The following is a 576716-nucleotide window of genomic DNA, read 5'->3' as shown; positions in this document are numbered from 1 at the left end:
CTGGGAAACCCATAAATGCATGGAGCAACCAGTGGGTCATCAAAGAAATTAGTAGGAGAGATTTAAAAATACCCAGAGATAAATGAAGACAGAAAAATGACACAGTAAAATCAACAAGATGACAGCCAAAGAGTTTCTAGGAGGGAAGTTCATGGCAATACCCGCCTGCCTCAAGAAACAAGAAAAATCTCAAAGAAACAATCTAACTTCACCCTTACAGGAATTAGAGCAAGAACAAATGAAACCCAAAGTTAGCAGAAGAAGGGAAATAATGACGATCAGAGTGGAGAGCAATGAAACAGAGAATGAAAATACAGTAGAAATGATCAGCGAAACCAGGAGCTGGTTCTTGAGAAAGACAAGCAAAATGGACCAAAGCCAGAGTCGCTGGGAACAGGAGAGAGGGCTCCCGTGAAGTCTAGAATTAGGACACAGGGGAAGCTCTGGGAAGGGATCTCCTGAGAGACCTGAAAGAGTGGAGAGAGCTCTGCAGTTACAGGAATGTGAAGAGACCAGTGCCTGACAGCCAGTGGGTGCTCAACATCTGCTTCTGATGGTTGAACGGTGGCATGAATGAATGAGCAAAGGGAAAAAAAAAAAGCAGAAGAGGTGAGGGGGATGGGGCATAGATAACACTCACCTTACTTCCCTATGCTAGACTCTTCTACGTGGCTCATGGGAACCTAAGGAACATGAAGCTGGAAGGCTCTGGGGTTTCTGGTCTACGCTCTGTCCTCTGTGGGCTGCCCTGATTTTTTTTTCTTCAAGACGAATCCTATAGGAGGAAAAAAAAAATTCAAGTTCAAGTGGGATTTCAGCACCTGTAGGAGGTTATTATTGCAAATGGCTGAGGGGCCAGCTCTGGTTTTTTGAGTGTTTTGGCCACTGGGGTGGGAGCGGGGTGTACGGGGAACCAGAGACCAATTTCCCTCAAGAGAAGAATGAGTGAAGAATAAGCTGGAGGTACAAAGAAGGGACCTTTGGGGAGAGGAAGCAAAAGAGAAGTAACACTCTTCCCCCAAACTGTTTCTGGGAATCCAGCATAGAAATCCCTCAAGGTCATCACAATATCATTACTCAGTGATGGAAAAATCACATTACCGTAAAGCAGAGTCAAGAAAAAGGTAGAGTGGGTGGCAGGTGGTGGTATTTGGTTTGGCTTTTAAATTTAATTGTATGATACGACTGCAGAGAAGCCGATTCGACGGCTTACCATGAGCTGGTAGCTCCGCTTGCGCGATGTCTCTCCCTCCTTCCCACAGGTAGCTGGTTCCTCTAAAGCCATGGGTGAAGATGGCCAAGGGGAAGGCAGGGGAAGAAACATGCAAATATCAAGGCCCTGCCCTAGAGCCTCCAGAGGCAGCTCTAATTTTCAAGATATAATGTAACAGTTGTCCTCAGTTATACAGCAACCATTGGGAAGAAAACATGATCTCCATCTCTTCATCTCTCTAGCTTCCTTCAAGTTTCCTTCAGGATGTCTGCGGTAATGGAAGATTCCTCGCAGCAGGCCTGTGGGTCACTTGAATTAAAACAGGACAAAAAAAGACAAAAAGAGTAAGAAAGTAATCTGCAAGGAACTGACAGGTGGAGATCATCTGGAGGGTCAAGCAGTTGGATTTACCCTAGAAGTAACGGCTATTGTAATTCTGAGGTGGTGTCTGTATTTCTCCAAGTCTGGTCTGTGCCTTTGTGTTGAGCTGCAGAGGGTCACGGGTCTGCACAGGCTATGTGACCTGGTCTTCCTGAGAGGGATGGCCGGGAATGATCAAACCATAGAACATAGATATGCCTTTATACATAAGGATGATTTTGCTCAGGAGGCAGGATGGGGTTTTTAAGCTTCAACTGACATGTAAAACTTTACATGTAAAACCTGTATTTGAAACCTTCCAGGCAACTGCTTGATTTCCTGGGATGGACAGATAATGGTCCCTTCACGCCTCTCCTCCAGGGAAGGTGGGTGGGTTTTGACTTTGCCCATGATCTGCGGAAACTGCCCCCTCGCACTTCTTTTTCCCTTGTGGCTGTTGGCAGACTGGAGAGGAAGTGTCTGAACCTGAGCCCCTGCAGCTCGGTTCAGTTACAACCAGATCTGAGTCCACCTGCAAGACAAGCACTTCTGTGTGCCTGGAAATCCTGAGCCTTTCTGCCAACACATTTCACTTTTTTTTTTTTCAGTATTTCTTAAAGGTTTTATTTATTTATTCATGAGAGACACAGAGAGAGGCAGAGACATAGGCAGAGGGAGAAGCAGGCTCCCTCCAGGACTTGATTCCGGAACCCTGGGATCACATCTTGAGCCAAAGGCAGATGCTCAACTGCTGAGTCACCCAGGTGTCCCTCACTTCTTAATTAGGTCTTGCCCAGACTAGCCCTTAAAATACATTTTCCTTTGTGGTTCGTGTAAAAAATGTGGAATTGGAGAAAATGTATTTGGGTCCCAGGACTCTTCCCTACTTACCAGTTATGTTTCTTTGGACCTGGGACTCTCAGCTTCCATTTCTCGTCGGAAGAAGATAATTTTATCTATCTTGCCGAATTGTTCTAAGGGGTTAAATGAAATAATTGAGACAGAGCAGCCCACACAGTGTTTAGCACAGCACACTTCCTCCTGTAGGCACAAGACAATACAGGTGGAAGGAGTTTGGATGGGAGAGAGGGAAGGAAAGAGAGGGCTAACAGGAAGTAGCTTTGGAATGACAGTTCCCAGTCTATTCAAGGCAGCTGACTCAGGACATTTGCATCCCAGCATGTGAAATGACTTGCATTTTAAATATTTTTTGAGTTAATGGAGAGTCAGTTGCTCTGGCTTGAGATCTGGGAATGTGTCCAGTGGCCTGGTGTCACGGGAGTGTGCCCAGTTACTTGGTGGGGCTCATTCAAGCCACCCACAAGGATGAATGTGTCACAGAGATATTCAGCCTTCAAAGGGTCCCATTTGTACCTGTTGCCCAAATAACTCTGAGTTTTATCCCGTCACGTGATTGCATGAAGTCTCTGGCTTCTCCTCCCCAAGGATTTCTGGGAATTCCCACAGAATGCTTACTTCAGCCAACCATCTGGGGACCCAAGAATGGTGGCATGTCTTGTAATTACCCCATAACAGAGAACAGACTGTGCCATTTAACACAATTTTACTGAAGGAGATGTGAGAATAATAGGAAGAAATAATAAGGTAGCAAAGAGAAATACCCAACTGGGCCCTCCCAAACTTCTACCCTTACCGCATAGGAAACATATTTCCCCCTTAGTCCCCATCGTGCCACCAGGTGGAAATGATCAATCTTTACACAGACAAGCATCCATTGATCATGCCTCCCTTCCCACACCCCGAGGAAATCCAGTCTCAGGGTCGCAGTTCTACACCAGTAAATACAACCTTTTCACATAGTCAGGGCCTTGTGTGGATGCAGTGGGTGACCAGTCAATATTTGTTGAATGAATGAATGAATGAATGAATGACCGAACGAATGGTCTCAACCTTCCCTTTCTAGTTAGGATCTTGATTTTACATTTATGTGATTAAACTAATTATTCAGTTGTGTTTTTGTCCTCCCTCCCCCGAAACAATCAGTCTCAAAGGTAAATTTAAAATGTTTTTTCTGGGGGAAAAGAAAAATCTGGCAACTTGGAAATAGCACCTTCTCGCCACCTCCACACCCCAATTTCCTATTTCCAGCAATTAAGATTTCATGAAATACTTGGCCCCAGTTTCAGCTGATATACCTCATTACATAGGATGATTTTCTGTTATGAACATATTTCCTGAAAATCCCAGGATTTGAACTCCTGCAAGAACAGGCTGGCTGAGCAGACTCTGTTGTCCCACGGTATTGGGTTTGAGATAAATGATCGAACCAGTGGTTAACCATTCACTAAGCTTTGGCTCATTGGCTACATTCTAACTGGAGTGGGTACGTGAGTATATTATCCTTACTCCTCTCAATAATGCTTCCAGGTAAGATTGATTATTTTTACCTTTTGAGGAAACAGACTCAGAGAGGGACCTGCCCGTGGGTATGTAGCTGATCAGTGGCAGAGCCAGCTTCAACTCAGGCCTGTATCTAGAGGTCCCAAGTCAGGTTGGAAAAGGTCATGTAAACCCGACTAGGAAACTTTATGAAGTCATTCCCCATTTTCCTCTCTCCCCATAATATTCTGCTACACAACCCCCACAGTTGTGTATCTCTCCAGAAGTTAGCTGTTGTTACTGATGGAGAGAGTTTAATCATCCTCCAGTGTTTTGGGGTAAAAAGTCTGCATTGATAGCATGCGATGCCTCTCATCTGCCTTCCTCTGTCTGAGGCTCCAAAAGAAAGTCCTGAGGGATTCTATTCTTCAGCCTGACCAGTATCACCCAGGGCTCCTTACTTAATTCTCTAAAGGACTTCCTGAAAACATGAAACCCAACAGGAAAATTCATGGCCCCAGCCCTGGACTGAGAAGTTCTGTTGGACATCCCTCCAGTCCTTATAGGACCACTGTTCCTTCCCTGGGCATCATGCCCTCCATTGACCAAACCAGTGATTTCTAGTGTCCCCCCCATCTCTCACCAGTGATTGAAGGACTGGTGTCATCACCAGGGTAAAGGCCCAACATAGATTACCCAACCACACATACCCTAGCTACTTTCCCCATTTTAGTCATCTTGTGACATCTTTTCTTTTTTATATAGGATATAACTATGTAAAAGATTAGGGAGATGGCGTCTGTTAACTGTGAGTCCCTTGAGGATGAGAATGATATTTTACTATCTCCGTATCCCTCAAGGCTCATATAGTTCTTAGGCACTAGATGGGTGGTAAATAAATGAAAAAGGGTAACAGTGTGGTTTCCCCATGACTGTATCTTCCAAGGATAGCCCTGGATCCTACCTCCCTAAAAATGACCCTTCCTCCTAAGCCTTGGTATGTTGCCCTGGTTGAGTTCATTAATAGCTGCTAAGGAGTTTCTTAAAGCCTAAAAAGGTTTTGAGACCTAAAGGCAATGATCTCTAAAGGTGAGAGGCAGGAAGATGGAGAAATGCAAGTGGTGTTTGTGTAGGGGGAAGGGTAGGGACTTCCCAGCATCCTCTTAACACACCCAGATGCAACCACTTACTTTGCCTACGGTGACTGATCCTATCTGGATGCAGTTCTCTGAGGCAGCATGACTGCTAGTTATTGCTTTAAAACCAAGCCCAGAATTTCACATTAGTTCTCCTTCAATCCTGACATTATCTTCCAGGTAAAAGACAGATATTTACGACCCTTTACAAAGTTCCTCATTTGTGTCATTAACCTCACTCTGTTCTTAGATAGAAGGAATGTCAAAACGGATGTTTGAGTTTAAAAACAGAGTCTAGAGGGAAAAGTAATAATATTGAGAAAGGAATATGGCAAGTTGACATAGTTCTCAAGGAACCATACCACTGAGGTGCGGAAACTGGGCTCATTTGGTGATATATTGATTAGAATATCTTGGTAGAGGAAAGTTCATTTGAAGATAAGATCATGAGAGTCATGCTGCTGATGAAAGATCCTTGTCTGCGGTATCACTGTGAAACCTAAGTGAAGCTTCACTTTAGAACCAATGGTCAGAGAAGGGAAGAGCTGGAATTGAGTGACTAGTTTGAATAGTTGCAGTATCTCAGGATAAAGACGAGACCTCATAAGTTTACCTTCTAAGGGAAGAATACCTTCAGAGCACCCTGGAAAGTGGCAGTTCCAGGATGAGTGACTATTTCCAAGAACCAGGAGATGAATCTTTGGGGCAAGGCTCTAGTTGTTGGTGAGTTCTTGCCAGTTCTGGGTTACCCTGTACTTCAACGTAACTTGCACGCAGTGAACTTGGCTTTCACGTCTTCCCTTAATAATTCTTCTCCAGGAGAAACACAGTCAACTCCTTTAAGGATTCGTATCTATGGTAGCTTCCAGCCCCATCATCATTTTGGGTGCCTCACCACAGGCCTATTCCCATTTATCAATGTCCCAGTGAAGTAGGGCCTAGAATAGAACAAAATACCCTAGGTGAAGGCAGCTCTAGACATAGATGTTACAGCAAAACTATTTGTTCCCAGTTCTAGATAATATCCTGCTATCAGATGTGCTGAAGTTCTCAGCTGTTTAGCAGCTGGATTTCAATTCAACCTGCATTTGTAGTTATGGCACATTTGTCATTCATGAGTATGATGTCCCTCGTTATTTTAAGTCTCCAGAACTTTTGCATATTCATTGCTAACAAACCAAGCTTCTTCTGTCTTTGGCGCCCACATACCTAAAAGCAAAGACTATATACTCTATCTCCTTGGTCTCAACTTAGTCAATCTGGATTTTAAATTAGAAAACTCTCACTTACCTGACTATTGTCTCTGCTTTATTAGTCTTCAGATAGTACAGGCTCATCTTCTATGTCCTTATGCAGGTCGCTAAGAGGACAGAGGTAAACAGAAAAAAAAAAAACAATTTTTTTAATAGCTGGTTGGTTAGTCTGACCTCTTCTTTCAACCATATTAGCCTAGGTACATGCATAAAGTGCAACTCTTTGTATGTGCTGTGATAAAAATGAAGATATTCTCTGTTTATGGCATTTCCTTGAATTACCCAACTGGTAACTCTACTTAAAAAGAAATGGGTACGTTGGGCATGTTACTTGACTTCTCTAAACCTGACTGGCCTTATCGGTAAGATGAGAATATTTGCACTGTTTGCTTTATCGATGGGCAGCAAGGCTCAACTAGATATTTGAAAATGCTTTGCAGGGCAGCCCGGGTGGCTCAGCGGTTTAGGGCTGCCTTCAGCCCAGTGGGTGATCCTGGAGACCCGGGAACAAGTCCCACGTCAGGCTCCCTGCATGGAGCCTGCTTCTCCCTCTGCCTTGTGTCTCTGCCTCTCTTTCTCTCTATGTGTGTCTCTCATGAATAAATAAATAAAATCTTAAAGAAAGAAAGAAAACGCTTTGCAGATTTTAACGTGCCCCAGAAATCAAAATGGTGATGATGTTACTACTGTGGAGTGCCATTGGTTCAGGCTCTGTTTACTTCTCAGACCTGTTTGCAATACCAGAGAGCCATCCATTCCTCACAAAACACTAGGACTGGATTTCTGATTTGTCATTGCCTCCCTGTCAGACCAGCCTCCTCCGACACCTGACTCGGATCCATACTCAGATTATGATTCACTTGTTTGCTTCCTTTGCCATTTGTAGTTTCCGACCTGGCTGCACATCAGGGCTTGTTGCATGAGGCCCGATTCCCACGTGACGATCTCAGCTCTGGACAGACTCCTCAACTGAGAGCCTAGGTGCTAACACCCAGGGGCACTGTGTTTGTGACAGGAATGACCCAATGACTGAACGAAAGATAAAAGGAACCTGCCTTCAGACCCACGTCTGCACCTTTGCCTATCTTGTTGGTCTCTTGTGGACAGACAGACAGACAGACAGATAAATACACAGACAAGGGAATAGACAGACAGATGACTAGTCAGACAGACAGGCAGATGGGCCAACGGATAGGCAGATTAAATGAAATGCCATATACAAAAGCAAGTTCTACATGTTCTCATACTTTTTGCCCTCGTTCAGGGCTGGTTTTCAGCAGATACTAGTATGGTTTGTAGTGGATAGAACTTTCTAGGTAGAAAATAGTCACTGTCGCAAGCACCCTGAGTGACCTCCTCTCCACCATCCTGGCCATCTTCTGAGACTTGCTGCTTCTCTAGGATCTGCAGATATCCCCCTGGCCACCACTTAACAACCAGCTTCCAGGATGCTTCTCCAGCCTTTGGAGCAGCACCACTGCTGGGCAGGCTGGCGAAGTTTCTGAGTATCAGCCCTGCCACGTTACTGCTCTACTCCCTACCCATCACTGAAAATCTTCCAGGCCCAGCACATTTCTCCCTTTTCTGGGGTGCCTCTCCCTCCCACGGGGAGCCCTCACCCACCCAAATTCCTTTGAATCTTATGGTCTGTTTCCTCTCATCAGACAATTCTTTGTGGCCTTCCTTTAAAAAAAAAATTATTTATAGAAACAGAGAGAGAGGCAGAGACACAGGCAGAGGGAGAAGCAGGCTCCACACAGGGAGCCCGACATGGGACTTGATCCTGGGTCTCCAGGATCACAAGCCAGGCTGCAGGCGGCGCCAAACCACTGCACCACTGAGGCTGCCCTGTGGCCTTGCTTTTTATACAGCTTCTCCTGTGTTGATGTCTCCAGCTCCCTGACAATCCCTTCAGGTGCAGGATATCCAATAGGACTTTGTGCCCCTCCCATCTCACACGGTGCTGGCTGGGGGTCCCAAGGCCCAGCACAGAATCTGATGGGTTCCTGAGACTGGACCAGCTGCCCTTCCCCCAGATGGCCCTGAGAGGAGAGGGTGTTTTGGGGGAGTCCAGTGAGCACCCCATCTCATCTATGAATGCTCAGAAAAGCAGAGCCTTGGCCAAACCCAGGCTTGAACTTTTCATTTTGCCCTTCAGGGGGATCCGGCTGGAGACTCTGTCAGATTGGCATTTCCCCGAACAGCTTCCAAATGTCACATTCCAGCACCTAGCACTCACTGTTCTTTCCTTCTCTTCATTTTTAGACAAGAACTCAAAAAATGTGCGTGTTCTGGAAAGGCCCCTCTCATTCCCCACACATGAATGGCCTGCCCTCGGGAGGGTAGTTTCTGAGGCCAACTCCCCAGGGCACCTCATGGAGCAGACAGGAGCAGCTTATCTATCACATGGGTGTCACACGCACTGTCACAGCCGGGTCATGCACTGTGTGCAAAGACTGATGCTGCACCTGATTAAGCAGGCAAGATGCCAGCAACCCTAGCACCTCTTCACACTTTCACTTAGTAAACTTTCTTTTATTTTCTTTTTAGAGTCTCTTAAAAACATGGGGGAAAGTTTGCCCCCAACATAAGGGAAAAAACATGGGCTGTGCGTCTAACATTTTTTGCACAAAATACTGTTATATTTGATACTTGTGTGACCTTTTGACTTTTAAGACAGACACTGAAACTCTAAACTTTCAAAATATTTTTTAAAAATCTTTTTAATTTAAATTAAATCACTTCATTTAAAACATTGAGTGTATTTTTTTTTTCAGATTAAAAATGTAAAATGTGTGGGACCTCCCTGGGTGGCTCAGTGGTTGAGTGTCTGCCTTCGGCTCAGGGAGCGATCCTGGGGTCCTGGGCTCAAGTCTTGCATTGGGCTCCTCTCAGGGAGCCTGTTTCTCCCTCTGTCTGTCTCTGCCTCTCTCTCTGTGTCTCTCATGAATAAATAAAATCTGTTAAAAAAATGTCAAATGTGTTTTTAAAAACTTTTCGAACACAGGAATAATATAAAGAAAATAAAAATTGACCAGAATCTTACCACATTGACAGAGACGGATACTGTTATTACCATTCTAATTTCATAGTTGAGACAGCAAAGGAGAGGAGGAAAATAAAAAGGAAGGAATATGTGCTTTTAGATTTTCTTTCCCAAACATGCTAACCATAGGACTTTGTGGAAGTAATCCCCCCAGTTATTTCAACTTAAGTATAACTGATATAGAGTATTTATCAGTTTCAGGTGTACAACATACTGATTGGACATATACATACATACATTATGAAATGATCCCCACAATAAGCCTAGTTACCATCGGCCACCATACAGAATTATTACAACATTATTGACAATATTCCCTATGGTATGAGTTATTTATTTTATAACGGGAAGTTTATACCTCCTCCTCCCCTTCACCTATTTTGCCCATCTCCCCAGTCCTTCCCTCTGGCAACCACAAGTTCTCTGTATCTATGAGCCTCTTTCTCTTTTGTTCTGTTTATTCACTTGTATTTTTCAGATTCCACCTATAAGTGAAATCACAGTATCCTCAAAATTTCTGAAAGAAATGACAGATATTCATATTCCTGATAACACACTGCCAGAAATACCATTGCTGTTTCTGAGTATCACAGTGTTTCAATGATCAATAAGCTTAAAGAGCTCTGGCTTCCATATCATATCATATCATTTTTGGTATACATATATAGCACTCACTGTTTTATTTATATATATATATATAGCATATATATATAGCATATATATATATATATATATATGAAATGCTTACAGAATTGTGTGTCATCCAGGGCCATACTAATATTCTATCTTCCCATTTTAGTGTATGTGCTACCAATGTAAACACTTAAAATAATACTTTACAAAAGAGCTGTACATTACCAGAAAATTTTGTAAAATAGAGAAAAGGGAGGAGGTTACACACAACTCCACCACTTTAACAAATCTATTAATATTTTAGTTGCTTCTTCCTAGCTTTTTGTTCCATTCTCACTTTTTTCTTATTTATTTATTTATTTGGATTTGACATTGTAATAGAAAGGAAACTGTTATTATAAGATGACCACATCGTTGTTCCAGGCTCTCTCTCTCTCTCTCTCTCTCTCTCTCTCTCTCTCTCTCTCTCTTTTTTTGCCACTTATACTTAAGTGTCTAGGGCTTTTACAGAATATTTGATAAGGAGAAATGGCTTTTGTGTTAGAGAGCTTAGGATTGAATCCTCACTCTACTAACTGTGTAAACTGGGAAAATTACTAAGGAAGTTTATCTGAACTTTCTCATCTGAACAATGAGGGTAGCACCCTTCCTACCCATCAGATTGTGTGAGCATGAAAAGAGATCACGTACATAAATTGAGTGACAGTGATGGGCTCAGGGTAATTATTTTTTTCACTTAAAATTGTATCGTAACAATGATTTCATGTATATAGAGATTTCATATCTCTATATAATCTTTTTAACTGTCATTTTATGACTAGATAATAGTCAGCAATACAAATACAAATTACTATGACTAACTCACTTCCATTTTGTTTGATAGGTTATTTCCAGTTTGGAGCCATCCTGATAAGACTGTAATTAGTACATTTTTTTTCAAATCAGGCACATTTTGCTTCAGTCTTTGGATTTCCTTTAGAAAATCCTTGGAATGTTATTTTTGAGTATGAGTATAAACCTTGACATGGTTCTTGCTGCATATCCAAGCATATTTTTTTTAGTTCATTTTTTTTAACTTGAATAACTGAGTTTAGAGTTTTTACCATGCTTTTTTCATTCAGTGTTACGGCAAAGCTTTTTTTTTCTTTTTTAAGATTTTATTTATTTATTCAGGAGAGACACAGAGAGTGAGGCAGAGACAAAGGCAGAAGGAGAAGCAGGTTCCCTGCAGGGAGCCTGATGCAGGACTTGATCCCAGGACCCTGGGATAATGACCCGAGCCAAAGGCAGACGTTCAACTGCTGAGCCACCCAGGTGTCCCATGGCAAAGCCTTTTTGAGAAAATCACATATTTATATTTGCAACGAATGTCTCCATGTCTTTAGCTTTCTAGATCTTTTTGGATTATTTCAGATTTCCAGATGAGTACAAAGACTTAAACAAATGGTAGAGAGCCTGGATTCTGAGGTCATTGCTTAGACCCCCATGTCCACTCACAGCTTTGACTGTTCAGTTACATAAGCCATTGCATTTTGTTTGTTTGTTTTTTAATATAAAGCCTATTTGCATCAGGTTTTTTGTTTCAATTGCAACCAAATGATGCAAGAGATACAACTTCTTCTAAAAATAATGCATATAAAATTTATTTTGTCCTATGCTCCTGGTCAAAGCAGTTCCAAATTGCTGTCTTCTTGCCCAATTAATCAATAAATATATATTAGATATATATTAGGCCCTTGTAATATGGTCAAATGCCACAAAGTTTAAGAAAGTTCCTTGTGCTACAATCTAACTAGAATCCATGGTCTCTGTACTTTCCTCTCCCACAGAATAGATCTCCATTTACCCAGATGAGTTTTGATGCAGGAATTGGTTGGTCACTTGCCTCCTGTTCTCAGTTCCAAGCCTATTTTCTTCCTCTATTCTGTTTTTTTGGTCTAGGGCTGGAATTCTGTGGACTGCATTTACCAGCTTTCCTTGCTGGCTGGCTTCCTGTAAAATTCAATAGATGGGAAGCCTGGAGAGACAGGAATGTGGGAGGCAGATCATTCCTTCCTGTTTTGTTTCTGCATTTCTCACATCAGCAATCAATCCACAGCAGGAAGCTAGCTGCAGTCTGCAGTTCTAAGAACTCTAAGGTATCTCTTTGATATCTACTTTTTGCTCTTTCTGCTTTCTATTATCTTTATAACCAACTCCTAATATTAAATCCACTCCACTTTCCTCACTGGACACTGGGAGGAGTCCTAGGGCACAGACTCTTCAAAACAGAATTCTGGGGCTGATTTTCTTCGAACTCAGAGCCGAACTCTTTGCCAGTGGAAATGGGAACTGGTAATCTATAGCATGCAATGGCATTGTGATGCATCGCATTAGGATCTATTCCTCCTAGGTCTGAGTGCCAGCAGGATGCAGAGGTGTGGAGGTTCCCCAACTGCCAAAGATGGTCACAAGGAATGTAGGCTGAGGTGGCTGCTTCTGATTGTGCTGGGGTGCTGGTGGGAGGGAAATAACGAGGACAGAGCATGAGGCTCAAATTGTCTTCAGAGCATCAGAGGGCTCCTAAGCCTTCCCTGTTTCTTATTCCTTCTAAGTTACAGGACAGACATATTTTACAAATTAAACTCCAATCAAACATTCACAGACTGGCCAAGTCTCACGTATGACAGTTGGGGCAGGAATTTGGAAGGAATAGGACTCCAACACTGGGAACAGGAACATTGGGGCAGACTTGGATGAAGCTGAAAATCTTGACCTCCCCTGACCCCTCAATATCCTTGAACTTCCTTTGGAAGAAGCCTCTCATTTCCTATTTGATGATATCAGCCTTCTTTTGCTTAAAGACCTGTGCTGAGCACAGATGAGGCAGGTGCCTTGCATGGGGATCCCTATTCTTTTTAAACCCCACTGCTCTCAGCTCTCATGGCCCTTGGGCTTTTATCTAGAGTTAGATCCCAGCATATTCCTGGGGGGAGAAGGGCATAGTCTTGCTCTGGAGGAAAAGGATTTACCCCCCCAAAATCACAAGATTTTGTTAAATTGATCCTAGAAGAAACCTAATTAATAAATATCAAGATGGATTCTAAGGGTATCAGGCCAAAACAGAAGACAACATTGTGTTGGGGCCAAATTTAGGTAACCCTGATATAATACACTTTCCATAGGTTTTTGGACTTAATGCTACAGTAAATGGCTACAGCAACAGCCCCCAGGGAATAATGCCATTCTTTAGAGCAGGCCCTTGTTGTGTAACTCCCTCCCACATGGACTTTGGCCTAGCTACCTGAGTTGCTTTGGCCAACAAATAATTAGCAAATGTGATGCAAACAAAACCCAAAAACCTCTTTTGCTGTTTTTGGACCAGCTTCCAGACCGAAAAAAGCAGATAGACCTGCTGAAGATACATGGTGCAGCTAACAGCACCAGCTCCAAAATGTTGACTGAGGCCACCTAAGACCAGCAGTCTCCAATCTGTCAACTGCCTGCAAATGCATGAGTGAGCCCAGCTGGTGCCATATAAAACAGAAATGAGTTGCTCCAGCTAAACCCAGCCTAAATTGCTGACATACAAAATCATAAAAGCATACATGATAAACCTAAGCTGTGAAAGCCTTAAGTTTTGTTATACAGCAAAAGCAAGCTGAAACAAATGTTATCAGCTTGAGCAGCTGGGAGTGGTCTGTTTACTTAGTTGTTTGGCTGAAACCTATGCTCAATGGTGACATTGAGTTGATAGGATTTCTATGGAATAATAAACAGGAAGGCTCCTGAAGGCTTTAGGAGTTAGAAATAATGAAGTAATTCATCATGTATGAACTGTGCATATTTCTTCACCTTGAAAGGGCCAAAGGAACATTCCCTTCATGAGAGCATTGAGAAATGCATTAGTGAGGGAGCCCCAGCCACCTTGAACACTTCCAGGTAGCTGCTTTCTACAGGCCAAGGATGATAGGAGGAAAGTCTGTCCCCGAGATGGGCTTCCTGAATTCAGTAGAGAGGATAAGATCCAGAATAGGCATCAGAATTCTTTACTTTTAGGAAATCTTTAGTAGTGGTTGGCTTTAAGAATGAAATAGACAGCCAGCCTACCAAAGCATTACTTGATCTATAGAATAGAAATCTGACTTGACTTTTTCACAACTGAGCATCATAGCTTCTTCCCTAATTCTCAGAGAGGACCCTGCAACAATGCCACAAATATGGCAGATCTTCCTCAAAGCCATCCCCAAAGGGACTTGAAGTCATCTATGAAGGTATCTGTGCATTGGGGGAAATGGAAATACCCAGGCTTTTCAGGGATTCCTAAACACTACTCTGAAATGATACTACTCTTTAAACCCTAAAGGTCACTGTAGTCCACTAGTCAAAAAATGGGCATTCAGGGGATGAAGAGAGCTTGGGCCCAAACCCCTCTCATTATGATCTATGACTCATGCATCCATTAAAAAATGATAATTAGGAGGACCAGTCAGCCACACAGCTGGGAGCCCGTGGTATGATGACAAATTTAAAAAAGGACAGAAAATCACAACTATGGCTGAAATCGTGTCTATGTCAGGACAAGGACCAAATGCCAATAGCAAAAATGAAAATATTTGTGTCAAGATGATGAAATCATAGGTAATTTTTGTTTGTTCAGCTTTTCTCAATTCCTCAAACTCTCCCAAATGCTATTTTTGCTTCCTTTGTAAAAGGTACTTTTTTTTTTTTAAAGACACAGAACTCATCACAAAAGCTTTTGTGTTTTTAAGGAGTGCCATTATATACCTTTTAGCCAATCATATAAAGGTCATAAAAAGTAAGAATATTACATGTAGCTATTCTCCTCCATATTTTGATGAGTCTCGGAGCCAACCATGCATGAAGCATCTATCCCACCCAACACGCCGTAGCACTGACAAAACCCTGCTCCCTTCTTGCCCTCCGGAGTTCTCACAGTCTAAGGGGAAGATATAACCTGCTCCGATCCTCATGGTTCAAAACTGAGAAAGATAACCCACTAACCTAGGACTCTACTGGGCTTGACAAGGTATACATTTGGGAGTTTATAGGTTATGGTTGCAGCACAGAACAAACTTAACATGACTAACCGGTTGTTGCTGCAAGCAGTAAAATTGACCTTCCCCCTTGACACACACATAAGGGGATTCCACAGCATTTCTACATCACCAAACATCAAAGGCCTTGCCAAGTGAGTGTCGCTGTGTCCAGACTTGGAACCGAACCACTGAAAGGTGAAGTTTAAAGCCATAGAGAAGGCCAGGAAAGAAGCTTTGACCATTATGGGTACCCATCTGAAATCTTGGCAGGTGCAGCATATTAGTGTGCCAGATTTTTTTAAATGGATGCCATTGGTTTCTGAGGTTAAAAAAAAAAAAATCAAAACAACAGCATTTTTTTAAAAAGGAAGATATAGTTTTTTAAAAAATCATTCAATATGGTGTCATTACAGGTTAAAACAAATGCTTTGTGATTTAGATCTCACAAAAATACTCAACGGCCTTTCTCTACAATTTGTCGTCGCGCACTATGTAATTAAATGCTTTCTGTTAATTCAAACAACTCAGAGGCTTTCAAGATTCCACTAAGCCGTATGACATGTCAATTATGCCTCGACTTTGTTTAAAGCTCTGCGAGTTCATGGCCTCAATAAGCTTTTCTGGTATCCAGACAAAACTGTAGATAAAAATCATCTACTGGAAATTGGTCCATTTCTGTAACTGGAAATCATCTCTGCTTCTGGAAATCACTTTGGAAGTGTGAGGGGCAAAATTCCCTTTGTGCTCAGTCTGGCAGCAAGAAGGAGCCTCAGAACACTCATTGGCATCTAGCATCCAGCGTGATCATTTTCTAAAGTGCCGTAGTGCTTGCTTAGCGTCACAGTCTGCAGAGGGGAGAGCCTGGATCTGTGAGCGGCAGGCTGCCTGGCTTCCTCTGAGCACAGGAGGCCAGGAGCTGCCTCATCTTTTTGCAGTATCCAGGTGAACACTGGATCTACACATTGGAAAAGTACAAACAAGCAGCTCTGCAGGCCACAGTTTCTTGTTCAGAGTCCAGAAGCGTCTTGAGGATGTCCCATCAGGTCACCCCAGCTCCTGAAACCACAGGTTCAAATCTGGGGAGAGAAGTCCACAAATAGGGAAAATCAGTTTTCCGATCAGAAAGGATATGAGCTCTCAAAAATGAGATTGGAGTGACAAACCGCTGAAGGGGGTGGGGGGGTGGGGCGGGAAAGCTCATGTATCCGATGCAGCATAGTTCAGAAGCTTTGTCTGTGCTTCTCTACCACGGCCCTGGGTCCAGGTCTCCAGACTCCTTGCAAGAGGTTTTTTCTCTCCATCCTCTGGCCTGCAGTCAGCTCAGTTCATGGGGCTATTCAAAACCTTTGATAGATCCCCATTGCACTAGATATTTCTCTGTTCTTTCCTGCAGACTCATTCTCCTCCCTGCTCTACTCTGCACAGGTCACAGGAGGATGACATTGGACTACTCACCAGTCTGTCTTCCCCCTGGCTCCCACTGCATGCTTTCCTCCCAGGCCAAAGGATAAAGAAAATTGTCATGGGCAGCATAGTGAGGGTGGGGTGTGCATGCTTCAGCAACCCCCCAAGGCAGGTTGCCAACTGATTTTATCCTTGTGGAGGAGCCCTCTCCTACTGCTGTTTCTTACCAGTGTTCTGGTAACTGCTTCTTCCCACGTCCCCTTCAGGCCTAGGGATGGTCAACTCTTCCCTGCTCTTGCCAGCTCCAGGGTGCTCAACTTCCCCCATTGGTCTCCTCTATTCTTTGCTCTTGTCTTTGTAACTAATAAAATCTGTAAGTGTGCCCTCCACTTCCTGCTGAGACCTGACCAAGGCACCCATGCCTGATGAGTGAAATCTAACTTCCTTTGTCTGGAACTCCTGGTTCCCAGGATGGCCCCTGACAGTCTTTCCTCTTATCTCACACTTGGCTTTTTCCAGGCTAGGGGCCCATGGCTTTTTCCACGGATGCTCATGTCTCCCTACCTCTGCCTTTCCCCCTGGTCCCCCCATCTTGAATAGTCTGTAACTTCCATTCTTGCTTGGTCACCTCCAGGCACCTCTTCCATGAAAATTTCCCTCTTCTCTGACTATCCCCACCCTAAAATGATATTTTTCCCCACCTCTGAACTCTTATGTAGTATTTGTGCTTCTTATAAAGCCATAGAAAACTATAAAAAATACACTGACTTCTCACACATTTAAAAACCATGACCCTAGGTGAATGAGGCCGTCAGTGTCTCCTCCTCCAACACCCCCCTCTCTCCCTGGAATAGCTGTTCTCTGCATGGAAGGAAGTGGGACATGGGGCTGGTGTTTCTGGGGATTCTGAGGATACATAAATAAGGTGGGTTTTGGAATAAAGTGATAGTTTGAGAGCTACATAATTTTCTGAATATGTTCCAAGAAGTACATATGTACTTTAGAGGCCTTTGCAGGGATCTATGGTAGGGTTTATAGCCCCCCTTCCAGTTTCACCACCATTTTAATCTGCTTTTGTGAGATAATAGAAAATTTATGTACTGGTCTCTGGCCTGGGTTCCTGGCACAAAATTCCTACAATCTTTGTAATTTCCTAAGAGATAAGAGCTCTAGGAGCATCTTTTGTTCTAACCTTTGGCTTTTGACTTCACTTCCTTTTTTTTTTTTTTAAAGATTTTATTTATTTATTCATGATAGTCACACACACACAGAGAGAGAGAGAGAGAGAGGCAGAGACACAGGCAGAGGGAGAAGCAGGCTCCATGCAGGGAGCCCGACGTGGGATTCGATCCCGGGTCTCCAGGATTGCGCCCTGGGCCAAAGGCAGGCGCCAAACCGCTGCACCACCCAGGGATCCCTTGACTTCACTTCCTGACAGAGTTCCCAAGTCCCTTGAAATTTCCTGGATGATAGCACTGTCTTTTGTTGTGAAGAGGTTACTCTTGGTGAGCTCCTGGATGGGGGAGGAGGTGGGAGAGTGGGATGGGACTGGTCACCAGAAAAGACCAAGCTATGATTAGAAGCTTGGAATTTTCAGCTCCACCTCCTACTCCCAAACCCCATTCTCCAGAGAGGGGAGAAGGGCTAAAGATGGAGTTAATGATTGGTTATACCTATGGAATAAAGCCTCCATAAAAATCCCTAAGGTAGAGCTTCCAAGAGCTTTTGCGTTGGTGAGCACATATTGGTGCTAGGAGAGTGGCAAACGCATAGAGCATGGAAACCCCCACACATCTTGCCCTATGCATTTCTTCCATCTGGATGTTCATCTGTATCATAACCTTTTATAATGAATTGGTAAAAAGTAAGTAAACTGTTTTCCTGAGCTCTGTGAACCACTCTTGCAAATTCATTGAACCTAAGGAGGGGACGTTGGGAACCTCAGATTTACAGCTAATTGGTCAAAAGCACAGGTGACAACTGGGACTTGCCACTGGCATCTGCAGTAGGGTGTGAAGGGTGGGGAGGGCAGTCTTGTGGGATCAAGCTCTTAACGGGTGGGATCTCATGCTATCTCCAGGTAGGTACTGTCAGAATTGAGTTAAATCATAGAACACCAAGCCGGTATCACAGAGAATTTCCTGGTGGAGAAAAAAAAACTCATGCATTCATGTCAGAGGTGTGGATGTAGTAGTGAGAGTAAAGGAGACACACGGGAAGACTGAAGATCACCCCCTTATGATATACAGGTATTCTAATATTTCCTTTATGAAAATGTTATCATGGGAAAAGGAAGAGAAGATCGGAAACCACTGAGGGGAAATGGGGAATGGAGGCACCTGTGCCATGCTGGCCTGTGGAAGTTGTGGTCAGTTCTTAGGTGGAAGTTCTTAGGGGGAAGACAAGAGATTCATGCAAGAAAACAAAACAAAACCACAGACATTTGATCAATAGAGGGTATACAGAAATCTGGCTTTTAATTTTAGCCCAGCTTATGCCAATGAGAATAGTTTTTTGAATACCTTGTCTCCAGTACTTGATTGTAAGAATCTTGGAGTACTAATGCTGTGCTTTGTTCATCCTTACAATTCCCACACAGCTGACCTGACACAAAGTCATGCAAATAGCAGACAGTATGTAATGCAGAGTGAATGAGAGAATGAGTAGTACTATACTGGGAATCATAAGACCTTTATTTCTCTGTTGTTATTTCATTCAAGAAAGTCACTTAACATCCCCTAGGCCAAATCTTGCCATCTGTAAAATGAGGAAGTCAGGTTACATGGTTTGTAACTGCTAACAAACCATGTCATGATGACTAGGATAACTCTTTTTTAAAGGAATCATGATCTATATATACGGTATCAAAAATCTACTCTTGAAATCTACTGGTTGACAGCTTGGCTGCATGAGAGCAAAAAGCCATGGGCCCAGACCTGATCTCTTACATCCTTGCAGGAAGGATGTATGTAGCCGCTCCTTCTAGGTTCACTGGGTTAGGAACTCCTTTTTTTTTTTTTTTTCAAAGCTTTTATTTATTTATTCATGACAGACACAGAGAGAGAGGCAGAGACACAGGCAGAGGGAGAAACAGGCTCCATGCAGGGAGGCCGACGCAGGACTCAGTCCTGGGTCTCCAGGATCACACCACTGGCTGAAGGCGGCACTAAACCTCTGGGCCACCGGGGCTGCCCGGGTTCGGAACTCCTAAAAGACAACCAAGACATTGGCATGTGTCCTTGAAAGAGGGCTCTCTATAGTTGATGAGGATCTAATGGAGAGTTCCCTATTATGCATTTGATATACTGGGATATGAAAGAGGGGATATGTAGAATGAGAGATAAGGATAGCGAGATCATTCTTCATCTAACAAGCACCCCTGGGTACTTAAAAAAATGATACACTGAGACATTTAAAAATGTATTCACATACAAAGAAAATTCAGAAAGCATAAAAGAAGAAAACAGTACATGCTTCCAGCATGTAAAGATGATGATTATAGGCATTCCAATATTTTTACTTCACTTCTTTGTGAGAAAGTGGTGTGGTGACCTATTTAAAACATTTTTAAAAATAAAGCATTAATGATAATGGTAGGTATATTTTTACATCCTACCTTTCTTTTCTTTTTGTTCTATAGAAAGAATTTCCCCATATTATCATGCCTCAGAAACAGAATTGTAAATGGCGGTATATGCTGTATGAGTAGAGGTTCCAGTTTTTCTCTGTTGTATCAGTCAGGATGAGACTTGGTTATGCTGCAGTAACAAACAACCCCTAAACCCCCAAGGTTTATTCTTGCTCATATTCCATGTCCACTGAGGATCAGCAAGGGGCTCTATTACTTGTAGTTCCTCAGAGACCCAAGCTGAGGTAGCATTCACTACCTCAAATGTTGCTGGTTACCATGCCAGATGGAAAAAGAAAATACAGCAAAGCCCAAGTTAGCCCTTATATCTTCTACCCAGAAGTAACACACATCGCTCATGCTTATATTTAGTTGGCCAAATCACGTGACCACACCCAACCACAAGTTAATTTTAGAGATGTGCGATCCTATCACATATGCAAAAGCAGAACCAGGAACTATGTGAACTTGGAGAAGGATGGCAATGAGGTGTCTCTTTGGCTGCATTTAGTTTGACCCGAGTCTGTTGATTTTAGATATTAAAGTGAAGGCCTTGAAGGTCCACCTGGGGAGATCGAGAAGTCTGGTTTTCCACAAGAATAAGAACAGGCAACACTTCTCCCAGAGTGGCCTAGAAGTTTGAGGCAGAGCCATGGGGTGGAAAACCCAGCCCTGCACAGCAGTCACCACGCTTCTGAGTCCTGCAGGGCCCTCCCACATTAGCTGGGTCTCGCTTCAGCTCTCTGGTCAATGAAGCAAAACCACCAAGCTCTTCCCTTCCTCAGTGGGAAGGGAGACTATTTATCTGAGTAGAAGTCTTGGCAGATGGACATGCTCAGGGCAAGTCCCAAGAATGTCTATTAAGGTAAATGTGTGACTAAGAACAGGAGGGTCAGGATGATGCCTGCACAGTCTGGGACTTGACACTGTCCCCATATAGGTGGTTTGAGGGTGAGGCAGAGCTGGGATGGCAGAGCACGGGTGTGGGAGTGTGAGTGCCCTGAGCGCCCTGAGCTGCCTGGACCCCTGTGAGGCTCTGTCTTCAGTCTTTCTGGAGCTGAGATGGGAGCTGGGAGTAGCATCAGAGCACTGAGAAAAAGACCAAGTACATTCAGTGTGAGAAGGTACACAGACACCGACAACTTCTGGGTTGGGGGCCAGTGCACACTTTCTGGAGGGCCAGACTATAAAATCTTTAGACTTGATGGGCTATGTGGTCTCTACCATAGTCAGCTCTGCCATCAGAGGCAGAGGGGGGCCATATGAAAGTTTGGGGGACAATAAGGAAACTATAAGCATGACTATATGTCAATAAAAGTTTGTTTACAAAAACAGGAGGTGATTTGCACCCTCCCTTCTCTTGAGCTGACACTTACCAATGGACAGTAAGTAGAATGTTAACTTTGGTCAACCACCATTTCATAGGTAGCTACTGAAAGTATAACTCATCCTAGGATGTCGTGGGCTTTGAAAGGAAGAAGATACTGCACTTGCTTTCTAGAAATGTATAACTCAGTCCTCTAGAAACAGCAGATCCTACTTGCTGTGATCTATTACCTAGCATAAATGTTACAATTAATATACTCTTTGCTTTTTTTTAACAAGATTTTATTCATTTATTTGAGAGAGAGAGAGAATGAGTAGGGGAGATGGACAGAGGCAGAAGCAGACTCCCAGCTGAGCAGAGAGCCAAAGGTGGGGCTCCATCCCAGGACCCTGAGATCATGACCGGAGCTGAAGGCAGATGCTTAACTGACTTATTTTCTTTTAATAAATATATGCCATTTAGGACATTAATGTTTATAACCTGGCCCTGTGAACCCAATTTTACTATATCCAATACCTGCTTTCTAAGGATAAGAAAAAAAACAGCTTAACAGTAAGTGACAAATCACGGAAATTTATAGACTATATAGCAGGTAATGGGTTACTATTAACTCTAAGTGAAGGCATAAGTAAAACGATGGAAAAGATGCATAGACAGTTCCCAAAGAAGATAAAAACCTATAAATTTATGAAATGTTTTAGCTCACTAGTTACTTTAAAGTGCAAATTAAAATAATAATGATGGGATTGCTGGGGTGGCTCAGTTGGTTGAGTGTTCGACTCTTGATTTTGGCTCAGGCAGTGGTCGCAGGATCATGAGATCAAGCCCCATGTCAGGCTCTATGCTGGGTGTGGAGCTGCTTAAGATTCTCTCCTGGGGCGCCTGGGTGGCTCAGTGGTTAAGCGTCTACCTTTGGCTCAGGTCGTGATCCCAGGATCCTGGGATCGAGTCCCGCATCAGGCTCCCCAGAAGAAGACTGCTTCTCCTTCTGCCTATGACTCTGTCTCTCTATGTCTCTCATTAATAAATAAATAAAAATCTTTTTTAAAAAAAGATAAAAAAGACCCTCTCCCTCTCCCTCCACCCTTCCCCCCTACCTTATGCTCACATGCTCTCTCTCTTTTAAAGCAAGAGAGAAAGCGAGATGTACAATTTTCAATTTCTGAATTAGTAAAATTTGAAAACAATAATACCTAGCACTGGGATAGGTGTAATAATAAAACTAGGTCTTTCATATATTGCTAGTACAAATTGGTACAACCTGTTAGAGGGCAATTCAGCAATACATTTTGAGAGTCTTAAAAATGCCTACAGGTTTACCCCCAGTAACTTGCATCTTAGATTTTACCTACAGTAATATCAGAGCTGAATATAAAGATTTATGTATAAGGCTATTAATTGTGATAATACCTAAATAACAAAAACATGAAATGATTCTATAAGGTACACATGAAATGTCCAGCAACAGGGAATTAGGAAGCTAAGTCCCAGTCCATGTATACTATAAAATATGAAAGCCATTAAACACATAAGTAATCCTAATAACACAAAATTAAGTTTAAAAAAACTGTATCAAGCTATGTGTATACCTTGTAATTTGATTTTGTAAAATTTAAATACAAAAAAAAATTAGAAATTGAAGCAATATTAAGTATTAGCCATGGTAATCTGTGTGCAATGGATTCTAAATTACTTTAATTTCCTTTATACTTTCTGGTGCTTCATTTTTGCTCAGGAAAAAATATGTAATTTTAAAAATGTTCTAAAAGGTGTATAAATTATTTATTTTTGAGCTGGCCAACAACTAAAATTAAACAAGATTTAGCTTGTAGTAGTGAGACAAAATTCAGTCAAAATCAGTTAACTTTTACATTTACCGCAGAATAAACTACAAGAACCACAGACAAATGGACGGTAAGATAGACGAATCATTTCCAAACCCTTCAGCTTAATTTTATCAGGGTATTTTGGTGACAGCCTTGTTCTTCCCCTCCTAGTTTACTCACCTATTCGTTATTTCAAAACACATAAAGTGCAGGACGCTCATAAGTCACACATCCTTTTGTTGCTGAAAGAGGCAATGAGCTGAGCAGGAAACCCTAAAAGTGAGTCTGTGTGCACATCTAGGGCAGCAGGTTCATGGCTGAATGGGTTTTAGACAGAACCCGGGCCTCTTGGACAACTCTGTGACCAGATAATAGATAGTCACATACTTCTACTTTTTTTTCAGGCTCAGAAGAGTCCGGGAAATTCACTTACTCCAGCCAAGGCTGCCCCCCTCACATCTCAATGCCTGTGACGGTTAATGTTCTGCGTCAGTTTGGCTAAACGACTGTTGTACCCAGGCGTTTGGTTAAGTGTTGGTCTAGATGTTGCTGTGAAGCAGGTATTTTGTAGATGTGATAAACACTCCCCATCAGGGGACTTTAAATAAAGCAGATGACCTTCTAGGATGTGGGTGGGTCTCATTCAATTGGTTGAAAAGTGACAACAGAGGTTTCCCAGAGAAGAAGGACTTCTGCCTCAGATTGTGGTGCATGGGTCCCACCTGAATTCCCAGCCTGCTGGCCTACTCTACAGATTTAGGTTTCCGAATTTTAAGTCTTACCTGAACTTCCAGCCTGCAAGCCTGCCCTACAGATTTCACATTTGCCAGTCTCCTAGTGGTTCTGTGGTTCTGTTGCCCTGAAAGAGCCTGAAGTATCTCTTGCCCTCAACAACAGGCACCAAGTTCTTTGGCCCTCCAAACAGTGGGCCCCAGACCTATTCTCTTCCCATTCCCCAAATCACTATTTCCATGTCCTGCTCCCTCTTCTTCCTAGGGGATCGTCTCCAAAATGCAAAATGAGTTCTCCATAAAGTGTTAACAACTGGTGAGCAACTTTATAGGGATGCTTCTTCTCCTCCCCACTCACTATCTCTGTTGCCATCTCTGTCTCTCTCTCTCAAATAAATAAGCACAATCTTTAAAAAAAAAAACAACACTGAAATCTAACACATTGATATTTGTCTAGACAAAGTCATAAAACATTATGCTAAGTAAAAATGAGCCATTTTTTAAATATTCCACCACCATTGATCATTGTCAATTTCTACATTTGAGTCAATCCACAAATAACTTTGAATGCGACTGGACCAGGAGGAAAACAACATAATGTGTTGGCATTATGTAAGGGTTAAAATATGCATGTATGTGACAAAAGATAAACAGAAACACAGATACACACATAACTGTTTTTTTTAAAAAGAGCATCTATTCCACGTTTGGCAAATATATGGCCAAGATCTATGACTTCTCCGCATCCCCACCCAAAGCAGACATCATTTTTCAATCACCACACTCCTCGCCTAGAAATGGTCTCCCAAACCATCCCCTTCTCTCTGCCCTAAGCACCTCCTGAAGCTGACAGGAGGCCTGTTTGCCCTTCTGCACTTGGTCCAACCCTCTCGGTTTACAGGTGACAAAACTGAAGCCCAGAAAGGGAGTGGATCTTACCTGAGATTCTATAGCTAGCTCACAGAAAAACTTGAATCTAAATTCCTTGAATTTTAATCATGATCTCTTTTTTATAAAAATAAATATTTTGGGCACACAACAAAGTATAATATTGTCAACATCTATGTGCCTACCCCCCAGAATAATATCATTGACATCTGCATACCCAACCACCCAGTTTAAGAGGTTAAATTTGGTGTATAGAATTTCCATGCTGTTTTGTACTTTTACTTCACAGGACTGTTTCCATAAACGCTACGTAGAGGTTCTTTGCATGTTTTTAAACCCTGTAATTGCCAATATATTGTCTATATCTTTCTGAAATCTATCTTTCCTCTCAAAATTATGTTTTTCAGTTATCCATCTCAAAAATACATCCAGTTTTGGTGCTTTCATTTTAGTTGCTATGTTTACTTCCTAGTCACCTATTCTCCCATTGATTCATATTTGATTATTTCTAATTTGCTGCTCTTGTAAATACTAGTACCAGGAACATTCCTATGTGAGTCCTCTGTGATATGTATCTAAGTGGTTCTGACTTCTTCACAGCATAGCACATATTCTCAGGTAAGTTCCAGGGAGGAGTGAAGAAGGGAGAAGAGGAGCATCATTCCCTCACCTCATTGACTCTCCCTGCCCCAGGTTGGAAGGTACAAAGGGTGATTATATTATCATTGGTTGGAGGAAAGAGAATTAGTCTTATTTCTTTAATTTGCCTTTTGACCAAGTATTTACTTCATTTTGAATTTCAGATACCATTTTAAAAGGATATGAGATTTTTCTGTTTTAAGGAGAGGTATTTGAAAATGGTTGATACCCTGTTAATCCAAAGAAGTCACTCTATTAACAGGGCAATATTCAGACATATGGAGGCCGCAGGATGAGACATTTAGAATGGTTGCAAGCTTTTGAGCATCTCTCAGTTCCTCAGATGGATGGTTCTGCCTTTCTTACTCAGATTCTAAGCTCTTTTCTGATAATACTTTCTCTCTAGGACAGAGGTTGCCACTGGCCACTGGTGGGCTCAGTTAGCCTATGGACATATTTTATTTGGTTTGTTTGGTACTTGAAATACTTTCAGGCAGCATTTAATCACCAGGATATTTTATATAAAAATCTGGATTTCCATCTTCTCTGACAATATTAGGCTAGTCCATTTGTCACCATTCCCTACCTGGTTATAGAATGTTCTTCTTACTCATTTCAACACCTGTCTGGCAATATGCTCTCAAGACTTTCACTATTTCTTCCTCCTGCTGAGTAGTTGAAGGAGACAGATGCAAAGGCTCAAGCTCAGGGAACTCAGACAAATGCTTGAGCCACTCCCATGGAAACTCACCTGTTGATCAAGTGGATGGATCTATAGGAACACAGGAGTTTTGTTTCTCAAGAAACAGATGTTTCAATTAGGACTGCCAGTATTAATCTGAAACTTTTCTGAGTCCAGAAAATCTCACTGTGGATTCAGAGAAACTCAGCATAACTGGACCTCAAGTATAGCTCAGGTCTAAGCTGCAGTTTGCTCCTTGGTTCTGCACCCAGGGATGAGTATTACGGCAACAGGCTGTATGTTCACGAATGGCTTTCAGGGATATGGTGGCAGGTGGGAGGCTGCAGGGCCTAATTTTATTCCTTCTGGTCCTATTTTATGTTTATAAGTTGCTGTGTGTTCTGTATCGGCCAGACACAGACCCTGGTATGGAAGGTTTTCTAGAGTTGCTTTTACAGTTGGTGCCTCTGGAATTTTACAGATATATTCAGCAGAATTCTAAAGAGACCAGTTCTGAATATTTTGAGTGGCTGATAACAAAGCTATTTAGAAATTTCTGTGAATTGCCTCTCATTTTGGTGAACTCATGAATTCATGTGTCACACCACGTGATTCCTAGATTACAAAATGAAAGGTGGCTTTCCCAAGAGAGCTAGAAATACCCTTTGTGCAATATGACCCAGGCCTGTTGTCCTCAAAACACTACTTCCCCAGGGTCTTTGCTTTTCATCCAACTAGCCCAAATGATTTTAGCAACCCCAATTCCCCTGACCTCCACATCCCATCTTCCACAAATTCCAACTCCAAGCTTGTCAACTTCATGAAGAGACTTTCTTTCTACTCCCTGAGCATTACAAACTTGACCCATAGCCAAGACAACGTACTTAGTAATTGTTGCAAAAACAGGAGCTGTTGGTTGCTTTACAGTTGAATATCTTCCCTTGGTGTTAAGTATTAACCACATTTCTAAATATGTGAGCCCAGATGTGCTGTGCTGGAGAGCTTAGAAATATAGACAGACCAAAGGCTGTACAACTTTGGAAAAAAAACAACATGTTTTTTTCCTCCCAAGAAAATATAGAACAACATACGGTTACAACAGCAACTAGCTGAAATGCCATTGAACAGGAAGATTCTGCAGAGACTGAAACCGTCCAGTTGCTCTTTGTGCATTCATAGAACAGTGGTCATTTCTTAAATCAAGCTGGGACAGAAAAAAACAAGACAAATCATGGACTACTCACAGCTCCGTCCACTTCCCTCCTTACGGTGGTGATAGAGTTTTTTGTTGTGTCTGAAAAAGAGAAATTCCAGTGATGGAATAAGATTAATGAGAAAAGTATTCTGCTTATAGGCTAAAAGATGGCAGAACAAAAAGTTAATCCAAATAAAAGACATGTAAAAATCCAAATGTGCCTTTTGGCTGGAGACCTCAGGCTGAATGACAGGGTATGTAAAACCATACCCTTAGGTGAAAACTGCAAACAAAGCAGTCCTCTGCTTTCCTTTCTCAAACCCTGGTCCCAGGCACTCAAAAACTGAGGGCCTGCTAATTTGGGTATTCAGCCCAGGAAACATCTGGCTTCAGGATTCTCTCTCCCTTTTCTGCTTTGTTCTTGACTGTCGCTTCCTTCCTGTCTGCCCTACATAGCGCAAAAGGTCCGATCAATTAATTTATACTAAGGTGTACATGACAGATACTGTTTCAAAGTAACTCAGGGGGAAGAAGCACAAGTTCATAAAAGGAAACCACTGTTCCCCTGGTTTCAGTTCTTTTTCAACCCCTGATGTCACATTCTCTCCCCTACATTGATTTTCTTCCAGAGCTTCATGTCCATGTCCTGCAGTTGCCTGGGTATCTGAACTCAGTGAATCCCTAATTCTGCTTCTGTTCTGTATACCAGACTTTTAGTAATTCCCTCATGACAATACTGATGTTGGCCTGGACTTGGAGGGCCTCCATCCAGCATTGCAATCTTCTTTACAAGGATTTATATTTGATTTACACTGAGCCTAAGAGTTAACCCACAAAAATTGTCCTTGAATGGTAGAGTCCTCTCTTTTTAAAATTTTATTAATTTATTGATAGACACAGAGAGAGAGCACAAGTAAGGGGAGCAGCAGACAGAAAATGAGAAGCAGACTATCTGCTGAGCAGGGAGCCCGATGTGGGGCACAATCCTAGGACCCTGGGATCATGGGCCTGAGCCGAAGGCAGATTCTTCACCAACTCAGCCACCTAGGCACCCCTAGGGCAGTCCTCTCTAATGCTTGGGATTAGTGCAGCCATTCTATGGTTCTTAAGTAACCATCAGCCAACATATTCTGTCTTTGGTTTAAATCCCTGTAAAGTCCTGGCTCAATCTCTTAGGACAGTGTCATTTAGACTGTAGAGTCCATGGACTAGTGGTGGTAGGTGAACTATTGGTTAGCAGCCCTCAATGAGACAATTGTAGAGATCTAGTATAAACATTTAGAAACTTTAATAGTAATTTGTCTATTTTTTTTCCTGACATTTATTGAAATGTCATATATTTTATTGAATCCAGTAAAAACTGGGCTTGTATATCTTTTTCTTTTTCTTTTTAGTAATTCAAAATTTAGCTTATTTTGCAAAAGCATTGACCCTAACATATTAAAAATATAATAAAAATAAATAGTTCCTTACCACAGAGCATTTGAGAAATGCTGTTCTTAAGACCCGTAGGCCGAGGATCCCTGGGTGGCTCAGCAGTTTGGCGCCTGCCTTGGGCCCAGGCAGTGATCCTGGAGTCCAGGAATCAAGTCCCATGTCAGGCTCCCTGCATGGAGCCTGCTTCTCCCTCTGCTTATGTCTCTGCTTCTCTCTCTCTCTCTCTCTCTCTGTCTCTCATGAATAAGTAAATAAATCTAAATAAATAAATAAATAAATAAATAAATAAATAAATAAATAAATAAATAAGACCTGTAGGCCTATCCTAGAGATCTGGTCTCTATGGTGACCTGGTGACTTTTCCTAGATTCTGTGCTTGGCTTTTCCATTGGCCCAGCCAATGGTCAAGTCACTCAATTCTTTTGGAATGAAACTCTCTCCTTCCATTGCCCAAAATAATGCTAGTCAGATTGAGTCAATTGTTTTTAAGCACTTTGGTAACAAAAAAGGCCACACATTAGTGTTAGACAGACCTGTGTTCAAACCCCAGCTATATGACTTTAGGAATACTTTCGGTTTCTTCATCTGCCATACCAACACTATTCCTTGCCTCAAGCAGTTTTTGTAAAATTAATTGAAAAGAAGTTTGTAAGGGGTCTAGCCCAGTGCTGTCCAACAGAACTTTCTGCAAAGATGGAAATATTGTATATCTGCTGTGTCCAATGCAGTAGCCTCTAGCCCCATGTTACTGTTGAGCATTAATAAGGTATAAACACTTAAAATGTGACCAAGGAATTGAATTTTTATTTAATTTAAACGTAAATAACACATGTGGCTATTATATCATATGGAGCAGATTAGCATGGGTACCTGCAGATAGTAAGTTCAATGTGTAAAATTTTATTGAATATCTACATGCCAGGTAACGTTTCAGACAGTAGGCATATATTGGTGAATAAGAGAAACACAGCCCCAGCACTCATGAAACTTACAGACTAGCAGATGTAGCAGACCTTGATATTGTTTTTACAATAGAAGTTGCTAGATTCTTCTCTAGAATCTAGTGAGTCACCTGGAGCTCTGAATTGTTAAAATGCTCCTCTTAGGTTGAGTGCTCCTCTTAGGTACATGGACTGACCACGGCTGCCCCTCCCAGTACATCATGCTGTGCAGAGTTGGTCGTTGAAACATAGGTGGATAAATCTGTTTAGAAACCAAGGAGCCTTCTGGCTAGAAAGGGGATGAGATTGTTACCCCTTTATTTGACTCTCTCAGATGGATTGAGAAGTTCACGGCAGCCTGGCTCTAAGAGGAACTCAAGAAAGTTATAGGGCACGTGGGTGGGTCAATGGTTGAGTGTCTGCCTTTGGCTCAGGCCATGATCCCAGAGGCCTGGGATCGCGTCCTGCATCAGGCTCCTCGCGGGGAGCCTGTTTCTCCCTCTACCTGTGTCTCTACCTCTCTCTCTCTCTGTGTCTCTCATGAATAAATAAATAAAATCTTAAAAAAAAAAAAAAGAAGGAATTTAGGACTGCCATCCCAGGCTTGAGCAGAAGAAGCTGGCTGGGTGCAGCTGTAATTAAAGCAGGAAGCCCCTTTGGTCTCATCAGCTCTTGAGGGTCTTGCTTTGGAAACAATGGTAAAACATGTGAAGGGAGCCAGAAAGTTGTCATTTTGGGTCATTCTGGTCTGTGTGAGAACCCGGACCAGCAAGGCTGTCTTGCATGTTGGATGGAGACCCTCATCCACCCACCCCAGAGGGAACAGAGCTGTGTATGGCAGGAGTAGAAACAGTAGCAGCTCAAAACCAGGGCCCTCTGAGGAACTGACCTGGCACCCTGGGAGCCTCCCTGCCTCTTTGGAAGCAGCAGCCCTGTGGGCTAAGTTAGCCTCCTGACAAGTCTGTGGGAGGTGAAGAAGTACAATTTGCAAGAAGGAGACACTAGACTTCTGGCTAAGATGGGCAGGTAGGTGCTTTAGGAAATTAATTGGAAAATTAAAAGGGATGCAATTACATTTATAGCCCAAAGTATTAAAACAGGTCCTAGACATATAAATGCTCAGTGTATTGAAAAGAGAAGTAGGTGCTATGGAAGCATCTCACAAGGCGATTTGCTGTAATGGGTATGATGAGGGCATAGAATCAGAGCAGGCTTGATGAAATGGCAGCTTGGCTGAGATTCAAAGGATGACAGGCATCAGGGAGGGCATGTGATGTGAATAGCTCTGGGTGTTATACACAAATGATAAATTATTGAAAACTACATCTGAAACTAACGATGTTACTGTATGTTGGCAAATTGAGTTAAAAAATAAAATTAAAATGCATAGTAAAAAAATAAATAAAGGATGACCAACTCAGGCGAACTAGGAGAAGGAAGTACTTTAAGAAGAGCGAATGCTAAATGAGAAAACTCAGGATTGAAGGAGTTGGGGGTCTCTGAGAACTACAAACTCCTCTACAGCTAGAGCTTGGAGAACACGGGCCATGGTAAGGAAGTGTAAAGCTGTTGTGAGTCACACCACTCAGGGCTTGTTGGGGCTTCATCTGGTGAGCAGGGGAAGCCCTGGAGGAGGGCCAGTCATGGAGATGTAGTAGGCTGGTGGAATTTAGAAGCCTGTTCCAGCTAAAAGTGACAAAAGACCGTATCACAAGTGGCAAGAATGGATGCAGGGAGACAAGTTGGAAGATCTTGTTCTAGTCCAGGTGAACCCCAGTAGTGGCAGTGAGGTTGGATCAATAAGCTGTGAAATGCTCATCCTCATGTCATTTCCCATTTTACAGATAGAAAAACCATCTCAAAGAAGTTAGGTGATTCGCACACGATCATAGAGCCTATACACGGCAGCATCAGGTCCAGACCTAGCCTTCGGACCCTGGTTTAAAGTTCTATTCACAGTGTCAGCCATTCTCAACCTTCTTCCATGACACATGAGTCTGTGTCCATGGCAGATGCATTTTTGCATGTGCACCTGTGTGCCTCCCATGAGAGAAAGCAGATCCCGGTGCGTGTGAGTTGTGGGGTGGGAGTGGAGGGCATGTCTTATATAGGCTGCTGTGATTTCACTCTGGTTCATTATAAGCAAAAAAGGAATCATTTGCAAATTTATTCACTTAACTCTTTAGCAACAAGTGTCTCCCACCGCAGCTGGTACCTGAGTCTTGCACCCAGTTTGGAGCTGCTGAAATCCTTACTCACCTGTGAGACTGGGGTAAAGGATAATGGAAAGAATTTCTTCTGCTCTGCCTTTGAGTGCTCTACCCCATTTCATTCTCCCAAAGAGAGTGGGGACAGAAGACTGTGTTGCTCATTTCCAAGGTGACTAAGAGGTTCTCAGAACCCAGGCCTGGAACTTAGGCATAGATCTGTTTCTGAGGGGTGTGTATGGAGGAGGTAAGAGAAGATGGCAGAAGATAAGATTCTGGTGAGGGATACCTGCTGTGGCTCTCTGAGGTCACAGACTTGCAGAAGTGATCCTGTTTAGTTAAAGTTCTATTGGATAAGACACTAAAAATCCTCCTTTATGGCGAGATGCTCTCCTTCTCCATTTCTATCATTTCTCTTTTTCTTTTTTCCCTTCTTCCTCAATCCTCACCGCCCCCCTTTCTGTTGACAATAGTTCCTGGGATTCTATAGTAGAGGGTTTTGTGGTTAGTACCCATGTTGATGTATATATAGGGCAATGGACAAATAGAGCATGACAATATCTTATGGCAGAAGAGAATACAGAAGTTAGACTATAAATGCAGCATGACAACCACCTAAAAGTACCCCAGTTCTCAAATAGTGTCCACCCCAAATTCCTATTATTTCCACATGCCATTTCCTTTTCTATAAACAAGGCCATGTGTAGACCTTGGGAGGAACACACTGGGTGCTGACAAAGAAACAGTTTAGAGTTTAGGAAAGCACCAGTCTGCAGATATTGTGGCCAGGGTTCAAAGTTGCTCAATAGGAGTGGGTGGGGGAGAACAGGACAAGCTGAGGAAGGACTCCTGGGTTGCTGCTGAAAGACTTCAGGACACCATCAAAACAGGTGCTTTTCATGCCCCCAAATGGCCTCACACACTTTTCTCTTTTCCTTACCAACCAGGGGATTCAGATTCCTGGGGCTGGGGGAAGGGCTCAGCCTGCTGACACCCAGACTGGGGAAAGGAGGGATGAGAACCTAAGGATCTTCTGAAGTGATCTTGGCATCCTCCCCACAGCGAACTCTGACCACACAGCGGTCTGCATTGCCAAAATAACACTGATCTCACGAAGCTAATGACACTTCTTGGCTCAAAGAACAAAGCAAACTCTTTCAGCACAGGAACAAAACATTCCTTTTAAAATACTTAGTATGAGGACTTCAGCTCACTGAAGACTAGAGCCATTTTCTTCTGGGGGAAAATCATCAGAAGGAGCCCCTAAGCCCAAAGTAATGCACAAGCCCTGAGGAGAATAGTATGAGACTGGGAAGCTGTAGGCCACTGGGGCAAAGCAGAGTCTCACACTGTAGACATTCAGTCCATCTGGTTACCATGAATAAAACTCACTTACTTTTTTTAAAACAAAGCTTTTGGAAGAGCTGTTTTCTTAGGGCTATCATTGTAGTTATGAATATCAAAACAATGATGATGGAAGGGATGACAACATGAAGCAGCCAGTTTGAAGAGGTATCAGGTTCATTGCCACCTAGATCAAAGAAAAACACCAGAATCCCATTACATGGTAGCTTGCAGGTAAACCAACAAGTTGGCCCTCTGAGTAGGTTACAACCAATACAGCCAATATGCTGAGGATTTATTCCATGCCAGGTACTATTTCTCACATGGTACATCTACTACTTTGTTTACTTCTCACAATCACCCTAAGTGGCAGGATTCGCAATGACTCTCATTTTACTGGTGAAAAAAGTGAGGTATAGAGAGCTTAGAAAACTTTCCCAAAGTTATACAGTAAGAGATAGAGCTGAGATATAACCCAGGCTGTCTGGTTCCATATTCCATGTTTTTCATCATTCTGATACATCTGTCATCTATCTATCTATCTATCTACTTATCATCTTTCTTTCCAGGATAGCCCTTCAACTCAAACATGTCTTCTCCCTCCACTGTCAAGCACTCTCAGTGCTCAGATTCCATACTATCAGTTATTCAATTTCAAGGATTAACAGGATCTTTTTGGAAAAATACAATATTGTAGTGTTAACATACCTTAGTATGAATTACCACAACTAGACCTGTCCTTGGCTTAGCTAATCAGTGTTCTGGCACTGAGGAAAAGGTGAGTTTAGTAGAGAGGCAGATGAGAAGAGCAATTTTGGAAACTGGGGAGGGCCTTGTAAAGGAGAGTTCTGGATATCTATAGGTTAGAATAAGGGCTCTAGACTGACAATGGGGAAGGCTGGAGCGGGGGGCCTTCCCGGTAGGAGGTAGAAGAGTACTCCAAGTAAGCTATGCCCTTTCCAAAAGCCTGAATTTTGCCCCACGTAGTAACTTATATAGGATAAGCACAAGAGCTTGGTCCAGGAAAAACCTGGCAAAACTGCTCAGGAGTAAGGGCTCAGTCCCACTAACTGCCTTCCCTCTTCTCCATCTCAATGCCATCTGATAATCCTAGATTATTTTAGCTGAGAAGGATTAGACACCGTTTCATCTGAACCCTTCATTGTAGAGTTCCAGAAGTAAGGCTCAGAGATTCTAAACAATCTATCTAAGGTTATCACTGCTAAATAAGTAGCAAAGTCAGGATTTCAAGCCTGGATCTGTTTGATCCAAAGCTCATACCCCAGAGATATTTGTCTCTATTGAAAGCAATGTGGTGAAAGGATTCAGAAACCTGGCTCATCTACACATTGGGTAACCCACACTGATTACAACTGCTCCTTTACTTTTAGGAATTGCTTAATAAGCGCCACTACAGTAACACCGGTGAGTTCTTCAGTGTCCTCACAACAGGAGAAGCTCCCTCAGCTCCTCTATGCAAACTCATGTCCTCTGCAGGTTCCTTCACAGCCCCTTGCACGTACAGAAGCTCTACACATTCCTGAAGACTTTCTAATGATGAACGTTGGTCTGCTTAGACTGTAAGTATTTGGAGTGCAAACACTTCACCTAAGTCACCCCTGAATCCCCTATAGAGCCAAGTACTATCTACATGAAAGATGTCAATAAGGAATTTTGGGGCTGAATTAATCATTTGTCTATGTAGTATACTTGGCCTGATCTTCCTTGTCCTTAGTTACCTGTAGCAGATGTATGGTTATCCCTTAAATCGATTCTCCCTTACTTCCCTAGTATTAAGGCATTAGCAGACACATGGCTTCTCAAGACTACATTTTGGAGGTTCCCCTGCAGTTAGGAATGACCAACCATGTAAACTAAGTTCAAGTCATGGGTCTTCTGAGTCTTGGCTGGCCTTAAAACAGTGGATATGTCTTCCACCATCCTTTTCTCTTTCTGAAACATGGATTGGCAGTGACCCTGCTTTGACAATTCAACAGAAACAGCATTCTACAGAATGGGAGAACAACAAGATGGAAAGAACCCAGAAAGAACAGAATAAAGATACCTCCCCAACTCGAATCACCTTCTATCTCTCAATGTTACATTAGAAAGAAATATACTTCTGTCTTGTTAGAGTCATATTTTGAGGTCTCTCTGCTATGGCAGCTTAGCTTTATCCTAATACATATTCTTATAGATTGTTTTATAATAATTGCATGTTACTTGACAGTGATATGATGATGCAATGGGGAAAGTATGTATTATCCTTGCCACAGTCCCATGCACTCTTGCTAGAAGCTTTATATGTTCCCCCATGCTTCCATACTTTCTGAGAGCTGAGGACTTTGCAATCATGCTCCATTCAATCCCCACAATCACACTCTAAGGTATCTATCATTATTTACCCTTATTCTACAAATGTGAGACCAAGTTCTAGGATGTCTCAATTATATGTTCATGTTCTCAAAGCTAGTAGTAACAGAGAGAGGATTTAAAGATCAAGTCCGTTTGACTTCAGAGGCTATGCTCTTGACCACTGCCAAAGTGTCCCCTCCAGGTCTTTTGGGAGGGCTTCACTTCCAGCCCCACAAAAATATTGTTAGAGTTGTTTCCTGTCTCTAATTTCATTACATCTCCTCATGAAAATGCAGCAACTAGCCAAGCAGAATAACCCTTGTTTCAAAAAGAAAATGGTCTCATTGACGTTTCATTTCTGGTTAAAAGTTAGGATGTTCAGTCACATCCTGGAGCCACTGGAGCACTTCCCACCTCCAGGCTGTCATTGCCGTATTTGCTTTATTCGTTAACTTCTGCAGAAGTTTGTGGTGGGTCACAGAAGTCAGCAATGAGCAGCTCAACTAATGAGAATGAGCATAAAGGGGACAGTCATAAAGCAACTTAAAAATTGCTTTGAGAAATAGAAGTGAGGAACTGTGAGAGGATGTATGACTTTAGTCATTTGTTGCTGGTATTTGGACCACCAACTAGGGGATCATTTGATTGCTGTGACCTGGCAGCCCACACAGTCTGGTGGCTGGGATAATGGGACTGGGATTACAAAACTAATCTTCCAATCCATTAATCTGATATTTATTGAGGACTTAGTATGGGCAGACTGTTCTGTTTTCACTTTGGTCTGGGTATAAATAAGACCCATATGAGCAATTAAAATACATGGAAAATAAAATAGCAGTGAAAGACAAAAGACACAGTCACAGGCAAGCAACATCATGGTACATGTAATCAGTCTTAGGAGGAGAGATAAGGGAAAGACCCCTTGTGCCGTGAAGTTATCAAAGTTGCTTTGGAGAGAAGGTGGGCTTGAAGTTGGTAAATAAGGTGTATAATTATATTTTATGCAGAAGAAACTGCCTGAACAAAGAAATCATGGAGGGGAAATGTGCAAGCAAGTTCAAAGAGCACATGGTGTGGAAGGATTGCAGACTGGAGCCCAAGAATGATATTAGGGTGTAGTAGCATGGATATAACTCTGGGAAGGATGGGTAAAACTACGCTGAAAATCTCTAATTGCACAAAGATCTCTTTACCTCTTTGCCAATTGCATCTATGAATGATATCCTAGAAGATCCTGAGCTGATGCAGGCCCCATAGGCCCCTCCTATGACTGTTGACTATGCATTCAGCTACATTGGCTTCCATGGAAATAGGGGCCACCTTACTTCTCACTGGTTCAAAGTTTCCAGAGGAATGGTCAGTGTGCGCTCCCACTTCTCTACCACAAAGAAAAAGAAATACTGATATAATCAGTGGTGCAAAGGCTAGATTCTAGTTATTTCTAAATTCACATAACCCAGGCCCCTATTTCCCTGACCCATCTGGAAAACCACATTTCATCCAAACTATTGCCTTGCACTTAACCAGGCAGGAGATTCCACACAGCAAAGGACAGTTAAGTAAGCAATTCCAAGAAAAATAAATTCCCCTATGATTGTTAGCATTTAAATGCCTCTAAAGTTTTAGTATGAATTAGCTATAGCTCAATTTTCATAAGATGACAAGTCTGGGAATCTTCACTGTGATAAAATGAGAGGTAGGGGCACCTGGGCAGCTCAGTGGTTGAGCATCTGCCTTCAGCTCCGGTTGTGATCCTGAAGTCCTGGGATGGAGTCCTGCATCAGGCTCCCTGCAGGGAGCCTGCTTCTGCCTCTGCCTATGTCTCTGCCTCTCTGTGTGTCTCATGCGTAATTAAATAAAATCTTTTTAAAAGAGAAAGAGAGAAGTAGAGAATGTTGAAAGAGGAGCTTGCCAAATCACTATTTTTACCCAAAGTTGACCCTAAAAATGAGGCATTTCTAATGGCTTCATCTCTACCAAGATTGTTAGCACACTCCTTTCTTTACCTCCTTACTTCATCACAACCATTGGGAAGAAGATGGGCTAACTCCAGTGTTGGAATTGGGTAGTAAAGTGTGGATCAGAGGGAAAGTAAAGAGTTGGCAATGACAATGATGCAGCTGGATGCCCTGAAGCCTACGTCAGGGAGGATATTTTTCCCCCTGGAAGAAGATCCTGGGAATTAATGACAAGCTGGGCATTGAGTCACTTTAAAGTTCTCAGTCTTGTCGGTAGATTGGTGCCAGTCCATGATGGAAATGTCCTTGAATCTGAGATGGATCAGATATCTCTGAAGCCCTAGCTCCTAACTTGTCCTTTCCACCACTGATTTCAGCGAGGGCTGAAAGTGGCTGAATGACGGATGGTTCTGGTCAGGTTCTGATTCACTTCTCTTTGACAATCTCACTTCAAGCACAAGCTGCTTCTGTGCCAGGGCTTCCTCAATGCTGAAGGTTGGTCCTTCTCACCATATCCAATGACCCACTTGTGAAATGTTTGCTTCTTATCCCCATAAATTTAGGCACTACTTGATTAAAGGTCCAGCTTCCTGGCGGCAAGGATATATCTACCCTTCTACCAAGGGATATGTCCTTACCTCATCTAAAGTTATAGCTATTGGTCAGTCAGCCTGAGTTCTACCTGCTGTGGACTGGCAGGCAGAGAAAAGAATGTCTGTACTGGTGGAGTGATCGTTCTTGATTACCAAAAAGAACTTGAATGCTGCTACCTAATGCAGACAAGGAAGGCCATGTCTGGAACTCAGGGATCCATAGATTCTGATTTGTGTGACTTCCACAGTCAGTAATAACAATGAAAAGACAATTAAGACAATTTGGTCTGTTCAGGGCAAGGCAACTAAAGGTTCAGGTTGAAAGTTGGAGTCACCAGCCTCCTCTCCACCCCCAGGGAAGCAAGCTGTTCCACCTGAAGGGCTGAGTGAGGGAAATCTAGAATGTGTGGTGGATGAGAGAGATATCAATGATCAATTATGGTTTGGGATCAACTGCAGCTGCAGGAGCTGGAGCTTATTCTATGAACTCTTGCATCTGAAGTCTTTTGAAAAGATCATGGCTGCCTCCCCGCCTAAAGGCTCAGTCACGTGGACTTAGGTTATAGGTAGCCTTGAGCAATGCAAGGGACAGACTACTGAAGTCCTGCCTCATTGCTTCCCAGCTTCACCTCCAACTTCCACTGTGGCTCAGTGAAAGTCTAGGTGGGCTTTGACTCACTTCGTTCACTTCAAATGGATATTTTGCTTTCTGCCCTGGAATGCCTCTGATACTGCAGATGCTGGGGGGAGCTCACTCAGCCCACATACCTGCAAAGCTCACAGGGAGGAGAGGTGGGGTGCAAACAGTAGGGGTGAAAGCAGATGACCTCCACCTGATGTGCTTTGAGTGGGCATCTTAGGAAGCTGTCTGGACACTTCCCAGGAGGTCCTTGGGTATTTGAGCTCCTGTTTTACCAACAGCAACAACTCTAATAATTTACCTTAGACTAACTTTTCCTTCTTCCCTGTCTGAATCTCCTAAACCTCTCCCTTCTGTTCCCGAGGTCATCACCTAAATACTCATATGCTACACAAGCTCCTGTCCTAGACTCTGTTCTGTGTGACTAAGACAAAAGGCAAAAAGGGAAATACAATGACAACACAGTATATGTTCTATAAAGTTGAATTTAAGCAGTACTAGGGACTATTCTTTATTTGGAGATTATATCCTTTGCTGGGATGGTAGCGGAATATTGAGTCCCTTCAAAGATGTCCATGTCTGAATCCCTGTGAATGTGTTACCCCACAGGGGAAAGGGGATTTTGTAGAGGTGATTATATTCAGGACCTCAAAATGGGAAAGTTAACCTGAATTATTGGATTGGGTGAAGGCACCAAATGTAACTACAAGGGTCCTTACAAGAGGAAGGCAGGAGAAATCAAGAAAGATGTGATGACAAGAAACAGAGGTCTGAGTGATGCAGCTGTGGGCTCTGCCAGTAGAGGAAGGGACCATGGGCCAAGAAATGCAGGTGGTCTCTAGAAGCTGCAAAAAATGAGAAAGTGAACTCTCCCTTAGAGCCTCTACCATCCTGTCAACACCTTGGTTTAAATCCAGCAAAGCCCTTTTTGGATTTCTGATTTTCAGAGGCGTAAGCTAATAAATTCATGTTGTCTTAAGCCCACAAAGTTTGCAGAAATTAATTATAGGAGCCTTAGGAAACTTCTGATGTGCTTGGTGATAAAATGACCTATCTCGGGATCCCTGGGTGGCGCAGCGGTTTGGCGCCTGCCTTTGGCCCAGGGCGTGATCCTGGAGACCCAGGATCGAATCCCACGTCGGGCTCCCGGTGCATGGAGCCTGCTTCTCCCTCTGCCTATGTCTCTGCGCCTCTCTCTCTCTGTGACTATCATAAATAAATAAAAATTTAAAAAAAAATAAAAATAAAAAAATGACCTATCTCTTACGAAAGGACGTTGATACTAGATGTTAGTCACTCTTACGTGGCAAATAAATGTTCTTACTCGGCAAATAAAAAACAGACTCCCAAAATTTGTTCGAAACTGTCCTGGTGTATGAAGTTCTAAAGTAAGGGACTCACCATAGCCAGCAAAGGCTCCGAAAGATCTTTACAAAAGCTAGTTTTCCTTGAAAACCCCATTACCACTTGACCGTCAGCAATGCCAGAAAAGTAATCTTCCTCCTGCTGACTCCCCACACTGCGCTTGAGTCACAGTGATGAGTTTTATGCTGGATACTTTCTGTTTCCTCTTCAGATCCGTTCTCTACACTTCCACACTGTGCTCTGAACTCTGAGAGATTGACCATAATGGAACACATCCGTGGATGCCCTTGTTCTCTGGCTTCCAGCCAGGTTCAGCCAGTGGGAGGCACCAGCAGGTGCCTGGAGGGTGGGAAGAGAATGAGGCTGCGAGTTCACTCACGGGGCTTCCACCGTCCAGAGTTGCTACAGGCCGCAGCATCCCTCTCCTGGAGGCCGCCGCTGCTGTCAGGGGCACTTTCCCTACCATCCCCTTTCCCAGGATCCAGTAACCACTCCAACAGTGGCGACTGCTCCTCTGACTGTTGAAGCCACAGGGTCCTGCAATATCCTTAAATTCTGACCACACCTTCATAAATAGACCTTTTATCGCACTATCCTCCAAGTACGCAGTATGCACGTGCCCTATGTTTCCTGGCTAAATCCTTACTGATGGAGTTAGGCAGCGTGGGCCGCTCTTACCATGAGGGTCAATGACGGCTGAAGTACGTTCCTTCACGTTAGCATTCCAGAACACACAGCTGACGTTCCCGCGCAGGTGCGCCTTGAGGCGCAGGACGCTAGTGACCTGGTAGAGGCCTTGGGAGGTCTTGGTGTGGCTGGTGTTGGCAGGGGCGCTGACGTTTGGCCAGAACACCTCTGCCAGGGGATAGCCTTCGGCCTGGCACGTGAGCTCTACCTCGTCCAGCCCTGGGATCCTGAGGAAATGAGTGTTTATTTTCTTGTAGGAAGCTGGATAACACAAGAAGAAAAAGAAATAAGTCTTTCTTTTCTGATTCCTCGACAGCTTTGTACTCAATGCCATGTGGTAGGAACAAAATTACCACCATCAATGTGAACCAATAACAGTGTTAATTTTGTACACATGTCTTTTGTCTCTGATATCACGCTGTTTACACTAATTTAATTCTTACAGTATAACAAAACTGGCATTGTTGATATTCCCAGTTTTTGTTGGAGGTAGCTGAAGTGAGATTGAGTATTTTGCCTAGACTCGTAGGGCTAATAACTAGTGAAGCAAATGTCTGCACATTGGAAGCTTGATTCCAAATCTCAACAGGGCTTCATCCCACGACACTCTGTGGCTTCCTTCCAATTTACAAGATTATTGTAAATTATCTCACAGCTGAGGACTGGAGAAAAGAGTGGATGAAAAATAAAATCACTAGATAATGCTCACATTCTTATTTGCTGCTTTTTCTACAGGAGAAAATTCTCTTCCCATTTCCCCCTTTCCTTAGAAGTGAGATTAGGAAGAGAAAAATTAAAGACCTAGATTCTGTCTATAAGTAGTCAAGAATTGGCTATATTTTTATGACTTCTTCTCCTGTCTAACACACACACATTTCTGTGTAGTGTATGCTGAGTGAATTCATCAAACGTGGCTCCCTGCCCTCTAGAAAACTGAGATCTAAAATGCATACAAGTAACAATGAAAACAACAGGAAGACACCAGGACAAACTGCAGAGTTATCTTAGATTATAGCCGAAAAATAAATATTAACAACATATGCAGATATAAGGGAGTATGGAAAGTAACCTGTTGATTTTTAGTGAAGGGAAGAGGAAAAGAGTACTTGCTTTCATTAGATAGGAAATATTTAAGAAACAGAATTTTGATTGCATATATGGCACAAGTGTGATGAAACAATTTTTTCTAAAATTGTTGGAAAGAGTATACACAGGTGCACCCTTTGTGAGAAGCAATTTTACATGAAAATCATTATAACAGCCATGTGGAAGGCTGTTAGGCACCAAATGTGCATAGAGTACTAAGGGTTTGCTAGGGGCTAAGCTTTGTGCCTTGTAATTTTACACACCGTGGAGGGAAAGGAATGTGCAAGGCCCTCTCACAATTTTTGCCCCTTGAGCACCTCCCTTTGTATCTCAGTGTCATGAGTTGCTAACTTGATTTATTATAGCCAAAGATGCTCACTGGGTCACGGTTCGTTGGACTGGGTGACTGTATCTTGCATGTGGTTCACAATCTAAGGCCCTCTCTTGAAGTTCTTGCCTCCATGTGATAAAGCATACTTGACTGGCTTGCTTGCCTCAAAAAACTCTGATATCTATCCTGCTCACAGTTTTCCAGCTTCCAGGAACTGGGTGGGTGGGGTGGACTCTCTTATCAGTGAGACTGGATAGATGCGTAACTTTAGGCTCTTTTCTCCCTAAACACTAAGTTAAGATGAGTGTGCAAGAAAAAAGAGAAGCCCTGAAGTTGGGAGAGGGAAAAGAAGAAAATCATGTGCTCGTCTAGTTATTAATTTAAAAAATGGAGTTCACTTCCCATTTGGCTATTGATTCTTGTGTAGAGCTCACCTGGTCCAGGACTTGGAGAGGAACAGGGGTGAGTGGCTCTAAAACCTGATTCTATCTCTTTAATGTATATTACCTCATTTAAACTCTTCAAGTACCCTAGGAGATAGGTAAAATCCATATCTCTATTTTGTAAATAAGGAAATAGCTGGAATCTGGGGTGAGGAGGGGGACTCCAGCTCATGCCCTTCATGGCTACATTATTCTGAATTCTGTATTGGAATCATCATAAGGGATGATTGTCGATGTAACTGCAAAAAGCTTGGGGATGGAGCAAAAGACACAGGAAGGGGGATATGTTTTCCTGAGGACTTAGGGGTACACGGAACTAGTGGAAGATAAAGAGAATCAGATTTTGAAGCAACCTAGTGAGGATTTGAACTGGTTAGACTTACCAGTCTCCTTGAAGCCAATTTTGATCAACCTCTAGCAATTCAACAGTGTCTGAAGCATGCATTTTGAGGACTTGCCTATTTCTCATTTAATGTTATTTATCTACACTTATTTTCCCTTAGTTTGGTGTCTTCTTAAAATCCTTTATCCATAGAGTAGATTGTTCCTGTAAACTCTAGGGTCTTGGGGTGGGGGTGGGGGGATGGAGGAGAATAAATGGCTGCTTAGGAACAATGTGTTGCATATGAAGGTTTGGCCCATTCCTACAGGGTAGTTCACAATAAGAGGCTGATCTCGGGAGACAAGTTGGAGGTGATTTCAGAGGTAGGAGGGCCTGGAATCAGGAGGGAGGCCGAAGCTGTAATTTGGGATATATAAATGAGGAATGAGAGAGATGTTCAACGAAAAGAACCATTAAGACTTGGGGAAGGGATGGGAGCTCATAGCCTGCATGTATCCAATATTAAAGATACCTCCATAGCCTTATGCGATTTGGGAAGTGGGTGATAATACATCATTATTAGCCACACACAATGGGGAAGCTGGACACCAAGGGGGATATTCTTAGGAATAGATGAGTAAGTTTTAGAATTTCAGATGTAAAAGTGATCTTATAATTCAAACTAGTCCAACTTCCTATTCTGCAGTTGTTGGGTTTATGTTTAATATATGTTGTGTTTAATATATGTCAATTAGACCAAGATGGTGGTGTTTACACAATTCTTCTATATTTTTGCTTACTTTATCCATTATAATAGAGATGAGCTGAAATCTCCAGATATGATTGTGGATCTATTTCTCCTTTAGGTGTGTCAATTTTTGTTTATATGTTTTGAAGTTATGTTGTTAGATGTATGCACATTTAGGATCATTATGTTTCCCTGCCATATTCACTTCTTTATCATTATGAAATGTCCCTTTTTATCTTTAATAATACTTCTTTTCTGATATTGGTAAGCCGCTAGATAACCAGATTTTGGCTAAATACATTGATAAATGGAAGCTCCTACTTCCAGGAGCAGCCATTACCATAATTAGACAATAAGAAAGTTAAACTTTACTGGAAAGATCATCTTTCTGCCAAGTCAAACTTTGCCTCTTGGAAGCTCCAACCCATTAGTAATTGTCTGATTTAGTATGACAACATTAGAGCAGTATAGTAGTTATGAACGTGGTTTGACTAAAACTTGAGCCAAGAGCTGATTGCATGATACGTCAAGTCCTCAGGTTTTTCATTTATAAAACAAGTATGGGGACACCTGGGTGGCTCAGAGGTTGAGCGTCTGCCTTCGGTTCAGGTTGTGATCCCAGGGTCCTGAGATTGAGTCCCACACCGACTCTCTTCGAGGAGCCTGCTTCTCCCTCTGCCTATGTCTCTGCCTCTCTATGTCTCTCATGAATAAATAAATAATATCTTTAAAAAAAAAAGACAAGTGTCATACTTGGCCTTAACAGAGATGTTAGGATGATTGAATGAGATGCCTAGAATATAGTAAAAACTCAATTAACATTAGCAATCATTATTAGCTGTTTCATATGATCCTTTGGGTATTTGAAGATAATTGGCAAGCTCCATATAGTCTTTTCCTTCTGCGTAAAATATGTCTACTTCCTTCAACCGTATCTTACAGGACAATTTTTAGACCCAATTCCATATACCAGTCTTTTTTTTTTTTTAAAGATATTATTTATTTATTCTTGGGAGACACAGAGAGAGAGGCAAAGACATAGGCAGAGGGAGAAGCAGGCTCCCAATAGGGAGCCTGATGCGGGACTTGATCCCAGGGTCCCAGGATCATGACCTGAACTGAAGGCAGACACTCAACCGCTGAGCCACCCAGAAGTCCTGCATATATCAGTCTTTGGATTCACTTTGTTTGTTAATAGAACATGACCTGTATTCCAGATTTTACCTAAGCAGCAGGAAGTAGAGTGTGGCTGAGTACTTCCTATGAGCACATTTTAGGCCGACGCAGGGTTTGAATGTAGTCTAAGGTCATGAGATTACTTTTATTAAACAAATAACAGCCCTGTTGGCACCTGGAGACTGTGTCTCCTGTTGACCCAAGACCATCAATCACCCTTTGTTAGCCCTGACTCAATGACTACTAGTCGTCTAGTCTGTTACAGTTCTAGTCAGCTACACTACCATTCAGCTTGCATTTTAGCAGGTTGTGCACAGGATGTACGCTGTGTGGGTCCTGGGCTTGTCTACCCTCAGATCCAGCCTTTGAGTTTTCTTTTCTGCTCTGTCCTGCATGCAGGCTGACTCCTGTAGACCTTATCTCCCAGGCTCCTGACAGCCAACAGGAGGCACGGTGGGAAGTCTGGAGGGCCAACAGAAGGGAGAATTTAGGGTATGTTCCCCCATGCTTGTGCTGAGATGGGCTCTCCAGCAGCACCCACAGCTCCTCCTTGCTCCTGCTACCCCTGGATGGGCCCGTTGTGCGGCTAGTATCTGTCATAGGCCCTGAGCTCCATTCCCCCGCCTTCTCCCACTCCCTCCAGTCCAGTGCAGGCAGCAGCTTCTCCTTATTGCTAATTGCTGATTTGCCTTCATTTTCCCCAGCCAACTACTCAGCTGTTCTATTAAAAGACATGCCAGTTTTGGATTTAAATTTCTGCTGGTTGGAACCCTTTCAGTTTTCCTGGTCTTCTCTGACTGTGGGATCCCTAGGCCACTGGCAACTCTAGCATCTCTGAAATAGAGATAAGCTGCTGGTAGTATCATCTGCTTTATCATCAGAATGATGGCAACGAAGGTGAAAAAATGTAGCTTTACATGCCTTGGTCTTCCAGAATGTAGGTGGGTTTCTAGTCCTCGCTGGAGGAAGTCTTTTAGGCTTGCTCCCAATTCATCCGTTAGATGGGAGGAACCTCGGGTTAGACAGGTAGGACATTCAGGAGCTTCTTCCATTGCAGAATTCAGAACATAATTGTCTTAACTCCAGCTTTCCTTATGACCTTCTGTTTCCCCAAAGGAGGGAAGGGAGAGATTTAGCCCCAGAAGTGCGTTAGGCCAATGTTTTCTCTAGGTCCAGAGCCCAGCTGTTCCGTGTCCTCCCAAAGCTGCAGTGTTTCCCTTGGGCTGTTCCTTCTCCATGTCCTTTGTCTTCTCTTCCTCAGGGTGAAGGCCATTGTGAGAGAAAATGGAAACCTTTTGCCTCCTAGCTCTGTTCTAAGTCCTCCTTCGGACTCCCATATAGCCGGGGCCTCTTCTTTGCTTTGAAATGCTTCTGTGAGCCTCAGTCCAATCAGAGGGAGGAGTGGATTGGCGCTCTCCCATCCCCCTCCTCATGTCCTGCCAGTACCTTCAGGTGGGTTTGGCCCTTCTGTTCTCAGGACCCGTTCTGTGTCTGTCTGGGATCCTTTGCGGGGGCCAGAGGTCAGCCTGTGGGCTTAGGCGCTGGGCTTCCTGGCCTCTCCAGGGCCCCGGGACTCTTCTCTTCAGCCACGCTCCCTACCCTCCCTCTGACAGGTCACTCAGAGTTGGGTACTTGCAAGCTGCCTGCCAAAAACCTGAGTCTTAGGGCGCCTGGGTGGCTCAGTGGTTGAGCACCTGCCTTCAGTTCAGGATCCCATGATCCCTCGATCCTGGGATCGAGTCCCGCGTAGGGCTCCCCACAGGGAACCTGCTTCTCCCGCTGCCTGTGTCTCTTCCTCTCTCTCTGTCTCTCTCATGAATAAATAGATAAAATCTTAAAAAAAAAAAAAAACCCAAGTCTTCTAGACTTTCTAGCCATTCTACCTAGTATTGCTTTTCCTGTGCTTTTGAAAAATTAGTCCTCTTTCCCCTGTATTTAATATGAACTGCCACCCAGATATCAAAGATGGTGCTATAAACCTACTTTCAAGTTCATGTCATCAAGCAGGCATTTTAAGGAAAAAGCACATCCTTTCTCCAGTCCTGTTTCACTGAAGCAAATCCTAACTGAGGAGCCAGATGCCCCATGCTTCCTCCTGAGACCCCCTGATCAGGGTAAAATTCTCTTAGGTGATGGTCTTGAACTTTTCCTGGTTTTGCTTGCATTCCTCCTAAAAGGTGGTGACACAGTATACATCCTCTCACATATTTATTAGGTTGGTTCTTAAAATTTTTCCTAAGTGTCTATATTGGAAAAATATATAATGTTTAGTGCTTTATAAACATTTATATTTTAAGTAAAACAATGATTTTGCTCCTACATATGTACCTAATGCTGTCTGGGTATCAAAGGAGGTATCTTTTATACACACCACCATCCATGGAAAAATACATATAAAAATCATCCCGTAATGGTCAGAGCTTTATGCTCTGTTTCACACCGTACCATTCCATGAGCCTCAGTTCCCATTCCACTTTTTCTATAGGATTTTATCCTAACTCAACATGTTAGAAAGCTCTTTTATTGCTTATCCTTATGTTTCTTTGCAACAACAAAATACGTTTAGCTTACTGGGATTGTTTCACTCATGATCACAAAGCTTCAAGTGTTCAAAGTTTCCTTCTGCACTGAAATCTAATCTCTATTATCAGCACATGTAAAATCAAAATGTAAAATATTATGAATATTGATAATGATTAAACTTAAAAGATAAAATTTTCTGGAACTGTATCCCTTAAGAGGATGGATGGGGCTCTCTTTTTTGATTTGTTCATAATCTGAGGATGCATGTGGCTGTGGTTGGAATGATACAAGATCAGCTTCGATTCTGTTTCAATTTTTCCACTTTTACAGCAAGAAGGGCTAAGGAAACTTACTCGTATAAACTAGTGCCAGTGGAAGCAGTCTTGTTATAATGATGTCATTGCATTCTTAAAAGCCTTATAATTTATACAGCAAAAAAAGAAACCTATTTTATATTTTACCATCAGCTCTTAAATGTTACTAGGGCCTCCTTCAACTTTGTTGAAAACAGAATTTGGCATCACCTATCTTGCAGGATGATTTGTTAGTCATTACAGTTTGATAAGGTATCAATATTTCTAATCGCTCTTCTGCTTAGCACTATGGAAGTTTTCTACACTCCAAGCAATGTGCCACATTCATGATGGGTGAGAGGCACCCTTTTTTATGAAGTGGAAGAAGACAATGATAAAAGAGGAAGTGTGTTAGGGGAACCCCTAGAGCCTTGCCTGGAAGGCTTATTCTCAGGCACACTCATTTTGGGAAAAGAATACATGGGGAAGATGAAGAATCAGAAACTCATTTCCTAAAACTGCCTGTGCCCCTGCAACCTCTCAGAAAGTCTTGTGATCCTCATATGCTGTAGTTGGAAAGCCATCGAGGATTTAAAGAATAAGTAAGTATGATTTAAAGAATAAACCGATTCCACACTTGAGCCATCTCTGCTCCAGTTGATGAAGCTGGCAGAGTGGCTTCCTAGGAATGAAGGGCAGCCCTCGGCTGGAGAGAGAGTGGCAGGATGGGCCCCTGAGTTGCCCAGAGACCCTAGATGCATACAGCTAGATGCAAACAGAGGTTAACAAACATGGAGGCAGTGAATTAGGGGTGCAGATACTGAATACATTAAGGGATCATGAGAATGGAGAGCCCACTTTCCTCCCATTAATTGAAATCAGACTAACTTCAAAGTTCTGGAGTGCATCCCAGTTCTGGATGGAGGAAATGCAATTAAGACAGAAGGCAATTACATCCAGGCTAATGACTCTCTTGATGATTCATTGAGTCTTGAGGTGAGAGGAAGTCTTTGAACCAGCTCTCCGGACACTCACCACCTGCCAAGAATCATGCTCAGTTCTTTATGTTCATTAGCTCTTCTAACTTTTACAATAATCCTCTGTGGTAGGTGCTACTGTGGCTAGCCTTTTACAAATAAGAAAAATGTCAGGTTGTAAAGGTGACATAACCTGCCCAAGGTCATAGGTGAAAACACCATTCACCCTCATGTCTCACCCTCTTGGTTTATCCTTCTTTTGTGTCAGATCACAAAGTCACAACATTGCTGCCAAGGTCAACCAATGGTCTTTGGGGACCAAAGTCTATGGACTTTCCAGAAGACAGAACAGATCCTCTGAGTCTTCACGAGTGGGACTGGGAGGAGACAGAGAAAACCCAGAACAGTCAGAGCAGGCTGAAAAACACAGCTGGCAAAGTCTTATATAAACTTGCAGGTCTTTCCCAAAATGGCCTTTTTGCAAAACAAACACAAACTTGAAGATTCTCTTCAGATTTAGGTTCTTGGCTTGTGTTGTGGTGAGGAAAGCCCTTAACCCAGAGGAATGAGGACAGCTATTGACTTACCTGGACTCCCCCAGCTCCCGCCTTCCCTTTTCTGGGCTCCGGCTGCTTCATTTGCAATATGGAAAGCTTGGACTAGAGCAGTGTTTTCCAAACTTTTTAGACTATGACCCAGAGTGAGAAAAATAATATTTTACATCACAATCCAACACACACACACACAAACATGCACTCCTCTGAAACAGGAGTTTCACAAACTGACACTCACCCCTACTATGTGACACCTTCTGATCATGTCTATTCATTTGGAAAAAGACACTCACCCAGTTGCTACTCACTAAATTGATACTTTAATCCATTAATGATCGGCAAACCATGGTTTAAAGAGGAGCTGAGTGATTGAGTCAGTGTTGATCCTTGGGAGAACCTTGAGCAAGGCAAAACTTCTCTTTGGCACCCTCTTGTCTTTCAGTGACCCATTTCCTGCCTTCCCTCTAGATCCATACATTCCTGCAACTCCTGACCCTATTTTCCTTTCACATCAATTGCTTTATATTCAGATGCTAAAAAAATCTCTCTGGGAAGATGCTTCTGTTTTTCTCTAAGATAGCCCTGTTTCCCTGTAACCATCCTCCCGGGTTTTTTTGTTTTTTTTTGTTTTTTTTAAAGTTCTTATTTGTTTATTCATGAGAGACACAGAGAGAGAGAGGCAGACACAGGCAGAAGGAGAAGCAGGACTCAATCCTGGATCTCCAGGATCACACCCCAGGCTGCAGGCGGCACTAAACCCCTGCGCCACCAGGGCTGCCCCATCCTCTGGGTTTTTGCTTGCACTAATGCCTCCACAGATTCCAGTCCTTGAAACAACTCACCTTTGACTTTCAGAGTCAGATATTTGTAGTCCCAGGCGACTCCATAGAGGATGAGGCAGCGATACTGCCCTGCATCCGCCACTTGGACTTGAGGGATGTGGAATAAGGCCTTCCCCAGGGGCAGCTGCTCCCCCAGCAAGGTGGCTCTCTCACTGTGCAAGGATGTATTGTTTTCCATCTTCTGCAAACTGGCCTTTAAGTCTCTGAGTTCCATGGGATCTCCAGTGTCAAAGTGACATTCCAGGGTCACATTGCTGCCAGAGTCTACTGTGTACAGTTCCTTAGGGACCGTCACTGTGAATAGAGCTGAACAAAACACAAGAAATTCTCCCACTGTCTGCCTTTACATCTCAGTTCTGTACAGAGTGGGAGCTGAGGAGGCCCATCCCATCCCTGTGGCCCAGGGGACACCTGCCATCAGCTGGGCACTCCTTCAGGCTCCTTTCCCTCCTGCATCCTGGTCTGTCCGGGCAACCGTGGAACTCCTGATGTGCTGTTTTGAGATACTTCTCTCCTCTCAACACACCCCACCAGTGCAGCCCATTGCCATCCTGCTTCCTATTATCCAGGCTCATTTTCTCCATATGGATCAAATTATATCATCCCTGTCAAATACTACCTCCTCTCATGAGTGGTAGTAATAAGAATTACCATTTGTTGAGCTCTTACAATGTGTTAGTCTTCTGCCAACACACCGTCTCATTCAGTCTTCCCAGAAAGTCATCAAAGCAGAGCCATCTTCTTTTTAGAAAAGGAAACTGAGGCACAGAAAAGTAGCCAGGATCAGACCTAGGTATTGCTAAGCTCCAAGTGCCCTTAACCACTGCATAATACAAACCCACTGGACAAGCTTCTTCTTTTCTGTCAATTAGGATAAGGGAAGAATAGAACTAAGATTTAGTGCATACCTATTATACTCCAGGTACTGTGCTAGGCTCTTTTTTTTTAAGTGTTTATCCTCTTTTTTTTTTTCATTTTTTTAAAATTTAAATTCAATTTGCCAACATATAACACCCAGTGCTCATCCCATCAAGTGTCCTCCTCATTGCCTGCCACCCTGTGCTAGGCCTACTCTTTATAACTACATCACTTAATCCTGAAAATACAACCATGAAATATGTATTATTATTACTGTTTTACAGTTGAGGAAATTGGCTCAAAGAGGTTCATGCCAGGACATATGGTTAGTAAAGTTAAAATTCAGAGTCAGTTAAATGTTTGATTTAAAAATCTATAGTTTCCACTGCAACAGTATTTCCCAAAACATGAGGCACATATGAAACATGCAAAATAATTTTATAGAGAGTAGAATTAAGGCCTGAGGGAACTGAATTATTCAGAGAGGAATTTATTTCCTCTTCAATTCTGTTTCAATCCTCCAAGTAACATATAACTTGCAATTAGGCTCTCACACCTCCAAACAATGGCTGTTTCTCCTTATAATAAAACAGAAAGCTCTCAGGCAGATACTGTATATATCTGGGTAGAATTTAATAATACTGCTTTCATCACATTTATTTTTGCTATATCTTCTATTTCTAGTAACAGTGATATGGGTTTTCCATTTATCATAGGGGTATACTATTTTGTTCAAAGAATAAAAGTTGAGTTGATTTTAAAGAATTTATAAAAACAATGGCATGAAGAGTGGTAGAGCAAAGTAAAACTAATAAAGGTGCATAAATACACTGTGAGAAACTGTACAAAATCAGGCCGCCTCTATCATTAAGGAATGGATATTCATTATGACCAAGGTGCAGCAAGATCTTAAACTAATTTCTGAATCATGACAAAAGATTAGATCAAATTATATTCAGGAGAGCTTACTTCATTCATTCATTCATTCATTCATTCATTTAATTGGTCCAAACATCCATTCAACAAATATTTGTGGATAACTTCTAAGCATATACTATTCAAGGAGTTTCTACCATCATAAAAAGTGATATGGTAAGAGCACAGGGTTTAGTGATAGATCAACTGGATCATGATTATGAGCCCTTTGATCTTGAATGTATCATTTAGCTCTGTGAGTCTCTGCTTCTTTATGTATAAAGGTGCAAGGTTAATATCTGCCTCTAAGTATTGTGGTGAAACTTAGACAAAATGGTATGTGTGAAGTGCCTTATTTTGGCAGGTGGTAGGTGCTCAGCAAACATTGGTTCCTTTCTTTTGTACCCTGTTATAATTCTGGGGAAAGTGGTCTGTATACGCAACACCTGGCCTTTCTTTATTAACCATGATATTTTATTAACCAAGATATCCCATTCCATGATCGTCCTGAGCAATAGATTTTTAAAAAGAATTTATTTGAGAGAGGGAACTTGAGAGAGAACACAAGTTGGGGTTGCTGGGTGGAGGCAACAGAGGGAAAGGAGAAGCAGACTCCCTGCTGAGCAGAGAGCTCATGCAGGGCAGGACTCAATCCCAGGACCTGGGATCCTGACCTGAGCCAAAGGCAGATGCTTAACTGACTGAGCCACCCAGGTGCCACCTGGGCAATAGATTTTACAGTATAAGTAAATTTTGGGTTTCCTGTTGCTTGAATGATTCACATCGCAATTCTCTTCTGACTTGAGTTTCTCCTCCTACAATCCTGTGAGACTTTGAAGGCAGTGACCAGATTGACTTTTAGTATCTTTAGTGCCTAGTACATATAAGTTCTAGTTAAGAGTTTGGCAAACGGCAGAAAGAGAGAGAAGAAAGCATGAACCTAACATACTTCCCACTCATCAAACTGCAACTTGCCCATGTTGCACAAACTAGCATTCTTAATCATCACACAGTACACTTGATAGTTATGCCCAACTTGTTGAGATTTATCAAGAACAACCAGCAAGTTTTTGGGTTTTGCCTGTAATCCCTGTTTTTTTTTTTTAAGATTTTATTTATTTACTCATAGAGATGCAGAGAGAGAGAGAGAGAGAGAGAGAGAGGCAGAGACACAGGCAGAGGGAGAAGCAGGCTCCATGCATGCAGAGAGCCTGACGTGGGACTCCATCCAGGGTCTCCAGATCATGCCCTGGGTTGCAGGTGGCGCTAAACCGCTGCGCCACCGGGGCTGCCCTGTAATCCCTGTTTTAACCATCACTAGAACATTAGTGTGTCTTTCTAACAAATCTCTAGTACAGAAAAGAGTTCACTTCTGTCCAGAATTCCTTTGTGCAGGATGGAGTGGGGACAGGTCTATACTATGAGTGCTTCTTTGTAAAACACTGCTGATCACACTTGCATTTGCTTAGACAGGTTGAGAAGATTGTGGGATGATGCATGTGAAAAGAGATTTGTGCTTCCAAATTTCCTGCATGATTCCATTTCATGACATCCACTTGTAATAACTCTCACTCTGGGTCTCCAGGATAGGACCTTCTTGAGGGTAGATCCCCTTCTGATAGGGATCATCTACAAAGTTTGAGTTATTAAATCCCCCTTTTAACCAAGACAGAGCTACCTGCTACCAAATCCACTCTGGCCTAAAGGGGAATATTTACTTACTTATTCATCAAATACATAGTAATCGTCATCTATGTGTCTGGTTCAGGAATTCACTTTTGCTCTTCTTCTATTTTTTGTATTATTAGTATACATGATACAGCAGGAAACAGGGAAGAAAAATGGGACTTGCAAGGAACTTCAGTTGCTGAGGCTGAGATATAACAAATGTCAGAGGACTTTGGGTGTTGCCTCTATTGAATTTATCTAGCAAATTTATTTACCACACTTAGGCTTCTCATGAGAGAGAGAGTCTGTAACTTCCTCTGGAACTCCCCCTAGCAGACAGCAGAACTTCCCTCTTTATGCTCTGGGCCTTTGACAAAAATCCATTTTCTGCTTGCTTTTCTCCTTTGTGAGAATATGTGTACAGGGGTTGTAGGCTTAAAGTGTGTTACCTCTTAGGCAGGTGATATTTTTTATCTAATATTCATAAGAGGAAAGAGCAATTAGCAAACATGAATCAAATATCTGAGTAGCTCAGAATAACTAGAGGATTGTTATTTGGTGTAATTTTTGCCTCAATTAAATCTTCTAAGACATGCCAAGCTGTGAGCTTGATTACTCCAGAAAAACGAGTTCAGGGAATGCAATATGCTTTTAAGATCCTAAATTATTCTTACTTACTGCAAATTACAGAGGAAATAAAAACACTCTTGCAAACAACTGCGTGAAGGTTTTTTTCTCAAGCTTGGATGCACATCAGAATCATTAATCAGAACACCTCAACTTTGGCCATCTTTGGAAGGCTTTTTTAAAAAAAATACCAGGCCCCACCTTGGATCCTTTAAATATAAATTCTAATTCTTTTTTGAGGCCAGCATTAAATTTTTTTTTAACCTCCTTGGAGGCTTCTAATGTGCAGAGTATTGAGAACTATTGATTAGATAAAACACCTGCATACACAAACATCTTTTATTATCCTGCCTTTCAAAGCATCCTCAGCTTCACCTGAGAGCAAAATAGGGCTTTAGAATGTCAGGCCCTGCCTTAGACCTAGAGAAGCAGACTGCAAATTTCCACAAGTTGAGATAGCTCATGTGCACATTAATGTCTGAGAATCAGAGTTATGACACTAGTCTGCATTTGGGCTGTTACTGGGAAGTAGAGTAATAGTTAACATTTATTAAACACAATGAGCAAGACATTGGGGTCATCTTTATATCATCATCTCATTTAATGTTCCCCAACTTTGCAAGGTAGAGTTACTATGCCTATCTTACGGGTAGTGAAACTCAGGCTTATAGAAGTGATACAACTTGCCCAAGGTCAAAGAGTGGTAGCTCATGAGGTTGGGATTCCAGTTCATATCTCTGTGTTTTGAAAGCCTGTATGAACAACTCTACAGATATGACCATATATCCACTGGCATGTATATAGTACATCCAAAATGAGATAGATAGACTGAAAAGTCATCTCAGCTTTATGCCTAGGAAAATTCGTGTGGGGTGTGTGTGTGTGTGTGTGTGTGTGTGTGTATTTATTTCTGAGCTCTTTATTCTGTTTGATTGAGCTATGTGAGCTATGTGTCTGTTTTTCTGCCAATACCATACTGTTTTGATGACTATACCTTTGTAATATAGCTTGAAATCAGGGGTTGCTAATTAAGCTTCAACCTAGCACTAAACTCCTTAAGTTATAAGACAAAGGAGAAAATTGAAAAGTTTCCACAACTATATAATTAGGCAGACAAATCCAAAACAAAGCAGGTTTTCCCATTCATTTGGGCCCCCTGACTAAATTAAAGGGTAATGAATTTGGCCAGGGCACACAAAATTCATAAATGCAGTTTCTTTAAACAGATTAAAGCAGCTGGTTTGAGTAATGATGGAGCCTTCTTGAAAGTTCTTAGGGAAATTGTGTATTTTATTTGCAATCAAGCATCAATAAGAGTCAGTACCTGGCACATCTCCAGAAACACAAAACAAATCATTTGCATTACCTCCCAAGATAGCTTCCCCTTTAAGCTAATTTTATACTTTTTTTTCCATTTAATAACAGAAGCTGAAGTTTTTTTCAGACTCCATATTTAATGAACTTGAAAGGTGGGGGCTGTTTTACACAACCATAGTCTTGAGAAAACTTTAGTTCCTAGTTTAGGGTAGAAGCCTGCTCTGGACACCTGACCCATCTGCTCCTCTGTAGGAATACTGCAGGGCATGTCTCATTTCTTAGAAATCTGAACCTGATTCTGTTTTGTATACCTCAGGGACCTGAAGAAGTAGTTTTACAGCTGAAGGTGGGTTAAGAGGAGGGATTCAGGGTGTGCTCCCCACCCCAGAGCGACCTCAAGCATCATCATATTCTTATGAGCCCCTGGTTTTTAACTTCTTTGGAGGATGAAGAAAGAAGTAAAAAAAAAAAAATCAATAAATGGAATGATGATTGGGGTTACTTTTCCTGCAAGACATGACAAAGTACAAAAATGACTATTTCCTCTTAAAAGTATCTGGGTTACAAGATGTCCTTAGGTTTTGAAATAAAAATATAGAAAAAAAAGAATGATAATTTTATAGAAATCAGAAGAATGTGCTATGAGTGAAAATATATACACAAAGAACAGATTGAAGAATGGAGTTTAGAAATAGACCCACACAAATATGGCCAATTGATGTTTGACAAACATGCAAAGACAATTCAATGAGGAAAGGATTGTCTTTTCAACAAGTGAGGCTGAAGAACCTGGACATCACACACACACACACACACACACACACACACACACAAAGTGACCTTTGACATATACTTTATATCTTCTATGATAATTAGCTCAAGATGGATTATAAACCTAAATATAAAATGTACAACTACAAAGTGTTTCAAAGAAAACATAGGAAAATCTTTGAGAGCCTGGGCTACCTAGAGTTCTTAGACATGACACCGAAAGCACAATCCACACAAGAAAAAAGAAGATAAACTGGATTCTACCAAATTTAAAATCTTTGCTGTCCAGAAGACACTGTCAAGAGAATGAAAAGATGAGCCATGGACTGAGAGAAAATATTTGCATATCACAATCTGATAAAAGACTCTAAAGACTTAATAAGAAAATGAACAGACCAATTAAAAATGGTCAAATAGTTGAACACAAACTTTACCAGAGAAGACATATGGATGTCCAATTGCCATGTGAAAATATGCTTATCATCCCTAGATATTAGGGGAATGCAAATTAAACTAGAGATACTTCTACACACCTATTAGGATGACTTTAAAAAACACAACAGTGTCAATACCAAGTGCTGCCAAGAATGTGGAATAATTAGAGCTCTCATACTTTGCTGGGAATGCAAAAATAGTCTAGCCACTATCGAAAGCTTTGGTGATTTCTTATAAAGTTAAATATATACTTGCCACATGACCCACCAGTGCTACTGCTAGGTATTTACTCAAGTGAAATGAAAACCCATATTCTTCACAAAAATCTATGCATAAACACTTATAGCAACTTGATTTCTCTCAATAAAGGACTGGCTAAATAAGTCACAGCATGTCTGGTGAAATATAGAGAGCCTTTAGAATGAGTGATAACTGTATTCGTTGATTCTGAAACTATGAAGAACCTATCTTGCTGAGTGCTTACTAAGATTTCTCTTAGTAATATTTAAGAAATTTTTTTAATGGAGAAAAGGGTAGATAGTACAGTGTTATGAGAATGAGGCTATGTAGGACAGGGCAGATAAAGGGTTTCAGAGAAGTCTGATACAGTCCTACTACTTGACATGGGTGATGGTTACAAATGTTCACCTTACGATAACATGATGCTTTATACTTGTTTCATGTGATTTCCTGTACCTGTGGTATCTTTTACAACATAAAAGTTTAAATACAGAAAAATTTGGGATCTCTGGGTGGCGCAGCAGTTTGGCGCCTGCCTTTGGCCCAGGGCGCGATCCTGGAGACCCGGGATCGAATCCCACGTCAGGCTCCCGGTGCATGGAGCCTGCTTCTCCCTCTGCCTATGTCTCTGCCTCTCTCTCTCTCTCTGTATGACTATCATAAATAAATAAAAAAAAATTAAAAAAAAAGAAAAATTTTAACAGATGGTCAAATCAAATAAAATGAAGACATCTGTGAATCTACCACCTACCCCAAGAACCAGAACATGACTAATGACATAGGTCTACTTCCTTCACCAAAGGTAATCAACATCCTGTATATTGTGTTTCTTAATATCTGGCTTATTTCTAAGCTTTATCATAGATACCTAAGCAATATATTGTTTATAAAAAGGACATTGTACTATATGTTGCCTTCTGTGCTTGATTTTTTGTGTTCTTTTTAGCTCAATATTATGCTGCTAAGACTCTTAAATGTAGGTGCATTATTTTTGTAATTAATTTATTTGCATGCTGTATATTTTTCCATTCGGTTAATATACCACAATTTATGCATTATCCTGTTGATGGGCATTTGGTTGTTTTGGGCTTTTTTGGAAGGACTAACAATGCTGTTTCAAGCATTCTTTTTAAAATTTAGAAATTTACATAGAGAGGGTAATAAGGAATTGAATCCCTTCAATTCATATTATCTTTTTTTTTCGTTCTCAAAAAGAGGTGCAAATTTAGGGGTGAACAACCAGAGTAAGGGAATGAGGCCATCTGCGTGGCCAACCTGACAGCCATGGCTCTCCTCGGGCACTGGATGCCATAGCCTGATTGCCTTCATATGCCTTTTAAAGCATTCTTTTTAAAAGAATTCTTATATTTTAAAATTTATATTTTTCTTATACAAGTAAAACTATATTTCTTTTAATAGCTAGGCAAGGGTATAATACTTCTTTTAATGTATATTTCTTGTCAAAAAAGAAAAAGACCTGGGAAACATAATGGTTAAGACTGTAGTTTTTAGGGCAGCCCTGGTGGCTCAGGGGTTTAGTGCCACCTTCGGCCCAGGGTGTGATCCTGGAGACCAGGGATCGAGTCCCACGTTGGGCTCCCTGCATGGAGCCTGCTTCTCCCTCTGCCTATGTCTCTGACTCTCTCTGTCTCTGTGTCTCTTGTGAATAAATAAATACATAATCTTAAAAGATTGTAGTTTTTATCCTCATCCCAGATCTCTTCCCTTCCCCAGGAGTAAGCATTCTTATCAGTCCTCAGATCCCTTTGTTACTTTTCTTCCCTCAGGTTGCTTCTGTAAGAAATCTTTGAAGTTAAAACTCCTTACGTAGGAAGACATGAAATGATAAGACTTACCAAAAAACAAACAAACAAACAAACAAACAAACAAAAAAAAAACCCTTGAAGAGAAGGCAGTCCAATTTAGGCAGGTAATTAATATTTGAACTAATATTATCCAGATACTGTATTGTGGGAAGAAACAAAGAATTCTAAATTTGAGGAGAAAGCAAGATACAATATGTTTATAGTTTCCCTTTGGTTAGTTCTTAAACATAATTCATCACAACGTACTTTTTGGTTTTGTGAATGCCCAGTATCAACATTCAATACATGTCTGTCATCAAATTTAACTCCAAAAACCCACTCCAAAGTGGGAAGATGAGGGCTTCTCTGCCATGCTTGATTATCATCATCACCGTAGCATGATGATGGTTCTAAGGTTCTAAGGACATTAGTTGTGTAGGAACCTTGCTGTGCCACCTATCGGCTGCGTCATCTTGGGTAAATTAAATACCTTTTCTGAATTCCAGTTTCCTCATCTGCCATATGGTTATTGTTTCTGTAAGACAAGGATACAGGCAAGCACAAGCCACCCTGGGCACCACTCTTTTTATTGTGCATGTTAACAGACAGTAATTGCACTTTCTTTCAAAGAAATCCTTCAGCCTGAGGACCTCATTCTCATCATCGGCTTCAGCTAGGGGCAACTACCTACTCCTCTTCCTCAGGTCCCTCCTTTGGCTCTTTCTTACCTGATGTCTGGTGAAGCTGCATTCCCAGGCTCAAAATTAGCAGGAGGAGGAACATGTTCTGTACCCGATCTGAAATGAACAATTGAAAGTCTCAGGGTCTGCTGCAGTTTTGCTGGGTCTCATGATTTCTTGATTCACTCCTTCCTGAAAACAGGGAAATGACTCGTCAACAAGCCCCTGGAAGATAAGTTATAACTTCCCTACCAGGAGCTCCACTGTACCCTAGTCTCCTGCCTCTTGGTCGTCTTGGCAGTGGTAGATTGGGGTAGAGCAGAGCCCCTGGAAGTCAAGTTAAAAGCCGGTTGCCTAGAGATGGGAGATGAGGTAAGAGGAAGCAGGTTGTTCTTTATCAATCCAAATTAGAAGCTCTTCTTCCTTTTCTGACTATGAACTGAACCAGTTCTCATGAATAACCCATACTGGTGATTATCCGAAACTCTGTCTCTTTCACAAAGCCTCTGTTCTCAAAGAGGCTTTCAAAATTTTATTAGCCATGAAATCATTTCTCCAAGGGAAATTGGCTGGAGCCATATATCTAAATCTGGTAAAAGCAGAGCATCTCTGAGTGTGATGGAAAGCCAACAGAAGTCCTGGATCAGGTGAATGACATGATCTCATTACATTTTTAAAATAGGACTCAGCTTTGGTGTGAACAATAGACTCTTGAGAAGGACATTGGGTTGGATAAGACTAGAAGCAGGATGATAGGTGAGGAATGTTTTTACAGAGATAATAGTTTGGATTGAGTGGTGGCACTAGCAGAGATGAGAAGTAGTCTGTAGAAAGGTATAGATTTAAAAAAATTAAAAAAATAAAAAAAAGAAAGGTATAGATTACATACAAATATATATTTGTTCTTTTTTAATTTATTTTTTAAGATTTTTATTTATTCATGAGAGACACACACACAGAGAGAGAGAGAGAGGCAGAGACACAGGCAGAGGGAGAAGCAGGCTCCCTGCAGGAAGCCCGACGTGGGACTCGATCCCAGGTGTCCAGGATCACAACCTGGGCTAAAGGAGGCACCAAACCACTGAGCCACCCGGGCTGCCCTATTTGTTCTTTAAATTTATTTTTTCCAACAGCCTTATCAAAGTATAATTGACATACAATAAAGGATGTATGTGTGTACAAATGTATATATGAAAATATATAAATAATAAATATGTATAAAATATATATACATTTAAAATATGGACAATTCAGTGGTACAATTCAGTGGTTTTCAGTATATTCACAGAATTGTGAAACCCATACCATTATCTAATTTTGTATCATTTTCATTACCGCAAAAAGGAACCTCCTATCCAACAACAGAAATTTCCCAATTCCCCTTCCCTCTTCTTCCAACTTCTGGCAAACACCAACGTACTTTCTGTCTCCTATGGTTTTGCCTATTCTGGATATTTCATAAAAATGGAATCATACACTATGTAGCCGTTTGAATCTAGCTTCTTCTACTGAGTTTAATATTTTCAAGATTCACTTACATTGTAGCACATATCAGTACTTCATTACTTTTTATGAATGAATGCTATTTTATTTTATGAATATACCACATCTTGTTTATCCATTCATCAGTTGACAGACATTTGGTTGTTTCTATTTGTTGGCCTTTATGAATAATGCTGCTATAGACATTCATGTACAAGTTTTTGTGTAGACATGTTTTCAATTCTCTTGGACATGTAGGAGTGGGATTGTTTGGTTAAATGGTAACTCTATGTTTAATTTTTTGAGAAATTGCCAAATTGTTTATCAAATATATAATGTTCAAGTACTTTCTCTCATTCTGCAAATTTTCTTTTTGGTTTCTTGATAGTGTTCTTTGAAGCACAAATATTTTAATGTAATTTTTTTTAATTAATTTTATTGGTGTTCAATTTACCAACATACAGAATAACACCCAGTGCTCATCCCGTCAAGTGTACCCCTCAGTGCCCGTCACCCATTCACCCCCACCCCCCGCCCTCCTCCCCCTCCACCACCCCTAGTTCATTTCCCAGAGTTAGAAGTCTTTATGTTCTGACTCCCTTTCTGATATTTCTCACACATTTCTTCTCCCTTCCCTTATATTCCCTTTCACTATTATTCATATTCCCCAAATGAATGAGAACATACACTGTTTGTCCTTCTCCGGTTACTGTGGCCAAGTTCAAAAAGGGTGTTGCCTGAGTTCTCCTCTGGGATTTTGATGGGATCTTGTCTCACATTTAGATCTTTCATCTATTTTGGGTTTATCTTTGTGTATGGTGCAAGAGAGTGGTCCAGTTTCATTCTTCTGCATATGGATGTCCAATTTTCCCAGCACCATTTATTGAAGAGACTGTCGTTCTTCCAGTGGATCGTCTTTCCTCCTTTATCGTATATTAGTTGACCATAAAGTTCAGGGTCCATGTCTGGGTTCTCTGTTCTGTTCCATTGATCTATATGTCTGTTTTTGTGCCAGTACCACACTGTCTTGATGACCACAGCTTTGTAGTACAACCTGAAATCTGGCATTGTGATGCCCCCAGATATGGTTTTCTTTTTTAAAATTCCCCTGGCTGTTCGGGGTCTTTTCTGATTCCACACAAATCTTAAAATAATTTGTTCTAAGTCTCTAAAGAAAGTCCATGGTATTTTGATAGGGATTGCATTAAACGTGTAAATTGCCCTGGGTAACATTGACATTTTCACAATATTAATTCTGCCAATCCATGAGCATGGAATATTTTTCCATCTCTTTGTGTCTTCCTCAATTTCTTTCAGAAGTGTTCTATAGATTTTAGGGTATATTTTGAGACCCATTTGAATGGCAAATGGTTCTCCAACCTTTTATTTTCAGGTTGTAGGTGTCCTTCTGTCTAAAATGAGTCTCTTGTAGACAGCAAATAGATGGGTCCTGCTTTTTTATCCAGTCTGAAACCCTGCGCCTTTTGATGGGGTCATTAAGCCCATTCACGTTCAGAGTTACTATTGACAGATATGAGTTTAGTGTCATCATGATATCTATTTAGTCCTTGTTTTTGTGGATTGTTCCACTGAACTTCTTCTTAAAGGGGAGTTTTAAGAGTCCCCCTTAAAATTTCTTGCAGAGCTGGTTTGGAGGTCACATATTCTTTCAGTTCCTGCCTGTCTTGGAAGCTCTTTATCTCTCCTTCCATTTTGAATGAGAGCCTTGCTGGATAAAGTATTCTTGGTTGCATGTTCTTCTCATTTAGGACCCTGAATATATCCTGCCAGCCCTTTCTGGCCTGCCAGGTCTCTGTGGAGAGGTCTGCTGTTACCCTAATATTCCTCCCCATGAAAGTCAGGGACTTCTTGTCTCTTGCTGCTTTAAGGATCTTCTCTTTATCTTTGGAATTTGCAAGCTTCACTATTAGATGTCGAGGTGTTGAACGGTTTTTATTGATTTTAGGGGGGGATCTCTCTATTTCCTGGATCTGAATGCCTGTTTCCCTTCCCAGATTGGGAAAGTTTTCAGCTAGGATTTGTTCAAATACATATTCTGGCCCTCTGGCCCTTTCGGCGCCCTCGGGAACCCCAATTAAACGTAGGTTTTTCTTCCTTAGAGTGTCATTTATTTGCCTTAATCTGTCTTCATGGTCCCTTAATTGTTTGTCTCTTTTTTCCTCAGTTTCCCTTTTTGCCATTAACTTGTCTTCTATGTCACTCACTCGTTCTTCCACCTCGTTAACCCTCGTCGTTAGGACTTCTAGTTTGGATTGCATCTCATTCAATTGATTTTTAATTTCTGCCTGATTGGATCTAAATTCTGCAGTCATGAAGTCTCGTGAGTCCTTAATGCTTTTTTCTAGAGCCACCAGTAGCTGTAGAATAGCGCTTCTGAATTGGCTTTCTGACATTGAAGTGTAATCCAGATTTTGTAACTCTGTGGGAGAGAGGGCTGTTTCTGATTCTTTCTTTTGAGGTGAGGTTTTCCTTCTAGTCATTTTGCTCAGTGCAGAGTGGCCAAAAACAAGTTGTATTGGAACACGGGGGAGTATCACTGGTCGGTCCAGCTGGTCTTCTGGGGGAGGGGCCTGCTGTGCTGATTCTCAGGTGTTAGCACTTGGGGGAGCTGCTCTGCCCCTGCCTGCTGCAGGGCTCAGCGGGGGTTGTTTACCCCGTGGGGCCCCAGGAGGATCAGCCGCAGTTGCTATGGCAACTCTGGAAGCCTGGATTCAGCCTCCGCAGGAACTACGGGGCTCGGGGCTCTCGGTTCTCCGTCTGCAGGGCCTGGAGGCTCCGGGGCGGGGCCGCTGATCTGCTCAGCTCGGGGCAGGAGCGTCCTCGCTGTCCTGGGCCCTCCCGGCCTCTGCCTGTCCCGGGGGAGGCCGGATCCTGGGCTGTGTCCCGGCGCCCTGTGCTCCGGGGCCTGCGCTGTTGGATTCGCGCTCCCGCCCCGCAGCCCCCTCCGCGGAGCCGCCGCCCAAGCCCCTCCGAGCTGCTCCGGGTCCCGCTGTGCGCGCTGCAGCCCTTAGGGAGCTCGGCGCACTCTCCCGGGGCGCAGGTGCCTGTTAGTGTCCCCGGGAGCCCGAGGGCATCCCCGCCCTCCTGGGTCCTGCTCCACTTCCCTGCGGGCCCCTTTCCCCCGGGAAGGTTGGTGCAGCTCCTGCTTCTCCGGGACGGGGCTCTCCTGTCCTGGGGACACTCGCCCCGGCCTCAGCCCGGCTCCTCGCGGGGCCCCTCCCCCTCGGAGGCCTTTTGTTCCTTTATTTCTTTTTCCCCGTCTTCCTACCTTGATAGAAGCGCGGACTCTTCTCACTGTAGCGTTCCAGCTGGTCTCTCTTTACATCTCAGGCTGAATTCGTAGATTTTCAGGATGGTTTGAAGGTTATCTAGGTAATTTGGTGGGGACAGGTGATTTGGGGACCCTGCTCTTCCGCCATCTTGCCCCTCCCCCTCTATTTTAATGTAATTTAAAGTACAAATTAATTTAATTTTTATGAAGCCCAATTTATCTATTTTCTATTGCATATCCTTTAGGTGTCATATTGAAGAAACCATTGCCAAATCCAAGGTTACAAATATTTATACCTAGTTTCTTCTGAGTGTTTTATAGCTTTAGTTCTTATATTTAGGTCTCTGATCCATTTTGATGAACGATAATAATTTTTCTTTTATAGCCTAAATCATAATTTCAGCCACTGGAAGACCCTTCAAGGAAGCCTCTGTTTCCTTTTCACACAATCCTATTAATCTTGGGAAGTTTGTTTGCTTTCTGTACAAATTGCCTTAAGCTGATCATGTCTCTGCTCCCCAAGCATTCAATTAACCTTTCTCCAAGAAGTTCTGCTTTTTTTTTTCAACCTCTTTAAAAACTAGAAATAAAATGAAACCAGTTTACCCATTTTCCCACCCCCTAAATTCCTACCTCTGGCAACCACCAATCTGTCCTTTGTATCTATGAGCTTAGTTTGTATGTTTGCTTGTTTTGGATTCCGCATTTAACTGAATCATATAGTATTTGTCTTTCTCTGACTTATTTCACTTTGTATAATGCCCTTGAGGTCCATCCATGTTGCTGCAAATGGCAAAATTTCATTCTTTCTTTGGCTGAGCAATATTCCATTATACACACACACACTTAGGTTGATTCATATTTTGGCTATTGTAAATAATACTGCAATGAACATGGGGTGTATATATCTTTTTGAGTTAGCATTTTCATTTTCTTTTCATTCTTTTTTAAAGATTTTATTTATTTATTCATGAGACACAGAGAGAGAGGCAGAGAGAGAAGCAGGCTCCATGTGGTGAGCCCGACGTGGGACTCGATCCTGGGCCGCCAGGATCGGACCTGGGGTGAAGGCAGCACTAAACCCCTGAGCCACCTGGGCTGCCCAGCATTTTCATTTTCTTCAGATAAATACCCAGAAGTGGAATTGCTGAATCATCTGGTAGCTTAATTTAAAAAAAAATTTTAGGAACCTCCATACCGTTTTCAAGAGTGGCTATACCAATTTAGAATCTCACCAATGTCCACAGGGGTTTCCTTTTCTCCACATCCTCACCAGCACTTGTTATTTTTTTTTTTTTTTTTTTTTAGCTCTTGTTATTTCTTGCTTTTCAATACTAGCCATTCTAACAAGTGTGAGGTGATATCTCATGGTGGTTTTGATTTGCATTTCCTTGATGATTACTGATGTTGAACATCTTTTCATGTACCTGTTAGTTATTTGTATGTCTTTTTTTTTTTTAAATGTCTACTCAGATCCTCTACCCATTTTTATTTTGACTCTGTTGTTTGTGTGTTACTACTGAGTTGTAGGAGTTCTTTTTTTTTTTCTTTAGAAAGATTTTATTTATTTATTCATGAGAGACACAGAGAAAGAGGCAGAGGCATAGGTAGAGAGAGAAGCAGGATCCCCACTGGGAGCCCAATGTGGGACTCAATCCCAGGACCCCAGGATCATGACCTGAGCCGAAGGCAGACACTCAATCACTGAGCCACCCAGGTGTCACAAGTTGTATGAGTGCTTTAGATATTTTGGATATTAATCCTTTATCAGATAAATGATTTGCAAATATTTTCTCCCATGTAGCAGGTACTTAATTTTATTGATGATTTCCTTTGCTGTGCAGAAGCTTTTTATTTTGACACAATCCTAACTTTTAATTTTTGCTTTTGTTGTTTTTGCTTTTGGTGCCAGATTCAAAAATCATCACCAAGTCTAATGTCAAGGAGCTCATCCCCTGGGTTTTCTTCTAGGACTTTTTTGGTTTCAGGTCTTACATTCAAATCTTTAATCCATTTTGAATTAATTTCTGTGTATGGTATAAGAGAGTGGTCCAGTTTCATTCTTTTGAGTGTGGCTATCCAATATTTCTAATACTCTTTATTGAAGACTTTGGAATATATTCCTCAGTTTCTTCATTTTGCCTGATTCTCTGTGTTTCTACACAGTAGATGAAACAACTACTTCTCCCAGTCTGGAAGAATTGGTCTCATATACAAGATGAAACTTGCTGTTCAACCCTGCTCCAGCTCTTTGTTGTCTTGCAAACCTTTGTGCTTGTCCAAGCAGCCGATTCTATTTTTAATAGCTCCCAGTAGTGGAGGATGTGCCAAGACCTGTCAGTAGCCCAAAGAGCAGGATCTTATACCTAGATTCAGGTTGGTTGAAAGTCAGATCCTTAGGCAACAGCTAGTGAAAGTATGCAAATAGTACAGTCCTGTGGGCTGGAAGTGTAAATCCTATTGGCCAGCAGGGCCAAGCAATCTAGAGTATTCTCTGGGTAGCAGTCACAAAAATCTGGGACCCTGATGACTAATATAAGCCTTCTGCTGGATCATGCTGGTGAGCGGAAGCAAGGCAGAGGGAGAGCACCAAGATGGCATCTATAGCCTGTGGTCCTTGAGAGCATCTCTGCAGGCCACTAAAGATGTACAAGACCTTAAACCTGAAGACTTTAAACCTGCCCCTCAGGTTGAAACTCTAGGAGAAGCAAAGAGGCTTCTCTCACAGAGAGAACTGGGGTATGTACATCAGTCTGCTATTTATTCAGTGTTCTGGGGGCAGCAGCCTGCCCAGAGACATCTCTGATTCTCAAAGTCCCCTGGAAAGGAGTAATTCAAGCTTTTGGTCAATGGAGTCAGATGATGTAGGAGTGGGAAATCCCCTAGACAGCTGCTTAAAAAACCAGTACACAAGACACCTAGAAGGCTTCCTGCCAGTACGTACTGGTGCTCTGGAGTGACTCAGAGGATGAATGTACAAAGAGCACCAGCCTTCCAAGGTCTCTGGAAAGGATTACACCATGCCCTAGAGGTGGGTTCCTTAGAAGTTTCCCCCTCAGGGTGCAGCCATGTAGATTAGCTAACAGGCTTCCTTCACAGAAAGTCTGGCCCCCTTACATTTCCATATGAATTTTAGGATCAGCTTGTCCACAAACACACACACAAAAAGGCAGCTAGAATCTTGATAGAGGAGTTGCACTGAATCTGTAGATCCACTGGAGGTAAAGAGCTATCTTAATGATGTTAAGTCTTCCAGATATGAACATAGCATGTCCTTCTATTTACTTATGTCTCTTATCTTTTCAAATAAGACATTATGGGGTTTACCGTCAGGTTGGATATGAAGTTTGATGAAAATAGACAAATCCAGGAAAATTTCCAGATTTGAGGCTTGAGGCATTAAGGCAATGGAAGTACTCGTTTTAAACTGGAGAAGACCGAAACAGATCAAGAAGCAGAAATCAGTATATGTTTGGCATGTATGTGGTTTGAGATGCCAACTAGACATCCCCATGAAGATGTTTAGTAAGCAGTTGGGTAACAGTCCAGAATTGGGGCGGAGATAAAATTGGGAGTCTTCAATGTCTACATGTTACTTAATGCCATGGGGCTGCATGACATTACCACCAGGAAACACAGGAGAAAAACTGTCCAAGGATTGAGATGTGGGGCATTCCAACCTGTATGGATCTCTGGGAGGGAGAGCACTAGCAAAATAGATTTAGGGGAAGGGCAAAAATGCAACCTAATCCTGTCTTTTATTTTCTGTTTTCTGATATTTTGAAAATGTGATGCATATTGGTCATGCAGGGACTGCCCCTCCCAGGATTAGCCAATTCTTCAGACAGTAAACAATTCACTCAAAGGGCGTCTTTCAAATGCAAACAAAGTAATCCAGAACCCCTAACTCCAACCACCTCCTTTACTGCCCTAACTACCCCAGGGCCAGGTACCACACAACAAGGGAGAGCCCCTAGTTCCAAATCTTGATGAACTATTTCAAACTAGAAAATTTAAGCCTGCTTACCCTGCCTTGCCCATTCCTTCTTGTGGAAACCACAATAAAGGCTTCTGGCCACATTTCCCCTTCTGCTCTACCTCCTTTCTGACCCTGGTGCTTCTCTGTGTGGCCACTGCAGTGTGGCATGCCTCCTCTCAGGATCTGAGAACACAACAAACTATTTTTTTTCAATGGCCATTATCTCCTGATCTGTTAGCCTCGCCATATCTTAATTATACTGAAATCTGGAACTTAAGACACAGTGCTACAAGGAGGGAGTACTCAGTTGAGCCAGTGCTCCTGGCAGTTAGCATTAGCAGCGTGGAGGTCATGAGTGAGCCTGCTAAGCATGACATTGGTAGATTTGGTGTAGATGAGAACCTGTGGAAAGTGGAGAGAAAATGAGAGGTAAGGGTACAGAGAAAACAGTATAGGCAGAGCTTCAGAGAAGAGTGCTATAAAGGGAGAGTGCAATGAGGCAGTAGCTAGAAGGGACTGTGAGATCCACAGTGGGCTGTAGTCCTGTTCTCACTTTAGGAAGGGACTTATTAGTCGGTAACAACTGGGAGCTCCATTAAGTGCTTTCCATAGGGAAATGCTGGGCCTTAGCTGGACTTGAAGACTCTCTTCCTTATTGAAAATACAAATGCACTCAGACAAGATATCATCTTAATACTGCACTTGCCCAGCATTCTTATTTCTAGAGCTCAAAACATTAGCAGGTAACATGTTCTAACAACAGAAAGGATGCCTGGCTCATCCACCCCTGGCTATAACTTCCCCTTCTTCCTTGCCCATCCTAGGGGACTTTCCTTGTACACTGCCACCTTTGGCCAACAGAGAGATAGACAAAACATTACTATGAAGGTACTTTCCAACCAGCCACCTTCTTCTTTCTAGGGATAGCATCTTCTGTGCCTTGTCTCACACACTAAAGTCAGACACATCTGAGCTCCAATCCTGGGTCTAGGAATTATGAGCCTCTAAGGCCCTGGGTACTTCATAAAAACTCTTTGTGCCCCATTTTCCTATAATGCCAATAATTATAACACCCACCTCAAGCCAGAATCTTGGGTGTGTCATCTTAAACCTACACATCTCTCATCTTACAAATCCAGCCCATCCCCCAGCCCTGTTAATTCTGTGCCAGAATATTTCTGGATGATGGTTCTTCTTTCTAATACCTCACTGCTGTCACTTTAATTCAGTATCTTGTCATCCCTCCTTATATTGTAGCAGAGCATCCTGCTCAAAATCCTTTGATGGCACAACATTTCACTGAGAATAAAATTCTAAATCTGTCTAGTAGGCCAGGCAAGAGGGACATCTACCTTGAGCCCCATGCTATAGAGAACCCAATAATGGCCATGTGGCTTCCTGCAGTGTGAGGTGTTTGTTAAGAGTGTCCTCTGGAATTTTGACCCACCACCCATCACAATTTGGGTTCTTGGGACTCTGGAATTCTCTAAATGTCCCTAAACCTACTTCTAGGCCTGTGGAACTTCTTCCCCAGATCCATTGCCCCAAGGGCTGACCTTGCTGCCAGTGTGCATCTCCCTACATCCAGAGCCATTCCTTGCTCTTTCTGGTGAGACAGTGTCATGCAAAATCACAATAGTACCACTTCTCCAACATTCCCAACTCTCCTTAGTCTCTCACTTTTCCAAAGCATTCATTACCAGCTAACATACCATATAATGTACTCATTTGTTATGTTAGATTATCAGCTGCCATCATCCCTAAGAATATAATCACTAAAAGGATGGAGATCTTTGTCTGTTTTGCTTACTAATATCCTTCAGTCCCTAGAGCTGTGTCTGGCAGGAAGCTGGCACTCTACTAATATTGGTTGAATGAACTAGTCCTTTACCTGGCAGGCAGAATTTCTTAAATACGAAATTATCAAATGCAATCATGGCACTCCCGCTTAAAAACACTTCAATAGCTCCCATGGTTTATTAGGTAAAATTCTCCTTAGCATGAGCTACAGAACCCTTTCAAATATGGTCCCTCCTGCCTCAGCCACAGAAATAATAATGTGTGCTTTCCATGACTGGGTCCTCACAGGTGTTCTGAGTTTCTAATCTCTCATATCTGATCTCAGTTTATTTTGTCTAATATTATTTTTACTCTATCTCAGTTTCTACTTGAGCTCAAAGAAACTATCTTGGATCATAAATATTTCCTTAAGGGGCCTTACCTTCTTCTGCCTTCAACACAAGGACATAAGCCTTTCCTAACTGCTCTAAGCTGTTCCTTCTGCCTTAATTGTTTTCTGCTATTAACTAGTGTTAGCATTTACCTCCTTGCTGGTATAATAATTGGTTACACATCTGTGTTCTGTGCTAGAACGAGAGATCTTTGAACTGTGTGAGGTTCTTATAACAATTTTGTTTTTCTTTGGGCGTGTTTGCGTGTATGCATGCATGTATTGTGAGTGTTTATAACTGTTTATAATGGATTATGACTGTTCGCTGAATGGACAAATGAATGAGTACATGCATGGCAATTTAGCATCATACTCTGAGACTACTGGCCCCCAGTTGATTTCTTCCTCTAATGGAGAAACAGAAAACTTAATTTGGGGGGCACCTGGGTGGCACCTGAGGGTCTCACCTGAGGGTCTGCCTTAGGCTCAGGTCATGATCCTGGGGTCCTGGGATGGAGTCCCACATCGGGCTCCCCACAAGGAGCCTGCTTCTCCTTCTGCCTGTGTCTCTGCCTCTCTCTGTGTCTCTCATGAATAAATAAATAAAATCTTTTATTTAAAAAAACTGTATTTGGTTAATAATTTTGGCTCCAAATAAGAAAGAAATTTTCATCAGTTTAAGTCACTGACTGTGGAATGGGCTGCTAATGGGGTGAGGACGTCATCACCCCTGGAATTGCTTAAGCAAAGGTGCATGTTGAAGGAAGCATTTCCACAAGTGACAGGAGGTTAAAAGAATATCTCTTTAGTAAGATTATTTATCAGGTTGTCCCCCACAAAGAATTTTCCCATAGGTATCTCAAGCCCCTCACCAACCTCTCTCAAAATGCCAGGACATCTCAATGAGATATTTGCCTTCTGGGTGCCTTAGGAAAATGGCGTTTTCTGAAAGAGTAGGTTCTGGAAACCTTCAATATTAGGGAATTATGAACTCTTTTATATGCAGACTAGCAAAGCCTGAAAGAGTATTTGGAGAACTTATAGAGTGCATTGCCAAAATTGATTAACTCAAGGAACATTTACAGAGCATCCATATGTAGGGTACTCCTTTGGTCAACAGAGCATAGAGATGACTCTTTTCCATGAGATGAAATGAATGCATTCAAATAACTATGCTCCCTCTTCAGTCTCCTTTTTTAAAATTAACCTTTGTTTGGATATAAGTATATTACTCTTCAGGCCTGCATGATTTTTCATTTTTATCTTAATTGTAGATTCCTTAAGTATGCATTTGTTTGTGTTGGAGCTTCCATCAGGCAGTGGATACTCATTGTAACTCTCTGTTGTTAGGCAAGCTATTCTCTAAGGAATATATTGGAACATGAGCAGAAACAAAACAAAACAAAACAAAAACAACAGTTTTCAATCAAGTGATCAGCTTAGCTGAATTTCTTAATTTCTAGGTCATTCTTAATGAATTTCTGGGTAATTCTTAACAATTTTGCCTATGAACACACCCTAGTGGTTGAGGTGTCATCATGGTATGAAATAGAACAGAGCAGCATAGGATATAAGATTTGAGAACATTTTCTGGTGGCTCTGCGAAGAGTCATGAAGTCCCAAGTTCTCAGGCTTGAGAAAGAAAAGAAGCAAAGGCCACTTTTTTTAGATTGGTGAAGAGTCTTGCTCAGATTGGTGTCCTGCCCTTGTCTCCCAGGCTACTAGGGAACCTACTTCTCTTGATGGCATGGTCTCTGAGGTAGGCATCAGGAGACATTAGTCAATGTAACTTCAGTTCAAGTTTAACTTACATTCAAATTGAATCTCAACTTTTTAGCCAATAAATAACTATGCTCCCACTTTTTCAAGTCTTTGAATTGGGAATCAATTCAAATCAAGGTGGGGAATCAAGATAAGGATTCCTGTAAGAGAGGGTTCCTGCCCTTGAAGACATGATCACGTAGTCAGAAAGCTAAAAATCTGAACATGTGAAAAATGACAAGAAGTGATGTGAAAGGTTTTACTAAAAATACCCAAACCACTGAAGTTGAGTGGTAGGATACTTCCAAGATGAGTGGGATTTGGGGAGTTGGAGCCACTCTTGAGGCTCTTACAGAAATGTTAGAAGTAATCTCAGAGATTCACAGATGCAGAGCTTGTTGAGTGGCATATCTAGGCTGGAAATATATGTTGAGACAAAAATGTCAAGGGCTTAATGTCAGGTAGACCTGCCAGGAAGAGATAGTGATAGTTACTCAACAACTGAGTGAAAATACCAAAGGAGGGATCCCTGGGTGGCACAGAGGTTTGGCGCCTGCCTTTGGCCCAGGGCGCAATCCTGGAGACCCGGGATCGAATCCCACGTTGGGCTCCCGGTGCATGGAGCCTGCTTCTCCCTCTGCCTATGTCTCTGCCTCTCTCTCTCTCTCTCTCTCTCTGTGTGTGTGTGTGTGTGTGTGTGTGTGTGACTATCATAAATAAATAAAAATTAAAAAAAAAAAGAAAAAAAGAAAAAGAAAATACCAAAGGAGTATTTGAAATAGATCAAAGCTGGTGGGTTTTTTGTTTGTTTTTTGCTTTGTTTTGTTTTGTTTTGTTTTGGTTTTGTTTGTTTGTTTTTTTGTTTTTTGGTTTGGTTTGGTTTTGTCTGTATAGAATTGAGGGAGTGAAATGGAATGCCAGTCACTCAATTAGGGGGTCATGGTATTAATCCAAATGTTTGAAACCCCCTGATTCAGGGTCAGAAAACAGAAGAAAGGTAGAGGAAGAAGAAACCTATTATAAGACAATTGTCAAAACAATTAACAAGTGATCAGCCATTCAGGAAAGAAGGAGCAGCAACAAGTGGACTGTGGTTTTGAGGCCTGACAATCAAGACAATCCTGATGCCACTGCAGAAGGGTGGGACAAAGGAAATACTGGATCAGGAGCCAAGTTTTAGAGCTGGGTTCTATGAAATGAATTGGGTTTGAGTCAAAGTAATTGAAACAATTCAAGAAAAATGAAAGTCTAATATTTGAATAGAATTCAGGGATGAAAGATAGAAAAAGTTATTTCCAATATGCAAATGCTAATTGACATTGGGGAATGAATTAACTCTCTGAGAAGGAGAGTATAAAAATGTAGCTTAGAGAAAAAAAAAGGTCTGAACTCTGATGAATACCTCCAAATTAGGAGAGCAGGTGTAGGAGACCAGGGAAAAAGATAAAGCAGAAATGGCCCTAAGAATATAAGAAGCTCCCCCACCTTAGTATCTCAGAGCCAAGGGAAGAAAGCTCCAAGAAGCAGAGGGGGTTGATATTAAAGGTTTGGAAAATAAAAACTGGGAACCAGCCCCCAAGGTGTTAGAGATGGTGAGAAGGCAATTTGCTGATTAGGGCAAGATAAACTTTCAGATTCGCTCATCCATCCTGGAATTCTGTAGGTCGATTAAAGACTGAGCCAGGTTGTGACAGAAGGAGGTCAGGCTGCAGGTGCTTCATTATATGGTAACTTGAGCATGCCCCAGTGAAGGCACATCCTGTACTTGGACATTTCTATGTGGAATAAAAAATGTCACACAACAACCTGTGGAATCTGTCCCATGAGTCTTAAACCAAGTGAACTCGGAACATGACCTGAAATACTGTCTCTGAGTTCATTTGCACTGTCTCCTTCTCAAATCAACCCCACGTTGCCCCCTGTATCTTCCACAAACTTCCCACATCTGGGGATTCGGCTGCAGATTCATCAAATCAAATCACTTACAACTCAACAAACACCTAGTGAGTGCCTGTACATGTCTTGAAGCACTCTCCCAGGTACATGGGATTGAAAGAACCTAAAAGGTGTGGTCCTTGCCCAGGAAGAGCTCCAGTTGAATGGAAAGGCTCACACAGAAGAGAAATATGGAGAGAAGACACCTGGAAGGCACAGATAAGGAAAAGCTGCTGGGAGTGACAGTCCAGGTGATGAACGTGCATAGACCACTCCTGAGAGACAAGAGCAATATGATTCATCCATTCATTGACTCTTAGGCTTGGAAGGGAGCTTGAAGAATAGCCAGTCAATTGGCATTTGACTCCTGAGACTACATCTGATTACTGCTGACACTTGAGTATCTCACTGTGCATTTTGTCAATGGATGTCTGTGATTCCCTTCCACGGAACCACAGAAGGGCAGCGTTAGAAGGCCTTATTTGTAGGCAATTTCACCCAAGCTGCTCACTTCAACGCTGTCCCACATGAACCTGTAGTCATCTCTTTCCTACCATGTGCACCTAGGCAGTGAGCAATAGAGAAAAATGGCTGCAGGTTTCTCTCAGTTAGTTAATCTTGCTCTAATTGAATCATATATTTTCTAAAAATAATGCTTGCCTGTATTATAAGTTATTTTAATTGTGGTTGGGGTTTTTTGTTGTTGTTCTTTCTTTTAAACAGCTTATACTTAGAGCATAGCTGGTAAACACAGGCTGGCCTGTGTGTGGAACAGTGATTGCCTGCCAAAGGTATAACCACAAACAGATGTCTAATGTAAAAACAAAACAAAACACGAAAAATTTTAGGTTTGATTGACCTTCCCAAATTCTAAGCTGAGAGACAATCGCATGATAGTTCTTTTTTTTTCACTGCACATTTACTTTGTGCAGAAAAAAAAAAAACCCTCATCTCCTAAAACTTCCTACCACATATAATAAGTAGACAAGCAAGCAGAAGAAATCCCACTATTTTAGAGACGGCCAGAAATTAGCCTGTTGGTGCGCCTGAGCATAATTGCCAAAGCAAAGTTCCTCCTGCCTCCAGTGATGTGGAGTGAAATTTTACTCACACTTACCCAACCGTGGCGGCTTCACCATCGTCTGCCACACCAGCTCAAGGCAGAAGAAAATCTCCACCAATTGACACATCAGAACTTGGCACCACTCCTCAGGAAAAGATGTAAAAGAAAGCACAACAGCAAATAATTGCTCTTGCGTCAGCTCCCCTCATAGAAGCCAATAAACAGCCAAAACAAATGTTGTCACTTAAGGTACTTCAAGCAAGGGAAGAAAAAATGTCATCTCCATCCAGCTCAGGCTTCCTTGTAACATGAGGGAAATTCAAATCAAAACAGGCTCTGAGGAACTGACTGAAGCCCAGCCTACTGAGAAATTTTGGTTTTGCTTTTAAGCGTGGCTTCTGTGCCCTCAGAGACCCCTTGAACTCTGTCCCTGTGTCCCTGAAGCTGGTGCAAGCTCAGTGGCAGGAGAAGGGAAGGGAGAGAACACCAGCACATTCTAGCTCTGCACCAGAAACTTTACACAGGTACCTTTGTGAGCTTCCCAGTGCTCTCCTAAGAAGTTATCACAAACTGGGTGGCTTAAAGCAACAGACTGTGCTCACATTTCTGGAGGTGAGACATGTGAAATGAGGTGTCACAGGCCACACTCCCTCTGAAGGCTCTAGGACACAATGCTCTCTTGCTCCTTCCTAGCTTCTGGCAGATTCTGGCAAGCCTTGGCAGTCTCCTGGGCTTGTAGCAGGAGAATGTACTCCAATCTCTATCTCCAACCTCAAATGACCTTCTTCCCTATGTGTATCTTTGAATGTCCTTTCCTCTTCGTAGAAGGACACCAGCCACATCCTAAGGACACAGTGCCCGCCCTAATCCAGGATGACTCCTCTTAACTAATTATATCTGCAAATACCCTACTTCAAATAAGATACAGATTCTGAGGCTGCAGGTGGACATACATACTTGAGGAACATTATTTAACCCACTACACTACTCTGTTTCATTCTTGGAGCAATGCGTGGTCTAGACACCATTAGGCTCATTTTACATATAAAGAGAGAGTTGAGGTCTAGCACCCCTTCCTCAGTTGCATGGATGAATTTGAACTCAGGCCTCTGTGGTCTTACTACATTGTGAGGCTTTTCAGTAGTAACACTCAAAGCAGGTGCAGGAAAGGCCAATTTGAATGCAAGTCTGGATGACCCATCCTGTTGCTATTGCCACATCCCCTTGGGCTCATAGGGGTGGGATGCGCAGGGACGGGGCTCTGAAGCTCAGATAAGGCATGCTTTCTTAGCCATATCTCCCTAATGCTTTCTTTCTTTTTTTTTTTAATTTTTATTTATTTATGATAGTCACAGAGAGAGAGAGAGAGAGAGAGAGGCAGAGACACGGGCAGAGGGAGAAGCAGGCTCCATGCACTGGGAGCCCGACATGGGATTCCATCCTGGGTCTCCAGGATCGCGCCCTGGGCCAAAGGCAGGCGCCAAACCGCTGCACCACCCAGGGATCCCTCCCTAATGCTTTCTTGTCCTCTCTCCATGCTTTGCCTTTAATTGAGCTTCTTCTGAAAAAGCAGTGCTCTCCTTTCCTCCTTGTTCTTTTAACTGAATCCCTCAAACAAGAAGGAATGAAACTTGTATTGGCTACAAATGGGACTGGCTGCCTAGACCCCAAAGGTGGGGAGGGGCTGTCTGTGGGAAGCCAGCCTTCCCCTGGGGCCACTTCTCCATGTAGAGTCAGGGCAGATGGCTGCTCTTACCTCACCTTTTTCAGCTACTGTGATAGTCTGAGGAATGGGCATATGTCCCCTGTCTGGCCCTCAGAGGTTAGTATCTTCAGGACCCCCACATCCTCCACCAGAGTCTTGAGGAGGGAGCCACACTCCTCACTGTATCCCTTCCTTTGTCTGGTCTAAGCTCCTCCTTCTCTGCCCACTTCATTCCTTGCTCTGGGCTCCTCTCTGTACAACTGAGATTTAGGAACAGACTCAGCTTAGACCAAGGGAAGGCCTGGGTGTTTTGACAACAGTGTCCAAATAAAATTCACACTGATTTCTCTGCACATTTGCTTGGCTCATAAATCCATATGCCTCAACAAAATACCAGAGGGGTAGATACCAAAATGTTAACAGTTTCTGGGTGGAGGACTTGCAGGTGATATTATTTAGTGTCGTCTTTTTACTTATATTTTATTTCCTAAATAATTTATCAGAGACACAAATGATTTTTTGTAAAGACATAGAAAAAAAATCTTTAAAAATCAGTTCAATTGCTAAGCAACAGCAACAGGAAAACATTTGAAGAACTTGGCCAAGGGGTTATGTGTGTTTCCAATTTATTTAATTTAGCATTGTACCCTTTATAATAGAAGATCCTGGAAAGACCTAGCTGAATTGTGTGTGTGTGTGCATGCGTGCACACGTGTACACATGTGCAGGTGTGATTAGGCTACAGATCACTCTGTGTTGCACATATTTGGTAATGGAAAATTAGAATTTAGGTCATAAATATTGCAATATGATAAGCATAGTAATAACCTCACCAATGTACACCACCAGTCAGTGTTAATTATTTCTGATCCAAAAAACAAATCTAATCTTCCCCATCCTGCTTGGCCTTATAGAGAAAAAATAAGAGAAGGCAGCCTAAGAGTGAGAAAGAAGGGCAGCCAGGGTTTTGGGGAAATGAGCAAAGATCAAGAGCCCAGGAAAGGGTGAGAACTGCAAGGAGCCAGCAGGTTATCTGGAACCAGCCTTAGCAACCTCCCCAAAGTCAGCAACCAAGGTCTTGATGTGGGTTTATCTGGAATGTGATGACAGCAGATGATGGCTAGCCCCCTCTTGAAAATGGAGAAACTCATAGGCAGCTGGAGACAGAGAGGGAAGAGGAAACCGGCCTTCCCTGGTGCATGACTGACCCAGGGACTAGAGATCAGCCTGGTGATCCCATAGGAGTCACACATGTGGCTTGGATCCCATCTGATCCCTGCCTGCGAAAAGAGGGCCTAGCCTTAATGTGAGGGAAGGGAAGGTGAGATGGGGGTGTTCTGGCCAGAGCAATAATGGGTGTTGGTTTTAGAAGGAAAGAGGTCAAGCTTTGGCTAATTCTCTGAAAGCAACTCAGATAAAAAAGAGGTTTGTTTTCAGTTGAATGGGTTGATGGGAGTTATGGATAAAGTACTTTCCTGTCCCATTTCCACCCAGCTGACACATGGGGACAAAAGCACCTGGGAGACAGCTCCTTGTGGAGAACAAAGTTACTGAAGTCACAAAGGTCAGATTCAAGAAGGGAAGTCTCTGGGGTACAGAGCTGGGAAATGAGGGTGGAGGATGGAGGAGTGGCAGAGGCTGAACTGTCCACTAGCCTTTCTAATGTAGAATACAGAGAGGGGTTCCAGAGACAAGGAGAAGGAACTTCCAGGGACCTGAAGAGAATGTCTTCTGTTCTCTTCCCCTCTTATCTATGGGGGAAAGAAAAGGATGCTGGATATCTTGAGGCTTGAGGGTGCTCTTAATAAAATGTGACACCTGATTCTTGCCTGGAGTTTCTGAAGGTGGGAAGGAGGTTTCCTGAAGGACCCCATGCCTGGGTGTGGGGAGGGCTGTTGGGTTGTTTTCAGGGCCTCATCCCAGGCCCTGGAGCCCTCAGTGACATCAAAGACTCCAGGGTTCCTGTGTCCTCAGGGGACACAGAACGGAGATAAGCCACAGGCACAGGGGTCCTAGGCTCTGATCAAAGGCCACTTACTGGCCTGAACCAGACCCAACCTGGGGGTATTTACCTCTCCCACTGCAAGATAACTAAACTACAGGTTTACCCTATTCTGGGAGTAGGGGGACAATAAAAAAGGATATGAGATTGGAATTTCAAGTGGGACTGGACCGTGGCAGTTCCCCTAAATGTTAACCTAGAGTTATTGTATGACCAAGCACTCTTCTCCTAGAGAGGAAAATAACCAAGAGAAAATGAAATACGTATCCATACAAACACGTGTACCCCAACGTTCATAGCAGCGTTATTCATAGCCACAAGGGGAACGAATCAATGTGCAGCAGCTGATGAATGGATAAATACACTTTGGTGTACCCATCCAGTGGAACAGCACTCAGCCTCAGAAGTGAGCAAAGTACTAATTCCATCTGCAGTGTGGATGAACCTCTAGTGAAAGAAGCCTGTCTCAAAAGATCACATGTCGTATAATTCCATGGATATGAAATGTCTATGATAGCTCCTAGAGCCAGAATGTAGTTAGTGGTGGCCTAAGACTAGGACTAGGAGGGGATGTGTTGGCATGACTGATAAGGGTATATATAGGGTTTCATATGGGGATGATGAAAATGCTGTAAATTTGATTGTAGTGGGGCACTGGGGTGACTCAGTGGTTGTGCATCTGCCTTTGGCTCAGGTCATGATCCCAGGGTCCTGAAATTGAATCCCACATCAGGCTCCCCTCAGGAAGTCTGCTTCTTCCTCTGCCTGTGTCTCTTATTCTTTCTTTATGTCTCTCATGAATAAATAAATAAAATCTTTTTTAAAAAATTGTTGTAGTGATTGTTGCACAACTCTCTTTATATACAAAAAACTATTGAATGGTACACTTTAAATTGGTGAGTTGTATGGTATGTGAATTTTACCTCAAAAAGTTGTTAAGTGACCTGGCTCTGAACTGAGTTATAAGTGACCTGCAAATTATGAAATTGGACTGAAAAATGATGAAGCTCACTCTCTACCCAACAGGTGGGGGATGGAAGGATGGATGGGGAGGCAGAGGGCCTCTTCAGCCATGTAGCCCACAGAAGCTCTTCAGAGATAAACTAAAGAAAGCAGCAGAGAAGAAGGAGACAGCCGTGACAAATTCTGGTCCTCATTCCGGTCCTTTTTGCAGTCTGGCCTGTGGTTTCACCATCAGGTTTGCCTAGCCAATGGAATTAACCATTTTTGCTCAGGTGTCACATCAGACTGTTCTAATAACACAAAGGAGCAGAAGAGCCTGAGGTTACCTTACTGCTGTCTGCTGACACAGGCCGGGTATCATTTGTAGCGTGGTTGAGGGGAGGACAAGGTGGAACTAAGGAACTAAATAAGCTACACGCATCCCAATGTTGCTACTGTTTCCTGGTCCTGGCTCATCTCTGGGAGGACAGAGGGAGGCAAGACTGACTGTTGGCTCACTCTAAGATGCACCTGCAATGCTCCCAATAACTGGGATCCCTGGGTGGTGCAGCGGTTTAGCGCCTGCCTTTGGCCCAGGGCGTGATCCTGGAGACCCAGGATCGAATCCCACGTCGGGCTCCTGGTGCATGGAGCCTGCTTCTCCCTCTGCCTATGTCTCTGCCTCTCTCTCTCTCTCTCTCTCTCTCTCTCTCTTTCTCTCTCTGTGACTATCATAAATAAATAAAAAAAAATTAAAAAAAAATGCTCCCAATAACTCAGAACTGAAGGATCCCCAGAGCCAGCCAGAAATGCTGCACCCAGTTTGTGTGTGTGTGTGTTGGGGTTTTCCTCACACCAACCAAGCAGTTCTTGGACACCAGTTAGATGTCCTACCATTCAACCCAATTGAAGATGACATAACAGAAACACCTTTTTAGCTCTTATCACTTAGGAAATTCCAAGGGATCGTGGAGCTCTGTGACGGAAACAGAGACCAAAGACCAAATGTTTATTTCTTTTAGAAATCACAGTATCATCTACCCCTTTCATCCAGGGACTTCCTAACCATTGCTCATTAGGACTACGACATGATGCCAGGACTGAATGGAGGAGGGATTCTTCTCCTAAGTCCTGGACTGATGTCCTTTGCCCATAAGAACTTTAGAAGATGCAGTGTTTGGACCAAGTGGAGTAGACACCTGAACTCAATCTCAGATAAAGGAAATAAGAAGTTTTCACATTGACTCTTGGTTTCAACTCAGTTAAAAAAAAAAAAAAGAAGAAGAAGAAAGTGAAATGATGATTCATCTTTTCAAATGTAATCAGAGATAGGAGGAGACAGCTGACTCAATGTTTTGAGGAGACTCTGACCCAGATCAGTTTTCCCCAAACCTGGCTGCACATCAGAATCCCCTGGGGAACTTTAAAAGCCTAGAGGTGCCTGGGCACTACCCCAGACCTCCTGATTGAAAATCTCCATGGTTGGGGTGCAGAAATACGCATTTTAAAAAACCTTACATCAAGTGATTTTGATGATCCAGTGTACCCTAACTGATGGCTCAGCATTAGAGAATCCCACGGTTTGATTACTTTGGTCACTGCCTTCATTGTGAAGAAAAGTACTTAAAAGGGAGGAAAGAAGGTGAGAACCCAAAACAAACAGTGGCTCTTGCAATATGTGCCTCATATCTGGCTGTGCTTCTTTGATTTTCTCTAGTCAGAAAAGCTGGTGTCATGATCTTCAGTTTATACGTGGGGTGGGGGGAATATGCAAGCACTCTCACATTAGGTAGTCTCCTAAAATGCCGGAGCTAGTGGCATGTGGGGATTTAGAGACCATAGTAGTCGGTCAGAGGGGTGGCAGTATGTGCAAAGTAGAGAGAGCACGGGGCATAGAGGGCAGAGAAGCTAGATTAGGCTCCACTTCTCACCAGCTGTGGAATTTCACTGCTCTGAGTGGTGGTGGTAAAGCCCCTGAGCTAATAGAAAGAGTTTTGCAAATAAGATTTTCAAATTTATATAGAATGCCTTGTATTTCTTGAATTAGGTAATTAATATATAAAAGAGGGCCTTCTGGCCCCTCTTGCATAAGGGGCACGTTAAAATTTGTGACTTCTTTACTGAATGATCATTTCTACTCTGAATGTGGTGCCAGATGAGGTAGAAAACAGAAAACCAAAAGAAATTAATCTGCAAGCATTGCTTTCTCTGACTGTAACTCTGAAGCCATATGGTCACATGGCTGTAACTTCCAGTTTTTCACTCCACAAAGGGTGCTTATTAATTAAACAATGTTATGTTCCTGGCATTGGGGATGCAGAGGTGCACAAGACATTGTTTCTGCTGTGAGGAGCTCACGTCCAGTGGGGATAATGACAAATGAATAGAATTATTGTAGAGGTGAATGTAGGCACATAAACGTCCAACTATCTCTTAACCTGTCTTGACAACTTGCCCATTGAAGGATAGTGAAGCCTGTCTCTCAGCCTGAGATAGGATGTTGGTGGTGACAGTAAGGGGCAGCATAAGTGCCACACTACAAGTAGCTACTAGGTCTATATATGGTATAGAGGGGACTTACTCATTTTAAGTTGGGAGGTCTAAGAAGTCTTCCTTGTTTTTCCAAAAGAGGAAATTGAAGCCAAGAGGAGTTAAGTGAATAGGTAGGTGGGGGGTGGTGGGGGAGGCTGAAGAGCCTTCAGAACAAGAGGACAGAGTCCTACTCCTCGCACTGCTCGCTCCTTCTCAGACCTCCACACCTTCTGCTCCTCTCTGCAGATAAAGAGCAGGTGAACTGTACATAGAGCAGCACAGGGGCCATGATCACAGACCTCTGTCCACTCTCTGTTTCATCTCATATCAGCCGTGGGAATTAGAACAAATGACTTTCTCTCTTGGTACCTGTTTCATTATCTGTAAAATAGGCGTAAATACAAAATGTAGAATGTTGTATGGATTAAGTGGTTTGAGACATGGAAAGTGCTCAGAAGGGGGCCTCTTGGCACATAGTAAGTACTAAGTAAGTGTTATTTATTCTTATGCTATTACATGATTGATGTGCTCAACCCATGATCATATTCGTAAAAATATGATTAAAACCTAGCTCATCTTCCCCCTCAGAATTACAATATAAAAAACTTCAATTCTTAATTGCAAAATGACACAGTATATCATTGTAAAATATATTTTAAATGTAAAAAAAGAGAAAAGAGGGGCACATGGGTGGCTCCGTCAGTTAAGCATCTGCCTTTGGCTCAGGTCACAATCCTTAAGTCCTGGAATCAAGCCCCACATCAGGCTCTGATCACAGGAAGCCTGCTTCTCCCTCTCCCTCTGCACCCTCCTTCCCAGCTTGTGCTCTCTCTCTCTCTCTCTCTCTCTCGCTCTCGTTCTCTCTGTCTCAAATAAATAAATAAACCTTAAGAAAAATAAAATAATAAATAAAATAAAAATGAACTTTAAGAAAAATAAAAATTAAATAAAAATTAAAAAGAGAAAAGAGTATCCAAATGCCCATGCCTGAGATACTACTTGCTAATACTTTGGTGAACATAATTTTCTATAGCTCTCTGGACACACATATATAAACGTAATTTTGAGACGTCATTATATTAAGATGCTGTCCACTGAACTGCTTTTATCACTCATCAAAGATATTGTGAGCATCTTTCCATGTCAGTAATTATAGATCCCATGATTTCTTGTTAAACTGATGAGTATGTCATTGTATGGCTACATCACAATTTATTTAAGCCATCACTATTGATGGCCATTTATGTTATTCCCAATATTGTTGATAATACAAAACAGTAGCACTGTAAATGACCCCACCGAGTCAGCTCTGGGCCCTTGTCTGATTGTTTCCTTGGGAAAACTTGCTGTAAGTGGTATCTCTGGATCAAAGGGTATATACCTGAAGACATATGTCCCGGTAGAGTAATACATGTTGTGGAAAGACAGATTAGCTAGTCACCTGACTTGATGGCATTTACAAAGCCACTAACTTGTGGGTTTTATAGCAACTCAGGACCTACTTGTGGGAGGGCAAGTGAGCCAGTGGTCATTTTGTAGGAGGGCAAATATTTGGAGGCAGTCTCTGCCCACAAGTTTCAAACATGTTCCTGTACCACCAGCAGGTAGTTTTTCAGATCTGAGAAGGAACTCAATGGGAGAATTTACTGATCTCATTAGGCTACCAGTGCCATACAATTTCTCTGAATATCTGGCTATTCTAGGAAGTCAGAGTAAGGAAGTTCATTTGACTGCAAACATCACTTGACTTGAGAAACCTTCTGAGGGTATAATGTCCAAGGGTATTTTGCTCCAGTCATGTCAGAAACAGATTTTTCCTAGCCTCAAGTTTTCCTCATCACTTGGCCAATAATCCTGAGCATTTCCCTTAGCAAATAAAGCTGGAATGTACAGCAAGAAACACAAGTGGTGGCCACGAGACTCTGTACCTTCTACTGCCCAGAAAGTAATAGAAGATGAATTGAGTATGGAAAGGAAATGGGCACAGACTGGACCATATCCGGACTTGGCCAGTCAGACGAGCTCTTCCTACAGGTGGATAAAAGTGAAGAAACACCTGGCCCTTCACTCTAAACCAGAAGTCAGCCACTCCACTTATTTCATTCCAGCCTCCTTTCCTGACCACATCTGACCCTGTTCTAGGGTGGGACATTCCATCACACAGGCTTGGTGTGGGAGAGGACTGCTCTGGAGGAATTAATGGAGCGACCAGTCCTACTAGTAGTAATTCCTAGCTGGAGAGGAAAACAGTAATACAGCCTAACATCCACAAAGTCTGAACACTGCCAGGGCAATCCCCAGTGCTTTATGTGTATTAACTCAATTAACTCTCACAACAACCCTAGAAGGTAGGTATGCTCATTGGTCTCATTTTATAAATAGGGAAACTGAGGCACTTAGAGGGTAGACCATTTGCTGAAGGTCATATATTGAGAAAATGGGAAAACTGAGATTCAACTCCCATAGTCTAGCTCCAAATTCTTTTATTGATGAGTGTTCCTCTTCATGTTTGTAATAATGGCCATCTATCTTCAACCAGACACTCCCAAAATAATCAGAAAAAAACATATATGAGGGATAATTTTAGAGAAGCCAATGGGAGTTCTTCAGCCTGTTGGTCAAAGAGAGACCTCTTAAGAGTATCAAACCTGACAAATAGGGGCAACTGGGTGGCTCAGTCATTGAGTGTCTGCCTTTGGCTCAGGTCCTGATCTTGGGGTCCTGGGATTGAGTTCCACATCGGGCTCCTTGCAGGGAACCTGCTTCTTCCTCTGCCTGTGTCTCTGCCTCTCTCTCTCTCTCTCTGTCTCTCATGAATAAATAAAATCTTAAAAAAAAAACCTGACAAATGAAAGAGGATTGAATGAAGCCCCTCCTTGGCCTGTTATAAAAGAGAACAGCATCTTTAGGGGCAGAATTATGGGGATTTGTGACATTATCTGACGCTGACGTATTTTGCATTAAAAGTAGGAGATACATGGGTATCTTTGCTTCAGCTCTAGTCCCTTTACCCTCCCTTCCCGTTCCCTCTGTCCTTTTTCCTCATAGGCTGCAGCTACTTGGTATCCAACAGGCATATATGCATTATCGATCTCTCTCACATGCAAACACTGATATGTGTGTATCTATATGTCCATATCATCTATCTAAATATATATACATAGATACTTCTTTTTTTTTACATAGATACTTCATACATATAAATACATCTCTACAAATTGTTAATTTTCAGAAAATGTTATTCAGTGGACAAATTTAACAACCATTTTATTCCATATATGGCATGTCTAAAGTCATTAAGTTATGACCTCACTGTCCAATAAAACAGGAAGATAGTTGAGTTAAATGTGGTGCCTAAGGCTGTCGAAGGCCCACCCAGAGGCCTGAGCCATGACATGATACTATGAATGAAGAGACAGAGTAAGTTACTTACTGGAGTAAGTGACCCAAAAGAGTGGACAGAGTTAGTAAGCTGCAGTGCATTGGCTGGAAAGGAAGGAAATTGGACTGGCTGGGAGGGCTGGCCTGAAGAGGGAGAGCAGTACATTTCCATTATGGTCACAACAGCCAGGATACTCACTCCTTGTCCAGACCCACACTGGGCAGTCAATGCCTCTTTTCCCCCTAGCAGATTTAAGGATAATCGCAGTACTTTAATTTGCCACAAGCTCACTTGCAGAAGACATTTGCTGTGTCTTTTCAGTAGATGTATGTGTGCACATGTGCGTGTATGACATCATTCATTTCCAGTAACTTCTTGAAGTTCAAACCAGAGCACTCTCATAACTATCCTGATTTTGAGGAAGTTAGTCTTCTGTCATACTTTCCTCTCTCCACATTACCCCTTGGTTCGCCAATTGTAACTCCTCTCTTTATAAAGGCACCACACTTGAGTCTTCCCTCACTGTCCACAGAATTCCCCAGGGTCTCTCTTTCACTTAATCCAGGAGAAATATCAAAGAGAAACTTCTTTCTGAGCTCCATGACCTACATTTATAAATTGTTCTTAGTAGCAGTTTGGGTTTTTCTGGATCCACTTTTTCTAAAAGTCCCAACTGTGTTCCTAACTTAATTATCTTATTTACCCAGAAACGCCAAACCTCTTGAAGAACAATATTTATTCTTTCTAGGCAATATGATGAATCAGTTTTGGGACAAAGAAGGATCTATATCTTAGGATTCTAGGACTTATATAGAATATCCAGAAAGGATTTACGGCTGTTCACAAGGATCTCTAACATACAACAGAAGACCACAAATGGAAAGTGGGCCAAGAAAAGGGAGGGATATAAGCATAAAGCCAAACCACTGAGTCTCCTCTTCTTCCCGGGCACAAGCCAGGAGTCCATGCTCCCTGTCAGAATATACAGGCTTATTGTGACTGAGGTACCATCTGCGTTTTCCCAGACTTATGATGCCTATCACCTGACTGTTCTCCCTGCTTCTATGGCACTTCTACATTGCGCCAAAAGTGATCTCAGAACACAAGCAGGATCAATCATTTTCCTACTTAAAACACATTTAGAATGGAAACCAAACCCTTACCATGTACCCAAAGTCCTACTTGGCTCCCTTTTCAATTTCATGCCTTTCTCTCTACCTCCCTTGCTACTCTCCTGTCACTCTAGCCTCCTTTGTATTCCCCTGATCAAGTCAAGCTCAGTCTCACCTCAAAGCTTCTGCTCGATGTACACCAACTTTGTACAGCTCAGGTTAAATGTTACCTTTTCAGAGAAGTTCCTGCTCTACTCACTGTGTTTATTTTTTATTTATCTTTTTTAATATTTTTGTTATTTATTCATGAGAGACACACAGAGAGAGGCAGAGACACAGGCAGAGGGAGAAGCAGGCTTCATGCAGGGAGCCTGATGTGAGACTCGATCCCTGGACTCCAGGATCACACCTTGGGCCAAAGGCAGGCTTTGAACTGCTGAGCCACCCAGGGATCCCCACTCACTGTGTTTAAAATCAGTTCCTGACCTTTTAACTTTACCTTGGTCTCATATTTATTGGTATTATTGTACTTATGTGGTCATGTTTTTGTTTATTATTTGTTTATTATTATTCCACCTCCACCCTCAGACCCCCATCTAGAGTGTGAGGTCCACGAGGCAGGAGCCATGCCATGTTTGATTTGTTCTCTCTTAAATCTTCAGGATCTACCTCGAAGCTTGACATGTAGTAAATACTCAGTAAATATCAGTTGGATGAAAAAATAAAATTGGTTCTAAGCTTTCCAAGCCACAATTGGACAGTTAATTAATATTTCCGAGATTGGGCAGTAAAACAAAACAACTTCTCCCATGAGGAAACGTAACTATTTTGGCATTAAGATCAGAGGGACAAAAAGAAAAAAAAAAGATCAGAGGGACATTTTTTTCCTAGTGTTCCTTAGAAAGCACACTGTGTACTGAAGTGAAGAATGTCTTCATCCACATTTTTAGATTATACTCAATGACCAGTTTCAAAAAGCTGTTTTTGTTAAAAACAACCTGAGTAGAAGCCAATGACATTATAGCTATTTCCATTCAATGTACTCTTTGCTGGGATATACCAATACCAATATGGTTTTGTCCAGATGCTCATCTATAGCCAACACTGATAGCTCTCCTTCCAAATTTATATACTTCTCCTTTCCCAGCTGGACTATATGGTCCAGCCTCCCTTGCAAGTGGGTATGATCATGTGACTGAATTCTAACCAATGGAGAGGAAATTATGTGCCCTGTTTCCAAACTTGGCTCATAAAAACCTTCCACTGAGCTCCCCTACCTTTTATAGTTTAATAAGCTGTAAGGAGACCCCCAAGGAAATTTTGGAAACAACATACTAAATATTACAGAGCCATTATCCATCTGAGTCCTTGAATGACTACACAGAGCAGACTGCCTACTTAGGTGGATACGGATCCTGTTTTGTTTTGTTTTGTTTTTTTAAAGATTTTATTTATTTATCCATGAGACACACACACACACACACAGAGAAAGAGAGACACGCAGCGACATAGGCAGAGGGAGAAGCAGGCTCCCTGCAAGGAGGCTCTGATCCTGTTTTGTTTATAGAAATTTTACATGCCTAGGGACAGAACAAATTTATTCTTCCATGAATTCATGTTCAGCATTTACAGTATGCTTGAGGTTTTTTAACTCATGTAATTAACTCATGTAATCATCCTAACAGCTCTCTTAAGTGACTATTATCATTGGCTCCATTATACACATGAAGAAACAAAGAAGTTAAATAACTTACCCAAGGTCAAATAAACAGGAAGCAGCAAAACTGTAATTCAATCCCAAACAGCCTAACTCTAGAGTCTCTGTTCTCAATCACTCTACTATCCTATTTTCTTTTTATTTTTTTGCTTTTTTTATTTTTTATTGGGGGGAGAGAAGTTAAGGTGGCATAAAATCAAATTTGTGTTATAACTTTAGAATGTTAAATGTAATCCCATGGTAATCACAAAGAAAAGAGCTATAGAATATATACCAAAAGAGAGAGAGAGAGAGAAAGGGAATTAAACGTTTTCTACAAAAAAAAAAAAAAAAAAAAGAAAAGAAAAAAATTAAAGCAACTCTTAAACATTTAAAATAAAACTAATACCAGTCTTTCTCAGACTTTTTGAAAAGACTAAATAAGAGAGAATACTTCCTAACTTATTCTCTGAGGCTAGTATTACCCTGATACCAAAGCCCGACAAAGACACTGCAAGAAAACTACAGACCAATATCTCTTATGAACACTGATGAAAAAATCTTCAATATACCAGCAAACTGAAGTCAGCAATATCTCAAGTAGATTATACATCATGACCAAGTGAAATTTATTCCTGTAATGCAAGAATGGTTCAACATATGAAAATCAATAAATAATACTCCACATTAACAAACTGAATAAAAACCCCACATGAGTCTCTGTTGATGCAGGAAAAAGCATTTGGCAATATTCAATACCATTTCATGATGAAAAGAACATTAAAAAAACTAGGAATATAAGGAAACGATCTCAGCATAATAAAAGCCATATATTAAAAAGTCCATAGCAAATATACTCAATGGTGAAAGACTGAAAGCTTTACATCCAAGATCAGGAGCCCGGCAAGGATGTCTGCTTTCACCACTTCTAGTCAACATAATATTGAAAGTTCTAGCCAGAGCAATTAGGCAAGAAAAAGAAAATGCTCAGATTGGAAAGGGAGAAATAAAAATATCTCTGTTCAGAGATGATATGATCTTACATGTAGAAAACTCTAAAGCTACCACAAAAAAAACAACTGTTAGAATGAATAAATGAGCTCAGCAAAATAGCAGGATACAGTCAATACACAAAAATCAGTTACATTTGTATATACTAATAATGTACAACCTTAAAAGGAAATTATTTTTTAAAATCCCATTTATAATGGCATCAAAAAGAATAAAATACTTAGGAGTTAACTTAACCAAGGAGGTGAAAGAATTTAAAAATGACAACTAAAAATCGTTGCTGAAAAAAATTAAAGAAGAAACAAATGGAAACTCATCCCATGGATTAGAAAGCTTAATATTGTGAAGATATTAGTGCTACCCAAAGTGATCTACAGATTCAGTGCAATCTCTATTAAAATGCCAATGGTATTCTTTGCAGAAATTAAAAAAAAAAACCCATCCTAAAATTTATATGGAATCTCAAGGGACCCCAAATAGCCAAAGCAATCTTGAAAAAGACCAAAGCTGAAGGATTCACACTTCCTGACTGCAAAGCTTACTACAAAGCTAGAGTAATCAAAACACTACAGTACTGATATAAAGACAGACATATGGGCCAGCGGGATAGCACAGAGAACCCAGACATAAACCCTCACGTATTTGGTCAAATGATTCTTGACAAGCTTGCCAAGACCATTCAAGAAGTAAAGAACAGTCTTTTAAACAAATGGTGCCAGGGAAACTGGATATCCACATGCAAAAAGTGAATTTGGAGTGTTATCTAACACGATATACAAAAATTAACTCAAAATGGATCAAAGACCTAAATGTAAGAGCTAAAATTATAAAACTTCTAGAAAAAAAACATATGGCAAAAATTTTTAGGAAATTGGATTTGGCAATGAGTTCCTGACTATGGCACCAAACACACAGGCTTCAAAAGAAAATATAAACTGGACTTCATATGCCATTGGATGGCATATGCCTGAGCAGTGGTATGCAGATCTTCATGAAGACCCTGGCCTGCAAGACCATCACCCTGGAGTTTGAGCCCAGTGACACCAATGAAAATGTGAAGGCCAAGATCCAAGATAAAGGAGACATCCCTCCTGACCAGCAGAGGCTCATCTTTGCAGGCAAGAAGCTGAAAGATGGCCGCACCCTTTCTGATTACAACATCCAGAAAGAGTTAACTCTCCATCTGAAGGGTGGCTGTTAATTCTTCAGTCTTGAATTCTTATTGCCCAATGATGGCATTGCTCTGCACTCTGGTCATTGCCCCAATTTCAGTTTAGAAATTACCGGTTTCAGTAATAGCTGAAATAGTTTCAGTAATCACTGGTTTTTTCAATAGCTTTTCAAAAAAAAAATATTTTTTTAAACAGTACCATAGTTTTTTTTAAAAAAAGATTTTATTTATTTATTCATAAGAGACACAGAAAAAGAGAGAGAGAGGCAGAGACACAGGCAGAGGGAGAAGCAGGCTCCACACAGGGAGCCTGATGCAGAACTCAATCCCTTGACCCTAGGATCAGGCCTTGAACAGAACGCTCAACTGCTGAGCCACTCAGGTGTCCCAGCTTTTCAAAATGTTAATAAAAGTTTTGTTGCATGGTAAAAAGAAGGAAGAAGAAGAAGGAGGAGGAGGAGGAGGAGGAGATCCTGCAGGTGACTTGTGACCGGTGTCGTGGCAGTTTCTGCACTCAGCTCTGGATCACAGCTGCAAGCATGGGAGCCACCCCATCAGCACAGCCAGGTGAGAAGAGAGGCTGGCTCTGACATGCTGGCTCACATACAATGACATCAGTAGAACTGCCTGACCCCGACGGTGAGGATAAGGCAACTTTGAGTATTGTACCAAACTAAGTTGTTGAGGTCAAGTGTTTGTTGTAGGGGTCTGGGTGAATATAATCTAAATTAAAATTGGATTCTAAATTTTAAAAAATGTTTTTTCATTTTGCAGATCCAAAGACAATGCCAACATTGTAATAAGGTAACCTAAACAATGGGAGAAACTGGGACATCTGGGTGGCTCAGCGGTTGAGCATCTGCCTTCCACTCTGGTGGGATCCCAGAGTCTCTGCATGGGGTCCCACAGGGCTCCCTGCATGGAGCCTGCTTCTCCCTCTGCCTCTCTCTTTATGTCTCTCATGAATAAATAAATCGAGTCTTAAAAAAAAAAAAGGAATGGGAGAAACTATTCACAAATCATATATCTGATAAGGATTAATATGCAGAACTCCTAAAAGTCAGCAACAACAAAAATCTGATTAAATATTGGGCAAAGGGCTTCAATAGACATTTCTACAAAGAAGATACACAAATAGCCAATAAGCCCATGAAAAAATGCTCAACATCACAATGCTTCCCAACATCACTGGGGAAATGCAAATCAAAACATGTCAAGATACCATCTCACACCCTAGAATGGCTACTGCCAAAAAGCCAGGAAAATAACATGTTGGTGAGGATGTGTAGAAATTGGAACACTTGCACATTGTTAGTGGGAATGTAAAATGGTACAGCCACTATGGGAAACAATGTGGCAATTCCTCAAAAAATTAAAAATGAGATTGCCATATGATCCAGCAATTCCTATTTTGAGTATATATGCAAAAAAAAATTGAAAACAGGGTCTCAAAGAGAGATTTGTATATCCATATTCATGACAGCATTATGTACAATAGCTAAAACTTGCAGGCAACCTTGGCGCCCACTGTCAGATGGATAAGCAAAATATAGTGCATACATTCAATGGAATATTATTCAACCTTAAAAAGAAAAGAAATCTTGACATATGCTACAACTGGATGAACCTTAAAAATATTATGCTAAGTGAAATAAGACAGTCACCGACAGACAAATACTGTGATTCCATGTACGTGAAATATTTTAGAGTAAATCAAAATCATAGACAGAAACCATAGATTGAGGGCTGCCAGGGGCAAGGGGAAGTAGGTGATAGGGAGTTATGTCATGGGTATAAAGTGTCAATTTTTAAAACAAAAAGAGCTATGAGATGGTGGTAATGATTGCACATGAGTACACTTAAAAATATACACTTAAAAATGGTTAAGATGTTAAGTTTTATGTTCTGTATATTTTACCACACACACAAAAAGCAATAGCATCATGGGAAAAAGAAAAAAGATTGTGTGAGTTAGAGTGTGTATCTACCCATGAGGGTAGGAAGAAGAGCTTAACCTGATAAAGGGTGCTCGCTTCGGCAGCACATATACTAACCTGATAAAGGTATCAGGTATTATTATTGATAATTGATATTATCCACATGGTGGAGAAATAAACCCATTTATTTGTCTTAGTATAGCAAATCCATATACCACAGCCTGGAAAAGATTTGAAACACAGCCCTACGGGATCTTTTGATCTTTGAATCAGTATAATGATCTAATTGAATTAATACATTTACAAAAAGTCATGCTGCTATAGTAAATTTTGATGATGCATCAGATATGAAGCCCAGACTCTGCAAGGTATCTTGCATGTGGCCCTGCCTCAAACCATTACCTTGTCATCCTTATGGCTCTAATGGGAGTGTCGCCTATATCAGTTTAAAGCCCTGTGGAGTAAAGAAGTTTCTTAAAAGGCAGAGATTGTCAAAGTGTGGCCTGGGGGCTAAATCTGATCTACTCTCTGCTTTTGTAAATAAAGTTTTATTAGCACACAGTCACACTCATTTGTTTATATATTATGTATGGCTGCTTTTGCACTGTAATGGTAGAGCTGAGTATCTGCAACAGAGATCACATGACCCACAAAGCCTGAAATATTTGCTATCTGACCTTTTACAGAAAATTTTAAAATGCCCACCCCTATTATAAGGGAGTAGGGAGGAAGGAAGGATAAAAGGGACAGGTTGGAGGCTCACTGTGGGGATCTTGAATGGGGAGGACAAGGTGTTTGTTCAGACTTTATCCTTCCTTCAGTGAGGAGCAACCATAGTACTAAGAAAAGACTATGACAGAAATATACTGAAAGAGAATTAGTGGCTTTATTATTATTTTTATTTATTATTATTAGTGGCTTTATAAAAAATGTTGAGAAAATGAGGGCTAAAAACAAAAGGCAGGGAGCATGATTAGGAGGAACCTGCAGTTATTCAAACTGAAGTGGTTAGGGTCTGGAGCAGACACTGTTGGTTGTCTGCTACCATTCAAACTCCAATTTTCCGTGGCAGCAAGGCCCTGACTTTGTTAAGGTATCTATCCTTATGTGACCCAGAGAAAGATGATCTCATCCCTGGCTCCTGGGTAAATCCTTGCCAGGGGATTTCAGGGGTGGGTAAATGACCCGGTTATGGCCAATGAGACCCACAAGGTATGCTCTGCTGGGTGTGGAAAGTGGAACTACCATAGCTGTCTTGATATAAGCTTGAGTATAGAGTCAACCACCCAGTAGAGTGGGGCCAAGAGGATTGCAGAGAAACAGAGACAGAGCCATTCTACCTGTATATTTCATGCTATTTAAGATAATCATCTTCCTATTGTTTAAGCCAATATGAACATCCTGACATAAAGGCCAAGAGAGTATCAGTAACAGAGAGTTCACAAAAGAAGTAGTTGGAACAAGGGATTTGTGAAAGAGGATTAGATCAAAATTGAAGCTCAGCTATGGGAAAAAGGGAGGAGTAAATTTGGTCCTGAGATTTTTGTTCTGGTGACTGGGAACCTAAAATCCATGAACAGAAATGGGGAAGTGATGGGCATGGCCCACTGTCTTTGTTTTAGTCAAGTTATTGTCCTGTGAGGCCAATAGACATCCCAAGAGGGGATCTGCTTTGCATATTGCTACATGACTACTCCAAACATGAGAACATGAGACAAAGTTTATTTGATCCTACAGTACTGTAGCTGTGAGCAGACACTTTAGGAATGCAGTTGTATGCAATATTTTTTTATTATAGGTATTTAAGTTATAATAGAAAGGATGTATTGAGAAAGGATGTATTGTCCCATAGTGGTGGTTAGATTGGAATAAAATCACTTCCTTGTAGAATTCAAATACCCATTTTTTTTTTTCAGGGTGAGAGAGCAAAATATTTTTCTAAACTTAGAGTTCACTGAATTTATAGTAGAAAAAATACATGTAGGTATGCATAAGTGTAACTTAATTTCTTTATTTTTAAAAAAATATACTAAATCCTATGTTCACCTACTTTTGAAATAATGCACAAGGAAGAGAAGATATCCAATAAACAAGTAAATGGTGAGTATGTTTTTATACTTTTATAAAGAGACAAACACATTTATTCAGACTGAATAAAGATTTGGGGTGAAAATGGGTAAAACAGTAGGAGACAGAGATGCAGTATCTTTTCATTGCATGAATCCCCCCAGCTGTCATGGTAATAGCCAGGGCTGCAAGTAAAAATCACAACCTCAAGTATTGTCCTAGTTCCAAGAGGAAAATTTCAAATTCATTAATACTGCTTTAACAACATTTTCTAGACAGAAACAAAATAAAACAAAAACCAAAAAAACAAACAGGTTGATCAATGTAACAGAACAGAGTCCAGGAATAGATAAATAGATACATAGATATAGATACAGTCAACTGGTTTATTGATAAAAATGACACTGCAATACAGTGAGGGAAAAGATGGTTTTTTCAATAAATGGTGTAGGGACAACTGGTTATCCATATAATTTTGTAAAAATGTACTTTAACCCCCTACCTCACGTGATGTGTAAAAAATTAATTTCAGAAGGACCGCAGACCTAAATGTGAAAAATAGTCACTATTTAGAAGAAAACATGGAAAGAGGTCTACTTGATGTTGGAGCAGGCAAAGTTTGGTTAAACAGGACCCACAAAAAAATAAAGGGAAAAATTCGTAAGTAGGACTATATAAAATCAAGGGCATTTTGTTCATCAAAAAGACCCCATTAAGAAAAAGAATAGACAACACATAGCATGTGAATATATCCGACAAATGACTTATATGTAGAATTTGATAAGAATTCCTATAAATCAATGATAGACAAATCTAATAAAAAAAATGAACAAAACATTTAAAAAGACACTTCCTGAAAATGTATTGCCACATGGCTGATAAACACATAGAAAAGAGCTCAACTCCATTAGCCACCAAGGCAATGCAAATTAACACCATAATCTGATGTCTGCAGATTCACCAGAATGCCTAAAATAAAAGCAACAACATGCCAGATTTGGGTGAGAATCTGGAGCAACTGTGGTTCCCATACAGTGATATGGGGAATGCAAATTGGTACATTTCCTAACATTTCCATACCATTCCCCAGAAATTCTCTCTCATGTATGTATATACCAATGATTCTGCAACGGAACTTACCAGATATGTACTGAACAGAAATGAGTTCAAAGGTTCATCAAAGACATAGACTGCAATATCTAGAGCAACACTAGTCAGATTAGCCCCCCCATTGCCTGGAAAAACAAAAATGTGCAGGCAAACAAACGTCAGACTGCTTCTGGAGTTGTCCAACTCAGGTAGGTATCAATATGCTATGCTGGTCCAATAGTATTAAACTTTGAAACCTCTTCATTAACATGATTCATAAATTATTCAAGTGTAGTGTAGTACGGAGTTTAAGAGCTTGGGCTTTAGGATGTTTGCATCCTGCAGCTGGAGCTTCCTAGACATGTGATTTTGATCAAGTTATCTAAACTTTTTTGTTCCTCCATTTCTTCATCTGTCAAGAAGAGATAGTAACAGTACTTTCCTCATAGGTTTTTTGTTTCTTTTTGGAAGACTAATTGAATCAATACACACAAAGGCATGGCAAATATTGCCGAAGTGGTAGTAAATATTTTTTAAGATCTTAATACTATTTATTAAATCCTTTTATATGTTCTAGTGCTCTGATATGGCACTAGAATGGATGCAACCACAAAAATACCACATTTGGGTTAGAATCAATGAAGCACGAAAATACATGAACTAACTTTGCAAAGGTTTGATAAAATAGGACTTCAGTGGTAGGGAGTATAAAAGTTGAGTTCAAACTGCTTCAATTATTTTCTGGTGCATCTGTGTTATGAAACACAGTTTCTGACTGTGTTATTTGTGTCTTTTGTTTTGTTTTAGGAAGAGGAAGAGCTATGCTCATAACGTATGTTTCAGTCTTTGTGTTTTTAAGGGCAGAGTAGATGACTCGTGTTGGGGTAATCTCTCTCTCCATAAAGCCTAGCAGATACAGTAGGTGCTGAATGAATGTTCAAATAAAGAGGACAAGTTCTCACTTACAGTGTGCTCAGTTCTGTTTAGTTAGAAACCAACCAGGGTCATTGTTTTGCTATCATTTGTTTTCAATTTGACTGAAGAATAGGCAGAAATATTTAACTTGAGGTGTAAAAAGAGGAATTGCTCTATACTAGAAAATTGCTCTAAACTAGAAATTTGTTCTAAAATTACCAAGGAGTGGAGCATCTTTCTTTAAAAACAAAACACAGCTATCCAAGTGAACATTTTCCAAATTTTCCCTAAATAAGTTACATTGTCTGTGTAAGTAATTTCTACTTTATAGTAGCTCAGCATTTACTGACATGAGAGACCCAGATGAATCAAAAATGGATCAATGCCAAAATTTTAAATGTGCAAATTGAAAAAGAACAGAAATTCTAGTTAATTTTAACATAATGAAAAATTCCAAAATTATTAAGATGATCAAATTAGATCTTCAACCCAGCACAACTTTAATTCACAGTTATTTTACTTTGTAGTAAGAAAAATTAAACATTTCAGCTTTAAATTTTTTTATTTTTAAAAATAAAGTCTTAATAATAAATACCAAATTAATTTCGATTTATTATTTTTTTTAAAAAAATTTATTTATTTGAGAGAGAAAGAGACAGCATGAGTGAGGGGAGAGGCAGGGGGAGAGGGCGAAGCAGACTCCCCACTGAGCAGGGAGCCTGATGCCAGGCTCAGGCCCAGGACTCCAGGATCACGACCTGAGCCAAACGCAGACACTTCACTCACTGGGCCACCCAGGCATCCCGGAAAATTAATTTTTATTTAAAAAATGGTTTTAAAGTCATCCATAATAATACCAGCCTGGTTAGATTCACAGTTCTTGAAACTTAAAATATTTTAATAAATTATTTCTTGGCATCCATACTATCAATACACAAACTGATTGCACCATGCTTTCTGCTAAACACATTAGAGGTGGCGAGACCTCACTCCATTTTACCCAAGGAAACAAGCTCACTGAAGTTAAATGACATACCCAAAGTCATAGAGTTAACCAGACTGGAACTTGGGGTCTGCCTCCAGGTCCCTAAGCAACCTTTGATTCTTCTCCAAATATGCATACATTTCTCAGTACAGCTAGATTTTTTTCCCTTCCATAGTCACCCCGAAATGAAGCAAGTTTTAGAGCAGTTGTAGGTACAAACAAGGATTTGTTGTTTTTGTCTTTGGTTTTCAGTTTTCTTCTAGATGCCTGAATCATTTTAATCCAGTTTTAAAGTCCTCGAGCCTCTTCAGTGTCCTAGAAAATGACCATTTTGTTTGGTCTCCTATATGTTAGCATTTATAACTTATTTCAAGCTTGCTAAGAGACATGGTTTACAGATAAAGACTGTTGAGAGTCATTTGTTGTTGCTGATATCAGCTTTTTTATTATTCAGGCTTGACGTGGCATTTTCTTCAATTCTCACGGCAAAAACAGTTCTTCTAATCAGTTTCAGTTATGTAAATTTTGTTGTCTATTGAGTAACTTCTCCGTGATCTTGCTTTTTTTTTTTTTTTTTTCATTTTCACAACTGCAGAGAATTGAGGTGAAAACAGCTTTTGTAATTTGTCAAAGATGGGATGCTTGACCTTTGGGCAGACAGCAAAGCTTCCCATGGAGAAGCCACGCCTAAGTTTGGGAGATTTTGATAGCCACCAATAAGCCCCCCAAAACTTTCACCTTGCCGTTATACAAAAACTTTACTTGGGTTAAAACTCAGTTCTCAGAGTGAATACATATGTTGGGATCATTCTTGCAAGTTTCCCCAAGGTCCAAATGTAGTTATTTCATATCTATGGAAGCATATCTCCTGTCTATAGTACCATAAACAATGGGTTGATTTGGTCTGTTCATTCTTTATAATAGTATCATTTATTATCATGTGGATCCAAATCCACAGCTGCTTACATCAGAGCCCATAAATAAATTGATTGTGCTTCACCATACTCGAGGCTGTACTGGTGGTGAAATAATTGAAAATTAGGGAAAACGCAAATGAAAAAAAAAAAATTCAGTCCAGCTGGGTTCAAGTCCAGCTGGGTTGAATTTAGTTGGTTAAACTCCTTCACCACTGATGTTTATATTTGGTTTTATACATTAATGAGTTATCATTTCCTTACAAGTATGTAAAAATTCCTGGAAGGCAAATAATTGAGCACAGACTTTAAAAATTATAATTTATTTGGAATAGGTAATATGTTCACATGATTCAAAAGTCAAAAGGTCCTACCAGTACAATTCTCCCACTAGGAACCCAATCTGCCACTCCAAAAGCAACCGGTCTTAATAGCTTCTTATGCATCCTTTCAGATACACATTTTTTGAATATACAAAATTGTGTATCTACATTTTTTCCCTTTTTTAAAAGATTTTATTTATTCATGAGACACACACACACACACACAGAGAAAGAGAGAGAGGGGCAGAGACACAGGCAGAGGGAGAAGCAGGCTCCATGTAGGGAGCCCAATGTGGGACTCGATCCCGGGGTCTCCAGGATCACGCCGTGGGTGGAAGGTGGTGCTAAACCGCTGAGCCAACCGGGCTGCCCCATTTTTTTCCTTTTTAAAAAATGCAAAATTTGTATCTGGAAGGATACATAGAGTTACATAATATACAAAATACTAAGTAACTATCTGTGCAATACATAATTAATATAATATACAAAGCAAGCATACTGTACCCTCCTTTTGTAGTTTAACATTAAATGTGTCTCAAAGACCTGTTTCATATCAGTACAGAAAAAACTTCCTTATCTGTTTATGTGGCTAATACAGCATTTTCTTGTTTGGATTGTGCCACCCCATTTATTTAACCAGTTCCCTCTTGATGGACATTTGGGTTATTTCCAGTGTTTTGCTATTATAAACAATGCTGTAATCCTCACACATATATCATTTTTCACATGTGAGAATGTAACTGTAGGGTAAATTTCTGTAAGTGAAATTCCTAGGTCATATATAATTCTGATAGATATTGCTAAATTACCCTTTTCAGAGGTTGTACCAGTTTACATTCTCACTAAAATGTCAGGGACCACAAATTTTCTATCATTAAATTTATCTTGTATGCAAAAAAATAAAAAATTAAAATTAAAAAATTAAAAAAGAAGCTACTCTCCATATGCTATGGCCTGGATGTCTGTGTGCCCCCAAATTCACATGCTGAAATCCTACCCCTAAAGATGATGGGGACTTTGGAAGGTTCTTAGGTCATGAGGATGAAGCTCTCATGAATGGGATTAGTGTTCCTATGAAAGAGACCCCACAGAGGTCCCGTGCACCTTTTACCATGTGAGGGGACAGCTAGAAGGTGCCAGTTACAAACCAGGAGGAGGATCCTGATCATAATACAACCAACCATGCGGGCTCCCCAGAAACGTCAGAAATAAATTTGTTGTTTATAAGCCTCCTGCTCTGTGGTATTTTGTTGTAGTAGCCTTAACAGACTAAAAACACATCATCAGTGGTAGCATCTTCTCCATTCTCCAGTGTCCAAGTTGAATCTGGTCTCATTGATGAGCTTCCTAGCACCTGGGATTTCCTCCATCCCCGACTTTATAACATTTGCTGGCCTCTCTTCTCACTGTCCGGAGACAGTTCCTTAAAGTCTCATATTTTCTAGCAATTGAATTATTACTTAATTCTTCTTGAATTTATGTATCATGTCTTCAGTTGGATGGTAAGCTCCAGAGGAGCATCAGCCACATTTAATATCTTTGACTCCTCTGCAACTTCTATAGAAGTTGTCGAATGAGGAACTGAGATGCAGTGAGATGTTGGTAGTGGAATTGTGGAAAATGTCAGTGGAATTTCAAGTATGAAAGTGCTACTTTCTGTGTCTCAGCACTGGCATGGACTGGGGAAGGGAAATCAACTCTTAGGCTACAAAGAAGGGAAGCAGAGGTAGGGAGAAATACATGAGGGAAAACCAGATTAGTATGTTGAGATTTGCCATTATCCTACCACAGAGCCTTCTTCTGGTAAACCCATTTGCTTCTTGAGAACTGTCCTCCTCCAAAATACAGGCATTTGGGACACCATCCTAACTCGGTGTCACCACCATTATAGTCATCCCTAGTGGACTCAGAGCACCAAATCTGAGAGTGTGTGATCCAATCTGAGAGTGTGGTCTCCAGTCCAGAGATTATGCAGGATTTGAGATTTGCCTCCTTTTACCTCCCCTTGAACCAGAATGCTGCTGCCTATTATCTTAGGCCTAACCTTGTAGTGGGTGTCCCTTCAGCAGGTCATAGGATCTTAACATTTCTGACCTCCCCTCCCGGTCTGGATCATCCCCTGGTTTGCCATCTGACCTGAGGGACTGAATTCTGAGGCCTGGGTGTGACCTCACTCCACTCCCATCTCCCTAGCTTTGACTATCCTTTTCCGCAAGAGATCAGAAAGCCACACTGACTGGTGTGCAAGTCAGGAAGGAATCTGTTTACTGGTTTCTTTGAATGGATATGGATATTCTAAACTGCCTGTCCATCCAATTCCACTTTTCTATATGATAGGATCTGCAATACTCTCATAAATCTGGAAAACGGAGCCAAATAATGATAGCTTAATTAAGAAATCAAGAAGTATCCATTTCAGCCAATTTGGCCACTTACTCTCTATTGAAAATTACATCATAGTCTTATATACATTACTTTTAAATGGCCATTTTATATTTTTCATTTGAAGGAAAAGACATAAGTAAATAATCAGCAAGAATTACAATAAAAACTGCTACTTGGTATATCTCATCATGAGCCGATGCTATTTAATGAGAGAATATATGTAATCCCAGTGTCTAGCATGGAATAGATGTCGATTGATGGTAATTACCACAACTGTTGATGATAAAACCCCACCACTAACAACTGTTTCAATTTCTTCAAATCTTAATTTAAAATATAAATAATTCTGGAAATATTTAAATTATAATAGGGGTAACTTGGTTTATTACACTAATTTCCTTTAAATTCTGGGGACCCGGACCAGGGAAAAATTATAAAAATGGAATGTATCTGTCTTGACAAATGTGATCAGTAACAGCAACAGTGCAAAAGTTAATTTTGAATTCTAATTTTTAAAATAGTAATCTATATGTTTTCTAAAATAGATAAAAATATATTTGACCCACTTGCAGCAGATAGTTGCATGCTTATAAAAAGGACTGGAGTAAAACTTTAATGAAAGCCTATGGTTCATTTTCAGGCCTATTTTCCTATAATATGAGCCCCCTGCCCTTCATTGTCACAAAATTCCAGCCAGAACCTTGGCCACTATAGCCAGCCAGGAAGACTGGTCATAAAGCTGATTTGTCCCGCCGCCCAGCACCCACTTAGCAGGCATAAATATGTCATCATCATTTCTACAGAGATACTGATATTCTTTCTTTAAAAACATCTAGCATCCAAAATACAGTCTTAGGAATACTCATCGTCATCATCTTTTGAGAGTGTCTGATTCAGAGAAATGATCACAAGTCTCTTTAAAGTCAGCTTAATGACTCAGCAACTGAGAGACCAACACTTCCTTGAATGACAAGTGTTGTCATATTTGACTTCAAACTAGAAATTTTTATGGCCCCACCCTAGACCAGGCCTCAAGCCTCTCCTTGGTTTCATGTTCGATGTCTCACTTCCTTTTCAGAATGTGAATTCTGGAATACATCCAGCTTTATAGGCACTAGGTTGCATATCCATGTTTACTGATCTGAGAAGAGTCCTCTCTGTGAGGAAAGCCCCTTTGTTTCCTTAGAGCTGTTTTGGGGACCACTCCTTCTCTCTCACCCTCCCTCTTGCAGATCTTCAATTTGTACAACACGATTTTGACTCTTTTCTTGGTATTGTCCTCAAACTACAGAGTAAGAGAGAATGAAAGTTTTCAATGCGTTCTTTTGAAAAAATTACTTTTTTTTGTATTTTTTCATTGCACAGAACTAAGAGTAGGCTGCATAAACAGCAGCCATGAAGTGAAGAACTAGGAAGATAGCTGAGATATCCCCCATAACTTTTCCCACCGGGACATTAAACTGGCTGTGGTTTTATGAGGCCTAGAAAACAAGACAATGGACATGGTGGTGCACCAAGGAACAAAATAAATAAAAATATTTTATTAAATTAATGCAGATGTAAACAATGACAATTAAAATGTAGAACTAAGTATCATTTCTGCCTATGTCATTTAGAGTAAAACACAAGACAAGAGGATAAAGTGCCTGACAAATTCAACACCACAAAGAGGAATGGAGTAAGCTCAGTCAGACTCCTTCCTTGTACTTCACAAAGGATGTTGTCATGCAAACGAGGGACACCGTACAAACGAACATGTACAAAAGGTAACAATGAGTTCTGTTAGAGACTCTGTTTCTTCAGCTTTGCCATGTGGCAAAACGAAGGTTTTCTTTGTCGATAATCCAGGTAAATGGCCAAGAGAGAAGGAAGACACAGGACCTCCTGGGAGACACGTGAACCTCAAAGCCTTTGAAAAGCAACGTCTTAGATCTATGTAGTGATGAGAACTGGTGGGACTCAGAGGTTCAGGCACAGCTCCTGACCTTTTTTAGCACAGGTGAGAGTCAAGGTACACTACTGGAATTTCCAAAAACAACAACAAAAAAAAAACCACCCATGTAATTTCACAACTGCAATATCAAAATCTAGTTTTCACTCAAGAGAAAACAGATAGGAAAAAAAACACAAGTTCCATACAGGATTCTGTCGAACAGAATTGGTAATAAGTCAGTCGTTAGGACTAGGTTGAGCCAGTGTACCCTGGAGAACCCAAGCATCTCACTTTGAGAAACACAAAATAAACCAAATCCAAACTCAGTCATGGAGCAAGCACTCAACAAATGCTGGTTGTTCAAATGTCAATGAAGCACATACTTAGTATGTAGTAAGTCTTATAAAAGTAATAACAGGCTATGGAAAAGCTAATCTAGAAATAAACAAGACCCAGTGTCTGACTTATGGGAACTTCACATTTGTTCCAACGGCACCATAAGAAGTAATATATTAAATAAGAATAGCCAAGTGCACAGCAGGTGAATAGTGTGTTACCATTTATGCAAAAAAGAGGAAGAAATAAAAAATATACTTTTTATATGTATTTCTACATACATTCCTAGAATATCTTTAGAAGACTATAAGAACAAAAGGCAAGAGTTGGTTGCTTCTGGAAAGGAAAACCAGGTATCTAGGAGGATGGAATGGGGACTTTTTAATGTCTCCTCTTGGACTTTCTGAATTTTGAATCATGGAAAGGTATGAATTCAAACTTCAATTGCACTTATATATATATATATAAAAGAAAGAACCACTGAGCAATACCAACACCATATACATGAGTGTCAGATTGCATGGCAAAGGCAAATAAATCAGATATAAATATAATAATAGAAAAGGCATTCGAGAGCTACTTTCCACAATTTTTTAAAAACACTGACTTATCTCCTAAACTAAAATCACTTTGATTAAAATGTATTTTCGACTTGCAAGGAACACACTGATGAAACGCCCTGGGGGGTATGCCCCCCGCCCTTTGGGAACCTTTCTAGACTCTCCTCTTCATGCCATCGTTCTCCTCCAACACCTTATACTATGACACTGCACTATACTGAAATGATGAATTCTCTTATCAGTCTCCCCCATGATACTGTGAGCTCCTGGGGGGAGAGGTACTTTGTCTTGCTTAGTCACCACCTGGCATAGTGACACGGCTGCTTCCTAAATGTTTGCTGAATGAATGAATTTCTTAAAGCAAAACACAGCTCTAGGCTGTATTCTAAAGGCGGGGGGCGGGGTACAGTTGTGGACATCCAGGGTCTGCTATTTACTCTCTCAGGCAAGTTACTCCATCTCTTCGCACTCTCCACTGTGAAATGGTATGGTAAGAGTTCCTACCACAACACAGCTGTCCTAGGCATTAAATGAGATTCTGTGTAGGATCCCACACAGTGGTTTACACGGATATTTAAAATGGAACAGATACTGCAGTAATATATATTACCTTCAGGTCTGAGAAGATTATTAGGATCAACCAAAGTACTGGAGGGTTAAATAAGGCAACGAATATCCTATAGAAATCATGGGTCTGTTCTCCTTGCTTCCCATGTCCTGGCGGCTGTGGAGGATACCAAACACCTTATAAATACTACATGTTTTATTGAACACACACAACTCACTAAGCAGTAAATGTAGTTTTGTGACAAAATTTTAACTTCTACTACAATGTGTCTTCCAAAGAAATCACTCACAACCACACTCACACAAGACTCCAAAGACTCAAAATAAATAGAAATAACATCCTTAAATACTGTTGCAACACTGGGACCTTCAGTCACACAGACAACAAATAGAGACGTTGAGCGAAGGCAAAGTGCACTTCTGCAGGAACTGACACATTAAATCAGGGAATCTCAACTTGTTTTCCTAGGATGAGCGATGGACGGTTCATGGGGAGTTCATCTTCCAGAAGTGTCCTTCCTTTCTTTTGTAGGTGCCTGTGATTCTCCCAGTCGTTTTGAAGTGCCAAAGTCTCCTTGCAGGCTACCCCCTCTACTCTTTATTACTTTGTTCTCCTCCTCTTCTCTCCCACCTTCCACTGGTCACCACTTGGGCCTTCTGAGCCCTATGTCGCCTGCAGCTTGCCTGGCCCTCTGCACTGCTCTGGTCATGAGTAGCTCTGCTGAACTCAAACCACAGGCCGAGAATCCCTGCTTTAAGATCAGGAGTTCCCATGCTGGATTATGTCTCTTCAAATTGTATATCTAGAGAACAATAATGACAGACATAACTCATATTTCCTAGATGATATAATAAATTTACATATTTACACAATTTTCTCTATATAATAGAGGAGGACCAACCACCTGGCTTGCCCATGTTTGTTCTGGCTTTGAAAACTGAGACTCTCATATCCTGAAAAACCCCTTAATTCCGGGCAAATGTAGAGAAGTGGTTGGTCACCCCTAGGACACTCCAAACAACATTCACTACTTAGTTTTACAAAACAGTTGAGTGGAATTGACCACATAATGAAACCTGCTTGAGCTCATTCAAATTAATTAGATCACTTTAAATTAGCACTGGTTGTGAAGTTTGGTTTCTAACAGCATTAAAAAGAATTAGAAATCTTAACATAACTTTCTTCTTAGTTCAATTAGCTGGGTGAGGTCTTTCTGACCTTCTATAAATGTAGACATTGGTGGTAAAATTAATTTAAGTGGATAGGTTAAGAGTAAGGTTCTATGGTCAGGCTAGTGGGCTCCAAAGCCTGATTTTTGTCAGGCATGTGTTCTTGGGCAATTTGATGTATTTTCCTGACCCTGTTTTCTCTAGTATAACATGGGAAATATCCTAGTATTTATCTCTTTGATTTGGTGGGGAGATTAACCTAGGCACTGCATATGAAGCAGCTAACACAGTGCCTGCTACTCACGTTTTATCTATCTACCTATCACTCACCCATGTAAGTCAATGTGTTCCCCTTTTGCAGGGAGGTGTTAGATGCTGAGCTATAAATCTAGCAGACAGAAGCTGCCTCCTCTCCCCATCCTCAAAGCTCTCAGGAAGCTACACTCCAGGCCATCTCTAAATCTCCTCGGGCTATGGGAGGAGTTCTCATCTTACAGTCGTGAGGCAGTTCTAACAGCCAGCATTCCTTGAAGTGAGAAGAGAGCTGGTAAGTTATAACTAACTTTTTGTTTCTTTTTCTTTCAACCTCCTAACCCCTGCTAATATTCTCACCATTTCGTTTCTTTGAGTTCCTATCTCGGGTGCAACATTTTTCCACATCCATCATTCTCCCTTGAGGGGGGAAAAAAAAAAGGTCATTTTTATTCCCATGTAAAACAACTCTACATCCATCCCACACAGTGACTCAGTTTAAATTCCAAGTTCCTATGAAACATTTTTAACCCTCTAGGAAATCTGGTTAGATTTCTGAATTAATTACATGGGTTCCAACCCCTTAGGTCAATTCAATATTTAGGGCATATGCTTTTGCTCCTAGGTTTTATTTTATTTTAATGTTTATTTATTTTTTTAGTAATCTCTACACCCAATGTAGGGCTCCAAGCCACGACCACAAGATCAAGAGTCACATGCTATTCTGACTGAGCCAGCCAGGTGTCCCACTCTGAGATTTTTCTTTAGGAGTATACACCTTTATTCTCCATTCTTCCCTCAGAGATAGACCATATCCTCAGAGATAGTACCAGTATCCTGAGGTACTATATTATACATTAGTTTTCTAGCCATTCATAATGCCAACTAATTATTTTTCATGGGAAAATACTCAAAATGCAAGTTGGCAACAGTCATGTCCTTGGACAAATCAACTCCATCTCAGGATCATCATATCATTGAAAACTGATCCTTCTCTTCTGGCTAATAGTCTCAGTTCTGTTAAATACCTGTTCTTTAGAAAGAGCTGACCTCCACTCAACCACATGGCTTTCCCAGATCCACCCATCTTCTTACGGGGCTGTGGGGAACTTTTCAACCACTGCTGGAATTCCCTTCCATCTTCTACTTCCCTCTTTGATCTCAGATAACTCTACACACACAATCATCTTTGGATCCCCTGGTTAGATTTCTCAAAGTATTGGGGAAATGTCTACTTTGAATCATCTCAGAATGGGAGGAAATTATTTGAATAGACTCATTTTCCTGGATTTTAATTGTTCCCATGGGCAAAGAGAGAGGTAAATACATGCAAATTATTTTGAAAACTACATAGCACTCTCAGCCAGAAGTCTTGTAAAATACTCTATGGTAAAAGCATCACCGCTCTACAGGGAAAAAAAAAAAAAAATCTATTTTTTATTCCTTAGGTTGCCTGGAAACCAGCTCAATATAACAATGCAACTAATAATGCAAGATTCACATTCAATTGACACTGACAGGTGTTTTAGCTTTTCCTCCCCTATTCTAAGTGTGTGGTTATTTGCATGATGGAAAGAAACGGTGTAATGCTTGGTCTTCTTCACCTTATGTACACACCCATTCTTCCACCTCTCACCCACATACACATGATCTTCACCAAGCAACCCTGCTCAGCTTCACTGTCATTGCTAGTCAACAGTGGAATGTCTTTGCCACCTTGCAAATCAATTCAAGGTTTCCCTGCAGCCATGTTCCAACTGTCATCTCCTTAGAAATGCTTCTACAAGTGTTCACTGCCACTTTCCAACATAAGCGATGCTGTACAATAGTGAAATGAGCAGGATGGAGAAGAAGATAATCCACAGTTTCATATGGTAGCATAACTGAAACCCACTTTGCATAATTGAAAGTTGACCCAGGAAGGGAATGCTAATAGGAAGGCAGCATTTTATACATCAGTGTTTCCTGGCTGGGCCACCACTAGCATTTTGGGTAGGAGAGCTCCCTGAGACATGGGACTGACCTGCACATTACAGAATATTGAGCATCCCTGGCTCTGCCTATAAGTGCCAAAGTGACAACAGTGGCACTCCCGTACATTTCCCCACATGCCCAGTGGAGACCATTGCAATAAAGAAAATACCATGTTTTTTTAGACAGAAAGTGACTGCCAGGACTACACCAAGAAGCAACAGGAAAGATCCTAGAATCACGAAATGAGTCCTCTCACGTGTTGGAACGGGCAGTGGTTCTGAAAAACAAAAGGAAATAAAAAGAAATGAAAGGTGAGATTTTGATGGGAAGGGGACAAGAGAATAATCATCCTTGAAGTTTAATTTAGGCTAGCTTTGGGTTACAAGAAGTTCCCAGCCAGCGAGCGGCTGGAGTGGTGAGATACTTCTGATAGGAAAATGGGAACAGTGTAGAAGAGTGACACAGCTCAGGCTTTGAGCAGATGGGCCACTCACTAACTTTGGTCTCTCAGGCAAATCTTCTAACTGGCCTACAAAATGGAAATGATAATAAATTTTTTTTTTTTTTTGGAAATGATAATAAATTGATCGTGCTTACCACAGGTAGTTGCTGCTCAGTCCTAAATGAGAGGTCCAATGATCTCCCTGGCATTCTTTAATATAGAAGCTAGCAGTCTACTGTAAAGATGGCACATGAAGACCAACTGGCACTGCCAAGAATTTCTACCTCCTCGTATACATGGCCATGATTGAGGGCCATTGCTCACTATCTTCTCTTTCCCAGTTTGAACATTTTGGGACATCTGATCATTGGTACTTCTCGGCAATCTGTCTTGGCTCCATGCGGGAAGAATAGCACGAAGATGCTCAGAGACTGCTAACTCCCACCTCTCTTCATTGGTCCTGATCCCTGACTACCTCGTTCAAGCTCTGAAGTAAAAACAGTGGTCAACCGCCCATCCACTAGCAGTTTACAGCTTACAAAGCCCATTTATATTCTTTTTATTTCAATCTCAGAATAAGTTCAGTTAGGTATGCAAAATATTTTTTTAAAAATCCGAGGTTATAGATGAGGAAACAGACCCCAAGCAATTAGGTGAATTACTAAGTCTTCCCACAAATAATTTGTCATAAAACAACTTTTAAGTGGCAGGAACCCACAAATGGAGCCCCTACTGAAGTGACTCACAACCCAGTGAGAACATCTCTAAGTTTCTAAATGTTTTTTCACTCTTTTCATTCATGGGACCATCTTGTATTGGTTTTCCTTGCCACCCAATTTCTATTCTTTTTTTTTTTTTTAAGATTATTTGTTTATTCATTCATGAGAGACACAGAGAGAGAAGAAGACATAGGCAGAAGGAGAAGCAGGCTCCCTGTGGGGAGCCCGATGTGGGACTCCATCCTGTACCTGGGGATCACGCCCTGAGCCGAAGGCAGATACTCAACCATTCATTGAGCCACCCAGACATCCCTCCACCCACTTTCTCAGTTGTTTTTTCTGAAGCATCTGAAGCTTTACTGGCAACATCATTGAGAAGTGCTTCTCAGAACACCTCTGTTGTGTTAACATCATGCTCTCCTGCCTTACTTTCTCTAAAGGTCTCAGGCTCTCATCACTCTGTATCCCACCTTACCCATTCTGGTAGGGTAGTAAGAAAAAAAATAATTGAGTCTATGCAGGGAAGAGTCTCAAATCATTTTCATACACGGTAACTCACTGGCGCCTACAATAACCTTGCCTGGTAGGTTATAACTGTTATAACTAGGGAAAATGAAGCGTTCAGAAGCTGAGTGGCTTATGCAGAGACCAGAGCCTCCCATCTTACACACTAAATTGACTGCTTTGGGTTGAAATGTCACAGTCTATCTTGGGGGTACAGTTAACAGACGGGGACAATGGATCTTTCCTATTTAGAGTAAGATAGAAAAGTATGTTCTATTCGCTTGCTACCCCAGAAACCCTGGAAAGAAAGGAGCAGCTCTGATATGCTCGGATCTGGATTCCTGAAACACTGCCTGAGCTGTTTTCCTCTGGGGTACTCTCCCAGGTCCCCCTGCCACAAAAGCATTTCCTACATGGGATGGGATTGCCTTATCTGTTTATCTGTTTCCTGGAGAATGTCAACAGTGTCTAACTCTTCTATGAGCCCCTGATGCCTGGCACATAGGGCATATCCAGTAAAATATTTGCTGAATGTTTATTAAACAGCAATAGGACTTGGATGAATGGGGATAAGGAATCATTTTGTAAATACAGTGTCATTCATGCATTCACTTATTTAACAAACGTTGGATTCCTAAAATGAACATGCATCATGCTAGAGTCCAGGGAACAGCAGTAGGCACATTTGTATTGAGGCATTCAGAATATTACCTGGGATGACCAACTCGGCAGTATTGTTTTCCTCAGGACCTGATCTTTGAAAAGTGCAGTAGAAAATCTCATTAGCTGTTGCATTGATGTTCAGCGTGCTGGTCACATTGAAAAGCTTCTCCTCCCTATTGGAATTAGTGATGGTGGTTTTGCCACTCAGGACTCGGTGGTCACTGCTTGTCCAGATGACTTCAGCCTCAGGGTAACCCTCAGCCTGACACATTAGTTCATATTCAGAGGTGACAGGATCCACAGAAATTCTTTGGCTGATGTTGCGGTACGGGGCTAGATCATGAGCAAAAAGAAGTCAGGGCCTTCACTTAGGACAAAATTAGGCATGTGGTTTGGTGTCATCTACATTAGGAAAAGTATCAATTCAGGTGGGTTCTCAAGAGAAATATGCTGATGTTCAGATGTCTCAGCAGTGAGGAACCTCTATGCTGCTTCAACTCGCCCATTCATAGTTGGGCTACATTTGAGCTCAAAGGAACAATTACCTACCTTGCTACGAAAACCATATTGCTATTTTTATCAAGCTCCAAGTAAACACATAGGTTAAAGAGAATTGTCATCTCTAAACCAATAGTCTTTCTATCCAAATACAAAATATGTCTGCCATTTGTTCAAGTCTCTGTATCTTTCTCATAAAGCTTTATAGTTTTTACATAGGGCTAACCCATTTCTTCTTAAATTTATTCCTGGATATTTTCTTTTTGTTATTGTAATGCTGTTTTTGTAACATGAACCTTCCCAGCTGACCAGCACAGACTTTATTTAATAATCAGAAAAGCTGATTTTCACATGCCATTCACTTTTTCAACTATGGGTCAATGATCAGAAATTCGGTATGAAAAGGGTATAAAGTATAGTATCACTGTAAAAACTGATACGTGTTCCTGGATAATACTATTTAAAGTTTAAGTTTATTTTTTACTTCAGAATAGTTTTAAGATTTCCAGATGAGTGGCAAAGATAGTACAGAGTCCCCACATACCTATCACCCAATTACCTTCTATTGTTAACATCTTGTATTACCATGGTGCATTTGTCATACTAAGGAACCAATGTTTATATAGTACTATTAACTGTACTTTGCTCACACTTTGCTCCATTTCACTTGTTTTTCCCTAATGTCCTTTTTTCTATTCCAGGATCTCATCTAGAATACCACATTATAATACTTACTTTTTGAACCTTTTATTCTGGCTATTTGAATAAATCATTTAAATAATTATTATACTTAAGAAAGAAAGTTTGAATTTTATTTTATTTTTTATTTTTTTTAATTTTTATTTATTTATGATAGTCACAGAGAGAGAGAGAGAGAGGCAGAGACATAGGCAGAGGGAGAAGCAGGCTCCATGCACCGGGAGCCCGATGTGGGATTCGATCCCGGGTCTCCAGGATCGCGCCCTGGGCCAAAGGCAGGCGCTAAACCTCTGCGCCACCCAGGGATCCCCAAGAAAGTTTGAATTTTAGATCATCAATTAGAATTTAACTCTTTGGAGACCAATCGAATCCCACATCGGGCTCCCGGTGCATGGTGCCTGCTTCTCCCTCTGCCTATGTTTCTGCCTCTCTCTCTCTCTCTCTATGTCTATCATAAATAAATAAATAAATCTTAAAAAAAAAAGAATTTAACTCTTTGGTTTGGGCCCTTTTAGGATTAAGATACCACATGTACTACTTTAGTAGATTATTTAGTGCATTTACATCACCTAAGATCTTTATTCATTTTATTCATTACAAGCATGGTAACATGTCGTTCTTCTCTTGGTATAATTTTTATTTCACTCACAGAGACTTAATATGAAACAGCCAGAAGTAAACAAAACTGAAATAATGATGTGATGTTTTTGTGCTGGCAAGTCAATGAAATGGCCAACAGAAACAGTAGAAATCAACATGATTATAATTTCAAAACACATAAATAATGGTTCTCATGAACCATGAGGATTTGAGTCCTCAACCTTGTATCTGTTATGTTTAAGAATCTTTTTAAAAAATATGATTATACTTCCTCAAACAATATTACCATGATAGGGTCTAGTTTACATAGCACAGAACTTGATTTCTGGGCCATTTAGTTTTCAAGACTAAAATCACAGGTAATAGTAAAGTATTAAAGGTCAAATATTTGTTTTACTCTTGTAACTTTTAATGGAATGATAAAGGAGAACGTTGCTTTATCCCTAAGCATGTGTATAAATGTGGTCTGCCCCTCAGAGCCTAATAAAATGAGTGGAATGGTTCTACTCATTGACCAGATATCCACTACACTAATCTCTTTAGTAGGGTACATGTGTTGGGGTATAGGAAGCAAAAAATTAGAACTTCCATTTAAATATATTTTAATTGTAATAGTTAAGAAATAATCTAAGCTTCATAAACTTTACTATTGGACACTGGGCCTCATTTTTTTAAAGATATTATTTATTTATTCAAGAGACAGAGAGAGAGAGAGCAAGGCAGAGACACAGGCAGAGGGAGAAGCCAAGCTCCATGCAGGGAGCCTGAAATGGGACTTGATCCCAGGTCTCCAGGATCATCTCCTGGGCTGAAGGCGGCGCTAAACCGCTAAACCACCCGGACTGCCCTGGGCCTCACTTTCTATGCCACATGAGGGTCTTATGGGAAGAAGGAAATTTTATAAGACCAAAGGGAAAACAGTGACTCCTTTGGGCTTATTACAGATTTCCAGATTCTCTTATCTAATTTTAACTAGACTAACCTGCTCACAAAATGAACAAAAAAGTAAAAATTTTCCCATAAAGAAACTGAGGATGGAATACTAATACTTCAAGCACAAAACACAAGGAAGTGGCAAGAGGGACACTTTTTACCTCTTTATGACACTTTATGAAGTTAAAACAAGAAGTACATAATTGGACCTGATAAGGTGGTGGTTTAAAAACCCTCAAGATTTTACATAATGCTGCTATAGACATTGGGGTGCATGTGTCCCTCTGAATTAGTATTTTTCTATTCTTTGGGGAAGTATCTAGTAGTGCAATTCCTGGATCTATTTTTAACTTTTTGAGGAACCTCCATAGTATTTTCCTACAACAGCCAAATTATGGAAACAGCCCATTTATCCATCAACTGATGAATGGATAAAGAAAATGTGGTATGTATGTGTATACACACACACACACATACACACGAATATTACTCAGCCGTAAAAAAGAATGAACTCTTTTTTACTTGCAAGATGTGGATGGAGCTAGAGAGTAGAATATTAATATTAAGTGAAATAAGTCAGTCAAAAAAGGCAAATACCATATTCCTCACTCGTATGTGGAATTTAAGAAACAAAACAAATAAACATAGGGAAAAAGAGAGGCAAACCAATAAACAGATTCTTAACTGTAGAGAATAAACTGATAGTTACCAGAGGGGTGGGGGGTGGGGGGATGGGCAAAATATGTGATGGGGAATAAAGAATGCACTTGTGATGAGAAGCACGTATTGTATGCAAGTGCTGAATTCCTAAATTGTACACCTGAAACTAAAAACAAAAAATACCAAAACCTCAAGATTGTCGAGACCATCTACCTTTGTTAACAATGAATTTAACCTTGAAGTATTAGCTAATGATAGTAAATCATAGTTAACAAGGCATTAAAATATAATTAAATTTTTATTTCATCCTTTAAAAACGTCTGTCTTTATACATTTATAGAATGTTCAATGCATTAGGCTGAACCATATGAAGTCAGTGTTGTTCAACTTCATTTACCTTTTAAAAATGTCAATTTCTTTTTTATTTATTTATTTATTTATTTATTTATTTATTTATTTATTTATTTATTTATTTATTTATGATAGTCACAGAGAGAGAGAGGCAGAGACACAGGCAGAGGGAGAAGCAGGCTCCATGCACCGGGAGCCCGACGTGGGATTCGATCCCGGGTCTCCAGGATCGCGCCCTGGGCCAAAGGCAGGCGCCAAACCGCTGCGCCACCCAGGGATCCCAAAATGTCAATTTCTTATGCTATATCCTTTTTATCAGCATAAGTATATCCTTTCTAACTATACACACACACAAATACACACATATTAACTAACATGCTTTACTGATGGAGTAGGTCATCAAACACATGTGTAGACTCCTGGTTTACTAGATACAGAGCACACACATGCTAATCGAATGGTCACATCAAGATCAAGAAAAGCTCACTGTAGTTTTGAAGTCAATATATAACTTCATACACACTCTGGAGGTATAAATACAGAAAGTAAAACCTGGTTGTTAGGGACACAGACTCCAGAACTAGATTACCTGAGTTCAGAACCTGGCTTTACCACTTAATAGCTGAGTAAACTTAGGTAAATTAGTTAATTTCTTTGGGTCTCAATTTTCTCCTTCATAAAATGAGAATAACACCACACACGTCATTGAATCTAAGATGCCATCTACTAAAAGATGTACTTAGATCCAGAGATAGTAAAATGTGAAAAACCTGCATCTTAGACATAATGAATCCCTTACCCCATAGAGTCATTTGAGGATTAAATGAAGAGGATAGGCAAAATGTTTAGGACAGGTTCCTGGCACATAGTAAGTACTACATGAGTGTTAGTTACTATTATGATAACTACTAGAGCTGTTCCTCCTCCTCTTCTTACTACTACCATGTAAGTGTACTCATGTAATACTCTTCAGAAAGTACTGACTGTTCCTCATGAACAGACTTGGAAATAAAATTTCACATATTCAAACCTGTTCATCTTTCAAAATTGTTAGCCTCATCCTATTTGAGGAAATATTTCATTCATTCATTCATTCAAAAAATATTTTTTGTGTTCCCTTGTCAAACTCCTCTTGTATGCCCAGTCCTGGGATCTAGCACTGAATAAAACAGACCAAAATCTCTGTCTTTGTGGAGTACATATTCAAGAAAGAGGAGAGAGATAATGAACAAAACAGGTGCATTCATATGTGTTAGATAGGCATGAAAAGCTTACGTGATACATTAGATGGGGAGGAATACTATAGAAAAAAATCTAAACAAGGCTGGTTGGTGAATCTAGGGGAGAGTTGGGGTTGGTAGGGAATGATAACAGTTAATCCTTGGCTAATATAAACAAATAAGCTTTGTCAGGAAAACTATGCAATACTTTGGTCTTTTAGTTGCCTAATCCCATTTATGGTCCTTGCTATTAGGTTAAATGATTAAGGAAAAACAACATTCTCAGTTGAAAGTCAGATACCTGAGAGTATGTATGGTATTTAAACTGATAAACACAAAAGATGTAATAATACCCAGAGTGATAATAATAATTGAGTTAATCCAAAACTAAATTTGCATTTTAGTTTTGAAATGCTTCACCTATAAAACCCCATGGTGAGTAAACTCCCTGTGGGGAAGCTGTATTACCACATGTTTGCAGTGATGGGAAGAGAAGCATTACTGTGAAATCATTTGCATATAGGGGCGGCTCAGGAATTGTATTTCCTTGAGTTGTTAAAGCTCATGCAAGAGGACCATTGCCACTGGTAACACTGCCTCAGTGCAAGTGAAGCATGGTGGTGGCCTTTCTCTCAGGGTAGTTCAACTCAACACCCAAGACCATTGTGTGCTGATGACAACAAGATGGATTGGGATTAGGATGCCAATTTAGTAATTTATAATATAAAATGGAATGGTCAAAACAAATCAGACCCTCAAGTCTGGCTGGTCATCTGCTTTGCTCTATCAGGAACCCCTTCTTGGAAAAAACATCAGCGCCAAAAGGTTTCCAACTGTGTTGAACCATAACAAAAGAAATCACAGATCAACAAAGGAAATTACAGAGCCCAGAGGACCAGAAAGAACACCCTTCCTTGCTACAGGACAGCTGTATGATTCTTTTTTTTCATAGTACTGATTTTCAGATTGATGGCAGGCCAGGAATGCAAAGAACAATGAGTGATGACTGGATTCTGGTCACATACTAAAAGGTCATCATGTAAACAAAAGAAGCAGGCAGATAATCTCAAAACTATGGCTTGAGAGGGCAGGTATCAGCTCAGTATCAGAAAATAATTTCAAAACGCTATGGAAGGGAGGTCCAAGTGACAGAGTGTCATTGTGGAAAGTATGTGAGCAGAAGATCCCTTATGGGGATTTCTGTTTCTTGGGAGTTTGGACTAGCTGCTCTTACTTGGGATCCTTTCACCTTTCAATTCTATGAATCTTAACAGTAAAAGTAGAGGGGTCAGTGAAGGTGTTTTCCTTGTCTAATGACACCACAAAACTTTGAACACAGGTGACCTGATGACATATTTGTGGGTCACTACCTAGGAATTTGATACTTACAGTTCCTCTACAACACTCCAAGATAACAGTGGTGTAGATTTTCAAGATGAATATATGCCCAGTGAGCATAGTTTATACTGTCTCTGAAGAAGAATAGTTTCCTTTATGTTTGGTATTATTTTTTGCCTTTATAGATGACTTCAAGTCTTTTTGAATGTGAACCTCACAATGGAGTTTGTTTTTACTATATTAATTCGGAGTTGACAGAGTTATAAAGAAAGGAAAATGATGGCAGACTTAATCACATTTTTTTAAAAAATTATAGTTGAATAAAAAAATTCCTGGAGGGACACACAAATAGTAGCTACTATCTTTATATGCCACAGAAGATGGGAGAAGGACACTCTGTAATTCATGTTATTCCCTTCCATGGTATCTGAATTATTTCCAAGTACACGTATTACTTTCATAATAATAAAAAAGTAGAGACTAGGAATTTATTTTTAAGAGAACTGAACATACTGTGGAACATGGCCCCACCATGTCTGGCTCTGGATCTCCAGGGACTGCCATATAGGAAGTGTTTGAGAAATGCTCATTGGATGAGTGTGTGAATGAAAGGATGAGCAGATTACCACAGTGGAGAACAAGGTGGACTTCCAAGAAGAAAAAGTTCCCAGTACTGGGGTATGGTCTTAATAAAGATTGGGCCTCTTCACCTGCATTTACTCTTACCATGAACTTTCAAAGTAATCCGCTTGTAGTCAGCACCGCCATAGCCGATCAAGCAGCAGTAAACCCCTGCATCCTGCAATCTCACATCTGTGATCTGAAGCGCAGCCTTCCCCAAGAAGAGCTGGTCCTTCAATAGCTGAGCCCTCTGGCTGTAGCTGCTGTGCTGAACTTTCAGGTCTTCCTTTCCATTCACAAATTGAATAATTTTTTTATCCTCCATTTCCCAGTAGACGATTAGTGCAAACAAGTTTAACTGTTTTTCCACCGGGAATTTGCATTCCATTGTCACATTGCCACCATACTCTACCACATACAGGTCCTTAGAAACTGTGATCGTAAATGCTGAAGAGAAAGACAACCAAGCTTCAGAAGATGGGAAACTCCTCAAAAAACTTACATATTAAATGCAGGGTTTACAAACACTTTATCTGGTCACTTATATGATAATTATGTTTAAGGATTTACTTCCCTAAAATATCTATTTTATCTAGTGGCTTTGGAACATGTTTTGGAACTCTGGATCTCATCTCTAAGTTAGAATAATATGATCCACTATGGGGCACCTGAGTGGCTCAGTTGGTTAATCATTTGTGGCTCAGGTCATGATCTCTGGGTTCTGGGATAGAGCGCCACATCACTGGGCTCCCTGCTCAGTGGGACGTCAGCCTCTCCCTCTTCCCCTCCCGTCCCGTCCCGTCCCCACTGCTCATGTGTGCTCTCTCTTTCAAATAAATAAAATTTAAAATAAATAAATAAATAAAATGCACTAAACAAGTTGCTGTTTCTTAACCAAATCATAAAAATACATTACTGTAGAAACATTACATGGTGATGGGGTACTTATAACCAGGAAGACTGTTTCATGTGGATATCCCCACAGTGTCCTTTGGTTAGACACCCTAGTTGCCTTCTATATAGTCTGAATGATCAATTCCAATAGTCCTCTCTTCTTATTGCCCTAAAACCCTTGATCAGCTGTCTGGCCAGAGGTATATGGGTATGGAGATTTAGGGAGGGTCTCAAGAGATAGTACTATGTTACCATGACATTTTCTAATGCACACTATAATTCTTCCATAGGATATCCACATTGGGAAAAGCCAGTCACAGAGCAAGGTGGAAAGAATGTTCCTGTTCTTGTTTAAAATAAATGAATAAAAGTATATGCATGGACCATTTCCCCAGATAATTTCAGTAATTAGCCCTGGGAAGATGGATAACAGGCAATGGATAAATAGATAATGGATTAATTTTTTTCTTTCAGTTTGACCATAATCCCTATATATCTTTGTCCAGTGAAATGGGTTCATGAACTACAGAAAGAAAACGAATGATCTCTGTATAAAAAAAATTACATCTATTTTAAATAATTATTTTAGTTTTTAACTTATGGTTAAAATATTTAAAATATAGGGCCTAATGAAAGGGGGATTTGATGTCTTACCTTTTAGCAAATGGCAGTAGGCCATGAATGTAAAGACACTAAACATTCTCATCGTTCTGGAGTGACCTAATTATGGAAAATGCAAAAAGAAAAATGTTTTATTTATTTATTTATTTATAAAGATTTTTTTAAAATAATACTTTTTAAGATTTTATTTATTTATTCATGAGAGACACAGAGAGAGAGAGGCAGAGACACAAGCAAAGGGAGAAGCAGACTCCACGCAGGGAGCCCAATGTGGGACTCGATCCCAGGACTCCAAGATCATGCCCTGGGCTGAAGGCAGGTGCTAAACTGCTGAGCCACCCAGGGATCCCCTAGAAAAGTGTTTTATTCAATAACTGAATACCCAGACATTATGGGTCTGATAACCAGAAAATGACTGATTTATAAGTGTGGAAATGCAGTAGGGGAATTTAGAAGTTTAATACCCTTACTTAATATCCTACAGTCATAGAAAGCCAAAAGGAAGAAAGCTACAATGATGAGAATCTTTAAATGTAATTATAAGGCCTGAAAAAAACTTATACTGAACACTCAAAAGAGGCCAACAAGAAAATGGTGCACTAAAATTCTCAACTATTTCATGTTTCTTCTGCAGTGGAACTTATCTAGAAATCCAAACTTGCCCTGTGCAAAATTTCAAAGCAAGGACAATCTAACGTCCACATCTCCCAACTTTTAATACTTTTTCTTCCTTCCTAGTCCCTGAATACTTTCATCCTATTCTTAGCTACTGAAGCATTCCACATCACTATCTCAACCATGACACTTCTCTCCCAGGTGCCATCCTTCAGAAATCTCCTCTTCTGTCCTTGGCTTATTGCAAATTATAAATTCTATTCTCTCAATAAATTGATTCTACTAGTAGTGGCAGTGAGAAGAAGCAGCTGTTGAATTTGACCAATTCATACTAAGATGTGAATAACTTATAGCCACTCTTTCTGCTTAGATTCTATTCTTCATTTTGTCATCCTACTTGAAATTCTACCAATTCTTTCATTCAGCAAACAATGATTGAACACTTCTGTCCCAGGCACTGTTTTAGGTACTAAGGACACAGCAGTGAACAAGAAAATCACTCTCATTTTGGACCTTATATTTAAGTAGGGAAATAAATAAGTAGAATGGAAAGAACCCTAGAAACTCAAACATCAGAGTTGAGGTAGAATAATGATATTTGATTACTTTTATGTTTTTCTTCATTATTAAAATAATATAAATACAACATAGAAAATGAGAAAAGAAGGGGAAAATCACCCACTATTCCATTACTTTAACCCAGGAAACATTTGCTAATGTCTAGAAATATTTTTGATTCTCAAAATGCAGTGGAGTAGGGGTAAGGACCTCTACTCTCTAGTGGTAAAGGCAGGAATCCTGCTGCTGACCATCCTACTATGCACAAGACAGCCACCATAGCAGAGATATATCCAGGCCAAACTGTCAATAGTGCCAAGGTTGAGAAACTTTGCAGCCACTGTAAGCATTCCAGTATATATTTTTCTTCTAGTCTTTTCCCCTATGAATCTTCACAGAAACCATTATAACCTTATCAGACATTTAACACTTTTTTTCATTTAATATTAAAATATAAATATTCTTCATTTTATTGAATAATATATTCATAAGTATTTTAGTGTTCCCATAATGTTTAGTTCCCCTATTGTTAGGTTTAAGATTGTTTCCAATTTTTAAAATACCATACATAGGGATCCCTGGGTGGCGCAGCGGTTTGGTGCCTGCCTTTGGCCCGGGGCACGATCCTGGAGACCCAGGATCGAATCCCACGTCGGGCTCCCTGCATGGAGCCTGCTTCTCCCTCTGCCTGTGTCTCTGCCTCTCTCTCTCTCTCTCTCTCTGTGACTATCATGAATAAAATAAATAAAATCTTAAAAAAATAAAATAAAAAATAAAATAAAATAAAATACCATACATATTTGTGTATTCAGCAAACATTTGTTAAGTGCCTACTTATGCCAGGCCACAGGCCAGGCCCTGACAACAGATTTCCCAAACTGGAATTGTGGATCAAGAAGAAAGAACATCTTCCTGGTTCCTGATATATGCAGATAATTGTTACATTGTATCTTCCACTGGGTATGATTTAAAAATTTTTTTTTCTAATTTGATTATTGAAGAGTTACAATTTGAATTTTTCATGGGTTTGTTGATTATCTTGGTTCTTTTGTAAATTACTTCTTCATTTTCTGGCCTTTTTATCTTACTAGTTTCTTATCAATCTGCATAAACCCTTCACATTCATATACATATATATGGGTAAAAATAAAAAATGATAAAGTAAGATCAAGTTGTCATCCTCTTGTCAGTGTTAGGTGCATAATTCTTACTTCTGTCCTTTCTCTCTGCCCTGTACATGGGGAACAGGGCAGCATGGGAGCCTGTGAGACCATGAAGCCTGCTCGAAATAAGGCTGCAGAAGCTGTCTCCCTGCCCTTTCCTTGGGCCAGAGTAGATTACATCACAATTATAAAATACTGTGATATTATAAACAGAAATCTAATTATTGTGCAAAAGGAAACTGAAGATACCCCTAACTCCAAGCAAAGAACTGTTGAATGAGACAAAGGGAAACAAAATCCACTCATGGGTTAAAACTAGTTTTGCCAATGTTTATGGCATACGCTGGTGGAGTTCCTATCCTTTAAAGAACTGGTTGAAAATTTTAGGGGTAATAAAAGTTTACTGGAAGCTGATGGGTTAGGGCTGCTATTTCCCTAATTCCTCATGATACTACTTTTTTGAAGGTTCCTTTCCCTTGGAGTAAGGCTGTCATTAGTGGGGGGACAAAAATGTAGGACAGAGCCCATGTGAATAGCCATGGTCTTTAACCTATAATCCCCACATCAGGGCAGTTAGTATAAGACAACACTGACACCTTCAAGTAAGAAACTATGATGGTATTGTCTGGATTCCCAGACAAGAGCATTCAAAGAGCAAGGAAATGTGAACTAGGGAAGAAGTTATGGTTCATTCAGGATGGGGAAGCAGGTTTGTCCCTGGGGAACCCAGTATAACACTACGGAACTGAGAGTGTTTCTGTATCTCCCAAGCGTAACAAGGCAGGAGGAAAAGACAAGGAAAATAATTGTATGCTTCCAGGTGGCTTCAAATCCCCACACCATTTCTACAGCTTCTTCTAGGACTACCCTTAACTACTGTCCTGTAACTACTGTCTACTCTCTTCAACTGAAAAAGGCTTATTTTTTTCTTTAGACTACCATCATTCTTAAAAACTGCGGGCAACTGTCAATGTAAACTGGCTCTTTCTTGAAGGTGATTTTCAATTTGTGTGAAAAGGCCTTTAAAATATTCAGACTCTTTGCCTAAGTAGTTAAACTTATAAGAGTTTATCTGAAGGAAATAATCAGTAATGTCCCAGAGATTTATAAGCAATCATGTCCACTGAGTGGCTAAGACACTTAACCACTGTAAATAATCTTTATGTCCAACATGGGGTATTAATTTTGTTTACCCAGTACCATGCCATGCAGCCATTAAAAAAAAGAATACACACACACATATACTATCTAATCCATTGAAAATCACATAAGGTATTTTTGTAGGTGCAAAGTGGAACAGTGATACTTGAAGGGACTCCCTGTGTTATGAGACAAAGACAATGGTCTTCCTCCTTCAGGACTCCTGTAGGTCCTTAGGGCAGATAGAGCAAAGAGCTCAGGTTGGGGTATCCTGGCTCTTACTCACAATAGGAGGGAGCTTTAGGAGAGCTGGATGACACTCAGACCCTACTGCTAGTGAGCAACTGAGGGTGGACGAAGACCCCAGTGTCCGACCTCCAGCCTAGGAGTTTCCCTCTAGACCCAGCTACCTACCTCAGGACCATATTCACGAACGCACAGAAACATAGACTTACAAAATCATTATTAAGCAAAAACGGAGTCCCACCCCGCACTCCCCCTCCCCGCTGACGAAAGTCAAAAGTCCTAGCTGCTCCTACCAGCCTATGCAGGGAAGAGCTCTACTACCCCATCAAACCACCGCGCTTTCCCCCGGCTCTTCTCTCTCCATCCCACAGGAAAGGTCTACAGACCAGCTACTTTTTAAAAGTGCCACCCGGAGACGGCCGAAGACGCCAACCAGTGGGCACCTGCCGGGGGAAGGATGCCCCCTACCTGCTGGCGGGAGCTGGCGGCGGGCGGGCGGGAGGTGCTGCACGCGGGGTCGGGGCCGCTGGGACTGCCGGCGCCGGGGATGCTCGCTAATGAGGCGGCGGAGCCGGGGGCGCGAGCTCCCCGCCGCCCCCCCGCCCGCCACGCCTCCTCTGGGCCGGGCTCCGCGGCCAGCCCCGCCCCGGGCCTCCCCGCCGCCCCGCCCCCCTCCGCCGCCTCCGCTCCACCCCGCCCACCCCCGCCCGGCGCCCGGCGCCCGACCTCCCCGACCTCCCCGACCTCCCCGACCTCCCCGACCTCGCGGCGGGCCCCAGCCGGAACCCGGCTCCACTCGCCCATCCTCCGGCCCGCTGGGAGGACCGCACCGCCCTTCCCTTCACACCGCCCAGCCCTGGAAAACGGGGAAATTAGTGGATTCTGCACTCCTGGGCGGGGGGAGATAGAGCGAAACCGAAAGCGAACTTTACCATTCCGGTTTCTCGTAAATCAGCTTTTAAAGAGAAAAGCTCCAAGGAGAAAACAAACAACATGCCCTATTTTTAAAACAGAATTTTTAAAATGAGCCAACGTCTGAATGAAATGAAGATTTCAGACCGTCAGTTTCGTCTTTAGGATCTTAGGATCTGGACACTTTAAATCTGACATCAGTGTCGTGCCCCCCCCCCCCCCCCCCGTTGATCAAGAGCTTTTGGATAATGAAACATCTTCACATAATTTGATATCATCCTACAGTATATACGAAATGACGGGCCCACAGGCTTTGGTTTTTATTCTAGAAAGTCAATGTGCCTATAATAGGAAATATATTTTTTTAATACGTGGATTTTGAGGACTTCCTCAAAGTTCCTCGACATAATGAAACTTAAATTGCTTTGTCATTAAAGAACTTTCTATCACCGGTTACACCTTTTAAGAATGCTCTGGCTCCCTCGGGATCCAGATTAGGTGAACACATTTCAGATGAATATTAAGAAACCCCTTCTAATGATAACTCCAGCTCAATGGACCAGCAAAGGCAGAAACCAAGTGTCCCACAGAGAAGGTGATGGCACAATTGACTTAAGCATTCCCCGCTGCTGGACTTCTAGGTGTTTTCCTCTTTCTCCTTCCTTCTTCTCCTCCTCCTCCTCCTTCTCTCTCTTTCTAATTTTAAACTGATAAAAACTCATCATGTCACTTGCCTGCTTATTCATTTCAGCTGCAATTCAAAATAATGCATAGCAAATGAATATGGAGATGTCCATCGGCTTGACTATGGCATTTGCTTCCCAAGTAAGAATTTTCACATTCTCAGAATATCATATATATATATTTTTTTCTTAACTTGGAAAAATACTTAGGATGATACTGCCTTAAAAGTCTGTAGAAGAGTATGAAATTCTGTTTAGTCTCAATAAAGCTGTAATAGACTTGGATTCAGCTGAGATATTCCCTCTTTCAAAACTCTCTCTCTTTTTTAAGATTTTATTTATTTATTTGAGGGGAGGGGAGAGGGCCTGAGCAAGGGGGAGAGGGAGAAAAAGACAACCCGCTCACCACCTGCAGCTTGGTCCAGGCACCCTGTGATCATGACATGAGCTGACGGCAGATGCTTAACTGACTGAACCACCCAGGTTTACTCAAAAGAAGTCCCATCCTCAAAAGATGGGACTATACCAAGCCAAGTGGTGTAGCACTTCCTAGGGATGCTTGCCATAGGACGGCGAGAAAAAGAATTAAGATTGAGGTCTGGGTATGGTTTTTTTGTTGTCCCCAGGCAGCACAAAGACATATTGTGTCCTTCTTGTGAAGAGCTGAAAAGAAAAGGGAATAGATAATAAAGTGGATCATTTTATTCACCAGCGTTCAGAGACTTAAGTATTATTTTTCAATATTTCTGCTGTCAGTTTATGTTTCCTTAGAGAGCTATTATATGCTTGGCCTGAACCATGTGAAGCCTTGGCTTTATTCACATTACACTCTGAAATATAATTGCCCCTTGCTCAGAAAAGCTTTCTTTGGCTTTACTGTTCCCTTAAATTACTGTCTTCTCTGTTACTCCATTTCAATGGCAAACCTCAGGAAACTGTATCATAACTTTCTTTAACTATCAAATTAACAAAACAAAATGCAATAATTATAATAAAGATTAATACAGTAATAGTAAAGCATGTAGCATTTTTTTACATGCTTAAAGGCACTGTCTTGGTAATTTACATATACTAACGCATTTAAAATTTTATCCTATGAATTAGGTACTGTTATTGCTCCTATTTTAGAGATGTGGATACTGAGGCAAAGTGTTTAAGTAACTTGTTTAAGCTTTTTTCACAGTTAGGAAGTGGCACAGCCAAAATTCCAATCCAGGCACTCTGGCTCCAATATCTATACTTTTTTTTTTTTTTTAAAGATTTTATTTATTCATGAGAGAGACAGCCAGAGAGAGGGGCAGAGACACAGGCAGAGAGAGAAGCAGACTCCACGCAGGGAGTCTGATGTGGGACTCAATCCTGGGACTCCAGGATCACGCCCTGGGCAGAAGGCAGGTGCTCAATCACTGAACCACCCAGACATCCTCAATATCTATACTCTTAACTACTAAACAAATATGCAGCGATTTAGTATCCTCATTCACTACTGGTGGCACTGTGTATTTGATCAACCTCAAAAAATGAAACAGAGTTGCCATATGACCCAGTAATTCTTCCATTTTTACCCAAGAACTGAAACATATGGTGTGGGACCCAGGAAATTTAACAAAAATCCCCTACCCCTGGACAAGCGGAGCAGGACTGATTCCATTTTGTGCTACACCCGCCACCTCCTGTATGACCCCCACATAACCTGCTTATTGCTAAAGGCGCTGCCCCACCCTGGTCAAGCCACTGGGCACACCCTAATCGAAATCGGCTCATAACAATGTAACCCTGCTTTGTGCCCACCAAAACTACGCGCCAATTCTGACCAAAGTAATAGGCCAGCTCAAATGGATACTATAGGGTAAGATGTAATTCAGTCGGCCACCTGCGTGTTGACCGACATGACTGTGCAACTTTCTGTGTATCCCATGGGCCACTGGCCCCTATAAAGCCGCTACACCTCTTAGTCTCGGGGTCCAAGTCCCTGCTCCGCTGTGTCGGGTATACTTGGACCCAAGCTCGAGCTTGTAAATAAACCCTCGTGTGTTTGCATCAGAGTTGGCTCCTCGGTGGTTTCTCGGATTCGCAATCTTGGGCACAACAATGAGACGCCTGGGTGGCTCAGCTGTAGAGCCTCTTTGGTTTAGGGCGTGATCCCGGGATCTGGGATTCAGTCCCACATTGGGCTCCTTGCAGGGAACCTCCTTCTCCCTCCACCTATGTCTCTGCTTCTCTCTCTGTGTCTCTCATAAACGAATAAATAAAATCTTTTTAAAACCTCTGAAACATATGTACAAAAGTACACACTCATGTTCATAGCAGCATTACAACAACACAAAGTGGGAATAAAATAAAATATTCAACAATTTTGAATGGATAGACAAAATGTAGTTTATCCATGCCTTTGGCTTTTATTATTTTTTATCCATATATTTGAGTATTATTCAGCCATAGAAAGGTTTGAAGTACTGATATATGCCACAACTTGAAAGAACCCTGAAAATCTTATGCAATGTTGAAGAAGCCAGGTGCAAAAGACCAACATATTGTATGACTCTTTATGTGAAATGTTTAGCATAGGCAAATTTTCTTTCTTCGGGGACACCTGGTGGCTCAGCAGTTGAGCGTCTGCCTTTGGCTCAGGGCTTCATCCCAGGGTCTGGGATTGAGTCCCACATCAGGCTCTCTGCATGGAGCCTGCTTCTCCCTCTGCCTGTGTCTCTGCCTCTCTCTCTGTCTCTGTCTCTCCTGAATGAATGAATAAATAAATAAATAAATAAATAAATAAATTTTTTAAAATTTTCTTTCTTTAGAAAGAAAGAAAATCAGGGATTACCAGGGGCTGGAGGAAGTGAGAGAATGTACAAAGCTCAGTACAAATTGTGGTTCAAATTGTGCTCAAGCTACAAGTACACTCCATGCCTGAAGTGCGAATTTAAAATTTAGACTGTGTTCCCCATGGGGAACCATTCCAGAATAGCTTAATATGAAGGGCTAGCCTCAGCCCACACTGTGCAACCACTTGGCTCTCCTTCACAGACTGAAGTTCTCGGCTAAACCTAGTTCCCAGAAAATGAAGAATTTCACACTCTTGTGAAAGCATCTCTGTTTTTTTTTTTAAGATTTTATTTTTTTTATTCATGAAAGACACACACACAGAGAGACAGAGACACCGGCAGAAGGAGAACCAGGCTCCCCACAAGGAGCCCGATGTGGGACTTGATTCCAGACCCCAGGATCATGCCCTGAGCCAAAGGCAGACGCTCAACGGCTGAGCAACCCAAACATCCTAAAAGCATCTCTGTTAAAAAGATACTACTATGCATATCTTGAATTTTCAAAAACTTTGTTTTTTAAAAAACTACTTTATGGTATACAATGGTAAATAATTTTACTAAGTCCCAGGGGAGAGGATTTTCAATTATTTTACATCAGTTCTCTCTAATATGTTTATGTTTATACTATTTAACCCAATATTTACAATCAATATATATGAAGTTGGTCATCACAGTGTTATTGACAGTAGCAAAAAACAATCCATCAGTGAAAATTGTATACATACTTGCAGAAAATCATATACCTTTTAAAAATGGCACAAATGAATGCTACATAACAATATGAAAATCCTTATGCTAAAATGATCAAGAGCACCTATTTGTATGTGTGTGTAAAAAAGATACACACCTACATTCACAAATTCATAGTTAGAAATGATGCACATACCTATTAAAGTTATATGTCATTTGTTATATGTCCTCCACACCTGGAGGAGGGGCCATCTGACACAGCGCTATGTAGTGGAATGGGAGCACCCCTGTCCATCCATCTACTCTTCGTTACCTGTCCATAGAGAAAGCAGAACAAAAACTGGGAGCAAGCCGCTGGAAATTTTATGACTATTTGACAGGTTATCACATCTGCTAAGTCTAGTACCGAAGAAGCATACAAAGGATTTAGCTTTATGAAGAGTGGAAGTCCAGGACATTCCAGGCCCAGGGACTGGACATATCAAGGTCTGAGTCTTTAGGGTTTACAAGATGCCTCCACAGAAACTGTCTCATCGGAGGATTCACAAGCGAGACCAGGAGTACCATCAGCCCTATTTTAGAGACCAGGAGAGGAGGCCAAACGGAGGAGAGAGGCTCCAAGGTCATGCATGTGGCAAATACAACACCGGCCCATGTCATCTGTTTCCATTCTGCTACCGCTCACCTCCTATGGTTTCAACAAAACCCTGGTAGCAGGTAGCAGGCGCAGGTTCCATTTGCATGGAATGCCTTCTGTCCTGCAACCTGGCATTGGACCTGACCTGCTTCCTCTCCTGGCCCTGAAGAGTCGTTTTCCGAGGGCCAGCCAGCTTGAAGACCTTCAAACCTCAAAGCTTCCTACCTTTCTGACTGTATGTCCCACATCAGCCCCTGCTCACTGGCTCCTTTCCTTTTCCTGAACATCCTAATCCCTTCCCACCTTAGTTGGGAATGTGGAGGCAATGCCAAGGCCAGCTCATTGGAGTGCCAACTCAAGTTTCCCTCCCTCAGGAGTCCATCTCTGGCCATCTTATCCAAAGTAGGCCACCCATCCCACCCCCATCCTCTCTGCAGCCAGCCGATCCCATTACCCTATTTTGGTCTCATCATGGCCCTTATCTCTCTCAGAAATTCTTATCCATTGACTTATTTGCCACTTGCCTTCCTCCTATCAACATATAAATGCCATAAGAGAAAGGAAAAAATAAAAAAATAAAAGTAAAAAATAAATAAATTTCCTTTAATCTCTTACCCCACATTCTATTAAATGTGTTCAATACATATGCCTAGATTTCTCTCAGTTCCCAAGGTATATATTCTCATGGTCACTTTTTTCACTTATATTTTAAGATTGTGAACAATATCCTACATAGAAGAATATAATGTAGATATACAATTTAAAGGGTCAATGCTGAGAACAAGGCAAACCTAGAAGGTTGGGTTAGTATTTGCTCTTAGGGTGACTGGACACCTTCACTGATGTGGTGGTCAGCTAGGGCTAAGGGCAGGGATGGATCTTCCTCAGGGCTGGAGTCTCCTGAAGTACATGCTATTCTCTCAACTCATTTAGTAGCAAAGAATAGAGTACCAACAGTTCCTCAAGTCTTTTCTCCATAAGGCTAACTAGGAGAGAGGCTTGATCTACTCAAGATGGAAACTGTTCGTGGGGTGAGAAAAAAATAGATATTTCTCAGAGCAGCAGGGGAAAAAGATGACTTTTCCAAAACAAAATTAGTAACTCTTACCAAATCTGCTCTTTTTCATTTCCTGTCTTAACCTTTTTGCCACTTTATGATGGCAATTTAACAGAGGAAGAGACTGAGGCTCCAATAGATTGGGTAAACTGTCTGTGTTTAGGGGCACCTCAGTGGCCCAGTCAGTTAGGAGCATGACTCTTGGTTTTGTCTCAGGTTGTTTCTCACGATCCTGAGTTGGAATTCCTGGTAGAGCTCCCTGTGGAGTCTGCTAAAGACTCTCTCTCTCTGCCCCTCCCCATCCATGTGCACACATGTGCATTCTCTCTCTCTCCCAAATATAAATAAATCTTTAAACTGTGTCCAGACTCAAACAGAAAAAAAAATCCACCCTCAACATTAAACCTATTCTGCAAACAGAAAAGCTATTAAAATGTTTATAACTGTGAAAACTCTGATCAAAGTAGGTTTAGAAAGAACATACCTCAGCATAATAAAGCCATATATTAAAAACCCACAGTTAACATTATACTTTGTAGTGAAAAACCGAGAAATTTTCCTCTAAGATCAGGAATAAGACTAGGATGCACTCTGTTTCCACTTTTATTCAACACAGTACTGGAAGTCCTAGCCACAGCAATCAGACAAGAAAAGAAATAAAAAGCTTGCAAAGTGGTAAGGAAGAAGATAAACTGTCACTATTTGCAGATGACATGACACTGTACATAGAAAGCTCTAAAGACTCTATAAAAAACTATTACATCTAATAAGTTCAGTAAAGTTGCAGGATACAAAGTTATCATACAGATATCAGTTGTGTTTTATACATTAATAATAAAGTAGCAGAAAGAGAAATTAAGAACACAATTCCATTTATAATTGTACCAAAAAGAATAAAACACCTACTATTAAACATAACCAAGGCGGTGAAAGACCTGCACTCTGAAAATTATAAAACACTGATGAAAGAAACTGAAGACAACACAGACAAGTGGAAAGATATTCCACACTCATGGATTGGAAGAATTAGTATTGTTAAAATGCCCATATTACCCAAAGCAGTCTATAAATTCAGTACAATCCCTATGAAAATACCAACAGTGTTTTACACAGAACTAGAACAAATTATTTTTTTTAAGATTTTATTTATTTATTCATGAGAGACACACACAGAGAGAGACAGAGACGTAGGCAGAGGGAGAAGCAGGCTTCTCGCAGGGAGGGCAATGTGGGACTCAATTCCAGGACCTGGGATCATGACCTGAGCCAAAGGCAGGCAGACATTCAACCACTGAGCCACCCAGGTGTCCCAAAACTAGAACAAATTAATACTAAGATTTGTAGATAACCAAAAAAGAAAAGATCTTGAATAGCCAAAGCAATCTTGAGAAAGAAGAACAAAGCTGGAGGTTTCACAATCCCAGATTTCAAGGTATATTTCAAAACTGTAATATAAATAGTAACAGTATGGAACTACCCAAGAATAGACACATAGATCAATGGAACAGTATTGAGAGCCCAGAAATAAACTCACATTTATATGGCCAATTAATCTACAACAAAGAAGGCAAGAATATACAATGGGGAAATGAATGGTCTGGGAAACTGGAGAGCTACATGCAAAAGAATGAAACCGAGCCACTTTCTTACACCATACACAAAAATAAACTCAAAATGGATTATAGACCTAAATATGAGACTTGCAACCATAAAACTCCTAGAAAAAAAACCATAGGCAGTGATTTCTTTGACATTGGCCTTAACAACATTTTCCTATGCATGTCTCTTCAGGCAAGGGAAATAAAACAGAAACTCCTGGGATTACACCAAAATAAAAAGCTTTTGCACAGCAAAGGAAACCATCAACAAAATAAAAAGGCAACCTACTGAATGGGAGAAGATAGTTGCAAATGATACATTTGTTAAGGGCTTAATATTCAAAACATACAAAGAACTTATACAACTCAACACCAAAAAAAAAAAAAAATCCAATTAAAAAATGGGCAGATGGGGACGCCTTGGTGGCCCAGCAGGTGAGTGTCTGCCTTTGGCTCAGGGCATGATTCTGGGGTCCAGGGATCAAGTCCCACATCGCTCCCTGTAGGGAGCCTGCTTCTGCCTCTGCCTGTGTCTCTGCCTCTCTCTCTGTGTGTGTCTCATGAATAAGTGAATAAAATCTTATTTAAAAAAATGGGCAGATGACCTGAATATACATTTTTCCAAAGCAGACATACATATAACCAATAGATACATGAAAAGACACTCAACATCACTCAACAGCCAGGGAAATGCAAATCAAAACCACAATGAGATGTCACCTGACACCTGTAAGAATGGCAAATCAAAAAGACATGAAATAACAAGTATTTGCAAGAATGTGGAGAAAAAGAAACCCTCATGCACTGTTGGTGGGAACGCAAACTGGTGCAGCCACTGTGGAAAACAGTATGGAGGTTCTTAAAAAATTAAAATTAGAATTACCATATCCAGTAGCTACACTACTAGGTATTTACCCAAAGAAAATGAGAACACTAATTGAAAAAGATATATGCACCCCTATGTTTATTGCAGCATTATTTATACCTGCCAACATATAAAAGTGACCTAAACATCCATCAATAGATGAATGGATAAAGAAGAGGTGGTATATATACGTGTACACACACTGGAATATTACTCGCCCGTAAAAAAGGAGATCTTGCCATTTGTAACAACATGGATGGACGTAGGTGGTATTATGCTAAGTGAGGTAAGTCAGAGAAAGAGGAAGACAAATGTTATATGACTTCGCTTATATGTGGAATCTAAAAAACAAGTGAATAAACAAACAAAAGCCAAAACAGACTGTAAATACAGAGGAGAAACTGATTCTTGCCAGATGGGAAGGCCATAAGAGGATGGGCAAAATGGGTGAAGGGGACCGGGAGGCAGAGGCTTCCAGTTATAGAGTAAGTGACGGGGAATAGAGTCAGGTCCTACGGGGACAGCATAAGGCATAAACTTGTCAAACCACTAGGTTGTACACTTGACACTAATGTAACATTGTGCGTCAACTATACTTTTTAAAAGCACACACTAGGCCTCAGCCAGGCGAGCGGCCCCTTTAAGGAAGCAAGGGCTGCGCTGATTGGCCGAGGCTCCGTCAGGGCCACCCAATCCCGAGGCTCTGCGGGGCGAGTTCCGGTCCCGGCGCGGTCAAGGAGCCCCGGGCCTGCAGGCCTCCGCCTCGAGTGCCGGTCGCACCTCCGCCGCCCGCCCCCGGTGAGTGCGCGCCCCAGGACTGCCCGCGGGCCGAGGGCTGGTGGGGAGGGCGGGGCTGCCCGGCCCCCTGCACTCCGGGCCGCGCTAGGCGCCCGCTCCTTGGGGCACCCCCCCGGGCCCCCCTCCCGTCCCCAGTGCTGAGCGGCGTGTCCCCTACCTCGTTCCAGGAGAGCCACTCCTCCTCGCAGGGACTCCAGGCCCCTCCCGTATCGACGTCACGGAGTTGGGGAAAGCCGGCCGAGCCCTGTCCGTGGGAATCAGCACAGCACTGCAGGAAATCCCCGAGTTTCAACAATTGGGTGTGCATTAGGGAAAACATCCCGGAAGCTGTGGGTGGATTCTGACCTGGAATATGTAGAGGAAGTGGGTGTGAATGGAACGTAAAAATTTACAGAGACTGATTGTAATTGTGGCACCAGTCATAAGTGTAGGTAAAGTGTCATTTGACTAGGAAATGAATCAGCACAGACATTTGGATAACAAAAGTCCATAGGTCATGAACTTATCTCTCTCTCTCTTTCCGTCTCTCTCTCCCTCTTAATACGTAAATCAAATGCTAGATCCCTGCGGTGACTGGAGGAAGGCTGCCTAGAACTTGCAGCCCCCTGCACTCCTCAGAAATACCCATTCCCACTGTGAATCACTGCACAGCTGAGAGGGGCTGGAGCATTAAATAGCCCGTTTTAAGGTCTCAGGTAATCAAAGGAAAAATGAAGTCAGAAGGGACCAAATCAGCATTCTCAGCATTCTCTCCCGCTGAGACAGACTGGTATCTTAGTTGTTAAGTAGCAAGACATTTGGCACCAGTGATAAAGTGTTAGGATTTTTAGAAGATTTATCTTATTCAATTGAGTGAATTCAAAATTGCAAGATCACTCTTGCTTGGTTTCTGATACATATTTTGTGACTGGGAGAGAGAAAACAGAGTATTCTGACCATCCTAAGGAGCTTCCTAGACTCTGGAAATGGCTTTGTTAGGGTGGGGAAGGAGAAGGAAGCTGAAACTACTGAACTCTAGGGCATAGTTTAAAAGGTGTACACTCATTTTCAGGTGTGGTTTCCCTTAAGGAACACAAGGAAGCTCTTCATCCTGCTTGGATTCTGCCTTTAACCCTTGGGAGTGTCCTCCAACACATCCGCACCACCATCTAGACCCAAGAAACCAAGGCCAGAACACAGGTAATCCTGCACTATAATCTTCCAGATAGTTTCTCTTCCCTTGATGGCTGACAAGAGGACTCCACTTCAGTAGAGATCGCACCCCCTTATAAATGGGGGCACTCTAAGAGACACATTTCGTATGGGTGTGTGTGTGTGTGTGTGTAGGAATGAGATTAGAGGACAGTTTTCTTTATAAATGTTTGCAGCATATGTAAAAATTCAGCTATCTATTCCTACATACAGAAAAAAAATAAGGAATGGCAAGTGACCTGAGCTAGGTTTCTCTTGTACCATTCATGCTCTATTCAAATATTTATGCAAAAAAGACATCATGGGAACTGCCAAGATGGATAATATATTGCTCTTTCCTTCAAACAAGTTCTGGTCTGCTGTTGGAGATAGCTGACTGGGGGTGTCAAAGTCTGCAGAAACTTCTGTTAGGTCTCCCTACCCTCATGAGGTAGCCTCTAATAGAGGATGGAATGGGGCAGTGGCAGAAGGGGAGTGAAACTTAATGGCCTGCCTCTTCTCTACAGTGAGTGGTTCAGCCTCCTATGCCCAGCATTGAGGCTGACTCTGGCTCAGAGGCCCTTGTAATTCAAGAATGTAGCTATGGCCAGAATCCAGGGAAGCCACTGAAATCTGGCTTGTAGTTCTCACTCACCTGGAGCCAAATTAGCAAGGATGACTCATTCTACTTGTCTGGCATGAAATGCCCTCCCTCCCTTAGCATCATCTCCCCAATTAGCCAGAACCCACTACTTCCTGATGAGGGTATGGAAAATAGAAGCTCTGCTGGGTTTCTCACAGAAGAGTGTGAGTCCTGGATAGAAAGCATTGAGACTGGCCACTGTGACCTAAGTTTCACAACCCTGCTCAGTAGCCTACCAAAGAGAATCAGCAATATCATTGAGGATAGAGCAACTGGAACTTCCATGAGTTTTGCAATCTTCTGAAAGTAAAATTAATCTAACTGAAGGCCTTCTGTATCTACACAATTGGGTTAAGAACAAAAAATTGAAATTTTGGCCCCTAGAAGTGATGGCCCATTTAAGAACTTCTTAAGTAAGATAAATAAGATAAGAAATACCGTGTATTCATTTAAAAATTGCTTTTCCCAGGACATTTAAGTATCATTTTGTTCTTTCCCTCTTGAGAACTTTAGCAGTAGCCTGCAGAGAACAAAGGTGAAGCCTGAAGAGGGTATGTAGGAGAGGGACAGGGATTACAGGAAGAATTTTGACATAGTGACCTTGAGACACCTGAAACTTCCTAAAATACAAATGCAAGGAGCACAGAAGCCTGTCCTCAAGGTGTGCAATGCATCTTCTGAATCACCCCTTCTCAGAAGCAAAGTTTCTGTCATCCAACTGTACAGAAGTTAAGAAGATGGACAGTATCCAACTGGTCCCTCACACACACAAAAAAGAGGTCTTTTTGTTTGTTTGTTTTAAAGTATTCAGTTCTTCAAGATTTACAGTGGGAAGAAAAATCAGGAAACATGGAGCTGTATACTCATAGAGTGGGAGAAAATTTTAGAAGTTACCTAAGTTCTGTCCACTGGTCTTAGGTGAGCAAATGTTGGCCAGGCTGGTTAAGTTTGCCCAAGATCAGACAACTACTTAGAAGCAAGGACTAGGGCAGCCTGGGTGGCTCAGCGGTTTAGCGCCCCCTTCAGCCCAGGGCGTGATCCTGGAGACCTGGGATCGAGTCCCACGTCAGGCTTCCTGCATGGAGCCTGTATCTCCCTCTGCCTGTGTCTCTGCGCCTCTCTCTCTCTCTCTGTGTCTCTCATGAATAAATAAATAAAATCTTAAAAAAAAAAAAAAAGCAAGGACTATATAATCCATGCTGTATTCCCAGGAAATTTTTTACATTGTTATAAGTGTATGGTAGCTCAAAGTATATCATATGAGGGCATATGCAGAATATATTGTTTTAAGCCTCTTTGCTTTTTCACATTTTAGGTCAAGATGGGGTTTATTTTCTCAAAATCTATGAATGAAAACATGAAAAACCAACAGGAGTTTATGCTTATGAATGCTCGACTCCAGGTACATTTTCAAATAATTAAGCTTTTATGTTGTTATAGTCGTTTCCACAACATGTACTCCAGCAGTACTGTTCTCTTTCACTGCAAAGGGTGAAATGTTTTTTGTGCTCCATCCTCAGAATCAAGATGAAATGCATTATTAGTTATCTGGTGAATGGGTGTGTTTATACCTCCAATCCTGATACTTGTGTACAAGTTCCATACTGAAGACATGCTGCTTAGAGTGTAGGGTAAGTAGAATAATTCCTCTCCCCTTACCAAATATCTGCATCCTAATCTCCTCTGAATACACTGCCTTACATGGCAAAAGAGACTTTGCAAGTGATTAAGTTAAGGAGTTTGAGACAGAGATGATGCTCAATTATCCTGGATTATCTGGATGGGCCCAATGTAATTACAAAGGTCCTTATAAGGGATAGAAGAAGGTAAGAGGGTCAAAGTTAGAAAGAGAGATCTGAAGATGCTACACCGCTGGCTTTGAAGATAGAGTAAAAGGCAAAGGAATTCAGGTAGCCTCTAGAAGCTAGAAAAGGAAAGGATACAGATTCTCTCCTAGAGCTCATAGGGAACACAGTCCCACCAGCCCACTTTGGATTTCTGACTCCAGAACTATAAGTTAATTAATTTACATTGTTTTAAGCCACTAAATTTGATAATTTGTTATAGCAACATTAGGAAATTAATATATAGTGTGAAAACTTGACATTGGATTTATGCATAGGTTGGAATAGAAAAGATCAAAGCAATGTAGAAGATTGTCTAATTTCCTATTAGAGGTTGTCAAAAAGGATTACAAAATGTTGTATGTCAAAATCAAGTGCTTAAAGTTTGACTAAAATTATTTTCCTAAGATTTCAAGCAAAGATCTCTTGGCCTTTGTGGTTCATTATGGCCCTGAGATTAGAAGGTCCTACTGTGAGACAGTATGGCAAGGGGTTCAAAGTGAGGACTAAATCCAGGTTTGAATCCCATCCCCCACGCCCCACCCCCCGACTAACTGTATGATGTGTGCCTCAGTCTCCAGGTCTGTCAGCCGGAGGTGACAGTATCCGCTTCAGAGGGTTGTTTTGAGGAGTAATGACGGTATATAGAGAGTATACAGAACAATGCTACAGGTCTATAGAACACTGTCTTTCACCTTAAAAGTATTACGTCGCTGCTACTGTTATTACTGGTATTGAGTGTCTTGTGCAGGATAACAAATTTTTTTGGGAGAATGGAACAATTTAAAGAATGGAAACAAATTGTTGTAACAGAGCACAGTGACCTAGGGGAGAGCAAACATTAGGCATAAAAACCAGCCAAGAGGGATCCCTGGGTGGCGCAGCAGTTTGGCGCCTGCCTTTGGCCCAGGGTGCAATCCTGGAGACCCGGGATCAAATCCCACGTCGGGCTCCCGGTGCATGGAGCCTGCTTCTCCCTCTGCCTGTGTCTCTGCCTCTCTCTCTCTCTCTCTCTCTCTCTCTCTCTCTCTGTGACTATCATAAATAAATAAAAAATTAAAAAAAAAAAAACAGCCAAGAATGTCAAAGACCCAGAGAGTCCTTTCCTAAGACCTTTGGAAATGACAGACTTTACATCAGTTCCCATGAAGTCACGATATATGAAGGGCCTGGGATTTTATCCCACTCTCAAGCTAACAAATTAGCCTGTTCCTATTTCATGGACACTGGCCAATACAAGAGACACTTCCATCAGAGACAAAGGACTTCATTACTCATAGCACAGTAAGCAACATGATTGTGAGGTTGGCATGAATATCTCCATGTTCCTCGAGTCTCACAGAGGTGACAAAGATGGAGTTAAATGGATGCTGTGCACATATGAGGAATCCTGGGCTTAGGGAATCTACTGCCTTTATAAGAATCAGCAAGCTGGGGATGGGGGGGGGGGTGCGGGACTTGACCTCATTCCTCAAGGTCATTTGCCCTAAATACAACCCAGAGAAATGACCCGAATAACAGCAATCTGGGTCTTCTATCCTTGGCCTACTCAGCAAGAATGTACGGGGACATTCAGGGGCCATGGACAGTTGCCTCCCAACAACCTGCCTCTCAGCCCTATTGATCAGAGCTTTGAGAACAGCCTTGACTTCTGCCCACTGATCCCAGTGACCACTATAGCTAGTGCTAAATTCAAACTAGTAGGAACACTATCATTGCCATCAGTTTTCAGCTCAGCTGAAACAGAGGTAAACTAGGCCCATGCATTTCTCTATGAATCCAAGGGCCCAATTAAGCCAGTAGCTCTATTTCATGTGGCAGGGTAGGAGATGGAAGATTTTCCCAAAAGTGGTAGCTACTACTCCTTTATGAAATTCTGGAGTGACTTTAGGGCCAGGCCAGTCATACCCTCAAATACATTTTTATTTGACTAGCAAACAGACCCTTTCCTTGTACCTGTCATGTCCTCATCAACCCACCTCAAAACGGGATGAAGCCTGAGAGTCACAAGACTCCCTGGGTCAGGTATTCATTTTTAACAAGAGCTCAGTCATAGTCAGTCGCTTCCTCCTGCCTTTTTGAAAGGGTTATGTTATGGGTTGAATTGTATGTCCTTTCCACAATTCATATGTTAAAGTTCTAATCCCTACTATCTCAGAATATGATGTGTTTGGAGAAAGTCTTTACTGAGTCAATCAAGTAAAATGAGGTCAGTAGGATGGGCCCTAATCCAATATAAGACTGCTGTCCTCATAAAATGGGGTAAATCTGAACACAGAGGCATGCCTACAGAGAGAATGTGATGTGACTATGAGGTCAGCTATTTACGAGCCAAGGACAGAGGCCTGGAACTGATGCTAGCACATAGCCCTGGGAAAGCAACTAACCCTACTGACACCTCAATTTTGGACTTCTAGCCTCTGGAATTGAGACAATAAATTTCTGCTGTTAAGCCACCTTGTTTGTGGTGTACTTTGTTTTGACAGTCCCAGGAAACTAATACAGGAGGTATTTGGTGCCTGTCTTTGCAGGTGGTGATGCTGTATAGGCAATGGTCTCTCTGGAGATTGGCTCTGATTTTCTCTTTTTCTCCGTGGGATTCTATATTGTTTCTAATAGACCACCTGGAAGATGTCAGGGAATCCCTAAATGAGTGTCCTCTCATCACTATGAGTATTTACAATTTAAGCAAGTAAATATCAATTTCATTAGACATTTATTTGCAGGGGACATTACTGCAGTATCCTGAATCAGCTCAAGGATCACTTTCATTTCCCTTCCTTACTGCAAACTTTGCCCAAACTCATCATTTGAATTCCAGTACTTTTTTTCTCTATGGGAACACAGACCAAAGAATTTAACACAGGTACTTCAGGGGTTATCTTAGTAGTTAAGGAGATTACACTGTCTTACAGCTGGGGAAAACTGGGGAATGCAGAGGGGCAAGGACAGCTTTTTGCCCTTTGGCTCCTCATTCCCGAATTGGTACCGCTTCCTCCCCCGTGGACCCCTGGCTTCTGAAGAGTGCTGGTGTTCAGGGACATCATTCTCTTAGCCTCTACTGGTGTCATTGTTCTGCTCTGCACCCTCAGCTCTCTGGGCCATCCTGCTGCTGAGTTCAGTCTCCCCACATGGGACCAAGCATACTTGGGCACCTGTATCCAACAGAGCCATAAACATTTGAGTTCCTCTTCTCTTCTCTTTGAAGTTCCTCAGTACATCAGGCCTTCTCCCTAAAGCAGCTGAAGTTGGAGGGAGAGGCAGAGGGAGAGATTAAGCAAGGCTTTGCACTTACTCTCCATTTCAAGGCACCTCCCTTCAGCTGTAGCCACAATGCCTGCCTTTTGGCTGGGCTGTGAGACTTGCTGCCCCCATTTTCTTGATCATATCCTTTCCTTCTCCCACTCCACAGGACAACATGCCACAATCACAGCACCATCTGAGCAGCTTATTTGGATTCTACCTTTTGTTCAGCCCCATTTAACACACTGGACAGTGAGAGACCCTTTCTCTACTTTCCCACTCTTACCACCACCTGGGTGAGGCTATTTCCTACCAGATCTGAGAGTCTTTTCTTATCTAATAACCCAACCAACAAAGGCCCTTGTCCTTTCTCTTTCAGAGCACTATGTCTCTATCAGTGTCTCTTTCTTGTCACCGAAACTGGCAGGCTCTGTGAAGGGTCTGGGATTTTACACAACTTACAAGTCTGTTACTGCTTCACAGATACTGGCAGAAGACTTGTTATTTACAGTGCAGTGAGCAGCATAAGTATATTCATTATAAGCATAAGATGCTTTATATATATCCCAGATGGAGGTAGGCTTAATTGGATGCCAAGGTGGATAGAGTGGGAAACAGTAAACTGGAATCTACTACTTTTACCATGACTGGTCAGTAAGGCTGCTCTTAGATAAGACCTGTTACTTCATCTCTCAAGGTTGCTTACTGCAAATAAAACTCTGAGAAATGGCCCAGGTAAAAAGCAGTCAGAGCCTGTATCCTTGGCTTACCCAGTAAAAAGTATGGGATTGTTCATGGCCCATGCAGACTGATTCTCCCAACGTGTGTTTGGTTAAGACAATTAGTTTTTCCTTATTTATCAAGATATACTTTATTATTTATCTTCTAATTTCAAGAAAAGATGACAAAGAGAATGTAGATCAATATGGTTGAAGCATCTTTCCAACCCTAAAGCTACTTAAGTTTTGATCCTAACTGGGATAGCCTAGAGTGAAACATAATCTATAGAAATTTTTGAAAGGTTGGTGGGTCCTCAAATGCTCCCCATTTAAAGAAATTAAACTTCTAATGTCATTCCTAGGGTTTAGAGCTATTCTTTTATTGAAAAAAAGGTAGCACAAAACATTTGATACATACTAGAGAATATATTTGTAAGTTATTAAACATAATAAAATGAGCACCAATGAACCCATTACTAAATTGAAGAATCTTGTTATCACAATACTCCTGAAGCTACCCATAGATAGGCTCCATCCTACATGTTGAATGAACCCAAACAGCTAAAGCTGGCCTGGAATTGACCTCATATCCCAAGCCCCTGGGACTGAGCAGGACTCAGCAAATATAAGGAATGAGCCACTGGAATAGAAGATTACATGTCTTTGTAAGTTCTTTAAAAGATTTTTAAAAATCTCAGTTGAAACACTATGTACTAATGCCTTTAGCTTGTGACAGCATGTCTTTTGGCCCTTTTCCTATTTAAAGGCATCTCGATAAAAAAGGTAAATAGAGGAAATAGAGCAAAACTTTCATTAAAGAAAAGCCTAATGACTAGAATCCTTTTCCCAGTGTTTTTTTTTTTTTTTTCCTAGTTCTACTTTTATTTTTTGGTAAAAAAAAAAAGAAAGAAAGATAAATCATAACTCAACAATCCCATGTTATTGTTTTGTTTGTTTGTTTTCATTCAGGGAAAGGACCAGAATGAGAGATTCAGCTACATTTCATACCAGTGCCCAGGTTCCTAACTGGCTGTACATTGTACTCACCCAGGGCCCTGGGATGATGTTTAGCCCCACCCAGACCAATTAGATCTCTTCATGGTGGGGCATGTTGTTATTGCTCTAAGCTCTCCAGGGGACTGTAATGCATAGCCTGGTTTGAGACTTCTGCCTTTCCTTTTTCTATGATGCTACATAATTATAGTTAATGATTGGCAGGAATTTAGTATAATGCATATTGAAGATGGAACCAAGTAAGTTTTTAACTTAATCATGAAATTAAATCAGTCACTGGAGTCTGACTAATAAAAACTTATAAAAGGCTTCAAATCAGAAAGTTTTCTTTATGAACAACTTTAGTTCAAATTGAGCTGGAGGGGATTCATATGACTAGTTATAATGATATTTTCAGATCATCAGTAAACTTCAGTTTCTCATTGCTTTGTTTAGACTCTGTTACTGAGGATGGTAGATAGATAGCTATACTCAGTAAACTATCACTCAGATAAAAATTAATACTTTTGGGATCCCTGGGTGATTTAGCGGTTTTGCACCTGCCTTTGGCCCAGGGCATGATCCTGGTGGGATCGAGTCCCACACTGGGCTCCCTGCATGGGGTCTGCTTCTCCCTCTGCCTGTGTCTCTGCTTCTCTCTCTCTCTGTCTCTCAGGAATAAATAAAATCTTTAAAAAAAATTTTTTTTTAATAAATACTTTCTTAAAATGCCATTAGACGGCATACCTAAGCTAACTTTATATCACCTGAGTGGCTAAGAAGCATTTTGATGTTATAGAATAGGATGGAAACTGGAAGTAGAGAGCAGAAAAAAATGAAGGAAGATTCCATAGGTCCTTGCTGTGCTTTAGTGCTATGTACGCAAAGCACTTATGGTCCATGTAAAGATAACTCAGGTAACTTATTCACTTTACTGTAAATAGGCAACAAACTAAAAATTTTAAAATACATGAAAGCCATCCTTTGACTTGTATGTCTATAGTTAGAGTTTGGTGTTATAGAAAGGAAGCATAGTTATAAACCAAAAAATAGATAGTTATTTAATATATATAAAATGATAAGCTAAGCAGGACTCAGAAATGTATAAGGTACAGGCTCTGTATTCAAGGAACTTCTCATCTAGTTTGCTGGAAAGAGAATGAGTTATGCTGCAATAACCAGATGGTTGTGTATGTGTATGTGGTAAGCTGAATACTGGCCCCCTAAAGATGTCCATACCCTAATCCCCAGAACTTTGAATATATAACCTAATGTGGCAAAACGGACCTTGCAGATACAACTGGGGGAGCAGACCTTGAGATGGGAAAATTATCCTTGATTATCCATGTGGATCCAATCTAAACACACAAATTCTTAAAAGCATAAAGGTAAAGACAAAGAAAAAGAAAGAAACACTATATGATTCCACTCTTGTAATTTAAGAAAAAAAAATAAGCAGAGAAAAAAAAATAAAAACAGGCTCTTAACTATAGAGAACAAACTGAGGGTTACCAGAAGGGAGGTGGGGGGGATGGGTGAATTAGATGAAGGAGATTCAGAGTGTATAATAGTTTTTAATAAAAGATACACTTATGATGAGCACTGAGAAATGTATGGAATTGTTGAATCCTTTATGGTACACCTGAAACTAATATAGTACTGTATTGTTAAGTATACTAGAGTTAAAAACAATTTTTTAAGTAGCTGCATGTCCAGTGGGGAGCCCAATGCAGGGCTTGAACTCATGACCTTAGATAGAAACCAAAGCTGAGCTGAGATTCATATTCAGAAATGGTAGGAAATCGAAGTGAAATAAAAAGGTCATTGGTCCCATAGGCACTTGCTTCTACAAATGACAAAGAAAGGTCAGGCCACCAAGTTGATCTTTTGCTGCCTAGTCCTTCCATGCTGACAGTGGGTCTAGGACCCTTCCTGCAATTAATTCTCTAAAGGGGAGGAGACACACTGTCTTTAGGTTTGATCACAAACTTCAGTGAGACCAATGAATGCCATTATAGACTACCAAAAAGCTTTTCTTTTTCTTTTTCTTTTTCTCCCTTAGCTGTATATTCTGTTTTCATAAATCTCCTCCTGGGTTTTAATTCATTTTTAGTTCATTGCGTGAACATAGGTGGTTACTTTACCTATTAACTCAGTAAAACATGTTCTGAATGCCTTGGGACGGAGTTTGGATGCAAAATTGTTAATTAAAATATGATACTATGGCCTTAATGATTTTATTTTCTCTATAAATCTTTTTTTTTCTCTATAAATCTTAATATGTACTCTTTCTCCCTCTCACCCTACCTTATTCCAAAAAGAATTTCATGCAGGCTTGCTGTTAAAATCTTTAGACTTCTCATATTTATTTTGTTTCTACTCCATTTTCTTCCTTAAGATAATTAAGGATGCAGGGCAGCAGAGGAAGGAGGATTTTTTAAAAAAGATTTTATTTATTTATTCATGAAACGCAGACACACACACACAGGCAGAGACACAGGCAGAGGGAGAAGCAGGCTCCATGCAGGGAGCCTGACATGGGACTTGATCCCGGGTGCCCAGGATCAGGCCCCTGGGCTGAAGGCTGCGCTAAACCACTGAGCCACCCGGGCTGCCCAGAAAGGAGGATTCTTTTTTTTTTTTTTAAGATTTTATTTATTTATTTATTCATGAGACACACACACACACACAGAGAGAGAGAGAGAGAGAGATGCAAAGACACAGGCCAAGGAGAAGCAAGCTCCACGCAGGGAGCCCGACATGGGACTCGATCCTGGGTCTCCAGGATCACACCCCGGACCGAAGGTGGCGCTAAACCGCTGAGCCACCAGGGCTGCCCGAAGGAGGATTCTTAAGAGAGAAAAAATACCCCCTATAAATATCCTTAATACTTAAAGGGAACAATCCAAAGTATCATTATTCTTCAATAAATTTACTAGATGCAAAATTATAGTCAAACCACATTTTCAGAAATGCTTTAGTTGGAAATAATTTTAGATTTGCAGTAAAGTTACAAAACTAGTATAGAGAGTTTATAGATACCCTTTGTATATTAGCTTCCTCTAATATTAGAATTAACCACTTATTCAGAGTCCTGGCTCGTTTTATTGGAGAATAGTCCTTAGAAATCAAGATCTAGATTCTAGGTGTGTTTGTTCCTATGGTCATTGTTCCTAGCTCCATTCAGCAAAGACATGTACATATACTAACCCGTGCATATACGCACACTATAAACCAGGAGTTCATACTGATATCTCTGATTGCAATCCAGTAGGATGTTTCATTCTAGTCTTTCCCCTTTCTTTGTAAGTTCTTTCTCAGACAGTAAGAAAGCTTACTTTAATTTTCTACAGTGTATTCACTTTATATAGCCCCCTTCCTACACTCTCCCTATAGGTGTCTAATTTCTCTAGTCTTTGATTATCCTTCTTGAATTTCTTTTGTACAATAAACAGATACACATGTATTGTTTTACATGAAGGGTAGCATGCCATTGATACCCTTTTATGCCTTGCTTTTTTTCATTTAGCAGTATATCCTGCAAACTATTCCAAAGCTGTTCATAGAGACCTTTCTCATTTTTTGAACATGGTACTCCACTGTGTGGAATATCATTATTTATTCAAGTGATTATGACACTATATTAGTTTCCTATTCCTGTGACAAATTATCACAAACTTGGTGACTTCAAAAAAAAAAAACCCACAGATTGGTTATCTTACAGTTCTGAAAGAAATTTAAAATGCTCACTGGATGAAAATTAAAGTGTCAACAGGGCTGCATTCCTCATGGAGGGTCTAGAGGAGAATCCTTTCCTTGTCTTTTCCAGTTTCTAGAAGCTGTCTGAAATCCTTGGCTCATGTCCCTTTCTTCCCTCCTTAAGCCAGCAGTGTAGCATCTTTACCTCTGACTCTCTTCCCTCCATCTTTCATTTATGAGGACCCTTGTGATTTTATGAGACCCACTTGGAGATTTCAGGGTGGTCTCCCCATTTCAAAATCCTTAACTAAATCACACCTGCAAAATCCCTGTTTGCCATGTAAGGTAATATATTCACAGGTTCTGGGGGTTAGAACATAAATTTCTTTGAGGGCCTGTTATTTTGCCTACCACAAGTACTTATTTTCAGTTATTTTGCTATTGCAAATAGTGCTGCAGGGAATACCTTGTGCTTTCACATTCTTTATGTTATTGACTCTGCATTTTGAGTCTTTGTTTAGAAAGCCTTTACCTATACCAAAGTTAAAGAGGTAGTCATCCATGTTTCCCTATGGCACTTGTATAGCTTCACTTACTTATGTTTAGATCCATAATCCATTTGGAGTTTGTTCTTGTGAGATGTGGATCCAATTTTCTTTCCCAAAATGGCTACCTAGTAGTACATACATTCATTAAAAAGTACATCTTATAAAAAACAGAAAGGAAAGAAAACTTCCAAATTCATTCTGTGTGGCCAACATTCCCCTGATACCAAAACCAGACAGACTCCACTAAAGACGAGAACTACAGGCCAGTATACCTCATGAACAGAGATGCAAAAATTCTCAATAAAATACTAGCAGACCAAATCCAACAATACATTTAAAAAAAATCATTTACCATGATCAACTGGGATTCATTTCTGGGTTGCAAGAGTGGTTCAATATTCGCAAGTCAATAAACATGACTTACCACATTAATAAAAGAAAGGATAAGAACCCTGTGATCACTTCAGTAGATGCAGAAAAAGTATCTGAAAAAATACAACATCCATTCATGATATGAACCCTCAACAAAGTATAAATAGAACATACCTCGACATCACAAAGGCCATATTCAAAAAATCCACAGCTAATATCATCCCAAATGAGGAAAAACTAAGAGCTTTTCCCCTAAGGTCAGGAACAAGACAGGAATTCCACTCTCACCACTTTTATTTAACATAGTACTACTGGAAATCCTAGCCACAGCAGTTAAACAACCTAAATAAAAGGCACTCAGATCTGCAAGGAAGAAGTAAAACTTTCACTGTTTACAGATGACATGATAGTCTACATAGAAAACCCAAAAGACTGCTAGAACTGATGAACAAATTCAGAAAAGTCACAGGATACAAAATCAACATAGAGAAATCTGTTTCATTTCTATACTATATCTATACTATTCTGTACTATTCTATGTTCCATTTCTATAATGAAGCAGCAGAAAGAGAAATCAAGAAATCAATCCATTTACAATTGCACCAAAAAGAGTAAGATACCTAGGAATAAACTTAATGAAAGAGGTGAAAGACCTGTACTCTGAAAACTAAAACACTGAAAAGAAAGAAAAGAAAGAAGACACAAAAAAATGGAAAGACATTCCATGCTCGTGAATTGGAAGAACCAATACTGTTAAATACTATACTATACTTCCCAAAGCAACTCATAGATTTAATGCAATCCATATTAAAATACCAGCAGCATTTTTCACAGAGCTAGAATAGACAATACTAAAATTTGAAAGGAAAAAAAAAGTCCATCTTTACCCCCCAGTGATTTGAGATGTCACCTTTATTAGTCTTCCGTGTATACTCGACACTATCTCTGGACATGCTATTTCACTGGCCAATTTGTCTATTCATGTACCAGTATTATAATTTTAGTATGTTTTAATGCCTGGTTAGGCTAATATGGCCTTGTAGTTTATTTTTTCAATGTTTATTACATATTTGCATTTTCATAAAAACTTTAATATCAATCTGTCCAACTCTATAAAAATAGTTTATTGATTTTTAAAATTAGGACTATATGCAATTATAAATTTATCTAGGAAGAACTGTTGAGTCATTCTACCCAAGAACAGAGTATGTCTTTCCCTTTAAAAGAGTATTTTTATGTCTTCCAGGAGTTTATAAATGAACTACAATATAAGGCAAAGTGGGATTTTTTTTGTGTGTGTGGAAAAAAAAGGAGACATTTAAGTTAAATTTCAAAATTTCCTGTAAAATGTTTATGAAAAGAATCTTTCAGTTGAATTCCTTGCCTATTTGTCAAAGGACCATATTAGCAGTGCATATGATGGTGGGACATTCTTACTCTGAAATGTGCAGGACAGAAGAAGGGAAGAGGAACGGCAGAACTTCCAGTGGCACAACTGGAAATCTAGAAAGGAAAACTGAGCCCAGACTGCTGCCTTCTGGATACAAGGCCAGGAAATGGCTACTAAGGACCCTGGATATATTATTCTCTGTGTATGCAACCAAAAAATCACAGGCACTGGGGGCAGACACACGTAGGACCGACCTTGGCTCCATCACTTACTGGTTTTATGACCTTGGATAAGTGATATATGTTCTCTGAACCTCAGCTTCATCACTATGATGGGGAGAAGGATACCCAAGTACTACCCTGTAGCCAAAGGAGATGCTCAAAAATGTTCCCTTCTTTCTCATGTATCTTCTACTTTCCTCTCTCTTATGTGCTCACAGTCACTACTTCATTCTTTATTCCATCTCTAATTTCATTCTCCATTTTTATTCTTCATCATTTTTTTTTTTATCTTTCCCCATCTCTATAATGTCAATTCTGTGGTCAGGCATATGCTTTTCTAGTTCCCTTTCCCCTCTGCATTGTAAGATGTTTAGCACTTTAAACAGTCAATCCTGATAATGGGGATAGGGCACCCTTTAGCCTGTCAGCCCCACAACCTCATTGGGACTCCGGATCCCACTGAGCATGCTCAGCCATAAGACACTGAGACATATGCAGGTGTCCCTTCTAGAGCCATAGCAGAACCGAAGTCTTTCCTCAAGGTTCCTGTAACCTGAGCCAGAGAACATAAACATATTACTACGAAAAGCAATTGCTTCTTATTCATTCCTTTTGTACATACGATATCTTAGGTTCTTTCTTTTTTTTTTTTTTTTCAAAGATCTATCCATTTATTCATGAGAGAGACACACACACAGAGGCAGAGACACAGGTAGAGGGAGAAGCAGGCTCCACGCAGGGAGCCTGATGCGGGACTCGACCCTGGGACCCCAGGACCACGCCCCGGGCCAAAGGCAGGAGCCAAACCACTGAGCCACCCAGGGATCCCCAATATCTTGGGATTCTTATGCTCCCCCCCCCCCAGGAAATTTCTGAACAAAGAAAAAAATCCCAATTTAATTAGTTCACTAAATACTAATTTACTTGTGATGTATGTGGAACACGGCAAAGTAATCAGCACAAAGTTAGGAAGGTAATGAGTAAGCATTGTCCTGAAGAAACAATAATTGGGAGGAAAAAAGTTCCTCTCTTAAGAGCCATATATTTTTTTTAAAGATTTTATTTATTTATTTATTTATTTATTTATTTATTTATTTATTTATTTATTTGAGAGACAGATAGCAGGAGCAGGGGAGAGGGAGAAGCAGACTCCCTGCTGAGTGACGCAGGGCTCCATCCCAGGACCCTGCAGTCATGACCTGAGCTGAAGGGAGACCCTTAACCATCTGAGCCACCCAGGCACCCCAAGAGTCATGTATTTAAATGTGACTGACTATAATGGCAATTTAAAGTATACTTTTCTTATAGAATTGTTGAATCACTATATTGTACACTTGAAACTAATACAACACTGTATGTTAACTGGAATTAAAACTTAATAAAAATAAAATAAAGTATGTTTTTATTATAATCATTGAATAAAAGTATATCCTGTTTCTAATTTTTCTTGTCAAGAGATTTAGACATCTATTCCAATACTTAGCATTTACTTTACAACTAATATTGATTTGTACAAAACCATAATTTCTTATTAAAATAAAAAAAGGCAAAATGTGTTGCCCATCTTTAATACTTGCTAAGACTTTGGATCTGATCTACACCAGAACTCTGAACACATTCTCTCCCGCAGAATCAAATCATTACTTAATTTAAATCAGGTCACCACTTTGTTCTTCTGTGTTTGCCTCCCTCTTCCTGCAGATCTATGCTCTACCTTTCCCTGCCCTGAGTCCTGGGGTTCTGAACCTCAGCCCTGCATCCCCCAGGCTCCTTTGCCCTCTGGCTTCAGGCTGAACTCAGTCAGCAGGCCACACCAGCAGGAGCCTGGAGTGGGGGGTAGTCAGTGAATTTAGGTCTGTGGTTCTGGAGGTGTCAGTGGTTTCCTAGAGTCACAGCTCATTTCAGACTTCCTCTCTCCCGTAACTCCAGCCCTCACTAGGCTCTGGGTAACATTGAGCCCTTCCCTTTCCCCTTCCAGCCTCAGGATAAATGGTTTGCTGCTGTCTCTCTGCCCCTGGGTGCCTCACTGTACCTTCCGGTTACCTTAAACCCTGCCCGCAGTCAGCACAGTCCCTTCATTAAATTCTTTTCTGTTAAACTTATTTGAAGGAGCATGTTTTCTACCTCCTGTCAACACCACACAAATTAATGGGTATGTTTGTGTTTTTCTTATGAACTATATAACATTTAAAAGATACCTGCATGTATTATGAATACTAAAAAGATATACTTTTTAATATGCATTAAACTCAGTGCTTCTGACAATTGTAGGTTGAGTGTGATGACCTCCAGACTGTCTGATACAAGCTAAAATTAAAAAATGAAAACTTGCGTCAGACTTTGCTCTAAGTCTGCACTCATTTGAGCTGACTAGTTGCTAAATTTCTTTTTCAATTCCCTCATTGGGTACGTACATCAAGTGAAATGAGCAGTGTCTCTGCTGACCAAAAGGACAGGACCTCGGACTCAAGCATGTGACATGTAATTTACAACAGAGCAGCTGCTGCTTTGATAAAATAGATGTCCCCTTTCAGCTGTAGATGTCAGAACCACAGAGAAATTATAAAGCTAAAACTTATGTATACATGTAGAGCAAAGTTGAGCTAAATATTGTCTTCAAAGCACCTAGTTTCTTTAGCCATGTCACAATTAACAAGGTACCATCAAAGTGAGGTAAATGGTGCTGATTTATTTCAGCCATCAGGGGTACATATGGTTCCTTAGGTGAAAGGCTCTGAAAAAAAAACCTGAAGATAAGATTTTCTTGTTCATTTGTGAAGCGTATTTGGTACACTGGAGCCATTTCTAATCGTCTAAAGTGTAGGTCACAGAACCATACTATAGATGAATCATCTTCATCTTCTACAGTGGAGATTCTGTATTTCAAATGCCATGCAATGGACAATCATGTTAGACAAAGCTTCAGTGTGAACAAGTTAATGTAGTTTTATAGAGAAGCATGATCAAAACCATAATATTTTCAGCCCTTCCTACATTTAAACTTCTTATTGCCTGAATTATTATTACTTTAGGTTTTTGCAGAGGTCCTGTTAATTTCCATGTTTAGGCTTATAGTAATGTCTATTGCACAGGTTGGATAATAAAACACTGAGTTTTGTATTTGAAAATGATATCTACTTATGTCAATTACAGACATACAAAAAAAGAGGTATGATCAATGCCAGCAATAGCAAATTTTCTTTCCTTCCAAAAATAAAGTTTTAAAGTCAAAACATTATTTTAAAAATTCTAATCCATTTATTTTATGATCTATATAATTTGATTTATAGAGTTTTTGCAGGTGAAGTCTCGCAGTACTCCACTTCTCCTACACTTGTCCTTAAACTTAGGTATAAATTTGCAAAGCAATGCCTCAAAATGTTTTTGGAAAAATAGAATTATATTATATTGCTGCCTACCACTGTAATCAACACACTGACATTTCTACTTGCTTCTTATTAATGTTTATGTAAAGTATAGAACCCCAAAGATACTGATTCATTTTTTCAGGGCTTATTGAGCACTGACAGTATGCCAGGTGCTATATTAATCAATGAAGACAGTAAAGATGAAGAGACAAAATTGAGTAATTTTATAATATTTATATGTTCTGAAATGGTTCATTATTTCACATAGTGCTTTTCTTGGAAAAATTTTCCGTAAAGAAAAATTTTGTATTTTCTTTGAATCTATTTGGCAAATTAACAATGTTAGTTTTAGGTTTATGGTTAGGTTCAGTTCAAGTACATTTACTGATGATAAATTAGAAATATGTGGGCCATTAAATTTTGGATTTATTACATGAATAGTAATATAAAAGTTAGGATTTGAATATTTTTTAAAGATCTTATTTATTTGAGAGAGGGAGAGAGAGAGAGAGAGAGAAAACATATGAGTGGGGGGAGGGACAAAGAGAGAGGGACAGGCAGGTTCCCTGCTGAGCAGGGAGCCATGCGTTTAATCCCCAGGACCCCAGAATCATGGCCTGAGCTGAAGGCAGATGCTTAACCTACTGAGCCTCCCAGGCACCAGGATTTGAATTTTGGTTGTATATATACATTTTCACCTGATTTTTAAATCATACATAATCTGGATGCCAAATTATTTTCAGTTATACACCAAAAAAGAAAAATATTAATTTGAAGCCATATTTATTTTATTTTTAAAGATTTTATTTATTTATCCACAAGAGACACAGAGAGAGAGAGAGAGAGAGAGAAGCAGAGGACACAGGCAGAGGGAGAAGCAGGCTCCATGCCAGGAGCCCAATGTGGGACTCGATCCTGGGTCTCCAGGATTGGGCCCTGGGCCAAAGGCGGCACTAAACCACTGAGCCACCCAGGCTGCCCCATATTTTTTTTTAAAGAAAATTTGAACATGAAGACTTCAAAGCTTAAATTAAATCAGAATGGATGACTATAGGTGATTTCCTGTTTCTAAAAATCTTTCTGCAATTATATATATATCTTTATAATATACACAAACAAAAACCACACTGACAGCTGTCATGATAAGCCTTAACATTAGCAACTCCTGATCTACCCACAGGCTTTGTAAGGGTTGGGTTTTTTTTTTGTTTTGTTTTGTTTTGTTTTTTGTTTTTGTTTTTGCACATATAATAAAAATCAATTCTACTGTAAGAACTGATTGAGAATATTTATTTTAATTAAATATTTTCTTCATAGTTTTAGCATTTTTTAAAAGATTTTATTTATTTATTCATGAGAATACACAGAGAGGAGAGAGAGGCAGAGACACAGGCAGAGGGAGAAGCAGGCTTCATGCAGGGAGTCGACGAGGGACTGGATCCCGGGTCTCCAGGATCAGGCCCTGGGCTGAAGATGGCGCTAAACCGCCGAGCCACCCGGGCTGCCCAGTCTTAGCATTTAAATACTTGCATGTTTAAAGGCTTTACGAACTTGAAGGCAAAGGAAATTCTATTAAGTTAGATATTTTTTAAAAAACTGTTAAAATTGGGGATCCCTGGGTGGCTCAGTGGCTTAGCGCCTGCCTTTGGCAATCCTGGAGTCCCGGGATTGAGTCGTGCATCGGACCCCCAGCATGGAGCCTGCTTCTCCCTCTGCCTGTGTCTCTGCCTCTCTCTCTCTTTCTTTATGTCTATCATGAATAAATAAATCTTTAAAAAAAATAAACAAAAAACAAATAAATAAAATAAAAACTGTTAAAATTAATTCATTTCTGAGTATCATTTTGCTAGGATGCCCCTTTAATAAATACAATGATTAGGACTTTTATCTGCAAGAACTGTCGTTTTCAAGAAATGGAAATCCAAACTGCACATCTATGAAGAAAAGGGGGAGAATCTTCCTGTTGTGGGAGACAGAAGGATGACCAAGGTTCAGATGCAAGAGACATAAGGCTAAAATGAGGATGGCAGTGGTTCTGTCCACCCTATGTATTCTGTTACACAAAAAACTACTGCCATTGAACACCATAATATGATTTAGTGTGCCCACATGTGTGCTGTCTCTGTGTGTGTGTGTCTCTCTCTATATGTGTGTGTGTGTGTGTGTGTGTGTGTGTGTATGTAAGTATATGGGGGGCTGCATTTAAAAACATTTGAACAAGTACATATGTTTAAATAAATACACATGTATATTTAACATGGTACAATTTTGCCTAAAATTTATAATGTAAAAGAAGGCATTTCAGATGTGGGCCTCTCCAGTAAGAAGATCCCAAAGGCCCATCTATTTGCTTTACAACCCTCATAGTCTACCATCAGATGGGATGCATGGAAAAGAATGCTAGCATGTTCATAGCTTTATTATCAAACTGAAAAGTTAGAGCATCAAAGTAGTAATCACTTCAAAATGAAACTGTTGTGGACTTCACCATGGGAAATCAAACCATGTTGCTATAAAGAAGAGAAGATCACTGCCCACTTTGCTCAATTTTCCTTCCCTTAGCAGAAGCGTTGTGGCACTTTCTTGACTTAGCAGAATTAACTTTTCTCACTGGACACCCAGGGGGGTGTCCCTGGCAAGCTAAAGTTCCCTGATTAGGCTGCAGGTTTCTCATTCTTCCTAAATCACAGCAGAAAATCATTTCTGGAAGATTAGCCTTCCCCTGATGCACCTCCTTTGGGGGAGGGGATGAGAATGCAACTATGCCCTGTGAGCTCACACAGTCACAACCTCACACTGGCATGGGATCTAATTCTTGTCTGCTCCCACTTTGCTATCCATCCACTGGACATCCTTCTCTCTCTTGCCGCATGCCTTCAGAAGATGTGTTCCAGGCTCAGCTTTAATCCATCTGTTCAAGTTGTGGCACCTCTGCTACAAAGTTCTCATTTGCAGAGATGTTAACTGTGTCACTTTTCAAATTCCATGTTCACAGTTCTACCCTTTAAATACAAGGAAATCAGGGATCCCTGGGTGGCGCAGCGGTTTGGTGCCTGCCTTTAGCCCAGGGCGCGATCCTAGAGACCCGGGATCGAATCCTACGTCGGGCTCCCGGTGCATGGAGCCTGCTTCTCCCTCTGCCCGTGTCTCTGCCTCTCTCTCTCTCTCTCTCTCTCTCTCTCTCTCTGTGACTATCATAAATAAATAAAAATTTAAAAAAATAAATAAATACAAGGAAATCAGATTGGGGGAGGGGGCTTCCAGCACTGCCCCAGAACCAGGGACAGAAGTTCACAAACCCAATGGGGTGTGTACTGAGTACAGCTGACATGAATGCCCACCAATATTCCCTCTTTTTACCCCATTCATTCAGTAATCCTCAGGACAGAACCTTAGACAACTGCCTCTCCTGCACTTCTTCCTGCCCCAGCCACCGGCAAATGCCTGCAAGCCCTCTACATTCCTGGCCAATACTTGATGCCTTCCTTTGTTTATTCACTTATTCTTTAGTCATTCAGCAAATATTTATTGAACACTTATCATTTATTCTTTAGTCATTCAGCAAAACCTGTTGTTGATAACAAAAACAGCAACACCAGATAGAATGCTAGGCTAGGAAGATGGTCATTTCTACAGATTTGCCAATTGGAGGAGAATGCCTCTCAATAAATTTAAGATTCTTTCCTTCCTCAATCATCAGATGTCTACATACAGTTATCACAATTCAGTTTTTCATGTTCATCTTCATGAAGGCACAGACTTGTACTTGATTAAGGTTTTCTGTTATTGCTGATCTTAGAAATCTTTAAAATGAAAATATATTCTTTTTGGAATCTGCTCAGAAAGAACTGATTTTACTTTAAATCAACAAATGGTTAAATATAATTAGAAGGAAGTTACTTGATTCCTTGAGTTTCCTGGTCCATTATCAGCTTGTTAAAGCAATAAAAAAAAAACGGAGTATAAATTACAAACTAATAACAATATATGGAAACAAAAGAAAATAACATGAGAAAAAGTGAACACTGTTAGTTCTGTACATCTACAGTTCACTTTGAGAAAGCATGTATCATCTGTTGCAAAGTAAAAAGTCAGAATGAGGTTGAAAGACCATATTCAATTATAAGAGAAAGTGCTTTGAGGGGCATAGTTAATGAAAAAGTAGTTAGAACTATAGGGCAGCCCAGATAGCTCAGAGGTTTAGTGCCGCCTTCAGCCTAGGGCCTGATCCTGGAGACCCGGGATTGGTCCCACGTCAGACTCCCTGCATGGAGCCTGCTTCTCCCTCTGCCTGTGTCTCTGCAGCTCTCTCTCTCTCTCTGTCACATTAACAAATAAATAAAATCTTTAAAAAAAGAATTATTTACACTTGCCTTGAGATTTTACAGCAACATTATTTCACTGCTAGAGCTATTTTTTTAAACCCACACCTTTCACTGTAACCATAGTAAAAATCAACAGTAGGTATAAGAAATACCCAGAAGCCTTTTTTATTTATTTCATATTATTATGAGATAGTCCAGCTATTTCTTGTAACTGGGCAGTGACAGGAAAAAGAGAAAGGATATTGCTCCCCCCAGCATCACCAGGAGAGAAAATGAAAATGGTTGGGGGAAGTCTCTTTAGTATAATGTTGCAAATAGTTTTTTAAGGCCATAGGTTATTTTAACAAAGAATCATATCACTAATACTAATAGTTAATTTTCACTGAGTGCTTACTAAATGCCAGCCACTATTCTTTTTTTTTTTTTTTTTAATTTATGATAGTCGCAGAGAGAGAGAGGCAGAGACACAGGCAGAGGGAGAAGCAGGCTCCATGCACCGGGAGCCCGATGTGGGATTCGATCCCGGGTCTCCAAGATCGCGCCCTGGGCCGAAGGCAGGCGCCAAACCGCTGCGCCACCCAGGGATCCCGCCAGCCACTATTCTGAGCATTTTATGTATTCTTATTTTATTTCATAATAACCTAGTAAAAAGATCCTATTATTATCATTTTATAGATGAGAAAACCGGAGCCCAGAGAGGTTAAGTAGCTTCTCTAAAGTCACACAGCTAATATGTGATAGAGCCAAGATTCAAACCAGGGAGTCTGACTACAGAATTTCTACACTTCTACATAATAGTATGTCTCTTTCTGTTTTAAATATTCATTAATAAAGCATATACAAAAGCAAGGGCATAACTAACAAGAATGTGAGTTAACCTTAAATAATCTGGCATATGTATATCTGTGTAATAATTACACAGTAGTGATATAGTAAATGGGAAGTAGAAGTAGTAGTTTTTTTTTTTTTTAAGATTTTATTTATTTACTCATGAGACACACAGAAAGAGAGGCAGTGACACAGTCAGAGGGAGAAGCAGGCTCCATGCAGGTAGCCTGATGTGGGACTCGATCCCTGGAATCCTGGATCACACCCTGAGCCAAAGGCAGACACTCAACCGCTGAGCCACCCAGGCGTCCCACGAGTAGTAATTTTAAGACGAAATTTAGGATAGGCTGTAGAAATAATAAATACATCCTTCTGGGACTGTCAATGACAAGTTATATGAGTATATCAACCCTAAGCAATTAATCAGAATTATGATAGCACCTTTATTGTAAGCATCTACAACAACTTGTCAAGTATCAATTAATTTATCCCAAGGGCCCCTCCCTAGAGCAGTCCCAAGGAGAGCAGATTATATAACTGTTACCACAATGTCTGAAATATAAACGGGGGGGGGGGCACAGAAAAATTAAGAGCTTCGTTCCAAAGTGCTCAGAATGCTTAAGTCGCATTTTGATTAAACCCGACTTCTCCAGTGTTGTTTTAAGAGATTTGCTGCCTGTCCCTCTCTGGATTTCTAATGCAAACATATGAACCCTAAGAGGTGAGTTCAGTGCTGCCCAGGCCAGGGCCAACTTCTCACTTCAGTGCATCCTTACAGCAAAGGAGATTGGTGCAGGACTGCCCAAATGAGGGGAACATATCCCCACCCCCTTCAGCGTGGCAGCGGTGGGAAAGGAGATGGTGCATCCAAATTCCTTGTGAGGCTTGTCCAACCAAACCTCCTTCCCACAAATTCTATGCTGAATCCAGTGAGCCACCAGCTTCAGGGTGTTTTGGCTTGCTAAAAGTTCAAGGGCAGCCAAGATGGATGAAACATGAAAACAAACAAACATACCAGGATACCTGTGGGGTTGCCTGCTCTGGTCCACTGTTCAGCACAGTGAAGGGCCAATCTTACCTGTGCTTGAAGGCCACAGACCCTGCCTTTGCTTCTGGAGGATGATCTCAGAAATATGTGCCACTGATCACAGAGTGATGAAGAGAAGGTAGCCCTGAATCAACACCAAGTTTATCACTGCTTCTGAACAAACACTCTAAGGAAGCCAGTATGACATCATCTTTGTACCCTACAGCACAGCTCATTAGATGGGACAGACTACTTTTGTGGAATTCTCTGACATGAAACCTAAGTGTGCTACCCTCATGAAAAATATTGTGATAATCTAGATAAAATTAGTACTGTAGTTGGTTATGACTTCCTTTTATTATCTTAGCCTTTTTCCCCCAGGCAATGTTTTTGGACATAGTGACTGTTTTCTATTTCACTCCAAGTAACCAAATATAAGAAATTGCGATTGCTTCAAGGATAAGTAATCTTATTTTGATTTTGCACAAATCAAAACCATATTGCATCATATAAAGTTGCCTTAAATCAATGACTGTAGATAAACTGAGTGAAAGTTTAAGCACACACAAACATTTAATCGCTGGAGGCAAATTTCAAGGTCTTTCGGTAGCTAATATAAATTCAGCAGAGTATTCTTCTGGCTATTGGTATGTGTTGTACATCCTTCCATTGTTGTTCTTAGAAAATTCTGCAACTATGATGTTTAGGATGGGGAGACCTAGTAGGGTGAAAGAACAAATAACTCCTCTGTAATAATTTCTGACAGTTAAGCATTATGTTAGTTAACCCGACTTTTTAAAAAGATTTAGTCTTTTTTAAATTTCAAACATTTAGAAAGTCCTCCCCTGAAAGGTTCCCATTTGACATGACATATAGAAGGCAGCACAAATGTAGATTTGACCAGCCATCACCATCCTTTGTTTCCAACAGCTGGGCTTGCCTTCTTATGCATATTATCTGACAAGAGCCTTGCAAGGTGGGTGGAATGGCTACATTTTCTGGGTTATGGAAAATACCCAAAGGAGCCTGAATTCAAAGTCTGGATCTCCCTGGCTCCAAACTCACAAACCCCAACTTTATTTGGTGAATTATAGAACACCACCAAGAATATACTATAGAAGAAAGGCGCACAGCCTGCCTCTTTGAGTCTCTGCCTGTGGCTACTCTGTCTAGCCTCTCCAGATTCTGAAACTGGTCCAGCATCAGGCCACCTTGGTCAGTTGTCAGCATGTTCAGATCTTCCCTTAGCAGTCACATGGTTTTACAGATTAATTTTACATGGAGAAAGGCAAGCAAAATATAAACAAGGGGCTTAACTAGATACAGAGTGGGCAGTTGCTGAGATTCTAAACCAAAAAACATAGCCCAAGGCAGATAAGGGCTGGCACCAGGGTTTCAAAACCTTCTATAAGGCCTGCATTGGTTTCTCCTGACTCTACTAGGTTTCTTCAATGAATACCTGATTCAAAAGATAGGTTCCTAGTGCTTCTGGCCACTCTACACCAACCCTCTTGAGTATTTTACACTTCAAGCCCCTGGAAACCTCACCCTTGCTCTTCATTCATCCTTGATATTTCTCTTTGTCAGTTCAGTTTTCCTGATGTGCATTCTGGCTGGGAGTTCTCAGGGGCCCTGTCATTCAGAGAAGGTCAGTTTCACCTACTGTAAAGCTAGTTCCTCCACTTTGTGTCTGTAATGGCTTTAGGTCACCAAGGAGCATGCCATCTTATCCGTAGTTTCCGTATTGCATACAAGAATCTCTTCCCTCCACCAGCCAGAAGCAAACTCCCTTTACTTCATATCTTCTCTCTGGTATCACTTTGGGTGACCCACTAAATTTCTATCCCTTTCTGAGAGCTTCCAAAGAGTGGATCATTTGCAGAGCAGAGATGATAGGTACACCTAGAACTAAATATTCAGAATTTACCTCTCTGGCTACCTCCTCAGGTTCTCCTTGATGACTCATTACTCAGATGTCATCAGAGGAAACTTCAAAAATCTTCCCAGAGTCTTTTACTCACCCCCTTAAAGCACAGGTCAGTTTGTACAGACTGAGAAAGAAAAATATACCCTTGACAGTGAGGACCTGGGACTATCAGTTAGGTCATGGTGTTCTCCTATGGAACATAAACAATTTCAAAGATCATCACCATTAGACAAGACCATGCTATTAATTAGGTCAGAACACAAAGATGTAACCATTGTCCAAACTACAGAAATAACTGAACATCCCTCCATCCCGACTAATATGAGTGCTGCTGCTTTACTATTTACCTCTTACACCTGCTCTGTTCCTCCCACCCTCTAGATAAGAAGACTTAAAATATCCAATCATGGAATTATTCACACTTTATGACAGCACCCTGTCCAGATGACCCTTGAACCTTCTCACAAATTATCTAACACAAGTCCATATCCTATAAATCTCTTCTAATATCCTCTTGCTGAGACACCGCATGGGAACATAGGGTGTGTCTCCTTTGCTGCAACAAATCAATGAATTCTACTTTTTGGACTCTAGGTGTGTTCCTGGTGGCCTTAAGCTGGAGAACACTGATAACACTATGATACAATAATAAATACCTAATGCTTATTTAGCATTTTCTATGTGCCAAGTACTATTCTGCTCTCTATACATACTAACCCTTGTAATCCTTGTTACACACTGTGTGACATTGCCACTACTATTACTTCCATTTTATGGATGAAGAAATCCAAGCACAGGGAGGTTGAAAAGTGACAGTCCTGTTTCCCATAAGAGGAACATTCCATCACAAGTTTGGGCAGCCTCTAAACTGCAGAGCAGAACCTAGAAAACACTTCATTTCTCTATGATTTTTAGGACTAGGGTGACTGAAGGCTAGGCTAGCTCCCTAGGTCTGTGTACTTGCTAATTTTAGCCCAAACCTCAAGGGTTAGGAAGAAAGCATGAAAGAATGTGAACTCATTTTCAAATAATTTTTAATTTCTTCACTGCAAAAATATCTCTTTGCCAAGAACAATGAGTTTATATAGGCTTTAATGTATATTCCCCATAATATTTCTCCATATTTGAGGCGCTTACTATGTGACAGGCATGGTTTCTGATGTTCACTAATCAACAGAATTAATCTCTCAGTTCTTGTCTCCTTCAATTTCTCAACAACTCTTCAAATAATTGATCACTGATACCCCTTCCTTGAAACACACTCCTCGGTTGCTTTCTGGGAAACCATGCCTCCTGTTTCTCCTCCTCCTTCACTAATCAATCCAGCTCAGTTTCCTTTGTCTCCTCTGCTCCCTATTACACATTCCTGGAGCAGCCCTGGCTTAACATGGGCTGGCTATCTTCTTTTCTCCATCTGCAATCACTTCATAGGGGATCTCGTCCAATCTCCTAATTTCAAATGCCACCTATATAATCGATATATATCGGTATATATACACACACACACATACACACACACACACACACATATATGTTATATATATGTATATATAACACCTCAAGCTAACATGTCCAAACCACAATTCCTCATTCTCACCCCACTGTATCCCATTCATATCCATCAAATCTGCTCATCCTGGAAGCTTCCGCATCCCCATAAGTGGCATCACCATGCTATGCTCAAGCTGTAAGGCAGAGATTACCTCTTACTCTTCCTTTTCTCTCATACCTCATTACCCAGTCCATCAGAAAATCACTTTCAGCTCTAAATTCCAAACATACCTAGAATCCAACCACTTCTCACCACCTCCATTGCTATCACTCTGTTCCAAACCCCCATCTTTTGCCTGGATTGGTGCTACAACCTCCCAAATGCTCCCCTACAACTTCTTCTTTTCTTTTGTTAAAGTATACCAAAGACATAGCAAAGTGCACAAATCTTAGGTGTACAGGTCAATAAATTTCTACATATGTTTATACTTATGTAATTACCACCCAGATCAATATATAAAACATTTCCAGCCCCAGGAGGCTTCTTCCTCTTTCCCCCACGGCTAAAGGCAACCATTATCCAGACTTCTACCCTCAATAATCAGTTTTGCCCATGTTGATACTTCATATGTATGGGATCATACAGTATGTATAGTGTATATTCTTTTGTGTCTTTTTTAAATTCAGTATTATGTCCACATTGTTTATTCACATTGTTGCCTGTAGCAGTAATTCATTTTTTCCAAGCATTGTAGTATTCCATAATATAAAACCATGATTTACTTATCCATTCTACTGTTGATGGATATTTGGATTGGTTCCAGTTTGGGTCTATTACGATAATTGCTGCTATGAGTAGTAAACGCACATGCTCATCTCTCTTGTGTACATGATATTAAGTCAGACTGATCCTGTTAAAATGTCAAATCACATAATTCCCACTCAATTCTCCAGCAGCTTCCCATCTGCCTCAAAGTAAAAGCTAAAGTTCCAGCAAGGGCCTTTAAAACTCTATACTCTTGTACTCAATTGTGGTCCATTCTTTAAAAGCACTGACATTGGAATGCATTAGAAATACAGAATGATAGAGGTGCCTGGGTGGCTTAGTCGGTTAAGCGTCTGGCTCTTGATTTTGGTTTAGGTCATGGTCTCAGGATTGTGAGATTGAGCACTGGGTTCTGCACCCAGCATGGAGTTGGCTTGAGATTCTCTCTCTCTCTCCATTTGTCCCTGCCCGTCTCCCATGCTTTTCGAAAGGAAAGGAAAGGAGAAAGGAAAGAAAGGAGAAAGGAAAGGAGAAAGGAAAGGAAAGGAAAGGAAAGGAAAGGAAAGGAAAGGAAAGGCAAGGAAAGGAAAGGAAAGGATGGATGGATTAATTATGTGTCTTTCTAGTCCTATGGAATCTTAATAAATCTCTCAGGTGATTCACATGCATATTAAAGTTTGAGAAGCACTGCCCTTAGTAATCGGTGAAGGTGCCACCACTGCTCTGACCTTGTCTTCTACTACTCTCCCTTGTTCACTATGCTCTGGCCTCACCAGTCACTTTGCTTTTCCTTAGACATCCCAGACATGCTCCTAACTGAGAGGTTGTGTGGGCAGGACCTGGTCAGCAGTTTCTTCTGAATAAGACAGATATAAACATATAAAGAGACAGAGATACAGAGATATAGATATCTCCATGCTCTATATAAGTGTGGTAGGCTGAAAGTATTTATTTGATATGAGATATATACATATACATATATATATATCACAGAGATATATAATTCTACATATGGTTATTGAGCACTTGAAATGTGATCAGTGCATCTGATAAACTGAATTTTATATTTTATTTAATTTAAATTAATTTCAAGTTAAATATGAACATATTGCCAGTTGCTACCATAATGTATAGCACACCACTATAGTAACTCTGGATGTCTGGCAGGTAAGATAATTTTCAAAATTGACTTTTCTGGCTTATTTTTCCTCTAAATAAATTTTACAACAAGCCTGTGAAGTTCACTAAGGTAATTCTTGATAGGATTCTGGTTGGAATTTATTCCTGGGTATTATATAGTATTTGTAATATTATGAATAGATTTTTTAAAAATATTTTATTTATTTATTCATGAGACACACACACACACACACACACACACACAGAGGCAGAGACATAGGCAGAGGGAGAAGCAGGCTCCCTGTGGGGAGCCTGATGTGGGACTCCATCCTGGGACTCCAGGATCATGACCTGAGCTGAAGGCAGATGCTCAACCGCTGAGCCACCCAGGCATCCCATGAATAGTTTTTAATGGTTTCTGGCATATAGAAAATTTTTAATTTTTGCATCTTGATCTTATATGATCTTATATTCAGCCATCTTGCTAAATTATCTTGTTGATTTTAGTAGTTTTAAAAAAAATTTTAGTCATTTTTCAATTTATTTTCTTAAATTCTTATAGATAATCATTATCCACTTATTTCCTACTTTTACTGCACTATGATTTTAAAAAAAATGGTCTATGTTATTTCTGCTTTGAGAATTTATTGTGGTATTTTACTTTGGTAAACACAATGTTCCTTGAATATTTACAAAGAATATTTTTCTATGTTTACTGGGTTATATACATATAATTAACTTGTTAATTTAATTGTTCAAATCCTCAGTATTTCTACATTTTTTCTATCAGAGCTATCAATTTCTGAGAGTTGGTTAAATCCTACCATCATTATTTATAATTTGGAAACTTTTGTTTTCCCCAAGAGTTTGGCTTTTCTCATTCTAATGCTAGATTTCTCATGTATATAGGGTTCTGAACTGTTACAGCTCTTTGATCAGCTGTATATAGCTTTCATCACTGTTAAAGTGTACAGCTCACTTAATTTTCACAGCCTGAACATATCTCTTAAGCCTTGCTATAACCCCTTGCAGTCACTCGCACCCTCCCCTTTAAGGATAGTCATGATCCTGACATCCAACAGCACAGATTAGTTTTGTATTTGATTTTGATCTTTACATCACTGGAATCCTATGGTTGGTACTGTTTTGTTTCTGGCTTCTTTTGTTCAACATTATAATTGTAAGACTGACTGATATCATGTGCAATGCCCTCAACCTCTCTGTGGTCTATCCCAGAGGCACTTAAAAGCCAGCTAGAGACACTATGCAGGCAATGTCCCTTGTAGACACATCCAGGAACTGAGAAAGAAGTTTCTAATCACACGGACTTCAGTTTTCTTCTGTCCTATATTACTCAATTTCAGATTCCAGGTATTCTCTTTATGTACCTTAATCTTTCTATGTTCTTGATTGCCCTCACCTGTCTAGTAGCCCTTTGTTTCTTGTTCCTAAGAAGTTTCTCCAGCATTCTTAGAGGTAGGAGTAAGTTGATTAATGTCAGTAGCTGGTATAAATTTCCTCTGAAGTCTGTGGGCTTTGTAGAATGGGTAATATGTGCCAACACAAGAGCTGCTCTTTAGGGTGGCTGAGCAAGGAGCAGACTTAAAAACCCAACTGTCAAACAAAAATTCACTTTGGGATGGAGCATGATGTCATATTCAAGACTGAATGAACCTACTTTTTAAGAGATGTCTTCCTTGTCTGTTACTGAAATCCAGAATTGCCTCAATAACACCTCTTCTATCTTGGATCCCATCCCCAAGAAAAGGAGCTTCCTCCAAGATATTTTCCACTTTGGAGAAAATTGGACTAGAGGCAAACACTGCTACCTCTCTCTCTGTCTTGGAGGGTAGGGGTAACAATTATAGTTAGATTTACAGGTAGTTATTTAATTAATTCCCCAGCTTGAAGCTTCTCCAACATTCTTATAGGTAGAAGTGTCCTCCCCGGGTCTGTTTTAGATTGTAGTTTCTCTTCTACTCTGGTTTTACCATCATTCTGATCTCATCTGCTCTCTTCTCTTTCAGAAATTCTGCAAAATTTCCCACTTGTGGATGGCATCCTTCCTTGTTTTCCAGATACCATTATGGATATATTCTTTTTAAAAAATCTTGTGGGCAGCCTGGGTGGCTCAGTGGTTTAGCACCCCCTTCAACTCAGGGCCTGATCCTGGAGACTCAGGATCGAGTCCCACGTTGGGCTCCCTGCATGGAGCCTGCTTCTCCCTCTGCCTGTGTCTCTGCCTCTCTCCCTGTGTCTCTCATGAATAAATAAAATATTTTTAAAATTTTTAAAAATTAAAAAATTAAAAAATCAAAAATCTTACTAGTTTATTTTTGTATACATAATCATAAAGAAAAAAATAGTACATAATCTCACTACCCAGTAATCCCTATTTATATTTTTCCATTTTAACATAATCCTTTCATTACAAAATAAAATTATAAAATTCAACATCTATTTATGATAAAAACTCTCAATAAAATGGGTATAGATGGAATTTACCTCAACATAATAAAGGCCATATATGACCAACCCACGTAATGCTAATAGTGAAAAGCTATGAGCATTACCTCTGACATCAGGAGGAAGACAAAGATAAGCACTCTTGCCATTTTTATTCAACATAGCATAAGAAATCCTAGCCATAACAATTAGGCAAGAAAAAACAATAACACATCCATGTTGAGAAGGAAAAAGTAAAACTGTCACTATTTGCAGATGACATAATACTATATATGTATTTTTAAAACCTTAAAAAAAACCCTAAGACTCTATCCTAAAACTATTAGAATAAATAAATAAAGTTGTAGGGTACAAAGTTAATATACAGAATATGTTGCATTTCTGTATACTAATAATGAAGTAGCAGAAAGAGCAATTAAGAAAGCAATCCCATTTATAATTGCATCAAAAAGAATAAAATACTTAGGATTAAATTTAACCAAGGAAATAAAAGACTACATGCTGAAGACACTGATTTAAGAAACTGAAGATAGCACAAACAAATGGAAAGATATACTGTGCTAATGGATTGAAAGAATTAATATTGTTAAAAATGTCCAAGTTACCCAAAGCAGCCTACAGATTCAATGCAATCCCTATTATAATACCAGTGGCATTTTTCACAGAATCAGAAAAAACAGTAATAAAATTTATATGGAATCACACAGCAATAGCCAAAATAATCTTGAGAGAAGAACAAAACTGGAGGTACCATGTTCCTTGACTTCAAACTATACTACAAAGTTATAGTAATCAAAACAGTATGATTGAAACTAGCACAAAAGTTAATGGAACAGAATAGAGAGACCAGAAATGAATCCATACTTATATGATCAATTAATCTATGACAGAAGAGGCAAAAACATACAACAGTGAAAAAAGTCTCTTCAATAAATGGTATTGAGAAAACTGGACAGATACATGTGAAAGAATGAATCTGGACCACTTTCTTACATCAAACACAAAAATAAAATTTTAAATGAATTAAAGACTTAAATGTAAAACCTGAAACCTAAAAGAAAACATAGGCGGTAAGCTCTATGACATCAGTCTTAGCAATATTTTTTTAGATATGTCTCCACAGGCAAGGACAACAATAGCAAAACTAAACAAATGGGACTACAGCAAACAAAAAAAGCTTTTGCACAGTGATGGAAGCCATCAATTAAATGAAAAGGAAACCTACTTAATGGGAGAAGATATTTGCAAATGATATATCCAAAAAAGGGTTATCAAAACATATATAAAGAACGTATACAACTCAATACAAAAGAACAAATAACTCGATTAAAAATGGGTGTAGGACCTGATTAGATATTTTTCCAAAGAAGACATACAAATGGCAGACACATGAAAAGATACTCAACATCACTAGTAATCAGGGAAATGCATACCAAAATAACAATGAGGTATCACCTCACACCTACTATCAAAAGGACAAGAAATAAGTGTTGGTAAGAATGTGGAGAAAACAGAACCCTTGTGCACTATTGCTGGGAATGTAAATTGGTACAGCCATTATGAAAAAAAAAAACAGTATGGAGTTTCCTCAAAAAATTAAAATAGAAATACCATATGATTCAACAGTTTCACCTCTGGAAATTTATCCAAACAAAATGAAAACTGTAGTTCAAAAAGATACTGTATGATGGACATTAAGGAGGGTACATGATATGATGAGCACTGGATGTTATGTGCAACTGATGAATTATTGAAAATTGCAACTGAAACTAATGATGTACTATATGTTGGCTAATTGAATTTAAACTAAAAAAAAGATATATGCATCTCTGTTCACTGTGGCATTATTTACAATAGCCAATATATTAAAGCAACTTAAGTGTCCACTGATAGATGAATGGATAAAAAAGAGGTGGTACATATGATAGAATATTACTTAGCGATAAAAAGGAAGAGATCTTGCCATTTGCAACAATATGGATGGACCTAGAGAGTATTATGCTAAGTGAAGTAAGTCAGAGAAAGACAAAGACAAATACTGTATGATTTCACTTATATGTGGAATCTAAAAAAACAAAACAAGATAGAAACAGACTCATAGAAACAGAGAACAAACTGAAGGCTGCTGAAGGAAAAAGGGCTGTTTCCATGAGTGAAACAGGTAAAAGGGATTAAGAGACAAAACTTCCAGTTATTCAATAGATAAGTCATAGATATTTAATGTACAGCATAGGCTATATAGCCAATTAAATTGCAACAACTTTGTGCAGTGAGAGATGGTAACTAGAGCTATTGAGATGATCATTTTATGATGTATAAGAGCATGGAATCACTATACTGTATACCTGAAATAATATAATATTGTATGTCAATTATAAATCAACAAAATGAAATATTGCATAAACAAAAAATTGTAAAATACCTATGTATAGAAGGAAGAAAATATTACCATAGTGCTACAGCTCTGACAAAATCATCCTAACATTCTCCCCAGTCTTTCTGTGCTACATTTTAAGTTTATGTAACTGCTATCATACTCTATATAAAATTCTGTACTATGCTTAAATTTGACACTGTGTCTATTAATTTTCCAGTGTTGTGGATAGCCTTCACAACAGAGATAGAGAGTCACTGTTAAGGCTACAGAATATTCCATTATATGAATATTCCATTACCCACTTATCTACTGCCCTCTTGTTGGGTATGAAAACAAATACCTAGCTTTACAGACAGTTCAAGTTGAAGTTCAGGCTGAAATGTGGTTTGGGGGATTTGTTTTCTTTCTTTATAAAAATTATGTTTGAATAGTTAACATGTGCACATGATACAAAATTCTGTAAGAACAAAAGAGTATATAGTGAAAACTTCCTCCCATCCCTGTCCCCAGCCATCTAGTTTAGCTCCTCAGATGCTATCACCATTACTAGTTTCTCAAAGTTTTCAAAGACAGTCCATACTGAGTCAGGTGTATATGAATATGAAGATGTATATATAATGTGTGTGATGTGCAGTGGTAGCATACGATACACTCTTCTATGCCTTGCTTTCTTCCATTTGACAATATACCTTATAGGTTTTTCCACATCAGAATATATATCTGCATAAGGATAATGATGCTGATGCTAATGATGAAAAGAACAGAAAAAATAACTAGTTTTTATTAAGTAATGATACTTCCCAAAGTGGAATTGCTAGATCAAAGGGTAGGTGCATTTTTTAAAAAGATTTATTTGTTTTAGAGAGAGAGTGAGCATGAGCAGGGTGAGAGGCAGAGGAAGAGGGAGACAAGCAAATTCCCCACTGAGTGGGGAGCCTGATGTGGGTGAGCTCAATCTCAAGACCCTGAGATCATGACTGAACCAAAATCAAGAGTTGGACACTCAACTGACTGAGCCACACAGGTGCCCCAAATGGTCGGTGCACTTTAAATTTTTTTTCAAGATTTTATTTATTTATGAGAGAGAGAGAGAAAGGCAGAGACACAAGCAGGCTCCACGCAAAGATCCTGATGTGGGACTCGATCCCCCAACTCCGGGATCACGCCCTGGGCCAAAGACAGACACTCAACCGCTGAGCTACCCAGGCGTCCCTGCACTTTAAATTTTAATAGACATTTCCAACTTCAACCATAGGGTTGAATTCTTTGTATTTGCTATTCTCACTAACAATGAAGTCCTCAAGACAACCTTATGAGGTAGATACTATATTTTCCATACTTTATTATTTTTTTGTAAAGATTTATTTATTTATTTTCATTCATTCATTCATTCATTCATTCATGATAGACACAGAGAGAGAGAGAGGCAGAAACACAGGCAGAGGGAGAAGCAGGCTCCATGCAGGGAACCTGACGTGGGACTCGATCCCGGGACTCCAGGATCATGCCCTTGGCCAAAGGCAGGCGCCAAACCACTGAGCCACCCAGGGATCCCCTATTTTCCATATTTTACAGATGAAGAAACTGAGGTACACAGAGAGATTAAGCGACTTACCCAAAGGCACAATGTTAGTAAGTGACAGCATCAGGACTCAAATGCAGGTAGTCTAATTGCAGAGCCCATACTCTTGACTCCTTCATGCCTCTCCTTTGTGCAATCATCACCACCACCTCAACGAAAACTCTCTACCATTAACACTAACTCTCCACCCTCCTCTTCTCCCAGCTCCCACAACTACCATTCTACTTTCTCCATGAATTTAATAGGTACCTCATAGAAGTGAAATTTTATAATATTTGCAGTTTTGTGATTGACTAATTTCATGTAGCACAATGTCCTCATGTTTCATCTAAGTTGTAGCATGTGTTACAATTTCCTTCCTTTTTAAAGCTGAATATTCCATTGTATATAAATGCCACGTTTTGTTTATTCATTCCGTTGTCAATAGACATTTGGGTTGCTCCCTCCAAATGGCTATTGTAAGTAATGCTGCTGTGAATAGAGGTGTACAAATATCTATCCCAGTTCCTGCTTTCATTGCTTGTGGGAATATAACCAGAAGTGGAATTGCTGGATGATAGGGTAATTTTATGTTTCTTTTTTGAGAAATCCTCATACCATTTTCCATAGAAGCTGCACCATTTTATATTCTCATCAGCAATTCTAGTTTCTTCACATCCTTACCTCTTGCCAACATTTGTTATTTTTTGTGTTTTTTTAAATGATAGTCATCCTAATGGGTATGAAGTAGTGAATTTTTCATTTTTAATGTATAAAATTTATTAATCTCTTCCTTTGTGTTTCCTGTCTTCCTCAAAAAGGTCTTTGCTTCTCTAAGGTTACACAAGCAGTCTTCAAATTTTACTTATAAAAATATTTATCAATTCATTTGGTACATTTAGGGCTTTGATCCACCTGGAATTCGTTTTCTATTTGATTTGACACAGGGAGTGCTGTCTTCTTTTAGACTGAGATTTAATGATGCTAACACCTTTCATGAAAGCTCATGCCTTTCCCTTTCCACCACACTGTGTTTTCTGTGGCCTTTTTCCCCCCTCCCACTGTGGGCCAATACTAGGCCACTATTGTTTTAGTATTTCATATCTTAGCGTGCTTTATTTATACTATAAAATTAGGCTTTAGTTTTTCTTAAAAAAAGAAGTCAGTGTGAATAAACAGCCATAACAAAAAATATGTCTCTTTCTCATTAAGCTAAAAAACATTCAGGAGGATTATAGAAAAAAATTTTGACATAAAACTCTTCATTTATGCTTATGTTTCCCAATCTGACCTCTCCCTATCTATGGTTATTCAGTTTGGGTTTTTTTTATTTAGCATTATTTTGCAGGAGGAATGAGTGTCACTGCAGGGATTAAACAGCAGCAAATCTAAGATTTATTGGTTATGACTGGGTCAGGCTCACCTTTCTGTAGAACTCTTAGACCCATACACATCAGAAAAGGACAGAATGTAAAAATAACATTTTTTTCCCTTTCAGGAATTAATGGTTATTTTATTATAATAATGAGATGGTATTTTATTTTTAAAATCACATATGAACACGAGTACTGGAAATATTATTTCCCAGAAATGGATAACTAATGAATTCTTTCCACAACCTACTTTTGTCTTTATATTGAAATCAGATTTAAATAAAAAACTTCTAATTTAAAGGGTTGCCTAAAATTCATTACAATTAGAGATGACTTGCCCTATGAACTCTTCCTATTAGTAATTATTATATCACTAGATTAACCTTCTATTATTAGTTGGATTCTGATTTTACCTACTATACAAATATATTTTCTTCTAAATAAAAGAATCTCCAGATTAACAACCATACAAGCCGATTGCAAATTCGTTGCAAAAATGGTGATGGGCTGATATTAGAGCAATGTTTTAAGGAAAGCAGATCACTTCAATTCACCCTCTTGACCAAAAATTTGCTGGGGTGTAGACTGCACCTCTTACCAAGGGAGAGAGATTTTAGTATTAGTGGCAAGAAAACTTTAAGACAATATAGAAACATTAACAGAGAAAAAAACAATATTCTCCCCACCTCATGCGACTGCACGGATAATTTGATGTGTTTTAGTACAAGAACAGAAAATGGGGATCCCTGGGTGGCGCAGTGGTTTAGCGCCTGCCTTTGGCCCAGGGCACGATCCTGGAGACCCGGGATCGAATCCCACGTCGGGCTCCCGGTGCATGGAGCCTGCTTCTCCCTCTGCCTATGTCTCTGCCTCTCTCTCTCTCTCTCTCTCTCTCTGTGTGTGTGTGTGTGACTACCATAAATAAATAAAAATTAAAAAAAAAAGAACAGAAAATGCATAGAATATGAAGCTTAAAAGTAATTTATGAAAAGGAACATATATAATGCTAAAACGGTCTTTTCTTCCCTCTTTAATAAATGTAAAATAGAATGTTTTATTATAAAATTATAAAGTCTTTGCATCTGAATAGAATTACTCTTTACCAAGTGGTTCAGATGTTTTTGAATGGAACACAAAAGACCCTTTTAAAGATGCAGGAATAATTTCATAGTCAGGGAACTATCTCACCACATATCTTCCTTGTTTTTTTTTTTATGATGATTGAAAATAAACACTTTCTGACATATCTATCATGACTGATGCTGAAAGGGTACCATGTCCCATTTCTATTTTTTTAGACACCATTTTTGAGGTATAATTTATATAGTATAAGATCCACCCACTGTAAGGATGCAATTCAATGATTTTAATACATTTATAGTGTTCTGCAACCATCAACATAATCCAGTTTTAGAACATTTCCATCACCTCCAAAAATTCCCTTGTGCTCACTTATAGTAAGTCTTTGATCCCAACACCACACCCAGAAAACGACTAACCTACTTTGTTTCTACAGATTTGCCTTTTGGGGACCTTTCACATAAGTTTAATTATACAATGCATGATCTTTTGTGTCTGGCTTCTTTCAGTAAGCATGATATTTTTGAAGTTCATCCATTTTGCTGTGTATTTCTTCCTCCAAGGAAATTTCAGAATTAGCTTGTCAAAAAAATGTTTAAAAAATTTCTGCAAAGCTGGTGGGAAAGGCTTTGCTCAACATAGCCTTTAATCACCCCTGTTTGCTTCTTGCTCTGGATTCCTCCATCTTCTGAAGAACTCTGTAAGAATGATTTTAGATTTAGAGCATTTCTGAATATAGTAAAACCACACATACAAAAGTACTTTTTATTAGATAAAACCTTCAGGTCTGGGATTCCCTGAAGATATCAAAAGGTAGGACTGAAGCACAACTCACTGAGAAGATAGAAGGGAAACTAATAAAAGAACATTCTACATGGTCATAGTTGTATTCAGGGTGGTTAGGTTTGTCTTTTTGTTTTATTCCATTTTACTTCTCTTTTGCTTTGGCTCAATTCCTGAAAATAAGTACTTCACAAGTTTTCTGGCAATTATTATAGAAGGTGTAAACAATATTACTCTCTATTTTATCTTGACTATAACAGCATCTCCTTAGACGAAAGTCATCCAACAACCTCTTATCTGGAACATGATGAGGAAGCAAGAATACTTAAAAGAACCAAATAATTATAACAAGGCTATGTTCTAAAATGCATACAACATACCCACAGGAGGTCCCTGATTTTCAGGTCCTCATTAGGATGTATTAGGAATATATGTATTTTTATTTTATACACAGTTCTGACAAGCTTTGCTCCCTTACTGCCCCTACAACAAAAGCAACAGATCACTGAGAGAAAAGGAGAGGGAGACAAAAAGTAGAAAGGGAATCCCCAGGAAGGACTGGTGCTTAGAAGAGGATTTACTACTAAAAGTGAGGAATAACTATTTGATATAGGAGGAGACAGACACAGAGGCCTATGGCCCCTCAGTGAACCCTGGCAGCAACGCGGCATTACAGCACAGAACTGATGATGACTCTATATTTATAAGAAATCTCTTGATGTTCAAACCACCTCCAGTCCTTCCTGGAAAGGTGTATATAACCACTAACATAACTAAATAAGCCATCAAGCACTTTGGTTTGCTATATCCTATTACTAAGGCAACAGCATATTATACTGTATACCAGAGTAAAAGCAGTATATAGCTTTTTGATAATTATCTATTAAAATGGTTAGAAATCTCTTGCAAATTTTCCTGCTTAAAGGAATATATTTTAGTCCTCTGGACTATGCTTTTAAGTATGAATAGCTGATTCCCTGATATTGCTGGAAATGCAGCATTTCTCTATTTCTTTTTACCTTTTTTTTTTTTTTTTTTTTGGCCTGTTCTCACCAACTGACAAAAATTAAGATGCTAGGCTAATCTTTGGAAGATTGTAACTCCATTTGTGACCAGCTATTACAACATTTAAAGTTCATTCTATAAACAAGTTATGGGTTATTGTTGGGTAAGTTACATTTGCAATAAAGTAAACATCTTATGAATTAAACTGGTTATGTAAAAACATTTTTTTATTACTAAATGAACAGCATGACTTAGATCTGAAAATAAATATTAGGGAAGTTGGGTTTTATTGAGAACATTGGATTAACAGTCCAGAGAAGGAGCTCTAGCCCAGCCAAGCACTCATTCTACAAATTTGCGTGTGCCTTTCAAACTGTTGGAACTACAGTTTCTTCATCTAAGAAGTAAAAGAAAACTCCATACACACAGAGCTACACATACTGGTATATTACCTCATCATTCTTACCATCAGTGTCTTCGTCTGGAAAAATGGGGATGTTAGTAACATCTGCCGAACAGAATATTAAAGGAAGTAAATGACTCAACAGCCATTAGCTTTTAGGAATAACATGTTCATTTTTGTAGAGATTTGGTCTTTTTCTCCTGAAACACATTTTTACTTCCCTAGGCATTATAATTTACAGAGATGTATTTCTGGTTGATACTATGTAAAGCTGCTTCTGCTCTTCCCAAACATCCTTTCCTCCAACTACTACAGTCATGTTAAAAAAAAGAAAAAGAAAAAGAAGATGCTCTGCATACATAATTTCTTTGTAGGCTCCTAAGAAAATAAACCCATGAGGTAGGTACTGTTACTATGCCCATTTTACAGATGAGAAAACTGAAGCTTAGATATGCCCTGACTTGTCTGAGGTCACAGGGCTGGGAAGAGAGGGCTGGAGTTCCATCTAGAAAATTGTAGGAGGCCAGGCTGACCAGAGCTGGGAAGGGCTGCAGCAGAAAATGAGGTTGTCTCGGGGCACAGACCTGGTCTGGAGGATGTGGAAAGCTGAGCAGAGCATTTATATGTGATGTGGCAAAAAGAGAAGCATTAGAAATTTTTGAGCAGGGGAGAAACTGGGACAAAATTGATATTTTTATTTTTTTTTTAATTTTATGTATTTATGATAGTCACACAGAATGAGAGAGAGAGACAGAGACATAGGCAGAGGGAGAAGCAGGCTCCATGCACCGGGAGTCTGACGTGGGATTGGATCCCGGGTCTCCAGGATCGCGCCCTGGGCCAAAGGCAGGCGCTAAACCGCTGCGCCACCCAGGGATCCCAGAATTGATATTTTTAAATAATCAACCTTAAAACTGTCTATCTATGTTCTACGCAAATAACAGCAACTAATTTTTATTGAACCTTAGTAAAGCTCTGCTCTAGACCTCTGCAAATATTTGCTCATTTAATCCTTATAACAACTCTTTAACAGGTAGACACTGTCATTTGCTCAATTTTAAGATGAGAAGACTGAAGCTCAGGAAGATGCAAACACTGAACACTGGCAGTGATGGAGCTAGGCTCCACACGCAAGCAGCCTGCCCCAGAGTGCACAGTGTTAACCTCTTGACACAGTGCTTTTGTCAATAGACTGACCCCGCAGGCTGGACATATAAGCCTGCCATAGGCTGCTGCAGTAGCCAGACTGAGGTGATAAGGACTTGGATTTCAGGGGAAGCGACAAGAATGGAGAAAGATTTTGAAAGAAAAGTTCATGGAAAAAAAAAAAGAAAAGAAAAGTTCATGGACTTTCTGGACTAACTAAATACTTGGCAGGATTAAAAAGAGGGGTAAGCAAAAAAAAAAAAAAAAAAAAAAAAGAGGGCTAAGCTAAGCTGAAAATGAAACCAAAGTTTTCATTCCCTGGGAGAATCACGGAGCCTCTGAGGAATACAAGGAGCGGCAGAGGAGCTGGTCTGGAGGAAACTACCACTGAAGTGGAGGGAGTGTTGAATTCAGGGTAGTGCCAGAAATGCTAGGCAGACGGCTGCAGCTGACAACAATGCTCAGAGAGCAGATGGGGCTCCAGAAAGAGATGTCAGGGCCTTCAGGTAAGAGAAACTTTATTTAAAGGAAAACAGGTAAACTCTCCATGAAAGAGAGAGTAAAGAAAGTGAAAGAATATGGCTCTAAGTCTATGTAACTACTACATAGGGAGGTAAGAGGAAAAAGCAAGACAGACAGGCTAATGCACACCAGTGGCTGTGATGCACCAGTGCCATGCAGTGTCCTACATAACTTAGGAGAGCAACCTGTAAGGTAGCTGTATTGCTCCTAGAGTTGGAGAAATTGGGAGTCAAGACATTTAGGGGTCTTAACCATAATCACCTAGCAAGAGTGATGTAACTAGCATCTGAACCTAGTCCATGCAACCTCAAAGTCCTTCCCTTTCCATAAGAAAAAATGTATGGAAAGGTGAACCTGCCCGGCATAGGTGAGGGCTAGGGGCTGGAGTCTGGGAGAGGAGCACAGTACATGAAGCCCAAGAGATAAACCAGAATAGGAAGGTTTTGTTTTGTTTTATTTAAATATTTTACTTATTTATTCATGAGACACAGAGAAAGAGAGGCAGAGACATAGGCAGAGGGAGAAGCAGGCTCCCTACAGGGAGCCCGATGTGCGACTCGATCCCAGGACCCTGGGATCACACCCTGAGCCAAAGGCAGATGCTCAACCACTGAGCCGCCCAGGTGTCCCCAAAATAGGAGTTTTAAAGGCTATGTCATGTCTAGGAATTAAAGGGCCAGTGAAAGCTTTTCAGCAGGAAAGTAATATAAGGATCATTTTTTAAGACAGAAATATAAACAAGTAAGCATCTGCCTTCAGCTCAGGTCATGATCTTGGGGTCCTGGGATACAGCTCTGCATCAGAGCAGGGAGCCTGCTTCTCCTTCTCCCACTGCCCCTCCTACCACTAGGGCTCGCGTGTGTGCATACACACTTTCTCTCTCAAATAAATAAAATCTTAAAAACAAAAAAAAAAAAAAAAAAAAAAAACATGGGCTGGCTTTGTTCTGTTTTCTTCAACTCCTAGATGGACCTCAGAGGGTTTAATGGGAAGGTCTGTGTATGTAACTAGCACAGTACCTAACACTTAGCTAGTGGGCCACATTGTTATTTTTACTCTATCAGTTTAGTATATCTGCCACACTGAAGGAGAGAAATAAGCATCCTACAATTTCTTAAACATTTTCTGATTTAATCTTTTGAAGCATATTCTGGTTCTAAGATTCTTAGTCCTAAGTATTACAAAATAGAGGCTTTAGTCTTATGCACAGTTAGGATTGACATAGTGGAATATTAATTATCAAACTCTTTGATAATTAATAAAAATAATAAAAATAAAAATAAACTCTTGATAATATTAATTATCAAAGAAATAGGTACTCTTTAAAATGAGGAAAACCAGAATGAAAGAAAATACCCTTATTGTTTTGTTGTTGTTGTTGTTGTTGTTTTTACTTAAGTTGTGGAATTGTCTTCAACTTCAGTTATTAGTGCTTATAATGTAACAGACACCAGGAATGGTCTTTAAAGAATTTTAGATAATGGTTGAGAAGGTCAACTTTTGTCCTTTCTCAGATTCTGCTCATCTTGTTAGCATCTTCTGGTCTTGTTGGGGGAGCTAATACATTTTGGAATCCGTAACTTCACATAAAGAGTTTTTGCCAAATTGGCATTTTTATTTTTTACCTAGGGTGACCGTACTTGTTTACAAACATCTGGGAGAAAGGATGGATTAATTGTGTTTAATCATTACGGGAAGATGTGTAACAAGATGCTGTAAGCAAAGCTTTTAAGCTTCAAAATATGACTACAATTTAGTTTATGTTCAATTATTTTCATAAGTCATTCATTAAAAACTAGTAGCCTTTTTTTTAAGCTTGAATTCATTACTCATTTCCCTTTCTGGATTCTCTCCAAACTACTTACTGGATTTTGAGCATTTAAAATATCTGTAGAGGGGATCCCTGGGTGGCGCAGTGGTTTGGCGCCTGCCTTTGGCCCAGGGCGCGATCCTGGAGACCCGGGATCGAGTCCCACGTCGGGCTCCTGGTGCATGGAGCCTGCTTCTCCCTCTGCCTGTGTCTCTGCCTCTCTCTCTCTCACTGTGTGCCTATCATAAATAAATAAAAATTAAAAAAATAAAATAAAATAAAATATCTGTAGAGCAAATTAAGGATAAATCTACTTGTCACAGCTTTCATTACAATTGCTTTAACAACCTTAGTTTATTTTCTGTTTACCTGAAATTCTGATTTTGCTTTTAGTTTTAGAGGGTATCAAAATGTCTCTATTAATTTAACAGGCACAGACAAATATGAAATATTTTCATTTCTCATAAAAATTAGACCTCTTTTGTGGAAGGATACATAGAATATATTTTGGGACTGCCCAATTAAGCAAATAAAAACAAAACTTTTCTGTTACTTGGGAATATATTATGCATAAGTTAAAAGACCACTGGAAACTAAAAACACAGATATAACTGAATTTTTTCAAGAATGGCCTGATTATTTCTCAAAATAGAATAGGCTCCAATTTAAAAAAATGCAATGAAGATAGAATATAGGACAATGTCATTGCCTTCTTCTTTCTGCTCTGAAAATGGTTTATGTGTCCAAGTAAAACTTAATCATTTTATTAAGAGGAAACTTGAGGGCAGCCCAGGTGGCTCAGCGGTTTAGCACCTGCTTCAGCCCAGGACATGACCCTGGAGACCCGGGATCAAGTCCCACGTCAGGTTCCCTGCATGGAGCCTGCTTCTCCCTCTGCCTGTGTCTCTGTCTCTCTCTCTGTGTGTATCTCATGAATAAATAAATAAATAAAATCTTTAAAAAAAAAAAGAGGAAACTTGAATTAAGTGGTCTGTGGACCTTTATGAAACTGTCCCTTTTGAAACTCAGAGATTGACAAATTACTTGACAAAATTACTGAGATCAGAAATTTTGTTGCTGCTTCTTAATATTTTTTCAACAAAGAAACTGAGAATTAAAATACAGAAGAGCATATATAATAATATTATGAAGATGGACAGAATGTGATTTCTCCTATGTACAATTATTTCTAATAAACTAGCTCCCTTTTATTTGTTATTTTTTTCATTTTTTTAAATTTAATTTAATTTTATTTTTTTAATAAATTAATTTTTATTGGTGTTGGATTTACCAACATACAGAATAACACCCAGTGCTCATCCGGTCAAGTGTCTCCTTCAGTGCCCGTCACCCATTCACCCCCACCCCCCGCCCTCCTCCCCTTCCACCACCCCTAGTTCATTTCCCAGAGTTAGGAGTCTTTATGTTCTGTCTCCCTTTTTGATATTTCCCACACATTTCTTCTCCCTTCCCTTATATTCCCTTTCACTATTATTCATATTCCCCAAATGAATGAGAACATACCCTGTTTGTCCTTCTCCGATTGACTTACTTCACTCAGCATAATACCCTCCAGTTCCATCCACGTTGAAGCAAATGGTGGGTATTTGTCGTTTCTAATGGCTGAGTAATATTCCATTGTATACATAAACCACATCTTCTTTATCCATTCATCTTTCGATGGACACCGAGGCTCCTTCCACAGTTTGGCTATTGTGGACATGGCTGCTAGAAACATCTTGGTGCAGGTGTCCCGACATTTCATTGCATCTGAATCTTTGTGGTAAATCCCCAACAGTGCAATTGCTGGGTCGTAGGGCAGGTCTATTTTTAACTCTTTGAGGAACCTCCACACAGTTTTCCAGAGTGTCTGCACCAGTTCACATTCCCACCAACAGTGTAAGAGGGTTCCCTTTTCTCCACATCCTCTCCAACATTTGTTGTTTCCTGCCTTGTTAATTTTCCCCATTCTCACTGGTGTGAGGTGGTATCTCATTGTGGTTTTGATTTGTATTTCCCTGATGGCAAGTGATGCAGAGCATTTTCTCATGTGCATGTTGGCCATGTCTATGTCTTCCTCTGTGAGATTTCTCTTCATGTCTTTTGCCCATTTCATGATTGGATTGTTTGTTTCTTTGTTTTTAAAGATTGTATTTATTTATTCATGAGACACAGAGAGAGAGAGAGAGAGGCAGAGACACAGGCAGAGGGAGAAGCAGGCTCCATGCAGGGAGCCCAACGTGGGACTCAATCCCAGGTCTCCAGGATCAGGCCCTGGGCTGAAGACGGTGTTAAACCGCTGAGCCACCCAGGCTGCCCGTTCTCTTTTATTATGTTCTGTTTAAAATTGACTGTGATTCTATAACTGTTAAACTAGTATCAGATAAACCTGTAAGGTCATTAGTCTGAAGTCATAATCAAGAACATTCCTTTTTTTTCTTTTTCTTTTTTTTTTTTTTTTAATTCATGAGAAACACAGAGAGAGAGGCAGAAACACTGGCAGAGGGAAAAGCAGGCTCCCTGTGGGGAGTCCAATGCAGGACCTGATCCCAGGACCCTCGGATCATGACCTGAGCTGAAGACAAATGCTCAACCACTGAGCTACTCAGGCGTCCCTTAAATAAGGAACATTCTAATTTCAAATCGTTCTGTAAAGCAATACCAAGAAATAACAGAAACCAAAACATTTGTATTATGAAAAGATCTAAAATTTCTTTAAAATAGAAATGGGCAGAAGACATGAATACACATTTGTCCAAAGAAGACAAATGGCCAACAAACACATGAAAAAATGCTCAACATCACTTGGCATTAGGGAAATACAAGTCAAAATCACAATGAGATACCACCTCACACCAGTCAGAATAGCTAAAATTAACAACTCAGGAAACAACGGTTGTTGGCTAAGATGTGGAGAAAGGGGAACCCTTCTACACTGCTGGTGGGAATGCAAACTGCTGCAGCCACTCTGGAAAACAGTATGAAGGTTCCTCACAAAGTTAAAAATAGAGCTATTCTGTGATCTAGCAACTGCACTACTGGGTATTTATCCAAAGGATACAAACATAGTGATTCTAAGGAGCACATGCACTCCAATGTTTATAGCAGCAATGTCCACAATAGCCCAAACATGAAAGAGCCCATATGTCCATTGACAAACTAATGGATAAAGAAGATGTGGTATATACATACAATTGAATATTACTCAGCCATCAAAAAGAATGAAATCTTGCCATTTGCAACAATCTGGATGGAACAGAGGGGATTATGCTAAGCGAAATAAGTCAGAAAGACAAATATCATATGATCTCATTCATATATGGAATTTAAGAAACAAAACAGATGAACATAGGGGAAAGGAAGGAAAAATAAAATAGGACAAAATCAGAGAGGGGGACAAACCATAAGAGACTTAAGGTTAATTCTTAACTTATGATTAGGACTTAACTATAGGGAAAAAACTGAGGATTGCTGGAGGGGAGATGGGTGGGCACACTTGATGTAATGAGCATTGGGTGTTTTATACAACTGATAAATCACTAAATTCTACCTCTGAAACTAATAGTACACTGTATATTAATTAATTAATGTTAAATAAATAACAAAGGAGGAAAACAAATTAACATAGGTTTCATCATTATTCCTGGGTATAATTATAACCACAGGGTTATAATTAAACATTCTTGTAAACAAATCTTTTAAAATTACTTTTAAAGTAATTAATTAAAATAAAATAGGATCAAGAATCTTACATTTATAATTTGGGTTAAAGACTGCTAGGAAACTTACTGTACAGGTTTTCTTTTGCTCTTATTTCTCATTAGTGTCAATATTTGGGGAAGAAGGGTGAAAATGAATGTACACTTAGTTACATGTCTATTATTGATAAATTAATAACTGCATCAACATAATTATCCCTTTAGGGCTACTGAAAAAGCTTGGTAATAAAATGTATTAATTAATTGGTTTTATTTAATTAATTTGAGAGAGAGTGAGAGACCAAGCACAAACAGGGGGAGGGGCAAAAGGAGAAGGGGAGCCAGACTCCCCATTGAGCAGGGAGCCCGATGTGGGGCTCCATCCCAGGACCCCAGATCATGACCTGGGCCGAAGGCATACACTTTACTGATTGAGCCACCCAGGCACCCCTTATTAATTTTGAATTTTTTTTAAAGATTTTATTTATTTATTCATAGAGACAGACAGAGAGAGGCAGAGACACAGGCAGAGGGAGAAGCAGGCATCATACAGAGAGCCTGACGTGGGACTCGATCCAGGGTCTCCAGGATCACACCCTGGGCTGCAGGCGGCACTAAACTGCTGCGCCACTGGGGCTGCCCTAATTTTGAATTTTTAAATGTATTTAGATCTAGACCTATGATTTTAAGAATAATTTTATGAAGTATAAGGTAATAAAGCTTTAAGTGATAATTAAAAGTATAGTTCAGGAAATTTTTGCCTATGGAAAGGGTATGCATAGATTTTTTTTTTTTATTCTAGGCTCAGAGTTTGTTGCAGATACACAGTGTTACTGATCTTCACAATTTATCTATGATATAGGGAGAGGAGTACCTCTATTCTTATCAGTAGAAGAGATCCAGAATATAAGACTTTAAACATTTTTAAAAACAAACTTAAATTTTAGAACAATTTTAGATTTACAGAAAAAGGACAGAGTTCTTGAATACTCCACCCTTTGTAAACTCTACAGTTAATATCTTACATTACTATGGACAGCTGTCACAACAAGAAAGTATGATTGGTGTATCACTACTAAATAAATTCCATATTCAAATTTCATTAGTTTTCCCTAATGTCCTTTTTCTGTCCCAGAACCCCATCCAGATGTGTCATTACTGTAAACAACACCATTCACTCTGTGCTGTGAAGTTTAAAGGGCTTTGACAAATGCAGGGTGTCATGTATCCACCACGACAGTGCTATACAGATGAGTTCCACCACCTTTAAGATCTCTGTTCCCAATCTTTGGAGAGTTCCAAGTGGATCAGTTTTCAAACTGATATTTCAGCTTGATCTTTGGTGGGAAAAACCTAGGTTGTGAGTGTTTTCAGGCAGTGGTTCTCAATCCTGCAAACAGGAATTAACCCGGCAACATTTACAAAATACTAATGACTGATCCTAACTTCAGACCCTGGTTTCACTGGCCTGACATGTGGGCACTGGGATTTTGAAAAGCTCACAATGTACAGGTAAGATTCAGAACCACTGATCTTGCACTCACCTATGTTATGACTGGATTCAGCTGCCTTTTAAATAACACAAATGATTAATTCATGCATTCTACATCACCTTGGACAGATACTATGAACTATCATGTAAGTTTTTAAAATAAGTAATATAGCAAGGATAAATTTCACATGTTAAGTAAACATGTATGCAAAAATATTACTCTCTGAGCCCAAAATGAACTTCAATTTCTATTACTGAGGGCAAATTTAATTTTGACAAGTCAAAGTGACTCAATTACGTCTATCTTAAAACTCATTTCTTTGGAATTCAGCTTGGCTCCCTCCCCTTCTCTGTCCATTTTCCCTCTGCACCAATTGTAGTTTGAGTTCAAGTGACCTGGGGTGGTGTGGTCACTGGGAAGGCACATCTGGTTGGAGGAGTCTTCTGTACTGTTATTGTCTTTTGGAAACCTGGCAGTGCTGGGTGATTTGTTCTGGGTGTTCCACCTGTTTCAGGCGGGTTTGTCCATCATGTCTGCACTCCAGGGTGCTGCTAATCCTCTAATATCCAGCCACTTTCCCTGCCCAGCCCTTGGTTTATGGCCTCTACCTCAGGGTCTGTTACAGGTTCTCTGGGCTCTAGGTTTTGATGACCACCTGGTAAGCCACCTGCTTTCAATTCTCAGGTGCCTTCTGTGCCCCTCTTCAGGTTGACATGGGAACCCTGCAGATTTCTCCAATCCCCTTGGCAGTTGAGGGAGATAGGGTGGCTACTCTCAGGTCTGCCCTAAGCTTAGATCTGCCTTGCAACCCCTTCTGCTCTACTTTAGTTGCCCCTTCCCAGAATTCTTGACAGAAGATAGGTCCACAAATGCTCTCCCATCCAGGGATCCCCAAATCCATCACAATCCTCCAGAGTTTCAACCCCTAAGAGAGGCCAAGGAACCAAGTCCCATCTTTATATCTATCTCCTTTTCCTCTTCCAGTGTCTTCTCACAGTAGCAAGAAAGCAAGAAGAGAAAACTCTGTCACATTATTACTCATTCCTCCCCAAGCTATGATTCATATTACAAATTCTGTGCTTGCTCTCCGCTATGCTCTCTAATGATATATAGTGCCAAGATTTTAGAATATAAAAAACGACTTTTCTCTCTCAAGAATCTTGACTTTCTCAAAATAATGGGCATTTAGACTGTTGCTTCTCTTGCGTGTTTTCTAAAAATCTATCCACAAATCCAGTCTCCTTTTGTGTTCTGGGCTGTACCTGCTTTCTACTCCAATGCAGTGAAAGACACTGACTAAAGTGACAAAGGGCCTGAGACATCAAGAAAATAGTTGCAAAGAAAAATCTCCATGGATATCTCAGAATAATACTCTCTGCCATCATATCATAAAATTATATGGACCTGCTACTCCAAATGAATGTCAATTTGCAGCTGGATAAATTTGGAAGGCAAAATTATTTCAGTCCAAGTTGTAATAAAGACCAATAAGATGTACCTGCATTTAAAGGCACATAGATCTTTCCTTGCATGGGACAGAAGAGGCTGAACATATATTTTAGGGTTGAATAAAAGCTCCAGACTACGTGCATTCAAGACCTTAGGACACAGAAGAAGAATATCATAACCATTCTGTATATATTCCAGGGAGATTTCACTGCCAAAGTGACAGCCGGGCATAGCTGCCAAGAAGAACTTTAGTCAAAGCCTACTGGGGCTTTTTTTTTTTTTTTAACAAAAAGACAAATCAAAGCAAATAAAGAAAGAAAATCCCCTGGAAAAGCAGATTATTAACTCTGTGCTCAGAATCAAAAGATAAGTAACCAGACTTTGTCATTTATTTCATCCTCAGATGGAAAGGCAACTAATGATGCAGAACGAAATGAGAGAAAGACAAATGGCCATGCAGATTGCTTGGTCTCGGGAATTCCTCAAATATTTTGGAACTTTTTTTGGCATTGCAGCCATCTCTTTAACAGCTGGGTATGTTTGCTATTTATAAGTTTCTTAAATAATTTGTTTCTTTTTTGATATTATCATATTACTATCAAGTTGGCCAAGATAGGACTTTGGTCCAAATAGTATCTATGTAAACACAATAACCCCTTATAGCTTGGTAGGTGTACCTGGAGGTAACTATAGAACCAGTGTAGGAATAGCTCATTCTACCTCTAGTTTCTCAGATTTCTTCCATCCTTGTCTCCATTTTATAAGTTAGAGAGAGGACTGATTAGACACCAAGATGAAAGGTGCAGAATCTGGTGAGAGGTTAGAAAATCCTAATCCCACAGAAGATTCAAATGAACTAAGTAGTTTCTAAAATGGAGGACATTCTTCCAAAAAGCAGTCATTTTTTTTTCATTGAGTGTAGAGATATGTATTTACAAGTCATTCTTAAGATTTATTTATTTTTTGTTCTTGAACCAGGGCAATAAGAAAGAAGAAGCCAGCCTTGCTCTTCCCTATTATTCCATTAAGCTTTATCTTCACCTACCAGTATGACTTAGGATATGGAACCCTTCTACAAAGAATGAAAGGTCAGTCTGATAAACTCGTGTATATTCTGGATTCATTTTCTGGTTCAAGGATCCTCTTCTCATGACCCCTTGATTTATGAACATTCTGACAAGACTCCTTTCCCTGAACTTCCAGTGACCAACATTTCTGCTCCCTCTCACAGTCTGCTGTACCACCCCACAATAACTAACTACCAAATTTTCAGGAATTTGTAAGCTGGTTGTTTAATATAGATTATTAGACACTAAATTAGATAACCTTATAATTACATAAATCACAAAACATAATATTAAATTATATTAAAAACAATGGTAATAAATACTCAGAACACCAGTTTTTCATTATTTTACTATTATCTGTACTCTGAAGTTATGTGTATCTATTGCATCTGTATGGTAGAAATGCAGATACAATATACACACACAATAAGATAACAGATACAACTCCAACTTCAGTGGCATCCCATTGGTAGCCTGAAGTTGGTCATGGTGTGGGAATATATACACCATGGAAATCTGAAAAAAACAAATCAAGGCTTGACTTATTATTTTCAGCAAACTATGGCCTGCAGAGTGGCCACCTGTTTTTGAATATAAAGTTTTATTAAAACACAGGCATGCCCATTCATTTCTGAATTGTCTGTGTTCCCATTGTGTTCCCATTGCCATGACAGAGCTGAGAGATTGCAACAAAAGATATAAGGCCCCACAAACCTAAAATAGTTACTGTTTGGCCCTTTTAAGAAAGCTTGCTAACCCATGGTCTAGATTTAAGGAAGTGATGAAGAAAATGTTAACTGCAGATTATACTTAATTATTTGTTGTGTCAGTAGCCATTATGTTGTAAATAGCACAAACAATTGAGGAAACATTCTCCTAACATTTAAAAAATGTTATCTGATTCAACCAAGTTGGTTTACATCATTTCCAAACAAAAAGAATTCCAACATATGTCATTGTTTCCACTTTTGTCTTGTTAGTGTAAATGAAAATACCAACCTTCATTCATGTTGGAATTATACTTTCTCATTAATTTGCTATGTGACATTTATTTATAATAAAGTACATTGAACATTTTATTATTTTTTTATAAAATTGTGTGCTATATTATATGTAAGTAAAATTTATAAGAAACTTATATTCATAAAAAACTTACATTTTTTTTTTTTTCTGGAGAGCTGGTTGTTAAATAATCACACCATGCTGTTCTCATAGAACCCTGGCTTTTATTGCCCTAGAAAGTAGCCCTGCTGCCACAGAAGCCATTCCTAATCCAGGAAGACTCTCTCATGAGAGCCCCTATTGAAGGGTCCCTTCTTGAGCCTTCAACCGAAAGCACATTGGAACTATGCCTTTCCCAAGCCTTCATTTTTCCCATCCTTTCCTCTCCTGGGCTATATTTTTGGGCACATCACTATCGCTAAAGCTCTGTGGGGATTGATTTGGTACAGGAAAGGAGGAAGTATAGACTCCTCTTCAGGTACTGGGAGTAGAGAGTAGAACATCTCTTTTCCAGGCTTAGGGAGATACAAGGATTATATGTTCCTTAAAAATTTCCATTGGAAGATGGAAATACATTTTCCACATAGAAACTCTGCTAAAATGTCCCTTGGGGTCAAGCACTATGGTATCATATTTTAGCTACATTGTGACCTAAAGAGTTTTCTGTTGATGGCCTAGAAATTGATTTACTACATTATCACTATGGGAAAATGTATTCTGAGCTCTAAAAAACTGATGTACATATTAAATTTCGGAGTACAATCTCATTTTAAGTTGAAAACTAACTACACAACTAATTTACCAATGTTAAAGCTCAGTTTCATGTTACTCATCTGCTTAAGAATTTATTAGTCTGAGTTCAACTATGTTTCATTGTTTTTATGGACATTAGAATTCTCAGTGCTTCGTAAAAATACATAGTATTAAATGGCAAGTCTATTACACAACATTCACTTGAACATATTACTAATAGAGAACAAGGTTATTTTCTAGGAACATCATGATTGTATATTTGGGAAGTAATTTTATTATAGGTCCATCAGAGTCCACAGAACATACAATTTTAAACTTTGAAGACATGTTATGGGAATTTCCTATTTTAAAAAATACAGCTTTATAATCTACCAGGAAACTTGCTGTACTTGAAAGTTTAGGTTATAACACTTAGCCTTGTTAACTAGTGATGAACCCAAGGTATACAATCAATCCTTGACTGACTTTATCATCAGCCTTTCTGCATACACATGAGAATGTACCCCATGTGAGGCACTATCACATAGACACATTTAGTGTGTCATTCAAGACCTGTCTGATTTCATATAATTTATAATGACTTTTACTTACTATGTAAGACTGAGGCAAAAAAAAAAAAAAAAAGATGTTTGCAGGTGGTTAGGGTGTTATAATTTGAAAATTGTAGCCTGCCCTATTGGGTCTGGAGTATAAATTCATTGTGTGCTAAAAAAGAAGTACTTAAAAAGAACCAGTTGCTTTCATTCCCAAGGAAAATTATAGAATGCCAACAATGTACACTATAATTTTTTTAAATTTTGCTAATTAGTCTTCAACTGGGCCTAAGAAATTACTACCTGTTACATGAAAGAGGAATTACTTATAAAACTGCATATACTTGTGTGTATGTATGTATACAGACTAAAGAACATTTAATATTATTTTGGGTACTTACAAGTGGTTTCAGGTAAAAGATTAGCTTTCTTGAAAAAGAAAAAATTTAATAAGCTTTATTTTCTCTTATGTCACCTACATATTTAGGGGCAATATAACAGAGACTATGTTTGGTTTCTCCATGCTAAACCCCTCCAAACACAACTAATGCTTACCGTCCTGACTTTCCTTCAAGGAAAAAAATATTACTTGGTATTCTTTCTCTTCTATATTTTAAAATGCTGTCTTCTGTCAAGTAAAATTTATAGCATCCGATTGATTTCTCTCTCTGTCTTCAGAATTCCTTTTTCTTCCCAAAGGAAAGAATGACCTTCCTTTGGGAGGTGGCTTCTCCTGAAGACAATAGGGGCCTGCTTCCACACAGTGTTACAGCTTGTCACTGACATATAGCAATTTGGCTTTTTCACAAAACACTAATGATCCTTTTGTCACCTTGCATATTTCTGTACTCTGTTTAAGGTGAAGCTGAGAACATACTGGAAACAGAAAAGAGTAAGTTGCAGCTGCCAAGAGGCATGATCACTTTTGAAAGCCTTGAAAAAGCCAGAAGGGAACAGAGTAAATTCTTCATAGACAAATGAAATCATGTTTACCCACCAAATCTCAAAACACATAATTGTTGACTTGAATCATGGTTTTTACAATTTTTTAGATGCTTGACATTTTGACATAATGGATTTTATTTTAAAATATTAAAATGCAAGAGGAGTTTTGTTAAACTATTTTAAAATAAAATTTTTAACATTCAATACAAAATCATGGAGGTACTCTAAGCAACTTTCATATTTCCTATATATGGTGTATATTACAAATATCTAAATGTATAATTAATAAATTATATTGTTTTGATTCCTGGAAGCAAATGTCCTGCTGCTCTCATTTCTCTGTCACACAAACTTTTCCCATCACATTTATCTTCCACAGATACTTCATTTGGATTTGTCAATTGTGTCCTCTCTCTACCTGATAGAAAATGACTAATATTAATGACTAACATGTATGTTGTGCTTATTATGGCCACTCTTCTGAGTGTTTTACATATATTTTTATAATCATCCAAACAATCCCATGAGGAGGCATCATTTTATGGATGTGGAAACTAAAGCACAGAGGGCTTAAATTACCTGCCCAAGGTCATAACTGGACAGAACTGGGGCAAGAACCTAGATGGTTTGGCTCCAGTGAATATGCTCTAAGAGGCTTTGAAAAGGTTAGGCCTTGAACACATTTTCAACATGCAAAGACAGCTGTGAGAGACAAAAGGTAAAAATATTCAAATGATGACTCAAGACAGAGTTGCTGAAGAGGTGGGAATGAGGAGGTTCATTAGGATGCCTAGCTTTTTATTTCTACTCACCAGGAAACCTATACTCATAACCGTATTTATACCTCTTTCTACAGTTGCAAATCCTGCATACAATACAATAATTCCAAAGATATTTCCTGGTACCTACCCTGTATCAAGCACTGTCGAAGACACTAGGGCTACATGAGTGAATGAGAAGACAAGGTTACTGCATCCTAGGCAGAGGAATATGTTCTAGTGGAAAGACGCTAAGACTTAGCTTGGTGAAAGAATAGAAAGGCCAATCAGAATAATAGGTGATGAAACCAAGGGAGAAAACAAGCATGAATACAACAGCAGTTATCCTCAAGCAGCTGACTACATATCAACAAATGGTTTTGATACAATCATAGTTGTAGGGAACCTTGAGTAATGTCTTGAGGATGCATGGAAGTACTCCATGAAGATAAGGATGCAGGCTGGACAGAAGAAGCCTGATTTAAGGCAAGACAGGCTTTCAGGTCCAGGGATTTGCTGCTGGTTCTATTTGCCTGGGGCAAAGGGTTCCTCCTCCTGTAAGGCAGTTAAGAAATGAGCCTGGAGGCACAGCTTATCTCCTGACCAGCTGGGGGCCTAAGGAATTTAAACTCTATCCTGAGGGTAATGGGGTGGGGAGTGGGGGTGGCATGAAAGAATCTGCTTTGGGTTTTTAGTGGAATTAGTCTATTACAAGAGGAAGATCCCAGAGCCCATGCAATGAAGAACCACAATAATCCACACCTGAGTACTGAGCAGGGCCTGAACCAAGGCTATGGCTTTGAGGATAGGTTCAGAAAGATGACAAGAAAGAATAGCAAAACTGGGAAAGTAGTTTGAAGTTGTGGAGGGAGAAGAAAGTGATTTCCCTTCATTGAGTCATTAGCATGGATTTTCTGGAAGACAGGGGAAAGAAGTGATTAGGAGGCATACAAGTGGTCTAAGGGATGCTTAAGACCCAGCAGTGGTTTGTAGACCACGCCAGAATCTGGAATTGTATTTCTTTCCCCATAAATTCAATCATGTTGTCCAAACATTCGTGTCTTAGTCTAGCCAGGGCTCACCAAGAATGAGTTTGAGTGCCCTGCAAGAGTTGACTGGTTAAAGAACTTGCATGGGATTTGTGTTACTATTTTGCTGTGTAATATAGCAGGCTCTGAGCTCTCTCTGGACCACCAGGCCACTCATTTGCATTAGCTTCTCACTTTGGCATTGACTCTAAGCCCATTAATAATTGTTACTTAACAGAGCCTCTGCTAAACACATATACTCACATTTTTGTTTGCTCCAAATTGTGAGGCAAAAATCAAAGCAGAGCTAGTAAATAATGGCTTTGCAATTCAACTATATTAAAATATATCCCAACTGCCTTTGGTATTACTGATTATCCAAAGCTTTTCCCCTTACTTATTATTAAATATAATAATATTTATAATTGAAAGGACAAACATTTTTGCTCTGACACTGTTGAGAGAGAGAGAGAGCAAACACAAGCAGGGGCAGCCACAGAGGGAGAGGGAGTCTGACATGCGGATCATGACCTGAGCTATTTTTTTTTTAAGATTATTTTTTCTAGAGAGAGTGTGAGAGACAGCACAAGCAGGCGGGAGGGCCAGAAGGAAAAGCAGACTCCCCACTGAGCGGGGAGCCTGATGTGCAACTCGATCTCTGGGCCCTGGGATTATGACACCAGCCAAAGAGAGACACTTAAACAACTGAGCCACCCGGTGCCCCTAAGTTGATGTTTTCACCAGAGATAAGTTAATACCTGCCTTTCATAGAGCCCCAGGGGTACACAGGGCATCCATGGAAACAAAGCATTTACAACTGTTAGGGCTCCCAAGCGGAACTATACATCAGTTAGGCAGCATAAATGCACAAAATCCCTAAGGAGGCCTTCCACCAGTTGCTAACAAAAGGGAGAAGATGCCTTCCATGGGGCTCTGAAGAGAGGATGCTACTCTCCAGCAAAGTCAGCCATTGTGGGTACCGGGAGGACGAGGGCCTGTTTCCTTGGCTTGTTCAGGCCTGTGTCAGGCCCAGCAGGGTTTGGGGAACAAGGAGAGAACAGATACCTTTGGGGAAATTGCCAATACATACTGCATTCCCTCCTGTTCTTCTTTGATTCCTCCTACCTCCTGGCCTCACTTCCTCCCCTTTCCTTCTCTTCTGTCCTCTGTTCTCTTGTTTTGTACCTTTGGGTTCTGAAACCTTTCTCCCAGGCACCCCAGTGATTAAGTGGACACCAAGGGGCCTATTGGCATTGCCAACTATAGAAGTGAAATTGTTTCATTTTATCTTTTAAAAACACTGTGGATTTTCTTCTCTACTCCACATGTATTGTAACAGTCTTTAAAAAAAAAATGATTTAATCACTTGCCTGAATCTAAATCTAAAAAAAAAGCCATTTATGTTAATACTTATATTACTTACTATTATTACTGATTATCGACCAGGCATCATGATATTTCTAAATACTGAGCACGATGTGGTCTTTGTTCAGCTAGCTTACAGTCACAGATATTTGTGCTATTACAAGAAGAATGAGGAAATTATTATAAGAAAATAAATTAGGAGAAAAATAAGAAACTAAGGTATGATTATAAGCAAAGATTTAGAGATTAGAATATGGTAGCCTCACCCAACATCTTTTCAGTGATTAGGAACAAAGTTGAGGTGGGGGGAACCTCATCCCTATGCCATGTGACTGTCCATCTTCCCCAACACACTGCTGACCCAACCAAAGCAATGCAGAGACTCCCTCAGCTTCACATGGAGATTAAGTAGTGGTGTAAAGGAAATAAATATGTGCCCTGAAGTTCTCTGCAGCATAATGACCCTTCTTGGAAATCACTTTATAGTAATAACATAATAATAAAAATATAGTTTAGAAGATTGTAATACTTAACCATTTTGAATGTTTTAAATTCATATTTAAATGACAGAATTGGGGGTCGGTGTGTGCCTGGGTGACTCAGCATGTTAAGATCTGCCTTTGGCTCAGGTCATGATCCCTGGATTCTGGGATGGAGCCCTGCATTGGGCTCCCTGCTCAGCAGGAAGTCTGCTTCTCCCTCTGGCCCTTCCCCTACTCACGCATGCTCATGTGCTTTCTCTCTCTCAAAGAAATAAGTAAAACCTTAAAAAAAGAGAGAGAGAGAAAAAAAACTGGGGACTAAAATTACAAATAAAGTTTATATGGTGTTCTACTCAACTCAGTTTGTGTTTTGGGGTAACACTGAAGGGGGTCCTTTATTGTCTAACTGCACTTTGTAAATATTCTAGAAGTTCCCCAAATCTATTCAAAAGAGTTTTAATGACAAACACTGGAATTACTGTCAAGATGTTAAAAAGAGAAGACCCTTAAAATGGTCTAGTATAAACCTCCATTTTATATTTTCTCAAGAAAATGGAGGTCATAAGTGATTTACCTGAAATTCTACATATGGTAATGGTAGTTTGTACTAAAACATTGGTGTTTTGAGTCCCTGGCAGGATTCTTTCCAAGGCACAATGCTGCCTGACTCTGAAAAGACAGTGACAATGAAAGTCAAAATCAAAAATATATGTTTAAACTATCATATATACTCAGTCTTAGAGTCTTAGAAGAAGGGATTAGAAGGGCAGGGGTTAGAAGACAATGAGGAGGGAACAGACTCAAATTGCAGGAAATAATCTACAACCAATGTAATTTGAATATGAGCAATCTGAAATTCATAATATATTTTATAGACTTCAACAATCTAATATATGCATGTGCAAATCTGATATTCTAGAGACACTAGCCAGAACCTAGATTTTTCTGTTCCACTATTCTGAGAAAGGAACAAACTCTTGCTAGGGAAATATTATTAAACAAAGTTCATTACTCAGGAGTTGTGCTATCTCTTGGCCTTAGAGTCTGTCTATTCTGCGGGATAATTGGAAACACTCCTTAGGTCTGGTCTTGTGGATGCCTATAGGAGATTTCAAGAATACCCTGCATCCTACCAATGTTCAATTTGCAGAAAGTAGTTTCTAGTATTCAGGGATGACTACTTAGTAGCTCTGCTGGTTTTTCTACTGGTAACTTTGAGTACTTCAAAAACTCTTAAAGTTTATGAAGAGTGGAGCAGTGCTTGGGCTGCAGGTGTACCAGAAAGCCCAGACTGGCAAGGGGCAGGGGAGGAGTGAGAGAGGCCTAGAAAATAAGAAGACAGCCAAAGAAGAGTAAGTCTTCATGAAAGGATGGAGCTGCCTCAAACAGCCCAAAAATGGCTGCCAGGTGAGCCACTGGTCAGGGGAACTGAGCGCCCAAGGGACCAAAGTCACCTGTGGGATTCTCTTGCAGGCCAGTTTATTTTGCTGTCCTATATTATTCTTCTAGCTACTTGGATGACAGTAAGAAGTGTGTCTGCGTAGAACACATTCATCATGACCACCAATAAAAGCAACTGGAAACCTATAATCCCACTGATAAAGACTCAACAGTATTGCTAAGTCTCAGGTTTAGATGACATTTCTGGCTCATAATTTCTCAGTCTATAAGTGTCACAGGGTTGAATGATGGATTGCTAACCTCAGTCTATTTATTTCTTCTTGGAGGACTTCATCTGTGGCCAGCAGCACTCTGTGGATGGTTTCTGCTCTGCCTGGACATGAGGGACAGGCAGACACTGACCCTGAGTTGGTTTGGCATTTCATTTGGTGTTAGAGGAACAGAGTTCAGGATGTGTCCACATGAAGTCATGTCTTAGGGAGGACTGACAATCCAGGATTCTGGCTTGGTGAAGGTTTCAAAAAACTATAAGGAAAACAGCTGTTGAATACATGTGAAAGTCAATGGATCAGAGATACTAGTAGACACTGAAATGTGACAAAGGAAGTCTGTAAAAAGCTGTCAGTATATCAGGATAAGATGATTGGACTTTGAGGAATACAGGTGACTGTTCTTCCTTCTCTTCCCACCATCCCCACACCATTAATTTACTGCTGATGAAGATCTGACTTGAGTAGACGGTGGTACTATTTCCGCCCACCAAGGTGATTTGAGAAAAAGACAGAAAGAGAGAGAACGCTAGGAACCCAATATGGATTGAAATACTCAACCATTTCACATCTTCTTAAATTGCTCCAGAGAAAAATTGGCCTGTAGAATTCTTTCTTTTAATTTTCAAGGAATTAAACATCTTGAAAGGATTCCAACTAATGCTACCTCTTTAAACCAGAAACGATAAAAAGACACCTATGGTTTGAATATAATTTATACTTATGGATGGCTCCTTCTCTGAATTCAATAACCAAGGACTATGGACAGAGAACTGGACTGACCTTCCCATCCGTTTCCTTGTCTGAACTGGAAGCTTAGGACAAGCCTGCCATCTGAAATAGCCTGAAAGTCTACATAGACAGGCAAAGGGAGTTCTGTGCAACTTTAATAAGTTATCTTCAATTCAAGCAAAGACATCAATTTCCTACTAGGAGTATTTTAGGGAAGGAAAAAATTCTAATAGGTTTATGGGTCATGGCTAACAGTACATTCTCCATCTTCTTTCTTTTTCCTCAGAGATACTGACTTTTATCTTTTTTAGTTGTATCAGTATAGGATCTCCCTGAAGCAAATTTTGCAATAGTGACTTGAGCAAGTCATTTACGTGGCAGATAATCCCAGAAATGCTGGTGGGGAATTGGTGAAGTAAGATAGGACAGAGAAGAAAGCTAGTAAATGAATTCTCACTCAGGAAGTTACCTCTGTGAACAACTTAATCCTGCTGGGGAACTCTGAGAAATGTTTTAGAATCCCCTCACCCCAGAGTTATCTGACCCAAGGAATGAGAGTGGAGGCATTTATAACCTACTTTTTAGTTCACTGGTGGAGGGCTGTTCCTAGACCATTATTTCTCCAACACTTAGGGTGTTTAGGCAAAGTGGGCTCTAGAGCCAGAGATAACCTGCAGGCAAGAGATGCAGGTGCTACAAGCTGGAAGTCAGATTGGCTCAAACTGAAATGGTGAGGGCCAAGGGGAAGTAGTTGAAAGCAACTCATATTTTAATACCAACAGTATTACTTGAACCATACATCTCTAAGTAACATTCCAGTGTAGACAATTCTTAATGTTTCAATTTTTAAAAAAATATTATCTCATGATGTAATACACAAATCATTAGGAATTTGCTTTCAACTCTCCCACCCCACCATCTCCACCACAACTACACACACTTGAATCCTTCCCATTGCACCATCCTTCCAACATTGTTATGTGATCATTTTGGTTGGATCAACATTTCAGTATTTACTTGAGTTCAACTCAAGTGTTCATCATCATGAACTCAAGTGTTCATGATGATGAACACTTTTCATAATTGTGTCATGTAGTAAAATATAATTACTTTCCCTTTCTTGCTTGGCTTCCTGCCTTTCTGGAATTAACAACTTTTGTTGTTTTCTGTGCTTAATGTTCTATACGTTTACCACTTCTTGGACTATGAACTCTGTCTGTTTCTAAGTCTCCTCCCCACACATCCATTCACATCATAGTCTACCAGTATCTCCATTGTGAAGAAATTTAGAGACTTCTGACCTGCTCCCACCTGGACTGTTTTCCCTCTACATCTGGTACTCAGCTCTCATCCTGAGTTCTCCCTTCATGTATCCTGGGGGTTCCCTCCTCCCTAGTCCTGTGTTGGGTCTTTTGTCTACCAGACCCTATGTCATGCTCCTTCATTTGCTGAAACTCATCATCCAACAGCTTTCTGAGAAAGAATAAATGGAGGAAACCTATTGAGATCTTATAGGAAATCTTATTGAGATCTTATAGATCTAAAAATAATGTAATTCTCTTCTGATGTTTGGTTGGTTGATAGAGAGTGGTGGGGTACAGAATTCCTGGTTATTAATAATTTTTCATCAGAATTTCTAAGGCATTATCTCATTTTCTTTTTGCATTTCTCAGCCTATTTGAGTACCAATACACTGTGCTGGGAAGCCTTCCTACACAGATCCCTCTCCTTACCCTGCTTGAGCTCTGACTACACATGCTGGTCCACCCATCAATAGAGAGACATGATCCTCATCCTGCTCATCCCACTACCCTGTCCCACTGTGCAAAAGCCAACCTTACCTAGTTAGACCCACACATCTCTCCCTAGGCCTCTTTCCCTTCCTCACCGTCCCCAGTGTGGACACCCTACTCACCTTTTCCAGATTCCAACACATCCCTCTGTGCCATCACTGGACACATCCTTTGTTCTGCCCTTCCTAATGGCTTTAGAATGATGGAATTATTCAGAAAGAGAAGGGAAGAAGAATGAAAGAACTGAATTTTAACATTTGTCATCTAATGTATATATTTAGAATTTTTTAGACAAAAATTACTTTTATATTTTATGTTAATCATGTTGATTTTATAGACCTTTTATTTAAAATTTGGATATAGAGGTTTTCACTAAAGAATATTCATATTGATTGGAGAAAATTATCCCAGTGAGTTGTTCTGGCAATGCCAGTGAGCAGAGAGCAGGGTTTTAAGGCCAAAGCAACCAAGGAACAGAACCCCTAATAACCAAGGAACCCCCTCCTCAACAGAATAGGACTGAGTCCTAACCCATCAACCAGTTTCTTTCTTTTTTTTTTAAATTTATTTATTTGAGAGAGAGAAAGAATGGCTGGGGGGCAGCCCACAACCAACAGCACAATGGGGTTCCCCATTGAGCACAGAGCCCATAACCCTGAGATCATGACCCAACTGAAATCCAAGAGCCAGAAGTTCAACGGACTGAGCCACCCACTCACCCCTATCAACCAGTTTCTATATGGGATAAAGACACTCTGAAGAAGTGTGTTGGCTCCTGAAATAGTTAAATAACTCTTACTCTGCCAATTAATTGAGAACTCAAGTCTAAATACGAGCATAAAAGCAACAGATTTTAGAACTCACCAAAATATAGATTAGATTCAATATGCCAGTCCATTCTCCTCATAAATTTATTAAATGCATCACCTTTCAGCACATTCAATTATTTGAGTAATTGAGAATTGAGTAATTCGAATAGTGTTTAATAATATATAATTTTAATAGTGCAAATTATACTATTCTGTTGCCTTAATCCAAGGTTTCTTAACCCCAGCACACTTGGAGCCAGATAATTCTTTGGGTAGGGAGCTGTTTCATGCATTGTCATTGTAGGAAAATTACCAGGATTCCTGGGCTCTACTCACTAGATGCCAATAGCAACCTCTCCTCTATTTTGGTTGGACAATCAAAGATGTCTTCAAATCACCTTTAGTTGAGAATCACTGCTTATGAATTTCCAGTTCAATCATTTAGACTCTCTTCCATCTTTGTCCAGGATGTATATGTTTTCCTCAAGAGTGATGAATAACTATTAGTTTTTAGCTTTCCAGATATACAAAATTAACAGATGATTTTTGAAATACTGCTAGTGATATTAGCAGCATAAAATGCCAATTTATTTTTATTTTTTAAATATTTTATTTATTTATTCATTCCTGAGAGAGAGAGAGAGGCAGAGACACAGGCAGAGGGAGAAGCAGGCTCCATGCAGTGAGCCCAATGCAGGACTCAATCCCAGGTCCCCAGGATCAGGCCCCAGGCCAAAGACAGCGTTAAACCACTGAGCCACCAGGGCTGCTCTTAAAATGCCAATTTAAAAGGTACTTAGCTTATATTACAACCTGTTCACTATTACGTGTAATATGATTGTTGGGTGGGAAAAATAAAATCATGTTGACAAAACTTCTTGGAAACTGTGGTCAGTATCCACGGGTTAAGAGCCCAAGCTCTGCAAATAGAGTCTCCCTTCATTCAAACTGCTCACCAGACCTGAGCCTGTGACTGAAACTCTGTTCCTCTATCACCTCTCTGGTAGTTTGATGGTACTAATATTACCCAGCTCAGAGGGTTGCTGAAAGGGATAAAATGAGATAATGCAGAAAACGTATTTGGCAGATAACAAGCACTCAATATCTCCTATATTATTGTTCTATGTTTACTGACATTCTCCAAAGCATCTCCCATGTCTTGCTATTTTCACTCTATAACTTCAAGAGTTCTATTTTACAAAGGAGAAATAGCTGACTCCAAATCCTTCTCTGTTTATCAGTTGATTATATATCCTATTTGTCAGAAAATAACTATTCATTTTCTATGGACACAATGAACTTATTCACTTACTGCACTTAGATGACACATCACAAAAAAAGGTACAAAAATTCAAATAACATTTTGTTATGCATTAAACACTGATATTTACTACAAAGGAATAACACTGAAATCAGGGCTGTTCTGGAAAATCCAGGATTATTTATCTGAGTTATCTAGACCTATGGACAAGAAAACCTGGAAAGTAGGAAAATAGAGTTTTCAGAGAAAATTGTGCTTTTTCGGGAGTGTTCCTAGATATTCAAAACAGCTGATTATTGGGTCGGTATAATCACTCTCTGGAGGGCAGCCCCAGTGGCGCAGCGGTTTAGCGCCACCTGCAGCCCGGGGTGTGATCCTGGAGACCCAGGATCAAGTCCCACGTTGGGCTACCTGCATGGAGCCTGCTTCTCCCTCTGCCTCTCTTTCTCTCTGTGTCTCTATGAATAAATAAATAAAATATTTTTAAAAAATCACTCTCTGAAGCCAAGAAAGTCTTCATTCACTGTAATGAAATGAGCAGATATTCTATATACACCTAACAGAAAAGCACTCTCATCAAAAATCAGTAAGTTGCTTGTTAGAAACCACTGAATCACAGAAGAAGAGAGCTCATAATCCCATAGAGGCATACAATGTGCTCTAGATTTTTAATCAATTTTCTTCTCCACCGGTCATCTTAGTTCAGGATTATTCCTTTTGCCAAATGCTTTTGGGTATCACTTTTATTAAAAAAAAAATAAAAAGGATATAGTCACTCACATCTATTAGTCAATGTTAAACAAAAAAGTAGAATTCTACAATCTTCACTTTATAAGAAAGGCAATTTACAATCCTGTTCAAACTGCTTCTATGAAAACAATACTTCTTAAACACCAACAGAATTACATGTACTTCTGAAGCTTTAATATGTCCTCTCTGGCATGCTATTATGTTCTTGAGAACCATTTGAGAAGAGTTAGTAAAGATTATTCTGAGCTATTTCAAGACTGATTTATTGATCCAGGTACAAGTATATATAAAAGATAATTTGTTAATCTCTTCAAATAATATGCAGTGACATTTGATGTCCTTTCAAAATAAAAAGTTAATGTGGAATATCAAGTAGGAAGGAACAAACATAATTATTTGGGTTCAATAGTCATAACTGAACATCTTTGTATTAATTTTTCACATGTGTTCCACTGACATAAGATTGAAGTAATTAATGTATTTCTATAAATGTTGGCTAGAACCTTAGACAAGTTACAAAATACATTTCCCTTTCCATACATACAAATCTGTTTTCCACCATATTAGCATGTCCTTATGATACTGACATTAGCTCTTTACCATATATTTATTTTTTTTTAATATTTTTTTATTTGCTTATGATAGTCACAGAGAGAGAGAGAGAGAGGCAGAGACACAGGCAGAGGGAGAAGCAGGCTCCATGCACTGGGAGCCCGACGTGGGATTCGATCCCGGGTCTCCAGGATCGCGCCCCAAGCCAAAGGCAGGCGCCAAACCGCTGCGCCACCCAGGGATCCCTCTTTACCATATATTTAAAGTATTGCATAACCCATTTATGATAAAGACTGGTATATTTAGGAATTCTAACTTTATCAATTTCTTCAGGGTTGCATAAGGAACAAATTAAATGGCATTATTCCTAAAAATTTTCACCAGTCTTTGGGCAGTGGCTACATAGTAGGTTGTCAATTATTTGGCATACTGTAGACAACTAGGGATCTTTAAAAATACTAATATCTGGTTCCCACACCAGGATACACTAATTTAATTGTTTTGGCATGCAACATAACATTAGGATTTCTTAAAGCTCCCCAGGTGATTCTAATGTGCTGCAATGTTGGGGAGATTTGGGGCTGGAATAAAGGCCCAGGTTGGGAGTGGGAGCCATGGGCCATTGGCTAATCTGAAGGATCAGTCATCCTAATGAAGAAAAGATTCTAGATTATGGGTAATGGGGATAAGGTGTGTCCTGGGACAAGTCTTACTCAAGTCTTACTTAGCCCAAGAGTTTGTAAAAATGTGTAAATGGATCAATGGGGTCCAGTCCCATTTTGTTAAGCCAATTTCTAAGTACCAAAGACTTTATTCTCTTTAATTTATCATTTATTGGGTCAGAGCATCTATGCTCACTAAAATCTATTTTTTGAGCAATGGATAATTTAGGTAAAACCACCATTCCAGCAGTTAAGATGAGGCATACCTGTTTGTTCTCTATTTCATATGTAGTAACCTCCAAGGATTATAGGGGGTACCATGTCAATAAATAATCGGATAGCCAGTATACCTGTAATTCGAGTCCAGTATTATATCCATTTGGTACTAACTGGTACATCTCAGCAGATGTTAAAATTAATTCAGAATCTGTGCTGTGGAGGTTCAAGAGCCAATAAATATGTTTTTATCTCTTTGTTATTTACATTATTTTAGTAAATTTTGGACTTCCAATTAGGTCTAACTGTGGGTCTTTGTTCCAGGTTTTTGGGGTTTTTTTTTTTCCTTTTTCCCCCTTCCCCTATAGCCAGGTTTGTTCGTTGGCTCATTCATTCATTTGTTCCTTCCTTCCTACTCTTTCTTTCTGTCTCTCCCTTTTTTGGTTGGCCACTAAATATGATTTGAGGGTGGGAGGTGTCCTCTCTACTTTATGCTTATTTATAAATTTCTTCCTCCAGAATTTCAGATCAGTATCATCGGGCTTAAGGGCCACCCTCATGGCAATGGTCGCTTTACAGGGTTTAAGGAAGTTTGAATTAACCCCATTGCTGTGTCACAGAGATGCCATAGCGTTTTTCCCTATAACCCTGAGGATCAGGATCTTTGCTGTGATGGAAGCATAAGTAGCAGAAGAGGTCCTGCTGTGCTGTCTGTCATTAGGTATATGAATCACAGCACCCCACCTATTGGCTTTCATTTCTGCAGCTCTCTCTCAGTATACAATTTCTCTCAAAATATTCCATATATCTAAATGCAAAAAAGTCATGGCTTTTAGTTTCAGTCTTGATTCAATTACCCATAGTGCAGGTAGTTATGGGAAAAGTTCAGAAGCCCAGGAGCTGGCCTTGTAGGCAACCCATTTTCCTCCAAGGAATGCCAGTCAATCTCCCTGGGATCAGGGTTCATAAACAATAAGGTCATTTTGTCTATGGCCTATGTGGGAGCCATCAAGATCCACTACTGTCAGATTAGCCCTTTGGTATGCTGGTAATCAGCAACATTAAGCAAAACCCAGGTACATTAGCTAGGGATTTTACGTTAGGAGAGCCGTTCAATTACATACTCCTCTGGTGTTTTGACAGGAGCTTGTACCAAATTTTCCTCCCCCTTTTCTTTTCTCATTATCACCTAGCCATAGACCTGTAACTGGGGTGCCATGAATTCTCTCCAGGGTGGTGGTCTCCTTCTTTTCCATAAAACTCACAGAAGGGCAACACTGAGCCTATCTCAGGGGTGTATAATAACAAATGATATCCCCATGGCTATCCCCAAGGTGCCAGTGATGGTCACCAAGCTAGATGCAGTGACCACATCATTCTAGTTGGATTCTTGGTAAGTGGGACTTAAAAGCCAAACAGTTAAAGTTAGTTGTCTCTGCTTTTACAGGTGGTAGACTCAGAGACCACCTGCCAAACACAGGCCAAACTCAACAACATGTCAAATTGTGGTATAGCAAATTAACAACAAATTTTATCTTGGGGATGAGAGCATTTTAAGGTGGGAAGAGATGGCAATACTGACAAAGACAAAAAGTGTACCCAAAGCACAAGCCTGCAGCAATTGGTAGCTCTGTTTCAGAGGGATTTTGCCATATCATGGAACCATTTAGTTACTCAAGAGGAGTTAGTTAAAGCTGACCAGGTGTCCTTGATTATGAATGGCCTTCCTTGTTCATGATCCAAATGTTTTAATTGCCTCCGATTCACCCCTTTGGTAGGGAGGAAATTCCGTCCCAAGGTTATAGGGAAGGCACATACAATATTTGACACCCAATACTGGACATATGAGATTGGCAGGAGTTTATTAGTCACATATACTCACAGCTCAGGGTAGAAGGACACTGCTTGCCACTCAAGGCTAAATGGGAGCTGTACTCAGAGCGAACAAGCCTCAGTAGTAGTAAGAGGGTGAGGTAACCCCTGGTTACTACAAGAGAATGCGATTGGCTTTTTTGAATAATTCCATGAACTGTCAGGTAAATGAAACCCACTACTGAGTGATGAGCAAGAACTGTGCATGGTACTCTGGAGTAGAGTTGTTTGGCTAGGAGACTAAGACTCCACTGTGGGGCAAGTAGGGTGGAGAACCCTGTTTCAACAGATGTCAAGGCAGCATGTCATGTTAGGCCTTTTGACCCAATATATCAACATTTATGGTGAGCAATAAAACTAGCATATTTGGGGACCTATTATTGAGTGCCCACTACATGACAAGCATATAGCATCAGTGAACAAAAACTAAGATCCCTGTTCACAAGAAGTATCCATTCAGTGCTATAATTCCTTCTGAATATTCCCTTAGCACACATATTGTTATTTGAGTAGAAATAAGAAAATATTGAGGTTATTTATCTTTTCTAATCTCTTAGCCAAGAGATTTCCCAAAGGTTTGCTGATAAAAGAACTTTCTGAAGATCCTAATTTCCCTTCATTTTTCTGTCTTCTTGATAAAACAGCATGATAACCTGAAGTGAAAGCACAAACATCTAGAGTAGTTCCAAAGATGCCTATGAGATATGTAGTCAGCACTGACTTCTTATCACTATGCTCCAAAAAAATGCAAGGGTTTACCTCGCCTCTTTCTGCAGATCCCAATGAAATCATGGAAGAAATATACAAACAAAAATAGGTCTGATGCAGCATTGATTATTGTGGGAACCGGATGGGACTGTTTGCTATCAACATATCAGAGAAAACAATGAGAATTTGCAAAATGAAGTAAACCTGCTAGAAAGAGATTTATAGTGAAATATGAAAGAGCAGAGTCTCATGTTTTTAAAAAAAAGTGAGTTTCTCTCAGAACCACAGGCTGACCCCAACTGGATGGAGTGGAGGCTAGAAGGTGGTGCAGGTAGGAGAATTCAATACAGGGCTGTAGAACCTCAGAGGTTGTCTGCCACCTTGGACAAAGCTCTAAGAGATGGAGATCCAACCCAGAAGAACAAAGGCACTACCCAGGAAATTTACAGCCCAGATAGGACAAAGATCCATCACCGACACAAAAAGCAAGTCCATGGAACCTGTCCTGGCCCAAGTCCCTCACCACCTCTTCCACAAAATCCCTGAAGGTAGGTCTCCTGATCCCAGAATCTACATTCATTGCTTCTTATATGACTGGTTTTTAAGAGGTCCAAAGATAATCTGTGGTAAACTATCTTTTTTTTAAAAAGATTTATTTATTTACTTCTGATAGAGAGAGAGAGAGAGAAAGAGAGGCAGAGACACAGGAGGAGGGAGAAGCAGGCTCCATGCACCAGGAGCCTGACGCGGGACTCGATCCCGGGACTCCAGGATCGCGCCCTGAGCCAAAGGCAGGTGCCAAACCGCTGAGCCACCCAGGGATCCCCTGTGGTAAACTATCTTGTAAAAACATTCAAATGATTACTTCAATCTTTAAAATATCTAACTCAAGTGTTACTAAATTATGACTAAAACCTTCATGAGAAACTAATAAATGGAAGCTTAATTTGTTTCTTATATTAAAACTACTCCACCTACACATACATTCATCAATCAGGATTGCGTTCTCTGTAAATAACAAAAAACCCCCGTAACAGTGGCTTTAAACAAGCTTAGGGAATAAGCCCTCAACAATGTTTAGCAGCTGAATGATACAGCAGGCTACTTATACCCAGTCAGTTGTGCTTAGCATACAAGTCTTCCTCTTTATGCTGCTCACCTCATGGTCCCAAGATGGCTGCTGCACCTCAGGGGGTCAGTGTGTACTTTTAGGTTAAGGAAAGAAAGGAACAGAAGAAGGCTTAGTGTCTGGATCAGAAAAGCCAAGGCTTTGCCAGAAACTTCCACATGTGTGCTTATGTTTTACTGGCCCGAACCATGACACATGGACCCTGCTACCAGCAAGAGACTTGGGAAATCATTTCTATAACTTAAGGTCTAGAGAATCGATCTATAGTTTGACTTACCGCTTTGTACCTACAATAACTGTTTTAAAAGCACTAAGGTTTATCTACTATTAACTTTCACCATGAAAATTAATTCCAATTGGGGCTGGATATAGTAGAACCAGAAAAGGAGATTTGGAATCCAGTAGACATGCTCCAGCACTTATCAGACATGTGTTATGGCATACATTTGGTTTTTCTCTTTTAAAAGGTTTCTTTGAGGGATGCTTGAGTGGCTCAGCGGTTGAGCATCTGCCTTCAGCCCAGGGAGTGATCCCAGGGTTCTGGGATCGAGTCCCGTATCGGGCTCCCTGCATGGAGCCTGCTTCTCCCTCTGCCTCTCTCTCTCTTCCTCTTTCTCTCTCTCTCATGAATAAAATCTTTAAAAAAATAAATAAAAAGTTTCTTTGGGTTTTGTTGTTTGTTTAATTTTTTTAAAAATTTTTTTTTTAATTTATTTATGATAGTCACACACACACAGAGAGAGAGAGAGAGAGAGAGGCAGAGACATAGGCAGAGGGAGAAGCAGGCTCCATGCACCGGGAGCCCGATGTGGGATTCGATCCCGGGTCTCCAGAATCGCGCCCTGGGCCAAAGGCAGGAGCTAAACCGCTGCGCCACCCAGGGATCCCGTTTGTTTAATTTTTTGTTGTTGTTTGTTTTAACAACATGAAATGCCTTTTAGTTGTGCTTACAAAGCTGTGAATCCTTTGTTATTCTTAACAGTAGAGCAAGCCCACATCTGGCACAAGTGCTAGAAAAAGTTGTACAAGTTACTCGACGACTCTCAACTTGCTTCTTCTCTCTGTAAAATGGGAGAATGGCCATTTCACTGGACAGCAACAGGTAAAGTAAAAATCTCCCATCAACTGAAGGAAAACCAACCTCAAAGTAGGCTAGTAAATGCTTTTATCTGCTGTTTTTTTACGAGGAGGATAGCCAAGGATACAGTCTTGTATCTGCTCTGCAGAATTGCCCTGAAGCTTATTAGATACAGGTATGTAAAAGAAAAAAAAAAGGGTATGTGTGCTTGCAAGCAGTTCTCCAAGTCACAAGGACAAAGACAAGTCACAAGGTATAATTTGTTATGGTTGTAACAATTAAGATTTTCTGATTTCCACATAGACATGTGAAAGACTCTTAGGTCATCTTAATACATGTTTCTATCATATCTGATTGTTTAAAAATTTTGTTGCATGCCTCGGCTTAACTGGTGTTCTGGTTCTTCCTGTATTTGATTTCTCCTTGAGGTCATTTGAGATGGTCACAGGAGGCTGATGTTACTCACCCACTGCAGTTTTAGTGCACACCACCCACTGCCCCCCCACCCTAGAAATTTACATTTTATACGAGCAATTATTTTGGAGGGCAGCCTTGCAAATGCATTTTTTGCAATGACTATGAACCCACAAAAAAAACCTTCAAACCTCAGTTTTGAGAAGCCTTTCCCAAACTGCTTGTCTTAGCAAAAATCTATGTAAAAGCACTACCTCTGACTCATAGCTTTGGTCAGGGTTTTGTTCTTGTTGTTGTTTTAATTACACAATGCTTAGTATTTGACCAATGCCAAGTGGGTCCTATAGAAATTAGCAGCAATCTAGAAATCAGAATTTATTCTATCCCATAGTTGAATTTGTAAGTGATTGTTGTTACTTTAATCAAAGCTACCCTAATGTCCTCCAAGTCCCTAAATGCCCTGGTGGAACTGAGGTAATCTGAGTACATTATGAACACAAGGAAATAAATTACTGAAAAAAATGAACCTATTTACACATAAAAATTAATGTTCATCTTGAAAGATTGTTAATGAGCATAGTTATTTCATGAGCATATAGTTCTAATGAGCATAGAACAGTTATTTCAAACTGTTAAATTAAGAGCTGTCAAAAATTACCTCACTAAATACAGGGAATACAGAATACAGTAAAAAAAAACCATGATTTTTATGCTGTAGCCTGTATTACCAAAATATTCTTTCTAGAATTGTGGGGGGATCTTTTTGGGAGGGGGAAGGGTGTTTCTGCGTGTGTGTGCACCTGTGTTCTCCAGTCCCTAGAGATATAGGAACTATACAACCTAAAATTAAATACTCAAGTAACTGGTTATAATCAATCTCCCAGAAGAGTCAAAGAAAAGTCAGTAGAGAAAGTGCACTGAAACTTAAGATGTTGTACAAATTTAAAGTGATGCATTAAGCATTTTACTGTTTTTACCAAGATTTAGATAAAAGTCATCAGTTCTCGCTCTTTTGTTAATCAATCCATTCATTCATTATATATTTATGGATTGATATACCAGGCGCTAGAGTAATTAACTTATTTAGATTAGGTTATGCAACAAATGTTCACACTGGAAAACCCTGAATTATGAGAATATGGATGATTTCAATTTCATTTTTCTTGATATAATTTAGTGTAAGGGCCATTCCTAACTTTATAATAAAGGAAAACTTCACATATTGACTAACCTTACGTAAGTATACAAAATAGTTTAGAAGTAGAAAAAAACATCTATACAACTGTAAAAGGTCCAAGAACAGAAAGATGGGCAAAGGGAGGAAAGTTGTAAACAGTGAAAGGTGGGGAGGAAAGGGGAGGTAGGGGTGGGGAGAGGGGTGGAGCCTGGGCCATAAACTCAGGTCTAAGTGGTCACCCAGGGGCTATAAAAGCTTGGTGAAACCTGGCCAGGACAGCAGCCTGAAGTCCAGGATTGGAACACAGGCAGAGGCTGCAGTCTCTGGAGAAAAACAAACGTCCGGAGCAGAAGCGATCTGTCCAAGATGCTGCGCCGGTTCTTGTCCCACCTGCTAGGTGTCTGGCTGCTACTAAGCCAACTTTCCAGAGAGATCCCAGCCACGGGTGACAAGATACTTAAGGCATGTGGTCGCGATTATGTCCGCCTACAGATTGAGGTCTGCGGCTCCAGCTGGTGGGGGAGAAAGGCTGGCCAGCAGCGGGAACGTCGGCAGATATCCGAACCCCTGGCAGGTGAGCGCTCCGCCCCGCTCCGTTCCGCACTTCCCATTGGTTGTCGGCCGGCTGCCGCCGACCACTGAGAACCGCACCTGCTCTGCCCGCTCCAGAACCCTGGCTCGGGCTTCCCGAGCACAGCCCTGCCTCTGAGGCTGCTGATGCCTCCAAGTTTGCATCCCCCCCCCCCCCCCCCCGGGAGTCTCACCGGGGATCTCAGGAGAGGGAGGGAAAGCAGTGGGAACAACAAAGGCTTCTCCTGAGAGGCACCTGGTGCCCTTCACATCCTGGCCACCGGGATGATGGGGATCCGGAGGGGCGGAGCCACAGATGAAGAGAGGTTGCCAGGACCCGTTAGAGGTGGGCCCATTGTACTGGACCCCAGAGTCAAGTCTGTGGGGCCATGCGGAGGGAGTGCTGACAGCTGGGGTAACTGGACTGGGCATCTTAACTTGAGAGCACTGGAGGCAAACAGTCCATTGTGTGCTGGTTTGAGTGTCCCAGGGCATGGGGGCAGAACTCAGAGACCACTGAGAGGGTCCTGGAGTGGTAAATACCAACTGTCTTACTAAGGGCTCTACTCCCTTGCAAAAAAGCTGGGCTGTGGCTCACACCCTCCAAAATATCCTTTTATTTTTATTTGTAAACTTCACCAAAGGGGAGAGCCTAGCCTCCCATCCTTTTTGCCCTGGACCTTGAAGTTCATTTGTGAGAGAAGGGATTGGAGAGAAAGAAAATGGCCTGGTCTCCCACAGGAGAAACTGAAGGGGACCTAAAGTCAAGGGATATTTGACCTCCAAACAGCTGAAAACCACATTGATGCATCAAACATTTAGAAGCTGCAGTGGGTTTTCTCAATAAGCAAGACCCTAGAATTGAGTACAACTCAACTCTGGAATAGTTTTTTGTTTTTTTTTTAACTCTGGAATAGTTTAAAAACAAAAAACACTTCATTAGGAATAAACTATTTATAAAGATAAATTGGAAGCTAAGTTTAAGTAGCAATTCAAACTTTCACAGACTATTCTAATCAGGGTAGTGGGGTCATGAAATTCAGAAAAGGTAAGCTCAATTATGAGTAACTTAGTGTTTCACATTTCACAACATATATGCAATTTATGATAAATCACAATCATATTTTATAGGCTATCTATCCTGTAGATGAGTGACTCTCATGTAAAATCATGGCGCACACTAACCACACTTACTTCTCTTTATGGGATTTAAAGCAGAATTATAAAGCTATTTACTTTTCTACATTATTGGTCAGAGACTGATTTACTTAATGCAAGGTTTTACAGAATTCTTATACATTATTAAAAGAGTACTACAAAGTTTAGGAATTTACTGATTCAAAGTAGGAACGGCCAGAATTCATTTTATGTCCTTGTTAATTCACTTTTTCTGAATAAATAATATGCTCATACTAAAGACTGAAGCATATACATAAATACAATAAGAAAAATGAAAAACATACAGATATTAAAGACTTTGAAAAAATACGTGAATTTAATGAGAAACTAGAAATATCTGTATTAAATGAGGAACTGGAAAGCAATGTTAATGAGATATGTAGGAGTACTTGCCTGGCTCAGTGGGTAGAGCATGTGACTCTTGATCTCAGGGTTGTATGTTTGAGCCTCATTGTGGTTACAGAGATTACTTAAAAACAATATCATAAAAAAATCTGGAGATATATATGTAAATCTCCTGATTTTCACTTAACATTATATTGTAAGCAGTTTCTCACATTGTTATTCTCTAAAAACATAGTTTAAAATTTCTTTGTAATATTCTATGTCATTAATCTACCATATATATATAACCATTCTTAGTGGATATTTAGGTTGTTTCTAAACTATTGCTTAAAAATGATTTTCTGAGCACAATTATATATAGCTATTTTGCCAGATTTCTATTTCTATAGGAGAGTACTGTGATTTTAAAGTATTTCCAAAGAACTCTCTTTATTGCTAGCCAGTACACAATTTAATTGAAAACAGCCTAACATAATATAGCCTGCAAATGATGATCAAGAAAAATATTTAAATTACTAGTTAAGAATCTTTTGGAAGTAAAAAAAAAAAAAAAAAAAAAAGAAAGGCTCTCTTGGAAGTATATGTCAATAATTTGTGATTCATGAGTTTAAAACTTCTATTATTAGTTTTTGTTTTCATATTATTAAATTGGTAACTAACCATTTTTTCCTACAATGTTTGCAGAAATAACATTCATTGCACCCATTTTAAAAAATAAGATACTTTTAACTAAAAGAGGCCTGTGGTAGTGAAATTTTAGTTCACAATATAGTGATTAAGAGATGTTTGTATAAATTCAGGTCGATTAGAATATTATCTATTATTTAGACTTAAGAAGGTGAAGTTGTTGATTGCAAAATGTTTCAAAATAAGGTTAAAAAATACTTTTAATAAAAGAGAGCAACACAGGCAACAAAAGCAAAAGTAGACACGTGGAGCTACCTCAAACTGGAAAGTTTCTTCAGAGCAAAGGAAATAATCAGAATGAAAAGGCAGCCTATGGAATAGGAAAAAAACATTTGCAAATCATATATCTGATAAGAATTTAATTTCCAACATATATAAGGAGCCCCTACAACTCAGATCAAGATCTCAGGGTTGTGAGATTGAGCTCTGCTCTGTGCTCAGTGAGGAGTCTGCTTGAGATTCTCTCTCTCCCTCTGACCCTCCTCCCCACTTAAAAAAAAAAAAAAGTATTTTTCAGGATGTGGAAAAACTAGAAACTTTCTACACTGTTAGTGAGAAAAAAAGCAAAATGATACAACACTATAGGAAACACTATGGAGATTCCTCAAAAAATAAGAAAAAAAGAATTGCCGTATGATTCAGAAATCTTCCTTCTGCATATTCATCTAAAATAAATGAAATCAGGATCTTGAAGAGATATTGCCATTCCCACATTCACTGCAGCACTATTCACAATAACCAAGATATCAAAATACATTATATGTCCATCCACAGATTAAAAGGAATGCCAAAAAAAAATAAAAAATAAAAATAAAACGAATGCCAAAAAAACACAGCCTATGGATAAACACAATAGAAATTACAATTGTTTTGCCTAATCCAACTAACTGGCTTTAATTACATGGAAAGTTACTATTAGTTTTTCTCTGCATTCAATAAGGTCCCAACTAGAGAAGGTTTAAATTAGGGCAAAAGAGTTTTATGAGGAGGTTGAGTTAAACTTAGATTTCTGGGGCCTAAATTAATTAATTAATTAATTAATTACTTTATACCCTGTATCTCTGGGGTATAAATTCTCATCTGTCAATTTAGAAATTGAATGAGAAAGAGCATTAGGAGGAAAGATAAAGTACTAGAGTATTGTTTTAGTTGGAGTAAATACTCTGGGGAAAAGAAACTGTTAACTAGATGTGTGAGGAACATCAGAAACTGCTATTTCCTGACTTAGATCACAACAGTTGAAAATTCTGCCTTTTTAACTTTATCCTGAAGCAGTAATTTTCCATCATGAAATATTTGATAAGGATTACTAATATAACTCAGAAATTAGTAACAGGAGAAAATTACCCAGGTAAGAAAAATTAATCTGTTGTCAAATTGAGTGTTTTCAATGACCAAAATGACTGGAAATCAGGGTGAGTCAAAACTGCTGTGATGAAAGCATTAAGGGGACATGAAGAAAAACAACACAAGATCTATGGAATAAAGCAGAATCTTGGTGATGATGTAGTAATTTATGCCACCCAACTATAATACAGTAAGTTGTTTAATCAGGATACTTTGTTGATTCTGTTTTGATGTTTAATTCTCTTAAAATAGAAAAAAAATTCTATGATAGTCCTTTCCTATGTCTATGCAAAATTGTATTGTTTTCCTTGACTTGAGTGTTTCTCTCCCCCCACTTTCTTAAATTTAGAAGTTGTGCCATCCTCCATCATCAATGATCCAGAAATCTTAAGTTTGATGTTGCAATCCATTCCCGGTATGCCACAGGAACTGAGGATAGCAACACGGTCTGGGAAGGAGAAGTTATTAAGAGAGCTACACTTTGCACTTGAAGATTCAAATCTTAACTTGGAAGAAATGAAGAAAACTTTTCTTAACACACAATATGAAGCTGAAGACAAAAGCCTTTCAAAATTAGATAAACATCCCCGAAAAAAGAGAGATAACTACATAAAAATGAGTGATAAATGTTGTAATGTAGGTTGTACCAGAAGAGAGCTTGCTAGCCGATGCTGAGATGAAAGTATTGTGTAATTCATCTACTATTCACAGGCATTCTTAATGACATATTTCACTGATGGCTCTATCACCCCACTGATTATTAAAATTGGAGAAATCATCAGTTGGTGTTTTTCATTTGGTGTGTAACAAAATATTCCTTGCATTATTATAGTTTCTGCTAATAAAAATTTTTATTCCAAAAGTATTTTGCCTTCTTTACTAATTGTATAATTGTTATTGCTTTCTTAATGCTATTAACTTAAAATGACATAATCTTTATCATTTCAACCACACATAATAACTCAAAAAATTGAATAGTTTAGTAAAGAATTTTGCTTTGTATTAGCAGGAAAGGATAAGCCTATTTTAAAAATTTGTATTTGATAAATTATCATGTCACCCACTGTTTTTCCTCCAGACCTAATGCCCAAATGTTATTTCACTACTTAATATTAAATGCATTTATTTTTAATAGTAAGAAATAAAAGTAAAAAAAATAACTTACAATGTCTAACATCAGGTATACAAAATGGACCAAAATATTTTTATTGATATTAACTCAGATCACATATAGAGTCACAAAACTTGGGACTTTTCTAATAGATTTTAAACATTTTTTGTGTCTTACTGAACTATTAATTGCAAACAATCAGACGAGACACTAAATCCATTTAATTTAGTTGGAGCCACATAAACTCAAGTAATTTTTCAAATTAGGGTTTTTCTCCTAATTCTACTACCTAAGACACTAAAAGTAAATTATTTTTTAAGAAGAAAAATGAAGAGATATAGAAGAAAATAACTTAATGTCATATATTATAGAAGAACTGGTTTAGCAAGGAATCAGTGTTCATTTTATGTTCACTATTTGAGAATTTACAAACCATTTCTGTATCAAAATAACTGTGAAATAATATGAAAACTTGCTAGAATAGTAAATAAACAAATACCTTAGTATTTAGCCAGTTCCTTTGACTTATTTACACATGTTTGTAGGCAGCATTTATAGCAAGTTAATTTCTATCAAATATCTGTATAAAAATTCTCCCAAATTTCAAACCTCCATAAAGGTTAATCATAATGAGGCCTCTAACAAAGGTTTATTAAGTCCTAACAAAGGCCACCTTATAGAACTTCATAAATGACTGCAGAACCTGGGAGGCCATAAGCCATCTTGAACAAAGCCAGGAAGAAAGCTATCTGAAATGGAAAGTCCAACAAAGAAGAACAAGGGCAGTACTTAGAAAATTTAACGCCCCAACAGAATTAAAAGACATTCCCAGACACAGAGGGCATTTCCCCAGACCCTACCCTGGCCCATATTCCTCATATGTATCTCCAAAAACAACCCTGGAGGAAAGATTCCAGTCCCAGAATCTGCATAAACTGCTTCTGATGATATGACCACATTTTAAGTAGTACAAAGACAATCTATGGTTAACCATCTACTACACACATTCAAATAATCAGTTAACATCGTTAAGATATCTAATTCTTATGTTACCAAAGTCTTCCTAAAACTCTGATGAGAAACTAATGATTGTATGCCTAATTTATTTCTCATATAAAAAATTTACTCAGGGGTACCCGGATGGCTCAGTTGGTTAAGTGAATGCCTTCAGCTCAGTTCATGATCCTGGAGTCTGGGACTGAGCCTCCCATCAGGCTCCCTGCTCAGTGGAGAGCCTGTTTCTCCCTCTCCCTCTGCTCCCCCTCCATGCTCACTCTCTCTCTCTCAAATAAAATATTTAAATATATAAAAAATTTACTTCGTATATGTGTGTTAATTAGGATTGTGTTCTCTGTAAGCAATAAAACCCTACACCAGAGGCTTCAAAGAAGCCTGTGGAGTAAATATTCAACCCTGTTTAGCATCTGAATGATGCCAGCAAGTTGCTTATACCTCTCTAGTTAGCTGTGCCTAGCATACAAGTCTTCCTCCTTAAGCTGCTCACCTCATGGTCCCAAGATGGCTGCTGCACCTCAGGGGGTCAGTGTGCACACTAGGCAAGGAAAGAAAGGAACAGAAGAAGGCTTAGTGTCTGGATCAGAAAAGCTAAGGCTTTGCCAGAAACTCCCACATGTGTGCTTATGTTGTACTGGCCCGAACTGTGACACATGGACCATGCTACCAGCAAGAGATTTGGGAAATCATTTCTAGGTTCATTTACATCCTAGAGAGTTCAGGTAGGCAACAGAGAATAGTCTAGAAAGGAGAATGAAGTAATCATCAACCTATATCATCACTCATGCATGCTGCTCTTATATCTACAATGTTCAAAGACATTAATCTTTATTAGCCTTCACTATTAAGATTACCTCCACTGGATTTGGATCTAAGGGATATCACAGGAAAAAGAAAGAAGTCTTTGGAATCCAGTAGACAGGAACTGCATTCCAGTACTTAGCAGTTATATGCATGGGCACATATATCTTTTCTCTTTAAAAAAGTATTTTTGTCTCTTTTTTTTTTTTTACTGAAAACATTTGTATTTTTTAATTAATTGGTATTATTTTTAAAGCAGTTTTCATTCCAATTTTAGTATATATGCTGCCAAAGTGAACACAAAGTAGTTTTCAGTTTACAGAAAAATATTACAAAAAATACAGAGAGTTCTCATCTACCCCCTTACTCAGAAATAGTTTCCCCTATTATTAACATCTTGCATTAGTGAGGTACATTTGCATCACCAGATGAACCAATACTGACATCATCATCATCATTATTAATTAAAGTCTACTGTTTGTTAGGTTTCATTCTTTGTGTTGTACATTCTAGTTTTTTAAAAATTGACTTTTTTATATCAGTTTTAGGTTCACAGCAAATTTGAATGGGAAGTACAGAAAATTGGGCACCTAGGTGGTTCAGTTGGTTAAGCCTCTGTCTTCTGCTCAGATCATGATCCCAGGATCCTGGTTAAGTTCCGTACCAGACTCTCTGCTCAGGGGGAGTTTGTTTCTCCCTCTGTCTCTCACCTCACTTGTGCGAGCACTCTCTCCCTCTCTCAAAAGTAAATAAATAGGGTCGTCTGGGTGGCTCAGCAGCTGAGCCTTTGCCTTTGGCTCAGGGCATAATCCCAGAATCCCAGGATCGAGTCCCAAAACAGGCTCCCTGCATGGAGCCTGCTTCTCCCTCTGCCTGTGTCTCTGCCTTTCTTTTTCTGTGTCTCTCATGAATAAATAAATATTTAAAAATAAATAAACAAATAAATAAAATCTTTAAAAAGCTAAAAATAAAAATAAAGTACAGAAAGTTCTTATAGATTCCCTTTCCCATAGCAACCTCACTCACCATTTGTATATTTGTTATATATACATGGTATATTTATTATGATTGATGAACCACAAGGGACATATCATTATCAAGCAAAGCCCATAGTCTACATTATGGTTCACACTTCGTATTGTACATGCTAGGGTTTTGACAAAGGTCTAATAACATGTACCCATACATACAGTGTCCTACACAATAGTTTCATTGCCCTAAAAATCTTTTGTGCTACATCTGTTCATATCTTTCTCCCCTCATGTCCCTGGCAACCTACCACCCATCTTTTTACTTTCTCCATAGTTTTGCCTTTCTAGAAACTTTTTTTTTTTAAGATTTTATTTATTTATGAGAGACACACACACAGAGAGAGGCAGAGACACAGGCAGAGGGAGAAGCAGGCTCCATGCAGGGAGCCCAACATAGGACTTGATCCTGGGTCTCCAGGATCACGCCCTGGGCCAAAGGCAGGGGCTAAACCACTGAGCCACTCAGGCTGCCCCCTTTCTAGAAACTCTTAAAGTTATCACACAGTATTCAGCCTTTTCAGATTATCTTCTTTCACTTCGTAGTATACCTTTAAGATTCCTCCTTGTCTTTTCAAGGCTTGATAGCCCCTTTCTTGACAGCACTGAATAACACTCCTTCATACAGATAAATCACAGTTCATCTATCCATTCACCTATTGAAGGACATCTTGATTTGGCAATTATGAATAAAGATGCTATAAATATTTGTATGCAGGTTTTTGTGTGGACAGAGGTTTTCAACTCCTCTGGGTAAATACCAAGGAATACAGTTACCAAATCATATGATAAGAATACATAGTTTTTTGGGGAAAAAAAACCTGATAAACTGTATTCCAAAGTGGGTGTACTATTTTGCATTCTCATCAGCAATGAATGAGAGGTCCTGCTACTTACTGCCTATCCTCACCAGCACTTGATATTGTTGGTGTTCTGGATTTTGGTCATTCTAGTAAGTGTGCAACAGTATTTAATTGTTTTAATATGCAATATCCTAATGATATGTGATGTTGACCATCTTTTCATAGCTATCAGTATATCTTAGCCATCAGTATTAGCCATCAGTATATCTCTTTGGTGGAAATGTCTGTTCATATGTTTTGCTAATTTCTTCATCAATCTATTTATTTTCTTATTGTTGAGTTCAAAGAGTTTTCTGTATATACTTTGGGTACCAGACATTTATCAGATGTGCATTTTACATATATTTTGTCTTGGTCTATAGCTTGTTTCATTCTCTTTGCAAAGAGTGTCTTTCACAGAGAAGAAGGCTCACATCTTATCAATTTTAACTTTCATGAATTATGTTTCAGTATTATATCTAAAAGGTCAGGGCAGCCCGGTGGCTCAGCAGTTTAGCACCGCCTTCAGCCCAGGGTGTGATCCTGGAGACCCGGGATCGAGTCCCGTGTCGGGCTCGAGTCCCGTGTCGGGCTCCCTGCATGGAATGGAGCCTGCTTCTCCCTCTGCCTGTGTCTCTGCCTCTCTCTCTCTCTCTCTCTCTCTCTTTCTCTCTGTCTCTCATGAATAAATAAATAAAATCCTTAAAAATAAAATAAAAGGTCACTAATGATTCACTCACATGCAATATTTAAGAAACAAAACAAATTAAGAGAAAAGAGACAAACAAAAAACCAGACTCTTAACTATAAAAAACAAACTTATGATTACCAGAGGGGAGGTGGTTGGAGGGATGGGGCAAATAGGTTGTGGGGACTAAAGAGTACACTTAACACAATGAGCAGAGTAATGTATAGAATTGTTGAATCATTATATTGTACACCTAAAACTAATGTAACACTGTACATTAATTATACTGGAATTAGGGGGGCAGGGCAAGAGGGCAGAGGAGTAGGATTCCCAAGTCACCTGTCCCCACCAACTTACCTAGATAACTTTCAAATCATCCTGAAAACCTACAAATTCGACCTGAGATTTATTTTTATTTTTTATTTTTTTCGACCTGAGATTTAAAGAGAGAACAGCTGGAACACTACAGAGAGAAGAGTTTTCACTTCTAACAAGGTAGGAAGGGGGGGGGGGTAAAAAAGAATCAAGTCGGGGAGGGGCCCCTGCGAGGAGCCCGGCTAAGGCCCTGGGGAGAAAGCCTCCCGGGACAAGAAAGCCCAGGCCCGGAGAAGCAGGAACTTTAAAAACCCGCACCGGATTCTTCCTGGCCGGAAAGGAACACGATTCCAGTGACACAGGTCCCAGATCCCAGGGTGCCGGGAGACACAGCCCAGGATCCTGCGCTCCCCCTGGGACAGGCAGAGGCCAGGAGGTCACAGGACAGTGAGGACTCTCCTGCCACCTACGGGTGCCCCCAAGCTGTGCAGATCAGCACCCCCCACCACCACCCCCAGAGCATCCAGGCCCCTGCGGACTGGAAGACTGCAGTAGTTACTGGGGTACCTGACCCCAGAGCTGGAGAGCTGGCCTCCGCCAGTGTTGTTGTTCCTCCTTGTGTCACTGTGTGCCTGGGACGGAGCGGGGCCGCCAGGAAACAGGGGTCTCACAGGACAAACAGCTCACACTGAGCCGTGCACCTGGCAGGGGGCGGGCAGCACCCCCAGGTGCACACACCTGAGAATCAGCACAGCAGCCCCTCCCCCAGAAGACCAGCTGGAAGGACAGGGGAAGAGCAAGTTCTTGACTGAGCAGCACTGGAAAACTCCAGGGGAAGTCAAGGGACTTACAGTATATAGAACCAGAGGATACCCCTCCTTTTTTTGTTTTTCCTCCTTCTTCCAGTACAACTCGTTTTTATATCAGACTATAAATTTCCAATTTTTTTTTTCTTTTTCCACCTTAACTACAATATTTTACCATCTCTTCATTTTTAAGATTCTTCCTTTTTGACTTTTATATTTCTACAATTACAGGTCCTCGATATATTTTCCACTTCTAGATTCCCTTCAACATACTCAACTTAATTTTGGGAGATATACAAGATATGTTTTTTTGTTTTGTGTTGTGTTTTTTGTTTACTCTACCTCATTTTGTTCTACAATGGCAGAAGTTAGTACCTTCTAAAACATGATCAGTATGCACCCAGAACCAAGTGGTATACCATGCTGGTTCATTCTGTGAGATTCCTATTCCCATTCTTCCCCCCTCTTTTATCTCATTTATGTTTTGGTGGTCAGTGTTGGGGCCCTCTACAAGTATTTCTGGTTTATATAAATTTGGGACTGAGCATCTTCTAATATACAGAACTTAATATACTCAGAAACAAGAGGATCACCCTCTAGAACCCCTCTGGTAGACTACATTCTCCCTCCACTACAACTTCTTCACCACCACCATCTCCCAGTTCCCCCCTTTTTTTTCCTCTCCTTTTTTTCTTTTTTCTTTTCTTTTTTCTCTTCTTTAGGATTCCTGGCCTTTTATTTTTTTTACTACCTTGTTTTAAAATTTGTTTTTCACTTTAGTGGTCCTTTTGTTTTATTTCATTCGATCTTTGTTTTCAATTTCTGGTCTCTGACCTGGGCAGAATCATCTGGGGTGAAATTTACTTAGGTCGTGGTTGATATTCTTGACACAGCCCGCTTATACAGCCACTCTGCACTGAGCAAAATGACTAGAAAGAAGAACTCACCACAAAAGAAAGAATCAGAAACAGTACTCTGCATAGAGTTACAGAATTTGGATTACAATTCGATGTCAGAAAGCCAATTCAGAAGCACAATTATAAAGCTACTGGTGACTCTGGAAAAAAAGCATAAAAGATTCAAGAGACTTCAGGACTGCAGAATTTAGATCTAATCAGGCTGAAATTAAAAATCAATTAAATGAGATGCAATCCAAACTGGAGGTCCTAACAACAAGGGTTAATGAGGTAGAAGAAACAGTGAGTGACACAGAAGACAAGATGATTACAAGGAAGGAAGCTGAGGAAAAAAAAGAGAAAACAATTAAAAGACCATGAAGAAAGGTTAAGGGGAATAAATGACAGCCTCAGAAGGAAAAATCTATGTGTAATTGGGGTTCCGGCGGGCACCTAGAGGGACAGAGGGCCAGAAAGCATTTTTGAACAAATCATAGCTAAGAACTTCTCTAATTTGGGGAGGGAAACAAGCATTCAGATCCAGGAGATAGAGAGGTCCCCCCCTAAAATCAATAAAAACCATTCAACACCTCAACATTTAATAGTGAAACTTGCAAATTCCAAAGAGAAAATCCTTAAAGCAGCAAGAGACAAGAGATCCCTAACTTATATGGGGAGAAATATTAGATTAACAGCAGACTTCTCCACAGAGATCTGGCAGGCCAGAAAGGGTGGCAGGATATTTTTAGGGTCCTAAATGAGAACATGCAGCCAAGAATACTTTACCCAGCAAGGCTCTCATTCAGAATAGAAGGAGAAATAAAGAGCTTCCAAGATAGGCAGAAACCGAAAGAATATGTGACCACCAAACCAGCTCTGCAAGAAATATTAAGGGGGACTCTGTAAAAGAAAGAGGAAGCCCAAAGAAATAATCCACAAAAACAGGGACTGAATAGGTATTATGATGACACTAAATTCATATCTTTCAACAGTAACTCTGAACGTGAATGGGTTTAATGATCCTATCAAAAGACGCAGGATTTCAGACTGGATGAAAAAACAAGACCCATCTATTTGCTGTCTACAAGAGACTCATTTTAGACCTAAGGACACCTACAGCCTGAAAATAAAAGGTTGGAGAACCATTTACCATTCAAATGGTCCTCAAAAGAAAGCAGGAGTAGCAATCCTCATATCAGATAAATTAAACTTTATCCCAAAGACTGTAGTAAGAGATGAAGAGAGACACTATATCATACTTAAAGGATCTGTCCAACAAGAGGACCTAACAATCATGAATATTTTATGCCCCTAATGTAGGAGCTGCCAAATATATCAACTAATTAATAACCAAAGTAAAGATATACTTAGATAATAATACACTAATACTGGGAGACTTCAACACGGCACTTTCTGCAAATGACAGTTCTTATAAGCACAACATCTCCAAAGAAACAAGAGCTTTAAATGATACACTGGACCAGACGGATTTCACAGATATTTACAGAACTTTACATCCAAATGCAACTGAATACACATTCTTCTCAAGTGCACATGGAACTTTTGCCAGAATAGACCACATGGTGGGTCACAAATCAGGTCTCAACCAATACCAAAAGATTGGGATTGTCCCCTGCATATTTTCAGACCATAAAGCTTTGAAACTTGAACTCAATCACAAGAAGAAATTTGGAATAAACTCAAACACGTGGAGGTTAAAGGGCATTCTGCTAAAAGATGAAAGGGTCAACCAGGAAATTAGAGAAGAATTAAAAAGATTCATGGAAACTAATGAAAATGAGGATACAACCGTTCAAAATCTTTGGGATACAGTAAAAGCAATCCTAAGAGGGAAATACATCGCAATACAAGCATACCTCAAAAAATTGGAAAAAACTCAAATACACAAGCTAACTTCACACATAAAGGAACTGGAGAAAGAACAGCAAATAAAACCTACACCAAGCATAAGAAGAGAGTAAATAAAGATTCGAGCAGAACTCAATTAAATAGAGACCAGAAGAACTGTAGAACAGATCAACAAAACCAGGAGTTGGTTCTTTGAAAGAATTAATAAGATAGATAAACCATTAGTCAGCCTTATTAAAAACAAAAGAGAAAAGACTCTAATTAATAAAATCACCAATGAAAAAGGAGAGATCACAGCCAATGCCAAGGAAATACAAACAGTTTTAAAAACATATTATGAGCAGCTATACGCCAATAAATTAGGCAATCTAGAAGAAATGGACGCATTTCTGGAAAATCACAAACTACCAAACTGGAACAGGAAAAAAAAATAGAAAACCTGAACAGGCCGATAACCAGGGAGGAAACTGAAGCAGTCATCACAAACCTCCCAAAACACCAAAGTCCAGGGCAGATGGCTTCCCAGGGGAATTCTTCCAAACTCGTTTTATGAAGCCAACTTCACCTTAATTCAAAAACCAGACAAAGACCCCACCAAAAAGGAGAATTATAGACCAATATCCCTGATGAACACAGATGCAAAAACTCTCAACAAGATACTAGCCAATAGGATCCAACAGTACATTAAGAAGATTATTCACCATGACTAAGTGGGATTTATCCCCAGGATTCAAGGCTGGTTCAACACTCGTAAAACAATCAGTGTGATAGAGCATATCAACAAAAGAAAAAACAAGAACCATATGATCCTCTCAATAGATGCAGACAAAATACAGCATCCATTCCTGATCAAAACTCTTCAGAGTTTAGGGATAGAGGAAACATTCCTCAGCATCTTAAAAGCCACCTATGAAAAGCCCACAGCAGGGGATCCCTGGGTGGCGCAGCGGTTTGGCGCCTGCCTTTGGCCCAGGGCGCGATCCTGGAGACCCAGGATCGAATCCCACGTCGGGCTCCCGGTGCATGGAGCCTGCTTCTCCCTCTGCCTGTGTTTCTGCCTCTCTCTCTCTCTCACTGTGTGCCTATCATAAATAAATAAAATAAAAAATTTTAAAAAAGAAAAGAAAAGCCCACAGCAAATATCATTCTCAATGGGGAAACACTGGGAGCCTTTCCCCTAAGATCAGGAACATGACAGGGATGTTCACTCTCACCACTGCTATTCAACATAGTACTAGAAGTCCTAGCCTCACCAATCAGTCAACAAAAAGAAATAAAAGACATTCAAATTGCCAAAGAAGAAGTCAAACTCTCCCTCTTCGCAGATGACATGATACTATTCATAGAAAACCCAAAAGAGGGCAGCCCCGGTGGCGGCACAGTGGTTTAGCGCCGCCTGCAGCCCAGGGTGTGATCCTGGAGACAGGGAATCAAGTCCCACGTTGGGCTCCCTGCATGGAGCCTTCTTCTCCCTCTGCCTGTGTCTCTGCCTCTCTCTCTCTCTCTCTCACTCTCTCTCTCTCTCTGTGTTTCTCATGAATAAATAAATAAATAAAAATCTTTTAAAAAAAAAAAAAGAAAACCCAAAAGACTCCACCTAAGATTGCTAGAACTCATATAGCAATTCGGCAATGTGTCGGATATAAAATCAATGCCCAGAAGTCACTGGCATTTCTACACTAGCAATGAGACTGAAGAAAGAAAAATTAGGTTATCAACCCAATTTACAATTGCACCCAAAAGCATAAGATACCTAGGAATAAACCTAACCAAGATGAACTATTGGGACTTAATCAAGATAAAAAGCTTCTTCACAGCAAAAGAAACAGTCAACAAAACTAAAAGACAACCTACAGAATGGGAGAAGATATTTGCAAATTACATATCAGATAAAGGGCTAGTATCCAAGATCTATAAAGAACTTATGAAACTCAACAGCAAAGAAACAAACAATCCAATCATAAAATGGGCAAAAGACATGAACAGAAATTTCATCAAAGAAGACACAGACATGGCCAACAAGCACATGAGAAAATGCTCTGCATCACTTGCCATCAGGGAAATACACTTGCCATCAGGGAAATACAAATCAAAATCACAATGAGATACCACCTCACACCAGTAAGAATGGTGAAAACAAGACAGGAGACAAATGTTGGAGAGGATGTGGAGAAAGGGGAACGTTCTTGCACTGTTGGTGGGAATGTGAACTGGTACAGCCACTCTGGAAAACTGTGTGGAGGCTCCTCAAAGAGTTAAAAATAGAGCTACCCTACGACCCAGCAATTGCACTGCTGGGGATTTACCCAAAAGATACAGATGCAGTGAAAAACCAAGACACCTGCACCCCAATGTTTATACCAACAATGTCCACAATAGCCAAACTGTGGAAGGAGCCTTGGTGTCCATCGAAAGATGAATGTATAAAGATGTGGTCTATATACACAATGGAATATTACTCAGCCATTAGAAACGACAAATACCCACCATTTGCTTCAATGTGGATGGAATTGGAGGGTATTATACTGAGTGAAGTTAAGTCGATCGGAGAAGGACAAACATTACATGGTTTCATTCATTCGGGGAATATAAAAAATAGTCAAAGAGATTAAAAGAGAAAGGAGAGCAAATGAGTGGGAAATACCAGTGAGGGTGACAGAACATGTAAGACTCCTAACTCTGGGAAACGCACAAGGGGTAGTGAAAGGGGAGGTGGGCAGGGGGTTGGGGTGATTGGGTGACAGGCACTGAGGGGGGCACTTGATGGGATGAGCACTGGGTGGTATACTATATGTTGGCAAATTGAACTCCAATATACAAAAAAAAAAAAAAAAAACCCACCTCTATTTTCCAGCTTCTATTATGCAGTTCTAAAGCCACGTGCACATTTTTAGGTTTTCAATAGCTGTATTCATTTGCTTGGGCTGCCATCATAAAGCAGCACAGTCTGAGTGGCTTGAACAACAGTATTTTTTTTCTCATAGTGTTGAGGCTGGAAGACATCAAAGTGATGGCAGGGTTAATTTTTCCTGAGGCCCCTCTCCTTGGCTTGCTGACAGTGGTTTCTTTGCTATACACTCACATGGTCTTTTCTTGGTGTGCACACATCTCTGGGTCCCTTTTTATTTTATTTTTTTTTCTTATAAGGACATCAGTAATACTGGAATAGGACCAACCTTTAAGACCTCATTTAACCTTAATTACCTTTTGATAGGTCCAATCTCAAAATTGTCATATCCTAAAGTACTGGGGGGTAGGGATCCAACAAATGAATTGTGGGGGGGCACAATTAAGTTCAACTACTGCAAGAGACATTGGGAAATCATTCCTAGCCCTGACAGACTCAAGATAAGCATGAGAAAAGAGACTATAGAGGAAACTGTGCCAGTTAACCTAAGATTTTCCTCATGCTTGCTGCTCTTATGCCATGAAAGTCTCACTCGAAGACATTAATCTGCATCTATTCACCTTGACCATTTTGGTTAACTTCAACTGGAGTTGGAGTCAAGGGATACAGTGGCAAAAAAAAGAGGTGTTAGAATCCAAAAGACATGGGGTGGGAATCACAGATCCAGCATTTACCAACTATATTCATTAGCATATTTATATCTTTTCTTTAAATAGGTTCCTTTGTTTCTTTTTAAGGACATGCAGACACTTGAGTTGTGCCTCAAAAGTCTGTGAATCCTGAATTTCTCAGTGACCCTCAACTGTAGGATAACTCCACATACTGCACATGTGCAAGCCAAAGTTATATTGGACAAGTTCCTTCATCTTTCTCAACTTGATGTTTCTCTTTGTAAAAAAGGAAAATACCCCCTTTAGTGGACAGTAGTAAGAACTCCAAAAGATGACTCATGTAGAATGCCTACGAACAACTCAAGAACTTAATATATGTGTGTTCTTTCTCTTTTCTCAATTTTAACCTTATGGTCTGTTTAGAGATGTTTTATGTTCCATTTAACTCTCATGCATCATGATAGGCCTCAGAAAATATGTCTAAACAGTTTATGAGACCCTTGAATTGAGAACTTTATATTAATATTCTTTGCATCTCCTATGACAGTGCCTATTACCTACTAGGTACATTACAAACAACTGTCTAAATCAATAATTCTTTGCTGTTTAATTCAATTATTTCTTACATAAAATGAGTTGGTACTGAACTAATTTCTTTTGCAGGTGACAGAATTTCAATGTAAAAAATAAAAGCAACTGAAAAAATTCACATTGTATTAAAAAATGTGCATTATCTTTCTTACTTGCAAAAGAAACAAGATGCTTCTTCAGATAAAGCCAAGATGTGTAAAAAATATGTATAAACATGAAATATACATGAAAAAAATAAAATCATAAAAACATGAAATAATTTAGTCATCATGTTGTTTTAAATGTAAAGACATCAATATATTTGTATTTTTCTATTTATGCATTGTATTATATTTTACAAAATGTCCTTTAATAATAGAAAATAGCAAAATGGTAGACTAGGAAGCTATAAGCTCTTGTTCCCCTGTGGAAACATAACCAGAAACTGGCCAAACTACTGCAGAAAAATTCTGGAAAACCATTAGAAAAATCAGGTTACAGTTGCTTAATGAATGCCACGTTCAGAACAGTAGAGAAGATTTGTGGTGAATTTTTTTTAAAAGATCTGTTGAATTTGATTTACTAGTATTTTTTTTCAATTTTTCATTTAAATTCAATTTAACATATAGTATATAATTAATTTCAGAAGTAGAACTTAGTGATTCATCAGTAACATATAACACCCAGTGCTCACTACATCAAGTGCTGTCCTTAATGCCCATCATCCAGTTACCCCATCCCTCCACCCACCTCCTCTCCAGCCACCCTCAGTTTGTTTCTTTTTCCTCAGTTTGTTTCTTTTTTTTTAATTAGCCTCTCTGTGCCCCTCTTTCTCCATTAAGCTTCCTGTGCTTTTTTTCCTTTTTTTCCTTTTTTTTTTTTTTTTGAGGGAGAGAGAGAGTGAGCTGGGGAGGGGCAGAGAGAGAGAGAGAACTTTTTTTTAATTCAATTAATTAACATATAACTTATTATTGGTTTCAGAGGTAGAGGTCAATGATTCATCAGTTTTATATAATACCCAGTGCTCATTACATCACATGCCTTCCTTAATGTCCATTATGCAGTTACCCCATCTTCCCACCCCCCCACCTTCCAGCAACCCTCAGTTTGTTTCCTATAGTTAAGAGTTTCTTATGGTTTGTCTCCCTCTCTGGTAAAGAAGATGTGTTGTATATATACAATGGAATATTACTCAGCCATCAGAAAGGACAAATACTCACCTTACATCAATGTGGATGGAACTGGAGGGTATTATGCTAAGTGAAATAAGTCAATTGGAGAAAGACAACTATCATATGGTTTCACTCATGTGTGATAAGTTCTTTATAGATTTTGCATACTAATCCTTTATCTGATATGTCATTTATAAATAAGATTTGTGGTGTTTTAATTACTTGTCCCACCTTCATATGAAGTGTTAGTCTTTATCTAGAAGAAGGGACAGTCCAGTAATCCTTTCCCTCTTGAACAAGAGTAAAGGGTTGACATTATTTGTAAGTTAATGTATATGACAGCTACTGAAAGACTGGCATTTGTTTAACCTAACTCAGATCTCGTGGAAAAACAGAGGGCACTGCTTATGATATCTTCAAAGAGAGTAGAGACCCACAAAACACCAGGAGCAAAAGATTATGGGTGGAGACACATAATAGGCCCTCTCAGGCCCTGATGAGAAGTGGGACAAAACTATTTAGGGAACACTAAGACATTCAAAAGCATCTATTTACAGAGGAATTGAGAAACTCACAGGAAGGCCAAGGCAAGATACAGGCTTAGAGAAGATCCAAGAACAAGCTTTCACTTCTGGCTGTTTTCTAGGTTCAGAGCAAGTCTAGCTCATTGATGGATTATATATCACTATGGAGAGAACCTGCCAAAACTGGTGAACTGGGCTGTGTTTCCAACGGTCTCACTTCTAACAACAACAACAACAAAAATTCACAAGGCATATAAAGATGAAGACATATACCACTCAAAAGAACAATATAAGTTGACAGAAACCATCCTTGAAGAGGCCGAGACATTGAACGTACCAGATAGATACTTTAGTAAAACTATTTTAGGCATGCTGAAATAACTAAAGGAAATGGCTGCAAATTTCTAAAGTAAATTAATAAATTGATGTGTGAACAAAATGAGAATATCAACAAAGAGAAAGTATAAAAAGGAGCCAAACAAAAATTCTGGAGCTGAAAAATAAATTATTAAGTTGAGAAGTTACTAATGGGTAACAAGAGCAGATTTGAGAAGTCAGAAGAAATAATGAGGAAATATGAAAAGACAATTGAAATAATTAAGTCTGAGAAACAGAATGAAGAAAAATAAACAGAGTTTAACAGATTTTTAGGACACCATCAAATGACTATTATATGCATCATAGGAATCTCATAAGAAGTAAGAAACAGCAGCAGGAAATTTATTTGAAGAAATAATGACTAGAATCCCACAGAGCTCCCTAGCCCCTTCCACTATGTGAGGACACAGCAAGGAGTTAACAGTTTGAAACCCAGAAGAGAGCCCTCACCACAGCTGAACCATGCTGGCACCCTGAATTCAGACTTCCAGCTTCCAGAACTGTGAGACAGAAATGTTGCTTATGAGCCACCAAGTCTATAGTGCTTTTTTTATAGCAGACTGAATAGACTGAAACTATATATCAAATAAAATAGACTTCTAGTCAAAAACTGTTACAAGTAACAATGAGGACATTAAATATTAAGCAAAGTGCTTATTCATTCAGAATATGTAACAGTTACAAACATATATGTAACAATCTCCAGAGCCCAAAAGTATATGAAGCAAACACTGATAAAATTTAATGGAGAAATAAACTCTACCTCAAAAGCTGAATATTTCAATTTTGTTGAAAAGATCAACAAAAGTGACAAACCCCTACAGGTTGATTAAAGAAGAGAGGGAAGACTCTACTTACTAAAATCAGAAATGAAACTTGGGATAATGTTACCAACTGTAGACAAGTAAAAGGTATTGCAACAGAATACTATTACCTATTGTATACACATAAAAGGGATAACAAGATGAAATGAATATACTCCTATAAGCAAACCAATCTACTAAAATCCATCATGAAGAAACAGAAAATCTCAATATCTCTATACCTAGGTAAGGATACTGAGTCAGTAATCAAAATCTGGTAACGAAAACAACAAAAGGCCAGGACAAGATGGTTTCACTGGTGAATTCTACCAAATGTTTAAAGAAGAATTAAAGACAAACCTTCTCAAGTTTTTCCAAAAAACTGAAGAAGTAGAACACTTCCTAACTCATTCTCAGGAGCCAACATTACTCCTGACAGACAGATACTACATAGAAACAAGACAGACACAACATAGAAAGGAAAACTAGAGACCAATTTCCCTTAAGAATACTGATGACAAAACCCTCAACAAAACCCAGCAAACTGAATTCTGCAGAATGTTAAAAGGATACCCCCATGACAAAGTGAAATTTATTACTGGAATGCAAGGACAGTTCAGTATATAAAAGTCAATTAATGCAATACACCACATTAATAGAATGATAGGAGAAAACATAAAAGAATTTGACAAAATTCAACACCATTTCATGACAAACCAAGAATAGAAAAATTCTTCCTCAACATGATAAAGGTTATTGTGAAAAACATAACTTAACATCATTTTCTTTTTTTTTTTAAATTTTTATTTATTTTTGATAGTCACACACAGAGAGAGAGAGAGAGAGGCAGAGACATAGGCAGAGGAAGAAGCAGGCTCCATGCACCAGGAGCCCGACGTGGGATTCGATCCCGGGTCTCCAGGATCGCGCTCTGGGCCAAAGGCAGGCGCTAAATCGCTGCGCCACCCAGGGATCCCCTAACATCATTTTCAATAGTGAAGGACTGAAACCTAAACCCCTAAGATCAGGAACAATGAAAAGATGATCGTTTTCACCCTTTCAATTCAATATAATAGCCAGAAGAATTAGATAAAAGGGGGAAAAAAGGCATGCAGATTGGAAAAGAAATAACCTATTTTCTACCTGAAGATATGATCTTATACATAAAAATACCTAAAGATTTCACAAAACTGCTAGAACTAATAAACAATTTCAATAATGTAACAGTATACAAAATTAGCATGTAAAAATTGGCTGTATTTATATATACTAACAATGAACATAAATGCAATGGAGAAGACAATTTCATTTACAAGAGCATCAAAAACAACACAATACTGAAGAATAGAGTTAAACAAGGGGAAACTTTCAAACATTATTATAAGAATTAAAGCACAAATATATGAAAACACATACTATGTTCATGGATTGGAAGACTTAATACTATTAAGAGGTCAATACTATCCAAAGTTATCTACAGGTTCAGTGTCATCCCTATCAAAACACCAATAACTTTTTTTGTAGAAATAGAATGAAGATAAATAAGAACAAAGCTATTTTTTCCTTAAACCTAATTTCAAAACTTTCTGCAAAACTTCAGCTGCAGTAATCATAATGGTGAGGTATTGACATAAGGACAGTCATGTAAATCAACAGAATAAAAGAGAGCTCAGAATAAACTCTTGGTTTGGTCAAATGCTTTTTGAAAAGGGTGCCAAGATCATTTAATAGGGAAAGGACAATCTTGTAATGAGTGGTGCCAGGAAAACTGAATATTCACCTGCAAAAAGAAGGACCTGAACACTGATCTCATATAATATAAAATTTAACTCAAAATGTATCAGAGATCTAAATATAAGAGCTGAAAATAAAATTATTAGAAGAAAACATAAGATAAAATCTTCTTGACACTGGATGTGGCAATGATTTCATGGATATGACACCAAAAGCACAGACAACAAAAGAAAATAGATATAATGAAATTGATTAAAACATCTGTTCTTTTGGACATTGCCCTAAGCAACATATTCATGGATACATTTCCTCAGGCAAGGGAAACAAAAGCAAACATAAACTATTGGGACTACACCAAAATAAAAAGCTTTTCTACAGCAAAGGAAACCATCAACAAAACAGGCAACCCATTACATGGGAGAAGATATTTGCAAATGATATACCTGTAAGAGGTCAATATTCAAAATACATAAGGAATTTATACAACACCAAAACAAACAATCCAATTTAAAAACGGGTAGAGGACCTGAATAGACATTTTCCCAAAGACATACAGATGGTCAATGAAGACATGAAAAGATGATCAACAATCACTAATCATCAAGGAAATGCATTTCAAAACCACAATGAGATATCTTCTCACACCATTCAGAATGGGTAATATCAAAAAGAAAATAAATAACAAGTGTCTGTGAAGATTTGGAGAAAAGGAAACTTTCATGCACTGTGGGTAGGAATGTAAATTGGTGCAGCTTCTGTGGAAAACAGCATGAAAATTCCTCAAAAAATTAAAAATGGATATACTATATGATCCAGTAATTCCACTACTGGGTATTTATCCAAAGAAAACAAAAACATTAACTTTAAAAGATACATGCACCCCTATGTTTATTGCAGCATTATTTACAATAGTCAAGATATGGTAGCAACTCAAGTGTCCACTGACAGATGAATGGATAAAAAAGAGGTGACACATATACACACGTGTGCATGTGGACATGCACACATACACACACACATAACAGAATATTACCCAATCATAAAAAGGATGAAATCTTGCCATTTGCAACATGGATGGACCTAGAGAGTATTATGCTAAGTGAAATAAATCAGACAGAGAGAGACAAATACCATATCATTTCACTGATACGTGGAATCTAAAAAAAAAAAAAAAAAAAAAAAAAAGCAAAGCAGAAAGAGACCCATAAATAAAAAAACAAATTGATGGTTGCCAGAGGGGTAGGGGGTAGGAGTACAGGGCAAAATAGATAAAGGAGACCAAAAGGTACAAACTTCCAGTTATATATGTAAGCCATGGAGATGAAAAATACAGTATAGGGAATATAGTCAATAATATTGTAATAACATTGTATGACAACAGATGAGTGACTACACTTAATCTGATGAGCACTAAGTTATGTGTAGAATTGTCAAATTAATATGTTGTACATCTGACACTAACATAACACTGTATGTTAATTATACGAAGAAGTAGATTTCAAAGAAAAAAACTTTTAAACATTTGTGTGTCAAAGGACACTGTCAAGAGAATGAAATAAAAACTCACAAAATGGGGATCCCTGGGTGGCGCAGCGGTTTGGCGCCTGTCTTTGGCCCGGGGCGCGATCCTGGAGACCCAGGATCGAATCCCACATCGGGCTCCCGGTGTATGGAGCCTGCTTCTCCCTCTGCCTGTGTCTCTGCCTCTCTCTCTCTCTCTCTCTGTGACTATCATAAGTAAAAAAAAAAAAAAAAAAAAAACTCACAAAATGGGAGGAAATTATACAAGGGTTAATATCTAGACCATGTGAAATAGAAAACAATGTTTTAAAGTATTTTCTGCATGATATGAAGAGACATCTGGAAATTAATTTCTAAATAATCAATTACTTTGTAAAACATTACTGTATGTGGCCTGTTATCTAAAGTTAGTCAACTCATAAAAATACCTTCAAAATGGCAGTTTTTAAGAGCCTCTCCCAAACTGCTTGTCTTAATGAAAATATATCCAAAATGACTAGTCTGACCATCCCATAGCCCTAGATAGATATTATGTGAAGAATTACACAATGCCCAGTATTTGACAAATGGCCTTCCTCCAATTATGAAGGACTTAATCATATATTTTTATTGGATACAGAAAGTATTTATTAGTTTATTTCAAAAGTACAACTTATATCAAGCCCTCAAGCTTACCTTAGTGGAACAGATCTAGTCTGACTAGACTTTGAACACACACAAATCAGGTTTATAAACATGTGATTTCATTTGTATTAAAAGTTTAAGGATACTTTGAGAGTCATCTACTGAGCCCATTGACTTATTTAAAAATTTAAAAAGTGAGCCCAGATGTCCACTGACAGATGAATGGATAGAGAAAATGTGGTGTGGATGCCTGGGTGGCTCGGTGGTTGAGCACCTGCCTTAGGCTTGGGGCATGATTCTGGGGTCCTGGGATCGAGTCCCTCATCGGGTTCCCCACAGGGAGCCTGGTTCTCCCTCCGCCTATGTCTCCGCCTCTCTCTCTGTGTGTGTCTCTCATGAATAAAGAAAATGTGGTGTGTGTGTGTGTGTGTGTGTGATGGAATACTACTCAGCCATCAAAAAGAATGAAATCTTGCCATTTGCAACCACGTGGATGGAAGTACAGGGTATTATACAAAGTGAAATAAGTCAGAGAGTGACAAGACCATATGATTTCACTCATATGTGGAATTTAAGAAACAAAACAGAGGAACATAGGGGAAGGGGAGGAAAAATAAAATGAGACAAAAACAGAGAGGGAGGCAAACCATAAGAGACTCCTAACTATAAGGAAAACACTGAGGGTTGCTGGAGGGGAGGCAGATGGGGGATGGGGTAACTGGGTGATGGGCATTATCTAGGGCACTTGATGTCATGAGCACTGGGTGTTAATATGCAACTGATATCACTGAATTCTACCTCTGAAACTAAAGAGTATATGCTAATTAAACTGAATTTATATATTTTTTAAAAAGTGATTAAAAATCTGACCACAAAAAAAAATCTGACCACAAATGCAAAAATCATTAAATACCATACATCCACCATAAAGATATAAGGTTTTTACACAAATATGTGTTACCAATATATTCTTCCTGGGATTGTGAAATCCTATAAATTTTTCCTTGGTGTGTGTGCATGTGTGTGGGTGGGTATGTGTTCCCCGGTATCTAAAAATAATAATTACAATTTCAAATAAAAAATATTCAGATAGCTGGTAACAGCTCACCAATTACCCAGGGAGTCAAAAGAAAACCAGAAATTAGTAGAAAGTGAGAGAGTCTGATTACCTACCACCATAAGATCATCCATCTGGTGCTAAGACTTAAGACATGACACCCCCAGAGGTCCATGTGTTTTCCTAATCCACATCAGGATCTCAAGAGAGTAGAGGTTCCTTCTAAGCTTAGCATCCCAATGCTCTGCAATAAGGAATGGAAAAGTCCATGTAAACTTTACAAGTTATTGTACAAACCTAAAGTGATCTTTTGGGAATTTTAATACTTTTCATAGGACTTGGTTTAAACATCATTAGTCTTCTTTCCTTTGTGAACAATTTTCTGTGCATCCATCACAACTTTGTAGATGGAGGTACAAGGACTATACAGAAATCAATCTAATTGTTCTACAGTTTTTAATTCTTGAAAATGAAATACAAATAAGTGGGGGTAGTTTGGAAAAATAATAGGTTATACAGCAAATGTTAAACCAAGACAAACACCAAGACAATCTCTAGCTGATGAGCTCAGAGGTCAGTTTTATTTTTAAAACTATATAACATACCTTTAAATAAGAAAATGACATTAAAATTATAAGTATTTAAGTATGCACAAAAATAGTTGTAGAGGAGGGAAGAAGAGGTAAATTCAAATTTTAAAACAAACAAGGAGTAGAATATTGAGAGCACAAAGGGAAAGGGGATGTGGGGGAGAGAGGTGCAAAGGGTGAAAGTTTTGAGAAAAATGTTTTGGGGAGCTGTTGGAGAAAGGGGTGGAGCCGGAGCCCTTGACAAGATCTGAGTGTTTAGCCAAATGCTATAAAAGCTACCTGGAGCCATAAAGGGAGAGCATTCTGAAACCTAGGATAGGTACACAGGCAAAGGCAGGAGGCAACAGCAGCTGCAGTCCCTAGAGAAAGGCTGGAATGTTAGAGGAGGAGAGACCAAGTCCAGGTCCTACCTGCTAGAAGTCTGGCTGCTGCTGAGCCAACTCTTTAGAGAAAGCATGGCCTAGTGGGTAAGCAATGAACAGGTGAAGCTATGTGACATCCAATTCCTAGATGTCATGATGATGATGTGTGAGAAACACCGTAAGAGGATCTCCAACATCCAGGAAGAGCTGCTACTGGGATCTGAAGCCAATGTGAGTGAGAGCTCCTGCCCCTGCTAGTTTGCATCTCCTGCTGGCTCCTATTGGGCTGTCCACCAATGTGCATGGCAGCCCACATGACCTGGCTCAAGACCTCATTGGCTGCCTGTGCTCAGCCTCACTCTACACATGCAGATGAAAGTAGTGATCTATCAAAATAGTGTCAAGGGAGTTAAAAAGTATCATTGTGCAAGCATTAGCACAGTCCTAGGAATAGCCAGAGGCAAGAGAACCTTGGTAATACTGTCACACTGCCCAACTCTAAGTCATTTGTTTAGATATTAGGACGTTTGGTTCTGTTGCAAGTTTAATCATCCTGAAGTAACTGTTAACTTTTGGCCTATACAAAATTTTATAATTTTCCTGTTTATTCTTGACATGAATATTTTTTCACACCTCCCACACACTTTTTTAACTTAACAGGAAATCCTGTTACCTTCCATCAGCCAACATGCAGGAACCTTAAAAATGACATCACAAAATATTCCTAATTTTCACAGAAGCTGAAGACAACACTGACAGGCAGTTATCTTTGAGGGAGATAGTTTTTAAATTTTACTTATTTATTTACTAGGTATTTATTTCAATGTTTATGGATTTACAGCACTGGCAAGTGGTATGTGATTTTTATTTATTTTTTTAAGATTTTATTTATTTATTCATGAGAGACACACACAAAGAGAGAGAGAGAGAGGCAGAGACACAGGCAGAGGGAGAAGCAGGCTCCATGCAGGTAGCCTGACGTGGGACTCGATCCCAGGTCTCCAGGATCACGCCCCCGGCTGAACCACTGAGCCACCCGGGCTGCCCGGTATGTGATTTTTATATCTCAAATGTTTATTCGTACTATCATTGAACACATGTTGATCACGTCCACACTGTGCAGAACATGGTAATTAACATGTAATCAGGACATAATATCATATTGTTATTTCTTTCCTTTACTGGAAAAATGTTTTATTTTTCTGGAAAAACAAACCACACATTTGATTATGAAAAAAGAAGGAAGTTATTGATATAATATGTTGTTAAAAAAAAGGTTGGAAGAAAAAAATTTTCTGAAAATATGCACAATAGAATTGTTGATTTTTCACCTATCTTCATGTATATTCTCCATGATGCATTTATCAATGTCCAAATCAGTCATGACTGATTACTAGAATGTGAGAAATTATCAATGTTTGCATTCTTTGTCTGTCTGTAATAGTATATAATCTCTCCACAATGTGCTTTCTCTCAAAAATCAATCCTTTTACTGCTAAAAATAAATCTCTTTTTAAATTAAGGGTATGATTGCATCAACTGCATTTATAACCTTATTAACTTCATAATTATTATAAAAAGCTTAATTATTTAACCAACATAACTCATTTTATACACATCTAACACCAGGTACATACAAAAGTAATAAAATGTTTTAATTGATCTTGCCAATGTAGACCAAATGAACATTAAACCAAAAACCTTACAGTTTCCTATTTGAGCCCAAGTGGATTTTTTGCCTTGTTGAAAACATGTTTGAAAACAGGTTCATTACCAAATACATTTTGGATTTGGATTCGCATAAACTGAATTATTTTTCAAGTTTGTATACTTTCATGTTTCTAGGAGATTCAAGTAAGTATTTTTAAGTGACATAAATGAATAGTAAATAACCGAATAAGCAACTTAATGTTTTGTCTTAGAAAAGAGCTAGATCGGGGGCACCTGGGTGGCTCAGTCAGTTAAGCATCTGCCTTCAGCTCAGGTCATGAGCTCAGGGTCCTGGGATTGAGCCCTGTGTCCAGCTCCCTGCTCAACCGGGAGCTGCTTCTCCCTCTTCCTCTGCCCCTCTCACAGCCCCACTTGTGCTCTCTCTCCCTCTCTTTCTCTTGCAAATAAATAAAAATCTTTAAAAAAAAATAAATAAAATATTTTTTAAAAGAAGAAGAAAAAAAAGAAAAGACCTAGATTGGTAAAGGAACACATTCAGTCTCACCATTTTAGAACTTACGGAACATTTATGTACACAAAATAATCTGAAATGATATGAACTTTTGTTAGAATGGTAAATTGCACAGTATCATCTTAATATTTAGTCTGAATTACAAGAGATGAAGACACCAATTCCAAATCCCAAGACACAGTTAATCACAACCAAGCCTCTGAGCTTCATCATGTCCTCCCCAAGGCCAACTTAAAGAGCTTCTCACTGAGGAAGCAGAGACCAATAGATTGTAACTCCTCGGGGAGAAAGACATTTTCCAAGCGCTCTACTTTCATCACAGAACCTTTCTTGCTGATTTTAACACTTCCATTCATATCTTATTTATACCCCAGCACAGTGCTGTCAATTCCATAACTTCATTTGCACCAAGGTCCCCTGCCCACCCGAGTCGTTCTCACGCCATACTGAACTAATGACATTTGAGGTCTTCCACCACCATTCGATGACTCAGTTACTCCATCTTCCATACACACTGCTTCTGCTGGCCTGTCTATTCCTGCAATATAGATGGAAAAGCACCCCCAAAATACAACCCCTCTACCTGCCTGTGTGAGATATAACTGATACCTTTCTTATTCCTAAAAGAATACATGTCTATATGAAACGGGTGTCAATGTGCAAGCACAGTTTTTGCTGTGCAAGAAATACATCCAACTTCTTTAGTTTTCATTTTGTTTTGAAGTAGGCTCCACGCCCAATGTAGAGCTTTAACTCAAGACCCTGAAATCAAGAGACACCTGCTCTACTGACGGAGCCGGCCAGGCGCCCCTCTTCTTGATTTCTAACACATGCATATAAATCCAATTCTGGGGATCCCCGGGTGGCGCAGCGGTAGCACCTGCCTTTGGCCCAGGGCGCGATCCTGGAGACCCGGGATCGAATCCCACGTCGGGCTCCCGGTGCATGGAGCCTGCTTCTCCCTCTGCCTGTGTCTCTGCCTCTCTCTCTCTCTCTCTCTGTGTGACTATCATAAATAAATAAAAATTAAAAAATAAATAAAAAATAAATCCAATTCTGTCCCTAGGTTGGGAATTTAGCTCTTAGCACCAAAGGATTAAGTCCCCATAGTTTTCAATGGCCCCTCACCAAGACAGTTACCAACCAGACCAGCCTGCATGCACTCATGCACCCTCAACTCAGGTGCTCACCCCCCTCTCTAGAGCTCAGTAGAACTTTGTTTCAGATCCTCCCTCTCGGTATAACGAATGTCTTCGGTTCTCACAGGGCACCCCTGACCGAGTTCTGGCTAGAACTCACGGCTCACCGCAGCGGGGACACGAGCTGCCTTTCAGGGAAGGGGAGGACTCCGTGCTCATCAAATCACACCGGCCTTTTCAAAACTCCGAATCCAGCTACGTGGACAGCGCTCCTGGGTGTCCCTGGGCAGGAAGACAACGCCGGGGAAACGGACGACGGAGACGAAGCCCCGGAGGCGGAGGGCGGAGAGGACCGGGATGCGGGATGAGCGCCGGGCAGTGCTGGGCTCCGGGACAGCCCCGCCGCCTCGACCCAGGTGCCCGCGCCTCCTCCCCGCGCGGCCCCCGACCGCCCCCTGCCGGCCGCTAGGGCGTCCTCCCGAGCCCACGCACCAATCGGATCTCCCCCCTACGCCCCTCACAACGGACCCAGCGCCCCGTACCCGCCGCGCCCCTTCCCTCCCGGTTTAGCAAGGTAACTGTGATTCTCAGAGGCAAAGCCCGTGGGGTCCCTGTCACAGGCTAGTTACACACCTGTCAGCATCCCAGCCACGGCCCTCGGTCCAGAGGTCGAGGCTGCACCCCACCCCACCCCCGGAGCGGGCGGGGACCTCCCGAGCGCACTCGGAGCCGTCCGGGCAGCGCACGTGCCAGCGCCTTCCAGCGCGTGCAGGCTCCCGCGGCTCTGACGCCACCGCGCGGGGCCCGCGGCTGCCCCGGGGGAGCTGACACCCGCCGGGCCGGACCTGCGGGGCGCTTGGCGACTTGAGGGAAGAGGTTATCACACCAGCCGACGAGTACACGTGAGCAGACCTCCCGCGACGCGCGCCGGGCGGGAAACAGGGGAAGCTGTGCCTGACGACGCGACGCCCCGGTACCCAGCAGCCGGAAGGGCGGCGGATGCACTCCGCGGGGAGCAGCTACACCTTTTCCGATTTTACCGGTTTCACTGGGGGCCCCACGGGTCGCGGAGGCGTCTCCTCAGAGGGGAGGGCAAGAATAAGCGAAGCAAGGGTTCGTTCTCGAAGAACTAGAGCTCAGGACCTACCAGGCTCCGCGAGCACCTCCATCGAGCACCTGGCGCCTCGCGCCTCGGCCTTCTCGCGCCTCGGCGTTCTCGCGAGGTCCGCGCGCTCTCGTACTACCGCCAGTTGCGCGTGCGCGTGCGCGTGCGCGGCTCGGACCGGACCGGACGGGCGCGCGCGCCGGCACGAGAGCAGGTGCAGCGAGGCGCCGGGCAGCGGCGGCAGTTAGACCGCGCGGCCCATCTGGCGGCGGGGGCCCAGGGATGCCGCGGCTCCCCTGCGTGCGTCTGCTGTGCCTGGGACTCCTGTTAGTTCGGTTCTCCCGGGAGCTGAGCGACATCAGCAAAGCTAGGAGGCTGTGCGGCAGGCACCTCCTGAAGGAAATAATAAAACTCTGTGGCAATGTCAATTGGAGCTACTTCGGGGAGGAAACCCCTGTGCCACCGCTGTTTCCCCAGGACAACGAGATTGAAACCTTCATCCCGGACCGGTCGGAAAGCTCCCAAAGCACTTTCCCGGCTTGGGCGAGAGGCACAAGCCCAGGTAAAAATATAAGCCAAAGGCATGTTTGTTCATCTTTGTACTGTCTTTTCCCCAAATCTGCTTTGCCGGGGGCTGAGCTTTCCCCGGATATGGAATCTGCCTAGTATACAGGTACATAAAACTCTTTATAATAAATTGTGCATATGCAAAACCTCAATGAAGCTTTTAAAAAAAGACTTAGAGCGGGCACCCCGGTGGCCCAGCGGTTTAGCGCCGCCTTCGGCCCACGGCGTGATCCTGGAGACCCTGGATCGAGTCCCGCATCGGGCTCCCTGCATGGAGCCTGCTTCTTCCTCTGCCTGTGTCTCTGCCTCTCTCTCTCTCTCTCTGTGTCATGAATAAATAAAATTAAAATATACATGTAAAATAAATAAATAAATATAAATAGTAATAAATAAAATATATATATAAAACTTAGAGGAAATAAGTGTACACCTATAAATATCTATATAGATATATATCTTTACATAAGAGTGCTGCTTCTTCCCTAGCTTTTCCTTTCTGGAGTACAGTACACTTGTCACCTGGCAAACTCCACTTGGTCCTTCAGAGCCTCAGAGGCTTCGTTTTCCCTGTGAAGTCATCACTGACCCCTTCCTAGCTACTGATTCCATTCTCTGTCTACCACAGTATCTACCACGTGGATCTATCTGACCATCATCAGGACCAGCCACATAGTTGGCCCAGCCCAGTGCAGAATAAAAATGCAGAGCCCCTTGCTCAAAAGCAGGAAAGGGCCATTAAAAGTACTAAAATATAAAGCTCCCCCACCCATCTCTTTTCTTGTGTGTATCTCCTCTGCTCACACACATGGTCCATTCTTCCACTAGATTTTACTTAAAAGTGCGTATACTTAACATTTCACTTACAAGCTAAGATTTTTGAGAATTTCAAGACTGTGGTGAGAACATTAAAGAAAATGCTAGGTCCTCCTCAGCACTGGGTTTGTGTGACCATGCTCTCCCATAAGGCCAGTCCTATATACATTACTATATAATAGGAGTTGTTTCATGCATGTTTTTTTTTATCTGAAATGCCTAGCAGAGGTCCTAGCACACAGTATGTGTTTAATATATATTGAATGTATGCTTAGTGCATTTAAGCAGCCTTTAGGAAAGAATATTCACCTTTTCAGATTCATTGTTATCTTCTAACTCTCTATTTACATTTTACTACCAACATGGTTTGTCATTTTAAAAGAAAATGCACTTTATCTATAGGCTGTGCATAACATAGTGTCATTAAAATTATTGTGTTTTAAGGTCATTCAATGAATTTAATTTGATTTGGACAAATTTTTCAAAAGGCAAGATTTCTGAAATTAAGGAAAGGGGTAGACTCTCATGCCACAAAACACTCCGATGTAGATGACTGAGACAAACTAAAATTGCCTTCCACATTAAAGGCACTCATTCATTTACTGAATGAATGAATGAATGAAACTTATTCCATTCTTCCTATAGCTGCTAAGAGGATGAAAACTTTGAAAGACAAATATTAGAAACCATCAGAATGATTCTTGATCATTTTCTACCATCAAACCAACCTACATATAAACTCACTTTATTTTACCTTTATAATGGAAGAAGTGTCTCTCCCCAGTCTTCCACTTGTACTTTATTTCAGTGATTCTTACACTTGAATGTGTGTGTGATTCACCTGGGGAATACTTTTAATGTACAGATTCTGACTCCATGGGTGTGGGGTGGGACCTGAGCATCTACATATTTGCAAGCTCCCAAAGATGCTTGCTTGTTGCTCTCACAACCTATACCTTGGTCAAAATTTTATGTTAAAAAATTTTTTTATGTTCAGACATCCGAGCTTGGGTTGGTTATTTAAAAAGAGCTTGGAATCCCTTTTCTCAACAAATCCCGCTCTAGAGACTATTAATTTTTTTAAGAGTCAACGTTAAAACTCAGAGCTGTGCTTGCTTCAGCAGCACATACACTAAAACTCAGAGCTGATTAATGACTCCTTTGTTTTAGGTGTTATTCACACTTCCCTGGAGGAATAAGTGTCATTAATTCAAAGAAGAGGGAGCTGCAGTGAAATAAAATTTGTGGGAAATAAAAATGTATCTTACAACATTTTAGAATTGTCATACCAACAAAACATGTTACTGTGGCAACTATAAAAAGGACAGTTTTCTGAAGTGGAAATGTCAAGTGGCCATAAAGCCATAGTTGTTTTACAGTGTGTGAAAGAATGAAAAAATGGATTTAAGTTATCAATATGCATTTGTGTTAAATTTTTAAAAAAGTATTGACCTATAAGAAAAGATGACATGCAATCTATCCTGTGAATTTCCAGTGAATAATTAGAAGTTGTGAAGAGGTATGTGTTCTCAATACAGAATCTATAATTAGGCCATTTCTTTTTCATTTGAATATGGACTGAAAAGCTGATTAACTTTTATTAGCTTGAACTAGCAGGATACATTTCTATGTTGGGTGTGGGGTTCTATGTTAGATCAAGTCAGTTATCCACAATTTTAATTGGCTGATGATCGATTTGAGTCTGACACAGGAAAAGATAATTTGGTGCACTAATATTAAAACATGCATTTTTTTCAGAGCTACTCATATATAACTTGAATCTGAAATTGTGTGCTTCTCGCTAGTGGATCCTTTAGGGTATGGGCCACATCTCCAAGACCTACCCTATCATATTTCTGAACTCTGGCTGAGTATGGTGCTTCCTAGCTCGTAGTGTCTGGTGAAGTCATTCATGCTTCATCACCAGGTTTTCATAATCCATAACCCCTATTCCATTTGGATTGGTCATATTCCCCTATTCATCTATTCTTGTTTTTTAGATATCATTATCGCAAATGGGCTGTACAGGACCCCTTTCTTTACATATTAATTCAGCAAAATTTGAGTACCTATCATGTGCTAGGTATCCTTGTTGGTGACTGGGATTTACGACTGTAGAGTTTTATACTCAGGTAGCAATATAAAGCCTCTTGAGGCTTACAGAAGATAGACAGTGAAGATAGTAAACATAAGTACATTACACAGTATGTTAGAAGATGATTAGACTTGGAGCACCTGGGTGGCTCAGTAGGTTGAGGATCTGCCTTTGGGCTCAGGTCATGATCTCAGGGTCCTTGGATGGAGCCCCACATTTGAGCTTCCTGCTCAGCGGGGGGTCTGCTTCTCCCTCTCTCTGCCCCTCACCCCATTTGTGCTCTCTCTCTCTCATTCTCTCTCAAATAAATAAAATCTTGTTTTAAATAAAGATTATTAGTCTTCACATATCTCTATTCTCCACTCCAGTTCTCCTCCTCCCATGGCAACCATTCCAAAGTGTTGATTGTGTATTTTTACTTGCATGTTTTTTTGTAGGCTGTGCATTGTTTCCTATGCATGTATTTTAAAAATGTATGTAAGTGGTATTTTTTAAAGATTATTTTTTAGAGAGAGCACACGCAAGAGAGCACATTTGATTGGGGGGAAGGGCAGAGGGAGATGAAGAAAGAGAGAATCTGGAGTAGACTCCCTTGGTGAGTGTGGAGCCCAATGTGCCACTTGTTCTCATTACTCTGAGATCATGATCTGAGCTGAAATCAAGAGTTGGACGCCCAACCAACTGAACCACCCAGGTGTCCCTAAAATATATGTAAATGGTATTTACGATTTATCCCTTATCATTGCTTTGTGAACATTACTTCAAACTGCTCCATAATATTCATATACTTTCCCCACATTTTACTTATCCTCTCAGCACTGAACACCCAACCTGCATGGTCTCCAACTTTCTACCACTGTAAATAACACCACAGTGAAAAATCATTGTATGTGCTCCATTAAGAAGGATCTGTGTGGACATTTCTCAGCGATCCTATACCTAGGGGTAAAATTGTTGTGTAATAAAACATATATACACTTAGTTTGCTTAAAGTTTCTCAGATTGCTCTACAGAATGGCTACACCAGTTTATTGTTGCACCACCAGTACATGCAGATTCCTATATTCCCATATCCAAGCCAACAATTAGCATTATATGATATTTAACTTTTGTCAGTGTGTGATAGAATGAAATGGCATTTTTGTCTTGCTCTGGATGTGAGCACCTCTTCAGATATATATATTAGCCTTTTGCATTTTTTTCCCCTGAAAGTTTTCTGTTTATAATGTTTTACTTGGAATTGTTGTTTTCCAGTTGATTTGTAAGTTATTTTACCATATACAATAGCTGTTGGCTTTAGACACTGCAAATATATTCTCCCATTTTGTCATATATTGGTGTTGTTTGAGAGAAAGCCTTAATTTTTATGTAATCAGGCAATAAGTGATTTGCCTTATTATTCAGACTTCTGAAATTTTATTTTGCAAGTCCTTTTTTGTCCCTCTGTTAACTTTCTAGATTTGCTTTTCACATTAGGTTCTTAATTCTTCTGGAGACCACTTTGGTCTTCTGGCTGAGATTACTATCTTAGTTTTTTCAGTAAGTCTTATTTTTCTCTACAAAAGGAGCTAGTTTTCTGAATACCATCTGCTAAACAATTTTTTTCCATTGATTTGTAAGGCTACCTTTATTGTTTCTTGTTTGTCTGAGCTTCCTATTCTCCTTAATTGGTCTTTTTGTTTGACCTTGTACAATTACTCTACTGCTTGTAATGTTATTACTCTGTAGGATGTCATTTATAGGAGGGAAAATCTCCACTTTTTAAAAAAGATTTCATATATTTATTTAAAAGAGAGAGAACATGAGCAGAGGGGTAGGGGCAGAAGGAGTGGGAGAAGCAAGCACCCAGCTGATCAGGGAGCCTGACATGGGGCTCCATCCCAGGACTCTGGGATGATGACCTGAGCCGATGGCACACACTTAACCAATTGAGCCATCCAGGTACCCCCTCAATGTTTTTTTCCCTTAAGGTTGACTAAGCTAATTAATTCTCAGCTTTTATTCTTCCATATATATATCTTTAAGAGTAAGCGTATTGAATTTTTTTAAATCCACCTGCCTTAACAAAATATCAACAAACTACATTCAACAATACTTTAAAAGGATCATCTACCACAATCAAATGAGATTTATTCTGGAAATTCAAGGGTAATTAAATATTTGCAAATCAACATGATACATGAACCAAATGAGGGATAAAAATAATCATCTCAGTAGATGCAGAAAAAACCTTATGACAAAATTCAGCACCCATTCATGATAAAAACTCTCAACAAAATGGCTTTAGAGGGAACATAATAAAGACCGTATATGAAAATTCCACAACTAACTTCATACTCAATGGTGAAAACCTGAGAGTTTTTCCTCTAAGATAAGGAATAAGGCAAGGATGCCCACTCTTGACACTTTTTATTCAAAATAGTTCTCAGCGGTTTAGCACCTGCCTTCAGCCCAGGGCGTGATCCTGGAATCCCGGGATCAAGTACCACGTCGGGCTCTGCATGGAGCCTGCTTCTCCCTCTGCCTGTGTCCCTGCCTCTCTCTCTCTGTCTCTCATGAATAAATAAAATCTTAAAAAAAAAAGAAGGATGAGATCTTGCCATATGTGACAACATGGATAGACCTGGAGAATATTATGCTAAGTGAGATAACTCATACTGAGAAAGACAAATACCAAATGATGCCACTCGTACTAGAATCTAAAAAACAAAACAAATGAATAACAAACGAAAAAGTAGAATCAGACCTATACATGCAGAAAACAAACTGATGGTTGCCAGAGGAAAGGGATATGGAGGGGATGCCAAAATCAGTGAAGGGGAGTAGGAGATACAGGCTTCCAGTTATGTAATGACTAAGTCATCAGAATAAAGGGTAGAGCATAGGGAATAGAGACAATGTAATTTTAATAGCATTGTATGGTGAGATATGGTAGCTCCACTTGTGGTGAGCACAGCATAATGAAAAAAATAAAAATCCATGTTGAATTTTTATTGAGATGCATGGAATATATAGATTAATTTGAAGAGGATTTATGTCTTTTTACTATAAAGTAATCACAACTAAAAGCAAGGAATATTTTCATATTCTTAGAATTTTAAAGTTTTCTCAGTGGAGACTTTATTGTTGGTTAAGTTAATGCTTAATACTTTTTTTCTTGTTGCTATTACTTGCTAATTATATTTTTGTTAAAAAAATTATATTTTTGTTAGTGACTTTTGGATAGAGAAATGTGATTGATTTTTACTGGTTGATCTTTATCCAGTAATTATGCCAAATTATCTTAATGGTTCTAATAGTTTGTTTCTGTCATTTGCAAATGATAGCTTTGTCACTTCCTTTTTAAACCTTACATCAGTCGCCATCGTAGTCTTTTTCTTCATCCTCCTCCTCCTCCCTCTCCTCCTCCCCCTCGTCCTCCTTCTCCTCCTCTCCTTCTCCTTCTTCTTTCTTCTTCTTTCTTCTTTCTTATAGCATTGGCCAAGTCCTCTAGTATTGTTAAGTGGTAGTGATACTAGGATGTCTTGTTATGTTCCTAGTTTTAAAAAGAAATGCATTTAAATTTCTCCGTTTGTAGGTTTATGCTATATAACCTCCACCAAGATAAGGGAGCTTGCTATTTTTTAATCATTATAAGTAGGGCTAAACTTTATTAAGGCCTTTTGGAGGGCATTCTTTTGCACAATAATATGATTTTTCTCTTTTTTTTTTTAATTAATTCACCAAATACTTGTTGGGTGCCTGCTAAGTGCCAGGCACTGCTGTAAATCCTTGAGATATACCGGTGAACGAGGCAGATGAAGATATCTGGCCTGATGAAGCTTGCATAGGAAATGAACATAATAAATGAAGATAATAAGGGTTATAGAAAAATAAAGAGTGGAACAGGATAGGGAGATCAAGAGTTTGGGGGCTGCTATGGAGTGGGATATAGGATTAAATGGTGTAGTCAAGGTAGGCCTCACTGAAAAGGCGAGGTTTGAGAAAGGAGGTTTGACAGATGAACGGTTAAAGAAGAGGTGGGGTATGGGATCCCTGGGTGGCGCAGCGGTTTGGCGCTTGCCTTTGGCCCAGGGCGCGATCCTGGAGACCCGGGATCGAATCCCACATCAGGCTCCCAGTGCATGGAGCCTGCTTCTCCCTCTGCCTGTGTCTCTGCCTCTCTCTCTCTATCTCTCTGTGACTATCATAAATAAATAAATAAAAATTTAAAAAAAAGAAAAATTGTTAAAAAAAAAGAAGAGGTGGGGTACACACACACAGACACACACAGGAATATTACACAGCCATAAAAAAGGATGAGATCTTGGGCAGCCCAGGTGGCTCAGCGGTTTAGCGCCGCCTTTAGCCCAGGGTGTGATCCTGGAGATCCGGGATCGAGTCCCACCTCAGGCTCCCTGCATGGAGCCTGCTTCTCCCTCTGACTGTGTCTCTGCCTCTCTCTCTCTCTCTCTGTGCCTCTCATGAATAAATAAATAAATAAAATCTTTAAAGAGAGAGAGAGAGAGAAAGGAAGAGGTAAAAGAAACAGCCAAGGATGTATCTGGGGGGAAAGCATGTTTAGGCAAAGGAATGAGCAGAGCAAATATACTTCTGCCCTATTTACACGGGGAACAGCAAGGAGGCTAGTGTGGCTGGAGCAGACAGATGGGTAACAAGCAGGCCGAGTGAAATTGTTCAGATCATTGTAAGGATTTTGGCTCTACTCTGAGTAGCGAAGCCATTACAGACTTTGGAGCAGAGGACTGATGTTAATTGACCTTTCAAAGGGGTCAGTCTGGCCACTACATTGGGGACAGGCTGTAAGGAGGCAAGAGTAGAAGCAGACAACTGTTCTGGGGTGCAGTATTAGAGGTGATAGCAGCTGGATGAGATGGTAGCAGTGAAGATAATAGAAATTATTTTATTCTAGATATATTTGGGCAGATTTTATGTGAAATATGAGAAAAAAAGGGAACTCAAAAACTGACTCCAATTTTTTTAAATGTGATCCCAAAGTTTTTGCTTCATACATCTGAAAGGATAGGGTTTCTATGAGCTGAGGTAAGAAAGGCCTCAGGTGGAACAGGTCTGAAGACAATATCAGCAGTTCAGTTTGGGGCATGTTGAGTTTGACAAGCTCAGGTAGAGTTTCAAACACATTGTGTTTGATGCACTGAAGTGGAGACGATGAGTTGGAAGTATGGACCTGGGGTTTGGAAATAATTTTACTTGACAATAGGAGTTTAGGAGTCATAGGTGTATAGATGATTCTCGAAGCCATAAGACTGGATGAGATCACCAAGAGAAGTCCACATAGAGAAGAGTGCCAAGGACTGAGCCCTGGGAGACATCAACTTCAACAGTTAAAGAGGAAGTATTTGCAAAGGAGATGGAAATGGGACAAATAATTAGGCAAGGAGATTGAAGAAGAGAAAATTTGGTGTCCTGGAAGCCAAGTGAAAAAGTGTGTCAAGAAGGAATGTGTTTGATGAGTAAGATAAGATGAGAATTGTTGAATTTAGTAATATAGACATCGTTCGAGACCTTGAAAGGAGAAGTTTTGGTGCAGCAATGGAACAAAAGCCTGATTAGAGAGGGTTTAAGGTAGAATGAGTCAAGAGAACTTGATAATAGGAAACTATCTAGGAGTTTATCTACAGAGGGGAGAAAATAAGCAGGATGGTAACTGGCAAGGTAAGCAGAGCCAAGAGAGGTGGTCTTGGCTTTTTTTAAGTAGGAGAAATAGCATTGCTTTGCTTATAGGAGTGAAGAGTTGATGATGAAGGGTGTATAGCAGAGGATTGCTGGAGTGGTAGCCTGGAGTAGGCAAGAGGAGACGAGCTCTGGTCTCTTGGAGGAACTGGCTCTAGAGTGAATAGTTCTATGCCAATAGGTAGGAAGGCAGAATGTATGGATAAAGATGTTAAAAGATGAGTTTAAAAATGGTGAAGGGACCAAATCCAAGTTCTCTTCTGATTGCCTTCATTTTCTTACAAAGTAGAAAGTAAATCCTACTGAGAGTGAGTTTGGGAATCTACTCATGCAGTACATTGTGTTGATAGATTTTGGGATCTTGACCTATCTTCGCACTTTTGGAATACACACTTTCTTAATGTATTTTTAAAATATATTTGTGAATTCAGTTAACTAATATCTTTTTTAGGACTTCCAAATAAACATTTATAAGTGAATGGGCTTACATGGGTTTTCTTTTAACAAATCATATTGTTCTTATCTAGTTTTGGAATAAAAAATATACTAGGTTCATAAAATATACTGGGAAGCTTTTTCTCTTTTCTTCTTTCTTTTTGAACGAGTATATGATTAGAACTTTTCTTGAAAAGCAGGTAGAACCTAACTCTAAGATCATCTATGTCTATCCTTTTAAATTTTCTGTGCCAATTAAGGCATCTTGTTATTTTTCTAAAGATTCATCCATTTCATCTTGATTTTTAAATGTGTAACATTCATAATATTCATTTATTTTAAATACTTTATATATCTGTTCTTTTTTGTTGTTGTTGTTCCTTTTCATCTCTTCTTTCTTGATTAGTCTGGCTAGAGTTGTATCTACTTCATTAATCCTTTTAAAGAACCAAGTTTTGGGTTTCTAAACATTTATAGTGTTTTGGTTCTGTAGTTCATTGAGTTCTCACCTTATTACTTTGAGTCTTTTCTATTGTTCTTTTTCAAATTCATAAATCTGAATACTCATGTTTAACCTTCCCTGTTTTCTGGTGAGGTTAGCTTAAATTCCCTCCCCCAATTTGACATATAGTTTTCATTAACTAGTCTTTAGCTGCCTGCATTCATGAAAAAGTTTTCTTCTTACTGTCTTTTTTCTTCCCTTTTGAGTAACAGAACATGGCACATCCCGACAGGATATTTCTTCAATTTGCCTGGACAGCCTAATTTACTTTTTCCCTTCAGTGTATTCTGTTCATTAATGACACATCTTAGTTCATCACATATTTATCTGTCTTAGATAATTTAGTATTTAATATCTTTGATATCTATCCTAAAATTTTAGTGTTCCACAATTCACTTTAAGCATTTTAAATACAAGGTTAGTAAATAGTGTTCTAATAGGACTCTAACTACATGGGACAGGGATTCACCTAAATAACTTCAAGAAAAAATGGTGGGGGAGATAGTTATTATAGAAATGAGATCTAGGAAGGGACTTGGAAAGTCTCTGGAGAGCCTGAAGAATCACATCAGCTTTAAAAACCACCTTCTCTCTTTTTCTTTCTATCTGAATCTTTTCTCCTCCAGTATTTATGTTTCTTTTTTTTATTTTTTTTAAATTTTTATTTATTTATGATAGTCACAGAGAGAGAGAGGCAGAGACACAGGCAGAGGGAGAAGCAGGCTCCACGCACCGGAAGCCCGATGTGGGATTCGATCCCGGGTCTCCAGGATCGCGCCCTGGGCCAAAGGCAGGCGCCAAACCGCTGCGCCACCCAGGGATCCCCAGTATTTATGTTTCTTTATGACTTTAGCTTGTCATGACAGGCTTCATAGTACCCTTTCAGTTTTGTTTCTCACTTTTCTTAGTTCTAACTTCAGAGAGAGGACATTGATTGGGCCAACTCATGTTTTCACGTGGCATGGATTGCTGGCCACCATAGTAGATTGGTTTCTTTGGGCTCAAGTACTAACAACCTCCAGTCTGTTCAACTGGCTGTGTGGTGGAGTCAAATGGTTCAGAGCATGGTTGTCTATGGCTCACTCTACAGTGCTGTTTATAGGTAAATATATCCTGGAAGAGACAATAGATAGGCAAGGAAGGGCAATGACGGAAACCCAAAAAGCTTCCAAATAATTATCTTCTGGATTTATTTTAATTTCTTTCCAGTAACACTGAGTGAGTTCAGAGCAGTATTATAGCAATCCATTCATTGAGCATATCACCACTTCTTCATCTCTTCATATTTTAACAACAACCAAAATGGTTATAAAATATGCATTAAAAGACAAATGTAGTAGTCCCCCTCTTATCTGCAGGGGACATACTCCAAGACCCCCAATGGATACCTGAAACGAGGGATAGTCCCAAATCCTACATATGGTGTTTTTTCCCATACATACATACCTACAATAAAGTTTAATTTATAAATAAGGCACAGTAAGAGATGAACAATAATAATAAAATATAACAATTATAACAATATAGTGTAATAAAAGTTACGTGATTGTAGTCTCTGTCTCTCAAAATATGTTATCTGAACTCACCCTTCTTGTAGTGATGTGAAATAAGAAAATGCCTATGTGCTAAGATGAAGTGAGGTCAATAATGTAGGCATTGTGATGTAGCATGTGATGCTCTGTCGGAATGGGGATCATCTGCTTCCAGACCAGAGTGGACTGTGGGTAACAGAGGCCAGGGAAAGAGAAACTACAGAAAAAAAGGGACTACTGTAACCCAAGTAAACGATGGGCAAAGGATTTGAATGGACATTTCTACAAAGAGGATAGATAAGAAGCACATGAAAGGATACTCAGTATCATTTGTCATTAGGTAAATGCAAATCAAAACCACAGTGGGATCACCTCACATCCACAAGGATGGCCATAATCAAAAATGTAAAACACAAGTGTTAATGAGGGTGTGGGGCAACTCAATCCTAATATAACAGTGGTGGGATTGTAAAATGATGTAGTCACTGTGGAAAAGTTTGGTGGTCTCTCAGAAAGTTAAACAAATTTACCTTAAGATCCAGCAGTTCTACTACCAGGTTTATACCCAAGAAAATTACAGACCTATGTTCACACAAAAACTTGTATGTAAATATTCATAGCAATACTGTTCATAACAGCAAAAGGTGGAAACAACCCAAATGTCCGTCAACTGATAAATGGATCAACAAAATCTGATATATCCATACAATGGAAAACTAGTCAGCCATAAAAGGAATAAAATGCTGATATGTGCTACAACATGGATAAACCTTGAAAACATTTTGCTAAGTGAAAAAAATCAGACATAAATGGCCACAAGTTTGTGGTATGATTTCATTTCCAAAACAGGCAAAGCCCTAGAAATGGAAAGTAGATTAGTGGTTGCCAGGGGCTGGAGGAAGAGAGAAATGGGAATTATTGTTAATGGCTATGGGGCTTCTTTTTGGGGTGATACAAATGTCCTAGAATTAGATACTGGTGATGGCTGTAAAGCTTTGTGAATATACTAAAAAAAACACTGAATTGTATGCTTTAAAATACTGAATTTTATGACATGTGAATGATACCTCAATAAAATATTTCTGCATAAAAAACATGCAAAGGTTTCCAAGCTTTTTTATAGGAAAACACTACCAACAACTATTTTAGTTAAAAATATATGTATATTGCTTTTAAAAACCATTTTATTATTTAAAATGTGATTACTTGTTTTTAAATAAATAGAGGACTTCAGGGGCCCCTGAGTGGCTCAGTCGGTTGAGCTTTTGACTCTTGGTTTCTGTTTAAGTCATGATCCAAGCTGTGAGATTCACATCAGGTTCCGGGCTCAGCGGAGTCTGCTTGAGATTCTCTGCCTCTCCCTCTGCCCCTTCCCCTGCTAGTGTACGCGCTCTCTCTCTCTCAAAGAAATACATAAATAAATCTTTAAAAAAATAACTAGCGTACTTTAGTATTCTAGTAGTATGATTCAATTTTCAGCTAAAGGAAGATTTTAATAAAGTAGGATTTTTTCTTGTCTCTCAACAGTCTCTACTTCTGCCTATGAGGAGGAAGCAGTAAGCAGTTTGGAGATGCCATCTCTGCCTGAGTATAGATATAAAAGGGCCAACTTGCCACCTGTTAAGACAAGAGAATTTTCCTCATCACAAGATATCAATCAGTATATTCATGAAATTTCAGAATTTCAGAAGAAAAGTACAAAAAAAATTAAAACCTTAAGCAATGTGTTTTGGGGGAATCATCCCCAAAGAAAACGCAGAGGATATTCAGAAAAGTGTTGTCTTACAGGATGTACAGTAGAAGAACTGAGTATTGCATGCTTCCCATATACTGAATACAAAAACTTACAGAAACAAGTACCATCATTTGTGACTAAGATACACTAACCATCAGAGGAATTATACTAACTTAATAAAAGCTTAATATATTTAGTTTATTTTTGGTAATTGTCCTTGTAGGTTCTTTGCTGTGAACACCATCTAAAAGTATGTGCAGGCACTTAACAATACTTTGTGGTAGTAGTAGGAATCTCAGTATTTTCTTTGGTAACCCCAATTTTTCATATATTTTTTATATTTCAAGAAGATGTTGCTAGAGGAGGCACGATCCGTGTAAACATCTAAGAGTTACCTATTGATGCTTGTCGTTATGTTTGAAACTCTCTCAGGCTGCATCTGAATGGACTATGGTGTGTTCTGCGCTTCATCTACATGACATACAGACTGCTGCCCCATAACTATGTTACGGGTGAACTATGTTCACTCCAGTATGCCAATACATCTGTCCCACTGTCTTAAAAATAACTAACCAACTACCACTCCTAGCAGGAGCCCTTATACTGTAATAGTAGGTAGGCTTCTAATTCCTTGAATTTTATGATAGTCACTGATCGGAAATCTTCAGTTTCTGAGGACTTAAAGCGAGTTCAGTGAATGTCTCTAAGTTAGAAAACCTCTCCAAGATACTCTGCTTTGCAAGTACTGATATAATGTGATACTCTGTTTTGCCTTGATCTGGATAGCTGCTGACACTCTATTGTAACGGTGTCAGTAGTACCTGGGAATTTGTTAGAAATGCAGTTCTCAAATCCCACCCTAGATGTACTGAATCAGAATCTCTGGGTGTGGGGCTCTGCAATCTGCGTTGTTACAGGCCCTCCAGCTTATTCTGAAGTCAGGTTAACGATGGAGAACCACTGGTAACAGTCCTATGGAGTTCTGTCGAAGTCCTACTATTTATGTGCTTGCATATCTCAACTCACTATGATGTTGTAACACTAAGTTTTCGGTGAATTTTCACTTGGATGTCCACGTATGAGATATCTTTAATGGTACAAATTAGAGAAAAGCTTAATCCAAAGAATTCAAAGTGGAATTCATACTTTCCACCATTAGTTAGGAGGCAAGCATCATTTGAGACATTTCTCTGGTTTCTTTCTCAAATATGTACTGTAATGTTCTTTACAAATGAAACTTTTATTCCTATTTGGTGCTGTTATTTCTTGGACAAAGGTTCTTTTTCACATGTATCTATATCGTATACATTTACATTAATAAATATGTTTGAACTTTTTTTTACCTGTTCCTGGGTAGTCTACATTATCTTTCTAAATACGAGGAGCCACCTGTTTAGAAACAGAATGACAGATCACATCATGATTTAGTGGTGGAATAAGTCTGCTGGTGTTAGATGAAAATGCACTAGTGAGAATTGCCTATGCTTAGGTTAAAATGCAGCAGTGCACTTGAGCCCACTTTGAGTTATAGGTTTGTCCTTGTAGCTTAAAAATACAGTTTGTTAGCTTACTGATATACACACATCAGAAGTCCAAATTAGAAAAGCATGAGATTGAGGTAGCCTGGGCGGTGCAGTCAGTTAAGTGTCCAACTCTTGATTTCAGCTCAGGTCATGATCTCAGGGTTGTGAGAGCAAACCCCATGCTGGGTGCAGAGACTGCTTGATGGTCTCCCTCTCTCTCTGCCCCTCCCTACTCTTAAAAGAAAAGAAAATATGATATTAACCAAGTGTGTTATTTGCATAACTGTATACTTCCCAACACTTTAAGAATTTGCATGTTAGGGTGTATATTAATTGGTTTTTCGGTTTAATGCCTATTTTCTTCTTTTTTTTAAGGTTTTATTTGTTTACTTAAGAGAGAGAGAGAGCCAAGGGAGTAGCAGAGGGAGAAGGAGAAGCAGGCTCCCTGCTTAGCAGGGAGCCTGGCAAGTGGTTCAATCCCAGGATTCTGGGATCATGACCTGAGCCATCCAGGCGCCCCTAATGCCTGTCTTTTAATATATTTGTGCTAATAATGATTTTGTGCATTTGGATAGAACTGATTCACATTTTTCTTATGGACTCCTCAGAACAATCCTGACGCAGGAAAAAGATTAAAGAAAGCTGATATACTTTGATATTAAGCAACTTATTGCAGCTTCTTTATGTTCAGTTACTTGCTAGTTTGTGGTAGAGCTGGATAAGGATTTTAATCCTAGCATCTTGTTCAATAATCCTGATATCAATAAAATCACGAGCAGAAATCATCCACGTTTTTGTTTGGAGTTCTTTTATTTGGCCTCTACTCTGTTTTGACTTCTGTGTGGGTTAATAATCTATTGGCCCTCTGCCCTAAATCTCCTGTTCTTTATTCTGCTTTTTGATGCTGAGACTTGGATTTTGTACACCAGCCTTTTCCTTCACTAACCGGCTTCCTGTGAGAGTCTATTTGCAGGGTATTAGAGGTGATCCCTTGCCCTGCTTCTTTCAGCATCACCCAGCAGCATTTCTGCCCACTGGCAGTGACAGCAGTTTTTTGTTCTATCCTCAACTTCCATGACCAGCTTCATCATCTTCCTTCAGAGATACTAATCCAGCTGCCTGGTGTCCCTTCCTAAAAGGTCTTTCATCTCAGGGGCGCTGGGGTGGGGGTGGAGGAGGGGGGCTGGCTCGAGCTCCTGTAGCCCCAGCACCAGCTGGGCAGACAGTGCATGCTCCTCAAAATCTGGGTGCCAGCTCCATGGCTCCTTTCCTCCAAGCTTCCAGGCTTCGATAACCTCACATTCTTTCCTTTGTGTAGGCATGGTAGGCGCTTCCTAACGTCTTGGTTCTTGGTTTTTGTTTTTAATCTCTGCACGACTTTACTATTTTTCTTTTTTCAATCCTCTAATACAAGTCTAACACTTTATATTAAATTTACTGTTAAATTTAATTTATAGTTACAAGTCTAACACTTTATATTAAATTTACTGTTAAATTTAATTTATTAAATTTATATTTATAATTAATTTAATTCTAATTTAAATAAATTATACTTCTATAATTTACATTAAATTTACTGTTAAAATACTGGATGTGGTTTCTGTTTTCTTGGGTGGGGCTTAAATGATAAAGCCCCTGCCCCCCACCCCCAACAGTGGTTCAGAAGGTGGTTTTGAATTGTTTTAGGGCAAGGATGGTAGTAAATAGGTTTCATCTTAAAAAGGAAACTCTTAAATAACTAGAAGTGGCTTCCCTGTTTGCAAGTCAATCCAGGCCCCATTACCGTTATCACTATGGATGTCTTTCCTTTTGTAGAATTGAATATAAGTGGAGTCATATGGCACATAGTCTTATGTCCAGCTCATTTCACTCAGCATAAGGTTTCTGAGATACCTCAGAGTTGTTGCATGAATCAACATAAATTTGTTCCTTTTGATTTTTGCTTAGCATCCCATTGTACTAGGAATAAAGCTGCTATGAACATTCATGTGCAAGTTTTCCTGTGAGCATGTTTTTATTTCTCTTGGGTAACTATGTATACAGGAGTGGCAATGCTGTGGCATATGACAAATGCTTACTTAACACCATAAGAAATAGTCAAATGGTTTTCCAAAGTGAGAACCAGTTATTCCATCTTCTCACCAACACTTAGTATTGTTAGTCTTTCAAATTTTCTTGTTCGTTTTTTAAAAACCTGGCCTTTGAACATATTTAGCCATAAAGTGAAAAAAACTACGATCTGAATCCTGACTTATATTTTCTTGACATAGTCTTTTTAATTTTAGCTATTCGAGTGAGAGTGTTGTATTTTAATTGGCATTTCCTCATGACTCATGATGTTGAGCCTCTTTTCATATGCTTATTGGTCATTCATCTTTTATGAAGTGTTTTTACAAATCTTTTGCCTGTTTTCAGTTTCTTTTATTAATGAATTCTAAGAGGTTTTTCATATATTTTGATACAAGTGCTTTGTCAGATATATGAAATGTATTTTCTCCCACTGTGTCTTGCTTCATTTCTTTAAAGTATCTTTTTTTAACTTATTTCTTAAAGACTATTTATTTAAGAGAGAGAGCAAGCACTTGAGTAGGGGGCGATGGGAGGGGCAGAGAGGGAGAAGCAGACTCCCTACTGAGCAGGGAGCCAGATACGGGCTCCATCTCAGACCCTGGGATCATGACCTGAGCCAAAGGCAGATGCTTTACCAACTGAGCCACCCACGGGCCCCTCCGTAAAGTATCTTTAAAATAGAAGTTTTTAATTTTGATGAAATTCAATTTGTCTATTTTTCTCTTATAATTGGGATGTTTTGCATTATATATCTAACAAATCTTTGCCTTTTCCAAGTTTAAGATATTCTAAATTTTCTTCTACAACTTTTAGTTTTAGCTTTCATGTTAGGTCTATGATTCATTTGAATTCATTTTTGTGTATGGTGAAAATAGAGGCCAAGGTTTATTTTTTCCAAATGGCTAACCAGCAGTTCTAGCGCATTAATTGTAAGACTTTTTTGTCATCCAGTCCACCTTGGCATATCTTAAAAAAATCAGTTGACCATGTATATGAGTGGGTTTATTTCTGATATATACTGTTTCATTAATCTATATATTTATCCTTATGGTGACATCACACTGTCTTATTACTGTGGCCTAATTTTAAGTATTAAAATCAGGCAACCTAAGTTCTCCCACCTTTGTCTTCTTTTTAAAAATTGTGTGAGTTATTCTTGGTCCTTGCTATTTCCATATAAATTTCAGAACAACCTTGTTAATTTTTATAAAATTCTGCTGAGATTATGATTGGTACTGCATTGAAACTATACATCATTTTGAGGAAAATTGAGTCTACTGACCTATGAACATGGTATATGTCTTTCCATTTACAAATACATTTTTTTGGTTTTCTTTAATTTCACCACTATTAAAAAGAAAAAAAAATTTCACCACTATTTAGTAGGTTTTAGTGTATAAAACTTATAAATACCTTGTTAAAAGTATCCCTAAGTACTTTATTTCTATGCTATTTTAAGTGGTATTTTTAATAATTTTAATTGTTGCTAGTATATAGAAATAGTAAATGTTTATATTTTTGCCATGCATCTAGCAATATTATAAATTCCCTTAGTAAGTCTAGTAGCTTGTTTTTTCTTTTTTTTGTAAACTGCTTAGGATTTTCTACATAAATAGTCATCATCTATGAGTAGAGGAGGTTTTATTTTTTCCTTTCCAATATGATATATTTTATTTCTGTTTTCTTGCCTCATTGCATGGCCTACAACCTCCAGTACAGTGTAGATAAGAGAGTGAACACATTTGCCTTGTTCCAGTCCCAGAAGGAAAGTATTCATTCTTTTACCACTAAACGTGATGTTAGCTTGATTTTTGCAGATGCACTTTATCTGACTGAAAAAGTTTCATTCTATTCCCAGTTTGCTGAGAGTTTTTATCATGAGTGTGGAATTTTGTTCAATGCTTTTTCTGCATATACTGAGATGATTATATAGGTTTTCTTCTTTAGCTTGTCAATATGGTGTATTTCTTTTTTCTTTTCTTTTTTTGAAAAGTAAACTAACTTTGTATTCCTCAAGTAAAATCTGAAGAATCTGTTGATACTTTTTCTTCCCTTTCCCTGGAACTATGTGCCATTGTTAAGGGTTTATCTGTCAATATGCATAAGGAATATTCATGTATAGTTTTTTTCTTGTATCTTTTTCTTGTTCTGGTATTAGAATAATGGGGGCTTCATGAAGATAGTCAAGAAGTACTTGCTCTTTTTTTTTTTTTTTTCATAAATAGTCTGTGTAGGGAGTGCCTGGGTGGCTAAGTCAGTTGAGCATCTGACTCTTGGTTCTGGCTCAGGTCATGATCTCGGGATAGCATGACTGAGCCCCGGGGTTGAGCTCTGCACTCAGTGGGGAATCTGCTTGAGATTTTCTCTCTTCCTCTCCCTCTGCTCCTCCTTGACATGCTCCCATGCTCTCTAAAATAAATCTTTAAAAAAAAAAAAGTCTGTGTAAGATTATTATTTCTTGTTTGATGAAATTCACAGTGAAGTTATTTTGCTTCAAATTTTTAACTATAAATTTTGAGTCTGTTTTGGCATTTTTTTCTTTCAAGAAATTAGTTGTGTGTCTAAGTTCTTAGCCATATTGATTGGCATAAAATTCATATTTTCTTCATTATCCTTTAAATGTCTGTAGGATATGAATAATAGTAGCCCCTCTGTTATTACTGATTTGGGTAATTTCTGCTCTTTTAAATTTTTCTCTTGATAATTCTGAGGTTTATCAATTTTATTGATTTTTTCAAAGTAGCAGCTTTTGCCCTCACTGATATTCTCTATTATTTTTTCTGTTTTGTTATACTTCTAGCTTTATTTCCTCTTTACTTACTTGAATTGAATTTCCTTGAATTTCCTTAATTCTCTAATTTCTAGTTTCTGGTTATTTAGACTTTTCTTCCTCTTTAATAGAAAAATCTAAAGCCATAAATTTCACTCTAATCACACCTTACCTGCAGATGTATTTTTCACTTTCATTATATATATGTATTTTTTTAAAGATTTATTTTTATTTATTTATGATAGACATAGAGAGAGAGAGAGAGAGAGAGAGAGAGAGAGAGAGAGGCAGAGACACAGGCAGAAGGAGAAGCAGGCTCCATGCTGGGAGCCCGACGCAGGACTCGATCCCGGGACTCCCGGATCACGCCCTGGGCCAAAGGCAGGCGCGAAACCGCTGAGCCACCCAGGGATCCCCTATGTATTTTTTTTTTAAGTAGGCTCTATACCCAATGAAAGACTTGAACTCATGATCCTGAGTCATGTACTATACTGAGCCAGCCAGATGCCCCTACTAAGTATTTTCCATTTTCTCTTGTATTTTTTCTTTGACTCAGTTTAAGTTTCCTATGGGTTTTGTTGCTTTTTTAAAATTTTATTTATTCACGAGAAACACACAGAGAGAAGCAGAGTCAATAGGCAGGAAGAGAAGCAGACTCCATGCAGGGAGTCCAATGTGGGACTTGATCCTGGGACACCAGGATCACACCCTGGGCCAAAGGCAGATGCTCAAGTGATGCCCACCCAGACGTCCCAAGTTTCCTATGTTTCACAGTAGGTACCAAATACCTTCCTCTTATTGATGTTTTGAGTTAATGTTAACCGAGAACATTAATTTTTAAAAATTTCTTGAGAAAAAATTTCTTGAGAATTAATGATCCAGCATATGCTTCATCTATTTTATGTGTGCTTGACATGTATATTCTGCTGTTGTTTGGTGGAGTGTTCTATAAATGTCAATTAGGTCAAGCTGGCTGGTTGCAGTGTTCTATATATTCACTGATCTTGTGCTCTTCTTATTGTCAATTAGTAGAAGTGTTGAAATTTCTGGAATTGTGTAGTTGTCTATCCTTTTATAGTTCATGTATTTCAAAATGCTGATACTAAGTGCATGACGTCTTCTTGATAAATTCCTTTTGGTTATTATGTCTCCCCTTTATCATTGGTAATATTCCTGATATTAATATAGCCACTCCCAACTTACTGATTAGCATTTCCATTATATATAATCTATCTACCCTTTTACTTTTAGCCAATCTTTATATTTAAAGTTGGTTCCTAAAAAAATAAATAAATAAAGTTGGTTCCTTGTGAACAGCATGTAGTTGGTTCTTGCCTTTTCATTGCATTTGACAATATAGGTCTTTTTGGAATGTTTAGATCATTGGTGAATGTAATTACCAATATGATTTGGGTTTAAACCTATGCTCCTGCTAATTTTTATTTGTCCCATTTGATCTGTTTTTTCTCCTTGCATACTGTTGGGTTGATTTTTTTTTTTTTTAATTGAGAGAGAGAGAGAGAGAGAAGGAGTGCAAGCACACAAGCAGGGGGAGCTTCAGGCAGAGGGACAGGGAGAAACAGGCTCCCTACAGAGCATGGATCATGACCTGAGCCAAAGTCAGATGCTTAACCAACTGAGCCACCCAGGTGACCCTGGGCTGACCTTTTTAAAATAATTCCATTTTATTGCTTCTATTAGTTAGCTATTAGCTATCTCTCTTAATTTTTAATTTTGATATTTAGTGGTTACTCTAGGGTTTACAATATGCATCTTTATCACCGTTTACCCTCAAATAATATCACTTCACAAGCAGTTTAAGACCTTGTAGGTAGTATGATTTGCCCCTCCTGTCTTTTCTGCTGTTTGTGCTGTTATTTCTACATCTATTACAAGCCACACAATACACTTTTATTATTTTAAATTTTTTATTCATACATCTTTAATAAGATTATTGCTATTGAATATGTTTATTTTTACATTAAACCAATATGTCATGTAGCCATCAAAAATCTGTAGTTCACTTTACACTCTAGCTTCTTAAAATTCAAGTTTGTAGTCCAATTTAGACTCTAGATACTTAAAATCAGCTGCTCCTCATTGCTTTCATGAAGTCTTTCTATACTACAAATTCATGATCAGCAGGAATTGTAAATATGCCTGCTTCTGTGCAAACATTTTTCAGGTCTGCTCCATTAGAGCCATCTGAAGGCTTTTTAATGCTTCTAATCTATTTTATCATACTTTATAATGATACCTGCATAGATTTTCAAGATATCTAACTTGCTTATAAAGAAATTAATGTATGTCTTTTCTATTTATCTGGAGACAGCAAAGCAGGTAGCCACGATTATTTTAACTGTGAAGAGTATCATTTCCATCCATTTGAGTAACTCCATAAAGTTATCTGAATCTATTAGCTTAAGTACTTCCAGGAAACCAGTATCCATAAAAATGTGCATGACTAATGATTCCTCGTGTAAACATTTCTCTAATCAAATGAGCATTTTCACCAATGTACTTGTCTACAATATAACTGGAGACTACTTTTTAAGAAATTGCATTCCAGTTGGCTAACCATAGCTCTTGCTATTAGCGTTTTTCTTAACTGTTGGCCCATATAACAGCGTTTTTAGAGATATTCCTATACTGAAATAATTCTAGGTTTTTAAGATGTAGTTCTATTACCTCTGAATTCTCTGATCTGTTCTGATAACCCCTCTACTTCAGAAAAAGAAATATCTTCTAAGTCCTTATAAGACATACTGTAAACCAGTGCATCTTGGCAAACATAATCATAGCCTAAGCAACTCTTGTTGCTGACTTCCACTTACTCTTTTCAAGCTGACAATGACGACCAACACTGAACAATGAATTTTTCTTCAGTTAACTTCTTAAGTACTTCACCCACAATTTGCCCATATGTGGGTGTTTGTAGGTCCTTTGGATCATCTTCAGACTTTTCATACTGACTGGTAAGTTCTTTCCCTTAAACAACTGTTTAAGACAGTTGTTGATCTTCTTGTGCTCCACCATCTTTTCTTGTGATAGCTTTGCAGCTCATTATCTCAATTGGTCTGCCATGATGAGATGCCATCACTCAGAGGGGATGCCAAGATTGGCCATGGCCATTGGGGTGGGAAAAGTGGAATGGAGGAGGACAGTAGCACTGAAAAATGGGGGATGGATGGCTCCTCATTCCAATTATCTTTCAAGGAAATAAAAAAAAAAAAAAGAAAAGGGGTGCCTGGGTGGCTCAGTTGGTTAAGTGTCCAACTCATGATTGCAGCTCGGGTCATGATGTCATGGGTTGTAAGATCAAGCCCTGCATCAGACTCCACACTCACCAGGGAGTCTGCTTGAGATTTTCTCCCTCTGTACTTCCAAATACAGCTTTAAAAAAAAAATAGTGATCGGGCAGCCCGGGTGGCTAAGCAGTTTAGCACCTGCCTTCAGACCAGGGCGTGATTCTGGAGACCCGGGATCAAGTACCATGTCAGGCTTCCTGCATGGAGCCTGCTTCTCCCTCTGCTTGTGTCTCTGCCTCTCTCCCTCTCTCTCTCTCATGAATAAATAAAATCTAAAAAAAAATAAAAATAAAAAATAGTGATCAAACCAGACATGAGTATACCATCAAACTACCAGTTTTGGTTGGTAATTTCACTTCAAATTCCATAGAATACAGAGTTAATCAGAGGAAAATACTGTTTCTACTACCATATCTACAAACCTATCTATCTACCATATTTTACCATCTTCCCTCTAGCTACAACTGGATGTCTATTAAAGACTCTTTCTCTCTTGTGCTCTTGATCCCATTCAGAATTTCACTCCCTTTATAATTTGCACCCCATTAGTCTTTCTCTTCCTTCGTGCTCACTCCATCAGCATATAAACTTGATGTAATATCTCCTGTATAAAAACAAAGGATCTTCTTTTCTTACCCACTATCAATTTATTTTCCTGTTCCCCTTCATGGCAAAACTTCTTAAACAGTAATCTACACTTAAGTCTTTACTTCCTTAACAACCCCTTCAACCCAATCCAGTGTGGAAGCTATCCACCACCTATAATGAATTTCCATCAGTTCACTGTGTCCAATTACAATGGTCAGTGAACAAAGCTCCTATTACTTGGTGCTTCAGTAAATAACATTCAAAATGATTGACCACGAGGCACCTGGGTAGCTCAGTCAGTTAATCAACCAACTCTTGATTTCAGGCAAGTCATGATCTCAGGGCCAAGAAATTGAGCCTCCTGCTTAAGATTCTCTTTCTGGTTCTCCCCACTCTTTCTTAAAAAAAAAAAAAAAAAGATTCACTATTTTTTCCCACTTAAAACACGTTTCTCTTGCTTTCATGAAACTCCACTCTGAGTATTTTCCTCTTTCACTGACCACTCTTTCTTTGCTGATTCATCCTCTAACCTCTAAATGTTAGGTAGTCTCAGATCCTGATTCTGTAATTGCTTCCTTAAGTCACCTTAACTATATCTATTATTTTAAATGATTGCCTACATATGTGACATCTCTACTTGGAAATATAATAGGCTGGCAGCCCCGGTGGCGCAGCGGTTTGGCGCCGCCTGCAGCTCAGGGCGTGATCCTGGAGACCCTGGATCAAGTCCCACATCAGCCTCTCTGTATGATGCCTGCTTCTCCCTCTGCCTGTGTCTCTGCCTCTCTATCTCTGTGTCTCTCATGAATGAATAAATAAATAAATCTTAAAAAGATACTTTCCTTAAAAAAAAAAAAGAAATATAATAGGCATCTCAACATGTCCCATATGGAATTCTGTCGAAATTCCCTTCTCCTCCACATAATAGCTCATCCATCAAACCAAAGCCAAGGAAACATCCCTGATTTTTCCTGTCACCCCTCCCATCCATCAGTTGGATCTGTTTCTACCCCTTTCCACTTCTACCCATACCTCTCTAATCCAAGCTACAAAATACTTTCAAGGAATGAATGATGAATAAGCCAGTTTGGCTGGATTGGAAAGTTACTGTTGAGGAATAAGAAATAAATCTAGGTAAGGCAGTTTGGAACACATTTTGAAGGTCTTGGAATGACAGAAGCCTGGCTTATAAGGGGAGCAGAGATCAATCCCTCCTGGACATAATTCTCCTGAAAAGTGGTACTTCTTCGATAAAGTATGCTGATGTAACAATTATTGAAATTATGGTAAAACTGTTGTTCAACACGTTGGAAGTCCTAGTCTCAGCCATCACACAACAAAAATAAATAAAAAGCATCCAAATCGGCAAAGAAGAAGTCAAAATCGCACTCCTCACAGATGACTCAATACTCTGTGTAGAAAACCTGAAAGACTACACCAAAAAACTGCAGAACTGGGGATCCCTGGGTGGCGCAGCGGTTTGGCGCCTGCCTTTGGCCCAAGGCGCGATCCTGGAGACCCGGGATCAAATCCCACGTCGGGCTCCCGGTGCATGGAGCCTGCTTCTCCCTCTGCCTATGTCTCTGCCTCTCTCTCTCTCTCTCTCTGTGTGTGACTATCATAAATAAATTTTAAAAAAGATTAAAAAAAACTGCAGAACTGATACAGGAATTCAGGTTGCAGGATATAAAATCAACACACAGAAGTCAGGTGCATGTCTATATGCTAATGATGAGTCAGAATAAAGAGAAATCAAGGAACTGATCCCACGTACAAGGGCACCAAAACCATTAGATACCTAGGGATATACCTAACCAAAAAGATGAAAGATCTATACTCTGAAAACTATAGAACATTTATGAATTAAATTGAGGAAAACACAAAGAAATGGAAAACATTCCATACTCATGATTTGGAAGAACAAACATTACTAAAATGTCTATGCTACCTAAAGTAATCTACACATTCAACGCAATTCCTATCAAAATACCATCTGCACTTTCACAGAGCTAGAACAAGCAATCCTAAAATTTATATGGAACCAAAAAGACCCCAAATAGCCTAAGGGATGTTGAAAAAAGCAAAGCAGGAGGCATCACAATTCTGGACTTCAAGTTGTATTACAAAGCTATAATCATCAAGACAATATGGTACTGGCATAAAAACAGACACATTGACCAGTGGGACAGAATAGAGAACCCAGAAATGGACTCAAAACTGTATGGTCAACTAATCTGAGAAAGCAAGTCAGAATATCCAATGGAAAAAAGTCTCTTCAATAAATGATGTTGGGAAAATTGCACAGCCACATGCAGAAGAATGAAACTGGGCCATTTTTAAAATCCATACACAAAAATAAATTCAAAATGGATGAAAGACCTAAATGTGAGACAGGAATCCAAACCCCTAGAGGAGAACACAGGCAGCAACCTCTTTGATCTCAGCTGCAGCAACTTCCTGCTGGACACATCTCCAAAAGCAAGAGAAACAAAAGCAAGAATGAACTGTTAGGACTTTATCAAGATAAAAAGCTTCAGCATAGCAAAGAAAACAGTCAACAAAACTAAAAGGCAACCTACGGAATGGGAGAAGATATTTGCAAATGTCTTATCAGATAAAGGCCTAGTATCCAAAATCTATAAAGAACATATCAAACTCAACACCCAAAAAATCTAGTCAAGAAATGAGAAGACATGAACATTTCTCCAAAGAAAACATACTAATGGCCAACGACACATTTGCTTAACAAAAAAATGCTTAATATCACTTGGCATGAGGGAAATCACAATGAGATACCTCGCACTGGTCAGAATGGTTAAAATGAACTCAGGATTCAACAGATGTTGGTGAGGGTGCAGAGAAAGGGGAACCTTCTTACATCATTGGTGGGAATGCAAAACTGGTGCAGCCACTCTGGAAAACAGTATGGAGGTTCCTCAAAAAGTTAAAAATAGAGCTACCCTATGACCCCACAACTGCACTTCTAGGTATTTATCTACGTAGGTATACTAGTATACCTAGGTATACTTCTAGGTATTTATGTACGTAAAGGATACAAACATAAGATTCAAAGGGGCACCTGCACCCCAACGTTCATAGCAGCAATGTCTACAATAGCTCAAATATGGAAAGAGCCCAGATGACCATTGACAAATGAATGGATAAAGAAGATGTGGCATATACATATGATGGAATATTACTCAGCCATCAAAAAGAATGAAATCTTGCCATTTGCAAGGATGTGGATGGAACTACAGGGTATTATGCTAAGCAACATATGTTAGAGAAAGACAAATACCATATGATTTCACTTATATTTGGAATTTAAGAAACAAAACAAATGAACATGGGGAAGGGAGGGAAAAATGAAAACACCGAGGGAAGATTCTTAACTCTAGGAAACAAACTGAGGGTTGCTGGAGGGGAAGTGGGTGGGGGAATGGGGTAACTGGGTAATGGGCATTGAGGGCCCCTGATGTCATGAGCACTGGGCGTTATATGCAACTGATGAATTACTAAATTCTACTGAAACTGTATGTTAACTGAATTTAAATTTTTTTTAAAAAAAGATTATGGTAAAAAGATGCTAGCAAAATTAGTGTGAAAATAATACAAGTGGAAAATGTGATCAAAGGATAGTGTCTTTAAAAGGATGAGGGGGAGTACTTTCTTCCTCTCCAACCAACAGGGCAAGCTCTACATCAGATTCCCTTTTGATGTTAAAATATGGCTCTCACCTCTGCACCTGGTGACAGTGGGATGTTAGACTCCATGCTGTAGGAAATGGGGAAAGGTGTAAAGCTTGGGCAAAAAGTGACATGGCTAAAACTTTGCTATGGAAAAATGACCTGACAGTGAGATGCAAGACAGAGAAGGTCAGAAGACTAAATAGGTTATTCTGATAGTCTGGACTAGATATCAAGTTATAAGCAAGTACAAAAGAAGAGACTGGTGAAGGAGACAGTGAGAAGGAATGATGGAAAGAGTGCAAGAGATAAGAACCATAAAGGTCTTTACCCAGGGGTTCTGAGCTCTGGATGACTTAAGAGAATTGTGATATCATTATTATGACCAAGTACATTAGGAAGGGAAGCTGTCTTGTGGAGAAAATATGGTAAGCTCTGCCTGAGATTTTTGAACTGCTAGCTGTGAATAGTTCTTATATATGGCTTTACTTGGTGTAATTCTCTAGATCATTCACCATGATACAAAACAGTTTTGCAACCTTGGTTCTAGGTTAACACTTCCCAGGTTATTGATTTGATTCAAATATATTAAATAAATTTTCTCTATATATAACTAATGCGGCTTCATTTTTTACCTACCACTTATTTTCCTATACTGCAAATTCATCAGAAGTAACATCCTTTTAGAGGTGCTATTTACGGTTCTGGAGTTTTCCCTTAGATGTATCTGGAAATTGTCTTTTTAATACTAAGGATGTATCTTGGTACCTTCTCAACTAAATATCCCTTGAGGATACATCTGAACATCTTTGCTCACCAACAATGGTTATTTAGCATAGTGCCCTGTTCAGTGTAGGCCCTCAAAAAAAGATTTGTTAAAAGATAAAATAAGTAAAGTTTATAGTTTATTTACAACCTTGGCTTACTTCTTTAAAAATAAGGTAACTTACCATTGAATATAAAAAGCATCAATCCGGGGATCCCTGGGTGGGTCGGCGGTTTAACACCTGCCTTTGGCCCCGGCATGATCCTGGGGTCCCGGGATCGAGTCCCATGTCGGACTCCCTGCATGGTGCCTGCTTCTCCCTCTGCCTGTGTCTCTGCCCCTCTCTGTCAAGAATAAATATTTTTTTTTTTTAAACATCAGAGTCAAAAGACCTGGGTTCTAGTCTGGCTTTGCTCCTGACCAGCAAGTTAAGGTAACTTCTTTGGATTTAGCTTCCCCAGCTACAAAATGGTTTCATCTAAATCACTGATTATTTTCTCACATTCCAGTAATCTCCTTTCTGAAGCAATTATTATGACTTTGGAAAACATGCTTCAGGTCTTCAAGCAACCAAAGATATGTCTAGACTCAAGCAACCAAAGATATGTCTAGACTTTTGGCAGAGTACTCTCACAGGCAAAGGTCATCCAGTCCAATCTTGTTAAAAAGTCATGGACTTTCAGCTTTCTCTCCTCATCTAGAAGGCAGTCCCTTACACTGTCCTTCGACAAAGACTTATTTTCTATATTTTATCAAACTGTTGTCCACTTATTTTGTTTGGAGCATAGGATGTGTAGCAATACAACTAAAAATATATTCAAATAGTTCCTACTGGGAACTGAAATGATTTTATCATCTTGCCACGTGGGCAATATCACCATGGATCACTGCAGAAAGCTTATCTAGTTTATTACTGCTTTATTAATTTTTTTTGATTTTTTATTTATTTATGATAGTCACAGAGAGAGAGAGAGGCAGAGACACAGGCAGAGGGAGAAGCAGGCTCCATGCACCGGAAGCCCGATGTGGGATTCGATCCCGGGTCTCCAGGATCGTGCCCTGGGCCAGAGGCAGGCGCCAAACCGCTGCGCCACCCAGGGATCCCCTATTACTGCTTTATATGTGTGCTGCCAAAGCTGTGAAAGGCAACATCATGAAATGGTTATGAACTCTGGCACTGGCATCAGACTGCCTATGTTCAAATAGCAGCATCTCTTTCTTCTACACGTGGAACTTTGAAATTATTGTATATTGCTAAACTTCAGTTTCCACACACTTAAAATGAGAAAAATAATAGCACCTACCAGTTGTATAAAGTGAGATAATCCACAAAGAGGGTATTACCTGTTCCCAGATTTTAATCCCTATCAAAACCCCAAGATCTGCAAAAATCTATTTTTTTTTGCAGGAAAAAAAATTTAAAATTCATATGGAATCTCAAAGGACACCAAAAAGCCAAAACAATTTTGAAAAAGAACAAAGTTGGAGTTCTCACACTTCCTGATATCAAAACTTACTACAAAAACTACTGGTAATCAATACAGTATGGTCCTGGCATAAACATATAGATTATTGGAATAAAACATAAATGAACTCTCACATACATGGTCAAATGATTTTCAACAAAGGGGTCCCAAGATCATTCACTGGGGAAAGGATGCTCTTCCACAAATGTTACTAGGAAAACTGGAAATCTAAATGCAAAAAAAAAAAAAAAAAAAAAATCAAGTTGGACCCTTACCTTACTCCATATGGAAAAAAACTAACTCAAAATGGATTGAAGACATAAATGTAAGGGCCGAATCTACAAAACACTTGGAAGAAAACATAGGGAAAAAGCTTCATGACACTGGATTTGGCAATGATTTCTTGGATAGGACACCAAAAGAGATAAATTGGAATACATCAAAACTGACAACTCTTGTGCTTCACAGGACACAAATCAACAGAATAAATAAGATGGGAACCACAGAATGGGAAAAAATACTTGCAAATTATATACCTGATGAGGGGTTAATACCCAGAATACAAAAACTCCTACAACTTAGTAACACAAAACTCAATCTTTTTTTTTAAAACTCAATCTTAAAATGGGCAAAGGATTTAAATAGACATCTCCCCAGAGACAGACAAATAACCAATGAAGTGTACATGAAAAGATGCTCAACACCATTCACCATTAGTGAAATGCAAATCAAAAGCACACTGCTAGGGGATCCCTGGGTGGCTCAGCGGTTTGGCGCCTGCCTTTGGGCCAGGGTGCGATCCTGGAATCCTGGGATTGAGTCCCACGTCGGGCTCCCGGTATGGAGCCTGCTTCTCCCTCTGCCTGTCTCTCTGCCTCTCTATCATAAATAAATAAATCTTTAAAAGAGAAAGAAAAGCACACTGCTAGACCACTTCACACCCAAAAGGACGGCCATCAAACCAAACCCTGTAGAATTTTTCAGTCAAAAATGAGTACTTTTGGGGATCCCTGGGTGGCTCAGCAGTTTGGCACCTGCATTCGGTCCTGAGTCCCAGGATTGAGTCCTATGTTGGGTTCCTTGCATGGAGCCTGCTTCTCCCTCTGCTTGTGTCCTTGCCTCTCTCTCATGAATAAATGAATATTTAAAAAAAAATAAGAGTACTTTGTCTTCTGGGTAAATTTCATAGATATGATCTTTATTTGGCATTCTTTCTTTCCTTTTTCTCTGTGGAAATTTTATTTTTTTACTTTAATATACAGTAATATGACATAGGTTTAATATCAAAAAGTACTTTATTATCCCTTTGACCAAGAAGCAAATTTTTAATATGTTGATTATCAAAATACCGTTTTTTGAGGTTTATTAAATCTTACTTATTATGAAATGTAAAATAAGACAACAAAATGGTGCTCAGGGATTTATCTCTACTGAGGAAGACATCTGTTAAGGAAAAATCTTTAAATTCTAGAGAGGTTAAAATTAGAAGACCTTTTAGAAAGATTACATGTCCCCTAATTCTTAGTTCAGATACATTATTTGGAATATTTACTTAAAGATCTAATGGTCTCAGCTGTTCGGACACTGACATACCGTCCCTTTCCTGAGGCCATTTCTGAGGTAGTGCTGGTTTAGCCCATATTCCTGGGAGTACCCTCTGGAGCAACGTTTCTCAACTGTCTGTATTATCTCCCATTTCCCCTCCCCAACCAGCAGCTTTTTAGATATTTTTCCCTCATCTTCTCCACCATGAAATTTTATTTTTTAAAATTTTTTTTAAAAATTTATTTATGATAGTCACAGAGAGACAGACAGAGACAGAGACACAGGCAGAGGGAGAAGCAGGTTCCATGCACCAGGAGCCCGACGTGGGATTCGATCCCGGGTCTCCAGGATCGTGCCCTGGGCCAAAGGCAGGCACCAAACCGCTGCACCACCCAGGGATCCCTCCACCATGAAATTTTAAAAGTACTGCATATCTGTTTATGTACTGTATTTCTGTGCTTTATACTTTAAAAAAGTAAGATTTTTTTCATTCCCTAATACCACTATTAACCCTCTTAGGGGTGACAGCTCTTGAAAAAGCCTGTTCTAAGAGAAGTATCACAAGAAACTCTAACTCTCATACTAAGCCCAGGCCAAAGATACCTTCTTATGGGTCCAGTCCTTTATATGTGATACTGTTTGGGGCCATGCCAAACTAGGTTCCTTGAAAACACCATGATTAGGAATAATATTCTCAGAGCTGCAGCCTAATTAAATGTTTTTATCTCTTGGTTTTGTTTGAAGTTTATTTAACAGGGAATTCTAGGTTGATATACCATCAGGATTCACCCTCACATAAGGTTATCCAGGCTTCCTTTGCCTCTATCCATAGTTTATCTACTCTTCTTTATTCTCAATACATGAGTGGGATTTAGGATTTTACCAAGATACTTAAGAGGTGATGGCTTCACTATTAACTATTAACATGAACTACCTGATACAACTTCAAAGTTGTAGGTAGCTTGCAGTGTCAGTACTGATAAGTGAACACATATGCAGGAATATCTGAAGTGATACACAATGAGGATACTTCTTTTTCTAAGAGAGGAGAAAGAATTCTTAAGTATGCGACTGTTAAGTGGTCAAGTTGGAGCAACTCTAAGAAAATGACTTGGGTAATTACTGCATTCGGTCCTGGAGTCCCAGGATCGAGTCCTATGTCAGGCTCCTTGCATGGAGCCTGCTTCTCCCTCTGCCTGTGTCCCTGCCTCTCTCCCTCTCTCATGAATAAATGAATAAAATCTTAAAAAAATATATAAAATAGTACTTTGTCTTCTGGGTAAATTTCATAGATATGATGAAAAATGCCAAAGTATTTTTGGCTTTGAGTTGATACTCTAATCTTCCATATTTATTATGGTAAACTTAAAAGAAATTCAACATGTTAGAAAAAATTCCCTAAAACTGAATTTAATCTCAGATCTGACAGAAATTTAGAAATTCCTTTTTTTTTTTTTCCTAGAACCATACTCACTGTTCCTTAGATGTCAGTTTTACAAACTATTTATGGGAAAAAGACTGCCCACTCTAACAGTCTCAAGTTTTTGAAAATTCTTCCTCTGTAATAGTTTTGGAAATAAATGGGGCCTCATAAGGAATTACAATGGTATACTCAAGAGTTCTAGAATTCAACATTTTTTTCAAGTCCTTCAATAAAGGAAGATTCAGTTTCAGTTTTCATTGTCAACAATACCTTTATATCATCAAAAGAACTCCTATTCAACAAGCTGCAATGCGGTGTTATAAAACTACTAACAGAAAGGAAAAGGAAAACCAGGAGATTCAAACTACCCTCAAAATTACTGATGGAAACACGGATTTAAAACATTTTTAAAATTTAATTTGAGAGAGAACAAGGGAGCACGAGTAGAGGGGAGGGGCAGAGAGGAGGAGGCAGAGGGAGAGGGAGAAGTAAGCTCCCCACTGAGCAGGGAGCCTAATGTGAGGCTCTATCCCAGGATCCTGGGATCATGACCTGAGCCAAAGGCACTTAACCAACTGAGCCACCTGGGTGTCCCTTAAAACATTTTTTAAAAAGAGAGATAGAAACCTTATGTTAGGATTTCTAGGAAATAGTGACTATTATTTTTTTTAAATGCCTTCTGAAAAAAAAAATGCCTTCTCCATAGTAGTAAGTGCAAACATTTAACACAAACCACTTCTGATATGTCATTTAGCTTTGAGCTTTGGGCCACCAGCAGCTAGCAGATTAAAGGCTGAGACACCTTGGTTATGCAGATTAACAGCGTTAGAGAATCCAGTCATTTGTTCCTAAGAATTAAAGTCTTTGATTCTGCAAACACTTTTCTTTTTACTTTTCCTGCAACCAAAAATAAGAGCGTTCTAAAATGTTACCAAGGACATAAAATAACTTTGTTTAAATATACTTAAAATTTGGAATGGCTCATGGCTACAGCAACCTTAAAACTATCATTATGCAGAGGAAGAAAGCATTATGTATATTTCAAGGAGTCAAAAAAAGAAAATTTCAAGTAGATATTTTCATTATTGAGTGCCTTGAGTGTTAGATTTCTTTCTCATTGTTTCCATTTTCTTTACTATGATTTCCTTAATCTCTAATATTTCCTGACTCACAATCTGATTTAAATAAATTCTGACTCACAATATTGTACTACATGCTACCAGACAATTCATACTGAGATCCATACATATTGTAAGCATTTAAAAGAACCTAAACTAAAAAATAAAAAAGAACCTAAACTTTTCATTAAAAATACTATCCATTTAATTATCTTTGTGTGTGTGTGTAAAAAGCATCTAAATATTTTCATCTAAAAAAAATAAAAATAAAAATAAATATTTTCATCTATGTAAACAACTGTACTTGAAAGGATAATTGATCAAAAAATCTATTGCATACTTTCATTTATACTTCTTGCACTTGTTCATGCAATCTTCTCAGCTGCCTGCTGTCTCCGTAATACCTGCTATGCCATTTTTATCTTACCACCTTGCTCTATTGATTATTTACCAACAGATCTAAAACCTAAGCTTCTGCCTCTCCATACTGCTCAAAGCTGACCTGCTTGACCTCAATATATAACATCTATAGGCATGCTTCCCAGGCAAGTATTAAAATTAAAACCATTTACAAAATCTAAGAATATGGATACTGGAACAGAGACTCAAAGTTCTTCTAATGCTCTCAGATTATAAACCTGCTAGACTTACTTGCAAAAATAAGATATTAAGCAATTTGCTATATAAAGAAAGGACTTATGATGGAATAATGATCATTAGCAACTTTTACTACCATATTAATAAAGACTGGTGTTTCAGTTGCAGATAAGGCATTTCCTTATAAATCTGTAAGACTGAAAAAGAACAGTATTTTCAGGGCCTGCACTAACAAGTAATCCCATATGGCATAGTACAATAAAAATTAACTTAATTAAAAAAACATACTGTAATAAAGTAAAACAAAATTGGTAAGATTACAAAACCAAATATTTTAATATTTAGGATTTAATGTGCATTTTACTAAAAATTTGACTCATATGAAAAGTTAAAGACTATATGATATGCATTTTACAAGAATTTGATTAATAGGAGAGTTTTAAAAGTCTCTTCATCATTCTGAGATCTAAGTGTTACTGTCAGCATCATGAAACACTTAGTGCTAATTATCTTGAAATTACATAGAACCAACCCAAATCTGAGTAAACGTCAAGTATTTTCTCAGATCCATACTTTGATATTTTTTCTTAAATAAAATTAAGCTTATCACATATAACCTAGTCTTTTGTTTGGATAATCCTGCTGACTTATACTGTTATTATTTATATTAATACAGCAAACTGAAAGACCTGTAATAAGTTATACTAAAAAATTAGAAAAAAACTTTCATTAGAAATAATTTAAATACCAGGATGGAGTGGATACAGCAATGTTCCTAAAGAGCACAGAGTAGCTGTTAATCTTAGGAAGCACTTCTTTAAAAAATCAAAAGTTTACTATTACAAATGGTTTTCTCTGCATCTCCCTCAATCAGTGTGTATAACCTCTACTTCCTTGGTTAGGTGACAATACAAAAGAAAATAACTTCTGAATATTTATTACACCAATATTTCAATTTTGTGAACACATGCTGAAGGCACAATAAAGAAAATAACACAGTCTCAATAAACTGACCACATAATGCCACTCCCACAGAGAATGGCTCCCCAGATATAGAACTGTAGATATTTTCTTATGTCTACTCCACGATAAAAGTAAATAAAATTTAAATATCAGAAGTTATATTTGTGATAAAAATTTCACTTGAATTTAAAGCAGAATCTTAAGTTGAAAGAAAGCACTCTTACACAACAAATTACAGTGCTACTGGCAGCATATATATAGGTAACATAAAAAAGTGACTATTTCCCAAAGTAAGTTGCCATGGATATAGGGAATTATTTAAAGACTGTATAACTTAATATACTGAAATATTTACAGAATTAACAGAATTCTAAGAAAATCTTTACCCTCATTTCTAAAGAATACTAATTTGAAGAAACACCTGGCATTAAGTGGTACAATAATTACTTACCTAGTTCTTGTGCAGAACCAACTAAACAGCTGCAGGTTAACTTCTTTTTAAGTACAGTCAGAATAAAAATTTAAAGCACTGCATATCTTCAATGAATTCTCTTGCACACTTAAGAATTTTACAATAAGGTGGCCACCACCCCACTCAAAAAACTTCAGAATGTTTATGTGGGATTATCTTCCCTAAACTAAAAACTGAAGCCTTAAGTAAAGGCTTAAGGAAAAAAATTTAAGCAATTGGTTAATACCTTTATTTTTAAAAACAATGTAATAAACCTTGAAAAATCTGCTTTTAAGTACTTAAGTTTTTGAAATCAAGCATATTGTATTGATATGCTACTTTGATTTGAAAAGTAGCAGCACGGAAGATCTCTTAATTGCATTATGTATACAGATCTTTGAGGAATCTATAAATTAATAAAAATTATATTCAACTTTCATCAAAATATCAGAAATCTTTTAAGATCTAATATACTACTATACTACTGTTTTAGAGGTTTTCTGCATTCGGTAACTACTAAAATGCTTTAAAAGTAATGTGTAAAAAGCATTTCTTCCCTTTCTTTCCTTCCACCAAAAAAATTTCAAAATTTATCTGTGAGGCATTTTTTCTTATATAATTTGCATTTAAAAGCCAGCTCCAAAAAAATAATCAAAAGTCTTAAGTTTAAAAAAATAGCATATACCACTGAAAATAAAGAAACTATTTTCTTTTTAACTGAAATACTAAGTGCTTTAAACTTTGTATAAATAACACACACACCATATTTTAGGTATGGCTTCCATGTTGGAATAGCACTAAAACAAAGGACAGTAACAACAAACATTTTTTATACTTAATTGAAAATAGTAACTCTCATTCATCTTAAAGATATACATTATGAATTTTCTACTGGCATTCTTGGATAAAATTAACAAGCATACTTTTTCACCAATTCTCATTTCTCCCTTGTATATGAGAATCTCTAACAAAAGGAATTCTCTTCTATGACTGCAAGAGATTTCTGAAACTCCTAAAATATATATTCTTTAGAAAAAATATTCGTAACCTATTATCTACCTTATACATTTAAAAAACAATCTGTTTTATGGCTTACGCTTAAATTTAATGCATGACCAAAGGTCCCAGGGATTGAAGAATCCTATTAGCAGCCAACAGCTAAATGGATGACAATATTGGTAGCATTCATAATCTCAAAATTTTAAAAGAAAACTTTCACTATAGTCTTAGAAAATTTTGGAGATAGTTCTATTCTAAAAACATACTCCTCACAAACAGATACAAGGGAGACAAATAAGAAAATAGATTGTGTTATATCTTTGTAAACTTGTTTCATTTCAAAATGTATTCTTTAGGGTCAGGGCGATTTCCTATACAAATGAAACTAAACATTTGTTCCCTTTGCTTTGAAAAATATTTACAGTACATAGAACTACAAGCTAAAGTGTACATCTGCTTATATTGCTGGCCAGTGATACAGATGAAGGAGAACACAAAAGTGCTTATTCAATTATCTGAGCATCGTAATTTGTATAGTGACATTATTTTAGATCAACTATGGAAAAATTAGGAACATTATTAATGAATACCAGCCCTTGTATAAAACATCACACAAGATGCCACAGTATTATACATTCACTATGGTAAAAACTATACATACATATTCTGTGCATCAACATTGTAAAATTTACATTACAATTTTTTCGTCTCCCAAAATTCTGAGTTGAAAAAAGTCTATTTTTTTCTTTTGCCAAAGAAAAGTGATGTTAACTGAAAAGTGATTAGGTTTGTGAAAATTTTTACAAAATTCTTTGCTAAGGAATTTTCATCAATTTATCTTTTACTGATGTCCTCATGAAGAAAAACTCACTAAACTTTCAAAGTTTTGAACAGATATTTCCACATCTTTGCTAGCTAGCATCATGATACACGGAACAACGGTGTATGTAATAATAGTCCAGTCATGTGAAATACGAAACTGTTCTGTAAGTCTATTTTGGTCTCAGAGTGAAGTTCGTGTCCTTCATCCAGCCATGTTGTCCCTTATCTGATCCACTCGAAGAGCTAGGTCTCTGAAAGAGGGCCGCTGATTCACATTATTATTCCAGCATTCTGTCATGATCAAATAAATCTATAAAAGAGAAAACTAAAATTACAATGAACACAAAGTGCCATATATATATTTTTTTTAAAAGATTTTGTTTATTCATGAGAGACACACACACAGAGAGAGGCAGAGACACAGGCAGAAGGAGAAGCAGGCTCCATGCAGGGAGCCCGACCTGGGACTTGATCTTGGGTCTCCAAGATCACACCCTGGGCTGAAGGCAGCGCTAAACTGCTGAGCCACCCAGGCTGCCCAAAGTGCCATCTTTTAATTGGTGGAAGACATGAATTGAGAACTCCCACTTAATTTTCCTCTGTAGGCAAATGTCCTGGCTAAGCCTACACCCACCGTCATATGATTACGCTATTTATCCAAGAGCTTAGCAAAGTAAATGTCATAAAGTGATCATTTTTATGTAAAAAGGAAAATAAAAATACCTAGTGAATGTGGATAAAGAATGGATTTTTTTTGTTACCTCATCTGGGCATCCATCTGGTCTTGGTAGTCTTCCATTATTCTTTAGGAGTTCTATCAAATGAAACACAATCATCTGTCCTTGCTTGTCATTGCCAATCATACGCATAAATTCCTGTAATACAAACCCACTTTTCAATGAGGTTTCTTTTTTAGGTATATTTAATTTGAACCAGTTTTCCCAACTTCTAGTAAATGTGAAAAATTCTGTATATGTAGGTTTTCTTACATGTTTGAGAACTTTTAAAAAACTATTTTGAGGATTAAAACTTTTTTTTTTTTAAGATTTTATTTAGTTATTCATGAGAGACACACACAGAGAGAGAGAGAGGCACAGACACAGGCAGAGGGAGAAGCAGGCTCCATTCCATGCAGGGAGCCTGACATGGGACTCAATCCCAGGTCTCCAGGACCACACCCTGGACTGAAGGTGGCGCTAAACTGCTGAGCCACCCACCCGGGCTGCCTGATAAAACCTTTTCAATCTAATTTCAGAAAAGACCACTGAATGTGGAACCTCTATCATGCCACCTCCGTAACTATGATATACTTGGCACAAATTCCCTGGGAAGGGTCCAAAATGAGTGAACGCAGACATATTTTTTTTATTGTTGTTTTAATGCATTACATTTCAGCTGAAATAAAATGTTGACTGTAAAAGAGGACATAATAAAAAGAAAATGCAGAATGCATATTTAAGCATAAATGAAATGGAGGGAAGATGTTCGTATGTTAAAAGTTCCTACAATTTAAGTCTTAACTATAAGCTAAAGAAATATTTACGATAAACACATCACTATTTATTTATAGTTATTATAGAGAGCTCTTATAAGCAGGTAAGAAAAATTATGAATATAAAAATGGGCAAAGCACATGATAATGCATATACTCACTTCCAATGTCCAATAAATATGTACTCAGTCACACTAATAGAAATACAAATTAAAATCAAATAAATATAACTTCTATCAATTTGACAAAACCACATAAACATATAATGGCCAATACTGGCAAATGATCAAATGTATACTCTTATGCACTCCATTGAGAGTACAATCTGGTACAACTCTTCTTGAAAGAATTTTAAAATAATCAAAAACCCTGAAGAGAGTTCATAATCTTTTACTTATAATTACACTTTTATTCTAAGGTGACAAGAGATACAAACATTTACATAAAAGGATGTTCACTATGTTCATTGAAGTATTACTTAAAATTAAGACTGAAAAAGAGAAAAAAAATTTCCAGAAATTATATCCTTATTATAAAATGCTACCCAGAAGTTAGAAATCAAATTTAAGTAAATATTTACTAATATAGGTAAATATCCATGCTATAGTACTTAATGAAAAAGCAGGATAGCAAACTATACAGTATGACCTTTATTTTATAAAAGAAATATATTTGATAAAATTTCAGTATCATATATAAAATTTTTAAAAGCCTGGAAGAAAACATACAATATTAAAAAGGTTATCTTAAGAAGATGAATTAGAGATGGTTTTTATTTTCTTTTTCATGGTTTCCTTTTTAAAAAAATTATAGAACAGGGAAAATTATTTTTAAGTGTTTAACTCAAGAATTTCTAGAGTGAATAAATTTATTAGCTTTACTAAAAATCATATAAAGAGACTATACAGGGGCAGCCTGCGTGGCTCAGCGGTTTAGTGCAGCCTTCAGCCCAGGGCCTGATCCTGGAGACCCAGGATCGAGTCCCACGTCAGGCTCCCTGCATGGAGCCTGCTTCTCCCTCTGCCTGTGTCTTTGCCTCTCTTACTCCCTCTCTGTCTCTTATGAATAAATAAATAAAATATTTAATTTTTAAAAAAAGAGAGACTATACACTCCCCTCCCCTCCCTTTCCTTTATTTATTTACTTATTTCCTCTCCAACCCACTCCCTCTCAAAAATGCAAGTTAATGAATGAGTTTGGGGTTACTTTGTTGGATGTTGTCTTACAAATAAGCAATAAGAAGCTCTAAAATGAGTCCTAAACTTATTATTCTTCAGAAAAAGGTTTTCTCATGTTAAGAAAAAGTAAATAAAAAGCCTACTAACCGCTGGTGGACTTTTACTCTTCTCAATATATGTGAAAAGTTCATATAGAACCACTCCAAAGCTCCAGACATCTGAAGCCACAGAAAACTTGCTCTCTGTCAATGACTCTGGAGCATACCTGTAATATACAAAAAGCATTTATAAGACAGTTATTTGAATTCTAATAGTTGTGGTGACAGATGGTAGCTACACTTGTGGTGAACATATAGACTGTTTGAATCACGATGCTGTACACTTGAAACTAATGTGACGTGTATCAACTATACTTTATTAAAAAAAAAAGTTACTTGATATGCCAACTCTTGATTTTACCAGAAAATCATTGGATTAAAAAAATAGGGTGTACAGAAAAGAGTTAACAGAAGCAGGCCTGAGGCTGCCACCCTCACAAACCTTGCTTACAATGTGGACAACTGACTGTTGCCTTGGAACTTATTGCTATAAAATGTTCATTTAGGGGCACCTGGGTAGCTCAGTGGTTGAGTATCTGCCTTTGGCTCAGGTCATGATCCCGGAGTCCTGGGATCAAGTCCCACATCGGGCTCCCCGCAGGGAGCCTGCTTCTCATCTCCCTCTGCCTAGGTCTCTCTCTGTGTCTCTCATGAATAAATAAATAAAATCTTAAAAAAAAAAAAAAAAGCTCATATAATGCCAGATTAAATCACCATTATGGTTAAGAAAGCTTAAAAGCCCAAATTTTGAGAACAGACTATCTGGATTTGAATCCTAATTCTACCATTTAATTGGTCATACGACCTTGAGCAAGCTATTTAACCTGTGTACACTTCAGTTCCCTCACACTCAAAATAGAGAGAATAACACATGTTCTCCAAGGCTTGTTATAAAGATTAGATGAGATAATCCATGAAATGCATTTAGCCCAAAGTAAGCATGATAAACTTTTGCTATTATTATAAATATATAAATGACAAACTGTTAATAATAATAATAATAAAAGTTTGAAGTTTGTGCTCTAGAATTTTATTTTATTGCACTAAAATATACTCACCAGAATATGGGACTTTCACCAGGTTCTTTCACTTTGTAGTATTCTTTGTCTTGTGGCAAGACTTTGGTTAACCCAAAATCTCCAATTTTAACCCTGTTTTCATTCTCCACCAATATATTCCTTGTTGCCAGATCCCTGTGTATATACCTTTTTGTACCAAGATACTCCATGCCCTATTGATAAAACGACATTTTTATTTCAGCTAAGTTTTATAAACATAAACAATTTAAATGGTCTTTCCTCTATATACTTCCTTAATTATCTAAGAAAAACTCTAGAGGACTTTGTAACAATTACTTCAGCATGTTCTTTTCATTTACAACAAGTAGCCAGGATATTAAGTACCTTGCATATCTGAGATGTATACTGCAGAAGTTTTTTATGATCTATTCGTTCTTTATGTTTTTGGAGGTAGTCTCGTAAACTTCCATATGGTAAATATTCCATAATTAATCTTAGATTACGCCGGCCTTTTAACACACAAATGGGAATACAATGTTTTACTTTGCCATACTTTACTGATAAAATATTAGAAAATAATCATACATAAATGACTTAAAGATATATATCTCTAAAATGACAAAATTTGATTCTAAATTAAGTGATGTAATAGTTAAGAACACAGGCTTTTTGAATAAAAAAGTTTTGAAAAGAAGCTAAAAAAAGTTATGGCTTAATCTCATGTAACCCTTTATGCAAACCCAGATAAGCTGATGAGAAAATTTCCTTTTCCTCATCTGTACTGAACAAAAAGTATCTAATTTAAAAAATATTTTCATAGAAAATGTGAGCAAAGACAATTTGTTTATTTAAAAATGATAGTCTCTTGGTAAGCTTAAGCAAGCATGGTAACCACCATCTGTGGTGAAAAGAATGAATAACCAGGAGCCAAATACTTCTTGTAGTTCTAGCCCACTGTCGCCAAGCACAATCTCCAGTCACCTAAATGCTTCTCTCCTCAGGCACAGGCATGTAAGTCCAGACCTTGAGACATTTTATGTTTCCATTATCCAGGATGCCAAGAATGTACCTTGCATTCAAAATAGGTTTCAATGGGCAACATACCAGCACTGTAGCACACTCCCTTGTACTTTACAATGTTGTCATGCTGCAGGGATTTAAGGATTTCAATTTCCCTCTCAAAGTCTCTCAGGTGCTCTTCAGTACTGTGCTGGAGCTTCTTCACAGCTACCACCTCCCCAGTGTTGTCTTGTAGAGGGTCATATCGGCACATCTCCACACTGCCAAAATTACCCTAAACAACACATCACATTAGGCCAGAAATCTCAAGTCTTACAGACAAATTACTAATACATTCTAATTATACAGACAATTCTGTATACAGCAGCTAAAATTAGCAGATGTAACTCTAAGGTTACATTAGGCAATTTTCAGAATAAGAAAAGGAAATAATATTTCAACAGGTAGATAGTAAACCTATACATTTAATTTCTTCAAGAGAAATTACAGGCTGGAGTATAAACAATTTCAAAAAAGCATTTAAACAAATCATGAACATGAATTATTAAAATAGCCCAAGAGACAGGCCAGGGAATTCTTAAATCTCTATCTTTAACTTCCAAAAAGATCTTTGCTTCTTCACAATATACCCTTTGATATCACTGACAGTGAGCTGAATAGAACAAGGAAGTCTGTTATGGACTGAATGTCTGTGTTGCCCCAAAATTCCTATGATAAAACCTTAACCCCCAAAGTGAGTGTATTTGAAGATATGGCCTATAAAGAGGTGATAAAGCTGAAATGAGATCATAAAGGTGAGGCCTTATTTTGATATGGCTGGTGCCTTTATAAGAAAAAGAAAAGACACCAGAGCTCTCTGCCATGTGAAGACAGAGCCAAGAAAGTGGTCATATGGAAGCCAAGAAGAGAGTCCTCACTAGAAACTGAACACTGCCAGCACTTAACCTTAACCTTCAGCCCTCAGAACTATGAGAAATAAACTTCTATTGTTCAGGCCTCCAGTGATGGTATTTTGTTATGGCAGCCTGAACAGACTAATACCGGTTGATTTATTTGCTCAAGAAAAGAAAAAATGTTTAGCCTATGGGGATGGTCCCACATTTTTTTAAAGGTCAGTCTTTAACAAAATCTATTTTTTAATTTAAAACTTACTGTCTATATACTTTTCTTAAAAGTAGAATTAGCAGTTCAAGGAATATGGACATTTCAAAGGCCCCTGATACCTGCTGCAACAGAAGTTCTCCTGAAGGAATCACTGATTTAAGTTCAAATAAGCAGTGGGAAAAAAATTTCAATTTTATCATATTCCTGCCAACACTAAACACTAATTTTTCTAAATCTTCATCAGTTTGATAGGCACAAATCAATCTCACTGTTTTAATTTAGAGTACCTCTATTTTCTTTTGAAGAAGATAAAGGCAAACACTGAGAGTGAAGAAATAGATTTAGGACAGGAAACCAGAAGGGAATGAAAATACATGGAATGGGCACCACAGGAGAAATCAAATCCTAGAAAATACAAGAACTACCAATTAAGAGAGTCCTAAATGCCAGCCAATGTTGGAAATCAATTTGCAATGAAGACAGACATTTATATCTGATTGTTTTTTCACAGTGTTTGAGAGATGAAAACACAAATAGAAAAAAAATAATTCAGAATTCTATTGTTCCTACACTAGGAAACAACAAGGAAAGTAAAAGAGATAATCAAGGGAGGGAAGGTGATAGAATGTGGATACGAGTGAGTGGAAGCAGAGTTTCAATGGTCTACCAGGAGGTCTACCTAGGCTAGAAAAGGAGAGCTGAATCTAGAAGGTAGCTAGTAGGGTTCAGGAAGAAGAAAGGATCAAAGATGCAGTAATAAAGATATCAAAGAAGGATTTTTGTGTTGGAAAGAAACTAAAGATACAAAGTTATAGCCAGAGAGTTATAGCCCGAGAGTAACTGCAGAGAGAGATTTCAGGGTCCGACATGTCATAAGGAAGATAATTATCAGAGATTACAGAATTCAAGGTGGTCAGTTAACACAGACACATTTAAGATAGAGAGATTGAGGAATTTAAAATAAAGGCAAGGTAAGATGAAGAAAATAATGGCAGCGTAAGGTGAAGATGGAAACAATGAGTAACAAAGTACTCAAGGAATGTGGAGCGTTGACCAAGATGCTGGCCAATGGTAAGGAGAGAATAATAACCATATTCACATAGGACTATTAATGATGCTTGAGAGTCTGATGTTTGAAGAGTAATAGCAGCGAGTCCAGATCTGTGTGTCCCAGATCTGCACCATGAAGGAAGAGTAGGAAGATTTAAAAAAATCCAGGTTTTAAACTGAAGTGAAAAGTAATGAATGTAAGTATATGAGGGCACAAGTATAAAGATCACAAAAATACTCATTTTAGAATTCAAATAGCATGGGGCAGCCTGGGTGGCTCAGCGCTTTAGCGCTGCCTTCAGCCCAGGGCCTAATCCTGGAGACCTGGGATCAAGTCCCACATCGGGCTCCCTGCGTGGAGCCTGCTTCTCCCTCTGCCTGTGTCTCTGCCTCTTTCTCTCTCTCTGTGTGTGTCTCTCATGAATGGGTGAATAAAATCTTTAAAAAAATAATAATTCAAATAGCAAAAGAAAGGTTTTGCAATATTTTCTTAGCTCTTATGAGTATTAAAATACACCATTATTTCTGTTGGTTTAAAAAATACACAAATAGAAAAGAATACAGAAATAATTTTAAGTACAAATTCATCCTTTGAATATTTTTACCACACTGCTAATTGAAAAGAGTAAAGGAACACAACATACCAAGAGCTGTTGTTTTTATAAAATGAAAGGCAACTTGAACTCATGACCCTGAGGATCAAGACCTGAGCTGAGATCAAGAGTTGAATGCTTAACTGACTGAGCCACTAAAGTGTCCCTAAAGCCTCTATTTTCTAAATAAAATGTCCTATGATTATATATTAACTACTTAAAAAACCTGACATCTTACCTTGCCAAGTTGCTGTAGAAATTTCAAGTGTCTCTCTTCAAACTGTGTAGGGTCTTGATCTTCAAAAGCACCAGGAAACCCTAGGGCACCAATTCTCATATTTGGTAACATGTCATTTTCTGTTAATAGTTCATAATCTGTAGAAACAAAGTATATTACTACATTAGCTGGCAAATTACATTTTTATTCATGCTAACCAAAATAATCAGAATGAGTTAGAAATACTACATACAAATGACACAGAAAAACTCTAATAGTTTAAGCTATGCTAACAAGAGTCTTTTTTTATTACTCATAATCTAACAGGCTTTCAAGAAAGACTTTTGCAAAGAATAATTGCCAAAATAGGCAGTTTTAGTATTTATAAAGTAAGATTATTTTGACTTTTGTGGTGAGAATGGCAAGTAGTATTGGAATAGGAAATAACTAGGAGTCAGACACATATACATTTAACTACATATTTTAAAGGACTGGACACAAAAACAAGTTATTTTTGTTTATTAAACAATTTGTTTATGTTTAGAAAACCACTCAATTATAAAATACATAAGTAGTTTAAAAAAAGAAAAAATTGCTTCTAAAAAGTCAAATAAGCCAAAGAGACTTCTAGAGTATACTATTCATTAATTGGTAAACTAAAATCAGGTTATTGAAGAAGCCTTTGTTAAAAAGGAGAGACTGTTTAATCAAGACTAGAATATGTATAAAGTAGGAAAAGTCATGTGAACATGAGAGTCTAAAAGACATCAAGTTTCACTATATCATATTCCTGAAATGAATATAAATAACACTGTATGTTAACTAACTGGAATTAAAACTAAAACAAACAAACAAAAAAAAAAAAAAAAACCCACAAACGACATCAAGGAACTTCTTAAGAGATTACAAAATTAGTAAAGATTTGTTAAATACAATAAAAATAGAAATATAGCTGGAAAATCAGTAAGACTATTCCACCAATACATACCTGGAGTAAACAAACTATTAAGATCTCGTATGATGGCTCTGAAAGAAGGTCTAAAATCTGGTTCATAATCCATACAATTATTAATAAGATTTGCTAATTCTGTCCACTTTGGTGCAGGAAGCTGGTGCCTATCTTCATAAAACTGTAGCTTCTATAATTCAAGAACCAGATGAGAATGAACTATAAAATGTGATATCAAGCTTCTTTCTTAACATCAGACATGCAAAAAAGATATCAAGTCATGCGAAAGAAAATGAAGAATTCTAACTTCACAGTCAATATAAACTTACTCTCTGAGAATCCAAAGCACTCAGAGGCTTATCTCCTCCACTGCAGATTTCCCACAAAGTAGTACCAAAACTCCATTTGTCTGTCGCCAAATTTAGATTTTTAGGATTTTCAATGCATTCAGGTGGTACCCATGGTATTCTCTCCTGAAGAACTTTTAAATGACAGGAACAAAGTATGATTAAATAGTTCCCACAAGTAAGTAATTATTTTATATGCAAATAATTTTATAACTGATTTGAATAACTGGGTCTTTTGTTTGTTTGTTAGGGGTTGTGTGTTATGTGCACCATACAAGCTCATACACTTATGAGCTAGAAAGGACCTTTGAGAGCATCTAATTCATTATCTCTGCTTTAACAATGATAACACTAAAACCCATAAAGATTGAGTAATTTGCTCAAAGTCACAAAATTTGTTAGCACAGTAAGAATTAGAATCTTATACAATTCTTGGATCAACTCGTTTCCTACTCTCTCTACCCCTTCCCCATGAGTTGTGCATTCAAAAAAAAATTTTTTTTCCATAACATTTGTCCTAAATTGTTTTTGGATTTTTTTTTTTTGGTATTTATTTACAATGTGTAAGTAATGAAGGCAATGTTGTCATTCTGAGCTGTTCTAATGATTAAACAGCAGTGACGATTCTAACTTGTACATGAGAAAACAAGGACCACCAGGCAGATCAATGACTGAATTATACCAAGATACTATGAGTATGTAACTGATACAGGCAGTTTCCACTAAAATCATGGAGTCAAAAAAATAAAATAAAAATAAAAAATAAAAAAAATAAAATCATGGAATTTCCCAGGTTAAGTTGCTATGGTCTTTGACCTCATCAGAAAACACTGTTCAAGGAAGGAAGGAGCAATTTTATTTATTTTTATTATTATTATTTTTTAGGAGGCAGCAATTTTAAATCCACCTCTGGTAATCTGGCATACATACATAGACAAAACAAATAAAATGATATATAAGAGCGAAGGATAATCCATTGCACCATTTGGTATATTTTGGTAAAGCAATATGAATATTTTTGCTATATAATTACAGCAGGTTCCTTTCTCTTTAACCATATGAATAAATTTTCACCTTCCTTTCCATTCCAAAGAGTTAAAGTTTCCCTGAATATGGTTCTAAAATCCTATAACATTTTCTCCCCTATTATCTGTCTTCACTATCAGATAAGCTATCAAGCTTCAATACTGTTGGCTCAAATAGGATACATCAATGCACAAAAGTTGATCTATTAAGAGTCTACATTTAGAACATTCAATTAGAGAAATTAACTAAGCTAATGAGATACAATTGCAACATTTGTACCAAAAAACTCCTTTCAACTATGTGACTGAAATTTTTACTTTAGTTGTATTAAATAGAAGGCTAACTAACACAAAAGATTTTAAGTTTTTAAAAGTCAGAATTAGCTGGATAATTAAACTAAATAAGATCCCAAAGTAGACAACATATCTTCTCAAATTTTTAATTCAGTGACTGAAAAAAGAAAAATTTAGAGAATTTGTGGCTCAAAGAATGTATTAGAAAATGTCACATTAAAAAATGGATAAAATCTGAACTTCCATACGAGTAGGGATTAAAACTGTTTTAAAAAATCATTCTGTAGTCCATGATAACATGCTTATAAGAAAGAAGAAATCAACAGAGACTAGGATATAACTATACCTTAATTTGGAGTTCTAAAAATGGTAATTCAATTTGTTATTAATCAAGAACATATCAATAACAGAGGTTGAGAAAGAAATTATCAACATGCTTTTTTAATACTATTTTCCAAGTAGAGATGTGGAATCATTATGTTACACACCTGAAACTAATGTAACATTGTTTCAACTATACTCAAATAAAAAGAAAATTTTAAAAAAAGTTAAATGAGATTCCTGTAGAACTTACTGTCCTTTGGCAAAACTGTAATACTAATGCCAGGATCACTAAGTTTGATGAAAGGAGGATTTCCTGTCTTCCTGTCTTCTTCTCTGATAAGCAGAATATTTTTGGCACACACATTTCCATGAATAAGTGCTTTCTCTTCCTATTAAAGTTAAATGCACAGACATTCAAATATCAATCTACAAATGTTTGAAAACTTAGTATATCCAAGGTCCCAAAATGGATTTAAAGAAAAAAATAGGACAGTATTAACTAATTAACATTAATTTGGAAGCATGGTTTGAAATAAAAGTAAGGTTTATTGCAGCACTGTGTTTTCTGTTTTACACTTTTCAAATGACACCACAATCTATGCCCATGATGAAAAGAATGTATTAAAATTACTCAATGCCACTTCACTTTCTAAACCTGAGATTTTAAACAGTATGTATTTCTAAACATTAAGTATTGTTTCTGTTCAGCAGCAAGATGCAAGACGTGGGTACAACACTCTAAGGAGTCTGATCACTGGCTGGCCCTCTGGTATTCTGCTTCTATGGCAACATGCTTTCACATTGAGCATAATGTCTAATTGTCCACAAATACCATAACAAGGGACTTTCTGCAGGGATTTTTTTTGCTATCCATAACTAGCACAAGTTTCTATATATTTTTTATTAAATTCTCTAAACCCAAGTGACACAAACTATAGAGTGTTCATCAGCAATGTTAAGAGATTGATGGAATGACAAAACTCTTTCAAAAACATGATTTTACATAAATAAATATATGTCTAACATAATCTCATCAACTAACAGATTATTTTAAATGACTCAGCATTTATTTATGTATTTCTTATTCCTGGGTCAAGAATCTTTCCACATTGCTTCATAAGACAGGACAGTAACTTTTTGATGAAAAATTATACTTATTACTTACTAGAAAATGCATTGCCCATGCCAACTGTTTAGCCACTTCAAGTTTCCAAAATATATTTATAGAATTCTTATTCTTTTTCAGATATGTATCTAATGATCCAAATTTTACAAATTCCTGAACCAGAATATCTGTATTAAAATATAAAAATTATAGACTCAAGTACACATATGATAAAAATATATGTAATTTCAAACTTTTATAAATATATAGTTATATGTGAGTAGTACAGGTAAAGAGATTATGCAAAATTCACTCATGTAAAATATATTCATTGTATCTTTGGGTTTAGTTTTTTCACAACAGCAAGATGCAGGGATCTAACAATTACATATACAAAATATTACATATAATTACATGTATTACATAATTATATACACATATATATTGTTATATACCTCCACTACTATATTGTTACTATATTTTTATATTTACATATATACAGTATTACTCCAGCATACTTCCATGTATTAGTACTGAATTATAGCTGTTTTTAAACAAATGAAAATTTATCACAGAGTTGACCTCTCTTCCATGAAACTACAGTAGGGTCCCCTGCTTATCTATGGGTGTGCTTTCCACGGTTTCAGCTACCCATAGTCAACAGGTTCAGAAGCAGATGATCCTCTTTTCTGACTCACTGTCAGAAGGTAGAAGCCTAATACTGCATCACAGTGCCTACCTACGTCATTCACTTCACTTCATCTCAGCACAGAGGCATTTTATCATCTCACATCAACATAAGACGAAGAAGGGTGAGCACAGTATAAATATGGTATTTTGATGGAGAAAGAGACCAGATTTGCATAAACTTTTACTACAGATTGCTATGATTTTTCTATTTTATTACTAGTTATTGTTGTCATCTCTTATTATGCCTCATTTACAAACTAAACTTTATCACAGGTACATATGTATGGGAAAAAACATGGTGTACATAAGGCTGGGTACTATCCTCAGTTTCAGGCATCCCCTGGGGGTCTTGGAACAATACGCTGCAGATAAGAAGGGACTCTACTACATTTAGACTTCAAAACTTCCTGAAATTCTTCTTCTACACATAAAAATGTATAGCAATGTCTATTCTTGCAGGCATTAAGGAGAATTTGAGTTTGAACTCTGTTATCCTTTAATTATACACTGCAAAAAAGCAAAAATTAGTTTTGCATTTATTTATCTTTAGAAGTATATTTTAAATATACTATTAAGATACACTTTGCTTCTAAAAACAGTCCCTGGCTGCCTCTAAGACATATAAAAATTTCTAGCCATGTTAGTACTGACCAAGTCACCAAAAGCCAAGACTGTTTGTACATAAAGACATGTTGTTTAATAATTAAACTGAGTTTAGAGTTTATTTATAGTCATCCAGGACTAATTTGTAAGGCAATAAGGTCAGGTTCTTAATTTCAAATCTAAATTTATTGAGATTATTTTGTTGTTTCTAATGCATAAACAGTAAGTTATATAAATGAGAAAAAAAGATTTGGATTTAATTATAAAAATGGAAAATTAAGATAAAATAAAAACTCAAAAAATTTAAGCAAAAAATTTGACCATGGCATCATGATACAGATCTTTAAAGAAATTATGACAAACTTTCACATTGTAATCCATGTTAGTTCATGGCCCAGTAAGTTAAGTGCCTATATACTTCACACACACTTATGCTTCACCTTTGTTTTAAAATGCATGATCTTGGGGCACCTGAGTGGCTCGGCAGGTCAAGCCTCTGACTCATGATTTCAGCTCAGGTCATAATCTCAGGGTTGTATGATCAAGTCCTGTGGTGAGCTCGCAGTCAGGCTCTGTGCTAGGTGTGGAGCCTGTTTAAGGTTTCGCTTTCCCTCTCTCTGTCCCTCCCTCCTCCAAATAAAAATAAATAAAATGCATAATCTTATCTCAAATTGTAATCCTCTTGATCTAATATTAAAATTACTTAGTTCTCACTTGGTGTATATATATCTAATATTAAAATTACTTCATTTTCACTTTGTTAGTGACAAAAGTTAGTGACTTTGGACCTTGGTGGGTAACTATGGGTAACTAAAACAAATTTAATGAATGTTTTGCTGCACACAGTTAATTCAGAGAACAATCCATATACTGATAATTAAGAATTAGATCACAGGTAAATCTATGTCAAGTGTCGAAAAAAGAATAAATATCTGAGAATTACAACGAACAAAAACTTAAAACTTTTTTATGTGGCATTTAAGACCTATTATGTTTCACAGATACCACTGATTGTCATGTCTCATTATTTTATGTGTCATAAAAGAACAAAGAGTAAATTATGGCACGTCATTGATTACATCACACTTCTCAATTTCAGGTATTTTTAAATGTGAAAAAAATGCATCACAGAATCAATGAAATAAATATAAAAGCAAGCATAAGAACTGGAATTAAATGCTCTGACACACTGTTTTCAAACTTTTTTTTTAATGTATTCTTTCTTTCCCTAAATGAAAAATTATGGGAAATACCAATAAATAAAAGAAATAAATACAGAACTATTCTAGTTGAAGATAAGAGAAGTTTCCATCATGGTAGTAAGATTTATTCTCACTTCATCAACCTTGAGATACCTGAAATACCTCCTCAGAATAGATTTAAAAATCACTACCTTTGAAAAGACTATCAATTTTCAAAGATATGAAGAAATGTTACATAAGTATGGACGTATATTTAATTCACATTATTAATGGAAAATGGAGAATTACAGAAGTCATTTTCTGGATGTAAACTTTGTTTCTATGAAAAGTCTAAATTTAGACATCGACTATATCAAATATCAACACCCAATCATTTCAATCAGTTTCATTAAAATTTTAGCCTTTATTTTTTTTTATTATTCCAAAAAAATTTGTGCTGAAATGGCCAATTATTCCAATTATATATTGAACCAGCCATAATTTGCATTGCTGTGGAGAAAAGGTTGTAAGATATTTGTTTACTCTAATATTCTACTGTTTGGACATTTTAACATACAGCATATTAACTGTTTCCTGAACTTTAATTTCATTCATTGGTTTCCCTTTTTAGAAGACATAACTGAACAGTTATAGGATGTTTTTGGTTTCAACAATATTTAACTCTTCTTAAATTGGGTTTAATATGATTTATACTGATACTTAGTTATGATCCTGAAATTGAATTTGCTATATAAACAAAAATACATGCTCTGAGAAAGGCGTAACATTAACATAAGGGAGTCTGTAGTTTTACTTACTCTCCTCTCCACAGACACATACTCCGTAATTTAAAACCAGATGCTTATGAGAAAGCTGGCTCATCATGCTGGCTGCTTCAAAGAAAGACTAAGAAAAAAAAAAACATACAAAAAATGCAAAAGAATTATTATTTGTGTCTATAAATGTTCACAGGTCAGAAAGATACTGTCTGCTGTAAGAGAAATGCATGCTCTCCATTCTTAGCAGAACTACAGATAAGATTACAAAATGCTTTGGTTCCTTTATATGGACCTACAACTGCTATCAACCTCAATGCTAGAGTTCATTCTAAGGAAAACCCTGAGTAAGCCTCAAAAAAGTAGCAAAGAGAGAGAGCAATAATGGTACAGGGCAACATGGATGCTGCAAGATCAACAGCCCTTCATCCCTAGCACTTGCAGTAGAGCACAGAGACAGTGATAGGAGACTCAGGTAAATGCATGAAAGCTTCAAATAACCTCTCAAACAATTAAAAACGATCTCTGTACAGATAAAATATCATAACAACTATGTCAGGAGACTGGCATAGTATTAGTATATCAGTCTAACTCAACCAACTCTAACCTTTGTCTAGAACTTCTGGGTATAGTTATTGAGGATCACAATCACCAACACTGTGGGTATTCTGGATTAGAAAAACTCTTTCACTTGGATGTTTCACATCACCTTCCACCAACATCATTTCAGACATTTTAAGTGTCATAAATGTTTGTTATGTCATGTTTGGCGATGCCTTGCTATGTTAAGGACCCTGGCAACTAACAACTGGCTTTCTGCTGCCCAGCATCTCTGGATGATGCTCAGAAGCATTCATATTTCACCTAGAGTGTTCCTTAGTACAGTGCTTTCAAAATTTTTTTAAAAACTGAAGGAAATCTGTGGAACCCTTAAAACTCTGGAGAGCCAAGTTTGAAAGCCTTAATATATGCAGAGATGCTGTAATACCCATAATACAATGTGAAGAGTAATTAGTTTGGAAATAAGTTATTATAAAAAAAAATTCTATAATGTTCTATTGCCTCCCACAGAAAGCACCCTCAGAAAGATCCTTGATATATATACTTTTATTTATTTTTTTTTTAATTTTTTTTTTAAATTTATTTATTTATGATAGTCACAGAGAGAGAGAGAGAGGCAGAGACATAGGCAGAGGGACAAGCAGGCTCCATGCACCGGGAGCCCGATATGGGATTCGATCCCGGGTCTCCAGGATCGCGCCCTGAGCCAAAGGCAGGCGCCAAACCGCTGCGCCACCCAGGGATCCCTGATATATATACTTTTAAAAGTTGCAGTTGTGGAAAGCTGCATGCATAAATGTGTCATGTCAATATAAGAGCATATGTTTAAATATCATAAATGACAAGAACCACACAAAAAACATACATACCTCTGAATAATTTCTGTGTGCTTTATCAAGAACTTTTAAAAGAACTTCTGTTTCATGCAGTTGACCATAGTCTCCTACTTCTCTTCTCACACCTTTAAAAATTTTTGTAAAAGTGCCTTGGCCAAGACTTTCGTTCTTTAGAAGAAAAAAGGAAAAAAAGAATGAGTAAAGATGAAGAAAGATGTAGCAATTAGGAAATATGTTTAATGACAAAGGGTTTTTAAAAATTCATGAGCAAATAGTAACTGTATTCTGTAACAAAGGACAGAATATAAGGATTAATAAATAAAGTACATTTTGGATCCACCATGGTTTTGAGTCCCCTGAATTAGCTGTAATTATCACTTTTTCATAGTGTCAGTGTTTACCTACACTTTTTTACATGTGAATGTTTTTCTTTGTTTGCCTTTCACATAGTGAAAAGCAGTCTGGTGTAGTCTGTGGAGGCAGAATGTGGAACTGTTCCGAATCACCACCTTCTAGTTGTGGGACCTCAGGCTATTTCATCTCTCTGTACTGTAGGCTGACCTGGTCTCTTCATCTGAACAAAGGGGATAATCATTTTCCCATATTATTGTTATGAACAATAAATGAGTGACTAGACGAAAGCACTGAGAACAGTCTACAACACATAGTAGTAAATGCTCAGTAAGTGCTGGTCATTACTACTATTATTAATATTTCTTGCAAAATAATCGACAACAGCCTGCGCTCTGAGGTAGAGCTGCCTGTGTTCAAACTGCAGCTCTACTGTTACTAGTTTTGTGACTTTAGGTCATGTAGCAACTCTGCTGTTACTCACATGAGGATTCATGTCTTTATAATTCTGTGTAATTCTATCCACTCTTTCCTTTTGGAACTCACACATCAGCTGGTCTTTCTCATTCCACTCTCCATGTCCCTTAAACTCTTTTTCATAATTTCCATTACTTCCTATTTGCTGCATCTGAATAATTTTCAGATCTATTTTGCCATTCACTAATTCTCCCACTGATCATGAGTAATCTGCTCTCTAACCTCTCTATGTTCTAATGCCAATGAGCATATTTTTCTTCCTGTACTTTTCTTCCTCCAAATCATTCTGGTCTTTCTGAATGTCTTGGTTCTTTTCCATGTTTTCACAACTCCATTTTTATCTTTAAACACATACATGTATTTTATCATCTCAATCTGAGAAGTCTATTACATGAAGTTCTTGGAGGTCTAATTTTGATGTTTGTCGGTCTGCTGACTCTCACTTAATCCTGAATTATTTCCCTGTATATTATAAAAATTTTTATTAAAAGCTCATGTTTAAAGCAGTTTATTTGAAGGGATCTTGGATGGCCCAGGTCAAGTGTAAGTTCTTCCAAAAAGATTTTGTATTTGTTTCTTCCAAGCATCACAGGACACTACTAGGAGAATACCACATTTTATTTTAATTTGTCAGTTTAGGGTTTCTCAGACCATGCAGATGGTCTAAAGAAATCTAAACTGAGGGGATCCCTGGGTAGCTCAGAGGTTGAGCACCTCCCAACGGCCCCAGGCGTGATCCTGGAGACCAGGGATCAAGTCCCACGTCGGGCTCCCTGCATGGAGCCTGCTTCTCCCTCTGCCTGTGTCTCTGCCTCTCTCTCTCTCTCTGTGTGTGTGTCTCTCATGAATAAATAAATAAAATCTTTAAAAAAAAAAAAAAAAGAAATCTAAACTGAAAAGCTTATGGTTACAAATTCTCAGAAGAGACTTTTTTCCCAAGAGCCCAACTAAAAACAGACAACACTCTTTTTCTTTTTTTTCTAGTGGGCGAATTTTTCAACAATCCATGTTGTTCCACTGAGGATGTATTTACTTGAGGGTCCTGGCTCATTCAGAAATAGTCTCACTTTTAACTCCTGGTCTTGTGGAGTCCTTAAGGCATGGCCCTTCTTTGTGTTGCTTTTAGATCTTAATTCCCTGGATTAGTAAAACTAATCCTGATCCCTCAACATCATCCTGCAGCCCAAATATCAGCTCTTATGTACACTTTGTTTTCAGTTCCTCTTTTATTTTTAACTCCTTGCATTTCCCTTACTTTCCAGCAAACTTGAGAATTAAGACACAGGTCTTCTGCAAAGATTTTTAATTTTTAAATTAAGATTCGTAAAGGAATATTTTTAAATTCCTAAAGAGAGAATAAAATTCCATTCTTAATCAGTTTTGCTAATTTCTAACTCAAGTTTGGTATCACATCTACACAAGAAATAAAAATATTTAAACTGAAATAAATTTTTGAATTTATAGATTATAATAGAATTAATCCCAAATGTCACAAGAATGTAATGTGAAATGGGAAATTAAGATAACAGTTGTTTTAAAAGGACAAAAAAGATGATAATTAGCATTTAATGACTTACAAACATCAAATCTTCATTTCTGATTTTGTGGAACACCATTTGGTTCACATTATTATGCCTCTGTAATGTTGGTGATGTTGGTACATCAGAAACGCCATTGGTTCTGAAGACTAGAAGGTTTGACTTATCTGTTAAAAAAAAAAAAAAAAAGAAAAAGAAAAAGAAGCAATGAAATAAATCTACATAACCAAAGCACATCAAGGATATAAACCGCTCCAGAGGAATAAAATGTATTCTATATATAACAAACACTTAACCACTCATTGTTCATTTTTTTAATAAATAGAAACTTATTTCAGGAACTTATTCATCGAACTTTGATGCATTTTAACCAGTTATTTCAAACATTCAAAATTGTAATGTTTTCCTTAACTAATGTAAATTTTCATGAATTTCAATGATAATTTCTAATAAACCTATTATCTCATGGGATTTTCAATCTTCTACACTTAAAAAATAAAGACAGTAAATTAAAATTCTAAAAGAGTACGAAAGTTTTTACTTAGGGACACCTGCATGGCTCAGTGGTTGAGCGCCTGCCTTCAGCCCAGAGCATGACCTGGGGTCCCAGGAGCAAGTCCCACATTGGGCTCCTTGCATGGTGTCTGCTTATCTCTCTGCCTAGGTCTCTGCCTCTCTCTGTCTCTCATGAATAAATTAATAAAATCTTTTTAAAAAAAAAAGTTTTTACTTACAACAACATATGGGAATTTGGTAGTGGAGTTTTTCAGTTCAATAAGTAACTGATGCCTTTTATAACAAGCAATTATCATTTCTTAAATGCAATTTCAGAATTATGGGACTTCAGGTCATATCTAGACAACCTAACTGAACAACCCTATGTAAGGATGCTTATGTAAGAGAAAGATGTTTTGCCTCCAGAGATGCTTCTTTCATATTTCCTTTACAAGCAATAATGAAGATGCCTTCTACCACAGACACAACCCATGAGCAGTATTTTAAAACTAGCTAGAAAATTATTTTACCTTTCAATTTTGGGGGACAGCATTTGGTAAACTGGAAAATTATGCTGTCTGAGCGAACAGTCTCCATGTGGTAGCAGTTCAAAAGATCTTTAAGATTACGGAAGCTCTTCTTGGTCCCACTGAGGTTGTATTCTCCATTTTCATTTTTTGTAATCAAACAGTGCTTATATTCAATGACATTTTCTCGCTATGTAAGTTTAATTATAAAGAGACAGAGGGAAAAAAACCAAAGTGGTCAAAACTGTAATTCTTGCGACAAAATGTTATCACACAACCAAACAACAGAACGTTTACACTGAACTGTGAATCCTAGCCTAGTACTGCTACAGGGTGATAGGAATGCCTGGTTCTACAAAAAGGTATCTGATTATAATTCCACATCCTACCTAAATGGCTTAACAGCTGATTTCCCTAAAAAGCAAGTAAAAAGGCAATGATAATGAACAATAATAATAACATCCTTAACAGTTTTCCATCATTTGTAAGATAAAATCTAAAACTATTTTATAACATATAATACCTTCCATGAGCTGGCTTCCTTCTCCAACTTCACTGCTACCAGAGCTAACATACAACCTATGTTCTAGGTATACTAAGTAACTTTAAAATTTTTAAGCAAATGTCATGTTGTTTTACACTTTGATATACATCTATGCTGGCTCTCTACCTATGAATATACATCCTCTCCTTCTGAGCAATGGACTTTTAGGCATTTCTTAACACTCAATTCAAGTATCATCCATTCCGTGAGGCCCTAACAGCCCTGACCCCAGTCTCACAAGCCAAGGTGATTACTCATTCACTGTGCCACTATTGTATCTGCACGGTTACCTCCCTATGGTGATTTTAATATTTTTCAGCTTTTCAATGTTTGTTTTATGTGCTATACTAAGAACTTAATTTACGTAGTTTTTAAACTTATTATTTAACCTCCTTGAGACCATTTAAAAAATAAAACTGACAAAATACCTCAAGTCCTTCCTACTATAAAAGCACTTTCTGGGGCACCTGGGTGGCTCAGTCAGTTAAACATCTCTGCCTTCAGCTCAGGTCAGGATCCCAGGGTCCTGGGATTGAGTGCCACATCAGGCTCCCAGCTCAGTGGGGAGTCTGCATCTCCCTCTCCCTGTGCCCCTCACCTCTCTATCTCAAACAAATAATTTTTTTTTTAAAAAAGCATTTTCTTAATTGCAATCCTTTCTATTACTGTCTACATCTGTCTATTCTAATAACAATGATCAATTTAATACTTTTTTGGTGTATCTTCCTACTTTTTCCTTTCCCAAGATACATTTCTTAAAGCAGAGCTATATCATACACTAATATACAGCCTTCATATTAGGCTATATATTACTAAGCAAATACAGTAAACATTAAAAAAAACATTTTGAATTGATAATGTAATGGATTGTTATATATATAATAAAAAGATAAATGAAATTAAGATAGTATTATATAACGCTAAACTCATTTAGTGAATAACCTATCTTATGTATTTATGGATAATTAATCTATTCTATATGCTAAATATGAGTGTATTTTCTAAAAATTAAAATAACTGAATAACCAAATCCTTACTTTCTTTACTTTTGAAAAGACAAATTTTGGAAGTTGCTATAAAGTTTCTCAAGATTTATACTATGAAACTACCTTGTAAGTGATGGTATCTTTTTAAGTATTTTAGACAGTAAACAATCTTTGATGAGATCCAAAAGTATCTGTATTAACAGTGCAGTTTCATTTTTATTTTATCTTTAAAACATGCACATTACAGAACATTATTCTTAATACTGGAAAACTGCTAGTTAACAGTGTTCTTTGTTATCAACCTATTTCACTCTAAACCTGTAACCATTACCAATAAAAGCAAAATTTACTTCTGATTCATTTAGTTCTATATGTTTTGATAACAATATCCATTTTTATGAAGAGACTTGAAAAAATGACACACTAGTAATAACCAGACATCAAAAATAAAATAAATTCTAAAGACATTATAAATAATTTTATATTTTTATACAAATCCTAGGAATTATATCCTGTTTACTAATATAGAATCCCTGAGATAAACTAAGCATTACTATGCTAGTTATCATAACCAGAGCTGTAATTCTGAGTATTAGAAAAAGAAACAATGATAAATCAACATGAAGGGGAAATCATACAGACTAAATAAAGATGTTACCTTTGCCAGAGGAGGGGTATGGGATGGGAAATAAGATTTAAAAAACAAAACGTTGCCATTAATGTGACATACTAACCTCAATGGCAAAAGTCAGGAAATATTTATTAAAGTCCTTAGGGCTGCATCGAAGTACATAGAGTCCAGTCTGATTACCTGCTTTCTTCAGTTTACTGATAGCAAAATCCATTCTAAAGGTAAAGAAGTAATTTGAATAACATAGCAAGTGCCATGACATAAAGACCAAAATGTCATCTAAGAGATCAAAAGTCAAATCTCAAATTCTCAGAATTTTTGTTTCCTCTACTTTATATGTTTATCAGTTTTAAGGAAAAATATTACAGCACCAAGCTATTTGGCAGTAAGTTCAAACTAATTTAATAGATTTTAAAAACAAATAAAAGGTATTATAAAACATACAAAATCACTCAGAACATTTCATCCATGTAAATTTTCTGCCTCCTAATTAAAAATTTAGTATTTTAAGGGTGCCTGGGTGGCGGCTGCTTAAGCGTCCACCTTCAGCTAGGGTCATGATCTCAGGGTCCTGGGATTGAGCCTCAAGTGGGGCTCCCTGCTCAGCAGGGAGTTTGCTTCTCCCCCTCCCTTTGCTGCTCCCGGCTGCTCGTGCACATACTCACTCCCAAGAAACTTCATTTAACAATATATTGTAAAGCACTTATGTCTTTTCTACCATAGCAATTACTAATATAAAAATTTATATGCATTATTTTAATATTTAATATAACACCAAAGTATAACAGAAGACCTATGGCAAGTGACAAAGACTACTCATTTTCAAAATGTGTTACATGTTTTATTGAAGCTGAACAATCTTGAAGGAAAAGTCAAAATGTCATCTATATGAAAGCAGGAAAAATCTGTTTCATTCATCGCTGTATTTCTTATATACAAAGCAGTGGCACATATCAGGTACTCAGTAAATGTTCTATAAATAAATGAAAGAACGCTTGAATGGATGGATGAATAATGAATGGATGAATGGTAGGAGTTTTTTAAATACCTAAGTTGTAGAAGGTTCAAGTAGTACAACTTTTTAATAACAATACTTATTATTAAACAGGTAAGAGGTATAGACAGAATCAAGTCTTAAACGTTAGTCAAGATATGTTTTCTCAAATATTTAATTAAGGGTAGGTTAAGGTCAAGACACACATGCTCACAAACCCAGACTATTTTTTCTGCTCAAGTCTTTCACACATGGTGCCAACTGCTATAGTACATACTGGCTGAGAGATAACTAGGACTTGGGTTAAGCAGATGTTATGCATGATAGCTGGCTTTATCCAGTATTCAGGTAAAGGTTTATAATGGGGTAGATCCATATGGTAGCTAGTAGCCACAGGTTCCTACTTAAATATAAAGTTATTAAAATTAAATTTAAAAATGCAGTTCTTCAGGGAGCCTGGATGGCTCAGTTAAGAGTCCAACTCTTGATCTCAGCTCAGGTCTAGATCTCAGGGTCATGAGTTCAAGCCCCACCCAGTATGAAGCCTACCTAAAAAATTTAATAAATAAATTAAAATTCAGTTCCTCAACTGCACTAGTGACTACTGTATTACACAGCACAGAAACAGAACATCTTCATTTTCATCATTAAAGAAAGTACTACACAGCATCAGTCTTAGAAATTGGGACATCATATACATCTTGTGTTCAAAGCTTTCAGTAGGAGTTGGATTATCCAAAAATAATAATGATCATCAAATTTTGCATTGTGGTTCCTCCGCAGTATTTTAAAATTAATGAAATAGAAGCTGGAAAATTTCTTAATACCCAAGAATGAATTAAGTGCACTGAGGTAACTAAATGCCAAACTGTACAATTTAGAAGTATTATTGATTGGGATACAAGTAGCAAATTATACCCTACATAATTCTAATTCTTATGTAATCTGATTGCAAATAGACTTTTGTTTTTTAAAAAAAGAGAAACTTTATGCACATTAAGGTAGTCTTTTGTTCCTAAACTCCTACACCTATGTATCACTTCATTATGTAAAATTCTTGTTAACATCTCATTGACTTTTTAAAAAATTTACTTTTAAAGTGGGTATTACTCACAAAATTGGGCCATGACAGTTGCTTTGTATATTTTCAAGGACCATTGGAGGTGCTACTTCTTTACAGAGGTAATGATGTGCATCTGCAGTTAATCTATAATAGCCATCAATTAATGACACAAAGGACAAAGCTTCTCTTAATGAGCTAAGTTCAATTTCCTAAGCAGAAAAAAGAAAATAATAAGTATCATTTAAAAAGTCAGCTGCATGTTACATACTGAAAATTCTCTTCACTTTGTTATTATATTAATTCTCCTAAATTTTCTTCTAAATTGTTCAAATCTTTTATAGCTCTCAATTACCCAATCTGAATTATAAATTCTTAATGTATGATATTTAAGACCCTCTCAAATATGGGCTTGTCATATCTTTATAGTTCACTTTTCATCCATAACTTTACTATATTTCCCAAAACCCCATTAGACAGATATGCCAGTCATCTCAATTAGAAATCTATCTAATCTGATATAAAAGTCTGTACTACTTAGAAATTATGAGCATTTATTTTTATATACCAAGTATATACTGCTAGGTTAAAACATTCATACTGTAAGCTCAAATAAATGTATGTAGTATAATCAAAAATCACATAAAGGTATGCTATCATTATATCATACATACATAAGTGAGCATTTAATCAGCCTAAAATACAACATCTTATTTAATGGAAAAAACACTTATTTAATGGAAGCAACATCTTCTAAAATCAGGAATAAGATAGTCCAATACTTAATGTGTTGTATTATATTTAATCAACATAATTAGACCACAGGAAAAAATATATAAGAATAGAAATTAGAAACAAGCAGATAAAACTATTTAATTTGGAGATTATATGATTGTATACTTGGGGAACCCTAAAGAAGACAGCTACAAAACTACTACAACACAAAGATAATTCATTAAGATAGTACAATAAAAAAATCAATAGCTTTTATATACATAAAAAGTAGTCAATTAGATTATATAATGAAAAAAATAGCCTCATTTATATCAGTACACACACAAAAACAGTACCTAGGATTAAACTTCACCAAAAAATGTGCAAAATAATTTTTAGAAAAACTTCAAAATGCTCTTGTTAAAATGCAACTTTTTATTTGAATATAGAGAGGATTTACATGTTCTTGGAGAGGAAAATTCAACATCATAAAGTTGTAAAAATCCTCCTTAAATTAACTTTCTAATTTGTTACAATCCCAACAAAAGTACCAACAGGTACTGGCAGAAAAGGCAAATACGAGATTCAGAAAACCAGGGATCTGAAACCAGATTATTTTCTTTCAGAAAATCTTTCCCAGGATGATAAGAGAAGGATGCTCAAGGATTACAGCTGTGTATGGCCTAAAGAGCTTCCAGCCCAGATGAGATAGCAAAACCAGTGTTCAAGGAGGGACTTTTCCAGGAAATAAACAGAAGTGATATAACATTTGACTATGTGAAATGTGTTGAGCAGTGAGCTACTTACAGAATTCCCATAGGGAGTAGAGAGAGATATAGAAAAAAGTATATATACAAAGGAAAAAAATTAAAGTGATTAACTCCTAGAAAAACAAAAATTTGCACAAGAATGGAGATGTGATTACAGAACACTGCTTGCCTCAGTAATGAACGATATTTACTTACAATGAGAACATAGAATACAGATTTATACCAAAAAGTATAATGAGAGACATGTGTGATGTATCAGAACTATAACAGGTATTTACCTACACAATTAGGCCAAAAAATAGATACTAGGGATGCCTGGGTAGCTCAGTCAGTTAAATGTCCAACTCTTGATTTTGGCTCAGGTTCTGATCTCAGGGTCATGAAATCAATCCCCATGTCCAGTACCATGCTGGGTGTGGGGCCTGCTTAAGATTCTCTCTCCCTCTACCCCTCCTCACCCTGCTCAAGCTATCTCTAAAAAATTTTTAAATTTTAAGAATAGGTACTAAAAACCCAGAAACAAGTTAAAATACTGAAGAACTACAAATCTGTACCCCAAAGGATTAATATTCAATATATATTGAGAAAAAATGCTGTAAGCCAATTAAAAAACAGAAAAGAAAATTAGTCAAAGGATAAAAAGACAATCCACAGAAGAAGAGATACAAACAGCTGGCTTGTAAACACATGAGAAATTTCTCCATCTCAGGTTCTAACTAAAAAATGAAATATAATACAGGAGAGCAATATTTGTCCCATCATTTTTGCAAAATATTTAAAAACTGGTAACACCCAAGGATGCTTCAATGAACACGGGGTACAATAACTCTAAGGTAGTGACTGTTTCCTTTGGATATATACCCAGAAGTAAAATTGCTAAATCAAGATGTTAAGTTTTATGTGAAGTGTATTTTACCATATATTTAAGATAAAAAGAAAGACAAGGAAAAAACGCCAGAATAAAGAGTAAAAGGATGGTTTTAAAAAGTGTAACTAATATATAACAGACTGGAAAAAGGAAATAATAAGCAAAAATTTCTCATACATAGCAATAGTTTGTTAGAAAGAATATATTGAGAAAAGGTTCTTAATCCTATTAAGTAGCAGAAAAAGCATAATATATCATGAATAGAATTCAGCAAGAAACATGATATATCAATATTAATAACCATCATTACTGAAAAACATAAAACAATTATTGGATACAAGGGAGAAATACAGTGTATCCCTTACATAGAAAATGTACTATGGTAAAGAAATGTCCATTCTTCCCAATTTAATCTTTAGAGCCATTCTAACAAAATGTAAATGCAGTACTTGGAGGAGCTTTAGGACTACTCAACAAGCAAGGTAGTGTCCCACTGAAGGGCTTAAGTTGTCAAGTCATGCATTTGCATTTACATAGGCCCTATCACTTAACTAACACCATGATCTTGGAAAGTTACTTTACTTCTTTATGTTGCAGACTTCAAAATAAAGCCAACGGGTCCAAATACCATCCCATAAATTAGTTCTTTACATTACTACAGGATGTTCACATTAGCATGAATAAACTCTTCTAGAAATACTTTTTTATAAATATCAGATTTACAGAATAAAGGTATACCCTGTTTCAGTGCACTTCACTTTATTGCATTTCTCAGATATTGCCTTTTTTTTTTTTTTAAACAGAGTGAAGGTTTGTGACAACCCAGCAACAAAATCAAGTCTTTTGGCACCATCGTTCCAATGGCAGTTCCTCACTACTTGTCTAGGAGATGGGCAATGAGATTAATGTTTTCATGCCTACTAACATATCATCCGTTCAACAGCCTGTGGATCAAGGAGTCATTTCAATATTCAAGTCTTATTATCTAAGAAATATACTTCTTAAGGCTATAACTGCCATATATAGTGATTTCTCTGCCAGGATTGAGCCATCAATTGAAAATCTTTTGGAAAGGAGTCACCTACCATTCCAGATGCCAATTAGAATATTTGTGATTCGTGGGAAGAGATCAAAATATCAACATAAGGAGGAATTTGGAAGAAGGTGATTCCAACCCTCAAAGATAAGTTTGAGGTGTTCAAGACTGCAGAGGAGGAAGTAACTGCAACAGTGGTGGAAACAGCAAGAGAATGAGAAGTAGAGCCTGAATGTGGGGTGCCTGGTGGCTCAATCAGTTGAGCATCCGACTCGTGTGATTTTAGCTCAGGTAATGATCTCATGGGTTGTGGAAGAGACCCCGTGTCAGGCTCTGTGCTCAGTACAGAATCTGCTTGGGATTCTGTTCCTCTCCCCCACACCCCGATTGCATACATGTGCTCTAGCTCTCTTTCTCTCTCTCTCTCAAATACATAAAATCTTTTAAAAATTTTTTAAAGTTTTTTTTTTTAATGTGACTACAATCTCCTGTATAACTTGAATGGATAAGTTGATTCTTACAGATGAGCAAAGAAAATGGTTTGCTTTTCAGTTCGGGTTTGTTGTTGTTGTTGTTGTTGTTGTTTTTCTTAAGATTTTATTTATTTATTTGACAGAGAAAGAGGGAGAGACACACAGCACAAGCAGGGGGAGGAGAGGGAAAAGCAGGTTCACAGGACCCCGGGATCATGACCCGAGCCAAAGGTAGACAGGCACCTCAGAAAGTGATTTTTTGAAATGGAAACCTACCCGTGGTGAAAATGCTGTGAAGATTGTTGAAATAATAACAAAAGATTTAGAATATTACATCAACTTAGTTGATAGAGCAGTGACTTGGTTTGAGAGGATTAACCCTAATTTTGAAAGAAATTCTGTGGGTAAAATGCTATCAAGCAGCACACATGCTAAAGAGAAATCACTCGTCAATTGGCAAACTTCACTGTTGCCCTATTTTAAGAAATTTTGCCATAGCCAACCCCAACCTTCAGTACACAACACCCTGATCAGTCAGCAGTCATTAACACTGATACAACCTACTCCACCAGCAAAAAGATTATATAATTCACTGAAAATTCAGATGATGGTCAGCATTTCTTAGCAATAAAATATTTTTTAATTAAGGTATGTACATTTTTTAGACATAATGCTATTACATACTTAATAGATTATAGTGCAGTGTAAATATAACTTTTATATGCACTGGGAAACAAAAAAAATTTCATTTGACTTGCTTTATTGCAGTATTTACTTTATTATGGTGGTTCAGAATTGAATCCACGCTATCTCCAAGATATACCTATAAATATTTAGATATATTTATACAATACACATGTATATTTTTGATATTTATAGGATAAATATTTCTTCTATTAATTCCACACTGCGGGTGGAAATTATTAATCATCCTTTCACTGATCCATGAAATACTTATCAAGCTCTGTCTAAAGTAGGTCCTGGAGGACTATGCAAGGTGGAGAGAGTAAAAACACATACCCCAAAATGATCCTTACATTCAAGAAGCTGATAGTCTAGTAGTAGTTAGTAGCTGCACACTATTTACATATTTTTACCCAAGAACAGTAAAGTACGCGGACTAAAATGAATTTAAGTTAGTTACAATTTTAGTAAATATAACCCGAAAATAAAGCAGGTAATATAGATACTGAAGCTAAACGAACACATAACATTATTGTGATGTTTTAAGTCCTGAGGTCAAAAAATACATGAGTTAAAAAGAAAACAGAGCCAGACAAGTAGTCAATTTAAGAGAAGAGTATAAAGGAATTTATTTTCCCTTTCAATTAAAACAAGTGGGATTTCTAACTATACTTATCACGGTGAACACTGTGTAAGCATAGAATTATCAAATCATGATGAAATGAAATGTTTATCTGAAAATGTTTATCTGAAACTCATATACAACATTGCATGTCAACTATACTTTAATAAAAAAAAATTTAAAAATAAAAAATAAGCTGATAATCAAAGAAAGAGAAAGAATTAATATTTTAGAACCAATCATGTGTTTCAGCTCGGGTAGGGCTAACCTGGGATTGGCTTAGACTATTATATGAATCCCAGAAAGCATTTCACCATTCCTACTTTAATTACGCAGTATGATTGGATGATGCACATCCCTACTGGTTAAAAAAAAAAAAAAAAAAAAAAGAATATAGTCTGGAATGAGCATTACAACAGGGAATTACCACAATACAGAGTGGGTGCAGAGGGAGCTGGGGAGAGTAACTGTTCCTTGCTAATCACAAAAATGAGTGAAAAACACATTAATGTTCAAGAAACTCTGGGAAGACAATGTTGGTAGTAATACAAAAAGCCAGATAAAACCAAAACCTTACTAAACTGATATTTATATTTAAAATTATAATAAAAAAATAAAAATAAAACTATAATCAGAACTCCTATGACCAAATAACTTTGGTATTAAGATTCTAAAATACTTATTTCTGACAACAAACAGAATCATTATTTGGTTATAAAGCAAACTTACCAGATTTTTACCATCTTGCTTATGGATAGTTACAATTCTACTTTCATTTGAGCCTTCTTGGCTTGCTTGCTTAATAGTAACATCAATAATATCAGGAAAGTCACAATATAACTGTAAATCCTATAATTAAGAGCACTTGAAATTAAAAACAGGTAGAACTAAGGGAATCATTTTAAAATAAGACTTATGAAGGGTAAAACATTCATTCCAAATTCTTTAAAATACTGATAGTAACTAAATGTGATTCTCTCCCTCAATAATCTAATCCAAAGACTTCACTGTATCTTGCTTTGACTTAAAAATGAGAGCACTAAAGGGTACTAGGAACCTAATTATGCTACAGTTCTCTTCAATCCAATCAACATCAATAGGAATCATTGTCAGAAAGCTGAAAGTTTAACCACCAAAGAATGAAGGTAAAAATAAATCTTTAATAATGACCTAAGAACAACAGATATGAACAAACTTAAAACTTACAGTGCAAAACTTAAAAAGACTAACTTACCAACAATCATAGAATCAATTACAATTAATCTTTTCCAATTACATTTTATCATTGTGCCTCTTATCAATAATAGCAAAATTTTAAAGAGGCAAAACTATCTTGAAAATCACTTAGAATTCAAGCCTTTTTGAAAACTATAAGAACACCATTACTAATATTTGTCATAAAAAAATTAAAAAACCATTTACGAACAATGAAAAAGGATTATAGATATGACCTTGACGGCTTCACACTGTTAAAAACTTCTAACAATGAGAGAACTGCAAGACCATGTTTAAATGAGTAAAATTACTCTGTCTCAATTGCCATTCAATTAAAGTAACAAAGAATGAGAACGTATCATTAAGGATTACCTGTTCTGTCAGTGTCTCACTTTCTTTACGTTTCCCTCTTGACCACTGAATTCCACCGTTTCCAGTTATTATAATGGTTGCAAAAATCTCCTCACCTGAAGGACCTCTTCCAGGTTCTTTTACTTCAAATTGCTCTGTGTAGAAGGCAGACTGAAGAGTTTCCAGATTTATAAGGTACTTAAGTTTCAAGTTTCTGGCAGTGGCTTTGCAATGGCTGAATTGCTCAATAAATCTGCGAAATCTGTACCTTATTCGTTTCCTTGTCAAAATATGATAGTCTTGAATCTTTGCTCGAACACATTTGGGTAAGAATGTCTTGTAGCTAGGGATAAAGAGCACACACAGAGAAACAAAACAAATGGAAGATGAACTCTAAGATGAAATCAAAAGAAAAATTACCACTTTTCTCCACGATAAGTAAATACTGCAGTGCAGTGGTCAAGTGGAGAAAGGTGACACCTTTCTGCCACCATCTATCAGTACAATATAAAACCTTAAGGTTGGGACTCCCGAGTGGCTCGGTGGTTTAGCGCCTGCCTTCAGCCCAGGGCGTGACCCCGGAGTCCCAGGATCGAGTCCCACATTGGGCTCCCTGCATGTAGCCTGTTTCTCCCTCTGCCTGTGTCTCTGCCTCTCTCTGTGTGTCTCTCATGAATAAATAAATAAAATCTTAAAAAAAAAAAAAAACCTTAAGGTTTTGTCTGATGATGTGAACACATATAAAAGTTCCCAATTACCATAAATTTTTAGAAGAGGATAATTTTCTTCCCCTAATGAAATGAAGACTTAGTCTAGTAAAGGAATCTCTAAAAATTTCTCTGATTATCTTATACATCTTTTTTTAGCATTGTGTTGCAAATGTTTCCTATGATGCTGTACACCAAAATTTATGTGTATTTTGGAAACTGTTACATTTTGTTGGATTCTATTGTTCATGACGCAAACATACTTCTTTTGTATACCTTACTTTCTATGCCATTTTCACTAACTCCTAATAATTCCTTTGCAATCAAAACGATTCCACTTAGAAATATTCTCTTTTTGGGACACCTGGATGGCTCAGCGGTTGAGCATCTGCCTTCGGCTCACTTCCTGATCCCAGGATCCGGGATCAAGTCCCACATGGGGCTCCTTGCAGGGAGCCTGTTTCTCTCTCTGCCTATGTTTCTGCCTCTCTCTCTCTCTCTCTGTGTGTGTCTCTCATGAATAAATAAATAAAATCTCTAAAAAAAAAAAATTCTCTTTTGAACTTCTATCTCTATGTAAAATATCTTACAGAAGAAAGATAACTTCCCTTCTGTGCAAATATAGGACAAATGAAGAACACTGTATTTTTGAAGGAACAACTGCATTAAATTTGCATTCCTTCACATATGCTAATTCTTCTTCGTATCACCCATCTCTCCTTTCTGGTTGGCTCTTATTCCAAAAGTCTCAGCTCAAGCATCATCAAATCCAGAAACTTTTCTCTATGACTATGTTAGATGATCCTCCCTTTGTGTGATAGTATTCTGTGCAGCACTCCATAATTTCACTTCTCACTCTATCCTGTATTTGAGTATTTGTAGCTAGTGCTTGATCTGGCTCATGCTGAGAACTTATTATTACATTTTAAGACTACTTAGCTGATTGCTAAAGAGTTGTCATTAAAAATTAAGTTCTATAGAGTTATAAACAAATTACAGTAAAAATATAGGTAATACTCAAAATATTATCACTTCCTAATTATTTTACATTTTAAATTGCTAAATTTTACTGTTACTTATGCTTCTGAGGTTGTTTATATCTCTTATACATGAGCAATGAAAAAGATTTGCTATTGCTCGCCTCTTTCCAATTCTACATTCAGGCACATCAGGTTGATACTCTTAAACTGGTCACAGGGAGGATTTATACCATGGATATCAGCAAAGATGACAAATCAAATTTCTGGGGTTTTTTGAGAACTAGTTGTTAAGCATTTGCCAGCAATACCATTGTTTCTTCCCTTCCCCAGTCTGCCTGAACCCCACTGAAGAACACTCAGTTTTGTACTCAAGTGGCAGAGCTGCTGGAGAGTCATTTGACAAGGGAGACAGGGCAGTATAAAATCATAATCACCAATTTCAAACATGCTTTCAGCACTACCATCAATTCAACAACACCTTTCTGTCAACTAATTCTCCCAGGTTCCACTATGTCAAACCCTCTCCAAGTTTCTCAAACCGCCTATCTTTCTTCTGCCTCAAACCTCAGCTGCATTCCTTACATTCAGCATCTCTGTTTTAGGGGGGAGAAAAGCTTCTTTCTGTTAGCAAATCTACATACGTTTGTACTCATTCCCTCCTCCTTCCCACCTAATACAACAAATGAGGTATAAACCAGCAATGGAAAGCCACTTCCTAGACATGTATTTACCTACAGCCTCTTCCTCTGATATATATTCACCTTCCGGTGACTTTTAGTATTGTTTCTCTTCAATCTACAAAATATTAAGTTCGTCCTACCTTAATGTAAAATTTATTTGTCCCACATATCCCTTCAGCTACAGCCGATGTGGCCTGATTTTGACAGAGTTTATATAGCCATTTCCATTTACTCTTCAGTTCACTCCAGTCTAGCTTCTGCTCCATCATTCCATAGAAAATGCTTTTGCTAAAATCAAGAAAAACTTTCATGTTGCTAAAACCAAATTCCCCTATTCATCTCCCTTGTCATTTTTCAGAAGCATCCAACACTACTGATCATTCTCTCCTTCAACTCTCTCCCTTTAGCTTTCCTGATTTTATTTCTGTCTCCTGGGATACTTTTCAACCTTCTTTTCTCAGGTTCATTCTTCTTTACCAGGTGATTAAGTTCCTCAAGTCTTAAGGCTCTCTTCTCTTACTTGTACTCTTTCTCTCTAGATTCTCATATGCATATGACTGATAGCTGTCTCTAGCACTGACCTCTAGACTCTTCCATAGGCAAACCAATCTATACATTTAATTTAAATGTCTCACAATCGCCTTAAACAATGTGTCAAACCAAACTCACAAGTCTTGCTAATTTCCTCCCTTAAAAGATCCTTTTACAGCATTTCCTAAGTAAACAACACTGCAATTCACTGGAGACCCAGGAATCATCCTTGATGTCACCTTCAACTTTCCATTCATCACCACGTTCCCGAGTTTACCTTCTAAATACTTCTCTTATTTACCAATTTTTCTCATTACTGGCCTTATCTCCTGGAGGAAAATACTGTAATGGTCTTGGTCTCTGGGCAGCCGGCATTTCAACGTACTCTTCTACTGTCTGATTTTGTTTTCTACAATGGATTCATGGGGATCTTTAAAAATCACAAATCTAATCATTTCACCATTGCTTAACACTCCTACATAGTTTCTAAGTGCTGGTAGGTTTGTCAACATGCCCTTAAGGTTCTGTAGATTCTGTCTAACCCCTGCTTTGCCTCCTACTAACTCTTTGGTCTCTAGCCATACTCTCTTCACTTTTCCTATGCTCCTTTCTGCTACAAAGGCCTTTTCCTCTCCACACACTCCATCACTCCCCTCTCTCTGCCCATTAAATTCTCCACTTCTTTTCAGATCTCAAAAGTCACACTCTATTCATAACAATTATATATTTCTTTTTCTAAAAAAAGATTTTATTTATTTATTCATGAGACACACACACACACAGAGAGAGAGAGAGACAGAGAGAGAGAGAGAGAGAGAGAGGCAGAAACACAGGCAAAGGGAGAAGCAGGCTCCATGCAGGGAGCTCGACGTGGGCCTCGATCCCAGGTCTCCAGGATCAGGCCCTGGGCTGAAGGCAGTGCTAAACCGCTGAACCACCCGGGCTGCCCTATATTTCTAAATAAATATATAAAATGTTGTGCCCAAGATTGCAAATCCAAGAAACCACCGAGGAGCCAACACCGATATAATCACATGAGAGTTTATTAGCAAGCTTGAGCCTGGGTCCAAGTATACCCGTCACAGCGGAGCAGGGACTTGGACCCTGAGACCAAAAAAGCATAGTAGTGTTACAGGGGTCCGTGGCCAATGAGATTGTAACATACGTAGAAAGTTGCACAGTCATGTTGGTCCACACACAGGTGGCCAATTGAATTACGATTCACCCTATAGTGACCATTTGAACTGGCCTATTATTCTGGTTAGAATTGGTGCACAGGTTTGGCGGGCAAAGGAGGGGTTTTCATTCCTTGGCTGGTTAAAGGTCAGAGGTCGCGCATTCCTAGGTGTTTTGGTTTCTGATAAGGGTGTGCTTAATAGCTAAACTAGGGTGAGGGAGTGCCTTAAACAATAGGCAGGTCGTGGGGGGGTGGGGTTTACATGAGATGGCGAGGGTAGCACAAAATGGAGTTAGTCCTGCTCTGCTTGTCTAGGGGTAGGGGATTTTTGTTAGATTTCCTGGGTCCCACATAAAATTTAATAAAAGTCTAGATAGCATACAAGAAAACCTCAGGAAGTTTAGAATAAATAGTGAAAAGACTTAAACATAGAATCAGAAATACAAATGATTCTTGCTTTATCCACTTCTGTCAAAAACACTGGTTACCAAGAGCCTTACTAAATCTGAATGCAATTTACATAGCATCTTACAAAAATGCAATACAGAGTCATCAATGGCTACTTAATAAGGCTTTTGAAAATGTATTTGGATATAAAAAGAGGAGTTTAAAATAAGAACAAAAAACGTTTTCCACACTGATGCTTCCATGAAGGACCAGACATACTTCCTTTGAGAATACCACAGGAACCTGTGGATCTTGAATATGGTGAATCCACTACAGCATCATGCTATCAGAACCAGACTTGTTAGAAACACTAAAACTTTTTCAAGAGAAAAGTTAACTCTTGAAGCATAAAAAGTTTTTCCTCATGCTTTTCTTATATTGAGTTTTTAAAGAATGCTAAAATTGAGGCTCCAAAATGCTCTGAAATTGAGCCTTGCCTTAGAAACTACACTATTGTTTGAACTGTAAAATGATATCTGCATCTTATTATTATAATTGGGGTAGGCCATTGGAAGCTCTATTATTTACTCAGTTTTTTAGAAAGGGAATCCAGTGAGAAGTAGCTCAGTTGCTGTGTAAGTAGCCTTGGTCCTGACCTAATGTTTACAAATGCAGCAGCCTCCCTTAAACTCTGCGTTCTCCGGCTTCTCTTCTTCCCTCCCTTTAGCAAACGGGATTTTAAAGACCAAATGCAGAATGAAAACACAAAAGTCTTATGTCTTTCCTTTACTTTCTGTACTCTAATACCTAAGCCATAATTCCAGTTAGGAGCTGGCATACAAAAAAGTATCTATTACACACACATGCACAAAGAGGTGCACACACACACATATGAGCATACACAGAGACATGTGCTCACAGACACAGATAATGCACAGACACACAAAGATGTACCTTACATGCATTATTTTTTAAGTCTGAAAAGAACATATATTTAATTATACTAATCAGAGATCCATACCCTACTGGATATTTCTGGAAACAAAACATTTATTTCATTCTGCCAACAACTAGTCATTTATTTATTCTCCCATCAATCTTAAATACTTTAACAATGAGTAGAGCTTCTTGATTAGTTCTCAGAAATAAGCACTAGGGGCTCAATGGTAAAGCGTCTGCCTTTAGCTAGGTCATGATCCCGGGGTCTTGGGATCAAGTCCAGCATCAGGCTTCCTGCATGGAGCCTTGCTTCTCCTTCTGCCTATGTCTCTGCCTCTCTCACTGTCTCTCTCTTGAATAAGTAAATAAAATCTTAAAAAAAAAAAAAAAAAAGAAAAAGAAAGAAGCACTAGATGTGAATTCAGAAAACATCAGTTGACTTGTATCCAGAATATATATAAAGAACCCTCACAACTCAGTAATAAAAAAAATCTTGAGTTGTACATTTTAAATGGGTGAACTTTATGGTTAAGGCTTAACAGACATCTGAAAACAAAACAAGAATACTTAAAACCAAACAAAGAAGAAACAGAAACGGATATCCCACAAACTGGGTATGTAACTGTTTTTAAGGCATTTAGTAAAGGAGTGACTAAAACCAGATTTGAGAGAAGGATTTCAAGAAGTAAAGAAAGTTTAACCAAATTCATAACACCCTCAAACTTTTAATCCTGAATATACAATCTGTAAAATATGTATTTAGTCTTCAAACTTAAAAAAACCCTCAAAGAACTCTTTTAATCATAATATTATACAACTTTTTTTTTTAATATTATACAACTTTTTAAAAAAAAGTAGAAGTCTTACAGCCATTAAAGCTGGGCTGTAGCAGCAGTATTTAAAAAAAATATATCCTGTTAGGCATGACAAAATTCAACATTCAAAAGAGTAATCTGGAGAATGTGGAATGTGGATCACTTATAAGAGAATCTGCTGGATCAGTTATAACATGAATAAGGTCTAAGGATCTAATGTAAAACATAGGGACTCTAACTGGTAACACTGTAAGGTAGAAATGAAATTTGCTAAGAGAGTTCAAACATTCTTATCAAAAAATTAAAAAAGGAAATATAGATAAATATGTGAGGTGATTGGATGTGTTAATAAACTAGATGGAGGAGTTCTCTCACCATGTATACTTACATCAAGCCATCACGATGTACATTTTCAATCATCTTACAATTTTATATCAATGACTTCAATAAAGCTGAAATTTTTAAGAAAATTCTCTGGAGAACTTGTGAAGATTTGTATTTGTGAGCTTCACGTCAGATTTACCGAATCCAAATTCTTTGGTAGTGCTCAAAAATCTTCAATTTTAACAAGCACTTTAGGTGATACTAATTCAAGTAAAAGATGGGCCAATATTTGAAAAATGCTGCTTCAAAATTACTGATACAACTTGAAAATCTGCTATCAGAAATCATGCCTCCAAGTGTTTATCACCCTAACTTTATCTACTCTTTTTAGAATAAATGAATCAAATTAATAGGTATTGAACATCTATATTTTCTGTAGTACTCCAATAATTTTTTTAAATTCTAAAATAAATCAGTACTCAAGATATAATGTACAATATGATCACTATAGGTAATACTGCTGTATGGTATACAGTGAAGTTTTTAACAGAGTAGATCCAAAGAGTTCTCATTGTAAGGACAATTTATTTTTCTTTCTCTTTTTTTATATCTATATGGGACGATGGATTAATTAATTTATTTTGGTAATTATTTCACAAATATGTAAGTCAAATCATGATGCTGTACATCTTAAACTTATACAGTGCTATATGACAATTATATCTTAATAAAATTGGAAAAAAAATGAAAAATAATTTTTTATCTCACAAAGTATGTGTTGTACACAAGGAAGAAAAATGCCTATGTAACTTTATTATAAAACCAAAAACATTTGACACAGAAAATACAATTAATTATAGGAAAAACTCCAACTGTTTACAGTTATGTATATGGATTTACATAAAGAAACTACCTGATAGAGCTATAGATATCCAATGGGGTTTGATCCTTCTCTTTGGCTAGTCTCATCATATCTAGCACAGCCATTCCAAGACATTCTTCCTGTGTTTCATGAGTCACGGGTATTTTTATCCATCCATGTAAAAAATCATGCCGCCACTACAGGAAAAAAATTTAGAAGGAAAAATCTCTTAAATATCACTATCACATTTTAATCTATCGTGTTTTAACCTACAATTTCTAGAACATATGCATTTAAAAGAACGTCAGCTCCTTCCTTGATTTTCAATTATTTTGCCAAAAGATTTTAGCAAAAGTTTTTTTTGTCAACGGAAACTGATTTAAAATGAGTTCCCCATTATACAGTGCATATCATGTCAATCTATTTCACTGCCTGAATCTTCAAACTATATCTTCCACATAAAAATTACCTAAAATAAAACAGATATTAACTAATTAAATATGTAACTAGTTCGAAATATGTTCAAAGCATTATACTAGGTAGGACTGTGTGAGATACAAAAAAATATAAGATGGATTTCAATCCTCAAGGAGACTAAAATCTAGCAAGAAAGCTAAAAACGTAAACAAAATATTATAATGCCAGATACACTATGCTAAATGCCACACAACAGATGCTTCAGGAATTTAAAAGAAGTTGAAACTATATCTAGTTGAGATAATCAGGGAAGGTTTCATGGAAAATTCAAAACTTCACGTAGTCTTAAGAGATGAAGAGATTTTTGGACACAAAAAAGGGTGATAAAATAGGGAGGAATGATACCAAAACAAAGCATAGGCATGTCCATAGTTTGGTAGGGCATACAGTTTATGTAAGGAAACAATGTGGATTAAAACTTGGAAAAGTAAGTTGGGGTCAAACTGTAGATACCCTTGAATGACTTGATCCTAAAAAGCAATAGACAAACATTTTCTCACAGCACCTTTTCTTAAAGTATCATGCTTCTTCCACTCCACTGGTCAGAAGTAGTAATGATAAAAGTGCTTTAAGAAAATAAAGTGTATTTAGTGAGACTCATTAGGAGGTTGCTGTAATGGTTCAGATAGGAGATAATAAGGATCAGTTGTAGGGAATAGAAGACACTAAAAGGGTCTAAAAAAAAAAACTTGTAACTTTATCACTATATAGAAAAATGAAAAAGAAAAAACAGAAATTCCAAGATTTTAGTCTAGATGATTTAGGAACATGGAAATGAGAATGAACATGTAATAGGAGAAAGGAAAGGCAAAACATGATTTTCTTGGTAAGAAAGGTAAGAACTAGGGCAGCCCCAGTGGCTTAGTGGTTTAGCGCCACCTTCAGCCCAGGGCGTGATCCTGGAGACCTGGGATGGAGTCCCATGTCGGGCTCCCTGCATGGAGCCTGCTTCTCCCTCTGCCTCTCTCTCTCTCTCTCTCTTAATAAATAAATTAAAAATATTTTTTTTAAAAAAGTAACTAAAATATTAGCTGAAATACCAGTATTTAACCAAGGTTTTAAACTGGATAAGAGAAATATAGGGCCATTCTCTTTATTTCATATATGTATCTCCTTTAATGTGATAACTTACCTCATAAAATTAAAGTTTTACACAAATTCTTTAAAAATAATTTTATTAAAAAAATAGGGGTACCTGGGTGGCTCAGCCTGTGAAGCCTATGTCTTCAGCTGAGGTCATGATCTCAAAATCTGGGATCCTTCTAGATCCAAGCCCCATGTCTGCTCAGAAGGGAGTCTGCTTCTCCCTCTCCCTCTGCCCCTCTAACCTCGCTTGTGCTCTCTCCCTCTCTCAAAACAATAAAATTTTAGAAACTAAAAAGACTCTCTCAAATGAAATTTAATTTTAAAAATTAAAAAATTTCAAAAAAATTTATTAAAAGAAATACTCATTTAAAAATATATTTATTAATTTCCTATTAATAAATTAGAAAACATTTTAGTGCAAAAAAATCCTATATTGTTTCAAAGGCACAAACCATGAAATAACCAGTATTAACCAAAACAAAAGCCTAACGTTGGTAATAATACAAACTTTATTTAGGGAAGGAGTTAGATTTCATTTTGCTAAAACTTCTCTCAGCACACTTTTAGAAATCGGGCAAGTAAATTATTCTGATTAAGATAACTGATGGGGGAGAGAAGGGGGGGAGGAGGGGCGGCGGCGGCCAGAGCCTGGAAGCGCGGGGAGCCGGGGAGCCGGGCCAGCCGGGCCAGCCGGGCCAACGAGCGCTGTACTTCTGCCGCTGTACTTCTGCGGGAGCATCCGCGCGGCCGCGAGGACCGGGCGCTGTACGGGGCGCTGTATGGGAGGATCGTGTCGAGGCTGCGGCGCTGCGGCGCTTCGGGGCGGTGCTCACGGAGCACGTGGCGGCCGCCGCCGAGCTGGGCGGGCGCCGGGAAGAGGCTGCTGGGGGTGACAGGCTCATCTAGAAGCAGGACCTGGCTTGGCTGCAGCAGGCATGTGTTGGTGGCAGAAGTGACCCAGCCATCATTGGGTGTGGGCTATGAGCAGGACCAGGCCGTGGCCCTCAATAAACGGATCTTGTGCCTCTTCCGTCCGCAGTCTGGCCGAGTGCTTTCAGCCATGATCCGGGGAGCGGCAGACGGCTCAAGGTTCCAGGTGTTGGGACTATGAAGAGGGCCAGGTGGAGGCCATGCTGGATCAATACTTTGGGGCTGACCCTCCCTAACAGGTGGCTGCCTCCCCTGACCCAACTGCTTGCCTTAGCCCCACTTTGTTAATTCTTCTAATCCCAGACTCTTAGTACCCTTCCCACCTCATAGCCCCAGTACCAAATTAAAAGGATGTTTAAAATTCTGAAAAAAAAAAAAATAATAATAAGATAACTGATGGTTAGGTAATTCTTTTTAATACCTTACTTTTGTTCCATATACTGTATAGGACCATAGTATAATAAATTATGTTCATGAAGATATTCTGTGGAACTTATACCCAAAAGACAATAAAGATAGGAAAACCATTAAAAGCAACACTAAGAGCATAATCAACAAATGCCCCTTAGAGAAAAATTACAAAAGAAATAGAGTCCCAATGCCAAAGCATACTATATTTTAAACGATCCTTCCTTTATAAATGCAACGTATACCAATAACAATTTCCCTTAATTGTACCTGTAGGAAAGTACTTTTTCATTTGGGTAGCTGACAACATTTGAATCAAAAAATTTCACCTACGTCCAACCAAAAAAAAAAAAAAAAAACAGAGTTGCAAAATCAGAAATGAACCAAAGAAACAACAGGAGCAAATGTACTTTTTTTCTTGCTGAATATATATGAATTCATTAAAGATGGTTCACATAGCAGCAAATTATTTGCTGAGTCACCATATTTGATGGTATCAAGGCAATCCTGAGAAGAAAATGAATTCACAAAGGACATCTAACCTTTGGCTTTTATTAGCTTACCTTTTCCAAACTTATCTTTCTATAGTAGTGTCTTACATACTTCATAGTTTAGTGGCTGAACTATTTTTTTAGTTATTTAAAAATACTTATACTCTAATGTCATTAGTCAAATATGTTTTATTTATTCTATAAAATGCATATAATCCAATCTGATATCAATATAATCTGGCTAAGGAAATTACTTCCTTATGTATTTTCTGGGCACAGGATTAGAGAAATAGAAACATTAAGAAATGGAAAATTACATATGGTATTTACTATCTACTACCATATAATTTAGAATTCTATTGTGAAACTATTTTTACTATGCTAGATGAGAAAATCCTTCCTAGGAAAACAAAATTAGAAACTATCCATATTTTTTCTAAATCAAAAGTATTAGATATCACAATACTACAAGTAGGGTAAAGCAGCTGAACAGTTTAGGAAAACTATCTTATTAATGGGATTTAAACTAACATGAGACACCAAAATAAAACCAGTTCTGCAGCACAGATGATATAACCACAAAGCCAACAGAAAGTTTCTCTCTCTCTTTTCTTAATGGCTACTAGAACAAAGATACTACATTAAAGTTGAGTAGTGGTCAAGTTATTTTTTAAAAGAGCACCAGGACCAGTCAATGGAGGAGTTTTTTTTTCAGCAAATGATGCTGGAAAAAAAGGGGATCCACATGCAAAAGAGTGAGATTGGGCCTCATCTCCCAACACCAACAAATATTAACTCAAAGTGGATCAAAGATCATATGAGTTAAACAGTAAAACACTTAAAGAAAATATAGGAGGAAATCTTCATGATACTGGATTTGGTAATGATTTCTTGGATATGACACCAAAACCACAGGTAAACAGAAGAAAAAAACCAGATTACATAAAAATTAAAAAGCTTTGGGCACCACAGGACATATCAACAAATGTCAAAAGCAACTGATAGAATGGGAGAAAATATATGCAAATCATATGGCTGACAGGTGATTAATATCCAGAATATATAAAGAACACTTACAACTTGACAACAACCTGAATTAAAAATAGGCAAAGGACATAAACAGAAATTTCCCCAAAGAAGATATGCAAATGGCCAAAAAATTTAAGAAAAATGCTCAACATCAGTAATTATTAGGGAAATACAAATCAAAACCACAACAAAGTATCACTCCATACCAATCAGAATGGCTATTATCAGAGAAACAGAAAGTAAGCATTAGTGAGGATGTGGAGAAACTGGAATGCTTATGCACTGCTGAGGGAATGTAAAATGGTACAGCTGCCACCGAATACAGTGTAGCAGCTCCTCATAAAAAATTAAAAATAGAATTACCAAATAATCCAATAATTCCATTTCTGGATATTTAGCCAAAGCAATTGAAAGTAGGATCTTTTTTTAAAAAAAAGATCTATTTATTTATTTATGATAGACAGAGAGAGAGAGAGAGAGAGAGAGTGGCAGAGACACAGGAGGAGGGAGAAGCAGGCTCCATACAGGGAGCCCGACGTGGGACTCGATCCCAGGACTCCAGAATCGCGCCCTGGGCCAAAGGCAGGTGCCAAACCACTGAGCCACCCAGGGATCCCCGAAAGTAGGATCTTAAAGAAATGTTTTTATATGCATGTTCATAGAGGTGTTATTCTTTAGAGCCAAAAAGTGGAAGCAACCAAAGTATCTATTAATAGATAAATGAATAAACAAAATGTGGTATATACAATGGAATATTATTTACCCTTAAAACAAGGAAATTCTGACATGCTACAACACAGATGACCTTGAAGACATTATGCTAAGAGAAATATGTCCATCACAAAAGAGCAAATGCTGTATAGTACCATTTATGTGAGAGACCCAAAACAGCAAACTCACAGAGACGCAAAGTGGAAAGATGGCTGCCAAGGGCCAGAAGGGGATAAGGAGTTACTGTTTAATAGGTATGAAGTTTCAGTCTAGAAAGATGAAAAATGTTCTAAAAATGAATTATGGTGACGGTTGTACAACAATGTGAATATACTTTAATGCTATAATCTGTTCACTTAAAAATGGTTAAAATGGTAACTTTTATTAAGTGTGTTTTACCAGAATTAAAAAAAAAGTTACTTGTTCTCATACCCCAAAAGCGGAACATTTTTCAATGTGTTGCTCACAAACTGAACCAGCCTTCCTAGACATCTTAGAAACATGAGCCATGAGGATCTGTGATGTTAGGAAATCTGATTCAAATTCCTTAATCTGACAGCCTGGGAATAAGGAGAGCATACCTTTACCCCAAAAGCACTAATATCTTTTTTCTTTCTTTCATTTCTATTCCTCAGTCTTGTGGTATATAAAAACAAGTTATTTAATGACAGAATATTGCAATGACTGTTTCAATTAAGGTAACAGGAAAATACTACAAAGTGTTCAAACACACTAAAAATTTAATATAACAGAATTAATTAACAAACAACTGGAACACAGCTCTCAGACCAAGGAACAAAATCTAGCCATCCTCCTATGAGGAGCTAAACAAACTACTATAACTCACTTTTTATTTAGTTTCCTACTTACTTTACATTTTACTACCCACTATTTATGTCTGAAATTGTTCAGGAATGAAAAAAAATTCTCTGAGGAAATTTTACTGTCTTATATTTCAGGTACTTATATGTACATAAATCAAGCCGTATAACTCAATCTAAACTTTGTGAAATCCTTAAAATGTTCTAAACGACCAAAAAGGTGAAAATTCAAAAGGGCAAATTAAGGGAACCTTTATAAAATAAATTATGTTACTTATCAATTATGGGATTAAAAATTAGTGATCAGGGGATCCCTGGGTGGCGCAGCGGTTTGGCGCCTGCCTTTGGCCCAGGGCGCGATCCTGGAGGCCCGGGATCGAATCCCACGTCAGGCTCCCGGTGCATGGAGCCTGCTTCTCCCTCTGCCTGTGTCTCTGCCTCTCTCTCTCTCTGTGTGACTATCATAAATAAAATTTTAAAAAAAATTAAAAAAAAAAAATAAAATAAAAAATAAAAATTAGTGATCAAAAGACTCAAATCTGTTACCTTTCCTGGCCTACTACGTAAGACAGACCATCAATTTTCCCATTTATGAAGATTTTTTCTGATGAGCTACACTACACAGCAAGATTCTTATCATTTAACATATATACAAGATAATTATACCTGAGCAAAAAGATAAGCCATGACAAAGTCGTCAAGAAGAGGAGCTTCAGCACCTCGAGATATTCCGTGCCGATAGGTTCTGTTGCTGCCGTTACAATACCAGTAAGGGAAGTAAAATCTATGAGACAAAACATTCAGTCAGCCTCCAAATAGTTCAAATATAAACATACTGTGTACATACAACCACTTCCAGCATACTGAAAGGAGTCATCCCATAATCAGAAAACACAGCTAATGACAGTGTTAAATAGGAGTTGGGGACAGAAGAAAATCTGGGTAAGACCATGATAAAAATATAGACAGAATTCAAGAAACCTAAGTGTAAAATCAATATGCTGCCTGCTTCTATGGGCAGAATGCAGAAATAATACTAGGAAACAAAAATAGAAAAATAAAATATTAACAAGTTTTTAAAATATTAATTCAGTAATATCAGTAGGGGAATTTGAAAATACTAATTTGGTGTGAAAACAAATAATTGTTGCTTCTTTTAAGAAATGGAGGTTACCACAATGAAATATCACTTCATACCAAACAATGGCTTGTATCAAAAAGTCAAGAAATAACAAGAGCTGGCAAAGATGTGGAGAAAAGAGACCCCTCCATGTGCTACTGGGAGGATTGTAAATTGACACAGCCACAATGAAAAACAGTATGGAGGTTCTCAAAACACTAAAAATAGAATTACTATACAACCCAAAATTCTACTACTGGGTATTTATCTGAAGAAAATGAAAACACCAATTTGAAATGATACAGGCACTCCCAGGCTTACTGAAGCATAATTTACAAGAGCGGAGAAAAGGAAGCAGCCTAGGTATCCATCAACAGATGAACAGATAAAGAAGGTGTGGTGTATAAATACAATGGAGTATTACTCAGCTATAAAAAATAAAATGTTGCCATTCACAACAACAAGGGTAGACCTAAAGGGTATTATGCTCACTGAAATAAGTCAAAGAAAGACTAATAATCATATTTCACTTAAATACAGAATATAAAAAGCAAAAAAAATCAACAAAAAAATTAAAAAGGAAGAGACTAATAAAAACAATAAAAATCTGGTAGTTATTGTGGAGAGGGAGAAAAGGTGAAACGGGTGAAGGGGATTAAGAGGTATAAATTTCCAGTTATAAAATAGGTAAGTCACAGGATTGAAAAGTACGATGTCAGAAATATAGTCAATAATATTTTAATAACTTTGTATGGTGACAGATAGCAACTACGCTTACCACGGTGAGCATTTTTTAATGGCTATAATTGTCAAATCACTGTGTTGTCTACCTACAGCTAATATATCAACAATATGAATGAATGAATGAATGAATGAATGAATGAATGAACAGGTTAAAAACTTGTCCTTCAAAGAAACAAAAAATATTATACCTTTATTTATCTTTATTGAGATATAATTCACCCATACCCTCAAGTTCACCCATTTATATACAATTCAATGTTTTTTAGTGTATTTATAGCCCTGTACACACATCCCCACAATCTAATTTTATAACACTTTCATTCCCACTAAAAAAAACTCCACACCTATTAGTCACACCTAAATCACCCCACCTACTCCCTAGTCCTAAATTATCACTAGTCTATTTCTATAAATTTGCTTGTTCTGAACATTTTATATAAATGGAATCAGGGCAGCCCGGGGGGCTCAGCAGTTCAGCACCTTCTTCAGCCCAGGGCATGATCCTGAAGACCTGGGATCGAGTCCCACGTCAGGCTACCTGCATGGAGTCTGCTTCTCCCTCTACCTGTGTCTCTGCCTCTCCTTCTCTCTGTGTCATGAATAAATAAAATCTTTAAAAGAAAAAAATGGAATCATGTAACATGTGGTCTTTTCCACCTTCTTTCACTGCTTAGTCCTTATTTTTAAGGACTATCCACATTTATAGCAAGTATTAGCACCTCATTCCTTTTTATTGGCCAGTTAATATTCCCTTGTATGGAATAAACCACATTTTGCTTCTTCATCACTTGATGGGCATTTGGGTTGTTTCCATCTTTTTGCTATTGTAGATAATGCTGCTAAGAACATTGTGTAAAAGGGGGTGTGTATGTGTATGTTTTCATTTCCCTTGCATATACACTTAGGAGTGAAATTGCTGGATCATATATTAATACTATGTTTACCTTTTTGAGGAACACCCAAAGTGTTTTAAAAAGTGGCAAAATAAATAAGATGGAAATAAGAAAGAAAGAAAAAGAAAGAAAGAAAGAAAGAAAGAAAGAAAGAAAGAAAGAAAGAAAGAAAGAAAGAAAGCTGTACTAGTTTACATCTCTAACAGCAACATATGAGCATCTCAATAGTTCATATCCTTGCCAACACAAGCGGAGAGTTCAGCTAAGTTAGTCTTTGGTATTGTCGCCTTGGCATCTATTTTGTGTAGCCAAGTGGCCTGCAGTGACCCCTAACTGACACTAGCCCCCTCAGGCAAGTACATACCCTACATAACAACAACAGCCCATTGAGTCACAAGCAAATGTAAGTTTTTTTTATTATTTTTTTAGGATTTTATTTATTCATGAGAGACACAAGAGACAGAGAGGCAGAGACACAGTCAAGAGGCAGAAGCAGGCTCACAGCAGGGAGCCAGATGTGGGATTCCATCCCAGGACCCTGGGATCATGACCTGAACCAAATGCAGATGCTCTACCACTGAGCCACCCAGGAGCCCCACAAATGTAAGTTTCTGATACAACTTCCCCAATACCATTGTGATCAAGTCTCCTCTGTCTCAGAGCTGAAGAAGCAGCCCCTCAATAAGACTCCCAGGTGGCTTATCAAAGACCAGCTCTGTTGGCTTGAACTGAATCTGGAACCCCAAACACTCTACCCACAAACCCTAATAAAGGCATGTGCCTTGGGTCTTGTGTCTCTCTCTACTCTGCCTTGATCTCCCCATATGGCTTGTGGAGGCTTGCAGGGTACTTCCTCTAGGATCCATGAGTAATAACTTTTCTACTTTGGTTTCTCTAGTGCTCTGTCACCGAAGCATGGCTCACTATATAGCACCTTGTGCTCTACTTAGTAAGTGGTAATTTGCCAAATTCATAAAAACTTGGTATTGTCCATCTTTTATACCTTTGACATCTAATGGGTGAATTGGTGTCCTGTTGTTTCTAATTTACATTCCTCTAAAGAATGAAAATGTTGAGCATCTTTCCATGTGCTTACTGGCTATTTGTATGTCTTATTTAGAAAAATGCTATTTGAATCCTTTGCCCATACTTTCATTGGGTAATCTTTCATTATACTATTAAACAATAGCTCTTCATGTATTCGAGATATAAAACCTTTATCGGGGATGCCCGGGTGGCTCAGCGGTTGAGCACCTGCCTTCCACCCAGGCTGTGATCCTGGAGACCCGGGATTGAGTCCCACATGAGGCTCCCTTCATGGAGCTTGCTTCTCCCACTGCCTGTGTCTCTGCCTCTCTCTGTGTCTCTCATGAATAAATAAAATCTTTAAAAAAAATAAAATAAAAAATAAAACCTTTATCAAATAGGATTACATGAGATGCCTGGGTGGCTTGGTGGTTGAGCGCCTGCCTTCAGCCCAGGACGTGATCCTGGAGTCCCAGGATCGAGTCCCACATCAGGCTCCCTGCATGGAGCCTGCTTCTCTCTCTCCCTATGTCTCTGCTTCTCTGTCTCTCATAAATAAATAAATAAAATCCTTAAAAAAATAGGATTACAAACATTTTCTTCTATTCTGTGGGCTGTCTTTTCACATTCTCAACACCATTCTTTGATGCACAAACATATATTTTGATGAATCCAAATTAATCTATTTTTCTTGTGTCACCTGAGCTTTTGGTACCATACTGAAGAAGCCACTGCCTACTCCTAAGTGTACAAAGATGTACTCCTGTATTGTCTTCTAAGAGTTTTACAGTTCAAGGATACAGTCAACAAAACTAAAAGACAACCTACAGAGTGGGAGAAGATATCTGCAAATGACATATCAGATAAAGGGCTAGTTTCCAAGATCTATAAAGAACTTATTAAGCTCAACACCAAAGAAACAATCCAATCATGAAATGGGCAAAAGACATGAAGAGAAATCTCACAGAGGAAGACATAGACATGGCCAACATGCACATGAGAAAATGCTCTGCATCACTTGCCATCAGGGAAATACAAATCAAAACCACAATGAGATACCACCTCACACCAGTGAGAATGGGGAAAATTAACAAGACAGGAAACAACAAATGTTGGAGAGGATGCGGAGAAAGGGGAACCCTCTTACACTGTTGGTGGGAATGTGAACTGGTGCAGACACTCTGGAAAACTGTGTGGAGGTTCCTCAAAGAGTTAAAAATAGACCTGCCCTATGACCCAGCAATTGCACTGTTGGGTAGATTTACCCCAAAGATTCAGATGCAATGAAACGCCAGGACACCTGCACCCTGATGTTTCTAGCAGCAATGTCCACAATAGTCAAACTGTGGAAGGAGCTTCGGTGTCCATCGAAAGATGAATGGATAAAGAAGATGTGGTTTATGTATACAATGGAATATTACTCAGCCATTAGAAACGACAAATACCCACCATTTGCTTCAATGTGCATGGAACTGGAAGGTATTATGCTGAGTGAAGTAAGTCAATCGGAGAAGGACAAACAGTGTATGTTCTCATTCATTTGGGGGAATATAAATAATAGTGAAAGGGAATATAAGGGAAGGGAGAAGAAATGTGTGGGAAATATCAGAAAGGGAGACAGAACATGGAAGACTCCTAACTCTGGGAAACGAACTAGGGGTGATGGAAGGGGAGGAGGGCGGGGGGTGGGGGTGAATGGGTGACGGGCACTGAGGGGGGCACTTGACGGGATGAGCACTGGGTGTTACTCTATATTTTGGTAAATTGAACACCAATAAAAAATAATTATTAAAAAATAAAATAAAATAAAATAAAAAGTTTGAAAAAAAAAAGTTTTACAGTTCCAGCTCTTATATTTAGATCTATGATTCATTTTAAGTAAATGTTTTATATATAGTGTGAGTTAGTGATCTAACTTCATGACCATACTGTGGATATTCAGTTGTCCCAGCAGCATTTGTTGAAAAAAACACTCCTCCCCATGAACTGTCTTAACACTCCTGTCAAATATCAATCACCATAATATCAGGGATTATTTTTGTACTCTTAGTTCTATTCTAGTAACCTATGTACCTGTCTGTAAGCCAGTACCACACTGCCTTAATTACTATAGCTGTGGAGTAAGTTTTGAAATTAGGAAGTATAAATCTTCCAAACTTTTTTTTTTTTTTTTAAGATTTATTTACGGGAAGCCCCGGTGGCACAGCGGTTTAGTGCCGCCCTCAGCCCAGGGCCTGATCCTGGAGACCCAGGATCGAGTCCCACGTCGGGCTCTCTGCGTGGAGTCTGCTTCTCCCTCTGCCTGTGTCTCTGCCTCTCTCTCTCTCTCTCTCTCTCTGTGTCTGTCGTGAATAAATAAAATCTTAAAAAAAAAAATAAAGATTTATTTACTTATTTGTGATAAACAGAGGGGGGGTGGTGGGCAGAGACACAGGAGGAGGGAGAAGGCGGCTCCATCCCGGGAACCTGATGCAGTACTCGATCCCGGGACTCCTGGATCACGCCCTGGGCCTAAGGCAGACGCCAGACCTCTGAGCCACCCAGGAATTCCCCCAAACTTCTTCTTTTTCAAGACTGTTTTGACTATTTCAAGTCCCTCTGATTTTTAAACAGATTTTACCACTAACTTGTAAATTTCTGCAGTAAAGACCATTAGGATATCAAGAGAGACTGTACTGAACACAGATCAACGTGAGAAGTATTTCCATTAAACAATATTAAGTCTTCTGATCCATAAACATGAGTTATCTTTCCATTAGGTAAGTGGTTCTTTAAATTCTTTCAATGATATCTTACATTTCTCAAAAGCAAAGGTTCTGCACTTTTTTGAGGCTCATTTCTAAGTACTTCTTTAAATGCTATTGTTAATGGAATTGTTTTCTTAATTTCACATTTGCATTATATACTGCTAGTGTACTGATCTTCTGTCCTGCAACTGACTGAGCTCATTTATTTAATTATAGTAGTTTATTTATTCCTTAGAATTTTTTTAAAGATTTATTTGAGAGAGAGAGAAAGAGAACAAATGTTCCTGATCCCTGGGAGAAAACAGTCTTTCACCATCATGGATAATGTTAGCTTTGGGTTTTTTTTTTTGTTTTGTTTTGTTTTGTTTTTTTTGTAGAAGTACCTTAAGAAACTGAGGAAGTTCCTTTCCATTTTGATTGTTTTGAGTATTTTTATCATAATAGGGTGTTGGATTGTGTCGAATTTTTTTTTTCTATGTCTACTGAGATGATCATGTTTTGGCCCTTTATTTAACTGATATGGTGCCTTATAGTGATTGATTTGGGGATGTTAAAGCAACTTTGTATTTCTTAGAACAAATCCTACCTGGTCATGGTATTTAATCTTTTTTACATGTTGCTGGATTTGGTTTGCTAGTATTTTGAAGACTTTTATACCTGTTTCCATAAGGGATACTGACCTGACCTATACTTTTCATTTCTTCTGGATGTCTGCCTGGATTTGGTATTAGGGTAACACTGAACTCACAGAATGAGTTAGGAAGTGTTCATTTTTTGTCAATAATTGTTACCAATTTTTCTTTAAAAGTTTGATAGAATTTACCACTGAAGCCACTTGGGCCTAGGCTTTTCTTTGTGGGGAAATTTTTTTTTTATTAATTCAATGTCTACACTTATGGGAGGTCCTACAGACTTTGTTTCTTCTTTTAGCAGTTCCCATACCTTGGTGTTTTTAGGCATTTGTTCACTTCATGTTGGTTAGGTAATTCTGTTATCACTCAGTTGTTCCCTATTAATCTTTATTTCTGTAATGTCCCAGTGATTAATGTTCTCTCTTCCTGATTTTAGTAATTTAAGCTTCTTTTTATCTTGATCAATTTAGCTAAAGACTTATCAATAGTGTCTATCTTTTCAAAGAACCAACTTTTCATTCCCTGATTTTCTGTTATTTTCCTTTCTCTTTTTCATGTATTTCTACTCTGATCTTTATTATTTCCTTCCTTTGCCTGGCTCTGAGTTTTACTTACTTTTCTTCTACTTTGTTAAGGTAGAATACTCTTGATTTGAGAGCTTTTTCCTTTTTAATATAGGTGTGCATAGCTATGAATTCTCATCTAATTACTGTTTAAACTGCATACTATAAGTTGATAAGTTCATTTCTGGTCGTATCAAAGTATTTTCTATTTTCCCTTGTGATTTTTTCTTTGACCAAGTGGTTATTTAAAATTGTGTTAACTATCACATATTAGTGAATTTCCTAGTTTTCCTTCTGTTAATGATTTCTAATGATTGGAACATACTCTGTATGATTCCAATCTTTTGAAATTTATTGAGACTCATTTGGTAGACTAACGTGTGGTCTATCTTGGAGAATGTGCCATGTGCACTTGAGAAGAATGTGATTGTTGTTGCTGAGTGGAGTACTCTATATAAGCATGTATAGCCGGTTTATAGTGTTGTTTAAGACTTTCTTTATCTTGCTGAATTTAGTCTAGTTGTCCTATCCATTACTGAAAGTCATGTATTGAAGTCTCTAACTACTATTGTGGAATTGTCTCTTTTCCCTTTCAATTCTGTCAGTTGTTGGCTTAACGAATTTTGGAGCTCTGTCATCAAATTTAATTTATAACAATTATTATGTTTTCCAGATTCATTAACTCTTTTATCATTATAAAATGTCCCTTCTTTGTTTCTAGTAATAATTATATCTTTCCCATCAATCTTGTCTGATATTAATATAGTTGCTGCAGCTCCCCTGTGGTTACTGAGGGTGTTATATCTTTTTCAATCCTTGACTTTCAGCTTACCTTGTATCTTTTAACTTAAAGTGTGCCACTTAGAGACAACATGTAGCTTATGTTGTCTCTATTCCTCTAATCTATTAGATTAATCTATTCCTCTAATCTCTGACACTATATCAGTATTTAGTCCATTTACCATTAAGACATTACTGTTAAGGTAATACTTAGGTCCATCATTTTGCTATTTGTTTTCTGTATGGCTTCTGTCTTTTTTTGTTCATCCACTTCTCCACTACTAAGATCTTTTTTATTAAATAGATACTTTCTAGTGTATAATATTAAGTTTCATATTGTTTCTTTCACTTGTATTTTTGAGTTATTTTCTTAGGAGTTTCCCAGAGGACAATTGACATTTCAACTTAAAAAATATCAGTAATATCAACTTAATTTCAGTAATACACAAAACTTTCATTTCCTTTGTTCTATTAGTGTCATACAAACAATATCTTCATAGATCATAAGCCCTTCCACACTGTTTTGTAATTACTGCTCTTTTATGTGGTTTTGATATAACCCCTACAAATGTAATAAAGTGAAGAATACTCTCTAAACAACAGGCACGTGGTATTTTTTTTAATTATATAAAATCTTCTTTTGAATGGTTTCTGATTAGACTTTCCTTGGAACTTTTGATTATATGTAGCTATGAACCTACATGTCCTTGATTTGAGAATAGGAGAAATTCATGAATTTGAGAAGACAAACAATTTTTAACTCGTGAGAAGAGGTCAGCAAACTGCCTCAGAGCCCCATTCTGGTCCATTCTAAGTTTTTATAAATAAAGTTTTACTGGAATACAGTCATGCCCATTCATTTGCTTATTATTTATGGTGGCTTTCACACTATAATAATAGAGATGAATAGTTAAAACAGAGATAATATAGCCTAAAATATTTACTACCGGCCTTTTACAGCAAAGCACTATTACTGTAAACACTCTGCTGAATGCTTATTATTGATGCCAATAAATGTGTTTACATTTTCTAAGTTAATAATCATACCATCTCAAATAATGACTTTGTTTCTTTGTATTCAATTATTAAATGTTTATTTTTCTTGTCTTACTGTATTCAGAAATACAGTAGGATTTACTCCACTAAAATCCTAAATGGAAGCAGTGGTGGTTGTTATCTTCGTTTTCTATCTCTTTTTATTTTACAGAGATTGCTGCTAACATCTTACCATTTGAGAATATTATTTACTACCTGCTTTTGGTAACTACCCTTTATGATATAAGGATGTTTCTCCTGAGTCTTAGTTTTTTAAGGATTCCTTTTCTTTCCTTTTTAAGATCATGAATGAGTCCATGTGTTTATTTTTTACTATGCAACACTGACTGCATGGAATGAAACTATTTCATAAGAGCCACAGATCAAACTTATTTCTTTATTTAATCTTTTTGAATGGAAGAGTTACACTGGATTTCTCTAAATTGGTATTACATATTTCCATAAATTGTGAAATTAACTAATAATTTGAGGCTGTGAATAAATACTGACAAAATCATTTCTTTTACTTTAACTCTAAAAAAATGATTAAAAAGAGATGTGATGAGCACTGGGTATTATATGCAACTGATGAATTACTGAAAACTACATCTGAAACTAAAAAAAAAGAGAGATGTTAGATTACATTTTATTGCACAAAACACTGAATTTCCTGGGAAACTAAAAATATTCCAAACATTTAGGATTTTGTCAGTCTGTAGAGGCCATTCTCATCATTTTTAAATTTAATTATAATCATAAAGTGGTTAAGTAGCATCCCACCAGAAAAGCTAGTATCCTAGTGAAAAAACATGTAAAAAACACTTCCTCTGGTGGACACAATGTCTTAAATGAAGTTTGGTTTCTATTATTAAGTACCTTGCAACTTAAAAATATGTTTGAGATAATTTCTCTCACTTTGCTTTTTCACCACTAAGAGTCACTTTATTGGAGAAAGTACCTTATTCTGTAGAGTACATTGTGCTTGGTTGATTCATCAATATGGAAGACATGGTTGGGTGGATACCAGATCCTTTCTGTTTCACTCATTAAAGCAAACATACTATGATACACAGGTGTGATTCCTAAGAAAGAAGTAGAAAAAAAATGATTACAGATAGTAACAAGTACATTTATTTAACATCCATAATTTGTAATGTTGAAATAACAACTCTAAATCAGCACAAATGCAATAGCAGTTGACATCTTTTGGTTCAACGTGTCTTCCTACTGAATTTTTAATTAAATCTTTTTTCCCTGTATTTTAAAATATGATTGCTGGAACTCTTTTAAGCAGATTTTTTTTAAATGCAACTTTTTGGGGACCCTGGGGTGGCTCAGTGGGTTAAGCATCTGCCTTTGGCTGAGGTTGTGATCCCAGGGTCCTAGGATCAAATCCCAAATATCAGGTTCCCAGGAGGGAGCCTGCTTCTCCCTCCACCTATCTCTGCCTCTGTCTCTGTGTTTCTCATGAATAAATAAATGTGAAAATGGCAAAAATGGACAAAAGTTATTCACAACAGACCAATAAATGAATAATAATAAATATGTGAAGGAATGGTAATAGCTAGTATTGAAGAAAATGCAAATTAAAATTATGTGATATCACTTTATACTATTCAGCCAACAAAAATAAGAGGGACAACATCTAGGGCTGATTAAATGGTAGTGAAAAGGAACTATTACATAATTGCTAGAAACGTCAACCTTTTAACCCAGTAATGTACTCCTAAAAGTAGAGTATAGTAGTAAGAAAATGCATAGTATATTAGTAAGAAAATGTAGAAATATGAAAAAATTATGCTAGTACAATCCATGGAGTGGAATATTAGGAAACTCAATAAAAACAATTAGTGCAAAAGTAGGTGGCTTGAATAGAATTTTCACAATGTATATTTTCATGATAAAGACAAGAAGCAGGCAGCCCAGGTGGCTCAGCAGTTGAGCAGTGCCTTCCGCCCAGGACGTGGTCCTGGAGGCCCAGGATAGAGTACTGTGTAGAGCTCCCTGCATGGAGCCTGCTTCTCCCTCTGCCTGTGTCTTTGCCTCTCTCTCTCTATGTGTCTCATGAATAAATAAATAAAATCTTAAAAAAAAAAGACAAGCATACAATATGATTCCATTTTATAAAATAATAACCTCAAAATCCTAATGACTGTGTGTATAGGAGGGAGGGGGACTATGTTTCCATCTATGTTTTTATGATCATGGAAAAAACCATAAAGGACAGACAAGAGATTACTGCCACAACTACTAGGATGGGACAAAAAGGGAAAAGGAAGATTAAGAGTAGAATAGAGAAAAACCTTTTCAAGAAAGAATTCATTAAATAAAAATGGTAAGTCCTCATGTCAAAAAAGAAAAAGAAAAAAAAGATACTATCAATACCAAAATCAGAGTCCATTATGTAAATCACCTTGAAACTATAGAGAATAATGGTTTGTCAATCTCTGAATTTTAAAATAACCTTGACAGGAAATAATGCCTGCCATTCAAATAACTTGAGAAATAGTTATTTTATCTGAGAATTATTTTATCTAGGCTATTTATGCACTTAAAAAATGCTTTAAACTTAAAAATCTGAATAACATCATCCAATCAAGTAGCATGGTAATCTCATGTCTCAGTGCCGTGCATGTAGTACTCCTTTTATCCATCTACCACCTCTCCTCTATCCACGAAATGCTTCACACAATCAGTGTTCTAGGTATATAAGAGGCAGAGTGGGAGATGAAAATGCCCAGGAAAGGGCCATAATAGATCTGATATGAGATAACCTGGGGAAGAGAAAATACTGGGAAAAGAATTTTAGCAAAAAAGTAGCATTTAGTTTAAATGTAACTATCCAAATGAAACTGTATATGGAACCATTATTCTTAGCATAAAAGGATAAGGATTTTTTTTTTAATTAGACAATGTCATGATTTTCAAACAACAGCATAATCATACAAAGCAGGAAAAGTGAATTTATACTGATGAATCATCACAATGTTTTTAAATGATGAATAATGATTTCTTCAAATTGGATTTCATACCTTAATTACAGGTATCAAAATAGGAAAATGAATGTACCTATAAAAATTGGTACAAAAAAGTCAGAAAAGAGGGATACACACCAAAAGAAAAATGGTTAAGTCAGCCCTGCAAACAAATAAAAGAAAGTGCTTATATAGTCATGTTTAGTCACAATGATATCTTATTCCAAAATGGCCATTAGATATTAATACTTATTTTTCTTAGTTCATATTAATTGGGTTGTCTTAGAAAGGATGAAAAAGCAATGACATTGTATTTGAGATATATATTACATTGAAAAAATAGGACCAACAGAAACGTCAGTCATTTTTAAATCTTTCTTTCCCTACACACTAAATCCAAATTATTTTTACTTACATTTGTTAAAAGCATTTTAATTTGCTTCTTCTTTTCCAAGCCACTATCATAACTGTGATTCAGTTATGTATCATTCTAGAGCAAGAACAGTCATCATTTCACTAATATTAACAGTCCCTATTCTAAGCCCAATAAGAGTACAAGAAATACAAAAATAAAAATAGTGCCCAACTTTAGGGATCTCACAATTGTAGCAGATGACTCAGAGATGCCACTGGGGAATTACAATTCAAAAGGGTATGTGCAATGATAGTAAACCATAGGGAAAAAAGTAAAGACCATGAAAAAGAGATGAAAAAGATTCTTTGCTTGATCAAATTTTAGCAAGGCTCTTCTGAATCCTTCCCAAAAAGGCTCATACATGTTCTTCCTTGTAGATGCAAGTTTTAGCAAGAATCCTGCTAAGTCCATTTAGCATGAGTTCCCCATCTTTGACATCTAATCAAACTCCTCACCCTTGTTATCGACAACATCTGATCACTTTGGCCTGCCAACAGCAAAAATAATTTTAGATTAATTCATCCAGAATCCCCCCAGATTTTGATGTCTACTCTTTTTTTTTTTTAAAAGATTTTATTTATTATTTATTCATGACAGAGAGAGAGAGGCAGAGACAGGCAGAGGGAGAAGCAGGCTCCATGCCTCCATGCCGGACTCCAGGATCACGCCCTGGGCCAAAGGGAGGCACTGAACCACTGAGCCACCCAGGGATCCCTTGATGTCTACTCTTAGTAATTCCATTCACTAATGCTCCTGCCAATCTTTCTCCTTGGCTATAAAACCCTCTCTGTTCAGGCTGTATTCAGAGTCAAACTCACTTTTATACTGGAATATCTTCCCTATTACAATAGTTTATTAAGTAAAATCCATTTTCATCATTTTAACTTCTATTCAGCTCTGGTTTTAACAGAGGTAAAATAATTTATCAAGAGAGTCAAATGAAGGAAAAAGACTTCAGTGAAGGCTTCTGAAGAGGCAATGCATAAACTGAAAGCACATAAGGATTTAGCTATTCTGTGTAATTGCAGGCAGAGTTCATAAAATGTACTAGCTATGTAAACTTGTGATACTTAATCTAAGTTTATACTTCATCATCTAAAGAATAAGGACAGAAAACTGAGTTCATAGTACTTTATCCTTGAAAAGATAAAATGCAATAATATGAATAACATGCTTAGCAAAGTATATGGCATATAATGTTGGTTCAACTGTAAAGATCCCAAGAGTATATCCTAACTGGGTGTCATAAACTATATAAGATTTATAGTGCCATTATATGGCATATAATGTTGGTTCAACTGTAAAGATCCCAAGAGTATATCCTAACTGGGTGTCATAAACTATATAAGATTTATAGTGCCATTATATGGCATATAATGTTGGTTCAACTGTAAAGATCCCAAGAGTATATCCTAACTGGGTGTCATAAACTATATAAGTAGCTTTTTTTTTTGTTCCCCTGAGCTAGAATGAGCTAGATCAGTATTTTTCAAAATTTAACATTCATAATTATAACAATCTGGATGGAGACTGTCTTTTGGCTTCCAGAGTTTTTGTTGAAAAGTTTGAAAAGCATAGTTTTGTTGAAAAAGAAAGTTTCTTATTCACTGATTCTGGGATGAGGCCTGAGATACTGCATTTCTAACAACCTCCCAGATAGTACTAAAACATGGACCAAGAGATGGATTTCACAGCATATTACATACTATAGAAGATAGGATTGGTTAACACCAAAACAAGTCAACAAAAAAATACCCAAATTGAAGCACAGAAAAACAAACAAAACAGAATGGAAAGAACTGAAGATAGTATAAAAGGCATTTAAGACATGTTAATCAGATCTAATTTACATGTAACTGAAGAAAGAATGGCCAAGAATTTTCCAAAGCAACAGTCATTAACCTACAAATTCAGCAAGATGGAGAGCTGGAACCAAAGTAAAGACAAACAAAATAACACAGAGGTACACCAAAATCAAACTGCTTCAGATGAACAACAGAAAGGAAAATCTTAAAAGTAACCAGAGCATAGAAACATTATTACCTTCAAAGGAGGAGTAAAAGACTCATAGGTAGCTTTTCAACAAAAATCATGAAGTCAAGGACAAAGAATGAATATGACATCTTAAAAGCATTGAATCAAAGGGAAAGAAAGCCTGCCAAGAATTCTATACCCTGTAATATTCAAAAAAGAAAGTAAAAAGAAAAGACATTTTCAGATAAATAAAAGCTGAAGAAGGTATCTGTCACCAGCAGGTCTGCAATGCAGAAATATTAAAAGGAGTTCTTTAGGCTGAAGGAAAATCATGACAAATGGAAGCATGAAGTACAGGAAAAAATGAAGAACAAGGAAAAGGGTAATTATAAACACTAATGACTATTTAAAGCAACAGTAATATAAGTGCCTTGTGGGGTTAATGATATCTATAGAAGTAAAACAATATGATAACAATAACACCAAAAATGAAGAGAGGAAAATGGAATTAAAGTTCTGTCAAGTTCTTGAATTGTTTAGAAAATTTTAACATACTAGCTTAAGATTGTGGTAAGTCAAAAGTATACACTGTGATATCTAGGGTAACCCTAAAAGAACAATACAAAAACTATAACACAAAATCTAATAAAAGAGACTTAACAAAATACAACAATCTTGAAAAAGAACGAGTTGGAAAACTAACACTTTCTGATTACATAAACTCATGACACAGCTATCTATAGTGATACAAAGAGTATGGTACTGGCATTAAGACATATAGACCAATGATAAACAACTGAAAATCCAGAAATAAATTCACTCATTTATGGCCAAATGATACTTTCACAAGGGTTCTGAGACTAGTGAGTGGGGAAATCATTGCCTCTTCATCAAAGGGTGCAGGGATGTGCACGTAGATATTCATTTGTTACTAGCTCTTTACACTTCATATAATATTTATGTTTCATCCCTGTTGTATCATGTATTTGATACTATTTAGCTGAGTATCATTCAGTCACAAAAGAACAATGTACTAAGTACATGGTACAACAGAGATGAACCTTACTTATAAACACTACACAAAGTAGGTGAAGTCAGTAACACAAAGTAGGAGAAGTCAGTAACACAGGGATATTCACATGCTAAAAATGACACTGGACCTTTATACCTCAAACCAGCTGCAAAAATGAACTCAAAGTGGAGCAAAACTAAAACCATAAAACTCCTAGAAGAAACTGCAAGGACAATTTTTCATGAACTAAGATTTGGTAAAGGATTCTCAGGACACAAAAACAAAAATAAACGAGGTTTCATCAAAATTAAAAATCTTTCTTCAAAGGACACTAGCAGATCCAGAAAGTGAAAAGCCAAAATACAAAATGGGAGAAAAGATTTCCAAATCATATATTTGTAAGAAATCCATATCTAGAAAATACAATTAACAATTCAGTAACAACAACAGAAAATTTAAAAAGTAGACAAGGACAGGAACAGATATTTCTCCAAAGAAGACACACAAATTGCCAATAAGCGTTCAAAGATACTCAAAAGAATTGATAATCGGGGGAAAAATTCAAAACTAAAAAAGATACCATTTTATACCCATTTGAATGGATAATAAAATAACAAGTGTTATTAGGGATGTGGAATAATCAGAACCCTGACACACTACTGGTATGAATGTAAAATGGTGCAGCCAGCCTCTTTGGAAAACAGTCTGGTTAGTTTCTCACAAAGAGTTACCATTTGACCCACAACTCCACCCCTGGGTATATACACAGAAATGAAATCATCTGTCCACATTGTACACAATGTTCACAGGAACATTATGCATGATAGGCAAAGGCTGAAACAGTTAAAATGTCCATCAACTGATCAATGGTTAAACAATATGTGGCATTATCCATACAATAGCAAACTATTCAGCCATAAAAGAATTAAGTACTGATAGATGGTACAAATATGGATGAACTTCACAAAAATTTTAAGTAGAATACTCTAGCATTTCTCTTTAGATTACATAAATCTTTCATCTTTTACTAAAGATTTCAAAGGGGCGTGGGAATTACAAGCTAGCAACAAAAGGCCACATATTATATATCCCTATTATATGAAATATCTAGACAGACAAATTTACTGAGACAGAACATATATTAGGGCATGCCTAATGCTGGAGAGGGATGAGGGGGTTTGAGAGTGATAGTCAATAAGCACACAGTTTCTTTTGGTGTGAAAAAATGTTCTAAAATTGACTGGTAATAGTAAAAACCACTGAAATGCACTTTTTAAAAGTATGAAATGTATATGTGAATCATTTATCAATAAAGCTTTTTCAAAAAAATACACATGAGAGATACCACTTTACATCGACTAGTATGTCTATTATCAAAAAGGTAATAACAAGTGTTGATCAGGATGTAGAAAAATTGGGACCTTCATACACTGCTGGTGGAAATGTAAAAGGATGTAGATGCCCTGAAAATATTATGGTAGTTAGGTTAAGAACAAAAGATTAATAAGCACAGTTACAATATGACTCAGGAATTCAACTCCTTGTCACAAAAAACACACATGGAATAATTTCACTTACATGAAATGTTCCAAAAATGTAAATTCTTAAAGATATAAGTAGATTTGTTGTTAGGGGAGCTGAGGAACAAATGGAAAATTATTCTAATGGATAAGAGGTTTCTTTCCAGTGGTGCTGAAAAATGACATGAGAGTTGCACAACTCTGTGAATATACTAGAAATACTGAATTATTTAACAAAAGGAAGAATAAAAAGGAGAAGATGATCTCAAAAGCAGCTAAGTAAACCACCAATTACCTAACCACCTGCCAGAACAAAGTCCATCACTATTTAAAGAATACAACAAAATCCAGCAGGTAACACTATAAATTACAAATTTACAATATCCAGCATCCAATAAAAAAATGTAGGCATTTTAAAAAGCAGGAAAATATGACCCATAACCAGAAGAAACATCAATCAGTAGAAGGATACCTAGAAATGACAGAGATGATAGAATTACCAATGAAGAAAGTTAAATCAGGTACTAGAATATATTCCATTTTGTAAAGAAGGCAGAGCAAAACATGAACATGAGGAGAAAATGGAAATTATGAAAAAGCAATCCAAATAACTTCTAGAGTAAAAACTGGAGAATAAAGATAAGTAGATGTGAAGACTTAACAATAAAAACAAAAAATTTTGGGACGCCTGGGTGGCTCAGTGGTTAAGTGCCTGCCTTTGGCCCAGGGCGTGATCCTGGAGACCTGGAATCGAGTTCCACATCGAGCTCCCTGCATGGAGCCTGCTTCTCTCTCTGCCTTTCTCTCTGTGTGTCTCTCATGAATAAATAAATAAAATCTTTAAAAAAAATAAAAAAACAAAAATTTTTGCCCTTGGAACCCCAAAATTCAGATATTTTTCACTCCATCCCAAAAGCCCCCAAAATCCTAACTCATTCCAGCCATCAATTCAAAAGTCTGAAGTTCAAAAGATTCATCTGAATAGCAACTAAATCATATTTGGGTGAGACTCAAGGTACCATTCATCCGGAAGCAAACCATTCCAGCTGTGAATCTGTGAAATCGAACAAGTTAAATGCTTCCAAAATACAATGGTAGGACAGGCATAAGACAGACATTTCCACTCCAAAAGAGCAGAAAAAAAGGACTGACAGGTCCCAAGCAAGTCTAAAACTCAACAGGGCAAATTCCATCAGACCCAAGGCTCAAGAATGATCTTCTATGACAGGACAATCTGTTTTCCAGGCCCACTGAGGCAGAGGTCTTGCCTATAAGACACACTGGCAAAATGTTTCGTCCTTGTAGCTTTACCAGAGGTGGGCCCCAGGGCTCTCAGCTGCCTAGCCCCTATGGTTTTGGGAGGCTCCATCCTTTGAAATCTAGGTGGAGGCAGCCATGCACCCTGGAACTGTGTATTCTCCCCTGCTGGAAACAACACACTCCATCAAAGTTTGCTGCCTGCAGCCTCTGGCGGGGCAGCTGTTGCACCAAGGACTGAGAGAGCTGCACCCAGAGCAACCAAGGAGCTCAGTGCCTGCAGGGCCCCAGCAGAGCCCTCAATGTGAAGCAGCACCAGGCAGAAAGCACCTCTCCAAGCTCTGGTAGCTCTTCCTTTGAAAGCAAACTGCCACATACATATTTTTTAAAAATAAAAAATACATTACAAATGTACATTGTATTAGAGTAGCATAATTGAAGTGATGACCTATTAACAAGGAGAAAATAAGATTTTTTAAAATATTTACCACAAGCTTTAGAAGCAGCAACACAAATTTCTTCTGCAACATACTCCCCAGTTGGAAACTTCAGATATTCTTCTTCAGCTTTCTCAAGAGAATGATAAAGATACACCTGTAGGAGTGGGTCTATTTGCTTCACAGAATTAGCATTTCCAGGAATATCACCATTCTGATGTATAGGAGATTCGGATGTTCCTTCCATTTCTGTCATTGTAAGGCAAGCCATTCCCATGCGGAGGTTGTTTGTTTGTTTGTTTGTTTGTTTTTTCAGAACATTTGCCTGTTAGGAAAAAACAGTAAGTTACAAAAGAAAGTGATACTGATATGATAAGGTATCACCTCCTATACAAAAAAAGGCTTCACTGAAAGCAGTGACTTTGTTAAAATTCATTAATTGAGTAAATATCATGTACTGCTATATAGAAAGCACAGTGAGAGATACTGAGATTATAAGCTTCCTGTGGACAAGGACCATAAAACTGAACCTTACAACCTGAGGAAACACAATACAAATATGGAATATTAACAAAATAAACAAAATCAGTAACAGGCAATAGGGTAAGAGATCCGGGGTAACATAAATTCTCAATAAATGAATTACTATGACAACTGCTTATTGGTATCTGGAGGGGGTAATAACATTTCAAACTGGGTTTAAATTGATGAGTTTTATTAGAGGAGGTCATATTTAAAACTGATTCTGTACAACAGACTGGATTTATGTGAATGAAAGACGAACAACATTCCAGGAGAGTAAAACTGTGCTGAGAAGTAGGAAGGTAAAAGATCTACTCTAATTTATTGGGCTGAAGTACAATATTTGAGAAGTTATACCATTTAGGAAATGATTAAAAATACAGATATTTGTGGTAAGACTGAAATTACATACTAAAAATACATTTTTCCTTCTTGCTTGATAGGGCCCAATTTTGTCGGGGAGAGCAACATACCCCTAAAGAACTGTTATTTCCCCACAGATGCATAACCACCTGAACCAGTTTCAACAAATGACATTTAAGAGGAAGTTGCTGGATGGTACCTTCCAGGAACAGTCCTTAAAAGGAAGCTGACTTGGCTTCCTTTTTGCTTTTCCCCCTTCACTTTCTTCTTACCTGCCTCTAAACATAAATACCGGGTAGGGCAGTTACTTTAAAACCATGAAGCAGGGATCACTGGGTGGCTCAGTGGTTTGGAGCCTGCCTTCGGCCCAGGGCGTGATCCTGGGGTCCTGTGATCGGGACCCACATCGGGCTCCCTGCGTGGAGCCTGCTTCTCCCTCTACCTGTGTCTCTGCCTCCCTCCCTCTCTCTCTCTCTCTCTAATGAATAAATAAAATCTATAAATAAATAAACAAACAAACAAACCATGAAGCAACCAGGAAGGAAATGTGAAAAGAATAAAACACCTGGCAAACTTAAGCATCTGAATCAATATCCAGAATCATCTATCTACCACCAAACATATTATTTGTAAATCAATGTAATCCTAATTGCTACAGTATAGTATTAAGAATAGTCTGAATGTCAGGTCAAAGAATTTAAGGGGCATCCAACTGGCTCAGTCAGTAGAACATGCAACTTTTAATCTCAGGGTCGTGAGTTCAAGCCCCACATTGGGCATGGAGCTTAAAAATAAATCAGATCAAAGAATTTAAACTTTATCTTACAGTCAATGATGAATTAAGAAGTTGAAATGAAACCAGTTAGAAAGCTACTACCATAGTCTAGGTAGTAGTAAGATCCTGAACTGAAACCACAACAGTTGAATGACGAATGGTAATATAACAGCAAGAATTCATGCAATCTGGTAACTAACAGAATACAGAGAAGCTGGGAGTCCAGTTATGGGATGAAGAAGTCACAAGAATAAAAGGCATAGCACAGGGAATATAGTCAATGATGTTGTGATAGTGTACAATAGTATAATAGTGTTGATGGTCAGACTTGTGATGAGCACAGCATAAGGTATAAGAGATGCTAAATCACTATGCTGTACACCTGATACTAATGCAACACTGCGTCAACTACATTCAAATTTTTAAAAAATGTTTTTAAAGCCAGAAATAAAAGATGGTGGGAGGATTCCAGGTTTGAGAGATCTATAATACCATTAATGGAAATAAGGAAATGAAGACTCTGCCCTTTGACAATGAAACAGAAGAAGAATAAGGACTGCTGCTTTACACATTTTTGTTCAGAAATGGAAGTAGGGCAATTCACCAGAATCTAGCTAGCATCTAAAACATGAGATTGACATTTGAAAGACCTAAAAATCTGACAAGCTTTCCCATAGATGTAGTCATTTATATCATGAGCAGAGTCATATAAAGGGAAAAGCAGAAAATAATAGCAAGTACACACATACAGCAATTACCGAGTGCCAAGCACTATACCAAGTACAGACATTAAAGGGGGAAAAAACGATGATTAAGTGAAGTGCAAGGTGAAATTCAGCTGTATCTAACTTCAAGGACCTTACTATACTAGAAAAAATACTAGAGTTAATATTTAGTTCTTCATATAACAGGGGACTTCCAGTGAGTAGAGAAACAAGAAACAGGCAGTTGTTAAAACCACAAGATTTTTTTTTAACTTTAATTTTTATTTTTATTCATGACAGACACAGAGAGAGAAAGAGGCAGAGACACAGGCAGAGAGAGATGCAGGCTCCACGCAGGGAGCCCAACATGGGACTCGATCCCGGGTCTCCAGGATCATGCCCTGGGCCGAAGGCAGCACCAAACCGCTGGGCCACCAGGGCTGCCCAAAACCACAAGATTTTTAAAGTTCGCCTGCAACTGAATACAGAAATTTAAATAACTGAAATTTGTTTTCAAAAATACAAAATTTTTAAAAATTTCTTGTAATTATCACACTCTTTTTTACTCAATTATAGGAAGTCATGTAAAATGAACTCTTAGCCATTAAGGGGCAAATCTGCAAAAATTTCGTCAATTTGTTGTCGATCCTAGCTTTCCTTCTGAACTTTTTTCTGCTGAAATGTGTCTTTTAGAAGATCTTTCAGTGAGGCCTTAGTGATTTTTAAGTTGTAGCCTTTATTTGAAAAAAAATTTTACCATTATATTGAGATACAGTTGACAAAACTGTAAGATACTTAGAGTATATACAACATGATGATATACATTGTTCACATTGTGAAATGATTACCCATCATTGAGTCAGCACTTCCGTCACTTCCCGAAACTACTTTTTTCCCCCATGAGGACGTTTAACTTCTATTCTCTTAGAAAATATCAATTATACAATATATTGTTCACAACCATAGTCATCATATTATATTAGATCTTCAAAACTTATCTACCTTACAAGCAAGAAATCTGTAGCCTTTAATCAATTTCCCCCAAATCCCAGCCCCCAGCAAGACTTTTCTACCATCTGTTTTAGAGTTAGTTTTTTTTTTAATTGCAAATGTAAGTGGTACCATACAATATTTATCATTCCAACTGTTTCACTTGCCCCTGAGGTTTTTCCATGCTGTTGCAAATAATATGTATTCCTTTTTAAAGGCTGAATAATATTCGTGTGTGTGTGTGTGTGTGTGTGTGTGTGTGTACACACACATTTACTCCTTCCTGATCTGGATGCTTTTGATATCCTATACAAACCCATACAATAACAATTACAAACTCCAGAACAAACTATCCTAAAAAACACTGAAGACCTTGGCAAGTAAACAAAAGCAGACAGCAACTGGAGGAGATGTGACCCTTGACAGAAGGAAAAACACTTAATGAAGACTCTGCCCTTTGATAATAAAATGGAAGGAGAATAAAGACTGCTGCTTTACACATTTTTGAATGAAGTCCACATTTATCCATCTTTTATTCTGAGGAAACTAAAAAGTCTCTGTAGTGCCCAAGTGATTACTGGAAAAGAGGACAGAGCTCTTATTTAAAAAACTGTAGTCTTACTGGCTGGAAGAATCAAGGAAAAAACTTTGGAGATGCTAAACAGATAGAAATTGAAGGCAGACTCCTGGGGAAAAAAGCGAGAATTAAGAGGCTGACTCTTGAACTCCCATGCATAGAATGAAAATCTAAAAAGTCCAGGGAGAGGCTTACCTGGAAATCTAAAAGATATAAGAAGAGATTTCATTAGCTACCTGGTCCTGGAGAATCAGTTTGGGTGCAGAAGGAAGTGGTAAATACCTCAGGCTTTTCACTGCAACTCCAGAAAAGATAGATTTGAGGAATAAGAGCCACATATCAAAAAGAAGGGCAAACTGGATTAGATAGTTCTAACAAAGCCTAACACCAAGCCTTCACAGGATATCAAGGTGAACCACCTGCTAGAACAAACTCTACACTTTGAAGAAAGACTAAAATCCACACTATCCAGAGTTTATACAAGATATCCACAAGACACAACAACCAACTGAAACTTAATATAAAAGAAACATGTGATGTAGAGTCAAGAGATAAAATATGTAGAAATGGACTGATAGCAAACTCAATTGGAATTTTATAAAATATGTTTATATAATATACATGTAAAAGAATCTACATTAAAAGATAAATGGATGAAGACATAGAAACCATATGACCGCTACAATATTGGGCAATCTTACACATGTGAACAAGACAGAAGAAATATTTGGAAAAATATTCACTAAATTTTTTCTAAATTTGAGAACTTCAAACCACGAATACAAATAGTTTGTGTAGCCCCAATTCATAAAAATCCATAGCTAGTCATATCATAATCAAATTAGTAAAAATCAAAGTGAAAATCTTAAAGGTAGCCACATACATACAGGAGAGCCAAGATAAGACTTAACAACTGACATCTCTTCAGATATAATGGAGGCTGGAAGACTAAAATAGGCTGCTGGGAAAGAAAAGGAGCTGTTTATCCCTAAAATTCTATAGTCCACAAAAATACCCTTTAAAATTCAGGCTAAACAGGGGATCCCTGGGTGGCGCAGTGGTTTAGCGCCTGCCTTTGGCCCAGGGCGCGATCCTGGAGACCCGGGATCGAGTCCCACATCGGGCTCCCGGTGCATGGAGCCTGCTTCTCCCTCTGCCTATGTCTCTGCCTCTCTCTCTCTCTCTCTCTCTCTCTCTGTGACTATCATAAATAAATAAAAATTTAAAAAAAGATTTAAAATTCAGGCTAAACAAATGCATTTTAAGATAAATAGATGCTGAGAGAAAAGACCTCACAAAAAAAAAAAACTTTAAGACATGCTAAAAAACAAAACAAAACAAAACAATTCTCTGGATTACAGATGCAAATCAGATTTGTAGAATGGAATGAAGAACTCAAAAAATAGTAAATATGTAGGTAACTATAACATTCTATTTTTCTTTCCTTAAATTCTTTGAGACAATTAACAATTGTTTAAAAGCATATTAAAAATGTACAGTGAAATTCATAATATATGAAAAAGAGAGGACAAAAGTTAAAAGGATAGAAAAGAGTAAAATAAAAAGTATATGTGAATAAAGTCAGGGCTTGGAAAAGTAAGAAACTGCTATCAGCAAAATCAGAAACTTCAAAGAACTGACGAAAAATAAAACGTAGACAGGAACAGATGACAGACAGCAGAATGGAAGAAATAAAAAAACTCTAAAATACACACAGAGGGATGCCTGGGTGGCTCAGTGCATGATCCCAGTCCGGGGATCAAGTCCTGCATCGGGCTCCCAGTGAGGAGCCTGCTTCTCCCTCTGCCTGTGTCTCTCATGAATAAATAAAAATCTTTTAAAATAAAAATAAAAAGTAATAATAAAATAAAATACACAGAATAAGGCATTAACAAGCATTAAAAATAGTTGTCTGCAAACATGCAAACACATACAAAAAGCATAAATATGTCATGATAATAAAGGATCATCATATATTGGGGGTAAAGGAAGAAAGCATAAAAGAGGGCAAAAATGATCAGCAAAACAGCTAACTCCAGAAGAAACAAAGATAATACAGGAAAGAGAGTGTTTTTAAAAATTCTCCTTGGCATCCTCAGAGAGATTCAGAATATTTTGAAAACATAAAGCATCATTAGAGGATCATTAAAAAGTAAAGAACTACAAAATAATAAGAACAATTCATGAAAACACAGAATACAACTGAAGAGATCAAATAATTTGGAAGACAAATTCAAGACAAATTCTCGGTTTCCTAGATTAAGAGAGAGAAATATGGGCAGAAAACTAAAAAATAGGAGGTAATAATCTAGGAAGTCTAACTCTGAAAGCTCTAGACGAAAAAAAGAGAATATAGATAAGAAAAAACATTTAAAAATAAAAGAAGAAATTTCATTGGTATTAAAGATGCCTAGGTTCACAGTAAAAGAATCTTCTGAGAGGAGAAAAGTTAAGTTTTAAAAAGACTTTTACTTACACAGATAAAAATATAGTCAAAGCACCAAATATAACACAGAAACTCTAAAAGAGTTCAAATTTTAACTCTTGAGTACTCAGAGCTTCCACCTATACATGTAAAATATAGCGGATGAAAACACTAAGATTGGTCTATCTTTAAATTCATGAACTCTAAATGGAAATAGATCTTTAGTGCTGCTCATCTATAATCTTATATTTCCTTATACCAACTACTCTCCCATTTTCCTAAACAACTATCTCACACCTTACCTTTTCTCCTCTATCACCAGAACTGCCACTCCAACTCTTTCCACTTCCTATATCTCACTGAAAAATTAAACCAAAAGAGAACACTAACAACACATCCTTTTCAAATCACCTGAAATATTCCTAAAAGTAAACCCACATGTGACACCATAAAGCAACTGTCAACAAATACTAAAGGAATATATTCAAAATATGAACAATGAAGCAAATCAACTATTTTTTCTATTTAAGACCCATAATGTTGGCTTAATGTTGTATACATTATGATGTTTTATGATTAGTTTATGTAATTCTTAAAAAACTGAAGAAATAACAACACTGAGAGGATCACATAAAAAAGTGACTGACTTTTATGTCTACCCACTGTTTATTCTCTAAATCAAGTCTTAACAATTTGATGAAAATTCATTAAGAAGTACATTTAATTGCAAAATAAGACATATGATACTCAGTAATATTCAATATTCTGTAAATTCATGCTATTCTCAATAACTTCAACCAAAAAGAAAAAATATATTGAAAAATACAATGTTCTGCATGTGAATTGATGGCACTTAAATTAAAAATTTCTTATGGAAACTATGAACACTGATAAAAGTATCATAACATGCACTTATTGTACAGTATGTTCTCTTAACACAATGGGATTAAATTAAAAATCAGGGCAGCCCCGGTGGCACAGCGGTTTAGCGCCACCTGCGGCCTGGGGCGTGGTCCTGGAGACCCGGGATCGAGTTCCATGTCAGGCTCTCTGTATGGTGCCTGCTTCTCCCTCTGCCTGTGTCTCTGCCTCTCTGTCTCTATGAATAAATAAATAAAATCTTTAAAAAATAATAATAATAAATTAATTAAAAATCAGTAAGATAAAAATGATTAGAAAAGTTAACTATGAAAGATCTTGAATTAAAATACTTCGTGGTGAAATACTGATCTCATTCTTCTTGAATTAAAAAAATTAGTAAGTATGTCTAAAATCATGATTTCCACTCAACATTTTAGTGGACATCCTGGTCAGCACAACAAAGCAAGAAAAGGAAATAAAAGGTATAATAATTAGGAGAAAGTAAAAGTGTCATAGTCACAGATGGTATGACTATACATGTAGAAAAATTTAAATATAATAATTACTAAGTGAATTTAGCAAGAATAGTACACACAAAATCAATATACAAAACTTGATTGATTTCCTTATACAATTTAAAAAGTGAAGATTAAAAACAGTATCCTTAACAATAGTAACAAAGAGTCAAATATTGAGGAATAAAACTATAGAAATACCTGTAAGAATAAAAACTATACAACATTGCTAGAAAAAATAAAGGCCAGACATTGGAAAGCTCTATTATTCAATTATCAACTTCTCTCTAAATTGACCTATAGATTCAACACAGTCTCAATTAAAATCTTAGCAGCTACGGGAATTTACAAATTAATATCTACAAGGAAAACAAAGGATTACAAGAGTCAAAACAATCTAGAAGAGCTAAGTTGGAGGATTTACATTACCAGACATCAAGATTCACTATGAAGTCAGAGTAAGTCAGTCAAGTTGGTATTGGTGTAAGTACAGAAAAACAGACCAAAGGAACAAATAAAGTTGAAAAAAATATCCTCACATAAGGTAACCTATCTTAGATGTATCAACTACATTTTGGTGAAGAAATGTTGGCCTTTTTAATAAATGTTTCTCAAATGACTATTAAATGGTAAGGTAGAAAAACCCTGATCTCCAACTTATATCATACAAAGATATTAATTTAAGCTGGATAACCGAACAATATGTAAAAAGTCGTATAAAAAAATTAAAGGAAAAAAGGAGTATCTTCATGACATCTCTTAAAACAGGATATTAAGAAACTACAATAAATAGATTTACATATTAGACTTCTTATACACATGTAATAATAGTTTCATGTCACAGGAAGCAAAAAGATATAGGCAAAAAAACCTTAATACCTAGAAACTTTAATACTCCTGTAGGAATTAACAAAAATAAAAGATTAAAAAAATAAGAATTATGAAGACTTGAACATCATTAACCAATTAAACATTTACAGCATACTATACCCAACAAATGTGGAATGTAGATCCTCTTCAAGGGCACATGGAATATTCACTAAGTTGTATCATACGCCTTTCTAGTCTATAAATTAAGGTTAGTGAATTCGAAGAGATTAAATTTGAAAAGCCTGAATTTATGAGGATTATGTTCTTGAAAAGGGTAATATATTGATGAAAGAAATTGAAAACAAAAATAGACGTTTCGTTCATAAGTTGGAAGAATTATTAATGTGAAAATGTACATATTACCCAAAGGAATCTACAGATTCAATGCAATCCTCATCATAATACCAAAGGCATTTTTCACAGAATTAGAACAAAGAATCCTACCAATTTACATGGAACAACAAAAGACCCCCAAATAACCAAAGAAATCTTGAGAAAGAAGAACAAAGCTGGAGGTATCACTTTCCTAGGCTTCACATTACACTACAAAGCTATAATAAAGCAGCATGGTAGTGGTATGAAAACAGACACAAACAGATCAATGGAACAAAACAGAGAGGGATGCCTGGGTGGCTCAGCGGTTGAGCGTCTGCCTTTGGCTCAAGGCGTGATCCCGGAAGTCCCGGGACTGAGTTCCACATCAGGCTTCCTGCATGGGCCCTGCTTCTCCCTCTGCCTACGTCTCTGCCTATCTCATGAATAAATAAATAAAATCTTAAAAAAAAAAAAAAAAAGGAATAAACAGGCCAGAAATAAACCCACACATATAGGGTCAATTAGCCTATGACAAAGGAGGCAAGAATATATAATGGAGAAAGACAGTTTCTTTAATAATTGGTGCTGAGAAAACTAATAAGCTACATGCAAATAAATGAAACTGGACCACTATCTTACACCATATATAAAAATAAATTCAAAATGGGGTAATAACTTGAACATAAGACCTGAAATCATAAAATAGAAGAAAACACAGGCTGTAAGCTCTTTGTGAAAAAACATTTGCCAGAGAAGACATTCAGATAGCCAACAGGAACATGAAAAGACACAGAACACCACTAGTTATCAGGGAAATGCAAAGCAAAACACATATATTACATCACACCTATGAGACTGGTTATTATCAAAAAGACAAAAAATAAGTGTTGGTAAGGATGTGGAGAAAAGGGAACCTCTGCACGTTGTTGGTGGGAATGCAAACTGGTATAGTCACTGTTTTCCACAGTGGCTGTTTCAATTTACATTTAGTAAGTTAAAACAATAAAGTAGAGGGTTCCTTTGCCAACATCTGTTTCTTGTGTTGTTTTTAGCTATTCTGATAGGTAAGGTGATAACCTCATTGTAGTTTTGATTTGCATTTTCCTGATGATAGGTAATGTTGAGCATCTGTTCACCTATTGGCTGTCTGTATGCCTTCTTTGGAGAAATGTCTGTTCATGTCTTCTTCCCATTTTTTAACTGGGTTATTTGATTTTGGGGTGTTGGTTGGTTCTTTACATATTTTGGATACTAACCCCTCATCAGATATTTCATTTGCAAATATCTTCTCCCATTCAGTAGGTTGCCTTTTTGTTTCATTGACTATCTCCCTTGCTGTGCAGAAGCTTTGTATTTTGATGTAGTCCCAATAGTTTATTTTTGTTTTTACTTCCCTTGCTTCAGGAGACATATATAGAAAAATGCTGCTATGGCTAATGTCAGAAAAATTACAGCTTGTGCTCTTTTCAAGGATTTTTATGGTTTCATAAAAAACATAAAATCCATTTTATGTTTAATCCATTTTCAGTTTATTTTTGTGTATAGTAAAAGCGGTTCAGTTTCATTCTTTTGCATGTAATTGTCCAGTTTTCCCAACACCATCTGTTGAAGACACTTTCCATCGTATTTCTTTCCTCCTTTGTCAAAGATTAATTGACATATAATTGTGGGTTTATTGTTTATTTCTGGGTTTTCTGTTCTATTCCATTGACCTATATGTCTATTTTCATGCCAGTACCATACTGTTCTCATTACTATGGCTTTCTAGTATAGTTTGAAATCTGGGAGAGGGATACCTCTAGCTTTGTTCTTTTTCAATATTGCTTTGGCTATTCTCTGGTTCCATACAAATTTTAGAATTGTTTGTTCCAGTTCTGTGAAAAATGCTGTTGGTTGGGATTGCATTAAATCTACATATTGCTTTGGGTAGTACAGACATTTTAACAATATTTATTCTTCTAATCCATTAACATGAAATAGCTTTCTCTGCATCATTTCAACTTCTTTCATCAGTGTTTTAGTTTTCAGAGTACAGACCCTTCACCTCTTTGGGTAAGTTTATTTCTGGGTATTTTGCTAGTTTTGGTACAACTGTAAATGGGATTTTTTTTCTTTTTTTCTTTTTTTTAATTTATGATAGAGAAAGAGACAGAGGCAGAGACACAGGCAGAGGAGGAACAGGCTCCATGCCGGGAGCCCGACGCAAGACTCGATCCTGGGACTCCAGGATCGCGCCCTGGGCCAAAGGCAGGCACTAAACCGCTGAGCCACCCAGGGATCCCCGGATTTTTTTTTTCTTAATTTCACTTACTGCTGCTACATTAGTAGCATATAGAAATAGATTTCTGTACATTGATTTTGTGTCCTGCAACTTTACTGAATTCATTTATCAGTTCTAGTAGTTTTTGGTGAAGTCTTTAAGGTTTTTCTATACATAGTATCCTGTCACATGCATTCCTTACCAATCTCGGTGCCTTTTATTTCTTTATGTTGTTTAACTGCTATGGCTAGGACTTCTAGTGGCTAGGTGTTCCAGTACTATGCTGAATAAGAGTGGTGAGAGTGGACATCCTGGTCTTATTCCTCACCTTAAGGGAAAAACTGTTTTTCACCACTGTAGATGATGTTGGCTGCGAGTTTTTCATAAAAGGCCTTTATTATGTTGAGGTATGTTCCCACTAGACCTATTTTACAGAAAGTTTTTATCATGAATGAATGTTATACTTTGGCAAATGCTTTCTATTGAAATGATCATACAGTTTTTATCCTTTCTCTTACTGAGGTGATGTACCACATGGGCTGTTCTATAAATATTTTACCACCCTTGCACCCTGTTTAGACACAGGGTATAATTTTTCCAATGTATTGCTGGACTTGGTTTCCTAATATTTTTTGCATCTATATTCATGAGAGATATTGGCCTATAGTTCTTTTTTATCTTTTTTTTTTTTTTTTGATGTCTTTATCTGGTCTTGGTATCAAGGTGATACGGGTCTCACAGAATGAATTTAGTTTTCCTGCCTCTTCTGTTTTTTGGAATAGTGTGACAACAATAGGCATTAACTCTAAATGTTTGGCAGAATGTGCCTGTAAAGTCCTCTGGTCCTGGGAGTTTTTTCTGGTGTGGGGGTGTGGTGTTAGTTTTTTTATTATGGATTCAATTTCATTGCTGGTAATTAGTCTGTTCAAATTTTCTATTTCTTCCTGCTTTGGTTTTGGTAAGTTATAAGTTTCTAGGAATTTATCCATTTCTCCTAGGTTATCCAATTTATTGGCATATAGGTTTTCATAATATTCCGTTACAACTGTATTTCTGTGGTATCTCCTCATTCGTTAGTGGTGTTATGAGGGTTCTCTCTACTCCTCCCCCCCCCCCCCATGAATCTGGCTAGAGGTTTATCAATTTTGTTGATCTTTCAAAGAACCAGCTCCTGGCTTCACTGATCTCTTCTACTGTTTCGGGTTGTTTCTTTTTTTTTCTCCTGGCTTCTATATAATTTGTTTCTGGTCCAATCTTGATTATTTTCTTCATTTTGCTAGGTTTGGGTTTTGTTTTTTCTTCTTTTTCTAGCTCCTTTAGATGTAAGGTCAGGTTGTTTATCTGAGATTTTTCTTTGTTTCTCAAGTCAGGCAAGTATTGCTATAAGCTTACCTCTTAGAATCACCTTTGCTACATCCTAAGATTTTGGACAGCTGTGTTTTCATTTGCATTTGTTTCCATGTACTTTTTAATTTCTTCTTTGATTTCTTGGTTCATCTAATTCATTGTTTGATAACATATTTAACCTCCTGTATTTGTGCTATTTCCAGATTTTTTTCTTGTGGTTGGCTTCTAGTTTCAAAGTGTTTTGGTCAGAAAAATAGTGTGGTATGACTTCAACCTTTTTGTATATGTTGAGGCCTGTTTTGTGGCCTAATATGAGATCTATGCTGGAGAATGTTCCATATGCACTTGAAAAGAATATGTATTCTGCTGTTTTAGAATGGAATATTCTGAATATGTCCATTAAATCCATATGGTCCAGTGTGTAATTCAAAGCCACTGTTTCCTTGTTGGTTTTGTTTGGCTCATTTGAACAATGATACGAGTGAAATGTTAAAAGTACCCTAGTATTATTGTATTAAATTATTTCCTTTTTGTTTGGTATTAACTTTTATGTATTTGGGTGCTACCATGTTAAATACATAAATATTTACAATTGTTATATCCTCTTGTTGGATTGTCCCCTTTATTATCATGTCTTTTGCCTTGTTACAGTCTTTGTTTTAAAAGCTACTTTGTCTTACACAAGTATTGCTACTCTGGCTTTCTTTTGACATCCATATGCATGATAAATGTTTCTCCATCCCCTCATTTTCAATCTGCAAGTATCTTTCAGTCTAAAATAAGTCTCCTGCAGGCAGCATATAGATGGGTTTTATTTTTCTATCCATTCTGTCACCCTATGTCTTTTGATACGGGTGCTTAGTCCATTTATACTCAAAGTAAATATTGATAGATATGTATTTATTGCCATTTTGTTAACTTTCTGGTTGTTTCTACAGATTTTTCTGATCCTTTCTTCTCTTGCTCTCTTTCATGGTCTGTTGGCTTTCTTTAGTGATATACTTGGATTCCTTTCTCCTTATTTTTTGCATATCTATTATGGTTTTTGATTTGTGGTTACCATTAGGTTCACATGTAACATCTTCTTCCTTTTTATTTTTATTTATTTATTTTTATTTATTTATTTACGATAGTCACAGAGAGAGAGAGAGAGGCAGAGACACAGGCAGAGGGAGAAGCAGGCTCCATGCACCGGGAGCCCGACGTGGGACTCGATCCCGGGTCTCCAGGATCGCGCCCTGGGCCAAAGGCAGGCGCCAAACCGCTGCGCCACCCAGGGATCCCGTAACATCTTCTTCCTATAGCAATCTATATTATAAAGTTGAGGGTCACTTAAGCTTGAGTCCATTATTTATTCCTCTACCCCCCACCGCAAAATTTTAGGTACATTTAGGTGTATGTCATATTTTACACTCTTTCATTTTTTATGAATCCTTTGACAGATTTTTAAAGAAATACTTATTTTTACTGCTTTTGTTTTTTACTTTTCATACTCACTTATACTCTTTCCTTCCCACTCAAAGAGTATCCTTTAATATTTATTGAAGGCTGGTTTAAGTAGTCATGAACTCCTTTGGTTTTTGTGTCTGAAACATTTTATCTTTTTCTATTCTGAATGACAGCCTTGCCAGATAGAGTATTCTTGGCTACAGATTTTTCCTTTACTGCTTTGAATATATCATATCACTCCCTTCTGACCTACAAAGTTTCTGCTGAAAAATCTGCTGTTAACCTTATGAGCTTTCCTTTATACGTAACTGTCTTTTCTTGCTGTCTTTGTTTTGTTTTTTTTTTTGGTGGATAAATACAGGTTTAATGATCCATTGTTCTTCACGTAGATAGCTACAGAGATTTTACAATCCCGAGATATACAACCACGCAACACAGACCAATCGGCCAATTCTAAAATAAACTTGGCTTCTTCTTACAACTATCCTGTAAATAATGCAGCCCTTCTTCCACCCAAAATGACCTTCATCTTGCATGAAAAGTTATTATAGGGGAACCAGAAACCTACTTTTGTGGCCAGAAAGTAAAAACCAAAGGAAAATAGTAATTTAGAGGTTAGCTGGGGAGAGCAGGATATCTGGTGCCCTTCACTGTGCTGCTTTGCTCTTCTGACTCCTACTTTTTTCTCCCTCTTCTTCAGCCCATCCATGTTAGTTCTCAGTAGGTTCCAGTAAGCCTGATAAAGCCTCTAATACCATAGGACATGTGTATCCATCCAAAACTTGTTCACTTCTTTGGAGCTTACCATAGTGCTGATCTTTTTCCCATCAGTAGGTCTTAACAGACACTTGTCTGAGGGCTCAAAGCTCTCTACAGCACCTTTCCTTGGAGTGGGTTTAGTTCAACCATCTTACTTCTTCAGGGTGATGAACACACTGTCCAACGAACCACACCTCTAGAAAAGTCTGGTCAGCTCCATCAGGAACTGCTCACGCTCCAGCAGCACCACTGTGGTACTGCTAGCTCACCTATGTCCGTATCTTCTCCACTACTTACAGGTTTTTTTTCTTTATTGATATTTTTTTGCCATTTACTTGTGTCTTGGTGTAGACTTCCTTGGGTTGAACTGGAGGAGTGTGGGGGGTCTCTGTGCCTCCTGGATCTGGATATCTGTTTCCCTCCTCCAAGTAGGGAAGTTTAAGCAAGTTCATAGCAATACAAGCCTAACTCAAGAAGCAAGAAAAATATCAAATAACTTAACCATAAACCTAAGGGAGCTAGTAAAAGAACAAACAAAACCTAAACCCAGCATAGATAACAAAGATTACAGCAGAAATAAATTATACAGAAAATAAAAAAATAATAGAACAGATCAATGAAACCAGGGCTGATTCTTTAAAAGGTCAACAAAATCGATAAACTATCACAGAAATACAAGCAACCTTTAAAGGAACTATTCAGGGGATCCCTGGGTGGCTCAGCAGTTTAGTGCCTGCCTTAGGCCCAGGGCGCAATCCTGGAGACCCGGGATCGAGTCCCACGTCAGGCTCCCAGCATGGAACCTGCTTCTCCCTCCTCCTGTGTCTCTGCCTCTCTCTATCATAAATAAATAAATAAATAAATCTTAAAAAAATAAATAAAATAAAAGAACTATTCAGTATTTCATGCAAAAATACACTAACTTCTCACTAAAGCAGGAATAATGACATATCTTTGGTGACTTCAGGATGAGTGACTGCACACCACAGGTTCTTGCCCCAGATCTCAAAGAGCTAACTGGAAGGAGGCATTCTGCTTCCTCAATAGTGCCTTAACATTTTAAAGGCACTGCTAATTATGAAGGAGAAGGTCTTTTACTTCCAGCCATCCCAGGGCCATTTGTACACACTTTTACTTCTGGAATACTTTAAGGACCTTTGTTCCTCCACACTAAAATTGTGTTCCCCAACAGATCTGTCAATTAAAAAAAAAAAAAAAACTTATACCTACTTATACTCACTCACCTGCCATTTCCCTTTTTCCAATTTGTAACTACATTCTGGAAAGTGACATTATTAAATGAGCTCTCTCAAACTTCAACACTAGTGATGGGCTAGGCACTATTCCAGATGCTAAGGATATAGCAGTTGACATAACAGAGGGTTTGCTTCTTTGTCTCCAACATTTCAGAAATTCACAGTTTGCAAACACAAATCATAGGGTATAAAAAAGTTGCTTTAAATATGAGAAAAGTACTAAATCAAAACAAATGTACATCAATTAATATTAAAAATGAAGAGATGTATCATCTCAGACTGGATTACAAATCAAAGTTCAACCTTTCATGATTTTCAACTCTAATACATTCAGAGCAAATCAGGAATGGTGAAATTAGATTTCAGCTTACAATTTTTCTAAAATTTTATCTATGAAAGCTGAAACAGCTTTATCATATGCTGAAACAGATCAATTTTCAAGATACATAATGGACACTGCATATAAGTTTATGTACCAGGATGGAGGAAAATCTCATATTTTAAAAAACGGAATATGCAACAGTTTTATAAATAATAAAATAATGTCAAAAAACAACCAATGAAAACATAATCGGCCAACTAAAAGTGGGAAAATCTCTTTTAAACAAAGTTGACACAAAAATTTTTAAGTACATTATGAAAAGTGTTAACATTTGAATACAGTTGTAAATACAAATGGAGCAAAGCTAAGAACATTCACATGGTTATTTATCTTAAATACACATTAATTTTTAAATGATGAAATTAAGCACGTATCTAAAGATGTTTAAAGAATGAAGAAAATCACCTGATGAAATTCATAAAAGGAAATTAATTCAGAGAAACAGAAAATGGAATATTCACAACAAAAAATAAAACATAAGATGTAGATCACCATGCCAACAGAACTTTCCAAGGTAAAGGAAATGCTCTGTAACTGCATTGCACAATATAATACTTGCCAGACATACGTTATTACAGAATACTTGAAATGTGGCCATTACTTTTTTTTTTTTTTGAAATGTGGCCATTACTACTGAGATATGAAGTTTAACTACCTAATTGTATTACTTTAAATTTTATAGTCACACGTGGTTGGTAGTTACTATTAGACAGCACAGATCTAAGATTTTAGGGTAGGAAGCTAAAATAACTCTATTAAGTAGTTCAAGACCAAAATGGAAAGAGAACACAAATACTCAAAAATGGAAAAGGAAAATGGTGGATCCAAATACTAAATACAAAGATCCTAAGAGGGGCAGCCCCGGTGGTGCAGCGGTTTAACACCACCTGCAGCCTGGGGTGTGATCCTGGAGACCCGGGACCGAGTCCCACGTCGGGCTCCCTGCATGGAGTCTGCCTCTCCCTCTGCCTGTGACACTCTCTCTCTCTCTCTCTCTCTATGAATAAATAAAAAATAAAATCTTAAAAAAAAAAAAAAAAGATCCTAAGAGGTTGCTTTGAGGGGTTCCTGGGAGACTCAGTCAGTTAGGCACCTGACTCTTGATTTTGGCTCCTGTCATAATCTTAGGGTTCTCAGATCGAGCTCCAGGAGGGACTCCACACTCAGCAGGAAGTCTGCTTCTCCCTCTCCTTATGCCCTTCCCCCCACTTGTGGTCTATATGTGTGGGCTCAAGCGCACTCTCTCTCTCAAATAAATAAATCTTTTTTTTTTAAGGTTTTTGGATATGACAGATGTCTAAAGAGAGACAGAACTCCCATAATTTTAAGGAATGAGGCCAGTTCACATCTCACTGGAGAAATCACAGGACTCAAGAGTTGGAGGAGATGAGATGGTGAAGCCAAACACTTTCTCTGGCAAGTTCCAAGATAAGCAGCTCATTTCTCTTTTTCCAATGTCCCAAATTTGTCTGTTTCTTCTTCTCAGAACAATGACTCTTTGACTTCCCTTTTTATCAGGAAAACTGTTAGTAAGCCTAATCAGGGCTACATTCCAGGGGAACATACTCTGATTAGATAGATACTAAACATTATCAGAGCTTCAGCTTATGGGAACACCCTTTTCAATTTGATTGGCTCTCCAGACAAAATTATAGCCCTCATACAAAATGGAGAGCAGAGATTTAAGGAGACTGTAAAGAGGTATTAGGAAAACCAATTCATTCTTTTATTCATTCATAAATACTTCTGAGTGCATTCTATGTACCAGGAAACATTCTATGTCTTGGAAGTGAAGCAGGGCATCGGACACAACGGGAATTTATGGACATAAAGCTGGAAGAAATATGGCCTTAAAAACTTTTTTTAAGGGACACCTGGGTAGCTCAGCGGTTGAGTGTCTGTCTTTGGCTCGGGGTGTAGTCCTGGAGTCCAGGGATCAAGTTCCGCTTCTGCATCGGGCTCCCTGCATGGAGCTGCTTCTCCCTCTGCCTGTGTCTCTGCCTCTCTGTATCTCTCATGAAAAAATAAAATCTTAAAAAAAATTTTTTTTTTAAAGTTTTACTTGACTTCTGGGCTCCGACCACAAAATATTTTCAAGAAAATGTTAAGAATTGATAAACTACCCAAAGAAAATGGAGAAAACAATGTTACACTTATCTTTTTGGTTAGTGGAGGAATAAAAAGGTTACTACATACTAAAAAAGAAAAATCATTAAGAAAATAAAAATTTTAAGATACAGCGTACATGGTATTTAAAGGGAAATGTGTAGTTTTAAATGTGTAGTTACATTAAGAAAGATGATCTGGAGTCAATGATCTAAACTTCCTAAGTAGCTTAACAAAAAAATAAAAAATAAAAAATAAAGTAGGAATGAAGAGCAGCAACTAATAAAATTTATAAATTTTTAAGTAGAATCAATTTTGAAAGACAGAAAAAGGCACAAATTATCATAAGCAGGAATAAAAACAACATCACTACAAATCCTATAGATAGTAATTGGAAAGGGGGCTATAATAATTTATGCCAAATGATCTCAACAACTTAGATGTAATGGACAAATGCCATGGAAGATAGAAATTACCAAAACTGACATAGGAAGAAATAGAAAACATTAATTGTATCATATCTATTCAATGAATTAAAATTTTCATTAAAAATCTATCCAGGGATCCCTGGGTGGCGCAGCGGTTTGGCGCCTGCCTTTGGCCCAGGGCGCGATCCTGGAGACCCGGGATCGAATCCCACGTCGGGCTCCCGGTGCATGGAGCCTGCTTCTCCCTCTGCCTGTGTCTCTGCCTCTCTCTCTCTCTCTCTGTGACTATCATAAATAAATAAATAAATGAATGAATGAATGAATGAATGAATGAATGAATGAATGAATGAATAAATAAATAAATAAATAAATAAATAAATAAATAAATAAATAAGATTTAAAAAAAAAAATCTATCCAAAGGGCACCTGGGTAGCTCAGTGGGTTAAACATCTGCTGTCAGATCAGGTCAGGATCCCCGAGTCCTGGGATAAAGCCCCACATCAGGCTCCTGCTCAGAGGGGAGCCTGCTTCCCCCTCACCACCTCCCTCACCATGCTGTCTCTCTCTCTCTCAAATTTTAAAAATCTTAAAAAAAAAAAAAAAAAAAAAAACTATCCACAAAGAAAAATCCAGGCCAAATCAACTTTACTGGTAAATGGTAAAGTCTGTCAACATTTAAGGAAAAAAAAATAATACCAATTCTATATAAACTCTTACCAAAAATAGAGAAGCAGGAAATACTTCCCAAATCATTTCATTTTCTAATCATTACCCTGATGCCAAAACCAGATGTGAGTATCACAAAAGACAAATGTTTCTCATGAACACAGCAAAACAACAGAACATGGAAGCAGCAACACATTAAAAAAGTCAAAAAAATCAAGACCAACTGGGGTTAGTCCCAGAAATGCAGGTTGGTTTAACATCTGAAAGTGAATCAAAGTAATTTACCTTATTAACACAATAACAGAGCAAAACCATGTGATCATTTGAATTGTTGCAATAAAAGCATTTGACAAAAGTAAAAAGCAATTTATGATAAGATCAACAAATTAGGAAAAGAAGGGAAGTTTCTCAATAAAGAACATCTATAAACAATTTTAAGCTAACATCACACTTAATGATTAAATATTGAATGCTTTCTCTGTAAAATCAGAAATAAGGCAAGGATGTCCAATATCATTGTTTCTAATCAGTACTGGAGGCTCTATCCAATGCAATTAGGTAAGAAAGAGAACTAAAGGACATAGAGACTGAAAATAAAGAAGTAATACTATCTTTACATACAAACATGATAGAGTACACAGAAAATCCATACAATTCTACAAAGAATTTACTAGAACCTAAAGTGAACTTACCAATATCATGCGATATATCACAAAATAACCCAAACCAAGTTTATTCTATTCTGTTTTAATTATGTCTTTATTCTATATTTTTTTATGCTTTATCATTAGGCCTTGCCAATCCTGGAGGTACTGCCCCTTCCATGCCTCACCAATTCCTGAAGATAGTAGAGAACTCCCCTAAGAGTGCACCTTTCCTGTACAAATCAACCAGTCCAGAGCCCACAGCCCCAACCACCTCCTCTACCAAGTTCTTTACATCATCCTGGGCCTTAGTCCTCCTAGGACCAGGTATTAAGACAACTAGGACAGCTTCTATGCCTCAGGACCCACTAAAATCATTCAGACTAGTCAATCCTCAACAAGCTTACCTTGCCACATCTGAGGTGTCCCACAAAAAACACAATAACATCTCTTCCCATCTTCCCCTCATTCTCTCTGCCTCCTGACTGATCCTGTTGTTTCCCTTTGTGTGTGCCGCCCCCGCCCCCTCCCTGGCACAGCATAAGCCCTCCTCTTGGGATTTGTGAATGTAACAATTACCTTATCAATGGTAATTATCTCCTGATCTATTGGCCTCACCATACCTGAATAAAAGCTCCATTCTAAAATACATACCAACAACAAACAACTGGAAAATAAAATTTTGAAGATACTAGTCATGACAGGATCAGAAAATGAAATATGGAAAGATATAGTTGATGAAAGATGTTCTAATTTAACATGAGATGAAAAGTGGTTGAGCATCTGCCTTCAGCCCAGGGCATGATCCTGGAGTCCTGGGATCCAGTCCCACATCCGGCTCCCTGCATGGAGCCTGCTTCTCCCCCTGCCTATGTCTGTGCCTCTCTCTCTCTCTGTCTCTCATGAATAAATAAATAAAACCTTAAAAAAAAAAAAGTATAATCTTTAGAAAAATTAAAGAAAACCTAAATAATTTTTATGGACTAGAAGATTTTATCTTGCTAATCTGTCAGTTCTCCCCAAATTGATATACAGATTTAATGCAATCCCAACCAAAATCCCATCAGGCATTTAAAATACTAAAATTGAAAAGGTAAATCTAAAATGTACATAGAAATGCAAAGGATCTAGCAGCAGCCTGGGTGGATTGGATGATTAAGTGTCTGCCTTTGGCTCATGATCCTAGTGTCCTGGGATGGAGCCCTAAATTGGGCTCCCTGATCACGGGAGAGCCTGTTTCTCCCTCTCCTCTCTCGCCCTCTCCTGGCACATGTGCATGCTCACTCGCTCGCTCTTTCTCTCTCTCTCTCTCACTCGCTCTCAGTCCCTATTCTCAAATAAATAAATAAAATCTTTTAAAAAAAAAAAAAAGACATGCAAAGGATCTATAAAAGTCAAAAAAAATTTTAAAGGAACAAAGTTGAATGATTTACACTACCTGATTTCCAGATTGTCTATAAAACTACAAAATCAATACATATGGTATTGCCACAAGAATACACAAATAGATAAATGGAACAGAAGAGTATGAGTTCTAGCAATCCACCCCAAGATTGCTAGAACTCATACAGCAATTTGGTAGCGTGGCAGGATACAAAATCAATGCCCAGAAATCAATGGCATTTCTATACACTAACAATGAGACTGAAGAAAGAGAAATTAAGGCGTCAATCCCATTTACAATTGCACCCAAAAGCATAAGATACCTAGGAATAAACCTAACCAAAGAGGTAAAGGATCTATACCCTAAAAACTATAGAACACTTCTGAAAGAAATTGAGGAAGACACAAAGAGATGGAAAAATATTCCATGCTCATGGATTGGCAGAATTAATATTGTGAAAATGTCAATGTTACCCAGGGCAATTTACACGTTTAATGCAATCCCTATCAAAATACCATGGACTTTCTTTAGAGAGTTAGAACAAATTATTTTAAGATTTGTGTGGAATCAGAAAAGACCCCGAATAGCCAGGGGAATTTTAAAAAAGAAAACCATAGCTGGGGGCATCACAATGCCAGACTTCAGTTTGTACTACAAAGCTGTGGTCATCAAGACAGTGTGGTACTGGCACAAAAACAGACACATAGATCAATGGAACAGAATAGAGAACCCAGAAGTGGACCCTGAACTTTATGGTCAACTAATATTCGATAAAGGAGGAAAGACTATCCACTGGAAGAAAGACAGTCTCTTCAATAAATGGTGCTGGGAAAATTGGACATCCACATGCAGAAGAATGAAACTAGACCACTCTCTTTCACCATACACAAAGATAAACTCAAAATGGATGAAAGATCTAAATGTGAGACAAGATTCCATCAAAATCCTAGAGAACACAGGCAACACCCTTTTTGAACTTGGCCACAGTAACTTCTTGCAAGACACATCCACGAAAGCAAAAGAAACAAAAGCAAAAATGAACTATTGGGACTTCATCAAGATAAGAAGCTTTGGCACAGCAAAGGATACAGTCAACAAAACTCAAAGACAACCTACAGAATGGGAGAAGATATTTGCAAATAACATATCAGATAAAGGGCTAGTTTCCAAAATCTATAAAGAACTTATTAAACTCAACACCAAAGAAACAAACAATCCAATCATGAAATGGGCAAAAGACATGAACAGAAATGTCACAGAGGAAGACATAGACATGGCCAACATGCACATGAGAAAATGCTCTGCATCACTTGCCATCAGGGAAATACAAATCAAAACCACAATGAGATACCACCTCACATCAGTGAGAATGGGGAAAATTAACAAGGCAGGAAACAACAAATGTTGGAGAGGATGCGGAGAAAGGGGAACCCTCTTACACTGTTGGTGGGAATGTGAACTGGTGCAGCCACTCTGGAAAACTGTGTGGAGGTTCCTCAAAGAGTTAAAAATAGACCTGCCCTACGACCCAGCAATTGCACTGTTAGGGATTTACCCCAAAGATTCAGATGCAATGAAACGCCAGGACACCTGCACCCCGATGTTTCTAGCAGCAATGTCCACAGTAGCCAAACTGTGGAAGGAGCCTCGGTGTCCATCAAAAGATGAATGAATAAAGAAGATGTGGTTTATGTATACAATGGAATATTACTCAGCCATTAGAAACGACAAATACCCACCATTTGCTTCAACGTGGATGGAACTGGAGGGTATTATGCTGAGTGAAGTAAGTCAATCGGAGAAGGACAAACAGGGTATGTTCTCATTCATTTGGGGAATATGAATAATAGTGAAAGGGAATATAAGGGAAGGGAGAAGAAATGTGTGGGAAATATCAGAAAGGGAGACAGAACATAAAGACTCCTAACTCTGGGAAACAAACTAGGGGTGGTGGAAGGGGAGGAGGGCGGGGGGTGGGGGTAAACGGGTGATGGGCACTGAGGGGGACACTTGACGGGATGAGCACTGGGTGTTATTCTGTATGTTGGTAAATTGAACACCAATAAAAATTAATTTATTAAAAAAAAACAAAAAAAACAAAAAAAAAAGATTTTATTTATTTATTCATGAGAGACGGGGGGGGGGGGGGGGGGGGCAGAGACACAGGCTCCATGCAGGAAGCCTGATGTGGGACTTGATCCCGGGTCTCAAGGATCACACCCTGGGCCAAAGGCAGGTGCCAAACCGCTGAGCCACCCAGGGATTCCCTGGCCTTAGGATTCTGTCAGCACTGAGGGGGCAGAACTTGTCTGTTTGGGACCCCAGGGGCCAAATGCTCTTGTACCCACTGGGCCCTGCTACACATATATCCACACTATGATGCAATAAACCCACTCTTTGCTGATTTAGCTGCGAAGTAGCATTCTTTTTTGTTGCCCCTTCCTCCTTTAGGCTATACAGAATGAACATACATACCATGGTTGGAGCTATAATGGCCCTCTTGCAACCACAAGGTGATCCTGATAATGGTCAGGATAAAGGTCAGGAAAAGAAAAAGATAGCTGGTAACTAATAATCATGGAGCCAAACGTCCCGCATAATCTAGTTTCACACTTCTTTTACTTGAGAGAAACACAAAAATCTTCTATTTTTGGTTATATGCAGCCAAACCAAAACCAAACTGATAAGCTTATCCAAATCTCAACTTTTAAAACACTTTAGTAAATAAATCTTTTCTTTGAACTGCTGCTTTTCCAGAGCTCCCTTATTCTGCATTTATACAAAGTACTGCTTACATGCAAACTCAGTCAAAAAGATATGTTACCTTAAGCCCAGACTTAAAAGAATTTCCCACAAAAGTACATTTGTTTTTGAAAAGAAATGCATCCAAAAAGACATTCCCTCACCAATTTTTATCCTTAGGGATAATTACTAATTTTAGCAGCTTCTGATAAAAGAGGCAAAAATACTGAAGTACAGCACAAAAATACTCTCACTCTTTAAAGCCTGTTGTTTGATCTGATATGGTTTCTTAGCTCAAATCACAGAAACTAGTGAGGAAAAGTTATGAATGGAAAAATCTATAACATGGAGAACTTTCCTTCTGTTCCTCGTCTATAATACCACTCAAGAAGACAAATGGTTGTCATCTTCATAATCCCTTATCCTAACCCAATAAGCCTAGAAACCATTCTTTGAGAATGGTTTGAGAAAAGCATAAAACCTACACACTAAAGTAGTTGGGAATAATATCCAAACACAATTTCTCACTACTCACTTTCATATAGACTCTAGTTTTGCTTCTACAATTTAAAACAAAAATGTATGGTTAGGGGCAAAATATATGGTATGTGAATTAGGACCGATTAAAATAGTTTTTTAAAAAGTATGCCTATTCTTAGACAGAAAATGTGAAACAATTCCCTCAGATACCTGTTAGCATCAAAACAAACTTCTGTTGTCCTTACTTCTTCTCATTACTACTTTAGATTTGTTGGTTTCTACCAGATATGTAGCTGCCAAACATACTTTTAAAGTTCACATTTGGCCAATTACATCTAACGCAATACCTCCCTAAACCATAATCAAACATCCAAGTAAAGTATCAGCCAAGAAAAGTTACATAATGTGTGATTTGCACAAGGGCAGAGAAAGTACAATATGAGCGTCTTGTCAATGGTAACGGGAACATCATGTCTTCAATAGAAATCATTAGTAAGAATTTGGATCTACTTTTCAACAACTATTGTTAAAAAAAAAAAAAGGTCTCCGATGTTCTTTTTTTGTCTCAGATATTCTTTATCAAATTTCCCAAAGTAATGACAAAGAAACACTGAGAATTACACTAATAGCATGCTATAGAATTAATGGACCTCTTTTTCTGTATCCCTACACTCCTCAAAGGCTAAACTGACACTTGAGGAATGACAGCTAAAAAGGGAATAGCAAGAAATATCAATTGTTTTTTAGCCTCACCTTTTAAATTAGTTTAAGAAACTGGCTTTACTATACACTAAAATAAAAGGATCCTTTCCTAAAAACCTATTTTCTGGCATCAGTATTCTTTCCCTTAGTTTTTGCTTCTATCACCTCTTTAGTTAAGTAGAATTTTTCTTTGCTATACTATTTAAAATGTTTTAATTGGCCTCTAGGCTACCTTAAAACAACTCTGGTAGACATTTCATAAAATAATTTTTGCAATGATTGCTAATTGCTAATATTTGGAATATATTCTATTTGTTGAAATTTAGCCATGTTCCCTTTAAGTGTATATTGGTTTCCACTATTCTATATTATTATTTATCAAAAAAATAGAAGTAGAAAAAAAATCGCTTAAAGCCAATGTTCACAGAATAGAGCTTATTTTGGAGACTATACCACAATAATCCATAACCATCAAAGAAATTTCCTGTGATACAGTAAAATATAAAATGTTGCTTTATGAATCCTTGACAAAAACAAGATAAAATGTCATTATACTGTGCTTACCTATATATTTCCCCTCTCTTTACAAAGATATTTTAGGAGTAATTCAGCCAAAACCTATATAAAACAGGTATGTACCATACTTGTTAGCTTATAAGAAATTCTGTAATTTTTAAACTTATTCATGTCAAATTTTCTAGTCTAAATATATTCCATCACTTTTCTGTTTACATATTATGATATCTGGGATCCCTGGGTGGCGCAGTGGTTTAGCGCCTGCCTTTGGCCCAGGGCGTGATCCTGGAGACCCAGGATCGAATCCCACGTCTGGCTCCCGGTGCATGGAGCCAGCTTCTCCCTCTGCCTATGTCTCTGCCTCTCTCCCTCTCTCTCTCTGTGACTATCATAAATAAATAAAAATTTAAAAAAAAAAAACATATTATGGTATCATCTGACCTCATTCAAATTACCTCATGTTCATTTACACATTCAACATTTTCCAAAAGAAAGATAACACTCTGCCTCAAAAGCTCTTTCTACCAGATATGTGGCTGCCAAACATACTTTTAAAGTTCGCATTTGGCCAATTACATCTAACGCAATATCTCCCTAAATCATAGTCAAACATCCAAGTATAGTGACAGCCATTTCTTGGCTAGAAAGGAAATAATATGGACATATATAAAAGAATACATAAAGTGTTGCAGGAACTGTAATCGAATACACAGGGTGAAAGGACAGGGAGTATGTACTACCTAGATTTCCTGCATAGATCCACCCTATTACTAACTGTATGTGAAGGCAAGGGAAGAGTCTAATTTGAATTTGAGATTTCTGTTTGAACAACTAAGTATAAAGAAAGAGTAGCTAAGCAACAAGACAGAAAAGAAAAGTAAGTTTGAAAGAAAAGTGGATTTTAGATATTTGGAACATGAGCACCTATAAGAAGATTCATGGTAATCAGCTTGATATATGAGGAATTAAGAATGATTTCTTGGGGGATCCCTGGGTGGCTCAGCGGTTTAGCACCTGCCTTTGGCCCAGGGCGTCATCCCAGAGTCCCAGGATCAAGTCCCACATCGGGCTCCCTGCATGGAGCCTGCTTCTCCCTCTGCCTGTGTCTCTGCCTCTCTCTCTGTCTCTCCTGAATAAATAAAATCTTAAAAAAAAAAAAAAAAAAAACTGGAGAAAAGGATTGAGGTGGAAAGAATAAAACTTCTGTCATTTTAGGTTCTTGCATTTTAAGGTCTTCTGTATTTCCATTTTAAGTTCTTCTGTATGATCTGATTTTTTAAACCAATGTATATGAAATATCTAGAGGAAAGATTTAAGAATAATGAGAAAAAGGAAAACAAGGTAGCAAGGCTATTAAGGGTAAAAAGCAGAAAAGGGACAGGATAGCTGCTGACAAAGACCAAAGGAGAACAAAAAAATAAGATAAGAAATCACTCTTAAGCTACTGGAGGTGCCAACAGTGATAACACCAAAGAAAGAAGGGGAAAACAAAGGAGGGAGGTATTAACCCTAGAACAGACATGAACAGGATCAGGGGCACAGGAATACAATATAAAAGACCTAAAAAATACAAGAGAACATAACGAGAGAATATGAAGTTGGTACAACTTCAGAGATGGAGTAACTTGAGATGATAACAGGGCTTCAGTAGAATGAGGTAATGAGAAAGCAGTACTGCTGTCGAATGTGGATGACACTGCAGAGTCAAATATATTAAGAAACTTGAAGGTATCTTTAAGGGAGTTCTTCACCTGGATAATGACATAACCTATGATAATGTCAGAAAAGGGAGTTTAGAGGAAAACCAAGTTAGATGCCAAAAGTTCTCAACTAATAACATAGGAGTAGGCAAGTAAAGGACAGCAGAGGACAACGGGAGAGACTGAGGATGATAATATACTGTATCATATTAATCCCAAAGGACAAGATTTTTGTTTTTTGTATTAGGGTGATAAATATTAGCCTATGGAAACAGCACTGTAAATACTTCGTCTAGATCCTAGGGTAGATGTGACAGGATACCGTTAGGGAAAGGGACATGCAGTGAAGGTAAAGAACAGGAAACAAATGCTATAGAAATCCAAATTTCCAAGGGAAAGGGGAATTCTGAAGGTAATCAGCTGAAAAAAGAAAAAAAAAACAGTAAGACAAGAATATCTAAGAAAATATTTTCGGGTGGTATAGGACAATTTTGAATATAATCAAGTCTGCAAAATACCAATTTACAGGCAACACAGAGAACAGAGGAACACCTTAAACTACACCATGAAAATGGGATCAGCAAAATCTAGAGTGTGGCAAACTATAACCAACATGGTTACTAAAGAAAAAAGACAAGGGATGCAGGAAATATTAAAAGACTGTAAAGTCACAATGTGTGGACCTCATTTGGATCCTAGTTTAAAAAAAGAAAACAAAACCATTTAAAAAAGCCATTTATGGCATATCAAATATTCAGAAATTTGATTGCTTGCTGAATATTTAAAGATATTAAGGAATTGTGATGTTTTTACTTTTAAAAGGTGTTCTTGTATTTTAGAGATGCAGACTGAAATATTAATGGAAGAAATGATATGTCTACATGTGCTTCAAAATAACACATTAATGGCGAAAGCAGTTGGCACAGAAATGGCCACAGGTAATAAGGGCTATTGCAGCTGAGTGATTACTGTGTAAGAGCTCATTATACCATTATATATACACTTTTGTATGTTCAAAATTCTCCCTAAGAAAAAAGCTTTCTTAAAGGATGTCTGTTATATTTCATCTAGCATTCCTTAGTAAGAGTGTTTTCAGGTTATTCAATTAGAAAATTTCAGGGAGTGAAGTCCCATATTTTATATTTTACAATTCATCTCTCATGTACATTTAAAAACAAAAGTTGCTCATAATATTTACTACAAAATTTTCCTCTTAAAGATTCTGATCTCTAACTACAGTAAAAGTAGTATTAGATACTGACAGGTTTTTAAAAATGGAAAACCTAAAAAGAAACATGAAAAACTGAAACTTTAGATGAAAGTAAGATAGCTTTTGATTCTTCCTTGCCTATTTAGTAGGAGAGGTATACTAAATAATTTTGGGCTTTTTTATAAAAGTGAATATTCAAGTATACATGTCAGAAAATGTTAACAATTGAAAAGATTTATAATCTGTAAGAATGCAGAAAAAAAGAAAATTAAAAGCAAAACAAAGGACTATAAAAAAATTTTAAGTCCAAATGTCAACAAATACAATAAATGTAAATAATAAGTCAATAAAACTCACCTTCCAAAAGACAAAGAACAGGGGATCCCTGGGTGGCTCAGCGGTTTGGTGCCTGCCTTTGGCCCAGGGCATGATCCTGGAGTCCCGGGATCGAGTCCCACGTCAGGCTCCCGGCATGGAGCCTGCTTCTCCCTCTGCCTGTATCTCTGCCTCTCTCTCTCTCTCTCTCTATGTCTTAAATAAATAAATAAATAAATTGGATAGATTAGAAAGATAGATAAATAAATCTTTTTAAAAAAATAAAAATAAAAGACAAAGAACATCAGACTGGATTTTTTTAAGCCTTTTTTTTTTTTAATTTATTTGAAAGAGAGAACGAGAGAGAGAGAGAGAGAGAGAGAGAGAGAAAATAAGCAGGAGGAGGGGCAGAGGGACAAGGAGACTCCCGGCTGAGCACAGAGCCTGATGTTAGGCTGGACCCCAGGACCCTGAGATCAGGACCTTAGCCAAAGTCAGACACTTAACCAACTGAGCCACTCTGGTACACCAGACTGGATTTCTTTTTTAAAACTCAAGGTATACAGTGCTTAGAAGAGACATATAACAAAAATCATAAAGTTCAGCAAAAAAGGACATTTTTATCAAGCTAACAGGCGTCAAATGGTACCAATTCTTGATTAAAATTAGCCAAGCTACAAAACTAAAAGAAACTACCAAAAAAAAAAAAAAAAATCAGCAAAAGAAACCCCAATGAAAAAAGAAGCAAAAGATACGAATAGATCAATAAACAAAGAAGATGGTAGATCTCACTTATAGTTAAGTAAATGCAAATTAAGATATCAAATCATGCCAATCAGGCTGCCAAAATCAAGGAGTCTAAAGATACCAAGTGTGGATGAGAGGATGTAGAACCCTTCAAACAACTGGTTTTAGAGGGTAGTTAGGGTACATTTAACTAATCAGAAGATATAACTATCTGACAAACCAGAAATTCCTGCATAATGTTCACAGTGAATGTATTATTTGAAATAGTGCTTTGCTCTGACAGCATATATACTAAAATTAGAACAATACAGAGGTTAGTATGGCCCCTGTGCAGGGAAGACACAAATTCATGAAGTGTTTCAGATTTCTAGGGAAAAAGAAAGAGAGACACACCAAGAAACAGACTCTTAACCATAGAGAACAAACTGAAATTATTACAGGAGGGGAGGTGAGTGGAGGAATGAGTGAAATAGGTGATGGGGATTAAGGAGAGCACTTGTCCTGATCAGCACTGAGGAATGTACGGAAGTGTCAAATCACTATATTGTACATCTGAAACTAATATAACACTGTATGTTAACTACCGGAATTAAAATGAAAACTTAATAAAATAATAAAATAAAATAACCTAAATATTGATCAGTAGAAAAAAATGATATATAAACTGTAGAATCTTCTTACAATAAGAGTATTATTCATCAAAAAAAAGAATATTATTCATCAATTTTATGAATGAACTAGAGCTATATATCAAAACACGGATACATGACTGTCATAAAGATAAGTGAGGTTTAAAAAGTTGTAGCGAGACTGATTTTTTTTTTGCATGATACAATTTAAGGTTTAAACTCATGATTTAATACTACAATATTATTCACTGATACATATATGTAGTAAAAGTTTAAAATATGCATGAAAATGATACTAACTTCAGGCCAGTGACTACCTCTAGTGAGTTAAATGGGGGTCGAGACACAGGAGTAGGAATAGGTAGAGGAGTTTCAACTGAATCTATGATGTTTATTTCTTTAAAAAAATAAGATCTAAAGCAAAAAGTAACCAAATACTGTTAAAATTGGGTGGCAGGGCAGCCCAGGTGGCTCAGCGGTATAGTGCTGCCTTCAGCCCAGGGTGTGATCCTGGAGACCGGGGATCGAGTCCCGGGTCGGGCTCCCGGCATGGAGACTGCTTCTCCCTCTGCCTGTGTCTCTGCCTTTCTCTCTCTCTCTCTCTCTCTCTCTCTCTCTCTCTGTTTCCCATGAATAAATAAAATCTTAAAAAAAAAATCTTTAAAAAAATAAAATAAAATTGGATGGCAAATACAGATTAATATTTTCTACTTTCCTCTATGTTAAGAATATTTCAAATTTTTTTCTTCAAATACTAAAATAAAAAGAAAAGAAAAAAGGAAGAATATATAGCCTTTGGTTTAGGATCCAAGTTTGAAATGCAACTGGGTTTGAATCCTGTCCCCTGTGAATTATCTCTGAAATCAGTTTCATCTATTATTTCATAGTATTTTTGTAAGGATTAAGTGCAATAAACTGAAATAATCTCACCCAAAGACAAGCACTTTCCTTTCTCCTCACACTGTATTAGACAACACTAGAGCTTTTCTCTTTTTTTTTTTTCCCCTTTTCCTTTTTTCCCCTTCCAATCACATGTACAGTGAGGGTGAAAAAAATACAGCAATTCATACATGCCGAAAAATAAAACTACTGAAAATGAAATTCTCATTGAAGTTTGGTCACACTACCCCCAAAGTCATACTGCCTTAATTTTAATATTCCTAGAAGCAAAACCTGATACAGGATTCAAAAGAAAGTATATTAGTTTTTAAGTTTGGGTAACAATGGCAGAGAAACAGAGAAGTGGTATAGGGAAGGCAAGACATCCAATAAATCTGCACTCTTAAATCAGCTACCACAGTGGGTTTAACCCTCAGAAAAGCTCTCAGAAACAGTATAAAATATGTTCAACTGTTCTATTTACACAGTATCATGCCCTGAGAGTCCAAGTCTGTGGCTGAGGGCTGCACCCAGGAGTGTTAATTTCACAGCACTTCTGGCCCACCACAAGCGCTGCAAGCATGACTTCCTACATTTCCAAGAAGAGTCAGTAGATTAGAGATGCAAATACTGTCAGAAGTTTACTCAAGCACACTGAAGCTTCCAGGGGATAAGGGTGGATTATTTACAGCATTAACTACAGCCATTCTATACAATTATGCTATTATTACAGAAAAAAAGAAGAAAAGGAAATGTGGTCTATGCTCTATTGACTACTTGGTCCAAGACTTGTTCTTCCTCAATTTCTGCTTGAAAATGGAGTTACACTAATTTTAACTACATTAATTACATGTAAACTGATTCAATTTTGTATGTTCTTTAAAGAGAGAGTGACTATTCTTCTTCTGTCAAAAATAGAAGGTCTTCCTAACATGGCATAATAAAATAGATTCTAGATATAGTTATCAAGAATACAGGAAAATTAATTTAGGAAAAAAAAGGTTTCAAAAAGAGATAGCTTTTTAAGCGTTTTTATCTCCTATTCACACTATCTAATCCATTATGTTGTACTTCTTTTTTTAATATAAATATTAGCAAAAAATGTTACAAAGTCAGAAGGTAGAGACTATTATATTAAGTACACTTAATAGAAAACCACAAACTAAATTTTGTAAAGGCAGGGGTTTTGAATGCTTTAAAACTAAAATATTCTGGTTGTGGGAGGGGAGGTATTACACATTTTAATTATCCAAAACTTAGAAGTATTTGCTAAAGAAAAAGGCTGTGATTTTGACATATCAAACCAAAACATGGTACACAAAAAGCAGTTATTTGGTGATCTTTCTTTACTTGTGCATACAGACTCTTTCCTTGTTCAAAATATGCTTTAAAATCCATATAAAAGCTGTTAACAGTACAAAAGGACTAATGAAGAGTGTCTGGGATAATAGAAGAATCTCATTATTATTAGATAGGGACATGTCTACCACCTAAAAACAAGATTTTTTTTTTTAATTTTTATTTATTTATGATAGTCACAGAGAGAGAGAAAGAGAGGCAGAGACATAGGCAGAGGGAGAAGCAGGCTCCATGCACCAGGAGCCCAACGTGGGATTCGATCCCGGGTCTCCAGGATCGCGCCCTGGGCCAAAGGCAGGCGCCAAACCGCTGCGCCACCCAGGGATCCCTAAAAACAAGATTAAATGCAAACCAGGTATTTTTTTTAAATGCAGATCCTGTTAAATTCTGTATGATTGCATTTGATAGGCATTTAATTTAAAAGTTCTTACCATTAAGGAACGGATTTTTTTTTTTTTCCTCCATAGCTTCCAATCTACTAGAAATCTCACACTGGGAAAGAAGAAATGAAGTTTTAATTGTATTCTCCTAAATATTGGTGAAGATTAAGTATATTTGTTGTCCATGTATATTTACGAACTGTCTGTGGCTTTTTCCTATTTTTCCTTTCTCGTATTTGTCATAGACATATTTGTCAGAAATATGACAAAGAAATTTACCCCATTATATATTAAAACTTACTATTAAAAAACTGTAACCAAAAGAGGACTGGCATACACATAGATCAGTGGAAAAAGACAGCATATGGAAACTTAAGGTGATAATGATGACATTTCAATACAGTAAAAAAGATACTCGTTTACAAAAAACACTGGCGTAATTGACAGTTCAACCAAAGAAAACATGCTAAATCTATACTTTATATTAAAAATTAGGAAAAAAAAAAATTAGGGATGTGGGGATCCCTGGGTGGCTCAGCGGTTTGGCGCCTGCCTTTGGCCCAGGGCGTGATCCTGGAGTCCTGGGACTGAGTCCCACATCGGGCTCCCGGGATGGAGCCTGCTTCTCCCTCCTCCTGTGTCTCTGCCTCTCTCTATGTCTAGCACATATAAATAAATAAATCTTTAAAAAAAAAAATTAGGGAGGGATCCCTGGGTGGCGCAGTGGTTTAGCGCCGGTCTTTGGCCCAGGGCGCGATCCTGGAGACCCGAGATCGAATCCCACGTCGGGCTCCAGGTGCATGGAGCCTGCTTCTCCCTCTGCCTGTGTCTCTGCCTCTCTCTCTCTCTCTCTCTCTCTGTGACTGTCATAAATAAATTAAAAAAAAAAATTAGGGATACCTGGGTGGCTCAGCTGTTAAGCATCTGCCTTCGGCTCGGGGCGTGATCCTGGAGTTCTGGGATTGAGTCCCACATCGGGCTCCCTACAAGGAGCCTGCTTCTCCTTCTGCCTATCTCTCTGCCTCTCTCTATCTCTCATGAATGAATAAAATCTTTTTTAAAAAATGATCTATAAATATTTAACAAAATAAAAGATGTCCAAAATAAAATAATGAAAATACTGGAAGAACCTCTGATAGGACTTTTACCTGGAACAAAAAACTGTGTTATACAAAATAGGAAACCCAAAACTCATATAACAAAAGTTACACAAATTGGCTTTATGGGTCCATATTTATTTTGGCTAATAAAGCATTTTTTATAACCAGTTGAATTTTTTTTAAAAGATTTTATGTATTTATTCATGAGAGACATAGAGGCAGAGACACAGGTAGTGGGAGAAGCAGGCTCCATGCAGCAAAACCCGGAATTCCGGATCACACCCTGAGCTGAAGGCAGACACTCAATAGCTGAGCCACCCAAGGTCCCTATAACCACTTGAATTTCAAAGCCTTAAGCAGGATATGCATCTCTATCTCCAGTTCCCCCTGGTCTCTACTTCTCCTTACTATCTTATAACCAACCTTTTAAACACATTAATGACAGTGAAGACATGCAAGTTTTCTACATGTACAATAAAGAAAAAGATATATTAAATTTTCAATCTCTCTAGAGAAAAGGAACCATAAACAAAACCAAAAGATATGAAGATTAAATATTTGAAATTCATTTACCAAAAAAGGAGTAGATATCTCCAATATCTATAAGTCCAATATCTATAAGAGCCCTATAAGTTGATAAACAGGACACAAACCACTAGAAAAATGACAATATATTACAACCTTCCACCCAACATATATTTTTAAGCACATATGGGATATTTATAAAAAATTGACCTTAAGGAAATGTTTGAAAATTAAAAAAAGAAAACTACTGAAAGTACACATAAAAAAGTCCAAAAATTACTTTAAAGTTCATATAACTGTTACTGGAAACAATCTCTGCAATGAGTATATGCATTTATTTCACTTTTCCTTTTTTTTTTTTTAAGATTTTATTTATTCATGAGAGATAGAGAGAGGCAGAGACACAGGCAGAGGGAGAAGGAGGGTCCATGCAGGGAGCCTGAGGTGGGTACTCGATCCTGGGTCTCCAGGCTCAGGCCCTGGGCTGAAGGTGGCACTAAACCGCTGAGCCACCCGGGCTGCCCTTATTTCACTTTTCCATTAAACTTCTCTTTTTATTTGGATCTTACTCCTTCAAAATGACTTAAAATATTTTCAAGTGTTTGTAAATACTCTAGAAATCAATGCTGTTGTGTTTCTGCTCTTCTTACTTGCCCCCTTAAACATCTGAAGTTAGATATTTTCAATACATTTTTTGGTGTGTTTTAAATCTATCACTTTAATTCCATACCAAAAAATCTTTTGTATATGTGCATCATTTCCAAACCTAACATCTCAGCAAAAAATACAGAAAATAAAGACTAAAGGCTTTTAAAAGCTTCTCTGAGAAAAACATATGCCGTGAAGTTTTAATATAATCAATTAGGTTTAATATAATCACATTAATCAGTAAGAAATTAGATGAACATGAATAGGCAGTTCACAAAAAAATACAAGTATTCCCTAAAATGAAAATTTGGTTATTATCATTAATAATCTGAAAAAGGTAAATAAAAATATTATTTCTGCCCTATCTGACTGGCAAAGATTAAGATGACTGGCAAAACCCAGTGTTGGCAAAGATGTGAAAGAAACAATATCTAAGAATTTGTTCCTTTTAAAAAGATAAGAGTAATGCGATACATGTCTATGAATTCTATGAAACACTTTATAATAATGAAAAAAAACTTAGATAACATTAAAAGGATCTGATAATGCATGGTATGCTTAGCCAATGAAAATACGATGAAGATATTAAAAATTATAGCTTACATCATGGCTTTCATTATATCCTGTGCATTATATCCTATATATAGCACAAAATGGGCACTGCATAAGTTTTTACTAAACGATAATATTAATGATTTATTTAATGATTGATTAAATGCTAACTGATTGCTTGAGTGTATGTGTAGGTGGGTAAGTGACTAACTAACTAGCTTGATCTACTGAGTAATGCGACTTACTAACCAGCAGAATGAATGAGTGACTGATGGAATAAGTAAAAGACAAAAGAGTAAGCAACTGATGGGAGTGAATTGACTGACCCTCTGAACTGGGTGAAAAAAGGACTGAATGAATATATGATTGAATGAATAAATGAATCTCTAACCACTGAAATGGAAAGACCCCCACAATACACTGCTGAATTATAGGCTCAAATTAGAATAAGCAGGACTCCATTCACGTCACTACACAGAAACATCCAGAAAGATATCAAAACTTAAGCAAGTTCTGTCAATCATAAGCAGCATTTACAATTCTTTTTGCCCCTCTGGTTGCTGAATGTAATTTTTTAAATAATCACTTTTATTCATTTGAATTTTTTCTATTTAAAGAAATATTGTTCAAAGTTTGTATACAACTGATGCCTCTTAGAAGAGTGTATATAATATATGCAAATATATATTTTTTAAAACATTATGATTCTTTCACATAAGAAACAAGGGATATAAGATGAAAACTTAGTCAATTTAAGGGTTACTAAAACCATTTTACCTGGGACCAGTCACAAAAGTACATACATAACATATAACGCAATTTATAAGTCCTCCTAAGAAACCAGACATGAATTATATATGAACAGAAAGGTGAGAAAATATAAATTATTCTACAAATTTATCCCCTTCCCTATTTTTAGTCTTAGGGAGTAACTTTGAGCTACTTTTAGAATTGTGCTTAATGATGACTCCATAGGAAAAGGTGTATTTTAAATTTATAAAACACACAGGAAAAAAAATGTGAATGAAAATGGGGGAAAGTGCTTCAAATACATTTTAAAAGTTGGCAGGGGTCACCTTTAAGATCTCCTTTGAAAACCATCATATTCCAAACCTCTATCATCAAAAGGTTTTTGAAAATTTTTAATTTTCAGAAGTGATGAATTTGCCTATAGAAACAGGAAATTTACTTCTATTAGTGAAGTATTTAGTATTATCATTTACTGACATTCAAAAAACATCTCAGTTATTGAAGTCAGTATGAATTTAAGTTCATAATGATTTTAAAAATACACCATGTCAGAACATTATTTCAGATATTCCTCTGTAAGAACTCTTTAAAGATTATAATGCATCAAATAAAAAATAAAATTAAGCACTTATGGACAAACAAGCAAAGAATGAGGACTATATACACACAAATCCTCTAGACACTGAAGCATTTTCTATTTTGAATTAATTTCCACTTCCTCAATTTCCCATCATAAATTAGACGGACACCATTATTCACCATTTTCTTCTCTGGGTCATTCCCTAGTCTTAAAATCCTCTCCTAATGAATCTTGCCATGTCAAACCCTTATGAAACCAATATATTAGAACTTCAGGAAATCCAAGTCTCAAATGGACTATCTTGTGGATTTCTATTATGAAATGACAAACTTCCCTTCATATGCAAAAGATACACCATATTGTTAGTTTTTCACAATTTAAGGCCAAAAATAGATTAATAAGAACAGACTCACAAGTTAACAAATACCCATTCAAATACAAAAAAATAAAACCTCACAATAAGCCAAAAGAAGTAATACACAGAAAACCAAGGTTAAATCCAAGTGTAAAATAAGAGTGAAGAAAGAAACTGATTAAATTGAATAGTAGGCACAAAGATCTACTTATATCCCTAAACTGTTGAGTTATTCATTTTATTTTCAAACATTTAAATTCCTTCCATATGCTAAACTTGTATAGAACCTGAAAATAAAGAAATTAATAAAATATTTTCTGACCTTGAAATCATAGTTTCATAGGAGCTACTATTGTAACAAAACAAAGGCTGGAAACAGACCCAACTATATACACAATTTAAAACATTAGCATTTCCCACAGCAAAGAAAAGGATTATTCAACAGATAGTATTAGAACCATTTGAGGGGGAAAAGTTGGATCTCATTTATACCTTGCACCAATATAAATTCCAGGTGAATCAAGAAAGCATGGGGGAGTTTCAAAATATAATTTTAGAGCAGAGATCTAAGTATAATTTATAAATAAATAAATAAATAAATAAATAAATAAATAAATAAATAAATAAGATGGCCAATAGAATAGAATAAAAATTTAAAAATGAATGTGTGGGGGATCCCTGGGTGGCGCAGCAGTTTGGCGCCTGCCTTTGGCCCAGGGCACGATCCTAGAGACTGGGGATCGAGTCCCACGTCGGGCTCCCGGTGCATGGAGCCTGCTTCTCCCTCTGCTTGTGTCTTTGCCTCTCTCTCTGTGTGACTATCATAAATAAATAAAAATTTCAAAAAAAATGAATGTGTGGCAAACAAAAATCACACTACAGTGTAAAAAAGAGATGACGACAACCTGGGGAAAATATTTTACAATTTATTTCACAAACACAGAGCTATTTTCCTTAGCCTGGAAAGAGTTCCCACAAGTCAAAATAATAGGTCAACGATCCAATAAAAAAATAGGTCAGGTGGGCATGGGTGGCTCAGTTGGTTAAATCTCTGACTCTTGGTTTCAGCTCAGGGCATGATCTCAGAGTTCTGGCACTGAAACCCGAGGTAGGCTCCACATTCAGCTGAGAGTCTGCTTGAGATTCTCTTCCTCTGTCCCTGCCCCACTCACAAGCAAAAGAATTGCACAGGCACTTTCTCCTTCCAGAATATATAAATCTTGAAGAAGAAAAGAAAATGGGCTAGGAGATGAATAAACAAGTCTCAGAAAAGGAAAATTTAGAACTAAAACTTTAAGATTTTATTTTTTACATCTCAAATTGACAAATACTAAACCATCTGAGAACAGGTGTAGAAACATACAAACTGCCATTTCTATGAAGAGCAATTTGACAGTATTTATTGAAATTAGTAAAATATACCACTTCTGAATCAGCAATTCCTCTTGTATTTAACCTATAGTTATGGTTCCATACATGCATATTAACATATGTGCAAAGATATTTAATACTTTCTGACTTGTAAAACACTTCTCTAAAATACTTTTCAATTCTATTTAAATGTGTGACCTGTTCAAAAAGTCAATAAATTTGGGGCACCTGGGTGGCCCAGTGGTTGAGCACCCAACTCTTGGTTTTGGCACAGGTCATGGTCTCTGAGTCATGGGACTGAGCCCTGCATCAAGCTCTGTGCTCAGAGTGGAGTCTGCCTAAGATTTTCTCTCTCCCTCTCCTTTGCCCCTCCCCCTACTCAAGTACTCTCTCTAAATAAAATCTTTTAAAAAGAGTTGATAAATTTTTTGAGTGAATAAAAAGAAGAGAAAATACAGACAACTCTTCCCAAGAGTTTTTTTTTTTTTTAACTTTTATTTATTTACAATAGTCACAGGGAGACAGAGAGAGAGGCAGAGACACAGGCAGATGGAGAAGCAGGCTCCATGCACCGGGAGCCCGACGTGGGATTCGATCCTGGGTCTCCAGGATCACGCCCTGGGCCAAAGGCAGGCACTAAACTGCTGCGCCACCCAGGGATCCCTTCCCAAGAGTTTTAAAGAAAATAGACAATGGGGCAAGCAGTAGCTTGAAGAAAATGTGGAGTCAAGTAGGAGTAAAATGGAACTGGCGAACCAGCTCACAGATCAAATTAGCCAGCTGCCTGTTTTTATAAATAAATCTTTACAAGTCCATTCATTTATGTACTGTCTATGGTTGCTTGTGCACCACAAAGGCAGAGTTGAGTAGCTGCTGCTGAGACAATCTTGCCCACAAAGCCTAAAATATTTACTATCTGGTCCTTCATAGAAAAACTTTGCCAAGCCCTATTTGCTTGATTTTTTTTTTAAAGGCTGAAAATGTATTTTGAGAAGCTGATGCTGCACTACTGCTCCATTTCTCAGAAAAACTCCAAAGATATCAGGGACAAATCAAACATGGTACACCAATAAAACGAGCACAGCATAACTCTCTAAGATAGGCTCCTGACCGACTCTTCAGCGCACAGCAATCCTGTTTCCAAGACACTGTACTAGGCCTATCAAGAAAAGCTGTGAACAGCAACATCATAGACAGAAAGGGGTTGTTCTCGTGCCAACTTGTTTCAAACCAGGGAGTCTCAGTCTGGTCCCCAAATCAATATTCTCGGCATCACTGGGAAATTGCTAGAAATGCAAATTACTAAGTCCCATTCTAGACCTCCTCAAACAGAAACTCCAGGAGTGGGGATCCCTGGGGGGCTCAGCGGTTTAGCACTGCCTTTGGCCCAGGGCTCGATCCTGGAGACCCGGGACCGAGTCTCGCGTCGGGCTCCCGGCATGGAGCCTGCTTCTCCCTCTGCCTGTATCTCTGCCTCTCTGTCTACGATGAATAAATAAAATCTTTAAAAAAAAAAAAGAAAAGAAAAGAAAAGAAAAAAGAAACTCCAGGGGTGGTGCCCAGCAATTTGTGTTTCATTAGCTCTCAAGGTAAATTATGAAGAGAACCACCAGGTTAGGAAACAGTTCTAGTACAGCTAAGGAACAGGTGAGGGCCCATCTGGTGTTTGAGCTCACATAATTAAAGGCGCTTGAGGAATTTAATAAAAGCAAAAGGGCCTCAATCATGCTGTCAGAATTTAATGACAAGCAAGGAAAATGCTATTGGAAAGCTGAATAAAAGGAGACCTTAGTTCTACTGTAGTGAAAAGTCTGACAGAACTATCACACCTACAGTAACATGGAAAATGCAATGTATACCTAATGAATTAAGGAGATTCTAGGTAGAATGCTGAAGAAGCAGGTGGCTTCTTCTAACTACCTTTGTAACTAAGAGAGTAGAGTAATGTACTAAAAAATCAGCCGTCACTTTTGGAAAGCAATTTCAAGTCAATGTAAAGGGCTCAGAATACTCTTCTCAGCCAGCAAAGTGTTCTTACAGTAAGAAAGAGCTTCAGGGCTCTTTCTTAAATCTAGAGTGGGACTATAAGATCTCAGAAAGATCTAAGTACCTCACTGATCCTTTCAGACAAAAAATTATCTAAGGATCTTATAGGTATCGTTCTGCAGTAGCCTCACAGGGAGCCTAAGGTAAGAAAAACTCTAAGAGATTTGTAGGTATGGCTTTTGTCTGATGGAGTAGATTATGAACTGATACACAGAAGTACACACTTTTTAAAGGAATTACATCAGTTTACAATGAAAGGGGCAGTAACTACCTAATATGTTGCTTCTGAATGACTATAGGCAGTAAGCAAGTTCGGATGGCTACTCAGTTGCAAAGACAGATCAGTTCCTTTGGGAAAAAATGAATGATTCAGAAGGTGAAATCAATGACCAAAAGAAGCAGTCACTGCCAACTAGGAACAATGTACAGGCAGTAGGACTGACCCCTAGTCAAGGAACTGCCAGCATGTGCCCCACTAGGTTTCAGAATTGCAGTGGACTATTACCATATGCCTCCCTTATCCCTCTTTTTGAACAGTAATGTCTATGCAATTAACACAAGACTTTCCAATCTTGAATGTTAATCACGTGGGGGCATATTCCTGGTCTCTTCACAGGTCTTCAGTTAAAGAGAAATCATTCTCAAGAAACCATATCCAAGGAACCTCAAGAGCATATGAATCTGACTGAGATGATGAGGATACTAGATCCTGAGTTGGTATCATGATAGGATGTAAATTACAGGTCTCTGAGAAGGGGGTTAATGTATTTTGCATGTGAGGCATGTGAAGTATGGCAAAAAAAAGGGGGGGGGCAAACTACGGCAAGAGTTTTGTTCAGAGATGGCCATAACAAGATTTCCCATCTCACATTCTAGTCCCCAACCTTTAAATTATCCCCAACCAGCAAGTATTCCTGAGGTTCTAGACATTGTGGAATAAAAACAAGGCATTCTTGGTGTAGCCTATCTGAATTATTGGCCCATAATATCTGTGAGCCTAATAAAGCAATTGTTTTCTATCACTATAGTAAACAGCAACAGCAACCAGAAAACATACGGAGTCAATAGGGGGAAAAACAGAGTGCGAGAGAGAGAAATACAATAGCAAAGTCCTTGAAGACAAAAGGAGATGGGATTCTCTGCACATGCAGATGGAGAAGCCTTAGATGTGACCCTGACCAGTTCACTCATTTTAAAGGGTAAAAGGGCAAGGGCGCCTGGGTGGCTCAGATCATGGTCCCCAAATCCTGCTCCCTGCTCAGTGGGGAGTCTGCTTCTGCCTCTCCCTCTGCCCCTCCCTTGCTCATGCACTCACACTCTCTCTCTCAAACAAAATATTTACAAGATAAATAAGTAAATAAAGGGGAAAAGGAGTGTAGGCACAGGTAGAGGATAGGAAGGGTGTTACTGATGGTGGACTGTGTTATTTAGAAAAAAACGGAAGTAAGCACCAAAAGACACTTAGGAAATTTGAAAGTGGTTTACTGGAAAACAAGAATCAGAGATGCAGAAAGAGCAAGAGGCTGTTTCTTGCTATAAACCGTAGTAACTCTTTACTTAAGTTTATTCACATTTTACCATGTGACTCCATGTTTCTAAAGTAAACAAAGTATTTTTGAACAAAGATTTATTCCATTCCCTCATTTTCCAAATAAGAGGGAAAAGAAGCTCAATGATCGGGTGACTTGTTCAAACTCATGTTGACAGCAGTTAGTCCCTGATCCCCTCTGATTTCCAAAAACAGTGCACTTCTTCACATCACACTGCCTTTCATATTACAAAATATTACCTAGGGGCATTTTATTTTATTATCATAATGTATTAAAGTCATTTAGTAAGCAACAATGAATACCCTAATCCCAAGGACTGACAGCAGAAAAGCAGGCCAAAATACGTCCTTCGGAAATGAAAATAAGCATTCAAGCAAAACAGCCCATGGACTATCTGAAGCTAGTCCACCTCTGATAGCTAAACTGTACAGGCTTTAAAAAGAGATAATGCTTCCTTTTGCCCTTCCCAGCTCTCCTAAACACTGTTAACCATGCTACCTTCACTTTCACAAGTTATCTAACCAAGGGTTTCTCTTTCCTTTTAGAAATTAATACCTTATCATTCTATTCAGATTTTACTAGTATGAATGCACCCAGAGATCATTTGTCTAACCTGCTAGACCACTGAAGGTCTAGTAAGAACCACTGAATGTCTACTCATTCAAATAATATAAGTGTAAGGCTAATTCCCACAAGGAAGAGCAGTACCTGGATAGTGTGATATAAAAGGAAACGAATGACAGAAACAGTCAAAAATACTTACCATCTTTATTATACCTAAAATTCTCATCTTTAGTCCCAGTGATAACTTTGGATAGAAGTCTCCATTACTTACCCAACTGTCAAACTCAAAGCTCATATATTATACTAGAGAGAATAAAATATTAACAGTAGGTATTTCTGCAGCAGAAAACTAAAAGCAACTTTCATCTTCTAGTTTTCTAGATTTCATGTTAGGAAATTTTTAAGGTCTTTTTTTAATTGTGACTCTTCTCATTTCTTCACAGTGATCAACAATAATCAACATGTTAATCATTCCCACCCTCTTAATCTACCTACCCATTTGCGTCTCAGACTGACAGCTCCTTCTCTATCTTTTTTGCCAATTGCTCTTCTTTCACCCTGTAATTATGGGCAATTGTCAAGGCTCAATTTCAGGTCCACCACTCTTTCTGACCACAATTCCAGCCTTAAACTTCTCTACCAAGTTCCACTCATCTACTGTCTAGCTATCTATTTTCACTTATCTCACTGTCACGTCAAATTAAACATCAAAAATACAAGTCGAGCTGTTTGAATCTCTTAACCAGCTACTAAAACCTTCATATCTATTTGTCAGTACTGTCATTTAAAAAATTCTAGTTCTTTCTTTGTCACCAACTAGCTGGGTAACTTTGGACACATTTTCAAATCTCTTTAGGCCTCAGATTCCTAATGTACAAAATTCACAGACTCGCCCAGATGTTCTCAAGATGTCCTGGCATTCCAACACTCTTCAATTTCTTATGTCACTGAGGATCAAAACTTCAAAGTCATCTTTGATTACTCCTTTTCCCCTCCCACCTGACCACATCCTCCTTTCCTATCCAGTCAAGAATGAAGTCTTATGCCACAGCTCTCCAGCCCTATTTTCACTAAATCCAAACACTAGGCCTAAATTATTTTCCTAGCTCTATCATTTCTCTAATTCATATTCTACATTGCACTCGTGCCACTTTGTTTTTCCTAAAATACTTCTCTTAGCATGCTTTTTCTCAATCCAAACTTTTAAAGCTTCTCTGTTACTTACAGAGCAATGTACATTCTTCTCATCCTAGCACTTAAAGGCTTCCAAAATGTAACTTCAATCTATATTATCAACCTGATTTCTTATTACCCTGCCATTCAAACCTTCATTTCAAATTGTCTTATGTACTGTTCTCTGAAAATGTCATGCAAATTTTGCTTCTGTTTAGCACCAATACACAGTCCTTCCTCTTATGCAAAATAATATCATGCCTAGTTTTTACTTTACCTCCTCTCTGGAGCCTTCCCTGCTCACTTCACCTCTAAGTGGCCTCAAATATATATAACTTTTATTATTTACCTTATCTTTCTAGTTACATTTTAAGTTCTCAATGAAAGGAACCTATTTTATATTTTTCTGCATCTCTTTGGACATAGCAATGTACCTTCTACATTTTAAGTATTAATAGATATTTGTTTGGTGACTAAAATTGCTTTTTAATACACAACATTTATAGAATGTTCTCCATGTGCTCAGCACTCTACGTATGTATTCCTCAAAGCGTATACAATCAACTTGAAAAGATAAGGTTAACACTAAGGAAATTATCAAACAATCAGAGCAGGATATATAAACAAATTATGTGAGGATCCTCTGTAACTAAAAGAATAAAAACCAATATTTAGTGAGAAACAGTTTCAGAAATTACGCTGAATTTTAACTAGGAGTATAGTTATAGTAATAGTAGTAATAATAATAGTGATGATACATAATTAAAATAACAAAAGCTAAAACTTAAGGTGTACTTAATATGCCAGGCACTGGTCTTGAAGACTTTTCATGTATTAATTCACTTCATTCTGACTACAATACTATAGAAAGAGTGCTACAGTCATCCTCATTTTTTCAAATGAGAATGAGGCCCTCCTTCATTATGAAATAGTGAGTGGTAGAGATACAGAATTGGGCTTGACTGAAGAAGGATGGAAAACATAAACGGAAGTTAAAAACTGAAATAAGCATAACCATTATCAGAAAACGTGAAAAGCGGCTTGAAAGACCACAGCAGAGAATGTTCATTGTGGGTCCTTAGGCTAAAGACTGAATAAACAGGGCAGGAAATTATGACAATTATCCTGAGAACCAGAAAGAGGAAGTTAAATTTAACAGGTAGAAAGTGGGAATTCACTGAAGATTTGGGGGCAAAGGAATGCCACAATAAGGAGTATTAGTGACATTTCTATTGTGGATGAACAGAAGAAAGACATGCTAGATTCTGAGAGGCTGATAATGACTTTCAACATTCTAGACTCAGGGAACTAAGTCCTGGAATTCAGGTGGTAAAGTGAGGCAAGGAGAGATGAGAGATAAAAGAAATGTAGACAGGACATGTTGAATGGGTTAGTACAAGAGGCGCATGAAAGTAGTAGTTTAAAGATGACGCCTAATTTAAAGCCTATATGACCAAGAGAGAAGAAAATTCCAAAGGGGTATAAAAATGATGATTTTTCATTTGGGGCATGGTGAGTCTAAGGAGACACTCAAAAACACTAGAAGAGCAGGACTGGAAAAATCAGGAAGTGACTAGAATGACAAATAAGCAACAGAATTCACTTCAAAATGAAAGGAATGGGCAGAAGCTATAAAGACATGAAATAGGAGAGGAAATATACTAAGCCACTACCAGCTGGTATAGCTTTGTATCAATAATTTTACCAATTTTTTTATCAATACTTTTGGTGGGGATAGGAATCAGTGACCAACATTTTTTAAAATGCAGTTTTTCCATTTCAAAAATGTTTTGTATATATCAGAAAAGCCAACCAAAAGCCAAAGCAAAAGGTTCCCAAAGTTTCTCCATTCAGGGAGTTCTTAGTAATATTTTCATTGCACCCCTAAGCCAAAAGAAAAAGGTCAGATGAACTCAAATCACTTAGTATTTTTACAACGTAGTGCTTGCTCAGCCTTGTACAACTTCTTGGAATCAAATTGGACATCACACTCTCCTTTCCTGTATCACACTGATTCTCACACAGTAGTTGCTTTTTATCAGAGGAACTTTTAAAAGACAGCTTTGCAAAGATGGGGCATTATAGAAAGGAAATGTGTCGATTTAATCTTGAAACTGTGAACTACCTCAAACAGTTCAAGCCTGAGGTGACTGCTGCTCTAGGGCACCTCAGCACACAGTTTGGGAAACTGGGAGCAAAGGCGAGGGGCCTAAACAGAGGGAGGGAAAAAAATGTTAAGAGGGGAGGAGCGGAAGAAAGCTCTGGCACAATTTAACCACAAGAGGGCAGCACAACTGTCGGTAGAGGCCGCGCAATGATGGGGGAGGGGGTGTGGGGAGAGAGAAGAGTGGAACCCTTCCATAAAAAGGCTGTTAAGACCCCCTCGACCAGTTCAAGACCTGAAAGTGGTCTTTCTCCTTCTACTAACGAGGAAGAAACACAGGCCCCTGGCAGACCACCTCATGCTGAGTGATTCTGCCCTTCTCTACACCCCTTTGCCTGCCGGGCCATGAGAGTAGCCAAGACTTCAACAGTAGCCAAGCAATGTACTACTACTTCCCATGCATAATCTTACTGAGTCGTCACAACCACCTTTTAAGAAAAGTGAGGCTCAAAGATATTTTAAATAATACAACTATTAAGTGGCAGGAACACCATGATTCAAACCCAGATCTGATTCCAGAGCCAATGCACTTCCCTATTCTGCCTCAAAAGCATCCGGCCTTTCAGCAACAGCCAGGTGAAGCAGAGAGAAGAGACCACGTTCCCTTCCCATACCTGAGACACCTGTCTCAGCTTGAAAAACAAGCTTCACAAGCTTATGTAGTCAGCAAGAACTGTCGCTTTCCTCTACAAGTAAATACGTGTACTATTATGGCAGGGGCTGGACACAACCCGCGTGCAGATCTGTTACACTCTAACAGATAACGTTGTTGCACATGCAAGCTAGTGATTTTCACATTCGTGAGAAAAGGTGAAGGGGGTGGGGAAAGAGAGATCAAAGGTTGATTATTCATCTCCAAATCTGCTGGGTGTTGCTTAGAATATTTTCAGGAGCCCAACGACTCACACTTGTACAAACCTATTAAGAAACCAAAAGCAACTGTCCTCTCTCTCAGTCTCACTTCTACTTTCCTTCTCCACGGTCTTCCCCTCCCCCCCCGCCCCGTCTCTGACATATTCAGCCGCTTCTGTCCTTCCATTCAGACAAAAGGAGTTTCTCCTGATTAACCACCACCGGAAAGCAAACTGGGTACATTCAACCGACACAGCAAACAGGCAGATAAAACCACCCAGGAAGCACTCGTTGTGGTAGCAGAGGCTCCGGCAAGAACAGCTAGCAGTATCCTCTCAACAGGTATCTGTTATTAGTCGAAAACGTTCCTCTTTGAGAGGTGAACTCTCTCTGGATACTGGAGGAGGACGGGTAAACTAGCAAATGCTGCTTCCGCAAAGTCTCGTTACTTGAATCATCAGCGGGGAAAGAGGCAGCGAAGGTCTCTCCAAGGGTCGGAGGGCAACAGGAAACACCCGCCAACTCGCCCCCGCGGACCAACATTCTAAGTCCGGCACTGCCATTTCCAGAGGATCGAGCCGCAAGGAGCCCTCCCTGCCCGCCGCGAACACCGCGCACTCACCTTCGCGGGAAGGGGAGGAAGGGCCTTCTTCTGCAGAAGCGCAACAGTTCACATCTTGTTCCCTCGCCTGATTCTGAAACCTAAAAAAAAAAAAAAAAAAAAAAAAAGGCAGCAACAGCGGTTATTACCGCAGAAATCCAGGGGAGACAGATGCTCTTCCCCAGGCGATTCAGGCGTCTAGAACCTCCTGGAAGAGGTCTAAGCCGAGGGGGGGAAGGCGGATACGAGGCGCACATGGATGCAGACGGCGGCAGCGAAACGCGCCGCCGCCGGCTTCCCCTCCAAGCGGAAGACTGTCCTCGCCCACCAGCTTACGCCCCCAGCAGCGGCAGGGAGGTGGGCGGACGCGCGCTGCCCCCCACCCAGAGGCCACGCAGCCATCGCACGCACCAGCTGCAGCGATCCGGCGGCGAAGGCGAGCCCCCCGGCCCGCGGGGGCTGCTCCGACCCGGCGCCCGCGGAGCCCCCGGCGTGGGCAGGGGTCCCGGCGTCCTCCAGGCCGGGCCGTCCTGGGCCCTCCCGCGCGGGCTCGGCTCCCACTCACATCCCTGGGCGGCGAGCCCTGGGCCTGTCCCCGCGCGGCGGCCGCAGCTCTCCGCCCCGACGCGCGCCGCGAGTCCGGGCCCAGGCGCCGAGCGGCCGAGGCGGCGGCGGCAAGTCCCGAGCGCGCCGGGCGCCGGGCGCCGGCCCAGCCTGTCAGGGCGCGGGGAGGCCGCTGGCTGCGGCCGCCGCTGCCCCCTTGGGCTCCTCTTCCTCTCTCCCTTCCTCCAAGCCCACACCACTCCCACTTCGGGCCGCCGGGAAGCCCGTCGTCACAGGCGTCGTCTCCACCCTCTCCCGGTCACACCGTCTTCTCAGCGCCTCAGGCGACACTGGCTCTGGCGCCCGGGGTGCGTCGGGGTAGTATCCACTCAGGAGGCCGGTTGGCGGCGGACTGAGGCGGTCCCGCGGGGCGGGGCGAGGCGGGGGCGGGGCGGGGCGGGGCGGGGGCGGGGGCCGGCCGCGCGACCCCGGACTGCGCCTGCGCCTGCGCCTGCGCGCGCGCGACGAGCCACAGCACCGCCCTTCTCCGGGTGCGCGCGCAGTGGGCGTGGCCAGCGCCGGCCACGCACGCCCCGGGCTTCTCCGGAAGTCGGCGGGGGCGCGCGGAGATTCCCGGGGCGTTCCCCGGGCGTGAGCGGGCGGGGAAGCTGAGCTGGAGCTGGCGAGCCGGGCCCCAGAGCCAGCGGGAGCTCAGCGCCGGCGCGGGGCCCGACCCTCCCCAGACCGGAGGGAGAGAGAGAGAGAGGGAGACAGAGAGAGAGAGTGTGTGTGTGTGTGTGTGTGTGTGTGTGTGTGTGTGTGTGTGTCCGCCGGCCGTGGAGGCGGCTGGGGATGAGTCAGCCCAGCGGGGAAGGCGCCCTCTGCACGCAACCCGGCACCACAGCGTCCTCCTCCCGTGCACTGCTGTGCTGTTCGTACCTCTTCTGCTTTCGGTTCCACGTTTCGCGTGCAGCAGACCTGGCTTTCCCCAGTCCAGGCCTTCGGGCGGAGGGGAAGGGGTGCCCAGGGTTGGGGCGGCGTTTGCGCCCGCCGTGTCTCGCAGGTGCAATCCTGAGCGCCTGACTCCCTCCCATCGCCTCGGCAGGAGAAGGGTGGGGGTGGGACGAGGCTCCCAGCTGCCTGCGGATTGGCGAGTACGCCCGGCGAATGAGGAGAAACAAAGCCCACCAGCCCAAAAAGGCCCATTCATTCTCTCAACAAATATTCGCATAGCCTCTGCCAGGTGCCAGGGCTGTAAGGGCCCTGAGGAGGGTGCAATGTCATCGCAACCCGCGTTCTACTTGCTCGACTGGAGCATGTAGTCTGGTAAAGTGACAAACATTCCTTAAATGCATAATATGCCAGTGTATAATTGCTACTAAGAAAAATAATACAAAGCAAAGGAATAGAAAGTGAGGAGGCACTGTGCTATTTTAGTGAAGGCAGCCAGGAGAGACGTCCCAGAGTAACAGACATTTGAGCAGAGATGTGAGGGATGAGAATAAGTGAGTACCTGGAAAAAGAGTTTCAGGCAGAGAGACCAGTAAAGGCAAAGACCCTGAGATAAGAATATGCTTGGGATCCCTGGGTGGCGCAGTGGTTTGGCGCCTGCCTTTGGCCCAGGGCGCGATCCTGGAGACCCGGGATCGAATCCCACGTCGGGCTCCCGGTGCTTCTCCCTCTGCCTGTGTCTCTGCCTCTCTCTCTCTCTCTCTCTCTCTCTCTCTCTCTCTCTCTCTCTCTCACTGTGTGCCTATCATAAATAAATAAAAATTAAAAAAAAAAAAAGAATGTGCTTGACAAGTTCAAGGACCACGAAAGAGGTTACTATGCCCGGCAGACGGTGAAGGAGAGGACAGTGGTAAGAGAGGAGTCCAAAGGAGTAGCCTGGGACCCAACTGTGTAGCGTCTTTTTCACTTTTTAGCCCTCTTTCAATCCGAAAGACTTGATGTACTTATAGCCCTTGTTTCTACATTCACAAACAATGCTAAGGTTCAGGTCTAACTTGTATTTAATGATTTCTTTAAATCCACTCAGAAAAGCAACTCCTGCATTTCTTCTTACATAAGATCCATTGCAAAAGGTCTTTGAGCAAATGATAGCAGGATAGGAAATGACTTGAATTCACACTGACTCCTTTAAAGTAAATAATGAACTACAGCTCTTGTTTTCTCATAAGGGGGAGAGGTTTACAGGAGAACTGCATCCCTATGGCTACTCTTCTACAAGCAAAATACACTAGAGAGTCCTTATTTGTAATATCTAAAAGGGAATCAAAATAGTTTGGAGTCAATGGCAAATCTAAAATCTGCTTACAACCTAAAGGCTGAAGAAGTCAAAAGCGGCAACCACCACAAGAGTTCCCTTTTCCTGCAAACGAAAACTGTTACAAGAGTAGAAACCAGAACACAGACCTACACAAGATAAAAAGGCAAAGTTGTCCTTCATGTCACCCCTAAGATTAAAATCATTTATCTGAACTGTGGCAATGGAAACATTCTCTTTTGTGAGAAAAAAAAATGCCCATTTTAGAACTCTGAAACAGTGTAGATGCTCAGGAGGTGAAAGAGTTCACCTAAGACAGAACAAGGAGATAGAAGTTTATTGAATACACTGCAAGAGAGGGGCAGGCAGGACAGCCAAGGAGAGGCTGTCTGCAATGAGGTGGTAGGTGGGTGCCCTTCTTTTTTTTTTTTTTTTTAAGATTTTACTTATTCATGAGAGACAGTGAGAGAAACAAAGACATAGGCAGAGGGAGAAGCAGGCTCTCCACAGGGAGCCTGGTGCAGGACTCGATCCCAGGACCCCAGGATCATCATGACCTGAGCCAAAGGCAGACGCTCAACCACTGAGCCACCCAGGGGCCCCTGGGGGCCCTTCTTAAAAGGGAAAAGATGAAAACCTATGGCAATGATGGAATTCTCCTGTTTTTGGTAACCATGCTTAAGTGTAAGTAGCCTGTTGGTCAGTTAAGGCATGTGGATATTTTGGGGTGGGTCCCCTTTTCTACATTCCATTGGTCAAGACTGTTTGCCTGAAAAATGAAACTCTACAAAGGGACACTTTTTTATGAAAGTGATTTGGGTATGGAAGACAGGTTGACTGGAAAGAAAATACATTATTCTTAGGTTTATACAACTGAGAAATCTATCTACCTGCCCAAAAAGATAAAGTGACCTGCTTAGTGTCATTCAGAGAGTGGAAACCTCTTTTCTCACTAAGAAAGTATAATTTTTAAGTCAATACTGTCCTGGAATGTTGAGTTCTTTTCACCCTATAGAGAATTGTTTGGCTCTTTATGTGATCCTGGATCTTTATGTGGTAGTGGCAGGGCTAGAAATTTGCTCCCTGGGCAAACGTTTCAGAAGGATATCCCTATTTTTTATAAGAATAAAAGAGAATTCCAAGAGAACAATTTTTTTTTGAGAGACAGAGTGTGGGGGTAGGGGAGCAGAGGGAGAGAGCAAGAAAGAATCCTAAACAGGCTCCATGCCCAGTAAGGAGCCCAACATGGGGTTCAGTTCCACAAAGCTGAGATCACAACCTGAGCCAAAATCAAAAGTCAGATATTTCACCAACTGAGCAACCCTGTGCCCCCCAAGAGAACAAACTTGAGCAAGTTTTTTATGACATTCTTTCACACAATATGGAAAAATAAGAAATGTGGATTGGAGGATTACATATTTAGATTCAAAACTGATTGTATGGCCATATCTAAAAGTAAAAATTAGCAGCTAATTGTGACCTGTGGGGTGGTGTGTATGGCACACAGCAAGATCCTATCCCTCAGCTATAGCAAAACATGGCAGGAACACATACACACATACACACATATACACATACACACGTGTACACGTATACACATATACACATATGCGCACACACGCGAGACATTAATCCAAACTCCCTTTACCCCCCATAAATTCATGTTATTTACTATATGCTTATTTATGTCCCGCCAAACCCCAAAAACAGGACTAAGTCTATGCAACATCCATAAGCCTCATCTAAATTTTATACAAGTACATCACAACCCCAGTTAATTCAACAAAACGACTTTATATGCCTATCTCGCAGTCTATCTATAGATAGGGTTTCCTTAACTTTATCTCTCTATTTAATACACAACCCATACCCACACACTCACTAACATAGCATACAATGCCATACACATTTGTTAATGTAGCTTAATTAGTAAAGCAAGGCACTGAAAATGCCAAGATGAGTCATAAGACTCCATAAACACAAAGGTTTGGTCCTAGCCTTCCTATTAGTCCTTAGTAAGCTTACACATGCAAGCCTCCACGTCCCAGTGAGAATGCCCTTAAAATCACTAACGCTTTAAAGGAGCGGGTATCAAGCACACTTTTAAGTAGCTCATAACACCTTGCTAAGCCACACCCCCACAGGATACAGCAGTGATAAAAATTAAGCCATGAACGGAAGTTCGACTAAGCTATACTTAGGCACCTGCAATAAGACTGTGACAATATTGTCAGATGGGGCTTTGGCTGCTATCTCTTTTTAAAGTTCTTAGGTGGTTTTGATGCAAAGCCAAGGTTGAAAATACATGGTCAAGGGTTTAAGAACTGAAGCTTGAGAGTCTGGCAGACCTAGGTATAAATCCCAGCCTTTACTCAGGAAGTAATTTAGATTTTCTAAGCTTCTCTTTTCTCAACACTTTAATGGGGATAAAATATCTTCCTTGAGTCATTTTGAAGATCAGATGAAAAGGTACTTTTAAACCCTTAGTACAGCTATTAAATGCATATTACCATTGTGATGAGGTCAATTTACAGATACCACCAAGCTGGGAGGTATAATAAATATGTTGGATTTTATTAGTAATCCTGAAGCATTTGTCACAATTTATCACATTCCACAGAACTGTATGGGCTGGAATGATAAGGGCTGAGTTGTAAGAGAAATAAATGCAAAGACTTGCATTTGGATTTTTAAAAAAGCTATGCATTAAATGATGAAATAATGAAAACGTCATTCTTAAGCAAAAAAAAAAAAAAAAAAGTGAGAGCAAAGAAAGACATAGGAAAGCCCTTGAAAAGGGAAACAGGTTCAAGCAAATGTTTGGGGATAGACTGGCAGTTACTTTCTTTCTTTCCAAGATAGGGAAGAGTACTTTTCTGAAGGTAAGGGGAGTAGCTATGGACAGAGGCTGATTTATTCTATGTCTGGTAATATAAACCAAAAGGCAAAGTTAAGAGTGTGAATCAGGTAGACAGATGAGCAAGCAATGTTTCTTTTTTTTTTTTTTCCACTTTGAATCATCCAGATATTTTAGAATCATTCATTTCAAAGTTTGGTTAGATATGGAAGGAAAAATAGTCCAAAACCTCCTCTGCACTTCAGCAGATCCCTATCTCTACATCAAATCTCTCATCCCTTCCTTATAGTCCCAAAGATAAAGGTGTTCCTGGCAAGCAGAACCCTCCATCCCTTGAGATATCCAGATAAATTTAAGTTCGGTGCATGAAAACCAAAAGTTTTCCCCTCTGTAAAGCAGAAATTAATAACCTTCTTCAAATGAGGATAATTATTTGGTGAAAGATGCAAAATGTCTATTATAATCATGCTCTACTTTACAAAAGAATGTTTTACTTAAAACAGGTATAGAGCAGCCCAGGTGGCTCAGCAGTTTGGTGCCGCCTTCAGCCCAGGGCATGATCCTGGAGACCGGGGATCGAGTCCCACATTGGGCTCCCTGCGTGGAGCCTGCTTCTCCCTCTGCCTGTATCTCTGCCTCTCTCTCTGTGTCTCTCATGAATAAATAAATAAAATATTTAAAAAAGAAAGAATGAACATTTTATTTGAGAGAGAGAGTGCAGGAGCTAGGGGAGGGGCAGAGGGAGAAGGAGAGGAAGAAGCAGACTCCCCACTGAGCAGGAAGCCCAATGGGATGCAGGGCTCCATCCCAGGACCCAGAGATCATGACCTGAGCCTACAACTGAGCCACTAAGGCACTCCATGACTTGTATCCTTATGAGAAGTGGAGAAAACAGACACACAAGGCAAAACAGCCACGTGAAAGAGAAGCAGAGATTGGAGTAGTGCATCTGGACCAAGGAACACCTCAGGCTACCAAAAACTGGAAGAGGCAAGGCAGAAATCTCCTCTAAAGGCTTCAGAGAGAGCACAACCCTGCCAGTTCCTTGAGTGCAGACTTCCAGCCTCCAAAACTGTGAAAGAATAAATTTCTGTTGTTTTAAGCTACCCAGTTTGTGATATTTAGTTACAGCAGTATAGGAAATACACCACCCCTACATTCCTCAGACTGAAACTGAGAAAAGCCTAAAACACAACTTTCTCTTCCCTTATCCACACCTAATACTGTCTTCAAGTAAATATTGATATAACCATTTATTTGGAGGGAAAAAAAAAACCGTTTCTTTGCTTTCTCCTTTTGCATAATGGTGCTTTGGTTTATTTGTGTTTGCTTTTGTTTTTCCTTTCTTTTATTGTCACTGCCACCTTAACCTGTTAGAGAGCAAGCATGAAATGGTGTCATAGTCCAAAGGCAAACTCTTTGGGTCAGGCAGTCTAATGCTACAGAGATTTTAGTATCGTGTGCCTTCCGACCAGATGCCAATTCAACTTTTGTACTACTCACAGGACACGTTCTGGGAATTGGCAGCACTAAAGTAATGAAGTATTTAGCAAGAATCATGCATCTATTATCCTTATTATGCTATTATCTACTGTCCTTATTAAAGGATTAAGAACACTTGTTGAGCAAGCTACTTTTTTCTTTTTTGATCTCACAAGTAAACGTTCCAAATAATATCGACTATAAAGTGTACAAAGGAGAAGCTTCCCCTTGGTCCTCTTCTCCTGTCCCTCTTCCCTTGCCAGAGGCAACCACTAATGACTGTCTGGTGTATCACCTTTCAGACTTTTTCCTAAGGATTTTCCTACATATCTCCTATAGATATAGTTTGGGGCTCTATAAACAAAATGGATAATTCTACTCTTTTTTTCTATGACCATTTTTTCACTTAACACATACTGGAAATCTTTCACTCAACATTTATTGCTTTCCCTTATGCTTTTCAACTCTCATACAGTGTTTAATAGGCAACTCGTCATTTATTAAATAATTCTCCATTTATCAACATTTAGGCTTGTAATTTTCACAATTACAAGCAGTGCTAAATTTGCACATCATTATACATACATTTCAAGGGCACAAAGCTATTCCCTAGGATGGACACTAGGCTATCTGGGCCAAAGGAAATACATATTTAAAATATGGTGGCTATTGCCAAATTGAGCTTCAAAAATTTCATAATAGGTCCATTTCTCTGTAATCTCACTAGCTCTGGATGCTATGAATCTTTAATTTTAGGTAATTGTAATTCCAAATCACATGAATTCCAATAGCTCAACAAATATTTATTAAACACCTGTTATGTGACAGGTGTGCTACAAATGTCACACATTCACTAGCTTGTCATACAGCCACTATTTTTCCCATCCTTACCTCCACTTGTCTTTAATATACTTTAAAGTAGACATAATAATACTAGATTGTAAAATTACCAACCATCTTGACCAATGAAGTAATTATTCAATCACATTCAAATATACTTGCACTTTAACAAGACCTCAATGATTCTGATGCATGTAAAAGTTTAAGAACTGCTGTTGTAGGGAATCCATGTAATAGGTGAAGTGAAAAGTAAAGAAACAGCTGAAGAGCTTAGAGCTTAGACTGATTTTTGGAATAAACAGATGGTGCAGAGAAGGGGGGGGGAATGATGAAAGATATGTGAGGTCCAAATGTGGAACCTGAGTTGGAGGATGCCCAAAAAGAAGAGATCTTTATTTCATGTTGCTGCAGTACGTGTAGGGAAACGAGATGGATGGTGAAAGACAATTTTAAAACATTTTGTTTTGTGTTATAAATTAGATGCACGTTTATGGCCTTAAGAAAAACAACTCACTTTTCACAATGGTGGCAGAGTAGGAGGCCCCTAGGCTTGTCTTGTGCAACAAACGCAACTAGATTACTATCAAATCATCCTAAATATCCCAGAAATTGACCTGAAGACCGATGAGCAAACTCCACAATTAAAGGGAGAGAAGAGGGAACCCTGGGTGGCGCAGCGGTTTAGCGCCTGCCTTTGGCCCAGGGCGCAATCCTGGAGACCCTGGATCGAATCCCACGTTGGGCTCTCGGTGCATGGAGCCTGCTTCTCCCTCTGCCTATGTCTCTGCCTCTCTCTCTCTCTGTGTGACTATCATAAATAAATAAAAATTAAAAAAAATAAAAAATAAAGGGAGAGAAGAGACCATACTGAAGAAGGTAAAAAGTGCAGAGACATGCTTTAGGGAAGAGTCGGATCACAATGCAGAGGTGAGGGAGCCGTGGTCACAGAGAAGGGAGAGAGAGAGAGAGAGAAAGAGAGAGAGGCACAGAGAGAGTGACAGAGAGAAGAGCACCACAGGTGCACACACAATAAGAACATTTCCCCAAAGCCATTGGCTTGAAAAACGAGAGAGATTGAATTTCATGAGTTCTTGCAACCAATAGGGATCAAAGCCTGAGTTTTAAAAGTCAATGGCGGGGATCCCTGGATGGATCAGCGGTTTAGCGCCTGCCTTGGGCCCAGGGCATGATCTGGGCTCCCTGCATGGAGCCTGCTTCTCCCTCTGCCTGTGTCTCTGCCCCTCTCTCTCTGTGTCTCTCATGAATAAATAAATAATATCTTTAAAAAAATAAAAATAAAAAAATAAAAGTCAATGGCAGGCCCCTCCTTGAGAAGACCAACATGAACTTCTCCCTTCATCCTGTATCCCAATCAGAGAGCTCTGCAGGGTATCAGTTCTGGTGGAGTTGGTGTTAGGTGTCATTTGACAAAGAGACCAGAGCACCCCTAGTGAAAACTCACCACATTCAGGCCAGAACCAAACACTGCCCACAGCAGGCAAGGACAGCTCTGCAAATGACTGGTCTGAAGGATAGGGCAGCCGAACCACAACAGAGAACACACAGCACAAACCAGAGACACTCCATGAAGCAGTAGTCACTATATGACCTCTTCTTCAAAAAGCCAATGCTTTCAGGAGCAGAAGACATACAGGGTTTTCTAACACAGAGAAGGCAGAGACTTAGATAAAATGCCAAGATGAAGGAATTTATCCCAAATGAAAGAATAAATAAGGCCAGAGATCTAAGTGAAACAGATATAGGTAACGTGCCTGAAGGAGAATTTAAAGTAACAGTCATAAGGATAGTCACTGGGCTTGAGAAAAGAATAGAAGATATCAATGAGATCTTCACTATAGAGATATAAGAGTTAAAAAAGAATCAATTAGAGATGAAGAATGCAATAAACAAGATTGGAAACAGGAATGATACAATGAACAGCAGGCTGGAAGAAGCAGAGAACTAATCAGTAACCTAGAAGAAAAAATAATGGAAAATAATGGGGAAAAAAAAGGAAAATAATGAAGCTAAACAGAAGGGAGTAAGAAGAATTATGCAACACAAGAATAGACTTAGGAAACTCAGTGATTCCATCGAACCTAATAACATTCATATTATAAAGTCCCAAAAGAGGAAGAGAGAGAGGGATCCCTGGGTGGCGCAGCGGTTTGGCGCCTGCCTTTGGCCCAGGGCGCCATCCTGGAGACCCGGGATCGAATCCCACGTCGGGCCCCCGGTGCATGGAGCCTGCTTCTCCCTCTGCCTGTGTCTCTGCCTTTCTCTCTCTCTCTCTCTCTCTCTCTGTGTGTGTGTGTGTGACTATCATAAATAAATAAAAATTTTAAAAAAAGAAGAAGAGAGAGAAAAGGAGGAGGAGATTTATTTCAAGAAATAATAGCTGAAAACTTCCCTAATCTGGGGAAGGAAACAGACATCCAGATACAAGAAGCACAGAGAACTCTCATCAAAATCAACAAAAGCAGGCCAATACCAAGCCATATTGTAATTAAATTCACAAAATACAGTAATAAAAAAATGTTAAAACCAGCAATACAGGGATGCCTGAGTGGCTCAGGAGTTGAACATCTGCCTTCAGCTCAGGGCATGATCCGAGGGTCCAGGATTGAGTCCTGCATCAGGCTCCTTGTGGGGAGCCTGCTTCTCCGTCTGTCTATGTCTCTGCCTCTCTCTCTGTGTGTCTCTCATGGATAAATAAATAAAATCTAAAAAAAAAAGCAGCAATACAAAAAAAGTCCTAAACTTATAAGGGAGAACCCAAAAGCAAGCTAGAGATTTCTCAACAGAAACATAGCAAGCCAGATTTAAAGTGCTGAACAGGAAAAAATTGCAGCCAAGAAGACTCTATCCAAAAAAAGCTATCATTCAGAATAGGAGAGACCAGACAAACAGATATTAAAGAAGTTCATGACCACTAAGTCAGCCCTTCCAGAAATATTAAAGGGCACTTTTTGAATGCAAAGGGGATACCAAAAGTGACAAAAAACAAAAAAGGATCAGAGAAAATCTCTAGAAACAATGACAAAACAAGCAATAAAATGGCAATAAATACATATCTAATCATAATTACCTTTAAATGGGACTAAACTCTCTAATCAAAAGACATAGCATGTCAGAATGGAAGAAAACACCCAAGACCCATAGAAATGCTGCCTATAAGAGACTCATTTTAAGGGCACCTGAGTGGCTCCATCAGTTAAGCATCCAACTCTTGATTTTGACTTGTGAGATCAAGCCTGTGTCAGGCTTCACACTCAATGCAGAGCCTGCTTAAAATTCTCTCTCTCCTTCTGCTCCACTATCCTTGCTCACATGCTATCTTGCTCTCTCGCTTGCTCCCTCTAAAAAAAAAAAAAAAAAAGAGGTAGCCTTTTTAGACTGAAAAACACCCGCAGATTGAAAGTGAAGGGATGGACAAACATTATCATGCAAGTGGACATCAGAAGAAAGCTGGAGTACCAATACTTATATCAGACAAAAATAGACTTAAAAACAAAAACAGTAAAATAGGCAAAGAAGGGGATTATATAATCATAAATCATCCAACAAGAAGAATAGCAATTGTAAATATTTATGCACCCAACATGGGAGCACTCAAATACATAAAACAATTAATAGCTAACACAAAGGAACTAATTGATAGTAACACAATAATAGTGGGGGACTTTAAGACCCCACTCAGATCAACAGATCTTCTAAACAGAAAATAAACAAGGAAACAATGGCTTTGGATGACACACTGGACCAGATGGATTTAATGGACTTATTCATAACATTCTACCCTAAAACACCAGAATATACATTCCTTTCAACTGTACATGGAACACTCTCCAGAACAGATCACATATTATGTCACAAGGCAGGCCTCAAAAATAGAAAAAGACTGAAGTCATACCATCCACCTTCTCTGACCACAGTGCTAATAAACTAGAAGTCAGCCACAAGCAAAAATTTGGAAAGACCATAAATACATGGAGGTTAAACAACATGCTACTAAACAATGAACAGATCAACCAAGAAATCAAAGAAGAAATTTAAAAATATGTGGAAACAAATGAAAATGAGAACACAATGGTCCAAAACTTTTGGGATGCAGCAAAAGCAGCCCTAAGAGGAAAGTATATAGCAATACAGGCCTACCTCAAGAAGGAAAAATCTCAAATAAACAACCTAATCTTACATGTGAAGGAGCTAGAAAAAGAACAAGAGAAGCCTAAAGCTAGCAGAAGAAAGGAAATAATAAAGGTTAGAGAGGAAATAAGTGATATTGAAACTGAAAGAACAATAGAACAGATTAATGAACTAAGAGCAGGTTCTTTGAAGGAATTAATAAAGTTGATAACCGTTTAGCCAGACTTATTAAAAAGAGAAGAAAAAGAACCCAAATAAATAAAATCACAAATGAGATAGGAGAAATAACAAACAACACCACAGTAATACAATTACAAGAGTATATTGTGAAAAACTATGCCAACAAATTGGACAACCTCGTAGAAATGGATAAATTCCTACAAACATGTAAACTACCAAAACTGAAACAGGAAGAAATAGAAAACTTGAAAAGACCAATAACTAGTAAAGAAATTGAATCAGTAATCAAAAATCTCCAAACAAACAAAAGTTCAGAGCCAGAGGGCTTCACAGTTGAATTCTATCAAATATTTAAAGAAGACTTAGTACCTGTTCTAAGTACCTGTTTTCAAACTATTCCAAAAAACAGAAAAGGAAGGAAAACTCCCAAATTCATTCTATGAGGCCAGCATTACCCTGATGCCCAAACCAGACAAAGACCTCACTAAAAAAGAGAACTATAGTCCAAAAACTTTTATGAACATGGATATAAAAATTCTCAATAAAATACCAGCAAATCGAATTCAAAATATACATTAAAAGAATCATTCATGGGATCCCTGGGTGGCGCAGCGGTTTAGCGCCTGCCTTTGGCCCAGGGCGCAATCCTGGAGACCCGGGATCGAATCCCACGTCGGGCTCACGGTGCATGGAGCCTGCTTCTCCCTCAGCCTGTGTCTCTGCCTCTCTCTCTCTCTCACTGTGTGCCTATCATAAATAAATAAAAATTAAAAAAAAAAGAATCATTCACCATGATCAAGTGGGATTTATTTCTGCATTGGAAGCATGGTTCGATATATTTTTTAAATGATTTTATTTATTTATTCATGAGACACAGAGAGAGGCAGAGACATAGGCAGGGGGAGAAGCAGGCTCCCTGCAGGGAGCCCGATGTGGGACTTGATCCTAGGACCCCAGGATCACGCCCCAAGCTGAAGGTAGAGGTTCAACCACTGAGCCACCCAGGCGCCCCAAGGGTGGTTCAATATTTGCAAATCAATCAAATAATACACTACATTAATAAAAGAAAGGATAAAACCATATGATCACTTCAATAGAGGCAGAAAAAGCATTTGACAAAGTACAACATCCATTCATGATAAAAATCCTCAACAAAGTAGATTTAGAGGGAACATACCTCAACATAATAAAGGCTATCTATGAAAAACCCAAAGCTAATATATATCCTTAATGGGGAAAAACTGAGAGCTTTTCCTCTACAGTCAAGAACAAGACAGAAATGACTACTCTCACTACCGTTATTTAATATGGTACTGGAATTCCTGGCCACAGCAGTTAGACAACAAAAAGAAATAAAAGGTAGGGCAACTGGTTGGCTCTGATTTCAGCTCAGGTCATGATCTCAGCTTGTGAGACTGAGCTCGGTGTCAGGCTCTGCAATAAGTGTGTAAAGCCTACTTGAAATTTTCTCTCTCCCTCTTCCCCTGCACCTCCCCTCATCTAAAAAAGAAAAGAAAAAGAAATAAAAGGCCTCCAACTTGGTAAAGAAGTAAAACCTTCATTATGTGCAGATGACATGAGAGTATATATAGAAAACCCAAAAGGAAATATCAGAGAGGGTGACAGAACATGAGAGACTCCTAACTCTGGGAAATGAACAAGGGGTGGTGGAAGGGGAGGTGGGCGGGGGGATGGGGTGACTGGGTGACGGGCACTGAGGGGGGCACTTGATGGGATGAGCACTGGGTGTTATGCTATATGTTGGCAAATCGAACTCCAATAAAAAAAATTAAAAGAAAAAAAATAAAATATATTTAGAAAATATCATAAAAATAAAAATATTTTAAAAATGGGTAGCATTTGACCTGTTTTGATAACTTATGTGGTTTCTTTTAAAAAATTTACATTCTGTTTTGCAGCTATAACCTCCATGTTTACAGTATTCTTAGTTCTACAATAACAGAGAGGGAACATTCATCAGTCATTTTGCTATGGTTTCTTCTAAACCTTTAGTGGTTTCTTCAAGAAGGGTTTGAGAACTGGTCTCTAAGAGGTGCACATTCAAAAATGTTTTTCTGTTTCTTCTCTACTTAAACAAGTTTGGTTGCCATAAATTTCCTGATCGTGCCTTAGTTCCTTGAGGACTTTGAAGGTATTTTCCTCCTCTCTTCTAGCGTTGGAAATAGGATAATAAATTTTCTTAAGCCTATATCACTCACCTTCAGAACTATCAACATTTGCCAATCTTGTTTTTTCTACCTTTCTTTAAACTTTTTGCAGTCCCTGTTTATCATGTAATTTTTCCCTATATTTTAGTGTGCACCTCTAACTGTATCTATTTCAAACTAGTAAGCACTTTTTATTTTTTTTTAATTTTTATTTATTTATGATAGTCACACAGAGAGAGAGAGAGAGAGGCAGAGACACAGGCAGAGGGAGAAGCAGGCTCCATGCACCGGGAGCCCGATGTGGGATTCTATCCTGGGTCTCCAGGATCGCGCCCTGGGCCAAAGGCAGGAGCCAAACCGCTGCGCCACCCAGGGATCCCAGTAAGCACTTTTTAAAAACATAACTATCATGCCAGTATCATAGCACAAAGAAAAATAACTCCTTCATATCATGTGTTATCTAATTCATACTGAAATTGTACCTAGTTGTCCCAAAGAAATCTTTTGATAGTTATTATGGCAGCTTCCATTTTAATCAGATAATACTAGATGTTGTGTTGAGAATAGATGGTAGGGGCCAAAAGTAGAAATATGGAGACTAATAAGGAGCCTATCCCAAAGGCCAGGTGAGAAATGGTTTGGACTGGATCAGAGTGGTAGCCTTGGAAGTAGTGAGAAGTTACAGCATTCTAAATATGTTCTGAAGTTAGAATCAACAGATTTGCTAATAGATTGGATCCAGGGTATGAGAGAAAGACAGCTGTCAAAGATGATTCCAAGATTTTGGCCTGAGATACTGTAAGGATGGTTATCTTTAACTGAGATGAAGAAGACTGGGTAAGAAGCTATGTTCAGTTTGGGATATGTTAAGTATGAGAAGCTTATTAGGTAACAAAAGGAGAAGTCAGATAAGGAGCTAACACTAGACCTAAGTTTAGGAGACAGGTCTGAACCAAAGATATACATTTGACAGTCATAAACATACAAATTATATTTAAAGCCATGGGGTTAGCTGAAATCACCAAAAGAATGAGTGTGGATTTAGACAGAAAAGAGAAGAGGTCCAATGACACAGATCTGGTATACTCCAGTGTTCACAGTTTGCAGACATGATGAGGAACAAGCAAATAAGATTGACAAGGAGAGACCAGCAAAATAGGAGAAAAAAAATCAATACAGTATGATGATATGGAAGCCAAATGAAGTATTTTAAAGAAAGTTTACTAACAACTACATCAAATATTGCTATACCAAGTAAGATAAGGATGTAGAATTGTCTATTTTATTTAACACTGGAGGTCACTGATGATGACCTTGACAAAAGCAGTTACAAATCAGTGAGGCAAAATCCTGATCTAATAGGTTCAAGAGAGGATGGGCAGAGATACTGAGGATGGCAGATACAGACAACTACTAGGGGGCATTTTTATTAAAGAAGAAGAGAGAAATGTGGGAAGTACTGGAAGGGGAAGCAGAGCCAAGAAAAAAATGATTTCATTAATTAAATAATTAATCATGAGAAAGAACAGCATACATGTAATCCAATGAAATGGTTCAGTATAAAGGTAGCAATTCATGATGAGGGAAGGAGGAAGGGAATTATTGGATTTATGTCCTTGAATAGGAAGAGGAAATAGATCAAGATCACAAATGGCCTTACGTGGAAGCACAAAGCATTCATCCAGGATGTGTAAGTTTGGGTCCTAGGAGAAGCAGATTCCATGATAAAATTAGATGTGAAAGAGATTTGTTGGGAGAAACTCTTGTGAACGGTAAAAGAGGTAGGTGGGGGGATCCCTGGGTGGCGCAGCGGTTTGGCGCCTGCCTTTGGCCCGGGGCGCGATCCTGGAGACCCGGGATCGAATCCCACGTCGGGCTCCCGGCGCATGGAGCCGGCTTCTCCCTCCGCCTGTGTCTCTGCCTCTCTCTCTCTCTCTGTGTGACTATCATAAATGAATAAAAAAAAAAAAAAAAAAAAAAGAGGTAGGTGGGAAGAGCCTTCAGACCATGATGCAAGTCTGAGACCTGTGAAAGAAAAGAAGAAATAAAAGAGGATTGGGTAGTTTTGGAAATGTTAAAAACAGAGCTATCCCATGAGCCAGCAATTCTACTCCCAGGAATATACCCAAGAGAAATAGAAACAAATGTCCTCACAAAAACTTGCACACATATTCACAGCACTGTTACTCATAATGGTTAAAAAAGTGGAAACAACTCAAGTATCTATCAACTGATGGATGGATAAATAAAATGTCGTATATCCATATAACAGAATATTATTCAGCAATAAAAAGGAAGCCATGATAAATGGATGAACCTCAAAAACATGCTAAGTGAAAGAAGCCAGTCACATAAGACCAGGTGTTACAAGACTGTTTCTATGAATCATCCAGGAGGAGAAAATTTGGAAAGATAGAAGGTAAATTTATGGTTGTCCAAGGGTGTAAGGAATTGGCAGTTTGGACCATGAGGGCTAAAAGGTATGAGTTTCCTTTTTAGATAATGAAAATGTTCTAAAAATTGATCATGATAATGGTTGCACAATTCTGTGACTATAATAAAAATGATTGAATTGAACACTGTAGGTGAAGTGCATAGTATACGAATTATATCTCTATTAAGCTTTAAAAAAAAAAAGAAAACAAGGAGATTGAATAGGAAGAGACTCAGACTGAAGTGCTACTCAGAAAGTCTTGACTGGGTCAATAGGAAGTCTTTGAGCAGAGATTGCCTATTAGAGGAATCGTGTGGGGCAAATGATATAGCTTTACTATTTTTGCCGTACTCAGTCCTTGCTTAGGAGACACCCAAGAACAGGAGTAGATGTGTGAAGGAAGGGAGGGCTCCCACGTAAACTCTGCAGTAAAACCCTAGGTGTGTCCACTGGAGACCATCATCCAACTACACTCTTGCAGCAGGTTCCCTTGAGCAGAGTACTTCCAGGGCTGCCAGAGGTAAAAGAAGTCCGGTTATAGGGCTACAATACTGATAGCTGAGTCTTCTGTTTACTAATTAGTTCTATTTTTTTTTCTATGCATAGGAAATAAGGTCATCAACTGACAATGAATCTGGCTGGGAGTGGGTGGAGACGTTGGGGTTTAAAGATAAAAAAATGAAGTCATCTAGAAGTGCAGGAGGTTGAAAGGACCGAGGAAATGTAGTTTGATAACCAGGTAATACTAAGAGTCTGCTAGACATCAAGAATTTAGGGGATCCCTGGGTGGCGCAGCGGTTTGGCGCCTGCCTTTGGCCCAGGGCGCGATCCTGGAGACCCGGGATCGAATCCCACATCGGGCTCCCTGCATGGAGCCTGCTTCTCCCTCTGCCTGTGTCTCTGCCTCTCTCTCTCTCTCTCTCTCTGTGACTATCATAAATAAATAAAAATTAAAAAAAAAAAAGAATTTATAGTGAGACTCAGAAACATCGGGTTTTCTCCACCCACATTCAGCTGCACAAGTCAAAGCTCAGAATGGAGAAAGTTCAATTAAAGTGGGATTGGAGTTTTCCTTTTTTTATATATATATATATATAATAAATTTATTTTTTATTGGTGTTCAATTTGCCAACATACAGAATAACACCCAGTGCTCATCCCGTCAAGTACCCCCCTAAGTGCCTGCCACCCAGTCACCCCCACCCCCTACCCTCCTCCCCTTCCACCACCCCTAGTTCCTTTCCTAGAGTTAGGAGTCTCTCATGTTCTGTCTCCCTTTCTGATATTTCCTACCCATTTCTTCTCCCTTCCCCTCTATTCCCTTTCACTATTATTTATATTCCCCAAATGAATGAGACCATATGTTTGTCCTTCTCCGATTGACTTACTTCACTCAGCATAATACCCTCCAGTTCCATCCACGTCGAAGCAAATGGCGAGTATTTGTCATTTCTAATGGCTGGGTAATATTCCATTGTATACATAGACCACATCTTCTTTATCCATTCATCTTTCGATGGACACCGAGGCTCCTTCCACAGTTTGGCTATTGTGGACATTGCTGCTAGAAACATCGGGGTGCAGGTATCCTGGCGTTTCATTGCATCTGTATCTTTGGGGTAAATCCCCAGCAGTGCAATTGCTGGGTCATAGGGAAGGTCTATTTTTAACTCTTTGAGGAACCTCCACACAGTTTTCCAGAGTGGCTGCACCAGTTCACATTCCCACCAACAGTGCAAGAGGGTTCCCTTTTCTCCGCATCCTCTCCAACATTTGTAGTTTCCTGCTTTGTTAATTTTCCCCATTCTCACTGGTGTGAGGTGGTATCTCATTGTGGTTTTGATTTGTATTTCCCTGATGGCAAGTGATGCAGAGCATTTTCTCATGTGCATGTTGGCCATGTCTATGTCTTCCTCTGTGAGATTTCTGTTCATGTCTTTTGCCCATTTCATGATTGGATTGTTTGTTTCTTTGCTGTTGAGTTTAATAATTTCTTTATAGATCTTGGAAACTAGCCCTTTCATTGATACGTCATTTGCAAATGTCTTCTCCCATTCTGTAGGTTGTCTTTGAGTTTTGTTGACTGTATCCTTTGCTGTGCCAAAGCTTCTTATCTTGATGAAGTCCCAATAGTTCATTTTTGCTTTTGTTTCTTTTGCCTTCGTGGATGTATCTTGCAAGAAGTTACTGTGGCCAAGTTAAAAAAGGGTGTTGCCTGTGTTCTCCTCTAGGATTTTGATGGAATCTTGTCTCACATTTAGATCTTTCATTCATTTTGAGTTTATCTTTGTGTATGGTGAAAGAGAGTGGTCTAGTTTCATTCTTCTGCACATGGCTGTCCAATTTTTCCAGCACCATTTATTGAAGAGACTGTCTTTCTTCCAGTGGATAGTCTTTCCTCCTTTGTCAAATATTAGTTGACCATAAAGTTCAGGGTCCACTTCTGGATTCTCTATTCTGTTCCATTGATCTATGTGTCTGTTTTTGTGCCAGTACCACACTGTCTTGATGATCACAGCTTTGGAGTACAACCTGAAATCTGGCATTGTGATGCCCCCAGCTATGATTTTCTTTTTTAAAATTCCCCTAGCGGGATCCCTGGGTGGCGCAGCGGTTTGGCGCCTGCCTTTGGCCCAGGGCGCGATCCTGGAGACCCGGGATCGAATCCCACGTTGGGCTCCCGGTGCATAGAGACTGCTTCTCCCTCTGCCTGTGTCTCTGCCTCTCTGTCTCTCTCTGTGTGACTATCATGAATAATTAAATAAAAAAATAAAATAAAATAAAATAAAATTCCCCTGGCTGTTCGGGGTCTTTTCTGATTCCACACAAATCTTAAAATAATTTGTTCTAACTCTCTGAAGAAAGTCCATGGTGTTTTGATAGGGATTGCATTAAACGTGTAAATTGCCCTGGGTAACATTGACATTTTCACAGTATTAATTCTGCCAATCCATGAGCATGGAATATTTTTCCATCTCTTTGTGTCTTCCTCAATTTCTTTCAGAAGTGTTCTATAGTTTTTAGGGTATAGATCCTTTACCTCTCTGGTTAGGTTTATTCCTAGGTATCTTATGCTTTTGGGTGCAATTGTAAATGGGATTGACGCCTTAATTTCTCTTTCTTCAGTCTCATTGTTAGTGTATAGAAATGCCACTGACTTCTGGGCATTGATTTTGTATCCTGCCACACTGCCAAATTGTTGTATGAGTTCTAGCAATCTTGGGGTGGAGTCTTTTGGGTTTTCTATGTAGAGTATCATGTCATAGGTGAAGAGGGAGAGTTGACTTCTTCTTTGCCAATTTGAATGCCTTTAATGTCTTTTTGTTGTCTGATTGCTGAGGCTAGGACTTCCAGTACTATGTTGAATAGCAGTGGTGAGAGTGGATATCTCTGTCTTGTTCCTGATCTTAGGGGAAAGGCTCCCAGTGCTTCCCCATTGAGAATGATATTTGCTGTGGGCTTTTGGTAGATGGCTTTTAAGATGTTGAGGAAAGTTCCCTCTATCCCTACACTCTGAAGAGTTTTTATCAGGAATGGATGCTGTATTTTGTTAAATGCTTTCTCTGCATCTGTTGAAAGGATCATATGGTTCTTGTTTTTTTCTTGCTGATATGATCTATCACATTGATTGCTTTACAAGTGTTGAACCAGCCTTGCGTCCTGGGGATAAATCCTACTTGGTCATGGAGAATAATCTTCTTAATGTACTGTTGGCTAGTATCTTGTTGAGAATTTTTGCATCCATGTTCATCAGGGATATATTGGTCTATAATTCTCCTTTTTGGTGAGGTCTTTGTCTGGTTTTGGAATTAAGGTGTTGCTGGCCTCGTAGTACAAATTTGGAAGTACTCCATCTCTTTCTGTCTTTCCAAACAGCTTTAGTAGAATAGGTATGGTTTCTTCTTTAAACGTTTGATAGAATTCCCCAGGGAAGCCATCTGGCCCTGGACTTTTGTGTCTTGGGAGGTTTTTGATGACTGCTTCAATTTCCTCCCTGGTTATTGGCCTGTTCAGGTTTTCTATTTCTTCCTGTTCCAGTTTTGGTAGTTTGTGGCTTTCCAGAAATGCGTCCATTTCTTCTAGATTGCCTAATTTATTGGCGTATAGCTGTTCATAATATGTTTTTAAAATCGTTTGTATTTCCTTGGTGTTGGTAGTGATCTCTCCTTTCTCATTCATGATTTTATTAATTTGAGTCTTCTCTCTCTCTTCTTTTTAATAAGGTTGGCTAATGGTTTATCTATCTTATTAATTCTTTCAAAGAACCAACTCCTGGTTTTGTTGATCTGTTCCACAGTTCTTCTGGTCTCGATTTCGTTGAGTTCTGCTCGAATCTTTATTAACTGTCTTCTTCTGCTGGGTGTAGGATCTATTTACTGTTTTTTCTCTAGTTCCTTTGGGATTGGAATTTTCCAAGGTGAGTCAGAGGAAGTGAAGATAGGGCAAAGAAGTTGAGGGTATATGCAAATAACTGATTAGAATAGCCAATCATGGAATTTTAATTGGGTAAGCAAGGAAGTGAAGACATAGGTGAGTAATGGCAACAGAAAGTATTAATGGGTTGTCCAGGAGGGGACTGTTGAAGGATTCTTAGTGTTAAGATCCTTGAAGGAGCTACCTACAAATAGAGGAAGTGAAACTACAGAAGGTAATAGGGTTGCAGGGAAGCTTCTGCTGCCAGCTTGCCTATCCTACTCCTATTAATGCAAAGACATTTTTACGTTTCAGATCAAGGCATGCATCAAGTTTTGGAGAACGATCTCCTGCTGACATGATCTGAGTTTTGCTGCTATGAGGATTCTTCTCTCATACAGCCCCTCTTCATATTTTCTGGTTCATGATTATAGGTATTTCCTAAATCTATCAAAAATGGCTTTTACATTTCTGCTCCTCACCCTCCTTGTTGCATTTGGGTAATTACCAAGGCCAAGAAGAAATTGCTGTCTTTTGACTCTGATTCAACTGATCTGAAAAGAAGCCCAAGCACTGGAGTTTTTAAAAAGTTTCCCTGTTGAGGGGCACCTGGGTGACTCAGTTGGTTAAGCCTCTGACTTTGGCTCAGGTCATGATCTCAGCGTCCTGGGATCCAGCCTAGCAACAGCTCTGTACTCAGCGGGGAGTCTGCTTCTCACTCTCCCTCTGCCCCTCCCTCCATTCATGTGTGCTCTCTCTCTCTCTCTCAAATAAATAAATAAAATCTTTTTTAAAAATTTCCCAGTTTATCCCAATGGAGAGCTAGAGTTGAAACACAACTGTATATGATACTGATAAATTCATTCACAAAATAAGGTCAAATTCATAATATTGGACTAGAATTAATAAACTGCCCTCACTACCTCTTGCTCTATAAGATATAGGAACCCAGTAGGCACTGGATATTTAATTTCTGGGGCTTCACATAGCTAGCAGTACCCCTAATCATTTCGTCCCTGGTGGAGATCTGTAGCTGTGCCATATAGTTAGAAGGGAGCCCACATTCTTCCTCCAACAGAGCCCTCTAGCCTTCTTCACCATTCAGCACCCTGCTTGCCTCAGCACAGGAATCCCCAGGAACTCTGCCTACTACACTGGCCCAGGTCCATAAGGCAAAAATTAGGAGTTGGAAGAGGAGCCACAAAATAATGGAAAGTATCAAGAAAGAAGCAGTAACTTGCTTGGAATCATTTAAAAATAGAGCAAAAGCATTCTTACCTTAATTTATCTTCCAAGCATGAAGGGTGAATTGTCCTACATGGAACACTAATGCACCAATGCCAATACCAGTAAATTAACACTATGTTAAGGGTGTGACTCTTAATATTGACATGGCCCTTAAAGTTAAGTCTACATGCAGTTACTTAGATTTGTTCACATTTGAAATACTTAATCTTAATATTTAATCTTCAGGGAGCTAGGAGACTTGACTACTGAAGAAATAACAGTGTCATATCCTGCCTGGCCCAGAGCTTCTAGACAGATTATTAGCAATGAGGAGAAGGGGATTAATATCAGAGCCTCATTGGATGGTGTGTGTGTGTGTATGAATTTTTTATTTATTAAAAAGAGGCATACATTTTAGGCTAAGAAATATTACTCTACAGGGTCATCTGTCTTCACAACTGCGACATAGTGATAAACCCACTTATAAAATGCTGAACATTTGAAGACCACTATTTCTTGCAAGAACAATTTGACATTTGTTTGTGTCATTGATTAAAAATGACTAGAAAAGTGACAGTCATTTTTTTTCACCTTGCAATCACTAATACTACACATTAATTTCAACCCAACACAACTTGTAGCATACAGTGATTTGTTTGCCAGGTTCCTCCCTGAATAAGATTATGTGGTAATTATTTCACAGTTAAAGTAATAAAAAGCCTAGGACAATAAATATTCTCTCAATAAATACTTACTGAATTGACTTGAGACACACAAAGGCCAAAGGGCATGTACATAACTTTTTTAACCCATTCCCAGGAGAGGACACAAAAAAGACAGTCTCTCTGTTAGGTTAATGACAATCATGTATATAACTATGATGTCCAATGATGTAAACAGAAAATAAATGTTTACATAATTTAATCCTTTATTTTTTAGGACACTCAATGATTAAATTAGCCAATGCCTTGGGTGTAGATGGGTTGAATGCCTTGAGTAAAGATCCAAGTATCCATTAAGAAATTTGAATTTGAAAAAAATAAAAAAATAAAAAATAAAAAAAAGAAATTTGAATTTGTTTAAAATAGCAATAATCTTTAAAATTAGCCTATTGAGAAATACAGATATCTATAACCATCTGTTTAACTTGGAAAGAACATTCTTAGACATATTTGTGTACTATATGAAATTTCTACAGAGAAAATCATGATACCAAAGAGACTTATACATTTGATTGACAAAACTGAAAATGTTACTTATCTAGATTTTAAAAACTATCTTTAACATTAATTTTAACATCAGGCTTCAAGCCTCAGCATACTCCTTACAGAGAGGCTCTCCAACCTGAGTCTTTTAGTCCAAACCACAGGCAGTATCTCTAGTTTTAATGCCCCCCCCCACTTCATTAATATAATTTACAACTCTGCATCTTTTTCTTTTTCTTTGATTTAATTTAGACAATTTTGGGAGATTACTTTCTTTGGGACTTTTTAAAAAAGTGACATTTCTCAAACTTGCTTCATTTTTAAAACTCAGTAAAGGCTTTCCCACTTCCTTTTCTATCACAGCTTAAGCCTCTTAAAGCCTTACTACTTGCAATGGGATCAAACCAGCAGCATCAGAACAACTTGGGAGCTTATTAAAAAACAGGAACTTGAGCTCCACCCCAGATGCACTATATTTAGCAAATCTACATTTTTAACAAAATCTGCTGTTAATTTTTTATGCACATTGCAGTTTTGAGAAGCACTTCATTAAGGTCAAACATATAATACTTCTCATAAAGACTTTTGCCAATAACAGGACCACTGTAGAAAAATTCAAAGTTTAAAATTACTTATGAGGTTGGAGTACAAATTGATACAACTTTTTAAAAAAATTTTATTTATTTATTCATGAGAGACACACAGAGAGAGAGAATGAGAGAGAGGCAGAGACACAAGGCAGAGGGAGAAGCAGGCTACATGCAGGGAGCCCGACATGGGACTCGATCCCAAGTCTCCAGGATCACACCCTGGGCCGAAGGCGGCATGAAACCGCGGAGCCACGGGGGCTGTCCATGATACAACCTTTTCAACAATTTGGTAATAGCATTAGGAATGTTAAAATGGTTATACTCTCAAACCTCATAACGACACTTTGGAAATAAATCCAAAAGAAAGAACCCAATGAAATGGTAAAAGTTTACTTTACAAAGATGCTCCTTGTAACCTTACCTAAAATAGCAAAAAATTGTAAACTAGCTAAATATTTAATGATAGAAAAATTATAAGTAAATTATGGCAATCTACCAGATAGAATTTTATTCAAAGACCAAAACTATGTTCATTAAAATATATAACATGAACTGAAAATGATGGAGTAGAGATTCCAGGGCTCTGTCTCTCTGCAAAAGCAACTAATGAGCTGGCTAAACCAGAATCAACTTTTGCACAACTCTATACTCAGAAACGTACCACAACAGGGCACCTGGGTGGCTGTTGAGCATCTGCCTTCCGCTCAGGTCTGGATCCTGGAGACCCAGGTGGAGTCCCACATCAGGTTCCCTGCAGGGAGCCTGCTTCTCCCTTTGCCTGTGTCTTTGTGCATCCCTCATGAATAAATAAAATCTTTAAAAAAAAAAAAAAACTTACCACAACCAGAAGCCCTGGTAAAGAAAGAAGCTACTGCTTTGTGCTAAGAGAGCACTGCAGTGTTTTAAATTGCCCACCTATCATCCCCCATGCCTCAGATTAATGGTGATAAATAACTGAGGTTAAGTAGGAAAACTGAGAGAGCCTCCTATGGTAGGGTAGATGCGCATGTGGTAATCAGCAGCCCTATGGATAGGATGAAATCCTGCCTACTCCCCCACACTTTTCTTTCATATAAAGAACCAGAACTGGGGCACCTGGGTGGCTCAGTCAGGGAAGCATCTGCTTTCGGATCAGGTTATGATCCTGGGGTCCTGGGATCCAGTCCTGCATCAGGCTCCCTGATCATTGGGGAGTCTGTTTCTCCCTCTCCTCTCCACTTATGTTCTCTCTCTGTATCTTTGTCACTCTCTCTCTCTCAAATAAAAAAATAAATAAAATTTTTAGAAAAACAAAAACAATAAAGTCAACAAACACAAAAGATTTAAAAGATCAACAAAACTGATAAACATTAGATAGACTTATCAAAAAAGAGAAAACAGGGGCAGCCCGGGTGGCTCAGTGGTTTAGCACTGCCTTTGGCCCAGGGAGTAATCCTGGAGTCCTGGGATCGAGTCCCATGTCAGGCTCCCTGCATGGAGCCTGCTCCTCCCTCTGCCTGTGTCTCTGCCTCTGTGTGTGTGTGTGTGTGTGTGTGTGTGTGTCTCATACATAAGATTAAAAAAAAAAGAAAACAGAAGACAAAAACTGCCAATATTTTTATAAGAAAAGGGGCATCACTGCATATCATATAGTCAAAGGGACATCAGGAGACTATTATGAGTAGCCTAATGCCAGGACTTTTGATAACTTAGATGAAACAGAAAAACTCCTTGAAAGACATTACCAGAATTCACTCAATAAGGAATAGGTAGGGACACCTGGCTGGCTCAGAAGGTAGAGAATGCAGCTTTTGATCATGGAGTTGTAAGTGTGAGCCCCACATTGGGTGTAGAGATTACTTAAAAATAAAATCTTTTTTTAAAAAAGGAATAGATAAAACAAATAGCCCAATGCCTATACAATAAGTTTAATTTGAAGTTAAAAAAGTATTCCTATAAAGACAAACAAAGAACAACAATAAAGGTAGCTATGAGGATGACAGCCTGCAACCCTCATGCAGGTTGCTAGTGCCAGAAAAGCAATACAAACCTTATTTTCCAAACAGTGTGGTTATAGGTCTTGACCTCTCTGGCAGCTCCCTCAGGGAACTGCACAAAGGTCTCTCTTTGTTCCATCCATTCCCAGGGCTGAGACTACTTCTGGGTAGCTTTTGCTGAAAGCATTTAAATGTATTTAAAGGCAAAGTTATGAGACACCACAGCCTGGAGCAAGGGACAAGACTTAAGACAAGAAAGAGACAGACTAGAATGGAAGGAATTAGGAAAGGAGATATACCGGGGGGGGGGGGTGGATAGGGATTTTAAAAATTCCCATGTATACAGGGAATCAAGAAGGCCAAGAACATACCCAGGGCAGGACACATGCTCAGAAAAAGCCCAAGAATACTCAAAGCTTTCACCTCTGGCTGGCCTGTAAATTCTGTGCAGGCAAAAAGCAAAGGGTAAGGCAAAGTTCTGGCAGGGCATTGAAGGAGAGTCCCAACAAAGAACCAACCTATAAATCTATCATAGAAATTTATAAACTTATAAAGAAGTTATAAAGTTAAGATGTCAATTGCAATCCCCAGGGTAACCACTAAGGAAAAAAAAATAAAAATTATAAAAAAAAAAAAAGAAAGAAAGAAAGAAAGAAAGAAAGAAAGAAAGAAAGAAAGAAAGAAAGAAAGAAAGAAAGAAAGAAAGAAAGAAAGAAAGAAAGAAAGAAAGAAATGAGGGCACCTGACTGGCTCAGTTGGTTAAGTGTCTGATCCCAGGACCCTGGAGTCAGGCTCCAGAGAGTCTGCTTCTCCTTCTACCCCCCACCCCCCGGTCATGCTCACACTCTCTTTCATGCTCTCTCTGTCTCAAAGAAGTAAGTAAAATCTTTTTTAAAAAAAGAAATGAAAAGGAAATCAAAATAACAAAATAGAAAAAAAAACAAGCAAAGAAATGGCAGCAATAGAATAACTAAGCAACAAAAAGCTATAAGACATACAGAAAACAAACTGCAAAATGGCAGGAGTACTTCTTTATCAGTAGTTATTTTAAGTGTAAATGCATTAAACTCTCCAATTGAAAAAACAGAGATCGGCAGAATGAATTTTATTCTTTATTTTTTTTAAAGATTTTTTTTTTTTTATTCATGATAGACATAGAGGGAGAAAGAGGCAGAGACACAGGCAGAAGGAGAAGCAGGCTCCATGCAGGGAGCCTGACGTGGGACTTGATCCCGGGACTCCAGGATGGCACCCCGGGCCAAAGGCAGGCGCTAAACCACTGAACCACCCAGGGATCCCCAGAATGAATTTTAAAAATGATCCAACTGGGGCATCTGGGTGGCTCAGTTGGTTAAGCAGCTGCCATCAGCTCAGGTCATGATCCCAGGTCCTGGGATAGAGCCCCACATTAGGCCCGGACTTAGCAGGGAGCCTGCTTGTCCCTGTCCCTCTATCTGCCACTCCCCCTGCTTGTGCTCTCTCTCTCTCTCTGTCAAATAAATAAATATAATCTTTGAAAAAAATTATCTAACTATATATTGTCTAAAAGGGACTTTCTCCCAAAGACATAAACAGGTTGAAAGTAAAAGGATAGAAAAATGTAATTCTATGCAAATAGGAACCAAAGACAACTGGGATTGCTATACCAATATGAAGCAAAATGAACTTTAAGTCAATATTATTACAAGATACAAAGAAGGACATTATATATTGATAAGAGTCAATTCATTAAGGAGTTGTAAAAATTATAAAATTATATACACCTACAAAGAGCCCCAAAACTGACATAATTGAAAGAAAAAATACACATAGTTCTACCATAATAGTTGGAGATTCAATAGTCCATGTTCAATAATGGATGGATAAGGGATCCCTGGGTGGCGCAGTGGTTTGGCACCTGCCTTCGGCCCAGGGCGCGATCCTGGAGACCCGGGATCGAATCCCACGTCGGGCTCCCGGTGCATGGAGCCTGCTTCTCCCTCTGCCTGTGTCTCTGCCTCTCTCTCTGTGTGTGACTATCATAAATAATAATAATAATAATAATAATAATAATAATAATGGATGGATAAGTAGACAGAAGACCAATAATGAAATAATAGAGGACTTGAAAAACACTACACAATAACTAGACCAAACAGACATGTAGAACATTCCACTCAACAGCAGAATACACATTCTTCTCAAGTGTGTATGGAATGTTTTCCAGTTACAGCATGTTAGGTCACAAAACAAGTCTCAATAAATTTATAAAGATTGAAATCACCCCAAGTATCTTCTCGGACCACAGTGGAATGAAATTAGAAATCAGTAATAGAAGGAAATATAGAAGATTCACAAATACGTAGAAATTAAACAACATAATCTTAAACAATGTGTAGGTCAGAGAAGAACTTATAAATAAAATTAGAAAATACTTTGAAGTCAGCCAAAAGGTAAACTTCCTTTTAGAAGATAAATAAGTGCTAGGGATATAATATACAACATGATGAGTATAGCTAACATTGCTGTATGATATACAGGGAAGTCAGTAAGAGAGTAAATCCTTAAACTTTCATCACAAGGAGAAAATTTTTTTCTTTTTTTCTTTCTTTTCTTATTGTATCTATATGATATTAACAGAATCTATTGTGGTAATCACTACAAAATAGTAAATCAAACCATGCTGGGGATGTATGTCAATTATTTCTCTCTCTCTTTTTTTAAGATTTTATTTATTTATTCATCAGAGAGAGAGAGAGAGAGGTAGAGACACAGGCAGAGGAAGAAGCAGGCTCCATGCAGGGAGCCGGACACGGGACTCGATCCCAGGTCTCCAGGATCACGCCCTGGGCCGAGGGCGACGCTAAACTGCTGAACCACCCGGGCTCCCCTATTTTTCAATAAAACTGGAAAAATAATCATTTATTTAGTTCAAGAAAAAATAAAATTCTTTGAGATGAATGAAAATAATAAAATATCCAAATCTGTAAGAATATAGCAAAAGCAGTGCTCATTAGGGAACTTACAATTGTAAATGCATATATTAAAAAAAAAAAACAAAACAAAAGAGAGAGGAAATTGAGTTGGTGAACCCCTGGTAAAGTTGCATATGAACAGATGCATATGCTTTACCATGCCATTCCACTCTAGGTTGATGCCTTACAGAAACACTTAAATATGTACTCTAACAGATGTATACAAGAATGCTCATAGGAGGGCAGCCCGGGTGGCTCAGTGGTTTAGCGCCGCCTTCAGCCCAGGGCATGATCCTGGACACCGGGAATCGAGTCCCACATCGGGCTCCCTGCGTGGAGCCTGCTTCTCCCTCTGCCTGTGTCTCTGCCTCTTTCTCTCTCTCTCTCTCTCTCATGTGTGTCTCTCATGAATAAATAAATAAAATCCTTAAAAAAAAAAAAAAAGAATGCTCATAGGAGCAGTATTTAAAATCACAAGAATTTAGAAATAATTAAAATGTCTATTAGCAGAAGAATAGATGATAAATTTTAGTAGATGCATACAGAAGGGCATTATACAGCTCTAGAAATGAACCATACAGAGCTGAATGAATCATCATAATGATACAATTTAAATATTAAAACAGAAAACAATAAAGCAATAAATAAAAATTTGGACCACTATTTCAAATTCAAAATGATAATTAACTGTGGTTGGGAGGTTGGAAAATGAGATCCAGAAAGATTAGGGAATGGTTCTTTATTGAAATTATTTATATTTTAAGCTGGATTGTACATATATTGTATATTGCCATTTAGGATATAATACTTTCTCCCTCTCAATTTCTCTTCTTTTGAAATCATGATAAAAATAAAATGTATAAATATATATTCTAATATAAGGTTACCAAATCAATAATGTAACCTTATACTTTAACAAAATAGGAAAAAGGAAGAGCAAGCTAACCTCAAGGCTTCCAAAAGGATGGGAATAATAAATATTAGAACTGATATATATGAAATTACAGAATAGAAAAAGAAAGTATCAATAAAACCAAAAGTTGTTCTTTGAAAACACTGACAAAACTGACATTCATCCAGGCTGACCTAGAAAACAATGACCTGAAAGCACTAGAGAGTAAGCAAAAACAGATGGAAATTGAAAGGAAGTCTACAGGTGGAAATAGGTAGTATCAATGGGAGAGTTTCCTGGTTTTACAGCTATCTGCCTGAGGGCAAGTCTCAGTGCCAAACTGGACAGCCAATACTCCAATATAAAACATGCAGTCGGATCCTTGGGTGGCGCAGCGGTTGGGCGCCGGCCTTTGGCCCAGGGCGCGATCCTGGGGACCCGGGAATCGAATCCCACGTCGGGCTCCCGGTGCGTGGAGCCTGCTTCTCCCTCTGCCTGTGTCTCTGCTTCTCTCTCTCTCTCTCTCTCTGTATCATAAATAAATTTAAAAAATAAAAATAAAAAAAATAAAACATGCAGTCTTATTGGTTAAAGAGTTAGGTGATATGGTTTTGGGCAAACATGGCAGCTGGAAATAAAGTAGTAAATCCCAGTAAAGACCATGTAAACTTTGCCCAAGGCCTCTTGTTGACCTCTGCATTACACATGCACAGCACAGACTCTAAACAACCCAGGTAAGGTAAGCTCAACGATTCAGTGTTTAAACTGTTGCCCATTACAGGAAAGACAGACTTTGGAATTTGAGTTCACCCAAGGTAACTACCCAGTAAAAGTAAAAAAGAAAAATATGCTCCTCAAAGGAGCTTAACAGGGCAGCCCCGGTGGCGCAGCGGTTTAGCGCCGCCTGCAGCCCGGGGTGTGATCCTGGAGACTCGGAATCGAATCCCAGGTCGGGCTCCCTGCGTGGAGCCAGCTTCTCCCTCTGCCTCTCTCTCTCTCTGTGTCTCTATGAATAAATAAATAAAATCTTAAAAAAAAAAAAAACCTAACTTTATAAAAAAAAAAAGGAGCATAACAGAATTTAAGTCTTTTCAATGTATATCTACAATATTCAGGGTAAATTCCAAATTACTAGACATACAAAGAAATAGGAGAATGTGATCCATCCCCCTCCAAAAAAAAAAAAAATGGTAATCAATGGAGACCAACACCAAGATGATTTAGCTTTAGGCATAAACAGATTTAAAGCAGCCATCTTATGGAGCTAGAGAGTATAATGCTAAGTGAAATAAGTCAGTCAGAGAAAGGCAAATGCCATATGATTTCACTCACATGTGGAACTAAAAAAACACAAACCATCAAACTGAAAAAAATAAAAGAGAGAAAGAGAAATCAAGAAAAAGACTCTTAACTATAGAAAACAAACTGATTGGGACGCCCTGGTGGCTCAGTGGTTGAGCATCTGCCTTTGGCTCAGGGCATGATTCCGGAGCTCTAGGAAAAAGTCCCACATCAGGCTCCCTGCATGGAGCCTGCTCCTCCCTCTGCCTGTGTCTCTGCCTCTCTCTCTCTCTTTCTGTCTCTCATGAATAAATAAATTTTTAAAAAATTAAAAAAAAAAAAAAGAAAACAAACGGATTGTTACCAGAGAGGAGATGGGTAGAAGGATGGGTGAAATAGGTGATGAGGATTAAAGAGTGCATCTGTCGTGATGAGCACTGGGTGATGTATGAAAGTGTTGAATCACTATATTGTACACGTGAAACTAATATAACACTGTATGCTAACTGGAATTAAAATAAAAACATCAAAGAAAAATAAGACAGCCATCATAATGTTCAAGGATGTGAAGGAAAATACTCTCAAAATGAGTTAAGGGGCAGGATATCTTAGGGGAAAAAAATCAAAACTATAGAAAGAACCAAATTTCCTATTCTAGAGGTAAAATATTCTTTGTTAGAATACTATTTCCTATTTTAGTATTCTAGTAAAGTATTCCAGAAGTAAAACTACAGCATATGAAAAAAATTAAATTTCCCTGAGTGGGCTTAAAAGCATATTGACAATGACAGATGAGTGAGTGAATTTGAAGATAGATTAGTAGAAATTATCCAAACTGATGAAGAGAAAACAAAAATTGGGGAAACAATAACACAGACCCTCAGGGACCTGTGGAACAATGCCAAATATTCTAGCATTTATCTTTTTTTTTTTCTAGCATTTATCTAAGTAAGTCTCACAAGAAGATAAAAGAATGGAATACTTATGTTTGATAAAATAATGGCTGAAATTTCCCCCTATTTAGTAAAAATATAAACTTAAATATTCAAGAATACCAACAAATTCCAAAGAGGATGAATATGAAGAAAATGACACTTGGGAACACCATGGTCCAGTAGTCCTCAAAAGATCAGCCATGGACCTTGAGAGATCCCTAAGATCTTTTTCTAGAATCTTACAAGATCAAAATTTTCAAAATAATATGGAGATAATATGCACCATTTTCACTGGTTGAGATTTACACTAATGAGGCAAAAGTAATAATTGTCAAACTGCTGGCAATGGTACCAAACTATAGTAATGGTCATTATCCTTCATACCACCAGAAACTCTGATTTTAAAAAAGGAAAAGAAAAAGCCAGTTTTATTTAAGAATGTCTTGAAAAAAATCAGTAAAAATTATTAATTTTACTAAATCTTGACCCTTGAGCATTTCTTTTTTAAATTAATAGACTTCTTCTTAGAGCAATTTTAGGTTGATAGAAAAATTAAGCATATAGTACAGAGTTCCTACATCCTCTCTCTTTTCCCTATTCATTGTTGCCCTACTTTTAGCATCTTTTTTTAAAAATTTTTTTTAATTTTTATTTATTTACGATAGTCACAGAGAGACAGAGAGAGAGAGGCAGAGACACAGGCAGATGGAGAAGCAGGCTCCATGCACCGGGAGTCCGACATGGGATTCGATCCTGGGTCTCCAGGATCGCGCCCTGGGCCAAAGGCAGGTGCTAAACCGCTGCGCCACCCAGGGATCCCTACTTTTAGCATCTTGCATTAGTGTGATTCATTTGTTATAACTGATGAGCCAATACTAAAACATTATTATTAACTAAATTCTATAATTTACATTCAAGTTCATTGTTTGACTTGTAAAGTGTTATGGGTTTTGCATGTCATATATCCACCATTGCAGTATCATATAGAATAGTTTCAACACCTAAAAATCCCCTGTGCTCCACCTATTCATCCTTCCCCTTTTCCCTTAACTTCTTGGAAATAGCTGATATTTTACTTACTGTCTCCAAAGTTTTGCCTTTCCAGAATGTCATATAGTTGGAATCATCCAGTATATAGCCTTTTCAGATTGGCTTCTTTCACTTATCAATACGCATTTAAGGTTCTTCCATGTCTTTTCATGGCTTGGTCATTTCTTTATATTGCTGGAAAATAAATATCCCACTGTACTGACATAGCAGTTTGTTTATCCACTCATCCATTGAAAGTGGTTCCATCCAAGTTTTGGTAATTATGCACAGAGCTGGTATAAAACATTCACATGTAGGTTTTTGCATGGACATGTTTTCATCTTACTTACATAAATACCAAGGACTGTGATTGCTGGATTGCATGGTAAGACTGTGATTAGATTTATAAGAAAATGTCAAAATGTCTTCCAAAGTGGTTGTAACATTTTGCATTCCCACCGGCAATGAATGAGTTCCTGTTGTTTCTGATCCTTGCCAACATTTGGTGATGTTAGCATTTTAGATTTTAGCCATTTTAATAAGTATATGTAATATCTCTGCCACCTGTATATTTTCTTTGGGGAGATGTTTCTTTTCTTCTTTTCTTTTCTTTTTTTTCTTTTCTTTTCTTTTCTTTTTTTTTTCACAAGTGGATCAGTTTATTAAGTAGGAAGTGGAGAAAGTGGGGGCACAAATATAGTATGCAACCACCCAAACTCAACCGAATCTGAGATTCCTGGAAAAACCTGTCAGTTACAGAATTGGCCACTTCCTCCCCCGCTGAAACAGGGGCTTGTCAGGGGAGACCAGGGAATAAGGTAGCAGGACCGGTGGTTGCTCTAGGGGCTGGGAGTGATCTCTGCGTAACTTTCAAGGCCAGGTGGTCTTGGACTCAGGATGGAGACTTCATCGCAGATGCAGCCAGACCCAGCAAGATGCCTGCGACCGTGAAGCCCTGGGCAGCAATCTGGGCGCGCATCATAAGCTGCGAGCGGTGGCTCTATGGGTACCATTGGGTTCTCGCGGGTCTTCTGAAGGAATTTTTCCTTGAAGCTTTCTGGAGTGCTGCAGATACTGGGGCTAAAGCCCTCAATGACTGGGGGCTGTGATGGTTCAAAGGGTGCCCCCGGAGTCACAGGGTCAGGAGCCGCCATGTCCTGGGCAACAGCTTTGGGAGAAATACCCTGGGGAGATGTTTCTGTTCAGATCTTCCACTCACTTTTTCATTGGATTGTTTAGATATATTTTTTCAAGTTTATTTATTTATTTTATTATTTATTTATTGAGATCAAGAGTTGTGCACTCTTCCAACTGAACCAACCAGACTCAATTCTGTATGATGAAATCAGAAGGATTTTTATTTATTTATTCATGAGAGACACAGAGAAAGAGGCAGAGGGAGAAGCAGACTCCATGCAGGGAGCCCGATGTGGGACTCGATCCCAGGACTCCAGGATCATGTCCTGGGCCAAAGGCAGACACTCAACCACTGAGCCACGCAGGCGTCCCACATAAAGCACTTCTGCTGCATACTGAATTATGATGGTTTTCTTGAGGAAAAACATTCGAGTGATTGAGTTGTGAGCTGAATTGGCCAATTTTTTCACAGAGCATCATTTTTACTTGAAAAACAAGCTATGGTAATTCCGGAATTGAGTAATGGCAGACATTTTCTTGAAAAGAAAGTAAATAAGCCTGTCATTTCAAGAGGAAAAACTGACAACATAAATATAAGATTCAAGCTTTCAAATAAAAATAAGAATTTTGCAACTCTTGTATCGTCCAGCATAAGCTTTACTGTTTTTCAACACTTTAAAACTTTTCTGCTAAGATTGGTAGTGATATTAATGAATGTGCTTTTAAAATTTTGTACAATGAAATATGTCAACACTTGAAAGATCTACATAACCAAGTGAACAAATATTCTACATCAAAAGCAACTGCTAAGAAAATGAATAGGAAGGGGATGCCTGGGTGGCTCAGTTGGTTAAGCATTAGCCTTTTGGTGGAGCCATGATCTTGGAGTCCTGGGATTGAGGCCCACATTGGGCTCCCTGCTCAGCAGGGAGTCTGCTTGTCCCTCTTCCTCTGGCCCTTCACCCCTGCTCATGCTCATTCGCTCTCTCTCTCAAATAAATAAATAAATTCTAAAAAAAAGAAAGAAAGAAAATGAATAGGTAGGGCATAGACTAGAAGAAAAGATTTGCAAACCATATATCTAACAGACTATTATCCAAAACATATAAAGCCATACAACTCAATATTAAAAGGCAAACAACCCAATTAAAAATGTACACAAGGGGGATCCCTGGGTGGCGCAGCGGTTTAGCGCCTGCCTTTGGCCCAGGGCGTGATCCTGGAGTCCCGGGATCGAGTCTCACGTCAGGCTCCCTGCATGGAGCCTGCTTCTCCCTCTGACTATGTCTCTGCCTCTCTCTCTCTCTCTCTCTCTCTCTGTGTGTGTCTCTCATGAATAAATAAAATCTTAAAAAAATGGACACAAGATTTATTTTTTTAAGATTTTATTATTTATTTATTTATTTATTTATTCATGACACACACACACACACACACACACACACAGAGAGAGGCAGAGACACAGGCAGAGGGAGAAGCAGGCTCCATGCAGGGAGCCTGATGTGGGACTCGATCCCGGGACTCCAGGATCACGCCCTGGGCTGAAGGCAGGTGCCAAACTGCTGAGCCACCCAGGAATCCCTGGACACAAGATTTAAACTGAGATTTCACAAAGGAAAATGTAGGAATGTCACAAACACATGAGTAAGTGTTCAAAATCATTAGTCAGTGAGATACTGCTGTAAATGCATTAGAGTGGCTAAAATAAGAAGACTGATGATACCAAATGTCAGTGAGGATGTGCAACAACTGAAACTCTTATACCCTGCTACTAAACTAAGCTGTGTTGAAAAACATTGAGGGATGAGTATGTAAGGATTATCTGAGAAGTATAGATGAAATCTCTGAATTTCATTCTCTATGGAATATTCTATATTGTGATAGAGTTTGGGTTATCCAAGCATATTCATTTGCCAAAACTCATTGAATGGTACACTAAAGACTATATGTTCACTATATGTACAGCTCACCTCACAAAAACACATAAATAAATGACTGTCATGCTAAGTACTGGATGAAGTATACTGATGTCTACAACTTACTACAAAATGCAAACAAAAAAAATGGATTCGGGCTCCTGGGTGGCTCAGTCATTGAGCATCTGACTCTTGGTTTCGGTTCAGGTTATGATCTCAGAGTCGTGAGACAGAGCCCCACATTAAGTTCTGTGCTTAGTGTAGAATCTGCTTGAGATACTCTTTCTCCCTGCCCCTTCCCCTCACTTGCACTCACTCTCTTCTCTCTCTCAAATAAATGAAATAAATCTTTAAAACAAATAAGATGAATTGAGAGATTGACAGAGGAATCAACAGATAGATGGTTGGATAAATACGTGATAAAGCAAATTAATTGCTAATTCTAGAATATAGGTGGTAAATATACATGAATTCATTGTGCAGATAGTTCACTTTTTCAGTGTATTTGACAATTTTCTTAATAAAATGTTGGGGGAAAGTTATATAGAAAAGGAAACATAGTTGACTTTAGATGTTGAAATGATGGAAATTTTTTCAAGTTATCTCTAATGATGCATATGAATTTTATAAAGAAAAAATGCACTTTGTACTTCCTTCCATTTCCATGAAGCAGGAAAAAATAGATGTTTTTTCATCATATACTAAGCTGTGGTATATTGCTTTCTAGCTAAACAATTAATCCATCATAAACGTAAACTTTATACTAAAGACATGAGAAAATGAACTTCATTGTCCCATAGTGAAATTATTTTAATAAGGTTAAATTACTTAAAGCACATTTTCTTTGAGCACTCTTAGGGCATTGTAGGATTGCATGAATCTGTTTTAGACTTCTGATTTAAACCTTTACAGCCTAATTACAACATAGCCACTAAGCAGTTGCAGGATTTTATTTAGAAAATGTAACTTCTCTATTAGAGATATCTTTAAACTGGACATTAAAATGCCTGACCCGGGCAGCCCGGGTGGCTCAGCGGTTTAGCGCCGCCTTCAGCCCAGGGCATGATCCTGGAGACCCGGGATCAGGTGTCACATCAGGCTCCCTGCGGGGAGCCTGCTTCTCCCTTGCCTGTGTCTCTGCCTCTCCTCTCTGTGTCAGTCATGAATAAATAAATAAAATCTTTAAAAATAAAAAAATAAAATGCCTGACCCACCGTAGAAATACTGTGAAATAAAATAAAATGATGGATACAAAGATACCTTAAGGGGCGCCTGGGCGGCTCAGTAGGTTAAATGTCTGCCTTTGGCTCAGGTCATGATCCTGGAATCCCCGGATCCAGCCCCACACTGGGCTCCCCGCTCAGCAGGGATCTCCCTTTCCCCAAACCCCCACCATTCATGTTCTGTCTCATGCTCACTTACTCTCTCTCTCTCAAATAATTAAATAAATAAAATCTTAAACACACACAAAGGCACCTTGAAAAATTAAAGTTATGACACAAAGTCTGTTGAGATATTAAAACATTTTCCTCTGTTCATCCATGTCGAATGGTGGCCTTTAGGAAAGAATGAATATTACCTTCACGCATTCGTGGAAGAACTGATTAAATCTGTTGCAGTCTTTGTGATGATAAAATTATTGCTTTTACCTACTTAATTACCCTATTTTTGTCTGTTCAAGGAAAAAAAAAAGATTTTATGGCAATAGCGATCTTGCCTCACTTGATTGCTTCCACAGTGCCAAGGCATAAGTACTGAAAAACTGTGCTTTGTTCATTAATCAGGGATAATTCATGCTGGTTAATCAGAATGTGCAATTTCCTTTTTCTTTGGAAAAAAGACAACTGGATGTTGTGCTTCAGTGACAGTTCCATTTCCGGAGGAAGTCCTCTAATAAGGGACACAAAATGCCAAAATCTCATGTTTCAATGGTCCCATTTCTCCATGTATGTAAAGCTAGATAAATTTTCTGAAATGGAAATTATCCCATCCTTCTCTGTTATTGATTAATTCCCTGATACCTCATAGCTATCCAATGTTTAACCTGAATCTAAAACCCAGAAAAATTTTGGAGAAAGACCCCTACTAACTTAAAAATTAAATAGAAAAAAAAAATTCCTAGCCATTTTTTCCTTGAATCCATTTCTCACATTTCTTCTGAGCAATCAGCTCTTCCTAGAGTTTAAAGTTGTTCTAATGGAAACAAACCTATTAGCTGGAACTCAGATTTTACTTACCCCTTACCTTTACTTTTTTATATTAAAAGAAATAGAAAATTTTCCTGAGAGGTGTTCTCATTGAAAAATTAAAATGTAAACCTCTAGTTTAAAACTTTAACCTTAAATCAGCTTATTTTCTAAAGGAAGTCTTATTTTTGTAGAGACCTGTAACATAATGATGTTTAAAACCACAAGGAACTTCTTTTCTTGAGTCATTTTTCTTACCAAATACTGGTTCTTACCAAGTGACTTCCTTTCAGGGCACATTTTACTCACTGATTACAAACTCCTAAAAACAAATGGTGTGTGTGTGTGTGTGTGTGTGTGTGTGTGTGTGTGTATAACCCCAAAATCAGAAACTTACCTACAATTAAACCAGTTTCTACTTGGCTAGACACCCAACATAGTCATACCCAGGAATGGTCATTAAAATATAGTGATATTCTATGTCCTTTTAAAAAATATATGGTAATTGAGATATTTTATTAAATTTTCATTAGTCTACCTGGAAAATGAGATATTTTCCACACATGGACATAATTCTACTTATTCTGCAAGCCAGTAGGTATTCCTTTTGAAGTATTTGAATTAACCTGTTTATTAATTATGGTAAATTAGAGAATTATTCTCAACTCTTCAACCCCCCTCCCCCATGTGAACTTCTAATGAGAATTATTTCCCCATCATTAATGTTGGGTGTAGCCATGCATCAACTTACTTTGGCCCACTCAGTAATAGCAAATAGGAGTACAGGCCTTAAATAAGTGGTTTGACTCTGCTGACTGTGCGTGGTGATCCACCAGGGAAAGAATGTATCTCAGGCAGTTAATGGGATTATGAGAACACAGCGAGCCTGATCCCAACCTGAAGCTTTGACACAAGTCTAGCTGGCCTGTGACAGAAAACAGAGTGTTCCTAGCTCATCTACATACTCATGAACAAGGTAAAATAAATGCTTATTTTTGTGACCTGTTGAGTGTGGGGGCTGTTTGTTACTCAGCAGTAATGTGACAATAGCTAATATATCCCATAGTTTTGCGCCAGTAGCAAACACATGTATGAAAACTGAGTGACACACTCATATCTTTACCTTAGCTCTGAGTCCTCAAACCTGAAATGATCAGGAGCTTTGGAGACTCAAAGAATCATGCCAATCCCAATAACCAAGGTTCTTGCTACTATTAGTAGGGACCCCAGACAAATTGGAAACTCTAGATAATCTTCCATAATGGAGTTGGAGGAGAAAAAAATAGAGTAAAAGAGTCAACAGAAACGTGTGAAAGTTCTAAAGATTCTGTAAGAGTTCAATAGAAATAGCGAGAGCAAGGAAGAAGGTGTGTATTTAACCAGGCAATGTGCCTTCTACTCTACTGGCCAAAGAACCAGTGATACAATCCAGCTCTGAATTCTCTCTGGGTGTTTCCAGGGCCTGAAGTGTTTCACTCAGCATCTCCTCTGTCTTCCCCCTCTTTCATTTGTAACTAACTACATGAGTGCTTCTTCCACCCAAAGCTCAGAGTATAGGAAACAGGGTATTCTCTGTTATCCCAGAGAAAAGGAGCTGGGCTTATGTGTTAGCATCTTGTTAATACTTCAAAAATCTACCTCTGGGAAGTTCTTCGCTTTGGTCTCTAGTTTTGTTAGAGGAGCAGCACAGGAAGGAATAAGAGGTTGGGTATATCCCCCAGAGGGGCTTTTTACATTTACATTTGCATATTTTAGCAATAGATCTATTTTTCTACTGGTCATGGTTAGTGATGCACTTCTTGGCAACAGTCCAGAGGAAACTTAATTTACATAGCACTTTTGATTAAAAATGAGGCACTGTTGGGCGCCTGAGTGGCTCAGTCAGTTGAATGTCTGCCTTTGGTTCAGGTCATGATCCAAGGATCCTGGGATGGAGCCCTGTGTCCAGCTCTCTGCTCCACAGAGAGCCTGCTTTTCCCTCTCCCTCTGCCTGCCCCTCTGCCTACTTGTGCTTTCTCTCTCTCTCTCTCTCTCTCTCTCTCTCTCTGTCAAATAAATAAATAAAATATATTTTTTTAAATGAGGCACTGAGCTCCCATCTTGGTGAATTATAAAATTCTTCTCCTATCTTTTTATCAGAAGAATAATTTCAGTGTATCTCTACTATAAATGATGTTTATATACTGTAAGAATTTTTCCTGTGGTTACAAACATTTTGGAGTCTCAACATTTTTCTGCTTTCACACTAATGACTTAACAAAGCTGTTTCCACTAGGACCATCTAATGACACCATGTGTTTTTCCATAATCACTATTTGTAATGGCTTCCTAATCTCTCATAGAGTGGATATGCCATCATCTTATTAACCATTTCTTATTGTTTATTGTTGGATTTTTAAACTGTGACCAACATTTTCGCTATTATATACAACTTTCCTGTAATTGATGACATGCTTTCATCATGTTTTTTAATCTTTTGATTATTTCTTTAACACACATTCCCAAAAATTCTATGGGGCCCAAGGATAGGAATACTTTAAAATCCTTAGCGGATATTTCTAAATCAATTTCCAACAGACTTTTGTGATATCAATGGTAATAATGTATGAGAGCACTAGTTTTATCCCTTCCTAACAAATATTGGATATTATTACAAATGTTGCTTTTTTTGTAGTTAAATGAATGGAAGAAGAAAGGTACTTCATTATCATTTCCACTGTTACTTTTTTAAAAAGATTTTATTCATTTATTCATGAGAGACACACAGAGAGAAGCAGAGACACAGATAGAGGGAGAAGCAGGCTTCATGCAGGGAGTCCGACGAGGGACTCGATCCCAGGACCCTGAGATGACGACCTAAGCCAAAGGTAGATGCTCAACCACTGAGCCATCCAGGTGCTCCTCCATCGTAGTTTTCTGAATTAAAAGTGAAGTGGAATATTTTCTCATGTTGGTAAACTAGATGATCTCCTTTTCTCAATATCTATTTACTTTATTATACCACAAACGTACTGGAGCAGCTTTCTTTTTTTTTTTTTTTTTAAGATTTTATTTATTTATTCATGAGAGAGAGAGAGAGAGGCAGAGGGAGAAGGAGGCTCCATGCAGGGAGCCCAACGTGAGACTCAATCCCGGGTCTCCAGGATCAGGCCCTGGGCTGAAGGTGGCGCTAAACCGCGGAGCCACCTGGGCTGCCCTGGAGCAGCTTTCAAGGTGTGCTTATCAATAAGAAAACATACACTTATTGTTTCTTTTTTATGTGGATGCTGTATGCCCATTATTCTACAGATTTGTAATATAAACCTATTCTCACAGATAAGTATATAAGTTGGAAGCATTCTTTAAAAAACAAGCAAACAAAAACCCGAAGTAGTGGCAAAATCTTTCTGAAAAAATAATCGACAGAACATTTTATCAGCATTTACCTTGATCCAAAAGCACTGACTTTAAAAAAAAAAAAAAAAAGCACTGACTTTATAGAGGGATCTAATCAATTTAGCAAATCAGCCAAAACAACAGTACATGACAGATCAAATTCCATTTGAATAAATACCTCACAGAGGGCAGAAGTAGGACCAATTTAGGGAAGCCCCAAGGAGACAAGAGTTTTGCTAATGATAGGAAGAACTTTGTAGCAATTAGCTCAAACCCAAATCACACCTGGACTGTCTGATGAAAGAGCAAGTTTCATATCACTCTGCTCCAGCAAAGATGGTTGGGGGTAGTTTGGAGTCATATGTATGGGGATGAGGGAGGCTTGGCCCTGAGGGGGATGGATAGCTTCGAAGTCCCTTCCCACTCTGTTTTCCCAAGCGCAGCTTGTGGACCTGTCCCTCTTGGGCCTAGGAAGAGGGGACTTATTTGTACAGGACAGAGAAAGAGGAAGAACTTGTCTTCTTCTTGAGGGTGGGGCCTACCCTTGTCAGAATTTTGAAATAGCCAGACCTTATCTTGGGCATCTTCCCACTTCCCTTTCTGTACTTTTGCTTACCATCTCATCCAGATCTCAGCTGCCCCATATTCCAAGGACAGCCTTCACTTCCAAGCAGGACCCTTCCTACTGTATTTCTCCTCTCTCCAACTATTCTCAAATGTCCCCTTCTTTTAATACAGGGAACCTTAGTTAGGTGTTGAGAGGCAGCTTGAACAATTTCACTGTAAAATCTGGATGACTGATAGCCCATGACCTTCCCAGACAGACATGAGTTTCAAATCATGATGTTTCCTTTTTTTTTTAAAGATTTCTATTTATTTATTCATGAGGGACACACACACACACACACAGAGAGAGAGAGAGAGAGAGAGAGAGAGAGAGAGGCAGAGACACAGGCAGAGGGAGAAGCGGGCTCCATGCAAGGAGCCTGATGTGGGACTCGATCCTGGGTCTCCAGGATCACACCCTGGGCTGCAGGCAGCGCTAAACCGCTGCGCCACCGGGGCTGCCCAAACCATGATGTTTCTAAAACCAATGGCACCTTTGACTGACAACATGTGGTAAATTAAACTCCAATTAATAGCCCCTCTAGAGTTCAAATCGAAGCTCCATTACTTGCTGTCTGGTGAACCTGAAGATATCGCTAAGCTATCTGTAGCTTCAATGTTCTCATCTGTAAGTGAGGAAACTTTATTATTAAGCCTAGCATAATGCTTGACATATAGATCTTAGGAAATGTTGGTTATTACCCTCCCCTTGACATTCCCACACGCACAGATGCCATCACTGATATCCTGCTGTCTTCCTTCATTTCCATTTCAAAGTCCCTAGCCTATATTACTTGGGCAGAAGGTATCTAAGGCAGAATCCCAGCAGCTGAGATTCCTACCTGAAAGGAGGAATTCCTCACATTCAGCTGCCCCTACTCACCTTTCTATTGCAGGAGTTCCTGCCAGTACACGGTTTACCTTCTCCCCCTTTTCTCAGCGTTCACTTTGTTATTTTTGTTCAAGTGGTTATTGGACTGGGATGTTAAAGTTTGATTTGAAAGTTTGCTTAATTTACTTTCAATATTTCTGATTTTCTAATACCTATATTTAAGGCTACAAGTTTTCCTTCTGCGTAGTGTGCTGACTATAAACCACAGATTTTATAAAGGAATACTTCTGTGTCCATCATCACATGTTTTTTAACTACCAGTTGAGTTTCTCCTTAACCCAAGAGTTATTTAACCAACTGAGCCACCCAGGGGCCCCCACCCAACAGTTATTTAGTAATCTTTTAAAAAAAAATTTTAGATGCTTACTTTGGTGGGTATCATTATCAATTTGATTTGTGACATCTTCCTACCTATTATTAGGCATCAGGAAGTCAGTAGCCATTTGGCGGCTCTGTCTTCTCTATCTCCTGTCTCCGTGTTGGCATCTCTATAATTGATGCCAACTCTCAAAAGTTTATACTCAGTGCAGGTAGGCTATGAATGAATGAAACGATGCCTCTTTCAACATATTTAAAGAAATAAATGAGGATGCTGGGGTGGCTCAGTGGTTAAGCATCTGCCTTCAGCTCAGGGTGTGATCCTGGGGTCCTCGGATCAAGTCCCACATCGGGCTTCTCCCTCTATCTCTGCCTCTCTCTGTGTCTCTTATGAATAAATAACAATTTTAAAAATCTTTTAAAAACTAAAGAAATGACACAGTACAGTGCTTTCAGTCAACAACAGTAACAGGTACCCATTTAAAATAAAATTATATTTTGCCACTGTAAAACCCACTGTGTTCTCTTAATATGGTGAAAACTGATGGAAACTTAATTAAAACAAAAGTATGCTATACCAGAAAAATAAAAATCTACTCTGTGCGCTTTTGTGTGTGTGTGTGTGTGTGTGTGTGTGTGCGTGTGCGTGTTTGTGTGTGTGTAGTGCACCATCTTTGGGGGTAAGGCACTTATCTCCACATGCTCAATTAAAATTTGGCAATGTCTCCTAGCAGTTTAAGCAAGCAAGGTTTAATTATGTAACTGCTGTTATTTTTATAGCCACATTTGGGAGTTCTCTGCTGATTATAAGATTGCCTTATCATAATGAGATAGCAGAGCTGACATCTTTCCAAACTGGGCTAGTTGTTTACTTATTGAAATATTTATCTTTTTCCCACAGGTCCTGGAGACCAAGTTAGCAGTTGTGTTATCATTAAAATTAAAAGAACATAATCAGCCTTACATGTGGGTCTTAGAAGGTGACCAGAATGCTCTGGTTTTCCCCGGGGCTGGGGTTTCCCAAGGTATGGAATTTCCAGGGCTAAAATGGGGACAGTCCCAGACTAACCAGGACAGTCGGCTGCCCTACTTATTTCCCCAGAGTAAATCACAGCATCATCCTGGGCCCATCTTAGCAGCCCGCAGGCTAAGCTACCGCATTTAGTTGGCATAATTTAAGGGCTGGCCGAAAGGCCATCCTGTCTATCCCCCGAAATGACTGCCAACTCTTAACAGCACTGTCTCTCCTGACCTGCCATTTCCACCTTTGTTAAGTTACTCCTACAGTTAAGTTTCTTTTTGGCTGGAATTGGAAAATCAAAGGTCCAGGCATTATCTTTAAAGACCTTGGTTACAAAACTTAAGTCTGGAAAGGATGATGTTTTTAGATTTTTCTCATCTCACAGCCCAAAGAACCCTTTGAAAAGCATTAGAAGCCAGCATGGTGAGGGTGACACCAAATTAATTAGAGCTTCTCCTCTGTGTCCCCTCTGCATTTTTCCCCTCTGCACCCTCCCCCAGGGCATCGGCACCCTCATCCGATCCCTCCCCTTCCCTATAACAAACCCTCTCCCAGAACTGGAGGTCGTGAGTGGACTTACACTCAGGTGCAAGGTTTAGAATAAGGCTTATGCCTTCGTCAAGTTTAAAGAGTTAACCTCTTCAGAAGACATGTGCATTTTAGGTGGGAGCAAAGCTCCTGTTTGTATTAAAGTCAAAGAAAAGAGGCACAAAGTAAGAAATTTTAGGACCAGGTACATACACTGGGAAACCTGCAATGGCCCCATGGCTATTGAGGCACTGCTCCCCCACCCCAATCATACAGAAGGTACTGGCAAGCTCCTGCTTTCATCAGGAAGGTGAGGGAATCCTTTCTTTCGACAAACATTTGTTGAGGGGTACCTGGATGGCTTAGTTGCGTTACGCCTCTGCCTTCAGCTCAGGTCATGATCCTGGGGTCCTGGCATCAAGCCCTTCATGGGGCTCGCTGCTCAGCAGGGAGTCTGCTTCTCCCTCTCTCTCTGCCTCTCCCCCTGGCTTGTACTCTCTCTCTGTCAAATAAATAAATAAAATCCTTAAAAAAAACAACAAAGATTTGTCGAGCATCTACTATGAGCCAGGCACTCTGGCCCCCTGAGACAAATGAGACATCCTTGTTACCCACAGGCCTCTTTGGTTCAGGTCAGGGAGAGACACCTGCAGTAAGTGTGTGCTATATAGACACATGTCTGAGGTGTGCTGGGAGCAGGAAGGGGGAGCCCTGGGGGACCCAGGGGAAGTCAGGGGTTACAAGGACAGGTATGGTGAACACAAAATTTAGGCCCACAACACCTATACCCCTAAAACCAGCTGAGGGATGAAACCAAGTCCAAAAAGTAAAATTCTCCCTTCACCTAACTTCCCTCTGAAATAGAATTTTTGATCTTCGTTGACTACTAAAACCTCTAAACATAAAAGTTGGAAGAAAAAAATATATATATATATGAATTATGTAAAATACATAAAATTGAAATAAATAGCATAAATAACTTATGCAAACCCAATAAAAACTACTTTTCTGGAGGAATAATGATTCAAAACTCCAAATAAGGGCAGCCCTGGTGGCTCAGAGGTTTAGCGCCGCCTTCAGCCCAGGGTGTGATCCTGGAGACCCGGGATCGAGTCCCACGTCGGGCTCCCTGCATGGAACCTTCTTCTCCCTCTGCCTGTGTCTCTGCCTCTCTCTCTCTCTCTGAATAAGTAAACAAAAAATCTTGGGATCCCTGGGTGGCGCAGCGGTTTGGCGCCTGCCTTTGGCCCAGGGCGCGATCCTGGAGGCCCGGGATCGAATCCCACGTCGGGCTCCCGGTGCATGGAGCCTGCTTCTCCCTCTGCCTGTGTCTCTGCCTCTCTCTCTCTCTCTCTCTGTGTGACTATCATAAATAAATAAATAATTTAAAAAAATCTTTAAAAACAAAAAAAAAACTCCAAATAAAAGGAAAGACTTCAGCTTTTGTGAACAATGGGCTTGACTTTTTTTTTAAGTTACTTGTTTTTATGTCTTTCTGTTTTATTTCCCAGAAACAAAAACAGTTTGCATTCCATTATTCCCATTTTCCAATAATGACATGCTAACTGAATCATCTTTCATGCTTTGTCTCACAATTAAAGCTTTCAACCCACATTCCCTTCTTCTGACCTTTAAATATTAGAAATTTAACTGAGTTAGGGGGAGGATCTAAGTTAGTTACTACTTATTTCACCAGCACAACTTGGCACTTTCAAGAAACACTACAAATTTTCATGGAGATTATGGAGATGAATCTATATTATGTCACCCACCTCCATGGTGTCAGTGGACAAACCAAGACTCATCAAAGATCAGCTGTGAAATGGAAGCCTTGGGCTGCAAGAAGAATCACTCAGGAGAGTAGTGGGGTTAGTAGACCCATCCCCTAACCTCTTGGTCAGATACTTTCTCAGTATGTTTACTCAGGAGGCAACCCTAGGGACAAGGGACTGATTAAATTGAGAAGAGGAATCAGGCATTAGGGAGAGGTGGCACCTCTTAAGGTCCCTTGCAAGTCTAAGATTCTGTAAAATTACCCTTTGGGATGTTTGAGAGCATTGACTTGATGAGTCTTGCCTTGCGCCAGTGAACCATGGATTTTGAGTGGGTGCCTCCTTCTATTGGTTGTCCTACAAGGCAACAACAAACTGATCCAACTCTTTTTTAAAAAATATTTATTTATATATTTATGGGGGGTGGGTGTGTGTGCACATGAACGTGAGGGAGGGGCAAAGGGAACAGGAGAGAAAGAATCCTAAGCAGGCTCCACGTTCAGCATGGAGCCCAACAGAAGGCTCAATCCCATGCCCTGAGATTATGACCTGTGCCAAAAATTAAGAGTCAGATATTCAATCTACTGAGCCACTCAGGCGCCCTCAGACTGACCCAACTCTTAAATCTGGACTTCTCTGCTACTGCTGCCATCCCAATACCAGAAATCAAATTGAAAGTGAACAAAGTGAGTAAGCATGTTTTGTATACAGGCTTCTAAATTAGGTCTGCAATGATATTTTAGTAGTTGGCAACAAGACTTGTGAACATTGACAATTTAAAAATACAATAAAAGTTTAAAAAACTGGAAAAAAAAAAAACCAGAAAGATGTTTCCAGATAGTCTTATACGATGATGCAAAAGTGAATAGAGTCTGGGATTCCAGCACTGTTTACTAACCGTGTGACCAAGAGCCAGTTATTCAGTATCACTAATCCTTTACCATGTTGGTAATAGGGAATCTTAATCATTCTTTCCTTAAAATACTGCTGTAAGGATCAAGCAAGGTGATCATGTTAGATGCTGAACAGGGCCTGGTGATACAGAGGAAGACTGACTGCCCCCCACCCCGCCCTGCGTGATCCTCTGTACACCTCCCTTGTCTTCACCGCCCCCCTCTGCAGGGACTTCTGCTTGGACTTGGTCACCTGAGAGCCCCAGGAAGGCAGGAGAGTGAAGGTGAGGTATATGTTCTCCAGCTCTCTACCTGGGAGGGTTATCACGGGAACGCTGGGGTCCCTTGACAGGTGGCTTAGCAGCCAAGAGGAAGTGACTGTCCTCGCCTTGGGTGGCTGCCCACTCCCCTTCCTCATGGTTTCCTGCACACTCCCCACTGCACTGTGAATAGTCCCTTTGTTAACTTTGCCCCAGATTGCCCAGCTGGAGTGCACCGTGGGATAAAGTAGCCGTGGGTAGCAGCTGTGATTTATCTTGGAGTCTAAGGTTAAGCACTAAACAAATTATCATACAGAGACCACAAAATACATACTGTAATGCAAATAAATCCCCCCACCAGCAGAAGGTTGTTGGAATACCTCAGACCATTCCCTACTTCTCAACATTTTCATAGCACTCTCAAGAGGAGCTTTCTCTTTGAAAAACCTTATTATTTTTTTAAATACCATTTTTTAAAGATTTTTTTAAATTTTTATTTATGATAGTCACAGAGAGAGAGAGAGAGAGAGAGAGGCAGAGACACAGGGAGAGGGAGAGCAGGCCCCATGCACCGGGAGCCCGATGTGGAATTCGATCCCGGGTCTCCAAGATCGCGCCCTGGGCCAAAGGCAGGTGCTAAACCGCTGCGCCACCCAGGGATCCCGAAAAACCTTGTTATTTAGGGTTGCCCAATTTAGAAAACAATGAGCAATCATTTCAGTTTAAAAATGTCACAAACAGGGGATCCCTGGGTGGCGCAGCGGTTTGGTGCCTGCCTTTGGCCCAGGGCGCGATCCTGGAGACCCGGGATCGAATCCCACATCGGGCTCCCGGTGCATGGAGCCTGCTTCTCCCTCTGCCTGTGTCTCTGCCTCTCTCTCTCTCTCTCTCTCTCTCTCTCTCTGTGACTATCATAAATAAATAAAAATTTTTAAAAAATTTAAAAAATGTCACAAACATGGATGTTGCTTACTCGAAATGTATTCATGGCCTGTACAAGATTCAAATCTAACTGGGTGTCTTGTGTTTTATTTGGCAACCCTACCAGTCATGGGAAGATTTGGAACCTTTCTTTTCTTTTCTTTTCTTTTCTTTTCTTTTCTTTTCTTTTCTTTTCTTTCTTTTCTTTTTTAAAATATCTTATTTATTTATTTATTTATTTATTTATTTATTTATTTATTTATTTATTTGACAGAGACAGTGAGTGAGTGAGAGAGCATGAGTAGGGGGAGCAGCAGAGGGAGAGGGAGAAGCAGACTCCCCACTGAGCAGGGAGCCCATCATGGGGCAGACACATCACTGAGTCACCAGGTGCCCAGAGATCTGGACCCTTTCATTCGTAGTTTCTTAAATGTCTACTTAAGAACACGCTTGTCTTTACGAGTGGGTGGGAGAGTCAGGCCTCATGATGAACCAGTACTTTCCCATGGAAAAAAAAACGTTCACAATCCACCTGAGTAGGTACAGAGAAGCCAATTGTGCACCACATTCTGTTCAAGACACACCAGTCGTGTCTGCCTTTTGCTCCCGCCCTTCCATGTGCAACTGCCCCATACATCACCTCTGTCTAAGGAGACCAGACGGACCAGCTGCTGGGACCAGGAGAAGGAGCCTGCCTGACAGTGACTGATGCATGAGGAGTGGAGCTGAACCAATCTGATTTCTGGTATCTCCAGAGAATTTTGACTGAGGGAAGGAGGCAGCAAGCAATGGCAGCTATAGGAACTGAAAATATGCCTGAAAGCCTGTGCAAACTGAATTTGTAAGAAGCAGAGTTAGGGCAGAGGAAATGCAGTCACCAAAAAGAGAAAGACTACAACTGCATGGCAGAAATAAGCAGACTTGTGAAGAGTAGCGAGGATCCATTAATGATGGGAGACTGAGGAAAGTTCCAGTCACTTACTGCCTCCAGGGCATCTTAGGATGGGGAAACCTGCCTCTGGCTCCTGTCTCCCCAGGGCTGTGTTGTTTTGCTTTTTCTTGCACAGTGAAGGATGCCAACACCCCTCTATACTTAACATAACCTCTTTCTTACTTGAGGTAATTTAAGTGAATTACTTCCCTGCACCTTCACATAGGTTGCTGAGTCCCCACCATGTGAGTAGTTTCCAACGCTGAAGAAATTCACATGCAGCCATTGCCTTGCAGAGGCCTGGGGTGCAGGGAGTAATCCATTCCTCTGGGACCCTAACTTCCAGGGGTCTCTAAGCAAAAACTCTTAGAAGAGTGAGGCAGTACTGCTCTTCCTGCTTCCCTCCCAATGCTTGCTAAAAGCAGGCTGGTGGGCCACAGTGGTGCTTGTGCTATTCCCACTGCAAGTGCACAGTCTTGGTCTTCAGAGAATCCACGGTCAGCATATCACTCATGTGAATATTTTGTCTATGTAGTAATTATTCCCATATAATAAACATTAACTATAAAAAACAATCAGTATGGCAACTGTAAAAATAATAATAATAAAAAGTATTGGAGAGGATGTTGAGAAGTCAGAACCCTTATGCATTTCAGGAGGGAATGTAAAATGGTGGAGCCACCATAGAAAACAGTATGGCAACTCCTCAAACAGCTACACTGAACTAGCATATGATTCAGTAATTCCACTCCTGGGTATGTACCCATAAGAATTGAAAGCAAGTAATCAAATAGATACTTGTACACTAAGGTTCATAGCAGCATTGTTTACAAAAGCCATATGATGCAAACAATCCAAAAATCCATCAACAGATGAACAGATATGGCATAACTGTACACATAAAATATGGCATATCCATACGATGCAATATTGCTCGGCCATAAGAAAGAAGGAAATTCTAGTCTATGCTGCAATACGGATTCACCTTGAAAACATTACACTCGAAGTGAAAGAAGCCAAACACAAAAGGCCACATTCTGTGTGATTCCATTTATATAAAACATTCCCAAATAGATCAACACATAGATACAGAAAGCAGACTGACCAGGGTTCGGGGGAAATGGGAGATAACCATTGGGGGTGGGGATGGAGTTCTGACTGGCATGATGAGCAAGTTCTGGAAATGGCAAGCAGTGATAGTTAACACAACCTTGTGAAAGTGCTTAATGCCACTGAACTGTACACTGAAAATGGTTAAAATGGAAAACGTTATGTTATGTTTTGTTTCTTTTTTTACCACAATTAAAAACAAAAAACAACCAACCTGTCTGAATCAGGGCTTCATTGGGCTTCCATAAGCCACTAAGCCAGGTCTAAGGCAGTGGAAACTGCTGCACATTAGAATTATCTGGGGAACTTTTATTTTTATTTTTTTTAATATTTATTTATTCATTTTACAGAGAGAGAGAGAGAGAGCATGTGTGAGCGTGCATGCAAGCAGTGGGAGGGGCAGTGCAGAATCCTGCAAGCAGATTCCTTGTTGATCGGGGAGCCTGGTGCAGGGCTCAATCCCAGGTTCCCAAGATCATGACCTGAGCCGAAACCAAGAGCCGGCTGCTTAACTGGCTGAGCCACCCAAGTGCGAATTATCTGGGGAAATTTTAAAATCCCCAATGTCAGGACCACATCTCAGACCTACTCAGAATGTCTGCAGGTGGGCATCAGCATTTTTTAAAAGCTCCCCAGTTAACTCTGATATGCAACCATCAAGAACAGTCCTCCAAGGCAATGTGCTTCTCAAACCTTAATGTGTATACAAACAACCTGGTCATCTTGTTAGAACACAGATTCTTTTTTATTTATTTATTTATTTATTTATTTATTTATTTATTTATTTATATTTATGATAGTCACAGAGAGAGAGAGGCAGAGACACAGGTAGAGGGAGAAGCAGGCTCCATGCACCGGGAGCCTGATGTGGGATTCGATCCCGGGTCTCCAGGATCGCGCCCTGGGCCAAAGGCAGGCGCCAAACCGCTGCGCCACCCAGGGATCCCTAGAACACAGATTCTGACTGGTACATCTATGGTGAAGTCCAAGCAGTTCTAACAAGCTCCCAGGTAACACAGATATCCCTGGTCTGTGGACCACACTTTTTTTTTTTTTTTAAGATTTTACTTATTTATTCACGAGAGACACACAGAGTGAGACAGAGACATAGGCAGAGGGAGAAGCAGGCTCCCTGCAGGGACTGGATCCCAGGACCCTGGGATCACACCCCGAGCCAAAGGCAGATGCTCAACCACTGAGCCACGCAGGTGCTCCACACTTTGAGTGACAAAACCCTACGGTTCATCCTGGCCAGCTGTATATCTATTCTTTAAAGAAAGAAAAATCCATCAAGACTTAAAAAGTGATTCTAGGACTTAACAATATTCATTATCAGGAGGGTCTTCATATCCAAACACATTTTCATTACCCATATTTCTTCAGCCTATAAGATAATCCTCCAAGGTTTTCCCTCAAAAGCCCAGATGTTTTCATCAGCTATTTGAATTTTTGAATATTTCTTATCACCACTTCCACTTTTGTCTGATTTCTCATGTTCCTGTAGGTCCAAGTACGGATTCAGAAATACCCATTTAATAAGCTAACGAGACTTCCACCTCTTGGCTGCAGTACATAAAATATAGCAATCAACATTTCAGTGAGACTTTGTGCCTGATAATTCAAGAATAAATCAAACAAGAAAGATCTTGACCGCTTTGACACTGCTGTCTAAATCATTCCCTTTCCTAATATCAAGCAGTAATAAAGTTTACAAAGTACACTGGAGATTCCAAGGTAAATAAGTTTCAAAATGATGCCAATTACATATAAACGAAATGATTTCATCACATAGTTTTGTTGACAGAGAAGTAGAAACTTCAAGTTCCAACAGATCTTAAAGAAAATGAATGAGATCTCCAGTAATGATTATGATCAGGAATTTCAATATTAGTAGCCAGATTTGAGAAACTTATTGGTGAGGCATCTAAGAGAGGTGATAAATGGGTGTTATTATAAAAGGCAGTTCGTTTTTATCATCACTTTGTCAAATTATACACATAAAACAAGAAGAATAGAAAAGGAATGTCAGAGCTTCATGCTAAATTAACTTTTGCCTGAAGCTGATACATACAATGCTGGTGCCCAGTTTAAAACATTTTTAACTGGCACAGTTAACTGGTGTCCAGTTTAAAACATGTTAACTGGCACAGTCCATCTGGAAAATACATAGTTCAAGAGCCTCAAAAAGTTTGTAAACTTGTAATGTGCAGCTGTAATGATTGATAGCAATGGATGTGTAAAGATAGCATAAAATCTAAAAAAAACAGTGATGGGATGAAGAGAAGAGATTCAAACCAACTGAGCAAAGATCTGTAATAATAATTACTCAAAATGTGGCTAACATAAGCAAACTCATGATGACATTTTTAAGGGTTCAATTATGGTATCTGATTATGTCAATTTTATATCAAAGAGCATTGAGAGACAAGCATTTACAGTAATAAACAGGGACATTGTATTAATAGAACTCATAATAAATAGTGATAAAAACACAATAATCCTGAATTTATGCTCTAACTATAGCAATAAATATATAAGATAAAAATGTATAGAAGTAAGGCAGAAATGCAATCATGATTAAGAGATTTTAATCCTCTGCTTTCAGAACCACTATCAAAAAGAACATTAATAAGGATACTACAGATATGAATAATTTATTATATTGCTCATTACCTCTTAGATAAAGATCTGCAGGGCAATTACCATAGCCAAGACAGAATTTCCTCTCCTGATGAATAGATACTCTTTTCTTAGTTATACAAAACTTTGACACTATTTAATAAAGATATAAAAATATAAAATCCAGGTAGTTTCTATTTTGCTGAAGCTGCTAGAAAGCCCAGGGCCAAACTTTGCTCTTAATAATGTAATTTCCTTTAGCCATGACTTTTTAAGATAATATTAATTTTCTTCCTCTCTGCTTGGATATCTCCGTTTTAACCTGATTTACTGGTATCAATCTTAGTGTATCTGTACTCTTATTCTGAACCATCTCACATCCTTTTTTGATAGTACATCATGAGAAACAAATTAGTACAAACGCAATATGAATGCGGCACCTAATAAAACAGAATGGATGGTACAGACCTGTTGGAAATCCTTAGCTATCCTTGGAATGGGCTTTTAAGGCTGAACAGGACAGACAGGCTTCCCCGGGCCAAGGCTTTTAAAGGACTCCTTATCATTTGCATAAACCAGCATTAAAATGTATGAGCCAATCCTGGTTTCAGACATCAGATCCTTTTACTGTCATTCTGCTGCTCTGGTTGGACTCTGTATCTTTGATAAGCCTTGTGATCATGGTCCATCTCCCTCCTGGTTCCTGGCTTGCTGTTCCCATGTTGGCTCCCCCAGCACTGATCTTTTTCCAATGTTTACTGGCATCTGTACTAAGAACCATTTTCACCTAGCAAATCCGGCAAGCTGGCTAATTCCTGCAAGAGCCAACTCTTGTCTGCTGCCCAGATCTGATCAAGTCTGCCTGTGTCCTGGCACCGGAGGTGGGGTGGGTGGGGGACAACACCATAAGAGTCACATGGGAATCAAGGGAATTTAAAACACATGCTTTCTTTCCAGTTCTATCAATACAGTGCAGACCACAGAATGAAAAACAATCAAAGAAGCACTTTGCAATTACAAGAAAGTATCAATTCCATATGTTAGTGCTATAAACTTGAAAAGATAAAGAAAGGTAGAAATGTTAATCACATCTCAAAATCTATCCAAGAAAAAATTAAAAAGTATCTTTAATGCCCTCAATATCTCTCCTCAAATAAAAACTCAACTTTCCAAATTTCTTCTAAATATCTCATTCATTCACTCATCAGCTAGTAATTGAGCATCTGCTGTATGTCAGGTCTGGGTTGGGTGCTGGAGTTACAAGAGCAAAGGAGAAATAATGAGTGTATTGATTAGTTGGGGAAGGGGGTAATTCCGCTCACAACAGGAGTGAGCATGGGGTTTATGGGGACACAGACAAGAGCCCCTGGCTGTTCTGCAGGAACAAGATGAGATCCCAGGGTAGGGAAGACCTGAAGACAGGGAGGGGTAGGACTGGAAGCTTCTACAGGGTGAGAGCAGTGAACTAGAGGCAGTGTGCATGGAGACAAGAGGAGTGGACTAGAGGAGAGTTAAAGAGGAAGTGAGCTTGAGGGAGTTTGATGAGAAGGAGAGGAGAGGCATGAATAACAGCAGGAAATGCTTTCAGCAGAAGGGTGGCAGCTTCATTGTAACAGGCAACACAAGAGGAACATGACATGGAGAGAAGATGATGCACAGGGTCAATTATGCTTCTAAAGGATACAGCAGGAAGGAGAAAAAAGGAGAAAGGGAGCAGGGAAAAGAGTTGGGTGTGGGGGTGGGGGGTTGAAGATGGGTGATCCCAGGACTTCTGACATCTGCACTGACCACAGATGCTGGAGCAGAAGATAAAGATGACCCTAAACACACTTGTTTCTCACTGGCTGGGTGTTGACTCTCTAGCCTTATACTCAGAGACCTAGCAACATGGTATGTGTGCTGGAAGGATTTCATTTGCCTGGGCTAGAAGGAAGTCAGGTGCCTTGGAGAAAACTATGGCAAAATCATCTTTTGGGCCCAATTCTCCGGGGCCTGCAACTCATGGAAAGGAAGAACAATAAAACCTAAGAGAAATCATTGAAAAAGAGGGATTCTCTGAAAGCCCTAGAGTTGCAGCCCAAAGGCCTCTTTTTTTCTGGTTTCTACTTGGCTTTCTAAAGGTAGGTTCAGGGTGCCCTTCTTCCCAAGTAGAAGGCTCAGGCCCTCTCAATGTAGCAGCATGCAGTTGACCATGTGACCAGACCCAAGCCAAAGTAGATTAATGAGCCACAAATAGGCTGGATGAAGCAAACCAATGCCAACAGCTCAATTCAAACTGTTGGGCTCAAGTGAGCAGGAATTTTATAGGAGAGAAGATGAACATGGATCCTCACTCCAAATGAGAAGAAAGACCTTCATACCCTCTGATTTAAACTCATGCAAAAAAACACACAAACAAACAAAAAAACAAAAAATACTTCATGCCAATACATTTGATTCGTGGGGGTAAAACTAGCTGGTGTCTCTGTAAGAATGCTCAGTCCTTGAAAGAGTTTGACAAATCCCACAAGTGGAAAGGCCAATCATATTTCTACTTTTGACCTGCCAAGCAGCTGACGTAGGCAGTTGGAAGTATAGAAAGCCTAGTACCTAATACAGGCAACCAACCAGAGTCCAACTGTTAAAGGCCTCAGGAGAGATGATGAGGTGTTTTGGACAGCAAGAGGAAAACCAGAGATGTAGTCTTTCACCCAGACATGGGGACAAAGTAAACTCAAACTAGACGAGGATAGAAAATTATGCTTTTTTCAAGCCTACACACACACACACACACACACACACACACACAACTGATCACCTTCTGAACTATAAAGGTATTAGTCTAAATTCTATTTAAAATGATGCCTTGACCACTAGAAGATTCAGATTGCAGAAATCTTTGATGAGTCAATGTATTATTTCCTAGAAAATTTACAGATTGCATCTATGTAAAAACTATCAGCTCTTGCACAAGTGTGGGCATGTGTCTGCATGATAGTAAAGGTTGAATTTGTGTGCATGTGACCCCTCAGAGGCCAGGGCACAATACAAGTGCACTCTGATTTGGCTTTCACATAAAGAAAGCAGAGTTACAGCCTGCCAGCTTCTGACAAGTGTTTCTTGTAACTTGTTCTCACACTTCTTTATGATGTGAACCCAATACTGAAAGTGAGTCTGTTCAAAGTGAGCTTCCAGAGAGACCCTTCAGTTAATGGCTTTCCCAGAGAAAGTGTCCTTTGCTATCTTCCCCTAAGAGAATATAATAATCTATTTCAGGGAAGCATAAAAGATAGTTCTCTTCTAAAGAACAGTGGCTTTTCAAGACCCCTGGGGTAAGAGGCAGAGGGAGGAGGGTCTTCAAAGCAGGTCTGGACTCAGAAGGCCTTCATTTTTCCAGAGATTGGTTTTCTCGCCTCAGTGTCTGCAAGAGCCTTCTGATTTGGGGCCCTTGGAGGTGTATTCCACAATGGTTCCAGATGAACACTGTTGCTATTACAAACGAAAATCTGACTTGAAGCTTCTCAGAAGCTAGTGTAAGGAGGAAAGTTTAGTAAGAATTGTGCATATTTAGCCAAGACAAAGAACTGTGAACATGTCTGAAGGGAAGGAGAGGTTTTCCTGGTACTGAATTCTGAAAGTCCTCGCAGGGGACACTATTCGGAAACCCGAGTGATTTGTTGGAGAATGTTTTCAATCACAATTGCCTTGTAAGTACAAAAGCTGAAATAAAATTGTTTTATCTTGTAGCAACCATTCATAAAAGTAGAAAGCATAATATTCAAACTTAATTCAATGAAGGAGATTTTGTTCAGCGTTGACCTGAGTTAAGCCAAGTTAATACTCTTGCAGTGGTTGAACTTGACTCAAAGGTAGAATCTAAAACTAACACAAGACTACATAGATGGTATGTCCTCTGAGTTATATTTCCTAACCTCATTTCTCTCAAAAAGGATTTTTTTTTTAGATTTTATTTTTTTATTCATGAGAGACACAGAGAGAGCCAGAGCCAGAGACACAGGCAAAGGGAAAAGCAGGGTCTCTGCGGGGAGCCCGATGCAGGATTTGATCCCAGGACCCTGGGATCATGACCCAAGCCAAAACCAGATGCTCAATCACTGAGCCAACCAGGTGTTCCTCTCAAAGGGGATTTTGTTTTTTTCAAAGGGGATTTTAATAGGAGTTATAAAGATCCAGATTTTTCTATGTAGCAAGGTCATGGAGAGTTGATGGTATATGCCAGGATCAGCAAACCATATCCTGTGGGCCAAATCTGTCCCAATGTATGTTTTGTCCCAATTGTAAGTTTCCAAATGGCCCATTTGTAAAGAATGTTTTTATTTAACATGTTTCTAATGGCTGGAAAAAATCAAAAGAAGAATAATATTCTGTGACATGTGAGAATAATATGAAATTCAAATTTTAGTGTCTATAAAGTTTTTTTGGAACACATTTACATTTCATCTATCAATCCTTTAATACTACAACAGCAAAATAAAATAGTTGTAACAGGGAGTATGGTCTGCAAAGTCTAAAATATTTACTATGTGGCTCTTTACAGAAAAAGTTTATCAACATCTGGAATTTACTGCTGATTGATGACAGACCTCAAAGCTCTTAAGAGCAGACAAGTAAAAAAAAAGTAAAAAAAAAAAAAAAAAGATCAGACAAGTAAATTATAGGATTCTCTAGTGGAAGCCACACTTGGATTACTAGGCCCAAAATAATTTAGAAAGAGAGTCAGAATTTCCTTCAGGAAGTCTCATTTAATCTTTTTACCATTTAATGGTTGGTTTCCCTTCATTTGTATAGATAAGAAAATAGACCTCAGATGTTAAGTGGTGGCACAGATTTCCAGGTATATAAGGTATAAAAAAAAACAGGTTTGTAGAATCTTCACTGGCAATATTATAAAAATAAACAAATATAGAAGAAAATCCCCAAATTTACCAAATATGTAACCAAACATGAGATAACACTTTGAGTACTTTTAATCTTATTGAAGACTAACCTTATGCCACAGAGTTCAAGACTTGGTTGGTAACCACGGAAAAAACACAGGGGAGCTCTAAGGAAAAGTAAATCAATAATGTCATAAAAACTATCATTAATTACTCTCAATTTGCAAATGAAGTGAGAGAGGAGTACACAGCCCTGGAAAAAGTCGAAGTCAGAATTTGCAGAGACAAAAAGGGCAGCCAAGGCTTGTCATTTTCCAGGGCATTGTGCTGAGTCAGAGAAATGGCAATGGGACATACCATTCATTGGCTGAGTGGAGAGAGATCTTTCATCTCACTCTTCTGAGGTTCCACAAAATTTCAGCAAACAAAGCAGAAATTGTTTGTTTCTGAGGACTGAGGACTGCACTCAGCTGAGGACTGCACTCAGCCCAGACTAGCTATTTCCTCCCTTGCACCCACACCCATATTCTTGGTTTATAGAAAAGTGGACGGAAAGCAGCATGGTACTCCTAAAAGGTATCAAATGCGAAAGACAATCTATCCCAGTAAAGGTGGAAAAAAATAACAATTTGAATTGATGGCATGAAGGATATATAAGAAATGATCAGTTAATGCTGAAGAAAAACACAAAGAAACTAAGGGAGTTAAGAGAAAAGATGATACACAAAGAGAAAAATAAAGACAATCCTCTATAAGGATAACTCGTACCCTTGCAAAAGCTGATGGAACAGGAATAAATATTCAGAAACATAATACCAGAGATTTTCCCTGAAATGATGGCAGAACTGATTGAAAGTACCCACAGTGCTCTTGAAATGAAAATTTAACATTTAAAAAACCAAATCACCATTTGATTCCAAGTTAGTGAGCTTCAAATATAAATAGACTATTTCAGGCATATAGACTGAAGGAGCAAGACACCTACAAGGGGGAATAATCGAGATAGTCTTAAGAAAACTCTTCGGCAACGTTAAGAGAAAAATATTTACAAAGTTCTGAGGAAAAGGGTAAATCAGAAATATCACAGACTACAAAGTGCAGTTTAAACAGGTAGAAATGATTTCCCTAAATTTAAGAGAACTCAGGTCACATAGAACCCATAAAACTCTTGGAAAAGCTACTTGCCTATATAATCCAGCTATCCAAATTCCACTCAGGGATGGAAAAATCATGGTAAAAGAGCTAATGGTGATCATAGAAGTCTTTTAAGTATTAAATTAAGACTAAATACCTAGGTCAATTATAACTAATCCAGAATGCAAATGTTACAATTCCTGGAGAAGTTAAAATATATAAGCAACCAAAATCAGGAGGTAAATGCAAAGTTAGGCAGGAGCAAATGTAGGAGTTCCCAATTACCTCTGTTTTCCAAACAAAAGATGGATCTGTACCATCCAAAACTAAGCACATTTTCTCTTAAAAGTTACCAACTCTTCATGATTTTCATAATTTCTTTTCTTAGCCGTAAAAGGATAGTCTAGAAATATCTCTTGTGGTGAAAAAAACATGATTCGAAATTCAGTTCCTATTGCTTTTGTTCAATTCAACTAAATTAAAGGTATTATTTATAGTGTGACATTATATATAATTCAAGTAAAATTAAACAATATTACTTATAATACAATCCTATGTGTAGGCAAACCACAGAGCATAATATTTATCTATGTCTATTCATTTCCTTTACATCTGTGTGCAGAGAGAGGTAACTGGAAATAAGTTCACCCAATGCCATCCTCATCGGGGGATACAGAACTCTGGGTGGTGTGTTACTTTTCTTTTTTTTCTTCTTATAGTTTTATATTTCATGAGCTTTTGTGTTTTGTTTTTGGGGTTTTGTGGGTTTTTTTTTGTTTTTTTGTTTTTTTTTTTTTTTTTTTTTTTTTTTTTAATTCATAAGAGACACAGAGAGAAAGAGAGGCAGAGGGAGAAGCAGGCTCCGTGCAGGGAGCTCGACATGGGACACGTGGGACTTGATCCCGGGACTGCAGGACTATGCCCTGGGCCAAAGGTAGATGCCAAACTGCTTAGCCACCCAGGTGTCCCAGCTTTTGTGTTTTGTTTTAGCCACTTCTAAAATTTATGCACAATAAAATCATTCTTTTTTGAAAAAAAAATTTTTGAAGATTTTATTTGAGAGAGAGAGAGAACGCACAAATGGGAAGGAGAGGCAGAGGGTGAGGAAGAAGCAGACTCCCTGCAGAGCAGGGAACCAGATGCAGAACTCAATCCCTGGACCGTGGGGTCATGACTGGAACTGCAGGAGCTTAACCTACTGAGCCACCCAGGTGCCCCAAATGCACTCTTTTTTGGTATACGGTTATTTGAGTTTAGGCAAATGCATAGTCAAGCAACTTTCACCAAAATCAAGACATGGAACTGATCATCACCCCAGGCTTGCTTTGTGCTACTCCATATTCCACCTCTCTTCCTGCTCCCTGCCCCTCCAACCATTCTCTCTTCCTATAATTTTGGGCCTTTTTTAGAACTTTATACAAATCGAATAACACGATACATGTAGCCTCTCGGGTCTGGCTTCTTTCACTCAGCATAACCCATTTGAGATTCTCAAAGTTAGCTGAACATGAGAATCACCTGCAGGGATTTAAAACTCCCGATGGCCAGGCCACACCCAAACCAGAAATTAAAGTTCAGAGTCTCCAGGGATTAGACCCTAGTGTCAATATTTAATGCTCCCCAGGAGATGCTGTGGATAATCAAGGCTGAGAACCACTCAGCTCATTTCCAAACTGCTTCAAACCCCACAATTCTGTTAAGTCTCCTTTCAGGTTTCTCAAACCTATTTCAGTTAGCTTCACTCCACTGGGGTGGGATAACCCTCTGCTGGGGGCTGGGGTGAGGGCTCTGTTATGCATGGTAGGTGTTGAATAGCACCCTTGCTTCTACCCATTGGACCTCAGTAGCACACCCCCAACCCAAGTGGTGACAACCAAAAATGTCTCTACACTTCACCAAGTGTCCCTTTGCGGGCAAAATCACAGTAGTTGAAAACCACTACTCTACTGCAAGCCACAGCAAACCAAAAGCAATTCAGTGGAATTTAGAAGCTTTTACAACACGCAACATTCTCTTTCCTGTTTATCCAGCCTGCTAATGTATCCACTCCAACTTCATTAAACCAACTTTTAAACTCCATTTTCACTTTGAGATCAAGTTGCCAACAACCAGCAGAGGGCACCTCTAAATATTGACTGATACTTCTAATTGCTCTGGGCTCCTGTGGAGTGGTGATAGATAAAGAGCCCAAGCTGGCAGCTCCGCAGGCCCCACAGGCCCTGTGTGTGGGACCAGGGGAGAGTAGGGAGGAAGACAGGTCCAAGGGCTGAAGAATGATCTGAGGAGAGAAAAGATAACAAAAGAAAGCCAGGGAGCTGGCCGGCCAGGGGGTCAGAGATGTGGACCACTGAAATGGAAATTAGTTCCAGAAAGTAAAAAAATTCCAGCTACTCGAAGAGCCAACGTCCCTTCTAATTTCCTGGAGGGGTTATGGAAAAACACCTACCTAGACTTCCACCTCCTTTTGCCTGGCCTAACCCAATTGCCACTGAAAAGGAGCATATGACAAAAGCATGAACAACCATTCCCCACTTGTGACCTTGCAAGGGAGCCCAAGATATCCTATTGCAACTGCCACAGTATACCATAATTTAAAACTCACTGTACTGTATTCAGCTCGGGGTATATACCACCTCGTTTTCTGGAGACTCTAAAAGTTCCATAAGTCTTGTCTCTTGGCATGCAGGCTTTGTGACTATTCTCAGGAAAATATTACCATTCACTCAGTCTTCTTGAGAGCCATGACTCTTCTAAAAATAGGTCTTCTAAAGTCAGCTTTGATTACACACTCCTCATTTACAGGCAGGCTTGATCTTCCCTCTGACTTGCTTTTTTTTTTTTTTTTTTTTATGACAACCTAGGGCAAACTCTTTTCAAGGGAGCTTGAGTTTGATGGTTCAACCAGTTCTAGCTTGACCCCTCTCTAGACGGTTGGCAAAATCAGAGTTGTGCCCATCTTACAAGGAGAACAGCCACTTAAGGGAACATCCTATTTTTTTGCAAAAAAAAAAAAAAAAATTATCCTATATTTTACCACTTTAAAATAAGCTGAAATAACACATATGTGGAGATCCAAATGCAATTTGAAAAGCCTACAGACTATGTGTTTCCAACTCTGTGACATTCTAAAGCAGGCAAACCTATGGGAACAAGAAAAAGATCAGTGGCTGCCAAGAGTTAAGAGGGGAAGGAGGGATGAAGAGGAGGGACACAGGGACTTTAGGGCAGGGAAACTACTCTGTATGATACCATAATGGTGGATACATGTCATTATACATTTGTCCAAACCCACAGAATGGACATCAAAAATAAATCCTGATGTAAACTCTGGATTTGGGTGGCTAATAATGTGTCAATGTAGGTTGATCAATTGTAACAAATGACATAATGAGGGAAGTTGTGCATAAGTTAGGGCAGAGTGCATATGGGAAATCTCTGTACCTTCTGCTCAATTCAGCTGTGAACCTGTAACTTCTCTAAAAACTAACTTCTATTTCTTTTTAAAAAAATTGCAAAAGTATACAGTACAAAAAAATTGCAAAGTATAGAAGGGTAGAACAAAGGAGAAAATAAACAAAGTCAATTTAATTTGAGGAATGAGGGCAACCCGGGTGGCTCAGCAGTTTAGCACTGCCTTCAACTCAGGGCATGATCCTGGAGACCTGGGATAGAGTCCCAGGTCAGGTTCCCTGCATGGAGCCTGCTTCTCCCTCTGCCTGTGTCTCTGCCTCTCTCTGTCTCTCATTAATAAATAAATAAAATCTTTGGGATCCCTGGGTGGCGCAGCGGTTTGGCGCCTGCCTTTGGCCCAGGGCGCGATCCTGGAGACCCGGGATCGAATCCCACATCGGGCTCCCAGTGCATGGAGCCTGCTTCTCCCTCTGCCTGTGTCTCTGCCTCTCTCTCTCTCTCTCTCTCTCTCTCTGTGTGACTATCATAAATAAATAAAAATTAAAAAAAAATAAAATAAATAAAATCTTTAAAAAAAATAATTTCAGGAACGAGACAAATTTCTACCAGTCTGATATTCCATCATTCTAATTAAATCAATTACATCTTCAAGAGTTCCAATTTAAACCTAATTGTCTCTGGAGCAAAAGGTTTTAAACTTTAACCTAATTCTTTGGAATGCAGGTTAAGAACTTGGGCTCTGGAATCCAGCAAGCCCGAGCTGAGTGCTCCTATTCTGGCATCTGTGAGCTATGTGACCTTGGGCAAATTACTTATCTCTTTAGGTGCCAGTTTCCATCACTGAAAAATGGGGATGACAATAATAGAACTTAACTCAGAGTCTTTATGAGGATTAAATGAGATAATGCATGTAAATTCCTCAGGAAACAGTGTGGGGTACTTGGCAAGCATTCTTGATCCCTGCATCTAAGAACTTTGCAATAGTAATGTCTTTTGAACATACATTGGGTTTTAAAAGTCCTAAACTTTTGGAGTGCCTGTGTGGCTCAGTGGATTGAGCATCTGACTCTTGGTTTCAGCTCAGATTAAGATCTCAGTATTGTGAAGTTGAACCCTGACTCCGGGTCTGAGCACAGAGTCTGCTGGAGATCTCCCTCTCCCTCTCGCTCCCCTTCTGCTTCTCCCCACATCCTCCTATCCCCTTCCCCCTCAAGAGCACTTTTTCTCTCAAATAAATAAATAAATAAATAAATAAAATCTTCAAAAAAAAGTCCTAAACTTTTTTTTTTTTAAGTCCTAAACTTTTAATGGATATTATGGTCTTCGGAGTATATCTTTTGCCAGTTTCAAAATATACTCAGTTCAGTATAAGGTCCCTCAAAAGCACAATAAAATCTTAAAATAGGGGATGCTGGGGTGGCTCAGCCGTTGAGCATCTGCCTTTGGCTCAGGGCGCGATCCCGGAGTCCCAGGATCAAGTCCCACATCAGGTTCCCCTCCAGGTACCTGTTTCTCCCTCTGCCTATGTCTGTGTCTCTCATGAATAAATAAATAAAATCTTTTTTTAAAATCTTAAATATTTCATTTTACAGATGAATAAAGTTAGTTAGGCCCAGAGAGATTAAGTGCATGACCCTGTAGATGTCACAGCTGGAATTCTTTAGAGAACATATAGGAAGACTGGTTCTGCATCCATTTTTTTTTTCTGCATCCATTTTTAAACCAATCTCATATTCCAAACATGGTTTATCTCAATTTAATGTCATTTCCTTCATAAATGGCACATCTTGGTGAACCATAAACTGTAGAAGCATTGAGGCCATGTTTGCAAGTTTTTTCTGCCTCTTAGAAAGGGCACAGTGCCTGGCCCAGTCAGTGATTAATATCAGTTGATAATGCATAAATTAGTGTGCGGAAAACACTGGGCTTTTATTACTTTTAGTGAGAGTGGGGCAGAAGACAGCTATGACCAATAGTGAACTATTTATGCCTAAAAGCTACAAGACATTGGAGACAAAACTTGCACTTTGAGACAAAAGCCGGGGGTAGTCATGAAAGGACAGTGAGCATGATTACGTCATTTGAGAGGGATATAGACTATCTTTCATGAAGAGGTTAGAAGACACTCTGAATTCACTCTGTGGGAACTAAGAGAGTTATATGATTTAGTAGGATGACGATTCATTCAGAGTAAGATTTTTCCAGTACAAGAGTTTAAGCAGTTTAGGTACATTTTATCATCTCTTGCCATTTTGTCTTTCTTCTAATGGATGGGGTTACCCTATCGCACAAATTGAGCAGACTCCAATCAAGAACAACAGGATGGCTAACATTGAAACTACTAATAACTCTGATATAATTTATGTTGTATTTAATAAAATTCAAATTTAATACAGTTGCATATAGATTTAGGTGAGTCCCCCCTTGAAATTCCTTCTCACAAACTTTGTTCAGTGGTTGAGCAGTTGAGGGAAAAGCAGGCTCCATGCAGGGAGCCTGATGTGGGACTCGATCCCGGGACTCCAAGATCACGCCCTGGGCCGAAGGCAGGTGCCTAACTGCTGAGCCACCCAGGGATCCCCAGAATGCCAAAAATTTGAGTCATCTGACAGCACACATCCCCAGCTGAAGTATAAGAACACTGCTCTACCTTCTTGTTTCAGTTCTCATGTCCTAATAAGAGAATCCTTCTCCTGGCCTATCTAGTGCCGTGTTTTTCACTTTTTTTTTTTTTTTTTTTTTGGTGTGCTTTTTCTTGGTGACTTTGCTGTTTAAATGACACCTGAGCATAATACTGAAATGCTGTGTCATGTTCCTAAGCTCAGGAAGGCTGTGATGTGCTTTATGGAGAAAATAGGTGTGTTACATAACCCTCAGTCAGCATAAGTTATAATGCTGTTGGCCATGAGTTCAGTGTTAATGAATCAATAATATATATTAAATAAGGTGTCTTTAAACAAGAACACATATAAAACTAAGTTATAGGGCCCCTGAGTGGCTCAGTGGTTAAGCATCTGCCTTTGACTCAGGTTGTGATTCCCAGGGTCCCAGGATCCAATCCCGCACTGGGTTCCCCACAGGAAGCCTGCTTCTTCCTCTGCCTATGTCTCTCTCTGCCTCTTTCTCTGTGTCTCTCATAAACAAACAAACAAACAAACAAATAAATAAATAAAATCTTTAAAAACAAAAACTAGGTTATGTATCAGTTCATGCTCTCTCTTTCAAATAAATAAAATCCTTTTTTTTTTTAAAAAAAAAAAAAAAGCCCTCATTTGAGTTTTGAATCTTGGTGCTTCAACTGCAGTTTTGATCTGCAGACATCCCCAAGGCTACCTCGGTTTAAGTCACCTGGGCCTTGCACAAGATGTGAGCTTAGGTTCTTATAGTCTATTGTCAGAAAAAAACATTAGGGCCTTCCCAAACCAGATTGCTCAAGTAGGGACATAGCTCTGCCATCAGGCTGTAAAAGGAAAGCGAGACTGGGTATGGGTGTGGGTCTGAAAGGCTGGGACTTAAGCAAGAAGAGCTGAGGAATGTCTCTCTCTCTCTCTCTCTCTCTCTCTTTCTCTCTCTCTCTAAAGGTATCACCAGCTCTATCAGTCAAAGGAGGAAGCACCCAGGTGGGTCAGAGTTATCCACCCAAACACAAATGAGTAGACAGATAGTAGGTAGCCTCACATAGGAGGCTTTGTTGGTGCAAACATTACCATATTGGAATGATTTGTATTTGGTCTAATTTCCAGTATGTTTTTCAATTTGTCTTGCAGAAACATGGGCCAGCCAAAGATGACATCTTATTCTCCCTTCGAGAAGAATCTCAAATATTTCAACACACCATTTTCAGCTGCTTTCTATTGCGTTCTGACTAACCAGGACAGCTGAAAGTCTGAGTTGAAGACCCAGGAGCTTCACTTGTACCACAAAAAAAAAAGGGGGGGGGTAGGGGGGAAACACGCTTAGGGTCCATAATTGGGTTCTGGTTAAATTCATCCTGGTACATTCACACAATGCTACGCGGCCTTTAAAGAGAAGGCTAGGGCAGTCCCAGTGGCCTGCCGCCTTCTGCCCAGGGCGTGATCCTGGAGACCTGGGATCGAGTCCCACATCAGATTCCCTGCATGGAGACTGCTTCTCCCTCTGCCTGTGTCTCTGCCTCTCTCTCTCTCTGTGTGTGTGTGTGTGTGTGTGTGTCTCATGAATAAATAAAATCTAAAAAGAGAGAGAGAGAGAGAGAGAGAAGGCTAGCGCTCTCTGTGAGCTACTATGGGAAGACATCCTGTTGATCACGGTGCATGTGCCAAACCCCCTCAGCCCTACCCTTAGCTGCAGCCCTGGTGCACAGTCCCCAGGCATGATGAAGGCTTTCCAACACAAGGGCCAGCACCCATCTCTCAGATTTTCTCCGAAGCTAAGGAGCTTTCTCAACACTCACAGAGTGGACTGTAAGTACAGGGGAATTAACCTTTTAGGAAACTCTCAGCAAATGGGGTTGCCTCCTGTCCTTGGAGGGACAATTCTGAGGTGCACTACATGATTTCTTAGTCTCCATGGCATTGGTCCCTAAGCCCACTGCACTAGTCAACTTAGTTATTCTGCTTTTCTGTTCTCTTCGGTTTTCTTTCCTTCCCTGTATTTCATTCTGACTTCTTGGAATTATCAAAAAGGAAAAGGAAAAGGAAAGAGAAGAGGAGAGGAGAGGAGAGAAGAGAGAAGAAAAGAAAAGGTAAAAATACAACTACCTGCCTCCAAGTCCTTTACTCAAATTCTGCTTTACGAGAAACCCAAACTAAGAGCATATCCATTCAAGGGAAGCATAAATCAAATTGTATAATTGGATACATGGTAGTTTCCATTGTGTAAAAACAAAACAAAACACCCACAACAAAACTATAAGTGATATGTACCTATGTTCATATACACCCAGCCATAAAAGCTACAGAAGGAATCATCCCACAGGTGGTGGTTTCCATGTTCTCGAAACATCTAACTTCAAGCAGTAAGCTACACTGCAGAGAAAAGAGTAACTGCACAGAAATACAACCACCTGTTTTTATTTTTTTTAATTTATTTATTTATTTATGATATTCACACACACAGAGAGAGAGAGAGGGGCAGAGACACAGGCAGAGGGAGAAGCAGGCTCCATACACCGGGAGCCCGACGTGGGACTCGATCCCGGGTCTCCAGGATCGCGCCCCGGGCCAAAGGCAGGCGCCAAACCGCTGTGCCACCCAGGGATCCCCAACCACCTGTTTTTAAAACATAATTGGTGATCATCCCAACCCAAACCATCTTCAGAGAATTAACATACAATAAAATGAACAAATCTGAAATGTTGTTTGGTGAGCTTTGACCAATTGTATATACCCATGTCTTTACCATCCAAAACAAGGCAAGAACATTTTTGTGTAAGTTCTCTCATGCCCTTATTTCAGTTGACTGCCCTCCCCACCCCTAAAACCAGTACCTGGTTTCTATCATCATAGATTCCTTTCCCCTATTATTAAATTCATGTAGAAAAAGCCAGAGTGTGCACTGCTATTGTGTCCAGCTTCTTCTGCATCACATAATGCATTTGAGATGTAGCCATGTATCAATACCCCAAAATTTGCTTTCCCCTTCTCTTTTTGAAAGGTATTCGATTTCCAGTGTGGAACTATTATACATGAAGCTGCTATAAATATTCTTCTACAGGTGTTTGTGTGGATATACATGTTCATTTCTTTTCAGTAAATAACTGGGAGTGGATTTGTTGGAACGTAGGGTAGATAAATAACTTTATAAGAAGTTAATGAACAGGGGATCCCTGGGTGGTGCAGCGGTTTAGCGCCTGCCTTTGGCCCAGGGCGCGATCCTGGAGACCCGGGATAGAATCCCACATCGGCCTCCTGGTGCATGGAGCCTGCTTCTCCCTCTGCCTGTGTCTCTGCCTCTCTCTCTCTTTCTGTGTGACTATCATAAAAAAAAAAAAAAAAAAAAAGAAGTTAATGAACAATTTTCCAAAATAGTTGTACCATTTTACACCAAGTAATGAATGCTCCATTTCTGCTACATCTTTGCCAGAATTTTCTGTCATCTGTCTTTTTGCTTTAAGCTATTCTAATGGGTTTTCTTTCTTTTTTTTTTTTTAAGATTTTATTTATTTATTCATGAGAGACATACAGAGAGAGAAAGAGGCAGAGACACAGGCAGAGGGAGAAGCAGGCTCCATGCAAAGAGCCCGATGTGGGACTCGATCCCAGGACTCCAGGATCACACCCTGGGCTGCAGGCGGCGCTAAACCGCTGTGCCACCGGAGCTGCCCTCTAATGGGTTTTCATGTGCATTTACCCTGATAACTAATGAGATTTGAGCCTCTTTTCATCTGGCCATTCCTGTATCTCTTTTGGGAAGGCCTGACTAAAACTTTGCACATTTTTAATTGAGTCGTTTGTTTTTATTCTGAATTTTTAGGAGTTCTTTATATATTCTAGATATGTCTTGTCAGATATATATGGCAAACTTTTTCCCCCAGCCTCTGGTTTATTTATTCATTATCTTAATAATATCTTTTGATGAGCAGAAATTTTTTCTTTGGGGGGACCTGGGTGGCTCAGTCAGTTAAGCATCTGCCTTCAGCTCAGGTCATGATCCTGGGGTTCTGGGATCGAGCTTCACATCAAGCTCCCTGTTCAGCCGGAAACCTGCTTCTCCCTCTTCCTCTACCCCTCCACCCCATTCGTGTTCTCTCTCACTCCTCTCTCTCTCTCTCTCTCTCATAAATAAATTTAGAAAACAAGAAATTTTTTATTTTGATAAAGCCCAATTTATCAATTTTTTTTAATTTTTTTTTTTATTTATTTATGATAGTCACAGAGAGAGAGAGAGAGGCAGAGACATAGGCAGAGGGAGAAGCAGGCTCCATGCACCGGGAGCCCGATGTGGGATTCGATCCCGGGTCTCCAGGATCGCGCCCTGGGCCAAAGGCAGGCGCCAAACCGCTGCGCCACCCAGGGATCCCCATCAATTTTTTTAAAATTTTAATCTTTGAAAATATCCTCCTACATTCTTTTACAAGTTTTATGGTTCTGAGTTTCACATGCAGGTTTATGAGTTCTCCATCCATTTATATTCATTCAGGTTATCCATGTTATTTTACGTATAAGAAGCTGGCTCTGGCTCGTGCACCTTGGTGGCTCCCATGAGAACATGCCCAGGCTGCTGGATGATGAAAGATACATGGAGTACATCTAAAATACACCAATCATCCCAGCCAGGGGTGAGCCATGGACATCTAGACACATGAGCCCTCTAGGCAAGATTACATAAGCTCAACCTTAATCAGCTAAACTGCACAGGCTCTAATGCTAAATAATGAATGCTACTGAGATTTTGTCATCATTTGTTCTGAAACACAATTGTGTCAATGTAAATTCAATCAAGAAATGAATTGATACCTAGAAGTAATATAGCTGTAACAAAACCTAAAGTTTATGGCATTTAGCCTTAAGAGGAGGCAATAATAAATGCAGGCTGGAAAAATGGTGGCCCATGGTTTTCAGTGGAAAAATATTTGGTAAAAGTGTAGCCTGCGGTAACTTAGAAGACTGAAAATGTGCCAAATATACACTTGAACATGAGCAAAGATTACCAGGAAGAATGATGATGGTATCAATTGGCTCCTACTCCCCCGATATTTCTAGCAGCAATGTCCACAATAGCCAAACTGTGGAAGGAGCCTCGGTGTCCATCGAAAGATGAATGGATAAAGAAGATGTGGTTTATGTATACAATGGAATATTACTCAGCCATTAGAAACGACAAATACCCACCATTTGCTTCAACGTGGATGGAACTGGAGGGTATTATGCTGAGTGAAGTAAGTCAATTGGAGAAGGAAAAACATTATATGGTCTCATTCATTTGGGGAATATAAAGAATAGTGAAAGGGAATATAAGGGAAGGGAGAAGAAATGTGTGGGAAATATCAGAAAGGGAGACAGAACATAAAGACTCCTAACTCTGGGAAACGAACTAGGGGTGATAGAAGGGGAGGAGGGCAGGGGGTGGGGGTGAGTGGGTGACGGGCACTGAGGGGGACACTTGACAGGATGAGCACTGGGTGTTATTCTGTATGTTGGTAAATTGAACACCAATAAAAAATTAATTTATTAAAAAAAATTGGCTCCTACTGCATACAAAGAAGCCACCTCAAAAAGAGAAGAACTCAGAAAAGAATAGGACAGTTTGCAGGCAGAATTTTCCCAAAACACAGAGAGGCCAGAATTTGCTAAGCTGGAAAATGAAACTATTGCTATGCCCAGCCTCTCAAGGCAGTAGAGTTCTCAAATTAAGATATGGCCGCAAGACACAGACCAGGTCAAGGATGTGGCAAGACCTCTGTTGAGACATCTGGAAGATTCAAGGTAGGACAGAATAGCGCCATTAAGTGGGACAGAAGGGCTTCTGGGATTCACAGAGGTTTGGTATTTCCAAATTAGCACTGACTCAGTCCAAAGAAAATTTGGGGGTATTTTTTCAGCACATGTAGTTAAGCCAAAATTTATATAAAATTCACAAATCATGGGGTGCCTGTGTGGCTCAGTCAGTTGAGCATCTGACTCTTGATTCAGCTCAGGTCATGATCTGAGAGTTGTGAGGTGGAGCCCCACATCAGGCTCCATGCTGGGCATAGAGCCTGCTTAAGATTCTCTCTCTCCCCCTCTCTCTCTGCCCTTCTTCCCCTCACAGGCATGCATGTACTCTCTCTCTAAAAACAAAGAAATAAACTCACAAATCATTCAGATAGCTGTAATGGCATAAGTAGCCAGCCCAAACCAAGAGGAACAGAAATTGTTCAAAATGTAAAAAACACCACTAGGCTTCCAACCTTTCCAGGAAGGAAGCAGACAGAGAAAGTTGCTCAGAGGGCATGCTCTCTAATGCTGTTTTCACAAGAGGTCAAGGAGAGCGATGAAAAATATGGGGGCCTATCAGAGGGCAGAGCCCACAACAGTGGAGAGTAGAAGGGCAAACCATTCCTGGGTAGAAAACATTTCCCACACCCAGACTCAGGGAATCTGACAACATTTGCCCAGCAGGATTTCAGAACCACATCACCTGGAACATAGGCTTCTCTCTCTTCCACTTTGGGGATGGGAATATTTATTGCATCTATCTTGTCCCTTGCCCACTGAATGTAGGGTGTGTGGGCGCAGATAACTTGTTTTTAGTTTTTAAGTCTCTGCATCAAGAAGAATCACATCCTGGACTTACAAATCATGAGAACCTGGATTTCAAGCCTGCTTCCATAATTGGATGAGAGGTTTAGTGTCCTGGGACGGGCCTGAATCCCATTTGCATGTGGGAAATACTTGAATAATTTTAGGCAAAGGGAAATTTGCGATACTGTAAAAGTGACCCTAATTGTTAACCCTCCCTTATCTATACCCTTTGCCTTATAATTTTGTAAAGCTCTCTCACTGACTCCAAAATCAGTAAAATGAATTGCTTTGGCAATGAGGTATTAGCGAATGTGACACAAGCAAAGGCTTGAATTTGTTTGCATTTCAGGTTTGCTCTTCCTCCTCTTCCTTGGCTAGCTTAAGTTACCCTAGTAACCCCAAATGAGACCATCCTAGATCAGCCAACAGCCAATCAATTCCCACAAATGTCAGCATGCCCAACCAAGATCAACAGGGATACCTAGCCAACCTACAGTTACACAGACCTATAAAACATGCCCAGGCAAGATCAGGTGGACTGTCTAGGTCAGCCTAACCCCACTGATTCTAAGCTAAGTAAAGATTGATTGTTGTGTCAACTTATGTGCCTTATTAGGGCAACAGATAACTGACACAGATTCTTTTTTTTTTTTTTTTTATACAGATTCTTCATAGAAAGACACAGCAGTGGGGTGCCTGGGTGGCTCAGTTGGTTAAGGACCTAGCTTTTGGTTTTGGCTCAGGTCATGATCTCAGGGTTGTGGGATCGATTCCTGCATCAGGCTCTGCACTCTGTGCAGTCTGCTTGGGATTCTCTCTCTCCCTCCTCCCTCTACCAGCTCATGCCCTCAACTTCTCTCAAATAAATGAATAAAATCTTTTTTTTCTTTTAAAATAAGACTCGGGAGTCACTGGCAACTTTCTAAAATCAAATATATAGAGTCATTTACTGTAAGGAACATTTCATTTCCTTCTTATCACTTCTCATTCTCAGGAAAAGCCTTATTTATTTAGCTCAAGTAATAAAGTTACATGTGTGGGAGGCTATAAAGGTTTGCATCAGTTTTTCTGGAATATGAGGCTAGACTTCATTCTATCTTGAGTATATACTAGGAAGGTATGTAGAGCTTGCCTTTTAACTATATACAGTGGTTACATACAATATTTTACTAACATGGCTATTAATTTGAAGGCCCAGTGAGATATTGGGTAATACTTCAATCTGGGAAGTGCAATTAGTTTTGAACAAATTGGGGACTTGAGAAAGTAAACCGGGAGAAGTAAAATGATCTGCAAGTATGTCATCCTAAAAAGTTAAGTCATTTAGATTTTTTTTATTTAGTTTTTTTAACCTAAAACTCTCTTTTCTCAAATTAAAATACAAAGGAAAGATATCTCTGACTTAGAGTCAGAAAAAATTGGCACAGAATATATCAATTTTAAAAATGCATAAAAATAAGTGTAAATAGGAAAATGTCAAAACTCTATCTAAAACCAAACTGAGGGCAGCCCAGGTGGCTCAGCAGTTTAGAGCCACCTTCAGCCCAGGGTGTGATCCTGGAGACCTGGGATCGAGTCCCATATCGGGCTCCCTGCATGAAGTCTGCTTCTCCCTCTGCCTGTGTCTCTGCCTCTCTCTCTCTCTCTCTTTCTCTCTGTCTCTCATGAATAAATAACATCTTTAAAAAATAAATAAATAAAATAAAACCAAACTGAGGGGGCACCTGGGTGCCTCAGTTGGGTGGGCATCTGCCTTTGGCTCAGGTGGTGATCTCAGGGTCCTGGGATCGAGCCCCCGGCAGCAGGCTTCCCTCTATCCCTCCTCAACCTGCTCTCTCTTTCTGTCTCTGTCTCAAATAAATAAATAAAATCTTAGAAAAATAAAAATAAAAACAAACTGAGCATAAAGGTGAAGTCAGAGAAAGAATTACTATCCAATGAACTATCATTGTTATAAGTTGTTTTCAATAAGCCGTTGCACAAAATTCCAGGCCAGGAAGGCTTTGATAAGAAATTTGAACACAGTCCTATTCTCTACAATTGATGGGGTCAGCTTTTCCTCCAAGAAAGTGTAGCAATACTTGTCTTTAAGTGAAATAAAAATATGTAGAACAGTGCCTGGCACAGAATGAGCTTTCAGATTCCTTCCCCTTTGCAGTGGCAAATGGACAATCTGGTCACTTTTAATCTTATGAAAAGCTCTTGAACTGACAAAGTGCAGTGAAGGGGGTCTCTGTAGAATAGCATAGTGTCCTTCAGTTTTCTGGGGATGCAGGTGACGGCCAGGGTACCAAGAGAGACTCTCTCTGATGAAGTCTAAGTATTTTCCAGCCAGGCTGGTTCCACAGGCACCACAGCCTCGGATATGAGGCTGTCGGCCTATGGAGATCCATGAGGTGCTTCCAGAGCCCCAGGGTATCAGGCAATTGTTTGTGAACTCTTTCATCAGAGCAAAGGTTTTAGTTGGTCCTTCATAGATTTTGTGGTTTTGGGCGTGTGTGTGTGTGTGTGTGTGTGTGTGTGTGTGTGTGTGCTCTTAGACCTAGTTCTCTGGGTCATCTCTTTCCTCTTCAGCAAAGTCATTCTGCATCTGCAGTGCACATGCTTCCTACCAAGATCTGTGTGCATCAACGTGGTTATGGAGATGAATGAGATGTGCTTCATCCCCTCTAGTAGTTTCGAGCTTCGGAACAGCTATTAGAATTTTAAAAATTTAAAATATCTGGCAATTCACAGGAATGAAAGTTAAAAGAGACAGATATCTGATTTCATCCATTTGCTTCCAAAGCCACAAAAGAAAAGTCAAATTATAAAAAAATATAGAAAGAGAACAAATGAACATTTATTTTTGTTTTCAGAAAATCTTAGCAAGATTCTCTATCACAAGCTATTTTTTTTTTAACACAGCACTTACAATCCTCAAGTAAGTTACACTAGGGATAAAGAACTGATACTAATCATGAAATGAGTAAGTGAAAAGTAGGGAAGTTTCAGTTCCCTGGGTAGCTCAGATGGTTGAATGCCTGCCTTTGGCTCAGGTCGGAGGCCTGGGTTCGAACCCTGAATCAGGCTCTCTGAACCACAGGGAGTCTGCTTCTCCCTCTGTTCCTCACCCTGCTTGTGCTCTCTCTCACATTCTCTCTCTCTCTCTCAAATAAATAAATAAAATCTTTCCCAAAAAAGTGGGGGAGTTTCAATGCTGCCTATATCCAATGGATCAATACCAAGATTGATTACTTAATATTTTATATATTAATTATGTATAACTCTTCCAAGTGATTTTGAGTACTAACTGGATGCAGAAAGTGCTCTCAAAGCTATGAATCAAAGATGTTTATAAGATGATGGTCTCAAAGGTATCAATTATAACCTCATAAATAAAGAAATCTGCCTCTTTGATTTTTTTTAAAATATCTATTTGAGAGAGAGAGAGAGAGCACATGAGTGAATGCGGGGGAGAGGCAGAGGGAGAGAGAGAATCTCAAGCACACTTCCTGCTGAGGGCAGAGCCTGAGGCAGGGCTCGACCTCAGGATTCTGAGATCATGACCTGAGCCAAAATCAGTAGTCTCATATTTAATCAACTGAGCCACCCAGGTACCCCTGCTTCTTTGATTTTTAGAAAATTCAGTTGAAATTTTTGCTTCTTGGGACAAAGAGACCAACACAAACAAACAAAAAGACTATTATTTGATATTTTCATGTAGGTATTGAAAATAAAGTGGAGTACAATCTTACTTTTTCAAACAAACATGGTGCATTTGCCAAACCTGAATAGAAAGCTCTCCATAGCTGGATTCTAAAACTCTCCAGGTTCAAATCCTGCCTCTGCCACTCACAACCTGTCTGACTCTACATGGCCTGGTGAAGATAATAAGAAATCTATCTCTGAGGGAGATAATATATGTCAAGCAGCTAGCATAAAGCTTTGTACCTAGGAGGTTTGCAATAAATATTAATAAATATTATTTTATAGCTGCCTGGTTCCAGGTGAGAGAACAAGGAGCCATATCTGTGGTTCAGAAAAAGACAATGAAACAATGTGCCCAGAGAGAAAAAGGAAGTAGGTGAAGATTCCAAGGGAAGAGGTTGAAACAAACTCAAACATCTGGGTCCATTCCAAGCAAACTTGAAGGAGAGACAGGAAAGTAGAATGGGAAACGTGATTGCAAAAATGGATGAGCTGAGGAGCTGGAGCTTCTAGGTAGAGGCTGAAGGCAGAGATCAAGGGGGATGGCAAGATAATGGCAAGTCATGTCTCAGGAGCCCACATAAGTAGTTAGGACTTAAACTCCACTCAGGGTAGAGTTTCTGAAGTTAGAAACTCCCAAAGAAGATGCTGGTTCCTGAGAAGTGAAACAGTGCCAGTCAACCACTGGTGTCCACCTCTGCACCCAGAACGGAAGGTATTGCAAACTCCAAAGGGGAATCCTGCTCTCATCAGGTGTTCCTGCTTCCATACTCACAAAGCCAGTGGAGCTGGAAAAAATATCTGCAAATCATAGATCTGATAAGGGAGTCATATCCAAAGTATATAAAAATCTCTGACAACTCAACCACAACAACAAAAACCCTAAAACAACCCAATTCAAAATTGGGCAAAGGACTTTAATAGACATTTCTCCAATGATAACACAAGTGGCCAATAAGTAAATGGAAAGATGCTCAACATTACTAGTCATTGGGGAAATGCAAATCAAAAACACAATGAAATACCATTTCACACACATGAGGATGGTTATAGTAAATACAATATATTTAATGGGAAATTACAAGTGTTGGTAATGATGTGGAGAATTTGAAACCTTAGTGCATTGTAAGTGGGAATGTAAAGTGGTCTAGCCACTGTAGAAAACAGTACAGCTGTTCTTCAAAAATTCAACACAGTGAACCCAGCAATTCCACTTCTGTGTATAGATCCACAGGAACTAAAATCAGGGACTCGAACAGATACACTCCAATATTCACAGCAGCATTACTTACAACAGCCAAAAGATTGGAACAACCTAGTGTCCATCAACAGACGAATGAATAAACAAAATGAGTTTTATACACACGATGGGATATTATTCAGCCTTAAAAAGGAACAAAACTCTGATACATGCTGTAACATGGATGAGTATTGAAACCATTATGTTAAATGAAATGATCCAGACACCAGAAAACAAATATTGTATGATTCAGCTCATATGAGGTACCTATAACAAGTGAATTCATAGAGACAGAAAATTTAATAGCAGTTAGCAAGGCTGTGGGAAGTGGAGAATGGGGAGTTGTTGTTTAATGGGTACAGAGTGTCTGTTTGGAATATTGAGAAAGTTCTGGAAATGAACAGTGATGACAGATGTGCAACATAACACACCCCTCAACCCTGCCCTCCACCCCCGCTGGAGGCAACCACTAATCATTTTATGTCTTTACAGATCTGCCTATTCTGGACATTTCATATAAATGGGATCACACAATATTTAGTCCTTTGTGACTGGCTTCTTTCACTTACCATGTTTTCAAGGCTCATCCATGTTGTAGTAGTAATTTCCTTTTACTGTCAAATAATATTCTATCGTATGGATATATTACATTTCATGTCATAGATTTTGTTTTTTAAAGATTGAGTTATTTGTCTTGTAGATCTGTCCTGTAGATTTGACTGACCTTTTGGATTTGGCTAAGTGCCTCCTCTTGGTCTGAGTGTGTGTGTATGTGTGTGCACACGTGTGTGTATGTGTGTTGGGGTGGAGGAGCAGGGGAGGACTGATAGAGCAGTTGATTAGATTAAGTGTTACTAGTTTAAAGAAGCATATTTCAGGTAATGCTGTATATTTCCTACCCTACCACAAAACATGTATGTCTGGTTGTTCCCTCTATGGATGCCAAAGTGATAAGAGGGATTAGGTGGCATCAGACTGATCCTTCCATCATAAAATCCTCCATTAGGGGGATCCCTGGTGGCTCAGTGGTTTGGCGGCTGCCTTTGGCCCAGGGCGCAATCCTGGAGTCCCAGGGTTGAGTCCTGCATCGGGCTCCCGGCATGGAGCCTGCTACTCCTTCTGCCTGTGTGCCTCTGCCTCTCTCTCTCTCTCTCTCTCTCTCTCTCTCTCTCTCTCTCTCTCTCTGTGTGTGTGTGTTTATCATGAATAAATAAAATAAATAAATCTTTAAAAAAATAAAAATAAAAATAAAATCCTCCATTAACTTTTCTCTTTAACATTCACTGACCAGCATATTGCTTAGTTTCAGTAGGATCACAAACTGGTGATTTTCAGGGCACCTGGATGGCCCAGGTGGTGGTTTTAGCCTAGATGGAGATCTCAGGGTCGTGAGATCAAGCCCTTGGGCTCTGTGCTTAGCAAGGAGTCTGCTTGGGATTCTCCCTATCTCTCTCTGTCCCCCTCTCCCTTTCCCCCCATCACACACAAGTGCACTCTCTCTCAAATAAATAAATAAATCTTAAAAAATTACAAATACCTGAAATGGTACAATAAAGTTAAAAAGAAGCCACAGACAGGAAGAAAATGATTGCTATTTAAAAAAAAACTGGTGATTTTCTATCATTTTTTCTCCATTTATTAGTCAAATTTCTTCCATTAAGGTGGCTGGGTGGCTCAGTCAGTTACGCATCTGCCTTCAGCTCAGGTCATGATCTCAAGGTCCTGGGATTGAGCCCCCTACCGGGCTCTCTTCCCGGTGGGGAGCCTGCTTCTCCCTCTGCCTCTGCTGATTCCCCCAACTTGTACTCTCTCTCTCTCTCTCAAATAAATAAAACTTTAAAAAATTTCTATCAATTGTTTGGTTCTCCTGAAATGAAGTTTGAAAAGCAAGATAAATACTTGATTCTTTCTAATTTATTAATTTGCAGATAAATTGGTGCTGTAGTAACCTTCAGTGCAGGCCAATGAAGTTTGTTTGCTATATTTTGCATTCTTATTAAACGTCACATATCTGATGTGATTTGATGAATTACAATTATTATTCTGTTCCTGATATCTAGATTTTCCCTCAAAGCCTTTGATAGCTTGGTTATTTTCTAGTATAAGAAGATGTCCCAGGTTCACCTTAATACATTTCTTATCCCAAACCTGCAATCACCCATTTTTCTAAGACCCCAGGTTCCTTTTAGTTGAAAATCCAGTTTGGATACTCAAATGCTCACTGCATTGTTAGTGCTTTTAGGTCTTTTCAGAGTCAGGAAGGTTAGGACAGAAATAGGGAATATGTACTGGTTTTCGAAAGAAAAAAATCATAAATTATACTGGTGTTTCCATTTCAAAGCAAAGGCTGGCTATAGGGTTAAGGTTACTTAATTTCTCTGGTTTTATATATCTCTTTTCTCCTACACTGAAAATCTTACTTCTAACATTAACATAATTACTTATTTTCTTTATCTGGTCATAGACCTATAATAGTTTAAAACCAACAATATCAATATTACTTAAAACAGCAAGGGGGCACCTGGGTGGCTCTGCTGGTTAAGCAATCGACTCTTGGTTTTGGCTCAGTTGGAGATCTCAGGGTCGTGAGATTCAACCCCAAGTTGGGCTCTACAGGGAATCCGGGTTTCTCTCTCCCTCTCTCTCTATCCCTCCCTAGCCCCTTCATGCGTGCATTCTCTCTGTGTGTCTGTCTCTCTCTAAAATAAATTAATTAATCTTGAAAATAAAAATAAAACAGCAAGACTACTGAATGCAATTCAGTATCTCCTTGTGTGTTTTGTTCTTTGGATATACATCACTAGGGGAGTAAACTCAAAATACTGCATATTAAAGTCACTTTTAGGGGATCCCTGGGTGGCTCAGTGGTTTAGCACCACCTTTGGCCCAGGGCATGATCCTGGAGATCCGGAATCGAGTCCCATGTCAGGATCCCTGCATGGAGCCTGCTTCTCCCTCTGCCTGTGTCTCTGCCTCTCTCACTCTGTGTCTCTCATGAATAAATAAATAAAATCTTTAAAAAAAATAAAGGCACTTTTGGTAACTATTTTGTTTGGCTTTAGCATCTTGATAATACAGTTGATACACACTTAGGGTTATTTGTTTCCAGTTCTGGGGATTTCTTTGTATTCCTTTTTAAATTTATATACAAAACATTTACATGGTTCCAAAATCAAAACTGTAACAAAGCAACCTAACAAAAGTCATGCTTATCCCGGCCCAACCTCCTGAATCTTGTTCTCCCCCAAGACAGTTGTTTTAGGTTTTGATTTGTACTTTGATCTATTCTTTGAAAATATAAGGTATACACAGGTATGTATATGTATGCCTCTCTTACACAAAGATAGGCTACTATAAAGATACTAGCTTCTTACTTTTTTCATTTAAGTTATATTCTAAAAAAAATAAAAAAAATAAATTATATTCTAGAGGGGCACCTGGGTGGCTCAGTGGTTGAGCATCTGCCTCTGGCTCAGGTCATGATCCCAGGATCCTGGGATCGAATCCCACATCAGGCTCCCTGCAGGGAGCCTGCTTCTCCCTCTGCTTGTGTCTCTGCCTCTCTCTGTGTCTCTCATGAATAAATAAATAAAATATTTTAAACAAACAAATAAATAAATAAAATTCTAGAGATATCTCCATATAATGTACAGAAATTTTCCTCATTCATTTGTATAATTGCATGGTCAAGAGACATTTTTTTTACAAAAAGATTGATTGATTGATTGATTGATTGATTGATTGATTGATTTGACAGAGAGAGCACACACAGGTGGAAGAGGAGCAGAGAGAGAGGGAGAGAATGTCAAGCAGATCCGCTGCTGAGCATGGAGCCCAACTCAAAGCTTAAAATCCCTGAGATCAAGATCTGAGCTGAGATAAGGGGCCAGACACTTAACCGACTGAGCCACCTGGGTACCTCTTGTAGATTTGATTCCAAATTCTTCCTTCCCCATTCTTCACAAATTTTCCCAATATCCCTCACTCTTTCTTTGGCCTCATCTCTAGTCTGCTTTTCTTCTCTTCTGTTTCCCTCTCCTCCTTCCTTTCCTCTCTACTAAGACCAGAGGGTCCTCCTTTCTCTGCCACAATGCTTGGGGCAGGAGGAGGATGAGGAGGCCCTGGGTTTCGTGTCTAACTTGGTGGTGTCCTCTGTGGTGTGGGAATGAAGGAGTCACAAGTGGTCAAAGAGTGAACATGTAGAGTCTCAATGGAACTGGGTTAAAAATCAGGCTCCACGCTTAATAATCTCTGTGCCTCAGTGTTCTCAACAGGAAAATGAGGACACTAATAGCAGCTCCCATCAAGTTCTTGAATGGATTAGATATAGTATTGTTTGGACAATGCCTCGTTCAAAGTAGGCACTCAGCAAAGAACGTCTGTTAGGGAACTATGGTTGAAACACAAGGGAGGGAGTAGAAGTTCCACACTCCAGTGTTTTCTCCCACTTTCCTTCCCTCTGGCCTAAAATCATAGGAATGGGGAGAGGGGAAAAGTTGGGGAGGCAAGGGTGTGGACAAAGCAACATTCTACATTTCAAATCTTAATCCCCAGTTTAGCAGCCAGATCTAAATCAAACACTTTGACATAACAGTTTTTATTTCATATATCTGATTTATGGTTTATTCCAAAGACATTATCCAAGTAATAACTTAGCATATTTGAAACAAAAAATCTCAAAGGAAAAAATGCTCTGAGATGGAATCTCCATGAAACTGACACACTCAGATTACTCAACAGCTTGTCAAGAGAAACAAAAACCCAGTCATGTTATACCTCCCCTGGCCCACTCCAATAGCAATACAATTTCAAATTCTCAAAAGGTAATAACATTTCTGGTAAATAAAGCAAACTCCTCAAAACTCATAGGGGTAGTGTGGTGAAGGGGGCAGGGACAGTTTTATCTAATTAGTGACTTTTCTTAAATACTGTATATTTTTCCGCATAAGAAATATGTAGATCAGGGCAGCCCAGGTGGCTCAGTGGTTTAGCTCTGCCTTCAGCCCATGGCCTGATCCTGGAGACCCTGGATCGAGTCCCACATCAGGCTCCCTGCATGGAGCCTGTTTCTCCCTCTGCCTGTGTATCTGCCTCTGTCTCTCATGAATAAATAAATAAAAAGTCTTTAAAAAAATATGTAGATCATTTATTCCTAATGGTAAGTTACAGCAACTCAGAGTGCATCTTCAATGCAGGTAGACATGTTTTTCAGGACACGTGTTCACTGTATCATGATTGCTATACTTATCATCATTCCTCTGTTTTAAAAGGGGGGAGGGGGCACCTGGGTGGCCCAGTGCTCTGCCTTTGGCTCAGATTGTGATCCCCGGGTCCTGGACTTGAGTTTCACATCAGGCTCCCCGGAGGGAGCCTACTTCTCCTTCTGCCTGTGTCTTTGTTTCTCTCTGTGTCTCATGAATAAATAAAATCTTTAAAAAACAATAAAAATTAAAAAAAATAAAAAAATAAAAAACAATAAAAATAAAAAATAAAAATAAAAAGTGGGGTGGGAAGTAAGTTGTACCATTGTCCTCTAAGAAAATGCTTCACTTCCTTCTGTCATCGTTCAGCCTTGATCATATCCAATTTCAGTGTTGGTGAATCTATTGCACTTTTAAGTAATAAAGAACACATTCCGGTCACTGCTAAGAAGATACGTCATTAGTCTTCCTGTTAGTGTGAGTCAAAACACAGAAAAATGTGATGATTTGCAAGAAGAAACCATAGTCCACTAACAAGCACTCAACCTTTAAGCCACAAAAGAATGGAATTAGAAATTTTGCTCTAAATGTTTTCAGTGTTACTAGCACTGTTCTAGGATTTGCAAGTATGTTTTTAAAAAAGAAAATACAGAGGTGCCTGGGTGGCTCAGTAGGTTAAGTGTTTGACTCTTGATCTCAGCTCAGGTCTTGATCTCAGGGTCATGAGTTCGAACCTTGTGTTGGGCTCCACATTGGGCACATAGCCTGGCTCTCTCACAGGAGTGACCTGAGCCACAGCTCTAGCCTAGCCCAGATGCTCTGTTACACCAACACTGGGAATATTACTACCAAATGAGTGATCATGGACCAATGTCATGGTAAGCACACCTGAAAATGTAAAAGGCTGTCTTGGTGTAAGTTGATATTTTCACCTAACAGTTCCCCAGTTCAAGGGGACATTAGTGGTTGTATGAGATTAGAAGGCTATTTAAAGTGATCAGCAAAAGAGAAGTTCATATTAAGTCTACAAAAAAAAAGTTATAGATGCAGCTTTTCTTTTCTCAAAAAGTTAAAACATTTTATTTAAGAATATTATGTGTCCAGAGGCACCTGGGTGGCTCAGTTGGTTAAGCATCAGACTCTTGATTTGGGTTCAGGTCATGATCTCAGGCCAGACTCTGTGCTGAGTGTGGAGCCTACTTAAGATTCTCTTTCTCCCTCTCTCCCCTCCACCCCCCACCTCTCACTCATGTGCATGCTCACTCTCTCTGTCTAAAAAGAAAAAGAATATTACATGCCCAGAACCAGAAAGCAAGCAGCATACACCTTAAATAATCTGCTTAAGGGATCTTAGAGACTGAATACAGCAATTTAGACATAGTTCAATTTCCAAAGCCCCAGAAAGATGAGAAGCATGAAAGGTAATGTTAGCTGAGCAGTTTTTAGGTGCCAAATGTGCTAAATTATTTTCATACATTCTCTCACATGTTCAAACAATGTTTTTTTTATTTTTTTTTTAGATTTTTATTTATTTATTCATGAGAGACACAGAGAGAGAGACAGAGAGGCAGAGACACAGGCAGAGGGAGAAACAGGCTCCATGCAGCCAGGCCGATGCAGGACTCCATCCTGGGTCTCCAGGCTCGCCCCAGGCCAAAGGTGGCGCTAAACCACCGAGCCACCCAGGCTGCCCCTCAAACAATGCTTTGAGGTAGCTGCTTTTATGCTATCTACCCTACAGATAGGAAAACCACGATGAAAAAAAATGTTCCAAGATCCTGAGCTAGTAAGACATGTAGCTGGCTGGGTAGCCCGGGTGGCTCAGCGGTTTAGTGCCGCCTTTAGCCCAGGGCCTGATCCTGGAGACCTGGGATCGAGTCCCACATCTGGCTCCCCGCAGGGAGCCTGCTTCTCCCTCTGCCTGTGTCTCTGCCTCTCTCACTCTGTGTCTCTCATGAATAAATAAATAAAATCTTAAAAAAAAAAAGACATATAGCTGGCTAATGAACACCAGACATCTGACAGACACCTCTGTGCTCATGGCCTCCTATCGGGCTTCATCAGGGGGCTTGGATTCTGCCAAGTTTGGCTTCTAACCCCATTCCTCCTTCTAAAGGGTCACTTACCCTCACTACCTTGACTTAAAAATGGGGGAATAAAGTCTAGTTCCCAGGATGGGGAGAAGATTCTCTGAGCTAGCATTTACACAGATCCAATGCAGGGTTATCATCACCCGAGAGGGCAGCGTTCAGCCCTCATGATAAGGATGGGGGCACAGAGGACCCTCTGGCCGCAGGATCCAGTTCTGGGGCACCATCTGCTATGCACAGATGCATCTGAAGAGGGGCAGCCCCGTTACCAGATGTAGTGATAATGCAATTTGAGGCATGAATAGAATTGGGGCACTCTACTCACAATGCTGACGTCTCCCTCACTGACTTCTGAAAAGGAGGTTCACACATACAGGACACACTTTAATTCCTACCCAGACTACTTCTGCCTTTGGCCAAAACTACTCATACTGGGAACACTGGAATTATCTGTTTCTTTCATCATCATGGAATTTGTCTCAGTGACCAAAGCTTAGTATTTTTTATCGATGCAGTCAGGCCTCTTACCACAGTGTATCAGAGCACAAAAGCTCAGAGTGCTCACATCTATACTGGAATCTCTTCGGATTCTCCTTTAAATGATAAACATACAGCTAGTCTCTGAAATGCCTATTCTGTTCTTGGTTGGAAATTCTTACAGGTTTGTTATTAGGTTCTCCATCTATACAGGCAGCTGGACACAGAGCTACTGCATGTAGCCGCTTCTGCAGTTTTGTGCATTTAATGAAGTATCATAAGGTGAGAGGAAGAGGAGGAGGGGTTGAGCCCTTAGCAAAAAGACTGAGCCTTCCAGCCAGCTGATGTCCTGGTATCATTTGCTCTGAAAGGTGACAGCAACAGAAGAGCCACCCACTACAATCTGCCTCTTTAAGAAAGCCCAATCTTTCTCTATTTCCAGTCCATTCTGGGTTGAGCACGGATACTGAAATTTTATCTCTGAGTCCTTATATTCCAGCTCATTATTAAATCTATCATTTGTTGGGATCCCTGGGTGGCTCAGCGGTTTAGTGCCTGCCTTCAGCCCAGAGCATGATCCTGGAGTCCCAGGATCGAGTCCCGCATCAGGCTCCCTGCATGGAGCCTGCTTCTCCCTCTGCCTGTGTCTCTGCCTCTCTCTCTCTCTCTCTCATGAATAAATAAATAAAATATTTTTTAAAAAATCTATCATTTGTTAATTTAATGCTCTTCTCATTTCTATTGTCAATCAGCATAAGCAATTTTCATGTAAGGGCTTATTAGTATCTTATACACACGTCAGGAACCTAGAAATCAGTGGAAACCAAGTAGAGTCCCCTCTTTTCACATTTAGTTGAATGTAGTTTCCATTGGTCTCTCCTGGGTCTTCTAGGTTCTGTTCACAGGACTGCCTCAATTTCCCTTGGGCTCGACTTCTCTAATGGCCACCCTCATCATAACATCAACATATACCAAGTCCTTGCCAAGCTTGAGACCTTGTGTAACTGACACACACATATTTCATGTAGTTGACCTCACCCCATCCACACAACTCTGTAAGGCTGTTGTTGTCACTCCATTTGACAGTTAAGTAAGTTCAGTCACAGGGAAGCTTCTTGCCCAAGATCACAAAATGAGAGAGGGTTGGAGCTGGGATTTATAACCATGTCCATGTGACTCCAAATCCTCCGGTCTCAATTATTCCGCTATATACACTCTCCCCTGATTAGGACCTGGAAAAAAAACTTCATTTTCATTTGTTTCACTAAAACTTTGGCCCAATCAATGGCAAGTTACAGACTATTTATCAAATTATAAGAACATGAACTTAGTCTAAAGTGAAGGACACCAGCGTGAATGTGGTAAGTCCAAATTGTCTAAATTAATCAGGTTCAGAAATAACTGAGCTGTGTTGTGATGGAAATCAGTGGATGTGAGAAAATATACATCTCTCTTTTTTATTCTTCTCTGTGTACCTTTGGGTAAGTAGCTAAGCAACATCTTTGTACCTCTGGAGTTACACTGGATACAGTCTAAGATAATGTTTTTCAAAGTGCATCTCACAAGCCATTCATGGGTTATAAATCAATTTAAGGAGCAATAATCATTAAACTTTAAGAAATTAAATAGATAGTAGTACATAAATATATGTATAGTATCAATGCTATACTACTTGTAGTATTAAAATAGAAAGAATAAAAAAGTTCTTCATATATAGTAGAAATCCCTTTGATCATTCTTTTGTTTTAGGTGTAGGGTGTGTGTGCATGTATGTGCGTGTGTGTTGAATCACAATGTGAAATATTTTTCTCTCTTTTTTAAAGATTATTTGATAGTGTGCACATGTGTGCACAAGTGGGGAGGAGGGGCAGGGCTAGAGGGAGAGAGATAGAATCTCAAGCAGACTTCCCGCTAAGCACAGAGCCCAATGCAGGGCTTGATCCCAGAACACTGAGATCATGACCTGAGCCAAAATCAAAAGTTGGACATTTAACTGACTGAGCCACCCAGGCACCCCCAAAATATATTTCTTATGGGGATCATAGTCAAAAAAGTTTGAGTAACACTTGACTATGGTCCTCTACCTCAAATTGGAGGATTCTATCCAAGAGTTATGATACTTTAGTCACACTCAAATTTGCAGACCGTAATTCTCTATATTTGGTTAGTGACCATCTCACTGGGAAAATTCAGCAGAAAAATGAAGGAGGGAAAGAGAATCAAATGGAATCTAATGATGTTCTATGTCTCCTCGATACCCAAAGATCTTCCCTTCATCAGTAAGAAGTTAACATATTCCGATGGTGAAATGTTTTTGCTCTTTAATTCATGCCCATTGTCATATATTCACTGCTTTAACACATTCACAAAAAAGGACATCTGTTCCTTTCTTCACTCAATAGGATCCCATGAATGATAAGAAACCAGGATAATACAATTAATCTAATACTGGCTCCGCAGGTCATGATTTGTCAATACTTAGGCAAAATCCTCATGAAACATTTGGTATATCCCTCTAATTCCATTTGTTTCACAGCTTACTCCTCTCATTTGATCCAATATGACAATTTAATGCAAAAACATGACAATTTAGTCTCCTAAGTAAACTTGACCACATCTGCCTCTTGATCCATCCATCTCTTTATGTAGCTAAGAAGAGTCTATTTCTTTTTGAGCAAATTCCAGATCAGATCATGGCGGGCCATGTTAGAAGACTGCCAATGGACTTCCCTAAGGGTCTCCATAATGAAGCCCTAGTGCATAAACGATCTCCACAGAGATGTCTCCCCAGTACAAAGGAGATACAAGGTCTTGGGAAGGAGAACTAATAAAATGGTGTCTTCATAAAAGCAGCAGTTCCCCAAAACTCAAATTCAAATGTACCAGAATCCCCACAGAGCTTTTCAAACAGAGATTCCTAAGCTCCAGGACTTCTGGGTGGCTCAGCAGTTGAGAGCATCTGCCTTCAGTTCAGGGCATGATCTGGGTCTGGGGATCAAGTCCCGCATCGCATCGGAATCCCTGTGAGGGGCCTGTTCTCCCTCTATGTCTCTGCCTCTCTCTGTGTCTCTCCTGAATAAATAAATAAATAATCTTTTAAAAAAACCCTAAGCTCTTTATGTGGACAGTTCCAGTAGGTACATATTCCAATTCTAATTTGGCATACATATGGAAAAATGTAAAAATCATAACTATGGTTTGAAGAGTTTTTACATAATGAACATACCCAGGTAACTGATCATATCAAGAAACAGAATATTCAAGCATATTAGAATCCCTTTCTTTCTTTCTTTCTTTCTTTCTTTCTTTCTTTCTTTCTTCTTTCTTTCTTTCTTCTTTTTTCTTTCTTTTTTAAGATTCTGCCTCTTTCCCTGCAAGGTTAGCCAGTATCTTGACTTTGAACAGCAGAGATTGGTTTTGACTTTTTTTAACTTGATATAAATGGAATGATACAATATTTATTTTTCTGTGTCTGGCTTTCTTTGCTCAACATCATATTTGTGAAGTTTATGTTGGGACGATATTTGTGGCTTGTTCATTCTCATTGCTGTTCTGATGATAGACATTTAGGTTCTTTAGAAATAGGGGCTGTCACAAATAATGCTGCAATGAACATTCATATACATGTTGTTTGGTGCACATGTATATGCATTTCTGTTGGATACATATATAGTAGTGAAAGTGCTGGGTCAAGGACTAGCCATATGCTTAGCTTTAGCAGATACTGCCAAACAGGTTTCCAACTGATTGTATCAAATCTGAATACTGTGAACTATTTCCCAGTTGTTTTAATGTCAGGTTTGGTAACCAATGAACTAAAGCATGACCATTTGAAGGCAACTACTACATTGACCTCCTTCTACTGCCCCCAATGTAATTGGACAGTATCTTCTACGTGGTAAGAGCTCAACAAATATTGACTTAAATTTGATTTAAATTGATTGAATTACATTTTCCTCAAGTATTAGTCAATACATGAGGAATATCAAAGCTCTCAAGTCACTTTATATTCTGGTCATCTTTTCTCACAGTTTTACAGAAGAGGACTTCAAATGGGACAATTAAAGGAAAACATCCCAACCAGAGCTCCCATCTGTTTTTACTTTATGGAGCTTCCTCTGCCATCCTCAACCAACAGGGTCAAATTCAGATCCATCTAGAAAAAAAAAAAATCCTTATGGTTACTACTGGCTTAACTGGTAGACACATTCTGTTACAGACTGTATGTGTCCCCCTAAAATTCATATGCTGAGGCCTTAGCCTGCAGTGTGGCTATATCTGGAGAAGGGGTGTTTAAGGAAGTAACTAGGTGAAATGAGGTTATAAGTGCAGGGCCCTAATCTGATAAGATTAGAGTCCTAATAAAGAGCTCCCTCCTCTCGGCCCACTCCCACCACACACACAAGCACACGAAGAGTTCACGCGAGGACGCAGCGAGAAGGTTGCTGTTGCAGGGAGAGCTCTCACCAGAGACCGACCACACAGGGACCCTGATCACGGCTGTCCTCCTCCAGAACTGTGAGAAAATAAATTTCTGCTATTATGTAAGCCCAGCTTGTGATAGTTTGTTATGGCAGCCGGAGCAGACTAATACACATTCCGATGCAATTCCACAAGCTTTCAGAGAGCCTACTGGGCTGGAATGCTGCCTTAATAATTTAACCAGGTTTCAAAAGCAAAATGGAAGTTAACTTTCAGAGACACACGATTAGCAAACAATTGCAAAGCCATCTGTTCACTGATTTCCAGGGAAAGAGCAGTCTCATTTCTGCCTCCCTCCAGGGGACAGACCCCTCAGGGACAGGTTTTGGTTTGTGCAAAGTTCCACAAGTTCCAATACCCAGAGTTGGCAATCAGAGCAGATGATGCCAGCAAGAGCTCCCAAAAAGAGCAATTCTATACAGAAAGTCTGAAAGTGAGGACCAAATATGCTCATGTCTAAAATACCAAAGGGCGATTTAAAATACTTTAAAGTACAATCCCATTTTTTTTTAAGATTTTATTTATTTATTGATGAGAGACACACACACACAGAGAGAGAGGGGGGCAGAGACACAGGCAGAGAGAGAAGCAGGCCCCATGCAGGGAGCCCGAGGTGGGACTAGATCCCGGGTCTCCAGAGTCAGGCCCTGGACCGAAGGTGGCACTAAACCGCTGAGCCACCCGGGGCCGCCCCCAATCCCACTTTTTTAAAAGCCTATTTATTATCTATCTAGGTATGTCCATTTCCTCATACCTACAAATAAGGGGGGGAAAGCCTAAATGGGGAAGCAGAGAGTGTCCTATAAGGCAATAAGCCTGGAGATCGGTTAAGCCTTTATGGAAAACAATTTGACCAATAGCCTTCAAATTTCAAATGCATGTATCCTTTGACCCAGTAATTCTAATCCTAGGATTCTTCTTACAGATGTATTAGCATATATGCTCAACCCCAAATGTACAAAAATGTTTACTGCAGTACTGCTGTTCATGTATTTTTTTAAAAAAAGAATTTCAATACTCATGAATAATGGAATGATGAGAATAAATCAGGAAATACTCACACAGTGGAAGCCTGCAGAGTCTTCAGTGAGAATGCAGGAGGGACTGCCCTGGATGTACTAATGTGGAAACCTATCTAGGATACATTGTTAAATGAAAAAAGCAAGTCGCAGAGCAATATTTATAATATGATCCTATTTGTATAAACAAATTTCCTGTGTATGACTGTGGGCAAAAGCGTAGGATAGAAGTCTGGAACAACAGCATTGGTCATGGTTACCTTTGGAGAGAACAGTGGGATAAAGGGTAAAAGGGGATATATTAGTTGTTTGCTAGGGCCACCATCACAAAATACCAGAGGCTGGTGGCTTAACCAACAGTAACGTATTTTCTCTGCTTCAGAGGCTAGAAGTCCAAGATTGAGGTGTTCACAGGTTTCTCCTGAGGCCTCTCTCCTTGGCTTACAGATAGCTACCTCCTTGCTAGGTGTGCTCATGTGGCATTTTCCCTGGTGTGTCTCTATGTGTTCAAATGTCCTCTTCTTCTATGGACACCAGTCAGAATGGAGTAAGGCCTTATATCCAAACAGTCACAATGTGATATACTGGGGGTGAGGACTTCAACATAAGAATTTTGAGTGGGGGGCTGCCTGGGTGGCTCAGCGGTTGAGTGTCTGCCTTTGGCTTGGGGTGTGATCCTGGAGTCCCGGGATCAAGTCCCACATTGGGCTTCCTGCGTGGAGCCTGCTTCTCCCTCTGCCTGTGCCTCTGCCTTTCTCTGTGTGTCTCTCATGAATAAATAAATAAAATCTTTGAAAAAAAATAAGAATTTTGGGGGGGGACACAATTCAGCGCATATTAGTGGGACTTCCACATTTTGTCTATATTGTCTCCATTTTTTTATGATGAGCACATATTTCTGCTGTAATTTTTTAAACAATTAAAAGAAAAAAAATTGGAAGACAAATGTTAATAGCAAAATATTAATAGGAGTTACCTCTAAGGATTATCAGTGATCTATACTTCTTCCACCTGTAGTTTTAAACATTTCTCTCTAATGCTCTTCAATGAACATGTATTACTTTTTATTTTTTATTTTTTGGTAAAGATCTTATTGTTTATTTGAGAGAGAGAGTGAGAGAAACGGAATGTGAAAGAGACAGTGTGCACTCAAGAGAGCATAAGCGAGGGGTCAGGGGTGGCGAGAAGCAGACTCCGCGTTGAGCACGGAGTCCAATGCCCTACTCGATCCTGGAACTCTGGGATCATGACCTAAGCCAAAGGCAGATGCTTAACCAACTGAGACACCTAGGAGCTCCATGTATTATTTTTTAATTAGGAAGCAGAATAAATGTTATATTTTATTAAATATTTTAATGAGGGGCAGTCTGGACCACCTTCAGCCCAGGGCCTGATCCTGGAGACCTGGGATAGAGTCCCATGTCAGGCTCCCTGCATGGAGCCTGCTTCTCCTTCTGCCTGTGTCTCTGCCTTTCTCTCTGTGTCTCTCATGAATGAATAAATAAAATCTTAAAAAATAAATAAATAAATAAATAAATAAATAAATAAATATTTTAATGAAATAAATAAATCTAGCAGCTTTCCCTTCAAAAGCCTTTTCCTTCAAAAGGAAATCAAACATACTCAGAGAAAGTAACTACCTTTAGAACTGGCTAGTGATCTTTAATTTACAGCAATGCTATTTAAAACACGCGATCATTCAAAGACAGTGTATGATTCCCAGGTTGTGCAAACTGGCATACCTTCTCTCAATTTCCTCAGCTACAGAAACGAGGTGAATTATTCTTCGATTAGTAGCCTTTTCATGCAGTTGTTCGAATTACAGAGTTTTCAAATGAGTATTGCATTATGCCTAAGGCAAGAATTGCACACTTTCTCTTAGTTATTAAATTTCATTCAGTAATGAGTCTTAATGCCAACACCAATAATGTCCTATTTTTTTCCCAAGACACACACAACATAGTTACTAGTTAAATAACCCCATCATGTTGTGAGGTCACCTGTGGAGAAATGTGTCAAGAATAAGACAATAAATAGCTTGTGACTCCACGACTACCTGCTTCATCTCCAGGTTTAGAGCTCCATCAGAAACAGCCATGGGATGCACTGATTTCTGAGTTCTGCTACTTTTCCTCGCAGCCCAAGGGAGTGACCTATTGCCAGGTGATGGGTCTGTCGGTCTTGCTCTGAGGGAGTCTACATATAGAGAAGCACAGGATACTTTGAACAGTATTCCTAACAAGGAAATTGCTGCATAATCTTCATGTAGTTATTTGAAGAATGAAGCAATGATGTCTTCCAAAATGGCACCTTTTTTTTCCCTTCTTTTTTCCTTAGAAGCTGCCTCTAGTGCTGATAAGAGTGGATTTCCCAGAGGTAGCAAGCAATCTCAAGTAATAAATAACTGGAAATGTTGAAATATTCCTTTTTGTGGTCAGTAATACCAACAGTCTTCTTCCCAGTGGGGAATCATTCATAATTCCTGATGACTCATTCATCCACCGGAGTAAAGCAGACTTGGAAATTCCCAGCCTCCAATGTTGTCCGGGATCAATTTTGTCAACCATACCCCGTCTTGTCAACCACAGTGGTTCACATTTACCCGTGCTTTTGGAAATGGGCAGGGTCTCTTTTCCCTTCACATTCTTAGGAGTGGTAAAGTCAAAGGAAACATTTTTGAGAATGAAGATGAGGGAGTGAATGGCTTCCAGAAGTACATCACCAAATATGATGTTCCACAAACTCTTTGGCAATAGCCACATCATAGTCCTTCCTGTAAAACTAAGCTAAAAGTTGGCTTACATTAGCAATTTCCCAAATGCCTCCTCCAACTCTATCCCAATTCTATTCAAGCTGTGAAAACTGACCATTTTCGCCTACCTGCTGGTTAGAAAGAAAAATGGCAGATGGCCAATGATTGAGCTACTATGTTTGTTGAATCTATGCCACTTTGTCCCTAGAAAATAATCACTAAGCTCTTTGCTGAGTTATTTAGAAAGACTGGGGAGCTACCTGGTGCTGCTGGATTAGCTGAGGGGGTCCCATGTGGGCAACAGGGCAGCACAGTTGTTTTTTCTTTTAAGATTTTATTTATTCATGAGAGACACAGAGAGAGAGAAAGAGGCAGAGACATAGGCAGAGGGAGAAGCAGGCTCCATACAAGGAGCCTGATGTGGGACTCGATCCCGGGTCTCCAGGATCAGGCCCTGGGCTGAAAGCAGCGCTAAACTGCTGAGCCACCCGGGGTGCCCTGAGCAGCACAGTTTAAATCAAAGAAGACAGAGCGAGAAAGGAGAAAGGAGGATGCTGGACAGGTGTGGACTGGAATTTAGCTGCCCTTTCCTGTTCCACCCTGGCAAGTGGTGAGGTGAGCTCCTGCTCACCAGTGCTAAGTAGTTCTTTACAGTTTCCCAAGCACTTGTATGTAAGAACTCATCTGGCCCACAACAGCGAAACTGTGGAAGGAGTCATGATGTCCTTTGACAGATGAATGCAGAGAGAAGATGTGATCTATATATACAATGGACTATTAGCCATCAGAAAGGATGAACACTTACCACTTGTTTCGACGTGGATGGAACTGGAAGGTATTACGCTGAGTGCAGTAAATCAATCAGAGAAAGACAGTTATCATATGGTCTCACTCATATGTGGAATATAAGAAAGTGAAAAGGACCATAAGGGGAGGGGGGAAACTGTGTGGGGAAAAATTAGAGAGGAAGACAAACCATGAGAGACTCCTAAGTCTGGAAAACAAACAAAGGGTTGCAGAAGGGGAGGTGGGTGATAGGATGGGGTGACTGGGTGATGGCACTGAGGAGGGTACTTGATGGGATGAGCAATGGGTGTTATACTATATGTTGGCAAATTGAATTTAAATAAAATATGTATTTTTTAAAAGAACTCATCTGGTTTCTTTGGCACTGCTGTGTTGAAGAAATGGCTAGTATAGATGATAAATACAATTTTGTAACCTATCCTATTAGATTTTCAGGCTTCGGGGGCCCACCCACTATTGGGTTTCAAATCTTAACTCAGTTACCTTCCTGGCTATGTAACCTTAAGTAAGTATTTACCTTCCCTGTGCCAGGCTTTTTTCATTCATAAAAGGGTGACAGCAATCATACATATTTCATAGGATTGAGGAAAGGATTCAGTGAGATGACACAAGTCTCCAGCGCGTGGTCCAGTACATAGTAAGCCCTTAACAGATGTTAGCTATTATTTTTTTAAGGTTTTGTTTATTTAAGAAAGAAAGAGAGAGAGTACTTGTGGGGGGAGCAGCAGGCAGAGGGAGAGGTAGAAGCAAGCTCCCGCTGAGCAGGAAGCCCGACCCAGGGCTTGATCCCAAGACCCTGAGATCACAACTTGAGCCAAAGGCAGACACTTAACCAACTGAGCCACCCAGGCACCTGTTAGCTATTATTTGTAATCGGTGCTTGCTTGTATGGTTTCTGTCTTGGCTATCATGTCTAGAAAGTTCTTTCCTTCCCTAATATTATATATATTCACTCATATTTCCTTTGATGATTTTATGTTTTACATTTAAATATTTTTAAATTTTTATTTTATTTTGCTAAGACCATTTAACATGAGATCTACAGTCTTAACAAGTTTTCAAGTGTAAATACAGTATTGGTAACTATAGGTACAATGCTGTAGGGATCCTTGGGTGGTGCAGTGGTTTGGCGCCTGCCTTTGGCCCAGGGCACAATCCTGGAGAGCCGGGATCGAGTCCCACGTCGGGCTCCCGGTGCATGGAGCCTGCTTCTCCCTCTGCCTATGTCTCTGCCTCTCTCTCATAAATAAATAAAAAAAATTAAAAAAAAAAAGGTACAATGCTATACAGCAGGTCTCTAGGATTTATTCATCTTCCTTAACTGAAACTTTATGTCCACTAACTAGCAATCCTCAGTTCCCCCTCCCTCTTGCCCTTGGAAAGCACATTCCACTCCTTGATTCTATGAATGTGACTATTTTATGTACCTCCTATACATGGAACCATGTATGTGGAAGTACTTGTCCTTCTGTGACTGGCTTATTTCCTTTAGCCTAACGCCCTGAGGTTCCATGTTATGGTCTTACATTTTACATTTCAATCTCAGAATTTATTTAGGTATATGGAATAAGGAAGGAATCCAACTACTTTTTGCCAAATGGTTACAGGGCATTAAAAAAAAATTTTTTTAAGATTTTATTTATTTATTCACAAGAGACACACAGAGAGAGAGAGAGAGAGGCAGAGACACAGGCAGAGGGAGAAGCAGGCTCCATGCAGGGAGCCTGACGTGGGACTTGATCTTGGGTCTCCAGGATCATGCCCTGGGCCAAAGGCAGGTGCTAAATCCACCCAGGACTCCCAAGGATAATTTCTATATAGAGTACTCTCTTCAAAGACTATGAAATTATTAGATTTTCTTAGTCCATCTTGATTTCCATCATAAAAAAAATTTATGTATCTTCTCTAAATATTAGCCAAAGAAGAATACTCCAAAGGGAATGGAAATGAAATGAGAAAATTATGACATGCTAGTGGCACCAACGAAATCCTGTCTATGGCTGGCAGAAAGAAGCTGTAAAAAATCAATACTTCCATACAAATGAATTGGAAATGGACAAGTAAGATAAAGCCAAAGAAAAACAAGAGTAAGAGCAAAAACAGGAAGTAGGCATGAAACTAATCTTAAAATACCACAGTATTTTATGCATTTGTTATGAATGGGTCACAGGTTATCTCTTTCAACAGTCAGTACAGGATCAAACACAATCTCAATCACTAAATGCAATGATTTATTAAAAAAAGAAAAAAGGAAAAAAAAGAGCAAGGCAATTTCTTAGAGCATAGTACATAGAGGTGGATATTGTTAATTACCTTGCCAGAGTCTATTCTCCCCTTGATTCTCCTTAACAGAATCTCAGTATTGTTTAGGTCTCTTCCTCATGTAGCATTTGTAACTGAAGGAATCTGATCCCTGAGGTGGACAGAATGAACACAATTGTATTTCAGCCCGTAAGACATAGGGAGATTGTAGATAAAGACTTCTGGGAAATTCCTTTATTGGCCTTAAAAGAGACCAGTGAGAGGCCCATGTCTCTTTCCTGCTAAATGTGAAAATAAGCTGCAGTTGCTACTGGTATCCATCCTGAAACAAGCCTAAGGATACACCAAACATATGAGAAGAGCCAACACAATGGCTGAAAAGAAATGGATTGAAAACCCTGATTATACTGCACCTGAAGTCTACACTACTCCAGCCATCCACCCATAAAAGCCTCACTGTTTACCAGTTTGATCCTGGTGTCTGGTACTTGCAATCCAAAATGTGTTGATACATACTCCCTCAAGTGTATGAAAACATTCTTTTTCCTAAACTGGTCCTCTAAGTCAAATTAAGAGTGTATAACAACACACCATCTCCCACTCAACCATCCATACCACAAATCATTCTTGAGCATGTATTACCTGCCAGCCTAAGTTCTGGGAATGTAATGATATAATGATGACATAATAAGTCTATGAAAGAGTACCTTCTACTGTGGGAAGGGAGTCTAACCTATTCTGAGAGCAAGAAGCCTCCACAGGAAAAAAAAAAAAAAAAAAAGCCTCCACAGGGAGTTCCATTTAAATTGAGATGCGAAGAATGAGGAGACATTTGCCAGAAGAAAGAAAATTGAGGGGGAAGGATATTCTAGGCAGAGGAAAGAGCATATTTCAGACACACTGGGAGTGAAACAAGTCCAGTGGAGCTGGAGGTGAGAGAATTGATGTGGAGAAGAGGATGAAATAAAGCCGAGAAATAGGGGCCTCCTAAGCCACTGTTGAACTTCAGCCTAACAGTGATGAGATACCCTAGAAGAATTTTAAGCAGCGGTGATATAATTTCTTGCACTAAAAAATTCTGACAAGGGATGGACAGTGGATTGGAAAGGGGCAGTAGCAGATGCTAGAAGCCACATTAGGAGGCACAAGCAGTAGTCAAAGTAGCAGAAGAGGGATGGAAGGGACTAGATCAGCAGCTATGACCAAAAAAGTATACTGACAAGAAAAATGTATGGGAAATGTAACCTACAATATTTGCTGATAATTTAGATATGAAAATATATGCTGATAATTAGATACTCCTCTTTAGGCAAAAAGAAGAGTAAAGAATGAATCCCAGGTTCGTGACTTGTACACCTGGATCAAAGATGGTGCCATTGGGTGAAACCAATATGCTCAAGAGAGTAAGAAGTGATAATAAGTTCAGTTTGGAGTCTATTAATTTTGTTCAACACTTTATTACAGAAATGTTCAAATATACAGAAAAGTTGAAAGAACTGCACATTTTACATTCATATATCCACCACTTTGGGTCCTCTAGTTCATGGTATATTGTATTTTCTTCATCACATCATATATCAAACCATCTCATGTTTTGATGCAGTTCAAAGTTGCAGAAATCAGCACATTTAAGCTTTAAATCCTTCAGTATGCATACTACCAATTAAATACGTGTTTATAGCTTTTTAATTTTTTTTTTTTTAAAGAAAGGGAAACTGCCACATGCAGTGTCTCATTTGGAGTATCTGGAGTCCCAGAAGGTTGACTATCCTACGTTATCCTACAAATGGACCTGGAGAGCTTGTTAGGAGGTTCTAGCAGGAGAGCACGGCTACTTGTATACCCTTGACCTAAGAAAACGGTTATCCCCTTGAAGGTCGTCCTCTTCAACAGAGTTTGCAGTTTTAGGAGGGACACACATAGAATGGTGAGGGAGAAGGGGGACACCTGCCTAGCCAGCCAAATCAACTGAATCGAGCCTGGCAATCAATGAGGTGACAGATGTCTCAGTCCCATCGCCCTCACATCCTATGGCTCTTCTTGAGGTAAAACTTATATGAAGTGGAATGCATCTATCTGAGTGTACAATCTGATGAGTTTGGTAAAAACATACCTGTGTAAAAAACACTCTTATGATACACAACACTATCACCACTCTAGAAAGTTCTTTTAAGTAACTTCCCAACAATTTTACTCCCCAATACTCCAGAGGCAACCACTATTCTGATTATTTTTTTCACTATTGATTAGTTTTTTGCCTGTTCTAAAATGTCATTAAAAATCAAAACACAGTATTTAATCTCTTGTGTCAGGCTTCCTTCACTCAGCATAATGTTCTTGAGATTCATCTATGTTGGTACACAGATCAGTAGCTCATTCCTTTTTATTGTTGACTAGTATTCTAGCTGTATGAATATTGCTATTTATTTTCTGTTTGCCCTGTCTACTGTATGTCTTTCCTTCTATTCTTGTCCTCTTTTATGTTAATTGAATATTTTCTAAAATTCCATTATAATTCATCTATTGGCTTCTTACACATACCGCTTTGCATCATTTCCTTAGTGCTTGTCCTAGAAATTAAATAGATATCCCAAACTTCTTTTAACTGTTTAGACTTAATATAACTCTACTTTATGTTAAATGTGTGCATCATTTCCTTAGTGCTTGTCCTAGAAATTAAATAGATATCCCAAACTTCTTTTAACTGTTTAGACTTAATATAATTCTACTTTATGTAAAATGTGTGAATCTTATAACTTTTAGGTCCACTTACCTCTTTTGTCCTTATTGTTACAGTTGTCATTTGTATTCATCACTATTGACATTTGTTTTTTCTGCACCTCCATGATTTCTGACGATGTGTCCACAGTCACTGAAATCTTTGTTTCTCTGTATATAATTTATCTTGTTCTTCTGAATGCTTTCAATATTTTCTCTTTATCTTTGGCTTTCAAAGTCTGACTATGATATAGCTAGACAGGATTTTCCTTGTATTTGTTGATTGGAATTCTTTTGGAATCTCTAAATATGTCTTTTGGCAAATTTGGGGACACTTTTGCTATTTATTTCTTTAAATAAATGTTAGGTCCTGTTTTCTCTTTATTCCCCTTCTGGGGCTCCAATTACATATGTTAGACCTTTCAATATTGTTCCACAGGTACCTATGACTAACTCACTATAAAAACCTTTTTTCTCTCTTTCCTTCAAATTGGATAGTTTTGATTGTTATATCTTCTCCCAAAGATAGATGTAGTGAAATGATGGGACATCTGTACTCCAATGTTCATAGCAGCAATGTCCACAATAGCAAACTGTGGAAGGAGCCAAGATGTCCTTCAACAAATGAATAAATACAATAAAGATGTGGTATATACATACCATGGAATATTACTCAGCTATCAGAAAGGGTAAATACCTACCATTCACATCAATGTGAATGGTATTATGCTGAGTAAAATAAGTCAGTTGGAGAAAGACAATTTGCATATGGTCTCACTCATATGAGGGATATAAGAAATAGTAAAGAGACTATAAGGGAAGGGGAGGAAACTGAGTGGGGAAAAATTAGAGAGGAAGATAAATCATGAGGGACTCCTGACTCTGGGAAACAAAGGGTTGCAGAAGGAGAGGAGTGTGGAAGATGGGGTAACTGGGTGATGGGCATTAAGGAGGGCACATGAGATGAGCACTGGGTGTTATACGTTAGCAAACTGAATTTAAATTTTAAAAATACTAAATAAAATAAAATAAACTGGATAGTATTGATTGCAATATCTTCAAGTTAATTGAGTTTTCAGCTGTTTCTATTCTGCTGTTAAGATCTCCAATACATTTTAAGATAATATATTTTTTTAGTTTTAGAAGTTCTATTTTCCTTTACTTCAAATTTGTTATTTCTGCTAAGATTTTCCAGCTGTTGTTCTATAATAATGAGCACATTTCCTTAATTCCAAGAGCTCCAATAATAGTTACAATAGCTGTTTTAAAATATTTATCAGCTAGGGACACCTGGGTGCCACAGTGGTTGAGCGTATGCTTTTGGCTCAGGGCATGATCCCAGAGTCCCAGAATAGAGTCCGCACTGTGCTCACTGCAGGGAGCCTTCTTCTCCCTCTGCCTACATCTCTGCCTCTCTCTGTGTGTGTCTCTCATGAATAAATGGATAAAACCTTAAAAAAAAAATTATCAACTAAGTCCAACACAAGTCATTTTAAGGTTGGTATACACTGATTCTCTTTTTTTCTTAGTGTAGAATCATATTTTCCTATTTCTTTGGAATTCTAGAAATTTTGAATTTTTTATGGACACTGAATCTGTAGAGGCTCTTGATTTTGTTATATTCTTCTAAAGAATGTTCATCTTTTATGTTTGATCAGGCAATTAACTTAACTGAGCTCAAAACTCTGCCTCTCTTGCAGTGGACAATAGCTAAAGTCTCTCTTCCATACTTCTAGGCTCAGCTAGTCTCCTTGGAGTCCACCTCAAGTGAAGATGTCAGGTAGGTGATTAGTTGAATACATAGATCTCAGGAGCAAAATCTGGACTAGAGATGAAATGTTGAAGGGAATAACCATATAAATGATAGGTGAAGCCAAGGGCTGCCATAACAGACTGGGTAGCTGAAACCACAGAAATTTGTTTTCTCACAGTTCTGGAGGCTAAAAGGCCAAGAGAAAGTTATTGACAGCATTGGTTTCTTCTGACATCTTTCTCCTTGTCCTGTAGATGGCCATCTGTGTCAAAATTTCCTCTTCTTATAAGGACACTAAATTCCCAGAGTTAGCATCAGACCCCACAGCTTAGCAGTCAGGCTGCCACCATTTCAGACACTAATCAGTCTAACTCCCAGACTTCTGAGCGACCTGCTACAAATTGGCAGTTCCACAAACCCATCCTCAGGTTCCATAATTTACTAGAATGGCTCACAGAACTCAGGAAAGCATTTTTCTTACTACTACTCGTTTCTTATAAAGGACACAAATGGCCAGCCAGATGGAGAAGTACATAGGTCAAGGTCCAGAAGAGTCCTGAGCATAGGAACCTCTGCTCCCAGAGAGTTGAGAGTACAGCACACTCCTGGCATATAGATGTGTTCACTAACCTGAAAGTTCTCCAAACCCCATAGTCAGGAGGTTTTACGGAGGTTTCATTACATAGGCACAATTGATTAAATCACTGGCCATTGGTGATTAACTCAATCTCCAGCCCCTCTCCTCTCCCTGGATGTCAGATATAGGTGTGAGGATGCTGAAATTTCCAACCCTGAAATCATGCCTTGGCCTTTCTGGCAATCCATACTCATTCTGAAGCCCTCCTGGGGTCTCTAGCCATCAGTCATTTCATTAGCATACAAAAAGACGCTCTTATGACTCTGGGTAAATTCTTGTGACAGGAACCAGAGACAAAGACCACATTCATTACATCACAATATCAAAACCATGTTCACAGATTGGAAAACTCAGAGATTGCTAAAGTATCAGTCCTCCCCAAACTGGTCAACAGATTCAGTGTAATCAGAATAAAAAATCCTAGCAGGCTAATTTTTGTAGAAATTGACAATCTATTTTTAAAATTTATATGCAAATGAGAAAAGTCGTAGAATAGCCAAGATAATCTTGGGGAGGGGGGTGGTGCAAAATGAAGTTGGAAGGAATCAAGTACTGAAATTTGAAACTGCCTGAAAAGAAACAAACATTTCCCTTATGTGCATCTGAAACTTGACATCTGTTTTCCACTCACCAAGGCATTTTTTGTGCAGTAAGAGAACATCATGGAGATAACCTAAGTCAAAGCCTTCCCAGACATGCAAGTTGTGATGTTATCATATCAGCCACAGTAGAGAACCCAGCCAAAGCAACAAAAAGTTCTTGACCTCAGAAGAAAATTACTGGCCTACTGTAGATTGATTTTCAATTCTGTTTACCTTAATCTACTATTTCTCAAAGTATATTACTTGGTGATAATGTTTCACAGAAAGGAAAAGGAAAGATTTTTTTTTTTTAAATTTTATTTATTTGAGAGAGAATAAGAGCACACAAGTGAGGGAAGTGAGGGGGAGGGGTAGTAGAGAGAGAAGCAGGCTCCCTGCTGAGCAGGAAACACAGCTTAGGGCTTGATCCCAGGACCCCAAGGTCATGACTGAAGACAAAGGCAGAAGCTTAACCAATGGAGCCATTTAAGCACCTCAGGAAGGGAAGCCTTAACCAAAAGAATTTGGAGATTGCTGAGTTCAAAAGATTTTCACCTATTGCCACAGAACTTCCCAGAACCTTTAATATGCTAATGTACTCTGTAAGTCTCCAAATGGCAGAGTAGACCTTAGTGTGTTTAAAAATTCACTAGTGTTCAATAAAACAATATACTTTGAGAAGTGCTATCTCAGGTCAATAGGAAAATGCTGCAACTATAAATTTATTATTTTTTATTTTTTAAATTATTTTTTTATTTATTCTTTTTTAACTTATTTTATTTTTTTCTGACCCAAGAAGGAAGAACTAACCTTCAAGCTTATTAAGGCAAACCTTTTATTTTAGGTGATACAAAGCATCTACTCTTTAACAACAATAAAAAAACCATAGACTGAGGAGTTAGGATGTGCTTTCTTCTAAATATCTGTGTGAAGTTGGGCCAGTATTGCTTTAATCCCTCTAATCCAATTTCTTCCCTACAGCTGTAAAAGCAGAAATCCCCTAGCCAAGGAGTTCTTTGTGATGGCCAAATATAAATGTATTTGAATAACACAGAATTAAAGAGAATACAAATGTTAGGATGGAAATCCCCAGACTATCTGGTTAGAAATTCCCTGCAATTATCCTCATTCTTGCTCTTTGAGTTCTGGCCACAGTATGACCTTGGGCTTGGTTCCAGTGTCCCCTTGGGCAGACTGAACCCAAAAGTGCACGTTGCTGGGCAAAGCCACCAGGGATGAGGCAAATCAGCAAAGATGAAGAAGGGTCTACTTTGTGGGCCTTCCCATCCACAGCTTAACTTCCTCAAATGTCCCCTCCTCAACCAGGCCTATGGGAATTAGTTGTGCAGAAAGAGAAGCAGGGAAGGATCTTTAAAGCACCTACAGTTAGAAAAACCCTAAAATAATTCAGATGATTAGCCCTAGAGGAAGAATTTGAAAAAAAAAAAAAAAAAAAAAAACAAGCTGAAGAGCTGGTGAGAGCACATTCTTCAAAAGATCTTTTACCGTATTTATTTTTTCATTTTATCTTGTTACAGTGAATCCCACTAAATACTCATTGAATATACATTCTGTTGGGGCCAGGCGGGAAGAGAAACTCCTCAAGATGGCGGATACCCCAAATGGCTGAGGTTCCTGTCACCACCTCCACCTGGGACGCCAATGGACCAATGACCTGCTGACAGCTTGACGCAGACCCTTAGACCTCTCCTTTGGACTTACCCAACCGGACCCAATGCCCTTCAAACCCCAGAGGAGGAAGTCACCTTTGACTGGCCGAACTGCAATCCTTCCTTTGCATAGTGAGGGTCACTCTGACTGGTTGGATTGCAATCCTTCCTTTGCATATGAGCCAACCAATAGGAAACCGTTCTGCCTTACAACGTTATGTAAACCCCCTGCCACCTTGTCTTGGCGCGACTTCCCCGACTCACTCTTCCCTCCGTGAGTCGTGGAACCTCGCCCGAGGGTGCCTGCAATAAAATCTGTTCTTGGACCCTCGCTTGCCTTGGCGGTCTCATTTCCATTTAGTTACCAAAAAACCTAACACATTCATGGGAACCCTGGGTGGTGCAGCGGTTTAGCGCCTGCCTTTGGCCCAGGGCGCGATCTTGGAGACCCGGGATCGAATCCCACGTCGGGCTCCCGGTGCATGGAGCCTGCTTCTCCCTCTGCCTATGTCTCTGCCTCTCTCTCTGTGTGTGACTATCATAAATAAATAAAAATTAAACAAAATAATATACATTCATTTTAGAAAATGGGAAATATCTCTAGTAAGGCTAAAGAGATATTAAACCTCTATCTGGGGGTGCCTGGGTGGTTCCGTCAGTGAAGTGTCTGCCTTCAGCTCAGGTCATGATCTCAGGGTCCTGGGATGGAGCCCTACATTGAGCTTTGCTCAGCATGGAGTCTGTTTCTCCCTCTTCCTTTGCCCCTTCCGTGACTTATGTGGTCTCTCTCTCAAATAAATAAAGTCTTCTAAAAAAAAAAAACAAAAACACAAAACCCATGTATCTGGAGTGTGAATTTACTCAGTCAGGGGACTTTCCTCTTAACACTTGAAATTATTTGCCCTCAAATTGGACTGCACTTGGCAGTCCAGGGAGGGTAAGACCCTTGGCGGTTGGGGGGGGGGGCTTGCATGTCACTGGAGGAGGGTGTGGTGAAGAACAAGTACACAGGAGACACTCATACAGTGACAGAGAAGTACAAAAATAGAGTATGAAAAAGGAAGATGTTAAAGACAAATGATCCAATTCCAAATGGCTCCCAGGGCCCATCCTTCTTCCATCTCTTCTTCCTCCCTCCATCATATGCCATCCTGCTCAAGGGAAACAGGAAAGCTGGGACCAAGGTTAGGTTACGTCATGGGTGAATTCGGTTTTTATAAGCTAGTCTGACAAGCTAAAAACCATCTCCCATTATGATGGCCAAGCACATTCCAAATTCCTAAGGGCCTCCTTATATTAGAAACCTCCTGGGATATAACCTGTTCATGAGCTGGGAATTTCCAATAACATCCAGTCAAGAAATATTTACTAGGTGCCTACTGTGTGCAGGCCTTCCTAAGTGCTGAAAGCACAATGGAGAGTAAAAGACATCATCTCTATTCTCACAGAGTTAATCGTCATTTTCATATTTCCAGGGTTACTCAGATGTACAGAAAGTGGGCTGTAGGGAAACAAGATTGAGGCCAGAAGACCAGCCAGGAGGCCCCTTCAGAAATGCCAGGACTTAGTCCTCAACCTTCATTTCTGAGTGGAAGTGGATTAGCAATTAGTATATTTTCGGTGGAACATGTACTTTGGTTAGTGGAATAATGGGCACTCTGTGCCTCTTAAAATGAATAATTGGTTGGGTTTTAATAGTCCTCGCCAACACCTGTCAGTCTTGGTTGAGGACCGCTCCCTCTAGAGCCCTAAAGCAGAACATTCAGGTGCTGGCAGGTGGAAGCTCTGTCCTAGAAAGAGTGAGAAGGACAGGACAGTATGGTTGGGGTGGATATATCTTGCCACCTTCCCCTCATTGAGGAGGGCAGTGACTTCTAGACCCCTCTGCATGTTATGGGAAAACCATGAAACCAGGGATAGTATCTCAATCTCATCTCCTTAGACACATCTTCTCAGCCATTTCTAACCAGCTACCTGGGTATGCTCTGGTGAGGACATTTTGAGAAACACAGCTCTGGTCCTTTGCATGGCGCCCAGCAAAGAGTAAAAACTGGCTGAAAGAACAACATAGATTTTGCTCATGGAACAGCATGTGTTCACATTCTCCATCATGTCTGTCTTCATTTCAGGTTTTAATTTTCTCTCCTCTTACTTAGCGCTTATCCCTCCATGCTTGAGGAGTCTGGCTTCTTTTAGTGAGCTACCAATCCCCCATTCCTCCTGGAGGTCCTCACACCCCACTAGTCAGTTTTACATGCAGTAGGTGCATGCAGTTTTACATGCAGTTTTACATGCAGTAGGTGCTCAGGACTGTTTTCTAGATTGAACCAAGGTATACCTACTGTATGAAAAACTCTGCCCTGACTGTTCGGGGGGGGGGGGGTGCCACAAAAATGACGAGGAGGAACACGCACTCTTCCTACAGAAAGCATTTCTTCTGGCCTTTACTGGCTCCACTGAACTTTTCTTTAATCCTCTATTATTAGCTCCCTAGTTCTGCCCTCTGTAGCTTCCCCTCTGCCTCTAAAATATAAACTTCCAGGGTATGATAGATCGTGACATTACTGGCCCCAAATGAATCATGGGTCCAGTGAATAGCATCAGTCTCTAGGGCATATCTCCTCCCATACTGAACCGGAGCTTAGTCACGTGACTTGGTTTTGGCCAGTGGACATTAGCAGACAAAAGGCAAGTGGGGACCTGCGAAGTGCTTGAGCATTGCAGTTTTTTCCCTTGGAATACTGCCGCTGCTGTGTGGGGATGTCTGGTCCAGACTCCTGGAGGATGAAAGATCATAGAGAGAGAAGCCCACCTGTCCCTGCCATCCCGCTGAGTCCAGCATGCAGGGGACCTGCCAGCTGAATGCAGCCTCATGACAGAGCCCAGGCGAGACCAACAAAAGAACCACCCAGCCCTGACACAGGATCATAAGAAATAACTGTTGTGTAAGCCACAGTCAGGGATGTTTTGTTGTGCAGCAACTGGTAATGGAAATGTATGACCGGTTTGCAAGGCCTTCCTCTGACTCCATCCTGGAAGAGCTCCACCTTAGTCCAGAAGGTCTTTGGTCAACACTTCACACTGTTCTGCCTGGGTCGACCATGCAAGAAGGAAGACCATGAGCTCTTGAATCTACCTTTTGACGTCTGAGCCTTCTGGGCTGTGTGGCTTTGGAAATTTACTTGACCTTTTCATGCATCAGTTTTCAGCCTTAGGGCAGTGTTTTTCAAAATGCAGTCTACTTGCATCACAACTACCCAGGATTTTGTTAAAAAGTAGGTTAATCAGCTATTTTTAATAACAGCCACAAACTGAAAACAATGTCAACATCCATCAGCTGGTGAAAGTATATATATATATATTCATATAATGAAATACCTCCTAGCAATTAAAAAAAAAAACAACGCTGTTGATATATTGAGCATGGTTGATTTCTTGCCTGTGGATTTTGAACTGGGCTAGAATGAAAATTAAAAACTGGTAGGGTGTAGGGAAACCACTTTCTTCCCACAGGGTAGACTAAGAAGCAAAGAAAGGGGGATTTCACAGAGAGAAGAATGTAGCATCTCAGCAGGAAGAAGCTACTTGGGACCCAGTCACTGCAGGTTCCCTCCAGAAGCCCAGCCATAGGCCTGTTTTGCAGTCTGTGAGACACCCCCACATCCTTAAAATAAATTCCCCCTTTTTTCTTTAAACTGACTTGACTTATATAGCGGATGGTAGCCACTATAGGGTCTGTCTAACACTGTGTTTCCCCACTCCCTTCTATAGCTTTCTCTGAGAAATCCCTGCCTGCCCCAATTTTCATGAGGTAGGATAACCCACCATGGACACTCCTCCCAAGGGTGAGCACATAATCCAGGCTGGCCAATCAGGGCACCCTATTTCCCTGGCCACAATGACTGGTTTGTGTATGGACCCATGACTTAAACAAGGCCAATCAGTGTCCTCTAGAATTCATACAAGGAGCTAGAAATTTCTTTTTCTGTTAAGATGGTAAAACAGAGACAATGTGAGTTTGGGACACTCAGTCACCATTTTACCCTCTTTGTGAAGAGGGCTTGCTGGGAGGGAGGGGAAGAGAAAGAGAAAGAGAGAAAGAGACAGAGACAAGACACCTCTGAAGACATGAAGCTTTAGATTCCATCCTGCCTAAAGCCAGATCCATTCCTAGATTGTCTGGTTATGTCAGCCAGTAAATTTCTTTTATTTCTTTGTTCAACCCAGCTGGAATTGGGTTTCCATCCCTTGCAACCAAAATGGCCCTGGCTTATATAAGTTCATTTTCATTACTTGCCACCAAAATCCTCATGATGGAACAATATATACAAATATGGGATTTTATAAAGTCTCAGAGTTCAGACAACTGTAGAATTAACAAGACCACTGTTTTGGCAGCGGCTTCTAAGTAATCCCCATAACTCCTCCAGGTCCACCACCAGGTCCACCTGCCGCAGGTTCTTCAGCCTTTAGTCTTTGTTATGGGTTGAATTGTGTCTCCTCCACTCCAAAAAAGAGATATGTTAAGGTCCTACTCTGTTACCTCAAAACGTAAGCTTATTTGGAAATACAATTATTGAAGATGTAATTGGTTAAGATGAAATAATACCACAGTGGGGTAGGTCCCTCATCCATTATGACTGGTATCCCTACATGAAGACAGAGACCCAGAGACAACACTAAGTGAATTTGGAGGCTGCATCTATAAGTGAGGAATCCTAGGACCACCAGAATAAGGAGAGAGGCACATGGAAGTGATTCATTTGCCCTCAGAAGGGACAAATCTGTTGACACTTTGATTTTGGACTTCTGGGCTCCAGATCTTTGAGTTAAGAAAAAGCCACTCAAACTGTAATACTTTGTTAGGGCAGCCCAAGGCCACTAATACAGTCCCCAAACCATGAGGTGCTGTCTGGGTGATGGCTACAGGTACAGCAGGTGCTGCCCTCACTGCCTGATAGAAGGGCTGTCATTTCATTCAGGTCAGAATGACCTTCTTTACTTAGACCACCTTCCTACTCCACTACTCCTCTCTGTTTTCTTCCTGCTCTAGGGTAACTGGAGACCTAGATGGTAACTCTGATAGGGTGGCCATAGTTAACCCCAATGGAATTGAGTTCAGAGCCCAGTTTCCAAAACACTCAAACATCTGAGGAAGTAGCATTCACAACTGGCTGCAGGAGATGGAGACAGAACCACATGCCTCGGCAGAACCCACAGCAAAACAGGCGCCCCACCGCTGGTGTTCAAGGCCCTATTCCCAGCTGGTGTCTGGGCAGTGCGTGTGCTAACTGTCCTGGAGAACACGAGACTCTCCTTCTCTTTTCCCAACAGCCAGCCCCACAACCCAATACTAACTCTGGACAGCCAACCCAGGGCACAGGAAAGGGAGAGAGATGGGGGCAAGGGTGCCGGATGAGAAGGGGAGCACACAGAGCCTGGCATCTCTGTCCCAAGGAGAGACCACAGAAGAGAAGACCCCAGCTTGGCTACCTGGTCTCTACAGCAAACTCATAGAAGATGGGGTGGACTTAGCACAAGTGTCAGCTCAGGAAGAAAGCTGACAATGGAGACTCAACAAGCTGCAAGAGAGATTCAGAAGATGAGCCAGTAATTGCTACTCAAATATTTTCTCCTCCAGAATTTTTCTTCTGAAAAGACCATAATCTCTTTTCTCATTCACCAAGTCCTCACTCCACCTGCTGGGAGGACCTTCTGACCTGGATGCTCCTGACCCTCCAGCTAATTGTGAGAGGAGCTGCTGAGCATTTTCAGGCTCTGTCCAACGGTTGGGGAGGAGAGCAGATGGGGAGCCACATTCCTACAGTAAAGCAGTAACCTAGAGAGCAACAAGGAGGGAGTTGTGGGTTTAGGGGGAAAATAAATCTCCTAGGAGATGTCAGATACTTGGTTCCCATGTATCTGAAATGGCTCCATTAAATTGGCATTTATTGATTTAATGTTCAAGCGAGATTGGTGCCAAGGAGTAAAGCAAACTGTCCTGATCCTGTAGTCCACACAGGTTTTAGTGACCAAAACCCCACAGGCAAGTGAGAGGAGGAGGTCAGGATTCTCTGTATGATGCAAGCCTCCCTGAGGCACCATGGGTGACCTCGCCTCACCCCTTGCCGTGCCTCAGTGTTCGTCCAAGCCCCTCTTCCCTTCACTTACCTCAAGCCCAATCTGAGCTTTCAATATCTAGAAATCTCTGCATATCCGAATATAGGGAAGATGTGGAATAGAATCATACCACATCAAACCTCCCCAGCTTGAGAAAGGTTGGTATACCCAAGGCCACCAAAGATGGTTCTTCAGTGGAGATTGTCAAGGAGGAGAGAAATAAAATTCTGGGTTTGGGGTTGTTGGTTTTGTTGTTTTTTCTTCTCTCTCTCTCTCTCTCTCTCTCTCTTTCTCTCTCTCTCTCTCTCTCTCTTTTTTTTTTTTTTTTGTCAATTGCTTTCAGCTTTAGATATAGCACTTAAAAATGTGTCAAACCTTGAGACTGGAATTATCCTTAAGGACAGCCCACTAACACACCATACCATATATGCCCAACACTGCTGCAGGCCCAGTGGAAAATTCAGTCAAAAGACCTCAGGGGAACACACAGTTCTTCCCCAGATGCTATGTCCCCAGCTTCTTCCATACCCCTGCGACCCATTCCTGTCCGTCTGGGCATCTCCTTCTAGTGCCCATCCCTTGATGGTTTAGTCTCTTCTTACTCCAGGTATATCTCTTTTGCACTTTTCTAAAGGAAATAGGAAAGAAAAAAAAAAAGACTCCATTTTATCTCCCTCACTATCTTTCTTTCCTGGATTATCAAGGATTCTGTAAGAAAAAACTCAGTGGCCCAGAACCATCAGTGTCATTAGTGGACCAGAGCCACAGCATCCAGGTAAGAACAATTCAAAGTATACAATCCATGGCCATGGGCAGTCTGGCCACTATATATTTCACTTAGTGCAAGAGAAAAAGAAAAAACAAAGTTATGGTGGGGCTAGACCCAGCCTCTTCAAGGAAGCAATCAGCAGAGGGAGAGAAAAGCAAGAAGGGGAATTCCAAGTACAACTGGGGCCAACAGACATGCTTAGGTCAGTGGAGGCAAGGGCATCCCTGCTTATCTAAATGAATAGCATTTTCTTCCAAATAATCACCTGGGAAAGTGTATCCTTATTTCAACAGAGAAACTCTTTGTTTTGTAATAAATATTCAGGAAGCTCTATGTTGCCTTTAGAATTTAAACTTATTATTCTAGATGTTTTCAGCAACCACAAATCCTTTCAGGACATATTTGATGACAGAAATGAGTCTAAAGTAATTTGGAGTAAAGCCTAATTAATAAGCTGGGCAATTACCTTTTAGGTCAACATCTAGGTGTGGCTGGTTTAGTGATTAGTTTTCTCTTGTGCTCTACAAAATCGCCCAGAAAGGAGGCCAGGCTGGTCAGGCAGTGATCATTGTGCCCGCCAGTCAATGGGGGTCTTGACAGTGTTAGATCCAACATACTAAGTACCATTGAGTAGGTAGGGTCAGTGCCACTGGAACCTTATCCTCTGAAGACCTTTACTTTTCTGGGTGTGGGGCAGCCTTGTGTTTGGGTCCTGAGTATTTTCTCCAACCTTCATCTCCCTCCCTTCCCCATCAGAGGTACTTTCCCAGTCTTCCTCAAACCTTGGGATCAAGGCCAAGAGGAATCCCCCCCTCAACCCCCTGCACCTCAGAGCACCCCTCCTCCTTAAACCATTCCAACAACAGAAAATAGATAAAGCACAAAGTGACCATCTCCTCCCCAATTTCATATGCCTAGGCAGGCTACTCCTGTTAACAGCCTAGTATTTCCTTCTAGATGGTTTCTCTTTGGGGACTCTAAAGCATGCTCTTTTACCTGAAACAATATACCTGTCTGAAATACTAGATAGAGTCCATTGCAGTAGCTACACTGGCACACCTCCACAGAGCCTTCGGCAGGTTGTGAATGCCTCGGGCCAAACTGCCTTAAATCTGAAGTCTGAAGATCTCTTGGTTCAGCTATAACCCATACCAATCTCAGTCCCAGTGGGACCCAGGTGGGCTGTGGGACAAGCAAAGGCGTGCTGCTGAGCCTGCCCAAGAGCCAAGTGACAGGGTCAGCAGTGCTTGCTGGCCCCAACACCCAGCAGTGTAGGGCCAGGTTCTGGTCTGAACTTGGTCCTGGGCTGAGTGAGTCTGTTTACTCTCCTACCTATGAAGACAGAGTTGGAGTAAGAGGAGCCAGTTGGGAAGGTGCCCAGGGAACCAATTTATAACTTAATGAAAGAGTGAAAACTGTATTGATCAAGCACTCTGCTCAGGGAGTGGCCTGAATGTTGTTTAAAGCAAGATTTTGATTAATTATATAGGGTGCTAGGGGGACATAACATTTCTAGAGTACATATCTACTGACTTGGTCTGCCCAACATTCATTTCCTTGTCTTGGCACAAGAAATCATAGTTTCCATGGGGAACCACCTCCTCACTTTCAGGGCATGTGGGACTCCTCCAGGCTCTCAGTGTGACCCAAGCATGGCCAATCACAGGAACCAATAGCTTTGGTTACAGTAAGTGATTACTGGTTGGGCAAATGACCAAAGTCAATTTCATGATGCTGAACTCTTTGGGGATACTTTTGAGAACTATTAGACTCTTTCTATTGGGGCGGCCAAGAACTGACAGCCTCTTGTCACCATCAGTCGGGAGATTGTGCCAGGGAGCAAGGTAGGAGAAGGACCAGAGATATGGGACAAAAATTATGAGTCTTGATGACATTGGGTAAGCCTCAGGACCCAGCTAGGCCCAAAGTGAGATGCGGCCCTGGGTTTTTCCTTTAAATGAGTCAATACATTCCCATTTTTGTGTAAGCCTGATGTTTTCAGGTACTTTCACTCAGGAAACACAAAACATCCTGGTTTAGTATGACTTCCTAAGTCAACAAAGAGGATGAAGCTGGGCTTTAGTTCCACTGAGAAGATGTGGAAATCTGGGGTGCTCCTTTTCAACCCTCCCCTCACAGAAGGTTCATCTGCTCATCTCTAAATAAACACTAAACAAATACTTGAATAATACCCATTTGAAAGAATGGTAAGGTATGGTCTGCTAAAAAAAAAAAAAAAAAAAAAAAGGGTATGGTCTGCTAGAGATACTCCTATATCATGGTTCTGACCTAGGAACTACATGCTCCATCTCTCTACTCACTGTGTGGCCCCGAGGACATCCTACAGCTTCTGTAGGTCTGAACATAAGTCCTGAATGTAAGTTTGGAGAAGTGTTTGGAAATTACTATGGCAGCAACAATTTCGAATCAAGGCATATCTGAAAACCTGCCACCTTGAAAGGCTGAGGCTTTGTGGAGGAAAACATCTTGAGGGAAGAAAGTAGCACCTGATTTCACAGCGAGGAAGCTCAGCTTGGACAACATTTCAGCACCAACAGATCAGTAAGCCAAATGGAACTTCATCTGTTTGAACGACAACTGAAAATGGCCCAATAACTGAACTGACCTCTAGTCTGCCCCTTCTCTCTCTCCTCACCTACCCTGACACAAGCAAACATTCCAGAACATTCCAGAATATTCACATGACCAAAGTAGATAACCAATGGGAGACCAATACTGGGGAGAACATAATTGCACAATTTAACAGTCATTCCACCCTTTTCAAGAAAATATGGGAACCTCAGCTCTTTTAAACATCTAACATTTTCCCATATCTGTTTCTCCACAGTAGAATCTGCTGGTTGAGAAGGTTTTCAATGGAACAAGAATGAATTCAGTGGGGACCACCTGGGTGGCTCAGTTGGTTGAACACAGGACTCTCGGTTTTGGCTCAGATCATGATCCCTGGGTCCTGGGATGGGGCCCCTAGTCAGACTCACGAGGAGTAGGTCTGCTGGGGATACTCTCTCCCTTTCTGGCTCTCACCGCTTGTGCGAATGTGCATGCACCCTCTCTCTCTTTAAAAATGAATAATTAAATCTTTTAAAAAAATGAATTCAGTAATGCTTTACACAATGAATTTGTATATTATTCATAATAGCAATAGCACTTAACATTTGGAAAGAGAGTCGCACAAGACTGTGCCAGTCGTATTATGGATTCAGGGGCCAAGGATTCCTGGTAAATGGGTAAGACAAGTAGGACAGTCCCTGAGGCTGCCCATCCACTGCTCTTCTCCCAGCAGCCCCCCATGTTTTGCCAAAGGTGTTTTCTTGGTATTGTTAACAAAGGCGCTCACCACACACTCCTTTGGTCTGAGGTTAGGCTGTCCTCCCCTTTGCGCTCCTTGTTCTTCAGGGAGGTGGACAGGAAGTTCAAGCATCTTCCCTATCTCCTACACTGGGTCGAACTCAGGGCTCTGATTGAAGCTCTACTGCTCCTTCACCTTCTAAACTCCCAAGACAAAAATCAGGACTGCAAACGACACCCACTCAGGTTGTTGGGGGTTGCAAAAGTTTATGGCTGATGTACATGATCAACTACTTTAAAAAGCACCCATGTAAGTCCTACATTTTAGAGAAGACTCTCAGATAACACCCAGGCAGGCTGTCTCCTGGAGAGCCCATTAGCATCAAGCAAGGCTAGCAGGGGCTTATTTTAAGTGCAAGAGTCTCCTTGTATTTTTTTCTTTCTATTGAAGAGTTTCCTTTTAGAAAAAATTTTTTTTATTTTAAAAAAAGATTTTATTCATTTATTCATGAGAGAGAGAGAGAGAGAGAGAGAGAGAGGCAGGGACACCGGCAGAGGGAGAAGCAGCTCCATGCAAGGAGCCCAACATGGGACTTGATCCTGGGTCTCCAGGATTACGCCCTGGGTTGAAGGCAGGTGCCAAACCACTGAGCCACCCAGGGATTCCCCCAAGTTTCCTTTTAAAAGCCCAAGCCTTCTCCCCATTCCTAGATCCACTGCCTCAAAAACTCTATCTTCACATCTGTTAGTAGGTGATGTCCCCATAAGAGTTCTTTAAAAATCCAGATGTTTGAGGGCTCAGGCTAGCTTAAGGCTATGGTCAACAGTTTCTCCATGATGCCACCTCCCTGACCCATTACCAAGACTTGGGCTAATCAGCCACAAGGCTCTGGCACTCTCCCTGCACCCCCAGTCAATAGAATTTTTACACACATCTTCTGATCTCTTAAGAGCTCAAATGAGCTCTACTGCCATGCTCTGAACCAAGAAGTAAAGAAGTCAATGTGATACTCAAGAAACCAGGGGCACAGTAACTATGTGATGGGGAAAAAAATCCCAGCCTATTCTCAAGCCTGACCCTTCTATATCTTTGAAGCCCAGATAAGAAGAAAAGATAATATGGGAATGGGGGGGGGGGGTTGGCAGCTGCTGCTCTGAAGCTCCTGTGCATGGCTGATTGATGCAGTAAGCATGGTGCAAGGGTTAGACAGGACTCTGAATTTCCCACTAGGTTCCCAAAACTGCTCAGCTTCTCACAAATATTCCAATCAAGAATGGACGAATGTATCTTTTCCTAAAAGATATCCTACTAGACCAGGAACACCCAGTGTGATCTGCAGAATAAAAGTATTATGTGTAATTTTCTTTCTTTTTTTCTGACAGATATGGAGAGTCTCATGGTCAAGTCAGCTTGAAAAGTGGTAGGTTTGGGTTTTTTTTTTTAAGATTTTATTTATTTATTTGGGGTTTTTAAAAAGATTTTGTTTGTTTGTTTGTTTGAGAGAGAGCACGAAAGAGTGGGAGCAGCAGAGGGAGGAGAAGCAGGCTCCCCTCTGAGCAGGGAGCCTGATGCAGGGCTCAATCCTAGGACCCTGAGATCATGACCTGAGCTGAAAGCAGACGTTTAAATAACGGAGCCAGATGCCCCCAAAAGTGGTAGGTTTAACAAAGACAGTTTCAACCCATGATTTAGCAGAGCCTTTGTTAAATCAAATGTACATTGTGATGCTCCAAACCTGGACCGGAGACTATAGCGCTGTCTACATCTCTAATAATCCTTCCCATGGGAAGCATCCCATGATGCTACTGTACTGTGGAGCATGCTCTATAAAGTGCTACAGTGGACCAGATCTGGTCAATCAAAGCATTCTGGAGTCAGCAGAGGGAGACACAACTCTGGGTTTTGTTTTGTTTTGTTTTTTTAAGTACTGGGCAGAGACAGTCTCTCTGTCCACCAGGGTTGCTGGGAGAATAAAATATTCAGAAGGAAGACAACACCCAAGAAAACAGCTCTGAGATGGTAGAGGGCTGAATAATAATGACATCATAGTTTCTTGGGTGGGTCTGGTGTGAGCAGTACTCTCGGATCCAACAGCTGAGTCAGAGCCCACCTTTCCAGTTCACCCTGACTGGACAGATGCTGGCACTCCACCCTGGAACAAAGTGAACTTCATGGAGCTGCCTGCAGGCCCTCTTTTTTACTCCAAAATTTGTCATAAGCAGTTTGACTCCCAGCCACATGCAGGTGCCCTATCTCATCTCTGGCCTTCTGGCTAAGCACATCCATGTACTAGATGTTGAAGATAAGCCCTGTGATTCAGGCTGATGTTAACCTGTTACGTTGAAGCCTACTTTGAATCTTCACCAGGGAGCAAACAGCAAGAAAGAATCCTAAGCATTTAGCACATAACCCTTATGTTGACAAAACCCTCTCGATACCAGGAGAGATGTCTGACAATTCCCATTCTGCAGATGAGGAAATGAGCCTCAGGCGCACAACCTGTTCACTGCCACACACAAGCTGACACAGCTAGAGTTCACGCAGGGCTCATTCCTACTTCTGTGCTATTTGTCCAACACTCTACTGAAACTTGAGAAACCAAAAGCTTTCCTCAGAAATTAATGAATTGAACTTTTAAAAAACTAAAGCCTTTCAAAAAGGACTTTAAAATCACAGCCATATCAAAACTTAAAAGACAAACTCATTCTAGCCCATCACAGGTCGACAGGAAGGACAATTCAGGAGTAACTGACCCAAGTGTGGGGAGTGTCAAGACAGGTGGCTGGGGGAGCATCCTGGGGCAGGGACACCCTCGGGAACTGCTGAGATTTTCAGGTGCAAGAGGTGGCTCTGTGACAGGGAGGGCTCACACAATTTTTTACTTTTTAGGCCTCTTAGTACAGCATTATCAAACCACACATATTAAAAGGTAGCCACATCTGGGATGCCTGGGTGGCTCAGTGGTTGAGCATTTATTTGCCTTCAGCTCAGGTCATGATCCCGGGGTCCTGAGATCAAGTCCCTCAAACGACTCCCCACATGCTTCTCCCTTTGCCTCTGTCTCTCATGAATAAATAAATAAAATCCTTAAAAAAAAAAAAAGGTAGCCATATCCTAAATTTCTAAAGCTTTTTATAATTCTTTTAAATTGCTTGGTAGGGGGACAGGTAGCAATTCACTTAACAGATGATTAGTTACAGTTCCTCGGCAGCTGCCTGGGCTCAGAAATGCTTGGAAGAAACTCTCACCTATGTTGTTCTCAATATTTTAACAATTAAGCCAGGAAATGTTTCATTTTGTGGATATTCAATAATTTTTGCTCTTTTCCTTACATAATTTAGAGCCAGTATTTTTTTTTTCCCCTGGTATTTTGCGAACCTTTCCATTGGTTCTTCAAAGCTTACAGATCTTAGGCAAGAGGACTTTAACTGCCTAACAGGTAAAATGGCAGGAAGGTCAAAACAGCATGAAACTGAGAGAAGAGTATGCAGATGATCCAGAACCAAGTGAACTCAGTATTTAAAACAGCCTGAGGGAAGCTGTCCCAATGTGAAGTTGGATCCCTCCATGCAGCACTGCAGGCACCATTTGAAAATATACAGTCCCCACCAATGTCTTTCCTTAAAGACTATGAAGAGCTTCAGGGATGTCCTACCATCCCCCCTTCCTTTGGGGCATCATATGCTCCCAAGACTAGTTCCCCAAATGGACGCCAGGGGGACCAGTCGTGGTGCCAACCATTCTCATGGCTGTGGTGACAGGGTATTTATTCAAGGAGTAGACACACAAAGTTGTCACATGTCTCCTTGCTGGGCTGGTTCCTTATCCTTTGTCTTTGAGCTGGCCTCTGATTTCTACACACTCACCCACCTTCATAGGTTTGAATACAGCATTTCCCAAACTGTAGCAGAAATTATTAACAAAATAGCCAATCTGAATATTTTGGGGTGCAAGGCTCTTTAGAAGGTTGGGAATGGGAAGGAAACAGAAATAGAGTATCCTGAGACCTTAGAGAAAATACCTTGATATTTATAAAACAAAAACAACACAACTAACCTACCTGCTGCCCCAAATAAATATATATGATGGGGGTGGGGGTTGGTGCAACAAGTAGGCAATGCTATCTTTCTGATTTTTTTTTCTGCACCATTTCACACATTGACCTCAATTTCACAGAGGAAACCCAAGTGTGGGGAGGTAAGTTATATAATGTCATAACAGCTGCCAAGCTGAACCAGAAAGCAAGCCTCGCCACTTACCTCCTGAGATTACCATCACCTCCCCTGCAGACCCAACAGAAGGGTCTCAGCAGACCAGGATCCACATCCAAAACCACCAGCATCAAAAGGACAAGGCAAAGAGGAAGTGGCCCATCTGCCAAAACTCAGACCTGGGTCAACAGGGCTGACTCAGACACTGCTCAGGCTTGAGGTTATGTTATCTGATAGGTGTGGGCCAAATATGATGAGGGATTAGCGCAGCCCCAGACCCAGGCAGTCTCAGACGAAATGAAAGCTTTTATTTGCTTGAGTAAAGGAGTGATGTAGCTTGGCCTCCGAAAGATGCCAAACACTGATAAATTATCCCACTCCAATGGCCTCTTAGACCTAGTCAACTGGATGGAGTCCAAAAAGACCCAGCTTGCCTACTGACATTCCCATTGACCATTAGTCCTTCTGAAGAACAGGCTAGGGGTCGTCTGACCATGGATACTCTGAGCACAAGCTGCTTCTCATCCACCCTGGAGTCAAGGGAGGAACAATCGAGATCTGCATGGGGAGTCCTGTGATGCTGTTTCCCAATTCATCACAGACTGGCTAATATTGCCCACACTGGTACATCCACAGGTCTCCAACAAAGTACCAACAGGCAAAGTCAATGGAACCCTTCACTTTAATCCTCACACCATGACCAAAGCCCCCAGTAAATCCATTTCAGCAGCCCACCTTGGTCTCCTACCCCACCCAGCTGAGTCCCACCCCCACCTTGGGCATGGCCAACCCCATGAAAATTCCTTATTTCCCTGATGTTTCCTTTTCTCCATCTACCTTTAATCTTATCCACTTCTCCCACTCCATCCTGCCTACTTCTTTCCCTGCCATTAGCGCTACTCAGCATAAAACTGCTGGCATGGGCCTCACTGAGAAGGACCTCAAAACAAAAGACCTAGCAGGAAATGGCTGCCTCAGTGGGGTCTTGTTGTCCAGTGACAGTGAAAAGACAGGCACCATGATGCAACTTAAGCTTTTGCGTTCCTGTTGGGTTTGTGATCAGGGATGTCCTTCACCACTTTTTATCAGAAAAGATTAAAAAACAAACCATGAGGTTTAGCTGACCTATGAAGGCAATCTGGATTTCTGCAGAGCCTCCTGTCACTCTTTCCCCATCACTACGGTATGCTGCAATATCCTGGCTTCCTCCCACCCCTTATCAACTGCCTTGATGAATATGGTAAAGTAATTATGATAAAGGAGCCTAGCTGGTCTTGACACAGAAAGACAGAAGCAGGTAGATGACAGAAAGGCAAAAGCAGGAGCGAATCTAAGAATAAGGCAGAAACTGGAAGGGCTGAATGTCAAAGACAGGCCAGCCACCTGAATAGGATGGGTTCCACCCAGTGAAGGATACTGCTTCTCTTGGGCATTTGAAAAGGGGCTGGGAGCAGGCTGTATAAATATTACATTTCTCCTCCTTTGGCAATGTCATCACCACTACCAGATACTCCTATTGCAGAAGCAGCTATGCCAGGAGGGCTGAAAAACCAGGCCCTTCCGAGTTCACAGCAGAGAGCAGTACACACCCCTTGTACTACTTGCAATGATCTGACTGGGGTCCATATGCCACTGGAAACTGACCAACAATACTATTTGCAGAGCTCGCTACAAGAGAAAGGCCCTGTCATATCCAACATGGCCCCCTTAGTTCTAAATTTAATCATGGGCAGATTTGGGTTCAAACATGAGCAGCGGTAAATACGACTGCAGCGTACGTGGCAGGCAGAATTTTCCAGTGGCCATTGATGCACCACTGCTGGCTTGAAGACAGAAGGAACCAAGATGAAAGGAATGCAGGCAACCCCCAGCTGACAACCAGAAACAGGAATTCTAGTCCTAAGACCCACATTCTGCCAACAACCCAAGTGAGCTGGAGGCTCATTCTTTGCCAGGGCCCACCCCAGCTGACACCCTGACATCAGCCTTGTGAGACTCTAAGCAGAGTATCCAACCAGGCCCCCCAGGACCTCCAACCTAGGGAACTGTGAGATCATAAATGGGTACTGTCCTCAGCTGCTAAATTTGTGTTCATTTCTTATGCGTAACACAAAACTGAAGTAAAGCGCTCAGTAGGTGGAGTGCCACGATTCATAATGGCCTGGCTCTCTGCAATGATGGCCTTACATTTCCATATCCTCCCACACCCCCAGTCAGGAGAGCACAGACTTCCTCTGGTCCCCTTTCCCCAAAAAAGAAAAGGATACAAAGAAGATTAGGGAGGCAAAGGCCTTTTCTACAAGGAATACCATTTGGAACCCTTGTAGAAAGAATTAGATCAGGGCACCTGGGTGGCTCAGTTGGGTAGGCTTCTGCCTTTGAGTGAGGTCATGGTCTCGGGGTCCTGGGATCGAGCCCCATGTCACACTCCCTGCTCAGCGAGGAGTCTGCTTCTCTCTATCCCTCTGCTGCTCCCTCCACTGTGTTCTCTGCTATTTTGTGCCCTCCCTCTCAAACAAATAAATAAAATATTCACAAAAAAATAAAAGAAAGAATTAGATCTTCTCCTTCCTGTCAACCGCAGCCCCGTACACACAGCAAATATAGACTCTGCCGGTTGTCAGGGGCAACCCACCATGGGCCAAGTGTTCCTGCATGTTCTTGCTCGAGAGGCTTTTCCCTGGGCCCTTTCTTTCTCGTAACGGTGTTCACAGCGAGCAGTCCTGAGGGATGCAGTAATGCCTCCATCTGGAACCAAGAGCAGGCTTGCTGGAAGAGGTGGAATCCCCAAGCATGCAGACTCCTTGGCTGTGATGCAAACCCACTGGCACACTCAGCATCTGCCTGGGCCACCCCCTCCCCACCCCACGTCACCACTGTGGGGCTTGGGGGACAGGGGAAACCTGATACAAACATGAAGCTCATGCTGCTTGCTGTGCTCCAGGTAACAAAGTGTCTCTGACCCAAGATCTGCAGGTCTTCCACTAGCATCCACGGAACAGCAATAATCTGACTGAGTAGCTGGCAAGTAGGGTCAAATTCCAGACTCTGACACTATTACATACAGGACTTTAAACCAGGAGATCTAATGTCTTCACATTATAAATTTCAAAGGAATAAAATACCCTTTCTGAATTTTCTTAAGAATATAGTAAAATCTGTATCGCAGAGCTATCATGAAGATAAAATAAGACAATGTATTGCACACTTTAGATATAGAAAATATCCCATAACTTTAATTGACCCTTGCCCTCCCCAGGCACACACGGCCCCATAGATTCATATGGTGAATCAGACAGGGAGCGGCACCCGTATCCAAGATGTCAGTCCATTCAGCAGATGAGGGGACAAATTAGTTCCATATCTCATTCTGGCGAGTGCATAGCTGTGCACTCCACTTGTTATCTCATTTAATCCCCATACAGAAAGCGAGGCTCAAAGTGGTCAGTCCTTACAGGAAGAACAGCAAGAGACTCCACAGGTCTGGAAAACAGCCAACAACAGAAGCTCAGGGATGAAGACCGGGGAGGCACTGCTGAAATGCAGGTGTGAGGTTGTTCTGAAGGCACACTCTTCATCCAAGTGAGCCAAGGGAGGGAGTGCTCGTCATGGGCTTCCTGAGGAAAGTCAGTGCCACCGCAGAAAAGGCTAGAAACCACATGATACAGAGATGTCTTTTTTTAAATATTCTGATTTTTTTTTTTTAAACAGAGAATTAACAAATCCTTAATATAAGAGCATATCCTGTTCTGGATGAATCTGGGCTTGACTCTTTGGGTGTCCATGGCAACTTCTGCTTTGTTTGTAGGCGCTGGGACCTTATCTGTAAGAGTATCACTTGAGAGTCTTGCTAAGGTTGGAGAAACCGACGCCAACACAGGTCATCAGCACTTTATCCCCACCCTTGAGTTCTTCGCCACATGGCTTGGTTTCAATTTTAAACATAATCTGGAAAAAGCTCTTCAAATGTCGCAAAAACTCTATCCTAAAAAGGAAAACAACAACAACAAACAAGGAAGGAATGAAAAAGGAATTCTGTTTTCAAAAAAAGTTCTCCTTCCCCCACCTAGAACCCAAGCCTTCACTTCCACAGATCAAGAATATCTGAAATTAAGAACTCCTCATTAAGAACTCCTCATTAAATAGTATTTATTCACAGCTTGTCAGTTTCCAAAGGTGATTTAGAGCTTACAGAGATTCACACAATACAAGATAAATTAATTTTTAAAAGGTCTGAGGTTAGTACATGACACATAAGTCATTAGGCCCCGAGCAGTTCAAGTGGACATAAATCCAGCATTAGTCTTTGAGCAGCTCACATAGAGAAACACGTATTCCTGTGACTCACAGCATCATGATGTAAGACCAAGCAGATGCCAAAAGCAGATTTCTTCGCTTCTCAACCTCAATAAAATCTTTCTATTCATTCAACACACGTTTACTGAGTGTGTCCTAGGTACCAAGCACTGTTCTTGGTGCTGAGGATGTTGCAATCAACAAAAAAAATCCCTTGTGTCTCAGGAAGTTTTCAATCTAGTGGGGTGGACAAGTTCAATACTCTTTAAAGGTACTATGGAAATTTAAATCAAGTAAACAAGGCAGGGACATGTGAAGAAATGTGGGTCTAACAGTATTTGTGTGTGTGTGGCAGGCATATTAGACAAGGTGGGCAGGGAGGGGCTCAGGGTAAACGTGACAAGGAGTTTCACAGGGCTGCTCCTCGTCATCTCCTTTAAGACAGGATGATGGGGTAGCCCGGGTGGCTCAGCGGTTTAGCGCCACCTTCAGCCCAGGGCCTGATACTGGAGACCCGGGATTGAGTCCCATGTCGGGCTCCCTGCATGGAGCCTGCTTCTCCCTCTGCCTGTGCCTCTGCCTCTTTCTCTCTCTCTCTCTCTCTCTCTCTCTCTGTGTGTGTGTGTGTGTGTGTGTCTTTCATGAATAAATAAATAAAAATCTTAAAAAAAAAAAAAGAATGATGTCCCATCCCAACATCATTGTGGGAACAGCAATTCTATGGAGGGACCATGGCACAGGTAAGCAGGCTTCTATAGGTTGGGCCTAGCTGATTCAGTGTCTCCTCAGCTGGCCCACCATAAGATTCCCCTAGAGAATTCATTAAACACACAAGTTCCTGAAAGGTTCTACTCAACTAACAACTGGTAGGGGGCAAGGGTCCACATAGTAGAGCTTGAAAGCACAGGCCAACACAAAGACGGCCCCTCCCCATCCCTTAACCAGGCCATCTCCCCAGTGTCTTCCCCAGAAATCGACTGTAACAAGTATCCCTGGTGATTCTTCATCAGGCAAGTTTGGGAACACTGGTTTAGTTAAAAACAAATGGGCTGGCTCTCTATGACGAAGGATCCAGCAACCCTATATCCTGCTGCCTCCCAACTGAAACATCCAAACTCCCAACCCTAGCCAGATGGTTCTAGTCCTGCCTACACATGGAATCACCTGAGGAGGTCTCAAAATACTGCCTCTGGACATAAAGACCAATGGGAAAGAGCTGAGAGTCAAGAAATAAACCCACACATTTATGGTGAATTGATTTTCAAAAAGGGTGCCAAGATAATTCAATGGGGAAAGAACAATGTTTTCAACAAATGCTGCTGAAACAATTACACAGGCAAAACGATGAAGCTGGGCCCTTTCCTCACATCATACACAATAATTAACTCAAAATGGACTAAGGACCTCAATTTAACAGCTAAAACATGAAACTCACAGAAGGAAACACAGGAGAAAATCTTCACGATCTTAGGCTAGACACTGGTTTCTTAAATACAACACCTAAAGCACAGTGATAAAAGAAAAAACAGGTAAATCGGACTTCACCAAAATTAAAACCTTTTGTGCATCAACAAACACTATCAAGGAAATAAAAAAAAGGATGGGGATCCACAAAGGGATCCACAACTCCCAGGATGAAAAAAAAATATTTGCAAGTCATGTATCTGATAAGAGTCTGGCATTAAGAATATATAAAGAACTCTAAACTCAATATTAAAAAAGCCAAATAATCCAACTAAAGACAGGCAAAGGATCTGAAAAGATGCTCAACATCTTTAGTCATTAGGGAAGTGAAAACCAAAACCACTAAGAGATCCCACTTCACACCCCTCAGAACGGCTACAATCAAAAAGAGAGACCTCACATGTCTGGGTGAGGATGGGAAGCAATCAGACCCCTCAACACTGCGGTTGGAATGTTAATACAGTGTGGCCTGTGGAAAACAGTCTGGCAGTTAACTATTAAATCAGGATATACCACATGATCCAATCATCCCCCTCTTAGGTAGAGGTAGACACACAAGAGAAATGAAACCTACACCTACACAAAAGCTTGACACAAACATCCGTGATAACATTATTCATAACAGCTAGAAAAGCAGAAACAATCCACATGCCCATCAAGCAAAGAATGGATAACCAAAATGCGGAGTGTCCGTACAATGGAGTATTATTCAGCCTTGAAAAGGAGTGAAGTACTGACATACACTACAGCAGGATACACTTTGAAGACATGCTGAGTAAAAGAAGCCAGTCACAAAAAACCCCATGTTGTAGGAGTCTATTTATATAGAATGTGCAGAAGAGGGGGATCATAGGGGCAGAAAGCAGATCAGTGGTTGCCCAGGGCCAGGGTGGGGGGTGGGTGGGAAGGAGAGGGAACCACTATGAATGTGCAAAGCGTTTTTCTTCCTATGGTGGTGAACATGTTCTCAAATTATAGTTGTTCTAAAACTGTGGTTATGGTTACACAACTTGGTGAATATACTAAAAACCAACAAAATGTACACTTTATTTTTTTTCAGATTTATTTATTTGAGAGAGTGCGCACGTGTGTGTAGGAGGGGCAGGGGCAGAGGGCCCCACCTGAGTGGGGGCCCTCATGGGGCTCAATCCCACAACCCTGAGATCATGACCTGAGCCAAAACAGAAACCGTTGGACGCTTAACTCAGCCACCCACACGCCCCTGAACTGTGTACTTTAAATGGGTAAAGTGGGTGGTATGTGAATTCTATCTCAATCCAGCTATTTAAAATGAATAAATATATGAAATGTTTGGGAAATTCAGAAGTACTGAACCTGGCTTCCGCCCTCATGCAGCATGTACCCAAATGAGCAGGAAGCCCGCTGCGGTGAACTTCCCACCCCTTCTGTCCCTCTGTCCTTCCATCTCCAGAGGAGAGCAAAGGGGATGGAATAAGCCAGCACCCCATCTGGCTGGTGACCAGCACACCAGGGGCTAAGAGAAGAAACAGCAGGTACCCTGGACAGTAGTTCTGGTGCTAGGGCAGGCTCATAGAAACGTCTCTCACTTTCCCCGCTCCCTCTCCATCTCCATCTGCGACGTCACATCCCCTGGGCACCTCTCCTATGGAACAGCCTTTGGTTCCCCAGCATTCCTGGTTCTGCTCACGGTGTCTGTAATTACTGCTTCTGTCCCCCCCCACACGTCACATCCCCTGGGCACAGCCTTTGGTTCCCCAGCATTCCTGGTTCTGCTCACGGTGTCTGTAATTACTGCTTCTGTCCCCCCCCACACGTCACATCCCCTGGGCACCTCTCCTATGGAACAGCCTTTGGTTCCCCAGCATTCCTGGTTCTGCTCACGGTGTCTATAATTACTGCTTCTGTCCCCCCCCCACTCACAGTTAGAGCCCCTCCAGGGTAAAGACCGTGTCTACCACGAAGTCCACTTCCCCTGCAGGTGCTCTTCCAGCAGCTGGGGAACAGTGCTGAGGTCTCGGGACCTTGACAAGGCACGTCCCCATCCTCAGCAGTGAAGTAAGCCGGATCCTCCCCTGCCTTCCTTGCCAACTGAAATCTGCAGTGTCTCACTCTCTGCCCCGCCTTACCACGTCCCCCACCCTGTCCCAGGGGAGAAAACAAACACACAAAACCTACAATTTACATCTGCGGGCCAAGCTTCCAGCTGGCAGCAAACCACCATCGCTCCCCCTGGTTGTGCTCCGAGGAGAAACAGCTGTTCTGTGGGCCTGGGCTCCAGCAGGGGCATACTTGCCTCCCCACCTCCCCAGCCTCCTCACCTCTGCAGCCTCCCCAGCCTCTCACACCTCCCAACCTTCCCGCTTCCCAACCTTCCTACCTCCCCAGCCTCCCCAACCTCAGCCTGCCATGCTGTGTCAATCGGTGGACTGTGCTGGAAACCCCACACACCCTCTGCAGCTGGCAGAACCCCCAGGGGCCTCTGTGTGCCCCCAGCTCCCCGACGAGGATGGAGAAACACAAGCTGAGTGTACAGCCCATGTATTTGCAGCCTCAGGTGTTTGTAGCCTTTGGAAAGGCGAGGAAAAGCAAAGTTGGTTTCACATCTCACAAGCTGTTCAGCCAGCCCCTCTGCCTGTCTGAGGAAGTCTGCGTGGGGGACTGACAGGAGGTTTCCATGCACCCACCCCCTCCCACTCTCCCAAAACAGAGAAAGAACCTTGGACCAACATACCCTTCCTGAAGGAATTCAGCACCTCACTTGGGCGCTGAGGCCAGCCCTCCCCTGGGCTGTGGCCCCACCTACGACCTTACCTCCCAGTTTACATCCCCACCCTTCCCCACCACTCCGCGCTGGGACTACACTGCCCCCTGCCCCTAACCATGCCCCCAGCATCACACTGCCCCCTGCCCCTTCCCACCCCCCAGCCCACACTGCCCCCTGCCCCTTCCCACCCCCAGCCCACACTGCCCCCTGCCCCTTTCCACCCCCCCAGGCGACTGTCCCCCGCCCCTTCCCATGCCCCCAGCACCACACTGCTCCCTCCACCCACTGCCCTCTGCTCCTCCCTACCCCCCCCAGCCCACACTGACCCCTGCCTCTCCCTCCTCCCCAGCACCTCACTGCATTGTGGCCCCTGCTCCTTGGACACAAGCACAGAGCCACACAGAAAGCAGACCTGTGTAGCGCTGACAGTGACTCTGGCCCTCGGTGGAGCATAGGGATGACCTGAACAGTGCAGATCATTTTATTTTAGGCACCTGGAACTCTTTCTATTCAGCTCCTGTGTGAAGGGTTTGAACTCCTGGCTTTAAACAACTGTATCTTTAGCTTTTTTGTTGTTCAGGAAAAAACGATTTGTTTTCCAAAAAACAAAACCGAAAACAACCTACTTTTAGCCTTTAGTCCCTCTGACGAGCAGCTTTCAGAGAATTCCAGAGCACAGAGATAATTTTTCTTATGTATTTTCAAAGAGTGGGTTGTTCCCACCAACACTGTTAGTCAACAGGGGAAGGCCACTGGGCTTATGGTCACTTGCCCATTGAACCCGACTGCCCGGGACTTTTCAGGGGGCCCGGCCCACCCCTTAACCACTGCCCTCTCACCAGGTCATCCTTCTAAAGCCTGACACAGACAGGATGACAGCATCCTGAGAGGGGGAGCCCTCTCTCAGCAGCTCCAAGGACACAAAACCCAACAGGGGGTCCCCACCTCCTGCTCCACCAAAACCACTTCGGTACTAGGGTTACCTGCCTCTGAGGCCTAGGGCCTTGCTCTGGAAGTGGAGGGGAAGGTTCAGGGGGTGGGAAGACAATCTGCTCAATGAGGCCCCATAGTCATGACACGCCAGCTTTTAAAAAAATACATCGGTGGTGCTTTTCCTGCCAGACAGTGGCTTTCCCAAAGCCCACTGACCTCTGTTCCAAGAATGAATGCTCACAGTGAGTTCACCGAACTCGGTCTGGGACCCACATCTCCCCTAGCCTAACTCTCTGCTTCCTGCTGCCTTTATAACCGGATTTAACTACTTCACCATTTTCATCTAAAAAGTTAGGCTATCACTTGCTTTTCCCATATGCCAAACACATCCTGGGGTAAAAAGCGTAGTAAGAGTGACAGGGCTTCACGGGACTTCAAGCACTCCGCAGATGGAAGGCAGAGGGGGCTGCAGAAGCTTGCAGGCTGCAGCTAAGCAAGGGAGCCTGAGCAGCCTGGTGTTCTCCCCCTCGGTGCTGCAGACTGGGGGAACCAACAGTCCCCCCCACCCCGGGCGCTCTCAGCAAGGACACTGGGCTCTTGCTCCCCAGACTTCATAAGCACTGGAAAAAGGTCATTTATTAAAGTGAGAGAAAAAACAAAGTGGCATGGTTTATTTTAGACTTCTAACTAAAGATAGACAGAGATCATTTTACAGCAGAATTTGAAACGAGGACTCTCTGAAAAGATGTAGCATGGCACCCAGCCTGAGGCAGGGAGGTGTCTGGAGTACAGCAACATGGACGGAATCCCAGGTCTTACACAAGAGCACTATGGGTCAGGGAAGCAAGGACTCTGGACGAGACTCTTGGTCAGAACCCACTGGCTGACCTGTGTTCCCCAGGGCACATGATTCGACCTCTCCATGCCTCAACCCCCTCACCTGTAAAATGGAGCATGAAGAATAAATACCTACCTGCCTCTATCGCCCTCATAGGGTTATCATGAAAACTAAGTGAGTTCGTCTTTTTAAAGCACCTAAAACAACACCTGGACAACAGTAAACCCTGTTAAGTGTTCATTAAATAAACTGACCCTACAGAATTCTTGGGAATAGTAAATAAGATATGTGTGGTTTGGGATCCCTGGGTGGCGCAGCGGTTTAGCGCCTGACTTTAGCCCAGGGCGCGATCCTGGAGACCCGGGATCGAATCCCACGTCCGGCTCCCGGTGAATGGAGCCTGCTTCTCCCTCTACCTATGTCTCTGCCTCTCTCTGTGTGTGTGACTATCATAAATAAATAAATAAAAAATTAAAAAAAAAGATATGTGTGGTTTATTTAGTAACATGACTGCAGGAAGTTGGTCATAATGAATACAGATTTAGAAATAGCCAAGTGGACAATTTACATTGACTTCAGGCCCGAGAACACCCAAACCAAGTTAACTAAGCCTCCTGGTGTCCAAAGTGACCTCACCAGGAAACCCAGCCTCCCAGGCTGAGGGGATGCCTAGGCAGGAACCCCAGCATTTGGCATCAGCGGAGCTCTGTGAGGCGCAGTGCACACCAGGAGGGCGGAGTACCCGATTCCAATCAAGCCTCACTCCATCTCTAAAAACCCACAACTTCAGGACCATTCACCATCTCTAGTGACGAGACAGATGCTCAGAGGTGCTCCATGCCTAATCCATAGTCTCCCGAGCTCCAGGACAGAGCCAGAACTGAAATCTAGGTAGGCAGGACCCTAAGGCCTGTGCACCCGCAGAATGCACCATGCTCTGGTGACTGCAGCCTCCAATCATGAACAATTTCCAAAAGTGCTAATTAAGATGCTCATTAGGAGCACCTGGGTGGCTCAGTCAGTTAAGCTTCAGCTCAGGTCATGATCCCAGGGTCCTGGAATGGAATCCTGTATTGGGCCCCCTGCTCAGCGAGGAGTCTGCTTTCTCTCTCTGCCTGCTGCTCTGCCTACTTATGCACACTCTCTCTCTGTCAAATAAATAAATAAAATCTTTAAAAAAATAAGACGCTCATTAAGATTTATTTTTCTTGCTGTTCACCATGCTTTTTTTTTTTATTTTTTATTTTATTTTTTTTTCATTTTTTTTTTCACCATGCTTTTAAATGAAGTATAAATCCTCCCCTAACCTCTGAAGTTAAGCTTTTTGAGGGGAAGGCAGAACCACTGTCACCAACTAACCATCTAAAATTCAATAAATGCAACAGAAATAGATTCCACACATACTAGCATGCCATCCAATACTATTTTATTCTACTGAAAAAAATCTCTCCAGCCTTCCTGAAGAATTTCACACATACAGACAGAGGTTTTCAAGTAATACAGAAAACCACTAGCAGCAATCTCCTGAAGACAGAGGGAAGAGGAAAAGAAGGTAAGTACACAGAGACCCTTTTTTCCAGAAAGGATTTGAAAGCAACACTGCAAGAAAAAACATCCTCCTTAATCCCAGTGCTCTGTAAACAGACATTTGAAAAGCTATTTATAAAAATCAAAATGTGTGAAGTGTCAGAATAAAGTTCTTTAAACCAAGGAGGGTCTTGCTTCTGGTTTTCGTTGGAAACCTGATGGTGCAGAGAACAGGTTTTTTATGACTTTAACTGCTCATAAAAATAAGTGTGATGGTTTGATCTCAAAAGCTCTTAAATCCAAGGACAAATGGTTCCCCCAAGTATGATCGTCCTGATTATGGATTCTGTTCCTTTCCCCCATTCACTGTACGCAAATACAATATTAACTCGTTTATCGGGCCCCTTCATCATTCTGGCCTACTGGAACCTTCCATGGTGATAAACAGCAAAAAGGGTGCCAAACAGATACAGCTTCCAAAGATAAGCTCCCAAACCCCCAACCCTGTGCCAGGCTGCCCATTCCCACCCCATGGCAGCCTCCTTTTATGTGAAGCCCTGGGACGCAGGTAATCCAGAGGACAAATATCCTATAAGGCCTAGCCGCAAGTCTCAAAACACATAATTTTGCAATTTGTCTCCTCCTCTAAAGCTCTATTCAGATCAGACCACTTCGTTTTCCCAGGAGACGCTGTAATTTTAGGTAAGGTCTCTGGAGGACAGGATAGGACACTGCAATTAATGTCTGGTGAGGAGTGAGTTGAGGAGGACACAGGAACTTTTAAAAATGTCCAGTCGCATCTTGACTATCTCCACGGACTGCGGACTTGAAAAGATTATAATATAAAGGCCCCAGAGCCAAATGAAGAAAAAAAAAAATCTCCAAAAGCAAAAAAAAAAAAAAAACTGTCAAGGAAAAATAAAAATATACATTCCATTTTTCACATACTGTTCTGCCAAACCCCATGCCCGACGACCACACACATTTCTAGACACAGCCTCATGCTGTGTGAGCGTCCAGGCCCTTGGCTGCTCCAGAGTAGAGGCCAGCGAAGCCGCAGCAGTGAGAGCGGCTAACCAGCGGAAGGGAGCTGCTTCCAGCAAACTCCCCGTGGGAAGCCCATCTCTGCACTCAGGGTAATGTCCCCTCAGCCCTGACCCCCTCTCTAATTGCTGCCTGGAGCCATGCGGATTCCTGGTGTTTTGTGTGTCATGGACTCAATTTCAGATTTCCTGTGCTGCAAAATACTTTACACACGTTATAGGGAGACAGCGTGGTCCTCAGCACACTCCTGCTAATCAGTCTTCCCCCTCTGTTAACACAATGGACTCTCCTCCAACAACTTGTTCCAAAACAATCTCCCCCCTAAAAAAGCCTCCTTAAGAATGTCTTTCAAGCTCCTGAGCCATGGCGGGAGGCGTGGCAGCCCTGGCCCCTTCCCCACGTGATGGCACCACCATTCTTCAGTTATCACAGTACTGTACCTTTCAGATATACAGCATCGGTACCATGATAACCGAAAAAGGACAGTTCAGTCTCGAGTCTACCTGAGCATCTCTGCCCAGCATGGCCGCCCAGAGAATCAGGCAGTGACCTAAGTAGACATGCCTGCACACAATGTCAGCGCTCACAGGCTGTTCCTGTCAGTGGTACAGGCTGCCTCTATTCTGCTGTTGATGACAGAAGCCCCTGTGAGCAGTCAACTTCGGGTGACACCCGGGGCCTCAAACTCACCATCATAGCTCCCCACTAGTCCAGCAGCATGACTATAAACTCTGCCTCTTCCTTCATCTTTCCGGCCAGCTCATACCCTACCTTCTTGGATAAAAAGACGGTCGGTCCTCCTTGCCACAGTGAAGGAAAAGGGGGATTTAAAAAACTAATAACAAAATCCAAGCTGCAACAGAACCAGGAGTTTGCCTGGAAACAAAATCGAAGGCATGGACGAAAGCCCAGTATTTATCATGTGGTTCTGATGACATGGGAATGAGACAGGTATGATGAAGCTACAAGAAGGAACGGAAAGCAAAATCCTTGTTCAACAGCAGGCTTAGGGTGACAACTTCTGCCTCCTTAACCACTGGTACCAGCAGGTATTCACAGTGACAAGCTACGTGAGCCACGGGGTCATTTTGTGCAACTGGAGGATTAACCTGGACCAATAGCAAGGCCGAAGGGAAACAACTCACGTGTAGGGAGAGAGAGGTCCCAGCAGGACTTTGGAAACATCCTGCTGTCCAAGGGTCATGAGCAACAAAGCCAGGCTTTGGTTGGTTGAGTCCACACATCCACCCTGTAAACACAAATGCTTTAAAGATTAATCATTGTACCAACCAGAAAATGGAAAACCAACAGACCAGAGGGAAGGAACAACCTCAGATACCCAGAAAATCAGAACCACGGAAGAGCAGACCACAAAGTTCAAGCAGTAATAAAACAGGAGGCAGCTCTTTTCAGAGTAATCCTCATACCAACTAATTTTAGGGAGTGAAAGTAAGAGTTAATAAAAACGACTATAATCGCAGAGACTATGTGAATGAACAGACACCCATGCTTACTGAATTGCATCTGGTGAAGGATGAAACCTTGCCTTTGTAATTAAAGCAGCAGCAGGACATACAAGCAAAAACGCATCATCGGTTCTAGGCAACGTAAGGTTAATTACCTAGGGCTCTCACACTGTGACCTGTCACGGAGCACCATGGCTAATGACGTGGACAGACCATCAGCTTCCATGGGTCTCACCTATGCACACGTTCTGTTATACTCAGGAACTGTTGGCCATGTTCCAGAAGCTTCCTGTCTCTCTGTGTGTCCTTAACACTGGAGAACTACTTCTCACTGCTTATAGATTATTTTCCCCATCTTTCCTTCCTTTTCCTCTATATCAGAACACAACTGCTTTGGTTGCCTTTCTTCTTTCATTCTTGAATTTCTCCACCATTTCTGCCATTTTGCTTCTGCAGATATGTGCGTCACGGCTGTTGATATTTGTGCCCTTAAAAGTGTCTTTATTTCTCATCATCCTACCTGTGAGAACTTGATTTAAAACAATTCAAACTTACATGGTACACAGTGAAAGCAGGGTGACCCTGGATCTCCATGTGTTTTTTAAGCCTCACAGTAAGACACCCAGTTTCTAAGCATGGCACATGCCTGGCCCAGGCGAAGCTCTCAGACTGGGAAGGGAACAGGGAGCCACCCACTGCTGCATCTGTGGGTATGCGCCGTCCTTTTTCTGAGTGCATGTGGGGTAGGGACTAAGTGAGTTCTCAGGCACAGACATCCATTCTCTGCTGTCAGACTTCACCTGTAACCATGGAGTCAGAAAATAAGGGACTTTATGCTACAGCTAGGCCTTACAAAAACCCACTGCTCTTCCCAAACTACCAGAGATATTACAGGACAATATTTATCTCACTTAGCAAAGTCTAAGACAAGAAGTGTTAGCTTATATATTTCCATCTGAAAAGGAAAACGTGATCCATGGAGAACAGGAGGCCCAACGAAACTCTGCCTTACAGAACTTGCTCCCTTTCACAACAGTCTAAAATTCATTTTTTTTTAAGATTTTATTTATTTATTCATGAGAGACACAGAGAGAGGTAGAGACACAGGCAGAGGGAGAAGCAGGCTCCATGCAGGAAGCCCGATGCGGGACTTGATCCCAGGTCTCCAGGATCAGGCCCTGGGCTGAAGGCTGTGCTAAACCGCTGAGCCACCCAAGCTGCCCCAACTATCTAAAATTCAACTGTTTTCCTCCATCTCTCCTTCTTACCACAGTGCTGCTTTTCTACCATTCTCCCTGATTTCTAAGATGTGCTGGAACAATATATTAGCACAATCAATATGCTAGATTGTGCACCAAACACCACAGAGGGCAAAGTGGAGCCACCCCCAAGGAACAAGGTCCAGACCCTGTACTAAGTGGCTTCGATCTAACTGCGGAGATGAGACAGGAGCAGGAACAGAGACAATACAAGGGGAGCCAGCGCTACACAGTAGCTGGGGGCTGGGGGCACTGGGGCTGCCAAGGCGGGCAGGAGGGAGGTCACTGAGCTGGTACCCGAGGGAGGCTTTGGGGACAAGGATCTGAGGTGGCCCCAGAAGGAAGAGCAGGAGGACGGGGCTGGGAGGATGGAGCCAGGGACAGCAAGGAGCAGCCAAAGGCCAAAGAAAAGTGGTTGCACACTTTCTATGGAGGAGACGAACGAGACAGCTACCGGGCAGAGAGAAATACAGACTGAGGTAGGGCTTTTCTAACTGGGTTTTGACTTTATCCTGGGAAAGTGAAAAGCTGGAGGTCTCTGAACACAGGAGTGAAACAATGAGATCAGTGTCCCTGGGAGAGATGTGAACTGAAGAAGATGCTGGAGAGGTGGGTGGTAGGAAGGAGGGCAACAGGCGAGAAAGGCAGTTCAGAGGCAGCTACAGAACCAAGGGGGCCAGGCAACTGAAGAGACATAAATGGAGCAAGGATCAGACCAGAGGATTAAAACTGGTTAAAAAAAAAAAAAAAAGGCCACACCCTCAAAGGGATGGATTTTTATTACTCATTTAAACCACGTCACATCACACACCTATAAAAAATTATTCATGGGGCACCTGGGTGGCTCAGTCGGTTAAGTGTCTGCCTTCAGCTCAGGTCATGATCTCAGAGTCCTGGGATCAAGCCTCATATCAGGCCCTCTGCTCGGCGAGGAGCCTGCTTCGCCCTCTCCCTCTGCCTGCCGCTCCCCCTGCTTGTGCTCTCTCTCTCTGTCAAATAAATAAAATCTTAAAAAAAAAAAAAGTTATTCATAGGGAAGCTGGGGTGGCTCAGTTGGTTAAGTGTCCAACTCTTGATTTGGGCTCAGGTCATGATCTTGGGGTCATGAGATCAAGTTCCATATGAGAATCCGTGCTCAGGGAGGAGTTGCTTCTTCCTCTCCCTCCCCACTCCCCTGCTTGCACATGTGCTTACTCTCTAATAAATAAATAAAAATCTTTCAAAAAATTATTCATAAATGCATAAAGCATTTTCATCCTTTTAAAAATTAAAGATCATAGACATACAAAGGATGTTTTCTTGGTGATTAAAAACAAAGACAAAAAACATGGTCCAGGCACAAGAAAATGGTATAAAATAGAACCTAACTGGAGTTTATTTTTATTTTTTATTTTTTATTTTTTTCCTAACTGGAGTTTAAAGAAAAAATGAAATAACCTAATCCAGACTGCATGTTTTCTCTCTTATGGACTGATGGGCTGGCTGTGCTTTCACCCAGAGGCCTATAACATCTGCTATGTACGTGGATATAAAATGCACACTCCAGCTGTGCGTGTGGCTCCCACTGGCCAGCTCTATAACGTGATGCTTCCAGGGCCCCAGGTCCGCTGGGAATAGATAGAAGCGTCCACCATGGTCAGGGAGAGGAGAGGATCTGCCAGCCACCACAGGACCAAGGAAGGGACCTCTGCACACGTCAACAGGGGCTAAGGACTGCCCATAAAACATCCGATTTTCCCTAACACACACCTAGATGGCAAACCTCCAGTACTAAGTCACAGGCAGAACAAGCTCTCCATCATTTACCCCAGCTTCCGGTTACTACCTGTCTTTCAAAATTAAAGGAAAAAAAGGTCACTAAATTTAGCACCAAACTTTGGGCTGACTTAGCCTCATAAACTCTGAGGCCAGATCCTAACTGCCCCACCAGGAGGATGTCATGTGACAGGGTGGTTCCTTCCTCCACTACTTTCCAGCTGAATGGTGAGCACAGGAGATGAAAGCACTCCCCTGAAAACAGTTATACCTTCTCTGTCTTCATTTTAATTAGATGGACATTAAATAAAGCCATCTAGGACCTGGAAATCTTAATGAACTCTGCAACAGTTCATTCTTTCTTGTTCCACCTGGTGACCAATAACATGTTTCCCAGAATGCTGACTTGGATTGGGAGAGTAGATTGTGTCTGTCAGCTGTTTCCCTCGATGAGGCCTATACAAGGATCAATACCCGTGACCCAGCCATCACCCTACCACAGTGATTAATCAATGACAGTGATAAAAGGAAGAAGTGAAGAAAAAAGAAAAATCACCACTGTACCCGCCTTCCTGGTTTTATTTCGCTGGGCTCACCTGTGATTTCTGTTGCTTTAAATAGGGCAAAACTTCCCTAGGAGAGTCCCAGAAAGACCCAGAGAGAAGTCTAGTAACCGAGAATAAATACACAAATGCAGAGATGTAGGGCTCTTGAGCTAGAGAAAGGACAGTTTACAAACATGGTACACCATCCAGTAACAAACCATCAGAGCACAGTTCTCACCAGTACTCAGTTCCAGAACATGAGGCCTCGCCTACACGGCAGAGAAGTAAGCATCCCTCAAAGCCTGAGTGGATTCCGCAGGTCAAGGGGAAAGTTGCAGCTTCCAGACGTGGAACCAAGGCAAAAGATAGTGCAGAGTAACAGAACTCCTGGAGCTACATTTGTTTTTTCTTTTAATTTTTATTATTTATTTATGATAGTCACAGAGAGAGAGAGAGGCAGAGACACAGGCAGAGGGAGAAGCAGGCTCCATGCACCGGGAGCCCGACGCAGGACTCGATCCCGGGTCTCCAGGATCGCGCCCTGGGCCAAAGGCAGGCGCCAAACCGCTGCGCCACCCAAGGATCCCTGGAGCTACATTTGTGACTCTCCTCTAATCAAGCCTATGAAATCTTAAAGAATATTTTCAGGCAGCTTCATCTTATTTTTTCCTGCCATCATTCTTCCTTCCCTTCCAATTTCTTCCTTGCTTCTTTTAGGTCATCTCAACTATCTTTTAAAAAAAATAATAAACCTTTTATTTTTTTAAGATTTCATTTATTTGACAGAGCAAGAGAGCGTGTGGATAAGCAGGGGGAGGGGCAGAGTGAGAGGGAGAGGCAGACTCCCCGCTGAGCAGGGATTCCTCTCCCACCCAAGGTGGGGGCTCTATCCCAGGACCTGGGATTATGACCTGAGCCAAAGGCAGATGCTTAACCATCTGAGCCATCCAGGCGCCCTCACCTCAACCATCTTCAGGAAACAGTGAGTGTGTGTGCGCACATGGGCATGTTGTTCATATGGCTTGACAGAGGAAAGACTCTGGGCAACAAGGAGGACAGGCTGGTCCAGACAGGTCTGAGCTGTGTCCCACAGCAGAGCTGCAGTTGCAGAATGGCAACTGGTAAAGTCCTGTCTTTCGCCATGTTCTGATCTTTCAAGTGCCTACCGCCGTGCTCAGACACAGGACTGCCTTCTCTAGACATTGTTCTGTGCTCCAGGGCACGCTACAAAATCTAGCCTGTGGATATTATTTTCTATCTGATTTGTCACACACAACTCCAGACTTTCAGCTTCTCTTGAAAAATCTGAAAACAGTGAGCCCCCACTGCCCTACGGCAGGGAGGCAGGGAATTAAGAGACAGTGCCTGCATTGGTCAGGGCATGTGTGCTCTTCAACTGCCAATCACCACCAAACATGCTTCATTTTTTTTTTTTTTTTTTTTTTTTTTTAAGCCACCAGTTCCTTCCTCTCCCCATTAAACTTACCTGCCCTGTATCCCAAACCAGTGGGGCTGGATCTCTACTGATGGATTAGCTTACCTAATCCATTAAATTAGTTAGTGCTAAACTGCTGAATGGGTAGGAACAAGTTAACTCCTTGGCTTAAGCCCTTGGAAGGGAAGAAAGTTGCTAAGGGAGAAAATGAGAAACAGCAGGAACTGCTTCCTGATGGCTTCGCTCCCACACCTGCAAAGACTGAGGACATACCCTATAGATTTCTTCGAGCAGCAGCTTGGCACAGTTCCTGCCGAGGTCCTCCGGAAGCACTGCTGCTCCCTGGCCCTGAGGGTTGGAGGCCAGTTCAGCACTGAGGAAAGTGCCATTGGTGGTCTCAGCAACCAGTGACAACCCAAAGCCTGGAGACCTGGGAAGTCAAAGGCACAGACATGAGTAGGGTTAATGGGGAGTTGGGGTGGGGGGCTCACATTCACCCACAAAAGGAAAAGAGAAGACAAACATCTTTTTGATGGCATTCTATCTGTCCACACCAAGCCCTACTAGAGTTCCTACTAGCTTATACTGGAAATACAAATGACCTAGTGAGAGCACACAGGGCAGGACCGGAAGATTGCACAAGTTGGCACAGCTTTTCCTGTTGGCCCTGCCTTCCTTTCCCGCACACCCCTACCCTGTGAAAGATCCTACTGTGAAAGTCTATAATGATCAATTGACATATAAAGTAACATTAACAAGGAATACCAGATACTAAGCACCTACTTATCACCAGTTTCTGAGCTAGGGGCTTTGATACCACAACTCAGTAAATATTACCACCCCCATATTACAAATGAGAAGTTAAGGGACGCCTGAGTGGTTCAGCAGCTGGGCATCTACCTTTGGCTCAGGGCGGAATCCCAGTCCCGGGATCGAGTCCCGTATCGGGTTCCCTGTAAGAAGCTTGCTTCTCTCTCTGCCTATGTCTGTGCCTCTCTCTGTGTATCTCTCATAAATAAAATCTTTTTTTTTTTCATAAATAAAATCTTTAAAAACAAACAAACAAAAACAAAAAACAAATGAGAAATTAAGCAACCAGCACCAAGTCCACATAGCTAGAAAGTGACCGTGATGCATTTCAAACACAGATCTTCCAGACTCCAAAGCCCACAAAAGTTCTCCACCACGGTACTCAGCCCTCAACCAATTCAGAAGGTATGCGTAGCCTGGAAACCACTGATGACAGCTCTTCTTCCAAAACACCAAGCTGGTTTCCCGTCACGAAAAGTCCCAAGCAAGCCAGAAAGGGCCTACAGACCTTCGTCTGAAGGAACATCTCTCGCTCAGATCTCATTTAATATAACCAATGAGCTGGCACTGTGTTTCTTCCGTTGTGTTCCTACCACCAACAGCCAGAAGCTAGCACCCTTCTTGTCCAGAATCATAGTGGACTCATTCACTCATGCATCCAGCAAACATTTGGGGGAAAGCTTCCACAGCCAGGACCTGGAGCACCATGTGCAAACACAAGAGTTCTTGCTCTCACAGAGCTTAGTGACAATCAGTTTGGCACAAAACAAAATCAGTCCACAGACAATAAATATACTACCTCACCATAAAATATCCAAGTTTGGCATCCCACAGTCATCTACTTTGTCCAGTGCCTTTTAAGAAAATATGTACTTCCCAGCAGTATACTCCGCATGTAATCACTATATATATGCCCCCTTTAACACAATTCAACACTTATGTTCCTAAAGCACTTTCTATGTGTCCAACACAAAACTAGCCAAAGTGCCTGTTGCAGAAAAACTATAAAATAATGTTACAAAATGTATATATGAGCTACCTTGGTCCTCAATTTCTTTAGAAAAAAAAAAATGCTGTCTATGCAGCCAAGGGTTAATAAACCTGCCAAGGGAAGGGCGTGAGTGAGAACAGAGGTTCTGGGGTGCTCTGAGTCATGCTTTACCACCTCACGCCATGCCACCCAGCCATCACACCATGGGACAATCTCAAGTAGCCTTTGAGTCCCTGGACCAGGAGGAAGGAGAGCATCCAGCTCAGCAGTCCAGGTTGTGGCACACGAATGAGAAAAGTAGAAAACAGGGAGACCGAACTAGAAGATAAGCTACCGTCGCTGCTTTAACCCGCTAACCTAGAGTTCCCGAGAACTTCCGAAATTTTTCCATTCACGTGAAGTTTTTGAGGTGTGTGTAGTTATTACAATAAACTTTGTATTTAATAAAGATTGTCCCACTTTGTTTTTTCTAAAACAAAAAAACAGAACAGAGAACACAGGAAGCCCTAGTGCATTCCTCCAATTTTCCTGCTCCGATCTGGGGTGTGTGTGTTATCAGGCCTGTTTCAAATTCTGAAAAGGCAGCTGGTCACCAGGTGACCTCACTGAAGATCTGCCTTAGTACAGTTCACAAGTGACAGCTTCCAAAACTTCCCAATTGGTAAAGGATTAGATTTGTTTAAAAGTCCTGACTGTGGGATCCCTGGGTGGCGCAGCGGTTTGGCGCCTGCCTTTGGCCCAGGGCGCGATCCTGGAGACCCGGGATCGAATCCCATATCGGGCTCCCGGTGCATGGAGCCTGCTTCTCCCTCTGCCTGTGTCTCTGCCTCTCTCTCTCTGTGACTATCATAAAATAAAAATAAAATTATAAAAAAAAAAAAAAAAAAGTCCTGACTGTGAATCAAAATGTGACAATGGGCAAATGTGCATACTGGTCAAAGAGCTGACACAGACCACTCAGAACTGCTGGTCCCCAAGGTTCTAGGTCATGGCCACATATCATACACTTTCAGTCTCAGAGTTCAATAAACCTCATTATGTGGATACCCCACAGAATCAAGGGAAAATACCCACTATGACTCCATAATTTCCTTAACAGTGAAGGAAGAATGCTTGTCACCTGTAACTTGAGATTTAGAAAACACAAACCTAACATCATGCATTGCTTTCACATGTAACGTTTTTTCAGTGGGGCTTCGAGTTGATGAGCTACAAACCTCCATCATGCCCATGTCTTGATCCACACGTGAGCTTCCTACTTACCCTTCGCAGGGATGGGACTGGACCACACACCAGCGTCAGCTGAGTCAATGGCTTTATAAAAAGCTGCACCACAGTTGGGGGCAGCGTGGCCTTCAGACCTGCTCCACTTCTTTCCTGGTCACCTTTATAGAGCCAGAGGCCAGACAGAGGAGACACTATGGAGAGCAAGCCACTCAGCTCCTGCTGCTACCTATGCTCCCCATTGCTCTGCAATCTCCTCTCCCCAGAGAGTGGCCAAGAGGAGAAAAAGGGAAGAGTGGCCTAGAGTGGCCTTAGCAGCATCAGCATCTCTGCAGTACCTACTGTGTGCCAGCCACTGCATTCATGCCTTACATATGTGATCTTTTAATCTTTACAGCAACCTAATGATGCTGGCCAGCATTATTACTCCTACCAAATGAGTGAGGAAAGCGCTGGTAATACCTTAGCAGCACACCAAAGGTTTGCGACCATCACTGACCTTTCTGAACACCTAGAAAGGGAGAGGTCTGCACACAAATTCTTTCCCAAGTGTACCTTCTGACACCCCCAACCCTGTTGCTCTCAATCATGAGCTGCACCCAGGTTGCTGGAATCACCTTCATCTTTCCTGTGGGCCTCGAGAGGTCAGAAATGCCCTAACAGGCTCAGCCCTCCTGTGGTCTCCCCCTTCTTTGGCTGAGGTCAAAGGAAAGCTCAGAGGAAAGGGCTCTGAGAAAGGATGGGCTGTGCTACTACTTAGTGAAAAAAAAAAACAAAAAAAAAAAAACACTGATTTCTGAACCCACGACAGCTGATCTCTGATGTTTCTTGTTTTTAGGAGACACAATCTACAAGCTTCAGACTCCAAGCATAATGACACTGTCGTTCACACTGAAATGATGCAGCAAAACAAAAACAGAAAACCTGCACACAACTAAAGTAAAACTGGCAAAATAGTCACTATTAACTACAGGTAGGACTAACACCCAAGTGTTCACTGGGCTAGCCTTTCAACTCTTCTGTATATGTAACATTTCCATAATAAAAAAAAATTAGTTTTTAATTGCTTCCCTAACTTATTGGTTGCTAAATATACAAAGCCTAGAACAAGTATTTTCATTACACATATCATCATTAACTTTTTACTTTCTAAAATGAGGTTTTCCACAAAGGCTCTAGCTAAACCCAAGTTGAGTCTGCAATAACAACTTTCTTTGGCTCTATGGGTGTTGTTCCCCTTGATGGAGAGAGAGGCTGACTGACACAGACCAACAAGGGATATTTTCCCCTGAACTGTTATTTACTCAGAGTAGAACTTGTTTGCTTTAATTTTTTGTGGGAAGAGATGGGATTTAAAGCCAGAGGCACTGTTTATTAACAGCTGTGTTTTAACTCCTCCCAGCTAGGGTCTGGACCCCTCATCTCCAGCGCTGGCCACTGCAGTGCTTTTCACGTGACAGGTGCTCTAAAGGTGCTGGCTGGTGACAACAGCAGAAAGTCAAGAGGACATTGATTCTGGAATCACTCTTCCTGTCAACACAGACCTGGCAGCTTTCACTTCAATCAGGACAGGAGTGTGAAAAAGTTTGGTTAGCTGCAGAAATAAGCTCTAAAAATGTACACTTACTTCCCAGAGTTGATTCCTTTCATGTGGTCTGTGTAAATATAGATATCGGGTATAAACTTGTTGAGGATGCTCCTTGCAGAATCCACAATCCGGTTTGCCATCTGAGGTGACACACGCACGGAGTACCTGTGATCCACGGTTAAGGGTGCCATTAACTCCAGACAGAGGAAGGTCTGTTACGAAGCCAGCGGCTCTTTGTGGAACTATATGATATAATGGGACTTCTAACGCCATTCTATTTTCCAGCTGTATTTAATTGCTTACCTTTGTAATACCATAACTTGATTTTTAGTTATTTTCATTTATTATTATTGTACCATAATTTATTATGAAACAATCACAATGAAAAACACCCAGAAGTAGAGAGTTGGAGAGTATAAAATAAGAGTTCTCAAGCCTGCTCTAGACTTCCTACCTGATGCCCTCCCCTCCTAGAAATGGCTCAACCCAATTTTGGAATAAGAAACAGCCTGCCTGTCTGGGATGAGCCAGACTCCCTTTGAAGTAAGTGTTTTCTGACCATCCCCACTGGTGTAACCAATGAGTCTTTCTTTTGCAAACCTAAGGCCAGAAGAGATACCACACTGGGGCTCACATGGGCCAATCTCAATCTACCCCACCCCCATGTGTTGACAGGAAAAGCAGAAAAAGATTAGTGACAGAGCGTATGGTAGCTGTTTATAAAGACCTAACAGGTTTGTTGCAACTCACAGAGCTTATTTTCAATTATTTAAGTGTCAGTTACTCCATTTGTGGATGCTACAAGCTTCTCACAGCTATTACCTTATAATCAAAATATTGGTAATTAGCACTTTACACCAGGGCACCCCTAGAAAGAAGAAGAGGAAGATACATAAACTCAAGTGAAAAGCCTGGAGTTTCATTTTCTTATTTATTTTTTTTTTGAAAGAGAGAGAGCGCACGGGGTTGGGAGGGCCAGAAAGAAAATCTCAAGCAGGCTCCACAACCAACATGGAGCCCGACATGGGGCTCAATCTCACAGCCCTCAGACCGTGACTTGAGCTGAAGTCCAGAGTCAGATGTTTAACTGAGCCACCCAGGCGCTCCTGAAAAGGCTGATTTTTAAAGAAGTAGAAACAATTACCTAAAATTAGACTTTATTACAAAGACTGGCTCCCCTCAACGTCACAAATCAAAAAATAAGTATGGAGTACTTTCAATGTGCAACGTTTGGTCGAGAGGTGGCTACATACAGGTGGCTACATACGTGGGGTCAAGGGCTAAAGAAACAGAAAAGTAACAACATGTGATCTTCTCACTACTCTGACACACACACACCCCGTGGCAATCCAGTGAGGAAAACAAGATGCGTGGTCTGCCCATTCCAGCCCAACTGTTCAAAAATTACTGTCAATGACACATTCAATGTTCATTTGAGCTGCAGAAATGAAATGCTCAGCGACTGCAAAGAACCTGGCTGGCATCTATCTCCCCTCCCTGATACATCCTGCACCCTCCACTGAAAGATCCATCTTCCTCATACGAGCAAGAACCCACAGTTAGCTAGCCCAGGCCTCCCAGGCCTCACGGGCAGTCTGCTTGGTGCCTGTCCCCACCCTGGCACCATCACCCCCTCTACTCACCCAAACTGTCCAGATGCATCTGAACTGCCTTCCTTCCTCCTTCCCTCATTCTCCCAGAGGCCCTCCAGCCAGCACCAGCCCATGGTCTCCACCTGGCCTTGCCATATGTCTTCCTTCATTTACACACATACTGTCCTTGCTCATCAACAAGACCACATGTTTCATAAGAAGAAGGACTCTGCTTTTGTACAGAGTAGAGCTCTCTGAGGACTCTCATACCCTATTTTTGTACTCAGAAATACTCAATAAATATTTGACTTGACTCAAAGGACAAACCTGAAATGAGGAAAGAGCAAAGAGGATTTTTCAATACACACACAAGGCCCACTTACATCACCACCTCTCTGTCCAGAATGTACTTTTGACCACCAGCAGCTTAGACAAACAGTCCCGGGTTTCATACCCTTTGGACCGGGTGGGTGCTGCCCTTCTGAGCCTAATGCTGCCCACTCTCCCGAGGAGAGCATGGATATCACTATTCTGACATATAATCCCACAATATTCATGGCTCCCAAAGTTCTTTCAGGTACATTAGCAACTGATCTTATGCTCACAGTGACCCTGTGGGCCAGTTCTGGGGCTTCCAGTGAGCATAAGCTGGTCACAGAAGTGAGATACAAAATTAAACAGATGCAACTTAACAAAGACAACCCTCCTCCTTCCAACCTTGAGATGCGGAAACCAGGTGGGTAACTCTGCCAACTCAGGGCCAGTGGAGTCCTATTCCAGAATCCTGGCAGTGGAGAGGGACAAGGTGGCTTTATGCCAGAGTCACTGTGAAACCACTCAGCTTGGTGTGGACGCCCTACAAAGGAATGGCTAAGAGTTCTAGAATCAGACCACCTGTGTTCAAGTCCTTGCTCCAGCAAACTGCATCATTCTGGGCCTGGGGTGTGTTCATCTTCTCATCAGTAAGAGAAGGATAAATCACAATATTCTTCTCCCAAGGTTTGGAGGCTCAAATGAAATAATGCACGTAAAGTACTTAGTGGTAGCTGGTGTGATGTAGGAGCCCAGTAAACGCCAGCTACTGCTTTCCTTACTGTTAGTCCAAAATTCAAATCCCGGAGTAGATTCCCATCCTTTCAGGAATCAGAGATCCCTGGGAATCTGATAAAAGCTATGGACACTCCCTCAAGAAACAGGCACATGTAATTTTGCAGACAATTTCAGGGGATTGTGAATCTCCTGGAGCCCAAATATGAATATCATTTTTAAGAATATTTTATTCATTCATTCATTCATTCATTCATGAAAGACACAGAGAAGAGAGGCAGAGACACAGGCAGAGGGAGAAGCAGATTCCCTGCAGGGAGTCTGATGTGGCCTTGATCCCAGGACCCCGGGATCACGCCCTCAACCAAAGGCAGATGCTCCACCACTGAGCCACCCAGAGGTCCTGATATGAATACCATATTAAGAAATTATATCTAAGGGAAAGGAAATCAGTTGTCCTACAAATTCCAACTCCCTCCCATCTTCTGCCTCCACCCAGCTTTTTCATGTGACTCTCATGTACCAAGTCATGAGCTTCTGGCAGAGTGCCACAAACTGAAAACAGAGTGTTCCCTTCTCCCCACCACCCCTCCTCAGGCAGGGAGAGAATGAGTGGGTGGCATTAAATCAAAGGTAACCACACTGTCCAGTCACTGTGGCTCCTTCCCAGACCCTGGACAGGTGGTCAGCGAGGGAGAAGATGTGCTCTGGGGGGTAATTCAGTTCAAGCCACAACCACCCACAAGAGCAGGGCCAGTTCTCCCAGCCCAAGCCCTCCTATGGGGACTACAACCTCCAAACTCAGACCAACAGTTAACCAGATTTGCAAGTAAAAAAACCCACAAAACCAACTAAAGCTTTTTTTCCAAAGGCAGCTCTTTTTTCCCAGGCTCCAAAACTGGCCAAGAAGGTGATCTTAATTCAAACCCACATTCCACTGAGATGTTTGTGAAAGGGGCAGCTCTGGAGACCAGTGGCTGGAATGTCTGGTTTGCAGACAAGAATCTAAGCAAGGGCACTTGCATCTACTTTCTTGGGGAGTTGGGAGGAAGGCTGTACAGGCCTGATGTGTCAGGGAGATTCAGTTGTCTGAGCTTCAGAACCAAGCAAGAGTCTTCCTGGCACCAGTTCTATCTAGGGAAGGCATGAAGACCACCAGAGGGAGAAGCCAGGAGCGAAGAGGGTTATACCCCAGCGCTCGGGCTCTTTACGCTTTTGTGTTCTCCTCTGTACAATCCCCAAGGCTTCCTCCTTTCTCAGCGTCCTCATCAAAGGCTGACTCATGAGGCGTTTGCACACCCAGTACTCCAAGTACACTGGGACCCCAGTGGGACAGTCTCTCTGGAACCCACATAGTTACAAGACTGTGTCAAAACAAACAGAGTACACTCTGGAAATCACATTTCCAGACTACAGAGAATGGATTCCAAGCAGAGTTTACCGCCACAACAGAGTGGTAAAGAAACAAATCTCAAATGAGAAAAAACAAAGTGAAACAGCCCAGAGTGTGGCACGTAAGATTTCGTGTGCAAGGTTATCAACTGCAGCATTTTCAGCAACAATGAAAAATGGAAAGCAACTCAATGATCGCCAACAGGACTTCATTCTGGGTGTAAACAGTAAAATACGGTGTGCCTGTTAACAAGAATGGGGTTGAGCTATAAGCTACTGACATGGTCAAGTAGAAAAGGCATATTTAGTTAAAAATAATCAAAATAGAAACCTACCTACTTGCATGGCATCTTCATTTCTCCATGGAGAACATCACCTCAGAAAGTCAGTTTAACTATATGCATCAATCTGGGGGCTCGCAGGACAGAAACTTCCTCCCCACCCCGGGGTCCACTCTCTCCTCATTTTTACCAAGCATGGCCCTGAGACGCACCCCAGGATAGCTGAGCAGAGAAGAAGCCACCATCCCTCGAAGCTCTGCTATACCTTCCTCTTATCTGGAGGATTTCTATAGAGAACTTAGGGCAGCAGCCTTTTATCTCAACAACGGCCTTCTCCACCTGCACTGTGCAGACCACCCAGGTCCCCTCATTGCTTACTATTCAAGCTAATCAAGCCCTCTCCAAACTTCTCTTCCCCCAAGTAGGACCACCTCCAAGCCTCCTGAGACACACAAAACTGGACTTTAAGCACCTATGTCACCCCTGAGAAGTGCACATCTACCTCTTTTGTCAATGTCTCACAGGGAAAGCCATCACCCAACCCCATCCAGCCCCCCACCTCCAACACCCGCCCTCACTCAGATCTTGTCGGCACCTAGAATTGTACAAGATTCTCAAGATTCTTGACAAGAGGGGATCCCTGGGTGGCTCAGTGGTTTGGTGCCTGCCTTCAGCCCAGGGAGTGATCCTGGAGTCCCGGGATGGAGTCCTACATCGGGCTCCCTGCATGGGGCCTACTTCTCCCTCTGCCTGTGTCTTTGCCTCTCTCTCTCTCTGTCTCATGAATAAATAAATAAAATCTTTAAAATTAAGGAAAAAAAAAGATTCTTGACAGAGCAGACGTTCAACAGACTGAGCCACAGCACCTGGAAGTTATCATCTTAATGTGGAATTTCTCTAGAAAATTACTGACTTTGGAATAAAAGCCAACTTGTCAGCATGGCCTTCAATCTTCACTGGCTCCTGCCCTATCTTTCACATTCCATCTTCTACTACCAAACACCACTGACAGACCTGCATTCAGTCCACACTGCAAAGCCTGCCACCCCCAAAACTTCTGTGCACCACTGTGTCTACACAGGCCCACCCTTGTGCCTGAAGCACCCCTTTCTTGCTCCACTTCACAGGCCTCTATTGCTCAAGGTTCAATCCAAATACTCTCCCTTTCTCTAAGAGAACATAGAGGTTAAAAGCCTGGGTTGCAATCAGCACTCAAATCCCAGCTACGTCATTATCAACAGTGTGATGTAGACTCAAACTCTTTAAGCCTGTGAAGCCTCAGTTTCCCCATCTGCAAAACAGAACTCAAGTAAATTTAGAGTCACTTGGAGGCTTCAAAACAAAGAATATAAAATGTAAATGGATTAAATTCCATAATGAAAAGTAGCTGAATGGGTAAAACAAGATCCAACCATATGCTGTCTGTGAAAGACTCACTTTAGAAATAAGGAGAGGGGGATCCCTGGGTGGCGCAGCGGTTTGGCGCCGGCCTTTGGCCCAGGGCACGATCCTGGAGACCCGGGATCGAATCCCACATCGGGCTCCCGGTGCATGGAGCCTGCTTCTCCCTCTGCCTATGTCTCTGTGTGACTATCATAAATAAATAAATAATTAAAAAAAAAAAAAAAGAAAGAAATAAGGAGAGGGATCCCTGGGTGGCGCAGCGGTTTAGTGCCTGCCTTTGGCCCAGGGCGCGATCTTAGAGACCCGGGATTGAGTCCCACGTCGGGCTCCCAATGCATGGAGCCTGCTTCTCCCTCTGCCTATGTCTCTGCCTCTCTCTCTCTCTCTCTGTATAACTATCATAAATAAAAATTTTTAAAAAAATAGAAATAAGGAGACATATAAGCTGAAAGTGAAGATGTTCCATGCAAATGGGAACCAAAAGAGAGTAGGGGTGACTATACTTCCATTACACAAAATAGATTAAGTCCAAAAAGACTTTAAAGTCACAGGAAACAAAGAAGTGAATACAATGATAAAGGGTCAAATCAACAGAAAGATGTAACTATAAACATAGATGCACTCAATACCAGATCACCTAAATATATAAAGCAAACATCAGAACATCTGAATAGAGAAACAGCAATACAACAATAATATTAGACTTCTTACCCCACTTTCAATAATGGATAGAACATCCAGGAAGAAAATCAATAAGGCAACAGGAGACTTGAATAACATTATAAACCAAATGGAACTAAGAGACATCGACAGAACATTTCACCCAGTGAACATCGACAGAACATTTCACCAGTAGCAGGATACACATTCTTCTTACATGGACACAGAACACTCTCCAGAATCACATGGTAGGTCACAAAACATGTCTTAACAAGTTTAAGAAGGCTGAAATCACCTCAGGTACCTTCTGCAACCACAATGGAATCAAACTAGATGTCAATAACAGGAAGAAAATGAGAAAATTCACAAACAAATGAAAATGAGTGCATTCTTGAACAAACATGGGGTCAAAGAAGAAATCAAAAGGGAAATTAGAATGAAAACACGGGGATCCCTGGGTGGCGCAGCGGTTTGGCGCCTGCCTTTGGCCCAGGGCGCGATCCTGGAGACCCGGGATCGAATCCCACGTCAGGCTCCCGGTGCATGGAGCCTGCTTCTCCCTCTGCCTGTGTCTCTGCCTCTCTCTCTCTCTCTGTGACTATCATAAATAAAAAAGAAAAAAAAAAAGAAAAAAAAAAAGAAAATGAAAACACAATATACCAAGTTCTATGGGACAAAGCAAAAGGAGTACTAAGAAGGAGTTTTATAGTGATACACAACTACATTCTTTCTACAAAAGAAGAAAGATCTCAAATAAACAGAATAACTTTACACCTCAAGGAATTAGAAAAAGAACAAACTAAATCCAAAGTTAGCAGAAGGAAAGAAATAACAGAGTAGATATAAATGAAACAGAAAAGTGAAAATCAATAGAAAAAAAAATCAATGAAAGTAGGAGTCTTTTAAAAAGATAAACATATTGATAAACCCTTAGCTAGACTAAGAAAAAAAAGACTCAAAAATCAGAAATGAAAGAGGAAACATCACAACTGATGCCACAGAATTTTTTTAAGGTCATAAATAAGGTGCTATTATGAACAATTATATATGCCAACAAACTGGACAACCTAGAAGAGATGGATAAATTTTACCAAGTCTGCATCTAAACTAGAGCTTGAACAGAACAATAACAAGGAGACTGAATCAGTAACTAAAAACCTTGCAAAAAGAAAAGCTGAAGACCAGATGGCTTCACCAAATGAATTCACTGGTGAATTCTAACATTTAAAGAATAATCAATATCGATCCTTAAGCTTCCAAAAATATCGAAGAGGGAACACTTCCAAATTCATTTTATGAGTCAGCATCACCCTGATAACCAAAGCCAGACCTTAAAGACACTACAAGAAAAGAAAGCTATGGGCCAATATCCCTGATAAACACGGATACAAAAGTTATCAACAAATTTTAGCAAATTAAATTCAATGAGGGCAGCATTGGTGGCTCAGTTGTTTAGCGCCACCTTTGGCCCAGGGTGTGATCCTGGAGACCCTGGATCAAGTCCCGCATCGGGTTTCCTGCATGGAGCCTGCTTCTCCCTTGCTTGTGTCTCTGCCTCTCTCCCTCTCTCTCTGTGTCTCTCATGAATAAATAAATAAAATCTTTAAAAAAAAAATTAAATTCAACGATACACTGAAAGGATCATACAACATGACCAAGTAGGATTTATTTCTGGGATACAAGGATGATGCTACAATGCAAATCAATTAATGTGTTATACCACAGTAACAGAATGAAGGGCAAAAATCACGACTATCTCAACACATGCAGAAAAAGCATCTGACAAAAGTCAACACTCTTCCATAACTAAAAATGCTCAACAAATTAAGTATGGAAGAAATACTTACCTCAACACAATAAGGACCATACATGAAAAGCCCACAGCTAACATCATCCTCAGTGGTGGAAAACTCAAAGCTTTTCTTTATAAGTTAGAAGAAACCACAGATGCCATGCCTATTCAACATGCAACTGTAAATCCTAGCCACAGCAATGAAGCAAGAAATGAAAGGAGTCCAAAGTAGAAATGAAGAAGTAAAATTGTCTGTCTGCAGATGACATGATCATATATGCAGAAAACACCAAAGATGTTATCTCCCCACCAAAAAACCTACTGGAATAAATGAAGTTTTAAAAGTTGCAACTTGCCTTTCTGTACACTAACAATAAATTATCTGAAAAAAAATAAAATCAAGGAAATAATCCTATCTACAATGGCATCCAAAAAAAACCCTAAATACTTAGGAATAAATTTAACCAAGAAGGTGGGATCCCTGGGTGGCGCAGCGGTTTGGCGCCTGCCTTTGGCCCAGGGCGCGATCCTGGAGACCCGGGATCAAATCCCACATCGGGCTTCCGGTGCATGGAGCCTGCTTCTCCCTCTGCCTGCGTCTCTGCCTCTCTCTCTCTCTCTGTGACTATCATAAATAAATAAAAATTAAAAAAAAAATTTAACCAAGAAGGTGAAAGACTTGTATACTAAAAAGTATAAAACACCTATGAAAGACATTTTATTTTTTAATTTTTTAAAAAAGATTTTATTTATTTATTCATGATAGACAGAGAGAGAGAGAGAGAGAGAGAGACAGAGACACAGGCAGAGGGAGAAGCAGGCTCCATGCCGGGAGCCCAATGCGGGACTCGATCCCAGGACTCCAGGACTGTGTCCTGGGCTAAAGGCAGGCGCCAAACACCGAGCCACCCAGGGATCCCCTATTTTTTTAAGATTTTATTTATTCATTCATGAGAGACACACACACAGAGAGAGAGAGAGAGAGAGAGAGAGAGAGAGGCAGAGACACAGGCAGAGGGAGAAGCAGGCCCCACGCAGGGAGCCTGATGTGGGACTCGATCCCAGGTGTCCAGGACTATGCCCCAGGCCAAAGGCAGGTGGTAAACCGCTGAGCCACCCAGGGATCCCCGAAAGACATTTTAAAAAATACAAATAGGGATCCCTGGGTGGCGCAGCGGTTTGGCGCCTGCCTTTGGCCCAGGGCGCGATCCTGGAGACCCGGGATCGAATCCCACATCAGGCTCCCGGTGCATGGAGCCTGCTTCTCCCTCCGCCTGTGTCTCTGCCTCTGTCTCTCTGTGTATGACTATCATAAATAAATAAATAAAATAAATAAATAAATAAATAAATAAATAAATAAATAAATAAATAAATAAATAAATAAAAATAAATAAAAAATACAAGTAAGTAGAAAGACAGATGATGTTCATGGACTGAGAGAATTAATATTCTTGAAATGTCCATACTATCCAAAGTTACCTACAGACTCAATGCCATCCCTATCAAAATCCCAATGATATTTTTTATAAAATAATAGACACAAAATAAAGGATACAGAAAAACAATCCTAAAATCTATGTGGAACCACAAAGGACTCTAGATACCCAAAGCAATTCTGAGCAAGAAGAACAAAGCTGGAGGCATCAAGAGTTCCTGATTTCAAAATATATTACTAAGCTACAAGAGTCAAAACAGCAGGGTACCGGCATAAAAACATGCAGAGCAATGCAATAGAATAGAGTCCAGAAATAAACCTACACATATCTGTTCAACAGATTAACACCACAAAGAAAAATCAACTCAAAATGGATTAAAGATAAACTTAAGACCTAACACCATGAAAGAAAACACAGAGGAAAAGCTTTTAGCACTGGCAATGCTTTCGTGGGTGGAATACCAAAATAAGGGCAAAAGAAACAACAAAGTGAAAAGGCAACCCACAGAACGAGAGAAAATGTTAATTCATACCTCTGATTAACATCCAAAATATATAAGAAACTCATACAACTCAACAGAAAAAAAGTAAAAATAAAATAACCCAGGGGCCCCTGGCTGGTTCAGTGGGTGGAGCATACAACTCCTGATCTCAGGGTTGTGAGTTCGAGGCCCACTCAGTGTAGAGATTACGTAGAAATAAAATCTTAAAAATAAAACAGCCCGATTAAAAAATGGGCAAAAGACCTGAATAAATATTTCTCCACAGAAGACCAGATGTGTTCATTCATGTGGACAAGTGCTCAACATCACTCATCATTAGAGAAATGCAAATCAAAACCACAATGAGCTATCACCTCAGACCTGTTAGGGTAGCTATTATCAAAAAACAAAAGATAGGGCAGCCCGGTGGCTCAGTGGTTTAGCACCGCCTTCAGCCCAGGGCGTGATCCTGGAGACCTGGGATGGAGTCCCAGGTCGAGATCCCTGCATGGAGCCTGCTTCTCCGTCTGCCTGTGTCTTTGCCTGTCTCATGAATACATAAATAAAATATTTTTTAAAAAAAGAGAGAGAGATAACAAGTATTGCTGACAGTGTGGAGAAATGGGAATCCTTACACACTGTTGAGGGGAATGTAAACTGGTGCAGCCACTACGGACAACAGTATGGAGGTTCCTCAAGAAATTAAAAACAGAACCACCATTTGATCCCACAGTCTCACTTCTGGGTACATATGCACAGAAACTGAACACACTTCCACATTCATTTCAACTTTATTCACTATAGCCAAGACATGGAAGCAAGCTAAATGTCCAATGAAAGATGAATAAAGAAAATGTAAAAAAAAAAAAAAAGAAAATGTACTATTTCCATACAATGGAATATTATTCAGCCTTAAAAAAAAAAGTAAATGTTGTCATTTGTGACATGGGTGAACAAGGAAAACAGTGTGCTAAGTGAAATAAGACAGACACGAAGAACAAATACTACGTAATTCCATTTATAGAAGGAATCTAAAATAGTCATAGTCACAGAAGCAGAGTAGACTGGTGGTTGCCAGGGGATGGAGGGAAGGGCAATGGGAGATGTCAGTCAAAGGGCATAAAGTTTCAGTTATGCAAGATGATTAAGTCCTACAGATGTACCATGTACCGTAATGCCTGCATTATATACTTAAAAATTTGCTAAGATAATTATACTGGAGTTTAAAAAATAAATTCTTGTTGTTTTAGTAAAACATTCATTCATTCATTCATTCATTCATGCATTCATTCATTCATTTATTTATAATGCAAGCAAGTGGAGAGGAGGGCAAAGGGAGAGACGGAATCCCAGGCAGACTCCAAGCTGAGTGTCAAGCTCAGAGCCCAACACAGGGCTCGATCCCACGACCCGGAGATCATGACCTGAGCCGAAATCAAGAGTTGGATGCTCAACCAACTGAGCCACCTAGGAGCCCCAGTAAATCTTTTTAAATTTACTGAGAGGGGATCCCTGGGTGGCTCAGAGGTTTAGCGCCTGCCTTTGGCCCAGGGCACGATCCTAGAGTCCTGGGAGCGAGTCCTGCATCGGGCTCCCGGCATGGAACCTGCTTCTCCCTCTGCCTGTGTTTCTGCCTCTCTGTGTGTGTGTGTCTATCATGAATGAATAAATAAATAAATAAATAAATCTTAAAAAAAAAAATTACTAAGAGAGTAGGTCTATGCCAAGTGTTATATCACAAAAAAATTAAAGTGTGAAAAATTTTTTTAAAAAGAGCAGAAAGTAACTTTTAGAGTTAACATATATGTTCGTGGCACTGACGACACTGCTTGTATATGCTCATCACACTGCTGGTTTCACAGGTATATACTCATCTACAAACTCATCAAGTTGGGACACCTGGCTGGGTCAGCAGTTAAGCGTCTGCCTTCAGCCCAGGACGTGATCCTGGAGTCTTGGGATGGAGTCTCACATCGGGCTCCCTACATGGAGCTTGCTTCTCCGTCTGCCTGTGTCTCTGCTTCTCTCTCTGTGTGTCTCTCATGAATAAATAAATAAAATCTTAAAAAAAATAAAAAATATACTGTAAAAAAAAACTCATCAAGTTGTACATATTAACTATCTATAGCCTTTTTATGTAAATCGTAACATCAATAAAGTGTTTTTTTAAAAAGAAACTAAAAGTATATAGTTATATTATCAGAGTGCATGCTGAGTAACCACTTAATAAGTAAATATTATTCATGCTCTCCTACATCTTCCAGACAAAATGTGCCATCCTCTATCTCTGCTCCCCGAACCCATCGTGCATCCATCTACACCATTTTACACATTCTATCAGAATAACATATTTGCACATATTACCCTCATCAGATGACAAGCTTTGCTGGGGGAGGGACTACAGTACGTTGGTGGCCCCTAAACCAAAGCGCTCAGGGGAACAGCACATACCATGGAGTTATCTGCTTTGGCCTGAACTCAAAACAAAACAAAACAAAACAAAACACAAGGAATGGATCTGTCTAGTCACAGTAACACAGACAATAAAACATCGTATCTCAGCCAACAATTACAATTTCACTGTTAAGACTTCTCCAAGACTATTGTCAGAAAGTAAATAACTCTGGGAAGAAGTAAATTGTTATGAGTCATTCTTATCTTCGTGAGGCAAATGAAAGATAAGAAATCTAAATCAAGTCCAAAGGATACGCAGTCCCTCTGATTCGCTTGATTTTTCCTGGATCTGTGAGCTGAATGGGCTTCAGGACCTTCCTCACAGGACACGAGAAGAACACCTCCCCTCCTCCTCCAGGAGGCATTCCTCGTCGCACCACCTGCACAGGTGTTGCGAAAGAAGAGGTGAGAATTTGGCAGAGCAGGTGACCCTGACACCCAACCTGGTTGGTTTACACCAAAAGTTCTTCCTTAGAGCACAGCTAGCACTTCTGTATCCAACGTGTCAATCCTTTCAAGATTATCGGCACCAAGCAGGGACACCGAAAGGTGAGGCAAAAAGAGGAGCCGACACAGGGCCAGCATGTCCCAGGCCCAGTCAGGCAGGCTTCACTACCAGGGCCTGTGCCCTCATTCTTACGAGCAACTAGCGTGGCTCATTAGCCCATCCCATTTCTGAACCATCAGGAATCCATTTTTCCTCCCAATGCAATTAATGAAACTAAATTAAATAAAAATGAAGTAATTTCCCTTGTTTAAAACGTTAACTTAAGTAGAGATGCTAAACGGCTTAAGATATCCAGTTAACTTATCGATACAATAATTGATAATAGTTACTGGTATCATATTGAGAATAATTCCTTTTGACAGCAAACAAATGGATGCTTAAATTACTTCCAGGTTTTGAAAACACTAAAAATTCTCAGAAGCATCTAGGTTCGGAGGCCCAAGACACAAATTACACCTAGATGATCTTGCTCAGAGAGGGAGTGTGGCCAAAAGACTGGATGCACAGCTTACCAGTGGAAGTGCCATGAGGAATAAAGGAGTTAATACACATGAACACTTACAACATTGCCTATCATACACAAAGTAAGTACAACATAATCGGTGCTACTGCTGTCACTGCTCGAGACCCTTTACAGCTTAAAGTCTGTAATGTTTGGTTCAGGACTCCTGAGGGTCTTCTCAATGGTGACTTCAAATGTGACACACACAGACACACTGCATCCTATAGCTCTTCCAATGAGTTAATAAGAGAATATTTTTCACATATTTACAGCTAACAATGTGTACATTCTTACCTTTAGCTCAAATGATTCACCGTCAATTCCAAACTGCTTCAACAGAGGGAGGGCTGTTGCCTTAAGAACATCAACCTGTAAAATTATTTAAGAAAAAAAAAAAGTTTAATTAAACCTTGAGAGGCACCTGGGTGGCTCAGTCAGTTAACTGCCATCAGCTCAGGTCCCCAGGATTGAGCCCTGCATCAGGCTCCCTGCTCAGTGGGGAGTCCACTTCTCCCTCTCCCTAGCATGTGTGTGTACTCTCTCTCTCTGCCAAATAAATAAATAAAATCTTTTAAAAAATAAAAAATAACCCTTAAGAGGTAGAAAAAATAAAGAGCCCAGGAAGCAGGATGAGGTTTAGCAATTGGGTAAATGATGTGCTCCTATGAAGAGAAAGCACACTGACTTACAACTGAGGGCGAAGGCCTGCTCTGCTCCAAAGTAAGGCTGCAATTTTACAAAAAGCCACTGGCTTCTCCGAGCCCCTCTTCACTTACTTTATAGCATCATAAGCCTACCCTACAAGTCACCGTGAGGACCACATATATCAGGCAAAAAGCACTGAGAAATTGCTGGGCTCATTCAGAAAACAAACTAGGATTTCTGCTCATTCTGGGTGTTTTGTTTTGTTTTTAATTTATTTAAGAGAGAGAGCTCTAGGGTTGGGGGGGTGCAAGGGAAAGAGATAATCTTCAAGCAGACTCCCTGACTCCAGGCTCCATCCCAGGACCCTGAGATTATGACCTGAGCCAAAACCAAGAGTCAGCTGCTTAACCGATTGAGCCACCCAATGGTCCTAACTTCCATCATTCTTATAGGCATAAATGCTATGGAAAAAAATATCAGCATTACTTTTTCTGACATGGTTATTTAATATTTAAAGTTGGTAGCACTCCAAGCAAGGCAAACCAAATGAACCATCCAACCTGAGCTGGGGCTACCTGGGGATCCTGCAATGCCTACCACATGGGCAGTTAAAGAGGAGGTGGTGTGCCCGCAAGGGGGTGGGGGCAGACTGGGAACAGCAGCTTCAAACTCCAGGAAGCAGCACAAATCCCAGACTATGATGACAATACCCAGGGTAGGGCTGTGCCAAATGTTGCTGTTCCTCCTCATTCAGAGCTCCTGGGACACCTGGGGTCCTCTGCTTACTTATCTGTGGATTCCCCAGAGGGAACAGGATGACATTCAAATCTGGTCAGCTAACCAGTCAGTGAATGTTGTCTCAACAGCAAGTTGAAGGAAAGGGAAGGAAAATGACTCCTTCCTTGTTCCCAATGCAATAGAGCTGTTCCTCAGCCTGCAGGGGCTGGCCTGTCAGCCAGCACTGAGGGCAGGCAGCTGCAGCAAGGCACATAGGGAAAAAGTCCTGGTCAGAGTTCAGACTCTGCCTCCAGTTAGCTGGTGGCCTCAGCTCAGAAAATCCCAAACTGTCTGAACTTCTTTGTCTCTATGGTAAGGGGGCTCAGCCTGGAGCAACTCTAACATGCTGGGATTCAGCAGAATGATACTCCAATAAGGCTTCACAGCACAGAACAGGCCCCAACTAAATATTTTGATACCACAAAATTAACCAGAAGCAGAAATGACCTGGGAAGCCTAGGAACGTGTTCGGAATAGATCAGGTGGGGCAGAAGCAGTTATGGGGAAAACCCATTAAAGATTAGCTCATTTCATTAAATATTAAAGCTAAACACATGTTAAAAACTTAAAATACGCATTCAGGGTTACCACAACAGGGAAGTCAGTCCGAGTAGAATACAGGACAGCTGAGGAGAAGGCCAAACTAGACTCTGGGAAAAGCGAGGGAGGTACCAACACAAGTAGCTCTGCTGTCACGACTCCCAGGAACTAGGCACCCACCAGCTCTCCTGGGAGGAAAGAAAGGCAAGAAGACGGCACATCCCACCCATACTTGGATTCAGAAGGATGAGGTGAAGTGACTGTGAAGGTCAGCTGGAAGCCCTGGTGTAACCCGACACGTGGCCCTGTCTCCTGGCTCTCTCTCCACTTGACACAGAGGGCAGGTATCTTGGTGCAGGGGGACTAGGACCAGGAAAGCAGATGTGGACTTGAGTCCCTCTCTGCCTCTTACCTGCTGTGACACCAGAAAACTCCCCCTGCAGCCCCAGGGCTTTGGGTGCCTCCTATATAACGGGAGGGGCTAGAATGGATGTGCCCCCCTGGCTCTGCAGAGTCTCTAATTTTAGCAGAGTGAGGGAAGTCTGCAAGTTCTGCTCAAGGAAAACAGAGCTGTAACTCTGATTACAAGCAAGTCTGACCCAGGTGGCACCTGAGGGCAAAGGCTTATCCTTCAGGTCAGTGGATCGGTCGACAGACAGAAACATGACCAGATCCGAGCCAAAAAGAAAAAAGGAAGAAACCCGCTCCCAGCTACCTTGTCCAAAACAGTGATAAGAAAGAACATCCACCTCACAGGGTTGGTGTGAGAATTAAACAAGTAAGGATGCATACACATGAACCCAGGTTCACCCAGAAGAACACCCAGCACACAGCAGACGTAACTGTACTTCTCTTCTCCTCCCAGGAGGGAACTAAAGAAGACTAGAATCTTCACTTGCCTTTTGGCCGGCTTGTCTGCACCAATAAATACCTACAGGCAGCTCTGGTGCAGAATCACCGAGATTTAGAGGATACCTCTTTAACTTTTCTTCCAAGAATCTCTCCCCACTCCCAGTCTTTTCGTCCCCGGGAGGAAAATGTCCCTATTCCTGCACAATGCTCACCCCATCACTTCCACCGTCAACCTCACCCCTCCACCTGCTGTAGTGAACCTTATAAACACCCCACTCCTTTTAATGGTTTTTTTTTTTAAGATTTTTTTTTAATTTATTCAGAGAGAGAGAGAGAGAGAGAGAGAGAGAGATCTCGGTGCTGCGCCACCAAGGCTGCCCATATTTTAATGGTTTCTTTCTCCACTACTGTGTCGCCTCTGCCCACAAGTAAAATCAAGCTTCCTTCATTCAAAAAACAGTGCAGTCCGGGTGGCTCAGCGGTTTAGCGCCGCCTTCAGCCCAGGGCGTGATCCTGGAGACCCGCGATCAAGTCCCACGTCAGGCTCCCTGCATGGAGCCTGCTTCTCCCTCTGCCTGTGTCTCTGTCTCTCTTTCTCTCTCTCTCTCTCTCTGTGTGTATTCTCATGAATAAATAAATAAAAACAAAAAAACAGAAAAAACTAATGGGATGCCTGGGTGGCTCTGTCAGTTGAGCATCTGCCTTTGGCTCAGGTCATGATCCAGGGGTCCTGGAATTGAATCGGGCATCAGGCTCCCTGCTCAGCAGGGAGTCTGCTTCTCCCTCTGCCTCTGCCTGCTACTCCCCCTGCTTGTGCTCTCTCTCTCTAATAAATAATTAAAACAAAAACATAAAACAAAACGAAAATTCAGCTCTTAATCATCCTATCTAACCTTCTAGAAGACTCTCCTGGTTTTCCATGGTTCTGTTTGCTACTCATTCCTCAATTCATGCCTGTCCTTATAGTCCCATGACACTACTCTCTCAAAGGTCAACACAACTTCTCACTGTCGAATCTCCCCACCTAGTGCTGAAGATCCCGCAAACCTGCCTGTGAGTCATCCCTCGCTTCTTAGAACTCAACTCCTACCTCCATAGTCACTATCTCCAGGCCCTTTCTCCCACTCACACCTTAAACATTCATTTCCTCTTTTTCCTCCCTTCTCGGTCTCTGGAACCACGCAACCCACAGAGGCCAGAAAGGGAATTTTTTTTTTTTTTTAAAGATTTTATTTATTTATTCATGAGAGACACACAGAGAGAGAGGCAGAAACACAGGCAGAGGGAGAAGCAGGCCCCATGCAGGGTGCCCGATGTGGGACTCGATCCCGGGACTCCAGGTCATGCCCTGGGCCAAAGGCAGGCGCCAAACCACTTGCGCCACCCAGGGATCCCCCAGAAAGGGAATTTAAATGAATCATGAGGGGAACCCTGGGTGGTGCAGCAGTTTAGCGCCTGCCTTTGGTCCGGGGCGCGATCCTGAAGACCCGGGATCGAATCCCACGTCGGGCTCCCGGTGCATGGAGCCTGCTTCTCCCTCTGCCTATGTCTCTGCCTTGCCTCTCTCTATCTCTGTGTGTGACTATCATAAATAAATAAATAAATAAATAAATAAATAAATAAATAAACAAACAAACAAACAAATAAATAAATATTAAAAAAAAATAAATGAATCATGAGGTCAGCTAATACCTGTGTCCAACCAGAGTTCACATCTTCTCCAAAGAGGGCAGCAGCACCACAGGTCCAATTCAGCACCATGCAGGCCCCACTGATGGCCATGCAGTGCTGCCACATAAACCTAGTATAAAATAAAACCTGGGATCTCAAACACGAACCACCAGCTCAGAACCACACACCACCATCACACTTTGCAAGCCAAAGGAAAAACAGCTGTCAGATTAACTCAGTCAAAAAGCCGCCAGCGTTCAACTTTGGCACTAGTCAATCTCCTTCTCCTAGGGATTTAACTATCAAGAGGCAAGATCTTAATGACCTACCTCTGAGGCTCCAGACAATAACTTATTTTATTTTTTTTTAAGATTTTATTTATTCATGAGAGACACAGAGAGAGAGAGAGAGAGAGAGAGAGAGGCAGAGACACAGGCAGAGGGAGAGAAGCAGGCTCCATGCAGGGAGCCCAATACGGGACTTGATCCCAGGACTCCAAGATCACGCCCTGGGCCAAAGGCAGGTGCTAAACTGCTGAGCCATCCAGGGATCCCCCAGCCAATAACTTCTAACTGCCAGCTGGACATCCCCATGTGAATATCCTGCCAATATCCCAGAGAAGAGGATGAAAATTAAACACAGCATCCATCACCCTACCACAATTTTCCTCTTCCCTGTGTCAAATGCTATCTGCTCTCTATCCTTCCAGTCAAGAATAGAAATCATGGAATAATTTATAACCACTTCCTCCTACCAGTTAGGAAGTCTCACTCCACAGTGTCCTTCAGATCAGTCTTTCCCTTTCCACTTCCATGCCCATAATGTTCCAACTAACTGACGCCTCTCTAATTCATCCTTATCTTCCTAAAATCTGAGATACACTCTGGCTTCCTTTCCTCTACAAAACCCTCCCCAGCTCTCAGCACTTTGCTTGTCCCTTGGACAGGGGGAACCTTGTAATCTCCCTAACCACCTTCATAGCTGTCCACCTCATGAGATGGAGTTCCAGAAGGGAACTCTTCAAATTCAACCTTGTGTGCACTGAGTGGACATGGACATGGACTGGGGGAGCCATACGTTAGTGAGAAAGCTTGAGTCTATGGCTATAGCACTCTGAACGCACCAGATCTCGTCTGATATAGGAAGCTAAGCAGAGTCAGGCCTGATGAGTACCTGGATGGGAGAAAGCCTGAAGTGATGAAGCCACGGGCTGAAGAATTCAGGATTCTTCTACTCTCATTCAGGATTAGGTGTATTTATTTTATCCTGGTCTGGAGCCAAGTACTAACCAAGGTCATTTTAGTCATGCAGCTAGCAAAAGCAGAGAGCCCTACAACATTTGAAAACAGATTTTTTTTTAAATACCCTGCATGGAAGAATTAGGTACTATTTCTGGGGAATTCGTCAGCTAAGCTTTGTTACTTTTAATATATAAAACTTTTTTAAATGCCAGTAGAAATAGCTTTTAAGATTATTAGCAATTAAAAAAAAAGATTATTAGCAATTATGGAAAAAAAAAAGTACAAAACTGAGACACACAGTGCCAGAGTTTCCTGTATGCTTCAAAGCTCTTCCCATTATGCAAGACTCTTCCTCCTCCCCCCTTCTAGAACCTTCAGAAAATGCAGGAAAAAAAGCAATCATTTGAAATTAGTTTAAAATTCAAAATACTTTAAGTAAATAAATATTTTTTAAAAGGGGGGTTGTGCCTGGATGGCATAGTCCATTGAGCTTCCCACTCTTGCTCTCAGCTCAGGTCATGATCTCAGGGTCATAAGAGACTGAGCCCCTCCCCCAACTCCAGCTCCATGCTCAACAGGGAGTCTAAGTCTATTTGGTTTTCTTTCTCCCTCTGCTCATCCCCCCTCTAAAACAAATAAATCAATCTTTAAAATTCTAAACAGTTTATGCAACATTACTTTACAGCTGAGAATTTCAGATATTGCACTGTACTCAGGATCCTAAGAAAGGAGTTTATATACCTGAATTCCAAAGAATTGAGGAATAAGTCTTTTAGTGCCTACCAACACACTAACTGGGATTATACCCTAATAGATGTCTTGGTGAATACCAGCAGTCTCCACTTTGGGACTCACTGCACCACCTAATTGGTCCTTCCTGGTTAAGAAAGTTATATACTTCACATTCTGCCTCACAAGTCACCTCCTCAGTGGTCTGGGTCCAGTAGAGATGAAGACAAGTGTCCTTGGTAAGGATTTCACATCATGGCCCTGAGCTTTAAGATACCTTCTCTGGCCAGCAAAGAATCCAAAGGTGGGGAGCTTTCCCTCTATACAAGAGAGGTATAAGGCAATCCTGGACAGAATTGCTCTAATCTCTGTCTCTGTCACACACATATACATACACATACACATACACACAACAAAACCCATCCTAGACGGGCACCAAGACAGCTGTGGTGGCCACAGTGAAAATTCCACACTTATATGAAACTATCATCCCCACACATGCAGGAAAATTAGCATGCATAGTAAGAAGCTTGCTGGTGCCCACAAACTATCCAAGTTCATGTATACCTCCCTGCCCTTGCCCTTTTTCTAAATCTCCTTGGAAGAAAAAAAGTCCTAAAATTTATGGTTAAAACCCAAGTAAGTCAAGATTATGCTACAGCAATGCCAAGGAGATATTATTATTTTCTGTCTAACATTTTGGTCTACTGCCTTCCAGCCACAGCCATCACATGACCTTAAGAAGATTCCAGTCTCAAGCACTCGAGCCAACAGAACCATATTTCACGTCAACCATGATGAGACTGCATGCATCTGTTCTGAAGGCTCTTAGACACGACAATGAAAGGCACCTTGATGAATGCTAACAATCGTCACCGAATCTAATGATTACAAGTCTTGGTTCATCTGCTTCCTAGAGTGATTAATGTCTAAATCTCAAGGTAAATAACAAAACAAAAACACTCGGCAATAAAACTGTGCTTTATCAGGAACTTGTTTCTCAAAAGCTGGGTTGCTGCAAGAAACAGAGCTACTCACTGCTCACTACTTACCGAAGGGTCAACCTGGTCATTGGTTACTCCTCGCAGAACGATTCTTAACGGGTGCTTCATAAATGGAGCCAGACAAAGAAGACTCTCCAGGTAGTAGCCAATGCTGCGAAGGACATTACAGTCATGTTCCACAGACCCACCGTACAGGAGGCCAGGCTGGTAATACAAGGTCGTTCCTTACACCAGAGGAAGGAGAGCCACATTCAACAGAAAATAAAAACAAAAACAAAAACAGAAAAAACACTTAGTGTCACAAAGTCAACAAAGGAAGTAAAACCCAAGGGGAAAGTCTGACAAGGGCATCCAAGAAGTTCAAAATGCCATTCCTAAGGGCCCACACTTCACTCCAAAAGCTGACTCATTACTGTCAAGCCCCTGTAACAATAATAAACTGTGAGTGTAATTTAATAAACAGCAATAAATTAAACCCCTCTCTAAGCATCTGAGTTGCCAAAATTGTGGCAGGGCAGAGGAGAGATCCTAACAGGCGCTCTGGTCTACCAAGAGCACACTCTGCCTGCTGTTGGGGGCTTTACAAATGATGTGCTAAAATCATCATACCAGCAACCAGCTTCTCCCGGGCCCCTGAAATGAGATTTTCCCGTATACAGCACTCACCAACAGGATTCCTAGAGAAGGCAAGTACTTGATGGCACTTAATACTGTTAATAGTAGCTATTTTAATAGTAATGAGTGGAAAGATCTAAAACTATTAAATAGCTTTAGTGGAAACTCTATTATCTTTATTCAGTCTTTTGCATATTTGTATCATCCAGAAAGTTTCTTACTGGGTATACGTATTAGGGGAAAAGTAAAATATTCTAGATTATTAGGGGCAGGAGACACATAAATGGGTGAACAAGGAATTGTTGCTGCTCAAAATCTTTTGCCAATGTCTTCTGGCATAATTAACCAATAAATTTAACATTAGAGGAAAGTGATCTAGGCTCAGTCACTGAAAAGGAAAGCAATTCTTTGAAGTTTCATAAAATAAAAAAATTTGGAGCTTCATTAACAAAAGAAAAAAAAAAGACTGTATCATCACTAAATTCTGCAAATCTGTGCCTACAAATGAACCAAGTGAGAAACTGGCAGATCATCAGAATGAAGACTTCTCTGGTGGGGCAAGAAGTATAATATAGAAGCAGGATCATTTAAAATGTCTTACTTCCCAACTTAAGGTACAGATATGACCAGAAAATAATTATGAACCCTCTAAATCACCAACAAAAACTGCTGGAGAAAAATGTTTTTAATTTAAAATTTTCTTTTAAATCTCCAGCAATTTCAAAGTAAGCCAAGCAGGACTCAAGGAATCATAGGTTGCAAAGGGCATCTGAAGTCTCATGCCTGAAACATGTTCTCTGTAGGATAGGCCCGAAAGCAGCTACAGATCGGGTCTCATGTGATGCAGGGGCCACTTATTAGGACAAACTTGTCATCTTTCTTAAGAGAGCCAAGTGAGAAAGTTCAGAGTTTCCTTTGTGGAATATATGTGCAAAGGTGAATACTTCATGGAGCCAGCCAGTGTTTGCCATGGTTTCCCATACAATGTCTTGAAAAAGAGTTTGTAATAGCCAACAAACAGCTAAAAAAAAACCTAAGTTGTTCAACCTAAGTTTACCTGTAGGGAGCAGTTAAATAAATTATCAGGCATCCATACAATAGAATACTCTACTAGGCCCATGGAAATGTTGAGATGGATCTGTGTGTGCCTGGCAGGGAAAGTTCTCGGAGACGTCTGTGATAGTGAAGAAAAGCTGGCTGCAGAACAATCTGAAGAGCATGACGTTGCTGGAGGCTTGAGATACAGAAGTGCGCAAGGAAGCAAAGGCATATATAGGAGACAAGGGCACACACCTCAGGCTGTGACCACGGCTGCCCCTCAGGGAGAGGGAGGGAACAGGAGAAGAGAGAGGTGAAGGGATTTTCACAACTTTTGCATATACTTGAGCTTAATTTTTTTTTCTTTTTATTGAGAGGAGAGAGAAAGAATGCATGCAGGGGGCAGGGCGGAGGAGCAGGAGACGAAGAGGGAAAGGATCCCAAGCAGACTCTGCACAGAGTATAGAGCCCAGCTGCGGGGCTTGATCTCACAACCCCGAGATCATGACCTGAGCCAAAACCAAAAGTTGGGACACTCAACTGACTCAGCCACCCAAGTGTCCTGTGCATTCTTACTTTGAAGATAAAACTAAAAAAGTAAAATTCAGCACATATAACTACTTCACAGGGTTTGCTGTAAAATTTGACTGTGACAAAATACTTTGAAAAGTTGTGCAGAAATATTAGGTAAAAAAAAAAAAAATTAGGTATAAAGTATTTTTGTTGTTGAAAAAGAGAAGGTGCTTGTTTGTTGATGTGAAATTTCCAGCCTTCTAACTTCTTTAATTCAAGTGTATGCCCCTTACATCGGCAGATTTCATATACATTTCCACACACTGTATCACGGACAAGAAACTCGCCCTTTCCACATGATTATTTTTATAGGGTCAAAAGGCATGAGAGGGAAGCCTGGGTGGCTCAGTGGTTGGGCATCAGCCTTTGGCTCAGGGTGTGATCCCAGGTCTGGGGATCAAGTCCTACAACGGGCTTCCTGCGAGGAGCCTGCTTGCTTCTCCCTCTATGTCTCTGCCTCTCTTTCTGCATCTTTCATGAATAAATAACTAAAATCTTTTAAAAAGGAGGGGAGGGGGAAAGGGGGGGGCATGAGAAGTAGGAATGTTTAAGTAGAATATGTGGGTGCTTTCAGGAACGGTAAGAAAGAGAGCTTACCTGTTTGGTTTATTTCAATCCGAGAACCATTAGTTACTTTGTCCAACAGTCTTATGAAGCTGGCTTCAAAGTCTGTGAGAAAAAGAGAAAACAGATTGGCCTCATGTCAGGTCACCATTTCCAGAGTACATGTGTTATCCAGGAACTGCGGTGGAAGGTATGTGACTTCCTGCATCATGCCCAGGTTCTTGTTAGGACTGGGGTGGGACCACTGGCTGAGGAAACTAAAGCAGCTGTAAAGCACTGACTAGCAGACATATGGTTAGCGGAACTATGAGAAACAACTCAGCTTTCATATTCCACAACAAACAACTCTACCAGCAATCTGATGGGGTATTAATTTCAGCAGCCTACCACCCATCAAGGCCTGCTCTTCTGACTTGAGGAGTGCATGCCAAATACAGGAGAAACAGCAGAAAGTGGGGAAGAGTCTGAAAGTCAATTTCTTATTTATTCCAGAATACCTAAGAGGGCAGATGAAATTGTGACTCCTCAGTCTCAGAAGCAGTAAGAGGTCACTGTCTCCCCTACTCAACACTGTCCCTTTTCCCTTCTTCTGCCACTTTACTCATCTAGAGCTATCTAACCAGTTCAGTTTTTAACTTCATTACAGAAGTGCTTGAATATGAAGTTATTATTACTACCTTCTTTTTAACACATGAAAAGAGACTGGAAGAAAAAAAACCGAATGTTAACGAATGGATTTCTCTTCATGATAGGACTTTATAGGAATTTAATTTTCTTGTTTAAATTCTCATGTATAAATTTGGGTAGATTGTTTTTTTTTTTTAAAGATTTTATTTATTTATTCATGATAGACACAGAGAGAGGGAGAGGGAGAAACACAGGCAGAGGGAGAAGCAGGCTCCACGCAGGGAGCCCGATACGGGACTCGATCCCAGGTCTCCAGGATCACGGCCCGGACTGAAGGCGGCGCCAAACCGCTGAGCCACCGGGGCTGCCCAAATTTGGATAGATTGTTATCCAAAACATAAAAGCTGGTCATTATTTAGAAGAGGGGTGTGTAGGGAGGGAGGACACGGATTTTAAATGTAAAGTAAGAGAAGAGGAAGACAGAGGACTCAGGCAGGAGACTATGTCCTGTGGCCTTCCTGAGTGGATCTCACGTTCAGACAATCATGCTCACCTCCTCCCTCTCTGCCGTCAACCTCCTGCCCATGAACAGGACAGGAAGACCAACTCTCCCAACCAAAAGCATAGTGACCACCTGGTAGTTTAGGCGGTTTCCACCCCTATAATAAACTAGCAGGGTTTTTAAGCACAGACGCCAGCAGTCACTTGAGCTGATCCCAGAGGGCGAGCACAACAACTAAGCAATTCCCATCCACCCATCCTGTTATTTAACACTGCCCCACGCTTCTTGCCACGGTAGATGTTGCAATCTGTACAAAGAGCCTTAGGGTAGAAGTCAGAGAAGCTCCAGTAAGTCCTGAAAAAAGGAATAACAGCTAATTCCAGCAGGGTGTGCATTGATGGTTACCTTACAGCCAGACAGTCTCTCATTTAATCTGCAAAGCTCTCGACAGGGAGTGCCATTCCCATTTTATAGAAGGCTGAGGGGGATCCCTGGGTGGCTCAGTGGTTTAGCGCCTGCCTTTTGGCCCAGGGTGCGGTCCTGGAGTCCCAGGATCGAGTCCCACATCGGGCTCCCGGCATGGAGCCTGCTTCTCCCTCTGCCTGTGTCTCTGCCTCTCTCTCTATGTCTATCATGAATAAATAAAAAACTTTTTAAATCTTAAAAAAAAAAAAAAAAAAAGAAGGCTGAGGCCCGAGAATGAGGTTGGCCAGTGACAGAGCCAGGGGTTGAGGCCAAGTCTGGGCTTCTCCAGAGTCCACACTCCTAAGCACATGACACTAGTTTATCAAACTCAGTTTAATGCCTGAGTCAACTACCTCCTCTAGAAAATCATAGAACTTTTTAACTGCAGGCTGTGACCTACTACAGGATCCTGCAGACCATTTAATGGGTCCCCAATCAACATTTATTTGTAATGAAATTAGAATAAACGATGCCAGAGTTAACTGTACACAGGGCACTGTTTGTGAAACCTTCAAGTGTTTTATAATTATCTGTATGTGCACTTGGTTGTACTGTAAAGTAGCATCACAAAATTTTGAAAAGAACTACAAAATTGTTTCCATGACCTCTTGATAAAGAATATTGTTTTTAAAAATTAGGTATGATGTAGACTACAGTGCCACTCTCCACCTATATTTCCAGCACATACAATGTACTCTGCACAAAAAAAGGAAAGTCCTGATTAGCTCAAGTTCTTGAGGTGGCTAAGGGGGGAGAGGAACAGATATTTATGAATAAAGTCCATGATTAAACTCCATAACTTTCACAGATGAGAGGGGAAAAAAAAAGAAAGAAAGAAAGCATAACTTTTAGAACTTTTTTCTTCTGCAATTCACAGGGCCATTTAAGCATGAACACAGTTAAAAATGCCCAGCACAGGAACACGGGCAGGAACAGAATGGGCACATAAAGAGACCTCCAGGCTGGACCATCCCCTGGTCATGGCAAACAGGTGATTCAGAAGCAGTACTTGAAAGAACCAAACACAGAGCTAGTTCCGGAGTCCTGGCAACAGTGAAGATACAGCTCCATCACGTGGTTATGAAAAAGATCTCAGGTTCACCTAATAATAGTAAGACGAATGTCCCCAAACTCATTAGGACAAATGTGTAGGATTCCCTACTCCTTCACTCCCCACACAGCCTCTTTGACTCTTCTTCCTCAGGACTGCTTTTGGGGGGTACAGAAGCTCAGATATCAAAAAACACTAGGGGAAAATATCCAAAACTAGGCACAATTTTACTGCACTGTTTAGGAATACATAATTAGGTTATAAAGCTATAAAGACAATCTACACAAATACTGTACTGGTCAGGAAAGCGGCTACCAGCAGGGACAGAGGAGGGAGTCATGACCAGAGAGGCCCCTAGGTGCAACAGTGACTATTTCTTGACTTGGACGGGGTCACACAGGTGTTCATTTTATAATCTTTTAAGCACTACCTTAACATGTGCATTTTTTGTTTATTGTATTTAACATTTTCTAGAAGTTTATACTATATCTCAGAATTCTTTAAATATTGCCTCTGATACCTAAAGCACTCCCCTTCTCAGTGAGCTCATTACTTCTTACAGGCAGCCTGTAACTATGTAGGACAGTGCCAATCATCGGCCTGGCCCATTCCTCACTAAGAAAGGCAAACTATGTCTCAAATGAGGGCAGTGAGGAAAAGAATACAAACTAAAGACCTACACTTTAAAACTAGGAGTAAATTCAACCAATAACGGTTTCAACTTAAAAAATATAACAATTTAAATATCTAGAAACATTTAGTGTGTGAAAATAAATTATGATGCATATATCTAATATAATATATGTCACATATAAATGTTAGATGCATATACATTGGATATATATCAGAACACTTTGCAGCCTTACAATTTTTATTTAAAGATTTTATTTATTTATTCATGAGCGAGAGAGAGAGAGAGAGAGAGAGAGAAAGGCAGAGACAAACGCAGAGGGAGAAGCAGGCTCCATGCAGGGAGCCCGATGTGGACTCGATACCGGGTCTCCAGGATCACGCCCTGGGCTGAAGACAGCACTAAACCATTGAGCCACCCGGGCTGCCCCAGCCTTACAATTAATGAGAATTTTTATATACTGATATTTAAGTCACCTCCATGGTATGTTGAGTGAAAAAAAGTAAAACGCTGATGGCCATTTGTGTGAAAAAGGAAAAAGCGTATATGTATTTGCCTAATTATGAAAAAAAAAGCTCTGGGAAGAAACACAACAAACTAGTAACACTGGCTGCTTCATAGGAAAGGGAAGATGGGAAAGAGAGACACACTTTGTTAAACCCTTTTGCTCCCTCTGAATTTTACACAATCGTGTATGTTTTTTAAATACATAAAATTTAAATTAAAAAATACACATAAAGTTACTGTAACACAATTTAAATAGCCAACAAAACTGCTCTCATTAAATAGCTTGTGAAAGATCTTTATAATACTATACGGCCATTAAAAATATTTTAAAAGAATTATTTAATTACACGAGGAAATGCTCACATTAAGGAAATAACTTAAAATATACACAATGTGATTTCAAGTTCTTTAGAGAGGTACCTAAAATATAAGACAATGAGCCAGTAGTAATATCTGAAACTAGAAATCATTCTTATCCTCATTAAGTCCCAAAAGGTAGATATTACAAATACATACCCAATTCTCAGAAAAAATTAAAAGGGGGATCCCTGGGTGGCGCAGTGGTTTGGCGCCTGCCTTTGGCCCAGGGCGCGATCCTGGAGACCCAGGATCGAATCCCACGTCGGGCTCCCGGTGCATGGAGCCTGCTTCTCCCTCTGCCTGTGTCTCTGCCTCTCTCTCTCTCTCTCACTGTGTGCCTATCATAAATAAATAAAAAAATTTAAAAAAAAAAAAAAAGAAAAAATTAAAAGGTATCTGTTGGGCTGGCAAGACTGGGGACCTCAAAATGGCCGCTCTACCTTCATCTTCCCGCCAAAATTCTTTATAAACCCCCCTGAGGTTTGCCTGGGCGCGACTCGAGGGGCCTCTTCTCTTCTCCAAGTCAGGGAACCTCGCCAGGAGCGCTCCCCATTAAAGCACCCTCGAACCTACCGCCTGGCTCTGCTGTCTTTTTCTCCGTTGATCATTAAAAGAAAACCTAACAGTACCCAGGTTACGGATCCGCCTCCGGATCTGCCTTTGTGTCTGCCTTCCGCTCAGGTCCTGATCCTAGGAGCCCTACATCGGGCTCCCTGCTCAGTGGGGAGTCTGCTTCTGCCTCTGCCCCTCCCTTCCACTCAAGATTCTCTGGCTCAGTCTCTCTCTGATCTCAAATAAATAAAATCTTTTTTAAAAAAGGGACACCTGGGTGGCTCAGCAGTTGAGCGTCTACCTTCGGCTCAGGGCCTGATAGCACAGTCCTGGGATAGAGTCCCACGTCAGGCTCCCTGCATGGAGCCTGCTTCTCCCTCTGCCTGTCTCTCTGCCTCTCCCATGAATAAGTAAAATCTTAAAAAAAAAATTATAAACTTTTATAATAAACTATTCCCTAATATTTACTGATACATCTGAAATTAATATAGCTAGGTAAAAAGAGGATAAACCAAGCAGATAAAAAAAAAAGACACAAAAAAGATAATTCATTCTGTCCCCAAATGAAGAGAATAAGAAAATTTATCAATAAACCGAAAAGAGCCCTGATAAAGTTGCTGAAATATTTTTTCCCAACATTGGAAAGAAAAAATTTTCTATTACATATCCCGAAGAACAGCAATACCAAAAGCATGGAAAGATGGCTTCAACTGCAGAACAGTTAAGAAGAGCACAACATGCAAAAAATAAATTAATTAATAAATTACAAACTAACTTCATTTTATTAGAACAAATGAGGGATGCCTGGGTGGCCCAGAGGTTGAGTGTCTGCCTTCAGCTCAGGGCTTGATCCCTGTCCGGGGATTGAGTCCCAAATATGGCTCCCTGCACAGAGCCTGCTTTTCCCTCTATGTCTCTGCCTCTCTCTGTGTCTCTCATGCATAAATAAATAAAATCTTAAAAAAAAAAAAAAAGACAAATGAAATATCCCCACATAAAACCTTAGAAAAGAGACCATAACATATTTTTCAACTACCCACTATGGTTGAGAAAAGGGCCCCTCAGGGAAGGACTGCATATAATGCACAAAGAAAATGACAATATTATTAAATACAAGATTAAATACAAAAAATAGGGTGAAATTAAGTAATTAGCTTGACTGCTACTGAAAAGGCAGCATCTGATAAAATTCAAAATCTATTTTTCAGTAAAAATCGGTTTTAAAAAGTACAAAGAGGGATCCCTGGGTGGCGTAGCGGTTTAGCGCCTGCCTTTGGCCCAGGGCACGATCCTGGAGACCCGGGATCGAATCCCACGTCGGGCTCCCGGTGCATGAGCCTGCTTCTCCCTCTGCCTATGTCTCTGCCTCTCTCTCTCTCTCTCTCTCTCTCTCTCTCTCTCTCTCTCTCTCTCTCTGTGTGTGACTATCATAAATAAATAAAAATTTAAAATAAAAAAATAAAATAAAATAAAAAATAAAAAGTACAAAGAATGAATTTATTGTAAGAGAGTTTATATATAAAAACAGAAGCCTTGGATGTTAAAGGAAAATGTCTTCACTGGCTCTGGGTAGACCAAGATTTCTTTAGCAGGACACAAAAAGATTTATAAATTGGACTACATTAAAAGTAGTACCTATTGCAAATCAATAGAAATCATTAAGTGTGAAAAAAACAAGTCAGAGTATAACTAGGTATCTGCAATACTTCAACAAAGAATTGTGCCATATTAATAAAATGTAATAGCATGCTATAGCAATGAAAGTCAGCTACTGCCTCTACAACAGAGATAAATCTTACAAACACGACAGAGAACAAAGAAACTAGACACACAAAATACATACTCTATAACTCCACTTACGTAAATTATGGTTAATACTTCAGAAATGTGGGATCCCTGGGTGGCACAGCGGTTTAGCGCCTGCCTTTAGCCCAGGGCGCGATCTGGAGACCCGGGATCGAATCCCACATCAGGCTCCCGGTGCACGGAGCCTGCTTCTGCCTCTGCCTATGTCTCTGCCTCTCTCTCTGTGACTATCATAAATAAATTAAAAAAAAATACTTCAGAAATGTAATCTACAGTGTAAAAAGTCAATTTATTATTTACATTGGGAGTGGGAGAAAATGGTGTGATGGAGCAAAGATGAAAGGTTTTAGGGCTGCTGGTCATGTTTTATTTCTTGACATGGATAGCATATCCATTTTGTAAATTCATCAAGCTATCCATTTATGGTCTGTGTCCTTTGTTTTTTTGGGGGGGGAGGGGCAGAGATTGAGAATCTTAAACAGGCTCCATCCCTAGCAGACTGCCCACCACCGGGATCCTAGGGCCCTGCGATCCTGACAGGAGCCAAAATCAAGACTCAGCCACTAAACCCAACTGAGCTACTAAAGCACCACTCAGGTCTGTGCACTTTTCTTAATTTGCAGATATTCTCATAAAAGCTTTTTTTTTTTTTTTTTTTTAATAAAAATCAAGGGGCTGGGCAGCCTGGGTGGCTCAGCGGTTTGGCGCGCCTTCGGCCCAGGGCCTGATCCTGGAGACCCAGGATCGAGTCCCACGTCAGGCTGCCTGCATGGAGCCTGCTTCTCCCTCTGCCTATGTCTCTGCCTCTCTCTCTCTCTGTGTGACTATCATAAATAAATAAAAATTAAAAAAAAAATCAAGGGGTGCCTGTGTGGCTGTCAACTGAGCGACCAACTCTTGGTTTGGGCTAAGGTGCTAATAATCTAGGTTCCTGAGATTGAGTCACCATGGGCTCCACACTTAGAGAGGAGTGTGCTTGAGATTTTCTCCCTCTGCAACCTCCCCTCTCTCAAATCTCCACTGCCGCGCATGCTCTCTCAAATGAATAAATAAATCTTTAAAAAAAAATAAATAAATAAAAATCAAGTTAAAAGAAAGAGTACCTTAAAATATATGACAGAAGCAAAGAAATTCAATCATTTCTCCAATCTGCCATACTAGAAATGCTATTAAATATATCTCAAAAAAAAAAGGTGTCAATAGAAGGAAGAAGTAGCAATTAAGAGAAAATATATCTTACCAACAAAGCAAGACAGTTTCACATACTTTGACCCCACATTTTAAAAAAAAGCATAGTCTTTGACCCAGCAATTCCACATCTAGAACTCTATCCTGCAGAAGTATGCTAGGATACATGTACCAAAACTTTTACTGCTGCTTTATTTATAATAACAAACAATGAAGATTACTTTTTTGGTCCCATGCGTTCAAATGTTCCTAGACATTTTGTTGTGCTTATATAAAAACCTATAAAAAAATAAAATCAACAAAGGGAAATTTAATTCTCTGATTTATGCTGTAAAGAACTCTCAAAACTTAAGCATAAAAACAAATAATCCTAAAAGGCAATGAAAAAAGACATCAGAGGCGGTGCAGACTGCAAATAGTCAACAGGAGTCAGGAAGGATGTGGACCATCATCAGCCATTAGGAATATGCAAATTCAATAGGACAGTACTACCAGGATGGCTAAGGGGTTTGGAGAAACTGTGAGCCCATCGGCCGCAGGTGCAAGGAGGAGCCTGGGCGCAGCACAAGGCACAGAGATACCCCCTAGCCTAGGGACCAGTCCCTCTTGGAGTCCTTCCTCCCACCTCCTCATCGCGTGCACCCCTCCTCCGGCTCCTCCTGTGTGGGCCACCAGCTCAGGCTGAGAGCCGCCTCTCCCAGCTGTGGGCTGTAGGCCATGGGCTGTGGGCCGCGAGCCCTGTCCTCTTCTCTTCTGTCCTCTCCTGGGGGTATAGGAGGGCACCCCAGAGTTTCCTGATCCTCTGAAACCAGGTCACACTCACTAGTGTTCTAGTGGGAGTTCACCACTTCCTCCTGTCAGTGGCCTTCACATCAATAGCATCACCCATCCCTGGCGACAACTAAGGAGATTTTAGCGCGTTCCCCCAAATCCGAGACCATCAGGTCCTACAAGACAGTGTGATCAAGATGGGACTTTTCCAACATGTGACCTCTGGTGTGGACATGGGTGTGTAAATGACCTTGAGCTGCTGCCTCTTAGCCAACAACCTTTGGGGAACAGCCAGAAAGAGCCCAGCAGATATCTGCAGCTGGTCTGAGGGCCAGAGGCCAGGAAGGTGCCTCAGTGCCACCAGCTGCACAGGCTCAGCCAAGTTATGAAAATGCTGATCTTATTAGAAGTAACACATTTTAAAATCCTTGGGGAAAACACCAAATGCTAGCAAGGGTATAGAGAACCTGAATCACTTGGCATTGCTGGTGGGAATATAAAATGGTAAGGCCATACTGGAAAACACTTTGACAGTTTCTTAAGTATGTAAACTACCATACACCCCAGCCACTATACTCCTGGGCATTTATCCCAGGCAGAGACTTCTGCTCACATAAAAGCATGTACACAAATGTTTATAGCAGCTTTATTCATAAACGGTCAAAAAAACTGGAAACAATCCAGATGTCTTTCAACAGGTGAATGGTTTAAAAAAAAAACACAACCCTGTAATACTTTCATATCATGGAATAGTGTACAGCAATAAAAAGAAACAAACCTGAAAAAAAACAACTTAAATCTCCGAAGAATCATGCTGAGTGAAAAAAGTCCACCGCAGAAGGTTACTTGCTGTATGATTCTACTTATATAACGTTCTTCAAATGACAAAATCACAGGACTGGAAAACAGATTGGTGATTGCCAAAGGTTAAGAGTTAGTGGGATAAGGAGGAAGATGGTGTAGCTAAGAACCTGAGGAATCCTTGTGGTAATGGAAATGCTCACTACCTTCACTCTTACCCCCGTCAATTTCCTGGCTGTGATATTGTACTATAGTTTTCCAGATGTTCCATGTGGAGAAAACTGGGTGAACTGTAGACAGGATCTCTCAGTACTATTTATTACAACTACATGTGAATCCACAACTATCTCAAAATTAAAAGTTTAGTTTAAAAAAAAAAAAAGGATGGCACACAGTTCCATCTGGAATAGCATTTACAGCTTCCAAGCAACAGCAGATCTGAGAGCAGACAATTAGGATTCCTGGCATCTGTCTTTCAAAAATGAGTATCTCATTTTGGGCACCCAATAATCAACATGTGGCAGCAAACTAACAGTCAACAGAGGCACAAGAGGGCGGGTTCCCAATCAACCACACAATATTCAATCTACTATCATTATTAGAGTCCTCAGGCTTGTCCAAGTGTAGTTACTGATCAGTAACTCTGAGTCTCAGACCATACTAAAATAAAATATAGGTGCATCCTTGCAGTATAAGAAATGTAATTTGGTCTTTGTCCCTGATTCCTGACACAGAGCTCCTAAAACCCTTGGAAGTTCCAAAATAATAAGTGTCTCTTAAAATTTATTCATAAGGAGCCTCTTTTGAATTTATGCTGATGCGGTGACTCAGGATGGGGCTGGTCAACAGAAAGACCCAAGTGGTTAAAGAGTTGGAACTTTCAGCCCCATCCACTGACCCTGAAGGAAGGAGAGGTTGCCTGGAGATTAAACCTCATTAAAACTTGCATAAGGAGAGGACTTCCAGGCCAGTGAATGAACCACAGTGCTGGAAGGGTGGCATGCCCTGGTTCCAGAGGGCAGAAGCTCCTGCTCCAGGACCCTTCAGGACCTGGCCTTATATACCTCATCTGTGTATGTTCAGCTATATACTTTATAATATCCTGTATAATAAACTGAGCTTTGTGAGCCACTCTAGCAAATTATTAGACCCAAGGATGTTCCGTGAGAACCCCTGATTTATATAACCACTTGGTCACAAGTACAAGTAGCCTGAACCTGAGATTGGGACTTGTGACTGGCATCAGAAGCGGGCCTGAGAACCTTACCCTGTGGGATCTGCTGTCATCTCCAAGTAGACAGCATCAGAATTGAGTTCAATCTGTACTACACCCCATTGATGCCCACTGAGAATTGGAGAATTGCTTCATAGGGGGAAAACCCCATCCATCTCGTGTCAGACCCATTGAGAGTAGAGGAGGATAACAGTCTTCTCTTACAGTTCTCCTTCTAGAAGATGCAATTTATGAACAGCAGATTTAGCCCCCATACAGTTTACCAAGCAATGTTTTCCTTTCAAAGGACCTCTGTGTAGCACGTTTCTTCAACACATTTTAAGGCATTCTTTTGATTAAAACTCCAGTTAGCCCTCCCTTCTCAGAACTTCATCTGCTTACACTGTGTGCAGCCCTCCCATGGGTTCCCATCACTCCTCTCTCCCATTTCACAGGGGAAGACAGTGAGGCTCAGTCATGGGACTAGCTCAGAGATGCAGGGAGTAGCGCCGTGGCCTAACTACTATACCAGTGCTCCTGCCTCAGTCCATCTTTCCCTATTCCCGCTTTAAACGATTCTCATGGAATTCCTTTCATCTGGACCTCATCTTACCCATGAACTGTGATCTCAACTTAACCCAACAAGACACAGCCCCTATGAAATCCAGAGCCCCACGCTGCGTACGGCTGCTGTCCGTGGTGACAAGCAACAGACAAGTGCATCATACAGTTAAATGGGAGAAGCAGCCCTCCAGGCGGGAGCTGACCACAGCCTCCTTCCAGCTCTGTCACCCCGCAGACTTGAACTTGGCCAGCTATCTTACCCAACTATGCCTTGGCTTTCTACCTGCAGGAACACAGCAGTAAAACAAAATATGTACTTCCTCCTCACTAACAGCAAGAGTAGAATGGAACATAATTGTTCATGTTTCTTAGAATGAAGCAGAAATTATACATGGTTGTGTAATTAATAAAAATCATTCCAGGATCATTTTTCTTTGGGGTTCAAATTCTTCTCATCATATACAATCTGTCAGTGTTGCAAGGGGGCGGTTTTATTTAAGAGATTAGCTCGTTTGCTTGAAGTCACAGTTTGGCTTGGGTCTCATCCCCTTCTGAATCCCCATGCAGCTTTCTGGGTCCACATGCGGCTATTCCCAACCATTGGAGATATGGGGAAAAGAAAAGGCATAATAATTCAGTCTCATATGCCCAGGGTTTTAACAACCACACTGTTGACATTTTGGACAGAAGTATTTTTTGTGTGAGGAAGTTGTCTGGTGCAGCGCAGGATGTTTAATGGTATCCCTGGGCTCTGCCCACAAGGTGCCAGGAGCAGCCTCCCAGTTGTGACAACCAAAAACACCTCCAAAAACTGCCAACTGTCCCCCTGGGGAACAAAACTGCACTGGTTGAAAACCACTACATTATACATAATACACACCAATATTTGGAAGCCATCACCCAAGAGGAAAACTTAGGCTGAAAAAAGAGGACAAAAAGAAGGCATAATTCTCTTTAAATATGTGAAAAGGGGATCCCTGGGTGGCGCAGCGATTTAGCGCCTGCCTTTGGCCCAGGGCGTGATCCTGGAGACCCGGGATCGAATCCCACGTCGGGCTCCTGGTACATGGAGCCTGCTTCTCCCTCTGCCTATGTCTCTGCCTCTCTCTCTCTCTCTCTGTGTGACTATCATAAATAAATAAAAATTTAAAAATAAATAAATAAATAAATAAATAAATAAATAAATAAATAAATAAATAAAAAGTTTCCATATAGAAGCAGGAACAGATTTCAGATGCCAGAGACCAGAACTATACTCTGTAGGTAGAAGTTACATAATTATAAAACCAGCTAACTTTTTTTGTAATTGATCTTCTTACATTAAAGAGAGACCGCACAAGGGGGGCAGGGGGTTGGGGGACAGACTCCCTGCTGAGCACGAGCTCAATCTCAGAACCTTGAGATCATGACCTAAGCTGAAACCAAGAGCCAGACATTTCACCAACTGAGCCACCCAGGTGCACCCAAACCAGCTAACATTTATTTTTCCTACATTCCTGTGCACTTTATTTCATCTAATCTTTACAATAACCCATTAAGTTGGTAATGCTGGCCTCACTTTACCAATGAAAAAACTGAGGCTCAGAAATGTTAAAGAATTTGCCCCAGGTCCAAGAGCTGACAGCATATGCAGAGCCAGGACCCAAGGTCTAACTCTGAGACCAAGCTCGTAACCACCAAGCTACTACAACCACAACAAAGTAAGGATTTTACCTCAACATAATAAATAAAGAACTCTATGACTTACAAGTGGTTCCTTTCACCAACAGTGATTCTGGCAGCCACCATCATATCTGTCCAGACCAGAAGCAGATCAAGAAAGTCTTCCTCCATGACCCCCAGGGAGGCCTCTGCCCTGACTTCGCTGAGTCCCTTTACCACATTCAGCTCTTCCTACTTCATGTTACTCAAGCTAGTCTCTCAACCACTTCCTACTGAGAAAGCTTCCCCAGAGTGGGGCAACCAGCTCTTCATGTTTATGTTCCCACAAGGCCTTGCACAGTGGGCTCAGTAACCTTTCCTGAACCGCTGCCCCTGAGGCAAAGGCCTCCACCACCCACCCCCAGCCCACGATTAGATTCAGCAAGCACCTTCCAGAGACACAGTTTTTTACTTAAACTTAAGATTTTATTGGCTGTGCTCTTAAGTTTTTTCCAATTCTCAGAATCTGAGCAGAAAGAGTCCGAAAGGGAGAGATGACTGGCAACATAGCCCGCTGGCTACATCTTCAAACTACCAAGGACTCACCTGACTATGACGGTAGATCATGTTTCAGGGGCTACACATTATTTATATACATAAACACGTACATGTGGGTATATATATGTGTATATACACATACGTGTGGGTATCTATGAGTGCATATATATGTGTATATAAATGTATATATACACATATTTATATATTTATTTATATATGTATATATACACATTTACTTATATGTGTGTATATGTATATATATATATACATATACACACATATATATACACAACACATTTCAGCTCCCTCTTAAAGAAATTTAAGCAAACATCTATGAGATTTCTGAGGACCTGAAACCAGCACAAAGAGACCTAAATCAGGAGTCTCTTTTCTTTTCCCTTGGTATATTAAAAACCTAAGGCAAATAATGCTCTACATACAGCTTCCCATAAAATGCCAACACATCTGCCAACAAGTACTACCTCCCCCAAGCAGTGGAGCCTGGCATCCTTTCAGGAAAGCGCTAGTGGCCAAGCCCTGTTGGAAGAAATGAGAGTTCCTGTGTATGGTGTGTATGGCAGTTGATGAGATGTCCACAAACCGGGGGGGGGGGGGGGAGGGCCATCCTTTGGAATATTAAATATTAGTATATTAGTTTGGACGCCACCTGTCAAAAGACAAACACTAAATATATCTTTACAAGTACTGTATTTCCCATAGAAATGCTAGATTTCCAGGCCAAAGTACTTCTATTCCTATTAAAAAAAGAAAAAAAAACCCACCAACTATGCCCACTGTTCACAGTAGAAGCCTGTCTTCTTATCATATCCAGCTCACAGCAAGTTCTCTAAACTGGAGGTAAAGGGGAGGGCTGGCTGAGAATGCCACAGAACAGAGCAATCAAGCAACTGTTTTGCCCAAACAGTCTCAAAATAAGGACAGCAGATGTTGAGGAAAACACCTGCAGAAACCCTGCTGGGGGTCCCCCCTCCTTCAGTGCTTCTGAACAGTAAGAGAGAAGAATCATGTACTAATACAAGCCCTTCCCACTATCAGCAAGTGTGGAGGGTCTTCTGGTTCTTTTTTTCCTAACCTTGTATCTCCATCAGTGACATGGCATTTTCTCTTTATAGGCAACCAATTACCATTCAGGAGAGGCAGAAATGTAGCCCTCCAGAACAGGCATTCAGACGGATGATGAAATGGGCCGGCCACCTCCAACCCAAGTCTGGGTGCCAAAGTAAGCACTGCAACAGGACCGACAAAGCTTCCAAGACCAACCACAAACCCTCTCCTTCAATTTGCAGATAGATTTTTCCTTTTTTCCTTTGAGTGAATCTCCCAATTTGAGATAACCAGACAGAAGCTTTCAAATGCATGTGTCTTAGTCCAGGAAAACAATTGAAAATGGGCACCACTTAACTTGATGTGAGTTTAAAACAGGGCGTATTTTGGGGAACCTGGATGGCTCAATGGTTGAGCGTCTGCTCAGGTCATGATCCACGGGGTCCTGGGATGGAGTCTCCCATCAGGCTCCCGGCAGGGAGCCTGCTTCTCCCTCTACCTGTGTCTCTGCCTCTCTCCTCTCTGTGTCTCTCATGAATAAATAAGTCAATCCTTTAAGAAAATTAAAATAAATAAAATAGGGCCCATTTTTTCATCAATACACCTTTATCGGGCAAAAAAAGGGGGGGGGGCTTGGAAACCTATAGTTTAGCGCTTGTCAAAAAAAAAAAAAGGAAAAATTAGCAAAGCTTCTAACCTGCGCACACCCCAATTACGGCTAAAAACAAACATAGAAATCAAATTTTTTTCTTTGATCCACACCCAAGGAGGGGTGCGAGGGCAGCTGAGGGATCGTGACGACTGGGTCAGCCGACAAACGAGGGGGCAGCTGCTTCTGAGACGTGTTTTGGGACAGGGCACGGAACCAACCAGCGGCGCTTCTCTCTGCAAACCTCTCTCCTCCTTCTATCTGCCCCATCACCACATTTCGGTCCAGCAAACTGCCTTGATCCTGAGAGGCTCGCAGCGACAGCAGGAGGGACCTAAGGCGGGCGAGGGGGCGATGCCTGGGATGTGCTGCAACACGTAGCGCTGGAAAACGTGGAGCTGTTTACTAGCAGCGCCCGGGAGCCGCCAGCCTGCGCGCGGCGAGCACACCCCCCGGGCCCGACCCCGCCTTCCCCCCAACCCCAGGCGCGCTCGGCCTCCCCGCAGCGCCCCGGGACGCGCAGGCTCCCCGCGCGCCGCCCCCCGCGGCCCCCGCGGCCCCCGCGGCCGCCCCGCCGCCACTTACCTCGGAGGCCCGGGTTATCGTCTCTGGCCCGAATCCTTCGGATTTTGACGGGGCGCCCGCTCAGGGTGGACAGGACCAGCCGCTGGCGCAAGAAGTTGCAGCCCGCGTAGCTGAGGGAGTGCGCCTGGGTCGCCATGTGCGCGCCCCCCGCCAACGTGCGGGCGGCCCGGGCGCGGCGACTTTGGACGGGCGCGGGGATCGCGACCCCGGCGGCGGCGGCGACGGAGGCGGTGGTGACCCGGGCTCTCGACGGGAGCCCCGCAGACCCCGGCGCGTCCACGTGGTTTGGAACAGGAAGACAGAGAGACGAGACACCGGGTCAGAGGGGAGAGGGGCGGAGTCGGGGCCCGTCTCCCCGCCTCTCCACCCGGCCGGGGGGAGGCTCCCGCACCGGGCCTCGCTGCTATTGGTCCGCGCGGAATCAGGGCGGTGCCCGTGCGGCGCTGCCATTGGCCTGCGCTGGAGCTGGGCGGTGCCCGGGCCGCGCTGCCATTGGTCCGCACTGGAGAGGGGCGGTGCTCGGGCCCCGGCAACAGCGCGCGGCGGGAGGGAGCGCGTGCGGCGCGGGGGGGGGTGGGGCGGGGGGCAGCCTGGGAGCCAAGCGCGGGAGCTCGCCTTCCTCGGCAGTCTCCGTGCAGTGCCTCCGCCCGCGCCGCGGCCCGCGGACGCTACCGGCTGGGGCTGGGTGCCTGTTACCCTCGGTGCTAACGGCAAGCCCTGGATGTGGATGGTATTACCTCCCCCGCCTTTTTCCTGATAGAGACGACGACGGGTTTGGCGCGCTTACCCGGTTGCGGTCTCGGCGCTGTCCCCGCGCTCCCCGCTGTAGCCCTACGAGATGCCCGCGTTCCCTACTGACACGTGAGGACAGACAGGAGGAACACTGATTGCAAAGGTGGCAGTGGCCCCATGCATGGGGACCGGGGTCTGATGATACCAGGCCACTGCTTACTGTTATGAGACACCAAGATGTGCCCCTTTGACATCCGCCCGTTTACATCCACAGCGCTTCTTGCCAAGTCGGTGCCTCGCGTGCCGCATGCCTCAAAATGGGTAGTTGTGATAACTTCGCACATATATACACAGACTCTGCTTTTTCTCTCTTTCCTGTCCTTTAATCCTGCACACCAGCATCTTCCCAAAGATTGTACTTTGTCTCTCCTCTGCTCAAAAACCTTCAGAGATCCGCATTTATCAAATGACTACAAACTTATGAATCCAGTATGGTAAAAACATGGGTTTGCAACCGTTCTTGGACAATGTCACCAGATCCTGAGTTCCAGAACATTGAGGGGGCAGGGGGCAGTGATCTGCAAGCCTTGTGTGACTAAGATTCAGTTAGGAGGAACCACAGGGGAGGTCTGCACATAGGGTGACAGGTTATTAGCTTTGATGTTTATTGAGGGAGATGGGTAGTCCACTGATGTTATTGCCATTTCTTAAAACTGCCTTTCAGGAAATTGGCAGTGGATTTTGAAAGCTTCTGGACCTCTGAGAGCCCCCCTCCAACCCAATGGAGTGTGCCAAAGCAAAAACAGGCACCATCAGGCCAGGAGTGGATTTCTTTGTGCATCACCTCATTTTAATTACTCAACAGCCTATACTCTGTAGCAAAACCTGTGGGTGCCCTGTTTTATATCCCTTTAAACTCTTCCCATTTTCAATGCAAACCTGCTAATTTTCCTCCAGCAGCACCTGTATCTCTTCGTCTGAGGATTTTCCCACTTGCATGGAGCCCAGCAGACCAAAGGTGCTGAGGAATTAATGTTCCCCAGAGTCGTCAAGCAATGACTGATGGGAGTTGATGTATAAATGTCTCCAGCTCTTCAACTCTTGGATGAGATAGCTCTGTGATGTGGATTATACAGTGTTTCCACAGGGTTCCCTAAGAGATTTTAAGCTCCAGCTGCCCACAGTGGTAACTTGCTTAAGTAACTTTTACCAGCTTCCTTCCTCTTCCTCTGCCCCCACACACCTCCAAACTCCTTTTTTTTTTTTAAATGTATTTATTTAGAGAAAGAGAAAGTGTGAGGGAGAGGGGGAAAGGGAGAGGGACAGAGAATCTCCAGCAGACTCTCCATTGAGCACAGAGCCTGACTCAGGGCTCAAACTCAGGACCCTAAGGTCATGGCCTGAGCCGAAATCAAGAGCTGGATGCTTAACCAACTGAGCCACCCAGGCTCCTCTTCTCAGCTCCCTTCTGATATTTCCTGGGATTAACTCCCAAATAAACTACTTTCACTCAAATTATTGACCCAGAGTCTTCTTCTAGGCAACCCCAAAATAAGTCCTGATTTCTAAAATTTGAGAACTGAAGTTCAGAGAGAATAAATGACCTGCTTGAAGTGACATAGCTAATAAATGACAACCAAAATAGAAACTCCATCTGCCTGCCTGCCTGCCCTTCTCCCTCTCCACCTCCCTCTCTCTTAAGTCCTATATCTTTGGAACACTGAATCTCCAATAAAAAGCCTGGCTACCATGGAGCCGCCATGCCAGAGAGACCACACGAAGAGAGTGTCAACTATTTTAGCTGCTGGCTAGCATCAACCACTATAGATGTGGGGGTGATGGAGCCTTCAAGTGATCCCAGTTCCCAGCCAGCCTCTGCCCAGTGTTTGGAGCCACTCTGGCTGACACCATTTGGAGCACAGATAAACTGTCCTCACTGAGCCCTGCCCAAACTGCATATTCCTGAGCTAAATAAGTGATTGTTACAGTTTTAAGCTATGGGCTACACGGTAATGGACAACTAACACTACAAGTCCCTGAATCCCATTTTCTATATAATTCTAGGTTAGCAAACCACAGGAAACATCTTGTATGAGATTTGGAAGACAAAATTGAACTCATAGCCACATTGTTGATGTTTGAAAGGTTGCTACAGGGTACCAGGCTGTCTTGCAGCTCACACACTTAGAGATGTTGACCTTCCTTATTGGGCTAGGGCCATAACTGGGCCCATAGCCCCTCCTGTTCTCACCTCACCCTGCTTTAGCAACTCCAACTGCTGGGCCACTTGTGCATTTACCTTCATGATGAAGAACACCATCCTCTGCTGGTCACACACATCACTGAAGTTGGAAGCTTTGCAGGCAGTGAGAGATTGAAGCAGGTTCCAACACATTCTACTGACTTGGGGTTCCATCAGCAGGCACAACAGCCTCACAGACTGTGAAATCAACCCCACAATTAATTGCATCAGGTCAAATCCCTAAAAGAAATCTCTAGTGAGCGGTTTTGCTTTTCTGATTGAGCCCCGACTGGTACAACAAGCCATTATTGAAAGCCTACTGACACTAAGGCTCTCTTCTCTGCTAAAGGTGTTACATACATAATCTTATTTGGTCCTCACCCCAACTAGCTCCAAAGTTGGATTATGAGTATACAGAAGTTTATGATACAATTGTCTCTACCTTCATTTATATTTGGAATTATCCATTACAAACTTTTCATAGATTTTTCTTTCACCCTAAATGATAAATGACATATATCTTGCCTTGTAATCACTTCCACAAATAAAGGCAAAGATAATGATAATACAAGGATAAAAGTGTACTTGGTTCAGCAATAGAACAGAGTAGAGACCAGAGTAGAAATGAATTCTTCCCAGTCCATGGAGAAATTTACTCAACACCACATGTCCACCCACTCTGCTATCTCATTATCTCTTTTATCCAAACTACAATGGTTCTACAGGCTTTTTCTCACCTCAGCCTGGAATTGATGCTTATACTGTTCCAGTTTTAAGATGAATTTCTGTGTTCAATGCTCTGCCTCTGGGCCCCCACAATAACTATTCACAACTACATTTTTGCATATAAACCCTTTTATAACTTGTTTATGTGCAGCCTTTCTAAAAACACTTCATGATCTAGTGAATGCAGGGACCATATTCTATCATTTACAGCAGAAATAGTGGAGTGCCTGGGTGGCTCAGTCAATTGGGTGTCTGACTCTTGATTTAGGCTCAAGTCATGACATCAGGGTGGTGAGATCAGGCCCTACATCTGGCTCCATGTTTAGCGGAGAGTTTCCTAGAGATTCTCTCCCTCTCCCTTCACTCCTCCCCCATGCACATTCTCTCTCTTTCAAAAATTAAATAAATAAAGTATCTTATCATTGTATCCTCAGTGTTTATTGTTTCCTTTTTTTGCTATTTTTAAATTTTTTTATTTAAATTCTATTAATTAACATGTAATGTATTATTGGTTTCAGAGGTAGAGGCCCATGATGCATCAGCACAATGGACTATTATCCATAAAAAAGAATGAGATCTTGCCATTTGCAATAACGTGGATGGCCCTAGAGGGTATTATGCTGAACGAAACAACTCAGACAGAAAAAGGCAAATACTATATGATTTCACTTATGTGTGGAACTGAAAAAACAAAATGAAGGAACAAACAAAACAGAAACAGACTCATGGATACAGAGAACAAACTGGTGGTTGTCAAAGGGGGGTTTAGGGGGATGGGCAAAATGGGTAAAAGGGAGTAAGAAGTACAGACTTCTTGTTATGGAATGAATAAGTCATGGGAATGAAAAGTACAGGGTAGGGAATACAATCAATGATATTGTAATTAGGTTGTGTGGTGGCAGATGGTAGCTACACTTTTGGTAAGTATAGCATAATATGTAGACTTGTCAAATACTATGTTGTACACCTAAAACTACTATAACATTGTGTATCAACCTCAATTAAAACACACACACTATGCACGCACGCATGCACACACACACACACACACAGATTGTTGGGCCTCATCCCCAGAGTTTCTTTAATACATCTGCAGCAAGGCCTAAGAATTTACATTTCTTTTTTTTTTTAAGATTTATTTATTTATTTGTTTATTTATTTATTTATTTGAGAGAGAGAGAACGCATGAGTGGGAGGGAGAGGGAGAAAGAATCTAAAGCAGACTCCCCACTGAGCATGGAGCCCCAACCAGGGCTTACTTAATCTCATGACTACAAGAACATGACCTGAACCAAAACCAAGAATCAGATGCTCAACTGACTGAGCCACCCAGGTGTACCTTCATGTGAAGGTGAGCCTTCCTGTGTACCTACATACACCTGATTGGAGCTGCAGAATAAGAGAAGAAAGAGAAAGGGGCAGAAAGAATATTTGAAAACATAGTGAGCAGATCTTTCCAAATTTGATGAAATACATAAATCTACACATCCAAGTTATTATAGTCTCTATGTAGAATTGGCTCCTGCAGTTGAGAACCCTGTCCTGGCTGACACCTTCATTACAATCTTGTGTGGCCCTGTAGCATAGCACCCAGCTTGGCCATCCCTAAATGCCTGCCCACAGAAACTGAGGTAATGAGTATGTGTTCAAGCCACTAAGTGTTTGGTTATTTGTTACCCAGCTACAGAAAATTAATACACTAGTCTGTCTGGCTCCTGCAGTCTATGCTCCTTGTCCCTTTCCTGATTAGTTAAACATATCATGAAAGGCGGTAGCTGAGGAGTTGGTAGAGATTACAGACTTTCAGAGTTCCAAGAAACTCACAGGGCATTAGTCCAGCACCTCTGAGACATACAGATCCCCTTCCTCAAGGGAACATCTAAGAAAATTGGGATATTGGGGATCCCTGGGTGGCTCAGCAGTTTAGCACCTGCCTTTGGCCCAGGGTGTGATTCTGGAGACCTGGGATCGAGTCCCACATCAGGCTCCCTGCATGGAGCCTGCTTCTCCCTCGGCCTGTGTCTCTGCCTCTCTCTTTCTGTGTCTCTCATGAATAAATGAATGGAATCTTTTTTTAAATTAATTAATTTATTTATTTATTGGAATCTTTTTTAAAAAAAGAAGAAGATTGGGATATTGAACTATAAGATGGTGACCTGAGTCCCAATAACATTGAGATGATGACTAGGGATAACTACAAGTAGTGCTTTTAAATATTTTTTTATGATTCATAGAGACCCACTGATTATGATATTTACTCTCTCTTTTCCTGTCATTGTTAGCAGTAAAAACACTGATAAAATTTGAAAACATCTGTGTGCTTGTTTCAGAGCCTTTGGGTCGGGGGTGAGGGATAAGGAACTTGAGTCTTGTTTTATAGACAATCTTAAACCATCTTCATTGACTGTGAAAGTGACAGAGAAGTGTATGATCAGCAGGTGATAAACAGAGCAGAATTTTCAAAGCACCAATTGCCAATCTTGAAGCCACATCATAATTACAAAACATTATGGTTTATAATTACAAAACTTCAAATGTGAGTTGAAGCCCAATACACAAACATAAAACTGTTACATAAACAATACATCCCTGATTTTTCTATGACTTTCAAAAGTTCTCATATTTTATTCACTATCTCTGTCAAATCACACTCACCACTCATCAAATCACATGTTCCAATATTTGATTCAGAACCATCTGCATTACAACTTTTTCACTGTTAGAAAAATATTTAACCATAAAAAGGAACTTAGTGATCCATGAAAAGATAATGGGTACCCAAATGTCCACTGACTGATGAATGGAAAACCCAAATAGAGTATATCCATAGAGTGGAATATTAGTTGGCAATAAAAGGAATGAAGCACTCTACGTGCTACATCATGGATGAGCCTTGAAAACATTATGCTAAGTCAAATAAACCATCTATCAAAAAAAAGAGAAAGAAAAAATCCACTTATTAGACAGTTCCATTTATATGAAGTGTCCCAAACAAGCAAAACTGTAGAGACCACTAGTAGGTTAGGTGGAGACGAAGACGGTCACTGGAGGTGGGTAAGGGGATGGGGTAATTGAGTGATGGGCATTAAGGAAGGCACTTGACGTAATGAGCACTGGGTATTGTATGCTACTGATGAATCACTGAACTCTACTCTGAAACTAAAAAATACACTATATGTTAACTAATTAATTTTTTTTAAAAAGATAGTCATTGGAAAGTCCAGACTTACATTCCACCACCTTAGCAAACCTAATGAGAAAAGGCCTCTTTCCAGCAGCACTAGCAAATCTGGAGTAGAGTTCTCACCGGTCACATACCCATTTCTGAACCCATGGCATGTATGCCCTGATTGGCCAAACCTGGGACACACACTCACTTCCTTTGTGGAGACAGTCTTGCCAGTGCCTCTAAGACTATGGGAAGCAGGAGAGGGAAGTGGCTCCCCTAAGGAAAAAGAGTGCTGTTATCACAAGAGATAACAGATGCTGGATTGGCAAAAACAGTACACAATCACCTCACCAAAACAAATGAGGCCAAAGAGTCTCATCAACATAGAATCTCTTCATGAATTAGTGGAGTTAAAACTTGAAAGATGTGGAAATTTTTCTGACTCAGTTCAATTCCATGAACATTTATCCAACACCTGCCAGCATGCTAGGGGTGCCAATGCCTAGAAAAGCACAAGGATACAGGTGAGAAACTAAAAACACAGTGATAAAAACAACAACAACAAAAACAAAAACAGTGATGAGTAAGATTCAGACCCTGCTCTCATGTTCACGATCTGATACAGGGATTCTTGAATTTTATCGTACAGAACAAGTTCACCTTGGGGATCTTATTAAAAATGCATGTTTCTGGGGCACAATCTAAGATTTTTCTGGTCCGGTAAGGGTGGGATTGGCTTTAGAACTGTCTTTAGGGGATCCCTGGGTGGCGCAGCGGTTTGGCGCCTGCCTTTGGCCCAGGGCGCGATCCTGGAGACCCGGGATCGAATCCCACGTCGGGCTCCCGGTGCATGGAGCCTGCTCTTCTCCCTCTGCCTGTGTCTCTGCCTCTCTCTCTCTCTCTGTGACTATCATAAATAAAAAAAAAAAAAAAAAAGAACTGTCTTTAAATACGCATCTCTGGTAATTATGCTGCATGAAGTCCAGGAGCTACTCTTTATGGGATTCTCTGATATGATGGAGGAGAAACATATGCAGAAAGGAAGTCACAGAACATTGGCGAGTTGCCACAGGACTAGGGTGAATGTCCAAGAGGAGGGTAGGAAGCGGTATCCTTGTTCAGTTTATATCATGCATTTTACACAAGATATGGTTTCCTATAAAGGAAACTACAGGGGGATCCCTGGGCAGGCACAGCGGTTTGGCGCCTGCCTTTGGCCCAGGGCGCGATCCTGGAGACCCGGAATCGAATCCCACATCGGGCTCCCAGTGCATGGAGCCTGCTTTTCCCTCTGCCTCTCTCTCTCTCTCTCTCTCTCTCTCTGTGACTATCATAAATAACTAAAAAAAAAAAAAAAGGAAACTACAGGATTACATCCAGCCCACTGTGAATGTTTCTGATTATGATGAGCCTGGAGATATTTGGAAGATGAGAAACTAAGAGTTGGCTTTTGTTCATTTGCTTGTAACAACCCTGTGTATTTCCTCTGCTTTCATTCCAGTGAGAATTTTTAGTCATAGTGCAAATTAGTTTACCCTTCATATTTTATCCTACCCCAGGCGCCTGGGTGGCTCCCTAGCTGAGTGACTGGCTCTTGGTTTTATTTTATTCATTTATTTTAAAGATTTTACTTATTTATTCATGAGAGACGGTGGGGGGGGGCGGGGGGCAGAGACACAGGCGGAGGGAGAAGCAGGCTCCATGCAGGGAGCCCGATGTGGGACTTGATCCCAGGTCTCTGTCGTGCCCTGGGCCAAAGGCAGCGCTAAACCGCTGAACCACCCGGGCTGTCCTGGCTCTTGGTTTTAAGTTGTGATCTCCAGGTCATGAGATCCAGCTCCGTGTCGGGCTGGGCTCTGTGCTTGGTGCAGAGTCTACTTGGGACTCTCTTACCCTCCCCCTCTGCCCCTCCCTCCCCTGTTCACAGGTGTTCTCTCTCTCTCTCTCTCTCTCTGAATGAATAAATAAATCTTAAAAAAAAAAGGAAGTATGGAAGGGTAGGATAAAGTCTTTTTTAAAGAAAAAAAATATTTATTTATTCATTCAGAGAGAGAGAGAGAGAGGCAGAGAGAGGCATCGAGGCAGGACTCAATCCGGGGTCTCCAGGATCACACCCTGGGCTGCAGGCGGTGCTAAACCGCAGCACCACCGGGGCTATTGCCCCCTGCCTCCTTCCGTACTTCCTTAACTGAAATCTTCATCCTTCTTTGTTTCCTTCAAATTGTTTCAATATTTCATTTCACCTTTAAAAATTATTTACTCTTGGGATCCCTGGGTGGCGCAGCGGTTTGGCACCTGCCTTTGGCCCGGGGCGCAATCCCAGAGACCCCGGATCGAGTCCCACGTCGGGCTCCCGGTGCATGGAGCCT

The 576716-nt window shown here is 39.8% G+C and overlaps 8 protein-coding genes, 1 non-coding gene and 2 pseudogenes across 25 annotated transcripts; 5 read left to right on the top strand and 6 right to left on the bottom strand.

Moving 5' to 3' along the window:
• Positions 1–15254: 15254 nt before the first annotated feature.
• On the bottom strand, positions 15255–75413 carry PDCD1LG2 (programmed cell death 1 ligand 2). The gene is made up of 7 exons (XM_055309439.1): positions 75215–75413; positions 59527–59595; positions 50163–50468; positions 40859–41128; positions 33322–33456; positions 27390–27439; positions 15255–16096 (listed from the first exon to the last, which is right to left on the bottom strand). Exons 1-7 carry the CDS (start codon positions 75285–75287, stop codon positions 16091–16093), a joined length of 909 nt encoding a protein of 302 aa, XP_055165414.1. The 5' UTR covers positions 75288–75413; the 3' UTR covers positions 15255–16090.
• Positions 75414–102853: 27440 nt separating this feature from the next.
• CD274 (CD274 molecule) lies at positions 102854–123126 on the bottom strand. 3 transcript variants are annotated; one of them, XM_055309957.1, is made up of 7 exons: positions 123074–123126; positions 118917–118982; positions 117474–117815; positions 110497–110781; positions 108290–108397; positions 106507–106566; positions 102854–105527 (listed from the first exon to the last, which is right to left on the bottom strand). In XM_055309957.1, the coding sequence occupies exons 2-7, from the start codon at positions 118966–118968 to the stop codon at positions 105505–105507; spliced, it is 870 nt and encodes a 289-aa protein (XP_055165932.1). In that variant the 5' UTR covers positions 118969–118982; positions 123074–123126; the 3' UTR covers positions 102854–105504. The 3 variants fall into 3 exon arrangements, with proteins under 3 accessions (XP_055165932.1, XP_055165933.1, XP_055165934.1); XM_055309958.1 differs by lacking the exon at positions 123074–123126 and adding an exon at positions 122899–123026; XM_055309959.1 differs by lacking the exon at positions 117474–117815 and having other exon boundaries at positions 123074–123121.
• Positions 123127–132565: 9439 nt separating this feature from the next.
• On the top strand, positions 132566–188068 carry PLGRKT (plasminogen receptor with a C-terminal lysine). 10 transcript variants are annotated; one of them, XM_055309962.1, is made up of 8 exons: positions 132865–132969; positions 133231–133365; positions 133722–133849; positions 135799–135885; positions 136004–136114; positions 183933–184063; positions 184508–184617; positions 187744–188068. In XM_055309962.1, the coding sequence occupies exons 6-8, from the start codon at positions 183933–183935 to the stop codon at positions 187863–187865; spliced, it is 363 nt and encodes a 120-aa protein (XP_055165937.1). In that variant the 5' UTR covers positions 132865–132969; positions 133231–133365; positions 133722–133849; positions 135799–135885; positions 136004–136114; the 3' UTR covers positions 187866–188068. The 10 variants fall into 10 exon arrangements, 6 of the variants coding, with proteins under 6 accessions (XP_055165940.1, XP_055165936.1, XP_055165935.1 ...); XM_055309965.1 differs by lacking the exons at positions 132865–132969; positions 133231–133365 and adding an exon at positions 132566–132670 and having other exon boundaries at positions 133739–133849; XM_055309961.1 differs by lacking the exons at positions 132865–132969; positions 133231–133365 and adding an exon at positions 132571–132670.
• An 18473-nt stretch (positions 188069–206541) lies between these two features.
• LOC129500613 (prorelaxin) lies at positions 206542–211116 on the top strand. The gene is made up of 2 exons (XM_055311222.1): positions 206542–206859; positions 210763–211116. The coding sequence occupies exons 1-2, from the start codon at positions 206652–206654 to the stop codon at positions 211086–211088; spliced, it is 534 nt and encodes a 177-aa protein (XP_055167197.1). The 5' UTR covers positions 206542–206651; the 3' UTR covers positions 211089–211116.
• Positions 211117–237345: 26229 nt separating this feature from the next.
• On the top strand, positions 237346–250587 carry INSL6 (insulin like 6). The gene is made up of 2 exons (XM_055309841.1): positions 237346–237625; positions 250229–250587. Exons 1-2 carry the CDS (start codon positions 237346–237348, stop codon positions 250585–250587), a joined length of 639 nt encoding a protein of 212 aa, XP_055165816.1.
• Positions 250588–258994: 8407 nt separating this feature from the next.
• Positions 258995–259883, bottom strand: LOC129500876 (26S proteasome regulatory subunit 10B-like; annotated as a pseudogene).
• An 11725-nt stretch (positions 259884–271608) lies between these two features.
• Positions 271609–504288, bottom strand: JAK2 (Janus kinase 2). Of its 3 annotated transcripts, none has more exons than XM_055309969.1 (25): positions 504272–504288; positions 385925–386004; positions 337866–338139; positions 329183–329306; positions 319351–319468; positions 312783–312928; positions 305351–305672; positions 304493–304612; positions 298651–298808; positions 296646–296757; positions 294385–294571; positions 293399–293526; positions 291027–291161; positions 289639–289726; positions 286407–286534; positions 285492–285630; positions 283581–283732; positions 283291–283441; positions 282324–282460; positions 279423–279612; positions 278703–278827; positions 278358–278530; positions 277349–277466; positions 275293–275406; positions 271609–274841 (listed from the first exon to the last, which is right to left on the bottom strand). In XM_055309969.1, the coding sequence occupies exons 3-25, from the start codon at positions 338089–338091 to the stop codon at positions 274734–274736; spliced, it is 3399 nt and encodes a 1132-aa protein (XP_055165944.1). In that variant the 5' UTR covers positions 338092–338139; positions 385925–386004; positions 504272–504288; the 3' UTR covers positions 271609–274733. The 3 variants fall into 3 exon arrangements, with proteins under 3 accessions (XP_055165944.1, XP_055165943.1, XP_055165942.1); XM_055309968.1 differs by lacking the exon at positions 504272–504288 and adding an exon at positions 387386–387475; XM_055309967.1 differs by lacking the exon at positions 504272–504288 and adding an exon at positions 386315–386844.
• Positions 314873–315592, top strand: LOC129499912 (2'-deoxynucleoside 5'-phosphate N-hydrolase 1-like). Its single transcript, XM_055309970.1, has one exon. The coding sequence runs from the start codon at positions 314899–314901 to the stop codon at positions 315403–315405; it is 507 nt and encodes a 168-aa protein (XP_055165945.1). The 5' UTR covers positions 314873–314898; the 3' UTR covers positions 315406–315592.
• Positions 368092–368194, top strand: LOC129501082 (U6 spliceosomal RNA). Its single transcript, XR_008662650.1, has one exon. It is a non-coding gene; the product is annotated as a U6 spliceosomal RNA (small nuclear RNA).
• On the bottom strand, positions 419565–420478 carry LOC129499913 (HIG1 domain family member 2A-like; annotated as a pseudogene).
• Positions 504289–507431: 3143 nt separating the features above from the next.
• On the bottom strand, positions 507432–567790 carry RCL1 (RNA terminal phosphate cyclase like 1). 4 transcript variants are annotated; one of them, XM_055310847.1, is made up of 9 exons: positions 567479–567790; positions 551976–552047; positions 549201–549376; positions 541988–542062; positions 540939–541063; positions 528184–528309; positions 523805–523961; positions 518217–518320; positions 507432–508208 (listed from the first exon to the last, which is right to left on the bottom strand). In XM_055310847.1, the coding sequence occupies exons 1-9, from the start codon at positions 567612–567614 to the stop codon at positions 508058–508060; spliced, it is 1122 nt and encodes a 373-aa protein (XP_055166822.1). In that variant the 5' UTR covers positions 567615–567790; the 3' UTR covers positions 507432–508057. The 4 variants fall into 4 exon arrangements, with proteins under 4 accessions (XP_055166822.1, XP_055166824.1, XP_055166823.1 ...); XM_055310849.1 differs by lacking the exon at positions 567479–567790 and adding an exon at positions 564728–564746; XM_055310848.1 differs by lacking the exon at positions 518217–518320.
• Positions 567791–576716: the final 8926 nt, after the last annotated feature.

This window comes from Nyctereutes procyonoides, unplaced genomic scaffold, assembly GCF_905146905.1.
Source record: "Nyctereutes procyonoides isolate TBG_1078 unplaced genomic scaffold, NYPRO_anot_genome, whole genome shotgun sequence".
Classification (NCBI taxonomy): domain Eukaryota; kingdom Metazoa; phylum Chordata; class Mammalia; order Carnivora; family Canidae; genus Nyctereutes; species Nyctereutes procyonoides.
Note: the sequence above shows the minus strand (reverse complement) of the source record. Positions and strands in the feature narration are given on the sequence as shown.

Coding starts and splice junctions, on each gene's coding strand:
- LOC129499912 (XM_055309970.1), top strand. CDS start 314,899: ATGGGGGAGAGAAGGGGGGGAGGAGGGGCGGCGGCGGCCAGAGCCTGG.
- PLGRKT (XM_055309965.1), top strand. CDS start 183,933: ATGGAAAGGCAACTAATGATGCAGAACGAAATGAGAGAAAGACAAATG. Junction 184,064..184,507: donor GCCATCTCTTTAACAGCTGG/GTATGTTTGCTA, acceptor TTCTTGAACCAG/GGCAATAAGAAAGAAGAAGC. Junction 184,618..187,743: donor CCTTCTACAAAGAATGAAAG/GTCAGTCTGATA, acceptor ACTCTGTTTAAG/GTGAAGCTGAGAACATACTG.
- CD274 (XM_055309957.1), bottom strand. CDS start 118,968: ATGAGAATGTTTAGTGTCTTTACATTCATGGCCTACTGCCATTTGCTA. Junction 110,782..117,473: donor GATTACTTTGAAAGTTCATG/GTAAGAGTAAAT, acceptor CTCATGATCTAG/CCCCGTACCGCAACATCAGC. Junction 105,528..106,506: donor GAACTCAAAGAAACGAAATG/GTGAGAATATTA, acceptor ATTGTTCTCTAG/ATATACAATTTGAAGAGACA.
- JAK2 (XM_055309969.1), bottom strand. CDS start 338,091: ATGGGAATGGCTTGCCTTACAATGACAGAAATGGAAGGAACATCCGAA. Junction 275,407..277,348: donor AGAGTAAAAGTCCACCAGCG/GTTAGTAGGCTT, acceptor TTTGTATTACAG/GAATTTATGCGTATGATTGG. Junction 274,842..275,292: donor CAGATGGATGCCCAGATGAG/GTAACAAAAAAA, acceptor TCTCTTTTATAG/ATTTATTTGATCATGACAGA.
- PDCD1LG2 (XM_055309439.1), bottom strand. CDS start 75,287: ATGTGTCAATTGGTGGAGATTTTCTTCTGCCTTGAGCTGGTGTGGCAG. Junction 59,596..75,214: donor GGTGAAGCCGCCACGGTTGG/GTAAGTGTGAGT, acceptor TGTTCATTTCAG/ATCGGGTACAGAACATGTTC. Junction 41,129..50,162: donor TCTGACTCTGAAAGTCAAAG/GTGAGTTGTTTC, acceptor TGTGTTATCCAG/CTTCCTACAAGAAAATAAAC.
- LOC129500613 (XM_055311222.1), top strand. CDS start 206,652: ATGCTGCGCCGGTTCTTGTCCCACCTGCTAGGTGTCTGGCTGCTACTA. Junction 206,860..210,762: donor GATATCCGAACCCCTGGCAG/GTGAGCGCTCCG, acceptor TCTTAAATTTAG/AAGTTGTGCCATCCTCCATC.
- INSL6 (XM_055309841.1), top strand. CDS start 237,346: ATGCCGCGGCTCCCCTGCGTGCGTCTGCTGTGCCTGGGACTCCTGTTA. Junction 237,626..250,228: donor GGCGAGAGGCACAAGCCCAG/GTAAAAATATAA, acceptor GTCTCTCAACAG/TCTCTACTTCTGCCTATGAG.
- RCL1 (XM_055310847.1), bottom strand. CDS start 567,614: ATGGCGACCCAGGCGCACTCCCTCAGCTACGCGGGCTGCAACTTCTTG. Junction 541,064..541,987: donor GTGAATCATTTGAGCTAAAG/GTAAGAATGTAC, acceptor ACACCTGTGCAG/GTGGTGCGACGAGGAATGCC. Junction 523,962..528,183: donor AAAGGAATCAACTCTGGGAA/GTAAGTGTACAT, acceptor TTGACTTCCCAG/GTCTCCAGGCTTTGGGTTGT.